We start from the raw sequence: 576,716 nt of genomic DNA, 5'->3' as shown, positions 1-576,716 counted from the left end.
TGCATGCATGTGTCTTTTATCGGCTCTGAACTGCATATCATCATAACACGTACGGGTAATGATAAAGGAAGGGTTATACTCCATGGTTCTGCCTTAACCTGCTTATATCCAGCCATTCACAAAATTACTTTCTTTCCCCAGGGTGTGCGAGAGGGAGTGGGGGGTTCTACAGCTTGTTTTATTTTGCAACGGGAAGTCAAGTAAAATATATGTGACTATTAACCCCCCCCGCCCCCCTCCCAAAAAAAAGCTTTAAGAGCCACTCCAGTATTGAAGGAGGAGAGGGAATTTAACAGGTAAATTAGAGCAGCCACAAATGCAGACATGATATCATTTTATATGGACTGATGGCTGTGCTGTACTGGGTGCTAACAGTAGTAACAAATTGAGAGAGAGAGAGAGAGAGAATGAATACTTGTGTACATTTCATTGAATCCACTGAAAGAGAGGGACAGACAGAAAGTGAAATATACACAGTGTAGCCTAAGTCCATTGGAAAAAAAAAGATCAATTGTATCTATTTCACGAAATTCAGCAAAAGAAAAAGTAAGTTCCACGTGGGCTGATCTACACATATCTTGCACCAAAATAAGCCAATTCACACACTGTGTTATTTCGGTGCTAGTCTATGCACATACGCCAGTCCTGTATTCAACTATATCCATCAACAGCAGAACATGTGCTCCAGCAAGGGAAGGGGGAAAAAAAATCAATAGTATGCAATTAAAAACATTTCTTCTAAGAAGTAATAACATGTCTTTTCCTTTTGCAAAGCAGACAGCTGAATGCTCTGACAGTATGTATAAAAAATTAGCCCAATTGGACATTCTCCTCCAGCATTCATAAGGAAACACTGGAGCTCCCTCTAATGCTTGGGGGGCGGGAGGGGGAAAGCACTCATATAATATAATATAATAAATTGCCAGAAGCAAATTTAAAATTTTTTTCCCCCTCCACCATGCCTGTTTTTCCTGCTTGTTGCATATGGCCAGCTCATTCTTTGCACCCTGGTTATGTCTGCATGGCAGTAGTTAAAGCTCTCTCAAAGGGGACCATGGCAAAACAGCTCTGCTAGTTAAAAGTAACCAGTCGCGAGCACAAACATTGCTTATGGAATGCTTTAGACCTTGATCCTGCCAGGAGTTCCTTGCAGCCAGACCCCTGCGCAACCCCACTGATTTCAATGGGTCTAGGTGGGCACAGGTTTGCCCCACATGGAGCTACTTACAGAATTTTTCCTTCCATAGATTTCATAATCAACGTCATGAAACGCTGCTATTTCAACTTGACATGCAGTGTGGATCACAGTGAGCTCAATTTTTAAGTCAAAACAAGAGTATGTCAGGGGTGTGTCATGTCTGCAATCCTCTTCAACATTGCCAACGACTGGATAACGCATCGTACAACAGAAGACATGCCAAGAGGCATTAAATGGACACTCGTCTCATCCCTTCAAGACCTGGACTTTGCAGATGATGTCGCTCTCCTATCACATGCCCAACACCATATTCAAGAAAAAACAACTCGAGTCAACGCATTCAGCCAGGCAAATCAGACTTAAAATCAACAGCAAGAAGACAGATCTCATGACCTTTAATAGTGCCTCACCATCACCAGTACAGATAGAGGATTATGGTCTCACCAACGTAGAAACATTCACATACTTGGGCAGCACCATCAGCCAGGACAGTGGAACAAGCCAGGACATCCAGAACAAAATCATTAAAGCCAGGAACACCTTCAGGAGCTTAAATACAGTCTGGAAATCATCAAAATACAACACCAAACCAAACTCAAGATTTATCAGAGCTGCGTACTTTCAACACTACTTTATAGTGCAGAATGCGGGGGAATGAGAAAGTCTGACATGTCCAAACTGTCTTCATTCCCTACAACCTGCCTCAGAAAAATCCTCTGTATCTTTTGTCCAGAACAATCTCAAACCAAGATCTACTGACACAGTGCAGCCAAGAGGATCTGAGCACCATCGTTGCCAGGAGGCGTTGGAGATGGATCGGTCATGTGCTTCAGATGGAAACTGATTCCATCCGCACAGTAGCAATAAGATGGACCCCTGAAGGCAAGCGAAAACGAGGCCATCCGAAAACAACATGGCGAAGAGCTGTGGAAGCCGAGCTGAAAAACCTGGGACACGGCTGGGGAACCATTGAAAGACTTGCCAGAAACAGACAGGAGAGGGAGTTTCATCACTGCCCTAAACGCCAGAGGCATAATAGGAACAGGATGATGCTGGTGATAGATTTGAGGCCAGAAGGAACCATTACATCATAGGGTCTGCCCTTCTGCATAAGCTGTAGCTCACGAAAGCTCATGCTCAAATAAATTGGTTAGTCTCTAAGGTGCCACAAGTCCTCCTTTTCTTTTTGCGAATACAGACTAACACGGCTGTTACTCTGAAACAGGCCAGAAAAGTTCACCCACTTTCCCATACATTGAGCCCAATAACTTGTGGTTGGCTAAAGCACATTTTCCAAAAAGCATCCAGTCTTGATGGAGCCAAGGCATTCAGCTGAGAGATGGAGAATCTACTACTCTCCTTGGTAGTTTATTCCAGTGGTTCAATAGCCTTATTAGGGGTATGTATGAGGGGAGTTAAAATTTCAAGTTTAAACTGCAATCAACTGAAGATTTGGCAAAAAAAAAAAAAAAAAAAAAAATCTGGTTGGGGGTGGTGTTGAGTGGATAGAATTTTGCTTTGGCTTCTTTTTGTGCTTCTAAAACGTCTTACTTTCACACCGGCAAGATTTTCTGACCCTCTTGCTTCTTTACAAGTTTAAAAAAAAAAGATAGAACTGAAAGGTGAGATAGGTGGAAATTGTTACGAGTAAGACCTACAATACTTGATTGCGTTAGGGCTAGTGTTAATAGGGATAAGCATCAGTATAATTTGAATTCTGTTTTCCAGTTCATGTATATTAATAAAGACAAAATCAAGAGAGTTTAAAACCACACATGAAAAATCTTATTTTTCAAACGAGCAATGAATTATTCATTTCACTTTTCCCAGGTTTCACATTGAAAACTGGGAACCTGCCAGATCACTGGTCTATTCAATCCAGTGTCCCATCTCTGACAGCGGCCAGTATTAGCTGCTTCAGGTACAAACAGCAAAGGAACCATCAAGATGTGCGTATACCACAACTAAGTTACCATGTGGTCTTACCATGGTAACCCTTTCCCTTCCTTTGCCACTTACCCCCATTGTTTGTCATCCTTCCTCATGTTACGCCCAAAATCAGAAAGAGGAAGGGACTACGCAAGTCAATGGAGGTCTTTCCATCCTTTCCAACCAGCTTTGGATCAGGCCTCACATCATTACATTTGTTCTGTCAAGTGACAAGCTGGTCAAAAACTCGGTCAAGAACATTTTAAATAGCTTTTCACAGCAAAATTCTGATTCTTTTCAATGGAAAAATCAAACATACATTTTGAGTTTCAGTTTTCTAAAGTTGAAAAGAGTCACAGAAAACTTCAACAAAAAGGTTTGTTTTCCCCCAAAAGTGTCCAGCAAAAGACAATTGGAATTTTCTGACCAGTCCGAACCAGTACATTTTGAGCATAATAATGTACAATAAACCCTGATATAGGACATTATGGAATAACCTGCTGACATGCCAAGTTTCTGCATAGCCCCTATTAGTTTTCGTTTGGCTTATACTGAGAAGCATGCAATTTTATAACCTTTCCAAATGTTAGGAGTTTCTTTTCATATTTTTGCCTATTGCGACGCTGGACGTTGTCATTATCCATATAAATGCCTAGTTTTTTTGAACGCTGCAAAGCTCTTGGTCTCAATAATACCTAGTGACAATCAGTTCCACAGACTAATTGCTTTGCTTGAAAATTGGCACATTTCAACACATGCACAAAAAAAAAAAAAAAAATCAAATCTCAACTACAGGATCAACTTCAAATTCATAACAAGATGCAAAAGTGCCCTGATTTCAAATATTTTACCACAACCTATTGCACACGTTGCTCACCAAAACGGTAGAAAATAGCTCAATTTCTTCAGTTTACTAATGCAGAGTCTGCAGGTATAGCAGGAATTCCTTCCATCAAGGTGACAGATTTTGTTGCACAGGTATTTTCCACAGGTCACAAAGCATGTTGATGGCTCAGGGGATCATACAGTGAGAGATACGGTAACATTTTCAAAAAGGCCTAAAAGACTTCGGCTCCTAAGTCCTATTTTCACAGTAACTAGTCCTACTGACTTTCGAGCAAAGCCCTGAATCCTACAAGTTTTCAAACATCTTCTGATTCTGCAAAAAAAATTTAAGCAAGGTAAAATTTCACGGCAGCTCTGGGCCAAATGAACGAGGAAAAAAAAAATGTGGACAGTCTCTCCTGCCCATGGCAGTAAGAGGACAAAGGCGGATATTCTACAGTCTGCCCGCTGGGCGTGTGGTGCCACCATTTATACACCTATTTGGTACCACCTAAAAGGTTCTGGTGCTGCCTGAAATGTGGCTGAGGCAGCAGAATGACGACTGGTGGCAGCTCAATTCCCCAGATGTAATTTCTGGAAGCGACACATCTAGGCAACTAAATCACCTTTCCATATGCAGAGTTTTGTGATTTTTGGATTCTTTATTATCTGTGTTACAGTAGGTCATAGACGTCCCAACCAAGATGGTGGCTCCATTGTGCTAGGAGCTGTACGCACATAGTAAGACACCCCATGCCTTGAAGAGCTCATAATCTAAAAAACAAGAGGAAAGGGCCAACGAAAGGAGATATTTTAGAGTTACAACACAGAGACACAGAATGGTTAAGCCCCCAATCCAATGCCCATTGAAGTCAATGGAATGACTCCCACTGATAGCAACAAGAATGAGATCAGGTCTTAAGTGACTTGCCCATGGTGATACAGGAAGTCAGTGGCCAAGCCAAGAATGGAACCCAGATCACCAATCCAGTGCCTTAACCACTAGACCATCCATCCTTTTAATTCCCCTTATTCTTTTTCAAAACCATTTCTCCCCACCCCCATCCCCGGCTCTGCTCTTTGGTGGAAAGAGGAAGATGGCACTTTAACTTTCATAGCTGCGCTCTGTCGGTTCTTCCTGCCACTTGGGATGTGCTGTCGCTTCCATGGAAACAGAATCGTGAATCTTTTCCCTGGAAACATCTCCAGCCTCCTTTATTTTGTTTTGTTCGTTGTTGTTTTCAGGTGCATTGGGGGGAGTACAAGAGCCATGCTGTTATTTAATGTAAAAAGCCTTTAGAATATAAATTAGATTCTACGTTATATAAATGTACAACGTCCTCTCCTCTTTCAAAGCCTTCCCTCTGTTCTGCGTGGAGCTCCTTTGACAGTGTTTCTCTCACCGTTCTGAGGGCAGGTGGGTATTAAAATATTCACCACTATTTCTGTATGTACAAGTAAAATAAACTGGTTTGACAACAGGAAGATTCATGCATGTGTACTGTGTCCGTCACAGTTGAGAAGAGACAGGACTCTGATGTAATGAATAGAGAGGAGTATTCTCTGCCGAGGCTGCTGGACCCAGACATGGCTATGCAGTTCACTCTAGGTCTCAGACTGATGAACATGGCCTGTGCTTCCTGTGGTCACAGCGTGATGGCTGCCATCTTGGTCGACACCAGGGATTCGACTGGAGCTGAACACGAGTCTCTACAGCTTGGGCTACAGATCCAGGTTCTATTGCTGTGGGGTTGGAAACACATACTGGATAAGGTCCAGAGGGAGCAGGTGGGTTACAGCCACACAGGGTCTTCTTAGATCCTGGACTGGATTAGGTAGTTGCGAATGGATTGCTGAGTAGAGCAGGACACATCACTTAAACTCTATATCAACGTTTCTTACTATTAATATAACCATGCAAAGTTAGTGGTTCTGGGCTGTGACTTGCTGAGAGAGTCAAACAATGTTTGATTATTCTCTATACTGCAACATGTGAAGAGGAAGACGAGAACCTCTTATTTACTACTAAACCACAGGGAAACAGACAGTTTGCAGTGCATCGGATGGCTCAAAGATTTCGGGAACGAGAAATGGAGCCTTTTATCAACTTCTAGGTCACGGATTTGAATTCAGCCCACACGGGTGATAGGCCACATGACGACTGTTCAAGGACCTATGTGAACTCAGCTGATGGGTTTCAGTCCAGATCCTGCAGCACACACACAACCTACAAAGCACATTTGGTACCCTGGATGGCAATTCCTTCAGCGTCCTTCCTCCCAAGGACTGAATAGATCGCAGAGACAAAACCTTCCAGTCCCAGGAAGTGGTGCAGTGTGAGGGACTACGCTGTTGCTAGGTGTACTTTTTCTGTCGATCAAACTGAGAGTTTCAGTCTCCAGGGGTGTCAAGCAGGCACCTCTTATGGGCAGTATAAAGTTGCTTACTGTGATCCTCCTGGAGAAGAAGGATGGTCTTGAGGCTAAGATAGTGGATTAGGTCTCAGGAGATCTGGGTTCAGTTGCTTTGCCACAGCCTCCATGTACAACCTTGGACCAGCCACTTCATCTCTCCATACCTCAATTCCCCATCTGTAACATGGGGATAACCACCTTTCCTTTCTCCCACTGTTTGTCTTCCTTGTCTATTTAAATTGTGTGCTCAGTGTGAGTGAAATTTTCAAAAAGCATAAGTCCCTTAGGAGCCCAGGTCTCCTTTTCAAAAGTGACTTAGATGTCTCAGTGTCACTGAAAGTCAATGGGACTTGGGCTCCTAAGGGCTTAAGTTACTTTTCATAATGGGCGTTAGGCTCTTAAGTCACCAAGGATATGTCTTCACTGCATGCTAAACCTGGGCTCTGACTAAGCCCTTCTTTCATTCACACACAAAATAGTCTGACTCAAGTCAACAAGCACTCAGAACCTAGGTCTTGGGTCCTGCTAAGGGTCAGAGCTCAAGTCCCACCGGGACTCTGGTCCAAACCCTGTCATTGTGCAGTGTCATGTTGCAGACCGGAGTCAGAAGGTCTGCATAGCGCAGCATGTAGGTGTCGGCGCAGCTGTGAGGCCCAGGTCCAACGATTGTAAATCTGGGTGTACAATGCAGCATGGAAGCTCAAGCATGGGCTTGGAAACCCCCAGTCCACAAGCTTGGTTCCCACAAACCTGGGCTTAGTGTGCCATGTAGACGTACACAAGGGATATGTCTGTATTGTAGCTGGGAACGAGACTCCCAGCCAGGTAGGCAGGCACATGTTAGTGGGGCTCGAGCCATTGGGACATTGCGAGCTCTGGCAGAGACTCATGCGAGCCACCCAAGCTCAAGCCCACCTGGTCCCCTAGGCTTGAGATCAGATGGCTAGACCAAGTCTCCGCCAGAGGCTGCAACATCCAGAGGTGAGCTTGAGCCCCGGTGGGAGACTTGCTCCCAGCTGAAGTGTAGGCATAACCCTTAAGGGCTCAATTCTTTTCCCCGCTGTCGCTCTTACTGTATGTGCATACAATAGCTAGTACAGCAGAGCCCTGATCTGAGTTGGGGCTTCTAGATATGACTGGAATACAAATAAACAATAGTCACTAAGGCAATGGACACTCCACAGTCTTCTTAAGAGCAGCCTATGGAAATCTACCCCGATATATCAGGGGGTTGTTAACCAACTGGATCCTGAGGCTGTATATTCCTATGTGCCGCTGATGCAGAAAAACTTCCTCAGTCATGTCCTTGCACCAACTTGCAACATACAACAAACGATTCTGGCTGTAAAAGAAAATTCTCCCACTGTTATATCTGCAGTGCAAGTGCAATCCACAGAAGCTGTGTTGGTTTCATGTATCATAACAGCCTGAGGGAAACTTTACTCTTTTTTTCCCTTTTCATTCCCATCTCTTTCTATATCCCCCCTCCCCCTGCAAACAATTAATTATAAAGCTGCACCTAAATTATAAATTACCAACTTTAAGGGAAGAAAAAAAAATATATTTCTTGATATTCCGAAGGGCTGATATGTCAGGATCGGAGAGAAGCAGCTGTTTTGGAAATGTTGCCTTTTTCTTTGTTCTGAATGCTATTTAAACATTGGCAGGGGGCCTCATTAAAGATGAATCGATGAATTAGTAAGTAGTGTTGTAGCCAGAAGAGACAGCATGTGCTCCTGTGGTGAAAACAGATTTACACAAAAGAAAGGAAGGGGAGAAAAAAAAGATACCCCCAATCCCGACGTGTAACAAAGTCAATGTTTTACATTATTCGTTCACAGCTGTGTTGCTTTGCCCCAATTCCGGACAGGATCCATCAGAATTTCCAATATAAATTCATATTTGGGGATGGAGGTTGGAGCTTGGATGCAAAAATTTGCTCAGGGCTAAAATGTAATAAACAAGTTTTCAACCCTGGAGCAATTTAGTTACCAAGATGTTATTAAGTGTGAAACAATAATAATTAGCAACATAACATGTGAATCACAAAATGCCAAGATATAACACATCTGAGTAAAGCAAAGGTAGCTATCAGATTGGCTGTCACAACACAAATGCATATAGTAATGTTAGTTCGGCTAATTTACTATTGACCTGAAGAAGAGCTCTGTGTGAGCTCGAAAGCTCATGTCTCTCACCAACAGAGCTTGGTCCAAGAAAAAGATATTACCTTATCTCTCTAACATCTTGGGACCCACACAGCCACATCACCACTACATTCATCAGAAGTGTAAGAAAAGAGGACAAGATTTCGCCAAGGATCTGCAGATGGGTTTCAAAAAGAGTCCAGGATGGTTTGGGAACTTGAAATAAACAAACAGCAAGGAGATGGGTCAAAACCACAACGTTTATCTGACTCCCAAATGTGAAGGACTCACTGAAGACAATGAGCGGTGAGGGATGGTGCAGGATCTAGGCCTCAATTTGGAGATTCAGATATAAATAATAATGGAACTTGAACCCAACCGCCTCCTTGATCTGATTTTGTAAAACCCAAAGCCAGCCTCCTAGGCCCCTCTCTCAGTATTATCTCCTAGACGTATGAGTATTATCTCCTCGACGTACATCCCACTAAGCAGGCTCCGCATGCCTTTGCCACATAACCATGGCAAATCAAACAAAGCAACAGAAAGTTGCAGGTGACTAAAAATTGAATTTCCTCTTTAAACAAACACTAATGATGCAGAGAACAAGGTACTTGTATTGATGTAAAAAGTATATGCAAGAATCTTGGTCTTTGCAAGGATTCATTTCCCTGACGAGGATGTTTTGCCTTCTGTTTCATAAGTACAGGCATGGAGATTTAGCTGGTGTCCTTCCAGGACCTTGATGAAAAATGAGATGATCCATCGTTATTTTTATTTGTATTACAGCATTACCTAGAAATCACAAGCAAGCTCAGGCCCCTGTTGCACAAGGCATCGCACAAATCACATATTAATAAAGAGTTCCGGCCCCAAAGAGCTTACATTTTAAAAAGAATGACACAAGATGGGAGAAAGGAGACGAGTTATTATTCAGTTTTGCAAGTAGGGAATTGAGGCACAGAGAGGTTAAATGACCTACTCAAAATTACTCAGGTAATCCGTGGCAGAGCTGAGAACTGAACCCAGACCTCTTGAGTACAATGTCTGAAACAGAAGGTCATCGTTCCTTTGAGCTATGAACCATACTGCAAACCCTGCCACAAAGGATTGTAGCAATTGATCAGGAGAACAGGAGTTCAAGTGATTTCAAAGGACTTTGGATCAAGCCCTTAAACATCTTTGATCACCATTAAATCCAGTTTTACTTGTGAGGCCAATTCATTTTTCTTCGATCACCATTCACAAATCTGAAGAAAAGAGAGTCTTATTTTTTAAGACATTGGGGCCTAATGGCAGGGTAAAGGGACGAATTTCTACCCACACAAAGGTTCCTTTCTACTGCCAGAGCAGTTCAAAGAGGTCTCAGTGTAGCTTAAAATCAGGCACTTATGGTCCTGATCGCCAGAAGATCTGGCTTCCTACCTTGGAGTATTTGCTAAGATACTCGGTAGCTCCAGATACCGGGAGTTTAATTTCTGTAAATGTTGACAGTAAAATAAAATGTAAAAATCTTTTACCAATGCAGATGGGATTCGAGGCACTTTCTATCCAGCATATTCCCCTTCCCCCTCACCCCCAGCCCTTGAAAAAAAACCAACCCCGAAGCCTGCAGAAATTACTTGGAGCCTTACACTGGAGAACCGAGGCAGAGAGAAGTTTGGTGACCTACACAAGGTCACACAGGAAGCCTGCGGCAGAGCTGGGAACTGAACTCAGATCTCCTGAGTCTCAGTGCCTTAAACCTGAAGAAATTATTGTGATCCTTCCCATCTCCTCACGCTGCCCACCCAGCATCCCCAAGCAACAGCCGGTTTAGCTCAGATCTGAAATGACTATGACTACACAGCACACATTGCTGTCTTAACTCCAGATCCCCCCACCATATTGCGATGGATGGTTTTGGATAACAAAGGCTTCCTTCCGAAAGGAGGAGCGCTCACCGGCATTCGAACGATGTTTGCGGTATTAGCCTGTGGCCCGAGTGAAAGGAGAAGCGTAAATGATTTGAGATGGGATTAAAGCCAACTTCTGAGATCACGGTGTCACTTTAAGGTGGATAGGAGGGATATTAAGCACACATTTTTTTTAATTAACTTTATGTCCCTTGATTCCTCCTCAGCCCCCCTCGACGCATTATTCGCTTTGATTTCCTCAGCACTTTGGAAACATGACCCAGATTCTCTCCAATCATGCTGTGATCGGCTCAGGCAGGAGAGTTGAGACCATCAGGGAGCAAGTTATGCCTCCCTGACTCTCCTGGTGCATCCACACCAGTCCTGGCTCAACAGCTTCAGTTACAGCAGCCTTTACGCTGCTCTAGCTTATACCTGACTGCAATGGGCCTCATGAGACTGTATCACAGTTGGGAATAGGAGGAACAGTGTCCCACACCCTCCTGCTTCCAGAATGTGCCCTCCCATCCCTTAGACAAGCATAAGACACACATCTGGAATAGGAGCCGACTATGCCAACTGAAAACTCCCCTACTCTCGAGGAATTCAGAACTGGACAGTCAGTCAATCATAACTTTTCACTGCCTGAACCACGTGAAGCGGCCAGAGCAGTGGGAGAAAATCAGGCCCCGCTACTTTGATTTTCTCCATGCCTTGGCTGAATGGTAACTTGAAAAAGTATCCCACGTATAGGGGGCAGATTCTGCTGCCCTTACTCAGTGAGTGTCACCAGACTCCATGAAATCAATGGAACTATTTGCAGAGCAAGGTACTACAGAATGCAAGTAAGGGTAGCAAAATCTGGCCCATATAAAAACACCCCAGAGTAAATTGTGCATTGGACCAGATTACTAAGGGCTAGGACAAATTCTCCTTCACTGGAAGTCTTTACATCAAGATGGCAGTCCTTTTCTAAAAGATATACACTAGCTCAACTGCAAGTGATCAGCCTCAATGGAGCAATCACTGCGTGAAATTCTATGCCCTGTGTTATGCAGGAGGATAGACTAGATAATCATAGTGACCTGGGTTTGAAGTCTATGAGACAACAACATTTTAGACAAGGTGCACATGGAAAGGGCAATAGAAAGGGAAGAAAAACAATGCAGAGATGGAATGCCAAAGCAATTCCAGGATTACAGCCCAGAGATGGTTAATGCCGAACTTGTGTCTCATAAAAATCTAGCTTGCTGCTCTTCTAAACCGACAAGGCTTCCGTTCAAAATGTTTGTTTCATACCACTGCCGCACCTCTGGCTTTGCTGTACTTTCTCTGGGTTGGGTCATAAAAAAAATATTGTATCTTAAAAAAAAAAAATGTACTTGAAACTATTGATTTCTGCTGTGCTAAAGCCCTTGACATTCTGGCGCGATGAAGATATTGCTCTGGACCCTGTGTGCCTCCTCAGACTTCTCCTCTGCTTATAAGGGTCTCTAAGGATGGTATTAAAGATATTGTAGTTCCCACTTTCCGACTCTGGGATATCAGCGAGATCCTCCTGTGTAAAGAATAATTATCAGCACTGCTGTTACCTCTAGTAAGTGTGTAATTACATGCTCTGTTTTGTGGGCTGTAGGCTGTGCAATTTTAAATTATACAATAATGTCAAATTCTCTCTCCATTTTTTTCCCACTTCCCTTAACAAATAATAATAATACAAAAAGGGAGAGAACCCTCTTCCCCTACCAGGATTGACAGTTCGGGTTGTATTCTTGTTGCTGTTGTTTTGAGCAAGATTAAAAGGAGCCCCTGAAAGGTATGATTTCAGTCACAGAAGTAACAACAAACAACAAAACCCCAAACCATACAGGAAAGGGAAGATAAAATAAAGGAGAGGGGAACAGAGAAAGAGAGAGAGGGGTGGGAAGGAAAGAAAGATGGAGAGAAAACGAATGAACAAAGAGAACAAACAGAAAATGAGAGTTGAGTGCGAGCATGGGAGAAAGTTCAAGTCCAATCATCCAACAGAACTTGAATCGCATTTATTGGAGAGTCTGGTCAATAACAGGAGCCCAGTGCATATTGGAATCCTTTAAAAAAAACAAATAAATAAAATAAATGAAAGTCTCTCCCCGCCAGCCTCAGTGTGAGATTTCACCACAAAAAGAAATCAGCGCTCGGCGAAAGAAATTAGCCTAACCGTGATAAACAACATGTAGTGCAAAGCACATGTAATCAGTTCAAAAGATCAGATGTCAAAGTGCTCCCTCGCCTGTCCCTTGATCATCGCACCAATTAGCGATTAAACATTAAAACAAGACTGCTGTATGTGCGCCGAGATGGCTAGCAGCTATTGTACATATGCTCTCTTGCCTATGCAGACAAAGACTTAAGACACCTATGCCACTGCACACTAAGACGGTTTAGAAGACAGGCAACAAGAAGAAGAAAGTGGCAAAACCCATTTGCAGTGACAAAGGCAACATCTCTCTTTTGTCTTCGGAAGATTTTCTTGCTTCAAATGTATTTGTGACCCGTGGACCAGATTCTCAGTGGGTATAAATCAAACTAGCTTCTTTGGCCTCAGTGGAGCCATAGCAATTTACAACAGCTAAGGATCTGGCCCACAGTACAGAAGTATATTGAACTCCTACAGTTTTTATATGATCAATGCCTGTTTTTGCGGTTGCTGAAAATTATAGGTGTTCACACACTATGGGAAAGTCCTACAGAGTTTCGCAGAGATGGAATCAATAGGGATCTATAGAAATTACTTTATAAACCTATAGTATTTAACACAGAATTAGATTATTTCCACAGGTTGTCATTCTGGGTAGTGATGGGGGTGGAAACTATCCTATAGAAGTCTATGGCATGTATACAGTTTTCAATTAAATGCAACTGGATGGCCCCCAAAACAAGCTACAGACAATTTATCACATACGATTAAATTCTATTGGATTTTTTCCATAGTGTCAGGATACCATTCCTGGCCCCAATCCCACAATCCTTCCTCACATGAGTAATCCCTATTCACAAGCATAGTCCCATTGACTTCTTGTGCAAGTAAGGATTGCTCATGTGAATAAGGTTTGTACAACCCGGATTTAACTACTTGCAGGTAAATTCGGTAGCATGGCCAGTGTTTTATAGTCACCCATTCTCTGCTAAAATGGGCAACAGAGTATGAATAACTTGAGACTCAGTTTGGAGAGATGATGAGTACCATTTGACTATGGAAACTGAAAGCCCTTCACGCCTCACTTGATTGTATTATGGCAGCACCTAGGGGCTCCAAGCAAGATTAGAGGTGCATCGTGCCAGGTGCTGAGCAGACACAAAAAGGAGACAGTCCCTGCCCTGAAGATTTTATAATCTGAACAGACAAATGGCAAGAGGAGAAACAGAGAGGTGCAAACTGGTCAGTGGAAGAAAAACTCTCCTGATGCCCAATCCAGACGATACTGCCTCCAAGTTCTAAGGTTTCAGAGTAACAGCCGTGTTAGTCTGTATTCGCAAAAAGAAAAGGAGTACTTGTGGCACCTTAGAGACTAACCAATATATTTGAGCATGAGCTTTCGTGAGCTACAGCTCACTTGAAGTGAGCTGTAGCTCACGAAAGCTCATGCTCAGATATATTGGTTAGTCTCTAAGGTGCCACAAGTACTCCTTTTCTTTTTCCAAGTTCCAAGTTGTGTCTCTCAGCATATTAATATCATATTGTCAATAAGCATTTAACTCACCAGTCATGCAAGCATAGGAAGTATTTCCATGTGAAATTGTATTTCCAGTGTCCCTGAATCATATTCTTCACATTGTAGGGGAAGAGGAGGCATTTTTAACTGCCAGGAGGTGTGTAACAAGTCACAGTAGATTGGACAAATAAGAAGCCAGCATGGATAACTCCAGTCTGACTTGCATCTCTGACACAAAAAGTTGTGTGTCCATCATACCATCACACCCTGCCTCCCCAACAGGTTATCTGCACGTGTTTTGCCCAGAAGCGAAGATACTGCCAAACCAAACAGGCTATTAATGGATTTTGTCTCAAAGATACAGATCAAAGCTCTTGGAGGGATGGTTTTTTCTGCTCCTCTAAAATGCTTTATAAAAAAAAAAGAAGGAAAAATACTATTATTAAAATATACTTCATAGTAACTTTCCACTTGGATGTCCATGTTAGCATGTGGCTGAGTTTAGCTTTCCTTCTCATTACAATTCAGCAGTGGATGCGATCACCTGTATAAAGATGTGATAACGTTATTTTCTTGTAAGTGTAAATATATTCGCACAGCAAATGTCTCATTATGTATGATTAACGCACGGAAGGCAGGCAGCCTGAGCTGAGACAACCATCCAAAGCCATCAATATCTTCTTGAAATCTGGTTGTCATCCACTAATGGCTCTATCTTGCAACATGTGGAATATTGTGGCCCCAATCCAGAAAAGCACTTATGCATATGCTTATCTTTAAGCATTCAAGTGAACCTGTGGAAGAGTGGTTTTTTTAAATGGGCAAATAAAACCGCTCTTTTAAAAAAAAAAAATTTTTTTTGTTCATATAGGAACCAATAGAAAATAATTTCCTTTCCACAGGATTTTTGTTCCATCCTATAGCATTTAATGAGGAATTGTACGTCTGCAGTGGAACTCTACAGGATAATTTAAAGCCAAACAAGCAAAAGATCTAATTTTCTAGGAGGTTCTATAGGTTTTGAGAGTAACTTCTATAGAACCTTAATGATTTAAAGAAAGATTTTTCAAGATGCAATGGGTAGTTAGAGAAAGTCAATGGGAGTTAGGGACCTAACTAGCATTTGCGCCTTTGAAAATCTCTCCCTGCTTATTTCAGGTGCCTTCATGCTTTGTTGGATTGGGGCCAGACTGCTCAGCAATTTGTAGGATCAAGCCGTAAAAGACCAGGGTGAAGGAAATGTGACTCAGACATCCAAAATAGGAATTAAGTCAACCGTGCAAAATTGTCATGCAAATTTACCAAAAGAGGGGTGATATTATCGTGACTGTCCTTTACTGACTCTTATGGGAAAAGTCTTATAAAACCGAATAGGCACTAAATCAACAGGGTTCCATCGGAATACAATCGGGTTTGGCGGCAGCATGCGTGGGATCTGTGACCTGGTGAATTGCTGTAAGTGCCAACAGCGGGGAAAGCAAGTACCCTGGAAGGGAAAAGAACCGAAAAATCTCAATCATTTCGGGAAAGTAATAGTGAAGAAAGAGACAGGGGAAATTAATTGTGAATAGCTGAAGAAAGGCCAGCTGGTCGAGCTATACAGTAAGGCAGCAGACACTGAGGAGCAGACAAGGGTGCAGCTAGTCGACTTGCTGTATTCTGATGACCAGAAGAAAAATGATGGTCCAGGTTGACAGGGAACATCCAGCCCACTGGCAGAGGGTCCAGCAGGTGGGGAAATCTTGGAGCTGACGCCCTGGTGGGAGAGTGGAGAGAACCTGACTAAAGCAGCAACCGCATTCATTGGGATCATGGACTGATCTACAAGAGAGGATACAGCTGGAGAGGGACCAACTGCGTCTGGAAATCCAGCAGCTTGCAGTCCAGAGGCAAGAGAAAGCAGACCAGAAGCCTAAAGTGGGTGCCATTTGCTGGGCCATGGAGGGGGAATACAGGTGCAGTTGCCATGAACTGTGACATACGGTTCTATAGAAACTTCTCTAAAACCTTTAAGAAGTTCACCTCCCCAGTTCCAGGCACCTGTAATGATGTACAGGATTATGCAGTTGACCAAGTGCATTATGGGTATTTCATCTTCCTCTGGAGCATCTGGTATTGAACATTGCCAGAGGCAATGGGCTTGTTGGGTCAGTGGGGTCTGTCCAATATGGCAAATCCTATTTTTTACCACATCTAATTTTCAGTGGTGAAGAGATTGAGGCAAAGCAAAGAACAGCTAAGATGGAGTTAACACAGTGTGAAACCATGCAGCATGTCTGCAACACACTTGTTTTGCACCATGTAGCAGACACAGTGCAACATTTGCCTGAGAAGAGAGTGCAAATTAGAACAGATGTAAATCATAAATATAGCAAGCAATAGGCCTGGATACCAGAAGACACTAACTACCGAGAATTCCTATTCCCTTTTCAATAAAGAGTTACAGCGCTCACATAAGAGCCATGCAGATACTGACAATAAAATAAAGCTAATGCATTGCAATGAATACCCAGACCGTTCTCGACCATAAGTTTATAACCTTTCCTGTAGGGTAAGGAAGCTACTGTGTGCCATACAAATGGAGAGAGCTATTAAAATCTGGAATAGCCTCCCACGAGATGCAGTTGAAGCCCCATCATTTGAGTCATTTAAAAATAGTCTGGACAAAGCACGGGAGAATATTCTGTTGGGACCAATCCTGCATTGGCAGGGGGATGGACTTGATGAATTAATAGGTATTTTCCATCTCTAGTTCCTATGCCTAGTGAAGAAAACAAAAATATTTTGGAAAATGTTAGCAATTTTTTTTAAAATGAGGCTTTTGTGCTCTTTACAAACCATGGTCCCGATCCAGCAAACCTTTAAGCATGCACTCTCTTCCCATCTATAGCCCCAATGGACTGAGACAGCTGAACTGTACTCCCATCTCTGCAACTGATCACACGTCTCTACCCTTCCAGCTCTGTTTTACTGTCCAGCCTTTGTCCAGACAGGTGGGGAATGCCTACAAAAGAGAGTCTAAGTTCCTTAGGAGAATTGGAAAATTCCAGCCTTAGTCTGAAAGTCCTGGGGGGCAGAGGGTGTCTCTTACCACGTGTTTGTACAGTGCTTAGCACAATGGGGCCTTGATCGCAAAATAACTGTAATAATTTTTTTAAAATATGCTAATTACAAAGTATTTTAAAAACCACCTTTCTCCCCAGGATCTGTGTGTCCCTGGGGTAAATCACAAAAGGGCCTGCTCCCATTTCAATTCTGGGTGCTCAGCATCTCCCAGGACCAAAATCTTAACCCCTCTTAGCCATCAATAGAAGTGAGCGTAAGTAATACCTTCATCACTGGAATATCAGGAGGCTTAACTAACATTCTTACGTGCTTCGGGATCCTTTGATGAAAGATGCCCTGTAAGCACTAAACACTGTTCATTGAGAAATATTTTAAATAGGCATGAAGTAATTTTTTACCTCCAAAAAATGTCAGGTGATTTTTGCCCTCCTCCCTCTCTCTATTCAGAGGTCAGGTGCAGGGATTTTAACCCCAGTGCCTCTCCCCAAATTAACGTCAGTTTCACATCCTCTTCTATCAAGTATCAGCGGGGTAGCCGTGTTAGTCTGTATCCACAAAAAAAAAAACTAGGAGTCCGGTGGCAACAGATTTATTTGGGCCTAAGCTTTCGTGGGTAAAAAACCCACTTCTTCAGGTGCACATCCTCTTCTCTGACTCAACATTCGAAATGTGTCAGCAGTTGAACTTTAACTTTCCCCGGGATGGATCGTAATTTAATTTCTTGGTTACTCTAAAGCTCATGAGGGCCCCCGCTCCCGCCCTCCCCCCCCCCCCCCCTTTTTTTTTTTTTTTTTGGAAAGCAGGCAGGCCTCCTCTGCTCAAGTCAGGGGTACATTTCAGATTTCAACTGCATCTCCTTACTGGAGTTTAATTGATAGTGAAAGCCTGATTTCTGAAGCCAAGGTAAGGTACTGAAGGTAAGTGATCAGAACACTGCCCTGGTAATAAATCACTGTAGTCCAGGTCACAGTTTGGAGTGTGAATGCAACGTTCAATAAAGAAACACACGCCACCTTTCAGCTTCACGCCGACCCCAGCTAATTGACCTCCTTGTGGTCCCACCATTAATCATTCTGGCATAAGGGGCAAGAGGCAGCTCCACTGCACAGACGTACAGGAGGTGGGGGGTAGAAATAAAAGGTAAAAGGAAATCCTAGACAATTCTTCATTAATTAACTCATTGGATTTTCTGCTTTGTTGGAAGCAGCTACTTTGCCAAAACAATATCAAGACCAATGTACGTGGTCTGGCTGGTCTGTATTTGTTTAGCAATTGGATGCCTAGCCCAGCAAATAAAAGCAGATGTGAACTGTTCTATATAGAACCATGCAAAGATGCAGAAAATTACAATAAAGCTATACAGCCATTCATGTTCATTGAGCCATCAGACCACATCCATTCATGAAACTGCACATCAGCTATTTGCAGACAGATTCTACAGTGTCCTTCACCTCATGTTGTCATTCATATGGGAACAAGGGGAGTACCAAATATTTCTAAACCTGAATGGGGGCATTTTGTACACCCTCTTTGGTCTAGCGCGAATGAACACCACAAGGTGTAGGGAAATGGAGAATCTGGCCTTTTGTTTGCCATTTCATCTTACATGGGAAAGGGCCAGGTTCAGCCCAAACTCAACCCAGGTGTTTTGCAGCTACAATTAATGTCACCTCTACGTTTGTCGATGTACCTGATATGCAGGGACACTGACGGATGCGCTTGTCTGCACCCAGAACAACACCAGTTTAACTTAAGGTTGGAATTTCAAACAACTAGTGCAAAAGGCTGCATATAAAATTTTCAAAAGCTCCTAAATCTTTTAGGACCCTAAATCCCATTGCCAAGGGAGACTTAGGGTAAGTCTACATAGCAAAAAGAAAAACCCCATAAACCTGCGGCAGCAAGTCTGTCAACTGATGTGGGCTCACAGGGCTAGTGCTACGGGGCTGAAAATATCAGTGTAGAGGTTTGGGCTCAGGCCGGAGCCTGGGCTCTGAAACCTGGTGAAGGTGGGGGGTCTCAAAAACCATGTCCAAATGTCTACACTGCTATTTTTAGCCCTGCAGCATGAGCCCAAGGCAATTCCATCCATTGATCTAGCTACTGCCTTTCAGGGAGGTGGACAACCCCTCCTGTCTGCATAGGCAGTGTCTACACGGAGGTGCTACAGAGGAGCAGCTTTGACTCTATAGCATTTCAAGTGTCGACAAACCCATAGGCTCCTAAATCTCTTTTGAAAATGGGACTTGGGCACTTTTGAACATTCTACCCTGCATCTTATTTTGGGTTCCACCTAAATTATTCTGGTTTAGTTTAAATCCATTAGGAACAGGCCTAAGATAAACCAAACCAAGCCACTCAAGCTGAACTGAGAAAGTGCTATGGTTCAGGCAGGACTAGAACTTAGGTCGACCTAGATACATCGTTCAGGGCTGTGAAAAATTTCACACCCTGGGTGACATAGTTAGGTTGTCCAACCACCCGCTGTAGACACGAGTAGGTCAACAGATTTTTCTGTTGACCTAGCTACTGCCTCTCAAGGTGGTAGATTTATTACAGTGATGGAAAATCCTCTTCCATGGCTGTAGCAAGTGTGTACGCTACAGCAGTGCAGCTGCAGAGCTTCTTGTGTAGACGTACACTAAACCAGTGCAAATGTGTGTGGAGACAACAGCCCCTAGTCAGAGAACTTCAAAGCTGCCTAAATGATTTTAGCACCTAATTCCCATTAAAGTCAATAGGAACAGAGGGTCCAAATTTCCCAGGCAGCTTTGCAAATCTCACCCAAAAGGAACATTAACAGTGCTCACCAAGAACCAAGAAAGCAAAAAAAGGATCCCACCTTTCAGAAGCACGTGTCTGCAGTCCCTTCCTCAAGCGAATAGTCTCAGTGGGTTCAATGGGACAACTGAGCTAAGCGCGGGCTCTGCGTGAGTTGAGGTATGCAGGATCTGGCCCAGTGCAACTGTATCACAATGCCCAATGAACAATAATTTTTTTGTATTATCACGGCACCTAGGAGCCCAACCCCAGACCAGAATCCCATTGTGCGAGGCACTGTACAAAACACAGGACAGAAAGACAGTCCCTGCCCCAAAGAGCTTACGCTGTATTGGGCTGATCTTTCCTTTCCAGTCCTGCACTGGACTTGGCCATTTTGCTTAGAGCTCTTGCTATGTTTATCTACAACTCTGCCATTGTAATGGTGGTAATTTAGAGATGGATGAACTTGAAGGCAATCAGGACCTGATTTTCAGAGCTCCTTAGCACCCCTAGTTCCATTTTCTCCAGAGCTCAGCACTTCTGAAAAGTCAGGACCCACCAATTTCCATTTTTGAGGGCGTGCTCCAATCCTGACTGAAATATTTTCCTTTCTTTCCCCCCCTTTTCTCCATTTATATCAAGCCAATGCTTGAATGCTTCCCTGCTAGCAATACAAAGAGAGGACAATCCCCTTGGAGCTTGATACACAGAACCTATTAATAAGCAAATGGAAAGAGCTGGCGCATATTCCTCATTGTTTAAGTCCTCAGCCACCAGAGTCTGAAGCATTTCCCTTCAGGGTCCCATCCATGCAGAGTCATCTTGGGAGATTACTTATGCTATTGTCTTGAGTGAATGAACTACCACAAACTCACACATACCAATGACTTGCGGGCACTGATTTAAAAACCCCAAGCCGAGATTTGGTAGGCATGACAACCGGGTCCAGGCACCCCGCAGGGAGAACAGAAGGTTTGAACCCCCAAAATATGCAGTTAAAATCAAGCGATTGTTTACAATGTTATTGTACTACAAAAATATAATCAAGTATGGTCTTTTGTGAAAGCTTGTCTTGTTGCAAACGTGACGGTCATTGTGAGAGAAACCGGCAGATTGTTGTTACTAATTCATGTATATCGAAAACCATGCTCATATAACTCCAGCCTCACTGCACAGCAGGGCAGTGAGATGTATGCAGGGAGGTGCATTTCCCAAACCAGTTGTTACACGAAACCAACTTCGGGTACCCACGCATTATCTAGCCCAGGAAAGGACATTGGTGGACCACTAAAGTTAACGGAAAGACAGGGAGACAACTGGGATTTACCCACCCTGAATAACCAAGAGGGGGAAAAAACAACCACCGCCACCTGGCAAACGCTTTTAAAATAGGAGGGGTGTGAAGTGAAAGGATCCAGAAAGTGAGTGACGGCCCCGAAGCAGGCAGTTGTCTGAGAAACAACAGCTCCTCCCTACAGTTAGGGGGTACTCTGGGAAATTGTTTAAAGGCAATAGGTAACTTGTATTAGAAAAGTGATTTTATCTAATATAGAAGTGTAAAGTCTGAGGTTCCATCCTTATGTTTATTTACTGTGTAACTTGTACACGTTTGCGTTTCCTTACTATTTCATCTTTGAATCTGTCGTTTTTCTATTAAATAAACCTTTTTGCTTATTTGTACTCCAAGTAGGTCTCTGCTGTGGAAACTGTGTGGAGTGTGTGTGTCAAAGCGAGGTGATAACTGGGGGCTGGTTTCACAACGTCAGGGGTGATGAACTAGCGGGGAAAAATCCAAGCTCTTTGGGGCAGGGACTGGTAGTTAAGAACTCGGGAAGGAAGAACTTCTGGGAGACTTGCGACTGGTTGCTGTTGCCCTAAAAGGAGTAACGAGGCTGGTGGAAGCCAGGGTGAGATATTGTGTTTGTGGGCAGGCTACTGGTGTCAGGGATGTGAACCGTAACAGCACAGCATTAAGGCATCCCAAGGTTATCGGGCAGGCAGCGACAGAACCGCTTACTGGTTGGGGTGATTCCCAAAATGTCGCAGAAGGGAACAAGCCTCTCTCTCTCTCTCCATACTCACCATACCTCCGTGAGGCTATCAGTGAGTGAAAAGAGTGCAGAGACTTTAAAGGAAATGACACTGCAGGACCAGTGAACTGGGTGAAGATGGCTAGAGAGAAGAGCAAGTCCTTATCTCAAACTGGAAACCTATCACTTAAGTTTCTACTCCCAGGGTTGTCTCAACTACACGCTATTGTCTTTTGCCACTGGGGACTAGATTCAACATATGGCGGCCTGGATCTGGTTTTAAATTGAGCAGTCCCTGGTGGATCTTCTGGAGAATTTTTCATTCCCCATTTGGTTTAGAGCAGTGGTCGCCAACCGGTCAATCGCAATCGACTGGTCAATCCTAGAGGATCTCCCAGTCGATGGCGATCTTCGGTGTCCTAGCGGGGCTGCCGCTAAGACAGGCTCCCTGCCTGCCCTGGCCTCACGCTGCTCCCAGAAGCAGCTAATGCACCCCGCAGCAGGCAGGGGTCTCCCTCCGCGCACTGCTCCTGCCTGCAAGCACTGCCCCCGCAGCTCCCATTGGCTGGGAACAGGGAGCTGTGGCCATTGGGAGCTGCAGGGGAGATGCTTGCAGAGAGGGCCACGTGCAGCTCCCCTGCCGCCCCCGGGGCTGCAGGGGCGCATTGGCCCCTTCTGGGACTGGCGGGGGGCCAGGGAGCCTGCCTTTGAGGCAGCCACGCTGCATCACCAACCTGGAGCCACCGAAGGTAAGAGCTGCCCAGCAGGCAGCTGCACCCCAACCCATAGCCCTGAGCCTCCTCCCAGAGCCAGCACCCTGTACCCCCTCCTGCACCCTAACACTCTGCCTCAGCCCAGAGCCCCCTCCTGCAACTAAACTCCCTCCCAGAGCTTGCACCCCTTACCCCCTCCTGCACCCTAACCCCTTGCCCCAGGCTCAGCCCAGAGCTCCCTCCTGCACTGCGAACCCCTTGGTCCCAGCCCAGAGCTCCCACCCCCTTCTGAATCCCAATCCCCTATCCCAGCCTGGTGAAGGTGAGTGAGGGTGGGGGAGAGCGAGTGATGGGGGGGATGGAGTGAGTGGGGTGGGGCAGATCCTGCGTTGCCCTTAAATTCAAAAAGGGATCATGGGCATAAAAAGGTTGGAGACCACTGCTTTAGAGGCTACAGATAGGGCCCAGTTCACATAGGCATTTCCATCAGTGCAGAAAACTACCATTCTGATATAGTAACATTTTACATCCACTTTGCCCAGATGTAAATGACTACACGAGGGGCCTGATCCAATGTCCACTGATGACAATAGAAAGACTCCCACTGACTCCAAGCCATTAGGTCAGGCCCAAGGGACAGAGCATTGGTGAATTAAATTTCCTCCTGTCCTACAGGTGTTTTCCAGCCCTGCAGGGTGAGTTCCTGTATTTAAAAAAAGGACACCCTTCCTACAAGCCGGATGGGAGAAGTCTCGAGAACAATACATTACAGATTTAAAATAAAACAGCCCTGGCACCTCCGGGGTTAAAGCTTTGGTGCTGTACTGTACTGACTGTCCCGGGTTCATCTAGTAACAAAACCATTTGTTCAATAGGTTGCAATCCTCAGAGCTCATACCCGTAAAGACACAAAGGTGGTGAAAGCATGCACTGCATTTTCCTCACTAATGCACTGGCTTTTCTTCCGCCCATAAAGTAAAACTCTTCTGTTTCAGCGTCTCAGCCAGGGTGGAAAACAAAACCCCCAAAAGGACATTTTCCCTACAGGATAGACCCCACAATATTTGCTAGATCCTCTCTCAAAAGTTTCTATCCTGGCTCTTCCCAGAGCAGGCCTACTGAGTGCTTAAATCACAGTCTACATGACAATACTATAGGGCATCCCATGCATTCTAGACTTAAATCATTTACTTGTCCTTCATATTGACACACACTCAAATTCAACCCATCTCATAAGTGTTTCGGCGACACGCTGAATATAGATCAGACTCCCTGGTGGACGCTGGTCATTTTAATGTTGTGAACAACCTGTCACACCTTTCAGTTTCCTGCCACCTCATTCCATTTGCTATTTCAACTGTATAAATTGGGGTGACCAGAGGATAACAATAATCTTACATTTATACAACACTTTTCATCCCAAAGGGTCCCTAAGTGCTTTACGAATTTTACGCATTGTTCTTCCCACAACTTCACTGGATGAAACTGTACTAATCAGCACTGCACATCAGCTGAACAGGGCGGAAAGGATCCAAAACAGGATGCAAAGGATATTGTATCCATTTGAAGCTATAAAGTGAAATTGTAGGAAAGCGGAATGTAACTAAACTGGGATGTCTCTAGGCCAAAACACCTCTTACTAGAAATGCTTTGGGATTTTTTTTTAATAAATCCCAAGTGGTCAGGACAGTTTATATCTCACAGTCCAGCTTGAGAATGCCCCCTAGCACCATACAAGGACCAGGCCCATCGGCCATTACTAGAGATGGGAAGATATTGAAATTGACCTGAGTGAGAGTGAGAGTGATCACTTGGTTCCAAAACCTCCTCTATTTACACCTCAGTCTGGAACAGTTCCTCAGATTTGTCATCTAAACAGAATGAATCACTTTCTTGGGTTTGTGCCATATTTGTATGTGACTATTTGTGACACAAATGTGTATACATTCATCCAAAGAACATTAACAACTTCCCCTGATTTATCCAACTATTCAGAAGTAATCACAATAGCTCAGATTTTGAATACTCGGAATGTTGCATTCAAATAGTAATCCAAAAATTACTGCAAAGAGTGAATAAGTTAAGGAAATGGCCATTTGCTCACAGATATTTGACAAGCAATCTACAGTCAATTGTCCTGGTTAATGGGAGCTGTCACGATTCAAAATCGCCATTAATGGCCCACACTTTGCATAATTACAAATCGGACCTCAGAGTTATACTTCATATTTCTAGTTTCACATACAAGAATAATACATTCATACAAATAGGATGAATACGTGCAGAAGAACATAACCTTTGCACAGATATGTTACATGGCATATCTAGCATATTCCAGTTATGTCATATTTACATTCATAAGCATATTTCTATAAAGCATTACGGGGTGCAACGTCACAGGAGGTGGGGTGACTAGGCAAATTCAATCAAGTTGTAACATCTCCAAAGATGTACCACCACCAGGAGAGTCTCTCATATGCTGGTTCAAATGAGATTCTCTAGAGACCAACTGACTCAGGGCCTTCTTTCTGATGTAGCAAATGGATGGAACCTTCTGTCCAAGGCGGGGGGGGGGGGGGAGAGGGAGAGGAAGCAATCCTTAGGGAAAGGTTGACACCTGCCAGAGCCTGAGGTTGGAGTTGCAAGATCTCTGGTAAGCTTTTTAGCATATGTGTAGGTTCTTTTATTGTTTGTAATATACTTTCTCTGTAATGCTGTCACTATAAGAATAAAATGTGCTTGCTTAGAAAGAGCTACGTGGTAACTCACATCTGCCAGCATTTATGTTGCGCACAGCCTTTGAAGAGCAAGTAAAGCACAGATGCTGGCCTGGTTAGGCAGTCTGGCTTGCCAGGAATTAACACACTGTAGTCAGGGAACTGTGCAGCCTGGAAAAACCCCGGTCAGGAGGGAGAGAGATGCATGTCTCCACCCAAAAGAGTGACGGCTGGGAGTCAGAAACCTGAAAGTGGGTATCCTTGCTGGACCACAGAGGGGGAATGCAAGTGCAATTGCCCTGAACTGTGACAGACATATCCTAAGAAGGAGCAGCATTTTCTAAATCAACACCACAACCTCCTAATGTATCCTGCATAAAACTGGTTGAAATTTTTCAAAGTTGGGGGTGACAGGGATTTTTAAAACACATTTTTGCAAAACATTCCCCTCTATTTTTTCAACTAACTATAGAACCGATCAAAGTTTCCCAAATTACAAATAATAAATGGGTTTAGTCTGATTGAAAAACATCACAAGGATAGCTTCTTCTCATGGCATTTCTGTATTTCCTGTTCTGGCAGCAGCCATCCCCAAGGATCACAGAGGTGTGTGAAAGGTAAGTAAGGCTCGACAGTCTCAGAATAAATAGTTACAAAACAGGGTTCACAGATTTAATTAGCATCATGTTTTGGGTCCATTTTTTATTTTGGCTGATCCAGTTTAGTTATCTTTGTTGGAGAAACAGACAAGTTTTGTCCAAATCATTTTCATTTTTCTTTTCCTACCTTCTTTTAGAGTTCAGGCTCTTGTATCTGACCCAGATACTACCCCTACTCTCTTTTACTTTCTTCCATGCCACAAAAAACATATGCAGAAGTTCAACACACTTACTTTTCTGGATGGGAGGAGTTGGGCTCTCCAGCAGACAGAAGAGCCAACTTTCAGGACGACTTTATCACTGCTCAATGGTCAAACGATGGATTCTTGCATCAGCAACCTGAAAAGATACATTGACAGATAATGGCATCATTGGACTAAGGAGCACAGTCATAGCTTCAGCGGCCTAAATTGGTAAGCTGTAGCTTCAATTGAGCTCTGAGAAATAGGCAAGAAAGGGAAACTTTGGAATTCTATTTCATTGGAAAGAGCACTCCCATTGCAACAGTTAAGCAGAAAAATTCTGATCCAGTTATAACCGTCTCCAATGCCCAGATGTCTTAAAATAGAGAAACTTAGGCCAGCCTGCCAAAATATTTAAAATACCAATATACTACTAATATAATGGGATGGAGTGTGGTCTAGTGGGCAGGACAGTGGACTGGGAGTCAGAAGACCTGGGTTTTATCCTGATGCTGACCTGCTTTGTGACCAAAGGCAAACACTCATCTCTTTGTGCTTGTTTACCTTCCTACCATTTGTTTGACTCATCTATTTAAACTGTAAGATCTTTGGGGTAGCGACTGTCTTACAATGTATTTGTACAGTGCCTAGCACAAAGGGGCTCCAGGCTCAACTGGGACTTCTGGGTGTTGTCATAGTCGTAATATAAATAACAATTATTATTCTTTACAATATTTGCTTTGAAGAGCAGCCTCAGGGTTAAACCCACTAGCAGAAAGTTCCAAACAAATCTCTGGCCTCCAAATGATTCAGTTCCATTGTGTGACTTATCAGAGGAGATAAACAGTAGAGCTTGCAACCAACACACAATGTGCTGTGATCCTATCAGACCTCACAAGCTAAGCAGAGTTGGGGTGGGTTAATATTTAGTTAGAGGATCTCCGAGAGACACTTAGGTGGAGTTGGCTCTTCAGTATGTGGCATTGGTCCCTCTAAGCCTATCACCAGCCAATGCTCCAGTATTGGATTGGGGTCATTGTGATGGGGCTGCCATGATTCGAATGAGAAATGAAACCAGATGACCTCAATCTCCTGACCTTTCATGGCCACCAGACTTCCTGGCACTTCACAAGAGCAGGGATGTTAGTTGGTATACTAGCCAGATACCAACGTGGCTAATTAAATACTGCCAACCTCAAATTCCCTCTGTGGTTTCAACTGAAACAGTAAAACCATCTTTCTAGCCTCAATAAAAAGGAGCACCTACCCATACGTGTCTGAGAAATAAAAATAAAACAGCAATGCACCCCTCATTAAAGCTGGTCACTTTTTTTCCCTCCTCTTGAAAGAACAGTTTCTCAGCAGAAAATGCTGTTTCGATGAAATCAAAGTGTGGACAGAATTTTTTTGTAAAATGATTTCAAATCGAAATGGAGTGTTTCGTCTGGACTTTCTTGTTTCATTTCATTCCAACCATCAGTTTGTTTTTAATTTTATTATATATTTATATTGTATGTAATGACTGTTGAAATGAAAGGTTTCAATAAGGCCATTTTGATGTTTCCGAACCAAAATATTTCAGAATTTCCATTCTGCAAAATATTTCAAGATTTTACTTCCGGCACTTACTAGAGATGATTTTTTTTTTTTTAAAAACGTTGGAACTTTTTATGGGATGGAAATTCCCTTTTCTGGGCAGTTCTACCCCCATCCAACAGAATTGAACTTCCCTACAAGACATAAAACACCGATTTCCTTTCCCCAGCACAGCCCCTCACCACCATCCAACCCCCCCTTCACCGCAGCCCAGCCTTACTGCTTTATTTAGACTGTATACAAAAATAAAAAGAGGTTCTTGTCCATCACCCTTGCCATAAATTATTCAAAACAAACAACCAGCAGAATACCAAACTTCCCCTCCCCCCCACCCAAAGATCAATCCCAGCAAACTCCACCCTGATGCAAGTTTTGCACATAGATGTTCTCTGCTGTGCACTTCGAAGGTCAATCGCCGTGGCCCCATTACCTGAGAGGTGGGCAGTGTGGGAGCTTGGTTCACAGCTCAGTGTGTATCACAGAGAACACTCTACTGCCAGGTCCCTGTCTTTTAAATCAAGGGGGACCCATCTCAAGCAAATATCTCCAAAGGCCAGAGATAGGACACTAGAGGGAGAGGGTCTGAGTTACTACAGAGAACACTTTTGCAGGTGTCTGGCTGGTAGGTCTTGCCCACAAGCCAAGGATCTAACCGATCACCATATATGGAGCCAGGAAGGAATTTTCCCCCAGTCAGATTGGCAGAGACCCTAGGGGGAGTTTGCCTTCCTCTGCAGCGTGGGGCACAGGTCACTTGCTAGTTTGAACTGGAGTAAATGGTGGATTCTCTGTAACCGAGTCTTTAAATCAAGATTTGAGAACTTCAGTAATACCACCAGAGGCTACGGGCCTACTACAAGAGCGGGTGAGAGAGGTTCTGTGGCTTGAGATGTGCAGATCGGTCTGGAAGATCATGATGGTCCCTTCTGGCCTTAAACTCTATGAGTATGTCAGCTAACTGCAGCTCTGGCAGCAGAGTATGATGAGACAGGCTATCGGGTGTTCGGAATGGCTTTGCCCTCTTATGTTCTTGCTGCTGTGTCTCACCAAAGGTGATGGGGGTGTGACATGTGGATGTTCCAATAAAATGCTCTGTAGTGTACATTTATATATACACTTGCCAAGATTATGAGAAGTTGTGGCAATTTAGGACATGATTTTCATGCAACGTTGCACGTTTTTGCAGAAAACAAGCTGAGAACCAGAGCAGAATTAGGACAATAATTTCAAGTCACATCGTAACAGATTTTACACAGTTACCTCACACATACACTTATCACATACACAATTTGTGAATTGCCTTAGGCCACTGCTAGCTGAAAGGCATGATATGCAAATGTCATCATCAACATGGTGCAGATCAACTTTCCTTTATGCACTCCAGGCTCTTTCTGTATGATTTCAACATGCTGGCTTCCAAAACGCTGGACTATATAGATAGATTTTTTTTTGTAATTTTTTTTTTTTTTTTTTTTAAAAAGAGTCACTCATTTCAAAAATCTATGGTCAGCCAAAACAGGAAGAGTAATGGATGTCGACATAGCCCTTAAGAGGACCAAAGTTATTAGCCTAATGCATTGAGAAGAGTGATGCATTAAGACATTAAGAATCAAAACAATCACATTAATGCTTGACAGCATAAGCAGGAAACAAAAGATGAGAGATGTAATGTAAACCATATGGCTTAATAACTAATACCTCATTTAAGCATCTTTATTAAAACAGCTCTTATAGGTTTGGGTCTTAATAAATATGTAAAACATTGTTGGCAGGATGTTATGTTCTTTTATCCTCCACCCCCACCCCACCCCCAAACAAAACTGTCAAAGATCTGAATGCTACTTTTCCTTTCACAAAGTCCAAATTCTATGTCAACCCAATTAAGCCTACGCAGTTATAATAAATGAGGCTTGTCAGTTACTCTCACTTGAGACTCACACTGTAGCTAATATTACTCAATAATGCAGATGTTTTCTGTCTCTTTTCCTTGGAAAAAAATACATTCAAATGAATTAATGATAAATAGGTATTAATATGGAGAGGACATGCTACAGAGTGACACAGGGCGGCTTACATGTCAAGTGGCAGAGATGCTTGTGAGCAATGAAGTCCTCTAATAGTCTGATGTATTCTGGTAATTTACAAGTTGGTATGTATCTGGACCACACAAGCCTTTTTGTTTTGTTTTGTTTAAAATACCGCATAAAAACGTTAAAAACCTCTAACAAAAGCCACGGGCAGTTCCCAGCTGACGTAAATGGTCTTCAGCACATGGCTTCAATAGAGCGAAATTGCAATTTACACCAGTTGAGAATTTGCCCCGCCAAGAGCGTTAAAGAGACAACGTCAAGATAAGAATCAATTTGCAGAGGTTGAGGGCTTCCCGAAATTAAATCAGAGAGATGCCAGCCACCAGCTAGATTCTCAGCTGGCGTAAGTGGTGTAGTTCTAGTAATTTAAATGGAACTGTGTCTGTCTACATCAGTGGAAGGCTTGGCCCCATGTTGTTTTTAGAAATTATCCTCTCTAGTATTACCAATGTCACCCTGGGTTATTAAAAAGTGAATTAATTTTTAAAAAATGAAATCTAATGGTTACATGCAGGGTTTTACCATTTTTTTTTCTTTTTTGGAAATAAACTTGTTTCCTTCAATTCTTAAAATAATTTCCATATGGATTAGTTTTGGAATGGATTTTTGACTTTTATACTTCCCTTCCTGCAGGATTTCCTTCTTTTTATGTAATGGCTTTACAAATTGAAACGAACGCCAGCAAATTTGGAGCCAGATGACAAACATTCCAAAGCTCAGGGAGCATTTGAATCCAGTGTGAGAGAGATCTCTGGCAAATGGATTTATCATCGTTGGAGCCTGGACTGGAACCCTCATGTCCCCGCCCCTGGGGGAGTGCCCTAACCACCAGGCTAGACAGTCTCTCTCTCTGGCCCCACGGGCAATTCAAGTATTTTATACATAGACAAACTTCTCCAACAGGAGAGATTGAAAGAGACCCACCCCAGAAAAGCCAATAGTCTGGCAGAAAGGGCACTCCTATAAGAGGAGAGACCTGGATTCACATCTTTGCTCCAGAACAGGGATTCAAACGCCGTCTCCCACATCCCAGGGGAGTGCCCCAAACCAGTGGGCTATTGTGCATGAGGAGGGCACCACCAGTTTTGGGAATCTAGCCCTTCATTTCCTTTTTTTAAAAAATAAAATAAATAAAAAGCAAAGTTTAAAGCGCCTGAAATTAAATGTTTCTTTCTGAGTCAAACAAAAAACATTTCATTGACCCAAAATGAACATTTTTTGATTCACCAAAAACGTAGAAAAATTTCAGGTTTGGGTCAACCTGAACCCGTATTTATTTATTTTTTTAATGACACTGCCAAAGAACCGAAAAGCCAGTTATTTGCACCGGTCTAATTAGAAGCCTGGGGTTCAGAGGTAACAGAATAGTATAACCGTGCAGACACGGTGGGCCGGATTCTGATCTTCGCCATGTTGGTGTAAATCCAGAATAATTAGAGCCAACGGTGTCACTCCAGACCCAAGAATGACTATGATACAATCCAGAACTATGCCCAGTGGAGTTTTGCCACGGGAACAAGCAGCTGGCTTCTGATGCTTCACCTCATCTAGGGTCTGTCTACACTGCAATCACAGGGGGGTGACTGCAGCATATGTAGACATGCCCAAGCTAGCTGTAATCGAGCTAGCTCACGTACTGACAGCAGTGAAATTGCAGCATGCAGGCTTCAGCACGGCTTGCCCACGACCCCGGAGTAATTACTTGGGCAACTAGCCCATACTGCCATGACCTTACTGCTACTGTAACAGGCTAGCTAGATCAAAGCTGGCTCGAGTATGCCTACACAGGCTGCAATCAGACCTCCAATCACAGCGTAAATGTACCCCTCCCCTGCACTACTTCACAGCAGTATAGCTCGTGCGGTCTTTAAAAAAACAAACAAACAAAACTTTCTTCTCACCACCTTCCCCACATATAAATGAAGAACAGGAAGAGTTTGATAAAGGACGAAGCGGCATTGAATTCTGATTCCAGGCTTTTAAAAGAAAATGCAGAGTAACCTGTTATTTTACTTAAAAACAAAACAAAAAAAACCATTTCCTCATCTCATGTTTGAAGAAAGTTGGGTAAAATTGTCAGTTTCCTGTTTTAACTGGAGTCTCCATCTTTTGAGCTCTACAGTAAGTAATAAGTAGATTCTCACCTACCTACTTTCTGAAGCAATTCAAAGCCCACCTGGGCTACTGAAGTGCCTGCTTACAACAGAGAATAGGGTAGGAGCTGAAGGATTTGACACTGCCCCAAACAGACACTTAATAAATAGTGTTCTCTCGATATGATTGAAACCAGCTGGGTGAAATGGAATGGTGTAGACCCTTACCTCAGTAGAATGAAATAAAGATAAAGTCAGAATAAATGTGTGTCTCCCCCTCCCACCTCTCCTAAGTGAGCAAACCTGTTTTTCATAACTTTAAAGAGCAAATATCCAGGACTTCCTACCACAAGAGTCAGCCAATTTTTAAACTCTTCAAAAAAAAAAAAAAAAAACAAAACAAAACCCCATGAAAACCATTTTCATTTCTTCTGCGTCTCTAAGAGATCTGCCATTCCGAATCTTTGACTGGCTTCAAAGGAAGAAAAAGAAAATGTATAAGAGCAAGAGTTTCAGTAGTGACTTTGGGGTACCCAACTTGAGACTCCCCACAAGTTTTCAAAAAAGTGCTGAGCACCTGCCCTCCAAAAATCAGGCCATTTCAAGATGTCTGAAATTGGTCCATCCAAAATCACTAGTCACTTCCGAAAACCTTGGTCTTCAGTTGAAGTGCCTGAAACCGTTTGTCACTCTGGAAAAAACCTTGGTTTAAAAATTACATATTGATATAGGACTTCTTATCCCCAAAGGATCACAGAATGATTTATGAACCTGTGCTACATCTACCAGAGGAACCACCACGTCTACCCTTGAAGTGCAGCCACAACTGGGGTGAAACACAGCAGCTGTTCAACAGCACACGGCCCTGCTATGCAGCTGCCCAAACCATTTCAGGCTCTAGAGTACAGTATCCAAGGAAAAGTGCAGGGGGGAATCAGGCAAGTCGAATGTCCTTAACCAGACTGACTTTTGCCCAGTGCAAACAGCTCTAATACCTGCTTCCAGCAAAAGTTGCTGGAGGATCTTTAATGATAACAAATGGTCATGCTGCCTGTTTTAGGTTCAGATGGCAACTTTAACAGCACAGCACCAATCTCCATCACCAAGACCAATTCCTGATCCTGCAAAGACAAACACATGAGTAACTTTACTCAGGTGAGTACTCCCATTGCAGCCAACAGGATCAGTCAGGTGAGTAAAGTTTCCTGCATGCTGCAGACTTTTCAGGGTCGGCCCCCAACTTAGATTTCTCTGCTAGGTCTCCCACCCAGTCACTGACTGGGTCTAACCTTGTTTAGTATCAGAGCGGCTTGTTGGGTTTGACTATGGTGAGGAGGATGGTATGAGAACCTACATACAATAGTTATATCTGAGGAAACCAGGTCAGTAAAAGTGCCTATGAAACAAGAACAAACTGAACCAAAACATTTTTTTTAAACCGAGCACTTGAGGGACATTACGTTTCTTAATCAGAAGCTAAATATGCATAAATGGAGACAGCAAACAAGAGAAGAAGCCAGGGAACACTCCTAAAACCTATTGTACAGCTACAGAAATCCAGCAAGCTGCAGCCTGGAGGATTTTCTTTATATTAGGTTTATGTCCAAGAATGAAAGGGAGAAAGTAGCCATCCAGAGAGGAATGGGAGCTTAAAACGAAAATAATATTCTTAGAAGCTTCAACACTCTGGAAGCTCATTTGTCATAAGACACATGATAACGGACTTGAAGAAATGCAGGCACTGGCTGTAAAAGTCATTAATTTTAGGGCTCTTGTTCGGCGGTCGTCAGAGGGAAGAGGAGACTATTAGCACACGCAGACGCTGTCAGCCACAACATGATTTTATGTAAAACCAGATTGGTGTAATTGATTGGTGTAAATCCAGAATAACTCCATTTGTGTTACTCCTGATTTAAAACAGTGCTAATAAGAGCTGAATGTGGCCCTGTATTTTTCTGGATAAACTTTCGATTGAGCTATCGATCAATGAATAGTAAGGATTAGGGACTGCCCTCCTGTCAGTGAGAAGGTTGTTCTATTGTTGAGATTTTCATATTACAGGCTTATTTTTTGTTCATTTGATTTCACTGGAGCTACACCAATTGACACCAGCTGAAGATATGACCCATCAAGTTTCAAAACATTTGCCATTCTACAAGCTACTGCTATTTTCAAACATGGGTTTGTTCTGCCTATCTGCCAGGGTTTCTTGCACCTTCCACTGCAGCATCTAGAACTTGTCAAAGACAAGACAGTGGGCTAGATGGCTCACGGACGTGATCCAATGTGGCAATTCCTACATTCACATTAGAGCTGGCCAGAAACAGACTTTAGTCCGAAAACGCCAGTTTGTTGTACCAGAGATTTCTCATGAAAGCAAGTTGGGTTCAACCACCTTTCACTGAATCACAGGTAGGTTTTCATCAGAAAGCTACCTACTTCCCTGCTAGCTCACCTGGCGGGCTGCTGGGGAGTCCTGCCAGGAGGTCAGCTGACCCCGAGATTCTAGAACCCATGGTTCTGGGGTAGTTCCACTACATGGACCGCTCTGAAGCCAGGGAGTCCAGGTCAGACATGTGGTCCCAGGCCAGCTGGCTCCCCCCCGCAGCATGAAATGAAAAAACTTAGTTTTATCAGAAATGTTCACAAAAATACACCAAAATTTCAAACAGCTCTAAGTATGACATCGTCTTTCCAATGTGGCTTTCCTTAGAGTTATCAATGGCTTTCCAGCCTAGAGAATAGGGGTCAGATTTTCAAATGTATTTAGGAGACTAAAGATGTAGATAAGCACTTAGTGCAATTTTCAAAAGCACTCAGCAGAGTTAAGTGCCTACCATCCATAAAAGGTATGGGGGGAGCATCACAATTTCAGTGAGAGTTAGGCGCCTAACCTGGTAAGCTGCTTTTGAGAGAGAGAAAAAAAAAAAAAGTCACACTTGGTGCCTACCTACATCATTGGGGTCCTAAATACCTTTGAAAATCTGGCCCTGAGTAGCAATCATACATTCTACGTGAGGCTCCTATTGAAAGCCATTTGGCAACTTCAGCTACTGCAGACCTTTAGTGGAATCCTTAATGATCACGGGTGGACAGGTTAAGTCTCATTCAAAAAAACATTGAGAGACAACTTTCAAAAAAAGCACAATTTGCAATGAAGAACCTAACTCCCATTGACTTTCAAAAGGAGTTGCGTGCCTAATAGCCTTTTGTGCCTTTGAAAATATCACCCAGCATCTCCTAACACACCATGCCCGGCGATTGGTTCAGTACCTGCTCAATGAGAATGCCTTCTCCTATATAACCAACACAGCTTCCCTTTAAAACATTTTCCTTAGAGATCTCAACTGTATAAGAATAGACCAAAAGTCCCATTCCAAAGGCATCTAAGTCACTTAGGAGCCTGAATACCATTGATTTTAATGGGCTTTAGGAGCCTAAGTGAGTTAGGTGCTTTTGAAAAGACGACTTCAGGTCTACACTTACTAAGCTTATGAAGTCTGATCAGTAACACTATCTAGTTTATAAGATAAGTTAAGGCTTGTCTACATGGGAAAGTTATGCGGGTATAAACTAAAACGTGAGTTTAAACCACTATAGATACACTGCTATAATCCTCCATGTGGATGCTCTTATTCTGGTGTAAGTGCATCTTCCTTCGTTTTAGCTTATGTTACTTGGGAAGGAGTTTAAGCTAAACCAAAAAAATCCCCACCCTTACACCGAAATAAGTGTGTCCTCGTAGAGAGGTTATACCAGTTTAATATTCTGGTAAAAACTTTCCCATGTAAATGAGGACTCAGTTTACAAGATCACATCAAATGACATTCACCCCCTGAGCAGAGGGACCAGCACAAAGCTTATGCACCACTTACACAACCCACTTAAGCACAATTGTGAGAACTTTTAGTGTACATAGGACTTATGCTGGTCCTCTGAACAGGGATGAATTTTATCCAAGGCATTCAACAGCTTATTTCAGAGATGCCCCTAAAAACTTTAAAAAAAAAAAAAAAAATCCATTCCTTTATAGTTTCTAATTAGCACTTCTTTTTAAATTGGGATCGAGGCATTTTTTTAGTTGAAGATTTTATTGTCTTGTCAGCATTTCTTTGTAGGAATGTTATGTTCTCTTAAATTCCCCTGTCTTGAATTTGGCCAGTTCAGGAGCAAAGCGGGAGATGCAAATTCAGTCAATCCACTTTCAGGGAAGAGGCCATACTTCTTTAAGAAGAGATAAATAATTAAACAAATCTGTGTTCTGGGAAGGATTGGGGTGGGGGTGGGGGGTTGATTCTGTGGGCGTATGTATGCAAAAACTGGACAATTCTCCAATAAGCATGAATCATCAGATGATTTCATAAACCATGAAGGTATCATTACATTTCTGGCATTACGTGTTATATGACTTCATGTGACACTTCCATTTCTTCCCTCGTTCGTACAAACCCAACTTCTGCCAGGAGACAGTGCTTCTCCAGACTCTCTAACATTCTTCACTGGACTATAAAACTAATAGCATTTAAAAGAGGAAAAGGAGAGACCATCCACTGTATTTTCATGGTCATAAATACTTGTCTCGTAAACTGAAGATTATAGGAAGCATGGATTTGAATGTGGTTTATTGTACTGTTCAGATAACAGAAGGCTTGGACTTTTATTTTCTTTTCCTTCATAGAAGCAAAAATCCTCTACAGGTCAAGACATTGAAATTTAGAGTGTGTAAAATGTTTATGTTTGCATTAAAAACATCCAGCTGAAGAGTGCTTCCTTTGTGCCATTCGGTTACACAAATTGTTGTTTTTGTTTTTAATATCCACCATAATCATGATTTAACCCAAACAACTTATTTTTCATATGTTGTACTTTCTTGGATAAGGACTCCCAGTTAGCTCCCATGTTGGCTTTCTTGTCGTGTCTTGAACCGGAATAAGTTGGGGGTGTTCTTTCATAATTATATACAGAGAACAATGATGTAGTTATAGGTAAGAAAAATGGACACTGGATGTGTTGCAAATAACAATTAGTGAATTATTATTCAGATCATCCAGATAAAGAGCAACCAAACTTACACTAAGTGATCATCACAAGTCCCTGTTTTTAAAGGCCATTATAAAGACTCTCCAGAATACCCTGTACAATTTTGTTGGACCTTTAAATATCCCCTTTGCTGGTCAACTTGTTTTGCTAATAGCTTAGGGGACAGATTCTGCCCCTTTACTCCTTCAAGCAGCACCTACCATTGCAACAGTCCCATGGATTTCGACGGGGCTACTCACGTTGCCAAGTACTATGCGGCATGAGAAACTATGGATGGATCAGACCCTAAGTCAGGTGCTTGAGACAAAGGGTGAAATCCTGACCTCATTGAAGTCAATGGCAAAACTCCTGTTGACTTCCATGGGGCCAGGAGCTTACCCAACTTCCACTGTGGCTGCCGTAACTAACACTACTGATTGAAGGATAGATTGTACCATTTGGCACAGCCTGGAATGAAAGGGTGGCATGTAAGATCCAGGTGGATGTGTATCATTTACTCCTCTCTGTGGGCATATAAATCCAACTCACATTTAGCATTTAGACTAAAAGATGATCAAGTGGAAGTTCTTTGGGGCAGGCATCATCTTTTTGTTGTGTGTTGGTACAGCGCCTAGCACTTTGTGGTCCTGGTCTGTGTCTTCAGCTCTTACTTGCTATGGTAAAAATAACAATCAACCTGTTTTTTTCTCCTTTGGTTCAGCATCAGGCTGCAAAAGAGGACGTTGTGTCTGACTAATTGTATTAAAGAGCTATTACATCTACTATTAAACTAAAAATACCCACACAGCTCAAGTTGCAAATATTTGTGATCAACCCACAGAATAAAAACTGAAAAAAAAAAAAAAAGTCAAATACATTCCCTGTAAAAAAAAAACCAAAACACCAACAACAAATCTGGGGAAATTGCAGTCAGCTCATGGTGAGCAGAGGAAGAGTCTTAAATTTGTCAAATAAATTATTCAGTGTGAATTATTCACTCCGATCTAGTTCTGATGAGATTCAATACTCCCTTTTTTTGTGTAAAGCCTTTTTCTTTGGTCTTTGACTTTCCTTTCCCACCTCCAGGAGGGAATTCAAAACCCAGCAACAAACACAATCAGGTGTCAGAATGACTGGCTCACAAAAAAGGATGGAAAGATCTAAATGTGTTTAGGCTGGGTAGAAGATGACCGGATAGAGGAGCCTACAAATATTTGAATGAAGTAAACATCGGCGGGGGGGGAGGGAGGGAATTATTTAGAGCGAAGCAAGGGGATATAACTACCAGTCATGGGATGAAATTAAAAAAGTCGGCCTAAATTTTCCCTATCGGGAAAAACTTCTTGACAGTCAGATCTATTGGGTTGTCTAGTTGTCTCCCAAAGGAAGCAGTGAAAGTCTCATCACTTGGGACATTTAAAGTTAGATCTCCATCCCTAACTCCTATTATTTCCTTTGTTTAGCAGTCAGTGTAGCACAGAAGGGAAAAAAAAAAAAAACAAGTGATTTGGTGACTTATGATGCTTTGAGCCTTGTTCCATATTTAGGACAGTGACTTCTTCTCATTTTATATTGGTGTTGTCCCTTTTAATGGTGAATTTCTAAGCAGAAAGGTGTGACTTTTTTGTTTCTTTATGATGCGTAAAAGCAAAGGGTAAAATTTTCAAAGCACCTAAATCCCACTTGCAAGAGACTTAGGCCCCCCTAGTGCTTACAGGCCAAACTGTTAAGGTCTTTAGGTGAGTAATCCTGGTGATTTTAATGACAGTCAGGCACCTAAATACCCTTTCAAAATCTGGCCCTTTGTCACTTTTGAAAATGGGGCTTAGGTTTCTAAAGTCATTTAGGTGCTTATGAAATTTTTATCCCAGGTCTCAATTACTTTTATTTTTATTTATTGTCCCTATGAGTTGAGATGAGAATGGGAAGTTAGCCTGGGAAGAAACCCATTGTTCCATCCAAACTCAGGAATCCATTTGACAAAACAACAGCACACAGCTGGTGCTAACGGGCCCCCTTATTGGCAATTTCAGCAGAGAGGTCAAGAACTCGACTTAAATTGCAAGCTCTTTGGGGCAGGGACTGTCTTTGCGTTCTGTGTTTGTACAGTGCCTAGCACCAGGGGGTGCTGGGCAATGACTGGGGCTCCTAGGCAGTATGGTAATGCATATAAATAATGGATCATGCAGACCAAACTCCCCTTTGGCCCCTAAAGGCGGTCCTTTAAGGGCAGGGTTGAGACACAGAGGGCGGGACAATATGGAGATAATTTGCAGTACCTGGTCACCAGCATTGTACACACTGCATGAGTAACACCGGTCTTTCGTGTCTGATTTGCCTCTCTGGCCTGGCCAAATTCATTTGTTTAGTTGGACGTGAATATTTGATCAGAATTCTTGTTGAACTGTGCTCCCCTATAAGATTATGCTTCCCTTCCCACTCCTTCGCTAGCTCGTCTTCATTTCTTGTTACCTGATTTATCCTGTTATTATTTCTATTACTGTAACACCGAGGGCACCTACCCATAGACCGGGACCTCATTGTGCTAGGCTGCATCCGCTTGACTGTTTACATGTCTGTGAAGCATCACATCTGCCAATAGGGCATAATAATTCTGTCTATGAGCAGCCTTTCACTAGGTCAAAAATTCACTTAAAATCTTTCCAGAAGATTAAGGTTGAGTTGGAAGATTTTGTTAGAACAGGTAGATTCATTGCAACTGCATGCTTTTTCTTCTTCTTCTTCAAGCAACTTTCAGCGTCCAGAGTAGCACTGTTCATAAACCACTGAGGCTGGCATGTTCAAAGCTACCAGGCAGGCTTTTGACACCAAATTCTCACCCATTTTAATAGAAATTGGGCATTCAAATGTCTTAGCCATCTTTGAAAAATCTCAACTCCACATTTTAGGCATGGAAGAAAATCTCAGATCCTCAGAGTAACACGCTTGTAAATCACGTGTTACCTCCCCCGCATGGAGAGAACAGCCTACTACTTCAGTCACATAGTGTGATTACTCCATCAAGTGGTTTGGTGCTGAAAGTCCTCAACTCCATCTTTTTGACTACCGGGTGTGACGATCACTCACTAGATCACGATATACACACACACCCTGAACTCTGCAAATGTCAGCCCAGAGCCAAGTTTATGAATTGGGACCTTCTTTATTACGGACTGACACTTGGCAAACACTTAATTTTTCAGTCAAAACATCATTGTATTACGCTAATGCAAAAGACAATCTTAATTCAAATCAGCCTTAACAGTTTGCTTATTCACTTTACATGTAGAAGTAAAATAATACTTAGTCCTTGTATAGGTTTTCAGCCACAGACTTCAAAGTACTTTGGAAAAATGGGGAAGCACCATCATACCCATTTACAGAGCTGGGGAATCTGAGGCAGGGAGAAGTGGTGTGTCATGTCCAAGGTCACACAATGATTCCACGTAAGAGCCAGGAATTAAAACACCAGGGTCTCTTGGATCCTAGTCTAGCATCCTATTTATAAGCTTGGGAGATTTTTTTTTTTTTAAATAATTTCAATGGATAATATTGATGCTTATTTCTAAGCATTTTTTCCCATTCCTAGAGATCCAAAACTTCTTGCAACTGTGAAAATTTGTAGGGGTTACACAATTATTTGGAGGCACTAGACATTGACTTGAAAAAAAGTTAAAGGTTTATTTATAATGATTAAAAATCAAAATGCCAACAGATACAAAGTAAATATCCTTCAGTCAAACTCTAATCAGTTCTCAAGCAGCATTTTACTTACTTTATCTGCACATTTTGATCATCACCGGTGGAAATATTTTTCCGTCGGTTTGCGCGTGCAGTGAAATTGACTGACCCTGAACTGTACAAATCTAATCTTTCCAAGCCTACCTATCTACTTGACCATGCTGTTTACAAAAGGAGCACAATGTGCGTGTCTGTGGAAAATGATTATACGTTGCAGTAGTGCCCAGAAGCCCCAGCTGAGTTTGGGGCTCCATTGTGCTAAGTGCTGTACAAACACAGAGGGGGAGACAGCCCTTGTGCTGAAGAATTTATAGTCTAAACAAACCAAGACAAACAAGGGGTGAGAGGGGAATCAGGGGCACAGAGAGGGGAAATGATTTGCCCAGGGCCATGCAGGAAGTTGGTGGCAAAGCCAGGAATACAACCAGCTCTCATGACCCCTAGCTCCGTCCCCTTTCTGCTCATCCACTTCCTCTTCATAAAATGGAAATAATGCTCGCTGAGACCCAAGCTTGGGTTGCTAAGTTCAACTCCACGCTGTATTTTTTTTTTTAAATAGCCAGTTTTATAAAAATAAACATCTCAAATAAGAACCTTGACAGCCCCTTCACTGGGGTGGTGCTAACAGCGCAGCTGTGCTAGGGACAGACAGACCTCCCACACCTGATGCATTACAGACCTTCCAAATGCTCCAGGAGGCTATCAAGAGACTGCAAATCATGATGCTGACAGCGCTCCTCCAGACAGGAATAAAAGCCCCGACGTGCCATTAATGGTATGAAATTAGAACACAGGCCCGGATTTATGGGGGCTTGGCGATTCCATGTCTGTCACTCACTGTAAATCGATTAGCAGGCAGCGAGGTTCTATTAAAGAGCTATTATATTGGGACAGTATCTACGGCCTTATCTCAAACACACACACACAAACAGAGCCCTCCAATGGGGCAAAGCTTCCCAAGAACAAGCAGCCCCCAAACACAACAGAACCGAGGAGAGGGGCACAGAGAGGATGTACTCGGTGGTGGCCTTCTGCAAACAGAAAGGGACATGGGAACACATGACCCAATTCAAAGCTCATTGAGAATCAATAGAAAGACTCCCATTGACTTCGATGGGCTTTAGATCAGGCCCAGTGGATAAAAGGCTACATAGATCCTCTGGCCACACACCAGGTAGGGACTATAGCTCAAACCACCAGTGGTATCTCATTTCTGAAGCTGTGCCCTGGATTGTGGGAGAGGAATCTATTGTCCCCCCACACCGCCCCCAATCTCCTGATGGATTTCCCCTGTTCACAGCTCATTTATCTCAGTTGTATACACGGACCAACATGAGAACGGCCAGACGGGGTCAGACCAATGGTCCATCTAGCCCAGGATCCTGTCTTCCGACAGTGGCCAACGCCAGGTGCTTCAGAGGGAATGAACAGAACAGGCAATCATTGAGTGATTCATCCCCTGTCATCCGCTCCCAGCAGAGGCTACAGATATCCAGAGTATGGGGTTGCAACCCCGACCATCTTGGCTAATAGCCATCGATGGACCAGTCATCCATCAACTTATCTAATTCTTTTCTGAGCCCCAGTATAGGTTTGGCCTTCACAGTGCCCCCGGCAATGAGTTCCACCCGTGGACTATGATTGTGTGAAGTACCACCACCTTTTGTTTGTTTTAAACCTGCTGCCTATTAATTTCAATGGGTGACCCCTAGTTCTTGTGTTATGTGAAGGAGCAAACACCACTTCCTTACATACTTTTTCCACACCAGTCGCTATTTTCTAGACCTCTATTATATCCCCTCTTAGTCGCCTCTTTTCCAACCTGAAAAGTCACAGTCTTTTTAATCTCTCCTCATACACAAGTTGTACCAAACCCCTCATCAGTTTTGTTGCCCTTCTCTGTACCTTTTCCAATTCCAATATATCTTTTTTGAGATGGGATGACCAGAACTGCACACTGTATTCAAGGTGTGAGCGTACCATGGATTTGATAGGTTACATAAGAATGGCCATTCCGGGTCAAACCAAAGGTCCATCTAGCCCAGTATCCTGTCTTCCAAAAGTGACCAGTGCCAGGTGCCCCAGAGGGAATGAAGAGAACAGGTAATCATCAAGTGATCCATCCCCTATCGCCCATTCCCAGCTTCTGGCAAACAGAGGCTAGGGACGACATCCCCACCCATCCTGGCTAACAGCCACTGACGGACCTATCCTCCATGAACTTATCTAGTTCCTTTTTTAACCCTGTTGTAGTCTTGGCATCATCTGACAAGCAGTTCCACAGGTTGACTGTGCATTGTGTGAAGAAATACTTCCTTTTGTTTCTTTTAAACCTGCTGCCTATTAATTTCATTTGGTGACCCCTAGTTCTTGTGTTACGAGGAGTAAATAATGCTTCCTTATTTACTTTCTCCACACCAGTCATGATTTCATAGACCTCAATCATATTCCCCCCCCCTTAGTCGTCTCTTTTTCAAGCTGAAAAGTCCCAGTCTTATTAATCTCTCCTCATATGGCAGTTGTTCCACACCCCTAATCATTTTTGTTGCCCTTTTCTGAACCTTTTCCAATTCCAATAGATCTTTTTTGAGATGGGGCAACCACATCTGCATGCAATATTCCAGATGTGGACGTACCATGGATTTATAGAGGCAATATGCTATTTTCTGTCTTGTTATCTATCCCTTTCTCAAGGATTCCCAACATTTTGTTTGCTTTTTTGACTGCCGCTGCCCATTGCGTGGATGTTTTCAGAGAACTATCCACAATGACTTCAAGATCTCTTTCTTGAGTAAGAACAGCTAATTTAGACCCCATCATTTTATATGTAGAGTTGGATTATGTTTTCCAATGTTACATACCACAGTTGTTAGTTCTCCAATTTCATATGAGTTCCTACAGAACTCTTGGGTGACTACCATCTGGTCCTGGTGATTTATTACTGTTTAATTTATCAATTTGTTCCAAAACCTCCTCTGTTGACACCTAAATATGGGACAGTTCCTCAGATTTGTCACTGAAAAAGAATGGCTCAGGTGTAAGAATCTCCCTCACATCCTTTGCAGTGAAGACTGATGCAAATAATTCATTTAGCTTCTCCGCAATGACCTATCTTCCTTGAGTGTTCCTTTAGCACTTTGATGGTCCAGTGGCCCCACCGGCTGGTTGGCAGGCTTCCTGCTTCTGATGTATTAAAAAAAAAAAAAAAAACCTACTAGTTTTTGAGCCTTTGGTTAGTTGCTCTTCAAATTTTTGTTGGGCCTGCCTAATTATAGTTTTATTCTTGACTTGACAGAGTTTATGCTCCTTTCTATTTTCCTCAGTAGGATTTAACTTCCAATTTTTAAAGGATGCCTTTTTGCCTCAAACCACTTCTTTTACTTTGTTGTTTAGCCATGGTGGCACTTTTTTGGTGCTCTTACTAAGACAACTCACAGAGGGCTTTTCATCTTCAAAGTGCTTCACAAACCTGCATGGCTCACTGCTGCTTCAGGAAGATAATTACTGTGATGCAGGCAGTGTGGATTTGCATAAGTGAGAGCGGACTTTCGATCTAATTTTAGGGAACTGAACAGAAGGCAACACTGGAGCTGGGAATAAAATTTCCAGTAAAACAAACTTTTGATGGAAAAAACAGGTGGGATGGAGGGGGAGGGCAGGATTTCACAACATTTTCTGACCCGCTCAGGAAAAAACCATACAAGGGATTACCATACATAACACCAGTTATCATCCATTCAGTTGTGATGACCCCATCACAAATTGTGAGCAGGATCTGAATCTTTGACCTTCAGTGCCAAACTATCGACCTCTACCACTTAAGCTAAAAGAGTAACTATTAGCTAGTAGTAGGTGACTTTTATCCTCTACGTAGACCATCCACTAGAGGGGGACAGATCACTCTTTACCAGCTGGTTGCACAAGGGATACCTATTATATTTGGAGCTGGCTGGAAATGCCCCATCTCACCATTTGGAAAATTTCAGTTAAAATGTGTGTGGGTGTGGAATATGGTTCCACTGAAATTTTTAGTAGAGCATTTTTACTTTGTCAAAAAATTCAAAACTGAAAAATGTTTGGTTTTCAGTTTTCCAACAAAAAGTCAAAATAGTCCTCAAAAATTTCATTTAATTCAAAATCCAATTTTCTGTCCAAAAACAGACCCCAAAACATTTCCATAGGAAATATTTGACCAGCTCCACCAGCCCCACACAGTGATGGGAAACCTGACCCTCTAGAGGAAAAAGGTAGAAAACTTACTGCAGCGGTCCCCTAATTGGAGTAAGACATTTATGTTTACACAGCACCTGTCATTCCATTTTATACTAAGGAATTGTCACTCTAGAGGAACATTTCCAAAATATTTTAAAAACAACAGTCCCCTTTTTACAGCTGATTTTTTTTACTCCCCTAACAAAAAGCAAGCACATATCAGAAGCATTGGACAGAACACACACGCTGTGGTATGTCGAGGACTCCGTCAGAATTACAATCTATCACTTTATGAGTGGTTTCAGTGTACCAGCCGTGTTAGTCTGTATCCGCACAAAGAGTGTGTGTCAAGGGGGCAGGCCTGATCCCCCTTGTAAGCCAAGGGGCTCTGTAGGGTAGCATGCAATCAGAATCAATCTGGAACAAAGTGGGGGTGAGTTGTGCCTCTCTGTAGGGTGACCAGATGTCCTGATTTTATAGGGGCAGTCCCAATACTTGGGGCTTTTTCTTGTATAGACACCTATTGCCCCCCCACCCCGTCCTGATTTTTCACACTTGCTATCTAGTCACCCTACCTCACTGCCTTAGGGAGCAGCCTGCTTTGTCAAACTCTGTTTTGGTTACTGGACGGTATTGTTCTGGATTCTATGAATAAAAGCAGTGGAATGTTACAGCCCTCCAACCTTTTTCAATATAACTTCTCTGTGGCTATGCAGTGAGCATTTCTCTCTCTCACACACACACACACACACACACACTTTCTGTTCTCCCTTTCTTTGGGAGATAATGCCCCTTGTTGCCCGTCCAGCTATGTTCCAACTCAAACTGTTTTAAAGTTGCTCAAAAAAACCAAACTATCAAATGAGTATTTATAACTTCCTGATAAACTGGATAACACAAAGCTTTAATATGACTGAGAAATCTCCCCCCCGCCCCCCACACACACACCTCTCTCTCTCCCCCGCCTTCCCCCAGATGATAAAACTTGGATCTCTTTAGGGACAGACATCTTCCCCCATATCCCAAATCAGTGGCTGGCATCTGAAGGAGCCCCTCTTTTAACAACACCATGCTGTCAGCGTCCGAGTCTGTCAAACCACACTCACTCTCCCCCCGCCCCCCTCACCCACCCACCTCCTGTGGCTGGCTCAAGGCTCCGAGTCCCATTAGGGAGTGCTGCTAGAGTAGCCTTGATTTAGAAGATAATGGAAGGTACCAGAGGAAATCCTTCCAAGTGGTAGGTTTAAGGAGCAGAACGAGCCTGGATCCTGGCAAAAGCTGTGGCGTGGTTGCCAAGAAACTCTATATGATGCAGGTGCAAATAGTTTTTTTTTAAATTCAGGCTCATTAAAATATGTATTTTGCAAAGGGGATTAAATTAAAACATCTGGAAACTGGGGGAAGCGTGTAGGGGGAGGAGAACATAGTGTATGTGAGGGAGAAACTCTCTCTCAGTTTCCAGTTTGAAAGTAGATTTGAAGGCCCCTGACTTCATCAGGATCCATAATTGTGGGAAAGTAACCTGAAGATGCCAAACAACAGGAAATTACCAGAAGAATCTGTCAGCACAATCAGCTGCTATTTTCATTGTTCTTTGGCAAATTTATACACAGTCGGGAACACCTGGGCTGGCACGCAGCCCGGGTTTGACTAATTGCCAGGGGAGAGGAGCAGTCATTTGTCTTCGGTGGGGTTTCCTACGCTCGCTCCTCAAAACATGTGGTTTCACTTTTCCCCTCTCTCTGCAGGAAATGGCAGGACAGTGAAACGCAGAATAAATGAGTTCGATTCCAAGAGGTTGCCTCCTCAGAGGCCACTCCAAAAATAACTGTCTTGCGAGAGGCTGTTAATAACCAAGATTCTATATACTGTCTTCAGCAAACAACATTTCAAAGGCACACTGTTCCTTTTCTCCCCAGACCCTATGCACATTAAAAACATGGTGGGGGGAAAGATGACGACGAAGGAAAAAGAAGCTCAATAATAAGAGTCCTCTGTATATTTCTAGCAGGATTCACATGCTCTTCAAACTGCCTTGCAAAATTCTTCTCACCTTGAGCAAACTTAGCTTTTCTTGAATAGCTGCTTTTCCACCATCAGTTTAAGATGGGCAAGTACATTTGGGGTAACGGGCTGGTAAAATTTTCATGGTTGTACAGCTCTCTCTCTCTTTTTTTTTTTTAAAAGGTATCGTTCTACTTTTTAAAAGAGTTTGAGCCAGATCCTCAATAGAGTTACACTGGGCTATACCAGCTGAGGATCTGTCTCTATTGAATTTAGGGCCCAACGCTTACTAGAATGAGTCTTCTCGGACGATTCATAGTAATAAGCGTTTGCAAGATAAGGCATTTAGTTTCTACTCCTTCTATTTCAGGGATCCACCTCTGACGATCTGAAAGCAAGACTTGATGCATGTGTCTCAGAGAAAGAAAATGTAACTGAAAAAAAAACCCTTCCCCAAACCAAGACAACTCTTAAACCCAAGTCTCGAAACGTAGATTTTAAAAATATGAGACAGACAACGGAAGAGTCCCAGAAATCACCTGCACTATAGCGCTGAGGAGACGTTGGTTTTGACATTGTAAGGCTGCACTTTAAAAGATCATCTCTTTACTAGAACCACCTGTCTAAAGCGACAGCTTTTCCCTTTAACTTCAGAACATATTTTTAAGGTTAACATACCACTAAAAAAAAAAAATTGGCTCCCCCCTGCCCCCATCACCACAATTCTTAACAATCCAGGTTAAGATACCCCCTACATGTAGCAGAACCATGTTTTAATATATTCCTCTTTCAGACCTATAGTGCCTTCTAATTTAATTGCATCGGACTTGAACATTTCGGACTGGGCAGTGTGTTTTATATTGAAGTGTATAACCGCATTTGGTATATTTTCACCTGCATCTTGTCCAGATCTTACAGCGATTTAGTGTCCTGGCACTGTGACAAGAAAGAATCAAACTACTTTAAAATAAAAAAAAAAAAAAAAGGGGGGGGGGATTTAAAATGTACAGCAGATTATCATTAGGCTGGGTGAAGGAGCTGGGGAGGGGAGGAACATTTGGGTTTGATTTGGTTTCAGTTGCAGACTCTTTACCAGAGTAGAGCTGAATTGTAATTGTAAAGTGACCCACCTTTTCTTTCCTTTCCTTTCCCCAATGAAAGGTGAAAGATAGGATGGAACATTTTACAACACGCAGCCTATCAGTTATACCGCCGCACTGATAGACTTTGGAATTGGCTTAATTTCTCTACAACTGAGATGTTTTGACATGTTTATTTGTTTAATTTGTTTATTTTGACTAGCTCTGATTATAATTGGCAGCAATGAACAGAATTAACATTAGACAGTGTCTTAGACTTGTCGGGTACAATAATGCAAAAGGCATGTGAAGGCAAATCCTCGCAACAGAGTTGGGTTCAGCTGCAATATGGCTTTACTACTGGTGTGGGTGGGGAAGGGAGTGACTGAACAGTGATGGGGTTACATGGTAATTCAGGGGCAATTGCAAAGCTCCCATTGACTGCACTAGTGCAAAATCAGGCCCTTCTAGATACTAACAATAGAAAACTCTTTAAAACAAAGTGACTTACTCTTTACACTTGTAAGGCCCAATCCAAAGCACACTGAAGCAAATGGGAGATTTTTAAAATTATTCCACTAGGTTTGGATCAGGCCCTAGATTAATATGATAAATCAAATATGCACCCTGTGTGCGTGTGTTTCTACTTTTACATAGCACAGGCCTAATCCTGCAATATACTGAGCACCATTAACCCCCTACTGATGGTAAATGAGTGTTAAATCTGCTCAGTACCTCCCAGGATTTGGCCATTTATTGACCCTTTGCAGTTCATTCAGCTTGGGGAAGGGAGAGAGAGCCCGGTTTTACTGTGTTAATATCCCTTTCGAGTCAGTTTCATTTTCTTGAACTAGTATGTGCTGTCTGGGTTCACCGTGCTTCAGAGAAAAAAATTTTTTTTTTAAATTGTTCTCATTGAAATAAAATTAGGGTGAAAAAAAATCTTCAAAAACCAGGCTCGGTAAATTCTTTTTTCTTTAAGTCACAAAGATCTAAATGTCTGACTTAAATTCTGTTAACAGCATCCATTCAAAACTGACAAAAAGCAAGAAAATTCAGAGCCGTGGCATCCTTCACACAGGCTATTCTGCCGTGATATTGCAGCCCATATGTTCCACAGTATCACACTTCTCAGCGCCACGTAGGTAAACGGCAACGCTAACAAATCCCCTTCTGTGCATGTAGGCAATACAGCATGTGGGTGATAAATCCAGGGCCCCAACTGGCTGAGTTTATTTTTTATCCTTCAGAGCCCTCTGCTTAGGTGTAGAACACCTAATCCCTGTAGTTGTTCATGCTCCTCAGATCCTCATGGTCCCAGGGTCCACAGCCAGAAGAGATTTGAATGGAAATCGTTATAGAGTAGCTGTATCAGCCAAAGGGGTCGCTACTGAGCAACTCCAGGTTCACTGAATCTGCGAGTTCCCCCAGAGGCTGCTTAGCCCCTATCAAGCCAAAGATCAAATACTGCATCCAGATTGCTCACACGGCTCTGGGAAGACACAGGGTCAACTGCAAAATCCAGATCTGAGTGCAGATTTCCAGTTCCCGAGCGTTCGGGACTTGAAATAAGAGGTTTAGGTGATAAAAGTGTGAAATCCAGAACTCGATTCCCGTTACCACTCCAACATAAACATTCTGATCCAGGATCACCACCAATAAAACGTTGCTCTTACGCATCACATTTCACCATCTTACAGAGAGGAAAACTGAGGTTCGAAGAATAGAAGTGTCTTGCCCAAGATCATACGAGTTAGTGTCAGATGTGGAAAGAGAACTCAGGAGTCCTGACTCCTTGTCTTGTGCTTTTGGCACATGACCAATCTTCTCATTTTGCTAGCATTGGGCATTACATCTGGACCAGCCCTGAGTAAGCTGGTATAAATTCTAAGTGCAATTATTATGAGTAGTAGCAACAGTCAGTATTAAGGTGACACGTTAAGGCCCCATTGTATAAACACATAACGAGAGACAGTCCCTGCCCCCAAAGAGCTTACAATCTAATTAGAGACGACAGACAAAGTGGGAGAGGGCAATAAGTCGGTGACGGATTTTGATTAGTATTAACCCTACGAACACAGAGGCAGCTGTAGACCTAGCCTCTCTGAGAAACAAGTTATCTACATATTCTACCACTAATTATCAACGAGGCACAAAGATGCTTTGCTCATATTTGCAACCAAATATTTTCCCAGCGTGCAGCATGCCACATTATTACGTGTGAGCTTCCGCTAAGAGACCACGTGTGCTGCAATGCAGGGGGCCAAGTTAAGGTTGTTGTGTGCGCAACTCGTAGTACCCAGGGCTCACATGGCAGAACAGGTTTGCTTTTGTTACCTTTGCTCACTTGCTTCGCACTTTTAATTATTAAAAGGTGACCTGAAAAGGCTTTCCCTCTGCTAAGCCCTGCATTCAGGTTCCAGGGTCTTGGCTGCAGCCACTGATAAGATCAGTAATACCTAAAGCACGTCGGAGATTTGGGCTCCTTTACACGGACTCGCGATAGGCGTCAGTGATGTCAGCAGCTGAAGGAGAAGGAAACAGAAAAGGATACGGCAAGAGAGAAATCCGAAATCAGATCAGGGGCCCAATCCTGCAACACACGGCGCAACCTCCCTGGGTTTGGAGTGGAAGATGCCCAGGATCAGGCCCTACTGAGAGAATAAACTGATTTTCAGTTATTTTGTGGTAAACTCTGTTTATTTACACCCAATTCCACACAAATGTATACCTACTGAAACAAATTTCAAAAACTGTAATTATTCTCATAGTAAACTGGTCAGAACGATTCTCCATTGAAACAAAACCCTGTTACGTTGCAACAATGCACAGGGCAGGCTATCAGCTAGTTAATATACAATAATCATTTACCGTAATAGCTATAAAACACTTCATGCACAATTTCGAGACTTAAGTGGAATTTCAGCTGCTGCATAGGCCTCATGCTGGCCCTCGTCCCGGGGTGAACTGCACCCTAAACAGGAATTTCAAAGCTGATCTTCAACGATAAAGTTCATACTTGGCCATTTGCACTGCTCTGGTGATTTCAAATCCATCATCCAATAAGGGAACAGAAACATCATTAATGTAACTCGCCAAACATGGCACAAACTGCAAATACCTAGAACCAATTCATGAAGACCTGAGAGCCAAGAGTTATTTCTTTAAAAACAATAAGTTCAACTGGCAAATGTATCTGAGAATTCAGGGAGCCAAAAAAAAAAAAAAAAAAAAATTAAATTTAAATGAAATAAGCTACTTGTGGCAAATGGTTTTTTTAGCTCTACTCCGTACCCTCAATGCACTCAGTGCCAATGCTTATTAATAATAATGAAAGCTAACCGGCTCCAAATGAGATAAGAATCTTATTTTATTGTTTTCGCAGAGTGTATTTGGGTTACACTTGATAACGCAGTGACTCACTACACCACAAATCCAGTGTAATTACACTGTTGTCATGCTTTTTTGATAGGTAATTAGCACGCGTTCATATAACTGGAAGGTTAATTGTATTACATAACTACTTGTTATTACCCCCTTTCCTTTCATTTTTAATACATGCAGAACTGGAACAGGGGTTCATTAACTACACTGTATTTACACTTAATTCGCTCTCAGTGACATAGTTAATGTAGCTGTGTAGTAATTACATGCATCACAATGCATACCAACAGTGTAACTACACTGTAACTACAGTGTGCTTGCAACCACTGTTCTGTAAAGAGCCATCATTTATTTAAGGCTGGTGAGTGGTCAATTAAGTGTCTTGGAGGAAGGAAATCTCTGTTTGGACATTGGAGAAGTACGCAGCATGAGTAGCAAAGGTGGAAGGTACCCCATGACTATACCTGAATCCTCTTCTAGGAGCACCATATTTAAGGGTGAAAACATGGCCCATTCAGTCCAAGGTCTCCAGTACGTGCCACCTGTAGTGGTCATTTTCTGATGTAGATGTGCATCTACTAGGAACTAGGCCGAGCCCCATCAACACATCTCACATGTGCCAGTGACCAGCCATCTGCCAGTGGCAACTTGTGCACACTGTGGATGAGATTTTAAAAAGTAGCTTATGATTCTGGATGCCCAGCTTGACACACACTAAAGCAACCTGATTTTCAGCCAACGGGTGCTCAGATCCTTCTGGAGATAAGGCTCTTGGAAGCACCCAAATTCAATAGTAACTGTTGAAAATCTTGGCCCCTGGTCTTGGCTGGATTCAAACGGGTGATGGAAAAAGATTTTGTAACACCCTAAACTGCCCAGTGCCTCTCTCTCGGTTAACTCCCCTGTAGGATTGCAGTGTAACTCATATTTAAATAAGTACACAGCTAGTAGATATCTGGTACCACTACACAGGCCAAATCGTGTTCAGATTCTTCATTGTCTAGGAATCGATGGGTCTTCTCCTTCGAATAAGGTGAGCAGGTTTTGGCTTCATGGTGAAGAATGAGATCACCAGCTGTGCATGTTCTGTTTAAATATTCAGCCATTCTTTCAGTGGAAGATTCATCTGCCATGTCCCCTGGTGCTCTCCAGTCTAATTATTCAAGACTATTCCACCCCCTCCTGCCCCAACATCTATTGTTTTTAAAGTGACAGCACACAGCTCAGTCTAAATAATGAAAACCACAAGATAGGCTCAGTTGCAAATAATCACTGCATTAGGCAGCATTTGCAAGTCCCGCCCCATACTTCTGTAGAGCTTCTGTAGATAATGGTCTCAAGCCTACATTACAGAATCGTCTCACAGACCGCTTTTGCTCTCCAGTGGACAGTGCTTTAGTCCCCGAAGACAAAAATGAAATACCCTGTTGGCTCTCGTGACAGAGCATCTTGGAAGATATACATGCCTCAGCAAAGGTGTTCTTGCTATGCTCTTGCAGGGGGAAACTACATCGTTCATGCTTTCAATTCCCAAGCCTACACCACTATACAGCATCTATAGAGCATCTATCATCCGAACACATATGTGCGCTTTAAAAAACAAGCTCAAACCATAATAAATAATAGCAGTTACGTAGCACCTTTCATCCGCAGATCTCCAAGCATTTCCCAAAGGTGGGTCAGTACCATCCCTATGCCACAGATGGGAAACTGAGGCACGCTTGGGTTTAGTGACTTGCCCAAGTTCACACAGCACATCAGTGGTCGAGGCAGGAATGAAAACCAAATGCCCTGACTCCAGCCATTAGACAACAGTCCCATCCATGCAACAAACAATGCTACATGCGTGACGGAAAGTAGGGGGGAAAAATACCCATAAGGAAATGTAACCCAGCTTCAAACTTCCAAAGAGGTTTTCAAGTAAGAGAAGACAACCCCTTGACAGTGTCTATTTAAACAAAGGAAGCACTTTGATACATCTATCAGGCATTCCTCCATAGAGTTCAAGGCAGCAAAGGTTGTCAGATACTGTACCTTTAAGTAAAGTAACTCAAGACAACGTGAAAGCACCTAAACCGAAGACTGCTGTTGAAATGAGAATGTATGTAGCTGTCTGTTGCCATCTAGCGGATAACAACTGACCGTGCCAAAGTCTGAGCAATCTAGGTTCGGAGTCCCCTTCTGGATAAAATTCTGTATCTTTTCAAGAGGATTACCTCCCAGCTACTGTCCTGCCACATTATTAGCTGCCTGCTGTTTGTCTTAAAACAAAGAGGATTTTTCTTATTGACTGAAAAAAAGACACTAGTTAAAGAGGCGCTTGAATCAAAATTAGCGTTTCTTTAATTAATTTAAAAGATAAAATGGGGGGAGGCGGGGGTCATACGCTACTGCCAAATGGTAAACAAAGGGTTTGCTTTGCAACTGCATGCATCAAACACTGCTGTCAAGGGTGCAACCTCTCATGGAACAGTTTAAAACGGCATTAAATTAACATGGATTAGAAACCCAGCTACAAATCTGTTTTTGGCCTTGTCAGTGGCAATTCAAGTTGCCTTCTGGTTCTTACTCTCCCCTTAGAGTTTGCTCGGGGACGAAAGTGTTTAACGTAATTTATGCAATGCCAAGTGCTGGGACTCTCAACTAGTTCTGTAAAACAGGACGTGTCTGTATCTGCCAGCCCATTTCAAGTCACCGACGCACAAGAGGGAGTGCCGCCTGACAGCTAAAGCAGGGGACAATGACTGATGGCCGCTAAGACTGATCCCTGGGACAACATGACACTTCATCTCTCGGGGCCTCATTTTCTCCATCTGTAAAATGGAGCAAATGATCCTGACTTTGCTCCGTAAATCACTTGGAGTGCATCTGTGCAGCAGCTGGACGGGTAATCGCCAGCTTGAGTCGATGTATGCACGCTAGCTTTGATTGAGCAAGTGCACTAAAAAGCAGTGTGGCCAGGACAGCCAAATGAGCTAGCTTTCCAAATACAGCCCTATCCGAGACCCTAGGTATGTACTCTGGCAGCTGGCCCTTGTGGCTGCCGACACCCCTGTGGCTACTCTGCTATTTTTAGTGCTCTAGCTCAGTCAAAACTAGCCTGTGTTCGTCTACCCTAGCTGGAAATTGCATCTCCAGCTGCATTGTAGACATACCCTGGGAGATCTCCAGATGAAGAACATTGTGTAGAAGTTAAATATCATCTCTGTCTTGAGCAAGTCACTTAGGGGGGCAAATTTTCTAGAACGGCCTCTAATTTTGGATGCCTGCCTGAAGTCAATGGGAGTTGAAGGTGCTCAGCACCTGCAAAGAGGATAGTGGGGCCAGATTTTTAAGTTCAGCAACCGACAGCTCTAATTTAGGACCCTAAATCAACCTGGCTGGATTTTCACTAGTGCTCAGTTCATGCGAGAATAATGGGAGCTGCCAGGTGTTGGCAAAGCTGGACCTAGGCACCTAAGGGCTTGTCTTCGCAAAGAGAAGAGTCACAAAATGATTAAAGGAATAGACAACCCGCTTTATAGTGATAAACTCTAGGATCTCAAGCTATTTAGCTTAACAAAGAGAAAGTTAAGGGGCAGCTTGATGACAATCTAGAAGTACCTATGTGGGGAACAAATATTTGATAATGGGCTCTTCAGTCTAGCAGAAAAAGGTCTAACGTGATCCAATGGCTGGAAGTTGAAGATAGACTAGCTGTCTGTGCGCTCCCTACTGATGTGCTCTAACGAACTGTTAATGCGTATCAGCAGGGTACACGCAGACAGTTAGACCACAGCAAGACCCATGTCTAAGCTTACCACAAATTAACTGTTCATGTAGACGAACCCTACGTTTGGACATCCCAGAACGGAGGCACTTGCAATTAGAGCCACTTTTGAAAGTGTGGGTCTTATCCCATCCGTGTCCCAATCCGGGGAAGGTGGCTGGGCTTTTCAAAAGGAGCCCAAGGCAGTTAGGTGTCCAACTCCCCAAAATCCTAGCCGACAGCACCAGCTGAAGGGTGTTTGCGAGACCTATCTTGCATTTGTACCCACAGATGTGCAAAATAGCTTGAACATTACTATGCTGCATACTCCCCTCTCCTGCTGTGTTACCCAGAGAATTAGCAAGTTGTGAATGCACAGTACAAGATCAGTTACGGAAAGGGCTCCAGTCCACATGACCAGCCGAGCTTTATTTCACATTAGCAAGGCAATGAGCATGCACAAATCCTATAGACTTCCTAAGAGGGTTGGTCTTGATCGTCCTTTAAACCTAACGCCGATTAAGTAAATTAACATCCAATGGACAATATTTAAGGAGCAGGGAAAACATTTCCCATTACATCATGCCCCCAGGCCATGGAGATAATCATTTTCTATCCTCCTCGGGAGGCCAATACACCATTAAATTATAACAAACTAGTTTTGGGTTATGTGCTTTACTGGTCCAACCTGGTAGCTAAAATGTCTATGTTATTAGACTGCAAAGCAGAACAAGAATGGTTCTGAACAACGTAGGACAGGTTCAGAAAAGGATTACCTCTTGCCCATTTTTGGACTGAATGAAGCCTAAGAATGGGTCAGATTGAAACAGCCCTTGCTCACAGAGTTATACTTTATGCCACGAGTAGCTCCATTGACTTCAATGAGACTGCGAACAGAGTAAGACACCGCTCAGCAATAAAAATAAGCTGGCCCTTATTCTCCTTTGTTCTTCTGAGTTCTGGCCAGGATCAGCCTTTTTGACTGTCAGGAAGTATTTGGAGAATTATGAACCAACAGAGAGAGCACTGGACTGGGAGCCAGGAAACAGGGTTCGATTCCTAGCTCTGCCCACTGACCTGCTGTCTGACCTTGTGCAAATCCCATCACCTCTCGGTATCTCTGTTTTCCCTCCTAGCCTTTGGCTTGTCATGCCCATTTAGATGGTAAGCTCTTTGGCAGAGCTGTGCGAATAACTGACCCTTCAGTTGGCTGGCTGCTCTGAAAACAAATCATAATTTTGGTTTAACCCAAAATAAAAAATTTTCCTGAAATTTTCGGTGAACTGAAAAAGTAAAAAATAAAACAAAAACATTCATTTCAGTTCAAATAAAGCATTTCATTTGAGCTATTTTAACCCTTTTTTTAAAAAAAATGAAACGAGGTCAATTTCAAACACAAAAAATGGTTATGAATTAAAAAAAAAATCAAAAAGTTGAATAAAAAAAATCAAAAACATTTTTGGATGAGGTTCAACTGAAAAAATTCAACTCAAATTTGTAAAATATGTTTTGGTCAACCCAAATCTGCATTTTTTGCACCCAAAAAAAAAAAAAAAAAATGTTTTGGCCGAAAATGTTGGCCAGCTCTGTTTTTTGGGAAAGGGACTCTGTTACTAGAAGTACATGCCGGGCCAACCTCAATGATGTCCTAACCTCAGTGGGGGCTGTAGGTGGTACTATAACACAAATAAGTAATCATAACTATCCAGATCAAAATCCATTTCTCTTTCACCTGATGGCACGTGCTTGGGGACTCTCTCTCTCTGATGGGAAAGATTGGACCAACGGCTCTTTGCTGATTAGTGAGCTACCCAAGAGTTTGTGGGCACTTGGTTTGTTACCTCAGGAGCGGTTTCTGAGATTCTTTCCGAGTTCCCGTAGCTCTGCTGCTCTCGTTCTCACGAGCTAACTCACAGGTATCTTTAGAGGACGGACCGTTCGGTAACAACACATCCTTGGGGGAATTTTTTCCTCAGCCCAGTTAATGCCTAGTCTGTGCCCTGAACCATGAGTGGAGATATCCCTTGTATATTTTCATCCTAGCTAATGCAATTGCAGTTGATATTCTTAGAATACAAATAGGGGACAAATGCTCAGCTGGTATAAACTGGAATACTCCTTAACTGAGCGATGCCAATTTACATCAGCTGAGGATCAGGTCCATACGTGTCTAATCCAGTTCTTAAACCTACTCAGCTCAGGCTTCGATAACATCTTGTGGCAATGAATTCCACGGGTGAACGACGCACATGCTGGACAACACCAGAAATTTCTTCAGAAAACTACCGTGACAAGATTCCCAGCTCAGTTTTGCAGATGTTCTGGTAAGCGTCCAAACTTTGGGGTGCTTATCCAAACCTAAGCTGAATTCCAAACCTTTCTGAGGACCTGCCCCATTGTTGTTCTTCGAACTTGTGTCCAAGCTGTGATGCTATAGACATTTAAAGGTGGCTGGGGGGGGGGGGGGGGGAGTGAATTCAGCCAGCAAGATTTTTCCTGTTTTGTATCATTTAAAAAACTAGCATTAAAGGACTGAATGGAGCTCACCCGACATTTTTTAAACGTCCTGTAATTTCTCAGGAAAACACTTTGTGAAAAGTAAGCAATATATCGTGGTGCATAAGTACGCGACCATAGCTTCCCCCACCATGCAAAACATCTGTGACCTTGCACAAAGGTCATTCCTGCAGTAGTGTTTCTCTTTACTTTTCAAGAAATGTCAGGCCATTTTTTATACAAGACTTATGACAGGGTGCTGTTTATTGTATCACAAAGCCGCTATAACTCCAGCACAAGGAAACTGCTATTATTTGGAGAGTATATATCTTTCTGACTAGCAGTAAAGATGAAAATTAAGAAGGGCCTTTTTGCCCAGAGAGTACGTCAGAGTCTCCCTTAACAATTCCAACATCTTCTCTGTAGTTGAAAACAGAATCATTACCAGCACCCTGGTCAAGCTAATTAAGGATCCTGGGCTTAACAGAAAAAGAAAAGGAGTACTTGTGGCACCTTAGAGACTAACCAATTTATTTGAGCATAAGCTTTCGTGAGCTACAGCTCACTTCATCGGATGCATACTGTGGAAACTGCAGAAGACATTATATACACAGAGACCATGAAACAATACCTCCTCCCACCCCACTCTCCTGCTGGTAATAGCTTATCTAAAGTGATCACTCTCCTTACAATGTTACAACAGGCCAGTTCTTGCCTACAGACAGCCCCCCAACCTGAAGCAAATACTCACCAACAACCACATACCACGCAACAGAACCACTAACCCAGGAACCTATCCTTGCAACAAAGCCCGTTGCCAACTGTGCCCACATATCTATTCAGGGGACACCATCACAGGGCCTAATCACATCAGCCACACTATCAGAGGCTCGTTCACCTGCACATCCACCAATGTGATATATGCCATCATGTGCCAGCAATGCCCCTCTGCCATGTACATTGGTCAAACTGGACAGTCTCTACGTAAAAGAATAAATGGACACAAATCAGATGTCAAGAATTATAACATTCATAAACCAGTCGGAGAACACTTCAATCTCTCTGCTCACGCAATTACAGACATGAAGGTCGCTATCTTACAACAAAAAAAACTTCAAATCCAGACTCCAGCGAGAAACTGCTGAATTGGAATTCATTTGCAAATTGGATACTATTAATTTAGGCTTAAATAGAGACTGGGAGTGGCTAAGTCATTATGCAAGGTAGCCTATTTCCCCTTGTTTTTTCCTACCCCCCCCCCCAACGTTCTGGTTAAACTTGGATTTATGCTGGAAAGGGCCCACCTTGATTATCATACACATTGTAAGGAGAGTGGTCGGTTTGGATGAGCTATTACCAGCAGGAGAGAGAGTTTGTGGGGGGGGAGGGGGGAGAAGACCTGGATTTGTGCTGGAAATGGCCCACCTTGATTATCGTGCACATTGTGGGGAGAGTGGTCGCTTTGGATGGGCTGTTACCAGCAGGAGAGTGAGTCTGTGTGTGTATGGGGGTGGGGGTGGGGGGTGAGAAAACCTGGATTTATGCTGGAAATGGCCCACCTTGATTATCATGCACATTGTAGGGAGAGTGGTCACTTTGGATAAGCTATTACCAGCAGGAGAGTGAGTTTGTGTGTGTGTATTTTTTTTTTGGGGGGGGGGGGGGGGGAGGGGGGTGAGAAAACCTGGATTTGTGCTGGAAATGGCCCAACTTGATTATCATACACATTGTAAGGAGAGTGATCACTTTAGATAAGCTATTACCAGCAGGAGAGTGGGGTGGGAGGAGGTATTGTTTCATGGTCTCTGTGTATATAATGTCTTCTGCAGTTTCCACAGTATGCATCCGATGAAGTGAGCTGTAGCTCACGAAAGCTTATGCTCAAAAAAATTGGTCAGTCTCTAAGGTGCCACAAGTACTCCTTTTCTTTTTGCGAATACAGACTAACACAGCTGTTACTCTGAAACCTCTCCTTACAATGTGTATGATAATCAAGTTGGGCCATTTCCAGCACAAATCCAGGTTCTCTCACCCTCCGCCCCCCTCCCCCCCCACAAACTCACTCTCCTGCTGGTAATAGCCCATCCAAAGTGACCGCTCTCTTTACAATATGTATGATAATCAAGTTGGGCCATTTCCAGCACAAATCCTTAACTTAACGGAGTTAGTGTGCATCTCCCACTGAACATCAATGGGAACTGGCACCTAACCCTTAGAAATCCCTCCTTAAGTGAATAGAAATGGATCAAAACCAAACTGCCAAACAAAACTGGAGGACTGGGCCAACACAAATCTGATGAGGTTCAACAAGGACAAGTACAGAGTCCTGCATCGAAGGACGCAAGAATCCCATGTACCGCTACAGGCTGGGGACCGACCGGCTAAGCAGCAGTTCTGCAGAAAAGGACCTGGGGATTACAGTGGACGAGAAACTGGATATGAGTCAACAGTGTGCCCTTGTTGCCAAGAAGGCTAACGGCATATTGGGCTGCATTAGTAGGAGCATTGCCAGCAGATCGAGGGAAGTGATTATTTCCCTCTATTCGGCATCGGTGAGGCCACATCTGGAGTATTGTGTCCAGTTTTGGATCCACACTACAGACAGGATGTGGACAAATTGGAGAGTCCAGCGGAGGGCAACGAAAACGATTAGGGGGCTGGGGCACATGACTTACGAGGAGAGGCTGAGGGAACTGGTCTTACTTAGTCTGCAGAAGAGAACAGTGAGGGGGGATTTGATAGCAGCCTTCAACTACCTGAAGGGGGTGGGGGTTCCAAAGAGGATGGACCTCAGCTTTTCTCAGTGGTGGCAGATGACAGAACAAGGAGCAACGGTCTCAAGTTGCAGTGCGGGAGGTCTAGGTTGGATATTAGGAAACACTATTTCACTAGGAGGGTGGTGAAGCACTGGAATGGGTCACCTAGGGAGGTGGTGAAATCTCCATCCTTAGAGGTTTTTAAGGCCCGGCTTGACAAAGCTCTGGCTGGGGTGATTTAGTTGGGGTTGGTCCTGCTTTGAGCAGGGGGTTGGACTAGATGACCTTCTGAGGTCTCTTCCAACCCTGATATTCTATGATTCTATGCTCCATAACCAGTCACACTACTCCTGTGAACTTCCAGAGTCTTGGAGTTTGAATGCAGGTCTGAATTTCCTGACTCCCCACTGATGGCTATATCAGGCAAAACCAAACCCCCAGATCTGAAACCCCTGCCCTCCAAGGTTCACATGGTGAAATAGCAGATCCTGGATTAACATTTTAAAGCTAGCCCAGATCCAAAACACCCCCAACCTATGCACTTGAGCCATTATCATAGAATATCAGGGTTGGAAGGAACCTCAAGAGGTCATCTAGTCCAACCCCCTGCTCAAAGCAGGACCAATCCCCAATTTTTGCCCCAGATCCCTAAATGGCCCCCTCAAGGATTGAACTCACAACCCTGGGTTTAGCAGGCCAATGCTCAAACCACTGAGCTATCCCTCCCCCCATTGACTTTAATGGGCTTTTCAGTTGGAAGGTGAGTGTCGCAATGTGGATTTTGTAGCATGGGCTAATGACAACACAATATAGTATAATGTGCCTTTTAGGTGAGGCTGGTTTCATAAACCGTTGGTTTTGTTTGTATTTTGGTTTCAGACCCCAAAACCGCAAGCAAGGATTCAGATCAACCTGTCAAGGGTCAGGTTAAAAAAAAAATAAATAAAAATCACATATCCACAAGACCAGAGAGTTTCACACTGGTTTCAGCTGCAGAAGGAAGCCCAACACTCCCTAATCTAACACCAAACAGCCCAAGGACCAAGATTAGGGTTTGTAACAAAACCAGGTGAAAACTCCAATGTTCCAGTCATTTTACAGATGATTTAACTGAGCCTCACACAAGAGAAGTGACTCAGCCATTTAGGATAGGATCTTCATAAGGTCTCACTCTTGGCCTAACGCAGCTATGAATTTCAATGGGAGCCGAGTCAGGTTAATGCCAAGCGCTTCTGAAAAAGCTCACCCTTAATTCCTTGCTGCATCATTTCAGCTTTTCTCTCGGACAGTGACACTCAGACTGCAGCTCGTGAGCCGCAAGTGGCTCTTTAATGGGTCTCCTGCGGCTCTTTAAAGCAAACGCTGTGCGATTTAATTATTAACAATCTACGTTATTAGCCAGTCAGGAGGTTTTTACTATGTTATTAAACAATTAAGTTACCAACTTGCACTAAGTTATGAACTTTAAATTATTCTCACAGCAACTAACTAAATATTACCCCCATCTTACTGTTTAAATATGGATCACTTGATAATTACCTACTCTGTTCATTCCCTCTGGGACACCTGGCACTGGCCACTGTCAGAAGACAGGACACTGGGCTAAATGGACCTTTGGTCTGATCCAGTCTGGCCGTTCTTATGTTCCTAATAGTACCCTAGGAAATGATACAACGAATTCACACAACTGTGGCTCTTTTGGGTGATAGCGATCGCTAACTTGGCTCCTGACCCACTGAGGTCGGAGTGCCACGGCTCTAGGAGCTGTCTTGGGCTGAATACAGGCTCTCAGAGACAATACGTGTTCCATTCAGAGTTGTTAAGACAGCATATAGCATTCATAAGCAACACCACTTTGCAATCACGAGCGTCATTCATCCAAAGATCTCAAACACTAGTGAATTAGGATCCAATCCCTACCTGCCTTCAACCCTCAGGAAATCACTTCAACAGCGTGCAGCATACAGTGTGCATGACTGTGGAAATAGTCCTCTGAACGGCTCTGCCAAGTATCAGGGTTACAACAGGCTCTTCAGAGCTGCTCTTCACACACTTTACAAAAGCCGTTAGGATTGTCAAATGGGGAAACTTGGGCATATAGAAGTTAAACAACCTGCCTGAGGTCACAGAGCCAGAGGTGGAACCCAGGCACAAAGATAGCCAGTCCCACGCTTTAACCATTAGACAACGCTTCTTCTAGCAGAACACAGAGATGTACAAACATACGAGCTGTACCGCTGTCCTCTCCAGTCCCCTCCTAAGCTTAGCCGCACTCTCCTGAGGTAGATATGCCATTAAACAGTGTCATCACTGACACAGCAGGTGTATTGAGATACAGACATCTAGCAAAGCTTTAAATAAAAGGCACAGTAATAATAAATAATAATAAAAAACCTGCCAATCACCAGAAGGAAAGGTCTCCGCTGGGAAATTAATAATTGCCCTCCGTGGACTACCTAGCATATGCCAACTGCAACCAAAGGTTCTGTTTTCATTTAAAAAACACTGAAAGTTATATTATAGCTCTTTAAAAAAAATCGATGCAAAAAAGTATATGCAACAATTCACACCAAAATGGCTTAATAGACCCTGATCATAGGCCCTACCACTTGTACCAGAAAAGCCAATACAAGCTATTTCAATGAGCCACAAAGCCACTAAAGAGGAATTGTCCAGCTGTCATAATTCAACAGGAGAAAACTGCGATTCAAAAGAAACGGTGACATTGCTCAATTTGCTCTCCTCTTGAATTTCACTTGCCCAAGCTTGAGAGCAAGTGGACCTTGTGCGCTCGATTTCAATACAGCTCAGTAAGTAGGATCCCTGGCAGATACTGAGGACTTCTGAAAAATCCGGCCACAATGGGAACTGCGTTAAACCTTAAAAATAAAAATCTGGCTTCTTATTTAGGTGCCTAAATGGTTGCTGAGCTCTTTGGAAAATCTGGCCCCACATTTCTAATGGACACACTAATGCAAGAATTGCAACTGCATAATGAGGGAAGACTTTCGCCCCAACATTTTTAAGGTTCCTGATTCAGCAAAGCACACATGCACATGCTTAAGTCCATTCCTATACAGCAAAGCGCTGAACATAAACACGTGCTTCAATGCTTTGCTGCAGCGGTTCTCAAACTGTAGCAACCCGAGGACCCCCATTTTGATTTAAAATTTTTCACAGACCCCCCCAAGCCGCCTCCTGTCCATCCCTTCCCCTAAAGCCCCACCCCACCTCTTCCCGCCCCATCCCACCCCTCCTCTTCCCTGCCTCTTTCTGCCCCGTCCCTGAGCACATCCCATCCCCACTCCTCCCCCTCCCTCCCAGCACCTCCTGCACGCTGCTGAACAGCTGTTCCACGTAGGGTGGCCAGATGTCCCAATTTTATGGGGACAGCCCCGATTTTTGGGTCTTTTTCTTATATAGGCTCCTATTACCCTCCACCCGCTGTGCCTTTTTCACATTTGCCATCTGGTCATCCTAGTTCCGCGGCTTGCATGAGGCACTGGGAGGGAGGGGGGAGGAGTTGATCAGCGGGGCTGGCAGCCCCGGACACGACTCGCGGACCCCCTGGAGCACCCTCACGGACCCCAGTTTGAGAAACCCTGCTTTGCTGAATTGAGGCCTAAATGCTTTTCATAATCTGAAAATGACATTTTGTCCAATTCTAAATGTGCTGAGCAACTGTAACAACACTTTGCTCTTCTCTTGTTCCCATCACCCAAAGATCTCAAAGAGCAATGCTCACAAACATCAATTGTGGGTATGTCTCCATTGCGTGGGGTGTGACTGTAGCCTAAGTAGACATCCTGAACTAGCTTGAATCTAGCTAGCTTGGTACCAAGCTGTGGCAGACAGGGTTCAGTACAGGCTAGCGTTCCAAGCAACTACCCAGGGTTCTGGGCAGGCTTGTACATCCAGCCCATACAAAAGCACATGCTGCCACAGCTTCACCACTCTGGTATGTGAGCTAGCTAGTGTACGTCTACACCAGAGATTACAGATAGACATACCCTATACTTCACAAGCCCAGCCCGCATCGAGTGTGGAAGGAATCAATCAGGATAACTTCACTCGCCACAGTTGTGGAACACAGCAGCCGTTTTATAGCATGCCACCATACTACAAAGCCCCGTCAGCCCATCCCACCTTCCCTCCTCGCGCTTGGCACACACTCTGGTTGCATCTTGTTTCAAATTAGGCCTTCACTCCTGAAACAGAGGTAGGTGCAGGATCGGGCCCTTCGATAGAAGCCTTTTAGGAGCAGGGACCGCATACACTTAGGTTGCCTGGATGGCACTTGGCAGGATCAGGGACCCTCTCTGCTAAGAGCCTTTGGGCACTATTCTAATCAGATAATAGAACAATACTATATGCATTTGAAACTGCTGGGTGAGGAGCACATTTAGATATGTAGATTGTAATTACTTGAGCTGGAATTTAGCCAGGACACAAAGGTTACCCTTGCAAAAAGCGTCATGGGATCTCTATAGAGCACAGCTAGTTAGGATCTCCATTTTACTTTTAATTTAAAAAGCTGGCTCTCCCTTGCAGCAGAATGCCCCTCGGTACTGGTTCAGTATTGACTAGGGCTGGTAGAAAAACACTAAGCATTTTCCATGACAAATTTAAAAGGAAACGGGGATGGGGATTGTAGGATTTTTGTTCCTTCCAAATTTTTCCATAGTATTTTCCCCATTTTTCATCAAAATGAAAAAAATATTTCGGTTTGACAGGAATTTTTTTTTTTTGGCGGGGGGGGGGGGAAGGAGGGTGAGGGGGGTTGGTTTCCATCCTCCTCCTTTCTCCCTGTCCCCCATGACTTTTGGAAAAGGGAGGAACACAAAGATGTTTTATTTCGATTACATTCAAAGCAAAGCAACGTATCGACTAAACATCCCAATAATTTGAAAAGCCATTTTTTCGTCCAAAAAACCTTTTCAATGAAAACGCCCTCATATAGATTCTGGAGGAAGAATACCATCTAGTAAATCAGCACTATTCCCTAGAATGGTTAGGTGCTCCTTTGTGGTCTCCAACCCTAGCATGGATCCTTCCAGATCCTATGGAGAAGCGCTACTAAGATGCACAGGAGAATGGAGAACCTTTCTTATGTTAGGAGAGGAAATTAAAGGACCTTGGCTTGTTTTGCATAGCAAGAAAAAGGCAGAGAAGGGATCTAATAGCTCTCTATTGGTGCTGGTGGCCTGTGATATAAAGAAGATTAGACTAGATGATCCGGTGGTTCCTTGTAGTCTTAAACTCTATGAGTCTAAATACAATGAGAATTAAACACCAGGGAGGGAAAAGAGTTGTTTAAGCTCGAGGACAATATTGGCACAAGAACAAACTAGCCATGGATAAACTTTGGTTGGACATTAGAAGATTTCTAACCATCTTAGGAGTGAGATTCTGGAAGAGTCTCCCAATGAGAGTAGTAGCAGGAAACGAGCTAACTAGTTTTAAGCTTGAGCCTAATACGTTTACGAAGGGGATCGTATGATCCGCGTTAGCAGGGACTGGATTCAATGACCCAGGAGGTCCCTTCCAGTGGCTATGTTATCTTGCGAGATCCGACAGGATCACAGCTTGAGGTGGCATGGCTACAGAAATCCTGCAAAAAGCCAGTGCTCTGTGCAATACAGTTCAACTCTGCAGTCCTTAAATGTTACCTACCTGAAACCTCCATCACGGGCAGCAAACTGTGTGACGCATAAGCCCTACAGAGCTCTCCGATGGATGGTGTAGGAGCATACATGTGGATGGATGGGAGTCGAATATCTACCGGGCACTGAAGTGCCATGGAGTTGGAGTCCATGCTAAAAAAAAGAAAAAAGTGATTTTATACAGCTTACTTTAAATAAAGTGTGAACAGGCAATTTTACAACAACAAATTGTTGCCAAGAAGGCCAATGGCATTTTGGGATGTATATGTAGGGGCATTGCCAGCAGACCAAGGGACGTGATCGTTCCCCTCTATTCGACATTGGTGAGGCCTCATCTGGAGTACCGTGTCCAGTTTTGGGTCCCACACTACAAGAAGGATGTAGAAAAATTGGAAAGAGTCCAGCGGAGGGCAACAAAAAGGATCGGGGACTGGAACACATGACTTTGAGGAGAGGCTGAGGGAACTGGGATTGTTTAGTGTGCGGAAGAGAAGAAGGAGGGGGGATTTGATAGCTGCTTTCAACTACCTGAAAGGGGGTTCCAAAGAGAATGGATCTAGACTGTTCTCAGTGGTAGCTGATGACAGAACAAGGAGTAATGGTCTCAAGTTGCAGTGGGGGAGGTTTCGGTTGGATATTAGGAAAAACTTTTTCACTAGGAGGGTGGTGAAACACTGGAATGGGTTACCTAGGGAGGTGGTGGAATCTCCTTCCTTGGATATTTTTAAGGTCAGGCTTGACAAAGCCCTGGCTGGGATGATTTAGTTGGGGATTGGTCCTGCTTTGAGCAGGGGGTTGGACTGGATGACCTCCTGAGGTCCCTGCCAACCCTGATATTCTATGATTCTATGAAATCTCAGGGCAACCATTGTTCCCCAAGGCTCTTCCTCACTGGGGGCTTTTCTGCTGCTTTCTCCTCAGCAAGCAGCCGATGATCTCGACAGGATTCCTGCTCTTCTAGGATAAGTAAGGCCTCTGTCTTGAAACTGGATCCACATGAGTGGGCCTTTGCATCTATTAACTTCAGTGGAGCAATTAGCTCGGCAAAGATTCCACCCCACACACCCAATGGCAGAATCAGGCACTTAGAATTGCCCAAGATCTGGATTCTTGTAAAGGCCACTAATGCTGGTTGAACAGAACAAGGGAGAGATGAGATCCAAGTTCAAATATAACATGCTAACATGGTGCGGAATAAACAGACAGGGAATTTTCAGGGGCTACCAAGCATGCATTACTATCATAGATGGGTGCGAGTTTGTAACATGTAGCAGCCTAGGAGCTAGGAAAAAAGTTTCAATTCTTAGAAACCTTGGACAAATCCTTATTAAAAAATAATCATATCCATTAATTGCATGGGTTCTAAGTGGCCTCGTTGGACTCCAGGCTGGAGTTGTTACTGAAGAAAGATCCAGAGTTAACTTCAGCCACTGCACAACAATGCAGGACCTTAAAAGAAATTAAAAAAACTTCATCCAATTTTTTTTCCAAATTAAATCAGGAACATTCATAATTAGTTCTTACACCAGAGATATCTAGTGGGAAATGAAAGAACTGAAAGAGCCATAAGCTGCCTTTGCCCTTTCATTAATATTTGCTCCCAACGGCAGGCCAAATAAATCTAACTCACAGTTTGAAATGAGTAGCTTTAAAACTGATGTATTACTTCCTGTTAGATTTATGCCACCCATTTTGGATAATTACTCCCAATGCTTTCCCCCATTGTATTCAAAGCTTCTTCACCAGAACGGAGCCAAGCCGGGTTCCCTGAGATCTCTTCTGCTTTGAAGAACTTACCCTCCCACTCACAGATTATTTCTACCTTTGCAATTTAAGTCAGCTGGATCTGCACAGGCAGATACCTTGCACCCATTTATGTGTATTATTCTGCGTATTACAGTAGAGGCTCAAGGCCCCAACCGTGACAGGGCCCCATTGTGCTAGGGACTGTACAAACACCGGAGAGACAGTCCCTGCCCTGTACCTAAGGCCTTGATCCGCACAGACTTGTGCACATGCTTGACATTATGCTCTGTGAGTAAGCCCACATGGAAGGCCCTGATCCTGCAAAGACTTATGCATCCGCTTAACTGTATGCACTTCAATATATGCCGGTAGAGTATTTATGCTCACAGCACCCCTGACAGGGGAGTGCTGTTATCTGCACTGTACAGATGGGGATCTGAGGCACAGAGAGGCTTAGCCCAGGTGCTCAAAGGTATTTAGGCACCAATGGGATTTAGGTGCCTAAACGCCTTTGAGGATCTAGGCCTAAGTAACTTGCTCAAGGTCACATAGGAAATCAGTGCCAGAGCAGGGAATTGAACCTGAATCTCCCAGGGCTTAGACTAGTGCCCCAGCCATTGAACAGTCTTTCCTGCCTCTTTCTTCCCAGTAGATAGGAAACAGAGAGGGGGCCCACAGCAAAACACTGAATCCAAACACCCCTAAATTTCAGAACCAAACTCTGGGCTCGGCAAGTGCTCTACACTGGGATCATTTCCAAACACTCCCAAGGCTGGATCTGGAGTTTGCATCTGGCCCCAGATCCACATCATGGGCTTAACGGAACCCCCAAATCCAAATGCTGGAGAAGTTTGAATCCAGCCTTTTTCCTGTAGATTCCAAGGGAGAGCAAGAATCTCAGGGATTTAATTGTTGGTATAACAAAGAGGCAAGCCATTAAGGAGAGATTGGAAGAAGGGGAAGCAAACAATCACTCATCTACAGCACCCATGTAGCCAAGGTGGGTCTAGTTAACACTATACCAGTGGTTCCCATAAGGGTGAATAAATATTCCCAGCAGAACATCAATTAAACTGCTTTATAAAAGATATTTGTTTGCACAGAAAACCAAAGAAAGACTTACCCTTGCTACCCTCTGGCAGGAAGGAGCAAGCAACTGGTTCCCACCCTAGCATAACCAGCCCATACACTAAAGTTGCAAGGGAGTGTTAAACTAACTCAGCTGTTTTGGATTTGGGCATTAGGAGACTTGTGTCTGCTTTGGAGGATAGGTAGTCAGAAGAAATCTTTTTAAGAGTCAAAGGTTATAGCAGCAAGCACTGGAGCAAGTACTTGTGTTAAAGAGCGTTCAGAGGAGTTGCAGTATTGGATGCATAAATTTCACAAGGAGGAGCTGAGACAGAGGAAGGCTGGGTGTGGCAATGCTATCAAACCTTCTGCTGAAGCCAGGGTTATGGAATCCCATCTCACTAAGCACAGGCTGAAATGCTAGTGGTATGTTTGCTGCCAGTGGTCAGAATTTCACAGCTTGGAGTAGGAATTACTTTGTGCTGTGGGGGTAATTTGACCTCCTATGGAGAGAGATTATCGCCCTTTTTACCAGAACCCAGACTGAAGCATGCTACAGGTTCCTCCTGCTGATCAGGAAATCTCCATCTATAAGTCCCTTACCTCCTTCCACACTCGCAGCCGTTCTAGTCACCTTCTTTATTTCTTTTACCTTCCTTGCTGTGGAATTAATTGCCCCAGTCTGACACAGGGTAGGAGCTTGGGGAAGAGAGTCATAAACTAGCTTTTCTCCCTTAGATCTAAGGCCAGAGTCTAGATTTGCTTGAATCAGCCCTGGGGAGGGGACTAGTAATCAGGTAATTTAGAAGCTGAAATCTAAGGCACCTGAGTCTTACTGACTGCAGCCAGAGGAGACTCAGATGTTTGTTGTTCAGATATGTCTTTATTTTCCTTTAGCTCTGTACTATTTTTCTCCTGTATTAGAAGTTAGGATGGGCCCGAGTGCACAGGTTAGACGCAGGCCTGAATGCCTTAAAGCTGTCAGGGAAGAAGTGGATTTTAGTGGGTGGTGACTGAGCCCCATTCTAAAGGGGTTAACCACAAAGTTATATTTACACCTGAATTTCCCTAATTTGGGGGTTAGGGGCTGGAGATTCTCTTTTGGATCCATCAGTCAGATATTAATACGTGTAGCTGTAAATATTTACTGCTGTTGGATTCATGCCAACCACTGTCTGGGATGGATTTTACTAGCTAACGGTTACACCTATCTCCTACCCCACCCCCCCCGGGTCTAAGAAAGCTGCTGCCTGCAGAGACAAGGAGCCATTTTAATACCTGGTGTTCATGCAGCCTATTGTAGAGGAAACATACAGTCTATAGTCTCAAGGAGACTTTACTTTTGTTCTCTTTTTATTTGCTTGTTTCCTTTCATCAGAAATAAGCCCATTCAGACTGACAGTAACTACAGATTTTTGCAGATGGAGAAAGACAAAATTCTCCTTCCAAATGGTGAAACGGCTGTTTATAGTTGAAGCACTAAATAAAAATCATGTTTGCTTCTCTAGAGAGATTGACTAAATTTCTGGCAATTTAAAAAAAGAACAAACAAACAGTGAGAAGAGGCTCAAAAAGAAAGAGGAATAAACACAGTTTTAACTGTGACTCAGCCAGACAGCGTTGTTCCACCTGCCCCAGAGAGGAAATGAACTGGATTCTTCTGTTGCAAGGGGCCTTTATACAATAGGGCTAATGTCATGGATTTCCTGTCCCCAGCTGCTGGTAGCATGGCCTGGTACCTATTTTCCAAGCTGACTCAGAGAAGGAACTATTTCAAAAACAAAGTGTGGATGGGGGGAGTGGGACAGATGAATATTTTGCTCGGAATAACAAGTGGCAATAATGGTTTGCCAAACTTAAATTTTATCTATGGCAGGCAAGATTGGGGGAGGGGAGGGAGGGGGGGCTTAGGCCTAATGATTTTTCAAACTGGCAAGTTGCCACAGGCCAGTGTGACTTGCAACTGCCCCCACAAGCAGTCTCCCTGTCTGAAAACAGGAAATTGCATCCTTGCTGTTTATAAACTGTGAAAACAAAACAACATTAATGCTTCACACTTCTGCCTCTTCCAGCTGAGGCTTTCTAAATGTCTCACCAACCTTGATAGATTATGCCCCTTAAGCCTCACTTCTCAATCTCCCTCCCTTTACCCATCTGTAAAATGGGCACAATACCATAACTGTGCCATTGCCCTCTGCTTTATGAAAACAAACACTCAGTTGTATGTTCAAGGCCCTCTGTGGCTGACTCCTAAAGGGATTCTTTTTAGCTCAAGCGTTATAATGGTGTGTGTTTGCAGTAGAAAGGACCTTCATTCCCTCCCCAGTTTTGTTAGACTTTTCAGTGGCTATAATGTACAGGCATAGAATCCTTTGGGGGCAAGGACTCTCTCTTTCCCTGTGTTTGTACCAAGCATCGAGGACTTGGGCCCCAATCCCAATCCTTGGGCTTCGAGTCTCTACTGGAGTATAAATACTAGATCATGTGAAAGTGAGTATGTACAGTCCACATCAGTCACAAACTGGGGCGGCCCCACCCACACAAGATTAAATTACCAGATACTGCTGTAGTTTCATGCCCAGAACAAACATGTATATTGAAGCAGGCACTAAAGCAGGGTGCATTTGTAGAGTTCATGCATCTTTGAAAGGGTCCTCTCAGTTTCCAAGCTAGACCCCATGTTCTGTAGCTTCTTCCTCCTTGTGCTATGTTACCGCTGCAATGTTGATTTACCAGGTGCGTTGCAGTGGCAGATTACTACTTGCATGATTCCCTAAAATAAAGGAGTACCAAGTAGGGATTCCGGCATTGCTCGCTTGCCTTGTTAGGAAAAGATACAGTTCCTAGCAGATGTTGGGAGATTTGCCCTCTGAGGGGAGGAAAGTTCCAACAGGAATGGGAAATATGTTGGCTTATTAAAGCAGACAATAAAAGGACACTCCTCTTGCTGACCAAACCATGTTATTCTAATGGCACAAGGCAAGGAGTCCCACCCACTCAACAGTACAGTGTATTGAATCCCAGGGTTTCAAACTGCTTTACCAGCATGCTTCCTAACACAAGAAACTTATGAGCACTAACCCTACTGCCATTGACTCCATCTGTAATTAACCACATAACGTGTTTATGCCTCAGTTTCCCCAGCCTGTAAAATGGGGATAATTCTCCCCTATCTCCCAGGAGCGTTGTGAAGATTGATAGATGTCTTCAAAGCAGCGGGAAGATGAAAAAAGTGCTAAGAGCTAAGAATGACTGAACTGCTGATTTTACAAAATGAGTATTAGCTCAGGTGCCCACAAGTGTGCAATGGTACTTCACAGATCAGATCAAAACAGGGACTGTCTGTAAGAGCTTACAGCCTAAATTCAGCCTTGTCAAACAGAGCAAAATCGGAGACGGGAAAAGGACCAGGGTTAGAATGGTAAGATCATGACATGAAAAGGACAAATGACATCCCCCAGATTATACGTCTAATCAGTGGAAGAGCCCAGAGAAGAGCCCAGGAATCCTGGATCCCACTCCCCTGTTCTGACTACTACATCTCACTTCTCTCCAAGAAATAGTACTAAACCCAATACGCTGATTTCCAGTCCTCTGTTCTGCTCATTACAGTCATACTAAGCCCTATCAGAAAGCCCGGGAAGAAGTCCACAGAGCACGTAGGGTCTTTTTTCTGTCAGGAACTTGCTCTTTTCCATCACCTGGCAGTGTCCAATTTCCATTCCTTTGCATAAAAGCCACCAAGCCCCAGAACACTTTCACCCAGGGCTCTTCAAACCCCGCCTAAGAGAACATGAATGCATGTTGCATGTGAGTTTGCTGGACCGCTTTCCCTCTTGTTAGATCAAATTAGAATCCAGAAAGAAGCTATTACCTCCCTTCACTTAAATAGCCATTCTTCCTCAATAAAGCATCCCAGGCATTAAATTTCAGACCCAGTGTTTTCATGGATACACGGGTTGTTTCCAAACCTCGCTATTACCAATGAATGCGGTGACATTAGTATGAGTAAATGCAGGAAAAAGGATGAAATAAAACATATCCTATTGAAGGAAATGAGAGCTCCTTAAGAAAGAAAAACACACATAGGAAAGACGTGGGCATATCAGGATACAAATGGGACACTGGGGAGTGCCGGATTCCACAAGCATGATGTTATTGAAGTGTTTGATACCAGAGTAAGCACCTGCAGATATGAATTACATCCTTGTTCAGACCACTAACATTGGAGTACTGACATCTCAGGAAGTGCTTATGTTATATTTCAAATCCCACTGCCAACTGCATAAATATCAAATAAATCAATCATAGATATAATAGACATTATCTTAAGGACTTTAAAAAGCTGAACAAGCCACCTCTCTCTTCTAAAAGCAGTGCCACCCTTAAATCATTTGGGCTCTTTGTGTCAGTCACACCTCAACAGCCATGCCATTAACCCACTTTGAAAGTCAGAGATTAACTGCTTCACTTCCATCTTTGTGGACAGAGACAATGTTGCAATAACAAAACAAAAGTGCCCCATCCCAAAAGTTAAACCCAATCAAAATTCATTTGCACATACAGCCCCTTTCATCCACGGATCTCAAAGTGTCGTGCAAACAGTTAATTAAGCCTCCCAACACCCATCTAATATAAAGATTTTTAACCTGTTTTACAGAGGGGGAAGTTGAGGGACACAGAGAAATGAAATGACTTGTCCAAGGTCCCAAATCAGGGTGGAACCAAGCCGGGACTCTCCATCCACTGCTTTAATTCTTCTTTATTATAGTTATACTACATTGTATTATATTATACCAAATATATTTTCTAAATAAGCTAAGGAAGGGTATTTTCAATACGTGGTAGAAGATGGAAAAGATCGAGATGTAATAAAACTGCATAATTACATTTTTTAACCTTAAATTGGGATATTGCAGATTATGTACTATGTGTATTTTATTACTTTTAAACCAAACGCCTTACTTTTGGATAATTTAAGCATTATACCTAGATGTACAGACACTTTCCTTAACCTGTGTATTAACAGGTTTTAACATTAAATTTTACCATTAGCTTTAATAAAAAATGTTAAATCTGTAAAAAAATGAAATATTTCTGCAGTAGAAAGCAGCTATGGGGTTGGCATCAGCAGACTTGCTATTATAGCACTTGTTAAATGTAGTTAATCATCAAAGAAAAAGTGCCATCTGTTCTTTATTGGAAGATTCAGATAGTTATACATTTCTTTTGCCCCCTCCCCCCCTTTTTTTGGTCAGTTTCTCCACTACAAAGCAAATGTATGAAATTGTTGGTGCATCAAACTAGAGAGACCCTTCATCACTACGTACTGTGAATGAAATGCAAAGTTTGTCTCTGTCTCTCTCTCTACATATATAGATAAAGATGAAAAGTAATGTAGTCTTCAGTAATCTTTGAGTTTTAGTTATCCTGGAGTAATTATTTTTTAAATTGAGGTTTATGTTTTAAAAATGCTTTTCAATTTAAGAGTGTCTCCTTAAACTTTTATTAGATTCATTTGCTATTTTCTTGCTTACCACCAGAGCCTTAATTATTATTGCTCTAAATATAACTACCATCCATCTTCATCAAGTGGGGGACCATTTGGTGTAAGCAGTTTATAGTTGTAAGCAACAATAATTTTACAAGTTTGCAAGTGGAGAAATGGATAAGAAAGGAGGCGTTTTTTCTTGGGCATCTTTTTACCATTCATGAACAGCTATCGATTAAATAACCAGTTTCTGCTAAATATTCATGGCTGTTCTGAATTATTCAGTAGATGTATTTTTCGAGACACAAACTGCAAAACAAGGGGAAGAGGGTTGCTGAAGAGGAGACTTTTTCAATTAAAACGTATTACTTAAAAATACCGTGGTCGAAATTCTAGCTCCACTGATGTCAACAGCGGCGTCAATGCGGCCAGGATTTCACCCAATATGTACAAACTCTGAAGGACACAGGCTCTCTCAGACTGCAGCCAATTTCCAAACGTCTCCATATTAAAGGAATTCTGTTATCCTGCGTGGATTTCTCCCGTAACTTCTGTAAATGGAATTCCAATGGATAGGTCCAGTGCAAGTTCCATGCACAGCCCCAATGCAGAATATACATGGATGGGCTCAGCTTGGTTCCTTATGGAGAAGTGCCCATATCATAAAAACCCCTAGTGGAGCTGACAAGTGAGACTGAATGCACCATGTGGATTAAATTGCCTTCTTGCCTCAGAGGTGTCCCCGCCGGCTCAAGCGTGAGGAACGTTGGAAAAGGGCAGCAAGGGGAAGAGGGGCAAAGCTTGCACTGGCCCCCGCCCACCGCCCTCTCCTTGTTTTGTGGATGAAAAAGTGTCTCCAAGGATGTCCATGAGACATCTTCCACAATCATTCCCTTCGTATGGATTCACACTACAGATGATAGGCCCAGACCCTCAAAGACTCCCACTGGGAGTCAGGCCCCAAAACACTGTTGAGGCTCTGGGCCAAAGTGCTGATCCCGCAAGAACATTTTGCCCTTACTGGTGTTGATAATTAAATACTAACATAAGGCCTGATGCAAAACAGGAGTCTTTCCATTGACTTGAATGGGCTTCAGACCAGGGCTCTAGTCTCTTCCTACAATGTTACATACTTAAAGATAATATGTACACTGTAATTAATTTATATTGAAATATTATAGATAGACGGACATTTTCTAAAACGCCATGCCAATTGCTAGTCCTCAGTTTTGGTGCCAATTCCTCAACAGCCGGGCCAGGTTAACGGCCCTTCTTGTTATGAACACTAAAAGACTTGCCTACTTTTTTTTTTTTTTTAAAACCCGTTCTTTACATCAACACCGATACAAAATATTAATACAAGGAGCAATTAGAAAGCATAGCCTAAGCCCTACGCCTTTTTGTATATTGTGTATCGTATGAAGTTGTCTGAGAAGAACGCATTCACGTTTTAAAGTGAATTTAGAGCCAGTTAAAAGGTGCCAAGTATTCACACTGGAGCCTAAAGTTCTATCTTCATCCATGGAACAAATGCGGGTAGTAACATGAGCTTTCACTAGCATGTCAGTGTCTCTCTGACATGCTCTGGAGGGCTCCTCTCCTAACATAAGTGTCGTTCCGTCTCTCTGGTGTGTTCGATCTGGTCAGCAATTGCTATGAAACAGTGTCATATCCTACAGTCCATTCAGTCCGGGGTTGGTTTCCTGTAAGCTATTCTGATGATAGATAGCTTCTCTCTTGAATTTCAGTAGCTGTGCAGGCTGAAATGAAGAATCTACCTGATCTGTTTTACCTACATAGTTGAATTAAATGTCTTAAAGTTGGCTGCTTTTTTAAAAAAGAAAAGGAGTACTTGTGGCACCTTAGAGACTAACCACTTTATTTAATAATAAATTGGTTAGTCTCTAAAGGTGCCACAAGTACTCCTTTTCTTTTTGCAAATACAGACTAACACGGCTGTTACTCTGAAACCTGCTTTTTTAAAGGTGCTTTGGGTTTTTAGTTGCCTTTGCTGCAAGCACAATGCTGATCTTTATGAAACTACAAGGCACCCTGACTTGTAACCATTTCACAATCTCTTTTATACACAAAGTACAACTTGCATATTACAGAGTCCATTGTCTCCCTCCCCCCAATTCTAAGTTTTTATTGAAATGCAGTGAGATCATTTTTCTTGCTGGCAAAAATGTTCTGTGATTTGTACTGATAAAATGATACGTTATCAAGTATCCCATCTTTCACGTGGAACCATTTCGTAAACACGAGGAAATCCAATACGATTCGAGGGCAGACGTTGTTCATATGGCTGCTGTCCCATAAATCTTCCCAAATCCTTCCAGCCTCCGGTCTTCTCCAAAAGTTCCTCTCATTTAATGCTCAAACAAAAGCCAAATTCAACGTTTCCAAGGAAGCTTTCATAATTGCAACCTCATTAACAGTTCTCTCTCAAGCACAAATACACCTTGATTCACTATTGCCGTCAAAAGTATTAGCGTCTATTGCCGCAGTTCAGCTCACGAGATATTGGGGGGAGGGGGGGAAAAAAAAAAAAAAAAAAAAAGGGTTCAAATTTCTAAAAAAAACAAAAACCCACAACAACCCCCATTCAGCTGCAATAAGGTGAAAGGCTAACTGTAGACAGAATAGTAATATGTAAGCAGTTTCTAAGTTTTCTGATGGGAATACTTAACAACATAAGTATGTTTCCCCAGGAGATCTTCTCCACCATTTGGTCCAATTTCTTACTGCAAGAACTGAACCAATTCATGATGTAATGCTCTCGGGAAAACATTCCTCTTGAAAGAGAGTATCTTCCTAGGGAGAAGCTTGAAGAAAACATCTTAATATTGTTTAAACAGCTTTTGGCATGGTCATACTAGCACACTGCATTAGATACTGAAAGCAAAGGCAGGCAGGCTATCATATACAGAAACAAAACATCTCTCAAGTTAGTGGAATAGGAAAAAGGAACTTTCAGAGGAGGGGGGGTTTTCCCGGTTAGTAAAAATGAAAGAATTTAAGGCTTCAGCTGTTCTCTGCCCCAGTATGAAAACATACATTTGTTCTGCCTGCAGCCTTATCACTTTTTCCAATCCTTACCCACAGGGCCCCATTGTAGGCACCAAACACCTTAGCTCTGGCTGTTACTAAGGGGTTCTGGGACTCTGTTAAGGGGCATTATTCCAGGCATTAGAAAGGGCTCCTGGCAGCAGAATTTTGATTCGCTTCCTGACTCACAGTCTTGCGTGTGCCATGCTACGTGCTGCCCCACTTTGCTATTTGGATAAACAGTTGGCAACCCAGCAGGGAATAAGTTGACACAGGAGTACATACATGACTGGCAAAAGGTAGTATTAGGGAGGCAGGCCAGTGGCAGAGGGGAAGCAGGTAGGAGAAAACATACAGAAGTGGAAAGGGTTAGGTTGTAGTGCTCTGGGATCCTTCATTAGGCATGATGGGCCTCTTTGTGTTGCAGGTAGAAAGCCATACCTGGCGGTAGCAGGGCAGCTACCTGTTGGGGTGGAGAAGGAGAAACTGAATTCTGAGCATACATGGCTTATACACAACTTAGGAGCCTAGGCACAGCAGGGGGATCCAGGAACTCCTGAGCTTTCACCCCACCTTTGACAAGTGTTTTTGTAGCCTCGGTCAAGTCATTTAACCACTGCTTGCTATTCTACTTAAGTTTAAAACAGATTAACACCCCATGCAGGGGACATGAGGCTTAGTTAATGTTTATACAGAGCACTGAAGTGGAAAGGCAGCAAGTGCAATTTACTGAGGACAAGTACAATTTCCTCTAAGGATTAAAGAAAACTCGAATGCAAGACTCAAATACCATTCACCAATCCCACCCTCATTTCAGACCAACATGAATTATCCGTTACGCTTCTGAATCCATTCCTCCACGAGCCCTCTCACCAAGGCCTAAAAAGCTACAGGGGAAAAAACAAAAAAATAATTGGACGAGTGACCTTAGTCCCATACCCTTACAAAGCTTCCTCTTCTCCTGTCCCTCATTTTAGATCTCTTTCCCACATTCAAACCACGCTAGACCGAGGAGCCATGCCCACCTGTTCCACCTCATGGAGGAGGCCAGGGCAAGTCACCATTCACATCTCTGTGTAACAACTAATCATTGGCTCTCTAAAATGAACTGTGCATATTTCCTAGCATTTATATTAATCTTGCAAAGGTCTCCTTGTATAACGCACCAGGGGCAAGTAAATTTCTTTTTGATGGAAGAGTAAAATTACTTTTTTCATTAGCAGTAAGTAGTTTTTGGACCTGCCTAATTAAGTTTTCACAACAATTTTGCAAGGCTGAGAGCACTTTACCTCAAAGAATAGCACAAACATGAATTCCCACCCAGCCTTGGTGAGGTAGGCAAGTATTATTTACTACTAGAACCCAGCCGTACTGACCTTCCGTACGTGGAACAAGATACATCTTTTAGTCAAGCATTTGTTTGACTGTAAGTGGGTTATTTATGGCAGATTGGGGCAGACTAGGGGGAAAGGGTACATGGGTTATACTGAAGACAAACAGATTTAGTGTGTGATAGCATTAAATCCATGCCTTGCACTCACAATCTGTGGTTATCGGTACCTAAGTCAACAAACAAAATTAGAGGGAGAAACTGAGGCACACAGTAATTAGGGATTTTGCCCAAGACTACCATGCACATCACCAGCAGAGAATAAAGCTCCAGAGTTCCTGGGTCCCAGTTTCATGCTCAGTCCATTTTACATCTCTTTACATGATCACACTCTGTTTTTACAATTCCCCTTTCAGAGATGCCTCATCTGTATCCTTTATCTACAAAGATAATAATTAAAGGACACAAGGCTCATTTATTTAAGTGTTTCATTTAGTTAACAAGAACTTTTAGCTGGAGTTTCATATTTTATTTGTTCAAAGGGATTTTTACTTCGAGGGTGGGATGTCAGGTTTATAAGATTTTGTTTTGGGCGGTCGGGCATGGTGCCTATTTTGGTAATTTATGGTTAATTCTGCAACTTTACGGCACCCAGAGGCCTTTGGGCATGGGTGCCTATACAGTAAAAGTTAATAACTATAGTTCGTTCAGGTCATAAAACATGTTGCATTACATGAATTATGTTGATTACACAGTACAAGCTCTTCATGAAATTGATCTGCAATGTCAGAAAACAGCAGTAAGGCTGCGCTATAAAGAGGGTAGTTAAACCAAAGTTTAGTAGAGTTGGAAGCTAGTCTATGGTAGGCTTCCATCAAGGACATCTACTACTAGTTTGTTGGATCTGCAGAATATTCCGTTTCGTGGTAGCCCCTGAACTTTTAAATCCTTGAATCTCAGCTATTTATCACCCATGTGGGAGCTACATAAGACGGTTTTCCTTCAGCCTCAGTATTCTGATAAAAGACAAACTAATTTAAAAAGTTAGAAAAACCTAAAATATAGGCCAACTAATGGAGTTTCTTAAACTACACATTGAACTGAAAAGATAAATGGCACCTATAAGCTGTAAATATATTAATTTTTTTCCAAGTATTTTCTTTGGCTGTGTCATTCAGCTGAACAAGGGCTAAAAATTGTCAAACTAAATTCTCGGTGAGAGTCGAGCTCTAACTACTGCCAGTTTGAGTGAAACACACATCCAGGTTTAGGGAATATGTTTTGTTTGTTTTGGCTACAGCACAGGGTAGAACATTTTCCATCCCATCCGAATACAGTCAAAAGGTTTTGAAATATTGCACAATAAAAGCCATTCATTATATCTGTCTCCTCTCCCTTCCAAAAACAAAAATGGCTGACCAGTTCCAAATCCGTGCAGGGGGCAGGAAGATGGGAGTCAAAGGGTCACTGGCAATCACCCAAGACTAACACCAGGTTTTTCAGGTTTAAGTTAGGGAATATGTTCCATGCCTCCATTCCCAATGCACACTGGGTTTTTTCTTCTCCCCCGGCCAAAGCTTGGTTAAAAGTAGTTAAATGCTCTGTTATGCACAATTTACAAGGCTTAATTACAAAACTAATACATTAGCCTTCTTGTCCGAGTGTCAAAGATGAAGTTGTACCTTTCCCACAGGGACTATAGTACAATCAGATCCTATCTTACCTAGTCTAAAACATGTTGCTTACATACTTTAAAAACGTGCCAGTTGAAAAGACACTCAACTACACTTTTCCGAGGGTTTTATGAAACAAAAACATCCTTTTCATTGTTTAATAGCCTGCTAGAAGCTTGGAAATTAGATTTCACTACTTTTGTAGGATTCTGTTCAAGATATAATAGAGATGTTTCTAATGATGCGAAAATAATGCCATTGGTTTGCCGTGTGGCTTGGCATCCGCACAGATATCAACCCAGTTTTGGGTAGACTGCACAGTATCTTCAGTCGCAGAGCCAACAGGGGGAGTAGCAGAGCAGGACACATTTCAGCCTGATGTCAGGGAGCGCTCCACAAAGAGGTACAATTAAAATTTTATATACAGCATTTGAGAAGTAAAGGATATTTTTTAAAATAATCAGGTATTTAGAAATGAGGGGGAGAGGAACCACAACAATAAAAGTAATGTAAAGAAAATGTTCCTAAAATGAGCTTGTAATTACAATACAGTTAAAGACCAGGAGATATTTGTTACGGTCATTTATCAGTAAATTAGAGCAAAGTTATTCATTTCACTTAATTTTCTCTTTATTAAAAAAATTTAGAATGACTTTTGCCAGGTTAAAAGGAATAGCTGTTGTACGGCCATGAAAACAAACATGCTTCTAGTATATCAGGAGTAAATTAGATCATGTATTCTTTGATTTGTTTTAGTTTCTGGAAAGATAAGCTGTCTAATTCACTCTGCCATTAGCAGAACATTTATAGTAAGAGTCCATCCCTTCTCTTTGAACTTCAGAAAACGTGAATTTGCAAGAATTCATGCTTGGTGTTTTTCTTCATGTCATTCTGATGGTCCGACACAAATTCAGGAAAAACAAAAACAAATTCCCATTGTTTATTGCATCCCCTACAGGTAGTTCTCAAACATTTTACTATAATCTAACACTTCACAATATAGGAGACAAGTATTATGTAACTACTCTTTCCTTCCTTAGTTGACTAATGACCTGGTAATTACAATATAGTGTCAAGATAATAATTACATTTCCAGGAAACATTTATCCCGTAAATCAGTCACTACATAGCAATTACACAGGAATCTGATAAATGTAATTATTCAGCAATACGTACTTAACTCTAGCTATTACTGTTGTTGAAGTGATGTAATGTCTACTTACTAGGAATTTACATAGAACATCACGTGACTATTAAGTAAGCTTCACAAAATCCCTGTGAGGCTAGGAAGCATTATCCCCATTATACAGAAAGGGAAAATGAAGCAGACAGGTGGCCAGAAACCACTATTATTTATACTGTGGTCGTGCCTAGGAGTCTCTGGAATAGTCTGTACTACAAAGGCTTTGCCAGTATATAGACTTAGCTTATACCAGCCAAAGAAATCCTTTTGCTGGGATGGTTAAACCATCTCTCCAAAGGACGGAGGACATACTGGCAAAGGGACTCTGGTGCTGGTATAAGCTGTGGGGATGGAAGTTGCCACCATAGCTTTCACAGCCCTAGTGACACATTTATGCTAACTTTCTCGTGTAGACCTGGCCTCAGTCATACACCAGCATCCCATCGTACCAGGTGCTGTACAAGAAAAAACACAGAACAAAGACCACCACCGCCCCCAAGAGCTTACAAGCAAAAAGTCGGCCTTTGTCAAGACAAGGTTTTAAATTGCGCTCAGGAACTCTGTGCCATCACAGTCTAATGAACACCTTTTACAATTCCAGTCAAGATAAAGCACCAGGCTTTAGAACATACTTGACTAATCAAGTTAAACCCTGGGCTAGGCTTTAACTCTGCCAGTTTTGTACACTCTAAAGCATGATTGTGTGGTCTTGAATAGAGGGGTAGATGTTAGACTGACCTTGTGTCTTGACCTAAGAGGACAACACAACACCTACTCTCAACAAGGCCACAATAAGTGGCAAAGCCAGGATTACAAACCAGAATATCCTGACTCCAAAACCTGGTTTACTTTTCCCCGACCATACTACCTAAATGTTCTCTTACTATACCCTATTAAGCCATCGTGCAATAAAAGCAGCAATTATAGGAGGCTGCCTCTAAGTTAGAGATGCAAATTTGATATCATCTTTTTAAAACTTAACTTTATGAACACCATTTTAGGAATGTGAAACATAAATCTCCTTTCACATTACGTTTTAGCCCCATCTCATTGTTCAGCTTTGTGAAAAATGCAGGCAGGTTGATGGATTCCTGGCTCTAGTTCCTACACAGCAGCCTGGTAACCACACTGTGGCTCTCACACAGCTCCAGGATCCTAGGTACACACTTTCCCTTGTGAAAGGAGCAGTGTTTTATATGCATGCATTTTTGAGATGCTAAAGTTTCAAGTCCTTTTTTATTATGCTTCACACTCTCACACACACCCTCTCCCTCCCTCCCTCCCTCCACGGGGGAAAAGCCTCACATCCCAGAATATCTGCTTCCCTCCGAAGTCCAATGACCCTCCAACACCAATACTGTCTCATTATCCTTATTCCCATCTTACCCCTAGTGACTCTCCCGACACTTTCTTGCATCCCAACAACAATTTCTTTCACCTCTTCTCAGGTTCCAACCTCTAGGCTCAGTTAACCCCTGCAAATAGCATTTACAGTCTCAGTCTTCCTCAATCATGTTCTGGTTCATTATTTTCTCTCATAACGATTTCTGAATAGGGAGAAGTTGAAAATTTCAGTTTATACTGCATATATGGAAGACAAATGCTAAAGCAACTGGGTGGATGAATCAAAGTAAATGGTACTCAGCAATGGACACACAAGTGATACTGCATATCACCTCTGTTTAAAAAAAAAAGATTTGCACACAGCGGGCAACAAATGACTTTAGATCTTACACAGGACTCAAGGGTATGGATAAAAAAAAAAAATACCGTGGCCCTATTTACACATGTGTTTTAACCACGTCCCCCCCAGTCACTACGGTAATTATGCTGGAAAGAAAATCTGTTTATACTTAGATATCCTATTTTTAAGAAAAAGGGATATACATCTGTCACACAAGAAAAAAGTCTGTCTCCAGACTTATTTACAGTCATTAGGAAGTTCCCAGCAACTGAACAAATTCTTTAATACTGGACCAAAGAGGCTCACCCTATCCCTGTAAGAGATCTGCAGTGGAACACATACACCATGTAAAACAAATGGTCTTAAATACCTAGTGAAAAATATATTCCAGGAAAAAGTAAAATTTTCGTCAAGACCAATAGAAACACTCAGTCTTTCAAGACAAGGTGATGTGTGGGCTCTTCACAGAGCTTACTATCTCATATTGATTACAGTATATGCCATCAATCATAAGATGAATTTAGTTTTATTTTAACCTTTAAACCATTTCTCCCAACCCCATCCCAGAAGGTATGGAACAGGCAAGAAAATTAATTAACCTATAAAATAAGAGTACCAGAGTTAGCTGCTATTACCAGTTTTTTTTGAACCAACACAAGTGATTTTGACACTTCAGTATTGTGGTCTGGGAACTGTTTAAAGATTTTTTAAATCCATGACAGTTTTCACAAAGAAGTCCCGTTTGTCTACATCTACCCCAGTGCAAAATTCATGCCACACTGCCCTCTGCTGGTAAAACGAAGATATTGCTATGCCACACAAAATTTAACTGAATATGCTCATATCTTCTAACCCAAAGTCTAAAATTTTCACTGTGGTAGATTTAATTTTGCTAACATTAGAGACAGCATATTCTACTATCTTCCAGAAACCAGTTCAAGTTAGAAAAATTTGGAAGACAGCAAAAGCAGATAAACGCGCAAAGATTTAGTTAATGAAGACTTGAAAAAAAGGGACGATGAAACAGTAAAAGAAAGTGGATGGGTCCGGATGAAGAACTGTCACTGAAATCTACAGTACAACACAAATGATATCTTTTGATGAAGTTTCTTGCAAAGTTGCCTGAGTAGTTCTTGTTTTCTGAAAGACTGGCTGTTGGTCTCTGCAGATAGGATAAGACAGACAGTGTTTCAATGAGACTTTCTAACTTCACCAAAAGTACATAAGAAATTTTATTCCAGCTCAAAGTGGTCAAACAGGTTTACAATATAGAGATGATTTTTCAACTTTAAGAATCTGTTTTAAAGCTGGCATATTTCACCTTACAGTTGAAGTAGAATAGCATGAAATAGGAAAATACCGATTGTATAAAGCGGACCATATTCAACATTTTACGTTCTAGAGCTCAAACTAGAAATAAGCGAACAGTAAGATGGCAGATCAGTGTATATGTACCCAATACAGTACTCAGTAGTTGAAGATTTAAAACATTCACAATGCACTTATGCAGTACAGTACTTCATTTGCCGGACACGTTCATATCCTTTTCTAGCCAGTTTAGCCTTAAACATTAAAACATGAAGTATTGTATACAGTAAAGATTAAACAAACTTAACAAGCAATCCTTCTGCAGAAATTGGGATTTCTTTATGATTAGTGCAAACGTAAAGTACACAAGTCCGTAGCAGTGGGAGCTCCAGACCTGTTGGTGTCAAGATGGTAAAGCAAAGTCTCTGCAGAACCTGGGAAAAGTCTGCACCCCAGCAGGAGCTTTCTTCATGGTTATGTTAGTTGTACAGGATCTCTATTTGTTAGCTTGTTTTTGAAATCTGGAAAAAAGTTACATGGATTTCAAAAGCAATTTTTTTTTTTTTAATAAAATCAATTTATAAAGCAGGATTCAGCAGATAAGAAATATCAACTCTTCAAACAATTACCACTGGAAGGGTATTCCTGAAGCCATCATAGGTCAATTAGTAAAGACACACTCAGTTTTTTACAGACTGTGACGCTAGGCTTCAAAATACAATCAAATTAGGATTTAAATCCTGCTCTGTCAAGAAGAACCAACACCATCAAGAATGGATTATTTCCCACTCCCCTAAACCCTTTGTCAATATTAGTTGCTTTTTTTGATCCATAAACTGTGTTTCTCTTTTCCCAAAACAGGTGAGAACCACGTGTGTGGTTGCTGGCATTTCTTTATGCAAGTGGAGGAATGAGAGACTTCGCTTACTGACTGTACCCTAGCGAGTTGGGTATGCATATGGAGTCTGCCCATAAACCGTATCTTATCCAGTAACCACTCCGAAGTTTCCAGGGCAAACACATACTGCTATGTGCTTTCCACAATGCTAAGTATAATCCACCATAATTCCTGCCTCATAAAAAAAAAAAAAAAAAAAAAAAAAAAAAAAAAAAATCAGGGCAACAGATTTGAACATTTGAAATCCCGGACTTCCACAATACAGTACGTATTTTAGTTATAGAGTAATTCTTTTTTCCCCAAGTGGGTCTAAATATAAAGAGATCTAAATATAAAGAATCCTAAAGAATGTGAGCAAGCACCTGGATCTTGCTCCTTAAAGAAATCTTGCATCTAAGACAAGCAGGTTATTCTATAAAACACTATTCTCCTTTGACCGTAAATGTCACAGCAATGGAACAAAATGTATCTTGGGATACAATTCACTACTTTCTATGGCTGTCCTTTCCACAGGAAGGAAGAGCGTGTGTTCTTCGGCCTCAGTTGACTGAAGCCCCTTATACTTCCAATAAATTACTGTAGTGTGTATTTATTCTCTTGACAGTTACAGCTTTTACTACTGCTTCAATTAATCAATCCTTGTAGATCCCAGTATTCTTATAAGAATAAATATTTCATCACTTTGCTTTGTGACTGCTAGAAATAGGAAGTGCGGATTCCTAGCATCAAGAGATTAAAGCGTCACCCTTTGCCCATCATTGCTGACTAATACACCTGTACTCTCAACGCTGAGCTTGCTTTTCCTCAGTTGTTTCGCCAAGCATTTTGAAACTCTCAAGCCAAAGGACAATTTAAATTACTTGGCAAATGAACAAGTAAAATGAATACTTATACAAATGTCTTTGTGACCAGAGAAATAACTCATTCCCTATTTCTAAGCGATACTTTTAAATGCAGATAACTGAACTGAAGCCAAAGAAAATCTACATTAAAATACTGACCTTTTTCTTTTTAAAAAGAGATGGCCCATTTTGCCTAGGCATTAGGATGGTTCTCAAAGGATACTTGCATTTCAGACTCCTTTTGGTAGTTTTTATCATTGTACACATGGCTTGCCCTTCTCTTTTTCCCTGTTTGAGTTATATTTTTGGTTTCCTGGGAAGTGGATGCACACATGCTCCTCCTCCGTGTTTTGCAAGAGCCTCCTGCAACAGGAACACGCTCATTGTTCTCTTTCCTCAAAGCTGAAATTTGGATCCAATTTTCTGGTCTTTGATGAATGTTCTCAGATTCTTTAAAGATGGATGCATACATCGTCCGCCTCGATTTGCGAGCAGAATCTGACAAAGAGTTCTTGTGAATCTCAATAGGTATTTTAATCCACGCAAGTCCCTCATTTTCTGCATTTTTATGCAGCCTCATACTGCGTCTTACCTTTTTTTCATGATTCTCACTCGCCTTCAAGAAGGACTGCTCTATAGAGTAATGTAGATCACTCAACATTTCTGAGTCATTTTCTATTCGGGATTCTTGCTCATTAGTAAAGGAACCAGAGAGGTTGTTTCCAAGTGCTTCAAAATGGAGATTCTCAAGTTCAGAAAAGTAGATAGTGCTTCGCCTGCCTTTTCTTGAAGGCCTTTTGAACCCTTCAACATTGGCGTCACTGTCAGCTGTTCGTTCTCTCGCAAAGTCTGTAATAGAACATCCAGTTTGAGTATTTTCACTTACACCGATGTCCTGCAGGTTGAAGAACTCTAGCTCCTTTAGCATCTCGGAGTTATCTGAAGGATGATCGCTTTCCGGCAAACGTTCATTTTCTATTAAGACAGCTCTCTCTTTTTCACGTTCTTTATTGTCAGATGTATCAAATGGGGACGTGCTCTTAATTTCTTGCATAACTGTGTTTAGTCGTGGCAAAAGAGAATTTGATTTTACAATGACAGGTGATGTGTGTTTTGTCATAAGACTGGACTCAGACTGCTCACAGGTGGTCTTATCATTGCTGTCTTCTTCATTGGTCTGATTATTCACACAAACATCACTCTCTTTCCGTTCTAGCGACATTAAGGGTGATTCCAGCTCATTTTCTGTCTGAATGTTTTCTTGTATATTAAGCACCTCAATATTAATGGTTGAAGCAGGATCAGGGCCACTGTCTGATGACTGACACTCGATGCCACCGGTGCTGCTGGCTTCTACAATGTCAAGGTCTCTAGTGTTTGGACGTTTGTTAGTTATAGGCACTTTCCTTTGGTTTCTTCCAACCACTTTTTTCTGTTCAACGACTTCATTCATAGATCCTCTGTGGGCATTGGTGGATTTGGAATAATCTAAAAGGATATACAAAGTTTACAATTTGAAAAAGCTAAATTGACACAAATTTGCTTCGTTACACTCAAGAGAACACCTGAAAGTAAATGCAAAATTTCAAAAAGATTGCAATCAATTGAAACTAAGAAGTAAAGCCGCCACAGTATTTTACACCTCCTCCCAAAGAAAGAGCTGTTTCAAGTAGCTAACGTTGGTAGTTATTGTCAAAGCTATTCCGCACCGCTCATCCACCCAAGGATACAGTCTTTCTAGTCAGACCATTCTACAAATAATCAGAATTTTATAGGGAAGTTTCAACGAGACCGACTGGTTTCAGTCAAATTAACAAAGGCAGAGGGAAGCAGCATTCTTTCAGAAGAGGCCTGACATGTTCATGTGCATCAGGACCAGCTAGGCAATATCATTTCCATCATGGGCAGAATTATGAGCTGCCCAGAAACACTAATCCGAAAGAGGCTTTGATACTAGCATTTTAGATGACTCTTCATTTCTCGTTAAGTGAGGGTTTACTTGAAGTTGATTTGAGAGGTAAAATGTCACAGTTCCCAGTGGAAATATCACTCCAGATTGCGTTGACTGGGAACATTTAAAGGAGCCAGGGGTGCTGGTGGAGGAAAGCATTAACCCTTCCCTCTCATGGCTCAAAGAGAATTCTATTAATAGACGACATGCTCCAAGCTATCATAACCAACATGGCTGCAGGCCACCTGCCTTCTACAGTAGACAAGACACAATGCTGCTTCTAATCAGTCTGTCTTTTCTTCCAGCTGCTTAACTTACTATTGCACTATAGACTCAAGGCCCCCCCCGTGAAAATTAAATATTACAGTTCATGTTCTGTATGCCTCACTGTATTCAATTTAGCACTCTGCATCAAGCTTCCCACTTCTACTATTCCATTGGTTTCCCTCACACTTCTGTGCACTTCCTTTTATGATACACAAGCCTGAAATTCTCTTTTCTTTCAAATCCCTCAAAAAAAAAATCAGAACACTACCCAAGTCTCAACTGTCTTACCAAACTAATGAATTTTTAGTTTATAAATATCCTATTTCTTTCCAACCATAATATTTTTGCAGCACTGAGATAGTGATCTTCTGGCCATCCTGTCAACATGCCTGTATTGTTTGAGTTGTCCGAGAACTTAAGCTCCTGAGAGCAGGAAACCGATCTTCTCTTTTGTGCAGTGTGAAGCATATTGCTGGTTATTTAAATTAAAAAAAAAATCCAGTATTCCTGAGGCAGAAGTATCAGTTTTACTAAAATAGCTTTCGAATAGTTGACCCTCACTACCAGGAGACGAACAAGCTAGAGGTTGCAGTTTATAGAAAAAGAAGAACAGATCTAGATCTAACCTTCTGAGGTCACATGACATGGGGTCACAGGATCCCAAAATCCTGAGAACCCATTCTTTAGAGAACCAGTTGTGTGTGCATGCGCAGACTTACACTATATGTAAAATGTTAAAACAGAGGTAGACAGGGAAACATAAGATTTCCAGTTTGTTCATAGATGCTTACGACTAAAAACAAAAATTTTTTTTTTTTTTAAATCCCATCATGAGTTTGTCCAAAGCTCAAAAAAAAAAAAGGAGATATAATTTGGCAAGTGAGCTAATCAAACATCCTTTTGGCATATCAGTGATTAACGACATGCAGATTTCAAATTCTTCTAAGGTATTCACAATAACCTGGCCAATTTTTTTGTTTAATGTAATGGATAAAGTATACCCCTCTGGCCCCTCAGTTGTGTCAATCCGTTCATTTTAAAAAAATAATAATAATAATTACAGCAAACTAAAAATCACACAAGATAGCCTGAGGTTGAGGACCTAGCCAACCCCCAAAAACCCACAAAGTTTAGGATTGACCACCGCAATGATAGTCTGTCTTAACCTATCAGCCCATTTATCTGATGGGCTCTTCTTGTAACAATTTCAATTGCTACATTGTACGAGTTCAGTTTTATCCAGTTTGGGGCTTTGTAATAGCACCATAGATTCCTGGATCATATCACGGAAGTACGATCCTTCCCCTCTCTTCTCCCCGCCCCGCCCCTTTCTCCAGGATTCCTCTTCACAAGATGATAAAGGTCAGATTTATTAGACTTTTTAGGTATGCGCAGAAGCTAGAAAGTTAACAGCTTTTACAGTTTTAGGATTGACTGAAAAAGTCAAAGTGGCTGAAAGGGAGAAAGACTATATTACCTGAGAAGAGCAAAACGTGGGTCTGAGGTGAGTTCGGAGAAGATGGTGCTGAAGAGAAGACCTCTGGGATCTCAGGAATTGGGCTCAAAAGGGGTTTCTTGGAAGCTACTTCTCTCTGACCATACAAGGATTTTTCTACCTTTTTCTTTCCTCTTTTTCCTCCATAGCCTCTAAGTTTTACCTTCTGAAAAGGTTTAGAAAAAACCAAGACAGTATTGTTACGTTTTTCAATAAATCTACATCAACTAACAGCTTAATTTATAGGGAGAAGCATACATTTAGGTAATATTTTAAGAAAATAGGGTGTAACTGGAGCAAAGTTATTCATTGTTGAACACAACAACAACTGGTATGGGAGTTACATCTTAGAAAAAGCTTAAGGGGTCCTTTCTGTACTGTACTGCTGTACAAGGTTTCCCCTGCCTTTCATAAGAGAGGTCTTGAGGAAAAAAGGTATAAAAATACAGGTATATAAAGGCTACTCGGCCCAGCTTCACCCGCGGTACAGGAAGGGATTAGGGAAAGTGAGACACCTATAAGATAAAAAAAGTGTGCTGGCAGTGGCATAAAAAATAAACTCTCCAAAAAACTTTTACTATGAGCAGATCTCGTAATTATAGAAGACATCCATGAGAAATTAATTTCAGGAGATATCGAGAAAAGGAAACATTAAGTGACGTATTCACAGAACTGCAGTGTGCCGTTACTTACTGGTGTCCTTTTGGGGGCAGATTTGTTTTCCTTTCCTTTTTCAACCTTGCTCTTTCTTAGCTTCTTAATATCTTGAGCATTTTTGGTCAAGATGCTAACACCAGTCTCTTCTGAAATGTTGATATGCTGTTGAGGAACATCAATTCTTTTTAAAAAAAAAAAAAAAAAAAAAAAAGTACACAATACAGACCAGAAGCCATAACAATCTCAAAGTTATAAATCTTATGTTTACTTCACTTGATTAATCATAAAGTCATGATAGATTTACAAAGCCTACCCCCAACCCCATGCAGTTATATAGTGTCCTTTTTTAATAGGAATTTTAAGAAGGGTGGGTTGGTCTTCTGGAGTATCCTGTTTCCTCACTGAAGTGCCCCAACCTGTAACTAGAGCTATACACCTCTATGGAGCAAGTCTAGTAAGGGATATTATTGGAATGTGTTAGAATCCTGTGCAAGAAAACTGTGAACCTCAAGTTCCTGAAAGCAAAGCAATGTTAATAGGTGGGCGTCATGCTGCTATGAGGCTACTGGGCAAGCAAGTTAACACATCAATTAATACTTCTTTAATATTGCTGCCTGGGAACAATCCATCACTACCTGCAGCATACTGACCTACCATGCACACATATATCCTGAAGATCTTACAGCAATCAAAAAAGTTTTATAGTGAACAGGAATAAAATTTGAAAATCATCAAGAAGAGTTTATAATTATGCAAGATTGAGTGCGGAACAAGTAAATCAGGTTTTAAAATAAAATTATGAAAGCATACACCATTTCGTTAATCGTACCAATATTTATTTGTAAAATTGGGACGCTCTCAATCATTTGTCACCAACATCTACCAATACAAAGAGTGGATAAAATTTGAGTTATTTGGAAGTTCAATAAAAATTACCAAAAGAAAATATTAAACATACTTACCTTTCTTTTAGTAGAGGACCGGGTTATTCTGGGACAAGACGTTTTGTTATCAAAGGAATTAATTTCTGTTAAATACATTGGAAAATAAGAATCTTGGTTAAACTATGTAAGACCAGCAGATATCTCTGTCTTAGGAAGTCTCAGATATAGCTCCTCTCACTATACACCTTGTCTCACCTTCTTTTAATTACGCTTATTTGTTTAGTGTATAAAGTATGCCAAGCCCTTTAAAAAAAAAAAAAACATACAATACAGCCTTTGCCCTGAAAAAATTTACAGTTGTAAATTGAAATAGGGCAAGCAGGTACAAGCAAAACTGACGGGCTTGGGGCAAGGAAAGGGAGGACAAAGATTACAGCAGCAAGGTAACGTGGTTACTTAGAAAGAGGCATGCACATACCTTGTTTATTTTTGTAGTTTTAATTTGTTTTTGGCTTGTGTTTGTTGTTTACATTGTAAAAATCCCTATATTAATACAGACTTCAAAAACAAACAAAAAAACCCCCAAAACAAACATATATCCAAGTTACTAAGCCCGGTTCATCTTGGACCTCACAGTTAAAGAGCCAGATTTTACCAGGAATTAATGTTGTCCGAGAGATTGATCCTGTACCCAGTCGGGGACAATGGCAAAGCTCCCACTGATTCAATGTGCATGATCAGGCCATAAATTAGTAGGTCTAAACCAAAGGTAGGTTCAGGGATAGAAGAAATACGTTTTAGGCAGAATGTGAAACCAAGTCCTAAATGCTTGCTGATAAAACCTTTATGCTCCACCACCCACATCATGCATTTTTTACATGCTGATCACACTAGGCACTCAGTTATTAAAAACATGAAAAACAAGCAGTAAATTCAACTTCGACCAGGCACACACAAACAAATTCTGAGGTTTCAGTGAGGTTGAGATGGCCTACAAGCCAGTGAACAATGAACATTTCTGATGCTTCAACGTTATGTCTTGTTTATCCCAAAGTTATTTTCAAGTTTTATCAAACAGCAGCATTAAACATATTTCAATATCAAATGTAAGTATGTGTCTTGGCATCTTTCCCTAAAATTTTTCATTAATTAAGACACACAAATGCTAAGAGATATCAAATATACAAACTAAGAAGCCATATTATAACCCAACTTTACCTTTCATATTCTCCGGGACCGCTACAGACTCTTGAAGAGGCTTAACATGCTCCTGTATTTAAAATAAATAAATAAACAAACAAACAAACACACTTCTTTCAATATTTCAAAAACCTGCTTAAAACAGCATATGAATGGCCTAATGGAATTCTCCTTCATCCTGCAAAGAGGAACTTAGTAATTGTCACACGTAGAGACATTATGAAACATGGTACAAGTACGAAAGGCCCAACAAACAAAACGAGGCTAAATCCCACATACTTCCAATATTGTAACAGAATTGTAACAGGCAGAACAGCTATGCAGGATGCCAAGGGCAAATGAAGCAAAATATTGTGTATTTAAAGAGTAACCATTCCAAGATGTCAAATCAGTCCAGATTTTAACATTTATATTTTTTTTTAAAAAAAGGAACAAAAGGGAACAATAAAACTGATTGTAGTGACCAAGAAGCCATTGTAATAATTTAAAGCAAACTCACATCATCACCATCACAGTCATCAAAGTTTGGCTGGGATAAAGATTCTCTCATAGGACTTATTACTTTGGAAGGGCTATCGCTTTGTGATCCTGGGTTACTGATTGGGGTCGCTCCTTTACGCAATGGTGTATTTGCAGGCAAGGTTTTATCAAATACTTCTGGGCTTAGATCCTCTCCAAAAGTAACTTTCTTTCTCTTCATTGGCTTTTCAGAGCTGTACACATCTGTTTTGTCTATTGTTTTAGCATTGCTTGTATCTGTAACAGAAGATATTAAATTCATGGTGACCTCAAATGCGATTAATGGAAATATTTTACTTCAAGTCTCTAAATAAAATAAGAGAATTTAAACAGGCAATTGTTTCAAGCACAGAATTCCTAATGAAGTCAACAGGATTTTTCAGTATGGATCTACAGTATTACAGATTTGAGAGCTACGGAAAGAGGAGACAAAAATATAGAAGGCATATTTGAGTTTCTTGTAAAACGAGAACTGAAGATTAATTGCTTTATGGTTTTTTGGTAGGAAGAAATAGAAAACTATTGACTACTAAAAAAAAAAGGAATCCCATAGTCACTCTTTTATTAGGATCCCTCTGAAGAAGCTACATAATAGGCAAGATAGACTGCCACATTCTGATGTATCCAAATATTGCTTGAAAGTTAGCATTAATACGATGGTTATGGCGAAAATGTTAAGACAATATCAAATGTAAGTTATCACCTTACAGCACTTCAGTCGCCTGCATGCTCGTCGTCTCAGTCCAACCTGGGAGGGCAGTTATCCATCCACCACCACTGCAATGAGCATCTTTTAAATGGCTAAAGAGATTGAACTACTACCTATCAAAGACAGTCACTTCAGAAAAGAAGTGAGATACATTGGTTGGGTGGTGTGGAGAACTGCTCATGTTTCTAAATTGTGGCATGTTTATGGAAGCGAGCATTATAGTAATCTTGCATATATAGTGCCTTTCATCCACTGTGCTTTACCAACTAATAAATTACGAGCAAGATTGTGGCCTGGGCTGCATATAACTCAGTTGTGCCTCTGTACAGCCAACCTGGACCTTGGCTCCGGGTGCAAGGAGATAAATGGATGTTGTGTCGCTGCTTTTCCATCCCCACACCCTAAGCACATTTTTGGTTCCATCCCCGGCCCAATATGCCAACCAGTGTAGCTAAGTCAATAAACATGGGTAGAAGCTTGCTTTTGGTATGGGCCAGTAGCAGATTACAACTGGGGCAGGAAAGGAGTTATGCCTATGTGAGACAATTCCTTCCCTGCTGCAACACTTGGGTCTAGCCCTCACACACTCCACCTTCTTCCATCATACAAGTGCAGTCACCACTGGGGTAAGACATGGTCATTGTTGAATAGCCTGCATCAATCCTACACAGTAGTTTAAGACAAAGCAAACCAAGTCATATCTAACTGACATTACAGGAGTAGCTTAGATAGGCAGAATTCATAGTGCAATAGGAATTTGGCTAAATCTGTAATCTGGCCAGGAAACAGAAAAATACCTGTTTTCTTCTGTAATAAAACATTTAAGAAAAGAATCATGGAATTTTTACAACTAAGTGGTCAGAACCTCAGTTTGACATAGTACCGTGAAAATGGCACCTCCAGCATTACTGTATGCTCTGAACTATTAAGTACCGTGTCAGAGGGTAGGAAGTTTGCTACTAAACAAATCAATTAACACTTCCTGGTCTTAAAAGTTCTCCATGTTAAGAACTGACTCAATGTCCAACAGGATCACAGGCCAAAAAGGAACTTCCTTTATCTACTGTAAGCCCCCCTGTCATTTGCAATTTCAGACAGTCAGTATATAAAAAACTCTACCATAACCTATTTTTCCCAAAAAACATTTGAACTTGGAAAGTATTTTAAAAAAGTTATATCCCAAGGATATGGCCATATATTAAATATTCAATTTTCTTACATCTTCTCACAATTAAAAAAGAAAAATTAAATGGGCACTGTCAACTTAAAGTCATGTTTCCATCTTCAAGTTTTGTACCTGTTGTATTACTGCAAAAAGATTGCTGAAAGTAAGAAATTAGTGATAGCGTCTTCCTTCCCCCACCACCATTCACTTTGAGAATTTGACAGCACTTTTCATATAGCCAGTTTCCTCTTTTTCTTGGTTCGTTGTACCGCCTATCCCATAAAATAGGATCATTTGTGCACTGCTTACTTACACACTCTTTCCTCAAGTTCTGCAACAAAGCGACCAGTAGCAATAGCATCAAGTTCAACTTGACAGCGTCCCTTTTAATTAATAGGAAATAAAGTTTGTGCCAGTTTAGGAACGTATAAAAATTTCTGACCTGTTTGCAGTTCTTCGAAACTTCTTGAGAGATCAGAGAATAAGAGAGGTTCGTTTCCTTCCATGCCAGTAGTATTGCTTGTGTGTTCCTATTAAGATCAACAGCGTTACTCTTGTCTAATCAATGCAGTAATGTAATACCTATATTGTTATAATGCTTGCCTGTTCATGTTTAATCTATCCAGCGTTCACTTTTGAAAAAGGTGAATTAAAGTCATTTTCTTTAAGTTTCAGGAGTAGCAGCCGTGTTAGTCTGTATTTGCAAAAAGAAAAGGAGTACTTGTGGCACCTTAGAGACTAACAAATTTATCTGAGCATAAGCTGAAGCGAGCTGTACCTCACGAAAGCTTATGCTCAAATAAATTTGTTAGTCTCTAAGGTGCCACAAGTACTCCTTTTCTTTCTTTAAGTAATTCTTAGTAATCAGCATAAACTGAGCATTAGATAATCTTGTTTTTTAGAACGTGTACTGTACACGTTGAAGGCCCCCTAAAACTTTGGAAATAAATCAAGACAAACCTCGGACACGAAAAAAGGTCAGACAGACTCCTTTTACAACACTAACAACTGTTTAACACAACTTCCAATGCATTGTGTTAGACCATTAGTCAAAAAAAGATGCTTCTTGGAAAACATGGCTCAAATTTAAAAACACCAAAAACCACACGTTACTGAGTAGCGAACACAGTAATGCTCCTTTAATGTTTCAAGTTTATATTTATGAGATCAATACACTGACCTTCACGCTTTCCATCAGTAGTTTTACTGGTGTTTTCTTCAGAACAGATCGAAGGCAGGAAGAGCCGTGATGGGATTGTTCACTGGATGGAGGGTTTCCCTTTTGCGGTGTCATAACAGGTGGCATGGTTTCATCAAATATCTCCAAGCTCAGTTCTTCTGCAAAGGTAACTTTCTTTCTGCATAGCTCTGATCTAGTATTACTTCCAACGTCTTCACTGATACACTCAGAAGTAAAGTCTTCAAAACGAATATAGAAATATCAAGATTTAAGGGCTTCAGACGTAACGTTAAAAAATTCAGCGTTTGTTGCAATACATGCATGCTGCTACTTAGTCTCAAAAGCTGCTTAAACGCGTGAATTCCTCAAAAGCTAGGTTTTTGGAGTTGTGGTCTCCATTAGAGATGGATTATGTATGAGTTACCACCACACAATATCAGGTATGGTTGTTTATTTCCTGTGTTTAAAATATAGCTGCTATAGTACTGCAATTATTTTCTTTTCAATTAAGATTGTGTCAGCATTTCTGTTATACTTCCCTATTTTTTGGAGGTTTAACATGAAGTTAAGGGAAGCGGTCGCTAAGAGATGGATCATCATACTTTTATGAGAAATCTATGTTAATCAGAAAAGTTCCTCAATTACAATCTCACCTTTCTTAGAGTCTAAGGATACTTCTATCTCAAGGTATGCTTCAATTCATTACTATTTATGTGACATAAAACTTTACGAAACACATTCCACATTGTTCGACTAAACATTTTGAGAACTGAAAAAACTGGTTTATATGAGTACTTAGCTTTTAGAGCTGTAGTACTTAAAGAAGGAAGGGAAAATTAAGATATGAATGAAGAAGCATTGAAACTTATTAGAATGTAAATTTGTAATGTGTTGTAGTACTTGTTAGTTATAAAATAAAGCTTTTTAGAAGATCAAGGCGTTTTAAAGGTAACACCATTAGATGCTCAGAAAAACAAAGCAAGTTCAGAGTGATTAATAAATATCAAAATTACAGCAAAAGAATCATTTACAGGATGAGACTGTTTCCTATCTTTGGGTTATTTTCTTTTCTACACTCTTGAGAATCTCCTATTACTCTTATTGGGTCCTAATTTCCTATAGAATTCTCATTTGAAAGAAGCATTTCCAATATTGTAGTTTACAGCAAAATGAGCTGCATAAATCTGCAAACCAGATTAATTTGAGCTTCCTCTAAAGCAGCAATTGAATATTACTTGTTCATTCGTGGCACGTTTTTTGCCAGCATTGGTAATACAGCACAAAGCTACATTGACTTCTGTTGCATTTGAAAAACTCCTAATCAGAAAGAGAGAGCATCACTGCTTGTGAAATGGAAACGTAATTAATAAGGCATATTTAGTTTTTAAAGCTTCTAACAGAGTATTAACAGAAGTAGTGATGAATCTTCTTACTGCGTGGTGTCTTTGGGATGCCCGTTAGTGGCATAATCTCTAAAGATAAGCTTCCAGATTCACTAAGTGGTGGCGTACAGGGAATTTCCTAGAAAAAAGGAAATTATAGCTCTTTTTACAAGAATACTGATATGCAAGGAAACACAGTAAAACAGTTTTCAAAAATATATAAAAAAAAAAAAGTCATGGATATTTTTAAAGCAAAAACCTGAACGCAGCTTCATTACTCAGTTATTAGAAGTGAACCATAAAGAAAATTTATTTTGTTTGTGCTCATTGAAATTTGTTTCTATGTCTAAAATAGTCTTTTTAAAAGGAGTGGTTTCAAATGCTTGTTTTTCACCTCTGATCCTCAAGGGAAGACAAAGAGGAGCTTCTGGAGGACAAGAGTTGAAGCTCTCAATCCTAAACTAAAGGGATGGGGTGCTGAAACTTTTACAAAAAAGCTTTTCTCCTAAGTGTTTGCCAAGTGTTTCAGTTAAACCGCAAATAACCTTTTTGGTTCTTGATTTAAGTTTCCTGACTCAACATCCTCTCCCCACAAATACTGAATTCCAGTCCTCAAACACACACAGGGAAGCAAGACCTGGTATTTCCAATGTAACAAAAATAAAATAAAAACAAAACCAACCCCTCCTCCCCAATTTTAACAGGAGACACGCCTGAGGCCTATATATAAAGAAAGAAGAGGACAAAATATTAAAAGGCTTTGCAGTTCACTTGGAAGACTGAGAGTACAGGACCAAACTGCTAACTTTCTATTCTATCTGTAGGTAAGGACTGTTCAGCTACACCTGTGAGGTAACTATTGGCAAATGGTGACTTTAATAGCAACTGCTGCTTATGGTATTTTCCCTTTTTCTTTGAGCATATAATGCATGTTAAAGAGTCACGTAATATTCCTTCTGTAGGAATACAGTTTTCATTATCACATTACTAGTCTCTTTAGTTGACTTTATTGCCACAAAATATCAGCAAGGACAAAAGCTTATCAGAATTCAAAAGAGGATTTGAAGTTTATGTCAATGAGAAAAAAAAATCAGAGGTACATTCGCAAGGAATAAAAATACGAGAAATAAAGTATGAATATATTTCAGGGAACAAGTTACCCACTAACTGATGTGGGTTAGGAAGAAACTTCCCTAAGGGCTGGTTTTTATTGCAGGTTACTTGCATCTTCCTCTGGAGCTTCTGGTGGAGGCCACTATCAGACAGGACACCTGACCAGTGGCCGAGCAATTCTGATGTATGGCATATCTTAAGTAGTGCTTGTATTACATCCAGTCGCGTTTCTCTCCCCTCTTCCTTTATTTGTGCAGAGGCAATAACATGCCTTTTTCCTTGAGGAGGAGAGGCATGGAGAACCTTTGTTTTACATCTCTTCTGAACCATTACATTAGTTAACAGACATGTTCAAATTTGTCCACATGAATATCGTAGTTGTAACAGACAGAACCGAGAGCACACATGGAAGGTGTGCTTCCAACGAAGAGGTATTGCTCTGTATCGTTATCATCAAGCTCGACCCTCCCGTAGAACTTTGAAGTTTGATTTGACCTACGTACAAGAAATCTTCAGAGGCCAAATGTAGTAAGTTACAAAATTAAAATATTCATTTCTGTAAATGAAAGTTGTGAATTAAACCTGTGTGTGATTACAAGACAAAAGATAACATTGTCTATTAGAAGACTTTACAGCAGGCAAACACATTTTAAGCCTACTTAAAACTGAACAAAACAAACAAAACCACACAACATCCACACTGTGTTTCGGGCCCATAATTCCTGGTGACAGAAGAGGAACTAAGGATGACGCAGGTGGGACTACATTTGAATGTATAGTCAATGCACCAGTGCCCCCAACAGATTTTTGCTATATTGGCAGTTCCACTGCTCACAATGTGAATTTAATTCCTACAAGAGGGATCTGCTGATGCAATTTCATAATTAATTCCCCTCACCCTCTTAAAGATATACACATACCTCTGAAATTATAGCAGTAGTAGTTTCAATGATGGGCACCTCCTCTGGTGGAGAGACAACCTTGCATACCTGGATACTGGCTGCAGTTTTATCACCATTAGTTAATTTTTCTTTCAAGTTTTCCCCATAAGCAACACTCTTGCGTTCAGATGTTAACTCTTCACTCATCTGAGACCGTTCATGCTGTTTTGTAAAAGGTGGTTCGTTGACAGCTGCATTTGTAAGTTAATAAAATAAACAAACCTTAGATTTTCCATGTAGGTCATTTACACCCCTTCACTGCATAAGGTAAGCTAGAAGTCTCTCTAGAAGTCAGACAAAATTAAGAACATCCTTTGAATTCTATTCTGCAAGTAGTACTGTGTTACTTATTTTCATATTCTTGGGTGTTTTAAATAAAGCAAGCCACCAAAACTAGATGGTTATTTTGTGGATGGCATGGAAAGCCGTAGCATAAAGAAGGGCTCAGGTAAGTAATGAAGTAGAATATAGCAATGTAGTTTCTGGCATCTTTTCTATACTTGCCATTGAGCCACGTTGACTTTTCATGTGCAACATTTATTAATTTCCTTTTCCTATTGGATGGCTTAGAGGCCTTACAGGATAGGGCAATTTATCAATAATTTGGAGTTCTTTCAGCATTTGGGTATGTTAATTATACATTTTATTTCTTTGATAAAATTTCCGAATACTACTGCATTTTTGAAGAAGGTACTGGACACCAATCTTCACACAACTGGTATTGTTACCAGAAATGTAAGGACCAATCCAATGACTTCAGTCTCTAGATCCATGAATTCATTATGGAAGAGGGGCGAACAATAAAAACAGTGAATGAAAACACATTCAATGAAAAGTAAAAGACAAGAAGCCTGATTAACTGTCCAAAATGTATATTAACCATAGTCAGAACAGTACTACATAAAATTTGATAATGTAAAAACTCTCAGAGAAGTCACTTAGGCAACAGATAAACACGCTGGAGCTTTCAGTTAACCTACCTTCCCCCCCCCTCCCCCCCGGTGAAACCATGACTCAGGATTCATCTTGAAACTGGATTATTACAATAGAACAATTATTTATGGTTACTATTCAGACCAAAATTAAATTACCATCAACATTACTGACTTTTTTTGGTTGCAGATATATATTACTTACAATAGCCTGCTGCCCGGGACACACACTCCTCCTGCGAGAGCCCAGGAAAGCAAGCCCTGTCGTCGTCCTCTTGCGCGGATTGAAAAGATGACTGGAAGGCAGATATTCTATCCTTTAACGAGCCAACATTTTGATGTTTAAAAGGGCTGGCCTGTTAGGACATGAAAAAATAATCCATTTATGCTCTTTAAAAGTTGAAACTTACAAATGCTGAAGAGGAATAAGTATGTTAACACAACAGCACAAACTTAATCAAAGAGACAAATAAGTGCATTTTAAAACGGCCTTGTGTTTCACTTGGATACTGCCCCCGAGTTCTATGATGAAAAATGTAGAAAAGGGATTAATCTCAAATATACTGCTACACAACAATACAGTCTGACTTCCTTTCTCCTCCACTCATCCCTCCCTCATCCCTACAGTTTGCCTATGCCCGCCCCATTCACATTCATGTAAACTAAATTGTACAAGTGACAGCATTTTTCTATATTTTAGACATAACTACATACAACACTGACATTTTATTACAAACAAACAAAAACACCTAGAACTCCCGAAAATTAAATCAAATCAACCTCCAGTTATACCTCAGAAGAAGAGGAAAGAAAGAGTGGACAGTTAAAAATTTGACTTCAGTGGCACGTTAGAGTGATGGGTCCAGTGAAATGAACACTGGACCCCAGGTCTTCAATATGGCCATAACCTCATGATGCACACAAGCAGGCACTTTATGATGTAAAAGCATGAACTGAACATATGTAAAAAGCAACTACACCTTAAAGTGATATCTTACAAGATATTAACAGATACATACACTATAATTTTAGATTTCAGAGTAGCAGCCGTGTTAGTCTGTAGTCGCAAAAAGAAAAGGAATACTTGTGGCACCTTAGAGACTAACAAATTTATTTGAGCATAAGCTTTCGTGAGCTACAGCTCACTTCATCGGATGCATTCAGTGGAAAACTTTGTTTGTGACTCCATAATTAAGGCTGTGTTTTGTTTTGCACTTAAAACAGGAATCCAGCCTCTTACGTATGAAAAATATCAGCCTTTTCCAAACTAACGGCACTTTAAGATCCATTACTTCATCCAGGAGTTAAAAGTAATTAAAAACTGGGCTCATTAAGAAATTTAATATGTATGTTTTAAAAAATATGCCTTGAACAGGCTTAATACTTTGTAACTATTGCAAAAACCAAACATTACAAATCCAAGAAATTCAGGAGCTATATGTACACCTATAGGAAATCCAAAAATGTAAAGGTATGACAATACCCACATAAGGCATCTAGCCCTGTAGTGACACCATGAGAGGAAAAAAACCATGAAAAAAAAAAAAAAAAATAAAAATGAATGATTCTTTAAAGTCAGTCTAATATAATTGGGACCACACCCACTAACATGCCTTTGTCATTATTATACTGTTATTGCAAGACAGAGTGGAGATTCTTTGGGCAACTTACATGTGCATCTCCATACTGGAAAATGCTCCGATTTATTCTAAACATAACCTTAATTCAGAATGTCCTGGGCTTGTAATGCTTGGTTTTGACATCATTACAACATCGCTGTAATATTTTTTATCTTTAAGTTTCTACTATCTACTCCTAACCTTTCCAGTGTTTAAAACTTGTTTTAATATTCCAATACAGAACAACGTTTTTCAATCCAATAACCCAAACAGATGTACACATTTTGAGGTCGTTTCACAAATGGGCTGTAAAGATTAAGCTGTAAAAATGGCCTCAGTCTGTTCTAAAGCAAAGTTTTTAAGTAGCCCTCATCTAACATGTTTTCCTCTAAGATTTTTTAAAAGGAGGTTCATTAACATTACTTGAGCAACAAACATACAAGAAAATAGCTAGCAAACCCCAGGGTGGGGTATGGGAAAACGGGAAAGAATGAAGAGGGGTTAACAGTTTTTGAAGTGTAGCTTTACCGTCACAGTGTTTTAAGCTAACCCTTTTTCAATATATAATAATCTGAGTTACTAAAATACATCTATTGGAGGCAGTTGGCCTCAACTTTAGCTCCCCACAATTCTCAGTAGAAAAACTGTTAAGTATCAGACGTCAGTCCATTGTTATTTCTATTTTTGTTTTCTTCCTTCAGACTTGCCTTCTCTTTCCTTCAGTCCAGTTTAGACCTGCTCTACACTACCGTTAGGTTGACATAAGACACTTTACAACAACCTAATTATGTCACTGTACACACTACAGCCTCGCTCCCACCGATGAAAGTGCCCTAACTCCACCTCCATGAGAGGCTTATGTTGATGTAGTTAGGACAATGCAGACATTGCATTCCTTACATCAGCTGTTTGCTGTCTTGTCAGTTTCACAGCTCTGCTGCAGCAGTGAAATTCACAAGAAAGCTCAGCTCCTGGCTCCCAAGCCTAGCTGCTGCCAGATCCCCCCAAGCCAACCTGCCTCCCAGGCTCCTGGCTGGGAACCGTGCTGGGAGACGAGAAGCCCAGGGGGGCAGCTGGGCTCCAGTGGCGAGCTGAGAGCTCTGGCTCTCGCCCCCCTCACTGTCCTTCTTCAGTCAGTGGAAGCACTCCTGGTGAGGACACGCACCACCAACAGGTGGGTAGTGTGGACATCAGCCACCGCAGTAATTACTGCGGTGACTAAGTCAACCTAACCTCGCTCAACTAAGATGGTAGTGTAGACATAGCCGGATTTTCTCCACATTCAAAATCTAAACTAAAAAAAGAAAAAAAGCTTTTGACTATAAAAGTGAAATGGTGAACATTGTCACATTCATTCAAGACACGATAAATATCTGAAGCGGATTTCCTCCACCAGCCATATTGCACAACTCTGAAAAAAATTCCCACCTTTGTGAAAGGGTCTTTGGTTCTGTTTGTCCTTTGTTGGGCAAGGTATCGAATAAGGCTATTATTTTCAGGGGAACCCCGTACTCCAATTGTAGATCTGCGTCTAAGTTTTAAAGCCAGGGATTTCCCTGGAATGAAAACAAAGCAAGAAGAAAAGCACAATGAAGCTTCAGGAGAACACTTACAAGTCTCTTACAATAGCACGGAAATTGCTTCTATTTCAAAAATGTAGGTGTTATACAACGTTTTATATTTGCAATGTTGTCTTCATAAGAAGGAAAAATAAAACAGCAAGCTTTTGAAACCTTGGTTGTGTATTACTTACTTCACAGGAACAATTAAAAGACTGTTAGACAAAGAAAACTTCACAACAGTTTCAGGGTAGGGGGTGCGTGTGTGTCTCTCTCTCTCATATGATATGTTAAAAAAAAAAAAAAACAAAAACAAAAAAAAAACACCACACCACAGTTTCCTCTCTGGATACAAAAGACCATCAGGCAAATAGTGCTGCGATGCAGAAAGTTAAGGAAACCAAGAAAAAAAGTCTTCACAGAAAGTAAAAACAAAAAGGCTTAAAGGAAAAACTTCCTCAAATCAATCTTTGGGCAATCCCTGGGTGTCCCTTTCCTTGGCAGCATGAATGTTCTTACACTCAACACTTCTCCAGAGTACAAGACCCAGGAAATAGAAAGTTAATGCTGCAATGATCAACATAAGCTTTCATGGGAAGTTCTGCTGGGTTTCCACAGGGTTTGGGGCTAAGAGTGGGAGAGAATGGTGCCACGCAAGACTACCCTCCCTCAGTTCTCTAGCATCGGAAAAAAACCCAAAACCCATGTATCCCCAAACTGAGGTCTAACACTGTTTGTTTCCCTGGGGGAACCATATTGACAGTTCCTAGATCGGTTACTGAACATGTTTTCAAACTGGTTTAACATCCCATCCTTATTTGCTCTTTTGTGCCTTTAAACAGGGACAGTTGAAAATTGTAATGTTCATGTAGCTAGAACATATAAAAGGCTGTGCTGTGGAATAATCACCATTACTTTATCCCGGTGTAAAATGATCATTTGGATTTCCAGAAGCCCTACCTACTGATTGTGAAATTGCACACTTAGTTGTACTTATGAGTCTGTGCCATTGACAGAAACATCAAAATTTGCTATAAAGTACATGGGATGAAGAAAGTTCCCAGTGTTACTTTTGCAAAATTTCCTCCAGCTGATCCTATTCCCCATCTCATGTTGGCTTTAGGAAGTCAGAGTATTTCCCCTCTACTCAAGAAAACATATGATTAATAGGAAATTACTCTACATGCCAAGTATAGCGAATGTTGGACAATTCTTCACAATTTCTCTCTCCTGCACTATTTCCAACTCACTGCTTATAAAACCTATACCAGAAATGCCCATTATGTCATATTACTCTGTGAATGAAACTGACATCCACCCAATCAGAAAATAAATCATTTTGCCATTTTACATGGTCATATCCATCTTTTTATATTGAACTCAGCATATTTGCATTATGGGTATCTTATGCTGTTTATCCATTACAGTATCATTTTGGTTTGATGAACTGTAAGTGAGATCCAGCAATATAAACAATCATACTTGAAGGCACCTTCAAAAATTTTAATCTTTTGGGTCTATGAGAAGCCAATTCTATTGCCCATTTCAACAGTACTTCCAGCTATGTCGGCAATCTTGGGATTTTTATAACAACTTTGTTTTGTTTTAATTTTTTAAATAGATGGATTTCAGCATAAATTAAGACCCTCAGATTTCAAATAAGTTTTCTTACTTGACAGCTTCCACCCACCACATTCCAATCCAATTTAACAGCATTTTTCATGTAAAAGTTGTCCCAAATGCCCTGAAATCTCTGGAGAGGGATTCATGTCCACCATTAAAAATTTAGGGGAATGTAAATTATGCAAGATACCAGGTGTGTTCTTGCTTACATATGAAGCACAATATTTTGAAAATTTTCATTTTTACAGTCACCTTATCAATCCTTACCTACAGATGGCTTAGCAGTAAAAGACTCTGGAGTAATCCCAAATTCAGCTATCGTTACATGAGCAAAATCAATAGGTTTCCTCATTAATTTCTCCGACGTTCCACAATTAGCTTTTACATCTGCTTCACCTTTGTTTGGTGTCAGATAGCTTGCCTCACCCAAAAATGTAGGTCTGCCTTCTGAAAAAGGACTTTGCAGTTTGTCTGATGTCAAAAAGGACAAGGAAGGTTCAAGTAAGTTTCCTTTTTGTTTAACAGAAAGGCTTTCATAAACTGCCAGTTTACTATCATCCTTACTCTTCCGATATGATTTTCTCCCTACGTATTTGTTGCATTTCACTCTGGGTTTCCGCACATTTGTGGGGTTCCTGCCATTTAAATTTTCCATTTCTGAAACCTTTGTGCTTTTTGATTCATCCATTCTGACAATCTTGTCTTTTGGAAGAGGCATAGAAGAAATATCTCCATCTTCTTCAATAATTCCTTTCACATTTTCTTTGACATCAGCAACAGTATTTATAATTTGTCTAGATTGTCTGCGCATAGTCAGGACTGTGTTCTGAGCTTCCAAAAAAATACGATCAGTCTTGTTGTTCTCTTGTAATCACAGCTCTGTCATTAAAAACATGTTTATGTTTTTTTGTAAAAGCAACAGCCACAACATGCAGACGCTGTAAAGCTGTTAGAAGATGCAGTCGTCCTTCCCATGGAGGGAAGGAAGTATGAAATGTTAGCTCCGAAGTTCACTGTAAATATCAGATATTATATGCACAGTATTCTGAAGTATGTGGATATCTGTATTAAACACACACAAAAAACTATGCTAATGCAACATTAGGATGGAGATTTCCAAATCACCAAAGTCAGAAAATTCAAGCCTCCCCCACCCCCACACATCTATTTTAAATCTTGCCCCTTTTCCAACACTTTTTTGTGTTAATACTACACAGTGATAATTTTCACGTGCAGTAGAGTTTTGGTTTATATATAAATCACTACTTAGATTTTTTTTTTGAGACTTTGAAATCTCGAGTAACAGATCTTCCACTTACTTTTGTCACATTGAAATAAACGTTAGATTTAAGCATGTAGAACTATAGATATGATCGCACTGGAGCTCTAAAGCTTAATTTGTGACACTTATCGCACACTGAATACTAGATGCATTTATTTCAATGCAAGATTGAGAGTTAAAGGTCTTCTCCCACACATACACAATTAAGCATTCAAACATATGCTGGGCCAAAATTTTCAAATAGTGAACGTCTAAAAAGTTATCCTCTTAAATCTATGTTTTGGCACCTAACTAAAATGGACTGATTTTACAAAAGTGCTGAGCACCCACAACTCCCACTGACTTCAAGATCTATTGGGAACTCAGCCAATCATTCATTGTAAAAGGGCTGCATTACTAAAACTTGCACTTTTATTACAACTTGCCCAGTCTAGAATCCAATGATCTTTTGGCAGATTTTGACAATGCCATACGAAAAAGAACGTACTAGCTGGTACTCACTTTCTTAAGGGAAATCTCCTCCCTCTGAGATAATGTTCATCTAAAGCATAACAGGACAAATCAGTTTGTTTATTTAATCAAAAAGAAAACATTTTAACACCCAAAGTAGGGCAATAGGATAGTGTCAAGTTAAACAGAACAAAAAAAATAAAATAAACCACCCAAAATTAAGCCCAGTATCGCACAAGTCTTGCACAATAGCACCACAACAATGCTTAAATAAGCTGTCACAATGTGACTAAATATTATTACACGAACATTCCAAAGTAACTAATGCTACAGCTCTTGATTATCAAAGCAGCCCCTCCCGTTTGAAAAGCTGAAGACTGCTTTGGTAGATGGCATAAGTAATGTGGGGAAAGGCAGAGATTGCCAAGTATTAAGAGTAGGTTGTTCCTTTAAAAAAAAATAACAGGTGCTTTTAAAGAAAAGAGCCTGCTGTACCATGCTGTGCACCTGTCAAGCAAAACCAAACACACAATCCGGTCCTTCCTTCCACATACCTACTTCTAATTGTTTTATTGTTCCCTTCTTGTGCTAACATCTGAAGTTAGATTCGATGCTTTTGGGGGTACAGGAGGTGTCCGGCATACAACTGGGCAACATAAAGAAACGAAAGGGGATGGGTAGAAAAGAGGAACGTTTGTTGGACGGGCACGCTCGAAGATTCACACCGGCTGGTGCACATTCCTCCCCCCACCCAAAGGAGGTGCAGGTAGCACAAAAAGAAAGGCAAGTAGACTGCACATGTCCTCAATAGTGTCACTGCAGTGTGTAGCAACAGCTGACAAAGAGGTCCTGCAAAGGGGTGGGGGGGGGGGGAGACTGCTCCCAGAGGGGCCGCAGAGAAGAGCCCCAGTGCCCAAGGGTCTATCAAGCAATTCCCCCCGACATATAGAGCCTGTTGTTCCCATGGACATTTTTTCAATTTCTACAGTACCCCGTCCCACTCTCTCAGATCCCCCATCCCCCCTCCCTCTCTCATATCCCCCTCCTCCCCCCAGCACCCCTCCCCCTTTCATATCCCTCCTCCCCACCTCTCCCCCCGTACTCCCCCCTCTCTCATCCCTGCTCCCCACCTCTACCTCTCCCTCTCTCATCCCTCCTCCCCCCCAGCACCCCTCCCCCCGCACCCCTCCTCCCCACCTCTCCCCCCTCTCATATCCCCCGCACCCCTCCCTCTCTCATCCCTCCTCCCCCTCTCATGCCCCCTCCAGCTCCCCTCCCCCTCTCATATCCCCTCCAGCTCCCCTCCCCCTCTCACAGCCCCCCACCTCACACACAACGGTTCCCGAATCCAGGACGACCCGACCGAGGGGAAAACTACGGCGAACGGGCTGGACCCGCCTCTCCATTCAAACTCATTCCAAGCCCTGCACCGTGCGTATCCCTCCGCATGGTCATCCCGCACCGAGAGCCGACCTCCCGCCTAGCCGCATCAACTTGGGCACATGTCCTCCAGACCAGTGGGGTGGCAGGAAGAAGGCCACCTCCGGCAGGCTTCGGGGCTCAGATAGTCTCGGAAAGCCTCTGCGAGGAACAGGACTATTTTTCCTGCAGTGAGTCCCGGCAGCGCGCAGGAAACATAGCATCGACGCGATTGGATGGCGCACTAGTTTTGAAATACAGCCCATCAAACGGCCAGTCCATCTCCACGTGACACATTCTGGCCAATCAGAAGTCTAGGGAGTAATTGGCCCCCCCCTCATGCAAATATTTCTCATGCTGTTTGGCCGTCACGAGTAACGCCCTGCCCTTCTCAAGCCCCCTCGCTCTTAGAGCTCTGATTGGCCAAAACCCAGACCCCGCCCACCTCGGGCAGAACGTTCCCCCCGTCAATCCTCCCTGTCTAACCTCCACACCTGCACGGAAGAACGCCTCGCCCTTGCCTGCCTCCCATTGGGCAAGAGGAGTGGGAGCGGGTCTCTGATTGGGGGCCGGCGATGTCAGTCATAGGTGCTGGCTTCCGGGTTTGGCGGCGACGGACCGTGGCCTCGGGAGCGCTGGTAGCATGAGGCGGGTCACCCTGTTCGTCAATGGCACCCCCAAGAACGGGAAGGTGAGGGGGGGCCTGGCGAAGGGGGGAGGGGCTCTGAGGTGAAGTGGGTGGGGCCGGGGGGAGGGGGAAGGAGGGATCTGACCCTGGCCAGACGTGGGGGCGGGAGAGTTAATACGGGGGGGGTGGAGCTCGAGGGCAGAGGAGATTTTGGGGGCGCGGGGGGACCTTTTTGAGGGGGAGTTAACGGTGGAGCTGGGGTATGGGGTGGGGTCTGAAGAGTATTTGGGGTATGAAGGGGGTGGGGGGCATGAAGGGTACTGGAGGGGGGGGAGTCTGAAGGGTATTTGGGGGAGAGTATGAAGGGTACTGGAGGGGGGGAGTATGAAGGGTATTTGGGGAAATATGAACGGGGTGGGGGATATGAAGGGTACTGGAGGGGGGAATATGAAGAGTATTTGGGGGGGAGTATGAAGGGGGTAGAGGGTATGAAGGGGGTGGGGGGGTATGAAGGGTACTGGAGGGGGGGAGTATGAAGGGGGTGGGGGGGTATGAAGGGTACTGGAGGGGGGGAATATGAAGGGGGTGGGGGGGTATGAAGGGTACTGGAGGGGGGGAATATGAAGGGGGTGGGGGGGTATGAAGGGTACTGGAGGGGGGGAATATGAAGAGTATTTGGGGGGGTATGAAGGGTACTGGAGGGGGGGAATATGAAGGGGGTGGGGGGTATGAAGGGTACTGGAGGGGGGAATATGAAGAGTATTTGGGGGGGTATGAAGGGTACTGGAGGGGGGGAATATGAAGAGTATTTGAGGGGAGCATGAAGGGTATTTGGGGGAGTGGGGTATGAAGGGTGTGGGGGGGATGAAGGACAGAGGAGCTCTCAAGGGTAGCGGGGCTAGGAGGGGAAATAGGGAGGGGATGCCACTGGTGCCCTGTGGATATGTGAACTCTGTGGTTGTATGTATTTTTTTTTTTTTGTGGGTGTCACAGGTTTGTGGATGTGAATTTTTGCCACTACGAATGACTCACTGTCAGGTTTGCCAACCCTCTGGGATTGTCCTGGAGTCTCCAAGAATTAAAGATTAACCTTTTAATTTAAGATGATGTCACGTGATGAAATCTCCAGGAATTTGTCCAACAAACGTTGGCAACCCTCCTCACAGTGTAAATCCGTGTGAGTGGGTTGTGGGTGCTCTTGCAGGCATCATATTAATTTAGCTGGGGTAGTGGGTAGGTGTTGTAAATCTTACTGGTGCAATTTAAATACCAGTACATGATGCATCTTTCTCTGGTGCAATGTTAGTAACAAGATGGATAAAAATCAGGATTTTTTTTTTAAATTTAAATTTGATTTTATTTTACTTCAAATTATGTGTTTCTTTTCAAAAAGATATACCCGTTTAAAGTGAAATCTGAATTTAATACAAAACATAAGACCTAAATTTATTATAATCTCTTAAAACATTTAAATAATAAGTATGTATATTGAATCCATGAGCCTCTATCAAAAACTTTGAGTTAAAGTCTGCATTTCTATATAAAAGAGAGAGTCGAGGGAAAACCCTGTGACTTTTGAGGTCAGACTTTATAGGTGTGGCATAGTAGGTTAGCCTAAGTAATTTAGGAGACTGTCTGATTTTCAAAATACTTTGGTATGTAGGAACTTAAGCAGCACTCTCTTTCACTTAAGCATATTTGAAAACTTTCCCAGACTGACCTGAAATCATCAGCTTAATTCACTGACTACAGTTAATCTCTGTTTATTTAGTCATTTAGTTGTAAATATGAAACATTTTTTGATGAGGTTTATATATCCCAAACATTTAAGGTTGTTTTGTTTAATAAAAACAAATTGTAAAAACACAAACTGTTTTGTGTGTTTGTTTAAATTCCAGTTACCATCCTAATACAGCTTGACACAAGTAATGAGCAAAAATTTAACCATCAAGTAAATAAGCAATATATCATTCATCGTTTTCTAATATACTAAAAATGTACAATTAATAAGAATCTGAAAATATACTATATAATTCCTCAAATAAATGCACATAGTTATAATGTATCTTCCGAGTTAGCAAAAAGATGTGCCGGTTTTAGTGTAAAGGCTCTATTTAGATGTAAATAACTGTGAAAACATGAGCTCAATCAACGAGAGGGCTGTGTTTTTAGAAAATAACTGAAGTACAAATGGAAAAGTTGATTAAAATCGATGATTTAAATTGAGGCATTCCACTTCGTGATTTAAATCAATCCACCCTGTCTAAGTACCATGGTTACTGATGGTGCGGGCAGGGTTTTCAAATCTGTCTATAAAGGTGGATTTTTTTTCTAGCACAGCAATGGGTATGCACAAATTTTGTGTGAATGACTTAAGTCCTGCTAGCGTGTTTGTAGCTGTTGAGGTGGGGGAAAAAATACTGCAGGGTTGTGTGGATAGACATGTTGCAACAAATCTACAGACATATATCTTGGTACTCATGTTTGAAAAATTTCCCTCAGTCTCCCACTGTAGTCTGATTGTAATACTAGTATATAAAAGTAGTAATCTCTGGCCCTGCACAGATGTTATAACCAAAACAAAAAGAAAAGGAGGACTTGTGGCACCTTAGAGACTAACCAATTTATTTGAGCATAAGCTTTTGTGAGTTACAGCTCACTCCATCGAATATAAGTGAGCTGTAGCTCACAAAAGCTTATGCTCAGAAAAATATGTTAGTCTCTAAGGTGCCACAAGTACTCCTTTTCTTTTTGCGAATACAGACTAACACGGCTGCTACTCTGAAACATAACCAAAACAGCAATTAAACCTCTTAAGACAATATATAAACTTAATAGTGTCTGTGTATGAATCATATTTACATGGAAGGAATTGTTCTGTGAATATTCTACTATACACGCAAGGGAATTACCTTCAACCTCTGGTGAAACCTCTCATTGTTATGGGTCTTCTGTGCCTTGCAAAATTAGACCCTTAATTTTCTTCTCCCGGCCTCCAATACATGATCCCTCTTTCCTTCCCTCCCTCAAACAAGGAAGTTCAAGTTTTTTTAAGTTTTGTTTAATAATTTTTATTGTGTTAAGAATACGATGTTACACTATTAATATTAAGAAATGAATGACTTATTTATAGGGATGCTAGAATTTCGGTGCGCCTTGTTAAGGATCTATTACCATGTTTTTGTTATGTGTAATAAACTTCAGCCTCATCTGCAGCAATTCCTTTTCATGGCTTGGAGACTGAATTATCCTTTCATTCCCGAGAGTGTGTCCCTCTAGGATAGGTTTGGGACACGCAGGCAGGACAGGATGGGGGAGCTTTGCATTGCTGTCCATCCTATGCCTGTTCTGTGGGTAGAATATACGAATTCAGTATCTGGGGCTAGCATCTTTCAAGAACATCTGTATTTGCCTGATTTTCTACTGATCCTCTCTGTTATGGCCTAATCCTACTTCCATTGAAGTCCATGGGAATGGGATTGAGCTCACTAAAAGTGAGCATATGTCAAGTATTCATTAACTTTTTTTTTGGGGGGGGGGGGGGCGGGGAATTTCAAAGAGACTAGGAATTCCTTGCTTGAGTCATGGTTCCATGTGGTTAAAGTCACATTCACATTGTCATTGTTAATGCAGGTCCTGCTCTGTTCCTTCTAGTTTGCAGTGACAGGCCTGTAAATTAAAGTCTGCAGGCTGCTTATGGTTCTGTTTTTATAAATCGCCATCTAAGGCTGGATTGGCCTTTAGCCCAACATTTAATGTAATATTGGTTTAATGTGAGTTATTCCCTCTATCGGGGGGGCGGGGGGGGGGGATATGCATGCACTTCCAATAATGGTCTTTTCCATCTCCAACTACCGTGATATATCTACACTTTCAGTTATCTGCTGCTAACAAGTGATATTAAACTTTACTCACTATCTGAGGCTTCTGAAATAATCTCTGAAGGAGGAGAGAGGCTCAGTTCTCTAGGCTTAGCCAGCATACAAATCTTAAAAAAGAAATGACCAACTGTCAGGTATTCATAAAATCTGTTCCACCTTGTATTTAGCTGTGATACTCTAAGTACCTTTCTAAGATCTGAAGAAGAGCTGTGTGTACGCTCGAAAGCTTGTCTCTTTCACCAACAGAAGTTGTTCCAATAAAATATATTACCTCACATGCCTGGTCTCGCTAGGTCTTACCAAACATAGCTCCTTTTCCCACTCTGCCTTAGATCTATATCTCATGAGTTATTTAACTGGAATGACAGAACTGACTTAGTTTTCACTACTGCAATGGAAAGCAATGTTAGAGAGCCCTGGAACAGAACAAATGAGCAATATTTATTTTTCAACGAAATAATCACTATATAAAAAGGCTTGCTTTATTGGTGGTCCGTTCGCTGCTTACTGCCACTTCACCAAATTCAGTCCTGGTGTAACCTGGTGTAAGTCATTTGATTTCAGTGGCGTTAAGCTCACTTACATCGGGCTCAGTTTGGCCCATCATCCCCTCCTTGAAACCCTTAGTTGACTTAGTTCCCTGTGAGCAGCAGGATGCTTGGCAGCACCAGTTCTGTGGGAAAGGTTATTAAATTGCTGCTTTCTTAGCCAAGGCCAGTAGGGCTGTATAAATTGACCAGTACGGAGACATTGCAGCAAGAAGTGCTTCTACAATACTGTGCATCTAATATTGTTTCAGCAGCTATCTTCTTATCTTTTCCATTTATGCATATAAAAGCCATAGTCTTATAAATGTCACCATTTGTTTCCTTTTCTGCTTTCTTGAAACTTCATTTATTGTCCGCCCTCCACCCTTCCCTCTCGCAAACACACCTGCACATTTCTTTTGTCCTTCACCGTATTTTTAGATTTTTATTAGGGTGAGTTTTTTTTGGTCTCAGTCCATTGAGGATCAATTATATAGTAGATTTCCCCTCACCCTCCTCACTTTTTGACAGCTCTTTCCGTTCCCTTTTTTCTCATCCTAACAAAAATTGGCAGTGTGGTGATTAGGAAGAGGCACTGAAACCATAAATAACGCATTGGGTTGGAACTAGTTAAGTTTGTTCTGACGCACAACAACATTGGTGCTTGTCTTGTACCTTGAGCAGTACTCAGTTCTCCCAGTCTGCATTTTGTGGAGATTCTGACTTCAGGGACCTTCTCAAGGCCCTGATCTCATTGAACACCTGACATTTCAAGTGACTGGGAAAGGGGAGAGGGACAAATAGAATGGAAAAGAAATCCACAGCCATTACAGCATTTTAATGCTCCAGTGTTTTTTTTGAGTAAATGCCACTAACAGGTTTGATTCTGTTTCTGCTATTGCAATCTTTTGCGAGAGTTGGTTATGATAGCACCCCCAGTCTTAACGCTTGACAGATGGGAACAATTGGATCACTGTGGTTTCTGCTAGGTTTTACACATATGGTACATCTGCCAAAGCATGAAGGCATGGAGTGACCTGTGGTCTCCATGGGACATGCTTATTACAGATGAATGACCACAGGCTACGCTATTCAATTCCATTACACTGCCTTTGGATCATGGGCTGATACTTGGCAATGCCTGGTAATTTTAAAATAATCAGTGTCCATGTTGTGACACTTATCAACAAACTAGTTCCTCTTTCGGTACAAAAAATAGAGATCTGTTCAATGATAGAGCATAGTGCCAGTTTGCTAAGAGTTGTGCTATTTTTGAGAGCTTAGTAACATTACCTGTCCACAGATTCTTATTTTTGTTTTCACACATTGTGTAATTAACCTCTTGAACTTGCTGCTACAAGATACTGTTGAGACCAAGAGCTTAGGGTTCAAGAAAGGCTGCACATTTATATGGACAATGAGAAGATCTAAAATTAAGTTAGCTATCTATTTTTATTTGGGATATTAACGCTCAAGATTCAGGCCGCAAATCAATCACTTAGTGATGGGGGGTCAGGAAATGCTTGTGGGTAGGTTTATTGAACTTTCCTCTTGAGCATCTAGTACTGGCTACTTTCAGAATGGCCTGATCTGGTATGACACTTCTTATGTTCCTAATTGTAAACACTTTGATACCCTGGAGACTTTTTCCCCTTCTCTATTTGTTCGTGGGGACTTGCTGTGAGTTTTGTTTTAAAGAAATTTTGCAGCAATTTCATGACCAGTAGAATAGAGGGAGAAGTAGAGGGATTTAAAATAAGAGGCTTAAGTCCTACTAGATAGAATAGGTTTCTAATCATCATTGTGCATTCAATAAAACATGTTTTAAAAAAAATCCTTTAACGCCCAAGGTATTTCTTAGTTATTATAAAGACACAACCAAAACAAACTTTACAACTGTTTCAACTCATTTGAGGGGGCCATTAGATTGTGACGTGGGGGCTTGTTGTTTTCCCCCCTTCATATTAGGTGTAGATAATGTGTGTTCTTCTTTTAAAAACAGTAGTTTAAATGTCCAGAAAAAATATCCACAAACGGTATCTGCAGCACTAAATTACCTGTCTTCTGTTTATAGGTGGTGGCTGTTTATGGGACATTATCAGATTTGCTGTCTGTGGCTAGTAATAAGCTTGGAATAAAAGCGACCAGTGTGTACAATGGGAAAGGTGGACTCATTGATGATATTGCATTGATCAGGTAATGTTTGTCCAAACAAAAGCTAACTTAATTGAGACTAATACTAATATGCTGTTCTATGAAAATATATGAAGAAAGTGCTGTAGAGGCCATTTGAAAAGCAGTTTGTGTAGATACTGGCTAGAAAACTTAGGGCTGTCCTCCTGGATCTTCAATAACTCGACTTTAATAACCTGGCTCTAACAGTGGTCAATACCTGGTGCTTTAGAGGAAAGCAAATCCCATCACAAGTGCCCCTGATCAGTTATGGAATGCTGCATGACTGTGTGGATTCCATCCTGAACCTTGTTTTAAGTCATTTTATGCCCTGAAGCAAGAGAGAGTTAACATTTTTTTCCCCTTTAACATTCTCCCATCTTATGTTTTAATTTGCCAAAACAGAAATGCTATGATATCCTAGCCAAAGTGTTTGTTTTTGGGTTTTTTTTTTTTTTTTTTAATTTTGAGGAGAAATTAAACTGCTTGTATCAACTGGATGTCATAACATTTAATACCTATCTGAATTGTTGTACAGAAATGTGTATACTAAAGGGATTACCAATGCACAGAGTACGTATGTGGCTTAATCCTTCAGCCCTTCTACCTGTGAATTACATGTGTGAGGGTTGGAGGATTGGACATTTAAGACGGCAAGACTATATGTACTTCAGACAAGAGAGAACAGGTACTATACATTTCACAGGAGATACAACTAATGAACTGAACTAAACTTGCTAAGTAACAGAGGGCTTGATTCTTGCCTGGCTTACATCGGTGTAAATTGGGAGTATCTCCATTGAAATTGTGTTACACTCATAAAATCAATGGGAGATCAGAATTGGATGCTAACGTTCTAAGTAAATGATAATCAATTTCCATTGCCTCAAACTGATTGGGAAAGGGTTAACCCTGGATTAATGACTTTTTATACAAATTTTTTTTTCTTTTTCCCCTAGGGATGATGATGTTTTGTTCGTTTGCGAAGGGGAGCCATTCATTGGTAGGTGTGTGGGGAGGGTCGGGGGGGTTGACTAATGTTTTGACTTACGAAGAAAGATTTGAAGTAAATGTAAAATATATATGAAATTCTTTTCACCAGTGTGCAAACAGTTTTCAGAAGAGGTATCTTATAATGTGGGGTTATTCAGAAATATACTTGACTAAAGATCACTTTGTACATTTCATCAATGTAGATCCTCAGACAGACGTAAAATTTCATGAAGAACTAACAGGGTCGCACACGGATTGGTTAACACTAAATGTTGGAGGCCGATACTTTACAACTACACGGTGGGAATATAACTATTTAATTTTTGTTTTCAAAGAACTTTATAGACTTACTTCCGTGAGTCAACCACTGTATGTTCACTTGGTGAGTCTTCAGAGGACAAATGAAAAAACATTGAAAAAAAAATCACTTATTTCGGAGAAAATCTTTCTGGGCAGTTATCTTATTGTTCACTATTACTGATTTAGAACAGTTTTCAGATAGTATTAAAAACTTGCTGGAAAATTGTATTTGGAATCTTCTCTACTTTTTAATCAATCAAATAAGCTCTCTCCTTTTAAGATGTCTTATGAGAGTAAATTTGACCTAATACACTATACATGTTATGAAAATAAGTCTGGGACAGCATTGTAATTTAGAGATCTGTCTCTTCCTCTCATCACTTTCATAACTGTAGGTACAGGAAATTCTCGATTTGTTGCAATGTACCTCTTGAGCTAGACAAGCTAAAGATAAATTGAATTTGCTTTATTTTCCAGGAGCACTTTAGTTAATAAAGAACCTGACAGTATGCTGGCCCATATGTTTAAAGATAAAGGTTGGTATTTTGAAATAGACTTCTTCCTTAAAGTTAGTAGAAGCACTGTTAATTTTTTTTTTTTTTTTTTTTGAAAGATACCCCTTCCTTATGAGTATATGTTAGAGTACCAAAACAGAACTTAAAATGCTTTTACTTTTCACCTGTTGTGCTTAAAGTTTGTATGACATCTTGAAAATGTAATTTACGACTGGTAATACTTGTGAATGCTTTTAGTTGCATCTCACTCTTATTTGACCATTGGTTCAATTAATGCAATCAATGTGCTAACGCTGTTCAAGAGACAAAAATACAGTCCATGCTCCAGTAAAACTAAAACAGTCCAGTTCTGCTCCGATTTATGTTGATTCCCCTGCTGGTTCTTATGCTGTAACATGAATTGTGTTTTGGATTTACAATTGCCACTTCTTGTTGGTTTTTTTTTTTTTCTTTTCATTCTCTTCCAGACTGTGTCCCTTCAAGTCAATCTTTTATTTAGCTCATTACAATCTGTTGCTTTGAGTGGTGTGGCAGTAGTAATCTGAATATGAAAAGTTATCACTGTATCAAATTTAATACACTGCATATTTTTTGTGTGTGGAAACAGATGCCTGGGGGAATAAGCAGGATCGCAGGGGAGCGTTCCTAATTGATCGCAGCCCAGAGTACTTTGAACCAATTCTGAACTATTTGCGTCATGGGCAGCTCATTGTAAATGATGGCGTTAATTTGCTAGGTATGTATTTTCTGTGTGACATCCCTAAAATTTATTCCTCATCAAAGGTTAAACTCTGCCCCTCCGTACATCCATTGGCATCAATAAGAGTTGTATATGTATATCTGAGGGTTTGTAGATGTTTTTAAAACTTTGGTCCATTTGTTATTGATTAAGTTTAATTCTGTGATTTACAGGTGAATGAAAATAATATATTGGTACCGATTCAGCTTGAGGGTTGTCAGGATTCTTGCCAGGCCCTAACCTATTACTATAATTCTGGGTTTAATTCCTTAACCCTCATGTACTCCAGATCTTCTACACTGCTTGTATTGGAAACACACCATCACTAAATTGATGGATGATTTTTCCTTTAATCTGTGGATATGGTCTCCTTTCCTCCACCCTAATTACATCTAATTAATGTATATGGTTGACAGTTGCATTATGTACTTCTTGTGAACTGTTTAAATTCAACAAGAGATGGTTTTTGTCTTCCTGAGAGTTAAAAGATGAATTGCGGGGTGGGGGAATAGAATTTATGCACTTGCAATCCTGGGGACAGATCTTGCACATCTTGGGAGGTTTTAAACTTCCTCATATCCCAGCGAAGGAGGGAGTTTGGCATCATGCAGGAAGGGGCCCTTATTTTCTAAATAGCGAAGTAATTTTTTTTTTCTTTTGTTAGGTGTTTTGGAAGAAGCCAGATTTTTTGGTATTGATTCGTTGATTGAACATCTGGAAGTAGCTATTAAGGTAACTTTTCTATTTTATTTGACTGTACGCCTTGGGGTTTTGGGGGGGTTTTTTGGGGTTTTTTTTTTTTTTAAATCAATTTTAGCTCTCGCTTCTATAAATATTAGTTTTAAACTCTTTGATGCAACTCTCTTGCAGAATTCTCAGCCAGCTGAGGATCATTCTCCTATATCCCGGAAGGAATTTGTCCGATTTCTGCTGGCAACCCCAACTAAGTCTGAACTGCGCTGTCAGGTATAATACAAACGTTGCTTTGAACTATAGTACTAGAGTCCAACAGCAAAATGCCGTACATCTCATGTGACAATTAGTGATGTGAAGTCCAAGCCATGTGTGGGTTTTTTTTCCTTTTTTCCCTTTTAATTCCTTTTAAATGTGAGACAGGAAGTCTTGATTCAAAGATATGGCTAATCCAGAACCAATCATGCAGGCGGGAAAAAAGCCCCTCTGTTTTGCTTTTTGTCTTCTATTATTTTAGGTTGAAGATTACATGTAGCAGCCATTCACTGAATTAATCAGTTCCCTATTTAAATGCAAAATGGACTAACATAACTCAGGACAATGTGTGAGGTTTTGCATTTACATTTCATTCGCTCTCATATGGAGCAGAAGGTGTTCTTGCGTATATTTTTCTTTGGTTTAAGGGACTGAGAACACTGTGTAATGTTGTAAGCTCCTTGCGTAAATTCACCTGTCTGAGAACATATTTGTTAAGATCTGGATTTAAGTAGAATACAAAATGAAGGTAAGCGTCTAATGTTTTCTCTTACATGCACAAGAAAAAAATGTGTGGGGATGAAATAGAATTATAAAGTCTTTCAAGCAGATTGTAATAGTAAGTGTCTCGGGCTTCAGTGTGTTATAAATAAAAACAAATAATTTTATTTGTAAAGCTCCTCACATAATCTAATGCTCCAATACCTGTCTGATGAAAATAACGTTCGTATCTGAGAAATGGGGAAACTGAGTCAAAGATTGTGTCCGAGGTCACAGGTGGGGAGGGCGTTAGAGCTGGGGTTAGAACGCTGAAGCTTCTGGCTCGGTTTTGTGCTTAGACCACTGGACTAAACCTCATCTTCAACTTCTATTTGTTTGTTCTTTTTTAGGGTCTAAATTTCAGTGGTGCAGATCTCTCTCGGCTAGATCTTCGATACATAAACTTCAAGATGGCTAACTTAAGCCGCTGCAACCTAGCCCATGCCAACCTTTGCTGTGCAAATCTTGAACGAGCTGACCTCTCTGGATCAGTGCTTGATGTGAGAATTGTGTCTTTGGAAAGCCTGCGCTGTTCAGTGTTACGTAATTTAGAAGAGCAATATTGGGAACAAATACAAAGTAGCTACATTTGTTCTAAAAACCTTTGCAAGCTCTTGAGTGTATAGATGGCTTTACAAGTCTTATTGAAAATGTTTGATTACACAAAGACTTGATCTGACAAGCTTATAGTTCATCCCAAAGTTTTAATTTCCTTCCCTCCTCAGATCCTATGGAAGCATAGGTCTAAAGTAAATACAGCTTTAGGTCTTGAGCTTGCATTGCGTCTCTTGAACAGCTGCTGTGGGTTATTGCACTACTCCCCTTCTAAGAGGTTGGCAGGGGAACAGTGTTATAAGATTTCACTCCTCCGCCTTAGATGGCACTATATGCTGTGCTATAATGGGTTTCAGTGCCTTATTATAAGGCTATGTCAACACTACCATAGAATATCAGGGTTGGAAGGGCCCGCAGGAGATCATCTAGTCCAACCCCCTGCTCAAAGCAGGGCCAATCCCCACTTACGTCGGTATAACTTATGCCGCTCAGGAGTGCGAATAAGTCACCCCCCCGAGCGACATAAGTTCCACCAACCTAAGCACCAGCGTGGACAGTGTCTTGGATACATAAACTTCAAGATGGCTAACTTAAGCCGCTGCAACCTAGCCCATGCCAACCTTTGCTGTGCAAATTTTGAACGAGCTGACCTCTCTGGATCAGTGCTTGATGTGAGCGGGAGGGCTGCTACTGCCGCTTGTTGGGGGTGGATTAATTAAGTCAACGGGAGAGCTCTCTCCCATCGGCTTAGAGCAGTTACACTAGAGAACTTACAGTGGGCAGCTGCAAGCTCTGGTGTAGCCGTAGCCTAAGATAAATGATGCGATCTGACAAGCTGTTCTTACCTTTTGGTCTCCGCCGTTCTCTGAGCTGTGTGTAGAATCTTACTGATAGCATGTACCTCTTTCTTTGCCAGTGTGCAAACCTACAAGGTGTAAAGATGCTCTGTTCCAATGCAGAAGGGGCATCGCTGAAAGGATGTAATTTTGAAGATCCCTCTGGCCTTAAAGCTAACCTGGAAGGTAACAAAAATAGTCTCTCTCTCTCTGGTATCCACTTGCTTTGGGCGTCGTACAGACTAAAAGTGCAAGCGGTGCTGTGACTTATGTTAAATGGTACATGGCAGAGTGTCAAAGTTAATTTGTGGAATCAATATATTTGAGAGGAGGCTTTGTCTAGTGAGTTGAGAGCATGTTACTGGAAGGCAGGAGCTCTTGAGTTCTAGTCTTGTTTCTGCCATTGCTTGCTTTGAGTTTGGGCAAGTCCCAAAAGCCCCACGATTACCCTAGCTTTGTGCAGGGGTTGGCTGTGTGAATTTCACCCTTGAGTGTTCTTTTTGTAGACCGATTGTTTGTGTATTTTAGGTGCTAACCTGAAAGGTGTTGACATGGAAGGAAGTCAGATGACAGGAATTAATCTAAGAGTTGCAACTTTGAAAAATGCAAAGCTAAAAAACTGTAACCTCAGAGGAGCAACTCTGGCAGGAACTGACTTAGAAGTGAGTAATGTTTTTGTTTCATACACAGTAACTTGTTGAACTAAACTTCCAATAGAATTATTAGACTTCAGCATCTACAGAGGGTCTTAACAAGGTTAATTCCTTTCAGCTGGGTTATCTATTAAATGGAAAACAAAGATATTTGAAACTGGGAGCAATGAAGAGGCACTGATTTTAAGTATAGCAGCTGTCAATTTTCTAGTATTTGTCCTTTTATTGCCCCAAATCGCCCATATCTCAGTCTGTCAGTACTTTTGCTCTTGCTTCACGCTTGCCCCAGGGGCTGAGGAATAAAGACTTCAAACCTTAGTTTTTTCAGCTTGCCAAAAATCTTTTTGGCCTTTCTTCCAAAGTGACACACGGATCTGAATGTGCATGGAGATTTTATTACTCGTCACTTTTAGTGCTAGATCATGCACTCATTGAAGACAGGTGGAGCTTTGCTGTTGACTTTACTGGAGAGAATCATGCCACATTCAGCAGGGTAGCATGGGGGAAGCCTGCCTTGCTGTTTGAGTTCATGCAATATGCCTTAAGTGTCTATATTGTAGAAAAATTACTTCTCTTAATTGGTATGTTCACAAGCCCTATAAAGCTGTTATGATAGAGGAAATTGCTGCTTTGCCCTTCAGTTATGTCTGTTGGCATGGCAACAATTCTTACCTTTCCATCAGCTTTGTTCAATGTGGTTCAAATGCTAGTTTGAGATGAGGTGTTTATATTGTATCTTATCAAATTCCTTCACCAAAAATAAATTTGACTGTAAATTTAGCTGCTTGTGGTAAGTAACTAAAGTCTCAATCTCAAATAGTTTACCAGGAGTAGCTAATTTAGGGTAATATTATAGTGTCCAACTAATTCTAGCTTGCTCTAACTACCATTCTACAGAAGCTGGGCGTACTTTTATATTAGCTTAGACTATCACAGAGTGATTTCTTTGTACGCTTAACCTGAGAGGCTTCTCTTTTATATCCTTTAGAATTGTGACTTATCGGGTTGTGATCTACAAGAAGCTAACTTGAGAGGCTCTAACGTAAAAGGAGCTATCTTTGAAGAGATGCTGACGCCTTTACACATGTCTCAGAGTGTCAGATAGGGCCTGGCACAGTTGACTGGAAGAACACTTGCTGAAGAGGAAGAAATGAAAAACACTTATTGTGACTTTCTTTCTCCACCCATTCCCTTTATAATCTAGACGTACCATTTATTAGACAATAATTTATACCCTCAGTAGTGCCTAAGGAAACACCTCTGATCACTTTTTGGGGGAGGGGGCTTTTATTTAATACGTGTAAGAATAGACATTGTTGCTATTTTTTGAATGGAGATGGGAAAGTGGGCTAGTTTTAGAACTAGAAGTGTTACTTTTTTTAACTAGACTTGTTTTAGCATCACCTCATTTTGGAACGCATTTTTTAGGATTTTAATTTATAAAAGCACAATATATGCAACTATATTTATTACATTTGTATCTGCAATATAAATATATGAAATGTCAGTCATCTACAGTAGCAGAAATGTTAGGTTTACAATTAGTATATCCACAGTTAGTTTCTTTATTCATGCACAGCATACTAAATGATGAATGTGGTGGGGACAGAGTTCCCAAAACACTTTTTTCAGGTACTTTCTTTTGGGTGCGGGGAACAGCATTTAACTAAGTCATCACAGGTAACACTGCCTAGTTGTAGCTTGAATTTAGGTATGCAATGGCTCCACCAACTTCGGAAATATACAGTGGAAGCATCTTTGCAACTATATCTTCACTAGAAAATCTTCACGCACAGCGGAGCTTTGTTATAATTAGAACTTAAAGGAGCATGTTCCAAGACCCACACTACTTATTTAGTCCTTTCGATGTCAGTGTGGAGTGCTGACAAGTGAAAATCTCTAGCTTGTACGTGTCCCTTCTAGCACCACGCCTAAGTGCATGTTTTTTGGTTTTGTTTTTTTTTTTAAACAGGAAATTAAGTGTGGATTAGGAAGAGGAAGAGAGTTTATTCCTCCAGCAAAGTGGACACAGGGACTGATGCCCAGCCTCTCTCTCCATGGTCTCTGCTGCTGTGTATGGAATGGCAGCTGTTGCCCCTGAACGCATGCTATGCAAGCATTCTGTTCACTGAAACCATGGATAGCACAGACTTTCCCCAATGCTCTGTGTTGAGCCTATTCAGAGAAATGATTTAGTTGGGGATTGGCCCTGCTTTGAGCAGGGGGTTGGACTAGATGACCTTCTGAGGTCCCTTCCAACCCTGATAGTCTATGAAACCATGGGAGCCACTTCCCTGGTCCAAAATTCCTCTCCTTTACCCCTCTCTACCTGTTAGTGGACAGGGAACCATGGACTTTCTGCAGTGCAGAAAGCCTTATGGGATCTCTGTCCAGCAATGAATTTCACTCAGTAAGCTGTTTCCACTGTAACACCAATTGAGAACCTCTCCTATGTGTCTGTGATTGTTCTGTACACAAACAAGCACGGACGTTTTATACCAAAAAAATACCTGGGTGCATCAAGAATACTTACCTCACTAACTTAAAACAGGTCAAAATCAAAGGAAATACCAATCTTACTGGAAGATAGGAACAAATGTTGCATGATGTTAAATTTGCAGAGCTTGCCCTTGTTAACCGAGATCTAGTCACAGCTACTTCAGTGGGTCCCTTTTTTAGCTGTAGAAGTGCAGATCTACTGCCTTCTGTACAAGGAAGGTGGTGTGGTCTTAATAGTTACAGCAAAAGCATTTATTTTCCTCGGAAAGATCAGCTCCCCAAAAGTATATGACTGGGGGGAATGGGGCTGTATTGGTTTTGACTCGATCATGTCACGTGACCTTCTTGGGTTCAAGGTCGCATAGCCAATTGGAGCAGAATTGGGATTCATCGGGCTCTTAGGCCTTTTGACTTATTGGACAACACTTATCTTCATGGCAAAAAGTTGCATTATAAAGATAGGGTCATTTTCCTTAACAGGGAGGTAATGTACATGCATTGAAGGAAGAATGGAGTGTAGGGCTGGAGAAACGTACTTACTTAAATGAATTATTTTTGTCATATTTGTAGCTGGCAGAAGTAGAATATGGTATGGGAGAAATCTATTTTCATAATCAGTGCATATAAATTATATTTAAACTTTCTCTGATAATCACTTGAATACTCATAGCATAAGGCATTGTTCACTTGCAGACAAGTTTAAGGTACCTCTTTTGCTATGACAAGGCTGCAGGAATAGCCAAAAATGGCCTGTTCTGAAAATGCACGTTCTAGCCTGATGTAAACTGGCTGCATCAATAAATAGTATAAAATACTTATAAGGAGTCTTGTTTTTTTAATTGAGTAAAGGTTGTGAAAATACAAGACATTTAAAATGCTTTGTCGCAACGTATATGACTCTTATTTAGGTGGACCAAGGAAAATATCAGCTGGAAAAAGTCTTACTTGCAAGTGAAAGGCAAATTATGTTTTGTGTACTAAAAGCGTGAATGACCAGACCTTGAAAAATGCAGAGCAGACTTTCAAGAGAGCTAAGTTCCCTTTTCGGCATCATAATTGAGAGCCAGGTTTTTCAAGAGAGTTCAGCACCTGGCCACTGGATCACAATGGGAACTGGTAGGTCCTGAAGACTTTTGAAAATCTGGCTCCAGTTGTGTTTGCGGGGCAGCTGGAAATCTGGCCGTGTGTGTCTGCAAAGCCTATCTGTTGTTGATTTGAGGAAAGGTTTTGACTTCTAAAATACAAGAAATGAACAAAAACTATGCACGTCCTTTCCTATGTTCTGTAACTTACCCCTAGGTATTATTTCACTTACTAAACCATTTTAACAGCTTGATTAGTTGTATCAGCAGGAGTCGTGTGTTAGCCCTTCCTGTTGAGATGTTACATTAGGAGAGAAAATTGCTCTTTTCCCAAAGTAACTAAATCCTCCTTAAAATACTTTAATCTTTATCAAATTACTTTTTAATCCGTTAATCTGAAAGGGGAGAGGAGGACTGTGAATGGGCTACTAAACACGAGGGCTTGGGTATTTCACTACTTACATGCACAGTGGGGAGCATGGGAGCAAACAGCTGGATAAAAATTCAGATTTTTGCAGCAAAGTTTGAGTTTAACCCCTTGTTATTGGCGTCTGTCGGCGTATTTATAGTCTGCAATACCTTTCAGCTCCAAAAGGTGTCAAGGTCACTGCTTAAAGGCATCAATATAGTTTGTTATTGCCGTAGTACCTAGGAGCCCCAAGTCCTGGACTAGCACCCCATGGTTGTAAATGCTGCACAAACACACAACGAAAAGACAGCCCATGCCCCAATCTAAGTAATATAGTTGTCTACTGCATCATCCAAATTATACTTTCACTTTTATAGAACCAAGAATCTCAAAGCACTTAAACGTATTGACCACATTTTCAAAGTATCTCGGCACCCAATGGGCATTCAACGTACTGAGCATTTTTGCAAATCTGCCTGCTTGTTTTGGTGCCTAAATGGAAGCTGAGCGCTTTGTAAAATGTGGCCCTTGAGGTCTGATGTACAGAGATGCTTGGCGTTTAACGAACTGAATTCCTTGTACGTTTAAACTGTCGCACACAGTACTGGTTGCATCTCAACAACTCCAAACTTACCCAGGATGTACTTTCTACTTAAAATAATTAAGAGCCATTGAAAAGAAAAATGAGGATTTTCCCCTAGGGAACCTCCGATTTATGGCTTCTTAAAAGAAAGACTGTTTATGGCTCTTAGTGACAACACTCAGCTGAATTTAATAGCTACACCCGGGGCGTTCCAATTACATGCTTCACTTCTGGTACGCTATAGCAAATTTAAGAACAAAATTACAGTCCACATGAGACCACTAAATTGTCACCTGCAGGGAAAGCTTCAGTATTAGGAGAAGATACGTGTATATAAAAAGCAAGATGACAGGTACAACAGGTAGGATATTCTCTGAAGAAGCAGAGTTGGAATTATTCGTTCAGCAGCTCCTCTCATCAAGCAGGTAATGTACTTGAACCAGACCATCCATTGCATTTTGCACACTCGGTGTGTCTAGATACTTGACTGGGAAAGACTGCAGGGCATTCTTCAAGGACTGAGGTATTAGAAGAGAAACTGATTAAATTGAATGGATCAGTTGCAATGGCCTGCACCAAAACCCTGGGCTCTAGACGCTCCTGAAACTCTGGGGAGGTATCCAAATAGTGCAGATGGCCCTTCTCTTTATAACGGGCTAACCCTTAATCCTGGAGTTGAGCACATCCAGATCTTTTAGAAATACGCTTGAGCTACAGCTGGATTTCAGGTGCATTGGGCTAGAATTTAAGATGCATTTCGGAAATACAAATATGGGCATGGTTTTGTAGTAAAAGAATTGAGCCATAACCCCAATACACTAAACTGATTATTGAATAATCGGGTGTGCGGTGGGTGGGGGGATTTGTGACCCATGGATTCTCAGCAGCTGTTTGCAAGTATAGGTGCAATTTGTCTTTTTATAGCGTACCCCCCGCCCCCATCTTTGTTCAGTCCCTGTACTATTTTTGCCTTTATATTTTGCTTTCTGGTAGAATAGAGAAGACCATGAAGCTCTTTGTAAGTTTCCTCCTGTTTATTCTGTCTGTGGAGATTTGCTTGGCTCAACACTGGTCTTATGGCCTGCAACCAGGAGGAAAGCGGGATGCTGAAAATCTGGTAGAATCATTCCAAGAGGTAGGTTCTTGGTTTTAAAATGACACTTTATTCATTGTACCTTTCCTCACATGCCCTCTGGGGGATGAGAGCAGAATAGCAGCCTGAGAATCTAAAGGTATGTCTACACTGCAATTAATCACCCATGGATTCCCGTCAGCTGAAGGATTGTGGGCTATAAAACTGCAGTATAGACACCTGAGCCCAGCTGTCTACATTGCAGTTGCATAGCCCTGAGCCTGAGCCAGCTCCCGCTGGCCAGCTGTGGGTGGATAATTGCAGTGCAGACATCTAATACATTTTTAAAAACTTTTTGGAAAATTTTCATTTTAGTGAAAGAGGCCAGCTTGACAGCCCTGGAGACCCAGTTCTAGCAATAGAAGAGAGACAGTGGCAGCTTCCCCTACCTGTCTAAGCACTGCTGTGTGTTTTATTTTAAAATCGGAGCATCTCATGTTTGATGGGAGGGAACGCCTCTAAGAACGAGAGTTTCCAGTTTCAGCCAGTCCGTAACTTCTCTGCTATTTTGTCAGCTAAGATTCCAATCAGCTATTTTGTGATGGCAACACTCGCTCCACTTGAGCTCAGGGAGGACAAGGAACAGCTGCCCACTGGTAACTGGGCACTGTAGCGAAGCGAAGCCTCGCCAGTGCGGCGCCTCTTGCCAGTCGTCTGGGAATTAGCTCTTTTCCAGCGTATGGAGCGCCTTCTGCAGGCTGGTATCTCGCCTGCTACTGGCTCCATGTCCCTCTCGCACCCCGGTGCCCCTTTAGCTTGGGGTTCTGCCCCCAGCAGTAACCCACAGTCTGGGTCTCCCCTCCCAGGGGAACCCCCAACCCTCTAGCCCCACCTTGCCTCAGTGGCTCCTGCCAGTCATCATCTAGCCCCCGCTCACTGGGGCAAACTGTAGCGTGTCATGGCCACTCATCGTTGGCAAGGAGGTCGGACCAGCTGCCTCTGCCTATCTCTGGGCTGCACCTCCCAGCCCCTGTACCTGCATAGGCCTTTACCAAGTCCTCAGTCTGGGGAGTGGCCTGGCTGGAGTGCCCCAGCTCTGCTCCAGGTATTGTTTTCTCCCCAGCAGCTAGGTCGGGCTCTCTCCACAGCTCAAGAGAGGGACCTAGCTCCTCCCTGAGCCTTTATAACAGGGCCAGGTGTGGCTGCTTCCCCAATCAGCTGAGCCTTTTCTCTCAGGAGTGGGGTAACTGCCCTGCTACAGTCACATGTTGGCTATTCACTTGGATTCAAACTAGTAACCAGACCTGAAAGCCTTTGTCCGCCGTTTCCATTTGTCGGAGCCTTCTAACTTCTGTGATTCATCTATACTTTCAGGAGCATTTCTGAAACGTACCATAACAAAAGTGGGATAACACTGGTTCTCTGTAGTGGGAGGGAGAATGGTGAATTTGAAGTAGAAAAGCATGTCCATCTAGCATAGTAGTGTAGGCCGCTAGCAGAAGATTCTCTTTCCATGAGACTTGTATCCTCTTCTAATTCAGCTTGCTAGTGAAATGGAAAAAATAGGTGAACTGCAGCATTTCGAATGCACTGGCCCACATCAGCGCTCTATGCTTGGTGGTCTGAAGGGAGCTCTGGTAAGTAAAGCTTTGATTTATTATGATGGAAACTCAAAGGCCCACTTTTTTTTGGAGGGGGGGGGGAGGGTGTTGGTGCTTAGCAATGCTGGCTCTGTCTCTGCACCAACTGAGAAAATAAAATCAAAGTCAGATAAATTTTACCTTCATCCCAATTCTATGCAGCATTCATAGTTTGTTAATCCCACAGCGTAACTCTGCCAGCTGAAGAATCAGGCCATATGGATGCTGCTCCCTCTAATGTGCACTCACTGTGGAGTGCTTATTCCGGTACAAGCTCCAAAGCAAAAATAGCAGAACCTTAATGAACAGACCAGCAGAGCCCCGACCGGCAAGGGCAAAGAAGTCTAGTGTCCAACCTAGAATTTTGGGCAAAGGTTTTCAGACATGACGAGGGGTTTTCTGTGCCTCGTTTTCATGTGTCCAACCCGTACTTTAAATAGGACAGATGCTCAGCACTGTCTGAAAATCAGAGCCTTTTGAGATGTCTCAGGAAAGGCACCTAAATACTGAGGCAATCAAAATCACTAGTCCTGTTTGAAAATCTTGGCCTTCCCATTTACCCACTAACTCTTTCCTTCAATCAACTGACTGAACAAATGCCAACCTCAGCTAGGAGACGGCCCTGGAAAGTTGCAGTGCTCAGAGGTTTGCCGAACATAGGGGCCAAACTCTGACTTTGCAGATGTGTACCTAAGTATGCTTTGACTTCAAATGGGAACTGTATGTTCAAATTACTTAGATTGTGAACTCTTCAGGGCAGGGATTTTTTTTATAGTACCTAGCACAATGGGGTCCTGGCCTGTGGCTGGGCCTCCTCGCCTCTACTCCAATACAAATAATGAATAATGATTTCTGGAAATATTAACACAAGGATCTTTCTCCTGTGAAAACCTTTATCGGGGAAGCGGAAAGAGCAGCCAGTGAGTCATTTGAATGCTTCTTACCCATCTAGGAGGAAGTCCTTTCCTTTCTTTCTCATAGGTGAAGGCTCACTAATTGGATTTTCAGGTTTGCCAACCCAAAATTACTTTTAAAATATCTTTGCAATCTTACATGGTATGATAAAAGAAGGGTTTAATGCAGAAGCTCAAGAATTTATGCCTTAACTGTTATGTATCTGCTTCTCCTGTAGTATGTGTCATACACGCTGTGGCCAGTGGCCCACCAATTGTCCACAGCACACTTGCTACGGTCTGCAGTGAGCAGCCTGCTCATTTGGTGCTGGCTCCTCATTTCCAGCTGCTGAATGACACAAACTACATTCAGTCTCTCCCCTGTATAACTTTCCCATGTAACCAATTGTTGCAGTTGCTAAAGGGATGTTTTGCAACCAGCTAGTGGAAAGCAAGGTGATTCACGCAAAAATGAGTGTATCCAGACGGGGGGGGGGGGACCATTTTCAGGGAGGCTAATCTCAATGGTTTCCCAGAGGAAATACACCTATATGCTAAAGGGTAGAGCAATCTCTCTTTGCCAGAGGTCCCCAAAGAGTAGGGGGAGGGCACACACAGGGGTAAATGGGGGGCGTGCAAAATAAAATGTCTGCAGACCACTGCTCTATGCAATTCAATCGTTGACTTCTGAGGCTGTCAATTAGTTGTATTGATACCAGACTTTATTCTCTAGATCCTATATTTACAGAACAGAGTGAGACGGAAGGATAGGCCAGTGGTTCGTGGGTTAGCATGAGAATCAGAATGGGATTCAACTCCATGCTCTGCCACACTTCCTGTGGGAGCTTTGGCAAGCCACTTCAGTGCCTAAATTCCTTTAAAATCTGGCCCTGTGGAAGCAGCCAGGCACCTAGTGGGATTTTCAATGGGAATGAGACATGTAGGCTCTTTTGAAAGCACCTCTATACCTTTGAAAAGCTGGGACTCAGTGTCTTTGTAAAATGGGGATAACCACATTTTCCTACCTCCCAGGGGAGTTGAGGATAAATACCTTAAAGCTTGTGAGGTGCTTGCATACCTTAGTAATGGGAGTCCTATAAAGTACTTACCTATTATAGTTTGGGAGAAAGACAGTATAGTTCCCTAGACTATATCAATAGAATCTCAGGCTTCAAGAATAATAGACGTGGCAAGGTAGATCAGTACCTGAATGGCAGACTAGATCCTGCAGGAAGTGGTGCTGTGACAGTCCAGAGATATGCGTAGCAGAAAGTAAGATTTTAGCTCTGGTAGTCTGGTCAAAGGCTAAATTTGTAGAGGGACACTTAACATATTGCTACTTCAAATGACACTTCTTCACTACTTGTCCTAAGCTGCTGTTGCTATTCCGTGTTAAATAGTCCATGTTGCATTTCAGGGGTGGGCAAACTGCTAGATGAGTGGTTCTCAAACTTCTGTACTGGTGACGCCTTTCACATAGCACGCCTCGGAGTGCGACCCCCCCTTATAAATGAAAAACACTTTATTAAACGCCATTTTCAATGCTGGAGGTAAAGCAGGGTTTGGGGTGGAGGCTGACAGCTCGCGACCCCCAGAGAGTCTCGAACCCCTGTGCTAGACGGAGGAGTGGGATGAAAGGAACTATTATAAACGTAAGGTATGGTGGACTGCACTCTCACCTGCATGAGCAGGTGGCAGAGATCTACTTAGTTGAGATTTGTGTGGTTCTAGCCCTCTTCCTGACGGAGACCTTCCATGCAGAATATTTTAGTATGACACCTGGCCTTAAAATTCCAAACCGAGTAATTTTTTCCTTTTTTTTTTTTAAATATCAAAATTATACAATGTGTGTTACAGGCAGGTCTGATTGAAGGAGAAGCGGAGCGAAAGAAGATCTGAATTCATGAAGGCAAATGGAATAAAGGACCCGTTACTGTAACATTTCAAAGCAATGATTTAACTTTAAGGTCTGCCTTCTGTTTAGATTACAGTGTCATGTGCATAAATGTTCAAATACAAAAACCACACAGAGATGTTGGGAAAAAAATTTTGGGTGGAGTATAAGATAAATGACCGCTTGGGGCAATGGACTGGGCTACAAGAGACTTGGGTTCTACTTGCCACTGACCTGCTGTGTGACTTTTCACGTGTACAGTGTCTAGCAAAATGGGCCCGTTATGTTTGTTGGGGCCTCTGGACATTAGTGTAATACATCTAAGTTACCTACTATTAAACAACACACAATTTCACAAGTCCATGCATGGAAGACATTTAGGGTGTTTTTTCCCCGGTTTGCTCAGTCTACATTTATTTAAAAAAATATTTACAAACTTTACAACCGTAAACACACTGTTTTCCAAACACGTACATTTATACACCTTGCTTTACAGTCTCAGTAAATAATATGCTATTTAATCAGAGGCACAGAATCCCTTTTCCAAAGCTTGGCTCTGGCCCTGTCTTCAGAACCAGTTGAAAAGCTGTGTGTATGGGTGAGTCAGCTGCAGGGGGATATGAAGCTACTTGCACCCCACAGTGGTTTTAAAAACTTAAATAATCAAGTCAAGTACCTCCAAGGAATCAACCTGGTCATGTTATGCCGCAACATAAAAATAAGTTTCCCCGGCATTCAAGAGGAACATATCCCCTACTGCTGGTATTAAGTGGTCATAATACCAATATCATTAAGTAACACATACAGGGAGACAGATCAGGCCAATATCATCTGTATATGTTAACGGTATGTGGCATTATGATCTTAACTCAGTTCTCATTAGGCTATTACACTAGTGGGACACAATGGAAGCTGAGGGCAAGTCTATACTACAAACAAACAGTGCAGCTACCCCTCTGTGGCACTGTGAAGATGTTCTAAGCCAACAGGAGAGAGCTCACGCATCAGCTTCGTTTCTCCACGTCTGCCAGAGGTGGTAGCTACGTTGGCAGGAGAAACTCCCCTGCTGACATAGTGCTGTCTATATGGGCCATATAACTTCATTGCTCAGGGGTGTGGATTTTTCACACCCCTGAGCGACGTAGTTACACTGAAGTGTGTAGTGTAGACCTGGCCCGAGTTAGGCCAACACTGGGCGTGTGCATTTGAAAGTCACTCCCTTTAATGTCAGGAGATCAGTTTGACCATGTTACTCAGGTGTTTTCAGGTTCCCCTGGAATCTTAGAGGGAGGTTCTTGCGGGGCAGTTACATAGTTTGGTCTACAGCTGTTGCTGGAAATGAAAACAGTGACATATATATGATAGAACAGCTTTTAACAAACAGTTGGGATGGAAACAGGGAACCAGCCGTAGTCAGGAATGTTTTCACTACCCCCCCCCCCCCCAAAAAAAAAAATTACAGTTAAATTACAGACATATCAGTCTTTTTAATATTTCCATTTACAATTATAAAAATAAATAAGGACAGTAAGTCTGGAGCAATGAATCCTACATTATCACTACAAGTCTAACTCACGGTTCATTTGTGGAAGGTATGCTGGCTGGCACAAAGTAGGAAAGTTTATTAGACGCAAATATTCCACTCCTCCTCGATAGGCACGGCTGCATTGTCTGCCACTGCTGCGCCCAGAACAGTTTTCATTTGAGTCAACCTCCTTTCCTAATCTAATAATCCACTGAAAGGGAAAAGTGCCCATTTCTCCCCCAGGCATGGATAAGAACCTGTAATATTTTAAATCAAATTTATCCTGGCATTACAAATTTTAATTAAAAAGCACCCAAAAAGCAAGGGTCACACAAATTTCTCAGTGGAAAAAATGTGAATAGACTAGCAAGGCCAGAAGGGACCATTGTGATCATCTAGTCGGACCTCCTGTATAATGCACGCCAGGGAACTTCCCTAAAATAATTCTTGTCCGAACTAAAGCAGATCTTTTAGGAAAACTGCCAATCGGGATTTAAAAGGTTCTGGGACTCGAAACCTAACACTCATTTTGAACAGTGTAGCTAGGAAGTGAGATTACGTATATATTTCAATGCAGACTGGATTTTTGGTTTCCAGGTTTGGGTTTTTTAACGGTTACGGTCAGCGCAGAAGTAAGCTTTCATTTCTGCCGTGGACTGATTATATTGTGGTGGGGCTTGTTTTTTTTGTCATCCTTGGGAGAGACTGGGTAAAATTTTCAAAAGCATTCCAAGAATTTTAGAAGCCTAACTCCCCTTATCAAAATGGATTTAGGTGCCTAAGTCCCATTTACTTTCCATGAAACTTAGGTTTCTGAGGACCAGATTTTCAAAGCTATTTAGGAGCCTAACGATGCAGATAGGTATCTAGTGGGATTTTCAGAAATGCCAAGCTCCCACAGATTTAATCCTTAGATGCCTAAATACCTTTAAAAATCTGGCAGTTAAGCGCCTCTGTCTCTTCTGAAAATGGGAACAAGGCTCCTAAATCACTTAGATACTTGAAAATTTTGCCCCTTGTCTTCAGTAGAGACAATCTGAATTATACCAGCTGAGGATCTGACCCCTTGAGCCCAGTCAGCAATACACCTCTAAGGAAACAAACTTCCATTCATGAGCATGTTTTCCACCTAACGAGAAGAAAGGGAGTAGGAGAGGCTAACACAAGTTAGAGGCAGATTGAAGACATGGCAAAAAAAAACCTCTCCCAACTATTGGCCCCCATCCTCAAGTGAGAGTTTAAAGATGAAGGAAATACACAGTACCTCTCAAATCCTCCGCATCCTCCTTATGCACCAGCTGTCCTGTCCCCCTCCTGTAGAAGTGAGGTCTAAATCTCAAACTAGCCAGACGACAGGCCATCAAGAAGCAAAGCCTGAATTGTACAGCCAACACATCAAAGCAAACCGTAAGGAAGTTGTCAGGCAAGTTGGTGCCAGGGAACAACCTGTTTAAGAGCTCAACCCATAATGAAGGCCAAGAATCAAAATGTGGCTTGTATCAGCCACAGCTCCACAAAACAACAGCAACAAAAAAAGCCTGAAGCTTCTTGAAGTTCAGAGTCAATAGACAGAGCTTCCTACAGCTCTCCTGTCTGTGTTAGCCTTAGGTGATTAGTTTAGCCGCTTGGTAACTCGGGTGTTAGTGCTGTTGAGTTACAACAAGCAGGAGGGAAAGTAACTGCTGACAATCCTAACAGTTAGCCGCTATCTCTGGATGGCAGAGTTTTAACCCCTTACATACCAGGTACTTTGTCCATCAATCCTCTCCGTACCAAGGCTGAAAAAATGGGAAAGAACAGGAATTTAAAACAGAGGTGGAAGGAGGAAATGTTGCTAGAGGTCAGATTTGGATCCAAAGTTCGGGGGTGTCTGGACTGAGGTTTTGAGTTTGGCTCATTCTAGAGTTAAGGCTGCAAAGTTCTTTCCAAATTTGAGGGTTGTTCAAATCTGGGCTTTTTGATCAGGCCCATTTCTCCTCTTACATACAGTTGGCAAGCATCCAAAATATACCAGGCTAATGGAGTAGATCAAAACACAGAGAAATAAAACTAGAGATGAACCAGACAGTACTGCAATATCCCTGCCTAGCTCTCTTACTCATGGTGGGAAAAGCCACTTGCTGTAGTTCTTGCAAACATTCATGCTTTCCGCCTGATATAAAGAGCGAGGGCAAATGTACCATGACATCCTTTTTGTGCTCGGAATATTCCCTCTTTTGCAAGGAAATTAAGTAAGTATGTGGCTGATACTGACTGATCGGTGGAGGACTGGAAAAGTGACAATTAAGACAAGGTGAAATATGCACGCACGCTATTCACTTGTACCAGACCCTACAGTCCTCGCTCAGACAAAATTCTTATGGACTTCAGTGAGGGTTTTGAGTAAGGATTTCAGGATTGTGTGCGCGCGTGTATCAGGGATGGCAGGAAAAGTCGGGGCGGGGGGGAGGAACAAAAAAAGAAAACCCTGAGGTTTTCAAGTCAAGCAATGTCTGTGTCCAAGAATGTAATGTGGAACTGACAATCTCTATGATGCCCTGGGGATTGGAGGCAGGGGTGGAATATGGTCAAGATGTTCAGAAAGGTTTTCAAAGCTTTCCCTGGAGAAGGCAGCTGCCCAAAAGACAGTTGTGTGTGCACTATAGCAAACACAGCTGTAGGCATATGTGATGTGACTGCAGTGTGACTTCTAAAATGTCTCCAACTTATTTTGTGATGTGAATCTGATATGAGCCTTTAATGAATGCAATCTGTTTAGGGAGCCATACGGGCAGCACAGTGAATGCAGTTTCTGCAGGTTTCTGTTTTCATCCAAATAGACACCAAAGAAACATATTACAGAAGATCGGCTAGTTCCAGTCTGAATGAAAATAATTACAATAAGATTGCTGTACTATTGGACAGTGCTTTACTTAGGCTTAAAGGCCTTTTGTTTTTCAATGAGGTAATGAAACTAGTTTGTATAGCAATAGCAAGAGAAATTATGTTGAAATGGCCTATGTTAAAAATACGATAAATGTTTTGAATATTGCAGGCCACATCCTCAGCAGTGTTTTCAGTGGCTCTATACGATTTAAACCACTGGAGGATCTGGCCTTCTAATTAGAGATGGTCCCGAACCAAAGCTCTGCTCCACTTGCAAAGGTTGGCTCCAGATCTGAATTGCCACCACATTTGCAGGTGGATCCATTGCTAGGACAGGGCTGAACCAAAATCATCACGAGAGGCATAAGGATTCAGCAATCAGAACTTAGCAGAAGGGTTTTTGATCCAGTCACACAGGGTATGTTTACATTGCAATAAAGACTCAGGGCATGGCTGCATCAGCTGACTTGGGCTCGGGCTGTGGGGCTATAAAATTTCAGCGTAGATGACTGGGCTCGATCTGGAGTCCAGGCTTTGAGATCCCACAGTGGGAAGCACCTCGAAGTCTGGGCTCGGGCTACATTCCCAGCCCAAACATCTGCACTGATATTTTTAGCCCTGCAGCCCAAGTCCTGGGAGGTCATGTCAACTGACCCAGGTTTTGAGTCTCGGTGCCATGGACTTTTTATTGTAGTGTAGATATACCTTAAGATACTTGGGTGATGATCATAATATACAAACCGAGACAGAGAAAGGGAATGCAGAGTATAGTCCACCTAGTTCTTTCATTTGTTTTGCAGAGCTAAAAAGAACAAGCACACATTTTAAAATTGACCTCAGCTATTCAGATCATCATGTGACCAGAAAAATATGGACAGAGTTCAGAGCGATGAAAATGAGCAGGGTGCTGGAGGGACTGATTTATGAAAAAAGATTACAAGAGTTATGATAATGACCTACCTATTGGGACAAGTGATGACGAAGGGCCTGATCCAAAGCCCGCCAAATTCAATGGAAAGATGCCCATTGACTCCAGCGGTCTCTGGATCACGCCCTGAGGGAGGGACCGCAAAACTGGTCTACATGCTTTTGAAGGATGTTGACACCAAGCAGAGAAAGGAATTATTTAGGGTGGCAAGTGGCAGTATAAACAGGAGTAATGGAATGAAGTTATAGAAGGGAAAATTTAGACTATCAGGCAGTGAAAACTTATTAAACAGAATGCTGCTGCCATCCACTGAAAACAACAGAAGAAAGGAATAACTAATTGAGAGAGAAGAATTAGAACCAATTCCATAAAATATCCCTAAACAGCATAATTGTCAAATTCACCAAACACAGCCCACAAGGAACCGGAGCAACCCAAGAAACCAGAAACTTCAAGGTGAACGGCCCAGTCTTTCATGTCCCTCTCAGGCCTAGGTGCGACTCATTTGAGTTTAGTGATTGTTAAAAGTTAGGCCAAGCGTTTTGTGTGCAGAACGCAATGGAAGCTCCCAGACAAAAGGCACAAGGAGAGTTGCAACAACAGGGTACAGTAAGGGGGTGTGTTTGTGAGTGCGTGGATTGGAAGGTTGTCGGCCAAAAGTTCAACTGGGATTTGAAAAGCTAATGGTTATTGAGCTTGGGTTACGAGATTCAGATGTACATCTATACTGTGATAAAAACCAAGTCTCAGAGCCTAGGTCAACTAGGGTGACCAAACGTCCTGATATCAGGGACTTTGTCTTATATACACAACTAACCCCCCACCCCCATCCCCCCCAAAAAAGTGTGCTGATTTTTCACACTTGCTAACGTCAACAGTGTAGATGCTTGGGAGCCCGGGTTCCGAGACCCTCCCCACTCGTGGGGTCCCCCAGAGCCCAGGCTCCAGCCCCAGCCCGAACCTCTGTACTGTTATCTTATAGCCCCGCAGCCCAAGCCCCCTGAGCTTCAGTCAGCTGACCCGGGCCAGCTGTGGCCACGGCGTGGGTCTTTCCTCACAATGGAGACATAATCTCTGTCCTCTTGATGAGCTGCCCATACTGATAACTGCAACCTGTTAATGCTAAAGCAACGAGTACCACAGGAGAGAGGACTTTTTTGCACCATTGTTCAATTATTTAAAAAAAAAAAAGGGGGGGGGGTATGTCGTAGTGTATTGTGTCCCGTGGGCACACAGGCTGAGCAGGTGGGACAACACAAGCGGAGCATCACCTGCTTTGCGGTATTCAAACAAGAATCAAAAGCAAAGGTCTGAGGCAGTGTTGGTGAACCCAAACTCTCCATTGGGAGTGAGCTACCACCATTGTTGGCCCAAGTGTGAGCAACCTGCCCTCATCTTTAATACACGGGGTGACCAGCAGAGACATTGCGGTCCTGCAGGTGATGTTCATTTTTGCTCCCAGCAGGTCTCAGGACACACTCAGAACCTCATGAGGCCGCCTGAATTGAGGAGGAACATCACATGTTAGGACCCGTCGTCTCCCGGGGCTGCATTTCACAGATGGGAATGACTGTAATCTGGTCCATTCCACGCAAATCAGGGCACCCTTACTCCCACTTGACCCTCCGCCCCACTGCTGGGGCTGCATAGGTATCAACCTGTACTGCAAACATGCTGGGGCAGCATAAGAAGTGTTTTGCATGGACATGGCTTGCCTCGGTTTAAGTGCTGCTGCAAATCCTTTTTTACACCAACGTGGCAACTCTGCACAAGGGGTTTGCACTGACGCTGTTACACTTATGGAACTACCATCAGTACAGACAAGCCCTTTTGGGGTACGACTCTCAGATTTCTGGTAACACTGCCTCCATTTTAAAGCTCACCGAGTTCTCCATAGGGCTTCGTGTCTTAATGTGTGCAAGGAAAATCAGAGGATTGGGAATGCAAAGTATATACAGTCCAAGTGGCTTACTTTGGAATTACCTGGGGAAAACTCCCAGGGAAGGGAATGGAAGATGGGATCACCAGTCTTTAGGGCTGGAAAGAACCAGAGCGTCAGAAACAGAAAAGCAGCCCATTTCACTCAAGGTGTTAGAGGGTACGCAGAGGGAATCCTTATTGCAATCCCTGCTCCGAAGAGACGACGCTGGACTTTCTTGCTTTCGGAGGCGGAGGGGGAGGTTTGACTTCACGTCTGCTGGGCAGTGGTGGGGCAACCTGGGAAGATAAAACACATAACCATAGGGGTGAGAAGTTCTGCTCTACCAGGCAACAGACGTCTAGATGGTGCTGCAGTCCGGGCTATTTATTTCAGGATCAAATCCTTCAATTCCACTCCAAATGGAACTTCTCAGCACCAGACGATGGAACACAAGTCTGGGAACCAGTACATTTGGGTTCTGCCTCTGACTCGCTGTCTGAGTTTCAGCAAATCTGTGTGCCACAGTTTTCCCATCTGCAAAATGGGGACAACACTACAGTGCTGGAGCCTTGAAATACCACCTGTCCTGATGGGTGCACTCCACTGAACAACACCGCGGGCCTGATTTTCCATTGAGCTGCAACTTGTGTGATCATTTGCACAGGTGCAGCGAGGGCCAAGTGGGTGTAAAATGCTACCCAGTCAGAATGGTGGCATTTACATCTCTTTGCACTCCTGTAAATGACTGCACATGGTGCAAGGAATCAGTGAATCACGCCACAAGTTCCAGCACAAAAGTCACACCCTTCCTGCACAAGGAACGGGATTTTAAAGACTGCCCCTTGGTTTTGCACAAATTTGCACTCTTGGGTTCTTTGGATTTTTCCCTTCAGCTACTTTAACCAATGCACATGAGCTGTTAAGGGAAACATTTGGAATAAGACAGACCTGAAAGAAGGCTGGGTGAGCAAGAGGCCATGTGGTCTCCTCTTGCTCAGCCTAAACTGTCTGGATTTCAAACTATTTAGAGAAAATAAAGGAAGGGTTAGGTGGGGGCTTTATGACTTAAAAAGCAATGTGCAGAAACCCTCTGGTGAAATACTTTTACAGTCTCTCCTTACGGCCCTCTGAGTCAGTCCCGTTGCTGCAGACCAAGGTCAATGACAATGTAGTGAGCAACAGCATGTTAGTAATCCGTTTTCTCATAAGGCTCAGGGAAAGGGAGCTCTTCATTAATCCTCTTGCACAATAACTCCCAGCACTCGCACGTTTCCTGCAGCCAGACCACCTTGTGCAGCAGCGCTGCCCCATGTCTCAAGCTATGTCAAGTCAGACTAGGTCAGGATTTGCAGAGGAGACCTCTAAGGCATCCCTAGCAGGACATGTTTTGGGGGATTGCATAGGTGGCCCTGTAGGTCAGAACTGAAACCGTCCCATAGTATGATGCTGGGGTACGTCCCAGCCCTGCGAGAGGTGCCATCATTTGGAATCGAGGTAAAACTGAGGCCAGATCCACTCGTGGCCTCAAAGGCTACTTCTACACTAGCAGCGGCAAAGACATGGCTGATGCGTGCCAGGTGCCGAAACAAGCGGGGACGTATTCAGCACAGCTCAGCTATGCCTGCACTATCGCTACTGTGGCTGCATCGAGCGAGTGTGAGTATGTGCACGTGGGCACAGAAAGCCCACCCCAGCTCATCCAGTAGACACAGCCGAAATGTCCCATTTTCATTTTTTTTAAAATCAAGAATGGTATTAAAAACTCAGTATTACTGGCCAAATTCCAACTCCGGGTATTACACTGCTCCTCTCTAAACTTTCTCTGCAGCTTTGATTGCACAGGGTGTTCTTCCTTTTCTGTTTCAAAGGGATATTCAAGGTTGCTAGGCATTGTTAAACAGCTGCTGTGTTCCACTCCAGAGGAGGCTGCATTTCCGTGCAGGGTGAAAGGATCCTTAGGATGGATATTAGCTAGCCTTGTAAAGCACTGTCAGATGCTTTCCAATAAAAGGCACTACAGTCGTACACATTGAAGATACTATTACGATGCCACAGTGAGATGATGACTTATGAAGACCAGAAAATTATCTTGGTCCATAGTTTTAATACCAGGGGCCTCGGTTTTCAGAAAGCGAAAAGCACCCACCCTGGGAAAATCAGGCTCCTTCCCCGTGTCCTAAAGTTGGGCCCCCAGAAATCATTAGTCATTTCTGAAAATCCTGGCCTGGAAGTTCTCCCTGTTTCTTCTTTTTTTTCAGTAGTGGAGAGTACGGTGATATTTACACCCTGACTATAGTTATTAAATTCCCAGGTCATCGTGTTAGTTTGTGTTTTCAGTAACAAGAAAACACAAAACATTGGATACAGCAGATTTTGCCAAGGCAAGGAAAGCACGTTCTTTTCAGCTGAAGAAAGGGACTGGCTAGATTGCCTTCCCATTAAGCGGAAAACTTCTTGCTCTCTTATGGTTTCAGGAAGCAAACCAGTAAACTGATCAGACAAGTTTCAAGTAGCACCACCCTAAGAGCAACTGGGAAAGTTCCAGTGTCCGTTCCAATTTCCCTACCTCCGAAGAGTTCCTTGAGTTGCTATTCTCATAGGGTTTGCTCTTGGGTGGAGGCGGAGGTGGGGTGCTCTGGAAGTTAGCAGTTGCCAATCCATCTGCCTGCAATGAGGGAAAACCTAGAAGCAATAAAAAGATACTTAAGTCAAAGAAGACTGAAATGAGGGTGGGATGTGGGAGGGAAATGGCATTGACCACATGTAATTTTGAAGGGAAAATTATTCCTATGTTTTGTTTTGTTTTGTTTTGTTTTAATCAACTAACAGGTCCCCAACCATTTTAGCAGATGAACCTGAACAGATGGGTCAAAGAAAAATCCCAGTTGTAATTCCCCTAACTTCAAAAGATCCAGAAGATTTCTATGTTCGTAACGTGATTCTAAACCCATGTGAACAAGGCATGCCTGGGGGAACAGAAAATTGAATCCATTATCACATCTGAAATGTTCAGAGGGCTTTCCTTTCCACTCAGGCTTTTACCTCAGCATTCACTTTGAAGTTAACTCCTTCTGATGGGGTAAATAAGTATCCAAACTTCAAAAAAAAAAAAAAAAAAAGTCCCGAGAAATAGTCCTGCTACTAATTACAATTAAAATTATCTGGCTTCTCTACTTAAACCAAGTTTACGCCCACACACCCACACCCTAAAAGCTTACATCTGAACCAGCCAAATCCCATATTTGTCTATGTAAGGGATGCACTCCATAAGGGTCTCACTTTCCTTACCTATTAAGATAAAATCCTTCTTCGACAGGTAAAACGTTTTTAATTTGCCAGCTGAGATTTCGGCAGCAATTTATGTCTCCTGATAAAATGTTTTGCCACAAGATGGAGCTGGGCGACACAGACAGCTGGAATTTGTAGTTCACTTATTTACAGCAAAAAGTGCAAGTTTTGCCCAAGACTTTAGCCAGAGACCTGTTAAAAAGGTGTCCTGGATTCATTCGGCTCTCGCTAACCCCACCGACTTCACTGGGGCCACTCCTGATTTAGAGTGAAAAAAGCAGCAGGCCCTATAAATTGAACATGCTCTGTCATGCTAGATACAAAGGGCCTGATTTGCAGAGACAGTCTCTCGTTCCCCAGGTGCCCACGAATAATTGCACTGGCGTTTCACTCAGAAATTTACCTCACAATATCCGTTCACACCATTCATTGAAAAGCCTGGATGAAAAAAAGTCTGGCCTAGTAGGTTGAAAAAAAACTATTCGTGGAAGAAGTTTAATTTCAATTTATTGGGCTGCACACAATTAAGAAGGGTTATTTCAGCCCCTTTGGTAACACAGAGAGAAAGTCCATAAGGCGAATGGTAAAAGTCAGGGTCTCTTTCAATACACTTTCTCCTACCAGATTTTCTCCCCTGGTCTGAAGCTGTCATTAGCTCTCGGGCTCTCTCTACTAAAACATGGTATGCAGGCAGTTCTCGACTTGACGACGTTCGACTTACGACGCTTCTGAATTGACACCCTGATTTGACTTACAACAATTGGTTTCGACTTTTACGACGCTCGGTCCTGCAGTGGAGTGAATGTTCGAGTGCTGATGTTTCGATTCACAGAACGCAATTTTCAGGAACCAATTGTGTCGTAAGTCTGAGGACTGCCTGTGTTCCAGGGGGTTCTCAAACTTCATTGCACTGTGACCGGCTTCTGACAACAAAAATTACTACATGATCCCAGAATGCGGGGGGACTGAAGCCTGAGCCCACTCGAGCCCTGCTGCCCTGGGCGGGGGAGCCAATTTCAAAGCCTGGTGTGGCCAAAACTGAAGCCCAAGGCTTCTGCCCCAGGCAGGAGGCCTGTAACCTGAGCTCCGCCACCCAGGTCTGAAGCCCTCAGGCTTTGGCTTTGACTCCGGGTAGTGGGACTTGGGCTTTGGCCCAGGGCAGTGGGGCTCAGGATTTGGCTTTGGCCCTGGCCCTAGCAAGTCTAATGCCAGCCCTGGTGACCCCATTAAAATGGGGTTGTGACTCACTTTGGGGTCCTGACCCACAGTTTGAGAACCGCTGGTATATTCTATTACCACAGACACTGCCCAGAAGGAAGTGGAAAGCAAATTACAGTGCAGTCGGACTTACTGTGGGTTCTTGGGGTTTTCGGAGTGATGGGGGGCGGGCTGAGTGGGGTTGACTGCTGGAGTGAGGAAGCCTGATGCAGTGTCAGTCTGCCGTCTCCTAACTGAAGACTCTTTGGCCTCTGTGCTTTTTCTGATGTGCTCTGAGGGAAAACACAGAGTAAACAAAACCGTTTGAAGTCGGCAAGGTGGCTGCGCACGCAGGGCATAACCAGACCTGTCAGGAAGGGATCAGCATGTACCAGAAGAGCCATGTACAAGACAGAAAGGTGCATTCAGGTGAAACATAAGAGTGCAAGCACAGAACTGGCAAAGCAATGTCAAAAGGCGAGTGCCGTAACTCCTATGACATATGATGCTAGCACTGCTGGTCAAATTTTCAGTGGGGGCCTTACTAACTGGATAGCACTGCTCACAAAGATTTCATTGTATCAGGTAAGGAAGGAAGAGGCTTCTGATATTAGCGAAGGAATTCAGAGTGGAAAACAGTTGCACTTGGCCTAGCCATTCTATGGACACTTTTGCAAGGAGCAGCTCCTGAGAGAAGGCAAAGAAAAATGGTTCAGGTAATCAGTACCAGGACCAGAAGAGACCGTGTGGGTCATTCAGTCCAAGAGGCTGCATTTTGCAGAACCAATCCCTCTCTTATTCCAACTAAGGAAGGACGGGTCTTGCTCATGGAGTCCTACTGGTTTGGAACTTGGGAGAACTAGATGCAATTCTTAACCATGCCACAAACTTCTGGTGCGGCCTTGGTCAAGTCGCTTGACCTCGCTGGCTGAGATTTTCAAAGGCGCCTAAGGAAGTTAGACACCCAGATTGGGAGTTGGGTGCCTAATTCCCTTAGGCTTCTTTGAAAATCTTTCATCAGTTGCCCAGTCTGTGAAATGGAGCTCATGATACTGGCATTACCTCACAGCGATGCCATGAGGGAATATTCAATAATGACCGTATGGCGCTCAAATACTACAGAGATGGGGGCTGCAGGAGTATCTAGATCAGAGGTGGGCAAACTATGGCCCGCGGGACTGTACTGTCCTGCCCGGCCCCTGAGCTCCCTGCCCCGCTGTCCCCCCTCCCCTGCAGCCATGCCGCTGCCGTGCCGGCAGCGCTCTGGGCAGCGGGATGCACACTCCCGCAGGGCAGAGCAGCGGCATGTCTAGCTCTGGCCAGGCGGCGCGGCTGCCAGACATGCTGCTCCGAGCAGCATGGTAAGGGGGCCGGGGATTGGATAAGGGGTAGGGGGTCCCTGGGGGTAGTCAGGGGACAGGGGGAGGTTGGATGGGGCAGAGGTTTGGGGAGCGGGGGGGGATCAGGGGGGATTTAGATAGGGGGTGGGGTGGTCAGGGGACAAGGAGCAGGGGGCAGGGGGTTGGATGGGTGGGGGGGTCCCGGGAGGGGACAGTCAGGGGACAAGGAGCAGGGGGCGGGGCGGGGTTGGATGGGTGGGGAGTTCTGAGGGGGGCAGTCAGGGGGCGGGAAGTGGGAGGGGTCAGATGGGGGCGGGGGCCAGGCTGTTCGGGGACATGTGCACAGCCTTCCCTACCTGGCCCCCCATACATTTGCGCACCCTGATGTGGCCCTCGGGCCAAAAAGTTTGCTCACCCCTGATCTAGATAGATAGACTAACATCTTATTTAACCTGCTCTTGACTTTCTGCTGGGATGGTGCCTTCAACAGCTCCATTTAGAGAGTCTGTCCCTGCCCAATTCCTCTGCTGTTAAACACTGCCCCCCTCCAATAGCTAAACTTAGCTGAAATTTGACACAGATGTTGAAAATCCAGCCTATGCAATATTTTGGTCCATTTCTAGATGACACTTCATTACGGGTCAGGAGAAGTTGGCAGGGTTTACAAATATTACAGAACACAACGTGTTCTTTGTGGAGATCTATTGCATTAGCCACCTTTCAGCGCTGAATGCTGGTGTGTTTTTCACTGTGCAGAAGAGACAGGACTTGGGCATAACGAATGTAAGAGAGAACTCTTGAGGCTGCTGCACACAGGCCAAGCCTGTGGGTCTCTAGCTTTCAGATTAATTTATACAGCCAGTGCTGCCCAGGGTCACACCAGAGTCTCCCTAAATCCTCAACTGGACTAGTCAGTCATGGAATAGACTCCTGACTTCCCCGCAAACACTTCTCCAAATCAACATCTGTGTATTTTGCAATGCAATAAGAAAAAATACAACCCAAAAGCCTCACGTGGTTCACTGAGCCAATCATATGGGGAATTTACCCTCAGAGGTACAGATTCTACTAAGCATTCTTCTCTGCCTTTCTTAGCTCCCGATCATGTGGTGGGGCATTAACCAACAGCCAAGTTGCCTGCCAGACTTTTCCTCCCTGATCTTCTACATGCTTAAGTGCTCCGCTGAATCGGGGTCAAAAGCAAAGAGCAGCTGACAGCTCAACCTATGGATGAAGCCCTAGATTCTACTCCCATTGAAATCAAGAGTAGCACTTAAATGGCGTCGGATCAGGCCCAAATTCAACACATCTTCAACCCCAGAGCTGCATGTAGACCAGTTTTGCGGTCCCTCCCTCAGGGCGTGAGCCAGCCAGGCTTCTAATTCCCATTGAAATCAATGGGAGTGAGGCACCCAAATACCTTTTACAATGAGGCCCTAAATGACTTGTCCAAGGTCACCGATCTGTGGCAGAGCAGCCTCTCTTTCAAGCTCTAGTGTCCTAACCACTGGATCGTCCCTTCTCAATTCCTAAATCGCAGGCCAAATCCTCAGCTGCTGTACATTTGACTCCAATGGAGCCATGCTGATTTATACCTGCTGAGGATCTGGCCCTCCAGCTGGATTTTTTGAGTGGCTAGATAGCAGCTGCCTGTTTGAAACTGTCCCGGGCGTCTGTGAGAGACGAGGGTGATGAGCACTCCCCTAGTGGAACTTTCAGCACCTGGGACTTCAAGTTTCTACTTCAAATCAAACTGCACTGTGGCTCCTGAAACAAGGTTTCCAAACAACAGGCAAGTAATTATTTAGCTGACCAGGGCTTTTGGTATTCGAACCCCTTCCAGTATTGAATGAAGATCCCAATGACAAACAAGGCTGAAGGAGAAGGAAGAACTATGAAACCCCCACTGCGGATTTTATTATTACTACTATTATTGTTACCGTTTTGGAAGTCAGTTCAGCTTCTGGCTCCTTCTCCACAATAACCTGAGACTTGCTAATACCCCGGTCCTTCCGCTTGAATTTGTTAATCCGGTTATCGGCGTCTTCCTTGACAGGCAGCTCTTCAGCCTTGGAAGCCGTCGACAGCCTTCTCTCCAAGAGAGGCTCGAGAATGGATCTGCAGCCCATACCGAAGGACAGACACAAAGCCAGAAGCATTAGCCCTCCAGTGAGAAGGCCCTCACTTTTTAGTATGCACGAGAGTAATTGTGCAGAAGTGAGTTCGGAGCGCAAGACTTTCAAAGGGACTTCTTGTGGCACCTTAGAGACTAACCAATTTATTTGAGCATAAGCTTTCGTGAGCTACATGCATCCGATGAAGTGAGCTGTAGCTCACGAAAGCTTCTGCTCAAATAACTTGGTTAGTCTCTAAGGTGCCACAAGTCCTCCTGTTCTTTTTGCGAATACAGACTAACACGGCTGCTGCTCTGAAACCTGTCAAAGGGACTTGTGCGCTTAAGTTACTTGGGCACTTTTCAAATTGCACTGTGTTATGCATTGAAGGAAGTGTTGTCCAATGAACCGAGCACTGGCCTGAGAGTCAGGTAAACCTGCGGGTCTCTTCCCAGCTTTGCCACTGATCTGCTCTGTGACCGTGGGCAAGGCAGTTAGGCCCTGCGGCGTAAGAGCTGCAAATGCGTACGTGGAACAGTCACGTCAGGAAAGGATTGCAATTCCCTTCTGTACCATTTCCCAGCTGGAAACACAGCAGCTGAGGTAGCACTAACTGACCATCCAGTTCTCTGCAGGCCACAATTTGGGAACCACTGGACTACAGACCTCATAAGATGTTTTCATCTCCATCTTCCCGGGTTCAGCGATTCTCTTAGGAGAACAGAAATGCTCTGATTTCACTGTACTATATTACCCACATCATTTGGCAGACTAGCAGATAGGGTATCAGACTGGGACTCAGGAGACCTGGGTTCAATTCCCAGCTCTGCCACTGGCCTCCTGGGTGATCTTGGATAAGTCTCCCCCTGCCTCTCTGTGCCTCAGTTTCCCCATCTGTAAAGTGGGGATGACGACATTGACCCCCATTCTAAACCCCTTTGAGATCTACTGACAAAAAGTGCTCTGTAAGAACTAAGTACTATTATTGGCTGGTTAGATGAAACCTCATTTTAAAAGCAAGAGAAAGTTATAAAGCTGCATCCCTTGAGAAGGCGATATTAAAATAACCTCCACGAGCAAAAGTGATTCCCACTCCCCATAAATGTCTGACATTTTTGAAAGGGCCAGTCACTAACCCGTCAGATCCTGGCCTGGAGGAGGTGCTGTCAGATGAGGTGGAGGACGTAGATACCACAGAGGAAGTCACAGAGGTGACAGACAGCCGTCTCAGCGTGGAAGACATGATGTAGGGCAATACCACGGAGCCTGACCTGCTCTGCTTCCTCTCCGTCAGGGAGGAAGGCTGCAGATGATATTAAACAAAAGCTGTGAGGAGCTGGGAAATGCTACTCACAAGGAGAGGGTAATTCCGGGCTGTTTCTTTAAGACACTGCACTAAACAAACAAGTCATGTTTACCAGAGTTATCACACCGTAGAGCTTCTCTACTTTCTTCTTCAGCTCTTTGAAGCAGGTTGTCAGTCTGTCATGCAGGGGCTTCAGCTGCTCCGTCAGTTTCTGACCATGAATCCTAATCCCTTCAGCCAGCAAAGGCATCTAAAAGAAGGCGCAAAATACTATGAGCTAATGCTATGAGCGAGCAAGCAAGAAAATCAATTCTCATGCTCCAGAGTGCAAGCTGAGTGCTGCAGGGGTCGAGAAGGAGTTCACACGATGATCGTGTATGTGTGTAGCATGGGGTATGTAAAGTGTGGGGAGAGCACTCAGTCTCCAAAGCAATATAACTGTGAAGTAGCTTTAACCTGGCTTCATTACATGGAAATATATGGGAACAAGTTGACATCCTACTGCAGTGGAATTTTCATGACAACTTCCTTATCGATTTTAATGGTTACATACAGAGCAGGTCAGGCTGCGTGACTTTTCAACCGTCAGAATTATGAAAAAAAAAAAAAAAGTGGGGTAAAGAAGAGAAATAAATAATAATAAAAAGGAAAAGGGGATGAGCAACTGTTTAGGATAATGAGAAAAATCTACCCATCATATTCCAGAATAATAGTCCAAAGCACTGCAGTACCGTTCAGAGGAAAAAGAAATTTAAGAGCATTTTCTAGGTACAATACTTGATCATTTTTCATCTAGTTTTAAAATTCAGCTCTGACCTACCTCAGTCTTTAGATTACATACGTGTATTTGTATTCTACGTTCTGTTACCTGGACTGGACGCACAGGTGTTTGTAGGCCAAGCAATGTGGTTCTAATCAAAGCTCAACTTCCACTAGGGTCAAGAGGAAGTTAGCCTGTGCCATAGTGCGACTGAAGTGTTTAGGACCACTAAATAAGAATACCATAGAACTTTTTAAAATAAGGGATGATTGTACAGACGTTGCAACGGTGTTCTTTTAACACCTCTCTTCTTTGTGTTGTTTCAAAATTTTGTACAAACATCACACACACACACACACACACACACACACACACACAATGTGACAATTCTCCCTCTCTCTTTGTCTCTCCCCCCGTCCCAATATGGTACCTGTAAGGCAATTAACTGCTTAAGTAGTTCAATTTTATCTTGGTCTTCAGGATGTTCTTGGAGATACTTCTCCGTGAAAAAGGCCTGAAAGCAAAGAGGAAAGCAGAAGGCATAAAAACATCATGTTTTCTTTATAGTTGGCTTTTGACCGGAAGAATACCAATAGCAAGCGACAAAGATCTGTTTCAGACCAACAAGTTTCAGACAGGGTCCTTACCCTTAGTGAAATACTTTCTTTCAATAAGATTCCCAGGTCTCTTAACGAGTGTGGTCTGATGTTACAGCTGCTAGAACTTTCTTCTTCTTCTTTAATAAATTAAGAGCTAAGACTGTTTCTCTCAAAAACGGTAAGAAAAATGCTTTTTTCCCCCCGCAAGTGTTTTGACATTTTTTCTCCACTAAAATTTGCTAAAGTACAACCACTTGGCTGAATATTTTTGATTTTCAAAATTTCAGTGGGAAAAATAAAAAAGGTAAAGCGTTTTCTCAGCATTTGACCTGCACTATGTATTAATATCCAGAGTAACCTCCCTTCACCCGACCTACCACCCAAAAGGCAGAAGACTCCAAAACAATCCGCATCTCAGTAACAACGTTTCTTTAAACTCCAGCATACAAGCAACAGAGTACTCATGCAATCCTTCAAAACTGTACCCAAAACACACAATTTTTAACTCCAACCTCAAAAAGGTTAATAAGCCACCCTTGCGCCTGTGGTACCCCTGTGCTAAGGAATCCAAGCCCACATGTGGAACTGATTCCCCAGCAGAGCAATTATATGGGGTTTTGTGACAGAAGCAACAGTAGCGATTCCACAGTTAAGCTTTCACTAAGGTCCCTGGTTCAGTAAAACACCTGTAACTCAAGAGAGCACTTAAGCATGTGCTTAGCTTTAACCACACGTTGAAGCCAAAGGAATTTAAACTCATGCCTAAAGTTAAGCATGTTCTTAAGTCATTTCCTGACTTGGATCCTTAAAACAGGACTAAATTCCCACCAATTCACATGGTTTGTGACCGAACGTAGTCTCAAAGTTTCCCACAATCACAGTTCACAGGATAAGTAATTTTAAAGAACATTTTCTAGGTAAAATACTTGTTAGCTTTCCATCCACTTTTAAAACAGCACTCTGTTAACTGGATTTTATGTACAGGAACTCCCACTGAGGTCAACAGCTGGGTAGCTTGAGAGAACTGCAGGGCTAGACCCAAAGTACTTTTCTTGGAAGAGTTTAATTATTCGAGGAAGAAAGCACGCCCATGGTACAATGGAGACTTTTGGCTTCCAGCTACAATGACACAATTAAAGCTCAGGATTCAGGCTGCCCACAAATGCCAAACTCTCTCTCTCTCTGCTGATCCTTAGTCGAGGTAGGAAAATATGAACCGGTTGTGAGTATTTCCAGATGTGGTTACAAATACCTGGAGTTTCCTTGTTTTAAATGCTTTCCCATTTTCATAATTCTAAACTTTACGTTAACTTTAATTCATAAAATGGGAAAATACTTAGTCAAATTCATCTCTGCTGAAGTGTGCAATCCCTCCGGAATTGGGGGATTGACACCAGGGTTAAATTTGACACAAGTCCCTTCAATGTTTGTGCTTCATTTTGTTTGATCACGACACTTTTTAAAAATCAAACACGTTTCCAGCACCACACACTGAAGCTATGAAAACCACCATGACATTTCATGCCAGAGATGGCATTATTCAGGACTCTGCAATGTGATTAGAGGCCGGGGTAATAACTGTCTCCAGCTCAGCATAATTAATGAGGGAGATACATGCCATGCCAAAAAAAAGGCACAAACTGCGAAGGGACAGATTGTGTTTTCATTCTGATTCGACTGCTCTTTGCTGTCACGCTATCAAGACAAAATATATATTGACAGCTAGACAGTGATTATAAAAAAAAAAATACCTGTCTTCCTGTCGTCACTTTACATTATTAAAACTGAGACACAAGTCAATTTACTTTGATCTCTGTCTACTCTGTTTACGGAGGGTGAGGGATAGCTCAGTGGGTTGAGCATTGGCCTGCTAAACCCAGGGTTGGGGGGAGGGATAGCTCAGTGGTTTGAGCATTGGCCTGCTAAACCCAGGGTTGTGAGTTCAATCCTTGAGGGGGCCATTTAGGGATCTGGGGCAAAAATTGGGGACTGGTCCTGCTTTGAGCAGGGGGTTGGACTAGATGACCTCCTGACGTCCCTTCCAACCCTGAGATTCTATGATTCTAGGACACTCTACTCTATACTGCTGTAGCGTGGGTGCTTTCTGTATCGACAGAAGGGAAGTTTTTCCACTGATGTAGCTGATCCTCCACCGCTCAAAAAGGTGGTAGCTAAGTTGATGGAAGAATTCTTGTGTCAACCTAGGTGTGTCTATACCAGGGGTTAAATAGACCTAATTACGGCATGAAGATTTCCACAGCCCTGAGCACCATAGCTAAGTCAATATAATTTTTAAGGGCAGACCTACCCCCACACACACTTATCTGGCTTCCATCACCACAGCACCTCACTATCTTTTATGTATTTATCCTCACAACACCCCTGTGATGTAGGGAAGTATTGTTGTTCCCATTATACAGATGGAGAACTGAGGCACAGAGCAACTACGTGATTTGCCCAAGTTTATGGCACAGCAAGGAACAGAACCCATTTCTCTCCATTCCTAGACTAGCACCCTAACCACTAGACCATCCTTCCTCTGCTTACCTTTGTTCTTTCTATTGTTCTTTGAACCTATACAGATTAGAACAGTGGTGAGCGAAAGAAGGGAAGTAGTATTATCCTCATTTTACAGATGGGCAATTTAGGCATTGAGAGATTAAGGGACAGATTTTTAAAAGCTACTTAGGCGCCCACTGATGGGTGCTAAGATCATAGGTGCTTTAGAAAATCCTGTTAAGCACCTAAATACCTTTAAAAATCTGGCCTTTAGCGACTTGCCCAAAGTCCGTGTAGTAGCTAGGAATTGAACCAAGAGCGAGGTCAGTGCTTCAGCCACAAGACCATCCTTCCACTTGGAAGTCAACACCTTGGACGAGAGTTAAGCGCTACATGGAGCCAGCTGACCTTTTCATAGTTGGTGTATCCTCCCATGACGGCAGGGTCCACAATGCCGTTCAGCAGCATGGAGAGCGGGTGCAGAGGCAGGGCACGATCCCAGGCATGCTGCTGGACGCTGTTGCTGATTTTCTCATTGGTGAGCTCCATGGTTTCGATGGCATTCTTCAAAGGGCTGATCTCCTCCTGAACGGTAATGAAGAGAAGACTGAGAAATCCCTCGCTGACCCTCTCTGGAAACTCCCGCCATCCTGCCCGTGAATTTTCGCACACCGTAGCACAGGGCTGGGCCTCAAACCAAGAGCAGGGGAAAAGCGGGGCAGACAAGAGGATTCCGAGCGGCTTCCTGATCCCATTCTGCTGCTAGAATGGTAGATTGGTACAAGTACCACCTCCCTTGCAGTCCTGCAGGAGTGGGAGATTGGACAGCGGCTTTCCCCCCTTCCTCCCTATGTGCATCCTGCTGCCAGTGGGAAAACAGATCAGTCATTCAGCGGGTCATTTCCTTCTGATCTGATGCTACTGCCAGTTGGGGTGACGAGGATCAAGCTGCATGTGTCTCCCACTCAGGCCCTGCATTACTACTGCTGGAGTGGAGATTAGGTAGCAGCTCTCCCCACCCTGTGGGATCTGCTGCCAGGGTATGTTGGGGAGAGGGGAGGATCAGGATAACCTGTGTGTTCTCAAGTCAGCCCAGAACCACAGGGCCCCCAAAAGAGAAGGAGCCCCAACAACAGCTTCTGTCTAATACTGTCCCCTGCCCTATGTAGCTTTCAACCTGCCAGAGGGGGGGGATAATGTACAATAAAGACACAAAGTGATGGACACATTAAAAAACAGCCCAGAACTTGACACACACAGGATTCATTCTTTCTACTTGTACAGGGGCCCCATTCACCATATCTTTAAGAAAGACCGTTTCTCATGCCAATAACCTGCAGAAATCTGGGACTAGACCTAAATTCAGCAAAGCACTTAAGTGTGTGGTTAACTTATAGCACTTATTTAAATCCCCATGATTTCAATGGGACTAAAGCACACAAAACATGTTTTTGGTGAACTGGGCCCTTCCCTACCACCATGCGCGGTGGGTTTGAAATAGAGGTGCATTTGGCCATAGCACCCTACAATTATCCTGGGACTTATTTTGCGTGCGGTGGGGTTCCCTGCTGCACTGGTCAAATAGCCAGGTGCATTATAGAAGATAGAGGGGGTTGCCTTCCTCTGAAATATGAGGTATTGGCCATTGCTGGACTCAGCACATCAGACACGATGGGCCAAAGGTCTGATCCAGCCTGGCAAAAGCCCAACGTTGACCAGATATTGACATGTAAAGTCCCTTTACCGGAATGCACCTCTTCCAAGGACTCACCGTCGTAATCTGTTTGGCTTCAAACCACTTGAGGATGCCTGGGAACGTGTAGGCGGTTGTGTAGGTCGTTCTTTCAATCCACATGGTCTGGTCAGGGAATTCAAGAGACAAAGTCATAAGGAAATCATTGCAATTCAACTCCCACATGTTTTAGGCTCAAGGCCAGGCTTCCAGCACCTCTAGACCAGACTGCTGCAACTCACTGGACTGATTTAATAACTTCCGTGTGATCATGACAGGTCAACAACAGGGGTAGAACCCAGGCCTTTCAGCAGCAAAGCACAGTTTCCTACCATTAAAGCTAACTGAGTAAGTCCATTAGCTAGTAGCAATAATAGGTTGTTACCCTCTACGTGGACCAGCCCCTAGAGCGGGATACAACACATTGAGACAGTGCGTTACATCACGCATCGCCACTCCATAGCAGCAACGGCTCTTCTGGGAAGCAACAAAAACAGATGCTAACATGCTACACTCAGGCTCCATAAACTCTACATCTGCATCCGATGAAGTGAGCTGTAGCTTACAAAAGCTTATGCTCAAATAAATTTTTTAGTCTCTAAGGTGCCACAAGTTCTCCTTTTCTTTTTGCAGATACAAACTAACGTGGCTGCTACTCTGAAATAAACTCTACTGAAATTCTCACCTCCATTGCTGGATTAAATTCAAAGTGCTGTGGTCTTTACTAAGGCTTTATCATGGGTTTGGGCTTGATCCCCTCACACATCATCACACCCACCACAAACCCCAGTCACACATTTGCACTCCATAGGGATGCTGCTTAAGAGACCCATCTTGGACTACTGGGTAAGAGAATTCCAAGTGGCAGGACCCCAGCTCCAGACCTCCATTCCAGAGCAGATCAGCTCTGTGTTCAGATCATGGTATCAGGCCCAGCTCTTGATTTTCCCCACATTTAAATAATCAAATCCCGTTGCTACAGCTGGGGAGATGAGGAACACGTTCTAGATCTGTTGATTTTCATATCACTGTTTGGTGCTTCGGTAGGTACCAAGGTGTCAGGGCCCTCTGAAAGGAAGAGAAAGGCAATGCACAAAGAGCAGTTCCCCCATTGCTTAGAGAATCGAAGCGTTTTGAACAGAAAGTGAAGGACTCACCGCAAATTCATTCTCCGGATCTTTTTCTCCTTTCCTAAACGGCCGGGAATATGTGAACTGCTGCACCTCATTGGCTCTGTAGTAGCTAAGGAGGGACACAATAAATGGGGGGGTTTTCTCCTCCTCCTTTTGTTCTTTTCCAAAAATAGCTAGGCTTAAACATGGTTGTGGCCCAGCCATGGTCTACAATTTATTCTCCCCTGTGCACTTTGCAAAAAGCCATGTTCTACCTATACTTTAGCCCTGGGGAAGATGAGGATCAAGTTGTGAGTACCCTCTACTCTGCCCTGCAATGCCATTACTGGTCTGGGAGATCAGGTAGCAGCTCTCCCCACCAGGCGGGTCCAGCTGCCAAGGTGCGGGTGGAAGATCATGATGTCCTGTGCCTACCAGATTTAAAAACACAGCTCTTACATGTTTGTGAACACAATCTTCTGGGCAGCACAACTCCACGCCTGCCCCCCCCTCCCCATGTTATATCACAACTATATAATAACCAAGCAGCTTTGGAATTCCCACTCAGCCTGCAGGATGAATGCCACAAACTACTACTGGATTCCTGTAGGAGACCGAGTCCCTCCCTTGCTACACTTCTGCCAATAACCAGCTGTGTAACCTTGGGCAAGTCACTTGACCTCCCTGCCTCAGTTTCCCCTTCCATCCTCTCTCTTCATCTTGTTTATTTAGAATACAAACTTTTTAGGACAGGGACCGTCTCTCACTGTACAGCATGAGGCACCCAATTTCAACTGAAACCGCTAGGGGCTATGGAAATATAACAAACAAAATAATAGGGCAGCGAAGCCTTGAAGGCTCCGGAGCTGTACACAACCGTGTTTAAACGTGGTTAGTTTAGAACCAGTGGTGAGTGAATTCAAACGGGGATCGCGCTGGCTGAGCTCGGGGAAACGCAATGAACTCCATTAAAAACTCAACATTCGTCTCCTCCCCAGACACCTGTGCTTTGAAATGCAAATATTCTGGCATCATAATCACTGGCCAGTGGCAAATGTGGAGTTTTTAAGTTTCCCAGGTTTAGGAAAGCCACAGCTCAGGCGGGCTAAATTGGGGTTGGTGCCCTTGATAATCCCCTCGGCGTTCCTAAGAGAGAACAAGTAAAGGAAAGGAAGTTACTTTAAGATCTGCTCCGGAACAGGCTTGTCTTTATAGTTGGGTGGCAGGTTCATCACAGGCTTCACTATAAAGCACTGCACATCTTCGGGGTTCCCGTTAAGGATGGAAAACGCCAGGATCTCGGATGGGAGAATAAAAGGAAGGAAGGGAACATCCTTCTCATTTTCTTCAGTGTCAGATTTCTGAACAATCCCCGTGTCCCCTGCACTGTTGTCATGACATTTAAAGTATGCACATTATTCATTCACAAGACCTAGTGTAATAGTGCGTGCGTGCCACCCTCTAAAAACTGGCTCATAAAGAGCCGGAGGGATCTGCTGCTACTATTGCCAGCTAATGCAGTTTCCCTTGAGTGTTACAGACACGTGCTTTGCAGACGCAGAGCATGTCTGCATTTCGGAGCCCACTTCAAAGCTCTCGGCCAGAAAACAGACTTTGATAAAGCTACCTAACAAACGTAGGCTGTTTGTTTGTAAAATCAGCCAAGAGGTGTTTCTAACCCCAGCTCTTGCACTGGTGAGCTACGATGGAGATTAAATAAATAATAATACCGTGGCCTAAAACACAACACTTTTTGTTAGTGTTACTGCAATCTCTGGGGCCATTGTTTTGTTCTACTGAAGACGCCCCAAAAGTAAAACCCCGAATGAAAAGGAGGGCCACACAACCTGGCCCAGTCATCTAATATTGCTGTTCATCAGCTGCTTCGCTGCTCCCGAGAATTGGCTGCATTTCAATGGTGGTTGATGTAATTCCCTATATATTCCTTGTCACTGAAGCGTTGCAAGGTTTAAGGAACGTCTGCAACATACGTTCAGTTCCTTTCATGAAACAACCGTAAAAGGGCAAGATGTTATTTTATTACACACAGAGAGCGAGTGAGGATACAGCTTCTGTTAAAAATTTCAAAGGGCCTGAAAGAAACAGGATTTCAAACATAATAAAAAAAGCTTGACATTGAACGGCTCACAGAATCATCAACCCGTCTGTGGTAACAGTGTACTTGGAGCAACAGTACTGCCTGTCCTTTCAAATGGATTCAATAAGCAGCAGAAATGGACCTGTACCAGATCCCAACAATGCAGCTGCTACTTCTTATAATGGACCAAGCCAAAGCCTTGCATCCAAACTTCCCCGAACTTTGGGAAGAGTTCACACCTGCATCCACGTTGCGTAGCTCAGGCCTACCCCTGACCAAAATGTTAGCGCAAACACAAACAGATACAAAGGAAGCAGCTGAAACAGCAGAAATGAAGGAGGCAATTTTTATACCAAGTCTGGACTTGAATCAATTTTTCTAAGCGGATAGCTGGCCGGGTTGATGTGTGCAGGGGAAGCTGCCTGAGCTGTGTCTTTGCTGTTGAGAACTTCACAGATTTTTAAGGACAGAAGGAAGTATCAGTCTGTCTTCCTGTCTGACAAAGGCCAGAATATTTCACTAAGCTATCTCTGCACTGAGCCCAATAATTTGTGTTTGACTGAAGCACAGCTTCCAGAAAGGCATCTGAGTCTTGAAGACACCAAGAGAATCCACCACTTCCTTTGGGCATTTGTTAATCACCCTTACTGTTAGTAAAGAGAAGTCTTGAGCCTGATTCTCCACTCTGTAGCACCAGTTTTATGCCGCTGCTGTTGACTGAGTTACTCCAGTACATAGGTGGAGAATCAGAAATCAAATCTCCAGGGCTATGAACCTGGCACCTTTCATCAGCACTTATAATTATTACAAAAATTAAAAGTAAATTTTAAAAAGTATCCATTTCTGGTTGGAAATAATCAGATTCCTCACGACTGACAATAAACTGCACTGTCCAGAAGAGATGAGACATGACACCTCTTTGTACCCCACTTTCACCCCTTGTACGCCAGAATGGATCAGACCCATTGTGCATCTAGCCCAGTATCTTGTCTCCAACAGTGGCCAGCGCCACTTGCTAGGAAGGTGCAAGAAACCCCACAGTGGGTAGCTGGGGGATAATCTGACCCCCATAGAAATGTCATCCTAACTTCTAACAAACCGGTTTAAACTCTGAAGCATGAGCTTTTATATCCCTATTCACTTTTTAGCATTGTAATTATTGTATTTCCATGTCATCCATATAGAAGTCGGATCCCTCTTTGAATTTTGTTAAGTCTTTGACCTCAAAGACATAATGTGGCAATGAGTTCCGCAGTCTAATCACATGTTGTGCAGAAAAAGTACCAGCATGACAGATTCTGCCACCTCAAGCAGAGGAAGTAGGGCTTGAATATGACAAACCAAACAATAGCTAAAAGATACACTGTTTAGGGGAAGACTTGATCTCCTCTCCTGGAGGTGTAGTGCTGGTCATCTTCTCGGCGTTTGGAAACTGGGTCAGCAATTTCAGGTTGAAGTCTTCCCTCCGTTCATACTCCTTGCCACGGTAGATAAAGATTTTATTCTGCGGGCAGCGGGAGGAAATGAGAATTAGACGCGACTCAGACATCACACACGCTTGGGGCGCGATCTGGGGGTGGTTAAAATTTTGTGCCAAGCAGTGTTTTAGTTATGAATTCATTGATTAATAGATTAGATGATTACAGTAGTCATCAAATCTGACCATCTAGTCTGAATATAGGCCAGAGAACCCCATCCACTAATCCCTCCATCACACATGGTCTAGTGAATAAAGTACTCCCCAAAAGCTCAGGTGACCATGGTTCAATTCCTAGCTCAGCCACAGTCTTCCTGCATAACCTCAGCCAAGTCACTTAATTTTACTCTGTGCCCCAGTTTTCCATTAGCAAAATGAGGATAATACTTCAGAAGCGAGCTGACAGGATAAAATCCATTAATGCTTCTGAGGCATTCGTACTACAGTCAGGAGTGCCATATAGGTACCCAGACATATACACTGTGGGAACAAACAATAAGCAGAGATGAAGGCTGCAGTGGAATTGGGCTGAGCCTTGAAGTCCACAATGAATTCATAAGTGTAAACCTTTAAGAGCAGTGACATTTGCAACCATGTATGTTGCTGGTATCTCCACAAAAGGGTCACTGAGTTTGTTCGAATGGTTTCACACATAAAATATTAGCACATGTTGTTAACCATCATGTACATATGCTAGTGGTGGGGGGGGAACCAAAAAGCAAGTGTAAAAAATTGGGACAGGGGCTTGGGGGTAATAGGTGCCTATATAAGACAAAGCCCCGAATATTGGGACTGTCCCTATAAAATCGGGACATCTGTTCACCCTACCTCGCGGGTAACAGACCAGAGAGGGAAAAGAGAAAACCAGCCTTGTGTTGCTAAGCCAGCACAAACTATTTGTTAAACATCCAGGCAGGTCAACAGTTTGTGCTGGGAAGATGGATGGTATTGGGACTGTTTTGTGGTCAGTTTTGGTGTTTGTCTAATGTGTTGGATTCATAGATATTTAAAGGCCAGAAGGAACCACTAGGATTCTAGTCTGACTTGCGGCATAGCATAGGCGTGTGTGCGAGAACTAGTAGATCACAACCCCCAGAGAGGAAGTCATGAGGAATTGACAATTTCATTACAATCGAAAGCAAAGAAAATCTCAGTCCCCTGCTCTCCGCACATCCTTCCCCTTCGAGGTCAGGTATGCTCCGTCCACCTCTCAAAAACAAACACACACAAACACACACCTCTAAACGATACAGGCGTATCACTGTTAGCATGAATACAACTGTTACCCTTACTTTTATAATAAATGTAAAGGGGCTGTGAATGTGTTTGACTTCAAATACGGGTCACCAAACTGAGCAGGCTGAGGAACATTGGTACAGTGTGGATCCAGCACTAACGCCACCCTAAACAGGAAGCATCTTTGCATTCCAGTGCATCCGGGATTGACAGATCTCATTAACTTTCTAGAGCGAAGTGACCCATATCCTTGAATTAGACCGATTCAGTCTGGAGGCACCTGGGGGTCAATTATTTTCAAGAAAAAAACCCCACTCTTACAATGAAGATCACTAGGATAAGCAGTTAAGAGACTGTGGAGAGCACATAAACATATGAAAGATTCCCTCTCAGTCCATATAAGATCACTTGGATCACCCAGCAGGCTACGGGCAACAAACTGTCCTGAATTCTCATTTATACTAAAGTAAAAGGGCCTGAGTGTAACTGAGAATTCAGGCCATTTCCAGTGAGATTTTCATACCACTTAAGTGATTTAGACGGTCAATTGCCATTCAGATTCATAGGCATTTGGCATCAAAATCCTCTAGAAACCTCTGAAATCTCACCTCTAGAGTTTCCTGTAGAACCTATCACTGTAATGTCTGAGCACTTGCAGGATTCTTACCCGGAGGAATGAGGGGAAACCCATCCCATAATACCCAACAGCAAAATATTCCGGCTGAGGTCTCATTGCCTTCATAATATTCTCATAAAACGTGGCTCGTTTTTTCTGGGAAAAAAGGAAAAGAAAACCCTTGATGTGTTCATTTCTGAGCTCACAGAGACATTGTCAGGCATATTTACAAGGTTGTTTTCTCACCCTGTGCTGTTAGCAACACATCTATGAAATATGACTTTTATTATTAAATCCAAAAGAATTGTAAAAAAACCATCAACTTAATGTTTGCTTATCCTGTGTTAGCACTCTTTTGTACTTCGCTGACACAGGGGCTGGTTTTGGTCATACTCAATGTCACTTCCTGGTTCTCATGCACTAGATTTCTTGACTGCACTGTCTTCAGAGATATCACAAAATAAACATGGCATGAGGCTGCCCAAACGAAATGGTGTCAAACATCCAGGCGTAGGCAGAAGGGGAGCAGGGACACAAAACAGCAAGCAGCTGGTTATATCTCTGCAGGTTAAATAAGACAGTCAGCTTTTTGGGACAGGGACCCACCCATCTTTTTGTTCTGTGTTGGCACAATGGGGTCCTGTCCATGAGTGCGGCTTGCCAGGTGCTACAGCAATAATAAGTTGGTGAGATATATAGAAATAGTTTTAAAGGTAGAAGCAACATGTATGGAAATGTTAATTTATTAGTGTAAAGGAGGGTAAAACACCTGTATAATTTAAACTATGATATATTCCGTTCATGTATGTTAATGGCAAAAGAAAGTTTAAAAAACAGATAGGAAAATATTCCTCTTTAATATTAAGCTTTGCAAAAAACCTTTAAACAAATAATAACCTATATTTTGGGCCAGAACTACCCAGCAACGTCCATTTAAACAGGCAGCAGCCAACCCAAGCCAGAAAAAGGGACCTTACCAAAAGATTACTAAGCCCCTCGTAATCAAAGACTTTGTTCTCGTACATGTCAGCCAACTCTTTGCTTAGCTGGATTGCTTTCTCCCACATCTCCAGGAAAGAAACAAAAACAACAACAGTAAAAAAGAACATTTATTATAAAAGCATTTATTACCTCCCATAGGTAAATAAGAAATTTAGCTCACTTCAGGTAGTTCTTTGTTAAAACATCAGACATTCCAGAGAGCTTCACACTGTACAGACTCTATTTCTTACTATGTTCATGATAATTATATAGCACTTTTCATCTGTAGATCTCGAAGTGATTTACGAAGAAGGGTCAGTATCACTAGCCCTGATGGGGAAACTGAGACACGGAGAGGGGAAGTGACATGCCCAAGGTCAGATCGTGAGACAAAGGAGCCCACGTCTTCTGACTCATGTCTAGTGGCCCACTGGACCATGCTGCCTCAGGTCTGAGTGTTTTAGCTTCTTACCAATGAGGCATTTTTTGGTAAAGATTGCTGGTAGAACATATGGTGGTGTTTTTTTTTTTTTTTTTAAAAAGCTTTGCTTCTCATAACCACCTTTTAGGCTCAAATCCTTTTCTCAGCACACAGCCTGAAGAGCAGCCACCCCCACTGAAACCACTCTTCCAAGGCAGTTACACTCACCATGGGGAAGGAATGGGGGAGCCATCTGTTAAGAATTCAGCTAATGGGAGCTCAGTACAATCAACCAATTTCTTTTCACCATTAAAAATTTTGATACAAAATGTTTGTCAAGGGAAAAAGAAAGACAGGAAAAACACTTGTCATTACCCCCCACCCCGATATTCTGCCAGCTCTAGAGTTGAGGGTGCTCAGCATCATGCAGGATGAGACCTTTGACTCACAGGGGGCACTGGATTTTCAAAGGAATCTAAGGGAGTTAAGTGCCCAATTCCCACTGAAATTCAATTGAATCCCTTGAAAAAATCCTAGCTTTTTGATTTATACACAGGCCTGTTGGATTATCATCTTTCCCTTTCTTTCCGGATCAATTTGTTTGTAAGAGCCACTCAGGATCTGCAGAGACACTCACTTTGCCCTTGTCAAAGAAAGAGATGATTTCTTGGTAGAGTTTCTCCTTGAGTTCTTGTTGTGAATAAACGTAGTAGCTGTCCCTCTGCAGCAGATGGGGAGCACACGGCTTATCGGACCACTGGGAAAAGGGAAAAAACAGTTGAAAAGAACCGGGACGTGTTGAGCCAAATGGGAGTGGGTTCAACTCCTGTGGATGTGTCTGAACCAAATTTAACAGCAATGCAAGGGGAGGTGTAAGTTACACTGCAGGAATAAATGGTCAGAAGCCAGGAGTAAGACCTCGTCTACACACAAAAGTTGCACTGGTTTAACTTAAATCAGTTTATAAACCAATTTAGTTAAACTCGTACAAACTCCTTTGTGGACGCTCTTCTATCAGTTTGAAACTGGTTATACAGGTTACGCACCTATACATTTACATAAGCCAGGTTTAAATAGATGTAAGAGTGTCTGCACACAAAAGTTGCATCGATTTAACTAAACTGGTATAGAAATCACACCTTTAGTTAAACCAGTGCAAGTGCGTGTGTGTGCGCGCGCGCACATGTGTACACAGATCAGGCCTAAGTGACAAAGTTGTGTAACTGACAAACAATTGACATTCGGATGGGTGTGTGAAATGGACATAATTTCTTACCTACACGCAGCGCCGCACCTTGAATTGTAATTTAAGGTATCATTTTAAACAAATCAAAATCTGAATGGCTCTGTGGAAGCTCTTATTTCAGTTCAAGACAGGCTTTTTTGGCACAAGTTCAAGCTAAAAGGCAAAAAGCCACTCTGAAGCCAAAATAAGAGTATCCACACTGAATTTTGCATCAGTGTAATTAAATCAGGGCACGTCTGTGTGTAGACTAGCGCCTCACTGATACACAAGTGGGAGGAAGGGGGCGTGGCAGCAAGAGAAATTAACAGGTAGGTTTATGAGCAAGCGGTACCCTGGATGCCCAATACACTTCATTTTACCCCTGGACCATCTCCAACAGTCCTGGAAAGAAAATCAGCACTGCTGTAGATAGGTGCAACCTGGCACTTGTCTACGCCAGGGATGAATTCCATACCCACAGAATGCCCAATTAATGGTAAGTCTCACTCATTTTTCACACCAGTGTTCTGATCCTCAACCCCTTAGTCACATGAGCAGTCATACCGAAGCCAATGGGACTACTAAAATAAAAAATACACTACCCATCAGTGGATCTCAGAGCACTTTGGAAAGGAAGGCGTCTATCATGACGGTGATCAATTGTTCTCCATGTCCTCCAACCATCAGGCAAGAAGTAACTGGCTCAGTTTGCAGCAAGGGAGATTCAGGTCAGATATTAGGGGTGGTCTAGACAATAGTTAGTCCTACCTTGAGTGCAGGGGACTGGACTAGATGGCCTCTCGAGGTCCCTTCCAGTCCCAGGGTTCTATGAAAACGTTCTAACTCTAAGGATAGTTAAAAGCACTGGAACAGGGTATCCAGGGAGGCTGTGGAATCCCCGTCATTGTAGGTATTTAAGAACAGAATAGACAAACACTTGTCAGGGATGCAGCGGATATACTTGGTCCTGCTCAGTACAGGGGGATGCAAAAAACAAGATGACCGGGTACAGACTAGAGGTCCAGGTCCCTTCCTGTCCTAAGTTTCTATGATCATTATCCCTAGTTTGAAGACGAGGAAGAGGCACTCAGAGAAGTAAAGTGTCTTGGTAAGATCACACAGCAGTGACAGAGCTAGTAATAGGACACAAATCTCCTGACTCCCAGTCCAGTGCTTTACCCCCTGGACCATCCTACCCCAACAAAGATTTGCAGGATTGCATGCCAAATCGGTGCAAGTTATATTACTCTGCTGCTTTCATCAACTATCCAGTTTATACCTGATGTGCAACTTGCAAAACTATTCAGGTCCTTGGCAACCTTTTCAGGTTAAAAATCACACAGATTTATTATTCTGCATTGCTTGGTCTTCTTTGTCAAGCTGAAATTCCACAAACCCTGTAAAAATACTAAAATTGCCTCTAGTGAGTCACCTTAAGGAGTTCTGCATGGAGAAGCAGAGTGTATGCTGCCTCTGTGAAGTTCTCACAGTCCCTGTGTAGGTCCCGAAGTTTATACAGATACCTAGATGAATGAGAAGCAAACAGGGATTTGATCTGAAGGCTCCTGAACGGAGGCACCCAAAAGCAGTGAGAATAAAACATTTCTATATGCAATCCTGGAGGCAGCCAACTTGCCTGATGTATATGTCCTCCCGTTTCTTCTCCTTATAAAAATTCTGCCGAGAAAATAACACACAGTTATCAAGCTGGTGTAAAAACTACTGAATTCACACAGAGTCAGGTAAATTACCTGTTTAGGGCTATCAATCTTAGGTACTTATCTGACCTCCATTACCACGGTATCTGAGCACCTCACAATCTTCAATGTATTTATCCTCACAACACCCCAGTGAGGTAGGGAAGTGCTATTATCCCTAGATGGGGAACTAAGGCACAGAGAGGCTAAGTGACTTGGCCGAGATCACACAGGTAATCTGTGGCAGAGGAGTTGAACGTAAATTTCCCAAGTCCTAGGCTAGTAGCCTAAGCACCGGACCATCCTTCCTCTCTGTAAGACATGTGTGATCTCAGGCAGACTTCTGTAACCCATAAAGAGACTGGCAGCTGAGAGAGGGTCAAGGAGCCAAGCTTAAATTCTAACCCCGATCAATTTGCGAGTGATAAGTGCGAGGTGAAGAGTGGTCTCTGAACTAAGCCACATACAGGGATGAGTCGTTCTTGCGATAGGCCCCAGCCAAGCCAAGAGCTGGTCTGGTGACTCTCAGAGCACAGATATAAGCCTCACACGAGAAACAGCAGCTCAGTCTTCTCAACGTCGCTTCATGGCTTAGAACTCTCCTCTGCCTCATAGTGACAGAGTCCACAGGCGCAGCCAGCTCCAGCCTTGCTCCAAGACCTACTCCTGCCTTGTTCTAGCTCTTCATTCCTGACTCCAGCTCTGACCCTTGGCTCCACTCACTAGGCATCACCATCCTCGCCTCAGTTTCTGAGGATATGGAATCCAGGGCTTGCTGTATTATGGAAATGAGGGTTAGCCATGAAATCTGTATCTGAGTTTGGATGACAAACCCCTCTAAAGTTCGCAGTTGCTTGTCGCCGACAGTTTGCTTTGTGCCCAACTTTAGCTAGAAACAGAGCAATAAAGTGGCATACGAGAACATTTCAATCCCAGCAAATAATGTTAGTAAGAACAGATGATCCGGTTCAAATGAGGTTAAGAGCCCTACATTTGAGCCTGAATCGCTTTTCAGGGGTTCAGAACATTTGGTTATCTTCCCTCAACCAATAATTTTCTCTGATCACTGCTGTTTCTAAGTACCCAAACTCTGGTAGAGGTACCCCAAACACCGTTGGAGAGGCTATTCTCATGGTGTTTTTTTGTCTGATCAGCAGCCAGATCACAACTTCCTCATCTGTAGACTGCTCAGCTGATCGCAACTGCCCCACCTGCAGAACAAACCAACCTAAAACACTGAGCATCACTTAGCTTTGGGGTGCCAGCCTCTGCATGCACATCTTAGTTTTCACTCAGCGTTGGGGCTGGCTTCCCAAATTAGCACTATCTTCAATTAGGCTTGCTGTACCCTGCTCAGAGTTGGCTCAGTCAGTCCTGCCAGAACCTCCCCTAAAGTAGGCAGACCAAAGTCAGGTCACTGAAAGCTAAGAGTGGCATTTTCAGATGTGCTCTGATTTGGCCTAGCTCCACCTGAGCTGAAGCCCACAGTAAAACATTAACATCAATGGGAGCAGAGTTAGGCTAAGACTGGGCCTTTTTGAAAATCGAGTCATAGACTAAGGCCATGTCTACCCTAGCACTTACGTGAACAAAACTTTGGTCGCTCAGGGGTATGAAAAAAACAACCCCCCTCCCCCCACCGACTGACGTAAGTTTTGCCAGCATACGTGCTCACGTGCACGATGGTACGTCAGCGGGAGATGTTTTCCTGCCAACATAGTTACCGCTGCTCGTTGGGCTGGTTTTATTATGTTGTTGGCAGAGCTCTTTCCCGTCGGCATAACACGGCTACAAGAGAACTTTTACAGTGGCACAGGTGTGTCGGTTCAGCTGTGTCGCTGTAAGCTTGTAAGTGTAGACATGGCCTCAGGGACCACTGTGATCATCTAGTCTGACCTCCTGGATTTGCAGGCTGTAGAATTTCTCCCAGAGGCTTGATTAAAACATGTCTTTTAGAAAGATATTTAATCTTGTCTTAAGGATTCCCACCTTTCATGTTCTCCTGTTTTTTCCTGGAGATTCAGGAATCAATCATTTTTCAGGGTGAATCTCAGGTGCAAGCTAAGCCTGGCACCTGCACTCTGGAAATACCAAGTCTGTCCAATGATTATAATGTTAAAAGCAAGTCAGTAAATTAGCACCAGAGGCCTCCCCTCCTACCAGCACATTGACAGTGCAGCTCATACGGTTCTCCTTGCTTTCATCGTGCATGATGGTCCTGTAGTCCAAGAGATTTTCAAGCAGGCTGCTGACCAGCAAAGCAAACACTTCTCCAGAACTCGACAGGTATTTGTGCTTCCGGCAGTGCTCCAAAAGGCTGCAGGCATATCGCCCGAGGAAAGAAGAGAGAAATACAGAAGAAAAGAGAGATTCCGTTCAAGTTCTGGACGGTGCTTCTACTGTTAACAGAACTTTATGATCATCATTCCTAAGTCACTGGGCCAAAAGGCTCTAATGGAGACACACGGATCTTCATGAAAGAGGCTTTTCGCTACTCTGCTTTGCTCATCAGGAAGCTAGAAGCTGTACAGGCCCTAACACACGGGCTCCCTGATCTCATTTGGAGCCTGTAGGTGCTGCTGTAATGCAAAACAACAACAAAGGTATAATTTTAAGCCAATCAGTCCATCTTGGCAGCAGCCAATTCATATTGAGATCACTGTGGGTTGCGCCTTCTCTATGTTACTCAATCATCTGAAGTAGGGAATTAGGATTTTTTTAGTGTTCTTCCGAGTGTGTTTCAGACACTTACAGTTTCTCCAGCAAGGCCTTGTATTGCTCGTCCCCTCGGCCCCCTTCCACTTCCTGGTCCAGTTTGGTTATCAACTCGTTTTCAAGCTAAAAAAGACACACACAAAAATCCAAAACCAGAACAAATCCTGAGCACTTGGAATGAAGCCCAGATGTGTTTGCAGGAGGAATTTCTGAATTGCCCCATGATGGGGCACTGATCTAATTGGCCAAACTGGAGGATGATTTTACCCAAGGAAAAGACAGAGAAGACGGGGAAGGAGCCAGAAAATGTGAACAGCTCCCCTGCTCAAACCAGAAGTCACAGGAAATTGATCATCTGGGATATATCTCCCTGATCCTAATGGATGGTTCCCTCTTCTCTCCTGAGAAAGGGGAAAGCCCCCATCAAGGCCCCTGCTAATATGGTAGAGGGGGAAATTTCTTGCCAGCCACAGATTTGATGATCAGGTTGATTTTGTGTACGTGTGAGCAGGAGTGACCCTGATCAAGCATATAATCCCAATCATACCCCAGGCTACCACTGGTGTTCTTGGAACCAGCGTCCCAGTAGTAAGCAATTCAAGCCCCAAGATACCAGGGTGTGTCTATAACCAGTATTAAACATTCATGCCCCAACATCCCATAGCATTCAAGCAATTCCCATATGCTCCAGCAATCCAAGCACATCTCGGGGCAGACAATGCCAAAGGCTGATGACCCAGAGGAAAATAAGATCCCCTCTGAGTATTTAAACTGAGATCCAAGCAGGGAAGGGTTGGTGGCATGTACAGCGCAAAGGGACACAGGCATCACATTGTGACAACAGTCTTGTGTGTCTGAAAGGCAGAACGCCAAGGAGGCTGCCTCCTGGATGGATGATTTCAAATGTCTTCAGGGAGAAGAACGACCATAGTGTCACTAGAGTGTCCCCGACCTACTGGCTGTGATGCTAATGACTGGCATCCCCCGAGGAACGTGGGAAGAAAAGTTCTGAGTGGCAGTTGCTAGAGTTGAAGGGATAACTGGGCACCCAGCAAAGAACCTCTTTTTCTTCCTTCCCTACCAGCGTTTTCAGGCTAGCAGTACAGCGAGAAGTCCAGTGGAAGCAGCCCAGAGTTGTGTGTCGGAGACCTGCGTTCGAGTCTCAGTTCTGCCCCCGATGTTGGGTAAACTCAAGCAAGTCACTTCCCCTCTCTGTACCACGGCCACAATAAAGTGGGGGATATTGTGAGGGCTAAAGTTTTTCGAAGGGGTTATTAAGGATGTTAACTGCTCCATAGAGCAGAACAACTTAATATTTGCAGCCAAGAAGTTACCCTCAGAGAATTATTGCTATGTAGGTTGCAAGACCCCGGGGACAAGGACCACCATTTGGTTCTATTGTTTGTACAGCACCTAGCTCAGTGGGGCTCTGGTCTAGGACTAGGGCTGCTAGGTGCTATGGTAATACAAATAAACAACACTATATAGATAAACAGTAAATACTAGTTTATAATGCACCTTTTGATCCAAGGATCTCAAATCCCTTTGCAATTGTGCGATGGGTATTCACCTATTTTTACAGATGGGGAAACTGAGGCACAGAGAAGTTAAGTGACTTGCCCAAGGCTACACAGCAACACAGTCAGTAACAGAACACAAGAATCCAGACTTGCAGTCTCCTGCTACATTCACCACATAAAATGGCCTTACAGTACACTTCCCACAGTGCTTTGTGCTGGGTGTGCACTTTTATTTTTATTTATTTTTATTTTTTTTTTTTAAAGGAAACTCCTTTATTTGCTTTTTTCCTACTTGCCCAACACACGGCATGAAACTTCAGTGCCGACGATTCCACGGTCCCTCACCATATGAAAGTTTCTGTTCCCACTGAAGTTGAACTCGCACTGCATCATGTCAAAGAAGATGGGAATGGCAGCTTTCCGCAGCTCGGACTCAGGTGTCAAGGTCACCTCCAGGATTGGACCCACCATCGATGGGATGAACTTGATCTTATGGGGGCCTGTGACAGAGAGAAGATTAGACCCAGCCTCTGCTCAGTGGAACACAGCTGCTTGAAGGCAGGTGGCTGTATCTGGCAGCACATTAGTCATTTCAAGGTAACGAGAAGACAGTGCACACATTCCGTGCCAGTGAAGTTCTCAAAGCGGGTGACACCCATTAATGGTGCAGTTTTATGTCCCGCTGCCATTTGTGCCCCTAAATCACTGAGTCTCTCTTGAAAATCCCACTCTCAAGTTTTATGTGGTCTGACGGTTTGGGAATCTGTTTGTGGGAATTAACGCTACTGACTGGATTGTATGATTGCATCTGTGCACCAGCCTCTGGTGTTAAGGGAAAGGGTCCCGGCACTTGGGTGCCTGCCCCTGAGCAGGACAGTCCTTCAGGACCACTGACAATTGAATAATCTTGCCCTAGCAGCACAATGGGCGCTACCAGCCAAAAGTGAATGAACTGCTAACTGCTTTTAACTGGGGCTGGAGGAGGTGGCAGCTCAGAGGAGTGGAGAAGTTAAAAAGCAACAACAGAAGGACAGGGAGAGACAAAGTGATTCAAATGTTAAAATGTGAGACTCTCTCCATCAAGAGAAAGAAGATCAGAAGGCAGCAAGGCTGTGCAGGAGGAAGAGGAGTTGAGGAAGAAGGCTCCTGCACTCCCTATAAGACACTGACCAAAAACTAAAGGGCTCTCAGAGGGGTAAGGAAACTGAGGCAGGGATTTGCATGCAGGTTTTGTTGTTTTTCCATAGAGCTGTATCTCTCTTGTGCGTGTCTGTGAGTAAAGTGTGACTGGTTTAGAAATTCCTTGGCAAAGTCTCTGTGTTACTTGCTTTCACTGTCACATAGTCCCAGAACGGGAGAGCTAATCCAGAGGGTCCACAGCTTCGGTGGAACTCTAGCAGCATGCAAGAGCTACCAGGCACAAAGCGGATGGACTGCAGAGCCCCATCTCATAGAAGAACTGAAATCCAGTTTTGGAGGTAGAACATACATACTATTGTGAACTGTACAGATAGGGAACTCACCCAGGTTGTACCACATATCCCTTATTTTGAAGCCAATCTCTTTCCTCATGTCCCCATATCTAGAAAGGGAAAAAATATTAAATGAGAGAAGAAGGTAAAAGAAAAAATGCATGTATTGAAATTTGCCTTGTTAAACTGCCAGGGAAATTTAACAGCCCAGCTGCACAATCTACTAGCCTGCCCTTTTAAAAAATGTAGCCCTGAATATTGGGCATCTAGGGTAAAGAGTTCAAAAACTGAAGGCCAAGCTCCTCCTTACCACCAATCTGCCAAGAGGTGAGTGGACACCAGACATCTTCAGGGGGGGCAAACACCAGGGAGGGAGAAGAGATATTTAAGATGAAGGATTATGTTGGCCCAAGAACAAATCGTGATAAGATGACCATGAATAAGTTTAGGCTGGAAATTAAAAGAAGGTTTCTAACCATCAGAGGAGTGAGGTTCTGCAAAAGCTGACCAATGGCAGGAGTAGGGCCAAGAAACCGAACTAGTTTTAAGAAGGCACTTGATAATTTTATGAATGGGATTGCAGTGGATTCCCCTTATTTGCAACCTCTCGGTTCCCAGCCAATAGTTGCTCTTCTCTGGAGCTTGCCAGTAAGTGGAAGGCAGGTTTGTGGGGCTGCAGCCAGGGGAGGAAGTCCTGGGACGTGCCTCCTCGCTGCTGCCCTGCCCACAGCCTCCCCCCTCAGCCCACAGTGCTGGGACTCCAGCAGGGGCTTGCGGATGCCGTGGCACCTTCCCTTTTTTCAAGATTTTTAAGCCCACATCATGATTTTGGGGGGCCTGACTCAGGATTTTTGTACACTTGGGATTGGCAATACTGAGACGACAGGAAATGGAGCTGTGAGAAGAAGAGGCCTTAATGCTGGAGGGATGAGCTGGTTATTGCTCACTTGTCCTGCATTACGGCTGGGGAAGCCAGTAATTCCTTACTTTGAGGACTACGGCTGAGGAAAACCTTCTATCTTGGACCTTAAAGAAGCCACAACTTCTGTTTGAGAATTAACCAAACCACTCACGTGTTTAAACTCAACCCAAACATGCAGAGCCCATTGTCTGGACCTACCACGAACTGTCCTGTCACAGAGAGCCCACATGCACAGTATGTCTACACTGCAACCAACGGCTTCAGCAGAGGATGTACAAACCTACCCAGAGCCCTGTGTACTTACTCGGGTGGCTCGTCTGCACAGAAACCCATGTTGCCACAGCTTCACTGCTCCGGTACCCGAGCGAACCAGATTAAAAGCCGCCCAGGTACATCTACAGGAGTCGCACACTGTGATTGCAGTCCGGACATATCCAGGGATTGGACCAGGTGTGCCTCGCGAGATGAGCACAATATAAAGACTGGGTTTAATTTTCTAAGAGTAAGACGACCTGACCACATTTAAATATGAACTTACTTCTTGATAATTTTGTTGCGTTTGGCCTGTGAGAAGTTCTCCAGCTGCAGGGATTCGTGAGTGAGAAAAGCTACTGCCAAGTGGAAGTAATTGTTCCAGAGCTGTGGGGGTGGGGGGTGGAGAGGGGGAAAAACTGATTAAAGAAAGGAAAACCACAAAGGAACAGAAACACACAGCACAAGAGAGCTACTTCATCACCAGTGCTGCAGATTCTCTGTCAGGTATTAATGAGGAAACACAATTACAATGAATGGGGAAAAATAAATTCCCACAGGAGGTCAACAGGTGTAAAAGCTAATTAAGAGCTGTACAATCTGCACCATCAAACTTTGTTCCTTTTGGTCTGATCTATTTAAAATGCTCACTCAGAAGACTATTTATGAATCTAGATACACCAAATCCCTCCTTAAAGCTCTCCTTTGCCCATGAAAAACGTAACAGGTAGGTTGCTGGTGTGCTGAGACCATGGCCTCTCTGCTGACCAATACAGTCTCTTTGATTCCTTGAGCTCTTCCATCTGTCTATTTCCACCTGTTGTCTCTTATCATATACTTGGATTGTAAGCTCTTTGGAGCAGAGACCATCTTTTTGTTCTGTGTTTCTATGGTTCTAGTCTATGACTTGGGCTCCAGAGTCTCTCTGTGAGGACAGGGAAGTATTATCTCCATATCACACACGGGGAACGGAGGTAGCAGAAAGTTTAAGTGACTTGCCCAAGGTCACACAGGGAGTCTGAGGCAGAATTAGGAATTGAACAGAACTCCTGTGTCCCAGTCCAGGGCATTAACCACAAGACCATGCCTCCTCAAAAGAGGGTTTTGCCATCAAACCCCCGCAAAGTGCCAGTTAACTATAGTCAACCTAACACAAAAGTAAGGGGTGGAAAGAGATACTTTCACACTCCCGCTTTAGCACATCAATGCTAGATGGCATGCAGAATGAGCGTAGAACATGCTCCACAGATCATTGGCTGAGCACAAGCCCATGTGACAAGTAGCATCTCGGGTTAGAAATTTCCAAGTCATGCTACTTTTCCACCAAGAGGACAGAACAATAACACCCTCATCAATATCAGTAACACAACTGGCGCCAGTGGGAGTTGAGGGCACCCATCACCTCTCTGGACTTGCTCAGTTCCAAAGCGGTCAGGAGAATCCAGAACGAAATTTATCCTCACCTGGAGTTCGAAGCTTGCTTGATCCAGAAAGAATCGGTTGAGCACCGAGGTAAATTGGTTCACCGCTCGGAGGAAAACCCTGGAAAAGTAAACACAGATAAGGAGGCATCCATGGAAGTAGAAACAGCACATGCCTGAATGTACGGCTCCTTTTCACAAGCTCGGATGAGGCATGAACCAGTGACCTCAAAGGTTGAGCTCTAGTACTGTAATCCTTCTCTTTCCCCAAAATTCTCTGTCCTCAGTGGGAGGTGAAGGTTCTTTCTCGGTTTCGCAACAGAAGTATCCCTGATTTAGGGACGTTACAAATGAAAAGATCTATTAGGTCATCCAGCCCCCATACCAATGCAGTGTGGTTCCACAGAGGATATTTGCTCGTGTTTTGTCTCTCTTAGGCACTTCCATGACCCTTATGACTGTGGTTTCTGAATTACTCACAGTCTTTAATGTATTTACCCTCACAACACCCCTGTAAGGTAGGTAAGTGCTATTAACCCCATTGCACAGATGGTGAACTGAAGAACAGAGAGGCTAAGTGACCTGCCTAAGATCACACAGGAAGTCTGTGGCACAGGAGGGAAATGAACTGGGTTTCCCAGGTACTGGGCTAGCACCCTACACGCATGATCATCCTCTTTTGTCCAGTTTAGCTTTAAGTTTCCCAAGTGATGATGCATCTCCCCCCAGATTTGAAATAAAGAGGCTTCTCAGATTGAAGCAGGCATCTCTGGCAGGGAAATACAATCACTGGGGGGGGGAAGCTTTCAGTTTTGCAAACACTCCTTTTGACAGAGGAAGAAAGAGTTTGCAGTTCACAAGTCATCCAAAAAAAAAAAAAGTCCAGCCAACAGGACTTTAGTCAAAGCTAACTTAAACCAATATGAACTTTTAAAGGAAGTACATCTCAATTTACTTGCAGCGGCTCTAATGCAAAACCTCCCCAGTCCCAGAGCCAACAAGTTCTGAAGAAGTCACATGAGCCTTCTACCAGTAGCAGCCTCTGGTAGAGGTTGTTTACCTGCTCTGCATCATGTTCATCACCATCCAGTCGTTTGCATAGACATTCTTTCCAATCAGATCCTTAAACATGATGAAGGTTTCCATCAGGAAGTCCTGTACAAAAACATGCCACATGAAAGGTCCAAGAACATTAGTCTATAATCAGATGGAAGCACGGGGGGGAAGAGTGGGGGATGCAAACATGTGTGACTGCAGATTCCACTGATCACAGATCAATATGCTGGCCTTTTGAAATGCATCTTTTATTGTGGCATATATCATGGTAACTAAATTATGTCTGAAATCTCATCCATCAAATTACAGGAGGAAAAAAAAATCCCCTCCACAAATCTATTCAATTAATGCAATTAAATCTGTTCTTATTGTTTGAAGTCAATCTCTAGATGCGTAGAGAGCATTAAAAAGCAAAACAGGTGTTCAAAGTCTTTCGACCTAATACTTCCCTTCAGAAGGTACGAATGATGACATTACATCGGGCTGCTGCATTATTTGTTATATACATAGATAGAGAAGGGGTTGTCATTTCCCAGTCATTTAGGCCTTCACTAGATGAGGTGTGAAGTTAGCAAATGTCTAGTGTAGACAAGACATGCAGTTTTTAACAAGAGCTAAACCGGTCAAGTTAAAGCCATCACACCTTAAGTCCTAGTCTAGATGAGGCTTTTCTGCCAAGTTGCAGGATGAAGAGTGGGATTTGCGCAAGCAATACTGACAAAATCTAACTTTAGACCAAGAAAGAACCTCCGTCTCCAGAGGTTCAAATGTTCAAAAGTTCTCTTCTGCTCTAAGAGGTAACGTTCGCATTCAAGCACCAGACACACACACACAACCGAGAAGTCACCACTTTCCGAAGGTCCCCAGCAAAGAAATGTGCTGCTGAGTTGAATAGCGTGCACTAAAGAATTGGAAAGTGACACTGATGCAGAGAGAGAAATGGACACTGCTACTGCTGTAGCAGAAATCCTCTAAGCACTATTAAATCAGAGCTTGATGGAAAGGTTCAGGCTTGACAAGGGGCACCATGAAGACTAGAATTAGCTCTTAACCATGTTAACGTGAAGAAGCAACATTGCAGTGTCTGGGCTGAAAATGCCACAAGGGGATGCTTATTTTTTTAAAAAATTGTAAATAAATCATGCCGCCATTGGAATTATTTTAAAAATAATTTAATGGATACATTTCTATACGTTTTAGGGATGGTAACAGTTCGATTCCAAACCTACATTTTGGACCAGTGTCTCCTGAAGTTGTATTCTTGTACCAGCTTTGTTTTTATACAATTCACCTTCCTGGTTTGTCTCACATGCACAAGCTGTGCATGCATTGAAAATATAAGAGGAACATTTAAATGCATGATTCAGAAAGCATTGAACCATGGAATGAATGAGAAGCACAAATGATCGCTTCAAAGATTGAAGCTTATACCCCATTTTAGGAAAAGTCATTAAGTACGTGCCTAACTTTAACAATTGACCTCACTGTGCTTAAGCATGCTTCCTGAATAGTGAAGTTGTCCTGAAGCAAAGCTCTTCAACAGAAACTTTGTCCCAATTCCTAGCACTCCTGCTCTTCCACAACATTTCTAGCCGACTCTGACCCTATTCACTGACCACTGATTCATTTGAAAAAGGCTACTACTCATTTGATGAGCCCTAGCAAAACCCTCAAGGTGTTTAGGTTTTACAATGCATACTCTTCCAGAAATCTCTCAGGCGAGTTACTAACTCAAAAGAGTTCTATTTGAACTCTTGAGGGGGATCTGATACCAGCCTTCAACTACCTGAAGGGGGGTTCCAAAGAGGATGGAGCTCGGCTGTTCTCAGTGGTGGCAGACGACAGAACAAGGAGCAATGGTCTCAAGTTGCAGTGGGGGAGGTCTAGGTTGGATATTAGGAAAAACCTTTTCACTAGGAGGATGGTGAAGCACTGGAATGGGTTACCTAGGGAGGTGGTGGAATCTCCATCCTTAGATGTTTTTAAGGCCCGGCTTGACAAAGCCCTGGCTGGGATGATTTAGCTGGGGTTGGTCCTGCTTTGAGCAGGGGGTTGGACGAGATGACCTCCTCAGGTCTCTTCCAACCCTAATCTTCTATGATTATTCAGATGAGTGGCTTTTTCAGTCTAGGCAATAAAGTTGCAGCAATATCTATGTCCTGCAGGTGGCCACGTTGCTTAACAGACCACATGCAATTTTTACCAGCCAGGGAAACAAAGGCAACATCCTGCCATTCAGAGTGGTTTACAGACATTTTACAATAAATTCTGAAATACCTAATGCAAAGTCTACCCACACCTGTGTTCCAGTTCACTATGTTGTCCTACACAGCTACAGGCCGAGACAAGCAACCAGGAGCTGTGACTACCAATTAGACCAGTGTCACACCACAGAAGCTTGTGCAATACTTTCTCTGGTTCTGATCTGCATGGGGGGTGGGAGGTGACACTTAGACTTTACTTGGAGTTTCAGGTTCTAAGGGGATCAAAGAGCAAAAGTGTTGTTTCACCTGGTTTTGCACTGAAACTACATGAAGATCATGAATTGTACAGGTTTAACACAGAGGATGGATATGCAATGCTGGCTAAGGATGCTTGACACCCACCCTCGAGGACACTCCAGCCCGAGCCTGAACGTCTACACAGAACTTCACAGCTCCGCTGCTCTAACTCCACGAGCCTGAGTCAGCTGACCTGGGCCAGCCAGGGCCGTGCCCCCTACCTTATTCCACTAGAGGTGTACCCTCCGGGGCTTCAAATCATGGATCCCTCTGTGCTAGGTGCTTTACAAACCCATCACAAAGAGACAATCCCTGCCCCCAAAAGTTTGCAACAACCACAGAGCTTTTCAGAAACCTCATCTGGCTTTGAAACACAACCCTGATCAACCAAAATTTCCCTGCTTTCAGGTTTTGCAGCCAAGATGTCCTGTGGCTCTATTAACAAACACACAGGCGTATTTTTGGAAATTAATAGAGATACTGCTCCAAGCTCGTCATCTTTTTCATCAGCCCAGACAAACAAAAGGGGAATCCAAGCTCTTAACTGAGCTCTTAAAGGAAAGAATGAAAAAAATAGAGCAAAGAACACATGGATAGAGACAGAAGAGAAAGGAAGGGAAAACGAACTCTCCTGTTTGTCCTCTCATCCTCATTCAGTCTATCTTCTTCTTTCCAGTTCTTCACTTACACAGGTTTAGAGAGTCATTAAAGTTCTGTTTCAGGAGTAGCAGCCGTGTTAGTCTGTATTCGCAAAAAGAAAAGGAGGACTTGTGGCACCTTAGAGACTAACCAATTTATTTGAGCATAAGCTTTCGTGAGCTACAGCTCACTTCATCGGATGCATACTGTGGAAAGTACAGAAGACGTTTTTATACACACAAACCATGAAAAAATGGGTGATTATCACTACAAAAGGTTTTTCCCACCCCACTCTCCTGCTGGTAATAGCTTATGTAATAGCTGGTAATAGCTTATTAGCCCAAATCGGGGGGGGGGACGGGGACGGGGACGGGGACGGGACACACGACGGACCTGGATTTGTGCTGGAAATGGTCCACCTTGATTATCATGCACATTGTAAGGAGAGCGGTCACTTTACATAAGCTATTACCAGCAGGAGAGTGGGGTGGGGGGAGAGAAAACCTTTTGTAGTGATAATCACCCATTTTTTCATGGTTTGTGTGTATAAAAACGTCTTCTGTACTTTCCACAGTCTGCATCCGACGAAGTGAGCTGTAGCTCACGAAAGCTTATGCTCAAATAAATTGGTTAGTCTCTAAGGTGCCACAAGTCCTCATTAAAGTTCTGTTTTCACTCCACGTGGCAAACTAGTCCGATGCTTTGCTGAGTCAGCAAACAGCCAGCAGCGCTGTATCCAGCTGGGGCGAAGTGAATGTTTCACAAACACTTGCAATATGAGGTATTCATACTCCTCAGTGATGGGTGCAAGAGCCTGAACTTAATATAAGAGCTGGATAGGATAAAATTAGAGAGGGACACTACACGGACTGGGCGGCAGCCCAGGCCAAGATGACTTACGATAATGTCCTGTCTGGTTTTGAAAGTGCTGATGTAGTGGTTATAGTGGAAATCATCCATCTGTCTCAGGATGGCTGTCATGCAGGCTACAAAACTACCCTGGAATGAAAGAGACAAAAAAAGCACTTGGTCAATTATCTTTCTACACGAAGGCCCCAATTCAGCACAGTTCTGAAGCATGTACCTAATTTTAGTCACAGGAATAGTCTTCACAAGGATCATACCTTTGCTTTAAATCAGGCACCCGATTAAGTATTTTGCTAACGTGGGGTCTAGAAAGGCACTAAGGTCACTGAATGTGATTGTCCCCGCCCCGATCAGTAACATCCGCAGCGTTTCATGGACAGCAGTGGGGTGATACCAACATATTAATCTGGACATCACCTCTCATAGGGTTTAAGTTTTAAGTCTGAGGCAAGCAGGTGGGACAGACTTTATCCCTTCAAGGACTGGAATTTGCAAAAAAAACCAAAAAACAAAACCAAACCCCCAAAACTCCACCTTTTACGGCGAGAGATTAAGATGAAATCGCTTTGTTTCCTATAAATGCAAGTAGCAGTTTGGTTTTTTTTTTTAAATTGGCCTGTCACCCTCTGAGCTACTGAGACACGAACGATTTGGTAAATATTTTTAAAAAATGCTCTTACCCAGGCAGGAATGTTTTCCCCTCCTGTCGGATCACTAGTGCAAGTACTGCTGAGGCTACAAGGGGTTAAGTTTGCAAAGCAGAACTCTCCTACATCCATTTTAAACCGGACCCTCCAAGTCTTCGTTATGAACACATCCGATGGAAACCATTTGCCAATGTCAAAGCCTCTTCTTATAAAGTGAATTTAGTGCTGGATTGACAGCCCTGGACTTCTCTATCCATCCACAGACCAAGTATAGGGCAGGCCAGAACGGTGCCAACCTCCTCTTGTTTTCCTATCAACCTGCTTCACCCCAGACTTGGAGAGGACACCTACAGGGTCGAGAGTACATCGGCATCTGGTTCCATTCAACATCGGAACCAAATTAATTAGTGTTTCTACAATGTGGCTGTCTGACTATTAGGAACTGGACTGAGACTCAAACACACTGCACATACAAGCTATCGAAGAGTCACCAGACAGTAACAACTTGCAGTCACTACCGCCCCAGACATGATTAAAAATGGTGCCTTAGCAGAGTACCTCTCTCTACAGCCATCCAGACCCGATTTTAATAGGGCTGGGGCTGGCCTTCCACAGACCCCAGCAGGGCGCAGGAAACAGGACAGAGATTTTATAACGCACTAGCACAATTTGCAGTCCATAGCAGGACAGACTGTGACGGAAAGCTCCCATCTGCTGAAGCATCAGAGCAAGGGGTAGAAAGCAAAGAACAGAAGCAAGCAAAAGACTCTCACAATATGCAGAGACTGTCTGCTCATTCCAATCACCGTCCGGTTTATTCTCCTCAGCAGGCGCTCCATGATCAGCTGGATGTGAACTGCAGTGGGCCCCTGAAGAGATTAAAGAAGCACGGGCTGTTTTAGATTAATCTCAGCATGGTCCATTCTACAGAGAGATTCGTTGTAGGGAAGGGCCAGGCTGACTGTGGCTATTTATTGTCAGAAGACACGAGAAAAGGAGACTCTTTGCCCATCAGAAATTCATTTAAATAGAAAGTAGTTTTACACTCCGAGAAGGGGGCGGGGGAATACATCTCTGCACCAGTCCAGGGCCCAGAAAAGGGAGGCTAATCTTCCCTATGCTGGAGCTGGATCGGCCCCCAGGGCAGCTCTAACTTGAGCCCCTTTTTTCTAGATCCCCTACACGCGTTGCATCAGCGGGGGAGCACCTCTCTCGGGATGACCTGACCATGCCTTCCCTTGTTCTGTCCTAGAATGTCTTAGGTTCATTTTTGATACGTCTGATTTATCTTAATTCGACTCAAACGTCTCATGCCAATACCCAATGTGGAAAAACTTCTGTGAACATCTGGTCTCATTAACTCTATAAAGACTGGTTCTGGGAGGTGCACTTAAGAAGGTTTTGTTCCTCCTCTAACTTATACCAGTGTAACCCTACCAGTGAGGATGACATTAGACTAGAGCCCATACTCACCACATCCTTGCGGTCAAGCACTTCTAGAACGTTACTGAGGAGCTGAGAGCAGGCCTCATGATCAGGCTTGTTTGAATTGTCATCCAGTTGGCCACTTAGCTGATCTATTAGCAGAGGCAGGAGAGCATCTCTGCATTCTGAGAAATGAAGAAACAGAACAATGTATCACAATGGCCTAAGAATAATCTTCAGAGCCAAGTATAAGTGACCACAAAAAGAAAACTTTGTGCTCCTCACTCTGACTCAGTCACCAAAATTAAAATCACGTCACAGGGGTTCTAATAGGTACATGACAGCACAGATTGCACGAGAGAGATTTCTCTCAATATATGTATTAGATGGCCCCACGGCTAGGATACTAACATAGGACTTGGGAGATCCCAGGTTTGATTTCCTGCCTTGCTTGACTCCTTGCATGACCTTAAGTAAGGGTCTATGGGTAAAATTTTCAGAAGTGACACAGGCTTTTAGGAGACTAAACCCCATTTTCAAAAATGATTTAGGGCCAGATTTTTCAGTTATTTAATAATAATATCTAGCTCTTATATAGCCAACTAAAGATGCAAACAGGAGCTTAGTGGGATTTTCAAAAGCACCGAAGCAGGTTAGATGCCTGAATATCTTTGAAAATCTGGCCTTAAGTCACTTTTGAAAATGGGATTTAGTAGGCGCTTTTGAAAATTTTACCTGTCGTCTCTCTCTGCCCCAGTTCCCCATCTATAAAATGGGGATAATAGCACTTCTCTACCTCACACGGATGTTGCGAGGATCAGCACATTAAAGATTGTGAGGCGCTCCCCTCTACTCTGGGTTATGGGGGCCAGATAAGTACCTAAAATAGATCTGATGTCCATAACAAATGGTGGCTGTACACAGCACAGGCACCAGCTAATCTGGAAACTATGCAGCCTGGATAAAACCTGGCATGAACAGAACCCAGTATCACTAATTACAGATGCACAGACTCCTTTGAGATAAAGGAAAACCTCTCCTGGCTGCAGTCATACTCGGGATTATAACCTCTACACATCATGGTAACACCAAGTACACACCTAGGGGTTTTCAAGCTCTCAAAGAAGAGTAAAGATTATTATCCTCATTTTACAGATTCGGAAATGAACCAGAGAGAGGTTAAGGCCACAATTTTCAAACTTGGGTGTCTAAAATTAGGCACCTAAATCCACATTTACATCCTTAATAAGTGGCTCAATTTTTATTGCTGCCTGTTACTTAATGGCTGCCTCTCCAGCAATGTGTGTTCATGTTTTTGCCATTCTAGAAACCCTAGTATCTGCATCTGTGTTTTAACATCCTGGAGAAACATAGTACTGCTTCTACGTATAGGAGCAAAGAGCTATGGTGCATGGTCCTTAGTGATGATCTTAGGGATTGGCTCAATGTGCCCAACATAAGGGATCCATTATCTCACCATCTCCTAACTACTGCTCTTTGCTAGGGAATACGTTTAGGGAATAGGGAAACCAAAAAACGTACCAATAAACCCAAAAGAAATCATCCTTATCCCTAGACAGACATCAAAACTAAAATTCACCAGGGGGTGTTACTGTAATTTTTATTCATTTTCGGTATTGCGGTCATGACTAAGAGCGTCCACCATGGACCAGCATCCCAGTGTGTCAGGTGTAATACAAACAGAACATAAAATTGGTCCCTGCCCCCAAAAGAATTTACAATCTAAGTATAAGACAAGAGACATCAGATTGTGTCTTTGTAGTCCCCCATCTATGAGACCGCATTGGTCAGCATATAGGCAGTGGCCTCAGCACACCAACAACCTTGCTGTTGCCAAGTTTTTTTGTAGGCATCACAGCAAAGGAGAAGTTTAAGGAGGGATTTGAAGGAGAAATTTAAAAGAGAGACATGAACTTTACAGACAAGTATTTGTTTGAGAAGGTGCATTTCCTGCAGTTTCTGGAGATCTCAATAGGCTACTCACCGGATTGTTTGAACAGATCACTGTCCACTACCTTGGTCATGCAGTTGAGTTTCTGCCGAACTAACTGGTTGTCAGGGATACTTTGGATAAATTTGCTGAAGAGGATGCTAGAATGCAAAGCACAAGGTAGACAGATGGTCAGTATTTTCACCCAGAGAAGGCTGTTGGCATGGTTCCACATAATATTACATTGCCCTGCCCCTGCTCAAGCAGTTGTGCTATTGTGTTGAGAACAGTCTCAAGGTAAACCGATATGAAGTCTCATGTTATATGGTTTCAGGAAGCTCACTAAAGAACTTAAAATAAACTCAACAGTGACCAGAATGAGCAGATTTATACCTCTCAGATAATTAATCTAACATTACAACAAGTTGTCATGAAAATTCATCAGCCCAGGCACAGAACACATTTGTCCTTCCCTACCACTTTTAGAAAATATATATCTAACTTTCCTGCCAGAAATAAAAATAAAATGAAAGTCTCTCTAAGCAAATAGGATTTTGCAAGGGTGCTAGATAACGTATGGAGTGCAGCGGTGGCTGAGTAGCTAAGGTGCTTGACTACAAAATCCTGAAGGTCGTGGGTTTGAATCTCATGCTGAAAAGCCACTTCCAGTTCACCCAGATGCAAAATGGGTACTCGACCTGTCAGGTTAGGGCAGTCAAAGGTGGTCAGCCACGATGCTGGCCACATCGCCCCCTTGTGTGCCACTGGCAAAGAAACTGACGTGTCTTAATCATGTCAGCCCAATGAGCCCTTGTTGTGGGAGACTTGGCCATTTTGATCACCGCAAGCATAATCTCCCAAATATATCCCCCACTTCAAGGGAGATCACTCATTTCACTCCCAGAGTGAATTACATTTGGTGTCCTCTCACTGTTATTTGCAAATTATTTACATCCGAAATAAGGCTCCTAAACGCAGGCAGGGAAAGCTATTTACACCGAGGAAAAGAAATCCACTGCACTTTAAGTTTCGTGCATGAATAAATTGTTTGTATCCCTCCTGTCTGGCCTTTGTCACCCTTTGGGCCTTGGCAACCTGAGACCTAATGATCCAGGGCCTGTGGAATCATAGTCACTGGGTTTCATCCATATGGCTTTGTAGCCCTTGAATTTTCAGTTTGGAGAAAGCCTCAGAACTCAGAGGAAAATTCAGCTGAAACACGCTAATTGCTTTGGGCTGCAGCTCTAAAACCATTATGTGGCTTCCTCTAAATCCTTCCAAGGAAACGCTCACATTAAATCACGCAGCTTGTGCAATGCAATTTAATTATTAAAATTAGCACAGCTTCCAACTCCCCCTCCCCCCAAAAGATGCATATTGAGTAGGTTTAGACAACAAATATGCTTAACGCAATCACCTGAGCTCAACCGGATCAAATACCAGTTTGACGTCATTTATGATGCTCGGTAAGTATTTTAAAGCTGCGCCCTGGAGAAGAAAAAACATACATGGGTTAGATTAATCCATTCGTTGTAAAAGAGAACAAGCCTGAGGACTTGCTGCTCGACATCACTGGAAGAGGCTCACATCACCAGGGGTAGTATCTGGTCTGGGCGAAAGCAAAGATGCAGACAACCCTAACCCTAACCCTAACCCCTAACGCTAACCCTGTGCCGGTTCGTGATCTAATTCAAGCCTCTGCATCTGCACCTCTGCAGATCAGAGCTGAAAGGATGCTACATGAAAGACTTTTAGCCAGTGCCTAATTTTTGACTTTCTGGTTGTGAACACACTGCTGTCCGAGGGACTGGACTTCTTGAAAAAATCAAAATGCATTGGACAGGCAATCAGAGAGATGAGAAATATGTTTTACACTTTTTTTTGTTTTGTTTGTTTGTTAAAAATAAAGCCCTCCTCCTCACAGCATTGGCCTAGCCACAAGATGAAAAAAACTTGAAAAGAAAAAGACAATGGTGTCTGACTTTCGCTCTTGTTTAAAACTCTTTGGACTGGACTGTAGCCAGCCCTTATATGGTCAGAAAGTCAAGGGGAGCTTGGACTCCACCCTACCTTCCATCGTACACAGCCCCCATAAGAATCACAGACCCTGTGCTCAACTGCAGCTCATTTGTCCCCACGCTTAAGAACAACTTGTTGAGACTGGTGTAAGGAGGAGCATGCGCTAGCCAACCATGTGTGTGTGGGAGGGGGTGTTTAAGGTATGTCGTACCCCTTAAAAGAGGAGCAGCAAATGACTCCCCTCTGACAGGGAGTCCCAGGAAACATTGTCTCTGATGCAGAATACACCCAAGTGCTCCCTTTGCATTGCTCCTTAGAGGCACAGTTTGGTAGGTCCATGAACAATGCCAATAACAAGCTATCTAGGCACCTATGGGTCATCACAGCAGCATCTGAGTGCCGGTGTGTGACAGCTACTGAAGGTCTCCCCAGGGTTTGCTGTAGAGGCATTCTCCCCATCTGCTTTTGGTGGTGGGAACAAAAAATTCCATGCTGCAGGAAGAATGGCCCCTCACCACACAAGCATTGGAGAGGGTGGTTTTTAAATCGATCAGACATTCAAATGCGAAGGCTCTCATCTAGAATCAATCCTTCCGGCGGAAAGTGACCAATGCATTTTGGCCAGAAGCATTTTAAAGAAGAAAGCAGCAAGTACGCCTTATTGCATGGCTTCTCTGTTCCTCACTCACTCAGAGGGCTCCAAGTAAAGTTCACGCAAGACAAACAAGAAAGCAGAACAAGTTAAGACACAGACAAAAGCTTGTTGGTCTTTCATTACTTTCCTTATCTACATTTGTTGCGTTTATTTCCATATCATTTGCTGTCTGAATCATTCATAATCCCAGGTGTCACTGGCCAAACTGTTGTCCTCCCTACGACATTGTTACAGGCTGACTGGGTGTCAGCCTCGACCCCAGAAGCGGCTGCATTTCAATGCCAAGATTTTAGCGTTCGTCACAGTTGTGCAAAGCTTAAAGAGCTCAGCTTAATACTTGCTACACTTTGGGGGCTTTAATACTGATTACCTGTCCTCAGAATAGATGTGTACCACCATTCAAAACAGGCTTTAGACCAACCTTAATCTTGACAGCCTCCTCTAGCGGTCGGTCCATGAGGACATTGAAGGAGAAAAACAACTTGCGGATTGCATTGTTAAACTCATCCCCATCTTCATCTTTCCCATAAAATCTGAAAAAGAGCAGGAACGTCAGTCACATTGGCTATACACACCAATCTAGGCCAGAGCGAGGAATACTGCCACAACGGCTTAAATACATTTTATCCTCCAGAGCAACCTCTTAAAGTGCTCTTTTGCTATGAAAAGTGACAGTAGAAATGGCTGTGTGGGGTTCTCGATTTATTGTATCAATGATTTCCAGATGAAATCTGTTAAATTTAACAGCAAAAAGATTGGGGGGGGGGGGGGGGGCGCTTTCCGAACCACAAACTCAGCCTGGAATCGGAGAGTCAAGCTGGGTCCTTTCTGGCTTCAACGATCACCAACTTCGACGTTTAAACATAGTTTACAAATTCTGTTGATTATGTCCGAGCCAGAAGAGAAACCAGCTCATTCTACGTTGGCTTTGAAGGACTAAGAGGAGAAAACAGTCCTGAATGGTTGCTGAGAATCACGTGAAGAATGGTTTCGGGCTATGAGACACACATCGCAATCTGGCACATACTAGGACAGTGATGGGGAATTTCCTGCATATCCTTATTTATTAAGTTTAAGTATCTTTGGAGTCCATTGTATTAAATGCAAAGTTTATGTATTATTGTAGGCTAGGATTATATATAATCTCTCTATGGGGGGAGATGTGGTATGAGGCTGGGAGGACTATATTGAAAAGGTGCCAGACAAAAGTGGACTTTTGGGACAATAAGTGTTCAGTGGATTTTCTGAGGTATACCAAGGGAGAGCTTACTGCACATTCCTCACCTCTGGTTCTGCAAAAACCCTGCCTTCTGAAACTACATCCTGAGGAGAGGTGATTGTCTGCTGATTACCTGTTCCCAGAGACTGCTGAACTGCCCAGCCTGGGTTCCAGATCTGAGACAGTTATGAACTTATAACCACAGGGAAAATGCAGTTGTGGGTTTTTGAAGGATTGACACCTACAAGAGTCCGAGGTTGGAGTTGGCAGAGACCAAAGTTGAGCCGTTTAGTATCGTGCAGGTTCTTTAATTGTTTTTAATAAGTTTTCTCATTATTGCTTCTAGCTTAAGAATAAATACGCTTGCATAGAAAGAGCTGTGTGGTAAAATGTAACTGTGGGCCATTACTCTGTTCATAGTAAGCAAAGCGCAGATGCTGGCCTGTTAAGGCAGTCTGGCTTGCTAGGAATATCACAGTGTAGGCAGGGAACTGGGCAGCCTGAAAAAAAATCCAGTCGGGAGAGACACACACACACGGGTCTTTGCCCAGAAGAGGCAACAGCTGGCAGCCAGAAACTCTTAAGCCCTTGGTGGAGGAGAGAATACAGGTGCAGTTGTCCTGAACTGTAACAAGTACCATTAATTATTATTAGTGTTATCTTAGTGGCTACGAGCTCTAGTCCTGCACGAGGACCCCATTGTGTGAGGCAACGTACAAAGTGATCTCAAGTAGCTGACAGTGCATTTTAATGTCTACTGCAAAGAGCTCAATGGGAGCAGAATCAGGCATCCTCCATAATGTGCAAACATTTCCATTGAACGGATTAATATAGAAGGGGATTTTTCTCTCACCAGTAAAGATTCATTTAAAAAAACCTGAAGGGGAACTCTAAACAATCTGGATCTTCACAGAACCTAGCAGAAATACCCCCAAAAGTCCCTTAAAATGAGGAAGCTTCTTAAACAAGGAAGGCATTTAAAAAACAACCACCGAGTTTAGACTCCTTATCTGCATTGCAGTATGCAGCTTATGTAAGATGTGAGTGATTAGAAAGAATTTCACCCCCAAGGAACGTGTTCTAAGTTGTTTTCCCTTGTTCTGATCAATATCTCCACCCACCCACACAGATCTCTCTACAGTCCTGGATGAAAGGCAGCTATAGATGTCTTTTCTTAATAACTAGGGGCATCCTCCGCTGGAGGAAATCGAAAGCAGGCTCCCTTGGCTAGAGCGATGCCAGTTTGTACCCTCTGCGGATATTTTGCACAGTCTCGAGCGTCTGCCTCACCTCAGGTACAGCACCCGTGACTGGACGATGAATCGGAACAGATACTTCAAGGCTTTCAGGGCAGCGAACAGCAATTCTGTCTTGCTGGAGTCATCTGCATTTCGTATGTAATAGTTCAGTACTCTGGTGAGTTTCCTTAGGAAAGGAAAAGGAGAGGAGAAAAGACGCAGGTGTAGTTACAGGAGAAGCTAAACCAGGCTCCCGTATTCCACAAAGGGACTGTGGTCTAGTGGTTAGAGAGCTAGGGACCACGAGTAAGAGCCTCTGGATTCTAGTCACAGCTCTGCCACTGAGTCACTCTGGGACCTTGGGCAACCCACATGGGAGCAGATTTTCAAAAGTGCTCAGCACCCAGCAGCTCCCAGAATCTGGCCCCAAATGTGGGTGCTAAGTCCTTTTGAAAACTCTAACTTTATGGCCTGTTTTTTCAAAGTGTTGAGCCTGGGCAGCTTTAATTAAGAATTTGGGAAGCCCATTAATTCTGAGAATCTCAGAACCTGAACACCAGATTCTTTAGCTGCTGTGGACATCACTTTACCTACATGTACAAAGGGGTAATGGCCCCTTTAATAGAAGAGCGGGGTTCCTGAGACTTAATTTATAAAGGGCTTTGAGACCCTTGGACAGAAGTGCATCTTCACCATTTAGTCTCTGGTCCCTGTCTAGGTAGAAGTTCAAGATCTCATAGCACTGGGGAGGATAATGTTCAAGCAAACACCTTTTCCTCCTCATTAACCACGCTCTGAGCAACCCAGGATATATCTGAGGGATTGCTGAGTGCACAGCAGCCCCTGCCTTCGCCTACCCCACTCGCTGCACTGCCAGGATCTAGCTCGTTGTTTGTCAAACCCTTTGGCGCACAGAGCGTATGGCAAGCACTGAATAATTCTCTAGTCCGCTTGGCATCATGGGGATGTCACACTGTAGAGCCAAGCTGGAAAACAAGGCAAGGTAACAAAGCAGCTGAGATGCAGCCCATCCATAAATCAGACCAAAAAAAAGGGTTTATTTTTAGCAAAGAGCAGTGAGGATGAAGAATCCTCCGCAAGCTGGGGGGGGGGGGGGGGGAGAATAACCCTCGGCTGACAGTGATTGTACAGCAAATGCGGAGAAGGAGAAAGCAACCATTCAAAGGGCTTCGAGAGTTCCAGGCAATGTCAAGTCCCTTGGCAGCTGGTGAGGCAAAAGAGGTGCTAGCTTTTATAATTCCAAGAGACAGGGTCACAGTTCAACAGGACACCGGGACCAGTCGCTTGACTGGCTGTTTACAAAGGTAGTGCCAATGTTTTCCTTCGATTAAAATGAATTAGTTCAATCATAAATTATTTCTGCAGTAAATAATTATAATTTTCTTCTATTCTCAAGATGATCTCAGGGTGGGAACACATGGGTGTACATACCCTCTGTCTTTCACCCACACACCTTAATCTCCTACACCCCATCTAGTCTATGCAGTAGCAAGAGATCACTGTGATAGCTAGCTTTGTGGTTACTGATACTTACACATAAGCCAGGGTGGTGCTGAAGTGCTTGTAAATATAAGTTTCAAGTACAGGGTTAAAATGCTGGAACTTGATGTCTCCGATCAGAGAAATAATAAATACCTGCCAAAAACACAAAAGGAAACAGAAGTACTGAACCGCATGACCTTCAACTAACTGTCCTGCAATTTATTCTAATCGTGTCCCATTTTGTTTTGCTGGTTGCTTGTGCTTGATCTGCTCAGCTTTAACGTTATAGATGGTGTTGCATATCTGCTGATAATGGCCATATGGCCTTGGAGGGCGATCATGTCCCATCACCGAAGTTAGACAATGTTAGGCCTACTCAATGGACAGATGGGGAACTATAACGGTAAAGCCAGCTGCTGTATGAAGTAGCCCTGGTGATTTGGTAAGTGACACTTCGGTAAGTGACAGACTCCGTATGGTAATATTTCCGTAGCAGGGGGTTAGAGAGGCACAATGCTGCGAGAAGCACTGGTTTTCAGATGAGGCTCAAAAGTGAGGTTCTGAACATCTGGACTCATTAAATATCCCCTTGCACTTTACATCGATAGTGCTCCTAATCCTGCTACTTTGCTAAAACTGTGGCTTGAGTAATTGCACCCTGCCTCCCTAAATTCCCCCTGCAGTTTCAGCTGGATTCAGTGATCTTCAGTTTCTTTTCTAAACTGTCGCATTCTGTTGCTGAGCTTTATTAAACAATTGCTTCCTTGTTCCACAGGTAAAGCAGTCTCTCTACATAGACTGCAACCTCTTAGTAAAGTCTGCTGCATATTTTACTGGGATCTTCGTACAAAATGCTCTCTTGTTGAGAGGCACTATTGCCCAATGGATAGGAACTGGACTGGGACTCAGGAGATGTTGGGTCTCTTTCCAACTCTGCCACTGACCTGCCGTGAGACTTTGTGTAATTCACTTCCTCTCCATACGTCCCGTCTATTGGAGGATACTAATACTTTCTTTCTGTGTAAATTGCTTTGAGATCCACAGATGAAAAGTGTTATATGTAAGTAGCTAGGCATTATGTACATGTCAATCCCTATTCTCATTATATTCATGGAAATGGCCATGGTACATCTCATATCCTTGCCTTACATTAGCACCCAATGACCCCCGACGAGTATAAACAGCATTTAAGTATAATTTCATATTTCTCATAGAGCGAGACACCAATCAACTGTCCAGTGGAAGCAACAGGAACCAGAATGAGAAGACAGGCTGAAATAAAGGTGCTTTGGGATATGCAGATAACAACCACTCACCAGTGCATCGAACACAAGGAAGTCATAGGTTTCATTGTCGGACATCTCCATCATTATGTTGAAAAGTGCATCAAGTGTGTCTTGTAAAAACTAGAGAGAGAAGATAATGGGGAAGCAGAAACAGAGGTTATTTCTGTTTCGATGCTGCTCAGGAATCCTCTCTTCTGGTCCCTTTCCCCCCAGGAGCTTAGGGAAAACAGAAAGGGCTTGATCCTGCCCAGCAGAGGTGTGAAAGCTGTATGTGTACAAATAGGTAAAAAGGGATTAGCAGGATAGGGAATGCAGAGGAGCCCAAACGTGCACTGTGCACACTGATACATGTCTGCCAAGCTGCTCCTTCCTAGGAGCAGGAGCAAGGCCAATAAGAAGCGAGCAACTCTCCAGCATGAAGATCACACGTAAGCCCGTATCTGCCATGCCCTGTCCCCTTTCTATCTGGCACAGTTAGGCAGTACAGGAGTGGCTGGCCGTGCAAGGGGGCTTACTCCAACTTTGCCCACACATAGCCTCTGCTTGCAGCGGAGCATGTCAACCTTGTGCTCTGTGCCAAAGGATCAAGGACAAGCCTTCCAAGCACAACATTCCTTTGGCAATCACCAGGAGTCCTGATTTTACAAACACGCCACCATAACTTAAGTAGCTCAGCAAGTAAGACAATTTTCAACTAACCTTCAAAACGAACCCCCATTTCACAGCCCCAGTAAGCCGACGTATAGATTATCCAAAGTTTAAAAAAAAAAAAAAAAAAAAGTCTCTCAAAAATCAGAATTTCATTTTCCCGGAAATTCCAATTTTCAGCTGAAGTTCTCAAGCCTCTCAGACTCAGGCAATAAGTTCTTTGTGGCACAAACAGTCTTTTTCTTGTGTGTCTGTACAGCACCTAGCTTAGTGGAGTCCCAATCCACAATTGGGGCCCCTAGATGCTACCGAAAATAAATAAATAATGATCAGGGTTTTCCTGCACATCATATTTTGCAAGAACTTGCATTGAATTCTCCCTACAGCCCCAATCCTGCAAAGTGTTATGAACATAAAGCCCCCTAAAACTTGTTACTGTCCATGCTATCTCTGGACTTTTCAGTAACTGCACATCTGTAAATGAGCCTGCGTGTTTTAAGCAAGTTAGCACACCCACTGGAATACTGAGATCACTGCCTATCATGCCGACCAGGCCTGTCTCATTGTTTCCTGGTGCTCCCCTGTCTATCTGTATCCACCTGTTGTCTCTGTCTTATACTTAGATTGGGGCAGGGACTGTCCTTTTGTTCTGTGTTTCTATCGTGTGTAGTACAGTGGGGTCTTAGTCATTAATGAAGAAGAAGTAGTAGTAGTCAAGGTTAAAAAGTTAAGCACGTGTCTACGTGTTTGCAAGATTGGGACCTAGCTCTCTATGTACACCAACAGAAGCTGTGATCTTGTACCTTTACAATTTCTCCTCCTTCCACGTCCATTAGCTTCTTTAGGTTGTGCGCTATGTGCTGAGAGTTAGAACGCCAGTTCAACAAACCCAGCAGGTCAACTACCAAGGACAGAACAATGACAATTAGTGACCGATTGCAAAGAACACCACAGCCGATTTACCCTAATGGCTGCAGACCAATAAAGAAATGCAAACAGTGCTTATTTTTCTCATCAGCTTATAAGAAAAAGTCATAATACTTTGTAATGGCTGTTTTGACTTTGCCAGAGTTGCCCTTGCTCTTAGAGACACACCTATAATTCAGTTGGAGACTGGTCCTGCTTTGAGCAGGGGGTTGGACTAGATGACCTCCTGAGGTCCCTTCCAACCCTGATATTCTAGGATTTTAAATCTTAGCACATGAAACATGCAATTTTGCAGACTTCTCATTTACTTAAGAGAGGACACCCATAAGCTGGGAAATCCATCAGACTGAATGATTGACTGACAAATGTTCTTACGTTTCCTTCAGAGTTTTCAGAATGCTTCTTAAAGCTACATTTTAAGCCTCTTTTAGGAAGCGAGTTAAGGTTTGGGCTTCATTGATCACAGCTCTGGACCATCCAGGGACATCAAATTCAGTGACAGACTATAGCTGAGATTTTCAAAACAGACTAGGGGATTTAGACACATAGCCTCCATGAAAGCTACCAGTAGATGTGTGTGTAAATCCCCTAGACTGCTTGGACGATCTCAACCACAGTCTGCAAATATACTTGATCACTACCTTTTAAAGGAAGAGCAGGCACATAATATGCAATCAAGACACAGGCGGCCAAATTTAGTCTAAAGGAAATCTGAGTTGGCATAATTTACACTCTCTCCACCCCAAAACCACATAGTATGTCATGCTATGATTCCCCTTCTAGATTTAGATGGACAGTCTCACAGTCACTTACTAATATGTGACCTATCCCCACATATATATTTTACCCATCACCACTGATTTTGGCCTTGTCTCCAGTTGAATACCTCTAAAACGTGCAGATAACACCAAGCTGGGAGGGGTTGCAAGCACGTTAGAGGACAGGATGAGAATTAAAAATGACCTTGACAAATTAGAGAACTGAGCTTAATTCAACAGGATGCAATTCAACAGAGATGACAAGTACAAAATACTTCACTTAGGAAGGACAAATCAAATGCACAACTGCAAAATGGGGAATAACTGGCTAGGTGGTGGTGCTGCTGAAAAGGATCTGGTAGTTATAGTGGATCACAAATTGAAGACGAGTCAACCATGTGTTGCAGCCATGAAAAAAAACCCAATATTCTGGAGTGAATTAACTGGAGTGTTTTATCCCTTGGGGGAGGGATAGCTCAGTGGTTTGAGCATTGGCCTGCTAAACCCGGGGTTGAGAATCCAATCCTTGAGGGGGCCATTTAGGGATCTGAGGCAAAAATTGGGGATTGGTCCTGCTGTGAGCAGGGGGTTGGACTAGATGACCTCCTGAGATCCCTTCCAACCCTGATAGTCTATGATTCTATGACATAAGAGGTAATTGTCCCTGGGGTGAAGCCTGGAGTACTGTGTCCACTTCTGGACACCACACTTTAGGAAAGATGTGGAATAAATGGAGAGATTCCAGAGGAGAGCAACAAAAATGAGTGAAGGTTAGAAACTCTGACCTATGAGGAATGGTTAAAAAAACTGGGCATGTTTAGTTCTGAGAGACGACAACTGAGCAGGGAACCTGATAACAGCCTAAAAATATGTTAAGGGCTGTGATAAAGAGGACCGATCAATTGTTCGCCACGTACACTGAAAGTAGGACAAGTAGTAATGGGTTTAATCTGCAGCAGGGGAGATTTAGGATAGATATTAGGAAAAACTTTCTAACTTCATGGGTAGTTAAGCTCTGGAATAGGCTTCCGAAGGGTGTGGCGGAATCCCTATCATTGGAGGTGTTTAAGTACTGGTTGAACAAACACCTGTTTGGGATGGTCGAGGTTGACTTGGTCCTGCCTCAGCATACAGTGCTGGACTTGACAACTTCTCGAGGGCCCTTCCAGCCCCACATTTCTATGATTCACACTGGAGGACCAGAAGAGAGTCGCTCTACTTGCTAAACCCCTAACAGGAAGGTGTAAGAAGGTGCAGGTTAAACTAGCCTCTCACCTAATAGTGTCTAAGAGAGTCTTCGTGCAAGGGGGAGGGCCTAGTTCACCTGGCAGACAGTTCTCCCCGCACAGCATAGCGCTCACCCCGCTGCTCGCGCCAGACCTACCGTTCTGGGTCAGTTTGGTGGAGCAGATGAGAGTGGCGATCTGGAAGCTGTCCTTCGTGCTGTCTTTAGTGGGCGTGAAGTTGGCCAAGTGGTGCAGGTTTTTGCCTGGGGGGCCGTCCTTCTCCTCCTCCACTTTTGTGCCAGGAAGAGTTAAGTAGAATTTAGCGTCTTCCATTTTCTTGTTATCGCCCTGTTGATAGAACATAGTTGGGGGAGGGGGAGGGGGTCATTTTCAGATACTGATAATACTCCATCTTGCCCCTGTCCACATAGGAGGCAGGCACTCATTAGCTACGAATACTCTCCAACACAGCAGCAGACTGCATGTTTTTTCAGCAGTTTTCACAGCTGTTATGGACTGGAATTCTTTTTAAGTTGGGCATGGAAAAATCACATTCTATCCAAGGCACTTATCTGGCCTCCATCCTCAGAGTATCTGAGCACCTTGCAATCTTCTAATGCATTTATCTTCTCAACACCCCTGTGGGGTAGGAAAGTGCCGTCACCCTCATTTTACAGATTGGGAACTGAAGCACAGAGATACTAAGCCATTTCCCCGCAAAACAGGAGCTTGTACCTGCATCTCCAAAGTTCTAGGCTAATTCCCTAACCACCAGACCAGCTTTCCTCTCTCTGTATTGTAGTTTATCTATACAGGTGAGTCGCATCATATGCGCATTTAACTTACGTGAATTCAACTATTTGCGCTCCGTGGGGGGGTGGGGGGGGAATTGATCTAAGTTACGCAACTTCAGCTACATGAATAACGGAGCCGAACTCGATGTACTTAGATTGACTCATCGCGGTGTCTTCACTACAGTGAGTTGACAGCTGCCCACCAATCCAGCGGGTAGCGTAGGCAGCCTCTATGGGCTGTTGAAACCTCCTGCTGAAGAGGGACAGCCTTCTCATCAAAAGGAATTCAAAGCCAGCCAAGGCTGGCTTAACAGTTTTAGGAACCGCTTCAACCTCAGAAACGTGCAGACGACTGGTGAAGCTGCATCTGCCAATGAAGAGGCAGCAAAAGCGTATCCCGAACAATTAAAAAAAAAAAAATCACCGAAGAAAAGGGCTATCTTCCGGAACAAGTTTTTAATGCTGACGAGACCGGGCTCTTCTGGAAAAAAATGCCCAACCGCACGTACACTTCAAAATCAGAAAGACAAGCCCCTGGCTTCAAAGCAGCTAAAGACTGTGTGGTTGTGTTGTTTTGTGGCAATGCAGCTGGACATTTAATAAAGCCGGGCTTGCTCTATAGGGCTGCAAATCTCCATGCCCTAAAAGGCAAAAACAAAAATCTCCTGCCTGCGTTCTGGCAACCAAATAAAGAGGCTTGGGTGACGGCAGCATTCTTTCTGGATTGGTTCCACACGTGTTTCATTCCGGAGGCCAAGCGGTACCGCGAAGAGAAAGGACTTGACTTTAAAGTGCTGCTGATCATAGACAATGCTCCTGGCCACCCTGCGGCACTCCGGTTTGCGATTTAAGGGATTTTCAAGGGTAATTTTGACTAGACATGATTTTCGCCTTCTGCCCTAAAGGCAGAAAAGGAAAAGATGTGACTCCATGCCATTTCTCTACAGGCTGTCTGGGTTACGGAGCCAAATATAGCAAACAAGTAAAATGGATTCACAAGCTACGACAGGAATGTATCAGACCTGTGTCAAAGTGATCAGAGATCCACCCAGTGCAACCTTATTTAATGGTGACTTATCCTGACCACAAATTAGCGTGTCACTGGTTCTCAGACTCTGGCGGTTAACAGGTTGAAAGGGATCTTTGCATTGGTGAGTAAAGTAGGGCTTGTGTTACCCGGAGACAACACACATGACTGGGAAAGACGTTTCAGCTAGTACAAGGATTGCACAACCAAGGGTTTTTTTCCCCCAAACTACCTTGTAAATGACTAAATTGTGTTTGCCATCCTGCAGAGTTGTTCCATCCGCATTCATCAGTTTCACAAAGGCCACCCCGAAAGCTCTCTCCGATTTATCCCTGGCTGCAAAGAGAAAGAACATAACCTTCACTAAAAGGGACCTCTAGTCTGTCTCCTGGATTATCTCCCAGCTCCCAACCCATAGGAAGGTTCCTTTTTTACTTGCTGCTACTAAGGAACAAAGCAAGAGTAATAACTTCGGTTTAAAAGGCACTATTTCACTGCAACACATCTCAAGGCACAATAGACCATTTTTACAATAAGATGGGAACACTTCCTTGTTAATGCCTCATTATGTCCAAATTTTCAGTGGGTAGATGCAAGAAGAAATGCACTGCAATTTGCATCCCTACATAGGGGCATGCAATTCTGCATAGAGGTTTAGGCAGACATTTTCCAAAGATGCCTCATTTTAATGTTAATTGAGCATTCAAATCACTTAGGCAGTTTTGCGAATCACAGCCTTAAATGTTAATGTATTTGTTATTTGCATTCCAATAGCTAGGAGTTCTGGTCATAGCTCATGGCCCCATTTTGCTAGGCACTGTACAAATACAGAACAAAGAGATGGTCTCTGCCCCAAGGAGCTTATAATCACTTGTGCATGTAATCAGAGGAATTGCGAATGCAAATGCATGCTTTTCTGAACTCGTACCTACTGCCTCTATTTTTGCAAATCTGGCACCACATCTTGCATTTAACTCTATGGATTTGTGTCTGTGACAGACTGCTAAATAGGAAACCCTGCGTCAGCACTCTGTTCACAACGGCTCCAATCAGGCATAGCAGATTGGAGCTGATGAGGCAGACCTATGCCTAATTTGTGGGTGGTGCGGGGCAGGCAGAAAGGCTAACGAAGCCGTTAGCCAGAGCCCACAAATAGGCACAGGAAGGAAGTGAAAAGGGGGAAAGCAGGCAGTGCGAGGTAAACGCTCTAGTTACACTATGAAGGTGGTGGGACTCAATTATAAACAAACTGCACAGGATGTTAAACCAGCACAAGGGTCTCTGCGTGATTTGTTGACCAAGACAGAAGCAGGACCAAGGAGGCCCTGTTACAGTGTCTTACTGCCCTTTTTGGATCAGTTTCTCAGGCTATGATCTGATCTCATGGGGCCGCCCACGGCTCTGAAACAGCTTCAGGAGATCTCTGGCTATTTAACTTTCTTATTAGCCTCTCATGGACTTGATCTAAAGTCCTCTTGCAACGAGGCCCTCAAGACCTGAGTCACAGCGCATTCCAGCACTGACTTTTGCAAAGGACTTAAAAATAAGAGGAGTAGTTCACCTCCTCGGCACCAAGGACAGGCAGTCCTGTTTCCCATTTTTATAGACAAAGCCATTTTAAGGTTCAAATAACTGTTTCTCCCCATTTGCATTCCCATTTCCTGATTCCAATCAGTAAGTGGGAAATGCCGAAACACACCAAGAAAGGCTGCTGCTGCGGGATTTCCAACCAGAATCAGAAGCAAAAGTGCCGGAAATCCAGTGGGAAAAGCCTGTTTTCTTAGAATAGCAGCCCAGTTTTGCTCCCCCATTATGTTGAGGGGGCTCATCAGAAAAGATTCCCTTGCTGGTCCATGCCAATCCCCAACTCTGAACCATCCCCTTCCCAGCAGACAACAAGTTACAAGGAAGGCCAAATGCTGGTTCCATCTTTGCGGGATGCTCAGAAACATACCTAGGCTATGAAGTGCACAATATACATGGGGGGGGGGGGGGAAACCTCCCTGATCTCTGCTCCAAGTACTTACATTCCTGTGATGATCGGTGACGGAACGTAAACCTCAGATGGCAACGACTGACCTCTTCAATTGCAATAGACACCTGAACATTACGTGAGGGGTCAAATAGAACAACAATTAGGGCTTCTCATATGCCTCTTATTAGGAGGAACACAAAATATTTTACAAACACTAACAAAGCAAGTCTCATAACATGCCCCAATCCCTCACGCTAAAGCCTTATAACCATTTTGCAGATGGGGAACGTATAGCTAGAGAGATGAAGTACCTTACCCAATGTAACACATCAGTGGAAGAGTCAGAAAGAGAATCCAGGAGTTCTTGTCCCAGGCCCTACATTTGAAAACCCATCTCTACTTCTGTTTAAGATCTTCAAAGGATCGCAGGGACTTCAACAAGCAAATGCCATTGAAACTGAATGAAATTTGAGCGTTTAACTCCCATAGGCCCTTTTGAAAGCGTTACCCCCTCATCCTCTTTGCATTATCTTCATGAAAACATTTGCTGAAGCCGTTCAGCCCTGAATCCATTGGTATCTAGGTATTTAAATTACTTTGTGTGTGTGTGTGTGTGTGTGTGCGCGCGCGCGCGCGTGTGCAGATACACACACATGCACAAATATATGTGCATTTGTACTTTATGTTACTGGGAAAGCTCTTCTCAGATGCATCATCTTATAGAAGTACAGGTGGCCAGTTGGCTTGGCCAGGGTTATGCAATCAATCAGAGCCTCAATATTGTCTGGAATCCAGGACGCTCTCGCTCTTCCATCACGAAAAATGTTTAGGAAGTAAATGGAAGGGCCTTTTGAGGTTTTATTTTACCAGGATTCCAAGTGCAGAAAAGCAGGTCTGTTCTTTCCATTTCAGAGACACGCCCCCAACCCTGTCCAATTCAGATTGGCAGTTAAAACCCTTTAGTTATCCCTAAGATACTCTGCTCTGCCTACAGCAGGGGTGCGGATGGTTTTTCAAAGCACACCACAGATCTAGTGATGATACCTTTTCTGCAGCTGAAAGTGGACCAGAGTCCTATTTGCTGAAAAACCAGACAACACTGTCTCTCTAGACCACGTAGGACAACATGCTACTCTACATGTCCTCTGCTGATTCAAGGTTTGTTGATTTGTCTTATTCTTTAGGCTCCATGTGAAGGGAGCAGGACTGTAAAATACACACACTCACCTTTACAGTTTCATACCAGCAAGGCTGCTTGACTTGATAGTAAACAACAGACTTGTATTCGGAGATCCCTTCATAACCAGCACCTGGATGGATAGCTTTCTTTGGGGAAAAAGACAAGCAGAAGGTGAAGATCAAATAAAGTCAGGAAAAAATACCGAGGGTAAAATTTTCAAAAGCCTCTAAGTGACTTAGGAGCCTAAGTCCCATTTCAAGTGACTTAGGCACTTAGGAGCCTAAATCACTTTTGAAAATGGGACTTAGCCGTCTAAGTCATTTTGGTACTTTTTGTACATTTTACTCGTAACCTTCAAAGATTTCCTTACATCAATATTAATGTGTAAATTCAGTAGGACAGAGTCCTAAAATCCATTGTTTAAAAGATTGGAATAATCTAGGGTTATACAGAGACCTAAAGCTCAGCATGCAGAGGCCTCTGTGAGACCTCTGCTTATTTTGGTAAATCACTGCCAAGACTACAATCTAGTCACCAGCTGCCAAGGGATGCAACCTTCAGCTGTGCGCCAGCGGCTGAGCTGCCTACGTGACTAACTGAACCTTAACGCTCAAGTTTGGGGGAAGAAAAATAAAAGTAGCAGAGGTAAGAACAGAACCCACGAGTCCTGATTCCCAGAACCATGCTCTAACCACTGCACTCACCGTACCTATATCCTATGCCTCCTATTGATGTTTGAGGTGGAAAAGACCCATTATGTCATCTAATCCATCCTTCAACCAATGCAGGCGTGTCCATTACATTTTCTATTGCTTTTCCCAGCAATGTAATCACAGAGGTCCCCTAGAATTACCTTAACTGAACAGTCACACAGTCCTTGCACAAAGGATCTCCATTAAGGGCCATCTCAGCTGGAGATCCTGCAGCAGCCCACTACGTGCATAAAGCAACATCTTTGTCACCCACCACCCAAGCAGGTCCACCCTACCTCCAAGAGGTTGCCATCTTCATCATGCACAGACATGGTGACCTCTACATTCTTGGGAGTCTTCTTCTTCCCTTTGTCAAACTCCCCTTCTTTCAGAGTGATGTAGATGTCGTTTCGAACATCACCTGAAACGTTAAGAGACTCCCGGTGAGCCGCTTTTCACAGACAGCCAGCTGGGGAAAGTTACGGGGTTAACATTTCACACCCCCGCATGGGACTTTGACCATGTTATTTCACATCCTTGAATGATACCAAGGGAGCTCTAGATTGAGCCACTGGTCTCATCTTCACCTCAGTTTTTGGGTCAGACTCTACCACGTGCCAATCTTCTTGCTAATAATTCTTACGTGCATGACTTCCACACAACCCCTCTCTTTATGACCACAAATGGACTCATGAATAAAAGGCAAGGGAGCTTCATATTCCATTATGCCATGACCAAGTTTGTACCTTTTGTATTTCTCTTTCCTATCTGCCAGGGTGAATTCCTCCCTATGTGAATTCAATAGAACAGGTGGGGGGAAATGTCACGATGAAAGATGGCTTTTTGATTAAATGGCAACGTTCTTACAAAAAATTCCATTCATTGACATTTTTCAGGTTTCCTTAAGTAAAATATAACAACAGAAACAAAACTGAAAATTTTCGAAGTTTTCACTTCCTGGATGAAATTCCAAAATCTGGTTGGAAGTTTTTGACAAAACAGGAAAATGTTAATCTTCTTTGAAAATTTTAGTGGAAAACACCACACACTTTTCAACCAACTATGGAACAAAGCTCTGCACCACAGGTAAATTCAGGATTTCTGTGTCTTCCTACGTCCTTCACAAGCACGGTAGCAAGTCAGAGTTTGTGCTCATGAAGATAAGATACCTACCGGGCAGAATAATCTCAGGGAATCCCATTTTGCGAGCCACTGCAGTCGATCTGTCGACAAGATGAGAAAAATCCTTCTGAACCTGGGCTAAGTCTCCAGGTAACAGCTTCAGGGAGACCCAGAGGCCTAAGAAAAAAATATAGTACTTAATAAATGTTTACTGGTACAAGTGCAATGTCTATAGTATGACCAAAAAGAAAAGGAGTACTAATGGCACCTTAGAGACTAACCAATTTATTTGAGCATAAGCTTTCGTGAGCTACAGCTCACTTCATCGGATGTTCCTGTTAACTGCTGGAAATGGCCCACCTTGATTATCACTACTAACGGTTTTCTCCCCCCGCTCTCCTGCTGATAATAGCTCATCTTAAGTGATCACTCTCCTTACAGTATGACTATGAACCCTGGGCTTAAGGAGAGAAAACTAATGACTATTTTCTTGTTTGATATATATAATGTAGTATCCCAAACACACAGCTAAAATACGCAACCCCAAGTTTCCACTGGGCCTGATTCTCCAACACTTACTCATGGCTGACTATTACCTAATTCTGCAAATAGACCCAGTGATTTCAGTGGAACTGTCACTGGAGTAAGATACTATTTAATTTGAGCAAAGGTGGTAGAATCCAAACCATAAGGTTTCAGACACATCCAAATCATTGAGGAGAAACAGAGGGGTTGGGTATGATGGGATAAAAGGAGATGTAAGCTGTGGAGTGTAGTTTACCAAGGTAACTACAACACTGGCGGCAAACAAGTTTAGTGGGGGAAATGGACAAGTCTTCTGTTTTGAGTGAAAAGAAAAGGAGGACTTGTGGCACCTTAGAGACTAACCAATTTATTTGAGCATGAGCTTTCGTGAGCTACAGCTCACTTCATCGGATGCATACTGTGGAAACTGCAGAAGACATTATATACACAGAGACCATGAAACAATACCTCCTCCCACCCCACTCTCCTGCTGGTAATAGCTTATCTAAAGTGATCATCAAGTTGGGCCATTTCCAGCACAAATCCAGGTTTTCTCACCCTCCGCCCCGCCACACACAAACTCACTCTCCTGCTGGTAATAGCCTTGATTTTCATGCACGTTGTAAGGAGAGTGGTCACTTTGGATAGGCTATTACCAGCAGGAGAGTGAGTTTGTGTGTGGTTTTTGGAGGGGGGTGAGAGAACTTGGATTTGTGCAGGAAATGGCCCACCTTGATTATCATACACATTGTGAAGAGAGTGGTCACTTTGGATGGGCTATTACCAGCAGGAGAATGCGTTTGTGTGTGGGGGGGGGGGGGGGCGGAGGGTGAGAAAACCTGGATTTGTGCTGGAAATGGCCCAACCTGATGATCACTTTAGATAAGCTATTACCAGCAGGAGAGTGGGGTGGGAGGAGGTATTGTTTTATGGTCTCTGTGTATATAATGTCTTCTGCAGTTTCCACAGTATGCATCCGATGAAGTGAGCTGTAGCTCATGAAAGCTCATGCTCCAATAAATTGGTTAGTCTCTCAGGTGCCACAAGTCCTCCTTTTCTTTTTGCGAATACAGACTAACACGGCTGTTACTCTGAAACCTGTTTTGAGTAAGGATGGAATAAATACTTAGTAAGTATAAGCCACTGGTGAGTCTATTACAGTCTCCCTCCTTGCCCAATCCACAGAGGATACGAGTCTGTTATAGCCCAGCTAGGGAGCTTTCGCAGCTCATGCTTTTAGCTTTGGTGGGGGGATAACATCATTTCACAGTCTGGCCCAGTGGAAGCAACAGACTCTAGTGGCCTTGATTTCTGAACCTTCGCAAATAATTCAATTCCTTTGTAAGAGAGGGAGCCTTTCCCGTGCCCCAGGTTGTGAAGCTGGCTCCTTGTCCAAATGTGCGTACCTTGCCCTTTATGATTCACTTCCTTTGCAGCGATGACTTTGTTGAAGACCGAAGTGAGAGGCTCATTCTCGCCGATTACATGGGAAGTCATTAGAGGGGACATGATTAGCTGTCGCTGCCTAATGTAGGTTTCCATGGCGATTCTGGTAAGCGGAACAACAGAAGATGGGGTGCAGGCAGACTGAAGGCCAAGCAAGTCCTGGATCCAAATATTTCTGACCTTTGGATTTGGCCCCTATTGTCTTTAACAAGCCAAAGCAAGCCCTCCCTCCCCACTCCACCCAAATATGAACCCCCAAACTTTGGAAGAGCCTAGATCTGGATTCAGACTCTGCATCATGAGCTAATCTCTAATTACAATGTCCCTGCAGCGAAGACAGACAAAAAAAAAAAGTTGTAAATCCACGTTATTGTGGAAAGGAAAAAACACCCTTTGGGGCACTTTTTCTAGTCATATAAACAGGCCACGGAAGGAATAAAAAAATTCTCCACCGCGAGTCCCTCGTAATGACATGCTGGCTGAACCAAACGAACTGCTATATTTAGGATTGTAACAACACAGTTCAGCTTACCCAAACAAGCTTCATTTTCATTACTGTAACACGCTGAACAAGTTAACAGCGCCATCAAAGAGCCAGTCTAACTAGAGAGGCAGAAAGGCACAGGTCTGGGGTTTGAATCTCCTCTCCAAACCAGAAATTGTAACCATGCAGCCAGGAATCATTTCACCCCTGACTTCTATCCTCTTTACCCGATTCCTCCTACTCCATCCTTAGACAGATGATGCACAGTGGTGAAGACAAGGGAAATTCAGTTGGATTTGTACTCCCTATCATTTAGTTGCTTTTGAAAATCCCACCCCCAATACCCATACACAGTAGATGGTGCTTCTGATTTTCGAGGTCTTGTCCATAGGAACCCACCCTCTAATGTGCACTGGACTCTGAGGGTATGTCTACACTCACCTGGGATCAACGCTGCGGTGATCGATCCACTGGGGATCGATTTAGCAGGTCTAGTGAAAACTCGCTAAATCAACCGCAGATCACTCTCCCCTTGACTCCGGTACTCCACCAGAACGAGAAGCGTAAGCTAAGTCAATGGGAGAGTTTCTCCCATCAACCCAGTGTGGTACAGAACCGCAATAAGTCAGCCTAAGCTACGTCAACTCCAACTACATGGGTTGACTTAAGCCCGTAGTGTAGACCTGCCCTCAATTCATCCTTCTATGATTTGAACGTTTGATTCCAGGGAGTCTGTCTACTTCAAATCTAGTGCTCAGATACCACCCCGCCAGGCATCTCCCTTCCAGTGGCTGTGTTTTCCCTGTCACAGAGCATAAATCAAGCCGAGGTGGTTTTTACTGATGACACTTGAGTCAATCACCTTGCTGCAAACTTTGGGCTTTACATGACTGGAGACTTTTTTCTTCCAAAAGGATCAGACTCTACAAGTAACCAGTGTGTCTGTATAGGCCTTTCTGATACACCCCAAATCTCCCATACAGACTTGTCATTCTCTAAAGACTGTCTGTCCTGATTCATACAGCTCCGTGACTCACTCTGATGTCCAATACTTACTGCTGAAAAGGAATAAAGTGTTGCTTTTCCTCATCATCCACCTTCCCATGTATGATATCAGTAATGTCCATTACTGCAATGAGACAAGTTTAACAAAAATCATTTTATACCTCTACTAAGTGACTTTAAAAAAAAAAATGGCTTGCCCAACAGATGCTAATTCTGATTCAGCTACACTAGTGGTAACAAATTTGGGAGACGTAAAGGGCCACTGGTTTTTTTAAGCACCAAGCAGGTCTGGCTGACACAGCATTGGAACCATAAGCAGCAACCCATCCATACTAGTTTTTCCATAATGTTGTTCTGACTGGTGGAGCAGGATAATCATTTGTAATGATGGGAAAATTTTGACAAAATTTTCTGAGTGTAAACAAGGTCTAAGTGGAATCTTGCTTTGCAAATTGTTTATTGATCCCTTCAAGGAAATCAATATACTTTCCAAAAGCCGAGTGGAAGCAGGAAATACTGATTCCCCTCCTAGAAGATGAATAATAGTTTTCTCAACTCTCTCTTCAGCCAGTCAATTGTCCTATTTGCATTGTTAATCTGACTGACTGACATAATGCCAGCCTTCAGTGTTCTCATCCTCTTAGCAGGTAAAGCAAATTCCACACGCAGTTTTTTTCATCGATCCAGCCTATAGCATAAAAACATGAATATTCTTCCCTATAAGAAGAGATGGGATTTACAAAGATTTGATCAAAGCAAAGAATTTACCTTTAGATTTCACATTCTGTTAATTTCAAAGTTTAATTTTTATTTTCCCTGTGTGTTTTCAGATTGAGATTTTTCAAAGCAGGTCAAGGGTATTAGGTGCCTAACTCAATGGGAACCGGGCACCTAGCTCATTAAGGCTCCTTTGAAAATCCAAGCCTTGAAATGACACCGCGATAAGGATTTGAAAATCGACTGGGACATCACTGCTTCATGGGACTAGAACTGGGCAGTTTAAGTATGGAGGGCATAATAAGTAGCAAATAGTAATAATATGTAGCTATCACAGAGAACTTTTTCCTCTGTAAATCTCAAAAGATTTTACAAAAGCAAGTGGTCAGTATTATTCTACCCATTTTACAAATGGGGAAACAGGCAGAGTTAATTGACTTTCCCAAGTTCAGTGACACAGCCCCAAATCTCCCAATTCCCAAGCCAGTGTCCGATCCACTGGACCATGGTCTCTCTCAGTTAATGCATTCTGCAGCTCGGCATCTCATACCTGCCACCCCAAACGGTCTCCGGAGCCCACCAGTGTGTTTCTTTCCATCTTTTAGCTCCATGTGCCCCACTCTCACAATTTGACACACCAAGCTGATTTTGGGCCTGATCAGGTCAGAGCTGCTCAGGTCCTGGAGAAACAGCAGAGACCGTTTAAAATAGAGAAAATTAAACCCAGTTGCTTTGTGAACGTAGAAAAAACAAAAAGACATTTGCCAATGTTCATCATTTCCCAGCCATCTGACAAGGACAAACACATTTAAGCTAGGAGATAAATTTCTGAAAAGAAAGAAAGCACAATCTCACTTATAAAAGGGCTGCTAAGGCCAATATATGGCATGCGCCTGACCATTTTAACACATAGCAACTTCTTAACAACGCGCTGTCCTTCAATAAGACTTCCCAGCACCAGTTCTGGAAACGATGGTAAATAATTTTATTATTAAAGCATTATCTACTGATGACAGGACAGTTAGCTTGTGCCACTCTTGTTTCTAGTCTGAACATGCCACATATGATTACACTGAAGTGTTATTCTTTCATGAACAGCTGGTTACAAGTGATTTTATACAATCCAGCTAGCTAGCTCACTAATGCCTGTACAAACTCAGAACTAAGAGCAAAATATTGACACAGAAACCCTGCCAAAGAACAGAACCAACAATGCACTCAAGCTCAACTCCTCCTAAATAGGAGAATTCAATTGAAAAACAAAACAACAAGGCACCTAGGACCCAATTTCTAAATCTATTTTGGTGCCTAAAAATGCAGCTAGACATTCAATAGGATTTCCGAAAGTGCCTATCTGCATCTTCAGGCACCAAAATACCTTTAAAATGCAGCCTTTGGAAAAAATATATACCCTTACAGATATTAAAAAATCATGATGGGGCACATTTTCAAATGCGGACACCCCAGCTTGTCTGTGCAACCTTAATTATCCAAGCAAAAAGCATGGAAAACTTTCTGCTGGCAAAAGAACTGTGGATGCAGCTCAATTGTTTGCATGCATACATGATTTCCATGAGCAAAGGTCCAATGAACATAACTGGTATTCATGCATTTTTGGAAGGTGCAACTTCTCATTTTAAAAATTAACTCTAGTGCCACTAAAACCGTTGTGTTTTAAAATGAGGTGCAACATATCAGATGTGGTCTCTTCTGTACTTCTTTGCTGATCAAGCTCGTCACTTTGCTACTCTGCTAAGGATTACAAAAGCCTTTGTCTGTATGAGCTGCAAAGAGGGGTCTAAGTGACATATGATTTTCAATGCCCAACTTAAGACATTTTGAAAGGGTCCTCATTTTCAAAGGGCACTGTATTCTGCACTCTTTCAAAATCAGACCCCTTTAATTAAGATGTTTCAGTTGGGCACCTAAACATTACTAATCGCTTTGAAAATCCTGGCAAACTAGGTTGATGTGGTGAGGAATATAAAGCAAGGGCATGTCTTTGTTGTGGCACTTATACTGCACATAACTTTCCTGTTTGGTTGACCCAGGTCATCTTGCCAAAGTAAATCCGCATTTGCCAGATACAAAAGCTTCCTCCCACAGAATACAAGAGAATTGTCGTGTTTATACAAGACTCATTAAAAAAGGGAAAGGGAGGATAATAGGTTTGGTATTTATACAGCACTGGTTTGGACTCTAGGGGCTTCTCCAAGAGAAGCAGTAAATAATAATAATAATAATAATAAATATTACAGTAGATGACTAAGCATTGGAGAATTTCCAGGCTGCAAACACAACAGGACTTACTGTAAAGATCGCTTGGAGATTATTAAGTTTCTCAATTTCCTTCGGCATCCCATTACTGCCCCAACGAACCAGGTAATTTTCACTATAAATAAAATAAAATAAACCTCTGCAATTCATGTATACTAGGTAAAATTTTCAAAAACATCTAAGTCACTTAGGCACTTTACAACATTTTAACCAACACCTTTAATCCCCAAGTGATCTACAAATGATACATGGAAGTCACTTCACCCATTGGTGAAATGCAGCCCCTCTGGGGTGGAGAGAGGCAGCTGTTGAACAGAACACACCAAACCTATATACACTGTTTAAGGCCGACAGTGAAGAAAATATATTCAGTCCAAAAGGGGACACTACAAGGGGATATAAGGTAAGTAGAATGTAAAGGGACAAACTGGAATTTGACTAATGTATTGGGGTGAATATGTTTACCCCTTTAACAAGTGTCGTGGGATTTTTAAGGCTCACATGGGCTCAGGATCTTGGTTTTAGGTCTCAGTTGAGGTAAAATAATTCCTACCCAAATCACTGTTGATGGAGTAACCAAAAGGAAGAACAAAAAAGACTAAAGAAGAAAACAACCCTAACCAACTCCTCCCTTATGGCCCTCTTTGCAGCGCCATCGGATGGGGCACCACCATCACCACAGAACAACAGGGAACTTTCCCATTCAGCAGCAACCTACCTGATCAGTTTCGACTGGTCGGGATCATAGAGGCTCATGAGCAACTCTGCATCTTCTCCAATGTTGCAGACAAAGTTCTTGAAGTTCACATACAGGCCGTAGGTGTGTGTTGAGTTGAATACTGGCTGCCCTCGGAGGTCTACATTCTGTTGCAGAGACTGCAGAGAAAGATAAAATGAACAAGAAGGTGTCTCCTTCGAAAGAATAGAGGCTTCAGGTAGGATAAAGCTGAGTGCTGGGTCTCCTTAAGGATTCAACTAATTTCTAGACAGGACTGATGGTTGATTCATTCAGTGGGATAGGAGGACTGATGGAGCATCCCATGTTGCATCACAGAAGCGTCTGTGTCCCAAAGTGGTTCATATACATGTAACATACATATACGTTTACAAGAACAAATAATAAATCACAGCTTGTATGTCTTTAACTAGAGGAGGAAAAAGAAGAATGCTTATGGTTAAATTAAATATCCAAAAGTGCTCAAGTGACTTAGGAGCCTAAGTCCCACTTTCTGAAGCGACTAAGGCACTTTAGCCAGGACAAGCTAGGAGCAAGCTACGTTTATTTGAGAATTTCAAAAGCTTCCAAGGAGCTCCGGATGCCCAGTCCCCATTAAATGGATTGCTAAAATGGATTTCCCCCTTGGTTTTTAGTAGAAACACAGTGGAATTCAGTCTAGCTTTGATGCCAGATAGAACACCACTACGACAGCATAACATCCCTTAACCAAAAATTCAGCTGACATACACAAAGGCAGAGAGCACAGGTGACTTCATGGGGGTAAGGCCACAAACAAGCAGGGACATACCTTCTCCTCTTGGATCCTTTCATCGATCCTTTTGGATGCCATCTCATGGGACTTAAAGAGAGTGATCGTGCTGGTTTCATCCGGGTCCAGGATGTTTCCATTGTCATCGCGCACCACTAGATCCAGCCCTAAAATCCTGGGCAGCATCCGTGTTACAGGTGGAAAGGGAGAATAATTGCCAATAAGTTGGAAGCAAATGCGATTTCAAGAGTCTTTTTCATGTTGGCATGGAAATGGAACAGAAAATGTTCATGCAACTTTTTAAAAAAAATCTGGAGGGATTTGTTTAAAGACCCAGTGGAGTGTCCATCTCTGACACAGCTGGGAAGATGAACAGACAAGTGTCACTACAGCAACCTGCTTCTATAACTATCACAGCTCTATAACATCACAATATTTTGTCATGCTACCACTGAAGGTCAGTGAAGACACGGGCCCTTCATGGGACTCCAGCCTCGAGGTAAGATCCTCAGCTGGACTAGAGCTCTTTTGGGGTCAGCTCAAGACAGGGGAGAGGGAACAGTGGCTTGAATACATCTTTGCTCTCCTTTGAATCCTGGGGGATTGCTCCAGGACAGAACATGGACTAGGAAACTAGCCCTCAGTTCTCCCAGTGGCCTCAAAACCAGTGATCAGAGGTACAGTACACAAGTATGGAACTACCATGCAAACTCATTTTCAAATATTCTCTCTCTGTATCTGCAGAGGCAGTCAGAGGAGGAAGTCAGCAGAGAAAGTGCTTAGATCTCCCACATCCCTCTCTCATGAACTGCAACCCCGTCCATGTTGGTGGAAATAGGAATGAACTGACATGATAGAGCCTTGGTTGTGTGGAAGCCTTGGGGGAGGGGGGATCCCCCGGCTTTCACAGCATGAGCTACAGTTGATTGAGGGTTTGCACATGTGTTACAGTCATGCTAGAGAGACCAGCCTGACCAGAAGCTCTAGTCCAGACAGGGCCCCCCAGAGACTTAGAAAATTGTGCCAACTACAGATATCAAACTTCAGACTTGACCAGGCCCAGAAATACCGTCCTTCATCCCCACCTTAAAAAAAAGGTCAGTAAAGAAAATATCTAGTAAAGGAGCAGAGTTAATGAATTAGTTTAGCTAAGATGAGACCCCTTCAATGGGAATTTACATGTATTTTTAAGATATCTCTCTGTGTAGGTGTTAAATCTACTAGGTTTCTGCAAGAAGGTTAAATGGTTAATTTTTCAACTCTGCCTTCAAATAGATTAATGAGCCACGGAGACAATCTCTGGTCTGTACAAACCCATGAAATGCTGCTTTGGCGGTCTACAGAGCTGTGGCACTTAACGTGCTGATAAAGCAGTGTAGTTCCTGCTTTGCGTCTAAATCCTGACCCCGGGCAGCCAGGCACAAACCACACTTCATGGGAGATGCCAGCTTCTTGGCAGAATTTAGACAGGTGAGGTTTCTTGCAAAGCACTGGCATATGAACTCCAAGCCGCTGCATCCACTCCCGCTAGCTTAGTCACATTTCGAATGGGCGTGAAAACCCCCATTGTCCCCTTTCCATGGAGAAATCATTTAAAGCCTGATTCTGGGCCGCCTCGGGCTGTCATTCGCACCAGCGCAAAGTGAATGTAAAACACTGCCATTCTAATCTGGTCGTCTTCTACGCCCATTTGGCACCGGTGCAACTGACTGCGCAAGACGCAAGGTGACAGAAGCAGGCCCTTAATCTCCAGTTACCTGTCAATCGTACCCTTCTGGGGCTGCAGCACAGTTAATTAAGTATAGTGAGGCAGATAGGGATGGGGGGGTGACAATATCAACATCAGAAGACCCTAGAGGTGGGTCTGAGCTGAAAAGCTCAGCTCAGGATTCTGAGCTTTGTGTTCCCCAGAGATTAGGGGCATTTTGATTCAGATCTGCACTCGCCCACTGTGTGGGGCTGTTCTGACTCTGTCTCTCGTTTTGGGCCTCTGTCTCCTACAGACGGTAAATCACCAGAGATCTGAGTCAGGACCTGGGCTGAGGAGTTTGAGTCTGAATTTGCAAACCCTCATCAGTTAGGGTTTGGCTTCACTAACCCCAAAACAGAGGATCCATACTCCATTTTATTGTTATTGTTTGTGGTATGGTAGTACCTTCAGACCCTAACCAAGATCACAATCTTTTTGTGCTAAGCATTGTACACACACACACACACACAAAGTAAGAGACAGCCCTTTCCCGGAACAGCTTGCAAGCTCAATAGACATAACAAAAGGGGAAACAGAACTTTCCGAAGTCACACACAAGAGGTCAGTGGCAGAGCCAGGAATAGAATGCAGGCTTCCCAATTCCCAGGATCCTGTCCACTGTCTCTTCTCCTAACCAAATACAGGCAGCACTGAAGTAACAGAACCAGTGAAGGGCCCAATCCTTCGGCCTTTACTTACACAAGTCACTAATAGTGAGGTTAACAGAATAACTGGTACAAATAAAAGTTGCTGGGTTGGGTGCAAAATCTGTGAGCTATCTGCTAAATTCAGCAGATAAGAGGATTTTCTTTTAATGCTTGGACTGAAACTCCGAGGAGCTGATGAAGTGCCAGTAAGTCTTTGCAATGCAATTATCATCTCAGGTAAGAAACCATGACTTCATTTTTAGATATGCTGCCTCCATTGATAGCTGCTGTTACTACCAGGTTAATACGGATTACGCAAGTCCAGGAATCCTAGTCTCAGACCATCGGCTGGGAGCTTGGCTCTACGTGGAACGCTGAGTGGGGTTTACCTGTTGCCGTAGTCAATTTTCGCAGTGACCTTCTTCTTGAGTTCTGCCAACTCATCTTTGGGAAGGGTCCCAGAGAGTATCTGCGATCTCCATTCTATCAGGCAATAGGTCATTTGCTGTAAATGCCGAAATTGTGTCATCCTGTTGTCCTAAAGGGGGAAAAGGGATCACAATTTCAGGCTGGTTGTGTGCTGAAAACCACAAGCTCAAAAAGTCTTCCAAAAGGGGATTCAATAGAAACCATCATCAAATCCACATGTAACCACAGAAAGCACCTGGTAGGATACTTCTTATACCCCCCAGTGTCACTGCATGATTGTTTCTTACATCTTCTACTCGCCAGGTTTTTTTTTCCTCCTGTCTACATTTAAATGCTACAAGCAACAAGGCTTCCACCACTTCCTTAGGAAATCCAGTCCAGCCCCCAAACTGTTATGTGATGGGCGCCTTTTAAAGACAGAACGGATAGAATTTGATTAGACTAGACTAGACAGGCAGTATGGTCTAGCGGACAAAGCACTGGATGAGGATTCACAAGACCTGGGATCTATCTTTGCTGCTGACCTGCTGTGTGACTCTGGGTAAGCCACTTCCCGATCTCTTTCCATTGCCACTCTGTCTGTCTGGTCTATTTAGACGACAAGCTCTTTGCGATGGGGACTGTTTCTCATTACGTGTTTGTACAGCACTCAGTGTACTGGACCTTGTTCAGGGCCTCTACATGTTACTAAAATCTCAGCTCTGGTGCTGTTTGGAATTATTCTATTACAACATCGATAACATTTAGGCTGAATGTGTCTTGTTCTAAATTTCATCATATTAAGTCTTCCTTACTACCCCCTTGCACCAGCCTCAGCAACTCTTCCATCTCGTTGGTATTTTAAACAAAAAGGTTCCTTTTACCCCATTGCCTGAGTGAAACACTATGTGACTAATTAGAACTCCAGCCTCCGTCTCTGTTTACGCAGCATCAGCGACTACATTTTAAAGGCAGAACACTAACTGAACTGAGTCCCTGCGCTTCATTTCCAGGGTGGTCTACCCTTTTGGTCCTGTCCACAACCCCACTCCACGCCAACTCTCAAAATCCATCCAAAACGCAACGACAACCCCCCGACCCAAAAAAAATAAAAAAAAAAACACATTTCTGGGACATTGTGTTAGCACGGCACTCACGGCGTCGCATTCGGAGACTTGGATTTGGTAGCCCAGACAGACAGACAGACAGACAGACTTTGGGCCCCTTGGAGAGACTTGCCGAAGTGAAAGTATCACTGTGTGGGTGCAGCAGTCTACCTGAAGATCGGAGCCACGGTTGCAAGCACTTTGGGACACCAATTGTCATTTACTGTATGTCTGTACAGTGCTTAGTGCAGGGGGGTTTTGACTTCATCTATTCCTCTAGTGCCCCCACAGTGCAAATAAATATTAATAAACTTGGTTATTTTCTATTATTTGTATTGTGGGAGCAGCTAGGAGTCCCGGTCATGGACCAGGACAAACATCATGCGAGGCACTCTCCAAACCACAGAGTAAAAAGACCTTACCACCCATACACATTTTCCCCACGAGCTTCCCAAAAGCGGCGATTTGTTCTCTCCAGTTTCCTGCAGTAGATACATTCTAATTTTTCATTACACAACAGCATGTAAAATTCTAAAATACTGACTCAGCCTGTTATTTAAAAAAATCACTCTGTGATGCTCTCCCCCACCCAAATTAATTAATGAGAATATTTCGCATGCCCCTTGCTTGGTTCCACCCGATTAAATTGGGCAGGCACTTGTGCCTCATAATATACAAGGCACGTTGCTCTTACAAGGGTGCCAGAGCCACAGGTGTAGATGTACTTAAAAGGGGTGAAGAATTTTGTGACTAGTTACAACATTTGTAGCAGTGCAGAGTAGGATGACTAATTAAGTCTCACGCTTCTCAAACTGATCGCTCACAGGGCTCAGGAAGGAATTCTCCCTCCCATCCCCAATATTGCACCATCAGCCAGATGCATTATGGCAAGTTCCTGACTTACACTAAGCATCAGGCACAGCCTGCTGTCTGAGGCAGCATATCAGAAATTATAGACACTAGATCTAACTTAACAAGACAAAATCAAAAATGTCTCTTTACCAGGGTCACAGTGTTCGTCTGCTACACACCACCCTGTTATCAGGGACTGATCCTGCTGAGAAAGAGAGTTAAGTGGGTTCTTCTGGTTCACTGAATCAGGTGCTTCATTACACACATGGATATATGAGAGGTAGGAGTGGCTCTCTAGAAAGAGGGGATCTAGAGTGCGAGCTGAGCAGTCCTGAGGGAGGAACTCCAGGTGCAGCCATGCCTGGGAAAAAGCTTGAGATGAACTTTGTTATGCTATTGTTAATGAACCCCTGGAAAGGAGTGCGTGGACTTTGTTTTAGAGCAGCTTGGAAAAGGCACCTGCTCCCAGGTTCTCTGTACTCATAAGGTTTAAGATTGGTATCATACAAAAGGGTACGGGAGCGCAAACTTTAATGGTTCATATTAAATACTGAACATGAAGGTAGCAGGCCAAATTCAGAGCAGATGTCAATAGCAGCTACTCTAGAGACTGCTTACACCAAGTCTGCATTGTTAGATTTCTTCAATTGCAAATGATTTCTTTAAAATACCTGTTGCCAGAATTTAATAAACTCTAAACAAGGCCTACAACCCATCAAATGAGCAAGTACTTTCTAAATACACACTCTTTGGTTTCAGTTATGTTACAACGTACCTTAGCACTTTTAATTATTCCATGCATAGCCACATGAAGCAAGACTGCAGAGCTCTGGATAACCAGCATTATGGTGGCAGACAGTCATTTCTAACCTCCGGCACAATGAATTCATGTAAACGTTAACTCCCCCATGATAGGGGAAGCAACTGCACCATGTGATTTTGGAGAATAATTTGCAACTTTACATTCTTTAAATTACTCTAGACGGACTGCTCCCAAGTCTAACACAGTCAATGACTCCCCCAGGATACGCACAAAAACATGCACAGAGTTCTCGTCCGATGCCTCTTTGCTGAGCCACCGCCAAGCTCAAACCACTCGTTAATTGACAATCAAAGCCCTAGATCCCGACACTTCTGAAATTCAGGTTGTTTGAAATTTCAACCTGGGCTGGAATTTTGCATGTGGCCCTCACTTTTATAAAGAGCTAAACCAATACTCCAGATCCAAACACTACAAACTTTGGGGTCTTTGCTAACTAGATCCAAAACATGTGGCTTAAGTCCACCTCTACCGAAATGTACTGTGGGACCAATCTCTAACGATGGACAGTTTAAAATTGTGTCCCTATCACCAACCAGGGACATAAAATGGGCAGCTATATCCCTGACTGCCAACCTGATTATGAATGTATAACGAGGGCATCCTATTTAGGTATCAGTGTCTGAAAACAGGCCTTACTGTGGGCAAAAAGCTCCAAATGAAAACAGTTTCAAAGACAGACACGCACATTCTTGTAATGAATACCATTAGTACTTAGCTGTGCACAACTGTCCCTACACAGCAGGAACAGCCACCCCCCTTTTAAAAAAAAAATAATTTCTCTACTCTGTCCCTCTCTGAAAGACGAGGAAGGATATCAACTACCGTATTTGCTTTCTCAAAAACCGTTTTCTGTATTACTACAGTCAGCAGCATTGTTACACACAAATATTAAACCCCAACTACAAAACAAAGCTTGTTGGTGGTGATCGGAGACCACAGGTGAATAAAGGATGTTGCATTTTATTTATTTACAGGATTTACTATGGAGCTGATCAGAGTCTCACAAACATCTCCGACGACTCTGTCGACCAAGCGTCAGACTCTCACAGCTCCTAGCGCTGACCACACTGCACATAAATCATCTCCTCAGAGAAACCTGCACATGCTCCAGTTCAGGGCTACTGGCGGTGAAGGGGAGGGGTTCACAAAACCCCCATGACGTCAGGAAGCATTATGAATACTATTACACAGACCGGGGCCTGAGGCAAGGAGAGATTAAGCAATTTGCCCAAGGTCTCATAGGAAGTCTGTATCAGACCCAAAAATGGAACCCTTTTCAGTTCCTTATCTGGACAGCTATATTTACCTTGCATTTTTCCAATGTGTGTTTTCAACAAATATCAAAAACAGAGTGGATAATACAGGATTTCTCTATGTGGAAGACCCTCCGGAAGCTAATCTGGATGAACTCAAGAGGTACACATAAAAACACTTCTTCTCCATAAAATCCTGAGTGCCATTTGCCAATGCACATGCAGAAAGTATGTCTATTCGCACTCCAGTGCCAAAAAGGGCCATTTCCGTATTGATATGTGTTCCAATATATCAATACTTGGATGTACTTTGAGTAAACGGGTTGAAGTAAAGCAAGATCTTGCACTGATCTTAGCCCAGTTGACGTAATTGATGAGACGCTCTGTGGACTGTTGGCATGAAATAGATAATGTACAACGGCAACAGTTTAAAAAAACCTAACCCACCTAGAAGCAATGGAAACGTATGCCTCGCACAAAAGGAAGAAGAAGCAGCTGATCTTGCTCCCATTTAAGTCAATGGCAAAAGTTTCGATTTCAATGGTGGAAAACAGGAAGCAATACAATGTATGTAAACCTACTAGTGGTCAAAGAATGCTAAAAGCTTGGGATGCAGGGGCTAACCTCGCTAAATGCAATACAGGCAGTCCTCGGACTTACGACACAATTGGTTCCAAAAATCGCGTCTTACGTCGAAAACGTCGTAACTCGAATTTCCTATCGGAACAATGTGAGATTGAGCGTTGTAAAGTCGAAACATGACGACAATTTATAAACATTGTAAGTGCCGTTCGTTGTAACTCGAACATCTTAAAGTCGAAGACTACCTGTACAAACTATTTTTAAACCAGAGCTTGAATTCTCTGCATGTGTCTCCATTCCACAGCTTCTGGAATGATTGTGGTCCTCTGTTTTACTTACGAGCTGGGCTAGAGCCGGTCAAACATTTTCTGTTACACTTCTTTTTCCACAGGGAAAAGGGTTTTTTGTTGTTGTTGAAAAAACGTCCATTGGAAATGTCTGGTTTTGACAATATTTCAGGTTTCACACAAAAAACAACCCCCTAGCTGCAAAAAATCGGATGATTTCTGACAACCAGAAACTGAAAACAACTTTGTTTTTACCCAAAATGTTTTTTTAAAAATATTTTCGATGAAACTCATTTTTTGGTCAAAATATTTTTGCACAGAAAAAAAAAAAATTCCCCGCTAGCTCCAAGAGAGGCCTAGATCTGCCCTGTTCTGTGCACCCTCAGGCTACGTCTACACTAACGCGTTAAGTCGACCTACGCTACGCAACTCCAGCTACGTGACTAACATAGCTGGAGTCGACGTACCTTAGGTCGAGTTACCGTGGGGGTAGAGTACCAGGGTCGACTGGAGAGCAATCTGCAGTCGATTTGGCGGGTCTTTACTAGGCCCACTAAATCAACCGCCGGTGGATCGATCTCAGAGTGTCGATCTCCGCTGTAGTGTAGACCTGCCCTTACCACTGAATTCAGTTACCAGTAAAGGTGAGGATGCTCTGTACTTTTCAGGAGATTTATTAGTTCTGTACGTGCCCCAGAATTACACTTGCCATTTACAAACCGTGCCCTTGACTGAGGCAGGGATCTACAACGAAATGACCGTGCAGAGCTTTGCTGTGCTAAACGTTGCCCAACGTTTGACTCACCCTGTTACTCTGTTCCACAACCCTAAAAGAAACTAGATTTGCAACACTGACAACCGATGCTTGCTAGATTCCCATGCGCCACGCAGAGGCTGGATTCATTTTCGGGCTCAGCAGATGCTCTGCAGTGAAGATTATGGTGCAATTCTTGCTGTCATTTACAGAAATTACAGCAGTGAAATGAAATGCTGCCAAAGACAAAAAAAAAAACCCTCTTTCTTCTCCATTTCCCTTCTCTCCCCATCTTCCTCCTTCCTCCTTTCGAGTTTCTTTATACCGTGGGGGAGATGGGGGGGGAATAAATTTGCATCCATTACAAACCACGACGTTTTCCAAGTCTATTTTAAGGACAACGCTGACAGAGTAAAGTCACATAAAAGAGGAAGTATTTCTGCTCTTAAGAAAAACAGATTCTGAGGCTAGAACTTGAAAGGTTTTAAGGGAACAAGCCAGGAACAAAACGCTTGCTTTACACAGCAATTGCATCACATCTCGCCGCTCAGGAAACTAAGAGGGTGGAAAAAATGCTTATGGTTCTGTGGACCACAAACAAAATGCACTTATGGCTGGGCGAAATTTTTCAATAGGACCAACTGACTCTGGCTAAGAAAAACGTTTGGAGCTAATTTAAAACTATTCTCTCATCTTAATTACAGTCTCAGAGCACATACTGTGCAGCCTGAAGTAACCATTGCCTGAAGAAAAATTAAGCTCCAGAATTTATAATCTGCCTTAAGACTCCACTTTGGAAGAAAGGGTAATTCATTCTGAACTGTTTTTCTTCGCATCAGCATTTCAGCCTAACTCAGGAAAATGACCAACTTCACAAACAGCCTAGGTTTACCAACTTTTCAGAGGCAGCTTTGTGAAAAGGCTAGGGCACCGGACAGAGACTTGGGAGACAAAGAATCCAATCCCAGCTCTGCCAATGACCAATTTACTGCATGGCCTTGGATAAGTCACCTCCTCACTCTGGGACCTCTGGCTCCCCTCCCACCCTTGGTCTGACTTGTCTGGGTAGACTGTACGCTCTTTAGGGCAGGAGCTCCCTCTTACTCTTTGTGGGTACAGCTCATAACTCAAAGGGGCCCCAATCTTAGCTGGAACTGCTACTGTAAGACAAACCGGATTTATCTATGGTGAAAATTAGAGATGTCATTATGCGGCACCCAATGGATCTATAAAAATACTTAACACATAGCCTTTATAGAACATTTTTCATCTGGAGATCTCCAAGTGCTTTAAGGAGGAGGGGCAAGCAGCATCGTCCCATTTCTTCGATGTGGAAACTGAGGCAGGAAGAGGGGAAGTGATCCACATAATGAGTCAGCAGTGGATCCAGGAAGGAAGTGCAGGTCTTTGGACCCCAGCCTCTTGTCTTAGCCACTGTAACACTGTCGCCGTCGCCCTGGATTGCTTGGGAGCTCTGTCTTTGGCTGACCTTTCCCGCTCCCTCATTTCCTCCACGGTAAGAGGAAGGAGACAGTCTGGAGTTGGGATCTTTTTGCAGAACGGTCTGTGCACTCTGCCAGTCCTGTCCGGGCTTAGGGCAAGGTATTGTGGCTCAGAGCAAGTGCCAGTCAATGGTGCTTAGACTTCAACAAATCTCATGGAACTTTGGTTATTTAATCTGACCGACAAAATAAGGAATAAATGGCATCCACGGAAGAGGGGCAATTTGAACTGAGAATGCAGGAAGGTCCCATGCAATCCGAGGCATGTGGCATGCCAGAAACCATGCTGTGGGAGAATTTTAGAAGTTATTTCTCTTGCAAAAAGACTATTCAGGACTCTTTAGCAGCTTACACCTGCCTCATGTTGAAATCCATATTTGCACCTTGTAAAGTGTGCACGGAGGATCAAGTAGCAATCTTAATATTGCCTTGGCACAATGCTTCCAGTTTCTTTTCCCAACAGTGAGAAAATTCCCTTTCTTGAATGGCTTCAGATGTTGCGGAGAAGAGGATACAGACAAAAGAGGATAGGATTGTACATAATGGATCAAGTTTATCCCTAGGGGAACACCATCGATTTCAGTGGAATTCCCCCAGGGATAACTCTGAGCCCATATGGTTCATTACCTCCTATTCATCTTCTTCCCCAGCAGACACAGAGCTAATATGCATCAGCACAAGATAACAGTGATGGGATTAACTCGAGTGGCTGGTCCAGCATAAGCAGAAAATAAATGACATCCCATGCTAGCGGAGAAGCCTGGGCATTGCTTCACATGAAAATCAGGGACGTTTAGGCTGGCCTTGAGCATGGCCCTGTCAGGGAGGAAACAAAGATACAGAGGGCTTCTAAAGCAGCTAATCCTTCCACCAAAAATAAATCACCAACAAAAGTCAGTCTGATGAACAAATTAATACGTACTGGCCATTGCCTGGAAAGATTGTTTGCAGAGCAGAGTAAGCACTAGATTGAGACTCAGTGAAAATATTTTATTATCTTGCCTTCAGGATACAGAAGACAGAAAGATCAAGGGGGCTAGGGAAAGTAAACAGCTGTCTGAGAAATAGAAAACTATTAATGAGATGGCTCTTCCTTCCACTGCACCTGGAAGTTTCCAAGTCTAATTTCACCAACAATCTTGATGGCATATTTCCCCAGGGAGAGTAAGATCAGATCAGAGATTGTGCCTGTTCTGGAAAAGGCAACACCAGAAGTATTTATATTTTATAGGTATATATACACTTTGTGCTTTTATATAAATACATATATATACACTCCTCTCATGCACAAGGGAACAATTTGTACAGTGGGGGTGCTGAGAGCCAATGAACCAAACTCTAAACCCTGCATATGATGGAAACCACTTCAAGCCAGGGGGTGCTGCAGCACCCCAAGATCAGCACCTATCCTCATGCACGTACACTTCACCGGCTTTTCAGAGATCTCAAAGCATTCTGCAAAGGTCGCTAAGAAATATTATCTCCATCTCTGGAGCCAAGCAAGATTAAGCAATTTTCCAAAACATGCATAGAAAGCCAGTGGCAGAGTCAGTACTAGGCTTCAAGTCTTGACTCCTCGGCCTGTCCTCTGCCACTAAATCAGACAGCCATCATAGGCACTCCAGGAACCCTTATTCACGTTGGTGAAGAGGGACTCACACAAGCAGTCCCAACCAGCTGACATGATGTTGATTATGGCTTGTCCTGGTCAACTCTGACCATGGTACGGGTCATGTCTTCTAACTCAATTATTCAAGAGCAATACCGCTTTGTAGAGTAAATAGAACCTTAGTCCTACAAGATCTAACTTTGCTCAGTCACCTTTTAAACAGCAGTAAGTCACTACTCCTCCTTCAGCTCCTTATTATAACAATGATCCTGAAAGATTTTTAGGTATAAGGCAATGTACAAGTTCCAAATGCTTTGCAAATACTAAATCTCAATATACCTGAGTTAGTTCAATGCTATGCTCATTTTATCGATTGAGCAATGGAAGCATAGGGAAATTAGCAGCCATGATTCGACGGGTGCTTAACTCACTCATTCACTGAAGTCAATGGGGCTTGTGCACATGCTGATGTGCTTTGCTGCATCAGTGACTCATTCAAGATCACACAATGAGTTAGGAGGACAACAGAGCGCAGAAATCCTGAATCACAGCCCCCTGCGTCTGGTCTAGCATTTTTACCATTTTGCTTCTAATCACACCACTGTTTGCAGCTCTGGAAATCACACTAGCAAACGTCAGATGGGAAGATCTACCAGTCAGTGGAAAATACATGTTAGAATAACATGGGGCTGATTCCCAGAGCAAACCACCCTACAGGCAGAACTGAGCTCTGGGGCCCTGTTCGTAAAAAGCACATGTGCTCAAAATGAACATCAGCTGCTGGATCCACGGGCACAAGATGGGGATATGCGAGGTCCTTTCAAAATCTTCTGCGTACTTCTGTTAAACACTCTGTCCTGGGTGGAGTAGAGATCCTGCCCCTCTTCTCCCCTCTCACTGGACCAAACACCAACAAAGGAAGAAAGCAAATACTCACCACATACAGCTTGTGCCAGATAACTGCCCACTCTCTCAGTGTGGAAGTGAGTTCTTGAACAAGGGGCAGTTCGCTTGGAATCACTGTTTCATGTTGTCTGGAGAGAGGAAAAAACACAAGGGGGCATGTAATGAAATTAAAAGGTGGCAGATTCAGAAATGTAATGCTGAAAGGACGTGTCTGCTCTAGTCACAGTTTCCCGGTTGGAGGGATCACTGTTTACAGTGATAACTTGACTATGTGGATTAAAAAATGCCTTCTAAAGTCACTTCCTATCGCTGCGGCTGCTGGTTGCCCCCATTCATACTGATCAGAGAATCCAGTGTAAGAATTAGATTGGGAATGATTTTGTAAGAGGTTTTCCAGGACAGGAAAGAATTCACACTCTTCTGATGGCCACTTGGCTATGAGTCATGTGTGTGTGTGCGTGCGCGCGCGCCATGAATACAAGAGTCCCCAGAAGAACCAAATGTAAGTTGAGTGACCTGCTTTGCCATATACATGTCTAGCAGATTTCACTCTTATCTTTGCAAGTGGGATATTTTGCCTCTGTCCATGTGTCCAATTTGGGATGTACAACATTTTGGCAAAAACAGAAATTATTCTGATCCAAGAGTCTACATGAGATTCACAGCACTTGCTATGCAAAAACACAGACTGCCCGTATGACAAGCTGCACCTCCATTACGTAAGCTCTTTTATGAAACGGCATCCAATCACGTCTGCCAACCACAGGACATCTCAAGATGGTCTCCAACCTACCCTCGGTCTTCCACAGTTGCTTCTTTTAAATGAATGTAAGTTTTGGGGAAGATGCCCTAAAAGAGAGAGAAAGGGAAATCATGTTGTAATATGTGATACATGATTCAGCAACAAGGAGGGGAATGTGATCAGCTGAGCTCCAGGGCACAAGTCAAATAAACTTTTCCAAAATTCAATAAATAAAAAAACAATTCTCGTACAATATATGCGGAGATCGGTGTGTCTTCTTTTATGTTGGTATTATGTCAACTCTAATAGCAACTTAATAAATCCCAGGAAAAGCAAACTGGCAATAATAATAATAAAAAATAATAACAACACAGTACTGTGTACTTATAGACAGTTTGATCTGTTGCTTTCAAACGGCTTTACAAAGATGGATAAAGTGGAGGGAGGGAGGGGTTAAGTCACTCGCTCAAGGTCATATAGCAACTCAGTGGCAGAGGCTGCAACAGAATTCCTGATTCTCAATCTGGTGCCCCTCAAGGCTGTCTCCCTCAAGGTAAATCCTCTTTGGTGCTAGATATAGAAGGAAGATATAGAAGAACCCCTTAGAATCAGCTCCAGTGACTGTTTTATATATAGAATAACAACAACGGAGAGTTTTCCCTGGTGTAGTAAAACAAATTAATAATAATATACACTTTGCACTTCTATAGCACCTTTCATTCCAGGATCTCAAAGCGCTTTGCAAGCATTAATTAAGCCTCAGGACACACTGGCCAGGTAGGCATTATCCTCATCTTACAGATTGGAAAAACTGACACACCAAGAGGCTAAGGCCAAAAAGTTCAAGAGTATCCACTAATTTTTACGACCCTCAGTTTTCGGCTGCCCAAACTCAAAAGCCCACCAGCTCCTGCTAACTTCCAGGAGATCTGAGGGTGCTCAGTACTTCTGTGGAAAAGCCCTTCGGAAGTCTCAAACTGGGCACCCAAAAGCAGAAGCTCCCAAAATTAGGAGACACTTTTAAAAACTCTGCCTAGGTGGGCTGCTCATGGTCATGTAGTGAACAGAACCTAGGAATCCTGCCTTCCTTTTCTGTGCTCTAACCCTGCCTTCGCAGGCCCTAAACAAAGAAAATTTAGAACTTATAGAGCTAAACAATGACTGAAAGGCATTTCCTATTTATGAGATACTAACTGTAGGCTAAGGTCAATTGCGTACGTCTAAACTATAAGCAAATGCGTGATTGTAGCCTGAGTAGGCATATCTGCGTTAGCTTTAATCTAGATAGCATGGGTTACAATAGTTGGGTAGATCTGGAGGCACTGATAAACAGTGGCTGAAGTTACCACTGTTGTCATAAGCCTAGAGAAAACAGAAGAGGATCCTTTGGAAAAGAACAGGATTCCGCAGCCAGAGGCTCCACTAAATTCCACTAAAAACCGTAATCAATGAATCTTCATTCCAGTGATGTTTCACTGTGTGATTAAGGGCTTGTCTACACTGGCACTTTACAGCGCTGCAGCTTTCTCGCTCAGGGTGTGATAAAACACCCCTTTCCCCCTCAAGTGCTGCAAGTTTCAGCACTGTAAAGCGCCCGTGTAGACAGTAAACCAGCGCTGGTAGCTACGCCCCTCGTGGAGGTGATTTTTTTTAGAGCGCTCTCTCCCAGCGCTGTGCCGCGACCACACAAGCCATGTTAAAGCGCTGGTGAGGCAGCGCTTTAACGTTGCCAGTGTCGACGAGCCCTAATTCAACACCAAGGAAATGAGAGTCCAGGTGAACACCACCCTAATGTGTCATCTGGTTACAGAATCAACATATAAAACTGTTGACCTGGTGGGAGTTTGCTAACAAAGCCCATTTAAAGACAATAAAGCCAACTGTAAGAGTCAATTACGCACACCTTTTCTTACACGCGGATGTTTCAGTGAGAGAAAGTTAACTCCATGCAGAGCCCTGGGTTTTTATCATGGGTCTCAGGACATTTGATGATTTCCTTACAGCCCCAGCTGCAGGGAAAGATTGCATGAGAATCCTAACTGTCCTTTAAAAAACAAAAAGTTTCTAGGCCTTGAGATTGTGAAGAAAAGCATGAAAATGTGAAGCAAGTGCACGCTAAAGACTTACAAACCAGAAGACAAAGAAAAAGAACCAAACCCTTTTTTTTTTTAATTCACGATTTTTAAGCCGATCCCAAGTTTTTTGTATGCTTGATGCTGGCAATACTGCTAATTTCATCATAATGCAACTGGGCCAGCGCTCTGAGGTGGCACTGAGCTTTTTTTCTCTGCGATACTTAGCTGCCTGCCTTTTGCTCCCATACTCAGTCTAACTGATCACCAGATGTGGGGTCCAGAAGGAATTTCCCCCCAGATTGGCGGTGGGGGGCGGGGGGGAAGGGGTGGGGGCGGAGTTAACCTTCTTCTGCAGCGTGTGGATGCAGGTCACTTGCCAGGATATCTGGGTCTCTCTTAACTTAATCATTCCCCTGCCATTGCATGGGCCTCCAGCACTGATACACCTCGGTCCTCCTATTCTCTGTTTGTGGCACATAACAGCCTAGTCTCCTGTGGATTGTCAGACTTTGGTCTCATTTCAGTTTTGCTGGGGTTAGTGTGCAGGTGCCAGGTGGTGTGGCTGACCTCTGAAAGACCTGGTGGTCCCTTCTAGCCTTAAACTCTGTGATGCTACATAACAAATATTCGGCATAGGCTTGATCTTGCTAGCTGCTGACCATTCCTACCTCCAATGGGCCCCTCTCTCTGGACAGTAAATACCAAAGGTTCCACAGGAATTGCATTTTTTTTAAAGCAAGCTTTCACGAAGCATATAAAATGAAAACTGCAGCTGAATTTTTGATTTACCTCCCATTTCCACTTAACTCAGCTTCCGCTTTCTCAACAGCGACCCGGCTGGTTTCATAAAAATGTCAGGATTCTCCCGCCCCGTCTCTCCCTCTCAGATCAATAATTGGCCGCAGAGCTGCTCTTTGCTTCTTCAATTTGCAGCCCCACCAAATTTTATCCTCATGCCAAACAATAAGGCCTAGTAATAAATGACATCTAAATTGCCATTAAAATAGTGCTTTCACATGGTCTTCCCCAGAAAGCTGGATTCAAAAGGAAAAGCAGAGCAGTTTAAAAGGGTTTCAGATATGCCGATGAATGGCTGTCCAAAGATAAATAGAATCCAGAGCAATTTGCTTTGGCTCCTGGTCTTTTTCCTGCCCCCCATTCTGACTGCAGGGGAGTTTGTTCCTGAAAGGTCTGAGGATTTGCAACACTGGCTAAAGTCAGTGAGAGTGGAGTGGTGGGCTGCTCACCACTTTGCAGAATGAAGCCCAGGATGGGCTTTCAGCATCCAAGTTTCATTTCTCTCTACAGCAGTCACATGAAAATGCTCATGGTTAATTTAAAGTTTTAAATAAAGCAAACAAATCTAATCCCTGTAACAACACCTACAGGAGAACCTCAGAGTTACCAACACCAACCAAACTGGCCGGTCAACCACACACCTATTTGGAACTGGAAGTACCCAATCAGGCAGCAGCAGAGACGACCCCTCTGCCCACACACACAAAGAAGCAAATACAGTACAGTACAGTGTTAAATGTAAACTAGTAAAAAATAACATGAACATTTTTTAAAAAAAAGGTTTTACAAGGTAAGGAAACTGTTTCTGTACTTGTTTCGTTAAAAGCAGCATTTTTCTTCTGCATCGTAAAGTTTCAAAGCTGTATTGAGTTAATGTTCAGTTGTAAAAACTTTTGAAAGAACACCCATAAGGTTTTGTCCCGAGTTACGAACAACCTCCATTCCCAAGGTGTTCATAACTCTGAGGTTCTACAGCGTGACTGATGCTTACTGGTTACTAGCAGCATAAACATACATGGGCCTTAGAATTTAAGTGCAGCATTGTCCACTGGATAGGACAGTGGAAGGTGAGTCAAGACTCCTGGGGTTCTAATCTCAGCTCTGCCCCCAATGTGCTGTGACACCTTTGAAAAGTCACACCCAGTAAGTGCCGCTAAAACGATACTTCCTGTGTTTGTGATATGCTTTGAGATGTTACAGATTCGCATCAGCTATGTTAATTTGTCCTAACTGCAAGAATAATTAAAATTTCCCATTGAGTCATGGAATTTGTCAGGTAGAAAGAACTACAGGACTGCAACTGACGCTTACAACTATGGACGGAAGAATTCATTGGGAAGAAAACAAGAACTCACCCACCTAAAAATTCCATCCTTTCATAGAAAACTGCTCCTTGGGATGTGATTAAATCTTACTTTACTTTCATTTCCACTTGGGACTAGAAATGCAGAAATACCATGAAAGAGGCCACTCTTACAGGAATTCCAAATGGGACCAGGAGCAACGGTGCTGGGATTCTCATGGGAAACCATGTTCTAGTGAGATTTCCAACACTAGTTTTGCCAAGTCAAGGAGTTTGGATAAGGTCCAGAGATACATGGATGCTTATTTGAACTCTGAACCTGAACCTTTTGAGGGTCACCCATTCTCATAGGCAGCCAATGTTAGAAGACAGGTACAGGACTCAATAACTAAACAGCGGGCTTGTTATATAGTGAGCATACTTAAAGATTTGATTCTCCCTGTTCAAGCACTATTCCCTTTGCTTAAAATGGGAAGTACCGGTAGGACCAGTGATACCTATAAGAGCTACAATGAACTTTTCAAATGCATCCACCGTATAGTCTGCCAAGTTAATGATTCTCAAACACTTGGCTCCTGGCTATTCGCTTTTGTTGTTAGAGAAAAGAATATCCCAATCAGGAAGTATTCAGTGTACTAAGGTAGAAATGACCACAGGAATACAGGGCATTACAGCGCTGGATAGGGCCTGGCAAAATTTAACATATAAAAATAACTATTATTGAAAAATATAACAATGTACCTTTTTCGATTTATTCCTGAGGGTGTATCCTCTGTACCAACCTGCCAAGGAACAACAGAAATACCATGACTCTTCACATACAGGAAACAAACACCCAAAGCTATTAGCAACACACGTTCTTCTTACCACATATAATCCTGCTGGCTTTGCTCACTTCAGAGGTCCCATTGAGGCCAACGGTACCAGCAGTGAGAACAAGGCCAGTGGGAATGAGCCCTAAAATAAGGCAGAGCTTGAAAGAGTGGCTTTTCCTCCTACGAAATGACACAGTGGGCCTGCTCCTTTAGCTGGAACTGTGCTTCAGCAGTGGCAGTACTTATTATTTCTATTATGGTAGCACCTAGATCCCCAACTGAGATTGGGGCCCTTTTGTGCTAGGGGCTGTACATACATGTAGCAAAAAAGATTCCTTGCCCTGCAGACCTGATAGTCTAAAGAGGCTAGACAGATAAAGGGATAGAAAACACAAGTATTATTATGCCCATTTTAGAGATGGGGAACAGGCAGAGGAAGATTAATGACATCCCCAAGGTCACATACGAAGTCTGTGGCAGAGCTGGGAATCGAATCTTTTAACGCCAACTCCACGGCCTTAACCCTAACACCATCCTTCTTCTCACATGGGTGTTAACCCAATTCTCTATCTAGATGATGCCTGAGTCTTGTGTTTACACATTCCTTTCCTTGCTGCCCATGAACCAATGTGAAATCCTTCTGTGAAGGAAGGCTGAAATTAGTAAAGGGTCTTCACTTTTATGAGAGGAAGGAAAAAAACCATCAGCAAATTATTTGCCCTAGGTAGAGATATTATTCCTATTTACTCCCTTTGTGACAAGCTCCAGGGAAGTATCAGTTCCAGAGTAATAGCTGTGGTTTTTGCAGACCAGAAGTATATCACTTTTAGAAGAACATTTCTTCCCTCTTTAGAACTGGGGGTTCAGCCAACATTTTAAATTTCAAGGTGATGGGAAGGCAAGGGATTTGAATGAATAAGTGTATTTTTTGTATTTGCTGCTCTCAAGTGAGCCTTACTTTGCAAGCGTGAAATTTAAATCACAGCAGAGGAAGGACGGTCTTGTGGTTAAGGCACTGGCCTGAGACTCAGGAGATCTGGGTTCTATGCCGAGCTCTAACACAGATGTCTTGGGCAAATCATTTCACACTGTGTGCCGGTTCCCCAACCGGAAATACTCGTACTTTCTGTCTCCCACTCTTTGTCCTGTCCATTTGTGGTGATTGCCAGGAGCTAATGTAATACAAACAGCAACAGTGTCTTTTCAATCACCGGACCGGGTTTATTTTAAAACACTGACCTGCAAACATTGTCTCCAGCTTCACATTTCTGCAATATGATGGGCAAATTTGCATTTTTCTGAATGCTACTTTGCCCCTAAAATAACTATTCCAAAGGTCAAGAGATTCTGCTTCCTCAGCTCTCATCTTAACTAACTTTCGTGACACACAGCTCTTCGGCATTTTGTTTGTTTGGTTTGCTTGTTGCTTGCACTGACATTTAAAAGTTACACACAAATGTTGCTATTGTTTCTTAGGGGAGCTGGAGTGTTATTTATTATCTACAGGGCATAGGTGGTGCTCAGAAGCATCGGTGCAGACAAAGTCATTGCCCCATGGAGCTTACACTCCATACATACAGATAACAAAGCTAGCAAAGAGATCAACACGAGGGTGGGGGATTAGTAGGTGACAAAACAAAGGGAAGAGGGGTGAAAAGCTTTTGTGGAAGCATTTTTATACTTGGCAGAGATAAGTCCCAGCCAAAATCCCGAATGTGCTCACCCTGCCCCCACGCCCAAACTTTAGAGAAGTCCAGATTTTGCAAGTCTGGCCCATTTCTCTAGTAATTATAAGATCAAGTTTGGTTACAAAATCGTCTGTATTCCAGAAGCTCTGGGGGGTGTGGGGCAAGATACCACTCCTTCCACTGGATAAAAACAAGATTATAGACTAAGCATGGTCCAATGGATAAAGTACTGGATTGGGAATGAGGAGATTTAGGTTCTATTCTTAGCTCGGTCAATAATTAACCGAATGGCCTAGTGCAAGCTATTTATGGCCTGAGCCAAAGCCCAGTGAACTCAATGAGAATCTTTCCAGCAACTCCAGTTTGCTCTGGCTCAAGTCCTTAACTTCTCCATGTCTCAGTTTCTCCATCTGTACAACGAACACCACAGTGACATTAAGCCACCTTTCTAAAGCACTTTGAAACCATAGAATGAAAGGGCTGTGTTACATATAATTATTATATAAAGCTATATTCCAGCACGACTTCATGCTGTCCACTCATCCTTGGAACCAATGAATCCTCTGATCGTCTCAGAATTCTCTTCTAACTTTCAATAACATTACTCAAGAGACAAGGTGGGTGAGGTAATATCTTTCTGGACCAACTTCTGTTGTTGAGAGTGCCAAGCTTTGGAGCCACACAGAGCTCTTCTTCAGGCCTGGGAAAGGAACTCCCAGCATCACAGCAAAATGCCAGGTCTCTCTAATATCCTGGGATCAACACAGCTACAATGACGCTGCATAAAATAACTTTATTCATCATTTGCAGTGAACAAGTGCTCGTGGCAATGGTCATTTTAGCGGTTTGTTTCTTTTTTTTTTCCCCCCAAATACAAGTCTAGAAGCTTCAGACAAACATTAGACTAGTTAAGAGTTTCCCTCAAATTTATTCCCTTGCAAGGATGACAACGGATAAATTTTAGGATGAAGGGGAGGATTTTCATGCCAGAACTAAAGGGCAAGGAGAGAACATCAGTCTCTCTCTCTCTCTCTCTCTCTCTCTCACACACACACTTTCTCTGCCCAGACATGTGTTATTCATTTGGATAGTTGTATTTGACTAAGATAAAAATACTTTCTATATAGAGAGAGTGCCTTTTCTCCCAAAACCTGATAATGGACCCTACAATAAAATGAGATATATTGGACTCATGTCACCCACCACTGAAATGCAGCCACCCCTGGGGTGCAATAGGGCAGCTGTTACATGGTATTGCTGTGGGCTATTTAGGAGTTTATGACAGAAGCTGAAAAAGATAAGGGCATCCCTGTTGAAAATACCAATGGAAAATTTAAGGAGGTAGAATGCTGAAATTTTCAGGGTACAGGGGTTAACAGCCTGACTCTTACAAAAAGTGCCATGAGATTTTTTTTTTTTTTTACCTCTCATCTAAAAGTTTATTTTTGTAATTTTAGGTTTATTTGTGTAACAGTAGCACTTAAGAGATTGAAAACAGAATGGGAACTCAGTTTTGCTATACATACACAGACACAGCCATTGCCCCAACGAGCTTACAAACTACACGAGCAAAGCAGACAAAGCGGGGGGAGAGGGCAGAAATGTATTACTACGCCCATTTTGCAGATGGGGAACTGAAGCCCACAGAGTAAATGGCTCACCCAAGGTTACACAGAGACACTGGGGCAGAGTTGGGAATAGAACCCAGAACTCCTCAGTCCCTGATCACTTCCTTATCCACAAGACCGTCCTTCCTTTTCACTGCAGTACACCACACTGCGAGCCACTGCACTGCAGCGAGAAGGGGATTCCTTCATTCACCTGTGGCAATCAAAGCCATGTCTGAGACAGAAGCAGACAGTGCAACATAAGTTGCACCTGTATGAGGCTTCCTTGGCCAGCTCTCCAAAACAGAGCGCTCTTTCCCCTTTCATCCCTGTTTTTGCCATTTTCCACGGGCACGAAAAGAGATTCCAAACAGGATTGGAATTTGTGCCCCCCTTAGGACAGATTCCCAGAGCTCAAGTGAAATCTCACTCTGAGAAAGTCTGCAAAAGTTCTCCAGGCACAGTTCACCCAGGGGGCAGCGTTGGGAGGCACACGTAAAGCAGTGTCTTTTTACTGCCATTCGGTGGATTATGCAGTGTAAAGCACATTTCCCCAATTACAAACATCTACCAACCAACAGGTTGGGTTTTGCCTGGTCTTGTTATCGGGGGAGCAGGCTGTTCAACAAAAAGAGCACGCACACTTGTGCGGCCAGATCACCCAGACGGAACAATGAAGAAAAATCTTTTTCACTATTTACAAGGAAGTGCTAAATCCCAGACTGTCTAACCTGCACTTTTCAAAGATGGCAGCATGTGTGTTTCCTTTAAAAGGGAGGAAATTCTAAGGAGACTGGCTCTGACCAGATGTTTCATGTTTAATGAATAAACCATCCTGCACTAAGTCCTGCTTACAGGCAGAGCAAGGCACAACAGAAAGCCTTTAAGATTCATCTCAGCATAGGCAACGAAGCAACCGCGGGCAACGACTTAGACCTTATCTAGGCAGAGGATCTGCCCTGACTGCAGCCAATTGTGCAGCTTCACCAGGGCAAACCTCTAGTGTAGATGGCCCAAGCTGCTATAAGCCACAATTTGCATTGTTTCAGTTTCAATAAATAGTGTCCTGGGATTGTGTAACCCACTGGTAAGGGTGCATTGCAGGTCCCCCTCTTTGCTGATCCAGTCTGTTTCAGCTCCTGCCTAGTCTGGGCCCCTTAGCTCAAGCTATATCAGCTCTTGAGCTCCCTGGTTCAAACCCCGGTATATCAGCCAAGATAATGACCACCACTTTCGTACTGGTGTGCTACCCCGGTGCCTGTGACTGGACAAAACCCCCACCGTGGACAAGGCCACAACCTAGCCCAGCAATCTGAGATGGTATTACTCTGACCTTCCAGGTGGATTGTCTACCACTGTAGGAAATGGGAACCCTTCACAATAATCCAGGCCCACCCACTATGGCCATAATTGGGACTTCTAAATTGTTATTTCCTACACCCATTTGGTAAAGGGGGAAAGAACACAAACCACAAAGCTGGACTATAAGGCCCTCATCCAAAGGTCAGTGAAGTCAACAGGGGACTTTCCATCAACTCCAATGGACTTTGGCTCCAGGATTCAGAGTTTTCAAAGCCAGAAGGGACTGCTGTGAGCTTCTGTGTAGGACAGGCCACAGAACTTCCTTACAATAACTCCTAGACCATGTACATAGAAAAGCATCCAATCTGGATTTAAAAAATAATGCAGAATCCACCATGACCTTTACATTGTTCCAAAGAAAGACACCCATCCAGAATAGCTGATGGGCTGGTGACTGGGGAAACCACACAGGACTCAGCCTAATTCAGAGGAGGAAGTTAAACCGGGTTTTCCTGCAACCCAGGTAAGTGCCCAAACCACCGGGCTATTCTGGGGTCCTACACACAGATCCTAAAGGCATGAATGGCACTAAACAAGTGGAGGTAAGCCAGAGATTTTGCTTTACCATCCAGACAGGGGGCTGGGATTAGCTTGGGTTTATGCCAACTTCCAGGGGAGTCCTACCTATAATTTAACACTGCCCTCTCCCACAGGAAAACTCCGAGGGAGGGAAATCACACTATAACTACTCTACCTTAGCCAGGCCCGCCGACAGAAATTCCTGGCCCCAGGGCCAGGGCCGTCCTGGGGGGGGGGGGGGGGGGGGGGGCGGAGGGGGGCGCGGAGCCCAGGGCAGAAGTGACAAATCCATCATCACTTCAGGGACCCCCCACGCCGGCCCACGGGACCTCCCAAAGCGCAGGGCCCAGGGCAGTCTCAATCTTCTATGTGCTCTGCGGCCCACCTGGGCGATTTAAAAGGGCCTGGGCTCCCAGCTGCCTGCCACTACTGCAGCAGCGGCGGTGGCCAGGGGCCCCCAGGCCCTTTGGCAACTGCTCCTTTGCCCCCCTCAAACGGCAGGCCTGACCTTAGATTTTACCTATCACTCTGGTACCTTGACCTTTCTTTAGGGTCAATTGCCCCTTGAGGCAATTCCCAGTGCAGGGAATTTTACAGGGAACTGATAACTCCCAGCTAGAGATTCTGGCTCATTTATGAGTTTCCATCCCTTTTTTTAAATTACAGGCAATGACTTGTGTCTTGTGGGTGAAATTCAACCCAGGGCAGACATCCCTCACAAGGTCTTATACACCATTTGGCCTTCTCAAGCAGAGCTTAATAAATAGGGCCTTATTCTATACGCCTTCTGCACAGGGGGAACAGCACCTAGGCCCTCTGGTCTGAGATAATTGCCCTCCAGTTCATTTCATAGCTCCCTGTCTTTTCATGGGCCTCCTCCAATCTGGACTTGTTTAGCTCTGTCAGTGTTATGACTTCGGAGCTCTCCCGCCAGCTGAGATTAAGATAACATTTATTGGTATACAAAGAAGCCAAGTGAGAGCTTCAACCTTTCTGTCTCGCAGCTGGGGAACAAACTGTGCATTTCAGCTCTTTCCAACGGAGCGGAGCCAGGCACACGGAGAATACAAAGAGCTCTCAAGCTACGGTTGCCCAATACACCGAGACTCCTTCACTGCACACAGAGGAGGAGAGAATACAGCCCTCCTCCAATCCCTTAAACTAGGAGTGGGGGAACCAACATTAGCAGTAAATACGAGGCATCTTTCTAGATGTGAGGAAGAGGAGGAGAAAGACATCTGCAGGTAAAATTGCCCTGTGTACATCTTGGTAACTCAGCATAAGTCCTCACCAGGGCTGGCCGGAAAACAAGAATTCCATTTAATGAAAAATGCCAGGGTTTCAACATTTGTTTCCATTCCGAAGCAGAGCAAAACGAAGATTTTTTCAAAAAAAAATTTGTGCGCGCGCAAAAAAACAGGATCGAGGGACTTGAACGTGAGTCTCCCAAATCTCCAGTGAATGCCATAACCAGCAGCCTGCAGAGATTTTCTCTGACTCTCCCTCAATCTCTTGTGTTGGAGCTGTTCCAATTTGTATAAATAATTGAATATTCATTGGACCAGAAAAAGAAACTGACTCTGTAGTCTAGGGGTAGGGCACTCAACTGGGATGTGGGAAAGCCAGGTTCAAGTCACTCCTCTGCATGATTCAGAGCAACCCTTCAGATGGAAACTGGAGGTGTAACTAATATGTCCCAGAGAAAAAACTTTATAGGGCAGAGCTTCCTTTCTGGGGAAGCCATCATCCTGGTAAAATAGAACTTGAGACTTGTGCGCCTATATAAACCTAGTGATTTTCAGACCCAAAAAAAGCCTTTGTTAAGCTGGAGTTCAGCTTGTACAGACGCTGCATTAACATAGGAGGAATAAAGACATTTCTTGCGGGAACACTGTTGTTCTCAAAAGAACAACCCACCCACATCTGGAAACCAGGACACCCAAAGCGGAGGTCACGAGAGGAAGGAAACACAGACATGCAAGAGTGTCCACAGCAAAAGACAAAAAGAAAATGTGGAGTTTCTATGTTGAAACCTCTTTTTGCAGGGCAGAGGGGAAGCTGAAAGCAGGAGGAGGTACCCACATCTATAAGAGAATTCCTCAAGGAGCCACCTGCAAACCCCCCCCCCCCCTCTTTTTGGAACCTTTATAATTCACAAATGCCTTGCCTGATTTCCCTCCGTCTTTCCAATAAAATTATTATTTGTGTTCCCGTAGCACCTAGCAGCACCAGTCATGGATCAGGATCCCATTGTGCTAGGCACAGTACAAACACAGAACAAAAAGCCCTATCGCAAAGAACTTGCAATCCACTCTCAGTTTAAATTCCTGATGGTGGAGTTTCAGGCAGACGGCAGACAACATGAGGACGAATTTACTCTACTTGACAATGTCTCTGCTAACGGCTGGCTAAGGAGGAAACTGAACCACCATGTAAAAATGCTATTTTCTGGTAAATTCAGGATACATCCAGCTTCACAGAAAAAGGCTGTTTTTAGCTTTGAGCCTCTCTCTCGCCTCTTTGCAAAATCAGCTCGTATGTTGCCTCTATTGCTGATTAAACTCTCTCTTACAAACACACTCCTCCACTACCACACACATCACTGTAAACATACACATCAGCAGTATAATCTGCTTTGACATGTAAGATCTGGCTGTCTCCACTGTCAAGGTCAAAGAAGTGGAAAGAGACCAACTCACTAACAGCAAATTGCTGAGCAAGCAACTTGCCCTGCTCAATGGAGATATCAAAGCAGGGAAGTTGTACATGTGTCCCCCCCCCCCCCCCCCGCCCGCCCGCCCGCCCCTCTAATAGATGCTGTTTGTGGAAGTTTGATGAGAATTTATATTCATGAAAGGCCTTTTGGAGAGAACAGGGATATCATACTATTGAGATATGGGCACTGTACTCTTCACAGGCTATAGCTGGCTGTATTCTGTTCCCAGCAGAAGAGTATTAGACAGCCCAGTTTAACAGCTAAATCCACAAGATCTAAGTATTAATTTTCATTTGCACCTGTTTTTAAAGCAGTTTTTAACAGCTAGTGATGCGCTGTACAGAACGTCCTTGTATTTAAAAGGGACAAATATCCAGCAAGTATTGCATAACAACACAAGGAGCTCAGCTGCTACGGTGATAGGAGTAATAAAATAACCTACATGAGTGGTTCTCAACCGATTTACCATTGTGGGCTGCATACGCAACTCTGTGTGTGCAGTGTGGATACAGCCCACGTAATATATATACTGCCTGTATGGCCCAGAGGATGTCACGTGGGCCACAGCTGTGTGCTGATAGGTCCGCAAGTGGCCATGGGTTGAGAACCACTAGCCTAGATAATCAATTCAGCAGTATAGCTAACGAGGCGGTTATGCTCCATAAAGTGGCAAATATATTCTGGGGTTCTGGAACTCTTCTCCCTCAAGGTGTCACAGTTCAGTTTACAAATCAAAAAATGGTGATTTTTCTAAACTGACAGATCTGAAAAGAGCACCTTGGGTCTGAAAATCCATGACATCATCCCACTGATAAGAAAGATCTTGTGACTGGAACTAAGAGCTTGTCTACATCGGATGTTACTGAGCGGCAAGCCAGGGTGTGAATTTACAGCACACTTGGGTGCCGTTCAGTAATGTCCCATGTAGATAAGGCCTTAGTTTGTTGATGTCTGAGGCAGAACAGAATCTAGCTTGCATTCATATTCGCTAGCTCTCCGGGATCCGAACGTGTAAAATTCTTTGCATGTGTCAATATGGCAGGCAGATGTAACTCAGAGAGAGACAGGGAAACGAGATTTGGAGTAAGAAAGAGCCATTACTACACAGGAACTTTCCCAAACATCACCACACATTACACACGAAGACATTTAATTTAGAGAAATATGTAGCACATGAAGAATGCTCGCATGCCAAAACAAGTAATATGCCTGGTATTTCATGAGTTGAGAATAACTTATACACCTTCAAAACTAGAGACAAGCCTGCGACAAGCTTCTTCAAATTGGGAAAGTCTGGATGCAAACTTCAAAACTGTCCCATCTTTTTAATGGGCCGAACACCACCAGACTTTAACTGGAAGTTTGGATCTGGATCCAAGCTTTGTATCCTACTAGAGCTGGTCAGAAAGTGGTAAATACTTTCCACGAACAATTTCAGAAGCAACAAAACAAAACAAAAATCATTTTCCCTAAAGTTTTCATTGAAATTTTCTAGTTTGGGGGGGATATCATTTTAAAAAACTTGTTTCAGATATTTAAACTTTTACCAAGTAGAGAGGCGGTGGTCTGGGACTTACCTTCATACATCTCCAAAATGTGAACCGTATCACCAACCTGCAAGGAGAGCTCCACATCTTGGACAGCCTCATAATTGTAGATTGCTAGAAGTGGGGGAGACAGATGAAAAAATATAATCATGTGGGAAGTGAAGCGGAGCAAGAGAGCATGAAGATAACCAGATGTTGCAATCTGATGTCTTGCAACCGGCCAAACCCTTTGGAAGGGCACTGCAAATGATTTTACTGACTAGTAGCTATTCTGAGCATAACAGACTAGGAATGTGTGTCCCCCATCTCCCTCCTGCAGCTCGTCTGCTCAAGAATAAGAACATACTAACTTTTAAGCAGCTACCTGGAGTGGAAGAACTCTGTGCTGTGATGCTGAAGGTCCTGCGTTCAAACCCTGCTAATGATCCAGGCAGGGGAAGGGAAGTCGTTACACAAGCATTGGTCCTGGACCAATTATAAGACAAAAGCCCTTCCTTACTAACCCTTCAGAAAGCTGGTGGGAGAGCGACTTTGTCAAGCACACGCAAGACACAGATTTGCCATTTCAGGGGCCATTCTAATGCTTCATATTAGTTGTCTGGGCCTGCTGCCGCAGAGCGTGGCTGCTACCAAGTGATCCGGCACCTCTTTGGCATGACTGAGCGCTGCTGGTGTCTTGAGTAGGGAACATGTAAACAAGCAAGCTTGTGACTCACCGTGAGCTACATCTCTAACTAAAGCAATGCCAATGCAAATGCCGTCACCCAGTTTCAATGGGAACAGGATCAGACCCCAAGCTGGCAGTCGCTACACTAGTCTTGCTCAGCAGCCTTCTCGAGTTAGCATAGTACTTGGGAAAAGCCGTCACGATGGGCCTTGGCTCGACTAGAAAGCTGCACTATTGTAACTTGAATTGGCTTTTAACTGACCAAAATAAGCGCGCACAAACAGCCTTTTACATCATTTTAAACGACACTGGTTTAAATTCACACCTTAAGTTATACCAGTGCAGCTTTCTCATTTGTCTGAGACTTTACACTCAGAGCAGCGAAGGCGTATTTAGATTTCAATTGTCTCTTGGCGAGCTGCTCCCTAAGGAGCTGCAGAGGTGAAGTACAGAAGCAGTGGGAGGGAAGTACGCTGCATTTCCAAGCAGGGACATTAACCTGGCAAATGTTACCAGCTGACTCTAGCAAAGGGGCTCCTACTTCAGAGGGTTTGTATGTGAAGGGCGCCCTTTGAATGTAATTAAAAAAAAAATTATATATCTTCAATTGCTGCATCAGGAAATTCACAACATCAGATGCCTATCATTTCCGTAAGGGCGAAGTATATTACTTCCTGGCTTGAAGCCAATACAAACAAATGACTGTGGCTTACCACACCGGAAATTATATCACGCACTAACTTACTTTAAAATCCTGCAGAGCTACAAATAACGCAGCAATGAGTGGGCAGGTTATGTGAATTTCCTGCAGCGCCTAAAATAGGCCTTTGTTCATAAACATTTATTTTCTTAGGCTGATTTGTTAGTGTTGATCGATACTAGGCCAAACTCACACTGGGTGTAACTCCAATGAATGCGTTACTGGGGGAGATGACTGACTAAGGTTCCCCCCCCCCCCCCCCCCCCGCAAAGAATCATCGATACAAAGGGATCATCCCAGTCTGACCTCCTGCATAGGGTTGCCAACTTTCTAATGGCACGAAACCAAACATCCTAGCCCTGCCCCTTCCCTGAAGCCCCGCCCACTGCCCCATCCCTGCCCTAAGGCCCCGTCCCCCATTCCCTACAGTCCCTCTCCATCAATGGCTCGCTCTCCCCAACCCTCACTCACTTTCACTGGGCTGGGGCAGGGCGTTGGGGTGCAGGAGGGGGTTACGGCTCTGAATGGGGGTGCAGACGCCAGCACAGGGCCAGAAATGAGGGGTTTGGGGTGCGGGAGGGGGACCAGGCTGATAGACCAAGTACTTCTGAAAGTTTTCATAAAAGTGCCATGTACGACCCTGACTAAAGGAACTGCCTGCTGTCCATTGCAGGAAATCTGCCAGATTATTAAAGCTAGGAAGGATTGGGCCAGGCCATTACTTGGATGGGACAGCCCGAAAGCACCCCAAGGTGCAGCAGGAAGTGGTGCAGATGACTCAGGTGAACAGAATTCTTGCCCATGAGTCACTTCTGAACAGACGTCCCAGTAGGCAGTGCTAGGGGGCACAGGGCTACTGGAGGTGCCATTCTTCAGATGTGATGTAAAACCAAGCATCAAACAGTCTGTGCTCATTAACAATCCCATAGCTCTTTCGCAAAATTAGAAGATTAAACCCCGGGCATCCTGGCCAAATTCTAACTTGTCTAATTATATTCTACCGACTGAAATTCCTCTTGTGGTTTAACTGGATGCTACTTCGCTCTCCGTCTTAAAACACTGTTTAATGTTGTGCAATGTTCTACCTCAAAGATGGCTGCTTTTTAGTGAAGGGGGTGAAGTGATTGCTACATATAGCTTTTAAGTACTTCAGGCTTCTGTGGAACTCAAAAGCACAATATAAATGCAAGTCACTATTTCTCCATAAGAAACTGCTTTAGCTTCCACCAAAACAGTCAGAGATGTTGAGCGTGTAACAGAACGCAATCCTTCTTTTTAAGGTTTGGCTGGAATTAAGTTTCAGCATTAAAGAGCATACCGGGGGGTGCGGTGGGGAGGGGACAGCAAGACTCCTTCCATACAGGCTGAATGTTTCAGACCCCACAGGTAATGGCCTTGAGCAGAAGAAACATACTTCTGCCACTATTCATCAAAGATAGGCAAGATATACAGTATCTTGTTTTGCTCAATCGAATTAAACAAGAACACAGAGTCACTGTATTTAAGATCTCCTACCCAACTCTTATGTGCAAAGTTACGAAAGACAAATTGCTGGCATATTTTCCCTGAGAGCTCTACTATTTGCAACTGGTGCGTCTTATTCCTTGGAGCCAGCCGCATCCAAGATAGGCCATCTACAGCTATTTAAGCTGTTTGGACTTTTTATTGTGTGTGTTTAAACTGACCTTTTGGGGGCTTACAAGAAAAAGTTATCTGCACCCACCAAATAAACATGTTCCTGGCGTGAAAACATAAAAATCCTTCATGTACAACTTAAAAGTGCATTAACGTTTGTCCTCAAAACTGCAGTAATATTTGAAGTTAAATTTGCCTTTCTTCTGAGTAAGCCTCAATTGTGTTGTCTCCTCTATGGAACTTGGAAGCTTAGAAGAGCTGTTCTTTTCCTTTGTTTTCTCCAATGAAAACGGTTGTGCAAAACTAACCTTGAAGTCTAGAAAATTTAATCTGAGCTGAAAAACACAGAAGGAAAGTATTAGCCATTAGAGAGAGAGAGAGAGAGAGAGAGAGAAAGAAACTGGGCTTGTTCTAACAATCACATTCTTTGAGTATAATTCTTAGCAATGCATCACTTTGTTTCATTTACATGAGAATAAGGAGGTCACTAGATTGGATTAACAGCAGGTAAATTTAAGACAAGACTTTTTCAGCAATGTGTAGCCAGCCTGTGGAATTCATTAACAGGGAAGGTCAACGGGGCAAACGCTGCATCTGGATTTAAGAGGACAATGAATAATTTTATGACCAACAGCAGCAACTGTAGTTATAAAGACTAAGATAAAAGGAGATGAATCTCATGCTTCAGGGAAAAAGCTGATTCCTTGCAGGCATCAGGAAGGAATTCCATTTCCCACACACACAGCATTGCACAACTGGCTAGATGCTGTGTGCGCGGAGATTAGGGGTTGCTTTCTTCTGAAGCATCATACACTGATCATCCCTGGAGACAAGATACAGGAGTTATCCAAAGGAGTTTGCAGTCAAAGGAGATGGCCAGTATTTATCCAGGGCTCTCCAAGGTAGCCAGGCCCTGAATTGTAGCCACAAATGCGCTGGAAGTCAGTGTAGTCTACCAAGAGTGCAGACAAAGCTTGGCAAGGGCTGGTACATGATGGGCAGGGATGGTATATTTGAGGTGAGGAGAAGGTCTGGTTTTACTCATATGCTCCATTGTGTGCGTGGGCCACAAGATGAAACACAGTACATTCCTGATCTCCGAAGCACCAGTCAGTGGGACTTGAATCCGTGGGATCAGGTATCACCAGCACCACACGTGCGGCGGAAAACTCAAAGAACACCACACACACACACACACACACAAACCGCAAACTCACAAGGCCTCACTTCATACCAGACTGTGTCCAAGAGATCTGGAGAAGACTTAACTTGCCACACTAACACCACAACCGTTTGCAAATCACTGGGCCTGACCTTGCTTCCACTAAAGTCAACTGGAACTTTGTCTTTGCTTTCAACAAAAGCAGGATCAGGATCATTGTGTCAGTTCTATATATGCCATATCAACAATATTCGTTTACCGAAGAGGAGACAATCCGGTCAACTGCAATGCCACACATTAACCAGCTTTGCACCAATGAGTGGTAAATGCTTTGTATTTATGTAATGCCTTTCACATGAGAATCTCAACACACTTTACAAAGGTGGATGTCATTTTCTCTTCTACAGATGGAGAGATTGAGGCAGGGCAGCTGATCTGTAGCAGAGGTGCAGAAGAAAACCAGGATTCCTAACTCATGGTCCTGTTTTAATCACTAAACCAACAACAATGCCTCTCACCCACAGTGGATAAAATGTTCTTAGAGCAACTAAATTTAGCCAAAGCATCTGGAAATAAGATTTATGGAGGCACAAACTTTCACGTATCTTTCTATGTATAATCCAAAACAGAACAAAACAGCCTCGTTACCCAATAATTTGATTAAGCATGTTTAAACTGTAGATTACTTGGCTGCAAAATGCAACCACTGCAGGACCCATTATCTCTCATTTAGGTCAAAATATCCAGCCCTTCCCTCCCACCCCCTTCAAGAAAACATGATAACAGCTTCCAAACAATACACCCCGCTTCTCAGAAGGCGTTTCTGCCCTAACCACTATCTCATAGGAGAAGGCAGCGCCTTGCTTTCTCTGAACAAAGAATCACATTCAGTGCCTTTGCACTGAGCAGCCCTAAGCCTCATTACATTTGTCAACCGAAGAGTCACGAACTATTGTCTGGAAAGAGAACTATGTGCTGGAACTATCATCTGGAAAGAGAACTACAGTGACCATGCAGCTAGAGTTGGCATTTGCACTGGGGAGACCCGTTTGGAGAGCGCTTGGTATGCTGTCTGTTGCCAAGATAGAGCCCACAAACAGTGGCTTCATTTAAAAAAAAATAAGGAACTGGCCAAGGAGCCCATTCTTAATAGGGACAAAGCCTTTTTGATGTTTGGAGGAAAATCTTTTGAAATTGCCCAGACATTTATGGCCGGGGGAAAAAAAAATTGATAAAGAGAATAGTTGAGAGTTGTGTGTCAGATTTTTTTAAAAAATTGTGGTTTGGGATCACGGAATAAACACGTCAGCTGGGCTTTTATCCTAAAATGATCAGCCATGAAATAGTTAACAATACTGATGTTCAAGGCCCCAATTCAGCCAAGTAGCTCAGCATTTGCTTAACTTTGAACAAGTAGTTCCCGTGACTTGAACTGGACTACTCATACGCTTAAACACATCGCTCAACTGCTGCCGTGACGTTTCAGAGTTCAAGTGCCGAGCTAAAAGGAAACCGTTTACACCAGTCTCGGACCTATTGTTTCAAGTTGGCTTTAGACTCAGAAAAACAATGCATGTGTTACACTTGCATCACATTTGGAAGGTTTTCTTCACAATTTTAAGGACCAAAACAACAACAGATTCTAGACTTTGAAGAAAGGGGTGATTCTGTGGCAAATTCTACACCTGCGGAATCAGGGAGCACACCTGGCCTCACATAACAGCGTCTGTTCAGAAACCAAGAAGAACTCAGGACCTGATCCGGAGCCCACTGATGTTGATGGGAGCATTTCCATTGATTTCAATGAACTACAATCAGGCCCTCTGAGGTGGGCAGCTGAGTTGACTCAAACTCAGGAAAAAGTAAACGCAGGAAAAAGTAATATAATGTCCATCTTTCCACGTCTAAAACATTCACGCTCATCATCTTTCCTCTCAATTATTTATTGCCAAGTGTTTATTTGCATTACCATAGCGCCAAGGAGCCCTAGTCATGGACCAGGACCCGATTGTGCCAGGCACTGAACAAACACAGAACAAAAAGACAGTCCCTGTTAATGCTATGGTTGCTTATACTGAAAACAATGGGTCAGATTTTGATCTCACTTACAGTGATAGTAATCTGGAGTAACGCCACTGACTTTGCTGGAGTCTAGATATTTACTTTGGTGTCAATGGGAGCAGAGTCTGGGCCATGGGGTGTAATGCTGGTATTACTCGACACTCCAAAGCTCATGTGGCTTTCACCAGTTTCTGTGAGATTTACGAATACAGTTACCATGTGTACAGTTAGCACTGTGATCAAATCAGAGAGAATTCTTTACATCCCTCCTATTCTGCCACTAAATGCATGTTTTGAGCAGCTCAAGGGCCTGTCCAGACAAAAGAACTTTACAATCGCAGCCCCTTTCCCTCCCCCACACAACTATGCCACGAGAACAGAGCGCCAAGAGAATCCATTGTAGGGAAACGGCCAAAAAAACAAAACCAGAAGTATAGACAGACAGTAATTACTGTAACTGCACTTACACTGGCTGAAATCCTGGCCCCACTGAAATTCCATTGACTTCAATGGAGCCAGAATTTCACCCACTAACTACAGAGTTGAATCATTTCATAGATCAGGAGGTTTATGATCATCTAGTCTGATCTTCTGCATAACACAAGCCAGAGAGTTTCACCCAGTAATTCCAACTGCCCCCCACCAACAGAGCTGGCTGTGGGGTTTAAAGTTTTGCTGGTACCATGTGCATAGTAATTTCTTATATTATTTTCTTGCATTCTAACTTATGTGTTTCATAATGATGCAAAAGAGAGACATATTACCTAGCTGTCAGTGTGCGTTTTATTTGTGTGTTTTATTTTACATTTTTGTAATAAGAAAAAATAATTATAGCTTTATGTACTTCTTTACCAGGTTCTTCATTTCCTTTTGTTATTTGCACTCTAAAAATCCAATAGAGATTTCAAACTTAGTCAAAATAATTTCTCCACATTGGCACTCTCAGCTCATGCCTGGAGTAACAGGGCATGTGCCAGGCCAAAAGGGAAATACACTGCGGCCTGATCCACACTTAAAAGTTTTGCTACCATAGCTTTGCTGGCCAGGAGTATGAAAAAAATTACACCCCTAACCAACACAGCTATGCTGGCGAAAGGCCCAGTGCAAAAGTAATTATACCACCAGATAAGGGCTTTTGATGGGTGTCGGTTATTTTGTTTGGGCAAAAGAATTATTTTGCTAGTATAAGGTTTGTCTCCACTAGCAGGGTTTGCCGGTATTGCTACACTGTCAAATCCTTTCTAATGTAGAAGAGGCTTGGGATAGGCATGCGTGGAAGCCTGCACACTTCCCACTTACTCTGTGCCGGGCTCAAGCTTCTGCTTTTTCTTTCATATGGCTTGGGTAGGTAGCAACGGCGACACATTTATATCAAGGTTTGACAGCCAGCACATTGCCGCAGCAGTGAGCTGGTGAATGTCCTTCAAGCCCAAACGAAGGGGACACTCGGGCATGATGGGCTCCATCGTTTGTGCCTGGTGACCAGTCGCATGCAGGTGCTTGCCTCATTTTCCATTTAAAGAGGGTTTGTCCACATCTCCCATGAGATGCCCTGAAGCAACTCAATCTGCACCAGTCTTACTGACATCAATCAAAACCCGGTGGGTGCGTGGCAGGGTCAACAACAAACGGTTTGCTTTGAGCGGTTGAAACGCTCCATGTGACTCTCCATTGAGCCTCAGTGTCGAAGTTGAAGGTAAGGGTCTTGATGCAGTTCCATAGAGGGTTGCGGGATTTTAATCTTGTCTTCGGCGGGTTCTGCAGGTCATCGTGCAGCGGGATCCTCCCGTCTGCATTGACATGGTCAAGAAAGCAAGAGGTCTGAGCAGCTCTTCTAATCTGTGGAGGCTGGATGTGCGATAGGCCCATCACGGTGCTCCAGCCCACAGACCCTGCAAACCGCAACAACTGGCTTGGTATATTCTGAAGCTGAATATTGTGCACCAGCATGGTCTCACAGCAGTGACTCTCAACTCAATAACGCTAAGCGCATAGAGTCAGGGATGCTCAAATCGACTCTAGGCGACTGGTTCCCGGGATCAAGCCAGTGCTACTAATAAATTATTCTTCACACTTATGGGATAGATTTTCAAAGATACTAACGGGCTGTTGGGTACCCAACTCCCATTGAATATTAACAAGAGTTGGCTGCCTAACTCCCATTTGAGCCTTTGAAAAGCTCCCCCTACCTAGCTAAGCATCTCAAATTTATTTAGAAAGGATAGCAACTATCACCGGAGCCATTCAACAGATGGGAAATGGAGACATTGAGAAAGGGAAGTGACTTGGCCAAAGGTACACAGCAAGTTAGTGGCAGAACTGGGAATAGAACCCACAGACCAAAACAGCATAAACTTGCCAGTTTCCAAGGGGACTAAATCAACTGACAATATTTCTATTTATTTTTAAGGACAACTGGTCTGGAGGGCTTCAGAGAGTCAACGCTGGAACAAAACCATAAACTGCATCTCTGAAATTTGAGGGTGTTCAACTTCCAAATCCAGATCAAATTATAACTACTCTAGATATTCTTGATACCCCCTTAAGTAGCAAGATTCCAAAAGGGATCAGATAAGTTCTTGGCCGCAACGAGTTCCATGGTTTAATCACACACTGGGTGAAGGAGCATTTCCTTTCACTTGTTTGGAAATTCTCACTTTTTAATTTAATTAATTTGTAAATATGATAAAATCTTCAAGTCCTTTTAATTTCATTGAATGTCCCCCTGTGCTTGTGCTATGAGATAGGGGGAGCAGAAGATCGTGATCTACTCTGAGCATTCATTTATATATTCTTATGTCAAAAGGAAGTATTTCTTCACACAACGCAAAGCCAACCTGTGGAATTCTTTGCCAGAGGATGTTGGGAAGGCCAAGACTATAACAGGGTTCAAAAAAGAGCTAGATAAGTTCATGAAGGATAGGTCCATCAATGACTATTAGCCAGGATGGGCAGGGATGGTGTCCCTAGCCTCTATTTGCCAGAAGCTGGGAATGAGCGACAGGGGATGGATCACTTGATGATGACCTGTTCTGTTCATTCCCTCTAGGGCACCTGGCACTGGCCACTGCTGGAAGACAGGATACTGGGCTAGATGGACCTTTGGTCTGACCCAGTATGGCCATTCTTACGTCCCCTCTTATTCATCTCCTTTCTAAGCTAATACAAGACCCTGATGCCTAACATTGTCTACAAGCTCAGTCAGACAGCAGTAAAGAGGCACTGTGCTCCCTCAACTTTTGCTCTTCATACATTACCAGTCCTCAACATATGCCCTGCATTCAACGAGAATTGGGCCTGTGTTTTGAACAGAGTTCAAACAAATAAAAAGGGAAGATAGGATCCTGGAATATCAGCCTCAGTGACAAGCAGTTTGCTAAGGCCATTGACCATTTCAGTTCGGGTCAATGCCAATAAATTATTACCACCACCTGATAACCATTCAATGCCTATGAGTTGGTGATCTCAGCCCAGTTGTTAATGGATGCTGGCATCTGCATCACAACAGGTGCCCCTTTGGCAGTCTCAGCAGAAAGCAGAAGGGGAGAACGGGTCTACGAGACCGAAGTCTCCTTTTCACTCCTAGAGGTGGTCACTTCAGGGCAGGATTGAGACACGCTGGCAGCATGCCCTGTCACTGCCCACAGCATGCCTGTTCTGAGAATAAACAAAGGACTTCAGACCCGACGACTACCAAGCTGGCGTCTTTTATTAGCTCCAAATTCGCAAAAGGAATCTACATGCCATGTGCATTCTTTATTCATTTATTACCAGAGGCATCTGATTCCTCTCTCATCCCTGATATAGTGAACTTCCCTGCAAACAGGACACGAGACTTAACTGTTCCCTCTGGACAGCTCTCACTCCTATCTACAGTCTAAGCATGGGACCTAGATCCCAGAGCGACAGGTGGTTTATAGAACTGATTCGGTAAAAGTGTGCTATTGTGTTTGCAAGGTGCTTTCCCCCCCATGCCCTGCAGGGCTAGTTGCTGCTCAGATTTCAAAGAGGTGAAACACCCAACTTGAAAGGTATTAATCTCTCAAAAATATGTTAAATCCTAGTGATTTACTTTAGCTCGGTCATTCTAATCCACAATATGATCTTTCTTCCACCGCCACATGATCATGGAAATCAGCAGGAGTTTTGCCTGTCCTTAATGGAATCAGACTCTGGCTTTAATGGAATCAGACTCTGGCTTCTGGTCAATTTCTCTACCTAGCTTGCTATTGTCCAGTCTCTTATGGACAGTGCCAAAGAGAAGGCCAATGCCCACCCAGAACACCAGTTTTTAAAGTTACATGAAAGAACCCCACATGGACCTGTTTTGTTAGAATCACGGAGGGAGGTATCCTGAGAGTCCTATGAGTTGATTGGCATTAATGCTTCACTGCTTTGCACATCCATCAGCTTTTTACACCTGTGCAAAGTGGAAGCATGCCAGTATGGAATCAGAATGACAGATTTCATACCCACAATGCACATGACTGCACAAGGTGTAATAAGGCAATGAAGAACGAGGGTTTAGGTACTACAAACCTAGGACCTGATTCTCATTTACACTGAGGCAACTCTGGTAAATTACATTTACACTCACTTTGAGACCACTTTATGTTGCCCGAGTGGTGTAAATCAGGTTTAGTGTAAATAAGAATTAGGTCCCATATATTTAAGCCATCCCAACAGCAGATAAAACCTCTTTCAGAACAAGATAGTTGATATCTATATCTATATTTACTGCCAGGTTTCAGAGTAGCAGCCATGTTAGTCTGTATTCGCAAAATTCCTTTTGTGTTGTATAGTTGTATTCCTTTTCTTTTTGCGAATACAGACTAACACGGCTGTTACTCTGAAAAAAGAAAAAGGAGTACTTGTGGCACCTTAGAGACTAACACATTTATTTGAGCATAAGCTCACGAAAGCTTATGCTCAAATAAATTTGTTAGTCTCTAAGGTGCCACAAGTACTCTTTTTTATATATATTTACTGTGTGGCAGAAGTATTGGAGCTATACAAGACAGGCACCAAGCACTGAATTTAAAAATACCAATATATTATCGTTACAGAAAGATTAAAGCTCTAAGGTTGCCACGAACAGAAAACTTATCTCAGGTTTATCTGAACCATTTGTTCCAGCTTTTTGCACCAAGTTAGCACTTTCCCTTCCAGATTGGGATCAGTTTTCTTTGCAACAATGCTTCCTAAGATCAGAAAGTGGAAAAGGACATAAATAAAGAATAATGTCCCATGCAGAAGAATTATTACATTTTAGGAAAGTTTTGCGTGAGTTCTTGGACACCTATCTAAAACCTTTAACAGATTACCAAAGTAAATTAAATTTTTTAAAGCACTTAATCTTAAATATGTGCAAATCAGCTTGCTCGATACCGTATGTATCATACCAGAAAGATACTTTTATCATTTAAACTGGAAGTGCATATTGTATTTGGGACGTATCCAAACCAAAGCTCTGGATTTGAACATCTTCAGTCTTTGGAGCTGACCAAGAACTGGCCACCTAGAAAGTCGTCGAGCAGTTCATTTTTATTTTTCAGTTCTATTAACGCAGGTTTCCCGGCAAAGGCACAGATACCATTAAAATATTTTAGGCATTTCAGCCATAAATTAAAAGCAGTGGGCCTAAAAATGCAGTCTTTGTTCTGTCAGCAAAGGGATAAATGTGTTTATGGTTTTGGACTAAGTCAGTTATAAATTTAGCTTAATGTGTTTGCTTAAAAAGAATATTTTCCTAGGGAATTTTAACCAAAAGAAATGTCAAATTAAACACTTGGGCAATAAGGGGACGAGTCTCAAATAACTAATTCTTTGCTCGGACTATGGGCTACATAGCTCATGTGTAGAACTGGTTCATTAAACTTTTCAAATTTTGAAAATGAGATCAAATTTTAAATTTTGAAATTAGAAAAAAAAATGGTTAAATTTTCCCAACCTCCCCCCTCTCCCATTTTTGACCCATTGTGGAACCACCTGAAATTTTAATTTAAAAAAGGGACATTTTTGTTTGCTTTTATAATAAATGCATGGTTCTTTTTTTCCAGCCAGCACCATTCGTGTGTTTCCTGAAGATCCCAGCATAAGAAATTAACATACACTAGATTCATTCCCAGCCCTGTCACTTTTGCACCCTTTTCTGAATCAGCAGTGCGGTGATTTTTAGTTATTTAATGGTTATAATTTAAAAACAAAAAGCTAGATGAAGGCCTGTGCTGTCCTACAGGCATAATTCATAAAGTGTTTTAAAAAAAAAAAAGGGCCTAAAATAGCTGAGATCTTAAAAACTGGATGGTAACCGACCATCAATCCCAATGATGGTTGAATCTGGTGATATTCTAAACGAAAAGGGACCTCAGCTGGGCATCTAGCTGTTCCCATCACTTCACACTGACTAAACTAACAGTCTAGGGTTCAGAGTGACACGCACAGTGACAGTCCTGGAATCTTATCACATAGGTAAAAAGTCAAACACCTATTTCACGGGACCGTTCAAGGTGAGTGTGTGTTAACTACTTACGCTAAACAACCTGTTCCCTCTTGTATTTAGCTGTGACACCCTGAGTAAGTTTCCCTGACCTACAGAAGAGCTCTACATAAGGTCAAAACCTTGTCTCCCTCACCAACAGATAAACGATATTACCTCCCCTACCTTGTCTCTCTAATATTCTGGGACCGACATGGCTACAACACATGTTTAAAAATACAGCCAAGACTTGCCCTGCAACAGATACATCCAAAGCCCTACCACACTTCCGGAACAGGAGTTAAGGACCTATCTTCAGATCATATTCTATTTGGGCCCCATGACCCAGCTGTCCCTGTAGCATTTAGATTGTCCCTGCGAAATCCATCCCTATCCAAAAGCACTGGTCTGGGACTCGGGAGACACGGGTTCAATTCCCTGCTCCACTGCAGACTTTCCGTGGAAGCAAGTCTCTTAAGCCAAGCCTATACTAGATATTTTTGCTGGTATATCATCACTTAAGCGGTGATGTTTCTGTGACATTTTTGTGCAGGCAAAACAGTTATACCAACAAAAAAAGAGTGCTTTTGCCCATTTACATTATTTTGCTCAGTGAACTGGTATATGCTATACCTGTAAAAACACTCCTCCCTCCCTCCCTCCCCCCCCGCCCCAGTATAAACTGCATCTACAATAGGATACTGGGCAAACTTTTTCTAGCGTAGACTAGGCCCGAGTTTCTTTGCCTCTGTCTCTCATCTGTAAAATGGCGACAGAAAACTTCTGTACCTGACAGGAGTGCTGTGAAAATAAATATCATAGAATCATACGACTGGAAGGGACAGCGAAAGGTCAACTAGTCCAGTCCCCTGCACTCAAGGCAGGACTAAGTGTTATCTAGACCTTCCCTGACAGGTGTTAGTCTAACCTGCTCTTAAAAATCTCCAATGACAGAGATTCCACAACCTCCCTTGGCAATTTAGTCCAGTGCTTAACCACCCTGATAGTTTGAAAGTTTTTCCTAATGTCCAACCTAAACCGCCCTTGCGGCAATTTAAGCCCATTGCTTCTTGTCCTGTCCTCAGAAGGAGAACAATTTTTTCTCCCTCCTCCTTGCGACAACCTTTTATGTACTTGAAAACTATTTTCATATCCCCTCTCAGTCTTCTCTTCTCCAGACTAAATAAACCCAATTTTTTCCATCTTCCCGCACAGGTCATGTTTTCTAGACCTCTAATTGTGATTGTTGCTCTTCTTTGAACTTTCTCCAATCTGTTCACATCTTTCCTGAAATTTGGCACCCAGAACTGGACACAATACTCCAGTTGAGACCTAATCAGTGCGGAGTAGAGCCGAAGAATTATTTCTTGTGTCTTGCTTACAACACTCCTGCCAATACATCCCAGAATGATGGCTACTTTTTTTGCAACAGCATTACGCTGTTGACTCATATATAGCTTGTGATCCACTATGACCCCCAGATCCCTTTCCGCAGTGCTCCTTCCCAAGTAGTCATTTCCCATTTTGTACATGTGCAATTGACTGTTCCTTTCTAAGTGGAATACTTTGCATTTGTCCTTATTGAATTTCATCCCATTTAGTTTAGACCATTTTCCAGTTTGTCCAGATCATTTTGAATTTTAATCCTATCCTCCAAAGCACTTGTAACCCCTCCCAGCTTGGTATCATCCACAAACTTTATATGTGTATATTAAAGATTGTGAGGCACTTATGATAATAAGGACACTATTAGACTGAGACAGTGACGCACAGACAGACATCCTGCTTCCTGTTATACGCAGTCAGTGGTTTGCTGACTATCCCAACAAATCTCAGCAAATGCAGAACTACCTACATCTTACTTAGTACAGTAAAAATTCTGCTTTTGCTGATTACCAGGTGGAAATGAACTAAACAGGAAGATAAATTAAGAGATTGACCCTGCCCATGTCCTTAATATATACTTCAAAAACACATTATAATAAAAAGAATAAATCATAAAGGGGAGAGGGAGGATTTGCCCATATATCTCCCCTTAAAAGGTTTACATTTTGGGAGACCTGACTATTGTTTTGTTACTTGAGAAACATAATACAGTAGAATCTCAGAATTACGAACTGACCCGTCAACCACACACCTCATTTGGAAGCGAAGTACGCCATGAGGCAGCAGGAGACAGACAGACAGACAGACACAGAGCAAACACGGTGCAGTACTGTGCTAAACATAAACTACTAAAAAAAAGGGAAAATTTTAAAAAAAGATTTGACAAAGTAAGAAAACGGTTTCTCTGCTGGTTTCATTTAAATTAAGATAATTAAAAGCAGCATTTTTCTTCTGCATAGTAAAAGGTATTAAGCCAATGTTCAGTTGTAAACTTTTGAAAGAACCACCAGAAAGTTTTGTTCAAAGTTATGAGCACTTAAGAGTTATAAACAACCTCCAATCTTGAGGCATTCGTAACTCTGAGGTTCTACTGTATTTGAGAAACTGGAACCAGACGGAGGTCATGGATGCAGTTCCTTTGTGGCACCTCTGACTGGTTGAACAGTTCAACCGCTTTCCTCCTGTACACAAATGCCTCGGTAGAGGATTCTCAACCTTCTTCTGATCACAAGCCATCTTAGCATTTTATTCTTGGAGTCCCCCCCCAACACACACACAGGCCTGGTCTACACTGGGGTGGGGACTGATCTAAGATACGCAACTTCAGCTACGAGAATAGCGCAGCTGAAGTCGACGTATCTTAGATCGACTTAGAATCACTTACTTCGCGTCCTCGCGCCGCGGGATCGACAGCCACCGCTCCCCCGTCGACTCCGCTTCCGCCTCTCGCAGTGGTGGAGTTCCGGAGGCGACGGCAGAGCGATCGGGGATCGATTTATCGCGTCTACACTAGACGAGATAATCGATCCCCTATAGATCGATTACTACCCGCCGATCCGGCGGGTAGTGTGGACGTGGCCACACACACAGCTTTGGCCCAGCCATCCAGCCAAGCACAGTGAACTTCACCAAGTGAACTTTAACACAATAGTTACTGTAGAAAACCAAATTAAAGAACAATAGGACTTCGGAGATAAAATGCTCTGTGTTCAGCAGTGAAGAATCAGACCCTTCGTAGCTTTCCCTGTTTAAAAGTTGTGTTTTTATTGCTCTCAGTGTGGCAACCAATCAGCGTGACTCATAATGCAGTTGGAGAAAAGAGCATATGCGGTTGTATTGTTGCACTGATACGTGCAAAGATGGTCCCTTCTTTGGTGGCGTTTCTTTTTAAGAAGTTTTACCAAACAGAAAACTTTTTTTTTTTTTTTAATTTAAATGAAAACAGTCTTGATCTGGAGTTAAAATATTTCCCTGGGCATCGATTCCAACCCAAACACTGCAACAGCAGGCTGGCAGGAGAGAACCAGGAAGTGAACCTGACTGTATTTCTATTTTCAAAGTGAAGCGAAGTCAATAAGCAGCACACAGGGTACGCAGCCATCCTGAAAAACTAAGGACCTAATTTTCCAAAATTGCTGAGCACTTAACACTCCAATTAAAGTCAAAGGGAGGCGTCCAGCCTCTCTGAAAATCAGGACCTAAGTATTACAATTCTAGCAGCTATAATATCAGTTATTAATAACACGGAAGGAATTTAAACATTTTTAATTGTAACCTAACTCTGGCTCTCTTACAATGCTCAAGTCTAAACTGCTTAATACTCTTATACACAATGAAAGTCTGTCTCAAACCAAAACAATCAATTAAAAGGGATGACTGTACATGTTTTTTCTTTCCCTTCACTGCCACAATACAGGGCAAGAATGTGGTAAGCCTCCACAATCCAGTGTTGCTACTAGCTGCAGAGAAGAAAATGGGTTCATTTGTTCACTCGGAACAAGCAGAAGTCCATCATTGGCTATGCTTTTCCGCATTTTGCCATGGCCACCCCAAGCAGATCAAGAATTAATTGGTTGTCAGGAAACGAATACAAATTAACTGTGTATCAGACTAGGCTTCAGAGCTGTGTTTAGTCTTAGCTAACGGATACAAGTATGAGACTAAAACCCCTCGTACACGAAGAACTCGATTGCTATTTTTTTTCCTATTGCGGCAGTGCCAAGTGACCTCAGTGCTAGACCAGGTCACCACTGCGCTAGGTGCTGCACAAACATAACCAAACAGAAAGATAGTCCCTGCCTCAAAGGGCTTACAAACGAAGTAGACTCAATGCTAGTAGAAGAATAATGTAATAGGTACTAATGCATAATATATTGCATATTTTGACCGACTGCCACAGTGTATGTGTAAGCCACACACCTCCTGGGTGTTGTGTTCTGTCCCATCTAGTGGCACCAAGACCACTGAGAGAGAGAGAGAGAGATAAAATGAGTCTGCTCTCCCGCCTTAACTAACAACCAATTGGCTTTTACCTCATGCTGTAGAGCAGGGGTGCCCAACCTGAGCCGGAGAAGGAGCCAGAATTTACCAATGTACGTTGCCAAAGAGCCACAGTAATACGTCCGCAGCTCCCCCACCCCACTCCCAGCGCCTCCCGCCCACTGGCAGCCCCGCCAATCAGCACCTCCCGCTCCCTCCCCATCAGCTGTTTCGTGGCGTGCAGGAGGCTGGGGGGGGGGGGGGGGGAGGGAGGAGCGAGGGAACGGCAGGCTCAGGGAGAGGGCGGAAACGGGTGGAGTGGGGGCAGAGCCAGGGTTGAGCAGTGAGCACCCCCCGGCACACTGGAAAGTTGGCGCCTGTAACTCCAGCCCCGGAGTCGCTGCCTAGACAAGGAGCTGCATATTAACTTCTGAAGAGCCACAGATTGGCCATCCCTGCTGTAGAGGCTCATGCACTAAGCTCCAGAGGTCCCAGGTTCGATCCCGCCCATCGCCGACCGGGGTCTGTCGGCGTTACATATGCAACACCCATGAAAGGGACATGATGTCACGCCATCAGGACAAGATCCGCCAGTGAGTTCTGGTGACACACGGGCTATAATCTGATATGCTGGTGGAGAGCTTTGGGGGGCCGAGTTTCTGTGAAACCATGCAGTTCTCATTACTGCCCACTCCTCCATTTGCAAGTAAGCGCAGCTGAGATAATCTTCCTAATACATAGCTGACAGCTAACAAACTCAGCTATTTGTCCTAGTTTACCCCCAGATCCAAACAATCGGTAACAGAAGTAATAATTTGGCCAAATGGAGGGGATTGAAAGCGATTTTGAAAAAGAAAGAAGACGACCACACTAACCCTCTGGAAGGAAAAGAGCCAGGAAAGGAAAGGCCCCTCTCCAGCAACGAGGGCTGCTTTACGCTTGAAATTACAGTTTTGGCAGCTAGGAGAAACATCGAAAAGAGATTCTACAAGCAAACAGCACGGGAGAACGCAGAGCAAGAATCGTGGTCCTCTCAGATGTTGGATCAGAGGCTGTGGATGAGATTTGAAAGGAGCTAGAAGGGAAGTTAAGGCCTCCAACTCCCACAGGATTGGTGCCTGATCTCCTTTGGCGCCTTTGAAAATCCCAGCCTAAATGCCCCAATCTGCAATTGCTCCATGAGTGAAGCCACCCTTGAAAATCAATAGCAGCTCTGCAGAGCAGAGCTTGGAAAGTTTCCCCAACACTTGCTCCCACAAGGACACAGCCTACTAACCTGGGTTAAACACACCTACATGCCACACTCCTGTAGCCAGATAGATTTGATTTCCACTGGCACATCTTCACCCAGTCTTGTCTCGCATGCCTTTGCAGTGCCCCTCTGTTGTCGCTGCCCTCTCGCGGTCCTGGGCATGCCGGAAACATTTCGCTTCCTAGCCCCTCCTCTCAACCTGGTCCCTCTGCTCCGTCTCCCCTCTTCTTAAAAAAACAATGCCTCAGAAGCCACCCGGATCCTCACATCCTCCCTCCACCCTGTCAAAAAAGCAGGATTCAGTGGCTTACTCCCTGCCTCCCACCTCCCTTCCTGTGAAAAACACAGCAACTCCTGCCCGGAAAAGAATTAGCCAGGCTTGGGCTGGTCTGCTCCATCCAGTCCTGTTAAACTTAAGTTGCTCCACTCTATTCTTCTCCTGTTCCCTGCTCCAGTCAACTGCCAACCCTAGGTACGCAAGCACATGGTCTTTAAAAATCCCTCGTCTAGAAGATGAGAGAAGCATGCACATAGACTTAGTTCTCCAATATCCTCCAGGCCCCCTTTTTCTTAAATCCTTTTCCCTGGACACATGCACACAAACCTGCCCTTTTAACCATTCAACACAGATTTCATCCAAACAATGTATGGCACACACAGAATACTTCTGCACCACTCTTACTTTAAGTACAGCCATAGATCCTGAAGTATATGGTCAGTTTCACTTTTGTTGTTTTAAGGCCACTGGGAAATTATACCTTTTCATCCAGAAGAGGGAGGGAGGGAGAGAAAATCCTTAAGTCAGGGAGCTTGCAAGAGAACAATCACGTGTTCCAGTAGAACAATTAACACGAAGTGTACATTTCAGAATGACGACTTGGTAAAAACCAGTGCAGAAAGGTTTAAGGTGTTTTTGGAACAGGCTGTCGTCATGCAATTGAGAGTGTTTAAGAAAACCCGTGTTAAAAAAAAATTAGCCAAGAGACAGAGCAGCAAACACAACAGGGCGTCATCATGCTCCCATTACAGTCTGAGGTACGGGGAGGGTCTGCCTTTGACTAACCTCCTTAGGAGTAGGATCAGACCCACAAAGAAAGAGACAAGCACTTAACATGATCTGCTTCCCAATTTCATGCGCACAAAAATGACTCGGGCCTTCTCTACACACAAACTTGCACTGGTTTAGTTAAAGGGGTGCAACCCCCTACGCACGTGGATACTTCTCTTTCAGTTCAAGAATGACTCAGTCTTGTATACACACAGGATTCGCTTTGGTTCAATATAAATCAGTTTAATTGAACTGGTGCTGATTTTGTGTGTGGACTCTCTCATATCAGTTTAAAACTGCTTGTAGTGATTTAGCTTGCATCTGTACATTTACAAGCAGAAGAGAAACCGATACAAACCAGGTCTAAACCAATATAAGAGTCCACATACAAAAGCTGCACCAGTTCAGTGAAAGTGGTATAAAAAAAAAAATCACACCATTAGATATATCCATACAACTCTGTGCGTAGACCAGGACTTACGTTCAGTGTAGCTTAAACCTTTCACTAACTGATTTCAGCTAAACCCAGAGGTGAAAGTAAGCCGGTACGCCCCGGTACAGCATACCGGCAAGAGCCGGTGCACCGTACTGGGGCAGCCCGGCTTCCCCAGGGGGCAATTTAAAGGGCCTGGGGCTCCCAGCAGTGGCTGGAGCCCCAGGCCCCTTAAATTGCCTCCAGAGCCCCGCTACTGGAGCCCTGGGGTAGCAGCTGCAGGGCTCCAGCAGCTATTTAAAGGGCCTGGGGCTCCCCTGCTTCTACCCCCCGGGCCCTTTAAATAGCCACTGGAGCCCCGCCGCCGCTACTCCAGGGCTCCAGCGGCTATTTAAAGGGCCAGGGTGTTAGAAGAGGGGAGCCCCGGGCCCTTGAAATAGCCCCCAGAACCCCGGGCTGCTGCTGCTACCCCGGTGGCGGGGGGCACTTACCTTACAGGGTGGGCTGGGGCTGGCTCTGACCCCCTCAACCCCGCCCCTTCCGGGGGCCAGAGCTGGCCCCAGAGTACCGGCAAGTCACTCGACTTACTTTCACCCCTGGCTAAACCGAAACAAGTTGGGTTTAAACTGAAATAATAAATAATAATAATAATAATAATTTCCATGCAGTATTTTCCACCAATTTAACTAAGCTGATTTAAAAATCACACTGCAAGTTCAACCAGTGCAACTCTGTGTACAGATAAGCCCACAGAATTTGATATGCTTACTCAAACTGGAGTTAGGGGAAGTTTTACCCAGGCCAGAGTTGCATGATCAGCCCCGAGAATGCACTCCTGCAGTTGGATCCATGTGGCCTGATCCTTATATCCATTTAAAGCCCCAGCCAAGGATCCGGTTGCAGAATTGGGGCCTTCACTTAGCACGTTCCAGTATCTATTGTAAGCATGCAACAAGTTTAAACAAACCTTGAAAACAAAAGTGAACTTTGTTGTATATCAGCAAAGCCTCAGTGATGGGATACTATTAGTAACGTGAAACAGTTTTAACAATAAAGCGGGACATGCTGTGATACTGCGGGGTTATGCAAAGCACAAAACACACTCTCAGACCACTCTGCAGAAACCAGCTGCAGTTTGAGCAATCGCCCAATCAGGATGACCGTCCATATCAGAAGTGATCACAACTCAAAATGTTGCCTAAAATAAAAATTAATGAAATCTCATTCTGCTGCACTCTCTTACCCTCTGTCCCTGTGCATTTCTGGTCCCATAAATCATGAATGTAGTTGGCAGGCACGGGTTTACATTTGAAAAATTACTGCCATTCCTAAAACATGATGCAGCAGATCGTAACTCAAATGCGTACATGGTCATTCCGCAGCATGAATACTGCTCTTCTATAAGGAGAATAGTTCCAAGCCCTGACTCCTCTCGGAGGTAAGAATATTTTACGTCTAATAGGTCACGATAACAATTAAAAGTAGTTATTTGTCATTTTACAAAGGTGTATCTATTTAAAAAGAAGACATCAAAATTAAAGATGCTGGATTGACAGCCCTGGAGACTGAAGACTGCTACCTACGCAGAGGTATTATTAGGCTCTGAAGGATTCGATTTTCATCGATAAATGTTGATTTCACTGAACACACACGAACCGATGAAAAGATATTTCCATCAATAACTGAAATTTACAGACAGGCAAAGAAAGAAAAATGCTGCTTGCGAACTTATTTGAGTTTGATTCAGGGATATTTACTTGGTATATTTTGACACGATACTGACGTGTTCTACTAAAGCTTAACTTTTTGAAGTTCTCAATGTCTACTGTCACTAAAGAATGATTGTCTGACTTCCCCATAATTTCCCATGATCGTAAAAGATTAAAATACATTTTTGTAAATGCTTCAAACCCACAATTCCGTGCAACTGTGGAAAATTTAAAATCGATAAAAATCTTTAAAAATGCTTAAAAACTAACACGGATATTTTGTGTCAAATTTATAAAAAATTAAAATTCAAGTTCCATGGCCCTTCTGTTGTGATAACATGGTAAAGAAGCCTTAATGCAGGTTGTCTCTTCTGAGACCCACCAACTCATTTCACACAGACCACCGAAGCCCCGATCCTGCATATGCTTAACTTTAAGCATGCGAGTAGTTTCAATAGAACTACTCACATGTGTAAAGTTAAGCACATGCAGAAATCTGTGCATGACTGGGGCCTAACCATCAGATAAATACAGTTACTAGTATGAGCTGGATTCAAACTGGTGACCTTGAAGTGAAAAGCTACATATCCGTTACGATGAGCCCTATGCATAACAGCCCTATACCTTTCGAGTCGTCAGATAAGAAGAAATGATAAAACATGACATTTATGTGGGACATTGTTCTCACTGGTGAAGTTATTCAGGCATCATTGCTGCAAAAATAACGGCAAAGGCAACAAATATGTCATGCTTTTTGGCATATGACAAAAACAATCTGTTTTATTGCAGATAAGAGTGAACTCATTTACAATCTCACTAGAGTTCACTTCATAATGAATTTTTTCTGATACTCCAGATTTGGGAGGATGGGGGGACGAGGGAGAGTTAGAGTTAAACAATTACAGTAATGCATCCTTACTGCAACTTGGTCCCAAGAGAAGAGTGCCAGGAAGGGGGTTATTAGTGCCTAATGTGATGGCGATTGTGTGATATGGAGTCCCGTCCACTCAAATCTCACTTGAGAACACCAGCTCATTCACTGAAATAATCAAATAACTGTGGGGAATGGGAGAGGGGAAGCTTTGGCCAGGGGTACTAGCACAAATGCCAATTTTTACACTCACAATCTTTAGTGACAAAGTAGTCTCTGCAGAACAGAGCCCCCCCCACACACACACACACCAGTTAGAGCACTCTCACCTGCAAGACCTTAACTATAAATGGGTTTAACACACACTCACAGTAAACTGCGTAATTCTAAATTTACAGATCTCAGCCCTTCATCCCTCTAAATATGACCCTGGTAGGATCTGAACATACTTTGGACCAGGGAGTCTAGGTAACGTACTTCAGACCTGGTGCCGAAATCGCTAAGCAATCACCTCGGGGTCACTGCAAGAAGTAAAAGATGATTAATGAAAGAAAATATAGTGTGATGATTTGAAGGAAAACCTTTCTGCAACCCAAATGAAATACTGACATTGAAGGCTAAATGCAGACCTATGTACTGTCTCTTTAAACCAGAGCTTTGGAGCTGTGCTCCAGCTCCAGGCAAAAACCTACAGCTCCACTGCTCCGGAGCTGCTCCACGGGCTCCACTCCAAAGCCCTGCTTTAAACTCTTGAAGCAGTCAGCATAGTTCGGTCACTACAAGGAACAGTTCATTTCTAAGCAGATAATGAGAGCCCGTAACAACACTACTATTGACTTACCTATTGCAATATGGGAAGGACGCGTACAACTCAAGCATCCCTTTAATTAGATTCCTGAGACAGCACTGAGGACATTAACACGAGGGCAGTTATCTCACGCGATTAACTCAAAAAAATTAATTGGGATTAAAAAATTAATCGCAGTTTTAATCACATTGTTAAACAGAATGGAGCCCTTGTTGGCTCCAAGATATTTCTCTCTCCAGCAGAGAAAGGAATAATGCTATGGACTTCCTTTGTCACAAATTAATCATTTTAAAATCAATCAATCAGATGATGAACGCATTACATTAAGAACAGGCAGTCAATTGCAACTCCTTTCCATACAACTTCAAACAAACTAATCTAATTGCATATTTGCATAATACAGATACACTCATTAAAACACACTTTGCAAATGACACTCTCTTCTGAGGAGAGCCCGAGTCCAAACAGAAGAGGTTATTCTGCCAAACCACTGGAGGAGACTGGTCACAAGAGTCCAGGAAACAAATCTTTGTGTACTGAAATGTGCACAAATCAAAGGATGGCACTGGATCACAACAGTTACTTTTTGGGGAACTCTTCACAATGCTGTTGAAATTTGCAGAGCCCCAGTTGACATACACGCACACGTCATTAATGTAATTTCAAAAACACAGATTATTTTCTACCTGCCATAATGTTTCTATTCTATCCTCCGAAAACAACAACAAAAAACAAAAAACAAAAAACCCCAACCACACACAATTTTGATCCTTTCACTTAGCCACCAGCTGGAACATGGCCAGGCAAGTAGTGAATGAAAATTGTTACTGTCTAATAGCCTAAATGATACGAACTGGTGGTCTCAGCTCAGTTCCTCATCACAAACACCAGTAATGAGCACTAATAGGCACCCTTGTTGGAAGTCTTACCAAGCGTATTAAAGTATCCTCTCAATAAGAGGGGACTCCTCAAGACTGGGATCCTCAGGGAGAGCATATTGGTGGGAGAAAAAGTTAAATGCCCCTTCTGCCACCTCTTCCCTCTTGTGCCAGCCACAAGCACTAAAGAAAATCTCTTAAAGCTTTTATTATGAAAGGCCCAGCTTTTGCAAACACTTGGGCACGTACTTATCTTTACCACCACAACACACACACAGGCGCCCGCTTCTTCCTTTCCCCGGGGGGGGGCTCAACCCCCACTCAGCCCCAGGCCCCACCACACTCCACCCCTTCCCCCAAGGCCCCACCCCTGCCCCGCCTCTTCCTGCCCAATTCCACCCCCTCCCCCAAGCATGCCCCGTCCCCCCAGATCCTCCTGCACGCCGCGGAACAGCTGATCACGGCGGGTGGGAGGTGCTGACAGGGAGGGGGAGGAGTTGATCAGCGGAGCCACCGGCCGGTGGGAGGCACTGGGGGAGAAGGCGGGAGCTGGCTGCCGGTGGGTGCTAAGCACCCACTAATTTTTTCCAGCCCTGGAGCACCCACGAAGTCGGCATCTATGACGACACATCGCATTAGTAAAATTAAACATGTTCTGTAAGTGCAGGATTGGGGCCTAGGTGGGAAGCACTTGACATGCGCCTCTGTAATCCATTAGCCAGCCAGATATGAAAGCGAGAACCAGAACTACTTCATGCCAAGTATAAGCATCAAACATCGGCTCCTTAAAGAAAGCATGAATTAACCCTGTCAAATGTGCTAGTGAAATAGACGAAAAAGCCAGAACACTATGGACTCCATGCCCAAGTAAGGGGGAAATAAGAATCTCCCCCTTTATATACCTGTCTGGGAACAGAAATAAGCACACTGCACACCTGCTTTCTCCTCCTGTGTCAGGAGATGAGGGAAATGGGCAAAACCCAGGCTCCCCTCCACCTACACACAGGCCAGTGCAGCTCAGCCCTCTGGGAAAATATAGACCAGCAGCAAATTAGTAACCCCTGAAACATGAAAGAATTGTGTCTGTGTCACGCTACCTTCCAAGGCTGTTTCTGAAGTGGAGCTCTCGTACTACGCCTTGCGCACGAGTGTGCCTAAACTCACCATCTAGCCCCAACTGTTTGGGTGAGGATTATTTTGTTAACCTGGCATCATTATACCAATTATCGTACATTCTGCAGGATGGCAGTGCTCAAGCGACCCTGGTAATCCACAGACACAATCTCCTGCACCACCCAGGAAATATATGGACGTACGAGAGAGCCCGAGTCATCGCCAGCACAGAAAGAAACAAAGTTCAGGGTGCGCAAATGTTACACGCCCTAAAAGTTACCACGGGAGAAGCTAGATAAGACGGTGCTGCATTTAGTAACTTTGTTAAGCCATAAAACCACGTCGCGGCCCTGATCATGCAGTGGGCCAGCCCCAGCACTCACGTGGAGCCCTTTCAAAGTCAGTGGGGACTTTTCGCAAGTGCACATGCCCTATCCTGTGCAAATCAGTGCAGGATCGGGGCCTTGATCCGTTTTAACGAGTGGGCGGAACTATGCCAAACAGCATCACAACAGCAGCCATGCTTTGCACTTTTCAACCATCCAGTTTAAAACCTTCCCCCACAGCAACAAGTTTCCCAGGGGGGAAAGAAGATCTTACTCAAACAAAGGCTGCAGGGTGGTTTGTGTCATTCATGGTTTCCTGCCGGCCGCTCTTTTGTTTTCTCAAGGGTATTTTCTTCACCGGCTCAAAAGTTGTGGCTTTCAATTGATCACGTTCTCCAAAAAAAAAAAAAAAAAAAAAAGGGGGGGGGGGGGAACACCTCACAAACCATTGCAGCAGGTGCTAAGCTTGTCCTAAGAGGTAGCAAACCAGTGAGCTGTAGCTCACGAAAGCTTATGCTCAAATAAATTGGTGAGTTTCTAAGGTGCCACAAGTCCTCCTGTTCTTTTTGTGAATACGGACTAACACGGCTGCTACTCTGAAACCAGCATTGCACGATTATTTTTAAATGCCAGCAAACAGGCAGGGCAGATGGTAACAGACACCACCTCAGTTTTTGCAGCTCATCTCTTCACTCCCACTTCCCTATACCACTCTCCAAAGCTTCCTCTCCCCAGAACATTGCACAGCCATACTCTGTCCTCGGTACCTCGTTCCCTTCCCTATATCCCATGGGGGCGCGGAAGCTGGACACCGCAGCAGTCTCTCCCGTCCTTCCCCATCCTGAGATAGCCTTTGCAGACAGCCCTAGAGGCAGACTCAAGTCAACAATTACCCCCAAAACAGGGTCAGTCCAAAGGCAGCAGACACACTTGCATTATTGCAAAAACCAGAGCAGTACAGAACTGAACTGGACCCGGATCACGCTTGAAGTTAAATACAGTCCCAGGGAATATCAGCAGCTGAAACCTTCAGGCAAAGACCAAGTGGGGTAGGAATTAAAGAGAACTGAGAAGGTAATCCAAATGCAGTCAAAAGAATTCAAAGGGGGAATTTAGAAGGGGTGGATGGGATGAAATCAAAAGGCCCTGAAGGGGGTGAGAGAAGGAATTTGGGCTGGGGGTTGCAATGGGGGGTCGGGGAGTGTTAGGGTTGGAAGAGGACTGCAATGGTGCGGAGGAGGAGTGTTTGTGTGGGGGGGGTGCAGTGGGGCAGAGGAGGAGTGTTTGGGGGGGCGGAGTACAGTAGGGCAGGGGCAATACAGTGAGGACAGAGCACTGGGAAGTGGGGGAGCTCCAGGGGGCAGTGCAGGAGGGGTGCGGTGGAGCAGGGGGTGCGGTGGGGCGGAGCGGGAGTGTTTGGGTGGGGGGTGCAGTGGGGCGGGGGGCAGAGGGGTAGTGTTTGGGTGGGGAGTTCCAGGGGACAGTGGGGTGGAGACGGATGTTTGGGTGGGGAGTTCAGTGGGGCAGGGGGTGTGGTGGGGCGGGGGGAGTGTTTGGGTGGGGGGTGCAGTGGGGCAGAGGGGGAGTGTTTGGGGAGTTCAGGGGGGCGGTGGCACGGAGGGGCAGAGGGGGAGTGTTTGGGTGGGGGGTTCAGGGGGGAAGTGAGGCGGAGGGGGAGTATTTGGGTGGGGGGGTGCAGTGGGGTAGGGGGTGTGGTGGGGTGGAGGAGGAATGTTTGGGTGGGGGTGCAGTGGGGCAGGGGGAGTGTTTGGGTTGGGGGCTCAGGGGAGCAGTGGGGAGAGGGGGAGTGTTTGGGTGGGGGGTGCAGTGGGGCAGAGTGGAATGTTTGGGTGGGGGGCTCAGAAGGGCAGTGGGAAGTGTTTGGGCGGGGGGTGCAGGGGGGGCAGTGGGGCAGGGGGGAGTGTTTGGGTGGAGGGTGCAGGGGGGGCGGTGGGCACTGTTTGGGTGGGGGGTTCAGAGGGGAAGTGGGGCGGAGGGGGAGTGTTTGGGTGGGGGTGCAGTGGGGCGGGGGCAGTATTTGGGAGGGGGTGCAGGGGGGTTCAGAGGGGCAGGGGGAGTGTTTGGGTGAGGGGTTCTGGGGGGAAGTGGCGCGGAGGGGGAGTATTTGGGTGGGGGGTGCAGTGGGGCAGGGGGAGTGTTTGGGTGGAGGGTGCAGAGGGGGCAGTGGGGAGTGTTTGGGTGGAGGGTTCAGGGGGGCAGTGGGGCAGAAGGGGAGTATTTGGGTGGGGGGTGCAGTGGGGCAGGGGCAGTGTTTGGGAGGTTCAGGGGGCGGTGGGGGAGTGTTTGGGAGGTTCAGGGGGCGGTGGGGGAGTGGGGGAGTGTTTGGGAGGGGGGTGCAGGGGCTGCAATGGGGCGGGGGGAAGTGTTTGGGGGGTGCAGTGGGTAGTGTTTGGGTGGGGGGTTCTGCGGGGCAGTGGGGGGGAGTGTTTGGGGGGCAGAGGGGAAGTGTTTGGGGGGTGCAGTGGGCGGGGGGAGTGTTTGGGTGGGGGGTTCAGGGGGCGGTGGGGTGTGGGCAGTGTTTGGGAGGGGGGTACAGGGGGGTTCAGGGGGCGGAGGGAGAGTGTTTGGGTGGGGGGTTCAGGGGTGTGGTGGGGCGGGGGCAGTGTTTGGGGGGGTTGGGGGCAGTGGGGCGGGGGCAGTGTTTGGGTGGGGGGTTCAGGGGGGCAGTGGGGAGTGTTTGGGGGGGTTTGGGGGGCAGTGGGGCAGGGGCGAGTGTTTGGGGGGTGCAGTGGGGCGGGGAGAGTGTTTGGGTGGAGGGTTCAGAGGAGAAGTGGGGCGGAGGGGGAGTGTTTGGGTGGGGGGTGCAGTGGGGCGGGGGCAGTATTTGGGAGAGGGTGCAGGGGGGTTCAGAGGGGCGGGGGGAGTGTTTGGGTGAGGGGTTCTGGGGGGCAGTGGGGCGGAGGGGGAGTGTTTGGGAGAGGGGTGCAGGGGGTTCAGAGGGGCGGGGGGGAGTGTTTGGGTGAGGGGTTCTGGGGGGCAGTGGGGCGGAGGGGGAGTGTTTGGGAGGGGGATGCAGGGGAGCGGGGGGAGTATTTGGGTGGGGGGTTCAGGTGGGAAGTGGGGCGGAGGGGGAGTGTTTGGGAGGGGGTGCAGGGGGGCGGGGGGAGTATTTGGGTGGGGGGTTCTGGGGGGCAGTGGGAGTGTTTGGGAGGGGGATTCAGAGGGGAAGTGGGGCAGAGGGGGAGTGTTTGGGAGGGGGGTTCTGGGGGCAGTGGGGAGTGCTTGGGTGGGGGGTTCTGGGGGCAGTGGGGCGGAGGGGGAGTGTTTGGGTGAGGGGTTCTGGGGGGCAGTGGGGCGGAGGGGGAGTGTTTGGGAGGAGGATGCAGGGGGGCGGGGGGAGTATTTGGGTGGGGGGTTCAGGGGGGAAGTGGGGCAGAGGGGGAGTGTTTGGGAGGGGGTGCAGGGGGGCGGGGGGAGTATTTGGGTGGGGGGTTCTGGGGGCAGTAGGGCGGGGGGAGTATTTGGGTGGGGGGTTCTGGGGGGAAGTGGGGGGCAGTATTGGGAGGGGGGTGCAGGGGGGTTCAGAGGGGCGGGGGGGAGTGTTTGGGTGAGGGGTTCTGGGGGGCAGTGGGGCGGAGGGGGAGTGTTTGGGAGGGGGGTTCTGGGGGCAGTGGGGCGGAGGGGGATGCAGGGGGCGGGGGGAGTATTGGGGTGGGGGGTTCTGGGGGGCAGTGGGGGGCAGTGTTTGGGAGAGGGGTGCAGGGGGTTCAGAGGGGCGGAGGGGGGCACAGGAGGACGCCCCCCCGGCGCGCACTCACCGGCCCCGTACTTCTCCCGCTTGGTGGGGACCCAGCGGGCCATGCTGGCGGCGGCCGGGCGCTCCCCGGGCGGCGGCTCGGCTCAGCGCGGCAGCGGCCGCTCCTCGGCCCCCGGCCCCCGGCGCTGCTGTCTCGGGCTGGGCGCCCCGGGCTGCTCCGCCATGTTAGGGGCCCCGCTCCGCTCCCGCCGCTCGGCAGCGAACTTCCCTTCCCGGCAGCCGGGCGCCTCCCCCGGCCCCAGCCCCTCTCCCCGCCCCGGGAGCGATCACCTGCTCCGCGCCCTCCCTCCGCCCTGCGCCGGGACTCGGGTCCCCCGAGGCCGCCCCGGGCTCGGATCTAGCCCCCGCCCCAGCCCGGGCTCGGATCTAGCCCCCGCTTCTCCCAGGCTCGGATCTAGCCCCCCACACACACACCAGCCCGGGCTCGGATCTAGCCCCCGCTTCTCCCAGGCTCGGATCTAGCCCCCCCCCCAGCCCGGGCTCGGATCTAGCCCCCGCTTCTCCCGAGCTCGGATCTTGCACCCCGACCCCTACCTAGCTTTGGCTCCCCTTTCTCTGAGCACTACCCACCCAGCCAGCCCAAGCTCGGATCTAGCACCCTCTGACCCCGGGCTCAGACCTCCACCTCTCTCCCACTATCCTCCGGGCAATCTACGCCCCCCGCCCCGACTTGGGAAACTTTCCGGCAAGGCGCAAATTTGTTTCTGACAAGCTCTGTTAACCCTGTGCTGACCGCAGCCTGGATCTATTCCAGATGCTGCTGCTGCTGCTTCTGAAGCGTTTCCCCCTCCTTAGTCGTTTGCACGATGTAGGTCTGCAGTTGGAAAACGCGAGCCAAGCCACAGACCGGAGAAGAGGATTTTGAAAAAAGCAGAGGCCAGTGGGGAAAGATCCCCTCACCGGTCCCTCCTTTTACCCCACTCCGAGAAACAAAAGTCCATGGAGGGTGAGGGTGGGGGTGGGGGGACGTTTCCAAGATTTAGCAGTGTTATTTAGTTTGTATTTTGTTTAAATTAAATTAAAAGTCCCTTCAGTGTAACAGATATACCTAAAGCATTGCAATAAAACGACTACCAGCAGTGGGAAAAGAATTGCAAGAGCACGTTTTTGCAGGAATACAACACAACTAGAATTACAGGCTCCCTTTGAAGCGCGTGGCAAAACTCCTGTTGACTTCAGCCAGGACAGGCTCGGGACCTTCCGTGAGCCATTTTAAAATGCTCAACACATTATTTATTTTTACGTAACCGGTAGGCCCTACTCCTGCAAACAGATCTGTGCTGGTTTGAAGCTGATCCCCCAAACCTGGTTATCTGCTTCTGATGAAAAAGGTACCCCATTTATTTGTAGTGTGGAAAATTGTAGGAGAGGGAGGTGGAGGGTTTCAGAGAGACCCAAGAATTCCCTTAAATAACATAAATGTGGATAATGGGGGGCTATGGCGCAACCACACACATGGACAGCGGCTAGTGCGGACGTACCTTTATGGTGCATTTACACTTGGAGCTGGGGGTATGATTCCCAGCTCAAGGCGATATGCTGGCACTAACTCCCATCCAACTAGCACTGAGCAGCAGGATAGGCTAGCTCAGGGATTCTCAAACTAGGGGTTGGGACCTGTCAGGCGGTTGTGAGGTTATTACGCGGGGGGTCGTGAGCGGTCAGCCGCCACCCCAAACCCCGCTTTGCCTCCAGTGTTTATAATGGTGTTAAATATATTAAAACGTGTTTTTAATTTATAAGAGGGGGTCGCACTCAGAGGCTTGCTATGTGAAAGGGGGCACCAGTAAAAAAAAGTTTGAGAACCGCTGCTCTGAATATGTGCCTTTGGTCTTGCATGGGTATGTAGGCCCATGGCTAGCCACTCCCACTGCTCCTCAGGCTATGCCTTGCCCAGTGGGGTCCTGACCTTGAATGGGACCTGTAACTGTAATAAATAATATCTTGCTTCTCCCAAGACATGGCTTATTCGCTGCTTGACAGAAGCTCAGTTTCAGGGATAAAGAACCATTTTTACTATTACAGTCCTTGCTAACAGTGTATGCTGCACTGTATCTTTAAATAAACCTGGTCCACTGTGTCAAAAATACGTAGCTCAAGGGTTTCTTACATGCACAGTAAGTTAGTCATCCTGTGGTGGAGATGGGTTGCAAGGTTACACCCAGTTTCTTTTAGAAAACCCAAGCCCTTCACTAAAAAAAGCTGTCTTACATTTGTTTCCAAGAGGTGCTCATGATATTTTTGAGATAGCTATACCTTTATTCTGACAAACACATCTAAAGCAACGAGCGTCAGGGGCAGCGTAGTTTAACACTTAAAGTGGCAACTGGTTGTGGGAACTCCTACCAGCTGCTCGGAGATGGAGTGTGTTTAATGGCTGGCGCAAGAGATTTACCAAGGGTTTACATTACAGGAAAAAAAGAGATGCAAGTCAGAACTAGTTAAATAATTTATTCTTTATATAAACACCAACTCAGCTTTGTGCTTGATATGTGGCATATGTAAGAAGACCCTAAAAGCATATAGTTCCTGGCCCTAAAAGATTCATAGGACCAGATCCTCACAGCTATTTAGCCTTCTGAGGGCTCCCAACACCGGACAGGAAATGCACAGCACCTTGCAAGATCATGTCCATTACCATAGGATGTGAGCATCGTACGAAATTATGAGAACGGGTGAAGAAAAGATCTCAAGTGTGTAGAACACCTTTCCTTCTCCTACTGTACATAACTCATCTGAGCAGGTAGAAGGATTTTGCAAATCCTTGAACTCCATAAGATTCACCCATCCCACCTTGGGAAGCTTCATTTTGTAAAATGCTTTGAGATCCTTTGCCCATGCGGTCAGATGCTCAGCCGTGCTAGGTTTGGACTTGGAGCAGCTGACAAGAGCGGGATAAGGGATGATAATAATAATGGTAACTCCCGATCTTTCTGCTCTGCTCTCGGACTGTCTGGTATCCAAAATGTCCCCTGGTGTAATTTAGAGCAGCATTCCCCACCCCCTGACATCCCCCCTTTGGAGAAAGAGCAATTGTACATTGCTCCTGGAGGCCAGCCTTACTCTTGCTTTCCTGTGCTGGACGAAGAATCTGGCCAAAAATGCTTGCGGTAGCAGACAACCTTGATCAGTGCTTCAGGCTAGCCATTCTTCTCGCTGATGCAGTGTGTTACATTTGAGCAAATATTCAACTCAGTTTCAATGCCTCTCCCTAGGATATCCTTAGATAGTGGATAATGTCTGTTTCTTTCTGAGTAAGGCAGCCCTGTTTCTTATCACAGGGACTGCACTTTTATCTTTGAAGTGACTTTCTGTACTGTCAGAGAACAGAAGAGGGAGAGAGAAATATCTTGGAGACAACAAGGGCTCCATTTTGAAAAGCGCTCAGTTCCCACAGTTAGGCTCAACTTATCAAAAAAGGCACCAAAACACGTGTCCAGTTTTTCAATATAGCTCAGCATGCTGGCTATATGCCTGGGTGCTGCGGAGCCCTGTTGAAAGTCTGGCCCCTTACTTAGGTGCCTAAGTGGGAGCTGATCTTTTTTTTAAAAATGACCCTCAAAGTGTAGTTTGTTCAACCCTCTACTGCTACGTAGTGTCCTGGGTGCCGGGTAACTTTGGCTGTGTGCTGGTGTCATGAACATTAGAATGGTGACAACTTTTTTCAAGGTGTTTAAGATTCTACCCCTGTGTTCCAATGGGGGCAAGGAAAATTTTTGTCAGCAAGTGGAAACCAAAAGCAAAACACAACCGAGGAACAAACAGTAACTAGTGTTGATGTTTTTATTACTGAAATAGGAAACGTTGGTGAATTTTTCGTTAAATGTAAGGATTCATCAGCATCACTGCTGTACACAGTGAACAGTCTCAGATGTATCTCCTTCCTTTCAGGGTGGGTTTTTTTGTTTGTTTTTTTTTTTTGCTTAGAAAAGTGACTTTGTTCAAGTAACACCTCCTTTGCGCATTTGCTCCCTGTGGGTCTTTAAAAAAAATTGAGCAGATATGACTAAAGTTTTTTCACTGCTTAACCAAGATAGCTATGGAAGAGAGAGCTGGAGTCTATTCTCTCACCAGAACTGTAGGCTAAATTCTGATTGAAGTCACACCAGAGATGAATTTGGCCCACCTACACTAATTTAGCAATGTAGAAGGATGGTCTCGTGACAGACACGGGATTGGGACTAAGGAGATTTAGATTTAGCTCCTGGCTCCCAGTGTGACCTTGGCCCAAAGCACTTTAGAGTTTGATTTTAAGGAGGTGTTGATCCTTTGCAACTCACTCCCCTTAACCTCAGCTAGCCCCTAACCTCTCTGTGTCTCAGTTCCCCACCTGTAAAACTGGGGATTAATAGTCTCTCTCTGTCGCACAGGGGTATTGTGAACATATATTCATTAATGGTTCTGAGCTACTCAGGCCCAGATCCTCAAAGGAATTTAGGTTCCTAACTTCCTTTTGATTACGTGCTTTATAATCTTTTAATTTCTATTGGAAAGAGCAGCACATTTGATTTCAATCCAAGGTAAGCCCAGAGCCTCAAAGATATTGAAGCTCCTCAGTTACTATTGTGATGGGGCCACATACGTATCTAGAATGATAATAGAATTTACCTCACCTCTGAATATGGCCCAATGGTCCCCAAGAAAGACACGTACCTAGTTTAATACGAAGCACCCTTTCCGGACAGATTTTCAAAGTTTCTGTGCAACTTGAGTTTTTCTTGTTGTTGTTTTTTTTTGTTTGTTTGTTTTTGCTGATGGGGAATTTTATAATCTTTGTCTTCCAGGAACAAGAAGATTCTCTCTGCAGGAGCAAAACTGTTCTCTTCCTGTGGATTACTGAGCTAAAAGGCAGATAGTAAATGTGGGCAATAGGTCAGATCTCCATTACCTGGATGTTTGATTGCAGGGCTGGAACTCATTGCCTGCAAGATAACCCAGCTGCGAAGGAGACAGGGGTTCTTCGCCCAGCTCAGTCATTGACTTGCTTTGTGACTATGGACAACTCACGTCCCCTCATGGGCCTGGGGACAATGATACCTACTTGTATAAAGTGTGTTGAGACCTAACAACTGTTATTATAGTCTGAATTGTTTAAATATAAGTAATAAAAAGTCAAGGTTGAATTCGGTGCGGATTTACTTCCCAGGCAATTATACTGTAGTCAATGTGCAAATCCAAGTCGGTGAAGAAGGTGGCCAGCTATTTCTGTTGCCTTTTTCCACACACACTGGAAATTTACGTGCTTTATCATCTTTTAGTTTCTATTGGAAAGAGCAGCACGTTTCTAAACATTTTGAACCGTTAAAGCCAACCGCTCTGAACCTATAATTTTACAATATGCCACTCCCTGGAAAGAACTCTCTGTACAATACCTTGGAAGGCCTCTATAGCACTATCTCCCTTGAGCTAATCCACGATTGCAGTTTAACCAAAAGGCTGAAGGAGTGTGATTCTAGTGCCCCACTCTGTTAGAATTAAGAACTACAAATGCTAAAGAATAAATATCTTCGTTCGCTGTTTGCAGTGTTGTGGCAGCCCTATTGGTCTCCCAGGGTATTAGAGACATGAAGGAGAGCTCCGTGTAGCTCAAAAGCTTGCCTCTTTCACGGACAGAAGTTGGTCCAATAAAAGATATTACCTCACCTAGGTTGTCTTGCTAAAGAACAAACACAACTGCAGTCTTTCACTGATCAATGCTAACCTGACAGCAAGATACCAATACTTTGTACAGAATATTCCTTATATTTCACTATTTACCTCCTCCTACGGTGACCAGATAACACGTGTGAAGAATCAGGACTTTCGGGGGGGGGCGAGTATAGTTGCCCATGTAACAAAAAGCCCCTAACAGCCTGTACTTTAAGTGCACAATTGGCAGTGTCATGGCTTCTTTAAAAGGAGCACTGGTTGGTAGCAGCTCTCCTCCCAAAAAGCTGTCATGATAGGTAAGGATGGTTTGTACTTGGTAGTTCCCTCTGGCCCCATAGCCCCTGTATCCTCATAAGCCCTGCTATGGCAAGGGGCGTTAGAGGAGTTGCTACGCTAGCCCTAAGCATCCTGGGGATTCCTCTGTGCCAAGGAAATACTCAGGCAGCTGATGAAGATGGTTTTTAGCCAGAATTTTATTGGCAAAGTGGTACAAAGCAGGCAGAAAAGCGGCCAGGATCTAGCCCACAAGATCTTTCCTCTGAGGATTTCAAAGCTCTTCCCAAACATTAAAGATGAGTTCATATTATACCTATTATACAGACAGGTAAACTGGGCCACAGAGAGGTTAACTGTGATCAGGAGGCTAGCAGAACAGAGCTGGACATTGTCACTCTAAATGGATTCTCCTGCCTCTCCTCTTTTCCATCTGCCTCCTTGGTTTTTGGAGATTTGGTCAGAGGTTTATGGAAGCCTTATCAGCAGCTCCAACAATATCCACAGGTTTGACATCATTGTGCAAGACCCAGTCGCTATAATGGTAAAGGATCAGAAACAAGAGAGAACAGGGATGGTTTTATGGCTAAGGCATGGGACTGGGACTCAAGAGACCTGGGTTTAGTTCCTCAATCTGCCACAAGCTTCTTGTGTGACCTTGAGAGAGACACTTGGCCACTCAGTTCCTCATCCTTAAAATGGGTATAAATAATGCTTCCTTTGTCTGCCTTGTGGATTTAGGTTGTAAACTCTTCGGGTCAGGGGTGGTCTCTTATTCTGTGCTAGCACCTAGCACAGTAAGGCTCAGATCAAACTCTGGTTTACAGGTTGGGAGCACCGTATGTCTCACTGTAAATGCAGAGCATAAAGAGCACTCTGTGTGGCAGAGCTTGGCTGTCCTTTCATTGGAGGGGGTAATGGCACCATGAAATGGTCATGGTGAAAAGAACAAAGTGGTCAGCAGATGCTAGGAATTAATATGATACCAGCTAAATTAGAAAGCTAACGTCTCAGGGTCCAGACAATTAAAGTCTGAAAAGGAATCTTACCAGGAAAGCGATGAAGCTCTCACGCTTGAGTCATATAATGTTGGCACAGCTCTAAGGAACATACCGCAGGGAACAAACTGCACTGGCATGGTAGGGAATGGTCTAGATGATCTAACGGCTCTTTTCAATCTCTGGTTGCTTTGATTCTGGCATATGGAATCCACTCATTCAAGCTACCAGCTGAACCTGCCTTAATTTTAACACACGGGCTGCCATTTTGGATGTTCACAGGTCTTCGACGGGGAAGGCCAGGAGCTGACTTAGGCCTGACAATGTGGCAATAGAGATAATTATAAAAAGCAACACAATGCAATATACAAACACACCTGTGCAAAATGAACATTAGAAACCAATGTTTCAACATGTTCTACCTGTACGTATTTGCTTTGTATAATAATACTTAACACTTATGTGTGGATCTCCAAGCCCTTTACAAAGGAGGGGTAGATATTGTTACATCCATTTTACGGGTCGTTTTACTACCCCATGAGAGAAATCTACAATTCTATAATAATGCTACTTTATACTGAACCTCATTGGAAACACAAGTGCTAATTTCTCTCGCCAGTAAGCTGCTAAAACAGATGCACCATGCATTATCCAAGTGCTATAGAGATGATTCACTAGTGCGATATAGCTCCCACTTGCATTATGCTTCAGGCAATATTGTCTTTTGGTATCATCCATTTAAAGAAACACATGATTTCACAGTTAATTTAGAACTATCCCAGATGCCATTAAATCATTTAGTGGCCGGTTGCCTCTACTGAAATGTTAAATTAGCTCTAAAGATTATGGTCAAACACATCCTATGGAAACCTAGTGGGCCAGATCCTGAGCTGGTGTAAATCAGCGTCACTCCATTGGAAGCAATGGGGCTCCCCTGTTTTAGACCAGCTGAGGATGTATTTACCCTTCATTCTGTCTTTTCCACAACTGAGTTTTATGAAGTGTATTAATTTCCACAGCTATTAATCTTTCATTCTACCAGGGCCTGACCCTTCAAAGCCCAGCTTCTCCCCCTTTCTGATCTCAGTCTTTTGGACCACAAGTTATCTGAAGCAGGGATTTCTCTATGTTTCCTTAGTGCTCAGCATAGTGCTACCATAATATAATACTAAATAATCATCCTGAGCACCGAGAGATTGGGTTGAACTCAAAACATACAAGGTTCTGAAGCGGCAGATACAAGGCTTGTCTTTATCTCAGTGTTAGCTGGAGTTACCACCCAAACAACACTGAAGCACCACAGAGCCATTGTATTAGCAGCAAGGAGTAGCTGCAACCCCACTGGATTACTGGCTTGTTCACCCCACACGGGTCAGCTAGCTCAAGTTTAAAGCATCACTTAAGGCAAACCTAGAGATTTGCATATGTGGACAGGAGCTGGGTTAGGGGCAACACTTGAGTTCTCTCTCGAGCTACAACTTCAGTGAAGACATGCCCACAGCCCCTATCATCTCACTGGATTTTGGCCCAATGGATCCATGGAATGAAAAGACCGTTGATTGCATCCCAGGTCTGCATGCGGGGCCTGATCTAAAGCCCACTGAAGTCTACGGGAAGAATCCCATTGACTTCAACAGGCTTTGAATCAGACCCATGCATAAGGGAGCATTGAGGAAGTAGGGGAATAGACTTCTGGGATCTTCTCCAAGGCATACAGAGGTATAGCGTCCTATACTTTGTACATAGGGATTTCCAGGGTTTGACTAAGTCTGAATCCCTTCTTGCTTTTCTTAGTGCCATAGCATGAAAATCTCATTGAATTGGGATGGCTAGGTTCTCACAGAAATGGATTTCCCATCACTCCCTTTAGTAACTCAGTCCTGGAGATTGTGTGTTCACAGAAGATTTACAAGGATGACAGCATCCAAAGCACATTTTGCAAGTTTTTTCTTGGCATATCTGGTCCCATAGATGCTGTTTTCTTGGACAGAGGAGACCAACATGTCTATTTCCTCAGTAATAATTTGGTGGGTTTGCTGCCTTCTGATATCATACGTATGCTTTGTTTGATCACAAAAAGGCCACAGTCTCTCTCTCTTTTTTTTTTAATATGAGAAAATGATTCTTGTTCATAGAAATATTTGACAGGTTGGGAAAGAAAAAAAATCAGAAAGCTCATAGAGATAAATATTGTCTTTGCAGTTAGCGGTTTAAAGCTCTCAATCATTTACCCTCCAAATGGTTATCTGATCCCATTTTTTAAAAACTACAACATTTTGCCTAGTTGCTCTCATTATTGCCTGTGGGGAGTGAATCTAGGCATATCTTATCTATCTATCTATCTACCCATGTATCTAGCTCTCATCTGTGTATATAGACCTATCCAGAGTATATGGACCTATGTAGATCTCACCTGAATATATAGCTCTAGCTAGCTCTTACGTCTCTGCCCAGCTCTAATCTGTGCCTATAGATCTAGCTAGCATCCATAGCATCACAGAACTGGAAGGGACCTCGAGAGGTCCTCTAGTCCAGTCCCCTGCACTCAAGGCAGGACTAAGTATTATCTAGACCATCCCTGGCAGGTGTTTGTCCAACGTGCTCTTAAAAATCCCCAATGATGGAGATTCCACAACCTCCCTAGGCAATTTATTCCAGTGCTTAACCACGCTAACAGTTGGAAGATTTTCCTAATGTCCAACCTAAACCACCCTTGCTGCAATTTAGATCTCACCTGCATATATAGATCGAGGGATCTATATAAATCTTACAGTATTTGTATAGTGCCAAGATGGGATGTTATAGCAGGAAGAGAAAACAGGCATTTAATGACAACACTCATTTCCCCCGGAGGTCATATCATTTCATGAAAACAGCAATCCCAAGAAAATCACAGATGTCCTCCCCCCAATTGTACTAGAAGATCACCCCACTGACCATTTGGACACAGTTTCTTTCTGGATAGATGATGTTTTCTTCAAGGGAATCTATTTTTAGAAGTTTGTTGATGCCAAAGGCAGGTTATATCATCCAAACCTGTCATAAAACAGCCTTCTGCCAATAAAAGAATAGCAAGACAATGGCTGAACATTTGTGCACCTTATTATGTGAAGAGTTTCTCTTTACATGATAAAAGAAGCCGCCAGTGTCCGATTCTTAAGTCCCCAAGATTGTCTATTGTGGGTTACAAGAAGGAAGGGTCCTTCCTCTAAGTCCACTGATGGCAGAGTACGTGCTTAAGTGGTGGTGTCCTAAGCAACCTACCCAACAAAGAGCAGATACAGTGAAGGGAAACTTTAATAGCTAGGTGGCAGTTCACTGCAGCGCTGCAGTTGGCTGACAAATAGTAGTCACAAGACACAAAGGAAGAAGTCTAAAAGAGGCATCTGGTTTGCAATTTCTAGCCCATTAATGGCTTGATTCCCAGGCATTCTTCATACCATAAAGGCCCTGTTCTTTCTTTTCTTTTCTTCCCCTCTCCCTCCTGGTGGTATTTTGAGTCGTTTTCTTTTATGGTATCATTTAATAGGGGTTGGTAATTTAAACCCAGATTTATTCTGCGGCTGGTGCTAATCCTTTCACCATAAAATATAGCTTTATTTCACTACAGTAAACTTGAAACATAACTCTTGAGGCAGTGAAGTATCTCGAAGAAAGAAAGAAATATGAGCAGAGGTATACAATTTTGCTAAGGAATTCAACTCTATAAGCTATGGTGTGTTAGTCTTGCAGCATTGCACAGTATCACACACAAAAAACAATGGGAGCCCTTGCTCATAGCAAATTCAGCATCTGCCCAGCTCTGGGAAAGGACAGACATCTGTTTTAGCGAAACCCAGGACCCACACCACCAACTGTGAAATGTACTGCAATCCATTCTTTTGATTTACACAAAACAGCAAGTGTAGATATGGCAAGCTCACAGAGCAATAGTTTAGTAGCTGAAGTATAACTAATCAACTGTGTAACCTACAATGCATCACATTATGCCTTGTAAAGGTGCCAGTCTCTTGGGATTATATTCCAGAGTTTCTTGTGTGCATGCCTGCTTTGAGAGATGGAAACAATGCAGTGGAAGAAACCAGCAGTACCTTTTGTGCAAACCTGCAGCCCTATTGCACAGCTCCCTTACACAAGGATTAAGAGGAATGGATGTTCACTGGTTTTTTGTTTTTTATATATGGGAGAGATTGCTTCTTAAGGACACGAAATACTTCTTTGAACAGGATTGGAGAAAAAGCTCTCACTGCATGGGGGTGGGGGGGACTGAAGAAATCATTCTGAAGGTGGAACTGTGGGCAAATAAAAACAACAAGGTGAGCAATGGGGAAGGTGCTTTTTTTTTTTTTTTAAAAGTTTGAGATTGTGTTACTTTGGAGCAAATTTTCAAAAGCATCCAATGACTGAAGAGCCAAATCCTATTTTCAAAAGTCACTTAGGCACCCAGGGCAAGGTTTTAAAAAAGGTATTTAGGTACCTAAAGATGCAGCTAGGCACCATGCGATTTTTTAAAATGCCAAGGCACCTAACCCCCATTGAAATCATGGGTCTGTAGGCATCTAAATACTTAAAAATAATCTGTTCCTTATGAGCCTAAGTCTCACTGCAAGTCAATGGGACTAAAACGCTTAAGCCACTTAGATACTTTTGAAAATGTGACCCTTTGTCTAACTAAATCAATGACATTGAAGAACAACTGCACAGTATGGTTTTATTTTCACATACTACTACGTTTATACAACCAACACGCAAGGCTACGTACCACGCAATAGACCCATTCGTCCCCTGGGCTGTTGCCATCTTGACCGAGGTGGCAAAATAAAACAAATAAATAAAAAATTCAAAGGGATTTGGATGATCAGTTCCCCAAATGAATGGGTATTGGGCTTCCACATCCCCAGGTGGCTTTGAAAAGTCTCAGGCTTGAAGTAGATCAGAAATAACTGCCTGATCCCGTAGCTTTTGCTCAGGAACGTAGGCTCAGATCCTCAAAGGTATTTAGGCTCCACACTTCCAATGAGTTCAATGGAAGGACTGGGCCTTAGTCTTTATTCAACTGAGTAGTCACATCAAGTTTAATGGGATAACTCACACAAGTTAGGGTTTCAAGGATCAGATGGCAAAAATCTACCCAATGTGTTTCAAAAAGAGCTTTCAAGGTTTCTAAAGAACAACAAGGCCGATTCACCATTGTGTTAATCTATTTTGTGTGTGTGTGTGTGTGTAACGGTCATCTTCAGTGAAGATATAGATGTAGCATAGTGGTGAATAGGACACATTTTTGGTCAAGTTTTGTCCCTCTTCCTCAGACATCCTAGAAATGAATGGTCGTCATGATTTACTTTAGGGGGGTAGGCAGGGGTTTCCAGATCTGACTAGGGGAGCTGGAATCCAATTCCCTTTTATTTGACGGGAATTGGGAGTCCAGACCATTAAGGCAACTTTGAACATCTCAGCTTTGAGGTATTTTAACTCAGATGAACGGGTTCTGAATGAATGATTAGTTGGCACTAGCATTTTGAATGGTTTTGTATTTCCTTTCAGGGGTTGCTTAAAATTTTAAAGCTTCACGTTTTTTTCCCCTTTCCACATCAGGGAAAGAGCTCAGAAACTTCATCTCCAACTTGTGCTGTATCCAGATGACAAGCTCTGTCCTTATTCAGGCACAACTTCCATCAGTGCAAACTAACGCTCCAGTCCTGCAATGAGATCTGCGTGCAGGGCACAAGCATCGGAGCTAGCTTTTCCTCAGGAAGGAATGCAGGATGCAACCCAGTATTGTTAACTCTTACAATAGACTTCCATCTCTTTTCTGCTGCAAATCCCAGCACAATACATCCCATTACACCAATGGGGTGTATTTGCACTAATTCGGCCTCATCAAGGTGATGTCTCACTCCCATAAGTCCCAAAACCCCATACTGCCGAAATGAGAAATCAATCCCCCCAGTGCTAGACAGCTCAAAGAGCTCACTTGTAAAATTCCTTTTAAAATTCACTGAAGTCTATTTACTGCTGCCACATACAATGACAAAGGTTCCCCTGGGCCAACAGCAAATCTAGCATTTCATCTTATGAAATGGGTACTGCTGAAAGCCTGACTTACTATTATTAATATTAGTAACCTACTGAAGAGGCCAGGCCCTCCACTGGTATAAGTTGGCATAACTCCACCAAATCTCCTTTCCTATTTAAACGTAACGGATCAAATCTTGCTCTTACCATCCTCCGATTCTTAAAGGTGAACCCGTATTTGGAGAAGAATGATTCTAGGGTTAGCACGGCCTTGCAAAAATTTTATTTTATGAGCAATTTCTTTGAGCTGGGGATTAAAATCTAGTAAATTTATCACAAATAATCAGAGTAAAGGATGTTATAGGGACTAGAACAGAACTCAATCGTGATATCCCATTCCATGCTCTAAAAAACTAGATCTCATTTCCCGGCTATATTTGTAAAGGTAAAAAAGTCTGCTTTGATTGAAACTTGGCGCAATCTTAAGAAAGATCACATGTATAGTCTAGGGAAAGAAAATTCTAATGGTTGCTGGGTTTATTTAGGCTAGAAAACCCTCTGTTTCCAATTACTATTAGTCTATGGTAGAGTGGCCAAAGCTATCACTAGTTGGGATAAGAAAAAGGAGTACTTGTGGCACCTTAGAGACTAAAATTTATTTGAGCATAAGCTTTTGTGAGCTACAGCTCACTTCATTGGATGTGTACAGTGGAAAATACAGTGGGGAGATATTATATACACACACACACACACACACACTTGGGATAGGGTCTTTTCACCCGATTATTAGTCTATGGAGAGCTGGCTGGTCACATGGCTGTTCTCTTAATTTCCAACGGCTAAGGTGTATCAAAACCACAGTCACTCGTTTTCTAATATTACTTTTCCATGTAAGCAATTGTAAGCAGCCTGAGGGATGTCTTACAATTGTAAATGGAAGGATGGGCGTGCTGCATGATTCTGAATGGGAGAAGTGTTGTCTAAAAGACAGGGTCTATGTTAAAATGCAGTTTACACTGTGAAAGTGCTTGGGAACCCCAGTCCAATCTTCCTGAATAATGAGAGAGTGCAGATAAATGTCTGGTAGCAATTTATCATGGATAAAATATTGGAGTAGCAACTGACTAGGGGATTTATTATTTTAGATCATCCTCCATTAGTCCATTCACTATGGAAATTGAACTGGTTTTAGAATGAGTGAGGTACAATAGAGCTTGGTTGATAAGGTTTATTCTTCCATCAGGACAGTTATGCGGCTGTTGTGTCATACTTCACCCAGCTCTAGAGACATTTGATTGCAAAGGAATAGAAAGGATAAAGACTATTAATTACGTAAACATTCTGTATACACAACGAGTGAAATAGCAAAGAGGACAGTGTTGGAAGTTAGATAAATGCAGGAGAAAATTATTCTGCAAGCACCCCAGAAAAGAATATGGACGAAATCCTGCCCCTATTGAAGTTAAGAGGAGTTTTGCCATTGACTTTATAGGGCCAGAGTTTCTCCTTAGGCCTGCTGCATTCTAAGGCCCCAATTCATCTTTGGGGTGACCCAAGGTTAACTTGGTTCTGTCTCAGCACTGGGGACTGGACTTGGTGACTTCTCAAGCTTCCTTCCAGCCCAACATTTCTAGGATTCTATGACTGATTCCATTTCACTGGCATTCCACTTGTGATAAATTTGGCTCCAAAGCTGTCATTTGGCAGCTTAGACCCACAATCTACTCGTTTACCCTAGTACGGATGCGTAGTCACTCTACTCAATGCAGTTATTCCAGATTCACACCCAGGTAACAGCAGAATTTATCCCTAGTTGGCTGGACAGATGTCACTGTTCAACAGAGTTTACTTAGGATCAGTTTCTTTACTGAAGAATGGGGCTGAATGGGCATGTCAGCCAGTGCTGTTTCCAACCTGCTCTAAACCAGAGTCCATCAACTGTGTAGGGTTAAAAATTCACCCCTTCCTGTCTTTAACAAAAAAACAAACAATGCAATAATCAGATCAGACCAGGGTTAACTGCTCCTCACTCTGTTCTTCAGCCCACATTCTAGATCCTCTCTCTCAGGAGAGATCTGTTCCCAGCTCCCTTATTATCTGGCTGATTAAGGAGACACCTGCCTCCCAGAGACAGCAAAACTCATTGAATGTTTTCTGGCAGGATAAACACTGTTAACAGCACCGTGTGTTTTAGGCAAATGCTGCCAGCCTATAAGAGAGCTCACCTTGGAAAAGCCATTTAGTCCACCCAGATATAAACCCCCAAATTACTTCTAAACTCAAACTGTCCTGTTTTGGGATTGTAACACCACCACCAGGTAGCGTGGACTGAGACTCAGGAGAGCTGGGTTCTGTTCCTGACACTGACCTGCAAGGTGACTTGTCCACGTCACTTTATCGCATTATGCCTCAGTTTCCCTGCCATCCTTTGTTCATCTTGACTTGTAAGACTGTAGCTTTTTGAGTCATGGACTGTCCTTTACTATATATTGTACAGCACCTAACACAATGAGGCTCCAGTACTACTGTAATAAAAAGACAGGCAGCTTGTAGGATCCAGTTCCACACTTTCTGTTCAAACGATACCAGCTTTCTCTGCTCTCATTATATCACACAAAAGAATTAAAGATAGGAAGCAATGTCATATGTCTTCATTAAGAATCCCTGGATATCGGCAGAGTGCATATCAGTGGGACCTCCTCTTGCAATGCCTGTGGTGCCCGTCCATCAAAGCTGAATCTGGAATATTGACTTTTATATTTAATGTACCTTTCACATGTTGAATGCTAGAAGAGCCTGTTCCCGAAAGCCTCCTCATCAGGGGAGTAATGTGGTCAGAGTTAATCCATATTTCTAAGGCTGGAAATGGGCCTCCACCTCATTCTTAGCAACCATTTATAAAATGTCACAGTTGCACTGAGTGGATTTAAATCAATATTTTTTTTTCTCCCCTCCCCTGGGAAGTCTCCATTACAGATTTCCATTTTCAAATATCTGGTCCTGGCAGTCAGGACATTTGAGAGCAGAATATACACCTGCTAAGTGAAAGGTTGCCAAACTGTGGGACACACCTCTGTAGAGGGGACAGAGAGAGAAACATGGCGGGGGGATGCAGCAGGCCCAGGCCAGCCCCCATGGGGGTGGGGAGGAAGCACCACCCAATTCCAGCCCATCCCCAGCTCTGCTCCAGCCCATCCCCAGCTCCTGCCTCTGCACCTGGCTGCCAGTCCCCACCATGGCCTGGCTGCAGCTCTGCTCCTGCCCCCAGCCTCAGCCCCTGGCCACAGCTCTCTTCCTAGCCCCAGCCCTGCCCCAAACCTTGGCCCCCTTAGCTCTGTCCGTGTCTCCCCCCTTGCCCTGGAGCTGCAGCCCTGCTCCTGGCCCCAGTTTGGGGTAAGGGAGCTGTGGACCAGGGTAAAGGGTCCACCCCACTGAAAAATTTGGGGACCACTGTGTTAAGTAGATGTGGTCTGTTGTGTGGGGAAAGAACGGCTCTATCTGAAGTTCATTCGTTTCTTGTAAGTAAGGACAATAGCTGAAGTCTCTCTTCATAAAGGACTTTTAATTTGTGGCAAAAGTCTGGAGGAAGTTTTGTTTTTGTGGTGAGGAAGGAGCATGGGATGTTGAAGGGCAAAAGTATAATTGGCTTCAAAGAAAGCATTTAGATGAGTTCATAGAGGAGAGTGTCTATTAGCTAATATCGCCAGGGATGCAACACCATGTTCTTGGTGTCCCTAAACCTCCAACTGCAGAAGCGGATACTAGTTCACTCAAAATTGCCCCATTCTGTTCATTCCCTCTGAAGCACCTGGCATTGACCACTGCCAGAAGACAGGATCCTGGGCTAAATGGACCACTGGTCTGACCCAGTAAGGCCGTGCTTATGTTCTTCAGCAATTCTAGTCAAGAAAGCCCTCATGTTTGTCTTTTCTCGCTGTGCACCTGAGGGCTGTAAGGTTCAAATTATCTTTGTTTTACAAATGCAGAAACAAATGTGATTTTTTTTTGGAGGCTCTCTAATTAGCATCCTGGAAATATTATTTATTCACCCAGCCTCTGCTGCTGGTTTACCACCTTTGTTTTTTATTCTGGATGAGTCTCCTCCAGCGGCCCTGGAGGTTTTTCACCTTCCTCTGTAGCATGGGGCATGGATCACTTGCTGGAGAATTCTCTGCTCCTTGAAGTCTTTAAACTATGATTTGAAGACTTCAATAGCACAGATATAGGTGTGAGGTTTTTTTGGTAGGAGTGGTGGGTGAAACTCTGGCCTGCGTTGTGCAGGAGATCAGACTAGATGATCATAATGGTCCCTTCTGACCTAAATATCTATGAATCTTGTTTCTGTATAGTGCATCTTGCTGGAGTTTCATTAAGCTACTGATTCTCCATGTCAGTTAGCCGGCCATCACACATCCAGCAGAAGTGAGTATGTTAGAAGCAGGACTGCTGAGCTGCATTCCATTGGAGTTTTTAAATTTTCCACCCGAGGTGTGGCGTTGAGTCCAACTTCCATTGAAGCAAACGGCTAAACTCCCACGGCTGCAGCATTGAGCACTATCATACAGAGGTAGTGGACCGAAGTCATCCTGGTGTAACTCCATTATAATTATGGGAGTTAAACCAGGGATAAATTTCACTCTGTCTACCTAAAGATTAGCATGCTAGACTGGATTCACGAACCCTGAGTTCTGTGCTTGGTTCTGTCACTCACCTCTCCATGGGACAGTGTCCAACACTTTCAAAACTGGCCACTGCTTTTGGGTGCCTACTGTCACGAAGCCTGCGGGAGTCCAGGCCTTGCACCCCTCTTCCTGGGATTCACCATGACTCTCAGCCAGCCAGTAAAATGGAAGGTTTATTGGACAATAGCAACACTGTCTAGAACAAAGCTTATGGATACAACTAGGACCCCTCACTCAAGTCCTTCTGGGGGGGCAAGGAGCTTAGACCCCAGCCTTCGGGTTCCCTGCATTCGACTACCCAGCCCGAACTGAAACTCCCTCTAGCCCCTCCTCCTCTGGGCTTTGTCCCTTTCCCGGGCCCGGAGGTCACCTGATACCTTTGTTCTCCAACCCTTTCGCTCTCACCTTTCAGGGGGAAGGGCCAGGCCATCAGTTGCCAGGAAACAGGGTGTTGGCCATTCTTTGGGTCCAGACCCCTGCACACACCTGCCCTCTCGGGCTCTGCAATGATCATACACCCTTAAGAACTGCATAGGGGAAACTGAGGCACCCCCACAATATTCAGAGGAAACATTAACAGTCCCACTTCGTCACACCTACCTTGAGACACCTTAAGGGGCCTAACATTCCAGACAACGCTGAACACTCCATCTCTGGCTGAAGGTCAATGGGTTCTGCAGACGTCCAGGTCATCTGACAATCAAGCCCAAGTTGTCTCAAGTCAGGCAACTGGTGGTGGTGCACCCAGAATCAGTGGCTGCTTCTGAAAACGTGCTACAGAGCTCCTCTGTGCCTCAGTTTCCTCATCTACAGAATAGGACTTACACAGTAATAGTCTACCTACTTTTAAATAGTCCACATATCTATTCAAGGGACACCAAAATAGGGCCTAATCACATCAGCCACACCATCAGAGGTTCAATCACCTGCACATCTACCAATGGGATATATGCCAGCAATGCCCGTCTGCCATGTACATTGGCCAGACCGGACAGTCTATGCAAAAGAATAAATGGACACAAGTCAGACGTCAAGAATTAACATTCAAAAAACCAGTCGGAGAACACTTCAATCTCTGGTCGCTCAATTACAGACCTAGAAGTTGCAATACTCCAACAAAAAACCTTCAAAACCAGACCCCAAATGGGAAACTGCACACTTGGAATTAACTGGCAGACTGGACATCATTAGATTAGGCTTGAATAAAGACTGGGAGTGGATGGGTCATTACACCAAGTAAAAACTATTTTTCCCCTACTGTTACTCACGCCTTCTTGTCAAGTGTTGGAAAGGGGCCATCCTGATTATCACTATGAATGTTTTTTTTTCCTCCTGCTGATAATAGCTCACCTTAATTGAGGAGTCTTATTACAGTTGGTATGGCAACACCCATTTTTCATGTTCCCTGTGTATACATCTTCCTACTGTATTTCCCACTGCATGCATGTGATGAAGTGGGTTTTAGCCCACAAAAGCTTATGCCCAAATAAACTTGTTACTCTAAGGTGCCACAAGTCCTCCTCGTTCTTTCTACTTTTTGGGTTGTATGTGCGGGTTAATTCATGGATGCGAAGTACTTTGAGATCTTCAGATGAAAGGACAAAGATATATGCAGTGTTGTTCATGTCGTTTATAAAAGTAGGGTCGTGGGCTTTTCATGAATCAGTCTTTATTTGCACAGCAACAAGTGAGCACATGAGTAATACATACACAGGCTCAAAGATTTCACTCATGTTTTTAATGCTTTCTTTCTATCATCTTCTTTAGATTCTCCCCCCCCCCCACCCCCCAACCCCATTTTACTTATTTCCCTTTCTTTCTACAAGGACAAAAAAGCCAGGTGGGGAGAAAGACTTATTTGGTATTTTTTCATAATATGTAGCGGAGAACTGCAAATCAGAAGGTCTGACGATACAGTAATCACCTTTTTCTAGGATGCCATTAGAAGCAACCAGTGAAGCAGATAAAAGCCAGCTTTCAGCGTGTTGTGTAAGTGAAATCGCTCAGATATGGAGGCGGCTTTCACTTTTAAAGAAAATTTCCTGAGGGGGAGCGTATCTTCTCCATGGGCTCTACCCTCCCCCCCACAGTAATCCTGGAAATAAGAGTTTAGAGATCCACCCACCCACCGAGCAGGAAGCAGTGCTGATTCTAGCCTGCCTAGCAGTCACATGATGTAGCGTGCATTCTAGGAGTGAGTACTTTGGTAACCTTCACAGAGGGAGAAAAAGAAGTGAGCATGGTTCTCCGTTCCTCCATTTCTGCCCTTGGGGAAGGACTGAAGATGAAGGGCAAAGGTGACTAAGACACCTTTGTGATCCACATAGTCTGGGCCTACCTTGTTTCCCCTTGGTAAGTTACAGCAGCCTTGAAGCTGCTCTAACTTATGCTCTTCTTTCCAAGGCCTCTCATGTGGCACTCCAGCCACACCCTCTCCCCGTCTTCCACTTGGCACCTATACCAGGGGCTGGGTGAAGGGCTGGTGGAGAAACCTTACACCAGTTCTACACTGATTATGTAGGCCCCCTGAAGAAGGGGCATTTGTCCCCTTTAAAGGCTCTTTGTAGTGCCTCCTTTGGGCCCCAATAGCTTTTTCATGCCTTCAGAGAAATTGAGCTTGTTGAGCTGTATTGAGGGGGGGGAAATCCTATTGTGTAAAAAAAATGGAGGTTTGTATTGGAGAGAATATTTGATTCAAGGGAAGTAATGACTAATACATCAAAAGAGGAGACTTGCTAAAAACACAGAAGGAGTCCAGAGAGGGCATTGGATGTGAATTTGATTTTAAAGTTAGACAGACCAAGCCTGCCATCCTCATCCAGGAATGGGAATTCTGCTTAGGTAAGAGCCTGTGGATTGGTTGGTCCCAGTGACTGAAATATGCTTTCTTCAAAGCACTTCCACAAGGCTGTTTGAGCAGCCGAAGTTTAGCAGAGCTAGCTATTGCATGTTGTACACCCTAGGTGTCACTCTAAGATCAACCAGACAAACAAAACTCATTCCCTGCTCACTGAGAACACTCATCTTAGGAGAAGCAAAATCCTCTTCACTGCAGGGAGCAAACTCCTCCCTGGACCATTTTATGGCAGAGGCACTGTGCTGCCGATGGTCCTTAAAACCAAAAGACCAGATCCTCAGCTGGTGTAAATCTACAGAGCTCCATTAAAAAAAAATGGTGCAGTGCCAAGTTGCACTAGCTGAGGATCTGGCCCACAGAATAGCAAGTTGCCACAAAGAGATGCTTCACGGAGGGCCAGGGCTTCCTCTAAACCTTCTGCAGCAAAGATGAACAAAGACATTTCACTAGCCTTTAATGAAGTTATTTGGTCTTCGTTACACACAATTAACTGCTTCCTCAGACAGGAAGAGCGGTAGGACATGCTGTAATGCAGCATGCTGTGTCATCTTCTGCAGGCTTTTACTTCTCAAGCTGTGTGAAAACAATCGGTGTAATTTCACATGTGGATGAACTTAATAGAGAGTGTCACGAAATAGTAGGCCAGATCCTCAGATGGCAAGCAACAGAGCTCCATGGACTTCTGATCCTCAGTTGATGTAAATCAGCCTAGCACCGGACTAACTCCTGTCTTTGAATCTTTTTCAGGGTAGCACATTTAAATCTAGACACACCAATTAATGGCCTGATTATGGTTTAATCAGATGGCTGAATTCAACTAGAGCAGAATGGGGCCCCTGGATCAAATCCACCAGCTCAGAGTGCTGCAGGGTAAGGCAGGTGGTTCTTCATTTCCCTTTACTCGTGGCTGGATGAAGCTGTCTCCCAATACCATGCTTATACGGTATTTCAGCCTTGCAGGGAAGGCACAAATCTGTGGAGGAGGCGCACGATCAGCCTTCCTGGCTGGAGGAGCTTTTAGCTCTTTCCTTTAAGGGAGAAGGAGGGAAAATTAGCAGGACCTGATTCACCACTCAGTTGTTCCAGCTTTTTTGCCAGTGTGCCCCCCCATCGGGGTAAAGCAGCAGTGAATCAGGTCTACAATCAAGGAAACACTAACGAGTTACGATCAGGCAGTACAGAGGGACATAATCCATGGAATTCTATGAGGCAATGGGAAGCAATGGAAGCCCCATCATTTGGGACAATCAACACCGTGGCTAGAGTATGTGCTGTAAGGAATAATTCTGCACTGGGTGAGGCACCCACGCCTGAGAGGGGCTGAGCAGTTCTTGCCACGACAGTACGCCCATTGCCATCAACACGTTTGATCCGCCCCACTCATTCTCATGTTATAAGGAAGAGCATCCTGGAGAACTACGCAATTGCTAGTGTAAGCGAAAGGAGAATCAACTGCAAAAAGGATTGGGATGCTCAGCACATTAGAAGGTTGGGCACTTGATGTAGGACCAGATCCTCAGCTGGTGCAAACTCTTGAAGTCACTGGAGCCATGCTGATTCGCACCATTTGAGGCTCTGAGCCGCATTGCCCATATTACAGTCCTTTCTCCCATCACTGAGTAATGAGTAGGAGCCTTTAATTGCTATAATTCTCTGATCCTCCTCTCCCTGTAAGAAGAGACAAAAAGCCAACCAAATAAGGAAATGCAAGAGACCCAGCAGACAGGGTCCATTTCAGAGTCTGCTTCCGCTCTAATTACTGCTGCTTTGGCAAGATCGCTTCTGAGATGAAAAGTGCATTGTCTCAGTCACCGTAGCCTTCAAGCAGCCACAGTTCCATCCCACAAGAGCATCCTCTGTCCTTTACTTTCCTTCATCCCTGACCTGCAGAACTGGCATTTCAGGGACCAAGAGAATGAGTTCTAAACTAAGTCCAAGTCTCTAGACTAGATCCTCAGCTGATGGAAATTTGGCCCAGAAGCAGTTAGACTTTCAGGGAGTGGTGGGGGAAGAGTGATGCTTTTGTTCCTTGATCTATTTTATTTTATTTTTTTAAGTGCAGGGTCCATGATTTCTCTTTTGAAGAAGCATGAGGTGTTTGTAGCAGTAGTGTTTGTTTGTTTTTTTTAAATCTGGTATTTGCTTTTAGGTCACATCTCAGAAGTCTGCTGAAGAACCTATTACTGAATCTTGTGGTCATGTGACCAAGAAGGTGCTCAGGATTCAGAGCCAGATCCTCATCTGGTGTAAATCAGTGTAGCTACAAAGTTTAATGTTAGTGAATTATTTTATCCACAGCAGTCAATAGAGCTGTGCTGACTCACAGATCAGGGTGTAGTCAGATGTGTTTCTTAACTACCCACTTAGGGAGAGGTTTAAGGTTCCTCCGGAATCTATGTTGAAAATCCCGACTACAAGGCTTCTGATTTTCATGTTCCAGGGTAGATCAAATCAGTTTTGCTTTTGGAGGTCCCCAATGCTGCTGCTGCCTGGAAACAAGGGTGTCATTTAAACTCAAAGATATCAGTAAGCCAGTAATCTGTTTGTGGACACTGCCAGGAATTGCACTCTTGCTATGGACTGATACTTGATGGCAGTAAAAACTCATGCAGGTGACTACAGACTTAACAGATCAATCAGTACCAGTAGGATCGTTCACTCAAGATGACAAACTGTCACCTAAGCTGTTTGCTTTATATGGAGTTAACATCACTCAGTAAGTTTTGAAGCCTGGCTCTGTGAATATATAGGTTGTAAAATCCTGTATGAAATCATATCTGTTTACAGTTCTTTTGCTTTCCCTTACAAGTTAACATTTTATCTGAAGTCTAACTGGGGCTTGGAATTCTAGTGACAGAAGGACACAGTTCTTGCTAAAAGAAAAGGAGTACTTGTGGCACCTTAGAGACTAACCAATTTGACCATAAGCTTTTGTGAGCTACAGCTCACTAGTTCTTGCTGTTTTATTTATATATAGTGCCAAAAGTACAGTGGGCAGATGGCCTCTGCCCTGATATGATCATAGATCCAATCTCGCAAACAGCCCTGGAGAGGTGGACCCTCATGCCATCATGGAGACCTATTGATTTCAGTGGGATGCCACATATTGGGCAGAGTCAGGGCCATAATCATGTAAATGGTGCTACTAAATCTACAATCCAGGCCCAGTCCTACAACCAGCGAGGTTAAATTTGAGATCGGCCATCAGCTTCAATTCTGTGGGCACAAACCCAAGCCCTGGGTTGTATATTATGAACAAAATTACAGTTAAAAAAATACCACCTCATGCATTTTGGTACATTAGAGCATTTCTTTTAATAATGCAACATCTTACTGAAGTAATAAGCTACAAGCTGCTTTGAGAATGCTTTAGGTTCTTGCTGCTTAAAAACAAACAGAGCTGTGAGATTTTGGGGATAGCTCTGGAGTGCAGAGCCAACATGCAGTTTTACAAGATTTATAACTAGGGCTGTAGTTCCAGATATACGTCTGTACATTTTAAAATCACACCACGCTCCTGGAGCCAGTGAAGACCTTGCATATCCACACCAACAAGTAACCCAGAGGGACGCATCTGGTATTGAACCACCACCTGCCTAGTAAAGCAACACTGCACGGCAGTTCTGCGGGGTTAGCCGAGAAGACATCCAGACGCTCTTTCTGGTTTAACACTCCAGCACGAAACGTGAAAAGCTGCTATCTCCCCTGCCCAGCGGGTTAGCGAGATTATTAACCATTGCAAGGAACTTCAACAGCTCACACGAGCTCAATGGTATTTTTGCTCAATGGATTCAGCAGTGCCATAGCACAATGTCCGACTATACAAAATGACTAAAAACCATAGTTCTTCTATATAGTACTGAAAACTCTGGCTAACCCTCATCGTATACAGCTGAGCAAGGGATCCTTTTTGCTCAGACACTTACAGCATCAGTACCCCTGAAAAAGTTTGACTAAGTGGAGCAATAACTAAACTGAGGGTTCATCACTGGATTGGTGATACATCCTATAAAGAAAAAAAAAATAATGAAGAGTCCTTGTGGCACCCTAGAGACTGACTAATTTATTTGGGCACAAGCTTTCATGGGCTACAGCCCACTTCATGAGATGCCCTATAAAGAGTATCCCTTAGTTGATTAGGCTAACAGTTTCAATGACCATTCCAGCATTATGTCACAGGATGGGGAGTATGAATTTCTGGGTAAAGTTCTCTCCAGCAATCTGTATACAGGGAAACTTAAGAGAGCAGCTATAGCTACTGCACTGTGCAAGTCCTATGTAAAACCTCACTGCAGTAGAGACTGCAGCAAATGGGTTGGACATGACCTGTTAAAGATGCAGTACATCATTTCTGCCCTTCAGACATACCTCATCCCCTTTGCTGCAATGCTGTCAAACAAACAGCAAGTTTAACCCTTCGGCGCAAACTTCAACACTGCATTGGAAAAGAAAACAGACATCTGACGCAACGTCTAAGCTGAAGCCACTGGGACATGTGGGGGCTGGGTTGATGCAGGATGCTTTTATGTTTCTAAGCAGAACAGTGTCCATAGATAAGGCCAGCAGATATTTCAGCCGGCAGCTTCTCAGCTAGGAAGTGCTTGCTGCAGAGAGAAGTTTGACAAATTGCCAGCGTGGCAGTCTAAACTCCTGGATCCTCTGGATTCAAAGAGCTGGTACAATGCAGACATGACAGTGCAAGCTTCACCCAACCCATCAGTGTTTAGATTGTAAGCTTTTTGGGGCACAGGCTGTCTTCATTACTATACATGTGTACCTTTCCAGCACAATGGGGCCCCGATCGGGATTTCTCATTGCCAGAATTCTCTCACTGACTGCTGAGCATTAACTGGCCCCACACCTCCCTCCACTCACAGCCCCAGAGCTAGGAGATGAGGGAGCATGGACAATGACTGGCAGCTCCGCTACTCTTGGCTGCCTGGTGGCTCCACAGGGAGCTGTTGCAGGCAGTGTAAATTAGAGCAGCCCCAGGAGCCAGTCCAGAATTTAGGAGGAACTAAGCCACCTTTATCCTCACCCTTCCTGAGAGGTGCAGCACAGAATCTGACATTCAGCCTTCACCTAGGTGCATTTTTCTGGGAGAGGCCTATGGAGTTTATTAGCTGCTGAATGGGTAGCTGTACCATGCAGACAGAATTGATACTGCCTTGATTGCAGGAACTCCCCAACATCAAAATACTGCTTGAAGCAATTAAAAAAATGTTTTAATATATATTAAAAGAGGTCAAAATAGGGTTGCAAACACAAGCCAAAGGGACCCTTTGGGCATAAGCATGACACAGGAACATAATGGGGAGTAGGCATTATTTTGTATTCACATTGGAATCTGAACCAGTGGGTAAGGAAAAGATGAATGCAGGCCCTCTATTCAGTTTCTCCATCTGTACCTTTGCCAGATGACTCAAGGATCTCATCAGTAGACAAGGATTTGCCTGCAGTCTGAGCAGGGAACTGGGATTAGGCTTCAGGGTTTTAGGATTGGGGAAGGAAGACCGAAAAGGAAGCACATCTGACACAGTAGACATTAAACAGAGCATAAACAAGGAGTTGAGCACTTTGCATACATAGACTCTTATTTTAAGAGGCAGAGATGAGGCCAAGCAGCAAAATCCACATCTAGATAAGCTCCAAAAAAAAAAAAAAAAACACACACAAAACCACACACTCAGGATGTTTGCATGATGGTTTTTGTTCCAGCCCACTGTGGACTTAGGGATCAGAATGGATGTTTAGAGCCAGATTCTTAGCTGGTATAAATTGGATTTTGAGGGAACTTTGATTTTCAATACCTCAGGCCCCTAGTTTTGATTTAGAGGGGAAAGGAAGCAATTCCTCCAGGATCCCTGATTTTTCCATCTTCCTTTATCCTTTTCTCAAAGGCTTATCACATGGGCTTTCCCTCTGATGAAGAGGGTTGGACAAGCCTAGACCAGAGAAGGCTCTTTCCACAATACCCCCAACCTATGCTAGCTATAGGTGCTCAGTCTGAAACCCCTTAATTTGGGGTCTGGCATAAATCCCAGAAGCTGATGAGGACACTTTTCAAAAGGTGGCTTCTAATTTGGTGATTCCATTCCTAGGCAGCCAGGTTGAGACACCCTGAGCCTGATCTTTAGAAGCACCGATCACTCAGCACTAGTTGAGTAGAACAGGATGTAGCCCCTCCTAAAAAAATCACGTCTAGTGGTCAGAGCAAGGGACCTGCAAGTCTGAACTCCTAAGTTCCATTCTTGGCTCTGGAAATGGAAATTAGTGGTTACAAAAGGGGCCCCCCTTGTCTCAAGTTGGACAATCAAGATCAGTCTACTGTTGGAAATTTGGACCTTTTCCAAAATTTCCAGTTGCCAAGTCTCTATCCACAAATCTAGAATGTACTGTGCAAGCATCTTTTCAAGCTTGAAATGTGATTGGGTTTCCAAGTTTGTTTCACAGGAACTCTTACTTAGATCTACAATCCTTAACTAGAGTTCAGGTGCCATGATTTGTGGTGGCACATCAGCTGAAAAGTCTGTTAATCCCCCGTATGTGATTAGGTGCCATGTCAAAGAACGAGGATGCACAGATGTTCTGACCCCAAGACCAGTGAATCTGAGGTATAGTTCATTTAAAGTGTTTTAAATCAGGCTAACAAGAAACCACAAAGCCAGTGTCATTATAGAAAGGTTCCAGCTATCTTCAGTACTTGGTCACAGACAAATTTGTCTGCCGTAACTTATGCTGGTAATTTGTTATAGATTATGTACACTGGCCCCCAGCTTCTGATATGCTAGGGGCATTTTCTTCATTAGTCATCCAAAAAAAATCAGACAAATTGCATGGCATTACATCATTGGACTGAAAGTTCAGGAATAGATTAACTAATGATAAAAAGAAAGGAGACTGGTCTGTAGTGCACCAAATCTCAGGAATACATTGGAGGACTGGTAACAAAAGGGGATAATCTGAAGTAGGGGGCAAAACACTGCCCCCTTTTTTGAGTGGAGAGGGTCCTATGGCAGGGAGCTATTGAGGTTCTGCCATGCAAGGGGAGGAGCGGGATTTATGGTGGCCATGCAAGGGGTAAGCACACATGGTACAGAGCCCAGCTTCATGGGGGAGGTGTAGAAGCAGGAGCGTTCCCTGCTCCATGGATCTTTCTGTCTTTCCCTCCCTCCCTCCCTCCAGTGGCTTCTGTATGTTTTCACTGCAAAGCGAAGGTACAAATGTAGCACAGGTATACTTACCCATGCCATCTTTAATCTAGCTAGTATGGGTAACTATAGAGCAAAGATAGGGCAATGTGAGCTTGTACAAGTCCATTGGGGACCCTGGTACACACTCTGGACACTAGCCCCTGCTACCACACCCCACCTGTGCTACCTAGATGAAAGCCTACCTATGCTAGGATCACATCTTCCCCTTGTAATGTAGCCATGTCCTTAGAAATGCCATTAGGCTGGAGGAGGGTATGCTTCCTAGGAGAGAGGGTTCTTCTCTCATGAAGAACCCAAGTCAAGTTATTTGGTACAGACGGGGAAAACTGACAAACCTTGGGGCTAAGTGACTTGCCCAAGGCTACAGAGGAAGTCTGTCAGAGCTTAGCATGGAACTCAGGAGTACGTGGTTGCTAGTTGTCCACTCACTCAGAACCCTGCAATCACTCCAACCTAGTACATGAGCAGCACCCCAATTGACTTAGCCATTGACACTGTAAGCTGGAAAGAAGAAGAGGTTATTTTCAAGAGATTAAAGGTTTTTTGGGGGCTTACTGATGTATCTTTGATACTTAAGGACCATCAGCTTGCTGTTATCTACCCCTGCACAAGTGTGTCATGTTTTTCCTGTCATGGTTCTTTGCTGTAAGCCTCACAGACACTGACTGTTGTGCTACTGATATTCAAAAGCAGGTTAGATAAGATGATCTTGGGAAAGATACATGGGTAAATCTTGTTAGCCTCTATCCATGCAACACATCTATTGACTCACCAAGCAATAAGTAAGCAGGTAAGATTTGATCATAATAACAGATCCTTCTCTAGAATCAAATTTTGAAGAATCGTAGGATTCAAGTAAAGTTTCCTGGCCTCATTCCTGCTGCCATTTGACATTTCATCAGAGGTATTAAAAAAAGCTTAACAAATATTGTAAGTATTAGCTGTGGAGAAGTACGTGACTCCCTTCCACCCCCCAACAGGCACAGATCCATGAAGAGCATCAACAAATATTGGAACAATACACTGAATAGAAAACATTTCAAACAGAATTACCACTTATTTAAATATTCATGGGGCTACCCACGACTAACAACATATTTTGATTTATAAGCCTTCACACCATGGACCTGATTTTTCCAGTCACTCAGGGCCAGATCTTGTGCTGCTGGAATCAATGGCAAAGCTCCCATTGACTTTAGTGGAACAGGTTGTTGTGATGACCTGATTCAAAGCCCACTGAAGTCAATGAAAAGACTCCTAGTTTCTTCAGATGAGGCCTTGTACCAAAAGAATCTCCACCAAAGTGACTGAGACCAGAATCAGACACTGAATCTGTTTTTGATTTGGATACATTCCTTTTTGGTTTGGGTGAACTGCAATAAGGTAGGCAGTGTGGTCTAGTGGATAGGACGCAAATGGGCCACAAGATACCTGGCTTATTCCATCACCAAATTGCTGTGTGATCTTGGGCAAATCTACTTCCCTGCTTTGTGTATCTTGTCACTTAGATGGTAAGCTCTTTGGGGCTGTGACGGGGTCAAGACTCACCACTGCTAGCACCTCCAGGAATTAGCTCTGTCCAGTCATGGAGCACCTTTTGCGTGTGGTGCCTTGCCCTTTGTCTGCTCTGGGGACCCGCGTTGCTCCCCGCTCGGCAGCATCCTCTTCAGGACATTGCCCTCCGGCAGTGCCCACTGCTCCAGTCCCACCCCCTTCCGGGGGTTTAGTGTTATCAGAAGTCTTGAATCTACACCAGCTCTAGTGGCCAAGTGCAGCCGCAAGGTCTAGCCCCTTTGTCGCAGGGGCCAGCCACAGCCTGTATCAGGCCATGCTGCTCCTCAGCCAGGTGTAGTAGAAGGGGGAAGGGAGGGGGTCCCAACCCAGGGACCCTCTAGCAGCAGCTTCTCTGCCCTCCTTCTCTCCCCTTGTCCAACTGTTGTCCCTGGGCTGCTTCCCCTGCAGCCCTGTGCACCTGCTCAGCCCTTTGTAGCAAGGCCTGCAGCCTGGGGTTTTCCTGGGCTAGGGCTCCCCAGCTCCTTTTACCCTTCCCCACCACTGCTCTGTCCAAGGTGCTCTCTTTCCACTCAGGAGCCAGTCCTCCACCCTTGCCAGTCAAGGAGAGACTACCCTGCTCCTTTCCTGGGCAGCCTTTATATAGGACCTTGCCCAGTCCTGATTGGTTGCCCCTTCCCCGACCCTGATTGGCTCTCCCCGGGCCTTCACTGATTGGCTGCTGGTTCACACAGCCTCTCTGGCCTGGTTCAGCCCTTTTCTCAGGGGGTGGGGCTCCTCCCCACCACAGGGGCATGGATTGATTTTGTGTCTATACAGCACCTACCACAGTAGGGCCCTAATATCAGTTGGGACTTCTAGGCAGTATTATAATAATGCCCACATTATAAAGATATTCCAACTAGAGTAACAAGTACCCCTGTGTAAATGCAGCAAGCGGAAATAGCTCATTTAGGACATGTCAAGAGAGCCACTATTCACTAAATTGCCCGTTTCCATGAAGATTATATTGAATTACTATCACCTGCAGCTAGCTTCTTCAGGAGGGGAACTCGGCGAAAGAATGAGAGTTAATTGCTGTGCTAGAATCTCCAAGCTTGGCCCAGTGAAATCCATCAAGAATGGATAGCAGAGGCTTCAGATGCCTAGCTCCTTCCACTTACACAGAGGAATGGCATAGTGAGGGGATATCTTAGGCCATGTTTACACTCACCAGCTTACAGTGGCACAGATACAGCTGTGCCACGGTCAGAGCGCTCGTTAGCCATGTTACGCCATCTCCCATAGACATCATAAAACCAGCTCAATGATGCTCTCCCGCCGACGTCGCCCTGTGCACATGAGCACTTATGCCGGCAAAACTTATGTCACTCTGAGGGTTTTTTCCACACCCCGAGTGACAAAAGTTTTGCCAATGTACGTGCTAGTGTAGACATGGCCCAGCCTCCCCCTCTAGAAATGAGCAGTTAAACAGCTGCATCCTACTGAGAGACTGAATGGGCAGATTGTTTTAATACAGGACACATGAGTGCCAGAGGGCTAGTGTTTTATTTTTAAAATCACGTTTGGGCTCAAGAGTACAGTTGGCAGCCATGTCTGCTGAACCCAGAGCAGCAGTTGCCCTTACAATATGACCTTCAGACATTTGGAAGCCAGTCTGTTGATTAGTTGCAAGACATCTAAATTTTCTGTTGTAATTCATTTATTTGTTTGCTCTGAGCAGGACTGCTAATCAATGAGCACAATCTGAGGCAGGCAGAAATAATTTAATAGAAGAAAAAATGCTTTCTGGGCGAAAGCACTGCTAATCAAATTGGGCTCAGTGACTAATCAGCATGGATTTCCGTATTAAATGCAATTGCAAGTTTAGAAAGATTGTAGATCATGAATTATTAGAGAGCCTTCCTCTTTACTGCTTTTGTTTATTATTTATTGTAGGATAGCTCCCAAGAGCTCCAGTCATGCACCAACGTTGTGCTAGGCACTGAATGTTTCTTTCAAATAAATATGCAGAGCAGGGTTGTCCAAATAAAATTCTATATTGGAATGGTGGTGTACATCTGTGTCACAGTAAACAAAGCTTCCTTTTTCTTCAGGGAAGCAGGCTACTGATTACAGCAGGGGCTGAGAAATCAGGACCCCTGTGTTCTCTTCCTGAGGCTGGGGGGACGGGGGAGGGGGGACAGTGGTGTCCAGTACTTAGAGCAGGTAGGGCAGGGAATCACGGCCCCTAAATTCTATCACTTCCTCTGGGAGGGAATAGGGGCTAGTAGTTGGAGCAGGGAACTGAACGTCAGCATGTCTGGGTTCTATTCCTTGGTATCATTGTGATGTGCCTCAGTTTACCTATCTGTAAAATAGGGATAGTAGTATGTACAGATCCAAAGTTTAGTGTGAACTTCTATTGTTATTGCTGGCTTTGCATATCTTGAAGGAACAGCAGCAGAGGTAGCTAGATACTACAGCAGTGGCTGCTTTCAAAATACCACAGATAGGGTGTTATTGGGCCTCATGCTGCTTTTACTGAAATGAATAGCAAAGTTAGCACTGGCTTCAGTGGGAGCAGGATTAGGCTCATCACATGTGGTCTAACTTCATAGCAAGATACTTTGCAGCACAAACAGCTAAAGAGAAAGAATCATGCAGTCAGACATCTATGTCACATAGCCCTGCATCATCTCTCTCTCCCACCCCTCCCCAATGCTTGTCTGCTGGTCTGTGTGAACCAAGGATAACTGTGCCCGACTCCTCCTTTGTTTGCAATTTACATTGTACCGAGGACATGACTGCGGGTAGCATATGGCATTAGGTAATGGCCACAGACATCCATCACCTCCTGACAAGGAGAGGGTTTAATAGAAATGGGGTGTATACCGTGGCCTCGATTGAATTGAAGAAGCGTTGCCACAGCTGTGCATATAAGAGAAGCTACAAGATTTCCTTTTATGACATTACACTGGACGCTGACATAGCAATATGCCAGCTTAGAGCGCGCCAGACGCTGGAGTCAGTTGTTAAGAGTCACAGCGGTGTGCACAAAGAGCACCATTTATCCAGGCATTAAAATTCAGAAACACAAAGTGTCATACAGGCAGAGTAACTATTAGGCCAGTGCTAGTCTGGTTCCTTGTGTGACTCGGATGCCTCCACCTCAGAAGGTAGGAGAGTCTAGCAGTTAAGCTGTGAGGCTAAGATTGGGGAGACAGCAGGGAACTGACCACTCCCACAGACACCTTGAGGTAGTTACTTAGGGCCAGAGCCACAAAGGTATTTAGGTGCCTAGAGAAGCAGATACCCGGAGAGATTTACAAAAGCACTTAAGTAGGTTACGTGCCTAGCTCTCTATGAAAGAGAAAGGGAGGGAGGGGCTTCACTCACTAAACTCACCTGGCACCGATAGGTACCTCAGCACCTTGGTAAATCTCACCTAAGCCTCTCTGTGCCCCAGTTCCCCATCTGTACAATGGGGAGAGCAGCGCTTCCCTACCTTACAGGGCTGTTGCGCGGATAAATACATGACTGTGCAGTGCTCAGATACTACAGCAGTGGTGGCGGTATGAGAAGCGGAGGCAAATTTTCTTGTTCATGTACAGTCCCATCGTTGTCGCCAGAACACTTGTTATGCTTCTTCAGACACAAATGGATACTTGGGGTCAGAACAGTCTTCATCTTAGAGTTAGAGAACAAAGACAAGAGCAAACAAAAGGAAAGTTGCCATGAGCAACCCTTCTCGGTGTGCTGTTCTGTCCCATCTAGTGCCACCGAGACCACTTAGAGATTAATGAGTCTGCTCTACAGCCGTAACGAAAGGCCGTGCATCTTTCAGCTCATGCAGTAAAGGCTCATGCACTAAGCTTCAGCAGTCCCAGGTTTGATCCCGCCTGCCGACCACCGGGGTCTCTTGGTGTTACAAGTGGGGGCTCGTCCAGGATTTCAACTGGGAAATCTCTGAAGCTCAGCATGCACTTCCTCAGGTAGGGGAAGTATGTAACCCACACTCCTCCCGAGTGTGGTGCTCAGGCCCATCTAGTGGCCCTGAGACCACTTAGAGAGAGATTAAGGAGTCTGCTCTACAGCCTTCGCTAACGGCCATACGGCATTTAGCTCCAGAGGTCTCAGGTTCTATCCCGCCCACCGACGACCGGGATCGGTCGGTGTTATGCAAGCACGGAACGCCTGTGATAGCCTTGAATGACCTGGACACAAAATGGCCGCCCGTCTCTGCAGACACCAAAGTACACAGGAAAAGGCAGAAAAGGTAGCTAGCAAGATACATCGTACAGCAGACAGATAAGAGGCGTTATTCTAAATATATGGGTAGACATTCCTGTGGGGACTTCCATTGCTGTCCTGCTTTGGGGGCAGCTCAAAGTGGCATAATAGGCCCCATAGGGACCTGGCTAGCGGAAGATGCGGCAGGGATGTTCGGAAGCTATTTCAGCAAGATACTTAAATATACACCTAACTGCAAATCTGTGAGCAGTGCCATTGAAAACAGGATTGCAGTGTGGCCTACTGGATAAAGCACTGGACCAGGGGAGCAGAGTTCTATTCCTGGGCTACTGGCTAACTTTCCAAAAGGTCACCTGATCTCTCCGTGCCTCAGTTTCCTCATTTGTAAAATGAGGGGAATGATACTGACCTTCATCATGTGCTAAGTATTATTGTTTAGTTAGGCACCTGCCAAAGTACCTCAATGAATCAGGGCCTGAATCAATGCATTGCCCAGCTATTCAGTCAGTTACACCAAGTTTACACAAGTATAACAGGAGAATAAGGCGCTTTTCAGCCAATCACTAATCGCTCTGATCTGCTACAGCCATTTTCCTCTCACTACAATCTGGACTGAATTTTAATATACAAGGTAACTCCCGAGGTGGGTAGCCTATCCTCGTAATGTCTTTAGTAACTAACGCCGCTCCCTGCTGATGCATCTATTTCACACTCCATGCTACCAAGGCCTATAAGTGAAACTGCAGACTCATGCCTTTCCCTTAATGAAAGCCTTCAGGACAAGGAGACAGCATGAATAATTCACAGCATGTTACCAGGAAAAGCAGCCAATCTGCAACACAGTTCGCTTTTCTCTGTAGTTTGCTTCAATGTAGGGTTAGCAAACAAATAAGTAAATAAATAAAACCCCACCAACCAACGACAACACAGCAGCTTCCATGCATCGGATCCTGGAGAAGATGAGCTAATTGCTGGAAGAGTCTGACTGTGAAAAATTGAGGAGGGAACATGTCTCAAAGCCACTTCAGCTCCTGCTGCTTGGAGTGTTCAAAGCAGAGCAACGGAGGGTGAATTGGGTGAAATAACCCCACAAACATCAGCTTCTCTCTCTGTGTTAACATGTTAATATGACAGGCACATTTTCTAGCTGTCTTATGAGTTGTAGCATAAGGTACCATTTTCAGCTGTTTAAACCAAAGGTCACTAGTACCCACCCTAACAAATCACCTCACAGCTCTTACCCCACCCAGTTCCATAGGCTCACCTGGGAACGCCTCCTTCCCTCCCAAGTGATACTGCTCCAGAGACCCCTCTCCACCAGCCATCTGCTCCTTCTCATTCTCCCCTGCCTTACTTCCTCTGATCGAGCAGAGATGTGACAGCAGCTAGTCCAACATGGCCAGTGTTGGTACCACTCGACCTTCTTTCGTCCACACCCCCAGGAGGAGAGTGATTCACAAACCAGAGCACCCTCTCCTGGCTGGGCCTTCCCCTCAGCTGCCTCCCTTTGGACAGCCAGTCAGGCCCTGTGGTGGTCTGGTTCTTCTGGTGACTCAGCCCTCCAGCCAGGTCACATACCATCTCACCCATTCCATGGTAGCAAAGTCCCAAATAAAGGGCATTCAGCACCATCCTGGACATCAATAGGATATCTTCCACCTCTCTTGGGCTCCTCTTCAATCCCTCCCTTCTGTCAGAGGAGGGAGTTTCCTGGCTTCTCCCCTGCAGAACTCAAAACTCCCCCCAAGGGAAGGCTTTTAGTCCCTCTGGGCTCTCCTCATCTCTGTTCTTCTTCCTTAACACCAATGCATAGAGCTACCTCTCTGAAGCCTCACCCCAACTTCAGGACCCACCAGAAGGCTAGCTCCAGTCCTGTAGTTTCTTCTTACAGAGAGCGCCCTAGACCCCTTCCCTTCTGGTCTCTCCCCTTTCTGCCCTGGGTTCCTCCCCAGCTGCGTCCGATAACGAATTGTACCCAACATATCCTGCAAGTGAGCGCACGCTGTGAGCACACAGGCTCCTGTTAATCCTTTGTTAACTTGTGTGGGGTTCTGACCTCCCACCACAGCATGTGAAGCCGCAGCTAGAGCTCTGAGGCAGCTATAGACAGGACATTTCCCATGGGACCTTCTCTGTGGGCAAGTCACACACCCAGCCTGTGGGGGCCTAACGTAAAATTGTGCCCACCAGTTCTGTTCTGCTGTGTCTCGGCTGAGTGATCTCTCTCCATCTGCACACAGAGGCAGCCTCACACCCAGACGGAACAGCTGCCTCCATGGCTCATACCAGCCAGCTGTGATTGTGCTTAGGGAAGCGTGGCAGGTGGGCTTGAACCTAAATCTGCATCTGAACAGCAGGATCCGGCTCCAGATCCCAGCTCGAGGACTGAACCTTGTTTCTCTGGAATGGGCCAAACTGGAACCCCTGATCCAAGCATCCCCTGAGCTTTGAGGCAATCTCGGTCTTGGGTCTGATCTTTGTGGGTCACACCGTTAGCTGTGCCGGAGCACCTGAGGATGGCGGGGTGGGGGGGAGAACAACGTGGCATTAAGCCACCTCTCTCGTCTCACCAAGGAGAGAGTCAGCAACTGGGAAGCACTGGAGCTTAGAAACACCCTAGTCACGCCACCTTTCTGCCAGACATCACTCCTCTGCTCGCACTCTAGGAGAGGAGAGATGGGATAAGAGCTGCTGCATCACCTCTATCCCACCCCAGGAATCCTAAGGGAGCTGGATGAGCTGGCTTTAAGGAGAGGTGCTGGAGAAGAGTTGGCCCCAAGGATGACACCTGTGTAACCCTGTTCAGGGCTGCCTGATCTACAGAGGCGATGAGTCTGCTATTATGCCCAAGCGGGGATTAAGCTGTGTGCTCTTAGCTCCATGGCTTCAGTCCTAAATGGTGGCCATTATACTTCCCCTAAGAAACAGGGCACGTTGAAAACCCATTAAAGATCTGGCTGTGGACGTCACTAAGGAGTCAGTGGCTTTTAGCATCCTACAGAACAGGGCACCAACCTCTTCTACTGCAGCGTGTGCACTGTGCCAAGGTTTGGATGCACAACTTCCTTTTCTATAAGGCAGCTGCATTGTCCCTAGGATCCACTGACATTCACCACACAAACTTCCCCATCTGCAACTGGCAAAATGCTTTAGCACACGTAACACCTGGGATCCATTCTCAATCCAAAAACCCCACCGACTCCCTGGAGTTACCTCGTACAAAAGGAGCATTGTAATTAAACCTGTCAGACCAAACACCCAGAATGAATCATTTTCAAATATAATCACGGTTGAGCGCGGGCCTCCGGTGTATGGCTTGCAATGGCCGAGGGTGAGAGGCGAGCGTTTTGCAAACTCGAGGAACCCGGCATAAATCTAAACACAGGTTAAATTTCATTCAACTCTGGTTCTTGCTCTGCTGAACGTCTTATTATGGCAAGCCAGACAGCAGATTATTTTATGAGTCTGACGGAGAGCAGGAAGCAGGGTGAATTGCACTTCAGGGGGGTTTTATCTCCTCTTTCCTATCTGAGTACGAAAATGGATGTCTGGTGGACTGGGAATGTAAATAAAGCTCCTTTTTCATTTTTGAAAGGAAAGAAACACAGAACTCTGGAAATAACCCTGGATTTTGGAAAAAGTCGTCAGTTACTGGTCTGACTCTCCTCCCACAGCTGCGGAAGGGCCTGATCCAAAGCCAAAGTAGTCAGTGGAGTCCTTTCCATTGACACCTGTCTTTCTTAGGTGGTTATCTGGCCTTCATTTCATCACTCTCCACCCCGTCCGGGTGCCATTATCCCATTTTACTAATGGCAAGGCACAGAGGTTATGTCTACATGGTTATTAGACACCCGTGGCTGGCCGGTGCCAGCTGACTTGGGTTCCCGGGGCTCAGGCTCTTTAAGCACTGTGTAGACGTTCAGGGTTGGGCTGCAGCCCAAGCTCTGGAACTCCCACCTCACAGGGTCACACAGCCTGGGCCAAACATCTACACCGCAATTGAACAGCCCCGGGAGCCCAAGACAGCTGGTACGGGCCAGCTGTGGGTTATTAATTGCAGTGTAGAGGCTAAGGGCTAGCCTAGATGGGGAAAAGGCTCGCAATAGCTGGTGCACACTAGTCTTTGTGTGCATTAACTTAATACATTTTGGAAGTGCATTAAGCTAAACCGCCTGAGGGTGCTGAAAGAGTGTCCACATGGTGAGTTAATGCAGAGTAGCTAGTGCGCTTTCAATTCACATCCTAGCTTACTAAGCACTAATTTCCTTGTTTAGACAAGCCCCCATTGCAACGGGAATTAATTCAGACCTTCATCTTTTCTAGATTGATCTAATGAGTTTTATTCTCTTTAAGGAGTGGGAAGTTACCAGGGAAGGTAAGAGTCACTAAAAATCTCAGGGGGTAGAAACACAGAAATATATAGCTTTCATATCTATATACATAAGTGAAAGCAACAGACAGGAGAAGGAATTTGATATATCTGTGTCATCTCTGTAACATGATTTGAGCTGGTCAAAAATATGAGAGGGACTTCATGACAATTTAATGTTTTCTCCTTTCCCTCCCGAAAATGTCATTAAGCTTTGAAAAGTTTCAACCAGCATGAGTCATAAGGACCTTAGTCCATGTTGTCAGAAAGCAGCTACGTGCTTGGGCTACAAAGTCATGTGATTTATCTTAATTTATCTTGTATTGACATATTATAGGCCAGATCCTCAGCTGAAGTAAATGGAAGTAGCGCTGTTTAGGCCATTGCAGCTGTGTCCACCTATGCCAGATGAGGATCTGTCCCAAGATCTTTAAAGGACATGACCTTGAGGGGCTTTCCTGGCTGTAGCAGATTGCTTCCGGGCTCCTGAATGAAGAGGTCTAGCATAATAATACCGAGGCAGCAGAATCCAAAGGAAGCGAGATATTTCAATCCATTAAATGTAATCATGTGAGGTTCCCTCGTATGAAATCCCTATGACCCACCTCCACCAAGGTGCAAGGAGCACACATGGGAGTTTCATGAAATCTTGAGCAACTGATTCTTGTAAGCATCATGCCTCATTATGGACAGTCCTACAGCTTACATGCAAGATCCTTATCTCCTTCATGTGAGATGCTTGCATTTCTCACCAAACGGGGACATAAGGCCAGATCTCCAAATCCGTGTAGCTCCCCGAAGTCATTTACACCGTCTGAGGATCTGGCCCATAAACCACCACCAAACCTGCAAAGAACCATAGCATTAAGAACTGGACCCTGCCCTCCCCTACCTGGGACATTCTGCAAACCTTGCAAAAGCTGCTGCTGCATTTAGACCCCAAGGGGCTGCAGCTGATTATACAAGCTACTGTCATTTAATTTTCCTTTAAATTACAGTTCTTCCAATGGAACTTTTCCTTCCCATTACTGTTGGGTGCGTGAGGAAAACGGGATCATGGCCTGGGTTAAGCAATTTTTCGTTTCAACATGCCTTTGATCCAGCATTTAGGAACAGAAAAACTCACCGTGCCAAGCCTTACAACAGTCTGTTCTGCATGTGCACCTGCCGCTCGGAAATACAAACGTTCCTTAAGGATAAGTCTTGGGCTCAGCAGCCTTGGCCTTTCAGAGCATTCGATGGATGGCAGAACATCACACACAGATTGCTCAACTCATAGCCTAAAAATGATACGTTTTACGCAGTGTCGTTGTAGCCATGTTGGTCCCAGGACATTAGAGAGACAAGGTTCGACCTTTTATTGGACCAACTTCTTTTAAGAGACACACGTTTCAAAAGCTTGTCTCTCACCCACAGCAGTTGGTTGAGTAATAAGTTCTGACATCTCAAGTGCTTTGCTAAATGAATGCCTAGAACGGGAAAACAAATAAATGAAACTGCTCGAGGAAGGGAGAGCTGTTCAGTGAAAATTAAGGCAAGCAATCACTGTAACATGCAGATCCTCTGAAGGCTCCTTTCATTCATTAAGCACATAAACACTTGAGCTATGCCAGCTCTGGTTTTGCTGTGTATTGGCTTTGTGGGGGAGAGAAGAGCATACTGCATGAGCAATGCAGAAGAAAAGCTAGAGACTCTCGCAGTATTTTCTCATCCTATCTTCCAGTCTCCTTCTCTTTAGTGGATCTCACATCAGACTCCCTCCCAGATTTGGAAGTTCAACCCAGGAGTCCTGTCTTCCAGTCACTTCTTCTATCCCGTAGGCACAGCCTAAAGCCGGTTTTAACTTATGCTGAGATGGTGTGGCCAAAAATGGACCAGCATAGCTCGTGGGCATTCTGGCCATACCCTCTTCTTTCCAGCCATGCTTCTTTTCCTCCACCAGGCCTACATGGGCTTTACATCAGTGGAGATTTCCCCTTATACTGAGCTAATCCTCCCACAGCTGGTTGAACTTCATTTAGAGGAAGAATATTCCAGTGCTGTACAGCGGTCATGGAGAATCTGGCTCAGGAGCTGTATGAATTGATATATTTCTTCCCATTTATTTGTGCCTAACCTATTCATGCAACATGCGCTGCATTGACAAGAACATACATTGACTCATACTGATCATGTTATACACATGATGAAAATCCCCCTACTCACTAGAGAGGATGGGATGCCCAGAGGGAGAAGAAATCAGACCACAACAGGGTACTAGTCATTACAGGGCTCAGATGGTATATGCTCATTCCTATTATGCGTGGGACGGCAAATCTAATTCTGTCCCTTGTTGGGAAAATTGTTCCTTTGGTGGGAATGGTTTATGTACCCAGTGGAGTGGCTGGCTGAGATAAAAGTTATGTTTTGCTCGATAATCTTTGCAGAGGACAACAAGCAAGTTACTGCTATGGCTGCTTTTGGTCAACAGTGTATTGTTGATTGGCCCTTGCAATAAAGATGCCGCTTGTTAAAAAAACTTGAGCAACCACCAAATTCCTAGGGACAAGGTTAATTAATCAAATTTATTTGCATGAAATACTACACAAGGAAGTCCTCATCCCAGACTCATGCCTCCCATTGAAATTGATGGCAAAACCCCTGTGGAGGGCTTGGCACCTTACTGCCCCTTTGGGGCAGGGGGATGGGGTGTCAGAACCTCGCCACTCCCAAGTTCACGTGCTCACCTCTCTGTGGGCGGCCTGATGGCCCGGATGGGGGGAGTTGGCTGGGGGAAGGAGACCCAGGCCCACCCTCTCCACCGGGTAGTGGCAAATTCCAGGGCCCTGGTAGTGGCAAATTCCCCTTGCCACCACCTTGGTGGGGATCCTCTCAAAACACATCATGCCTCTGTGCAGCTCTAATGCCATTTTCCTCTAGAGTTCCCCTGGGTCACTTCCTACCATAACTTCCGGGTCCTCCGTGTCGAGGGGTCTTCCGGTCTGTTCCCCTGCTGTGATGTGCTCCGTTGGGGGGGCATGTCCCGACTTGGCTGGCTTCCGGATCCTGGCGCACAGGCTGTTCCTCCTCAGGAGCCTCCTTCCCCCCCACAGCTGTCCATCCAGACTGAGCAGCTCTGCAGGCTTTTATACCTGTTCTCCAGTTGGAGCATGCCCAGCAGAGCCTCAGGGGCGTGGCTTCCTCTGCTAGGAAGGAAGGGTTAACCCCTGCGGTACCAGTGCGGGGCCGCTTTGCCCCGTCACACCCCCATTGACTTCCATGGGAGCAATACTATGCACCTATTTTCAGAAGGCCTGAAAAATGATGGGTTTCACTCTAAAGCATGGGGTAGAGAACTCACAAGACCCAGTTTCAGTTCGTGGTTCCCCCATAGACTTTCTGTGTCACCTTGCACCGTTCAGGGCCAGGTTTTTCTAACTGCTCAGCACCCACAATTGGGGCCTGATTTTCCAAAGAGCTCAGCTCCCATTTAGGCACCTAAATAAGAGCCAAATTTTGAAACAGAGCCCAGCATTTTGGGTGCACATTGGATGCTGACTCTTTTGAAAATCTGTCCACAAGTGTCCCAATCGGGGCTTGCTGGGAGGCACTGGGCTCTTTTGACATTCTGCCCTTACTTAGGAGCTTAAATGAGAATTGAGCTCTTGAAAATCTGGCCCTGTTTGTGGGTGCTGAGCACTTGAGCATCTGGCCCGTAATCTTTCTGTGCCTCAGTTCCCCGTCTGTGAAACGGGAACAATGCTTCTCCACAGCACAGGGGTGCTGAGAGGATAACTTCATTAATACTTGTCAGATGGCCAGATACTGTGGTGATGAAAGTGATATAAACGGATAGAACAGCTTTTAGAAAACATTGGCTGTGCAGGTTCAAAGTTACCTAACTGCAGTTTAGGTAGGACAATAGGAGAGGAATATAACGGTAACAGTAATGTTTATGTGCTTTGAGATCTTCTGATGAAAGGTTCCAGACAAGGACAATGTTTTATTACTGTTTTATTCAAGCGAAGGAGCCACATGCTAAAATAAAATACCAGGACAGAGTTCTTGCAGTCTTTTCTTTCAGTTTTGATTTTATTTCTTTGATAAATTATTATCCTTAAAAAGAGCCAGGGCCCTAATGCTCCCTTTGCAGCAAGACAAAGTGCATTGGAAATGATCTGCCCATTAGCTAATAGAAATGATTCATAGACATTCGCTTCAAATGTTCTAATGCAGTTTACTGTGCTCAGATAGCTTAATGATGGAGGGGGAGGGACAAATAGATAGACCGACAGGGTGAAATCCTGCAAAGGCTTGCTCATCCCTGTAAGGACTATTCCTTGAGTAATCCCTGTAAGGACTATTCCCACAAAGACATGATCGATAGCTGCTATACTCAGGAAGACTGATAGACACTTCTACACACTGCAGAAAGTGGCCAGAATGAATCCCCCATTCTGGGTACTGATAAAAACTGTCTTCCCATAAGGAAAATGATACATTCATTATTTAACACCTGCATAGTCATAAAGGAATCAAGCTAAACATGGTTTGAGCTAAAAAGAAATCTACAAATGGAGGCATGAAAGGCCCAGTGTATAGGCAGGGAGTTTCTTTAAAATAAGCTGAGGAAATGGGAGTTTTTACCCACCGGGACATGTCTTACTGTTTCAGAGCAATGTTTCATCTGAGGCCAGATTTTCAAAAGGGCGCAGAGCCAAATTTTCAAGCACCCAGAACCAATTTTCGAAAGAGCTCAGGAAACTCTCATTGTGACACTTATGGCCAGATTCTCAAAAACTCCCAGCAGCCAATGTGCTGAGTACTTTCAAAAATCTGGCCAATTAATTAGATGGCTAAAGGAGAGCTGAACTCTGCTGAAAAGCTCGTCCTGATTATAGGGGCTGAGCAGTTTTGAAAATCCTGGCTCACAGTCTGGTAACCTGTCTCCAAGGCTGACACTATCATTATTCGTAGTAACAATAGTAGATTATAGTAATGATGCCCAGAGGTCACAATCAGAAATCAGGGCACCACTGGACTACAAGTCCCTGCCCAAGAAGCTCCCAAAACTAGCATTGTGTTTTCTTGATGCATCTGAATATTTTACTTTAGTGAAACAAGATTATCACTTGTCTAACCAATTTTGGTCCTCTGAGTTGTGGAAAATCTCTGAAATAAGGAGATTGTGAGATTGGATTTGAACAGTTCGCTGTACAATTAAAAAAAACACTCAAAGCGTTTAATTATTTTCCTAGTTAATTATGGTGATGGCAAAAGGCACCTCCCTGACACAAATGCGATCACCCTGCTGCATTTCAATCCTCAGTTCCAAAGCATGGGGGTGCTAGAGATTTTCAAAGAAAAGGTGGCCAGATTTTTTTTTTTAAAAAAAGATGAGCAAAACAATGTGTTTCCCCCGAGCATCATTCTCAGAAATGCAAGAACTATTGTGGTTGACATTTTCCAAAATAAATACACATATAAATAAATCCAAACCTGAGCCAAACAACTGGCATGTACAATTTCAGCCTGAGTGGTTAAAAATCTGGCAAAGTTATAAAACAATTGAAAACAAGGTTTCATAATGCGATGGGTCAAATGACCTTAAAATAGGGGATGCTACCAGCCCTGTCTGTAATAAACTATGGAAGGTACAGCTATAAGATCGTAAATAATGAAGATGTAAGATATATAAGGCAATGAATGATCCACTCACAGGAAAAAATGCTCCAATCGTGCTTGGATTTGGGGAAGAATAGGGACTCGTGTGTCATATAAATAACTTTCTGCCATTCAGATCTGTTATCACAGACATAAACATGCCGTTAACATTCGGAAAGGACAAACAAGAATAAAAAGCTGGTGAAACTTTTCCCCCCTGCTGGAACTCCCCCCCCCCCGGATGTCATCACGACATCATCAGATGTCCCGATTTTAGAGGGACAGTCCCGAGGTCCGGGGCTTTGTCTTATGTAGGCACCTGTTACCCCCCACCCCCGTCCTGATTTTTCACACTTGCTGTCTGGTCAGCCTAGATGTCTCTGCGGAAATCTCTCAGGAGGGAGAGGTTAAAGACATAAGCTTTTGTGGCAGCCTTAGTACGGCACTGCAGAGCAGAGGGTTTGAATGCTGCCTCTTCCAGCACAAACCAGAAAACAGGTTTCTCCCCCTCCCAACCTGTCTTCCAGGAACTGCCTGCCTGAAGCTGCATGATCACGGCCGAGGAGGTTGTCTGTAAAGGAGAAAATTCCTGCAGCACATACTGGATTCATTACTGCTGCTCCCTAGAGGAATGGGAAGATCTGTTACTAAAGGGGGAACAGGTTCAGCATCTCCTCATGGCGGCTACTGCAATAATTTCCTTTCAGGCCAAGGCTGCTTCGGCTGGCGCCCAGCAGAGGAGAGCAAGAAAGCTGGGGGGGGGCGCGGGGTGGGAAGAGAGGGAGCTGAGCTGTTTCCATCAGCCTCAGTGTTGGAGGGGAGGAAGGGCTGGGGAGCTCAGAGGGAGGAGCTGATGCTGCAGAAGTGACTCAGCATCATTCTGCGGCAAAGAGGGAGCATCCTCCTAGGACACCACCGACTTTCCCTGACCGAGTCTGCACGAGCCACTGCCCCTTCTCCACCCGCTGAGAGCTGAAGGAGAGACACTGACGCCTGCCTCTGTCTGCCCTGCCCTACTGCTCATTGGGAGCCCCAGAGGACTGGATGCACTCTGCCCCAGCCACAGCATGAGGGAGGCTGCCACATGCCCCTTCCCCAGCCATTACTCCCTGAGACCACCAAAGGAGCTACCACATCCCACCAGGGCCAGATTAATGCAGGGGCTGTAGCCTGGGCCCTCATATTTTGAGCCCCCCCAAACATATATCCCATCCTCAGGCACTTAGGTAATTAGCATCACTATGTGCATGACTTCCAATTATGTGCCGAAATGAAAGTGCTTTTGTTTGTTTTAACTGCCACCCAGCGTTACGATGGGCCTCTCACATTTGAAACCGGGAACGGATATAACTAAGGTAATTTATGGCCTCGGCCATGGGTGGAGGTAAAAGAGCAAGGGGAAGGAATTGAATATGCAAAGAGGGGCCTCCAAAACGGTAACAGCTGCAGACCCCCATCAAACTTAATCCAGGCCTGGCCCCCTGAGAGCAGTAGCGAAGCTGCCACGCTGCCCCATAGCAGGTTACTACCCGGGGATACCACTGTGCTCCCCCAGCTACTGACAACTGAGCGCTGCAGAAAAGCTAGCCTGTACTCCCCTCACATACCCAGCTCCTACTCACTCAGAGTGGCAGAGAAGACTCCAGGCCTCTCATTCCCAAGTGAGGACCACGGTGGGAAAGCCAGGGCAGCACCCTGCACCCCTGACACACACTGGTGCGACACGGTGGGACTACTCTTACACAAAGCGTGGTATAAGAACAGTTATAGACTGGAATGGAAGTGCTCACCACTGTGATTAAGAGATGCCCAGTGGGGGCCCCATCAATGGATAGATTCAAACCAGTCCCTCCAGAAGGAAGGTGCACTGAAGGGAGCTTGTGTGGGGAAAGGAATCATCACCTAGGTAAAGTGAAGCCCAGTGTGGGCCAGGAGGAACTTTGCAGGCAACTGCATGCCCCAAAACGCTTTACAGTGTGACTAGGCCACTTATAGATGGCGTGTGCTTGATCCTGCATGGTGCTGAGGGCCCTCCACTCCCATTGCAGGAGCGGACCCAGTTGCTGCAACCCTTACTCATGGGACTAACACTTACTTGATTTCAACAGGGCTGCTCATACCAGCAAGCACTGCTCAGCATAAGAGTTGCAGAACTAGGCCAAAAGGAAGCTAAGAAGGGGTACGAGATTTGTATAAAGTCCCCCTGTTTTTTCCTTACCCCTTCATCTATTTCCTGTGATGTCTGGTCTGATTCCCTGCCTGTTACGTTTTTCAATCCTCTCTCTATTTCTCTTGCTGGTTTTGTGGTTTTTAACCCTTGCCTCTCCTCTCTTTCTTAAATGACTTTATTTGCACGGCCCCCACTCCCCTCCCCATCCTCAGGGTATCTCAAGGAATCAGATGACCCAGTGTCACTGTGTACAGGAGATGGGGAGGCTGGCAGTCCTGGGGCAGACGCACCGTTTGGGTCAAAAGCCCTTAAAGCGGAAGCCAAATCCCTCATCTCTTGGATAAAACCCATTCTAAGGGGGAAAACGTCTCTGGATGAGTGTTGGTACCATGAGGGATATTTTGCTTCTTGGGGCAGGTGAGAAAGGCATGGAGACCCCGAGTTCACAAGCCCCGTGCAAGGGGACAGGGTTGGCACTGAATGGTAACAGGGCAGGCTTGCTGCCTCCCACTCCCTTCTCCCTTGCAGCAGCTGGGCTCCTGGCCAGGGGCAGCCTGGAACACAGTCGCTCCTCCTCTATGCGGACCTCTCCTCCTCCCTCTCCCCCTCCCCCCCCTGCTTTTCCTTTGCAAGTTGGTGCAGTGTTGCTCTTTTGCCAGCAACTGGTCTCGTTGCAATAGCAAGAAGCAGCAGCTTCAGACGGGGAGGAGGGCACAGGAGGGCTGAGTGATGCTTCCCCCACTCCTCCCTAAGCCCTGTCCCGGGGGCAGCCGCTCAATCCTCACCTCCTGACCTCCCCCCCCCCGCCCCCAGTCACATAACCCATGATGATTGGGCAGGAGGTACCGCTCAGGATGGCACCCGCAGCTCTCTCTGCATCTACACCCCTCCCCCCCCGGGTCACGCGCAGAGGATGCTGCCCACTGGGCTGTAGCCCACTCTAACTGCCCTCCCCATCCATGCCCAGGGGCTAGAGCTCTCTGCATCCCCTTACACTTCCTGTGATGCAAGAGTGGTGGGTATAGCTCCCTCCAGGTCCACCCCTTATGCACAGGGATTGCCCCTGCATTATGCACAGGTCTGTGTGTGTGTGGTGGGGGGGGGGCTGTAGCCCACTTCACCCCACCCCCAGTCACAGGGGTTGTCTCTCTTCATCAACACCTTCCTCCCCTAGTATGCACAGACAAGCGGCACTGCCCAGGGCTGCAGCTTTCACCTTCTCCTTCTATTCCACATGCAGCCATCTCCATGCACAGCGGGGTTGCCCTGCCTATCCCAGGCCCCCTGCCTCACCCCAAGCCCGGGGACTGCAGCTCTCCCCCCTCCCTTGCATAAGGGGGGGCAGGTGCACTGAGGCTTCAGCTCTCCCAAACCCACCCAGCCACCCCTCCCGACCCCCAGGCTGCAGCTCCATCATGGTGACTCACAGGCAGGAGGGGCTGCAGGCGCAGGGAGAGGAGGGAAGCCTGGGCCATGACTGCAGCCTTCCAGGCTGCTGTGACTCAGGATGAGCTCCTGGGCACCCAGCCTTTCCCTCTCCCCCCGTGCCAGGGCATTCAGTGCAGGCTGCTACGAGGCGTGAATAGCCAGGGGCCCAGGAAATCTATGTTCCTCCCCAGAAGCAGCCCAGCCAGGTGCAGGGTCATCTGCAATGCGCTTTTCTCGGTGCACAGCGGCTGATCACTGGGCACAGGGCTAAGGAGGAGAACAGGGCACTCCACTCATCGTGTCACTGAGAGGAACAACTCGTTCTCCCCTCCTCGCACCCTCACTTTGAGAACAGACCCCAACTTCTCGACTGCAGCCGGTTAGACGGGGCCGCACGTGGCATCTCCTTGCTCCTGACGGTGCAATGCTGTGGCTGCAGCTCTGCGCCAGGGCTGCAAAGTGGCCAGCCAGCTTCACTTTTGCACACTCATTGCTTCTTATCTGCATTGCAAGCATCGCCTCTGCTGAAAGGCTTATTGCTGTTTGTCTTTGGGCCCTTGGACGTTAATCAGAACTAAAGGCCACGTTAGCTACAGGGAACAGTCCGTTTAGCCCCTTCCTCCATTGTTATAAACAAATAAATAACAAAGAACAACAAGAATGACATTATTATTACAGCTGGTTGCAAATTGGCTGGGGAAAGGAGGAGGGAAAAAAAGAGGAGTCGGGGGGGGACAAAATCCTGAAAAATCAAAAACAACAAAGTGTCCTGAGAAATTCTGGGGGGAAAGGAAGAAAATACATCAAAATTTCCCATGACAATATTTGATGACATTAATAACAACAACAATAGAACGAAGCATATATTATCTGATCTTATACTTCAGTTACACTCATAATGTGACGAGAGAAAACAATTAGCGATTTCACCTTCTTTCCTTACATTAACAAGGGATGCGATAGTGTTAATTTTGATACTAACCAAATATGAATAGAAATATGTCCATGATTTTTACGAAATGTAGGGAAAACAGAACACACACACAAACAAACAAAATCACAGACAGCCACTAAGTGCACTGAATAAACAATTGAATTAAAGTAGCTGAGTTCCCTTTTAAGCTTCCAATAGGTGCTATAAACAACAGAGAATCTTTACTTTTTTAAAAATAGTGAAAAGTAGTTTGATAAATTCCTTCCCCCTCCAAAAAAAAAGAAAAAAAAGTGAATTTTACTACTCACAAAATGTGCTTTCCTGACAGCCTTGGAAAATGAAATATTCCTTTATAGGAATAACACAAGATCCAGCAGTGTGATTTTCCTTATGCTGTCACTGTGCCTAAACTGATCTAGAAGGGCCACCCCTATAAATTTATTATTATTTATACTGCATTAATACCGAGAGGCCCTAACTGCTATCAGGGGTTCATTGTGCTAGATGCAACATACACACAGAATAAGAGACAGCACCTGCTTTTAAGAGCCTACAATTTAAATAGACCAGATATAGAATGGAGGAAAAGATGGATTATTGTTAGTATCTTGCAGATAAGGAACTGAGGCAGGGAAGGGCTGACCCTAATTGATGGTGACTTTCATGGAGATAGACAATTTACATCAGCTGAGGCTCTGCCCTACAGGGGAAGTGACTTGTCCAACATCATACAAGAAGTCTGTGGCAGAGGCAGGAACAAAGCCTTTTCTCCTGCATTACCCACAAGGCCATCCCTTCTTTAGTGAGAAAGGGGCTTGTCTCTGTGGCCCAGTTAGTCCTCATTCTCTCTGCTGATACTTCAGACAAGCCAGTCAAACTGTAGTGATAGCTTTTGTGATACGGACAGTTGTCCACCTGGAACCAGACAGTGATCCACTAGAAGTTTTTCATGAAGTCATAGAGTTCAAAGCCAGAAGGGATTGTCTAGTCTGACCTCCTGTATAAGACAGGTCATTACATTTCACCCAGTTATTCCTGAATTAAGCCCAATAACCGGGATTAGACTAAAATAACACAGCCCTCTGGAGACTAAGCTATTGTGTGCCGTGGGAAGACAGCAGGAATATTTCATGAATGCTACCAAAGAGTCATGAGATGGAAATGAATTCCTGTCATTACTGGCTGGTACTAGGTTTGAGCCAGTCCCCTAGGAGTGAAAGGCTGTCTAGTACCAATCAGAGTGTCACTTTTAAATTCTTTCTAGATGTGCAGTTATGGAAGGCTCTAAACAACACTTTAAAGAACCAGCCAGGGTTTATGCAATTCTGAACAGCTTTAGTAAATAGTAGAAATAATAGAATAATCAATATGTAAAAATAGTAAAAGTCACTGACCCCACATATTCTTCTTCTGCAGAAGAGAAGAGTGAGGGGGGATTTGATAGCTGCTTCCAACTGCCTGAAAGGGGGTTCCAAAGAGGATGGATCTAGACTGTTCTCAGTGGTACCAGATGACAGAACAAGGAGTGATGGTCTCAAGTTGCAGTGGGGGAGGTTCAGGTTGGATATTAGGAAAAACTTTTTCACTAGGAGGGTGGTGAAGCACTGGAATGCGTTGCCTAGGGAGGTGGTGGAATCTCCTTCCTTTGAGGTTTTTAAAGTCAGGCTTGACAAAGCCCTGGCTGCGATGATTTAGTTGGGGATTGGTCCTGCTTTGAGCAGGGGGTTGGACTAGATGACCTCCTGAGGTCTCTTCCAACCCTGATATTCTATGATTCTATGATATAGGGAAGTGGCAAGAAAGAAGAGTATATAAAATAATAATAAATATAATTTACATTCTGGAAAGCAGGGGCTTGATTAGATCCAGTGGCAACAAGTTTTGATCCTATTTCTGAAGACTGTGTTTAAATTCCAGGTGTTTGCAGTGGGGTTGGCCGAGAAACCAAATGCGATACTTTCCTGTAATACAGTACACAGATAATGTAAGTGTGCTGGATTATTCTTCTGAACACTATGATAGGCAATAAGCCACTAATGCCATTTCATGGGTACCATAGCGAGCATAATACCCTGTCATTAATGTCATTATGTGGGACGGTAATGCTTACTGGGAATAGCACGTGGTTAACAGTGGTAACATTTTATCCTATAAGATGTTAAACATAGGAGACGTAGTTTACGCCTGCTGATACAAAATAGGGTCAATTACACCCCTGGGGGGAGGAGATACGGTGTTTCCACCTCCTCCCTGCTTGGAGTCATTCCACTGAGGGAGGGTAGATTTAACCTAGGTGCCTAGAGCCACAGCAGCTCAGTTGCTGGAGGTTGTCTGGAGAATGTGCTAAATAAGCCCGTGCTCCAGATTCCTCGGCCATGCTTGTTTCTCAGCTAGCCACACTGTGAACCTTGCCAGCTGGCTCTAGGCTCCCTAGTGGAATAGGGTTAGGAACTCTGCACTTTCTTTTGGGAGCTCTGTTCTGGGGTTTCTGCGAGTGGAAATCAGAGAACTTGAGGACGAGTATATCCCAGGGTATACAGCCTTGTAGATCCCTGGGATGTGAGAATCAATTTTACTCTGATCCTGGGATCGCTTTTAATGCCGATGACATTCGTTTATAATAAGATGCTAAATAAATCTCCTCTTGGCACCCCTTCTTGTTTCAAGGCATGAAGGCTCAGAGCCTCAAAGATATTTAGGCACCTAGCTCCCATTAATTTCAATGAGTCATGGTCAACAGCTTCCTGCTGAGCCCAAAAACATTTGTCCTCATTGTAATAGAACTTGTGGTTCAAGGACTGGCCTTATTAGCCACCTGAGGACCATGGAACTCCCATGGAAGATGATCATACTCGGTAACGAGTGATCGCCCATCATCATCGTTAAAGATCTGGGCTGTGGAGCTTGATCCTAAACACACACAACTCACATTGAAATTGAAACCTGTGGACTGAATGCTGCAATCCTAGGATTTGAAAATACCTTGTATCCCAGTTTTCCCAAAGGTGGAACGGCCTTCTCCAGTCCAAACTTTAAAGCACTCAAAGTCAAAGTACACAGCTGAACGGTAGGTCATGACTGGATTTACAATTCATAAAGTGATGGAGCAGTGGCCTCTTACCTTGACAGTGAAGTGAAATGCATACTTAAACTCACTCTGCAGCAATCGGCCATCCTATGCACATTTACTCTTCACATCTACTCTCTCTCTTTGGTGGCATTAGGTACATGGACCCGGTATGTTGACAAGAACTGTGGATTAAGACAAACTCTCTCTTGGTGTGCTGTAAAACCTTGTTGGTGTGTTAAATCAACAGCACAGTTCTCACTTTGGAATTATAATCCCGCCATGGCTTTATCTGTAAATTAACTGTCTCAGCATGAGTGCTAGATGGGGAGATGTCTGATGGCATCCAGCTGATTAAATGCAACGGTCTGGGCTGATTTTCACTAGTGGAGCTGTCACCGTAGTATAGAGGTTGTGCAAGTAACAAGGAAAGATATGTCATTAGAGCTGTCATTTTACACCAGCTGAGGAGCTAGACCTAACTGTTAATACTGATCATTCTGCTTGCATTTTTGTCTCCGGTTTACATGCATGTTGCATGCACATTTCCTAGGATGTTAAAATGGCTAATATCTATATATCTCTACTTCTCTATATCTCTTCCTCTATATCTCTATATATGCATTCACATATCATTTGCTTCTATGCCAATGCATATGTTTAGCAACAATATTGACTTGAAATAAAATACACCAGCGATCACCCATGTGTATATCTGCACACCTGAGTATGGCTGCCATTCCAAGCAGCTGTGACAGGGTTTAAATTGCTTTGTAACAAGTGAGAAACAAATCAGCCCAAATCTGCCATAGCCTTGTAGCTCACCCAACACCAATAGCTATTCTACACCCCAGTCATCTCTGGCTGGAGAAATCCATTGAGAGGTGTCAGGAATATAATTATGCTGCATCAAAGACTGTGGAATCCTGTGAAACCCTCAGATGGGGGTAAGAATCCAGCCCTACTCTATTGCAAAGTCTATTTCATTCTTTCCGGTGATAGCAAAAAAACAAATACCTTTTATATCACTGCTTGATGCTGTCATTCTTCAGTGCAAAATGCAGCTGTTGTTGAAAGGTGAAGCATTACCGCTCACGTTTGGCTTATTTAAGTGTTTGACGTGCACCTTATCACAAAATCCACCCATGAATTCAAGCAACAGATGCATGGAAATGAGAATTAAAAGGGGTTATTATCTTGCCCATCCCACCTGCCAATGCAGAGTTATTCCCTACATTGTAGCCTCAGGGGCTATATCCAGTCTCAGAATAAATAGACAAGTAGTTCTCCTGGAAAGCAAAGTTAGTGCTATTTCTGGTGAACTTTGATGGCTGTATTTGTGAATCATCGGGCCTCTTTGAAGAAGATTTATCTCCTTTCTTTAGCCCAATAAATGCATTACTGTATCTTGCTAATGTAGTTCCACCCCAGCTGGGGCAAAGCAATCTAGATGAGACAAACAATCCCAGCAACTCACGTGGATTAATTATTGGTCCCACAGAGAGTCTGTGTTTCACAATTTCTGCGGTTAGACAGGAAGCGGACTGTCACTTAGAAGAGAACGCTTATTACCATCTGCTCAACTGCCACAACATCCCACTGAGATTTTGGAGTAATTAAAACAAATGAGTGAATGCCTTTTGGCAATACCACATATACACAGACTGGGTCTGGTTAGCTACCTAGGTTAAATGCGTCTGAAGTTGAAGTTACAATGAGAATATATTTTTTTATTTAATACGAAAGCTCACTTGTTGCCATTCATTGTTACTGAGGTCATGACAAGATGGGAGTGTGGAAGATGCGTAGGCCCAGATCCACAAAGGTAGTTAAGCACCTAACGCCCATTGAAATCGATGGGTGTTGGGCACCTAAATGCCTGTGAGAATCTGGACCACTGTGTCCAGAGGCCCTCGAAATCCCCTTGCTAGATAGAAGGGTATGTATGGCAAGAGATAGACAGACAGCAGAACTACTGAAGGGTTTTATGAATGCCTATTTTACAAACGGAAACAAAATATGACTAAAGTGATTCAGCCAAAGATCTAACAAAAATCAGGAGGAATTCATTCATGTAAGCATTTTGGAAATATTTAGAGGATACAAGCAAAATATCCAGATCAATGAATGGCCAAATCTTGCTCACAGGAAGGTCTACATTTTTGCCTTTGACTTCAGGGGAAGGTCAAGAGACATATCAGTGGTAATGTACACAAAAGATAATGTACGGATACCCACCCACACGCCATCTCAACAGCTAATTAGCAACAGCTTCCCACTGGGAATGGCCCACGCACATTTTTGATAATTGTGTTGATCTGCTTTCTTTCAGTCACGTAATGAGCACTCTCATTGTTATTATTTGCATTGCAGTGGTGCACAGTGGCCTCGCCGGAGACCAGGCTCCCGTTTGAGTAGGCACCACACATAGCCACAGAAAAAGACTGACAAGCTCACCGTCTGATATTTGCAGAGTATGCTGCAGCTTGAAAAAAAAGACTGGCTGCTCAGGCCTTCGGCGAGCCATGCTAGTGTGTTTTACGGTATGGCACACCTCGGTTAGCACAGTCCTTAGCTTCTGAGTGCCTTGAAGCCCCAAATGGCTATATCTGTTTCTGGGTGCATAGCTGGGAAGAGCTTTGATGCACTCCTATTCCTCTGTAAAGTTACACTGACAAAGTTTTCATCTTGCGCTGTGACTGTGTATTTGGCCAACCCACCTTTAAATTGTAGTTCACTAACCCACTGCTCATAAGACCCAAATCCTCCGCCAGTAACTCAACCTCAGTAGCACAACTGGGTGATGGTAAAGTCTGCAGCAGCAAAGGAAGGAATCCTTGCCCCCCGATGCTGCCAGATCTGGGTCAGTGTTGTAAATCAGCTGATAGAATTAGGATGGGAGAACCTCCTTTAATCCAGCCTGACTTCCTGTCATGAGAGGCACTGGACCTCCAAAGGCAGTTAATATTATTTATTCTTCTTGTGGGTCTCATTCAAATAAGTGTGTTGTGTTCTTGGGTTCCCCCCCTGGCAACAGAACAAAGTATATTCTTTGCTGTCACCCTAAGCTCTTCTCATTCAAGGCGAGGACGTTGAAAAGAGATCTCTACTAGACCAGTAACAAAGTGATGGGATATCCCATCACAAGTTATGTCACTATGTCACTCAACTCAGAGGATACTAACAGCAATCGGTGTCATACAGGGTATCATTACAATATGCAACGTAAGCAATAGAATACACATAGGCTTAGCTTCATTTGTGTTACGCTGCATGAGTTTGTCTTGCCTTTTCAGACTCTGACAAGGAGCTCCGGGGGGAAGGGCCAGCTTTATTTTGTATCTTGCACGGCACTGACAACACATTCTTGGTGCTTACCATAAAAACGACTGAGATAAGTAGCGGTCAGTGGGGGAGCCAGGTTTTGCAACCAGAGGGGTGACAGGTCATTGGTGGTGCCCCCCTCTCCAATGGGTGCACTCCTCCTCCACCGCCGCTTCCTTCTCACCCCCCCCCCTCGAGAGGACACCGACCACCCACAGCAGCACCTGCCGCCTCTGCATTGCAACCGTAATCCTGGCCCGGAGCAGAGGGGGGGCCCTGGGGTGGGTGCTGGAGGGTGAGCCTGCCCTGCACTCACCTGGTAGGGGTGGCTCCTGGCCCTTGGGGCTGGGCCAGCTCCCCACTCCGGGTATTCTGACCTGGCGCATGGGGCTGCAGTGCCATTCAGGTTTGGGCCGGCCATTCCGGAGGAGTGGCCAGGCAACATCTGAGTGAGTGGCACTGTGATATGGTGCCATACATACACCTAAAGGCTGCCCCCCACTGGTTCTGCCACTGGTGGTGTGAGTATATGAGTACAATGGGTCAAACATTTTCTTTTGACATTTTTTTTGTTGGAAAACAGCTTTTGGATGACATGGAAATTTGCATGAAAATATATCCCTTTTTGGTTAAAATGTAGAGGGTTGTGTGTGTGTGTGTGTCAAAGACCCCAAATCCTGAGAAATGAAACCTTTTCGGCAATGGTTTTCAAATAAAAAAAATCATATTTTGGGTTTTCAATACCCCCCACTCCAAAAAAAATTAAATGTGGACAAAAATGATTTTTTTTCATGTTAATCAATTTTTTTTAAAGAAACAAAATCATTTCCTGACCAGCTCTAATTATGAGCAATGATAAAACACATTCATTCTTCCATTTAATGCATGATGGTGGGTAATCTCATCCAAACTGTGTAAATTACTATTGCCCCACATTGAGGTGATGCAAAGCGATTTTGCTCAGGGAGAAGCACTGGGAGGGATTATTCCTTAGCAGACACATTGGTTTCAATAGAGTTATACTGTTGTAATATTGGAGTAGTGGCATGAATTTCTCATTCCCTCCTGTATGCACAAGTCCTTCTTCAATCGTCTCTTTGACCCAAGTGCGATGTCTGCAGCCTGATTTGCACAAAAAGATCTGGCGTGGGAAATTAGGTGCATTGCCGGCCTAAATGCTTTGTATAGAGACTGCAGAGCTGAAGAGCCACAGCTGTTCTCTGCTACCGTACTCCGCCAGCAAACTCCAGCACAACATTCAGAGAATTTTACTGGCATCCTTTCCTCCACTTCCCACTGCCAGCAGCACATGCCAGACTGCTCCATGTCTGGATACTTGTGTCTTGCTAAGCAATATTTTATACATATATTAGCGGGCAAGGAGGGGTCTGTGTGTAACTCACATTAGTTGTATTGGACTTCTGCCTATACAATGAGGCGAGGAGACTCTCAAAACTCTACAGAAGAACTAGTAATTTCAGTAAAAAGGGATGAACTCCCCAATGGTTTAGTTAGACTCCCCACTCCAGGGAATGATGGTCTTATGAAGCCTCTGGAGGAGGGATCTGGGTTCCGTTCCTGGCTCTGCCACAAATGTCTTATGTGATCTTGGGCAAGTCACATAACCTTTTTGTGCCTCGGTTCCCCATCAATAACAAAGATAACTATACTTCCTTTGCCTGTCATACATCCCTTTGCCTGTCTTGTCTATTTAGATTGCAAGTTCCTTGGGGCAGCGACTATCTTTCACTTTTTGATGGGACAGCAACTAGTACAATGAGGCCTCAATCTCTCTTGGGGCCTCCAAGTCCGACTGTAATACAGATAAATAAAAAATACTTGTGATGATTCATCTGTGCGTGAAATCCAGAAACCTTATACTCTCTGAATTGTGTAGTGAACTCAGCTTTATCCTTCACAGACCTTTACACACTGTACCACCAGCTGTTCCCGCTCAAGGGAGGCCTAAGGGTAGCATAGCTATTTGTGTGGCCAGCTAGGATGGGGATGCATTAGTAGAACTGGACAGGGAAACATGCCCACTGTCAGCCTGTGGATTTGTGTCTGGTATGGTCACCTGGTCTTAAGACAATATCTGAAGTTTAATTTTCTAAAATGTTTGCTGATTCATTATGAAAGCTCAATGAATTTATCAGTAGGAGTATCAATGCTTAATAAAAGATTGATACGCATCCTCATTGCAGGTCACTGTAGTTCTTATCCTGCAGGCTAATGATGCAGTTATATATTCACTGCCAAGGTCTCTGAACCAAGCTATACCCAGCAATATTCAATAGGGCTAAGCAACAGAGAGGCAGACAACATTCACTTGTGTAAATTGCAACTGGTGATTATAAGCTCTCCACTACTTCCACGTCAGAGCATGGAATGGCTCTAGAAGGGGAGTGGGAGTTAGGATTCTGGGGTTCGACGCTGGGCTCTGCCACTGATTTCCTGTCTAACCTTAAACCAACTGACTTAACCATTCTGTGACCCTTCTGTAAAGTAGGTATAATACTTAGAGATGTTGTCAGGCTTAAATAATATTTGCAACCCATTCTGAGATTGCACTAAAATGTGTATTTCAGCCAAAGTGCTGTCTTTTTTGCTGTTACTGTTCCTATCTGCTCAAGTATGTGGTTTTACAGCATATATCTCTAATACACAACTGTTTAGGCATTAGGTTATTTTTACAAAATTTATACTTTGGGTCTGGCTTTTAAAATGTTGCACACCATAGCATATGCAAAAATGCACGCAAAACTGTGTGCCTAGCTTGCATGTACATTGGCTGTGATTGCAAGCAGAAATCAGGCAGTTGCTCAGAAAAATGGCCATTTCTATTCATGTGTGTCCATTCGCTTGCACAGCTAATCAAGGATTTGTGTGCACAAACATGGTAACTGCTCATCCACTTTTGCAAGCACAGATGTGCAAGCATACTATTAGGCTGAGATTTTCAAAAGGAGTTTCAAGGAATTTGGTGTCCAAATGTTATAGAATTCCAGTGGGAATTGGGAGTTTAAGCTCTTTTGAAAATCTCCTCAGCCTTAATCCCTGTTAAACAGGTTACTGTGTGGGCTGAACACTACCACCTCCTGTAAACAGGTTGGATACAACAGCTGCAGAGGTTTTAATATCTTTTGAGAGTGAGAAGGCATCAGGTCAACACAACGGTGCAAGAAGTTTGAAAATAAGAAAGCACCACATATTTGAAGAGTTCAGAGGAAGCTTCTTTGTGAAGAGAAAGGTTTCCAGAGATAATGATGGAAGTTACATGAACAAGTTCAAACAATGACTTAGAGAAGCAGTTAAAGGGGAGAAAATGTCAATATGGTTACAAATGCTAGTAAGATAGGTATGATACGCGGATGCCTCTAAAGCGGGCTTTGTCGTCTCCTTCCAATCCTGATGTGTTCCTGCTATGGATTACCTGGATGTTATGTGGCATGGATTAGCTGGGTGATATATCACAAGACATAACGGGCTTGATTCTGACCTCACTTACTCCTGACTTATACTGGAGTATCTCCCCTGAAAGCAATGGAGTTCTACTGGGATACAACTGATCAGAACCTGTCCCATAATTCACCAACCAGTGAGAGGAAAAAGGAAGGGAGGAACTCATGATCATCCAAAGCCACAGTTATTCTTACTTCTTTTATGGCAGCATAAAATATTGTTCTTCAAGTGACAAAACCTTGAGATGGGGAAGATCATCCACAGGGAAATGAGATGCTTCATATCCAAAAGCCAGATCCTTAGCCGGTGTAAACTAGCATAGCTCGTCTATAGCACAGTGCCAATTCATAGCAGCTGAGGATCTGGCCTTCAGAATCTGAAACTTGCACCTGTATTGCTAACTTAGACAAAAGATCCATTGACTGCCTGAATAAGGAATGAGTGAGCTCTTCAAAAGTGGTCTCAGGATAGGCTCGTTTTGTGGTACTCTCATCATCTAGAGTGCCTCACTCCTGGCAAGCCAGGGTAGTTTGAGCTCATCTCGAATCGGTTGTTCTTTGTGTTTAGGTTTAATTGCTTGAAGCAGACAAAACCAGAACATCCATTTAATTGATTTCCGGGGCTAAAACCTAACTCCTTGAAGCTGCAAGGAGGGATTTGCCATCTGATTGTGTGGCCTGGTTTTGCATCCTGATCCAAAAAGTAAACAGAACTAATGACATCTAATTAAGCACTCAATGGTGGAGTTTAGATGAAAGAAGCTGCTGGATGTTTCCACTTGCTCTTGTAATCACATGGCAGAACAAACTCAGAATGGAGAAATGAATGTTATTGTGTTGAATATGGAATTGGAGTTACTTCCATAGAATTCAGAACGAGCCCGACTTTGGATTCTTTCCCTGGAAGTTTAATTTGGATGGAACTGGGAGACTTATGATTAATTAATACAGCAAGGGTGCAGCCTCAGGTTTTTGCTTCAGCATATGTAAATGAAACAATTGCTAAACTCCTGGCTGACTCAGCAAATCTCTTTTGACCACCTTCATGTTTTTTTCATGCAAGTACTAAAAATGCAGACAGCTTTTCAGGAGAGGCAACAGGAGCACTTACATGCTAATTGATAGACAATCCTCTGTTCACTACCACATTTAGGTTGTTTTTTTATTTATAGTAAAACAGCAGGGCCTAGACTATGCTCCTCACACTGGAAACAAAATAGCAGTAGGACACAGGTAGGTAGAAAAACCTGAGCCAGCGTTACCCTAAATACTTATGAGCTTCCAAGGGATGATGGCTTAAATGGTGACTTTTATTTGCTCTGTTCTCTTCCTAGCTCACAATGTCCCCACTGAGCCACACAGAAGCCCAACACTGCAGCTGGTATGCAGAGGTTTCTATAGGGTCCAGGGCTGGCCTTACGGATGGGTGATGTAGGCGACCTCCCAGGGGACTGTGGTCAAGAGGCTAGGAGTGGGGTGGGCCTGGGGTGCAAGGCCGCAGAAGGGATCTCGGGCAATGGGGTAGGGGAGGGAAGAAGCAGCGGGGGCCGGGGCGATGGGGGAAATGGGTGTGGATCCTGGGGAGGCAGCGGGGGCCAAAATACAAGTTCGCCCAGGGTGCCATTTTCCCTACGGCTGGCCCTGATAGGGTCTGGGAGTTGGGGACACTACAGCTCTTTTTTCATGCCACAAGTTGTTGACCCAAAAGAATGGGGTTTGCACGCTTTTCATCCCCACCCTGGGACTACTTGAAAGTGTTAGAGCTCCAGTTTTTTAATACTATATAAGGACCAGTTCTTACTATTACGAATCCTATTTTCCTCAGGTTTGAAACTCAGATATTACTAAAATAATAAAACAATACTACAAAACTTGAGGGTCAGCTCTCCAGTGAGTGTAAATCAGTGTAGAACCATTGAAATCACTGGAGTTATGCCAATCTACACCAGCTGAGGATCTGGCCCATAATAACTTGATCCAAAGCCCATTGAAGTCCATGAGAGTCCTTCCATTGGCTGGGATTTAGATCAGGTCCATGCAGCACACTAGAATGTAAGAATGGCCCTACTGGGTCACACCAATTGTCTATCTAGCCCAGTATCCTGTCTTCCAACAGGGGCCTGTGTCAGATGCTTCAGAGGAAAGGAACAGAACACTTATTGAGTGATCCAACCACAGTCCTAGCTTCTGTCAACCAGAAGCCTAGGGACACCCAAAGCAGGTGGTAAACAAAGTACTCACTTGAAAGAAACATGAATGTGGTCAATAGTGATGTGCTGAGTCAGCCAGCGGTTTAGCAATTGTCCCATCTGCATTCCCCCCCGCCCCAAGGTCTTTACAAACTACACAAGCCACACAGGCAGGAAGCACATCCCTATTCAGTGATGTGCAGCCATCTCCACTGCATAATTGAGACTTAGCAAAAATCCTGAATTATTTTTATTTACTTTGGCTGCCCACTGCATAGGTTAGTTCTAGCATTCACGGTCCTTTTCCTAATCTAATGGCCAAAATAATTTTCTTGGTTCAAAGTAAAACTTTGCAGGAACATAGGGCCATACGTAAAACATTCCTAGCGAGAGTAAACTGGCATAATTCCAGTGACAGCAAAGGGGCTATGCTGATTTACACCAGTTGAGCAACAGGCCCTTCATTTACTTCGCAGGACCTAGTTTTCAGGCTGTATTTACTGTATCACTAACATATTTCAATAGTCATAATGGTTCGATTGGCAACATATTGTACACAAAGGAACTGCAGTATCAGGGTAGGTCTGCACTGCAATTAGACTCCCGTGGCTGGCTCGGCTCAGCTGACTTGGGCTGTATAATTGCTGTGTTGACTCTGTAGCATTTTAAATGTAAACACAGCCTCTGAGACCACCCCAAGGTAATGGGAAAACAATCCTGATCCATCTTTATTAGAAGATAACGGCATGAAGCAAATCATTTTTGCCAGTCCTTTGTGGGGTCAGTGCCTAGAGGCTACTGTGGCGGGTGCTCTCTAAATATATTAGATATATCTATTTCACGGGTGTTATACCAATAGAGAGCGATCCTTTCTCTTCCTTTGTGAAGCAATTAAGCATGTTCAGTGTCTGCTGCTAATAAATGTGGATCAGATCCTGCCATTTTATTTAGCCTTTACTCAGACAAAGCTTTCATTGAACAGCTATTTTTGCCATTAAAATAAACTCCTCTGATCCAGAGAAACGTCATATGATTGTATTCAAGCAACCTATGAAACTTGCACTGCCTGCTTTTATTCTTTCAATATCTTCATCTCTTAGTGCACAGCGATCACGGCATAAAGGTTATTTTGTTTTAACTAACCAACAGCAAATCCTTCAGAACAGATTAGGGGAAAGTATTTAATGCAAATCAGTTGTCCAGTTGCTTTAATATACCTGTGGAGTTCTTCTCAGCCTGGTGCTACAAGTCTGTCTGACTAGCTATATTCATTTACCCTTGACTCAAACAGGCTGACCAAGCAAATTTCATGGGGCACAAAAACAGAGATGTTCAGATAGATACTGATGTGTGTGTGTTGGTGTATTTCATTGCAACAGGCAACAAGCAATCCTAACCCACATAACTGGCTGGTTTAGAAAAGGAAAACACAAATATTACAGAAGAGAAATGGTGGAAAGGCAGTTAAAGATAGAGTTAAACTGCAAGCGTGTTAGATGAATTATGATAAAGGCAAATTAAGCTGCAGAATAGCTTAATCAGATTTACATGCACCTGTATGTAGGATTTTCAAAAGCTAATAGAAGAGTTAGATACCCAATTCTCATTGAAATCCAAATGGGATTGGGCACCTAACTCCATTAGGCTCAGACCCTTTCCATAATATGTGTGTATATATAATATATACATATATACACTTTGAATTAGGCATATTCTCATTATATGACTAAAATCCCCTTGTATTACTGCAGTGTCATATTTCAGAGAAACAGCCATGTTAGTCTGTATTCGCAAAAAGAAAAGGAGTACTTGTGGCACCTTAGAGACTAACCAATTTATCTGAGCATAAGCTGAAGTGAGCTGTAGCTCACGAAAGCTTATGCTCAAATAAATTGGTTAGTCTCTAAGGTGCCACAAGTACTCCTTTTCTTTTTGCAGTGTCATAGGAGGTTGACCTATGTGGGAGGGGGGAATATGCAAAGTGAGCTGGTGGGTTGGGAGGGAACCCAAGAGCCAGTGGGGTGGGCTCACAGGTACTGATGAGTGGTAAGAAGAAAATGATAGGGTGAGGTGAAAGTAGGTAATGGGGAGATTCCAGGAGATGATGGGGTGGATTTGGGTGAAAGGACTTAATTGAAAAACCAGCCACTGATGGAGGAGACAATTTAATTGGGGGAAAGGGTTGGAATGGAATGAGATTGGGTGAAAGAATTGATGGGATGAGAGTAGAAGAGGGTGGGCACAAGGAAGGTGCTGTGGGGGGGATGGGGACAAAGGGGGCGATGGAAGATGCTGTGGGGGGATGGGGACGAGGGGGGGCGATGGAAGATGCTGTGGGAGGATGGGGACAAGGGGGGTGATGGACGATGCTGTGGGGAGACGGGGACAAGGGGGCAATGGACGATGCGGTGGGGGGACGGGGACAAGGGGGGCGATGGAAGATGCTGTGGGGGGATGGGGACAAGAGGGGTGAGGGAAGATGCTGTGGGGGGATGGGGACAAGAGGGGTGAGGGAAGATGCTGTGGGGGGACAGGGACGAGGGGGCAATGGACGATGCTGTGGGGGGACAGGGACAAGGGGGGCGATGGAAGATGCTGTGGGGGGATGGGGACAAGAGGGGTGAGGGAAGATGCTGTGGGGAGACGGGGACAAGGGGGCAATGGACAATGCTGTGGGGGGACGGGGACAAGGGGGGCGATGGAAGATGCTGTGGGGGGATGGGGACAAGAGGGGTGAGGGAAGATGCCGTGGGGGGACAGGGACGAGGGGGGCGAGGGAAGATGCTGTGTGCGGATGGGGAGGAGGGGGGCGAGGGAAGAATGCTGTGGGAGCACGGGGAGGAGGGGGGCGAGGGAAGATGCTGAGGGGGGACGAGGGGGGCGAAGGAAGATGCCGCGGGGGGACGGGGAGGAGGGGGGCGAGGGAAGATGCCGTGGGGGGACGGGGACGAGGGGGGAGAAGGAAGATGCCGCGGGGGGACGGGGAGGAGGGGGGCGAGGGAAGATGCCGCGGGGGGACGGGGACGAGGGGGGCGAGGGAAGATGCCGCGGGGGGGCGGGGACGAGGGGGGCGAGGGAAGATGCTGTGGGAGCACGGGGACGAGGGGGGCGAGGGAAGATGCCGCGGGGGGACGGGGAGGAGGGGGGCGAGGGAAGATGCCGCGGGGGGACGGGGACGAGGGGGGCGAGGGAAGAAGCCGTGGGGGGACGGGGAGGGGGGTGCGAGGGAAGATGCCGCGGGGGGGCGGGGACGAGGGGGGCGAGGGAAGATGCTGTGGGGGGACGGGGACGAGGGGGGCGAGGGAAGGTGCCGCGGGGGGACGGGGACGAGGGGGGCGAGGGAAGAAGCCGCGGGGGGACGGGGAGGAGGGGGGCGAGAGAAGATGCCGCGGGGGGACGGGGAGGAGGAGGGCGAGGGAAGATGCTGTGGGAGCACGGGGACGAGGGGGGCGAGGGAAGAAGCCGCGGGGGGACGGGGAGGAGGGGGGCGAGGGAAGATGCTGTGGGGGGACGGGGAGGGGGGTGCGAGGGAAGATGCCGCGGGGGGACGGGGACGAGGGGGGCGAGGGAAGATGCCGCGGGGGGGCGGGGACGAGGGGGGCGAGGGAAGATGCCGCGGGGGGGCGGGGACGAGGGGGGCGAGGGAAGATGCTGTGGGGGGACGGGGACGAGGGGGGCGAGGGAAGAAGCCGCGGGGGGACGGGGAGGAGGGGGGCGAAGGAAGATGCCGCGGGGGGGCGGGGAGGAGGGGGGCGAGGGAAGATGCCGCGGGGGGACGGGGAGGAGGGGGGCGAAGGAAGATGCCGCGGGGGGGCGGGGAGGAGGGGGGCGAGAGAAGATGCCGCGGGGGGACGGGGACGAGGGGGGCGAGAGAAGATGCCGCGGGGGGACGGGGAGGAGGGGGGCGAAGGAAGATGCCGCGGGGGGACGGGGACGAGGGGGGCGAGAGAAGATGCCGCGGGGGGACGGATAGGAGGGGGGCGAAGGAAGATGCCGCGGGGGGGCGGGGAGGAGGGGGGCGAGGGAAGATGCTGTGGGGGGACGGGGACGAGGGGGGCGAGGGAAGAAGCCGCGGGGGGACGGGGAGGAGGGGGGCGAAGGAAGATGCCGCGGGGGGGCGGGGAGGAGGGGGGCGAGGGAAGGTGCCGCGGGGGGCCGGGCTGCAGCGGGTGAGAGTCACTCCTGAGGGCGGGAGGCGACCCGAGGCGGCGCCCGGCCCCTCCCCGTGGCGCAGCGCGCTCCCCGCTCCTGGCACCGGGGCGGCCGCCTCAGCGCCCCCTTGCGCGGGTATAAATAGGGGCGGGCGGCCGGCGGCCGGGCGCAGAGCAGCCCCGTCTCCTCCTCCTGCTCCTGCGGCGGCCGGCGCCATGAGCTCCTTCGGCTACGACCCCTTCTTCCCCGCCTACAAGCGGCGCTACGCCGAGAGCCCCCGGCTGCACATGGCCGCGGTGCGCAGCAGCAGCAGCGGCAGCAGCGGCGGCTACGGCGCGTCCCGCTCCCCCTACTCCAGCCTCTCGGCGCCGGCCTCCTCCGTGTCGGTGCGCCGCAGCTACGCCGCCTCCTCGGCCTCGGGCTGCCTGCTGCCCTCGGTGGAGAGCTTCGACCTGAGCCAGGTGGCGGCCATGAGCAGCGACCTCAAGTCGCTCCGCAGCCAGGAGAAGGCGCAGCTGCAGGACCTCAACGACCGCTTCGCCAGCTTCATCGAGCGGGTGCACGAGCTGGAGCAGCAGAACAAGGTGCTGGAGGCCGAGCTGCTGGTGCTGCGGCAGAAGCACGCCGAGCCCTCCCGCTTCCGCGCCCTCTACGAGCAGGAGATCCGCGAGCTGCGCCTGGCGGCCGAGGAGGCCGGCGGCGAGAAGCAGGCGCTGCAGGGCGAGCGGGAGAGCCTGGAGGAGACGCTGCGCGGGCTGCAGGCGCGCTACGAGGAGGAGATCCTGAGCCGGGAGGAGGCCGAGGGCCGGCTGCTGGAGGCGCGCAAAGGGGCGGACGAGGCGGCGCTGGCCCGGGCCGAGCTGGAGAAGCGCGTCGACAGCCTGCTGGACGAGCTGGCCTTCCTCAAGAAGGTGCACGAGGAGGAGCTGGCCGAGCTGCAGGCGCAGATCCAGTACGCGCACCTCTCGGTGGAGATGGACGTGGCGGCCAAGCCGGACCTCTCGGCCGCGCTGCGCGACATCCGGGCGCAGTACGAGAAGCTGGCGGCCCGCAACATGCAGAACGCCGAGGAGTGGTTCCGCAGCCGCTTCACCGTGCTCACCGAGAGCGCCGCCAAGAACACGGACGCCGTGCGGGCCGCCAAGGACGAGATCTCCGAGAGTCGCCGCCTGCTCAAGGCCAAGACGCTGGAGATCGAGGCCACCCGCGGCATGAACGAGGCGATGGAGCGGCAGCTGCAGGAGCTGGAGGAGAAGCAGAACGACGACATCTCCGCCATGCAGGTGAGCCACCCCCCGCCCTGCCCGCCCCGCGCGGCATCGCTCCCCCGGGACGCGGGCGGGGATCCGGGGCCCCCGGAGCGCCCGGGCCGGTCACTCGGGCGGGCAGCGGGGGAACGCACCGGGCAGCATCCCCAGCAGGAGCTGTCCAGCACCCCCAGCGCCCAGACGGGCAACTTCAGGCACCATCCCCAGCGCCCAGGCAGGGAGCTGTCCAGCACCGTGGGGTATCTATCACTCGCGCCCGCCCAGGGAGCTGCCCAGCACCGTGGGGTATCTATCACTCGCGCCCGCCCAGGGAGCTGTCCAGCACCGTGGGGTATCACTCGCGCCCGCCCAGGGAGCTGCCCAGCACCGTGGGGTATCTATCACTCGCGCCCGCCCAGGGAGCTGTCCAGCACCGTGGGGTATCACTCGCGCCCGCCCAGGGAGCTGTCCAGCACCGTGGGGTATCTATCACTCGCGCCCGCCCAGGGAGCTGTCCAGCACCGTGGGGTATCTATCACTCGCGCCCGCCCAGGGAGCTGTCCAGCACCGTGGGGTATCACTCGCGCCCGCCCAGGGAGCTGCCCAGCACCGTGGGGTATCTATCACTCGCGCCCGCCCAGGGAGCTGTCCAGCACCGTGGGGTATCACTTGCGCCCGCCCAGGGAGCTGCCCAGCACCTAGGTCAGTAATGAAGGCAGTAACCCCACCATCTGTCCAGGCACGGTGCAGAAATCCCCATCATCTACACCCGGATCCAAAGCCCATTGAAGTCAGTGGGAATACACTAATTGTCTTCCGCAAGCTTTGGATCAGGCCCTACTCAGGGAATTGAACCCTGCAGTCTTCTGGGCAGGTAAGAGCTCTCCCCCTGCAGGGACCCCCAGAACATAGACTGTGCTTCTTTGCAATTAAAAGCAAAATGTCCGTGGTGCTTGTATCCTCAGCTATAGGAGAAAGTAACAAAAAAGGTTTGCATGAAGCAGGATGTATATTAATTACAGGAATAGTTTTTAAAGGGTTAAGTTAAAAGCCAATTCCGGTTAAATAAGCAGAACTCAGCAATAAGAGTCGGATCTAAAAAGGTGTCATTAGTTATGATGAATGTTTTGCAATGCTTATAACAGAGTGCAGTTAAATGAGCTGCATTACTTACAGTGGTGTTTAACACAGTGCTAATTACATGACTACAATTAAAAACACTCATAGTTATGATCACTTTGATAAATGTTGGCGTACAGTTCTATTAACAGGATTAAAATTCATTGGGTTGAGATATTTATGAATTGTATATTGTCGTTAATGAATAAAATCGGAATGGGTGGCATTAGTTCTAATGCGTGCTCGGTGATATTAATTACATGGATACATTTTTAAAGGATTTAATTGATCCTTTAATGAAAAAATAATGTATTTAATTAAGAAGATAATGCTAGAAAATGCAAAAGGAGTAAAGAATAAAAGATTAAGAAAAAATGAAGGGAGTATGTATTTAAAAAATACAAACATTTCAGGAATCATTTAGTCCTTGAATCACTTATTACTGTATGTAAAATCTTGTGGCCCTTACTCAGGCAAAACTCTTCATCAGCACCTGTCAGGAATAGTCTAGTTATTACATAGTTCTGTCTTGAGTGCAGGGGACTGGATTAGATGACCTATTGCGGTCCCTTCCAATCCTACACTTCTATGATTCTGTGATTAAAGGCATTTGGAAGTTTTGCCATAGTAAGAAGTACAGGATTATATCATTAAAACAAAATGTGATTCAAGAGGGTCATTCTCTCCTTTAGTAACCACCATATTAGGAACTAACTAGTTTGAAGTAGCAAAGAATCCCTCACTTCTTTGATGGAAATGGAGTAGATAAACACATCTTCAAATGCAGGTAGTGGGCACAAAATGTAACGGGTCAGATCTTTAGCTGGTGCAAATCGATGTAGCTCCACTGAGGAACTATGCCAGTAGATACCATCTAAGGATCTGGCCCATTGTGTTTATTGGCAGGAAGTTCCATGAATTAAAGAAAAATGACATTAGGCTAACACGTAAAATAGTATTTGTTGAACTGGTGTAGCTTTACAACATAACTTGCTTTCTGTCCTCAAACGAGCACCTCTTCTTTAAAAAATAGTGGGGACTAAAATACAATTTGGCAACTGTTTGTAAGAAACAGGGAAAATCAAAACCACATTGGATCTTAAAAATATTAAATGAAATGGAATCATATATGCTAGACATGGAAAAACCCTGTCAGATGATGCGGCACTTAATGTGAGTTTCAACCTTCTATTTGAAGCCAGGCTTGGGTCCATGAAATACATTCCCTTGCTGCAACAGGATTGCATTTAATTGGATTGTAGCATTATTTTCCAAGCCGTCACTGCAGTACATAAGAGGAACGAAAGATTTTATGTTTCTGAATATTCTTATTCCCAACAGGACACCATTAATAAATTAGAAAATGAACTGAGAACCACAAAGAGTGAGATGGCCCGTTATTTGAAAGAATATCAAGATCTTCTCAATGTGAAAATGGCTCTGGATATTGAAATTGCAGCATACAGGTATGCCGGAGAAAGTGTTAAGTGAATCAGAAATTTTCTCTTGCAGCTGGAGAAATTCCATTTTATTTTTCATGCCTCTCGCTAGCTTCAGGCCCTTTATATAATCAGCTCTAATATTTGGCAAGAATTATAGCTGCTGACTACGTTAGCCTTTCATAGACTAATAGGTATCTGAAATAGATAGGAACTATTAGGTCATTTTCTGCACTCTCTTGTCACTATAGAAAACATTGCTGCACGTTTCCTATAGAATTCTATTTTATTCTTCAGTGTTTTTATTAACTAGCCCCTTAAACCACTCACAGAAAAAAAGGCAACCAAAGATGATTTGAAGGTGAAGTGTTTGCTTCAGGACAAAATCTTCACTATATAATAAACCTTCCATGCTTAGATTTGTTGAATACAAAAAAGTTTATTAGAACCAGCAAAGCCTAATTAAAATAATAAATACAAAGGTTGGGATTATCAACAGTGCCTAAGTGAGTTCAGAGCACAACTCCCACTAAACGTTACTTAGGTGCTTTTAAAATCTCAGCTAAGGTTTGGGAGCAAACTTACTGCTACATCACTGTTTTATGCTTGACCCAAGGCATTAATGGAAACTGCAAATCTCAAGTTAAAATTATGTTGCCTGCCTGCGTCTGAGTGTAGAGGCAGGGGACTATTTTTTCAGTATAAAACTGCTTGGTATATTTATTAAACTGGGACTCCCTGGAACAAAGGAGGAGGTCAAATTGTTGGGTGTCCCTACTCTGTGCAGTCCTACAGTGTAACAGAATACAACTATCTTCCACTGTTGTCGTAGTGATGTTATTTTCGTGCTGTTTTTCATTAGTTCCTTTTCAAAGGCATCTTTACATCCAGCGATGCACATTGATGCCCAATTTCTACCTTCGGTAACTCATTTTGATAAAGTGCCATCCTGTCTTTTTGGATCAATGTATAATTGCCAGACAGTTGGTTATTGTAGAATAATGGCATTTGTTACTAAAAGTGTATAAGATGATAACCTTTTGGGGGGCAGGGACCATCTTTTTGTTCTGTGTTTGTACAGCCTCCAGCACAATGTGGCCCTGGCCCATGAATGGGGCTTCTAGGCACGACTGCAGGACAAACAATACATAATTGTTTCTTTTTCCTCCTCTAGAAAACTGTTGGAAGGTGAGGAGACACGGCTTAGTTTCACTGGTGTTGGAAGCATAACCAGTGGCTACACTCAGAGTGCCCCAGTCTTTGGCAGGTCTGCCTACAGCGGTTTACAGACCAGCTCCTATCTGATGTCAGCCCGTTCCTTCCCTGCTTACTACTCCAGTCACGTTCAGGAAGAACAGATAGAAGTAGAGGAGACTATTGAGGCAGCAAAAATGGAAGTGGCCAAAGCAGCACCCCCTTCAGAAGGAGAAGGTGAGGAGGAGGAGAAGGAGGAGGCTGAGGAAGAGGAGGGAGGAGAAGAAGCTGAAGAAGAGGAAGAAGGTACATTTGGTTCCTTTCAAAGCATGCTATTCCTGAATTCACCTATGCTCATATATGAGGCCTCAATCTGCAAATCTTTGTTAATATAAACACTCCTAACTCAAGCGAATAGACCCATTGGCTTAAATGGGGCTATTCACATAAGTAAGGAATTGCTGGATTGACCCCATGATGCATGTGTGGGAAAACCTAAGTGCAATATGAAGGATGAAATCAGACAAATATTGAATGTTCAATACATTATGGGGCTGATCCTGCTCTCCTGGCAGTCAGTGGGAGCTTTGCAATTGACTTTCAAAGGAAGAGCATTGGGCTATGTTATAGAAAGTGCTATTGGCAAATTCTCAAGCCAATAAACAATACTTAATTTACCATTTGCAGACATTCCTGAAAAGAACAGGAACATCTTGAACTAAATATTAATTCCCAGAGAACATCTTGAACCAGATCCTTGGCTGGCATAAATGAATGCGATTGAGTTCAGTGAAGCTGTGCTGATTTACATCAGCTGGGGATCTTGCCAGTTCTTTCCACTGTCCTCCTTCCACCAAAGTACTTTTTTCCCATTACATTCTTTACTAAACTCGCAAGTTTTTAAAGAAACATTTAAAAATAATTATTCTCTGGAGCATTCTTTCCCAGTTCCTGTTGCAATTTGTTTTGTTATTCTGTGTCTTTGAACTAGAGCTCCACTGAGAAGCTTCATTCTCTTTTTGATGCTATAATCATTCTCGGGGCAACATAAACGATGGGTGGTAAAATCTGAAATGTGGGGAAAAAAATTAAACAGGCAGCTATTAATGAGCTGTGATGATTAATCCTTGAGGGAGGATTTCAACTACATACATCTGAAAGCAAATTTGTTTTTATTTAAACAGTTACCTAAGATCCACTTAGTATGAAAGCTCATCTGTAACTAGATAGTGCATTTTCTAGTGGATCACCAATGTGCTCATCCAAAGTTCACTGAAGTCAGTGGAAAGACTCCTTTTGACTTCAGTGGGTTTTGGATCAGGGCTTAAAATGAGTTGGCAATCAGTTATGGTTTTTTTAAGGCCAGGATTTTCAAAGGAGCCTAGAGAAGTTAAACACCCAAATCCCTTTGAAATTCAATACGGTTTAGTGCCTAACTCCCTTTTTCTCTTGAAAGCCCTAGCTTAAATAAACACACCCTAAACTTAAAGTATGGTTTTTTGATGTCCCCAAACTAAGTTCATTTGTGCTCCCATTGAGGTCAGTAGAGGTTTTATCACTGACTTCAATTAAAGCAGAATCAAGACCCTGGCTCAGCAGCCACTACATGCCAGATGTGGAATTCTTTATTGCTGCTCAATTTTTAAAGGTGCCAAGGAGGAATCTGAGGAAGCCAAAGAGGGTGAGGAGGAGGAAGGAGGAGAAGAGGAAGAAGCAGAAGAAGGAGAGGAATCCCAAGAGGCTGCTGAGGAAGCTGAAGATGGGGAGAAGAAGGAAGAGGCAGCAGGAAAGGAAGAGAAAAAAGAGACAAAGAAGGATTGATTTAGACTGTGTGTCGGTTTCCCAATCAGGTCACAAAACAATCCATAAATTTACTGAGCTAAAAATGTCACACCATGTATTTAATTCAGAGACAATTTAGGTTTAAAGTTAAAGTTCTATGGTGTTTTTTCTCTATGCACAGTATAAGTATGCTTGCAGAGTACCCATTGGCTTGCTTCCAGAATATGCATGGTGTTTACTTACTTTACAGTTCAGGAGCTATGTTCAATTTGGATGATTCAAAACCTTAAAATTAAAATAAATTTAAGTCCCTTGGGAGACAAAATATGTTTAAACTAAATTCAAAATAGCTATGGAACCTTGAGTGGTAAAGTAACGAAGGCTTCAATAAAGTATGTGCAATAAAGCTAGACAATAAAGTTAAAGAACTGCATACACAGTTTTCTCATAGTGTGTGTGTCGTATGTTACCAAATACATCTGGAAATGACTGATGAAATTATACACATTAGAACAAAGTACTAATGTTCCAGTCCTATATAGGTGGACATGTAAAACTGGTAAATATTCCTTTTCAGCTGGTGCTTTTGGGGACGTAAACACGGAGTTACCATTCACAAATTCTTCATGTGTCTGGAACATAATCTGTATTGAACAGTCTAAGTAGCGAAGGAAATAATGGGGAGGGGGAGCGATTTATAAGCCCCCTCCAAGCTGCAAAGTGTAGCACATGGACAGACTGCCAGGTCCATGCAGAGCCCCACTGAAGAAATAGTGATTCCATACAGCCACAGCAGTCTGAGTATATGCTCTCAGTTGCATGATTTAAAGCCATAGTCACTACACTTCTGGAAAGGTTTTACATTGCAGCTTGGGAGTTGCATTGCACACTTACTGGCATAAGGGACAGGTTTAGTTCAACTCCAGTGTGAGAGAATCCAATGTGGACAGAAAGGGGAAAATATATATATTAGCATATTCTAACACAAACACAGTTCTCAGAGGGCGTCATTTGGAATTCACTCAGGTCCTTTATGCTTTACAACCTGATCCAAAGCCCCCTGAAGTCAATGGAAATTCACTTCAGGGGGCTTTGGATCAGGTCCTTAATAAAAATGATCAAAGCTGTGTTGCATTATGAGAAACTCAAGGGGAATGACAGCAAACATTTATATCTTTCTACTTGAATGTGACCTGCTTTCCCATAGAGCTTTCACTAAGTTATCTTCGTACCTTCCCCCCAGGAGTCTTCCTTTCTACTGCAAATCAGCCAATGACTTTCAGCTTCCAAAGATCAGCCTAAAATTGCACGAAATAGGATCACAGAGTAGACAAAAAATGAGAGCAACTAGAAAGGGAAGAGCGAGGCAAAACAAGACAGCAACTCTCAAAACAAGATAGGTATCTCATATCTTGTTCTGAGCATATTTATTTTCAGTGAATATAAATGAGGCAGCATGGGAGCTAGTGTATAGGGACACAGGATGAAATTCTGCCCCTGTGCAGAGGACCAGCACAAGACTTACGCAACACTTAAGTCCCACTTAGGTAAATTACCAAGTGAAGCTAAACCAATTTAAGCAAAGATTACACTGGGGCTGGAGCACATGATTTACGAGGAGAGGCTGAGGAAACGGGGATTATTTAGTCTGCAGAAGAAAAGGATGAGGGGGGATTTGATAGCTGCTTTCAGGGGGTTCTAAAGAGGATGGATCTAGACTGTTCTCTGTGGTACCAGATGACAGAACGAGGAGCAATGGTCTCAAGTTGCAGCGCGGGAGGTTTAGGTTGGATATTAGGAAAAACTATTTCACTAGGAGGGTGGTGAAGCACTGGAATGGGTTACCTCGGGAGGTGGTGGAATCACCTTCCTTAGAGGTTTTTACAACCTGGCTTGGCAAAGCCCTGGCTGGGATGATTTCATTGGGGATTGGTCCTGCTTTGAGCAGGGGGTTGGACTAGATGACCTCCGGAGGTCCCTTCCAACCCTGATATTCTATGATTCTACACCAGTTTAAATGTGTCTACATCAAGGGTTTGCACAGGTTTAGCTAAATCCATTTAAAACTGATCTAAGAGTTAAACCAAAGCAAGTTTTCTAATGTACAGCCCTCCTAAGAGACGGGATGAAATGAGCCATAGATAACACCTTTTAAGTAGTTGGTTATTATTTCCCCCCACTCTGCCTACTAAACCATTCAAGAGATAGAGGGTGTATTTCATTCTTCAAAGAGTTTTCAAGTGTTTTTTCCCAAGGCGTCTCTCTCTATGTGATGATGAGAAAAGAGCTCTGAAGAGGCGATTGTGTGGTGCCAGCCTTTAAAAAGATTTCTCTCTCCCCAAACTCCCAGGAAACAGTGGAAAAGAGACTAAAGCCAGGTCTACAGTAGGAAATTAGGGTGATAGAACTATGTCGCTCAGGGGTGTGAAAATCCACATCCCTGAGCGACAGTTAAATCAACCCAGTGTAGACAGCCCTAGGTCAATGGGAGAATTCTCCTGTCAGCCTAGCTACTGCCTCTTGTGGAGGTGGATTCCCTATGGAGACGGGAGAACCTCTCCTGTTGGTGTAGATAGTGTGTTCACAGAAGTGCTGCAGCCATGCCGCTGTGCCTCTGTAGTGGTTTATGTGTAGACAAGCCATAAGGGAGTTTAGCAAGAAGGTATTCAGGAAATGCAACCTTGTCCTCGCATAGAGATAACAAAAGTAAGGTGTAATTTTTTAAGGGTGAGAGCAATTAAACAGTGGAACAATTTATCAAGAGTCATGGGGGATTCTCTATCACGGACCATTTTTAAATCAAGATTGGATGTTTTTCTTCAAGATCTGCTGTAGGAATTATTCTGGGCAAGCTCTATGGCCTGTGCTGTACAGGAGGTCAGACTAAATGATCACAATGATCCCTTCTGGCTTTGGAATCTGTGATAACTGGGGTGACTGCTGGTTCTGGGCAAGGAATCCTAACGGCACTGTCAAAGCTCATTTTTTCTAATTCTACTTACATTCAGTAATCCTTGTGAAGCTAGACAACTCGGAACGCTTTTCTTTTTCAACATCTTTCTTGATGGGAGAGTTTCTTTCCAAACTTGGCCAATTCTGCTAACCACGATCAAAAATTTACACTGTTAAATTCTTGCTGTTTTAAACACATTTTGTCTCCCTTTCCGGTGAAGCAAAACCAACCACGCATGGCAATTATGGTAAAAAAGGATGAAGAAATCACAAGCAATGCTATTTGCCATTTGATCAGAAGGCAGGAGAAGTTCAGACTACCTGATACTTCCTGTGCCTTTTGCTAAGTGGTTTCCCTGGCCACCAAAACAGAATTTAAGTACAGCAGTGTGTTATCAGTGTGAAATAGAATATTTGAAATTTCATTTATGTGCCTTTCTTAGACAAGTCTATAATTACCACATTCGTAGGGCACCACAGTCTGATCCTACATAGGGTGAACAGACAGCAAGTGTGAAAAATCGGGACAGAGGGCGGGGGTGTGTGTGTGTGAAATAGAAGCCTATATAAGAAAAAGCCCCAAATATCAGGACTGTCCCTATAAAACTGAGACATTTGGTCACCCTAATCCTACAGGCAGAACTCCTGTCCACCTCAAGATCAGGCCCCAGGACATTAAAACAAAACTACAAAATTAATGACCTTGCCTCCCACCTGGGGGCTTGATCCAGCAGAATGCTGAGGACCTACAATTTTCACTGACTTCAGGGGAAACTTTAGCTCCTCAGCTCCTCACAAGGTCAAATCCTCTAGGAGCATCAGCTGTTGATCCAGGTCTCGCTTATCATCTGAAGTGACCTCTCTATAGCTCTGTGCTTGCTTTGCTCACCAACAGCAGTTGGTCCAATAAAAGATATTCCCTCACCTCCCTTGTCCCTCTATTCATGTTTTTTTCTGGGATCAGCACCCTGTCCTGTTCAGGCCTGTGCATTTCTTTTGCCTCCAGGAGTCGCTTTGTTTAAAGCAGTTATTCTGCCACTTCAACTCTACCTGAAATTTGCAAATAAACAAAGATCAAAGAAGCCTGGCGAGAGTCCTGTCATCAAAGATTTCCTCTGACTGAACTTTTCTTGTAGAAGATCCCATTTATCTTCATCCCCAAGCCCTCCCTTTTGAACGTGCTACAGGCTAGTTGGAAGAAAGGTTGAAAGGTTTAAGCCAGCTCTTTAGGAAATGTGCAAGACACAGACAGGGAAATGTACTGCAGGTATTTACTGGTTTCAGGGACTGCTCAGCCTTGTTTGGTTCCTGGAGTTCTGCTCTGCTGGTAAAAGGGAACAGGGCAATCTGTATTTGCTGTGCATGGGAGCTCGAACAGACCCCAGGGCGCCTAGTTATTCTGCTAGAAACACTTGTTTCATGTTTATAAACCTGGGAGCTCTTTTTGACGCAATGCAGTAAACCAGACCAGCAGAGGGGGAAACATAAGGAAACTTTTCCTCCTCTCACTTTAATCTGGGCAGCATTTTACGGTAGTCAGTGAAGTTGCCATCCCGAGGCTCTGTCTTCATTACAAGATCTATTGTGCCCCTCCCAAGGCTGGGCCTGAATCTCAGGTGAGCAAAACATCTATAGGTCACAGCTGGTCAGAAATGGATTCAAACCAATGATTTTTCTTATTAATCAAGTTGGTTTGGTTTCGTTTTCCTATTAGGTAGAACAAAATGCTCAAAAGCTTCAGGATATTGCATTAGCTAAATATTTCACCATTAATTATTTGCTGCTTTCATTTATTATTTAATATTATTTTTAGCATTGTTGTGGGGGGGGAAGCCACAAACAAATGAAAAACAAGCTAAATCCAGGTGTTGAGTGTAATGCGTGACATACCCTGGGAATGGGGACTCATTTGTATATCCTGTGAAGTACAGCTGCTAGCTTCCCAGAAAAGAAGCATATTTTTCTTCTTCTAAATTGGGTTTTAGTTCTGGAAAGTTTAGGACCTAATGGCAGTGGCCAAAACAAGTCATTTTGCAAGCAGGTGTTGTAGGCATAAGGTTCCTTCCAAACAGCCCTCCCCATGAATCTCAATCCTGACCTATATTTGCTGTGCTCACCTTTTCTTATCCTTTATTTGAGCAGTGTGGTGCTTTTATGACTCTCATTAATCATCCATTAGTAATTTATTGCCTGAGCCAAAGCCCATTGAGATCACTGGTAGTCTAGTGGTAGTCTTTGCATGTATTTGTGTGTCCTTAAATTTACACACACGTATCTGCCACACATAACTTCAGATTTTTAAAATTCCTTTCACGGGGGCTTTTGGATCGATTAATGAACTTCTCTGGGGTTCCAGATTAATTAATCCCTCCAGTGATTATGCTGATTTTAAGAAGTAACTGGCACAAATAAGGCAAATGAAATAACCGTTTTGCCTCCCTGAGCTGAATTTACTCTCTCTCTTCAAACTGTGTTTGATATGAGATGTCAGCAGACAAAACCCCCTGGCAAAATTAAATATTAATTTAAACTAAAACATGCAGTATTATAAATATTTAGAAATATATGTTATTCTGTTACTTATTCCGCCTTGCGCTGTGTTTCCTGTGGGTTATTCAAACAGATCAGATGGAAACATTTACTTTGGGAAATATCCTGAATTCACTAACATGTTTTATACATCAGAGTTTACAGATAGAAAATCTACAGCTCGAAAATAATTAAAGTCTGAAATATTACTTTTTGCCTTTTGCTCAAAAGAGTGATAATACAAAACAAACTTCAACAATGGATAGGCAGCAGGTAGTCGTGACCTTTGCTTTTCATGCTCACTAGTATATTATTGTTTCTTTGTGCTTCCCTCGTTGGTTTTTTTATATCTACTTATTGCCTATAGCCTACAAGCTGGTTTTGTACCAATCTAACTACAATATTTTAGAAACCAATATAGTTAACTTGGTGTAACCCCCTAGTGTGGATGCCGTTATATGGATATAAAAGTGTTTTTGTTAGTATATATTATTGTTCACCTGATTGTAATGGGATTTACAAACAGAAGAGAGAGGAGAGCCTTCCCTTCTTACAGGTAACCGGGCTGGCCACCCCACAGCACAGCTGCCAGAACTGCCAGTCATGGAGGCATGCACCCACAGATGGGACCAGTAAGGAAGATGAGCCCAGCTATAAAGCAAGGAGACAGAATGAGATGTGGAGGTAGAAAGGCTTGGGATAATAAAAAGGTAGCAGCCACTTCCCTAAGCTAGCCTGTCTTTAAGATACTGATATGAAGATGAAGGAAGACTGCAAGTCCTGAAGTTTAATGATTGACTCAGTTTAGGGTAAATTGATGGACTGAGCTAATTGGAGATGACCAGAGGGAGATCAGTTAGGAGACAGCTGGGGCTTCTCTCGAGAGACTGCCCCAAGAGCAGTTGACACTGGCACTAGGGGTGCAAAGATTGTGGGTAGGAAAGGCTGCCGACTTTGATTATAAGTTCTTTGGGTTATAAGACTGTTGTATGTGTGTACAGTGCTGACCACAATAGTGCTATCACAATACAAATTAACATGAGGAAGTGCTGGTGTAAGTCACTTTTGTGTAATAACTCTATTTAATCCCATGTACCTCTCTGTCCCCTGGGCTGAGAGTGGACTGTTGTGCCTTCCTGATTTTACAGAGTCTGTGGTTTCTCGGAGACCTTTATAAGGATGGTGTTGAGGGTAAGGCACAAGACAAAGGACTCATTAGACCTGGTTTCCAGTGGCCTCTTGGCTGCAGACTTTCTGTGGTCCCTTGGGCAAGTCATCTAATGTCTCATTTCTCCATCTACAAAATGAGGTTAATAATGCTTCCTTTGTCTGTCTTATCTATTTAGGTTGTAAACCCCGTGGGGCAGGGACTCTCTCTCACTTTGCCTATATAGGGCCCCTAGCACAATGATGCCCCTAATCTCAATTGGAGCCTCTCGGGTGCTATCCTAATATAAACAACTACCATACTAGTAATCAAAATTTGTCCATATACATATGGTATGATATAACTGTGGAAGAGGGCATGACACAAAAAATATCAGGCTAGTTTGTGACTCCAGATATACGTGCGCAAGTCCACTAGGACTGAGGTCAAAATCTAACTCACTTCACGTAGTGAGCATCATTAGGCTTTGATCCTGCAGAGTCTTACGCAGATCCTTAACTTGATGCACTGTGAAGGGACTCATTGACTGCAATGGAAATACTTGTCTATTTTACATATATATAGCACCTACAGATAATTCTGTTTGAACTATGGATCATTGTTTTCTTTCTTCCTTTTTAGCTTGGCGTAAGACCAAAGGACCACAGAGGGAAGTTAAATGTTCTTTTCGAAGCCAAAGAATGAATGGGAAAAATCTAAAATGCATAATGCCCACCGAGAGGTGCAAACCTTACCCAAAAATTCATCTCTTGTAACTAACCTAATTTCACTAGGAGGGTGGTGAAGCACTGGAATGGGTTACCTAAGGCGGTGGTGGAATCTCCATCCTTAGAGGTTTTTAAGGCCCGGCTTGTCAAAGCCCTGGCTGGGATAGTTTAGTTGGTGTTGGCCCTGCTTTGAGCAGGGGATTGGACTAGATGACCTTCTGAGGTCTCTTCCAACCCTAATATTCTATGATTCTAATGATAATGCCCAGTATTTTGACCCAGGTAGTGGTCCATCGAGCTGAACATTCCTTCATGCTTTGGAACCTACATAAGAGTTAATGGGTGCTATAATGAAGTAGCACAGATGTAACATAATCTCAGCTGGTGATAGACACAAATGAAATGTTTCATTTTTTTACACTAGAGCTGTTATTCCTGGCTTCTATCTGTTTCTTCTCAATGAGCAGGGTCGATTGAGGTAGCAGTTCAGAGCCCTCAAATCCCACCCATCTCAATGAGCACTGAGGTTAATTCACAGTTCTTGATACTGCAGAGAGTTTAGCCCATTGCAGATCCTGCTACCAAAACCTGATAGCCACTTAGATCCTGATTTCAGTGAGACGTTGGCATAATGTCTCTGGACTGGGTTTCTTTGCAGGAAAATGGTCTCTGGCTGCCAGACAAATGCTAAAGAGAATTATGGGTTAAAATAAAACAAGAATAAATGTGCAGGGAAAGCCAACTGTATTTTCACAGTGGAAGACTCTGGTCCTTTGAAGTGTATGTTAGACATATGGGGCCAGATTCAGAGAAGGTGTAAACTGATGCAACTCCTTTGACTTCAAGGGAGCCATGCCGATTTACACCAGCTGAAAATCTGGCTCATAATGTAAATTTAATTGCTGGCCAAAATCCACATGCATCTACCGAAGTTGAAAGAATTCCTTCAGATTTACCCTGGTGTAACTGACAGCATTGGTCCATTGTAGCTAGAGAACAGTGCCGCAGTAGACTGATGTTTGCCCTCTAGGAGTCCAGTTTAACTCCCATTAAAATCTGAGAGAGTTTTTCCATTAACTTTAATGGGAACATACAAATGTAAGAACGGCCATACTGTGTCCATGCAGCTCAGCATCCCGTCTTCCGAGAGCAGCCAATGCCAGGTTCTCCAGAGGGAATGAACAGAATGGGCAATCACTTAGTGAGCCATCCTTTGTATCCACTCCCAGTTTCTGGCAAAGAGAGGATAGGGATACTCAGGGAATTGTGTTGCATCATTGTCCATCCTAGCTAAGAGCCTCCATGAGCTTATGTAGTCCTTTTCTGAACTCTGTTATAGTTTTGGCCTTCGCAACATCCACCTGCAAAGAGTTCCACAGGTTGACAGTGTATTGTGTGAAGAAATACTTCCTTTTGTTTGTTTTAAACTTGCTCCCTATTAATTTCATCGGGTGACCCCTAGTTCTTGTGTTATGAGGAACAACTAACATTTCCTTGTTCACTTTTTCCACACCAGTCAATTTGATAGACCACGAGCATATTCCCCCCTTAGCCGTCTCTTTTCCAAGCTGAAAAGTCCCAGTCTTTTTTTTTTCTTTATAGATGCTAAGGTCAGAAGGGACCATTATGATCGTCTAGTCCGACCTCCTGCTCAACGCAGGCCCCAGAATCTCACCCACCCACTCCTGCGATAAACCTCTCACCTATGTCTGGGCTATGAGTATGTTGAACAGCACTGGTTCCAGTACAGACCCTTGGGGGACACCACTATTTACCTCTTTCCATTCTGAAAACTGATCATTTATTCCTTTCCTTTGTTTCCTCTCTTTTAACCAGCTCCTGATCCATGACAGGACCTTCCCTCTTATCCCATAACGGCTTACTTTCTTTAAGAGCCTTTGGTGAGGGACCTTGTCAAAGGCTTTCTGAAAGTCTAAGTACACTATATCCACTGGATCACCCTGGGGAGTTAAATACGGCTGCATACCACTCTTCATTAATTCTGATTGACTTAACGAACAGTTCTGTGTGGTTTTGCTAGTTGGTATCTTACGCATAAAAGTGCAGTTTTATATATATGAACTGCACGAGTCTGTTCTTCATGCCACTAACATATATATATATATATACAGAGAGAGAGAGATATGCATCTTTTATGAATAAACTGTCTATGGAGATGCTGCCATTTAATTTGCTAATTTTTTGCTTTAATTAAACATCAGTCATCCAGCAATCTGTTGAGAAGAGATTTCATTAATGATAACAGCAGGAGAAACATTCATTATTTTGCTACACAAAGGGGTTTAGACAGGATTTCTCCACTGTGGACATTTTACATTTCCTTCAGCTACGAACACACACATCTCCTTCTATTAAAAACTATCTGAATTTCAATTATTGATAGAGTAAAGAATTAACACCACCCCCCCACCCCCCCGCAGAAGACACATGTAAATCACTGGTTTTTTATCAGTGCTACATTTAGCCCATGAAATTCAGGATGCGGCTCATTCTGAATACAGACAGATAAAAATGATTGGCAACTCTTTTTGCTGGTGGTATTGTAAGTCTTCTGTTTAACTGATATACTAAGGTAATAGGAAGCAAGTAGTATTCCTTATCTGAATTCCCATAAAAACATTAATTACACTGAATATATGATTTATCTTGTAATAGGACATATTTGGTCAGCTCCTCAGCTGAAGTAAATTCGAGGTGCTCCACTGACTTCAGTTGAACTATGATGATTTACACCAGCAGAGCATTTTTTGTATTTGTGATTTTTTTTAGATCTCTTTTTATTAAGTTTTTAATAAATCATGGACCCAATTCTCCACTGTCTTGTGCCTTGTGCAGTCATTTAGGTGCTACAGTAATACAAATAGCAATTTACATGTGTGAAAAATAGGTGTAAAATCAGAGTGGATGTGTTTTCCATTCATTTTACACCAGTCTCATTGGTCACACAAGATGGAAGGCAAAGGAGAATCAGGCCCCATTTACATTGTTCTTTTGCTCTTAACGCCTTGTTTTATTGTGTATTAAAACTTTTTTTTTTCTATATAGGTTGGAATTCAGAGGGCCATTGCTCCTGTAGAGGCAAGTGGTTGACTTTAATGGAAGCAGAATGAGGCCATTGCTGAGCTCTTTTGAAAATCCCATCTTTTGTTCTCATTTCAGTGGGATGAAATTGAGGCCTTCATTTCAGTTTTCTGTATGACTCATAGATGCTGTAATCTGAACAATCGCTAACTGGAGTTGTGTGTCTGAAATAATCTCATTAATATTTTTTTTAATGAACAGCTATTTAAAGAGTAATCAATTATATTTAATGCCAACGTTGCCTTTAGGGCAGTTTTCTGTTCCCGAAAGAGTATAATTACTCTTAACTTTTGAACTGTGTAATGGTGTTTCGCATTGACAAGGAAGAGTCTCAGATATGAGTTGGGGAGCAGATCATTTTAGGGATTTGGTCAAGGAGGCATCCACCTCTAAATTGCTGGGCTGAATCATAGCTAGAGCCAGAGCCATCAGCAGTCACTGCCTTTTGATGGGTATTTGGAGACCTTTGTGAAATGTATTGATGGTTCTCAGGCCACTTACAAATGGACAAACACCTGTATCCAAAACGCATCACAATCCCTACTGGCTCACTTGGTGGCAGTCTCAATAAAGAGGCCGAGGACTGTATGGGCCCTAGAGACTCTCTTCCACCCCTAAGGTGGTCCCTACAGATCGGGGTACCGTGTGAACAGAGGAAGCTTAAACTACTCCTATCCATGCTTTAAAACATCAAATACTGTCCACCCCACTCACACAAGTAGTTCTGTGAGAGTGACTCACGCAAGTAAGATTTGCAGGATGCGACCCAAACTGAGACATTCACTTTGTAGGGCTGTGAGTCTGGACCTTTTTTACAAGCTTGTGAGTTCCAATCCAACACCCATTGAATTTGATGGTAATATTCCCATTGGCTCCAGTGGACATCGGATCATAGAATATCAGGGTTGGAAGAGACTTCAGGAGGTCATCTAGTCCAACCCCCTGCTCAAAGCAGGACCAATCCCCAGTTTTTGCCCCAGATTGTTAAATGTTTGTTTAAAGACGCTCCCAGTGGTTGGGAAATGCAAAGATACTTGCAAAAAGCCCAAGCACTTTGTAAACTGAAGCTAAGTTACTATTAATGCTGAATCATTTATATTTAAAAAAGTCTGGGGAGAAATTCTACTCATGAGAGAAACACCACAGAGCAAGGCATGTTTCCAATATGACCTTTATTGAGCAAGTACTGCTGTGACGGTTCTACATCGAACAACAAAAGGTTGCGTACTGTGAATGTCAACTAGGTTCTCCCATGAACAAAAGTCCATCTTAATTGCACCAGTGAGGTAAACATAATTATTCATAAGTAGCTCTTTTTAAGGCGAGGAGAATTCTGGTTTTTTTTCATGATTGTTTTGTTTTGTTTTCTGTTGGTTCTTGGCTCAGTTGGTTCTTTGCATAATACCCCTTAAGACGTTCCTCAGATGTGTTCCTCCGACAGTTTAGGGAATTCAAAAGCTTCCTTTCCTCATGCATTTGTTTGTTTATTTATTTAATTCCCCAAATTCTGTGGAGGGAGAACATCTTGAGCTTGCATGCATTTCCCCCCAGTATTGCACACACACACACAAAAAAAAGTAAAAGACAGTGTGTCTGGAGCCTCCATGAGAGAACCTGTTTTGCTTTAAAGCTGTCACTCACATGCATTTTGCAGCTGTCATATGGCTTAACCTTTTTCAACAACCCAAGCTCTTTTCAATTTTTTTAATTACTATTTATTAGTCGCTGTCTTGTACTTGCTTTATTACAGCATGAGAAGTGACTTTCTCAACCTTCTTGGTGGAAACCATTTTCTCTTCAAAAGTTTCCTCATGCTCCTCTACCTTTTGGGTGACTGTCACAGACTTGGTGATGTATTTGGTTGTACTGTCCGCACCGTCGCTCGTGATTTTCTCCACCTTTTTGGTGACCACAACTTTCTCTTCGCTCTTCCCTTTCTTCTCTTCAGATGGACTCACATCCAGGCCATTGGTGACCACACCCTTGTCTTCCTCCTCCACTTCTTTTTCTTTGGATTTCTCCTCCTCCTTCTCATCCACCTCCCCGTTCACTGCAATGTCTTCTTTCATGGACCCCTTGGAGGCCTGGTCACTTTCCTCTCCTTCACTGCCCCCTTCCTTCATTTTGGACTCTTTCTCTACACTGACTTTTGTTACCTTTGTGACCGAGATGGTCTCTTCCACCACAGCCTTTTCTTCTTTCACTGGGGATCCCGGCTTCTCTGGGGATCCCGGCTTCTCCTCCTTTGTTTCCTCCTCTTTACCTTCCTTCTCCACTTTCTGTTCTTCACTTTCTCCTTCTTCAGCTTCTTCTCTTGATGCCTTCTGTTCTTCCGCAGCCTCTTCTGCTGCAGGAGATTTAGGTGGAGATTTTGCTAAGGGCGCTTTCACTTTTTCCACCTTCTCTTCCACTGCAGCCTCTTTTTCAGCCTCTTCCTTGCTCTTCCCTTCAGGTTCCTTTTCTTTCTTAGTCTCCGCCTCAGCTTCTTTTCCCTCAGCTTCGGCCTCGCCTTCTTCTTCTTCTTCCTGCTCAGCCTCCTCACCCTCTTCCTTTTCACTCTTTTCCTCTGCTTCTTCTTTTTCAGAACCTCCTTCTTCTGCTTCATCAGATTTTGCAGCCTCCTCCTCCTCCTCCTCCTCTTCTTCTCCCTTCTCCTCTTCTTCTTCTTCTTCTTCTTCAGCTTTGGGTGCAGCTGCTTTCACTGGAGCTTTCTTCTCAGCTACAATTTCCTCTTCCACTGCTTCTTCTTCCTTCTTCTGTTCTTCCTGCCTGGCTCCGGTTGCCAATTCCTCTGCAATGGCTACCAGGGCATCATCCATTTCAGACTTTTCATCCTCCACCTTTGTCTCTTCAATGATTTCTTCTACAAATTTGTGCTGGACCTTTAGCTTTGGCGGCTCAGCTTTTGATTTCTGTATTTTACTAGATGATATTGTGACCGTGGGTTGCCTGTGTGTAAATGTGGGACCAGTAATGCTTCCCGAGAAGGCACTGAATCTTGTCTCTTCACCCTCCAGTAGTTTCCTAGGGAAATAAAGAGGAGGAGGGGAAGTTAGCATGTAAAATGTCTGTCTTGTGTCTGCAGTGTCTCAGAGAATTGGAAAGGTGTTTCAAGCATGTGGAATATGCTAAGGACGATGACAATATCTGTTGGTCATGTTCAGTGGGATTTCAATAGGCTGGGATCAGGCATCTTACGCCCACCACGGTAATATCTGAGTGCTGCGTACAACACACATGTCTCCTTAGCTTGGTTTAAATCTTGTGGTTGTCAGGCTTGATCACAACGTTTTGGGTCTTGTAAAACTATGACAAAAATGCGTCGGCCACATTCTCAGTCTGGTGTAAATCAGCACAGTTCTGAGCATAGTCATTCACTTCAATACAGCCATGCTGATCTAGACCTTCTGAGGATTGAGCCCTATATGTTTAAAATATAAATATTCTAGCTTAGATTGTTAAAGCCAATTAGGGCATTTGAATCCCTATTTCTCATTAATTTGGTCAAATTGATGAGAAAATCCCTTCTATGATTTGAAACTCTCAGCCATAATATGTTCACCAGAATAAACCATGTTAACCTTGGTAATAAAATAAAAGACGTCCATTCTCTGTATATTTGATAAGCCCAGCACACTGCAGGGCTCTAAAGATGTTTACTTTCCAGTAGTCTGTTTTGATGTTATTTATATTCAGAGATGCATTTTCCCCATCTAATCCTCTGACCCAGAAAATCAGCGCTTTCATGTTTTATTTTAAAGCCGTTGTTGCAGTCAATTTATTTATTTATTAAGCAACCCAGTTTCAAAAATAAAAGTGGCAAATAAACAGTTACAAAAGCCATGCAAAAGAAGCTAAAAAAACCCATCCTGCCGGATGATGGCAATAGCAGCTACGTCCCTGCTCCAGGATTACTTCACAGAGGATTCTGAAGGAAAGTTAAGAAAGAAATGTGAAAGTGTTTTGCAATGTGCAGATTAAGGGTGCTCATCTGATACCCAAGTACATCCGTGTTCTAAAATAACAAGAGCGCATTAAAACTACCCATGCTGCTTGCTCGACATGCTCAAAGTGAACTGAAAGAAAATAATTACAGATTAAAAACAGTCGTCTGCTTCCTACTTTTGTGAACCAAACAAGAACAGAATGCTGCATTATGGAACCATTGTACTGCAGTGTAATGGTCCTATCCCTTTCCCGGTGAAGTCTATGGGAGTTTTGCCATTGACTTTCACAGAGCCGGATCAATTATTAACTCAAGAAGATTTCTTAATGTGAAAAGGTCTTGCATTTGCACGGATTTGAAAGAGTGCTAATAATTTGGCTGAGTGGCTATTCTTGCATTTGTTTGATGCTTACAGGGGAAAAATCCTTGCCAATGCTAAAAGCTGTTTGGGCAGAGGTTGGCTGGAACCAGCAGCATCTGCAGTGCAATTAGTATTCCAGACACATCCACAGCATTCCTGTGGTACCTGTATGCAGCAATTTCAATATCCAGCGCCATCTTGACATTGAGGAGATCCTGGTATTCCCGCAAATGACGTGCCATTTCCCATTTTGTACCCCTCAGCTCGTTTTCCAACTGCTGAATTGTGTCCTGCAACAGATACATAAAATCCCCATAACATAATTACACTTGCATCCAAAAAGCATCCCTGCTCAGACAATACTATTAACTCCTATACTGTAGCTTAATAGCAGCGCTGAAAAAGTTCTGTAAGGAAGCCTTTTAAAAGCCCACTCTTAAAATCCAGGGCTAATATAAGAAAGGGATAAGCGCACAAAAGGAGTCTGATCCTGGTCTCACTGCATTGGGCGTCTGAATCAGGCCTATCGTTTTGCAAATAATTGTGCATTACAATAAAGCTTTTGGGGCCTGATTCTGCGGTCCTTACTCAGGCAAAACTCCTTCTGAGGGAGCATTACCTCAGCGAGGACTGTAAGTTCGACCTTTTAACTTTCCCCATGTATTTTAAGATATTTATTAGCTATCAGTAAACTACTGGAAAGAGTTAAAAGCTGTGTTAAAACATCATTTTAAAATCTTGGGTCAGATTATTTTATGACTAAGCAACAGCAAAATGTAGACCATATATTTGCAAATTGTTAAACATCTCTCATAAAGGTCATTTACTCCATCCTTAGGGTTAAAAGTTTGCATAGTAAATCGATGTGAGATTCGAAAAGAACAGTTAACAATCTAAGCAGGAATATTAAACATGCTCTTTGTAAAGAGGTACTGTGGACTAAATATTTACTATCAGAGGGAAGAGCAGACAGCTAAGGGGGTGCAAGTCCGGGGACAAGCATTGAACACTGCTATTAGACCTCTGGATGGCATTGCACAGCTGGTCTTTTTGCACTACGCAAGCCAACTTTGCCTAGCATGGGGTTTTTTTCTTTATTTTTGGCACCTCTGCCGGAACTTTTGGTTTGTTTCGCACAAGCCACGTTTGCACCTCAGCGGTAACTCAGTCCGTCTGCGCCCCTGCCCTGCCCACGGTCGCTCCGCAGCGCACGAGTTTCATTTTGCAGTGGTCGAGGTAACCCTTTTTTCCCCTCTTTCTGGGTTGCATTTTGCATTGCTTTACACCTGCCCGGGGTGGGGCCCTTACCTGGTAGGTCGAGAGATCGTTGCTGTGGCGCTCCTCGATGTCGTTCAGCTGCCTCTCCAAGGACTCCTTGGTGCCCCGCACCGACTCCAGCTCCACACTCTTGGACTGCAGCTGCCTCCGGTACTCGGCGATCTCCTCCTTGGCCGTGCGGATGGCCTCTTTGTTGTGCTCCGCCGCCTCGGTGAGCTTGGCGTAGCGACACTTGAACCAGGCCTCGGCTTGGTGCATGTTCTGGTCGGAGTGGCACTCCAGCTGGCTGCGGATCTCCTTGAGGGCGGCGGTGATGTCGGTCTTCATGTAGTCCTTCCTCTCCACCGTGATGTGGGACGCCTGGATCTGGGCGAGGAGCTCGGCCACCTCCTCCTCGTGGTTGCCCCGCAGGAAGGCCACCTCGTCCTGCAGCGACTGCACCTTCTTGTCCAGCTCCGCCTTGACCAGGGAGGCCTCCTCCATGTCCTTGCGCAGGGCGCGGATGGTGGCTTCGGTCTCGTCGCGCAGCCGGGCCTCCTCCTCGAAGCGCTCCTTGAAGCGCTGGATGTCCTCCTCCACGTGCTCCGAGTCCAGCTGGAGCTGCGCCTTCTCGTGGTTCACCTGCTCCAGGGCGCGGCGCAGCTCCCGCAGCTCCTGCTCGTAGGCGTCGCCCAGCTGCGAGCGCCCGGCTTGCTTCTGGCGCAGGGCGGCGATCTCCGCCTCGATCGCCCGGTTCTGCTGCTCCAGGCCGTGCACCTTCTCGATGTAGCCGGCGAAGCGGTCGTTCAGCCCCTGCAGCTGCTCCTTCTCGCTGGAGCGGCTCAGCTTGAAGTCCCCGGCGCCGTTGAGCAGGGAGGACTGGCTGAGGTCCAGGCTCTCGGAGGAGCTCAGCACCGCGGAGCCGTAGGACACCCGCGGCGCGCCCAGGGCGCTGCGCTTGTACGGGGAGGAGACGGTGCTCGGGGAGCCCCGGGACCAGGACTGCGACCTGAAGCCGCTGGACGGGGAGGCGCTGGCCCGGCTGTAGATGGCCCGGCTCTCGGTCATCCTCCGGTAGGAGGGGTTGCCGAGCGTGTCCAGGGTGTAGCTCATCTTGGAAGACTTTGGGATGTGGGCGGCTTTCACGGCGCGGCTCCTGCCCCTGCCCGCACCTTATATACCGGAGCCGGGCCGGCAGCGCCGCTCCAGCCACATGCTCCGAGGGGGCGGGCCCGGGAGGCGACACGTGGCAGCTAAAGACACAGCAGCCGCCCCCGGGGTCCTCCCCCCGGCAGCTGGCCCCTCCCACCTTCCCCGCCAGTTCTCCCCCCTTTGCTTCCCCCCTCCTCGCCCTCCTTTTCTCTCCCCTCTTTCCCCTCCCCTTCTCTCCTCGCCTATTCCTCCCCTCTTCTTTCTTTCTTTCTTTCTTTCTTTCTTTCTTTCTTTCTTTCTTTCTTTCTTTCTTTCTTTCATCACTTCCCCTTCTCTATTCCTCCTCTCCCCTAGCTCCCCCCTTCTTCTCGCCTTCCTCATCTCCTCCATCCCTACCCCTCTTCCCTTTTCTCTTTCCCATCCTCCCCCTCCCATCCTCCCCCTCTCCTTCCTTCCCCTCCCCGCTCGCTTCCACCGACTGCACGGAGCAAAGCACAATGGAGCAGAGTCAATTCACTCCCTGCGAAAGAACAGCGACAAGTCGAAGGTTACGCTAGACAGGGAGGTGGGTGGGGGGGTGCGGAGTTTCTCCAAGGGGGGCCCGGGCAGGCATTCTGCGTTAGAGTTGAGGGAGAGCCCACTGAATACATTGGGGAGTCAGGTAAGGTGTGTGTGTGTGTCTGTGTATAGGAGAGATAGCCATGGCGGTTTCAGCACCACGGCCAGCGGCGCGGGCAGCTGGAGAAGGGATGGAAGGGGAAATCCATGCAGAATAAAAACACGTCTCCGGATGGTTTGTCTGGTGCTGTGATTGCCCCCCTCCCTGGGCAACTATAATAAAGCCTAGCTAGTGTGCTGTTTGTTTTAAATGAGCAGCGTGCGAGTGTCAAGCCGGGGCTCCATCTGCAATGCGGAGTAGGAGAAAGGATCAGAGAGTGACTAGATGTTCCCTCCTGAAGTCATTTCCTTTCACATACAGCTGTAAAATTCTTAGCCCGAGACATTCCTATTAAGATGACTGCCGGGAAGCAGGAAGGCAGGGAGAAGATGGGATAAAAGAAAGAACCCCCCCCCCCCAACAAAGGTCTGACATTTGAAGGTCAACAATGCTTTGGAAAAGAGAAGAGAGGTTTGGGTGGATTAACAGGAAAGTGGGATTGCTGCTTTGTGATCATGGAAAGCACCAGAAGTGACTTTCGAGTTTTCGGGGTAAATAATAAAAGCAGAACCGTGAAATTCTGCAGAAGGAAGTTGATTGCATTCTAGCATGTAACTACTGCAGGGATAGAGCACCCACTGCAGGGATAGAGCACTCACCTGTAATTGGTACAGGGAAACAAGAGTTTTTCAAAATCCCCTTGGATCGAAAGTCTTTTATTACTCATTTTCTGGCTCTTGGCTTTGTTTTTTCCAAAGATGGATGGATCTATCTATCTATCTATCTATCTCTCTATCTATCTATCTATCTATCTATCTATCTATAAAAAATAATGCCTGGTGCATTTTCTCTTTGAAGACTTGTTAATACTTATGTTTTGGTGGCACAGTGTAATTTTTGATGAGTACAGGGGTGGTGACTAGCTAGCATCCTGTGGACTTTGCATTCTTGGATGTACACAGTCAATTAACTAGTTAATTACAGGGATAAATCATTGCTGATCCTAGAATAAAAATGATCTATGGTTCCTGCATTCCTTCCTTATTGTAGGCACTGAAAAGTATGCCTCTTTCTACTCAGAAATCGGTAAAATTTGAAAAACAAAACTATGTTCACTAATTACCTTCTTATTTTTAGCCCTGTGTATGAAATGATATTTAAAATGCTGCAGCATTTCTTCACTGTACAGCTAGGACAGTCTGAGGGACAGGGTTAAACTTTCAGACCACATGGAACACTGTACCACAGTTCGCTCACTAATATGATGTTGTCATAGGACTGCAGCACTGCAGTCAGTGGAGAAAGGAAGTCAGAATTATCCAAGGTATCTGCTGAATTGCATTTGCAAACAGAACCTATCAGACGCCCAGTTTAACCTATTCGGAGTTGTATAGGACTGGTATATGGAGAAGGTTTTAGGGTAATTGAAGCAATCAGGGATTCTAAATGCATTCTATTAATTTTGCTAATAGTTTTTCCAGGGTGGGGGTGCAGGGAAGAACTCTCTAGACTCAGCAGGAAGTCAAGACAAAAATGCTATATACAATTATATTGCGTTTTCTTAATTTTCAGGATAAAAGGTGTGTTATGATCTGGTGTATTGTTATTTTTCCCTTTGATTAAAGAACTGTAGAAAAAAACAGAATATGTTCATGTTGAATTACTCACAGGGAGAATTTACTGTAAGAGAAAACATAAGGTTAACACTGGTGCCTGGGACTTTTATTATTCTTTTAATGCTCTGCAAACAAGACAATTGTGCTGAAAGACAATTAAAAGAAGAACCATATTTACTCTTGCAATAAAATCCATTTGCATTAAATATGTTTATGCACAGCTTATTCAAAATCCAATTGGTTAGTATGCAAAACACATTGCTACTGTGTAATCAAGTGCTAATCCAGTTTGACTTATTTATGGAATACTTAAATTCAGGCAATGTAAAGTTGTATACAATACAATCATTATCATAGTATATATTGATTACCTTATAAAAAATCAGAATGTTATGACAAAAAGAGATGCGCGCACACATACACACTTTCACACAAGTCTTTATGAAATCACTTTACAGAAAGATAGTTTTTTTCATTTTCAAAAATCACTGTTCTGGTAACATTCACTTCAGATCCGTAATAAAGTGTTTGTAGACAAAGCAGATGCTACATTTTTATGAAGCTGATATGGAGGTTAGAATGAGCCAGCAAAAACTATCTTTAAAATATTTTCCTTTTTTTAGAAACTAATTCCTTTCCACCTTATGTCAATATCTGGTTTAGGATTTCTGAGATGAAGACTGCCGTTTCTAAATATGGAAAACTTCTTGTCTCAGAGTTTGACACGCAAGTATCGTTACTTTTGACCAAAGACAACCACAGTGCCTCACTCTTTGCAGAGGCGGACTGTAGATAATGCTGGGAAATGCTGCCACTTACACAGAGTAGAAAAGAAAATACATTATTTTTAATCTTGATTGTGCATTATTGGGAAAACCAGTGTTAAAAGGAGAGAGATCATAGAAAGACATGACTGATTTTTTTGCAACTTTCTTGTTTGAAAGAAACAAATATCAGGATATAGATTATACAACCTTCTGAATGCTGCCATAAAAATATTTCAGCAAATATGTATCATTATAATGAAAAAAACTTGAGAATCTTTTAAGAAAACCCATGCTGGGATCTGACAGAGGGAAGGATGTGATTATATTATAGAGAGATATAGCAGTGAATTGGACAGGCTAGCTAATGCCAGACCTTGGGGGATGGGTGGGTGAGGGAGTCTATAAATAAACTAATACAGCAGTTTAGAGCCTTTTCCTCAGGAACCAGCAGTTTTTAATATAATCATGTTGTATATACATTAGGAGAGCATTGATAATATTCACGTAAGGTGGAATAAATTTGCTTCAATGGGGAGTTTATCTGAGTAAAGACTTCAGGATTTGGCCACACATTTGTCCTTTAGTGGTAGTCTTAAAAGAAGGGGCCAGATCCCCACGTAGTGTAAATTGGTGTCGCTCTATGGAAGTCAAAAAAGCGACCCCCAGTTTCCATCAGATGAGGATTCGGCTCCCTTGGAATCTTAAATATGGTGGTGAATATGGCATCCAGCAGATATTTTTACCTTTCTCCTTTTACTTCTAATTTATGATGGACCAGATCATCCCCTGGCATAAATTGGACTCCTGCCAATGAAGGCAATGGAGTGATGCCAGTGTACGCCAGCTGAGGATATGGCAGTGGCTAAGGAACAAAACGCTCAGGTCTATGCATCAGGATCCTGATCTTGCAAGGTCCTGATGCTTCCCGACAGATGCTTAGGCCCCTCAGCTCCTGTTGAAGTCAAGGGGGGCACTCATCACTTGAAGGGAATTGCTCGGTACCTGGCCACCAAATGAGTAAGAAACCCAATTATTCAGCCTCACATAAGTGAATAGCCTTTTTTGCCCTGTCATCATCTGCTCGGGCTCTCACAACTGAGACTCCTGGGCTGGGCTTTTGGACTAAGGACAGATGATCATTTACACGTTTATAGCTCATACTCAGCACCGCCACGAGATCCTTCCAGGGCAGTGAAGGGAAGAGAAGCAAAAGCAAAGAGAGGATGAAAAACATGGGGGTTTTTTTTAGCACTCTATTTCAAATTTCATAGGACTGATGGATCAGTCGGCATAGTCTGAGCAATTTAACTTTTTAAAGCTTTTTGATAAGGCGTCAAAGAATAAAATATGAATCTTTTGATGGGGGAAAACATTTGCTTGCCTGAGAAATTCCCACACACGATTTCCTTTCTGTTCTAATTATAGTTGCTCGAGGCAGGGCTAAAACACAGTATCACTTCTCTGGCACTAGACAGCTTTTCAACATTCACATTCAACTAGTGCGTGTGCTTTATTACTTTAAATCAAATATTTCCATACATATGCATTATTTTCTGTATGCAGAAGTGTTTCATGTTGCTGTTGATGATGATAAACTGCACTAAGAAAGGAGTACAATCCTGAAGACCCAATCCTAAACAGAACGTGCATTCAGTATCTGGATGAATGAATGTTTCTTGCAGAATTCTGGTTTCCACTCACACGTATGCTGGAATGCAACAGACTTGTGCTTCTTGCAAAGCTCAGTATGAGGCCTTGCAAGATCAATGGCTCATTTTGTATGCAAAGTTGCTGAGGAAGACAGCGAGATAATGTGGATTTTGAGGCCATCAGCATGCAGATGATCCAAAGCTCTGTGTCGTCAGCCACGGACAATTTAACATTAAGAGGCAAATGCCATATCAGTTTAAACTCTGAGCATTCATCATTTCCCGGGCAGACCTCCGACCCCTCACACACACATAACTTGGTGTCTTTGTCCCACACCTTGTGTCCTATTTGGAGCTTGAGAGGTATAATTTGATACATGGCTCAATTGGGTAATTATTGTCCTCTGAACAATACAATGTCAATGGTACTTTTTTGGCAGGTGTGAGATGGAATGGTTCTGTAAACAAATTGGTGTAATTGTTAATTGCTGGGAATATTTTTAAACTTGCAAATACATTTGAAGTGCAAAACCGCAGGGTGAAATCAGTTTTATATTATAGTACATCTCATCCCATAAGAATCTGACAGATTGCTTATCCCCCACTCCCCAGCTGCAAATTGCCAAGACCCTGAAATGAAATCAATATTTACTCTGTAAAGCATATTTCACCAAAGCAATATGCCTGTGAACATAAAGGAGCCTCATCTGCATGGTAAAAGAAATTCTCTTATTGCCTCATCACAGAAAATGCATATGGTGCAGATTAAGCAGCAGAGTCCTGTGGCATCTTACAGACTAACAGAAGTATTGGAGCATAAGCTTTCATGGGTGAATACCCACTTCGTCGGAAGCACCCGACAAAGTGGGTATTCACCCACGAAAGCTTATGCTCCAATGGGTCTGTTAGTCTGTAAGGTGCCACGGGACTCTTTGCTGCTTTTACAGATCCAGACTAACACGGCTGCCCCTCTGATACTTGACATGGTGCAGATTGCTCATGTTATCTACAAGTGCACTATGGTAGGTTCTTCATGGCAGGTCCACTATGGTAGGTTCTTCTTGCATTTGAGGAAATCTCCCTCTCTCCATGCTCATATACTGGAAATAGTTGCTGAACTGAGCCCCACTGAGCACTTAAAGTGTATTCTTTGACAATTGAGCTCCAAATGTGCAATGAAATTGCAATCTGAAAAGCAGTCACAGCACATGCCCGCACAGTAACCGCATTTAATACCAATCCTTTTCTTCTCATCCAGCTATAGAAATAAAAGGCCTGATTTGATACCCGCTGAAGTCAATGGGAGTCTTTTCATTGCCTTAATGGGCTTTGGAAATCAGTCTAATGAGCTATATTTTAAGAAGCAAAAAAGAAAAAAAGCCTAAAATTATTATATCACTAATGAGCCAAATCCCGCACACCAATACTCAAGAGAATAGTCTCATTTCACATACATAGTCAATGGGACCACTCACCTGGGGAAAAATTGGGCTATATATTGGTTTGCAGACTTAAAACACAGCCATTAACCAAGCATCGTCTAGTGATTAGTGCAGGGGATTGTTGGACAGAACTTCAGGATTCAAGTCCTGATAAGTCTCTTTAATCTCTCTGTGCCTCGATTTACCAGTTGATGAAATGAATTTTATCTCTAACAATTGTGATGGGTATATACTCTACCCTGGCACCAAAAGGGTTAACTAGGGCTAGAGAGCTCAATTAGGGCACCTGGAAGGTGGGCTTGGCCCAATTGAAGATGAAGCCCTGCAGGGGGGCAAGCTTATAAAGGGAGGAAGCCCAGATGAGACAGGGAAGAATTCTGTAGTGTCTGTCTTCTTGTTAGAGAATGAAGGAAGGGCCTAGAGAGAAGATGTCTAGTAAATACAGGGATGGTCTGTGGGAAAGGGCAGAAGGAAATTCAAGTTAGGAGGAGTCAAGGAAAGCAGCAGGAAGGGTGTTTGATGGAACAGACCATGACTATTTGTTCCAGGGATGAGAGGGCCAGGGAATGAGGGTTCCCCTAATGATCCACCAGAAAAGGTAGTGCAGAAACACCCTTAAGCCAGGCAGGAGAAGGACTATTGAGAGTGGAGCTGGGCAGGTAGGGGAAAAGGCCTTGGGAGGCATTGAGAGAGAGAGAGAGAGAGAGAGAGAGAGAGAGAGAGAGAGAACACCCGTGCAGTGTCCCAGGACAGTCTGTGGGACAGTCTGTGGGACCAGTCCGTAGGGGGTGAAGAGCTGTGGGCTTGAGTCTAGTATAGTGGACCCTTTGGTTAGCCTGGAAGGGAAGAGATTTTAAAGTGAGCTGCCTGAAGGCTGAACTACAAGAAGAGGTGGACCCTGGTGGGACTGGAGTGACAATCAGCTGGGTGCTAGGGAGGGAAAGAGCGCCATGTCATACCTTGCCACGAGGTGGTGTGCCCGGGGTGAGTCAACTCTTCTACACCATCTTAAGGTTTCCTATAGTACAAATCGGTGTAGTATTTAAGAGCCTGACCAAAGACTATTGAAGTCAGTGGAAGACTGAATGGGCTTTGTATCAGGCAGGTCCTAAGTGCTTAGAAGAGAGAGAATATAGTCATAACAGTGCATATCTACATTAAAGAGGGATTGTGAAACTTCATTTATGTTGCCAAAGCGCATTGAAATCCCTGGATCAAATGTGCTATAAAAGAACAAAATATTAAATAATCTCTGCATTAAAACAGAAAGGCAGCAAACTTTCATTCCCTGAGTTAAAAAAATGCTCCTAGCCTGAGAATTTGAGCCCAATTCTCATTTGTGCAAAGGTCAGTTTACACCACTCTGACAATGTAAAGAGGCTTTAGTGCAACTGGGAGTCAGGCTCAAAAGCCCCGTTTCACTGTCAGTGGTGTAAATTGACCTTTGTGCACATAAGAATCAGGTCCTTAGGATGTAAACAAGAAACGCCTGAAAATATGGGGTTGCAATGAAATGGCTTCAAGATCTTCAACTACGGCTACTCTTGTGAGTGCCTTCGTGTTAAAAATACTCTATTTAATCCAGATCATCACTGAACTCCACAGTAATAGTGTCCTCTTGAACACCTTCCCGTGTTCCTCAAGTTTTCGATAGCATTAACTCTCTAGTTTTTTTGCCAATTTGGAAAGCTAGGTCCAAATACTGACTAAGTCACTAGTGCGAGTGAGAATGGAAGGTGTTATGGTCCTTGTGGAAATTTGTGCATATCAAAAACCCATCATGCTATCTGGCAGAACTGAAAGCATCTGCTCATGCAAAAACTCAGGGCTGGAAAGGCCAGGGGTGCTTCATGTTAGAGCAAAGATGTGCTGGCCGAGCTTGTAGGTCTAGGATTGGACTGATGTGTGGATGAAGCTGGAGCTATATGGTCAGAGAGGTGTGTGTGTGGCCCAGAACTAGCAATGTGTGTGTGTGTGCCCGGGAGTAGACGGTAGGGTTGCTGCAAGGAGGAGGATGTCTGGGACAAGAGAACACTAGGTGCTGGAAATCAAGATTGAGGTACAATGGCAGAAACTTGCATATTACCTGGCCTTTCTAGACATAATTCAAATTCAGTGCTTCTTGTCCTTTGCTGTACTGGACACTGCATTCACCTGCAACATATGCTGAAAGTAATAATGCTGTTAGAAATGGTAAACTGGAAAGAAAATGCAGCACAGTATGGAATAACCGGTCATCTGCATTCATAACAATGAATGATAGGAGCAGAGGGATGGAAGGGAAGGCACAGAAGGGTCATGGGATCGCAGATCAATAGTTAGGAAATGGTTGAATTAGAATTGTTTGGTCCCTAGTGGAGAATTCTGCTGCTTTAGAGCTATTCAGTTACCTACACTGCATTCAGAGGGGCTGGTCAATTGTCCTTGTGAGTCATACAGCAAGATAAACAATGCAAGGGGTCAGGTCTCCGCAGCTGAGCCACATGCTAAAGGGAAAAAAATCATGCCTGCCCTAAATCTAAATGGTGTAGCTGGGAAGTGAAGAAAAATCACCTCTTTGTTGCCTTAGTGCTTCCAAATTATAGCATCATGTTTAAGGGTCAGTGGTCATATTTCCTGGGTGTGCCATCTGTTTTCAGTTGAACAGGGCTGAAAGTTGGTATACGGAAAGTAGCACAAGTTGGGGAAACTAATCTTTTTTTAGTGCCAAAGCAGTCCAGAATAGCTCGTCTTTCCTTCTAGCTTTGATAGCGGCTTTGATGGCTTTTGAACCTCCTTGAACTAAAAACATAGTTTTGAAAGGTGGCTACAATACATGCTCAGTGTGGCCGCTTTTCTTGCCAGTGCTGTGTACTCCACATGCTGCCGCGCTGTGAAGTTATTCCTGGAAGGACAAATTCTCGGACAAAATGAAGAACAATGATTTCAAGGCTGGAGAGTGGACTGCTGACATCAAAGACAGGTTGCCATTGACTTCAATTATTATTAGTTATACTGTGTGCTAGCACTTAGAGGTGCCAATGGAGATCGGGACCCCATTGTGGAAGACAATGACCAGACACTATGAAAAGTCCTGCTCTGAAAACATTACAGTCAAAATAGACAGAGGATATATTGCGTCACCGTTTTTTTCAGATACGGCATGAAGAGAGATTAAGTGACTTTCCTAAGGTCACACAGTCTTTAGTAAAGCCAGGAACTGAACATAGATCCATGGAGTGGGGCTCAGGACCATTAGACTATATTTTTAAGTGCTCAGCATGCATACTTGGGACTAAATTTTCCAAAGATCTCTGCTCCCATTTAGGCATGCTGAGCTCTTTGGCAAATCCATAGTAATGCTGATTTACACCAGCCCTCTTTACTGCAGGGGAGATACTTTGATTTACTCCTGCTGAGGATATAGCTCATAATCTGAGGATTAACAGTGATAATTGGCCCAATTCTACAAACACATGACGAGGTCATACTTGACAACTGAAATTAAGTTTTAGGATCTGCTCCTATGTTTGCACTTGTCTTTAACTCGTCTGCTCACTGACACCAGACTTTTGCACTCAGCTTGACATAAGTGCCATTGAAAAAGTAACATGCCTGTTCTTTGCAGTGTTTGCCTTTTTTATTGACTTGCCTTTGTCAGGGGAAAGGGGGGAAAAGTGTGCACTTACATGTGGATGATTCCATTTCTTAAACAAGAGACTGATGCAAAGAAGCAATTCCCCCCTGCTAGTCTAATTTGGATCTAGGTTAATTGCACTTCTAGTGGATGTCTTTGATTTGCAGAGGGAAAGCCAATGGAAGTCTGAAGCTCAGCAACGATTCTGCATTAACAGTCATGACTCCTTTTTTATAACTGGAGCTAAAGGCAGTACCTACCTTGCAGAAGTCTTTTGAGAACTCTATGTGGCTGAGGTATTGCTTAGACTGATGCATGCATATTCTTCTTCCAAGGCAGACTCTATTGTTAGTGTTGATACACTCAGCAGCATAGTTGAAGATGCTTTCTGGTGGGAACCCTTGACTGTAACCGAAAGAATCTAGTAAGCATTAAAACATGGTGATGGCCTCTTCAAGAGGTTTATCTTGCATAAAATTTTTGTCTCTTCTTAATAGAAAAGCAACCGAGAACCCCTTCATATCATCTTATCACCTAGGTTGAGGCTTCTAAAGTAGCCTAAGTGAGTTATCTGCCTGACTCTCATTGAATTTCCCAATGGGATTAGGGCACCTTTCTTCATGAGACTCCTTTGAAAATCCCAGGATTCATTTTTGGCCACCTTATCTCTTACAGATGGGTTGTGACTTACTGCTCAAGGACTCAGGTCCGGTAAGTGTTCCTGAGTTTGGACCACCTGATAAACTGTCCAGTGCGAAATGTCATAGGGGCCTTAATCCAATACACAAATGAAGAGATGGAGAGGGTGGAGGTTGAGGATCAGCATATCACTGACGAATGTGACCAACTCATCCCTGGCAAAACTGCAACTGAGTTGCACCAGGTAAATTGTCCCAATATTTCTCAAAGAATTTGTCTGAAGAAGGATAAACTGCTGCCCATTGCATGGATTGAATAGTGTTGAGGTTCCCCTGAACCTATTCCAGCTGGTTCCCAAGAACTCAGTTGGATTCTCGTCTTGTCACTCAGGTTCCAGATTCAGCAAGATACTGAAAGGTGTGCCTCACCTTAAGCATGTAAACAGCATTGACTTCACTGGGACTACTCACATGCTTACAGCTAGGCACACGGGCCCAGATCCTCAAAGGTATCTAGGTGCTTAACTCCCATTGGTTTCAATGGAAGTTGGGTATTGTTAGGGTGTGGGCCATCCTCATTAAGTACTTTGCTGCATTTTTGACTAGCTGTATTCAGAACTCTGGCCATGATGCAAACAAAACTTTCTCAATTTTTCCATAAAAATTTGAAATATCTGCTAATATGCCCACTGTCTGACTGGACGCTGATGTGAACGGTGGGTATCGAAATATGACTTGTTTCAATCAGAGAAGTAATTTCGGGAACGTGTGTGCTTTGTACAATACCCCAAATCTTCCTAAAACTGAATTATTTACTGTATTCAGAATTCTGAATTACATGTTGCAAGTACACATTGACTCAGAGCCAGTGCTATAACACCAATTGTGAATCCTCAACAGAAATAACTCCAAGTTAATAGCAGGAGAACAATAAATAAAGAAATTGAATAATACAGGCATTCAGAGGAGGAAAATCAATACTTCTGGTAGTACATTTTGCCAGCAAATTTTATTGTCAAAATATCTCTTAGATGATTTTGTTAAAGAAGAGCTAAAAGTCTCCCCAGCTAAGGAGCTAGAATGTACAGAATGTCTAGGGAGATTAGTGTAACACACTCTAAATAAATACATGTGGAAAATGACTATTTATAGTGAGCTGCCCTTGGTAATTTGAAATAATTACATTCGATGATTTAGAAATGGAACAATCAAAGGAAATCTTTTCTTCTTTCTTTAATCAGTGACTTTCATGAGTAGCTCTGGATCTGACATAACAATGACTAATGTGTCTGAGATAAAACAAGAGCTCAGTTTTTCATCTGAAATGGAAAGGGGTTGTCAGAGGGTTTTTCTAAATCTGCCAATATAAAATGGCATTGTGTATTCTTTGGAACAATTATGTTCATTAGGGTCCTGTAGATTGTTGTCATTTTCAGGCTCTGGTGCTTGTGCTTTGTAAGTCTTTGAGTCCCTGATTATCAGCATATTCTGGGCCTCAGATTTTCTTCTCTCATCTCCTACGAAAGGTGAGGGTGGGAATGAGCTGAAGAGCAAAAGCAGATGTAAAAGATGCAGGGATGCAAATTACCCTCTACAATGCTGCATTCATTGCAAGACTGATACTGCAAATGTTGTGATGCTCCAATGCTGCATTTTTGTAACCTGCATATTCTCAGGCTAACATTTACATATTTCCTTGTGAATTAATAGTCAAATTAATGCAACTGAGGGAAATCCAAATTACACTGTCTGTAAACTTTAATAATAATACTCTACACTGTTATTTCAAATGCTGCCTGTGGTTGCTCACAGGGGATGATGTCTTAATCTATCCAGATTGGGGAGCACTTGTTTGTTATTTCATTAGAGTTCACACTGTTTGATGTGGGGTGACCCTGTAATTTATTATTACTTAGCCATTCTATAGCAGATCACAAAACACTTTACAAGGAAAAACAACGAGGAGTCTTTGTGGCACCTTAGAGACTAACAAATTTATGTGGGAATAAGAATTCGTGGGCTTTTGCCCAAATAAATTTGTTAGTCTCTAAAGTGCCACAACGACTCCTCGTTGTTTTTGCTGATAAACACTAACACGGCTACCACTCTGAAACCTGTCACTTTACAAGGAAAGTGTCATTGTCTCCTCTTTACAGATGGACAAACGGAGTTGCAGGGAAGGGGAAGTGACTTGCCCATTCGGTCAGTGGCCAAGGTGGCAATGGAACTCAGTCCAATGCCCAATACGTTGGACCCAGGAAGTTTCCACTCATGGAAAGCAATCGGATACTATGATCTGTGACAGCCAAAAACCCTAAGACAGAGAGAGAGAGAGAGAGACAGAGAGAGACAGAGAGAGAAAGCGAGGCTGATATTTAGGAGGCATGCACAGTTTTGTGCAACTTCTGGATGTGATCTTCTTAGATCTGCTTCTTGCAAGCTAAGCAGAGCTAGGTTTGGTTAATACTTGAATAGGCGACATCTGAGGAAAGAAAATTTTTTTTAGTGTCATGCAGATGCAGTGTTTGGGTAACATTCTGACTCCCATGATAGACATGATTTGCTCGTTGCTAACTGGAGCTATTTCAGTGCTACGTCCTCGCCACTCAACAGCAGACAAAGGTGACTATTCTGTAACTAGCTGTCCCCTTTTTGTGCCTCATAAAATATAATCATGTCCTACCTGACTTCAGCTCATTCTCTAATATTTACAATTGGCCAAACTTGTGAGGCCTTATGCTCAAATTGAAGAAGAGTTCTCTGCAGCTTAAAAGCTTCTCTTTCACCAACAGAAGGTGGTCCAATCAGATTTTGCTTCACCCACCTTGTCACTCAAGTTGATGGCATTTCTGTTGGTCTGTTCACCCTCCCAGGCTGATGCCTGGAATAACTTTGCTCCCAGACAGAAAGAAAAGAAATAAGAATGGAGTGGGGGTGTGTAGAGAGCCCCTGGGGTAGGGGTGTGGGGAAAATGGGAAACCCTTGGATGGGGTCCCAGGGAGGAGGGGAATGGAATGACATGGGAGGAAGGGGACAATAGAATGAGGGGGCAGCACACAGCTCTGGGCATGGGAGGAGGGGAAGAGAATGATTCAGTGTCTGGGTGCCAAGACTAAGACACCTACACATGTTATCACTGCTACAAAACGTTGCCGGACTCTACTAGGTATCTGAAGCTGAGGACTCCAAAACTGAGGCACTTAATATCAGGGGTCACTGAAACTTTTGTCACTTGTCAGCTGCTGTGAAATGAGTCAGTGAATTCACAATCTAACTCCAGACAAGAAGATATCACAACCTAATGCCGTCCAAGCTCTAGGTGTCTGCCTATAACACGACACCTGCCACGTGGTAATCTCAACAGAGAGGATAAGGAATGGGTTGAGTGGATATGGAGAGTGAGCTATCTTCATGAAACAGATGTTCTCTTTGGAACCTGTTTGAGGCACAATGGGATGGAAGTTTGCACTCACCCCTCCGGTCTGTTTTGTGGTTAAATAAGGGACTTCAGTCCCTGGTTATATCCAGCTGAAACTTTTCACTTAAAAAAAAAAAAGCTGAGGTTGTATTTTTAGTTATTTTGTTTTAAGTCTTTTAAAATCACATCTTGCAAAGTGGCTTGGGTTCATTTAATTGAAGGCGTTGTGCAGAGAAGTGAAGTGACCGAGCATGTTTATGAAGTTGTCTCTAGCTAAAAATACCATATGTATTAATAAAGCCAAACCTGAACCTCTACATTATTCAGAGTTTGAAAAGCAGGGGGAATTGTAAAGGACCTTGATGTTGTTTGACCTTTCCTCTGTGCAACCCTCCTTGAAATCATTGACGAGTTTTCCTTTTGGTCTGCGGAGAATGGTATTGATCACATAAGTCATCTGGGAATTGGCCAAAACCTGAGCTCCTCGCGCAGTTTGTCCATTGCAGTGAAGTCAGTGGGCGTTTGCCTTGAGGCATAATTACTCCGCCTCTGCGAGAGGTGTGGACAGCACTTAGGTCACTGTAACTGGCATTGCTCATGGGGGTGTCTTTTTCACACCCCCGAAAGACATAAGTGAGATCGACTTAAGTGGCAGTGTAAGTCAGAGCCTCGGGATTTGTCAAGAGATTAGTAAAAGGACCATTAAAATCCCAAGGAACTAGGAACCAATTCTGATTCAGGTCTGATTCTGATCTCTCACCAACATAAATGAGGAGTAACTCAGGTAAGTCAAGGGAGTTACGCCAGCATTAACCATACAAAATCAGATTTGGGAGTGCTATATATTTCCCCTTTATCTAAAAGAAAGAAAAGTGAAAAATTGCTATTTTGGTGGTAAGCTCATAGAAAAATTCTCCTATTGAAACCCCAAAGGCGTTGTTAGAGTGGAATTGCCGTAATGCTTCAGAACAGACGTACCCTATCTCTAGCAGTGGATAATGACATACTTCAGAAAGAGATGTAATACCCCCACAATGCATCTGATTGTTCAACATTGGGCCTGATCCTCTTCTCAGTTCTTCTTCCTGGTGTTAATCCCATCAAATAGCATCTGCTCTGTGTTCTCTCCCTCCAGCATGTTCTGTTCAATGTCATATGCTCTCACCACATGCTAACATGTCTTCCTTTATTACATCACAATACTTCCTCTTGGGTCGGTCTTTTTCTTTTTTTTTTTCTTCTTTAATCTTGATCACTAGTTTTTCATCATATGTACTTCTTTCCCTGTTACAACTGCAATGTATCCCAGCCATTTGCTGTACACTCCTACTCGTTGCTAATTTGGCACTCATATGATTGACTACTCCTGTCCTACATCCACTAAAAGGCCTGACTCACTAACTGCAGAACATAATTATGTCTCATAGCAAGAGGTGTGGGCAAGTGAGGAATCTTGTCAATATCCAGTGGTGGGAGTCATAGAGTTGCTAACATCTGTTAAACTTTATGGGTAACATTTATTCAGCCAAAGGGCACAGCACTGTAACAGATCTGTGGACAGGTATACAATGGGAAGCTTGCTTCACTCGGTCACTATTTAAAACTTAAAATAATTCCGATGCTGTACTTCAAAAGCCTAGGTACTGACTTCCTCAGTTAATGGAGAATCGCTGGTAACTGTTTGTACTATCGGGCTAATGACACAATGCTGAGCAGTTCTGAGCCCATTCTGTAGGGGGCAGTGATGCACATACAAGATAGATAATTACTGAGGGCAGATTTAGCCTACTGTTGAAAACACATTGGCCCAGTTTTTGGCTTGAAAGAGCTCGTGGTAGTTCTTGGAGGCATTGTGGCTTGGGCAGTCAAGTGCACCAAGGGTGTGGCCCCAGTTTCCAGACACCTTTTGGTAGGTGTGGTATGTAATCTTTCCTCTGCTATATGGGCCCACAGTACACTTTGGGAGGTTGGAATCACTGAGTAGTAGTTTTTCTCATTCCTTACACTTCGTGGCAATGAACAAGGATTGTGACTATGTCCCTCATGCCCTCTGCACTTAGTCAGTAGAGGCCTGGGTACAACATGGTTTATTCTGATTCTTTCATTTCCTTTATACTTCCATATAAATATTGAAACCTGTCAAGCAGTCCCAAAGCCTAGTCCCTACGACCCTTCAGTCATGAGAGATAGTGACATCCAATGGTTAGAGCGATGGAGACCTGGATTGAATTCCTGACACTGACTTGGTGTGGGACCCTGGTCAAGTCACTTCACTTCTTTGTGTCTGATTCCCTACTTTAAAATGGGGGCCATGATATTTTCCCATCAGTGTAAAGTTCTTTGAGACCTGTGCACGAAAGAAAGCTATACACATGCACAATATCGTAACTCTAAAAGCATGTTGAAGAACTGGATGAGACTCTGATCTGCCCAGAGGTATGAACATCCTCATCATGACTTATCAACTGTCTCAGCCAAGGACTGAGTGGCCCCTGGAGACCGAACACTCTTCAGCGTGTCAGAGGTGACTGATCCAGAGCAGAACTGAGACACGTTGGCGGGGTCTGTTGTAGCCGAAATTTGCCCTGCTGATGTATCTTTTACAATGATTCAGTGACTTCATTCTCCAGGGATGTCATTCCAACATTTTCCACAGACACTAAGGCCTGGATTCTGAAAGGGCTTCTCAATTATTTTTTGTCAAGGTCCAAATTTCTTGGCCAAGGTCCAGACTCCAGAAAAAATAACAACACTGATAACAGTAAGTAAATAAAAAGATTTCGGGGTCCGTTCAAAAGCCTCTGGCGGTCTAGATTTGGCCCGCGTTCTGCCTATTGACTACCCCTACTGAAAGGTATTTCGCTCTGTAATTTCCATTGATTTCAATCGACGTTAAGCACCTAAATACCTTTGCGGGACTGGGACTACATTCATTTCAATATTCAATAAAGAAAAAAAAGTGAAGGCACTTATTTTTTTATTTCCAGGAGAAAATTAAAGTGGATTTATCAGAAGAGAAGGCCTCTAAGTCATGGATTTGATAGCGGAAGCCACAACTGTAATAAAAAAGCACCTTTCATGATGAGCCTAACTCTTGCATACGACACTAGTCACACTTAATTACTTGAGGAGCAGATGCCTTAGGTGTTGTATGCATGATTTATAAGAAAGTTTGCTGAGGAGCACAGTGCAACTGAACTTGATTGTCTTGTCTTTGGCCACCGGCTTGATCTTCAAATCTTTAGTCATATAAGCGGTTCTTATTTCAACAGACCTACTCTATTATTATAACCTTATTAGCAGGCAGTGTAGGCTAGAGGACGGTACGCCGAATGGGACTCAGAAGAGGTAAGGTTCTGCCATTGGCCTGCTGGGTGACCTTGGGCAAGCCATTTCGTTTATCAGTGCCTCCATTTCCCCAAATGCAGAACATGGAGATAATACCTACCCTCTTTGTAAAGCGCTTTGAAGTGCACTGATAAAAAGGGCTGTATCAGAGCAATGTATTGTTGTTGCACTCAGGCATGAGAACTGCTCACGAGTAAAATTCATCACTTACAAACGGTGCATTGGTGCTACGCACAGGGGGTGAATTTCACCTCACGTGAATGAGGGTTTGAAGGATCCGTTCCCCGGTGATTGTTCATTCCAGTGATTCAGTGGCATTCAGTCCATGAAGAGAATGCTAGTGCTGTGTGTTCAAATAGAATTTTATGAGCCATATCCTGCCATCATGTCTTATGCCGAACTTGTGCTGACCTCATTAAGACTTGCACGCACACAACGATGGGCGAGTGCACATGGCCTTGTGTTTTGGCTGTGATTGCTTCTGCTTGCTTCTGGACCTTTAGTTAGAAATTGAATTGTCTAGAGGAAGACCAAAACTACAAAATCTGACAATGGCTCTGTCTACGAGAAAGGCGTATACAATAGTCGTTTAATTAAGAAATGTGCATGCTCTCGGAAGAAGACAATCTTAACGTATGACTATTGGATTTATAGCACACATCACAATCTATGAATTTCCCTGGAAAATGCCCTATCTTTATCTCTTCCCTATCACTGGCTAATACAAATTATTCAACTGAGATAATGCAACATTTTTTTCCCTATTAATCCTAGTTTAGGGCTGTAACTTTACGGCTGTCAGGAACCAGATTCTGCTGTAGCATACCTAGAGTGCATCATACAGAGGTAGGGGATAACACAGCTTAAATGGAACACGCTGTTGCATTTTAGAGCAGCTCTGTACTTCAACAAGATGAACACGTCAATTAACGTAATATTTAATGTTTTCAATGTGTCTCGAGATAAAATAAACCCAAACACAATTTGATTGCTGAGGATTAGTTGGCTACGAGCTTCCTCCAAAAAAGAGCCTTTCCCTCTGCTGCATATTTTGATAACATAATTATGCCATCATCTCTGTTCTCTTCAGGCTGAGGAATGAAGAAGCATCTCATCACTCTTATTAAAGTATAGATTTTCTAGCAGTAAGCCAGCCCAGAGAAATTGCTGTTTTTGTTATTCTGCATTCTGGGTAATACATCATTGCCTTAAAGGTTCCTGAGCTGATAATTTCACTGCATGATACTCAAACAAATAATTTGTTTACTCTTGTGCAATATGTTTATTGGATTCTAATGTTCTCTGCCTCATTGTTAGCTTTAATTAGAGCTATATATAAAAGTGTTCCTGACATTTTACTGACTTTTTAAAAACTTGTGGGGGAAATCAGCAAGTTTATTTGTTTGAGTTTTAGTTTATTTCTAATGACAAGCAACAAAAAATGCAATTATAATTGCTTCAATAGATCAGTGAATCTGAAGATGGAATATGAAATACTCCAATCTGATGGAGATAATAAGAAGCTGGCAATTCTCATTGTTCATGCTGCTCCTTTGTCATGTTGGTGGTGATATAGACAAGGGATGAGGAAAATCAAGAACATTTGGATCAGTCAAGCATTTACAAATTTCTAGACTGGAATCCTTGTTAAAGTTCTTAAAGGATCTGATCAATTAGCTTTATCATTGAGAGAGGATGGACTTGCGGCTAAGGCAGTGGATGAGCATTCAAGACATGGGGGGTTCAGTTCCTGTTTCTGCTGCAGACGAGGCACAGATCAGCCACAGATGGGGAACTCAAGCACAGAGAGAATAAATTACTTTCCCACCATCATATGAACAGTCTGTGGCAGATTCAGAAACTGAACCCAGATGTCTTGAGTTCCGAGGCACAAGTCCATCCTCTCGTGATGCTGAAGCTAACCTAGAGATACTGGAGACTTCCCTGAAGAGATAGGAAATTTCTAGTTCTGTTTTGCAGACTCAGGAGGATCAGCTAGCTTGCACAGCCAGCAAGGGTGAAATCCCGACCCCATTAAAAGCAATGGAAAAAATTCCATTGCTTTCAATGAGCTATCACCTCCTGGATATTCACAGTTATCCATCTGAATCCAGACAAGGTCACCCATGGTCTTCCCAGTTCTTGTTGGGTCAGAAGGGATCCACATCCTTTTTATTGATAGAGCTGCAGAGTTCTCAGGAGCCTTTAGTTTGAACACTTATCCCAACTCCTTGCTTTTCAGGTACCAATAGTCAAAACACAGGAAGAGGGCTGGCACCACTTAAGACCCTGAGGTAGTATAACCTTTTGTAACCATGATGTTGAAATGTTCCCAATGAATATTAAGTTGTTCAGGGTAAGGGTGCTATAAAACCCAACTTAATTTTCAGGTTTGAGCCTCTAGGCTAGTTACAGAAAATGCAGTGCTTAATTTGTGCCAGGGCTTGCCAGGGCTGAGCCCTGGCGTCCCTGGGCTTGGCACTTCATAGCCCAGCACCTCTGAGCTTGCTGCATCAGTTATGAATGTACACAAATTGCTTGAGCCCCGGCACCTCTTTCATTACAAGTTATGCCCTGAGAAAATGTATTTAGCAGAAGACCTATTGGTAACACTTTGGATGATACAACCAAACTATTAAAAAGAAAAAATGATTAATTAAGCAAACAGATATGTAATTAGTGCTTACACAATATGACCATTATACTCTCACTCAAAGATGAAATGGTGTGTCAATGGGTGATCAGTCCACTGACAACAGAGAAGTACAGCCCTATAATCCTGGAATTGAATGGTACCCTTTGAATGTTAATTGGAGCTCTCCTGCAATTTAGCAAAATTACTCCTTTCATAAGCCTTATAATACTAATTAACATTAAACTGCTCCTTACCATAATTATATTCCCACCATCTTCTTATGGGCTCTTTACACATTATTTAAATAAACATCTGCACCAACGTCTTTCTCTTACTGTCACTACAGATAGCATTTTCATAGAACACGCACAATTCTCAAAAATATTCATTTATAAACTTTGCTCTTAAACCAGTTACATAATGACAATACAAGCCTGGGTTATGTCCTTCCTCGCTCTTACTTTCCAATAACAATCTGTCTCCAACTTATCTTCGACTTTTCTCACACTAGCAACTTCAATTTCCCGTACTCATCTACACTTAAGTGAAGGGCCTAAATTAGCCTAACTTTTACTTATTTCTTAATCCAAACCATCCTACAGGCTACCGAAGGCCTGCAGGCAGACCCTTCAACAGAGCTCAGTGTGGGTCCAGGGGTCTATTCACATGGATCAACTTGCAGGTTTGGGAGCTTAAACCAGGATCCTCCAAGGTATTTAGGTTCCTAACTCTCACTCAAATCAAATACCTTGGAAGTTCTGGGTCTTAGTCCTCAGACCAGGGTTTAAATGGCACAGAGGTCTCTGTAGAGGATGTATTTCACTCAGTAGTAAGCTCTAGGCTTGGTAATAAGTTCTTGCAGGCTCAGATACTACATATATCACCATTCAGTTTCAGGGGGTTGGACATCAAGAGGCATTTTGTTTTTCCTACAGAGAAACAATGGGCTCTTTTTCAGACTCTTGTTTTCCTCACATCAGGACTACAAAACCTGGTGGCCTTTTTTTTTTAAAGGCAGCATTTTAAATTTGGTTTAAGATCTTATTGTTTACTATAAAATATTTGAATAGGATCTGTGCTCCTAAGACACTTAGGTGATTTTGAAAATCCCACCTCTGAAACGGGTCAGTACTATCCTCTGCGTTTTACTAATAGAGAAATGGGGGGCTCTTGAGCAAAAGCCTTCTGAAGTCTATAGAGGATAAATGACTTGACTGGGCCAGAGAGAGCATCAGCATTCCTGGATCCTTGTCCAATGCTCAGACCTGTAGCCCACACTGCATCTCTTCTCTCCATGCTCCAGCCAGTGCTATTGCCATTTATTCCATTGAAGCAAAGTCTTATTTCTGTTCATTTCAGCCTCATTAGACTGTCTTGAGATTGTTCTGTTTTCACAGTACTCTTCCCTTGCAGAGTTGTTTCCTTTTATTTCCATTCAATACAGGTAATTGTGCTCCTCACAAGAAAAATCCAGGGATGGTGTGTACATTTTGTTCAGACTGGGCAATTTAGACGTAATTGGACACTTAAACTGATCAGTTTGAAGGCTGTATTAAAATACTTTGGCAAGAGGATTGTTCCAGCTAAAGCCAGAACCTCCGATGATTACTTGAAACAGAATGTGTCTCTTGTGGAGAGGCTGGCATATAATAACGGACCAGCAAGACAACATACATTATAACTAGGGTGACCAGGTGTCCCAATTTTATAGGGACAGTCCCGATATTCGGGGCTTTGTCTTATATAGGCGCCTATTACCCCCCACTCCCTGTCCTGATTTTTCACTCTTGCTATCTGGTCACCCTAATTATAACTAAGTTTAAGAGTTTGTCACGGTCTTTTTTTAGTAAAAGTCACAGACAGGTAGCGGGCAATGAACAAAAATTCACGGAAGCCTGTGACCTGTCTGTGACTTTTACTAAAAATAATGGGGAGAAGGCAGACGGGGCGGGGGAATGACTGAAGCCTGAGTGGGTGGGGGGAAGAGAATGAGAGCCCAAGCCCTGCGGCAGGAGGAGGCGGTCCAGCACCTGCCGTCATTGGGGCTGACAGCTCCACGGGCCCTCGCCCCACCGGCTCAGGGCTCCAGGCCCCCTGCCTCGGCCAAGGTGGCTGAAAGTTCTTGGGGTCCCGCTGCCCCTGGGCTGAAGCAGAAAATATCATGGAGGTCCCTGAAAATCGTGGAATCCGTGACTTCCATGACCTCCGTGACATAATCTTATCCTTAATTATAACCCTGCCCATAGGCTTTGGCCAGTGGCGAGAGATTTTGGGTACCCAACGTGCGACATCTTACAGGGGCTTGATTTTTCTCAAAGCACCGAGCCACTTGCCCTCTGAAAATCAGGCCCATGTAAAGTGTCTGATGTTGGGCACCCACGATTGCTATTCACTTTTGAAAACATTGGCCCTTGTCTACTCCTCAAGAATGAGACCTGTGATTCACTATGGGTGCAGTTCTATGGGTGTAGGCTGTCATGCAGACAACGCAGAGGGTTTTTACCATGGCTTAGAGTAGGGGTAAATGCAGGGGCTAAACAGCAGCAAAGACCCCTGACCCCTGTCTACATTACAGCTTTCACTGTTGCGAACCCCAGTGGAACGCCATCAGAGCCTAACAGTGAATTTCATGTCCCATTTTTGCCTTTGTAGCAATAGCCCTAAAATGCTCTTCAGTCAGGCTGCAGAGAGTCAGCAGGACTGACGACTGCAGCATCTTCATCAAAAAATGCAGATGCTCCTTTATGAATTAAACAAATAAAAACAGCTTTTAAAATATTTAAACAATGCACCGTCCAGACTGAATGTATAGCTTTCTAGGCTTTTTTTGTGCGGGTGCCCATGCTGCGTGCAGTTCTGCCCTTTAAAATCCAGACAAAGTGGTAACCCCTTAATGTAAAGGCAGGGAGTGCAGGTGGTGTACACACACACTGCATTGCTCTCAAGCACACACATGTATTTTACGCTCATCTGAATGTGGACTAGTGCTGGTAAGCTGCTGTAGTTCCAAAAAAATGAGCTCTTAACATCGTCAAGATAAAGAGCATTTCACAAACATGTATTTTTTAAGACAAATATTTCTCTTCTAGGGAAGAAAAAGATGGGCATAAATACATTTAAAGTAAAGGCAAAAGATCCAACAATATATGCTTCTATTATTTTTAAATACATTCTCAGTTTCACGATGGTTCCTTTATTCCCTGCTGCCAATGTAAAGAGGCCTTAAAGTACAATTTATAACCTTCTGTCGAGAAACGGAAAGGCTGTGAGAAAAGAAAGCAGGGAGAAGGTAGAGAGGCTGTTCTGGGTGATAATGGATGTGTCTAAGCGATAATGGGATTGAAGCATTATTATCATTAATGGATATCATTTATGTCTCACACAAAAAAGCATGTTCGTAAAAGCACAAGGCAAAAATAGAAAAGAAAAAAAAAGAATAATTAGTATCTGAAGCAGAGCCTGTAGTTCCAGCGCAGTTATTTTGATCCATTTTATTCTCTATGGGGAAAAAAAAACACTCTGTAGAAGCTTATAGGGGGTTGGAAAAGCTGAGCCATCGTTTTTTCACATGGTACCTCCCGTTTACCCGTCTATCTGCCCAGCTACGTCATTGTTCCAATCATGCTCAGTAACAAACCAATAATTTGATACATAGGTCCAAATAACAAGAATATTCAGAGTTATAAGAGTAAATATTAAAAACAAAACATGAGCTTGGGGAAGGGATAAAAATTCTCATGCCTCAGGGCTTAAGTCAACCTCTGATTAATGTGGGCCGGGAAGAAACTTTCCCTGGGGGAAGGTTATCCCCAAACTGCCTTCTGCAGGGTTTCTTGTACCTTCCTGGGAAGTAGCTGGTGCTGGCCATAGTTGGAGACAAATCGCTGGGCTAGATGGACCCACTGGTCTGAACTAGTGTGGTAATGCCTATGTTCAAATTCTGAAGTCCTTTCTTGGGCAAGTTGTCCCCCAGCTTTTATCCTTTGGGGGAGGGATAGCTCAGTGGTTTGAGCATTGGCCTGCTAAACCCAGTGTTGTGAGTTCAATCCTTGAGGGGGCCATTGAGGGATCTGGAGCAAAAATTGGGGACTTGTCCTGCTTTGAGCAGGGGGTTGGACTAGATGACCTCCTGAGGTCCCTTCCAGCCCTGATATTCTATGAACACTCTCTTCCTCCTCAGTATGTAGTCTGAATCCTAGTGCTACTATCATTAACTTGGTGTATATTAGACAACCACATCTCAGGCTAGTCCACAAAGGATATTAGGTTGCTACAAGATTCAGAGGGAGGAGCTCGTCCTTTAGCGCAAGTGATTTTACTTTTAGCGCTGGAGATCCCGGATCAATGCCCAATGATGACCCACAATGTAATTGTTAGACAATAAGCATAATTTGCAGGAGAACAGTAACGCTACGGTTCTTTAGAGTTATTAGTTTGCAGTACCTCTGCAATATTACCATTCTTTCTGCTCTGGTAGCTGCAGAATGTATATAGATATAGCATAATATTTCTACGGTAGCAGTACTTAGGTAGAAAGATCTGCATGCCCACAACATGAAATACCTCCAGCTAGACTGCACAAATACTTATTACTTGGCTTGCTTTGCATTCCTTGGATGTGCACTCATCTGTTTATTTTCCTCACAAATTTCATGGCTGGCAACTTTCCATGAACGTTTACCAGTTATATTGCAGACGATTGCCCTTGGATGGTAATGCACTTTTTAAAGGGAGTATTTCAATCTGCTAAATTTGCAGTGGCACCTCCATAAGTGTGGGGCTTGTATTTAAAAAAATAATTGGTGGGGAACTTTATAATACTATTGTAGACAAAAGGCGTTCTCCTACATTGTATTGCATCTCAGGATTTTTGAACATGGGGTCTCATCCTGCACACTCTTACTCATGGAAGTAGTCCTCAGTCAGGCAAGAAGGCCTAGTGATTGATGTAAGGACTGCTCATGGGGCTGAAGGCTCAGACCCTTAAACTTTGGATTAGTTTTCCTAAGTGGCTAGAAATTAATTTAGATTAGGGATAAATCATTGCAGTTATTGTAACGATGGGTGAAAATGAGAGATCTTGGCTTCAGGAGGTGAAATACATTCCTGTGGGGGGGACCAACGTAAGGTCGATGCAACATTAAAGCTGAGGTGTGCTGAAGATGAGATGGGCATTGTCAGGTGGTGGATGGTCCCTCTGGGACTGGTGGCAGCTAGTATAGGTTAGAGCTGCCCTCAGGCTGCTCTAAGCTATGCCAAGGCCAAGACAAAGAGGGAAGCAGGAAGCTGTCATGCGTTCCCTGACACTCCTTGTCCCCCTGCTATGCTGAACAGTTCTCCATCATAGCAAAAAATCTAGCCCACAATTTCTCATTTGTTTCTTTTTCTTTTTGGACGGGTCGGGGGACAGGACTTGGGTTACAATGAGTGTGAAAAGGATTCTTTTTTCCAGCTGCTGGACACTGTCTGTGTTGTCCTCCATGACTCTCAAGCTAATAGATCAATTAACGGAGCTTGTCACCTGGTACAAATACACTGGCCTGGTCTTAGCAATGGTGGCATATTGCTGACTACACTAATGCGGCAAAGAGACACTCCAAACATGAACACCCCACCCACCCCCAGGCTTTGGGAGCTTCAGATACAGATTTGACTCTCACAGCTGGGACACACCTGGACTAGAAGTATCTTTATCATGGTATATTGCATTTCGGGTTGTGATGCAAACCGGTGCCTGAAAAGCCAGATCTGAATGAAAATGAAAAAACAAAAACCAATGAACAAAGGAAGGTAACCAAATATCTGAGCATTTTTCAAAAATATTCCTGGTTTCTTGATTTTCCCATCAGCCCTAAGCTATTGGGGGCATATTTTAAAAGGTATTTAGGCATTTAAATATGCTGATAGGTACCTTGCAGGCACCTAAGCAGGTTAGGAGCCCGACTCCCATTGACATTACTGAGAGGGAGGGTGAAACTTTCAAAAGTGCTTAGGTGACTTAGGTTCCTGAGTCCCATTTTCAAAATGTGCAGTTGGGGCCAGGTGTTAAAGGTATTTAGGTGCCTAACGATGGAGATAGGTGCCCAGTGGGATCTTCAAAAGCATCTAGGTAGTTAATTCCATTGAAATCTATCTGCATATTTAGGTCTTCTAAATACCTTTGAAAATCTGGCTTTGTCCTTTAGGGATGAGATCACTCCACTTTCACCCTTCGTAAAATACTGTCACAGTTTCTTTGCATGAATTAAAAAGCAGGTACTGAACACTGGTCACCCCACTCACCCCTACAGACATACACCCCGGAAAAGGTTTTATTTATATCCTGCTGCATTGCAAAACACAGGATCCCGATTCGTCTTTCCTCCCGTACATAACCCCATGTGGCATGAAGCATGTATTTAATATGACCCGCTGACGCTTCGGAATTAACAGGAAGGCCAGAGCGGATCGGTGAGCTGCTATTAATATGCATGGCGAGTAATGTACGAGGCAGATAATTAATGGCTTAAGAAACCCAGGAAAGCAATGAATAATAATCGAGCACTTTGCTTCCTGTGGCTGACTCAAGCTCCCCAATGTCTCTTGCATTTCTTTTGATGGCTGCAGTTAGGTCTCTGCCCATTACATTTCGTGATCCTCTCCTGAGATGACTCCAAAGACCAAACGTTGTGTAATTATTAATAATTAATAGCTAGCACCTAAAGCACTGTTCAACTTCAACGTGCAATGCAAACATTAACTAATACAGTCCTCGGACCTGCTCCCCCACCCGTTAATGGCTATGCTCCCGCTGACATCAAGGGGAGCAGGACTGGACACTTAGACACCAGCATGAAATGTTATCCCCGAACCATTAAAGGTCAGATCAGGAGAGGCCCTTGGCGTGTCTGCAGAGGGGCATGCAAGAAGCTACCCCACTGCGCAGGACCTGCTCTGCCTGCATTCTGGGATTGCTTGCGCCACACGCAGGGAGCAAGAGGCTGAAAAGGGCGGGGCGAGGAAGAGGAAGCAGGGCCGCTGCTGGGCCTTCCTCCACGTCTGCTGATGGAGCTCGGCTGGCACGCTGAGGGGTCAGTCTGCCCCAGAGAGACTAGCTGGGCCTGAGGCGCTGTGTCTCTTGTGCTCTCTAGGGCAACTTAGCTCCACAGCTCCCCCTACACAGGGCCGGGCCTGAACAGAAAAAGCATTGTCCAACCCTCACGTATTTAAACACACTTATAGCACAAATTTACTCCTCGAGAAGGCTCTTCATCTGTCTGCGTGTCTGTCTGTCAGCTGGAGGCATATACAAAAGAGGGCTGGAAGAATCCCACTATTCAGAGAAGGCATAGTTATGGGAATTCACATAGAAGATATGCAAGGAGAGACCTAGATAGACAGAGCCTTGTTCATGCCCTAAGCTCAGTCTCAGGGCACGAGAGGGATCCAGATTTCTTTCTTACAAGTACACAAGCACCCTCTGTCTTTCCTTTTCTCACATTGCGCCTCATCCTCTCTTGAGCTCCTCTGTGCAACGAAAGCCTGCCAAACAAGGCATGTTTTTTTTTCCTTATGGCTCAAGCTGCATTTACATAACAGCCTGGCATTTCTATCCTCTTCTGTGCTAGTGAGGGCCCCTAGCAACAAGCGATGCAGAAAACAAATGAAGAGGAGCTTTAAATCAATGATGCTTCAAATGGATCTGCAGACTAAAATGTACCACTGAGTAATTAATGTGTCCACGTGCTTTCCAACAGAGCACGCAAGTGCCAGCCGATTAAACAAGCATACACTGTAGATGTCTCTCTCCACTGCAGAACGGAGACAACCAGAGCTAATAGCTGCACAGTGGTGAGTGGCAGGGGAAGGAGAAAGGGGGACATGGCATGGCATTATGGCCTCGCCCCCACATGTGAGTTACAGCTGCTCTGCATTCTCTGTACTATGTAAATAGTTTTAGTGGAGGGTGGATCCGCAGATTTAAGCCTCACTCTCTGCCTCTGTTCCCCTTGGAAAACATGTTCTCCTTTGGGGCAGGGACCTCTGTGCTAATCCGTTCCACCTTTGAAATCTGGCTGCACTACCACTTACGTTGGCATACTTTATGTCGCTTAGGGGTGTGACATAAGTCACACCAACATAAGCACCGGTGTGGCCAGCGCTATGTCGATGGGACAGCTCTCTCGCGTCGGCATAGACCAGTTACACTAGAGATCTTACTGCGGTGCAGCTGCATCTCTCGTGTAGACATAGGGGTTGTCTACACTACCCGCCGGATCGGCGGGCAGCGATCAATCCAGCGGGGGTCGATTTATCGCGTCTAGTATAGACACGATAAATCGACTGCGGAGCGCTCTCCTGTCAACTCCGGTCGTCCCCAGAACAAGGAGCACAAGCAGAGTCGACGGGAGAGCGTCAGCTGTCGACTTACCACAGTGAAGACACCGCGGTAAGTAGATCTAAGTACGTCGACTTCAGCTATCCTATTCACGTAGCTGAAGTTGCGTATCTTAGATCGACCCCGCGCGGTAGTGTAGGCAAGCCCTTAGCCTCAGTTCATGATGTGTCTGGCTGTGGGTGCTATTTTTGGGTGCTACTGCTCATGCCCCTATCATATGACATGCTTGGTGCATTACTTCCAAGGTTTTTCTTTCTTTTTCACCCACCTCCCCCACCTGATTCTTCCTCTTCAGCATCGCCATTGTGTTTTGCGGGCGCTAGCCCAGTGTGCTAAGTTTCTCTCATTAATTCTCACAATGCTGAAAGTTCGACAGAACTTTGCACTCTTCTGCTGAAAATGCTAGCCTTGCTGAAAGACCCCAACATATTAATGAAGCAATAGCTGGTTTGCTCACACACGCCACTAAATCAGTTTAATGGAATAACACAATTAACTGAAAAACCATTAATACCAAAACTGAGCTGCTGAAAGCAGAGACTTCCAGCCCTGAGGTCCCAGTTGTATTGACAATGGCACCTTGAATACATTAGCCTCTGGAGGAAGTAAATTCAAGCTGCCCTATTGTAGGGCTCTACACCAGTGTTAAGCGCGCATAGAATCAAAGAATGAAATCTTGGGCTGTGATCTAATTGCTGTTCTAATCAGCCAGGATCTACAGTTTGAAAGCAGAGGACCGAAGATGGAAAGGGAAGGGCAATATTAAACAGGTGAGCCTCACTCCTATCTCCTCTCTGAAAGGGGTACACAATAGTTTAATTTCCACTTAATCCTGAGTACACAGACTAAAGGACATGACAAATCCAGTTCACACATCGCAAAGCATCAGGAAAACAACAGCCCATTTTAATGTGCGCACAATAATCACGATGACAATGAGACATGCACAAAGCCCTATGTAACATGTAAGTCCCAGTTAAGCCTCATTTTAGGGATGTCAGTGGAATGCGGTAGTGCATAGTGCCTTGTGCATTGGGATGCATTTGAACCAAAGCTCAAACCCAGATCTTTTTACATGCAGCGTGAAAAGGAGCAACTCCATGGACCAGTGTTTTACAGAGGTCAATATCATTATACCCATTTTACAGATGGGGAGACTGAGGCACAGAGTGAAATGACTAGCCTAAGCAGGCCAATGGTAGAGCTGGGAATAGAATCCCGGTCTCTTGATTTCTAGTCTAGCGCTCTGTCAACTAGGCAAAACTGCTTCCTACTTAGCTGTGTCCATTTACACTATCAGAGAATTTTGCCCCCCCCCCCCCCTTTTTAACCTTTCATTCCCATTTAGTTTTGCATGTGATTCACTACTTCATGTGACGATGGACTCTGGGACAGGAGCTGTTTTTAAATAAGTATATGTATAGTGCCTAGCACAATGGGGTCCTGACCCTTGACTCTTGCCCTCCGGCACTACCATAATACAGGTAAGTAACAACAACTAGATTATACTAGTAAAATCCCACGTGAAGTTGAATCGATATGGACACAGGAGACATATCATAAGGGAAATTAAATAAAATGTCTTCTGTTGTCAGGAGATAAATATCTGAAAGCAATTGTAATCAGTGTAATCAGTAATCATTTAGTAGAAGGTGAAACTATCTGCGTTATATTACATTGTAAGGAGAGTGATCACTTTACATAAGCTATTACCAGCAGGAGAGTGGGGTGGGGGGAGAGAAAACCTTTTGTAGTGATAAACACCCGTTTTTTCATGGTTTGTGTGTATAAAAACATCTTCTGTATTTTCCACAGTATGCATCCGATGAAGTGAGCTGTAGCTCACGAAAGCTTATGCTCAAATAAATTGGTTAGTCTCTAAGGTGCCACAAGTCCTCCTTTTCTCTTTGCGAATACAGACTAACACGGCTGTTACTCTGAAACCTATCTGTGTTATGCAGCTGGTCAGACTAGATGTTCCTAATAGCCCTTTCTGGCCTTAAAATCTATGAACTCGTGAAAGTGATATGGACTGGGCATCAAGTACCTGAAACTAGTTGGTGTGGGGTGGACTTGCAGACTCGGTATTTCTAGGCCCACACACGACTGTCCACTCTGCTTTGTAAACCTGGGTTTGCAATTGCTGGATCCATATCTCACAGCCTTGCTAACACATCCATACTGAACCATGCAGACCTTTTGACTTGGGTCTGCGGCTTGAGGTACATCCACACTGCAAAAGGGAAGGGCTTGGACCCAAGTCACAGCAGGACTTAGGTTCTCACCCACACCGAGAGCCCAGGCTAAGTGTGCAGTGTAGACATACCCTCTTTGTCTTCGTTCCCCATCTGTAAAATGGGGAGAATAACATTTCCCAACATTTCCCAACAACCACATGTGGGTGTTGTGCAGATAAGTACTTTAAAGAGTGTAAGGGGCTCATATACTATGCGGATGGGGGCCGTGTAAGTACCCAAGGCCTGGTCTACTCTAGAAAATTAAGTTGACTTAACTATGTCACTCAGAGGTGTGAAAAATCCACACCCTGAGTGGTGTAGTTAAACTGGCCAAACCCCCAGTGTCGACAGCACTAGATTGATGGAAGAATTCTTCCTTTGACCTCGCTACTGCCTCTCGGGGAAGTGGATTAACTACGCCGACTGGACAAGCCCTCCGTCATGTCCACACTGAAGCGCTACAGCTGTGCGGCATTTCAGATGTAGACAAGCTCTAAGATCAATAGCAGTGACAGTGCTGCAACCATAGACCAAAAGCTAGTTGGAACGATTTCGTTCTAAAAACACATTGAGAGTGGACATAAATAGGAGGGGGGCATGTGCTGCTTCCCCAGTTGTTGTGCTGTAATAGTGCGAGAGCTGGGAATAGACCCCCGGTCTCTTGCTGTCTAGTCGAGTGCTCTATCAACTAGACATTTGGGGTCAAATGATACTTTAGGTTATAGGTGAAAGTGAGCTTGGGTGCAGATGAATGTTATAGGGTGGGCTGGCCCTTTAAGGGATTTTGGCTCGGCTCAGCTGCTTCGCTGGGGATGCAAGGTCAGTGAGAACAAGGGAAGGGGCTCTCCACATCAGCCTGATGGCAAGGTCTGGCTGGAGCTACCTGCAGTGAAGGGTGGGGCAGGCGCTGAAGCTTGAAGGGGCAGGATCTCAAGGAGGCAGCAACGCCCGCCTTCCGGAAATGCATGGTTGAACCCGGCAAGGGGGCAAGGAAACAGCCGTGGCAGGGAAAAGCTTGTTTGATTTCAGCTGATATTTGAAAGGGGACGTTTTAAAAAACCAGGCCCCCCCAAAAAGGTGGGTGATTTGATTGATTGACGAGAGCCTGGGTGTAGATTTTTGAGAACAGCAAGAAGGGGAAACTGAGGCCGTGGCAGGGGTTGATGCCTGATTGAGTAACACCCTTTTACAGTGAATAAGTCAGCACACAATTCAGCACTGTTGGCTATCTTTGTGGGCTATGCCAGTGGTGGAGGGCTAACAAATGACGGTGTAAATCGGGGGTTGGGGCCCCATTGCAGAAGGCGCCGTGCAAACAAATAATACAAGGAATAAAAGACTCCTACCCTAAGGAGCTTACAATCAAAGTAAGTTGCTTTGAGTTGCACTGGCAAAGCACGTTGCCCTAGATCTTCAAAGGTATTTAGGCACCTAACTCCCAATGATTTCAATGCAAATTAGGCACCTAAATACCTTGTGAGGATCCATGTCATCAGGCTTGGTTCTTGCCCATGTGATTCGTAATTTTACTTCCTGAATATTAAAAATCATTCACCAAAAATATTTAACGAGAATAAGAAAGCTCCAGGGCCCAATTTTACTCCCATTGAAGCCAATGGCAAATTTCCCACTGACTTTATTAGGAGCAGGAGCAGATCCTTATAGCCTTTTCAGTCTCCCTTTAAGCAGTCAGAATGCACTATTTACCATACTTTGCTGTCATATTATCTGAGTGCTAAAGGCTGAGCCACTACTCTCTATTGGAATAGGCAGAGTGCACGCGACTAACTCCAGCGTAGAAGGCTGCTGGCAAAGCTCAACTTGCAGTCAATAAATGCAAAGTTTTGTAACCACTTCTCCACTCCCCACCTATTCTTTTTCTCCCTCGCTCTCCAGAACGGGATGATTCACATGTTATAGTAACCTACATTTGGCTTGGCACCCACCATATGTTATAAATAGATGACAGAGTCACCCTGTTCTCCCATTAAAGTTCAGTGCATCTTACTTTTTTCAACCCGAGAGCAGTGCTGGGGGGACTGACTCACTCATAGAAGCAGTAATAGAATATAGAGCCTTCCGATTCTAGGCCAGGGCCAAAGTGACTTGTGATTTGGGGGGTGTACCCATTTGTGGGTGCCCAGTTTGAGATAACCTACAGAGGCCCGATTTTCAGATAGTGCTGAGGAGCCTCCTTCACAAATTAGGCCCCTTTAAGCTGCCCACCTTGAGACAACCAACAATGCAGGCACCTGAAATCACGCATCATTTTTGAAACTCTTGGGTCTGTAGCAACCAAACTGTGCTGCCTGGATAGATGGATGGTGGCTCCTGGGTGAGAGAAGTTTGGTGATCTGAGTCCAACGAGCAGAGGACAGGTGTTCATGTCACAGAAAACTCCAGCAGTAATTGCCCAGCCTAACTGTAGTCTCAGCAGAGAGATCCAATGACAGAATAGTCACGGGTTGAATTACCTGCTCAACACTGGTAATGGTCTGTTTAGGATCAGGCACAGGATGGGGCAAACTTACATTTCTGCTAACTATGCTGCACCAGTTCGGTGAGTCAAAAGAGGACTTCACCCTTCAGGATTATCAAGCCAGCACTTAAATGTACAGACTTGTTTTATTGCTCAAATTGCAGGTATATTGGAAATACTGGCTCAGTGTAAGGAGCCAATCAAATCTAGTAACTACTGTTGTGATTTCTCAGTGAAATAAGCATCGATGCATCAATTTTGTTGGAGGATAATGGCTGTTGCTCTGAAGCGTAGTGCAGCAGGTCAGGTTTGGAAAGGAGCTCAGATGCTTGGCCTTGGGACCTCAGGAAGGAATCCCCACAGACAAGGATAAAACGAAGCTGAGAAGCAGAAGAGGTTGAAAGTTGCTGTCGTGGGCGCGCTGCTTCTGCTGCTGAGCAACCTGAGGTCGAGTGGTGGAGTTCATCTGTCACTGCATAGTCCCAATGCTTCTCCTGCAGGAAGTGCAGCTGGAAAAGAAACATCAAGGAGTGCCTGGAAGGAAGCAGAAGAAAACAGGTTACAGTTACTGCAATGGGGACACACTGGGTTCAACACAGGACAGTCAGATCAAAGGCCAGTCCGTGAAATTTCAGAGATACAAGGCCAAACTCATCCCTATTGTAACAGCAGTGGAATCAGTTGAAGTATAGCATGGATTTTGTCCGTGTGGTCTGTTGTTCATTAGCATGGTTTGGCTGTAATAAGCCAATTACAGTTGATGTTCATGCTGATCACAGAGGCTGTAGCTCCCAAGTGGAGATAGGCTCAGGTATAGACTTCCAATTCAGATCCAAACCTGAGCTTCCACGGTGTTCAGGTGGGTTTGGATTCAGCAGGTCCAGTTCCGGCCTATTACCGAGACAGATCTGAGCTTTAGTGTCCTGATCTGGAACCTGAATCTGAAGCTCCCTGTAACTCAAGAACGGGAAGATCCTTGTAGCTAGTGTTTCATGAAAGAGAGGTTCTCCAAGTACAGATGCAGATGCACACTTCTCCATCGTTCTGTGTGTCCTGGATCTGGTGTTCCCATTTAGGCCCATCTTTAGCTCGAACCATTGTATCAATAAAAGTAATTAAACAACAGGGGCCAGATTCTCAGCTGATCTAAATCAACCTCGTTTCTTTGACTTCAGTGGAGCTATGCTGATTTACACCAGTTGAGGGATTTGGCTCCATTGTTACTAACCCAGTTCTAACCACGTGAGCCTTGTCTACAGTAGGCAAACGACTCATTTATCACATTGTAAACAATTCCAGGTAGAAGGGGTGGGGGGAGGTGGAAATGAGAGAGACACAGAATAAGAGCATACGGTGGCTGTCCAAAATATTTCATAGAGAGACAGATGGGTTTTCCAGGAGTTCTTTCATAACACTCAATCCTGCTTCAGGGAGATTGCTGCACACAGCATTCTTTGATACGTTATTCTGAACATCGTTTTATAGAGAGGACACGATTGCCCTTCTGGAGCAGATGGTTAGTCCCCAGTAGCTGCTGTACTTTTTTATGCTGCTTATATACTAACAGAACACAGGAAAACAGCCTGGGATATCCCAGCCCCACAATATACGCTATTATGAATGTCTAATCTCTTCGGTCCACCCTGGAGTGCAGCTGTCCTGATGTGCTGATAAAACAGTTTTATTGATGACTGGGCATGTTACCCAAGGTCCCACCTGACCGGTTCATGGAGACACTTTATTGACAGAGTCTCCCATATGTCCTAACAAAATTGTTGTGGCCGGCTATGTTGAGCAGAACAGTACAGCTGTTTCTCCTGCCCCTCTGCCTGCAGTGCAATCGATAGAGCATAGCAATAAGGTTCAGAGCATCCCCGGTGAAAAATCTATTTCTAAAACCAATGTTTCGTTCATTGCAAACAAGGTGCTCTCCAAGAACTTCAAGGTTGATTTGACCTCAAGGCTTTTAGCTGGAGACCATTCATTTTATACAGGGGGGAAAACAGTGTAAGATTAACACTCTACCCTCATATCACGCCTACTTTCCAAGGATATTAGGGCCAGATCCTCAGCCACTGGAAGTATTTATTTATATTTAAATCGTAAAAGAGATGCCTATACAAGAGCTCCAGGCAACCTGACACTTCTGTCACAACAACAAAATACTCCCAGTAGCATTAAAGAACACAGGAACACAGAAATCTACTTGGAAAGCCAGCCAGCTGCCAGAAAACTCCTTTCCACTTGCCAGCGTTCTGGGCATATACTTCCAACCATGTGGGGAAAAAAACCCAATCACATGGGAAATGATTTTTGACCCAATGAGAAAAATTCTGCAAAAATAAAAAAATATATATTTTTTGGTCAAAACTCCCCCAAAATTTGAAAACCATATATTTTGTTGCCAAGCACTATATATATATATATATATATATATATATATAGTGATTGGCAACAAAATCCCTGAAATTTGTTAGTGTAAATAGAATTTTTAGCAAAAAAATAAATAAATAAATTCTGTTTAATTGTAAAGCCATTTCCCATTGGGAAAAAATTTTGGAGTGAAATTTTTTAAGGCGCTCTACCATGAAATAGGTGGCATTAAGTAGAACTGTGCTGATTCATGTCATTTGTGGGTTTGACTCCCAGAGGTTAAGTGACTTGAAACAGATCACATAGCAAGTCACTGGAAGAAATGGGAACGGAACAAAGAAGTCCTGACTTCCAATCTGTGGCATGGGCGATTATGCCTTTAAGGGCTGAACTTCCCAATCAGAACATCTAGACAGGGCACTGGGAAGCTCTTGCTATGCACAGCCAGCTGGAGCTCTCTTGCAAGCACAGAGTGATCACTTAACACCACATAACTCATTGTTCTAATGACTAGATCAGTGGTTCTCCATACTCTGCTGAAAAAGTATTAAGGACCCCCCATAAAGGGGGTGGCCGCCAACCCTCCCAACTTGTTTGAGACACCCTTGATCCCCAAGCTGAGAACCTGGGTACCAGAGGAATGGAAAGAAAACATTTAGAAGCATATTCTACCTGATTATAATTGGAGTAAATGTGGAGTGAGTCCAAGGTGTCAAACTCATTCTGTTAAGAGGGTTATAATACAGTTTTAATTATTGGCATCACATATTACTCTCAAGCCATGTGCTGATCTCCCACTGATGTCAGTGAGAATTCTGCAGAAAGACAGATGTCAGAATATGCCTCTTGCTCAGTAACAAAACTAAAGCTCCTATTGCATTCAACATCGTGCTGAAGGGAAAACGTTAGTCAGGGTGACTTTGGGACCAGCACTATTTCTGCCCTTTGCTTATTTGTTCATTAGCAGGTGGAATTGCCCAATCTGCACACACAAGTAAAATAGAGGCAGCCACCAGTTCGGTGGGCAGCGACACCCCCCCATTGTTTAAAAATCTGGCCCTTTTCTGGTGCTGTTGTGAGGCTTAAGAATTAGCCTCCACTGAGCTGAACTGAGTGCAGTTCACAGGTCTCAAGGGTCTAGATTGTGACTGGTGCTACAGCCTAGAAAGGAGTGTAAGGAGGAGTAAAAATCCCCTTCACACCTTCTCACAGACTGCCTGGGTCTTGGGGCCTGGTACAGGGATAAGGAGGTGCCGAGTGCCAGGTGTGTCTGAAACATGCCTCCTAATGTCACCCAATAGGTCTCATATTGTGTCCTTGGTCTTAATTTTCATTTACACGACAGGTATGTCTACACTTAAAATGCTACAGCTCTGTAGCGCTTCCGTGTCGACACTCACTACAGCGACGAGAGGGGTTCTCCCATCGCGGTAGTTAATCCACCTCCCAGAGAGGCAATAGCTGGGTTGACAGTAGCTAGGCAGATGGAAGTTTTTGGCGTAGACCAGCCCTAAGAGTACGTCTACACTGCAGTCGAAGGCATGTTTGCAGCTCATATAGGCATACCCTCACCAGCTTTAATCATGGCTAAAAATAGGAGGGTGGCACAGATTTCACTGCCTAGGATCCTGGGGGCATACTTGCAGTGTTGACCCATACTGGGGTCAGTGCTGCTAGGTCTCCACTGCTGTTGTTACCCAAGGTAGCTTGAGGAAAGCTCGCAGGGTTATGCCAACCTGAGCTGCAATCACACCTCCGATTGCAGTGTGGACCTGTTCTAAGGCTGTTATACACTGGTCAAGGTTAAAGTGGGCGTAAGTCCTCTTCACGCTGTCAGAAGTGGTGTAAAGCAGCCTTCATGTAACTGAGACTTAGACCCCTTGTTGGATCCAATAGATGATATCTAGTGGGATTCTCACGTACACTCAGGCTCCTTTGCCCCACTCGGTCCGTGTAAATGAGACGCAAATGCAATTTCTGCCCATTTTTACGCCAGAGCAATGTAATGTGGCCTTAGTGTAAACAAGGATTAGGCCCTTTAGGCCTTGCTTCGTCACCACTGCTTGATTCCAGTTTTACCTTGGGGCAGCTCTGTTGGAATCAGTTACACCAGCATAAAACTGGAGTAATACGGTAATGATAGGCCTCTGACAATCCAATCCTGCAGGCCCTTGTTCCTGTCAGAAGTTTTGAGGCAGGTAGTCCCATTAACTTCAGTGGAACTACTCTCAGGAGTAAGGGTTTGCAGGACCGGACCTTTGCTTTGTGGGGTCAATTCCAACCGGTGTTCCACCACACTGACAATGATGCTTCTTGTGAAGGGTCAAAGGAGACGGGGAAAACTACCCAAGGCTGCTCACAACCTACTTACCTTCCTCTGCTTGCTTTCTCTTTTTGCAAGCTCCTGTGCGATGATGGAGGATCCAAGTGGCTAGGGTGCTAGCTTGAGCCTTTAGAGACAGGGGTTGATTTTCCTGTTCTGCTACAGACTTCCTGAGAGGCCTTGGGCAAGTCGCTCTCTGTGCCTTAATACTCCATGTGTAAGAAGGGGACAATAGCCCTTCCCGCTGTCATAGGGATGTTGTAAGAAAGAATACACTGAAGATTGTGAAGACCTTACATGACATAGTAATGGGGGATAGAAAAGTGCCATAGAAAGTTGTGGATCAGATAAGGGCCTGATGATTCCTAGCTGCTTTTATATATTCCCACAATGCTTGACATATTCTTCCTCACTTTTCAGTGGATTCTCACTGATCAGATGCAAAGGCTCATTTCATGTCAAATCAAACTTTGCTTGCTCAAGTGGTTTATTGCTTTTTCAAGCAGATGTTACCATCCCTAATTGATGCAGCAAGCTTTCGCTGTCCAAAAGTGTGATGGCCAAACCAGAAAACCAGGCGGTGGGAGCAGTGTGAAGTTGGCACTAACTTAAATGAATTCATCTGCTTATAGCTGCGTGTGGGATGTTGGTGATTCAATTCTGTTGCCAAGATCAAAGCTCTATAATAAAGGAAATGATCAAACCGTCTCAAGAATAAATTCAATGCATTGGCGTGATTGTTTTTCTGAGAATAGACTCGCCAAATTCTCATAGTGCCTTTTGAGTCCCCTTTTCTAGGCAGTGTCAAACCACATATGAATTTTGTATTGCTTCGAACTTTACGACTCTCATCTGGAAACATGCGGATTTTGAACTGCTGCTCGGGCTCCACTGCTGAGCCGGCAAATTTTGTTCAGTAATTAACATAAAAGGCTCTCGGAAGCCAGCTTCTCCTCCCTACTGACTCATGGACATCTACTGCTCAGAGCATCGCCACGGTAGTTGCTTTGTGTGATATCCATTTCTACTCACAGGGGACTCAAGTAAGACCACTCTGATTTTAACAGACGCATACAAGTGAAAGGTCGGTGCTTGTAGCCATTAATAAATCCCTCTGGCCTCTTGTGAACAGAGAGAGGAAACAGGAAAAAAATCCTACGAACTTTTGTACTGTCTGTATAATTTTATGCACTAATCCACGTGCCAGTTGCTCACAACATTGGCTTTGATGATGGAGCACCTGAGCACAGCAGTTAATATTTTGAGATGGACACTGCCGGTAGATTGGTGCCTGGATACCAGGGTGATGGAGGCTTTAGAAATGCCCAAATATCTGGGGCCAGATCCTCGGCTGGTATAAATTGGCACAACTCCCTTGAAGTCAGATACGTCCTTTGGAGCAGATACTCCATTCGTGTCTATCAGCATTGTCCCAATAGAACTATACTGATTTACACCGGTGGCGGACCTAAGCCATATGTTATAGAAATCAAAGGATCACTGTAGGAGTGGAGACAGGAGGGTCAAACTGCAAGGTGATGTGTAAGTTAGAGACCCTTAGAAATACTTACACCCGCTTACTGATGGGTAAGGAAGCCCAAGTTGCTATAAACGGTGCAGGCTAAAGTAGGGCGGTGACTGCTTTGACTTACACCTTCATATACCCTCCGCTCATTGATTTATTGTGAGCTCTTCTCTTCTGACTCCTTGGCGTCCAAACTGCACCATCTTAGACTCACTTGGGTCAAATTTAGAGGTGATATTTAAAGTGGGGGAATAAGTTACACTTTGGTAAGTGGGTCTGAGCCTATGGGAATCTTAGAGCCTAATCCAATGCTCATGGAAGTAACGTCACTGAGCAAACCAGGAGCCAGACCCAAACTGAAGTCAACAGGAATCTCTCCACTGCCTTCCATGGGCTTTGGCTCAGGCCCCACGGGCCGTCAGCAGCCTCCCTAAAGAGTGCAGTATCCTCTCTGCACCGCGCCGGTGCAACTTCTTCCTTGCTGCAGCCTGTCCATCACTAAGGTGCCTGCAGATCATTGGACTGGGCTTCTGACTTGCAGCCAGTCTGCACTGCATTCCCACCGTCCCTACCCCGAGCAGCTGTCCTTCCCTTCCTCGCCTTCTCTCTTATGTTGGCCATCACTGCTGAAACTCCCCTGCACTGTCCTTTATTAAAGAGCTAGTCTGCACTTCAGATGCTCTGCCCTTCCCTACTGCTGCTGCTGAGCTGATGTATTATGTCCTGTCCCCCTCCTGCACTGAAATTGTCACTGGCTGGGAGTTTTCTTTATTGTGCATCACTCAGTGGAGAGATAGAGCTGGATGCGGTTCAGCTATCATCAATCAAAATAACTCAGTGGCCTCTGCATAGTCTGGGACTCAGGAACTAATCATGTTTTGGTTCACCTCCCCCTCCCGCCCTCCCCCCCAGAACCACCCGGTGGCCCAAGCTACATCTCTGTGGAGCTGTGTTTGGTTCTGAGCCACTCGTGCTCTGAATGGGATATAGAGCAGAACTGTGGGAGGCGATGTCTACAGAAGGCTGAGTCAGCTCTCTCTGCAATGGTAAATCTATCGGTAACTCCACCAAGGACACTACAGAAAGCGCAAAGGCGTATGCTGAGGAACATAAAACAAGAGGCTCGGAAGCAGGCGGGTGTTTCCTTTTCAATTCACTGGCCTTCAGGCCTGTGGTAATTTCCCCCCCGCCCCACCCCCTTAAAGGGACAAAAAAGCCTTCCCCCTTTCTATGAGATTAAATGCATCTCATATAATTGTGCATTAACCTTTGCTCCTGCATTAGGTTGCTGTGGGTTTGCACCCTGATGCTTTTAGCTCAGGATTCCAATTAGCCAAAGTGGCTCTTTGACAGACTCCTTTGTTCTGAGCCACCCCATAATGGAGGAGACCCGTTAATGCGAGGGGAGATGGATCGCTGCTCTTCTTACAGCTCACCAGAGGTTTGGTGCCCTGCGGACGGGAATGAAGGCTTATTTTCTTAAAGTGTAAGCTAAAGGGGCCTTTTTGTTCACCAAAGGGCATTTCAAGGCAGCTTTCAGAGTGGGAAATCTTTACACTAAACTGGGGGGAGTAGGACACTCCCCCATCTCGTGACATACAGCAGGGATATTTATAGGAAAAGCTTTTTGATGGCCTGAGCTGGAAATCTCATTTATAGCAAGCCTCTTCCTAGGTAATTAAATAACATACTCCGGGGTAAGAATATTGATCTGGCCCTGCTGCTTCCTCCCACTCCTTCTCTGCAGGGAGACCAAGGGTCTGATTCTCAAGAGAGCTTCAACTGACTTTAGGGGGAGCAAGATTGGGCCCATTGCTGCCATGTGGAATAAATACTGTGCCCGTCAGCTTGACAGACGTGAGAAAGAGCTGGCCAGATGCCATGCAACTATATGAATTGTGTTCCCAAGAAAAATTGAAAAGAGCCAGTTGAAAATTTTTTCTCAACAGAAATGCTTCTTGACTAAAATTACCATTTTCATTCCGAAGTTTCATTTGCAACAATATTTTCTGGGGGTCTTTTTTGATGACAGAAGAAATCAACCCCCCAAGAAAGTCAGGAAACATTTCCATTTACTAGGACAAGTTTTTCTTTTTTGAACCCCCAAATAAACTGATTTTTTTTTAAACTAAAACCTAAACATTTTTACTGAAAGTGGTCTTTGCAAACCAAAAGCTTTCAGTATTCAGTTTTAGTTTTTCATTTAAAAATTCAAAATGTTATGTGAAATACTGAAGAAAAGACCATTGTATTCCTGAAATTTCCAAAGAAAAATAACTGGCACTTTTTGACCTGCTTTACTGACTTTACATCTTCAAACCCACTTTGAGTGTTAACTAGTTACCCGAATCAACACCATATTTTCAATTTTTAAGGAGTTTAGAATGTATCTTATTGCACAACAGACAGTTATGTTCAGTGATTGCCGCTGTAGGTGGGATCAAGGAGTTAGGAGAGGAGAAAGCAGAAATCTAGTCGTGTGATTGAATCAGGAGTTGTGGTTTCAATACTGCTGTAATTTCAAGAGTGCTCCAACTCAAAATCCATTAAACTACACTCAGGAGCAAAGCTACCCTCATGCTTACACAGGATCAGGACCTAAATGAGTAGAGTCTTTCTTTGTACACAATATTTACCACGTGTATTTTAATCTTTTTACCATGTTAAATCATCTGACTTGCCAGACTTTAGTATTCTTCCTCTGCTCATGTAAACTTTAATCTGGTAATAAGAATTAACCACCCTCTTTTATATAAAAAGAAAAGGAGTACTTGTGGCACCTTAGAAACTAACCAATTTATTCATAAATTATTAATAAATTGGTTAGTCTCTAAGGTGCCACAAGTACTCCTTTTCTTTTTGCGAATACAGACTAACACGGCTGTTACTCTGAAACGTCTTTTATATGTACAATTTAATAACCCCTTTCATTTTTTTAAGGATCATGTGTGCATGATTGCAAAGAGACATGCTACATTACTGTCGGGATGTTGCATGAATTGCCATGTTACAGAGTATAAGCCACATAAATGGTGGAGGCAATACAAATAGGCTGCAAGGTTGTGTCATCAGGAACTCTTGAGTCTGGTGCAACTCCTTTTGAAATCAGAGGTAGACTTTCCACTGACTTGATTGGAAGTTGGATCAGACCCACAGTACATGTCATGTACACGGTACTAACAGACGGATACGTTATGAGGGGCACTACCAGCCTCCAGGGTTTCCAATTGTTATCCTATTGAGAGTAAAGCGCTTACACTCAAAGAAATGGAATAAAGCAGTGTACAGAAGAGTGCAGATACGCTTCCACCCATAACATGAATGATTTGATCCATACTTTAGAGTCAGTGTCCATCTCCCTGCTCTCCACCCAGTGGACAGAAAATTCACAAGACCTTTTAATTTGCATCTGTATTTTGCAGGCTTCACAGCTGAGAGGAACATCTTCGTAGTCACATTTAGATGGAAAATGGATTTGATGTTTTGTGATTATAAAAAGTTTCAGAGTGAGCTTGCGCTAGGTGCAGTGGGGCTCACAATAAAATAACCTTGATTCTTTGAGTATGAAGGCTGGGTCAGGGGCACCCTGAACGGTGTAGAAAAGAATTGTTTAGTCTGCGTGTAAATTGCTTGTGCAATCCGACAGGAAAGGCTGCTGCCCAGTCTAAGTGGCTGTTCACCTTTCTGTGAGCAGCAGTGAGATCATGAGGTCAAACTACAGCTGCGTACCATGTTTTTCTTGTAGAGACAGAAGACATGCAAGACCGAGTTTGAGCCATGCCCCCGACCACCCTGCGATTGCAGGGAATGGATGAATGGTGTGGGATCTTAGCGCACGCAATGCAAGCTTCCCTCTTGTGCCCTATGATGGGGCCTGCTTTCCCTGCATGAGCCCAGACAGGTTAAACCCATATTATTGACAGAGGAAGTCCCGCCTCCCAGGTGGGACTGGGCATGCTCCAAATGCTCTAGCAGTATAAAGGAGGAAGCCCAGCTCATCCTGGGCTGGAGGCTGCAGGGGAAGGGCTTGCCTGGGAAGCTCTTGTTGTGGACCAGCCATAGCCCCTGACTGTGCTGGGGACCAGAGCCTCCCTGGGCCTGCTTGAACTCCTGTGACTGGCATAACAGACCATGGGGAATGTGAAGCCTCATGAGAGACCTCAATGCAGATACTGGTAGGAAGTGACTGGGTGTGGGGGGGTGATGGAGTGGTACCTCCCACCTGGGAAACCTCAGTGTGTTTCAGTAGGACCCCCTGGTATGCCAGTGGCAAATTGCTCTGCCACTGTTAAGGCCCTGGGTCAGGGCCTGGTGGAGTTGGGTGGGCCTGGGCCCCCCTAGTGGGGCTGCCACACCCCCTAGTGGGAGCCCCCCATTGAACTCTGGCTGCTAGGCCATGATGCCCTGATTCTAGGGGCTGTTGCCTGTGTTTTGGACCTTAAACCCTGACTTGGCCATCTAGAAAGCCTGGGAGAGGACTCATAAGTGGTGCTCTTCTGCCCTTGACACCCTGTTTGTGTGATTGGGGTGTGTGTAGACGGCCACCTGCCCCTACACCATCCCAGCAGATGACAGTGAAGTTCATTTTCTCTGCTAATCCAATAGCAGTGCTTCATGAACTACAGTAGAAACCCTCTTTTATTACCTAATTGGGGGTTAAGGAGTTAATAAAGTGAAAAAAATAGTCAAATGGAACATCTCAAAATGACAGTGGGGATGGTGCTTAAATTGCAGCACGGTGCGCTGTGTCACTTTCATCTTGTACTTCAAACCACTGCAAAGAGATTTCCAAGGTCCTGAATGCATGAGAATGTGAAGGGCTGTCAACTTGTACTTCATCAAGAACACTTTTATGTGATTTTTTTTTTTTTTTGTTCTTGCTGTTGTTGGGAAGGATCGTTTGTTCATAAGATTGGTGTTTGTAAAATCAAGGTGTTACTGTAGACACATTCCGTGCCACTGGAATGCAGCCATCTCTGGGGTGGAGGGGCGTATGCAGCCCAAACCAGGCTGAGCAAAAGCTGGAGGGTGGGAAACCTTGGCCATGGCTGAATGGGCAGAGGGTCTGATGTGGTGGAGATAGGAGCTCATTTTTCAAAGGTCTAATCCACTAAACCAACAGGTACTTGATGTATTTGTCTTAGGAGGCCTAAAGCTTTGAAGAGCTACCATGGAATGTGTCCTGGAAGGACTGAGCTGACCTTGGTGGTGATTGAAGTTGGAGTCAGATCCTCAGCTGGTATAAACCTGGCATTGCTCCATTGAAATCAATGGCCCTGTGTTTCCAGGCTCTATCCGTTCTACAGAGCTGGAGGCTGAGTCCACCGGCTTCTGAGTAACGCTGGCTCATTGCTGAGCAGGACCAGAAGGCACTCACCACCCTCAGACTGAGCGCTGTTTGTTTGCTTAGATGTATAAGCCCTCCAGCCGCCCCTACTTATTAGTTAGGAGGGGAAATTGAATTCTGTGGGAACTGAGGACCCATAGCACTTTTTAGGATCCAATCCCGTAACAGTGAATCCCTTTTAAAAGTGTGTATAGTAAAAAGGATTGTTTATGGCCTGACTAAGGGTCCGGTCCTGCACCAAGGAAGTCAGTGGAATCCGCTTCTCTCTAGGGGCCATTGAATCCAATGAGCTACCCAATGATGCAGGCCTAGGTTTCCAAACCCTTTGCTGCATCATTATCCTGCGTGGGGGGTGGGGGTACCATGTGGCTTCAAATGTAGCTGTCAAAACAAAATTTAAAAAGTGGTTTACATGCAAGGCTGTTACTAGTTCTCTGGAAACCTGTTAGTGTCGTCTGATGCTCTGCCCCGGTAGACTTGCAGAAATCATTGGTAAATATGCATATTTTGACAGATCTGAGCAAGAACAAAAGTAAATGTTGTATTTAATGTAACTTCTAAAATCAAGTCATCTGAGACACACTGAAAAGGTAGAGCACGGCCTGGCCTCTATTTCTGGTCCTTGTATTAACCTGCATTTTCAAACATGTGATACCTTTAAGTTAGGTACCCAAAGCCATATTTGGATACCTGCCAGAAAATTGGCTTATGGTCATTACTGACTTGGAAGTGTAAGTTTAGGCCAGTAGTATAGCTCTAGGTGCTATTTTGCAACCCTGCCACTGAATTGCTGTGTGACCTTGGGCAAGTCTCTTTAACCTCAATGTGCCTCAGTTTCCCTACCTGCAAAATGAAGATGGCAATGTTTAACTAGCTTTCTAAAGCATTAGAGCTGAACAAACAGTATTAACTATAAATGCTAAGTTTTATTATTTGATCCAGTGGCCGGGAGACACAAGGCTGTGTAGCTTCTCACCAAGCCCCTACCCCAATCAGTCCCCCACTAATTTTTTTCTAGCAATGATGGAATTCAGCTTCAGAAATTGGCTTTGCAAATGAGGTGACCCTGGGTGGAATTAGTTTTCATTGACAGACTGATTTTTAAGCAAGCCAGTCACTTTGTTTTCTGAGCTGTTAGGTAAACCTCAGAAATGAGACATTTCTTCCTTGACACCTTAGTTATAAGGTGGAGAGAAATCTTAGCTTTTGAGAAGACTGGCCCTCTGAAGCCATTACACTGACTAACAGAGCATCGGCTTAGCTTTTCTACAGATGCTTGATGGGGCCATGCAGCAATTTATTGTCTTTGTGAAATTAAGGTGAATGTAAAAAGCTACAGCTTTCCAGTAACAAGAATGTTTCAGCAGTTCCCCCCAGAGGCTGATTCCCATTTGACATGTTGGCTTCAGAATAATAATTCAGACAAAAACAGTTTCAAGTTTCCAGGTGCCTTGCAATAGGTTTTGGAGACTGAGTCCTAAGTAGAGCTGTCACGGGCAATACACTGAGGTCTCAATCCAGAGCAGGAGAGGAAAGACTTCCTTAAAACTCTCCCCTGCTGAGAAGCTTACAGAAAACTTGATGAGACAGCTGCTGTGCTGAGACCACTGCCCATAATGCTGACAGCCTCATTATTTCCTTGTGCTTTCCCTGTCAATAGCTTGCCCACTCTCTTATCTTGTTCTTAGATAAGCTCTTTTGGGCAGTGTGGACTAGACCCAAAGGCCCCCTGCTGGAGGCCTCAGGGTCCTGCCACTCTTGTCCCAGGTAAGGAGCAGTGGAGAGGTCCTCCAAATAGGCTAGAGTGGCTTCAGGGATGCAGCCAATGAGGGCCCAGGAGGACCCTTTAAAAAGGAGCTAGAAGTCTGGAGATAAGCATTTCCTTGCTGGAGCTAGAAGGGGGTGGGGTTCCTGGCTGGCAAGGGGAACTGCAGCACCACAGATAGCCCAGTGCTAGTAGGGACTGGGGGTGTAAGGAAGAGTTCTTGGCTGGCTCCTGGCCCTGAGCTTAGAAAAGTCCTGAGCTAAAGGTAAGGCATTGGTGAAGGCTGGGGCTAGGGGGAAGTGGCCCACAGAACTGAAGAGTTGCACTAAAGGGACATGGTGGTGTGTGGCTGCTATTCTTAGGGTTCCTGGGCTGGGAGCTGGAGTAGTGGGTGGACCTGGGTCCCCCCAATGGCACTTGCCCAGTGGCCTTACAATTGGACGTCAGTAAATCCCCAGAAGGGGACTGAACTGTCAGGAGGCCCAACTGCAGACTAGAGCAAAACCATGGCCCCCAGGGAGGAAGCCCTAGGGGTACAGTCTGAAGGCAGGGCTGAGACTGGTTTAAAGACTGTGGATACACCCAAACAGAGAGGGTGCTAGCAAGAGATGGGTGCTGACCCTCTTACAGGCAGGAACTGAAATTTTGTTCTGTTAGCACAATGGGTTCCTGGTCAATGACTGGGGCTGCTAGGCATTATGGTATTAAAATAAATAATACTAATAATTAATAAACTCAGTTGACTTTGGTGTCAGGCAAGCTGCTTTTGGGTGGCTTTGAGTGTTGGAAGCAAGGCATCTTTCTGACCTGCATCAGGCCTAGAAATATTTGAGTATCAGAACAGAGGTACCCCTCTATCCAGTAAGTTTTTTTCCAAAGGCATAAAGGGCAGTGAGGTACCCAGTTTGCCTTGACTTCCCATGAGCAGTGAGGCACCCAACTCCCTTTATGCCTTTTGAAACTCTCCCCCTAAAAGCTTCAGCTTTGGCAAAAGAGCCGAGATGTAGGGTGTGATCCTAACAGGTGCTGAAGCTGCTTCCACCAGTGTATTAGCTTTGCAGTGCTTAGAGGAGTAAAACACTTGCATTTGTTGGTGTTGTGAGTAGATACGGCTCAAAGGCAATCTGGGCCCATGATGATGACAGTTTTGATAACCCACAAGGCATGAAGAAATCAGTGGGAGTCGAGAGGCGGCTCAGCAATGTGTGGGAGGTTCTCAGCACCTGGAAGGATTAAGCCTATAGTACAAGAAGAAGTTGACAAACAGGTGTGTTGGTCAGAAATGGAACACTATGTCCTGTCCTCAGTCACATGCTCTGGGCCAGGATGACAAAAATCTCATGTAATGATAGGGGTCAGTATCCACTGACTCCAGTGCTGACTGTTTAAGGGTGCAATTCATCCCTGTCCAGCATAATGCTTATGCATCACATAATTCCTACATAAGCCCTATGTTGCATGGTGCTGGTCCTCTGCATTGGTTTCCATTTCACGGTGAGGGAGCTGACCTACTGAGTAAGCAGGGCCTATTTTTAGTCCTTTTCTAGTTGTAACCACACTGTAGCACTTTGAAAATATAGCCTTAAGGGTGCACTTCATGGCACTTTCTGAAGCCTGCAAAATTTGCTTCCATTAACATGCAGCCTCTCCCCTATAACTCATCCTTCCCTTTTTACAAAGGACAAATGTGCAAGAAGTAGAGACCAAAAGAAGTAAATTTAAAAATAGCTATAAGAGCCTGAACTAAACATGCATACATTCAGGTTGAAAGTTAGAAGCAGGGCCTTTAAGGCAGCCTAGGATTTCTATTTGTCACTAAAGCTAGGGCCCTGGCAAAATTACGACTCAATTCAGTGGGAACAGGATCGTGTCCTTAATTAGTCTGCTGGAGTTTGAGTAGCAAAAATGGGTCTTGATTCTCTTCTGACTCTCCCCTGCTTTATATGGGTTTAACTCCACTGTGAATTCCACTGAACTCAATGGCTGGAGAGGAAACTTGGGCCCTGTGGAATATACCTTCTCCTCCCACTTTCCTTTCATTTCATGTTTGTCTTGTGGGTTTTCCTGTAGCAGGCAGGGCCAGTCTGACAATTTTCAGCATGCCTCACTGCAGCGAAGTGGGGAGATAAAACAACCTCCTCTATAGTTAAGCTTTCATTATACCACAAAGGGGAGTTATACACAACTTGCATTGACTTGAGCATCTTCCTGCCCTTTGTGCCTTTGAAAATTTAACTATGGTTGTGCCTCATGAACAGACCTGTGCAAGGGGCAGGCACACAGCTGTCCTGCCCCAACCCAGAAAGTCGAAAGAGAACAGTGTCAATTCTTTCCTTACTTCCTCACTGGAACATTCTGCTACTAGCCTCTGGTGTCTGGCACACCCAAGGGCCCATTCCCTGTCCTCCTCCTGCCTACTCTCTATCCAGCTGCTCCTTCTCCTCCTCAGCAGTAGGTGTGATGCAGGGAGGTGTTGGAGAGGAGTGTGTGCCACTGTGGAGCTGGTCCTTAGCCTGTTTGTGGCCTGCTGATGGAGTACAGAGATCAGTAACCTGCTCCTAGCTCATTTGGCAGCTAGTCTGAATCAGCCCTGGTGCTCAATATCATTTTACCCTTGAAGTTCACTTCACTTACCTTACTGTTGTAAAACTTGCAAGATCTTGGCCCTTTTAATTTTGCATGGAAACTATTCCAAGGCCACTTAGCTCTATTACCTCTGCATTCAGCTGGAAAATTTAACTTTAAAGCCATTTGGTTTGGGTGTTACAAAAAAGCAAATAAAGCTCCTTCCTCCCTCATCCCCCTTGCCCAATTGACAGTAGGCCAAAGCCTTTCATTTTAATATTGGCCTGATCTTGCATGCTTGCCAAGATTCACTTCAGAGTGGATCTCGTTTGTTTCAGCCAATATATAAATCAGAAAGAGGGATTATAATGGTAGGATTGACAAACTCATAACTGTAGCCCTGATTGCGAGTGCTGATATGAACAGATTTGTATGATCTGGATTTGTTTAGTTTTTTCTAATGTAGTCTGGGTGAAATATGACTCAAAATAGACAGCCACTTGCTATGTTGTCAGCTTAGAAATTAGAATATACATCATGGATGTGAAAGCCATACTCTGTTTTCCTTGTTTGATCTGCCTTTAAACACACTACCTTAACAGGACGATCAACCCTGAAAGCAAGTTTGATTAGAGATGAGGCGTAGAACTATGCTAAATTTTGAGGATGTTTAGATTAATGAACTTTTGTGACCTGGAACAAAAAGAATATATGTACTATTTGAGAATTAGGATTTAAAAGTTCCATACCAAATAAGCAATATCAAGGACACATATATTTCAAAGTCATGCAACATACTGTCCTTGATATTCTTGTCCATTTTCTTATCTTTATACTATAAAAATATAGATCTTGCCTTTGACTGAGCTCCACCACCATACACCAGGTGGAGACCTGGCCCTAACCTAGTAATTACGGTCAAGGTTTTCCAAAGTGATTTGTGACTTTGTATCAATTTTTCTCTGGTCAACTTGGAAGGGGGCTGAATTTCAGACAGCACTGGGCATCCCGCTCTGAAAATCAGGCCTTGCCTGGGCACCCAAACTTTGGGAAAAATTCAGTTTGAAAAAACTTTGGCCTATAACTTGAACAAATTCAAAGGAAGGCTAACTTTGGGTCCTAAAGCTTGTAAACTTTTTAAAAAATCTTGGCATAATGTTTAGTCTTTAAGTTACATTAGCCTCAGTAAATACTGACAATATTTCAGTTTGTTTACAAGAGCGATCTGGATGGTGCTATTAGTGGACATATCAATACCAATTTCAGATTTAGTAATCCATGTGGTACCTCTTGCAGGAGAAAACAAATATTCCACCAAGTACTAAGCATGAGAGGCATTTCCAGGTCAGCAATTAAAACTTCTAAGAATATAAGCACAGCCATACTGGGTCGGACCGATGGTCCACCTAACCCAATGTCTTTGACTGTGGCCCTTGCCAAATGCATCTGAGGGAATGAACAGAACAGGGCGATTTTGAGTGAATCGGTCCCTGCTTCTGGCAGTTGGAGGTTTAGGGACACCCAGAACATGGCACTGCATCCCTGACCATCTTGGCTAATAGCCACTAGTGGATCTATCCTCCATGAACTCATCTAACTTTTTTAACCCGATTATACTTTTGGCCTTCCACATCCCTGGCAACAAGTTCCACAGGTTGACTGTGTGCGTTGTGTGAAGTACTTCCTTAAGTTTGTTAAAGCTGCTGCCTTAAATTTTATTGGGTGACCTCCAGTTTTGTGTTATGTGAAGGGGTAAATAACACCTCATTTGCTTTTTTCACACTAGTCACAATTTTGTAGAACTCAATCATATGCCTCCCTTTTTTTCCAAAGTTGAACAGTCCCAGCCTTAATCTCCTCCTAGGGAAGCTGTTCCATAACCTGAATTTGTTGCCCTTCTCTGCACCTTTTCCAGTTCTAATATACCTTTTTTGAGATGGGCTGACTAGAACTGCACACAGCATTCAAGGTGTGGGCATACCATGGATTTATATAGCGGCATTGATAGCTTCTGTTTTATTATCTACCCCTTTCCTAATGGTTCTTAACGTTCTGGTCACATTTGACTGCCACTGCACATTGAACAGGTATTTTTCTAAGAACTATCCAAAATGACTCCAAGATCTTGAGTAGTACCAGCTAATTTAGATCCTATTTTGTATGAATGGCTGGGATTGTTTTCCAGTGTACATTACTTTGCATTTATCAGCTTTGAATTTCATCTGCCATTTTGTTGCCCGATCACCTAGTTCTGTCACGGGTCAGTAATAAACACTTAGGGCTTGTCTTCACTACCAGGGTAAGTCAACCTAGGTTACACTACTCCAGCTACATGCATAGTGTAGCTGGAGTTGACGTAGTTAGGTTAACTCACCCCAGGGTCTTTACTGTACTGTGTCAACAGAAGCCACCCTCTGTCTCCTCTCCTTAACCTTCTTGGAGAGGTAGAATACTGGGCTCAATTGGAGAGCGGTCTGCCATCGATTTTAGTGGATCTTCACTAGACCCACTAAACTGACACCTGCTGCATCTGTTGCAGCAACAGCATCGATCTCCCCATTAGTGAAGACAAGCCCTTAGGGTGGATCTGTTGTAACCCAGTCTTCTGTCTTTATTAAACATTGGTGAAGCACTAAGCTATTAAGAGGCATCCTAGCCAAAGTATGAGAGCCAACCAAATCTATTCAAATTTCTAAATTAGTGGCTTTAAAGGACACATTGAGAAAATGGACCTGATTTCCATTCCAGATGCCTTTAGTCTAAATTTTGCATAAATACTAAAAGCCTCTTGCCATTTATTTGTAGACCAAATGAAGCTTTGCTTTGTCTCTTCAGTCCCTATCACCTTCACAAGATCAGAATTCTTGCCCTCTCCTAGTCGCCCTCTTTCCAGCAGAGATCCACAATAAGCCTGATCTCTACCCATGATACTACCCCTGAGCCTACCTACCATGATACCTGATACTACTCCCCCAGACGGAGAGGCAGGAGGCTGCCATTGAAATCAATGGGAGTTGGGTGCCTAAATATCTTTGAGGATCTGGTCCTTTGTCAATAAGTCTGAGGCTGCTATAGCAGTGCAAAACCCTAAGGTAGATTTGGTGCAACTCTGGATAAGCAGGAATGCCAATCATGGTTTACACCAGTGCAGGGCAACTCCACTAGGATTTGGGATTGGTGCAGTTATATTGATGTAGGTACACTGGGAGCTAAAATCCCCCATGTAGACAAGGCATTACTGCTTAAAGCTAATGGGTGAATGTCAGAACGTATGAATAGGCATCCAGAGAAAGAAGCCTGACGCTGCAAAGTCTTGATTTGAAACTGGGTCCAAATGTTCTTTATCTAATATGTACATGGGAGGGGATGAAGGAGAAGGTTATATTTCAAGTTTAGTTTTTCCTTCCTTTCCTCCCAAACAAAAAAGAAGGGACCAGCTATGAAATTCAGATCTACCTCTGAGGCCTTCCAAAACTTTAGGGGGGGGGCTTTGGATGTGGGGTTTTGTTTCAGGCCAATTTGTACGTCCAAAATTCTAAGCCTGAGGCTTTCCCACTTAAATCAGTACAATTGCGTAAGACTCCAATGGGAGCTCCACATTGTGAGAGAGCTTCTGGGATTGGGCCCCTAAACTTGGAAGAAGTTCAGATCCAGAGCAGAACTTTTTAGACGTGCCTATTTTTTTGAGACGATATGGTGTTACCTTATGAGAGAGCTTAACCCCAAACCTATTAGAAAACTCAGGCTGTCATCACTGACAGCTGAAACAGCACCCAAATAAGGCTCATGCAAGCATAATTTCATCTTCTACTGAACACAAACAGACCCTTGTTACTTCCTAAATCTTTTATACTCGGGGCTCCCGGTGTTCATGTTAGGTGAGACATTTTGAAGGTCAGATGGAATTGCTTTCATTAATCGGAAAACACTTTATTTTTACCTGTTCTGATCTGCTCAGAATAATATACTGCTAAAGTGAATGCCAAAGCTTTGGTTACTGTCCTGGTGAGATATTAACAGTAACCAGGGGGAGATAAAGGAAGGTTATCAAAGACAGACTAAGATGGATCCTACACAAGATTGGCACAGTTAGATTAAAAATGATTCCTAAACTGATAAGTAGCACACAGAAGAAATGTCCATGGATTAATTTCCTAGGAGCACAGCTGAAGATGCTAAGCTATAAAGGGAGTGTTTTTAACTCCTAATCATGACGGTTTTAGATGAATCGCTTTCAACATCTTTTTGTCCAAATAGGAAGTCGGAAGCCCAAGAAAAATGGCATTGGTCTGTCCTTTCATTGCCCATAGAAGTTGTACTTTGGTTTTTTTTCTGGACTTCAGCTTTGTGGGACAGATCCTCAGCTGGTGTAAAATCAATGGAGATGCACTGATTTACACCATCTGAGGAGCTGATGGTTAATGTAATTCTTCTACTGGTGGGACTTAACTTCTCCTGGTTACCAAAGTAAAAGGTGTAAATATTGACTCAGTGCAGTTATTCCTGATTTACAAGTATCAATGAAGTGGACAAAGCCTAAGTATTTCGGGGGCTGTTGTGTCTGTTAAAGATACTTGCATGGTCCCCAACCCCATTGTATCTGAGGCTATATCTACACTGCATCTGGGAGAGAGCAGCCCAGGTAAACAGACTTGCACTCACAGGGCTCAAGTTAGCTTGCTAAAAATAGCAGTGTGGCTCAGGGCCTCATGTCTAGGGGGTCAGGTGGTCTTGAAAACCTGAACTGCAATGTCCACACTATTCTTTGTGTGTGCTAGCTTGAACCCCACTAGTGCAAGTCTGTCTACTGGGGGTTGGAAGGCTTGCTCCCAGCTGCAGTGTAGATATACCCTGAGTGGCTCACAATCTTGAATGCAATTATCCTTAATAGAATTTCCTGATCTCAAAGGGTATTATCCCCCACCCCATACAGATGGGGAACTAAGGCACAGGCTAAATTCACACAAGAGGCCTACAGAGGAGCAGGGAATTTAACATGGGTCTCCTAACAGTGTCCAAACCACTGAACCATCCTTCCTCCCTAACTCTCTGCTGTGAATATTAAGATTTTAGTTTTTCTTTACATTTCCTTTAATTTTCCATTCTGTGAAAATGGAGTCCCTATCCATTACTCTAGGTGCAACTTGATGCTTCCTTAAATTTACAATGATAAAGGTAGGGGTTTTCAAAGCAGTCTAAGGGGGTTAGGTGCCATACTCACTGGAGTTGTGGCAGTTTGGCACCTAATTCCCTTACACTGAAGAGCAATTATAGGAGCAGTTTATTTTGTCTGAGATTTTCAGAGGTGTGTAACAGCCAACAGCAAAAACATGTTCAAGTTCTTCCCATCCACCAAAGCTTTCCACTGAAATCCATAGCTAGCCTGTAGAGTACCACGGTGGGCACTCCAAGGGCAGTGTTGGTCTTAAATGTGTCCTTTCGGCTCGGATCATCAAGGGTATTTAGCCACTTAACTCATGAAAATCAATTTGAGTTGGGTGCCTAAATACCTTTGAGACTCAGGGCTTCTGTCTCCACCTTGTGTTAGTAGTGGAGGATCTCAAGTCACTCATGTGACTTCCCAACACAAAGGAAGAACCAAGATCAAGTCCAAGACTTTCAAACATAGGTGCCTAAAGTGACACTCCTAAATCATAGTTAAGTCCCACCTAATTTTCAGAGCTGCTGAGCACCCAAAAACTGCATACCAACACCCTTTGACTATTCTACACAAGTATTTTCAATGGGAACCACTGTTCGGTGCCTTTGAAAATCAGGTAGGTGCCCAGATACAGATTTAGGAGTCTGCCTTTAATGTCCCCTGTATGAAAATCAAAATAGCTCACTAACTCATGAGCACTCACAAGTGCTGGTTGGAGCATTAGTTGCAACATCAACTTCAATCTGTTTCCAGGCACTCTTGGCCTGTTATGACCAGAATAACTCAATGATTCCAGAGTTTAGCCCATGTGCAAACATGAGTAACCCTTCAGTTACTATTTCAACAGTGAAAGAGCACACAGGTAACACCAATAAATTCTTGTGCAAGGCAAGGAGGGGAGCTTTTTAAAATCAGCACTGCCTGATTATCTGCACCCAGACTGAATTTCATACCAGTGTGTCTGAAAAGGTCAGCCCTCTTAGAATTTCAACAACTCTTAGAGTTTCTGTAGATCCTGTTGTCTAAGCAATTGATGAAAAGCTTTTGTCAAGTAAGACTGGTTGCTAGAGGAGAAGCTGAAAAGCTTGGGCGCAAGCAGATAAGTGACTTGATTTTTGTTCCTGAATAATCGATCACTTTGTTCTTCTGATGGCATGGGTGCTGTGGATGGATGAGTTTGCATCTACACAGTTTAAATTGTCAGATCTCACAAAATGAATTTTATTTTCAGGTGTTTATAGCTCAAGAATTAAACAGGGGCCCCCTATCGCTTCAGGCAGAGAAGGGGATCCTACAGTTAAAAGTATACTTCATCACCTATTTCAAATAGCAACTCCATCTGGCCCTATGAGCCCCAAATATTTCAGGTGCTTTTCTGTGCTTTGCTAACTCACAAAGACCTATGCATTTATTATATAACTAACCACCTATCTTAGCATTAACATAATGGCCATACTGGGTCAGACCAAAGGTCCATCTAGCCCAGTATCCTGTCTTCAGACAGTTGTAAATGCCAGGTGCCCCAGAGGGAACGAGCAGAACAGGTAACCATCAAGTGAGCTATCCCCTGTCACCCATTCCCAGCTTCTGGCAAACAGACTAGGGACACCATCCCTGCCCATCCTGGCAAATAGCCATTGAGGAGGTTTAATGGCTATTAAACAAAGACAATAGAGCAAGGGACTAGAGCCTCAGTTCAGCAAGAGGCTTAAGCAATGCCTATGCCCTTGAGTCCCATTGGCTTCAGCTGGACAGCTCATATGCTTCATGAGACAATGTGGGCAAGATAATATCCTTTAATGGTCCAAGGCTGCTTAAGCTGTCAAGCTAGAGTTGAAGAGCTCTGTGTAGCTCAAAAGCTTGTCTCTTCCACCAACAGAAGTCAGACAATTAAATGATATTACTTCACCCACCTTGTCTGTCATATCCTGGGACTGACATGGCTACAACACCACTGCAAACAGCATGTACTTAAAGTTAGGCACTTGCTTAAATATCCTGTTGAATCGGGGCATAGGAGTCAGGGCTCTATTCCTAACTTTGTCACTGGATGTGTGAAGATGGCCAAGTTATTCAGGACCTTCTTTGTTCAGGATCAGGTTAATATTCCAAGAACCTGGCTAAATTCTGGTTTGCCAGCTGGGGAGCCATCCTCTGAGTACAGTAGAAAGGGTGAGCAAATTTTTAAATCCCTAACCCCTTTTTGGTGCTTCTCTTGTATATGCACTTCGTGTAAAAGCTTTTCCATTACAAGAACAGCCCGTGTTTTACTATATCACAATTCCATAGGAGGACCAGTTTAAGGATCAGATCCTTAGTTGGTGTAAATTGGCTGAGTGGCATTGATGTCAATGCCAATGTACCCCATCTGAGGATCTGACCCTAAATTTGGGTACATAAAATGCCCTGAACAATAGTTAGACAGCTAAATAACAGACCTAAATTGTCAGAGGTGCTGCTTTTATTTAAGTTCCTAAGTATGGGTATTGCAGCCTGACTTTAGGCACTGATTTGGAAAATCACTGACTTCAATGGGAATTTCTCACACTGAGGGCTTGTGGGATCAGTCCTCTGTTTAGTTTATTAACCTGTAATTGATTTCCTTACACAAAATAAACCTTCCCAGCAAATCCTCCAAATGCAATAACTGAATGGCACAATCTCACTGGTGTTTTTCCTGTGGAAGCAAGTGCAGGGGTTAGCTCCTGTAGCATATACTCACTTTGAGCAATGACAGTAATGCTCTTTGCCCTGCACCCTGGCCTCTGTTCAATTCAGAACCTGCTGCAGCTGGCTCTCAGTTGATGTCTTCATTTGACATGACCTGGAGGAAGGATTTCTTTAATTCACTCAGACCTTGATGTGAGATTTATCTTCTCAGACTGCTTTTGTTTCTCTGCAACCAAAAATCCCCTTCCCTTGCCCCAAAGGAGATTTTATGTGGGTTTTTTAAGGTTGTCTAGAATAATGAAAACCTTTCAATCAGATATATAAAAGCCTAGGACTTGGATCTCAAGTCTGCTTTGTGATTTGTTATTAAATAAGGAACCTGTATCTACTAAATTGCCCTCAGGCAACCAAACACTCTGCCATGATCTTTATCTCTTGAGTAAAGTCATTTATCTGGATAGTGATGCTTCTGTGCTCTTGGGCAAACCAAGAGGTCATATACAGTTTATGGGGACAAAAATGATGCCGTTCTTTTGGTGCACTGAAGTAAGAGACCCAACCCAGAAAGATACTTAATACTTGAACCTTCCTGCTAGGTGCTGAGCACCTACTGAGATCAGGCTCTTCCAGCACAGTTGGACCCAAATGATTTGGGGCCTAATCCAACTGACTAATCAGTTGGAAGTCTTTCCACTGAAGTCCATGGGAATGGAATCTAGCTCTTGTCATCCCAGCCACAAAGCTTACCCTGGCATTTTGAAATCTGAAACGGCTATGTAGAGAGTGGGATGCATTTCATAATACAGGTACATAAATTAGTGGTTTTTATACTGCATTCCCACTGCAATTATGTTCTGATTCTGAAGTGTATCCAAAGAATATAGTCCTGAAATGATGGCAAGAGACAAATGAAGAGCTCAGTCCCAGAGTTTAGTAGCCTAAATAATAACCATTCTATGCTCCAATTACCTTTTCAGGCATGCTTTGAATCAGCAGTGCAATATACAGTCCTGTTCATCAGAAACTTCAAATCTGAGCCGCCTGTCCTATAGGACTCAGGAAAAGCATGCAATAGTGTCTCAGGTGGGTTTGAATGTTGACATCCAGATCATCAAATGATTGAACAAATCCCCACTGTCAAAGCATCCTCTCCCGCTGCTAAGGACTGTGTGAGTGGCATATATCTGCAATGTGAAAATACTACACAGCAAAGTATTCTATTGTCAAGTCAAGGGCAGGCTGACTCTTATATATTTTATTTGCAATTCCAAAAGGTGCTTCACAGAAATAAGGTGGGAAAAGGCATGAGTAATGACATAACAGAAGGAAACTAGCTATGCATAATCATCACCCTTCCTGATTAAGGGACATCTGTCTAGAAAATATCAGAATAGATGTCTGCATGGGCATTTATGCTGCAGTCATCCAAAAGGTTTCACCAAGGAAAACAAAACAGAATAGAATCGGGAAAAAGGCACTGTAGACAAGAAGAGAATTCAATTCAGTCCTATTGTATGAGGTATGTTTGGATGTTAATCATAGCACTTGGAGCACTGAGTAAAAACTAGAGAGAGGCCTAAGATGCAGTGTTTGGATATGGATTCAGATCTGGTTCTAATTTTCCATTTGTTTTCAGTTGAAGCCATCAGCAGAACTAAGGGCTAGCTATAAAAAGCTAGATTGTGATTTTTTTAGACTGCACAAAAGAATACCACACCTATGCTCTTCTATAAGCTACCTGGACCTTGGGTCTGGAGTCCTGGACACTTAAAAGTAAACAGGGCTACTTGCCTGTTTACTCTCTCCCTGGGGCAGGTGAGGTGGGGAGTGGGTGGAACCTCAGCTCTCCATTCCACCTGAGCCCATTGGCTGGATACCTGAGCTAGTGTTGGTGGTACCAGAAGTAAATTTCTGCCCCCCTCCCCAAAAGTGAGAAGTGGGGAGAAACTTGACGCAGTAGGATGTCTCTGCGACACAGTGCCTCCTCTGGGTACGGCGCCTGGGTGGTGCAGTTTATACATAGCTCCTTGCTCTAAAGTCACAAACAAGAGCAGGGTTTGGATGTGCATGTGGATCAAAACTTTTCTAAAGCCCACAGATGTTGGGATCTGGGCTTTAGCTTGCCTCTGGAATGAACCAGACCAAATGTAGGATGGTTCCATAAGGTGGAAATTGGCATCCAAAATTCATTAAAGCCTGTTTGAGCACAAAACTTAGAATATAATTTAATAAGAAAAGTACACAAGCAATATCAGCCTCTGAAATTACTCAAGTGGACAATAAGGCAGAATGTCACTGGCCTTGGAAATGTGGTGTAATATTTGTGCAAGTTGCTCTTGAATAAATTTTACAATGTCTGAAATTCAGCATGGTACTTAAAGTCCTTCAGAATATCTGCTTTCAATACTGGATGGAAGCCTGTCATGAGTCTATTCCAAGGGGCCAGATATTCAAAAGAGCTCCTCACCTGACATGCATCTGATGTGGTGGGTACTCTTGAAAATCTGGACCCGGTTAGTGAGTGGTAAATGATTGAACATTATATTTTTCAACAAGTTACCACCTTTTTTAAAAATCTTGTGATCAGGCCTTTATTACTTTAAGAAATGTATCAATTAATTCATCAACATTTTGTTCATGAGTTGTACCTTTCTTCCAATTAGGAAGTACTTTAGCAATAATTGCCACCCCACCCTGTGATGTCAAGTCATTTAACCCCTATGGACAAGGCTGCACACCAAGTCAATAACCTTGTCAAAAATGTTGAAGTACTGATTTCCAGTCCCCTTCTCTATCTATTGTAGCACTTAAGAGTCCTAGTCATGGACCAGAACCCTATTGTGCTAATGTTAACATTCCTGGGTTTGTACAACAGGACTCACTTGCACTGTCTCAAATACACCCTTTCACACCCAGCCCTTCTCTCCAGGTCCTTGCCTAGCCTCCATCATAGCAGTGTCTGGGCCTCCCCTCTCCTGCCAACTGTTTCCACTGTGGCCCAGCCTCCTTGGACCCAGAAGAATAGCTCAGAGCCAGGTGTGGATCCAGGCTCGCTCTGGTCCTTCAGAATGGCAGTTTCCCTCATTACCCCTTTTTTTCCCCTCAGGCCTCACTGAAGGGTTGGTTCTGGACAGGCCACTTGGCTAGGCTTCCAGCAGGTGGTTCTTACGGTTACATCTTCCTTAGACGTTTCCCAACCGCACTGTTTCTCTGCCAGACGCCTCCTATGCAGCCCCTGTGATGCCTGCACTATGCATTCTAGGAGAAACAGTGCTTGGTTGGGTCTATTACAGGCATGCCTAAGGACCAGCCAAGCATGGCGGGGGGGACCCATTGTGCTCTCTGGTAGTCCCTGCCCCAAAGAGCCTGCAGTCTAAGTAACAAATGGATTACTTCCATCACTCATAGTCTTAAATTGCAGAAGGTTACTCCATTACCTGTTTGTAGGTGGTTTGGGGAGGCATCCTCCAACGGTATTTCCAGTCATTTGTTTGCCCTTCATTGGGTTTCAGCTTTCACTGGGGAGAAACAAATGTGATTCCTGACAGTGTCTCAAACACAGAATTAGTATTGACTTTCGACTTGGCCATCTCCAATAGACGGGCAGGGTGAATCCAATTGCACTTGAATTCCAGCATACACCCTTTTTGATGTATTTACTTGTACAGTCTATTCAAATGCAACAACTGGCTGTCTCAGATGTCTGTCAAGCATATAATACAGTTCTGCAGAGCTGGAAATGCATCTGCTCAGCTGTTTGCAAGATGGTGGCCTTTGACAAACCAGTTGAAATTTTAAAAAATTGTCTGAAGTGGACCTTGAACTGGTCCTGCTTAAATTAGCAGCAGAGATGTGCTGCCTAATCAGGGAATCATCTGTTTTTAAACTAAACTTGAAAAAATACAGTGAAGAATTTTGCTTCAGAATGAATGGGCTGATATGGCCCAAGGAATTTTTACAGCAATAAAAGTATAGGGTCAAATTCTCAACCAAGGAAAACCAGAGTTGCTGTATTGACCTCCATAGAACTGTTGATTTTCACCATCTGAGGAGATGGTGAAAAACTTTCAAGAATGCCCAAGTGACACAGGAGCCTAATTCCCATCCTCAATAATGGCTGAGGCACTCAGCAGCCTAAAAAGTAGGGTTTTTTAGAAAAGGTCTTTAGGTGACTAAACCTGCAGAGAGGTCCATGGTGTCCAATTCCCATCACAATCATTGTGAATACGCATAAACAAATATTATGGCTGCACCATTTATTTTTTATGACCAAATAAAATGTAGCCTAGATTTTCAAAAGTGACTAGTGATTTTTTGGGTGCGGACCATGGGGGACTAATTTTCAGAGGGCAGGTGTTCAGCACTTTCTGAAAACAGGCCTGTTAAGGCATCTCAAGTTGGGGACCCAAAAATCTTGTTACTTTTGAGAATCTTGGTCAATATGTACATGTAAATTAGGCATGGTCCTTGGATCTCTGAGAATTTGCTAATACAGTCCATAACTTCAACAGGTGGCTAAGTTTTATAGCAATGGGTCTACTTCTTGTGTGAAGAGAAGTATGTGCACAACTGTGTGTGTGTGTGGGGGGATTGGGGCCCTTAATATTTGGTTAATTTACAACAAATCCTAACTGCACACGCAAGGGAAGCACAAACAAAATTCTAATTGTAGATCATGCCCTCCCCCTCATAGACATGGAGGACTGGGAAGGACCTTGAGAGGTCATATAGTCCAGCCCACTGCACTGAGGCTTGTGTAAACTGGGAACCTTCAAGAGACAAATGTAATGGTAGATCAGGGTTTTTTCCCTGCTGTCTATCGACCAGGCAGAGAGACAATACTAAAAATAGCACATCCTTTGCCTTATATAACCACTGTAGAAATGTTCAGACTGTGGAACCATAAAACACAATTCATTTCATGTACCCTGCAAAGAAATATGATTAGATGTCGAGCTAATGACCTTTAACAGATTGAGGGGATAATGGAGAAATTGGCATAGTCGGTGGGGTTTTTTAAATTTCAGGCAATGAAGCGACAGAATGAGTATTAAATGATAAATCCAGTCAGACCAAAATGGTGCATGCCCCCCTTTTTGTTTTTTACAAGGAGACATTTCTGAAAGAGCCAGAAGGCTGAGCTCTGGAGTTTAGTAGAACAAACTTCAGAGATAGAAAGCACATTTAGCAAAACCCTGTTTTGGTTTAGGGAAGGGTAATCTGCCTTTAGGATTACCCTGCCCTGGGGCCCAATCCTTTGAGGGGCTGACAGTGCCTCTTGGGAGGTGCTGGAAGTTGGGTATTCAGCACCTTGCAGATTTGAGGCCTTTGGGCCAGATTCAAGCCTTGTGTGCACACGTTATATCGCTGTAGTTACCAATACAACACCCCCACCAAGTGTGGATGCAGTGATGATAGCTGTAGAATGGTGTAGCTATTCCACTACAGAAGAGGAATAAGCTCTACTCATATATGGGAGCTGTACTGGTATAACTGCATCCTCCAAAGTCACTGGGGCCGTTTGTGGGAAGAGGAGTAACAGGATATGGCCCTGTGGAGTTACTGTGGGAAGTGGGGTGTGGCATGTTGGTTAAGTACTAGGAGAGGAAAGTAGGCACTTCTTGAAAGGTCCCTTCAAATGTCTGAAATGTGAAACCTTCTTCTGACTTAAACAGTGGAAACTAGAGACCAGTGCAGGCCTCCTTCATAACCAGATTTATATGGTATCTAATTGAGGGGAAACTAAAGCACTTGGAAGGAAAAACGAGGCAAGCAATAAATCCTGAGATAAAAGGCAATAGAGGAGAAGAGTGCCTCTGAAAATCAGCCCTGTCAGCTAAATCTAAATAGGTGGGTTCCCTTTCACCTCTAGAACGGCAAAAGATTTAATAACTAAAGCTGTCAGGAGATTAAGGGGTGAAAAACACAACACTGCTGAACAGGTTCTTTTAATAAAGGGCCCAGTCTTGCTCCCATTGAGGTCCAAGGGAGTTTTGCCAGGGATTACAATGGGAGCAGGCTGTAGTAATCTGCTTCCTGAAAAGAGAATACTATCCCCAAAACCATGACACTGGCTGGACCGCTGTTACCACTTGTGCCAAAGACACCCTGGATAAGTGTGTTAGGGTGACTCTCACCCAACAAATCTCAGGACCCAGGATGACATTGACAGGAAGGACAAATGCACCTTTTGAACCAACAGCCAAAGGAAAACGCTTGGACATGTTGCTAAATATAATTGTGGTTGTGAGCAAGAAAATTTTGATGCAGTATAAATCTGAGCAAGGAATCTACTAGATAACCACACTTATACAGAGTGACAGGGTGGTGGGAAAGGAGGGGAAAAAGCCTGTTTCAGAGAAATCCACTTGGGGAAATTTTGCAAGCTGTGAATAAGTGGGATGAGATTGTGCTTAGGGCTCTGCCTAAAGGCACAGGGCAGTGTGTGTGTGCGCTTCACCAGCATGGTCATAGCCACAGGAGGCCATGTGACTCAGACTCAACACTGAGGCCCAGTGCCTCTGCTGCTTGCTCTGGGGTGTAGTAATATATTCTTGGCTTATGCCAGTAGTGGAATACTACAAACTTCAGTGCAGCTACTCCTAATTCACAGCTGTCTAAACAGTAGACCTTAAACTATGGGAAGAACCTGTAATTTGGTGCACTTCCATTGAAGTCACTGGTGCTATGTTAATTTATACCAGCTAAGGGGTATGATGACTGAAATGCCATTCTTTACAAAACCCACTCCGGTGTCCTGTGGTACAGTGCTGGTCCTACTTAGATTATAAGTACTTTGGGGCAGGGACTACCTTGTTCTGTGTGTACAGCATCTAGCACAATGATGTCTGGGTCTATGAGCAGGGCTCCTGGGTACTAAAACAATTTATACGTATTAATAGAGTAATAAACATTGCAGGTCACAATGCTATTTTAGGCCCTTTATAATAAAAATAAACTAAGAATAATTCTTTGCCCTTATAGCACACTTTTTATCCAAGCATCTTAAGAATGTGGGTAGGTGCCATTTCCCCCCGTTTTACAGATGATTCAGTCAGCTGAAGACAGTCAGTGGCAGAGTTTGGAATAGAAGCTACTTCTTTATTTGCAACAAAGTACTGGTACTAAGTAGATCCCCAAAAAGGAGACAGGTGAGAATGGGAAAGGTTTCCATAATAGCTGAGACCTGTTGAAAAGACCCTCAAATAAAGGGGTCTGTGTCAGAATGCTGAGAACCAGCTGCTGAACCAGCACTCACAAGAAGTCCAATGAGTTTGCCTGGAGAGGGGCATGATTGGGGGAAGCTGGAGCTAATTAGATTAGTCTGAGTTGGGGAGCACTAGGGAGCTACCCCATTAAGTGGAAGAGCAGACAAGCGCACAGGAAGGAAGTGCAAGTAGGGAATGAGAGAGGCTATGAAGGCCAGGGTAAAAGGAGGCCTCTGCATAGATGGATCTTTCCCTCACTTGTATTTGGCAAAGGGGGCTGATGTTGATAGCTGCTGTAAACTGAGTTATTGCACAGGGCTGGGAAGGGGGATGATTGAGATAAGTAAACAACATAGGTGTTTACAAACTGGAGGCAAGAATGCAAAGGCAGGAGCAGAAGGCCATGCCCTGTCAGTTTCCAGCCAGATTAAATATTTGTGGTCCTGAATCCAGAGCAAGGATTAAGCCTGAGTCTCTGCTGTCCTGGGGTTGGATGCTTTAAGTTATCGGAGTCTATCTTGGTGCTTTTGGACTCGTATGAATCTTGGACATTTAGCACCAGTAATCCCATTGCTTTTTCCTCAGTGACTGTCGAGTACGGGTTGAGTGCTAGTGCCCCAGTAATATGCCAAATCTGAAAGGTCAATAATAGATAGAGAGAATCTCTGCTCAGAACAACTTCAAGTTTTCAAAGTCCACTGGAAGCTGAAATGCATATTATTCTTAGAATGAGTGCGTGGCCATTAAAATCAGACACATTCCCTTTAGTCACCACTTAAGAGTGGCATTTTTATTGCCATTGAATTGTTCTTGCTGAGGTATTAGCATTTTTCAACTTCATATATTTTCCTTCAAACTGAAAGTCTCTCCATGTTTTAAAACAAATATTCATAGTGATCACATGACCCCCATTTGCAGTGACAGATTAAAGCAGTTGTTCAAGTTCAGTTGTGCAATATTTGGGACAGATCCCCAGATGTAAATGGGTGTAGCTCCACTTATGTCAAAGGAGCAATACCAGTTTACACCACTTGAAGATTTAGCCCTAAGCTAAAGAGATGGCTTATGGACATGGTGTTTGTGGCCAAAATGGTTTGGGTCTAACCAGTTGCTATTGGACAAGGGTCCCTATCACAAAACTTTTAACTGAATTAGTGTTAATTTGCCTTTTCCTTTATGGCAAATGGCCCTCCAGCAGTTGTAGCTATCGGAAATTAGCCATGTACAACAATCGGGGAACAAAAGATCAGTTCTGGATACCTCTCTGCAAACCTGAAGTGGGAGATCTGAGTCCACCAATGTGTGAGTATCTGTGTCCAGATCCTAGCATAATGGGCCTCTGATTTGGTTGGAGCTGATAATAGTAATGTGGCGGGCAAAAGCATGGAGAAACTTGCCTTTGAAAGTTCCCTGAGGAAAAGCATGTGAATTCAAAGCATACAAATTAAAGAAGGGGCTACTGTAAGCAAAAGGCACCTACACTGCCAGGATGAAAACTGGATAAACTGGCAGTTTGGAGACACATGTCGTAAGGCTATTTCTTTGTGAAGCTGGTGGAAAGGCTCTTATATCCATTCCTGTGTTCCTCATAAAATGCTAATGTAAATCTCCCAGACGCTTCAGTGCCAGAAAACTAGATTATCTAATTAGATCTATAAAACTTTACCCAGCTCAGACCTGTTACCTAACTGAAATGTGTAACTCCGCAGCCTTTTTTGCTTTGCTCCATGCTTCTGTAATGGCCTCCTATAACATTTTTGGCTGATCTCTACCCCCAAAGTGTGCCCTTGTGTTACTCTTGCTCACTTCTATTTGCAACAACTTTCAGCTGGAGTTCAGATTCCTTACAGATTTTGAGGAGTGGTTGAGATTGCCTTTAATGATGTTACTCCCTCACCCCATATAGTATCTCCTTTTATTCTTTACTTCTCAAACAGTCTATAAGATTATGAACTTGATTCTCTCTAAATTTCAGAGTGAATCAGGCATGAAGCCATTGGAGACTAAAAGTAGAGATTAGCAAGAAATATATGTTAAACATGGGCAAGAAGGAAATGTCTCGAATGCATGGGACAAAGACCGACCACCTGCTCACAGCTGGAGTCTGTAAAAAGCCTCTCCAGTACAGGCTGCATCCAACTCTCTGAAGTTAATGGAACAGCTAACATTGACTTAAAGGGGGAGTTGCATCAAGCCCAAACAGCCAGACTGGTGCCATGGAGAGCACTTCAAAAATCAGATTGTTTTTCAAGAGCTTCACTCCTAGTCAGACACCTAACTAAAGACTAGATTCCTTCCCCCCCGCCCCGCAAGAGCTCAACAACTTGTGTTCATAATGCATTACTTCGACCTGTTCCTGTTGTCCCCTGTCAAATGGAAATTCACAGTTGCAAAAATGCCAATAAACTTGTGGTTAGACCTTGTGTGTGGGGTCCAAGATGGCAGGGGGGGATTTGTTTTGTTTAACCCCACTCTGCACCTTCATGCAAGGGCCCTTTGCTGCCTGGACTTTAACCCCTGTGCCTCGGTTGTTGGGAGGCTGAATTAAAATTGTGAAGTTTTGGAGGCTCCTTTGATATCAAGCATTCTCTTTACATAGTAGGTTCTGGGTTCCTAGATATGCTTTAGGACTGCTCAGATCATAGTGTGTGTGTGTGTGTGGGGGGGGGGGGTGGGGTGGGCAGATGGTGTCAGTTATACAAGCACTGGAAATGAATAAAAGCAGCTCTGCATGAGGCATCACACACAGAGCAGCAGCTGACAGGAGGCTGGCCTGAGGGTATCCAGATGATGACTCAGGAATAGCCAGTTTACTTGCCTCTCCTGTGGTGTAATTAAGTACTGGAAGGAAAAAAGTGAAGGCCAATTGTTATGCTCTCTGGAGCTGAGCTAATGCAGCATCAGCTTATGTTGCTGACTCACTACTCTCCAAGGTCCAAAGACTATTGCCTTCCGAATAGGACCACAGACACTGGTCCTAAATCAGAGCTCTGTAAGCAAGTGCACTTCCCTAGGCACACCTGCTGAGTCTCTCATCTGGAGAGACAGTCTGCTGACAGTTGCCCCCACTCAGCATCAGAGCTGCAAGTTCCCTGCAACTCCTCCTCCTCCTCCCCATCCCATGGACTGCTGAACAGGAAGCCAAGGTTGCTCCCTCGCTCTGCTGGATTCCTTGCTCCATGCTGTGTGCAGCAGGTGTTGAGGAAGAGAGACGGCCAGCCAGTGCTGCCTCCTCCCTCTTGGCCGTGAGCTGCCGGAGCAGATCGGGACAGGAGCTATCAGTGTGGTGATGTGCATGGACAGGCGGTAGGTAAAACTTGCGGGTACAGTGTTGTAGGAGAGACCGAATCTGGGGTGGGCAAATTGGACAGAGGGAAATGCAGATGGACTGAACCATTGGGTACGACTGAAGCCGATACAGAGAGCCCTTTAATTCTGTGCCCTAGTTCTGTTCAGCCAAGGAAACTAATGAAATACTGAAAATGTATTCAACTCCGTCCTTGAGTCAGGCCACCAGTCTGCTCAAGTACTGGAAACTTGCCTGAGAGCAAAGCAACAGCAGGATATTCAATGCAACTCAAGGTGAGGTGAAGCAGAACAGCTGTTCCCTGTAAGTACATGGCAGCTATGACTGCAAATGCCTCTCAAACTCTTAGCAGGAAATGATTTAACCTGGGATGTACCCTGCAGGCAGCTGTTCTACTTCCTTGGGTCGACTAGAGATCTGCAATCAGATAAGGGGTTGTACTGGGCACCCCTTATCTCTATTGCCTCCAAGGACCAGATTCTCAGTGGGTGGTATCATTCATTGAAGTCTCTAGAGGAACACCACTTTACCCCAGCTGAGGACTTCACTTTTTCTTTCCCCTGAAGGATTCTTCACTTGGGTTACAATTCAGCATGGAATCTCACTGCATTAAACATACTGGCTTCTGCCATCTCTGCTGTCCTTATTGAAGGATTCTCCAGCGACAATCTGGATCATAGCAAAGCGCCTCTTTGCTATCAGTCAATAGCAAATGATATCTGAGCTGTTAACCTGCCGAATGGTAGGGGAATTTGTAAACCATCACAAACAGCCAAAGTAAGGTAGGAGAAGATGGAACAGTGAGATCAGCATTATGCTGAAACCATCTTCTACAGGAGTCTTTCCTCTAGAGTTATAACAAAGTTGTGCCTATTTGTAAGTTCTGAATAATATAGGTCCGATTCATGTATCTAACCCTTTGTTAATCTCTCTGAGGGTCTGATTTTTCTCATCTACCTGGCAAATCAGGAGCAACTCTACTGAATTACACTAGTGTAAGTATGAACAGAATCAGACCCCCATGTATCTTTTTTGCTCAGCACAATGGTATCTGGTAACTGCTTAACTGAAAGCCGTAAGTCTGATCTAAAACATGAATACTCCAGGTTAAAGGCAAAATGACCTTCATTCGCTCCATTTGGGCCAGCTATTCTAATGTCCATAGAGGGGCATCTCACATACCATGTATGCTGCAGTAGCAAACACGGTGAGATTTCAATATAACATCTCTTCACAAATACTCACTATGACTCCTGTGAGGTAGGCAAGAATTATTGTACCCCTTTTACAGACTACTACAGAGGCTTATGATGTGGCAAATGGGTAGAACTTTTACAGATTGAGTCATAAACCCCTGCTGTACCTACTAAACAACCCTTCTCCCCGACTTTAGACGAGAACCCAGGAATCCTAGCTACTAGCCTCACGCTAACCATGGCCTTAATACTGAATCTCTTTGCTTTTGTGACTTTCAGTTAACAAACACAAAGCCATAGTTGTTTGGCATCTCTTAATCCAGATTTTATACCAAATTAATGAATGGTTTTTAGGTTACACTAAAGGGCCTGTTTCAGAGTAACAGCCGTGTTAGTCTGTATTCGCAAAAAGAAAAGGAGTACTTGTGGCACCTTAGAGACTCACCAATTTATTTGAGCATAAGCTTTCGTGAGCTACAGCTCAATGCATCCGATGAAGTGAGCTGTAGCTCACGAAAGCTTATGCTCAAATAAATTGGTGAGTCTCTAAGGTGCCACAAGTACTCCTGTTCTTTTTACTAAAGGGCCTGTTTCTCTACTTGTTGACTCCTGATTTATAGTGGTGTACTTCCATTAACATCCATGTATTGGCGCTGGTGTAAATTGTGAGTGAGAAGAGAATCAAGCCCCTTATGAGTGTTGTAACTATCCATCTTGGATGCTGATGTGAACAGGAAGGTGCATTTCAGATGGTTTGTACCCACATTATCATACTAAAATTTGTCTGAGCTTCCCTTCTCTTTGGCCATTCCAGTTTTGGCATTGGTCAAGGTGGTTAAGCAACTCCCCCTAGAGTCCTTTTGTTGCCAGTATGGAAGGGTATTTTCAGACTAAAGAAACTGCCTTGAACATAGAAGCAGATATTTCTTAAGTTGATTTAGCTGTGCTTGGGTCTGTAAAATGGAACATTTAGCTTTTCCCTCTGATCTCCTGCTTGCCACCCTTCCTCTGGAAGCAGGGTGGGCTGGATTTCCAGGTAGGCACAGTACGCATGTGCTTAGGGGCACCTAACTTTTGACCCACTTTTAATACAGCTCCACTGCAGGTGGCCAGACTCCTGGCAAGGGTTGGTGGCCACCCAGGATGTGGGGCTGGAGGAGGGTGAGTGCCCAAGTCAGCCCCCCTGGGGGACTGTGAGCTGTGGCCAGGCACGGCAGCTGCTGAAGATGCTGGGAACATCCTAGCCAACTTCCCTATCTCTGCCACCCCGATGCCAGGGAGAGGAAGGGGTGTTGCTGGCACCCCATTTACTTGCATGGGCAGAGCTGGAACACCACGGCTGGGCTGGGCTGAAGGAGGGATGGAAGATCCCCAGGGACTGCTTACCAAGGGGAGAAGTACCGTTCCCCCTCCACCCCTTTATGCCTCACCTAAGGAGCTCAGGCTGGGAGCTCTGCATGACAGGGTCTTGTGCCTTCCCAAGAAGGCTGTGTTTATTTTTTACTTCACATTTTATGGAAATCATGAAGGTCAGCTGTAGGTGTGGAGGGGGGGATTGCTGAAGATGCTGTCTCTAGGGGTGCAAAAGGCATAAATCTGGCCCTGTCGAAGGGATAGGTTTTGTAATCTTTTAAGGTTAATTACAGAGCATACACTCCATGCTCTTTGCGTGGCTCACTCCAGGGAGGCACACAAAGGACACGGAGCATATACTCTGTAATTAGCCTTAAAGGATTACAAAACCAATCCCTTCCAGACAGGGCCAGAAGAGCCATTCTGGTTTGAAGAGAGGGAAGGACTAGCTCAATGATATACCTTGTGGCAAGGATTTTTGGATATTGCTCTTAACCAGGGAGGCATGGAAGAAGCAGCCAAATGCAGGCTCAATAAAGAGACTAAAGGGCCCATCCTGGAGTTTCTCCTCCACCCACCCCTACTCACTCTGTAGTTCCTCATGAGATGGCAAAGCCAATTACAGACTGAATCGCATTAAGAAGTACTGCAGGAGACCTGGGAGCAGTCAACAGAAGCCCATCTCCAGTGTGCTGAGATGCCATGGTGATGGGCAACCTGATAAAAAGCTAGATCGGGGTAGTCAATTTTTTTGTCAAGGTCCTAATTTCTTAGGAAAGGTAAAATCAAGGTCCAGACTCCAGAGAAGAAATTTAAAAAGTAACAGTAATAAGTAAATTTTTTTGGGTCTGTTCAAAAGCATCTGGTGGTCTGGATTTGGTCTCTGGTCCACCTATTGACTACCCCCATGCTCCATAGATCGACATGGGGGAAAGGAATATATCACTTAGCAATGGCTACCAATCCAGTTTTGAATTAAGTGCAAACTCCTGCTTACCTTGAAAGGCCTAAATTGGCAAGGGCCCAGCTATCTCACAGGGCCCCCCAGCTCTGCCTACACCATCACAAGACCCATTCAGAAGGGATGCTTCTGTGCTCACAACCCAGGTCTAAATATCTGGAAACAGGGGGCAAGGCTATCTTGGAAGTCATTCCTACCTGATAGCAGGCTTAACTCAGGGTTTTCTATCAGTGGAGCCAGAGCCCTAGGTGGGCTATATTGTATCTTCATTGCAATGAAGTGACACTGATTTGCACTGCTGAAGATCCAGCCCTTACAGTGTGGTACAATACAGCCCTGGGTACTCAAGAATTTCCCAACTAACCAGGCCACAAACAGGGCTCCCTGGGATGCTGATTGCTGAGATCTAATCAGTTTAGTTTCTGTCTAGCTGATGGAAGGAGACTCCTCCCTCTTAGTGGGATAATGACTCGTATCAGAATTATGTAGAGTGCCCTGATACTTCGATGTTGGATACATTAGAAAGGCAAGAGGTAAGCTTTCAGAGCCTATGCATCTTGATGCACAGGTCATTCACAGGCTAATTCTGGCAACAGGTTGTCACTTAAGTTACCATTTTATGAAATGAACCAGCTCTGAGCAAGACACAGTGGTGCTTTTTTAATAAGAGCTGGAAGAGAATAGCGTATCTCTTCACGCACGACTTCTAATCCCCAACCTCATCTGCAAGTAGTTCATGTGGGGCCAAGATATCCATTTTAGGAAACTTAGCTTATAAGCAAAAGTGCTTAACTGTTTCCGACTGAAACCTTCCTTTGGTTTCTTCTACCCTTAGTGGGACTGAAGGAAGGGAGGCTAGCAATCGGACTCTGAAAGGAAAACATGCATACACAGTTTTATGTTCACAGCATATACAGATATGAGAGTAAAAGCAAATTTTTGCTGGAAGATTGCAACTCACTAATGTTTCCTAGAATTCAGAATAACAAAGAACCCCAAAACAGAGAGAAAACAGGCCACTCCCTAAGGCAGCGACAACTCATGCCATCTTGCTTTAAGCTGGCTCCTTCCAGAATACATTTGATCACAAACTTTGCTACAGAGCTCCAGAGCCTGCAAGCAGGACCAGAACCCTCCACCCACCCCACTCTTGAAGTAATCGCTCACCGTTCCAATATAGTCCTCAATATACCACACAGATGAACACCACCACAGTGCCATGTACAAATGGTATCACTAATTCTTTATGTACAATGCTTGTGTATGTGGTTTTGCAGGCATGCACATTGGGGAAGAAGGGCAGCATTTGAGCCTTCATTTGAAAATTTGGCCCAACATGCATGAGCGGTGGGGGAGGGGGAAGCATTGGACAAATTGGGCACCTGCTGTGATGTGGAGATCCACCATGAGACCTAAACATCTTAGGGCTTGTTTGCATGGCAAGTTACTGAGCAGTAAGCCGGATTGTGATTATGTAGCACATCAGCTTGCAATACAGCTGAGTCCCATGTAGACGCTGCTACAGTGCAATGACAGTCCTGGAGTGTGGTTTGGCTTACTACTTCAAACTGCACTGCAGCAGTGTCCACAGGGGACGTTCCTGTGCGGCAAGCTGGTGTGCTGTAACTTCACATCCTGTCTTGTTGCGCAGGAACTCACTGTGTAGACAAGCCCATAGTCTAGGCTAGTGACTCATGTGGTTAAACCTCTTCTTCCAAGAACAGAAGCTTAGTACCTTTGTCTCACTTAATTTCTTCATCTTTTCATTTCCCTCTTTCCCAGTTAGAGGCACAGCTAAGCAAGCAGCGGTGTGGTCCAGTGGATAAGGGACTAGCATGGGATTCAAGCAGACGGCAGTTTTCTTCCCAGCTCGGTTGCCGGTGAGCTGTGTGAACTTGGGTAAACCACTTCTCGCCTGCAGTATCTCATCTGCACAATGTGGGTAACAATACTTTTGAATTTTTTATATATGAAAAATTAGCTTATCAAACAACTCTTGTGGGGGTTGGAAAAATAGACACTGAAACTGAACCACCCCTTGCTTGTTTGGATTTAGAAAACAAAATGCCCCCTGCCTCATCTTTGCTCCTCTCCATTTCCAGCACCAAACACACAAACTACAATCTCTTATTCTGGGCACCTCTCACTTGTCTTTAAGTTTGCATCCAAAGTTCTCCTATTTGTAAATAACCACATGACCCTGCTTTCCTGGCCTGCCTCCTTTCTGGTTCGATGCTATTGCTGATTTGGCCCTTGCTCTCGCTCTGAGCTTGATCCCTTTGATGTTTAATTGTGTAAGAGGTTTGAGCTATGACAGCACATGACACTCTCTCAATCCCTTGTCATAACAGCTGCTGTGGCAGGATTGAGCAACAGCAGGAGCTCCGTAGTAGAGGTGAGCTTGAGTTGCTGCAGAAGGGGAGGGGTAGGAATGGGACAGGTGGATCTTTGGCTTCTCCTTTTCCCCTGGGCAACCCTCTGGATGACCCTGGGCAAGTCATGTCATTGCTTTGGGGCTCCACTTCCCCATCTGTAAAAGGGGGATAATATATTGTCCTCTCAAGCATTATAAGATGTGTTTGATAAAAGGGGCTATATAAGAGCTGTTCGTTATGAATACTTTGTTTTTGTTCTTGTTGGTTTTTTTCCTTAACCTAAATAAAAGCTATTCAGGCTGAATACATATATTTACCCTTTGTGTATGGAAAACCTAATACTCCTCAGTGCTGGTCCATGCCTAGCAATACCTGCCCTCTTGGTCACTATTTATTTGTATTACTGTAGTGTCTAGAAGCCCCAGTCAAGAAACCAGGATCCCATTTTACTAGGCACTGTACAAATACTGAAACACAGAAGTCCTGTACACGCCTTTCTCTGCTGAGTCTGTAATTGTTCCCATCCATGCATCATGAGTATATAATTGAGAAGTCACCCCATGCTGGATTAAAGAGATGCAGTGAATCACTCTGCCCGGTTGTTTACTTGAAGTTATCCCCCCCCACACCTGTAGTTCCCTGACACAACACAACTGCATTGCCTTAACCATGGAAAGCTGATTATAAATTTAAAGATTGATTAAACTATAATTCTACTTTAATGCCTTTTAAAGCACCTACTCAGCACTTTCTCAATTTAGTCTCCACGTTTATTACTCTTAATACTAGACTAGTTAAATTCTTCATTCCTATAATAAGAGCCACTCAATGCATACAGAAGTGCTGGCTGTTGTTGTGTTTCCCTCTCCTGTTTATCTTACTTTTCATGTGGAGATGCACTTTTTAAATCCATTTATTGGGTGGCTGTGTGAGTATTTCATCTTCGGGATCAGCTTTGTAATCATTTGTTTTACTTTCATAGCTGCCCTGTCCTTGCCATCCCCATGAGTTTACAGCTGTGCACTTTTATCAACAGCTGATTCAGATGTTCTTGCCTAAACTCATTTAGATCGGGACATGCTGCAGCCCTATGGGACAACACAGCAATTTACAGCGAACTATGTGGGCGGCAGGGAAGGGAAAGGAGCTAACAGAGACAAGGGGAGTATTAATGATGTTACATTTTAGGACAGTTACCGATTCTCAACGAGTGTGTGCATTGGCATAGCTCTCTCAACTTCTTCAATAGAGCCATCCCAATTTAAGCCAACTGTGCATCTGCCCCAAAGCAAATATATGTTCTTTAATGCACAAAGGGAAAAAAGCACAGCATTAACGGATGATGCTAGGCCTGCTATATTAAAAGGGATTAGGGTAGCTAAGGACATTTTTCTTATCAGACAATAGTATTGCAAGTTGGAAAGGTCCCAATGGAAGTAGACTTATGTGAGAGGAGAAACGGGCCCATTGGACCTAAGGTCTGGTCTTCACTACAAATTAGGTCGACGTAAGGCAGCTTATAGCGACCTAACTAATACAAGTACCCTCCTATACTAACCTAATGCCATCTCCACCAGAGGCATAGGGCTTATGTGGGTGTAGTTAGGGGTGACGCAGTGTTTGTATAGACACTGCAGTGCTTACTTTGACTGTCTTGTGAAACCAGATTTCTCCAGTTCCACTACTCCTACTCAAAGAGGGCTTCCCTTCTTTGTTGATTATGATAGTGGCTCCAGCACAAAGACAATGTTACAACTTAAATTCTACTCAAGCTAGTAACTAATCTTAAATGTGACTTATCAGGTGAATAGGCCTTGCATTGACCAGCTGTGAATGGGTGAATTCCATTCAATATTGCAGCTGGACTTTGAATGTGACCCACTGTGAGGAAGACGAAAATAGCAACTAGGGGATGTTCAAATGACCAGGTTTCTATATTTATAAAACCAACTGAGTGGGACCTTTATTTGCACCAATCCCTACTCTTCTACAGCATGAGTCTTTTTGGTAATAATCACTTTATTCAATATTTATCTACCCCTTTTAATGAATATTAATGAATAATATGAAAAGTGGCCTGAAAAAAGTTAGGAATCATAAAATATGAGGGATGATTGCTGCTCATCAAAAATAGAGAAGAAATTTTGGGGTTTTTCTACTTTGTGCAAAAGTCCCAGTAATTGAGGCCATGGGGCCTGTCGGTTTCAAAGGACGTGTATTGTGTTCTTGGAATACTGCCAGGCGGCCAATTCAACTGTCTGTCTTGGTCTGTTGCTTTAATAGTCACATCAAATCAGTTCATCTCAACCCTGAGACAATCAATCAATGGCTCAGACTCCAATTTCTGTGCTTTTGACTTATTTGTAGTAGAGCAGGAAACCTTGTTTAAAAATAGGTAGGCGGTAACTTGGCATCACTTCTCTACATGGGTAAAGCTTAGGTCTTTATTTCATTTGCAGGACCCTTACACTGGCACAAAGATAGTTTAAATATATTGTGCCTGATTCTCATTTAGACTAGAGCTCCTTTACACTGGCCTGGCAGTGCAAAGGGGCCTTAAAGTGGGCATAAATTAAATATTGCCAGGATGACATTGAGGTTTTTTGTTTTTTTTTTTGCCACATATTTTGGAACTGGCTCATTTTCACACTTTCAGGGGCTGTCAGGGAACATTCCCTCCAGGAGCATAGAAGGCTAATGCAATATCTGTTCTGGAAGGTAATAATCCGCAGCCATCTGCTTTGAGGCACAGAATTCAGTTAATAGGGACAGAACAATAGGCAATGGCCTTCAAGTCAAGGACAGCATGAAGGTAAAAGTTTGGACCAAAGCATTTCATTAGCACTTCTCAAAGCTTGGTCGTCCCCCCGCCCCCGGAAGCCCCTTGAAGCTTCTGTAGCAGTAGATAGTTGATTGTCTGGAAACATTTCAGCCACAGGATGTTTTTAGTGGGAGCTGGAGAGTCAGATTTCCATAGACATGAGAGTGGGCCTATGAGGTGAATTTCAAAGGTAACCTCAGGAATGTGGTGGAACATCAAAAGGAAGGTCATGTGTCAAAAGTCAGCATGCACAGTGGTTAACTGATATTACCATGCAGCCAGTAGCTGTGACCCCACATCCAGAAACTCCTACATTCACATTACAATTCGGAGGTGAATCTAAAGGTGTCTAAGATCCAACAGGCTCACTGAGGAAGTCAGAAAAGATGTAAATTTTACTAAGCTTTGTTCTAATCTATGGAAGTTCTCATACCATGTAATATAGCTTGAGTAAGGTGGTGGGCATTATAATTGAAGGTCAACACATTTGGGCTCCCCTTTCCCTACCCCCACCAACAGGGGCAGTGAAGCCCCTAACCTAGGCCTCTTTACTGAGAGAGCCCTCGCTTTAGTTTCCTGAGACGTTCAGATCTAAGTACTGTCTGCAAGTGAGCACAAAGAGGTAAAAAACTCTTGGTCTCTGATCTACATCTAGATCTGAACATTCATACAAAATCATCACCCCTATACTAATCTCTACAGATACATGTGTGTCTGCTTGTCCTAAAGCCTGTAGTTATGACAGACACACTGAAATTCATAAAGAGAACAAAAGGGAAAGCGTGGGTCCAAGAAGAAATGCTATTAGAAAGTCCCCTGTCTTAAAGAAAATGGGTAGCTAATAGCTCTCTGGAGAATTAGGTCTAATGATGTCTCTGTGGACCATAGAGAGTTTGTCTCTCTCTCTCAAATAAGTGTCGCCATATATAAGTTTAATTCTGTTGCAGAAAAGGATAGCAGTCCATAATGCAATAATAAGATAGACGCAGGTGAACTAAACCAAGATAAAGGCTTTCTACTACCAGCCCCAAGAGAACAGGGTCCGACGCAATGGCTAAATATGCTTTTGGATGGTTAGAAGGCTGAGTCTGAATCCCACAATTATCAATGTGACACACCCACACTCTCTCTCTCATTTTCCAATTGTATGTATGTATGACCAGTTCCACTGGACACCAACATGGGCAGTTACGGCGGTCAGGGGAAAAATGTTATAAAGATAGATTTATCTAATCTGTCTACCAACAGGTACAGCATAAGCCTTGCCACATTTTACTTGCTTGATGTCAGTCGTGAATAACATTTGGCAAGTGAAATATCAGTTTTTTCAACATTGTTTTCTTTATCATCCATCTGTGGTAAAGGGAGGGGAGTAGATGTGAAAATGTTCATGTATTGTAATAGTGCAAAGCTACATCTATATATGAGGCCAGACCTGAAGCCCATTGAATTAAACCAGAGTTTTTCCAATACCTTTAGTGGGCTTTGAATCAGGACCTTACAGTTTGAGCCTGATCCTGCAAATCCTTACTGACATGAGTAATCATTATTCAGTCAAGTCGTGCTATTGAAGTTCATAAAATCAATGTGAGAATTTGTGTGTATGAGGATATTCAAGATCAGGCCCTGAATCTATTCCCCCCACACCCACCCCAGACAGAATGAGTTGATACACATACCCTGCTGGGGTATTGTTGGTATGAAGTTATTAAAGAGAGATTTATACCAACTCTCCTGATCATATATAAAATATGCCATCCATTCACAAAGAAAAAAAATGCCTCAAAGTTAGTTGAACACAGGTTTTTGGTATCTATTTCATATTATTCCTGATATAGATATCCATCATTTATTGATAGCAAATGGCTATTTATTCCCTGAAATGTTGGGAAGTTGTACTGGAAATCCTTTAATAAAATATTAGAGGGGTGAGCTGGAATGCATATCATTCCAAATTCAAGGTATCTGAGGGTGCTTTGTGGACCCATGAGCCCCACTCCCTGTATAAAGAGCATAGTCACATAGGACTGGATTAAACCAGTGGTTCATCCGGTTCAATATCCTGTCTCCAGTAGTAGTCGGCACCAGCTGGTTCAGAGGAAGCAGCAGGAAATGTAGTGTTAAGTAACTTGCCCATGGGAAACGTTTCTTGCTAACCACCATTAGCGAGAGGATAGCTTATCCCTGAAGCAGGAGGGTTTACATCCCCTCTAAAAAAAAATCTTTTTAACTCAACTCTGGATGTTCTCATTATCCATGTAAATATCCAGCCCCTTTCGGTACCCTATTAAGTTGTTGGTCACCATGGTACCATATGACACAGAGTTCCAGGGCCTAATTGTATGTTGTGTAAAAACATATTTCCTCTTCTCAGTTCTACTTTTGATGCTTTTTGGATGCAAGACGGCTACGCCAGACCTAAGACCGGGGTTTCAGCTTTGTGACAGCTGCACTACTGCCCCGTGAGTGTAAGGAAGATTCTTTGCATTCAGCCCCCATGGAGCCACTTAGCATACACCTCAGGTGGCCAGGCTGTATACTGGAGCCATGTTGCCCAAAGCCAAGCAGCAAAAGATAAATGATTAGGCCAAGTGCATTGCAATCATATAATTGATTGTAGGGATGCAGACTGCAGCAATTCTGCTTCATTGGCAGAATATTTGCCCAGTGTGCAAATCCTTCATTCAGTTCAGAATTTTTAAAGACTAATATAATGTATAGAGATATTTTTATCCCTTTCTTTGACAAACACAATCATTATTCATCATTTAAGCAGCCACCACAGAGGACATTTGACTTTGCTGGAGGAAGTAAATAGCACATCCCCTCTACAATGAAGGTTAAAAAGCAGCCTGCTTAATGAGAAATGTTCAACTTGGATCTTCTAAAGTTTAACAGATTACTTGGTTGCCCCATTAGAGGAGAATTTCAATGAACAGAGAGAAGAGACTACATGTAGCTTTCTTGGACTACTATGGAAGCTATTCCCCTGAGGTGATATTTACCCCTATGTAGTCCCACAGATCTTGTGATAGGCCCTGCAAGAGCTAAATTAGGTCAGGTAGGTCCAATCAGTTAATTAGGCTGCAAAGGTGGGAGGGGAGCTTTAAGCTGGAGGCAGCTAATTGGAGAGCAGCTCACCTGTGATGGACAGGTGGCACTTCTAGAAAAGACAGGAAATAGGAAGTAGAGAGCCTGTAAGGAAGGAGGCTGTAGTCACTTCCTGGTTGAAGGGAGGTGTGTTTGGAGGTTGGGGAGAGGAGCTGTCTCAAGTCCCTACCTGGGAGAAGGGAATAAAGAGACTGATAAAGCCAGAGGAGTGGGGGAAGCCAGGAGATATGGAAGTGGCTCAGGGAAAGGCAGTAAGGTGCAGGGAATGGACTGTAGCTGCTGTTTAGAGGTCTCCTGAGCTAGAATCTGGAGTAGAGCGTGAGCCTGGTTTCTCTTGCTATCCCCTATGGGAGTGATACCGCAAGGCAGCGAAGCAGGAGACTACTGGAGAGCAGGAATCTTGACACCTTCTCCTGGGATGGGGAAACCACAATAGTGACCTGGCTGAATTATGAAGAGGATGCTGTGACTCCTGAGAGCGAGCGGGGGGGGGGGGGGGACTGTGGAGGAGAAACTAATGGGGGGTGTTGAACTGACAGAGCTAATCTCCAGGACTGCCAGCAAGAGGCGCTATCCAGCGGTGAATAAAGTAGCCTGTCACAGAGACTGACCCTACAAATAATCTTGTCCTGTCTGCAAATGAATGTAATGTTGGTAAAGACTAATGTCTTTCTAAAAGACCTGTTCTAAGGGTGGTTATTCTAGAATAAGGTAAGGTGTGAATTTAATGTGCAAAGGCTATAGTGAAATGCTCCCTGTTTGAATACTCTTATTTCAGAGTAAGAATGCTTTTTTCTTCCCCCCCCCCTTTAATCTCCTTTAGAAGATTAAAGCTAAGTAAGAGACTTTGTTGAAACCCTTTGCAGTATTGAATGCACAAGTTCAGTGCGGTGCACGCATATATATGTGTGTGTGTGTGTGTGTGTAATATATATACACACAACTCCACATGGGCAGAATCAGATGACAAAAAAAGCTTACCCTCCTGATACACCAATCTGTTACCCCAGTTTTACTCAGTGTAACTCCATTGAAATACTGCAAATTCATGCCAATAAGTTTAACAGTGGAGAATCCAGCCCTAGACTTTGCATTTGGAATAAAAAGAAATGAATGCAACCTACTAGTCCTAGCAGCTTATTCACCAACGTACTGAATAAATAGCTTTGCTTGTATGCATCAATACATGGCAGTTAGCCAAACCAGCTCAGGCTCTCCCCACGCGCATTCTGAAACTGACAAAACAGTGCCTATTAATTAGAACAAATTGTTTTGTTTTTCTTGAAAACAAAACGGGCTGCCTTAAAAATAAGGTGCACTGCCATGTGTTGGCATGGAGTGAATTAGTGCAAGTAACTTCCCCCTATGCTCAGAAAAGAAAAATCAAAACCAGCCCCTGGTGAGTTTCTTTTTTGCCTTACTGCTAACCAAAGCCCTGATTCAGCAATGTACTTAAGTATAAGACTCTCTAAAGTCATGATTAGTCCCACTGACTTCACCTTAAATCCTATTTGGTGGTCTTTAATGAGGTTCTAGTAGTGCGTAAGGCTATGTAGGACCTCTGCCTAGAGGTGACTTTCACGCCAGCTGAATTAAGCAAATGTATTCCTTCTTCTGCGTTCACCTGTCAAGTCCAATCCTACTCCCCTTGCATCAGGGAGTGTAATTTGATCTCTATCTGATCGTGAGTGTAATTTTCATGAGTTCTAAGTTCCATTTTTAAAAGCGTCTATGTCACTTAAGAGTCTAGAGGTAGATTTTTTTTTTTCTTCCAAAGGCACAAGTGGGCCAAGTGTTTAAAGATGCTTTGGTGCTCAAAGATCCAGATAAGTGTCTGTGGAGACTTTTTCCAAGGTTCTGAGGCACATAACTCCCTTAGGCACCTGGATGCTCCTGAAAGTCCTACTAGGAACCTATCTGCATCTTTAAGCACTAATACCTTTTAAAAAAAATGGTCTTCTATCTCCCATTGACTTCCTATTGGACTTAAGCTCCTAAGTGACTTTTGAAAATGGTGCCCTGTGTGTCTCAGACCACGGAATTCTTAAGTTGTTCTCATGGTTTCTGTGTTGGATTAGTGTGGATCTGTGTAGGTGTAGCAATTTGTCCACTTTATTAGAAAACTATTTGTCTCCAAATAGTTTATATCTGAAATTTAGGGTGTCTCAGACAATCTGTTGATGGCTTGTTTGGAAAAAAGTGCTTTTGTCCTGCTGCAATTTAATTCAGTTCTTCTAGGGAAGATTGCTTTCCTGATGTGATTTGTCGAAAGAATTTTTTGTTTGTATGCCTCTTGCCAAACTCTCTCATTTCTCTGTGGCATTGAGAAAGCTCAAAGGTGTATTGCATGCTTGGGGTTCTTATATATTATGTTCTCATACAGGTCAGTCCTCATGTCCATAGCTGAACTGCATGGATATTTCATATCCTATATAGATTCACTGCTGCAGTGGGGTGGGTGGGGGGGCGGAGGGGATGAACATTGTCAGCTTTTAGTGACGTACAAGGTCAGGTGCTAAGTAGTCATCTGCTGAACTGGCTGGAATCAGTGTAACCTAGAGTTCTCCTTCATGAATGGTGCACAAAATGACACCTTGGAGCATGTAACAAAGTGTGTGTTTGTATAATCAGGGTTTATATTTCCCCAAATATAGGCTAGATCCTCTGTTAAACACTATTGACAAAAATCTTCTATGTTCCACAAAAGAAATTATGAGCTCGATTCTCCTCAGTTACACTGGAGTAAACCAGGAGTAAATCCAATTAAATGAATGTCAGTCTTTCATGAAAGACGCCTACTCTGGTATATATGAATTGGGTTGTATCCCTTCAAATAGCTTGTGTGTTTTCTAGAATGTAGACAGTGAGGCCCACTGGAAGACGCTAGAGCAGTGGTGTGGTGTAGCCTTGCATGTGTATATTGTTAAATAGTTATTTAGAACCCAAATGTAGCCTTGTGATTTCTTCATTCTTAAGTCTTTGTTTGCCATACAACATTAACACTTGTTTTACTTATTTAACTAGTAGCACAACATATTAAAATGAAGATTTATTGACAATTGACCATGTATCACATTTTTTCTCCTTGTTTAAGTTTTGCAGTTCACTCAATCCTGGGCAATAGAATTAACTTTAGAAAGAAATGCAATTCTTTCTAGTCCGTTTCATTTTTGTAGTTCTGTAATGGTAACGCAATGCTCTGGCGTAAACGGCACAGCAGGGAAATGTATTCCTGACCCATTCAAAGGTCTCTAAAATAGCTTCATTGATAGTGGGCTGCATGCTGGCTTGCAAGGGTGAAACTCACCCCTGTGCAGAGGGGTCGCACAAAACTTATGAAGGACTGAAAACAAAACTTTCAGACTCGGAATGGAATTAAAGTGGTGCACAGGACTTTTTCTGTCTTCTGCACATGGATGAATTGCGTCTGAAGGGAGAACAATGTAGCTCATGAGATTTTTATCACCGTCTCAGTCAGTTTCTTAGTTTTTTAAGAACCATTAAACAGTGTCTGCATTTGATTTAATTGTACTGTTTTCCATGTAGCTTTCTTCCTCTTACCTTTCCTCCAACTCTCTCTCAAGTGGAAAGGATGATCTCTAAAGGTTTCTCCTACAAAATGCAGTTATTTTTATATGCAATTGAGCTGTCCTAGCAAAATAGCTACACAATAATACCATGGAAAACTTATTTATCATCTTTCCTGGTTGTTAAGTGTACGGTATATTGCCGGTCCTATAATCTGCACGTGCTGTATGGTCTTGGTCTGAAGTTTGTTTTAACTAGAGCTGAGACCCAAGGTGTGACTTGTTAGATCTGAAATTGAACTTCCTCCAAAGTTCAGGGTGTGACTGTGGCAAAGACTGGCTTTGTGGATAGGAAAAATAAGCCATCTCCCCATGTTGGCTGAGAAGTTTGGATCTAAATCTGGGCTCTTTCAAAGTTTGTGTGGTCTGAGATCTGGGGCTTTGCTTTGGGATAATCTGTACATTTAAATCTCATTTTTACTCCCATCTAATTCAATGAGTGTCTTACCTTTGACTTCAGAACTTCATGGGGAGCAGAATCTGTCAATCCTGCAAAAGAAACCACATGAGAAGAAGTGAAGCTATGCAGGGGCATGATTCTGCAAGCAGAGAACACCTTACAAGATCAGGGCCTAGTTGAGTATCTAACACTATTTCTGTGACAGGAAGATGGAGAGAAGTTCCTAACCGGGAGCTTACACAGACTCTTCAGTCGCCAAAGTACAGCATGCACCACTGAGTGAAATCAGTGGGACCGCTCCCATTGATTTCACCAGGGCTGCAGTTTCACACTCTGTATATTAAAGAAATTGGGGCTCAATCCAACTCCCATTGGAGTCAATGAAAAGACTACCCTTGACTTCATGAGGAACTGGGCCAGATCTATAAAATAAAAATACGCAGCCAAATTTTTTTTAGAGTGCTTCAGCTTTTGGGTGCCCTGCTTGAGATAACTAGGGTCAGTTTTTCAGTGGAGCCTGACCACCTACAATGCCAACTAAAGTCTATAAGAGCTCAGCATCTTTATACAGTGTTCCTAGAACAGCGGTTCTCAACCAGGGGTATGTGTACCCCTGGGGCACTCGAAGGCCTTCCAAGGGGTCCTCAACTCACTTAGATCAGTGTGGAGGAAGACAGGGTGGGGAGGGTGTGTCCTCGCTCTTTCTGGCAGTGAGGCAGGATATACAATAGGTAATGTTCACACAGGCCACAAGAGGCCCCTGTCTTTTGATTTAAGTGACTGAGTGCAGATGCAGGCTCATCGGGCTGAGAGTCCTGGAGAAGGAAGCTGCTAAAGCACCTCTTTCTTTCCCCCATGGAATAGGCTACGGTACGGGCAGTCAGGGCAAAAGACCCTTAGGACTGTGCCCATTTTCCCTCGTCTCTGCCACTGGGATGGGACCAGGGAAATTGGTCTCCATGATTGAGTCCTTGGCCTCTCCGCTAAGGCTGCCAATTAGTGTGCTGGCTTTTGTGAAGATGACATTTACCCATTCAGAACTGGACCAAGGCCACAAACTCACTTAGCACAAATGGCCTTCAGGTGGTCTAGATGTTCTGTCACTGTGGACTCAGGCTGGGTTTGAACCAATGACCTGGCACAGCACTCAAGGTTCAGTGCAGGAATGTGTTTTGGGGGGGAACTATATGCACATTAGTGTTAGCCTCTTTCTGGGCCCAGGCCTCCCAAGTATGTCAGAGCAGTCTTAGGGGATGGGCTATCTCAGGTTCTCAAACTGGGTCTGGACCCCAAAGTGGGTTGCAACCCCATTTCATTGGGGTCACCACAGATAGAATTGCTAAAGCCCTGGGTGGTAGGGCTCAGGTTTTGGCTTTGGCCCTTCTGCCTGGGGTGGTGGGGCTCAAGCTTTGGGTTTTGCCCCCCTGCCCAGGGTAGCAGGGCTCACCCTTTGGTTGTCAGAAGGGGGTCGTGGTGCAATGAAGTTTGAGAACCGTTGGATCTTATGCCAGACTTGCACAGCTGCTCTGCAGTCCAGAATAACTGGAGCCTCTGTTCACTCCCCCTTCGGGTCCCAGCATGCGCCTTCTCATCTCCTGCAATACTCTGGTGCTGAGGGCTGTGCAAGAAGGTAGAGCAGGGCTGCCTACATTGATCCTATGCTGTCCCTGCACTGGGGAATTTCTAGGGGGCTGCATATCCCTCTTGATGCTTTTAGTGGGGAAATCAAGCCATAAAGGGGGATGCAGCAGGAGCCAGAATCTGGCCCAGTAGGTCCTGCATCCTATTAGGGACTTAGCCATCCAGTAGCTCTGTTTGACTACCTTACTCTGTCTCATCATGGAGTGTTAGCTGAAGAGTGCACTCAGTTCTGTTCTTTCCCATCTACTCAGAATTTCCAGACAGATCTGATGATACTTTGCACTCAGTCTCATCCTCTCATGTCTTGCATTGGATTGGGGTTCTCAACACATTTTTTGGGTGGCCTAAGGGTGCGGCTACCAACTCTTGCTGGTGGCCACTCTTTTTCCTAAAATACTTATGCACAGATGAACGTCAAAATCATTGTAATTTATGTATTGCTAGCTAGAAAATATCTTGTAAAATGTGATATTTGTATGTTTGTTAGTATCACATTTCACAGACTTACTAAGCACTAGCAAACCTGGGATAAATTAAGCCCTGGATGGAGGGTCATGGGAGGCAGCAGAGGGCCGGAGCTTGAAGTCCCATGGCCATAGCCTGAAGCCTTGCAGCTGGGGCCCAGTAGGGTGACCAGGTGTCCAGTTTTTAACTGGAACACCCAGTCGAAAAGGGACCCTGGCAGCTCTGGTCAGCACCGCCGACTAGGCCATTATAAGTCCAGTCGGCAGTGCTGCAGAGCTAAGGCAGGCTAGTCCCTACGTGTCCTGGTGCCGCACTGCACCCTGGAAGTGGTCAGCAGGTCCAGCTCCTAGGCAGGGGGGCCCTGGGGCTCCACACATGGCCCCCACCCGAAGCACCGGCTCTGCACTCTCATTGGCCAGGAACCACGGCCAATATAAGCTGCAGGTGCAGTGCCTGCAGGCAAGAGCAGGGTGCAGAGCCGCCAGCTACCTCTCCACCTGGGAACCGGACCAGCTGCTGGCCACTTCCAGGGCGCAGCGCAGTCCATGGTGCGAGGACAGGCAGGAACCTGCCTTCGCCCCGCTGCTGCCTGGGAGCCACCGGAGGTAAGCCTGTGCCCTGAGCTCCACCCCCCTGCTCCGGCTCTGAGCCCCCTCACCCGCTGTCCTAGCCCAGAGCCCCCTCCCACACCCTGAAGCCCCGTGCCCCACCCCCACCTGGAGCCCCTCCCTGTGTTCCAAACCTCTCATCCCCAAGCCCGCACTTCCAGCCTCGTGAAAGTGAGGTGAGGGTGGGGGGAGCGAGCCGCCGAGGGAGGGGGATATGGCGAGTGGCGGGCATGGCTTTGGGGAAAGGGTGGAGCAGGGGGCATGGCCTCGGGCAAGGCGTGGGGCTAGGGTCTTTGGTTTTGTGGGATTAGAAAGCTGGCAACCTTAGGGCCCAGGGATGGAGTGTTGGTTGCTAGGGCCTGCCACTGCGGAGCCAGCGCCCAGGGCTAGAGCCCCAAGGCCAGAGCCACCGCAGGGCTGAAGCCCAAAGCCTGAGCCCTACCACCCCTGGGAAGGAACTTGCCAGCTTTTCCAGCCTTGTGCTCCAGGGGTCTCTGGAGTGGGGGGGGGGCAGGGTCCAACCCCTGCTGGCAGCCCCAGCAACCCACACCAAGGCAGTGCATCCAGGAGCAACAGGGAGGGGGCAGCTACTTTGGTGTCTCCTGCCCCCCAGTCACAGCCCAGGTGGCAGCATTTGAGAAACACTGTGTGGTGTTCTCTGCTTTAGGGGAAAAGGGAGTATCATTTTTCCCCCGCCCCTGAGTTTCCTTCAGCAGTAGCTATTGGTGAACAGCTGTGGAAGCTGCTTCCCAGCAGTGATGACTCAAAACATAAAGGTGAATCCTAGTCATTTGAAGCCAGTGGCTGCTGCTTGATTGAGAGTCAGAGCAAAGCTATAACAGAAGTGATTTCACAGGAGATTGTTCCTGTGGGATCTCTTACATAAAAACACCCACTCCTGTAAAATACAGGAAAGAAATAAACCCTGTAACTTTTTTAATGAATCACAGTTTCACTGTTGGGGAGCTCCTGAGAATGGCAGGGGTCTGGCCATGAATCTTCTAAAGGCTGGGATAATAAAATCTAACTTGAAACTTGTGTAACTTGAGAAAGATGAGAGCACCTCAGGCCACACCATGAGCTAGTGTACATCTGAGTTGACTTCACTGCAGCTAGGCTGATTTACACCAGCTGAGGACCTGGCCCTTTTTTCCCCTGCAGGTTAAGCTGGGATAACACTAGATTTTCAGCCTGCATTGCAGTTTGATTTCTCTGTATTTTAAAAAGCTCGCTACATCAGTACATCCGGTCTCTGCAGCAGCTGTCGCTCCCGGAAAGAGTTGTCTTTGGAACAGACTGGGATGTTGCTCAAGAGGCCGCCTTTACCAGTATTTAGCAGCTATCCCAGTAAATGATGCCCAGAACTCTCGTGCTGTCTATTACCAACTGCTTTGCCTTTTGCTTTTAATTGTATGACTTGCAGTAAGCACTGGAGAGAGGATTGCAAAAATAGAGAGGATGTGGCCCAGGGCAATGGCCTGGGTGTCAGGTGGCCCAAGTTCTAGTCCTGGCTTGGCCTTTGACCAGCTGTGTCCCCCTAGGGCTAGTCACTACACCTCTGTTCCCCTCCCACCTTTTGTATGCCATTTCTAGTTAAATTACAAACACTTCAGTGAAGTGACAGTCTCCTGCTATGGATATGGTACAAAAGGGCTCCTAGGCACTACCATAATAAAATCCGCACATCTGTATAAAACTTTCCATGTTGGCATTGTCATGAAAGCTCCAGTCCTGCAAGGGGATTCATATGACCGACTCATTGAGTCAGTAGGGTTCTGTATAGGTTTGAGGGGCTACCTACATAGATCCAGCTGCGAAATTAGAGCCAAATTTTAAATTTTTGCAAGGACACATTTGTGTTAGGCAGCTGGGGGCGTCCGCCAACTGGTTAGCTGGTTCAGATGCAGCCCAGGATGGTAGTGGTAGAAGCTGGAGATCTCATCAACACGATGATATTAGTGCTTTTTGTATGACCTTCGGTAGATCCAGTGCAGAGGCCTCAGCTTCTGGTGGCACCTTGGTCTCTCCTGTTCTCTCTCTGTGGCGCGCACATGTAGTTTAAGGACTAAAATGCTTTAGTTCAACTGAAGCCACTGGGATCAACACAGGTGTTCGGGTGACATTTAATGGTCTGTGCTAGATTGAATGGTCCCTTTTGGCCTTCAACTCTGAATCTCTGAATTATAATATTTGGGATTTTACCCACAATTCTATACCATGTTTTTGAAGATCTACGTATTGTTTCTTTAAATCTGGAGCAAGAAGCTGTTGATTGTAGTGGTATGACTTCAGTGGGACTACATGTGCCTCAAGATAAGTACATGTGTTGCTGTATTGTGGTTAGACAACTTTTTAGGCTGCCTCTACTGGGAGGGTGCTCACATGTTGACCTCTAGTAGAGGGTGAGGTGCATATACACACCAGCCAGTGCATTACAAGAGAGATGGCATTAATTTGCAATTATAAAGGTTTGTGAAATACTGAAGCCCCAAAAGGCAGCCTGCAGCCTCAGGAAATCCATCAAGGGGGATCTCCTCAGCTGACAATCTCAAATGGTCTCTGCTCAGTGATCTGGGGCAAGGTAAAAATCTCAAGTCTCCAGCAATGTGCCTGGAATTTTCAGAAGCACCCAGCACCCACCAGTGGGGCCAGATTTCCAGAAGAGTTCACCTTGCTGGGTTCACGTTGTGCCCTGAGCACTACTGAAAACTTGTAGCAGGCTAAATGGGAGTTGAGCTCTTCTCAAAATGTAGCTCCAACGATGGGTGCTGAGCACCTAGAAACCTGACTTTGAGCTGCTTTGAAACTTTACTTGTTTCCCTCAAACCTGCCTCTAAGGCCTGGAGGTCAAGAGAAATGGTGTTTTACAGCTTTGCCACAAACATGATGTGGGCCCTCAACCCAAATGATGATGATTTTTTGCCTCAGTCTCCCCATCTGGAAAATGGGTATCATCATGGGTAACCTAGGGCTGTTGTGATGCATAATTCATTAATGTTCTTCCAATATTCCTGCAGATTTCCTCCATGTGAAGGACAAATGTTAACGTGATCACTGGTGCAAGGCTGGAAGTTGGATATACCTAAGCCCAGAAATCATGTGGTGCTTTTAAGACTTTCCTCCTATATTTAAAAAGTGGCATCAAACTGTTGAAGTGGAGATGTGAAAATGAGCTCTCCTTTTGTGGGTCACAGCTTCTGCTTCTCCAGCATGATTCACAGCCACAGATAGGAGGATAAAAGGAAATGAGCCAGCTTTGGGAACTGCTCTGGCCATAACCTAAGGAAACTATGATAAAGAAGGTAGGCCCTGACTGAACAAAACACTTAAGTACTTAAAGTTAAGTGGGCTGGAGTCTCATTTACTCTAAGGCCCCTTAAACCTGCTCCAGCAGTGAAAAGCTGCCTTAAAGTGGGGGTAAGGGTAATTTCTCCCCACTTATGGCTTTTTTGCTGCCAGTGGTGTAAAGGGACCTTTGTGTAAATGAAATTGGGTCCAAACACATGCTTCAGAGCTTTTGCTGAATCTGGGCCTTAGACTGACAGGTTGGAGATACCTGCAAATCTTGTTTAATTCTGTGGTGCCTGCAGGCTGACTTCCCCGCTTAAGGGGTTGGATTTGTCTAGTTGAAAGGCTGTTTCCTCACTTCAGAACACTTAATACTTATCCTCTAAGGAAATAATAAAATGTCCAAGGATGTGGTTGGAAACTTCTTCCTGTCAGAGTCAGGATAACAGAAGTTAATGCATTCAAACATCTCTCATCTTTATCATTTTCCACTGTTGGAGCCAGTACCATAAACTAAATAAAGAAATTAAAGATCCCTGCACTTATGAGTGATCTCAAGCAAGATAAAATGAATAGTCTAAGCATGGGCTAATGTGATAGAGAATAAATAAGGTTCTGACTGGGACAAGATTCAATATATTTTAACTCCTCCACCTTAGCTTGAAATGCTGGACCTGTTTTTCTGTTGCCCTGAACTTAATCCAGTGTATATTGAATGCAAATTGCTAACCTTCTGCTTTGGTAGCATTTTGAACTCTCATTGCACTGGGGTGAAGCGATGGTGCACAGCAATGGAGAATGAGGTTCAATGTTTCTAGGCATGTGGGAGCAAGGTACCCAATGTATATTGCATCTCTCTCCCCTATCTTGTTATACTGGATTACATTCAAATCAACAGCTCCATGTTCCAAGAGTGTGGCTTTGGCCTTCTCTGCAGCTGAAGAAACAGAACTTAAAAATAGGGGGGGGGGGGGGGACAATTCTGCATGTGAATCCAGGGTTTGCAGGTGATTGTGTGTAGCAGCAAGTCACTTTGGAGGTGAGGACCCTGAAGCTGAAGGAAGTAATCCTAATTAGCTGCTTCACAGGGTGCTTGTGAGAATTAGCTAGTAGCATTGAATATGTTCTGTACCGGATTATTAGTGCTAATGCATTACTATTACTCAAAGCACATTTTATCCTGAAGAAACCCTTTAGCTTTATAAAAGCTAAGGACTAGACTGCTCCCTTGCCTTATATGGGCAGCCACAGGGTGGAGTAGGAAGGAGTAAATTCTCTTTGTGTACAGGCTGTTTAATGTTTCCCCAGAACCACAGCTAGACCTGGCTGGAAAAGGTTCTCCTCTTCTCCCCTCCCTCACCCCCCGCCCCCATTTCCCTCTCCTGGTGGAAAATTTGAGTTTTGGTTAGAAACATTGAAATATTGTGATGCCTCATGGGAGTGGCAGTTCAGGGGCCTCCTGCTCTATATATCGGCGTGCTGTATAGCATTCCAGCTGGGCCATGGCCCCATTACCCAACAGACAGCTGGGATTCAGGCACTATTGAAAGCTTAGCTTTTTTTTTTTCTTTAAACCCCTTGGGCATAACCTCCAACCTCAGGATGGCTCCACTGAGTTACACCAATGTACATGAGCCGAGAATCTGTCCCCTCCTGATTCAGACGGTCTGTTCCTAGAGCTGGTAAAAAAAAATCCAATAGTTGTTTTTTACTATCGTAGTGATTCCATACGTAACTGTCAGATGCAGCTGTGGTCAAAGAAGCCACTAGCTTCTTACTAAAACGGGCCAATGCTGTATATTTATAACACAACACACTGTAGGCCTGAATCTCCTTGGCTTCTGTTTTTAGCAGAAGTCCTTGAGGAGGGTCCCAATGGAAACTTATCATTTAAGACACAGTGGGAATTCCCTGGTTGAAGTATTTTCTCAGATAAAACTGAAGTAAGAATTAGTAAAAGCACTTATTAATTGCATTTGGAAAGTAATTTTAACAAAAGAATGGTCTGACCCAGTATGGCCAATGGTCTTTCTAGCCCAGTATCCTGTCTTCCGACAGTGGCCAATGAATAAAACAGGGCAATTGCTGAGTAATCGGTCCCCTGTCATCCAGTCTCAGCATCTGGCAGTCAGAGGTCTAGGGACATCTGTAGCATGGGGTTGCCTCTCTGACTCTCTTAGCTAATAGCCATTGATGAACCTATCCTCCATGAACTTGCCTAATTCTCTTTTTTGAACCTAGTTAGTTTTTGGTCTTCACAACATCCCCTGGCAATGAGTTCCACAGGTTGACACGGTGTGAAGGATGGCTGCCTTATGTTTTTTTTTTTTTTAAACTTTCAGCCTACTAAATTAACTGGGTGACCTCTGTCTTGTTTACTCTTTCCCATAACACTGCCTTATTATTTTTTTTTCTCAACACCAGTCATAATTTTATAGACCTATCACATAGTCATCTCTTACAGACATTTATGCTATTCCCCCTTTAGTTCCCTCTTTCAGAGACCAGGAGCTCCAAAGGGGAAACATGGAGTATCTAAAACATTTGAAGAACTGAGGCTGCAGAGGTAAACAGCCGACTAAGGGGGAAAAATCAGTCTTCCCATGCCCATGGGAAGTCTGTCTCCTTAAGAGGTGATTCGTTATAGGATATGTGAATTGCTTCTCCTGGTGCTGTCACTGGTGAGGGGCAGGGAACAAGCATGTAAATCACGCGTTACCTTTTGTTAAACTCCTTTATACAAAAATTGTACTGCAACACTAATGGGTATGTAAGACACAGTAAATTTTCTGTGCAGTGCCCCTTAAATTAGGTGAGTGGCTTCTGTTTCTATGAATGGAAGGATGAGCGTTCTCTCCACCTGCTCTTCCCCACCACAAATCCAGGGGAACAGCCCTCTGAATATCTATTCCATGTGGGCCAAGCACAGTTCCCCATTTAAGCACCTCGGTAAGGGCATTTATTTAGATACCTAAGTGGGAGCTGAGAGATTCTGAAAATTCCAGTCCTAGAATATAAGAATGGCCACACTGGGTCAGACCAGTGGTTCATCTGCCCAAGTGCCCTGTCTTCTGACACTGGCCAGTGGCACATGCTTCAGAGGGAGTGAACAGAACAGGGCTATTTGTGTGATCGACTCCCTGGTGTGCCGTCACAGCTTCTGGCAGTCAGAGGTTTAGGGACTCCTGGAGCATGGAGTTGCAGAGAGATGATACATGTATATCATTAAAAGCACCGCTATCTTAACTGGCCCCCGGCATCTAAGCATCTGCCTTTAATGTATTTATCCTTCATGAAGTAGGGAAGGACAGCTAGCTCCATTTTACAGAGGGGGAACTAATGCACAGAGATGAAATTACCTTGTTAAGATTACGCAGGAAGGAATTGAACCCTGGTTTTTCTCCAGTGCTAGGCTCACACTTTAACCATGGGAGCTGCCTTCCTCTCCAAAGATAATTTTCAAAAGCACTCAAGTGACTTGTTCTCCTAATGAGTTTAGGTGTTTTTTGAAAATCCTCTCCCTTATTTCCTAAACAATAACAATTTTCCTTCCTGAGACCCTTCTCTTGCATATGGCTTGAGCCATGTATTCACACTGCTGGTGGCCTGGCCTTAACGTAAATTGATTGAATTTTCTTTCATACTGCAAAGCACTTTGAGGCTGATCATTAAGATGGATGAATGTATCCCCTCCACAGAAACGGAGGGTGGGGGGGGGCCTCCCAGGAGGATGTAGAAGATAACCTATTAAAAAGACCCTGCCGAGACAGTGGAGTAAATGTCAGCATTTTCCTGAATAGCTGCTTTTTTTAAATTATAAATACAATATGCAAATACATTAGATCTGAGAGCAGTGGCTTGGACCCGTATGGACTCCTAGTGAAGCATCCATTATTTCTATTGCTGTGCTAAAGTCAATAGGCTTGATTACCCTCTACTTTATGCCTGATTTGTGCTAGTGTAATTCCATTCCACCCACTCCTCCATTCTGCTGGGGTCCGGTACTAGGAAAAGGTTGTACAATGGGCAGAACCAGTTCCTGGAAAACACTACTCGATTGGGATTGTTTTGCAGGGACACTGACTCAGAGGGGGTGGGTGCAGCTGGAATGCAACCACTCTGACTATTCCCAGCTATCCAGAACCCCATGGAACCTGACTGGTGCTTATGCTGGGAGCCGGGCTGGCTGAGCTGCCCCAAGAAGAGGAACACAAAGGTTTCCCTTTGTAGCCTGTCTGTATGCCAAATGGAGCACAGAGAATCAAGGGACAGAGCCCAGGTCTTCCAGCTCTCCCTCTAATGTTTGACCCAGTAGACCCTGTTGTATGTGGCATGGGTTGTACATTATGAAATAAGGAAGGGCAAAGCAGATGCATGGCCAATCTTCCCCATCCAACTTGTACGTTGGCCTTGTGCATGCTGTGACCTACCTAGTTCTATTTCGGGGACTTCACAACACAATGCCTGGTGTGACACCATCAACCGTGGCCACTCTGGCTGGCACAAGTTGACAATGGCTGTTTGATGCAAAGGAAACTGGCCCTTTTTGAAGGTTCTGAAACACCCATTTACCTTTTTGTTCATTTTGGCTGTTTCTGCATTCTGACCAGGACTAGGATCAGAACTGACGAAAGACTAACTTTTCACTCTGCGTTTGTGTTCTGCTCCTTCCCTCAACCCTTTGTCCTGGCTGGTTAGCTTGTAAGTTCTTTGCTGCAAGGACCCTCTCCTGCTCTGTTTGCATGGAGCCTAACACAATGAGACCCCGATCTTGGTTGATGTTCTCAGCCATGTTTGTTACAGTAGAGCTAGGCAAATTTTGTTGCCTTCCTCGTTGGAAACATACCCAGTAGCCTTGTACCGAAAAGAGAGGGTATTTGAAATTGAATGACTAGCAGCAGCTAGATCTCTTCCCTGCCAAGCCTACCCCCAGCAAAACACTAAACTACAAATCGTGGTCAGGCTAGGAGGTGAAATGTTAGTTAACGATTCTATTGTCTAAAGGAAGTGGATGTAATACCTGGAGGATCCCTATAAAGTGTTAACTTCAACAAGGTGCGTATATTCATAGTATAACACAGAATGCATAAGAGAACACTAGCAGAGGTCACACAAATGTCTGGGGCACAAGAATTACTGTGGGAACCGAACAGCTCAGAATTGAATCCCATTTTATAAAATAGATTCCTAATTTATGTTCTGGCTTCTGAAGCGATAGGGCTAAATCCACAGCTGGTGTACATCAGTGCTGGTAAGTGAGAGGGACTGGAAGGGAGGCTGAGACACTCCTGCTTGGATCTTGTGTCCAAGGAACTGATGCTCCAATTCCTGTGACCGCTCAAGCTGCAGAGGATCTTCTCACAACACAACTGTCAGTGATTCCACGCCATAGAAGGCAGCTGCCATCATTGACACATACTGATTTGCTTCAGCTGGGGATTTGCCATTGGGCATGGTTTTAGACTGTGGAGCAAAAATGATTAAACATTTCAGAAGGACGTGGCTTGTGTGCGTACGTGCACCACTGCCTCCTACTAAATCAGAACTGGATATCACAAGTAAGGCTATGACATAGTCACAGAAGTCACTGATTCCATGACTTCCAAAGACCTCCATGACTTCAGAGCGCCCTGGCTGGGAGCCAGCAGGCGCCGGCGCCCCTGGTGGCTCCTCACTTTTATCGTGGATATTTTTAGTAAAAGTCATAATCTTCGCCTGAGTTCCTTGTACACGAGATCTGAGGATGTGCATCTGTATCCAGTGCACTCAATCCCAGTTGCGATTTCCTTTCCAGCTCCTCTTGTGTGTGATTTGGCACTTCCTTGCGTGTCCTACTGAACGTCATGTGTCGTTCATCCTCTTGTTAGGTAGGGACTTTATACAGTGGCTAATATTAGAACTGGTCAGAAAATGATTGGGGGGGGGGGGGCGTTTTGCATGAAAAACACTTGAAAAATTTTGTGTGGTTTTTGTCAAATTGGCCTAAAACCTGAAAATGGCCCAAAATAGATGTTATTTCACTAAATCTGTTTGGCTAACGTAGCAGTTTTCACTGGCTTATACCTAATGTGGTTTAGCTTGATCAACCATGGTTAATACTCCAGGAGAGTGGACTCAATCCCTTTTTTTTTTTTTTTTTTTTTTTTTTTTTTCTTTTTAATCCTGCTGATGGTAATTTACTGCTGGCTGAATTTTGAATGTTCAAAATTCAACCAAGCTTGCAAAAACATTTTAACATAAATTTAAAAGAGAAATAAACATTTTCATAATTCGGTGTTTTTTCAACCAGGAAAACTTGGAAACATTTTATGTTTCAGCAAACATTTTTGTGAAAAATTTTGAATATATATTTTTCTCCCTGTATTGCAGGTCCCTCTGTTTAGAGCTGGGTTTCACCTTCAACAAAATTGTGGGGCAAATACTGAGAGTTTCATGCATTTACTATCCTAGGCCTCAATGCAGCCAACACCTATGTTTTTTGGTAGTCCCACTGACTTCTATGAGCGTCAGTGTGACTACTCATGACAGTGAGGTTAAACAAGCATAGAAGTATTTGTGGGATCAATGGAAGAAAAGACATTCTGTAACTAGCGAACACTTGCCATTCCTTATTTTACTCATTGCTACGTCTCATTTGACAAGTTCACATATCTCTGGCAATAATAACTAGAGCCTACAAATTCTTTATAGGGGATCATTAGTCTGCTTTGCCATCTTCTGGATGCAAACATTCACAGGGTAGAGGTAATTGCTATTTAGAATGGGATGTTGTTACAGGGTTCAAGAGGTAATGATATTTAGCCTGAGAATATGGAACCTGGTAGATCTAGCACCATTCAGCTTTATGATCCAATTTCACCTCTCTGTGCATGACTGAAAAGCAATGACATGGTGTTTTTCTCTCTGCAGAACCTTTTTGCATGCCTGGTGAAATAAATTGCTTTCCAAAAGAAATCCTGTCAGCATTAATAAATTGGAAAGCTGCTTTAATAATTGGGGGAGCATAATTTTGCTGGTGTGAAGAAACTAGCTGATTGCAAATGAAGTCACTAATTGTGCTGTGTATTTGTTTACTGTTGAAATAGAAGTGATACCCTCACAGAGCCTTTGTCCTCTTTAAGACCCTGTTTCATCAAAGTATTTGAGAACACCTTTAATTCTAAGCACAATAACGGCCACTGAAGTCCAAGGAACTTAAGCATCTCCTTAAATCATTTGCTCAATTGGGATGAATTTAAGTATGTGCCTGAAGGTAAGCATGTCCTCAAGTGCTTTCCTGAATTGATGTCTAAATCAGTCCTGCCTCCACTGTATCACGAGAACTACTTTGAAGAACTTTCCATAAGCTCTAGAATGGTCCTTGCTGTCAATTGCATGTATTGTATGGCTCAATCTTTCCGGCATAACAGCTTAATGCCTTATTCAGAGAGGAAGAGAATTACGTTTCATTCATGTAGCTTTGCATGAGGAACATAGCGATTAGGGCTGTGAGAGCTTATTCACAAGGGTGTCAAACTTTGCTAAGCAATCGTTGCTAGGTTTACTTGGACAAACTCAGGAGATCACAGATGTTTGCCTGAGAGGCTTAGAATGTAAAGCAAATCTACAGCTGGCCAATATTCTATGCTGAGGGCTACCTGCTGTGATGGGGGAGTGAGACCAGGACCAAAAAAAATCACATGTCTTTCTGCTCTTGGAGGTGTCTCTTTTTAGTTTCAATTCAAGTGGTCTATGGTCAAGAACTTTTAAAGAGAAGAAGATTGTTTATGGGGTTGATGTGAGTTTAGAAGAGAATTTTCCCCCAAAATACAAAAAATGTGTCCCGGGGAACTTGGAAAAAATTCTACTCTAAAGAAAACCATGAACTAAAAACAGTTGCATGGCATTTCCCGGGACGGCAGGATCAGCTGCACAGCCTCAGTCAGGCTGCCATAAACCAATTAGTGTTTGAAAAGATGCTTCTGTAGTCCCTTTTCATGCTAAATGACATGTCCTTTAATCTGATTGTAAATAGCATTTGCTGCGTTCCCTTGAACAATGCTTATTGTTGCACTAAAGCCAATCGTTTTACATTCTAATTTTTGTTTTGACGTTGCAGGTTTGCCAAATCGTATGCTGCTGTTAGTTTGCATTAATATTGTAGATTACGTTTTCCCTGGCACAAATATACCAGTTGATCTTGTAGTTTAACTCTGTGTAAAGCATCCTGGGACACAGGTTATAAGAAAGACACAACTGGGGCTTAATCCTGAAGTCCTTAGGCCCGGTGCTCAGCTAAGGTCAAGGAGTATACTGTGCAGATAGGTGTATGTGAAACTCCTATTGACACTGCCATGGCCCCAGTTCTGGTACATGAAGAACTCGTCCCACTGTGCCAAGTTACAGTAGCTTCATATCATTACTTAAAGCTAGGTCTGCTGAGAGCTACAGCAAAAAGCAGGTTCCCATCGTCTTAAGTGTTGGAGCTATACATAGACACAATCTTTGCCCTGAGCTAATAGGACTGCTCCTCTCTTAGCCAACACACCAGGGATCTCCAGAGTTAAAAGTATGAGACTCTTTACAGCTTGAGCTGAAGAGCCGAGCCTCTAGCCAGGCGCTGTAACAACTCCTATCCTCTGGACTGGCACACCTGGGAACCCATAGTGCACACTCACCCCTGTGTTAAATAGACAAGACAGACACCTTATTCTTATTTCACAGATTTGGGGACTAGGACACAAGGATTAAATAACTTGCCCTAGGTCACACTGGAGGGTCTGTGGCAGAGCTGGGAACTAAATGCACATCATCGGAGTCTCGGTCTAGTGCTTTAACGACAAGACCGTCCTTCCTCTTTACACTTTAGAAAAGCCTGTATATGTAATAAAGACGCTCTCCAAAGAAAGTAGCAAGGTACCAAGGCATTACAAAGATAGAGGATAAATTGCTGACTGCAGCTTTTTCTCATTTACAGTAAGGCCTCTTCATATTGCTCTAGAACTATGAGGGCTTTACATTTACACTATATCCACTTTAAGGTCCCTGTATGGTGCAAAGGGGCCATAAGCATAAATGAGAATTGGCCCTTTTCCATTTAGTGTGCCCATGATCAAAATATCCAGAGGCAAGATAAAAGGTCACATTTGTCCAAGAAGGGACTTGGTTCCCCTCCCACTGAAAAGAATTCTCAATTTGGAGCTGCTCTGGTGCCTGTTCCAAAAGAATCATCGCCTTTAATTTCAGGCTGGAGGATTACAAGAGTAACACATGCTTATTGAATATATTATTATGCTTGTCTAGTGTAATCCAGACAAGATAGGCTAATGCAGGAGTTATTGCATCTTGGTCCCTAAACCTTACTGCTGTGTCGTGTGCACCGTGTGCCATTATACCCATATCGGGGATTCTTAGTTAGGGCCAGATGTAAGAAGTGATGCACAGCAGGGCCACCCCAGGCATCCGTGCTTCCCTAGATCTCGCCCTCTTTGTTGCATGGTGAGAAGTAATCTGCCAGACTGTTCCCCAGCTGTGCTCGCAGATCTATTGAGGGGGTGGAGCTAAGGCTTTGCTCTCCCTTCCCCATCCCACCTGCACAGGGATTGGGAAGCTGCAGCCCTAGTGAGCTCCGAGCAGGATCTCGGGGTCATATGCATGGTGGTGCATGCAGAAGGGTCTTGATTCCTCTTTACTTCACAATGAACAGTAAGGTCTACCCTTGCCCTTCATTTTTCTTTAGACAGTGCAACTATGATGCCCCACAGGGAGTGCTGGATAGTCTGCTGGAAAAATTATGGCAATATGGCCCCTTGTTCTAATGGTTTCATGGCTCACTTTGTTATGTAGCGCAGTATTTGGTCTGCATTCCTGATGATGTCCTCTGAACTCTGCATATTACTGCACTAGATCATCCCGAGTGGCATTCACAGTGGAGGTTGAAACCAGCAACCTAATAAGTGTGGAGGGGGAACAGCCATTTTTTATTTATTTATTTTTGCTGCCTAGATGTGAAATTGTCATTCCAAATGTCACTACGCCACCTTTGTAACTTTATGAGGTAGTGTGCGTGGCCAGCATAAAGCGATACAGGCTTCCTGCAACCTTATGCTACTTGGGGCCGCTACAGTGCGAGTTTCCAGTATATCAATGATCAGTCTATTCTGAGGGCATGCAGAACACCCCCAATGGATGGGCAGTTATAGCAGCTATCACTGACTTTATTTCACAGGATACACACTGGACAGTTACTAAAACTGTTTGGGAATATGAAAATATACCCATTGCCCCAATCACCCAGTGGGTGGGGAAATGGCCCCAGGGCCGCACTAGTGAGGGTACACTTATTTTTAAAGATTCCAAGGCGCTAAGCCCGTTGTCACCAACTGAAGATCTGGCTGCTGTTTACAACTGGTTTGGATTAGTGTCATTACAGGAGACTGAAGCAAGTTAGTGCAACTAGTAAGCGGCCATTAGCAAAAACAGTCTCATTTAAGCCAGTGTGAATAAGGAGTAAATCCAGAGGAGTCGGTAGGGTTCCGCAGGGAGCAGAATCGGGCCCATAAGACAATATAGGCAATGGAGTCTCTCACCGATTCGATTGCTTATTAACACCCACCAGCAAACAAGGGAAATGGGAGCTCTCCTAAGGCTAAAGTTGAACCATCATGTAAGATAGGGGGGGTTGGGTTAGGAAAGTTTCATAGGTTGGGGTCTCTAATGGCTAGAGAGCCCTGACCAGTTCATGGATTGTAAGTAATATCAAGTTTGGTATTCATTTATATTTATATTACTGGGATTCATACACCTTTAAAAAGGGATGCCTTTCCCTTCGTGCCCTCTATCTACATTTTGAAAATGCACATACAAAAAAAACCCAAACCCCAAGACAACAGAACAGCAGTCACCCCTCACGGATTCCCAAATGAGCAAGATCAGCAAATGTAAATGCCGCCCCGCCCAACGCGTGCGCACACACCGACAATTCACTGTCTTCCTGCTTTGTCAGAGCCAAGCTGGGTGAGGCAACATTGTTAAAACTGCCCCGATTCAGTTTTGGAATAAATTAGAAATTGGCTCGGAGAAACTTCCTTCCCTCCCCCCAAACCACTAATATTTTGAGTGCCGAAAATTAGGTCTGAAAACTATTTTTCCTGTGGCTGCAGCCCTAATACAAATGTGGAGGGAGGGCAAGATTTTTCCCAAGTGACTTGTGATGCCTCCATTTTTGGGTGCTCCCCTTTGAGATGCATTCAAGGGGCCTGACTTTTTCCAGAGGGTGGGTGGTCCGTGCACTCTGCAGATTAAGTCCTTTTTAAGGCATGTTAAATTGGGCTGCCAAAACCACCACTCAGTTTTGAACATCTTGGCCAGATTATATTAAACTAGGTGAAGGCCTATGCTGCCCTACGGGTTTAATTTGTAACGTGTGTGAGGCTTAAAGCAAAAAGGCCAAAAATGGCTGAGAACTTGGACGGAAATAGTGTGAATCCGAGTGATGCTTGAACCCTGTGATTATTAATATAAATGAAGAGCTCTTACCGGGGCCTTGTCTACACTGGCAAGTTCCTGCGCGGTAAAGCAGCTTTCTGCATTGTAACCCCCGAGGTGTACACACTGCCAAGCCACTTAGTGTGCAGAAATTGCACAGTTGCAGTGCTGTAAAAAAACCCACCCCGACGAGGGTGTAGAGCTTTCTGCGCCAGGGATACAGCACTGTGGTGCCAGTGTCGATACCCTGGTCAATTATAGCGCTGCAATTGGCCTCCGGGAGATGTCCCATCAGACCTGTTCTTGCCTCTCTGGTCATCAGTTTGAACTCTACTGCCCTGCCCTCAGGTGACCCACCATCATCCCCACCCTGTAAATGCCTTGGGAATTTTGAAAGTCCCCTTCCTGTTTGCTCGGTGACATGTGCAGTGGTCTCAGTGCATATTTCCAGGTGGCCATGCCTGCTCCACGCACCATGGAGCAATGCCAAGCTGCTGGACCTCATCAGCATTTGGGGAGAGGAGGCTGTCCAGTCCCAGCTGTGCTCCAGCCTTAGGAATTATGACACATATGGACAGATTTCACGGTGCATGACAGAAAGGGGCCATGACCAAGACACACTGCGGCGCAGAGTCAAAGTGAAGGCGCTGCAGAATGCCTTCCATGTTTTGTGGTTTGCAGATTCCCGTGAAGTGAGGGAATCAATCAACAGCCTGTTCGGCCGCTCAGACTAGGCATGTGGTGGTAGGCGCATCATACAGACACAAACCTGCTTTCTGCAACCCTCCTGCCCCCCATCAACTCGCTTCAATTCCCAAAATCACATCCACTTACTAGGGGCCTCCTTAGCTGTTTGTGCTTCGCCAAGATCTGACAGCTGGGACTGGCTAGCCTCCTCTGCGGTAGAAGAGAGCTCTTGGCTGCGTGCATTTCTGGCCTCTGCCTCTGGGTCCCCTCCCCCCCCCCCCCCCAACATCCTCATTCAGGATTTCCTCCTCTTGGCTCGGTCCACTCTCAACTGGCTCGCAAGCCACCGAAGCATCCACAGTGGCCTTCGCAATGAAGATGGGGTCAGCACCGAGTAACACGTCCAGCTCTTTGTAGAACCGGCAGCTCGTGGGCGCTTCTCCAACGGCAGGACAGTTCTCATTCTCGTGTCCTTGCGCCACAGGGCTGGGGCAAGCTCATCCCACGGTCCCATGAGTGTGGCTTTCCTCATCCAAAAGCTCTGCAGTCGCTGCTCGTCATCCCAAACGGGCATGACCATGTGATCCCACCACTCAGTGCTTGTTTCCTGGGTCCAGAAGCAGCATTCCACTGTGGTCAGCACCTCTGTGAATGCCACAAGCAATCTCGTGTTGTAGCTACTACGCATGGCGAGATCAACGTCGCACTCCTCTTGCCTTTGCAGTTTAAGGAATAACTCCACTGCCACTCATGATGCGTTGGTCAGAGCGAGCAGCATCCTGGTCAACAGTGCGGGATCCATTCCTGCAGACCGAAGAGGCAGGGCGTGCAATACACAAACCGTTTGTAAGATAGCGCCAAATGTGGACGGAAGCACAGGGATTGCTGGGAGGCGAAGCAATGCATCATGGGGCACTGGGACAGGACCCAGGATGCCCCGCGACCCCCTCCGCCTACCCAACACTCTTAGCGGCAGAAGAGGAAGAGATGCTCTGTGGGATAGCTGCCCAGAGTGCATCGCTCCCAGTACCGCTGCAAGTGTCACAGGTGTGAATGTGCTACTGCGCAGGCAACTGTCAGTGTGAACACACAACAGCGGTTTCCCTTAGGCACGCTCTGAGCAGCGCTGTAACTCTGCCAGCATAGACACGTACTGGTGGTTGTTTCCAGCACTTTGGACTGGCTGAACAGGTATTCTAGGCTTCAGAGTGTCTCACAGACAGGGTGACAATCCTGGAATTTTATTATATAGATTATAAAATCTTTGAGGAAGGGGTTATCTTTTTGTTCTGTTCGTACAGCTCCTTGTGCAATGGTGTCCTCGTCCATGACGGAGCCTCCTAGGAACTGCTACAAGTAATTGATAATGAGGCTACTGCTTGTAAATCATCGTCAAATGTGATTAAAAGACAAACAATGGACATATTTTAGCATACACACGGAAAATTAATGTAATCTACTGCTTAAGGTGAAGATTTGTCAAACAGCCACTGTTGTAATCACCCAAACTATCCTATTAATGTACGCCTGTGGGGCCAAAGCGTACGTTAGTGACACTTGGGAAAATCCAGAGTAACTTCATTGTTACTACACTGGAGTTCCAGAACAGAACTTGGCCCTAAATAAAGAGCAATTTGCATGTGTAATGTGCAGCTCTTCTTTTGAAAGACATTAACGCACCATTTCATGGCTTTGGAAAGCTAACCATAGCAGTCTTATCCAGAGCTTCACCTCACAGCTATCAGCCTTACTGATAAGGTGCACAGCCCTTCAAATTAAACACCCATCCTTTACCATGTAATCAGACACTCAGCTTTCTGGGATGTCACCTTGTGTAACCGGATTAGATCGTACTCTGCGGGAGGAGCAAATCAATTTTTTGTCAAGTTGCTCGCTAAGAGCTTTTTATTAATAAAAATAGAAAATTAACTTGGAAGGTCCAGTGCTTTATATATCCTTTTTTCTTTTTTCCTGTCTGGGTTCTTTTCTTGGCTCTGCCATTCATTCACTGTATGACCTTAGCCAAAGGAAGTATTCTCATCCATATTTTTTCACATGGGGAAGTGAGACCCAGAGATTAAATTCCTCGCCCAAGGTCACACCAGAGGGTTTGCGGTAGAGCTGGAAACAGAATGCACATCTCCTGAGTCCGTCTAGTGCCTTAATCACAAAACCATCCTAACTCTGAGCCCCATAGAAAAATGTAATGAGACATTCTTCAAAGACTGTCTACACAACTCACTACAGCAGCTGCACTGAGGCTACATTGTTGTAGCGTAGACCCTTGCTACAGCACCGGAAGGGGTTTTACCATCTCTGTAGTAAATTCACGCTTTTGCAAGGCAGTAGCTAGGTCTATGGAATAATTCTTCTGTTGACATGGTTGAGTCTATGGGGGAAGAGGGGCAGAATTCGGTTAATCTAATTACATGGCACAAGGTGTGAAATTTTGTCACAGCCCTGAGCTATATAGCTAGCTCAACCTAAGTTTAGGTGTAGACCAGGCCAAAGGCATCTCTATAAACCGAGCAACAATTGCTGACTGTGGCTGAGGCTAATAAGATTCTGGGCCTGATTCTCATTTATGCTCATTACTCTTCACAGTGCTCAAGCAATGGAAGGGGCTTTAAAGTGAGTGCCTCGATTTCCCCCTCCCCAAAATAGGACTGGAAATACCTATTGTACCAGTTGCCCATCTGTACAATGCAATAATACTTCCCTACTTCACAGGGGTGGTGGAAGGCCAAAAATACAATTGTGATTGTGGTGCCGTGATAGTGCGGTGATAAGGACTGTATACGTTGCTGATAGGGCAGTAGTTGGCTCTTAATGTTGGCAAAGCGAGTGAGCTCAGAATATTGAAGTCAGTGGAAGTTGCAAGTGCTCAGCACCTCTGAAAAACAGTCCTCTGAGATGGGCGAAAGAGGTCCCAGGAAAGTGGGAAGAAAATCAATGACCCTCTTGTCTATTTTCCCCCGTTGACTAAGAAAAGAGTTGACCTGTGACGTGTAACACCCTCACCCCTCCAAACATCTCGCTTTAATAACCAGTGAAGTGCACTAGGGCTGCCTGGATTAAGTGGTTCTCTGGTAGGTTGCGTGACTGCTTCTTTCTGCAGCTCTGAAGATGACTCATTCTTGCAGTAAAAAATTCATGTTTTACAGCTGCAGACATGTTTATATGGGTGAAGTAAAATCACTCGGCTAGAAAAGTCTACGGAGGACAGAGCCCAGAGGAGCCACTGGTTCTCTGTTGAAACACTCAGACACAGGGATTTCAGAATGACTTTCATTCTCTATCTACCCAGATTTGTCTGTGTGTATAACTAATGATTAGTTGCATTCTGTTAGCACTTTCTGCATGAGGATCTCATTGTAAGGTATGATGATGATTTGTATTACCGTAACACCTATAAACTCTAGTCATGGGCCATGTCTAAACATAAAAGAGAGAGACAGCCCCTGCCCTGAGTTAAATCTCACCAGGCTTCTGAGACTTGAGTAGCGTCCCCATTGTACACAGGAGGAAAACGAGGTTCAGTCAATTGTCAGCTGCAGTGACTCTGTGGCAAAGCAGGAATTAGAACCCAGATCTCCTGCTCAGTTCGCTGCTTTAACCACTCGCGTATATTTCCATCCTTAGGGTAAGATGGTCTCTTCTATGTACTAGTGCAGGGAAAAGGGTAAGGCGCACTCTCCTACAGGGATGCTGCTCCCCTCCTGTACTAGTGGGCAATGGCAGTGTTTGAGAATGAGGAAGGCTTTAAATTCCTTCTCCTCCCTTTCAATGCTGCCACAGCAGATGAAATCTGCTACTGTTCTAGACCAGTAGTAGGCTACTATTCCTGAAGCAATGCAGGGAATCGAGAAATGAATTTTGACTCGGAGTCCCATTTCTTGGCTTACTACTGCTGCAAAGCTAGATGTTCTAGTGTGACCTTAAATAAGTAGCTAATCATTCTAGGCCCATTTCTACCACCCGTACCTTGCTGAGTAAGACTCTGAGTATCCCACGTGGTTGCTATGCTGAGATTAAAATCCACAGCACAGAATCTCAGAGCCCAGGTCAGATGACCCTTCCCTCTTGCAGGGTCTCCGAGTCTGGCTCCAGCCTGAGCCCAAATGTCTACCCTGCACTTTTGTAGCCTAACGAGCCCGAGTCAGCTGACCTGCGCCAGCCACATCCATGCTGTAGGTCTTTAACTGCAGTGTAGATATATCCCCTAGATTTTTAAGAGAGCCTGTTAATCGTGGCAGAAGAACAAGCGCATCTAGAGAAGTGAGCTTTTCTGTGATTTAAGTAGTGCTGGTTCCACAAATCTGACAGAAAACAAGGGGTTTTGACACAATGAAACGGAAAATGTTCACACAGTTTGTTTGTGTTCTGCTGAAACACTTCACTTTTAGTTGCTGAAAACTGAAAATATGAAGCATTTTTCAATGACTTTTTTTTTTAACGTTTGGGCAAAAACAACTTAATTTTCCTCGACATTTTCTGTGTAAAACAAGCCTGTTTTCCAACCAGCTCTAGATCCAGGCACGCTCAAGACAGCTAGAGCCCCTGACCATGTTACAATGATGTCTAAAACTCTATGAAGCTGGCTTTGTTTCAAATGTCATTACAAACAGGCCACTTAGGCTCTGTTTGCTTAGTTCATCATGGCTCTACCGGAGAGTCCACAATCCCTTTGAAAAGCTACATTGGGGTTAGTACAGCAAAGAAATCGGAAAAGTCCTTCAGTAGATGACATTATTTCCTAGTTGGCTCAGCAGCAGGTGCCAATTATTGGAGGTTGCAGGGGAATTAAATGGACCCTGGATGAGAGTGCAGGGATACTTATCTTCTAGCTTCTGTCCCATATGGATTCAATGTTCCTATTTTAGTTTTGTGACCATAAAGACCTGAACCATAGTAATTTACCATGTTCATAGCCGTTTCTGTCTGATAAATGTCCAAGTGACTTTCTTGGGCGTTGTCTCAAGATTGCCATTTTAAAAATCTTGCTGTATTGATCAGATGAGTATTTAAAAAGGGAAAGCTGCACACCCCACCATAAATTAATGGACTTGGGGGGGGTGGTTTTTAATGCTTCCTGCTGCTGCTGCCTCCCATCAAAGCCTCTGGTGTGATAGTTTATTTGTTAATGCTTTTCATTTGGGGAACACAACGTACATCCACTTGCCAACCTGGGAGGTAAATTTACATTGATAAAGGCGTTATTTAAAGTCCAGGGGCTGATGTATATTTAAAGTGAGAGGATGACATGTATGAATATATGCTCCTTGTGTGCGCACACGCACAGTGAACCTCGTTGAAAAGGTAATATTTGACAACAGTCACTACATAATGGGATTTGAGCGAGCACCGTTTTTTCCCTGTGTTTACAATAGGAAATAACCGTGATCTCTCTAATATTGAGGTCAGATATTATGGTTTACAACGGATGTAAATGATAAGTTTACACACAAAGTTCTCTTCTATATCTTTATATAGATGAAGTGTGTAGATGTCTGTATTCTGTGTACATCCTATCTATAATGTATAAAAATACCCTTTATTATGCATCATGCAGCTTCTTTATAAAATGTGAGACCCATTTAAAACAGGGCAAATTTAATGAATTGCATTTGCTGTTACAACATGACAGGCAATTACATTAGGGGATTAAAATGATACATTCTTGAGGATGCTGTGAAATGCAAAAAGCTCCATTTTTGATATGTCGTTATAATGGCTTTTAATCTGATGGCTAATGTATCGTGATAGAAATTCATAGTGTGCTGGTGGTCTCGGAGCTCAAATCTGAGTGAAGCGTTCAAAGACTTGCTCTGTTTGCCTTGCTTCAGTCCATAACCACTGATTTTTTTTCATCCTTTTGTCTTTGTTGGAATACATCGCTTGTATTCAATCCTGATGCACATTGCCGTACAGCAGAGGCACACAAGATGTATGTGAAGTTGCATGGCTCACTTGTATTTCAAATTGTCACAACTGTGTACACATCTGGCATTTGCTCATGCAAATGGCTATGGCTAACTAGATGCATTTGTACATGCTCATGTCTAAACTGTACATGAGTCCCATACTGTACAAAGCAGTGAAATAGACATCTGTACAGATACTGAGCCTAATGCTATACTGCCTTGAGATATAAACTCTGGAGGAAGAATAGTGGACAAATCGTACCTTTCCTTTCTACTCCCACAAATTTGTCACTCTCTCGTATCTGAGTGACTGGTAAATATTAATGTTTATGAATCTTAACCATCTCCCTGTGAGGTATCCCCACTTTCTGACTTGATTTCCCCAATTGTAAAGCGAGAGATTAGGGACCAGATCCTCAAAAAGAACCTCCGGCAAGACTTTCAAGTGTTCAGTACCCCCCCCCACACCATCAATGCCAGATTTTTCAAAAGAGCTCATCACCCAGTAGTTCCCATTGTGACGCTTACGCACAGATTTTCAGAAGACGTCTACTACCCATGTGCTGAGCTCATGTGAAAATCTGGCCCTAAGTGATTTGCAAAAGGACATAATTCTGGCTCTGCCTACATTAAACCCAAATCCCTCTCCAGTGCCTTAACCACCTTTCTTGCCCTTCCCAATTCATCACAACTTCCAAGGGCATTTGCTGCTGTAAACTGTTGTTAATGACTGGTGGAATTAAAAATGAAATGTGGGGTTCACTTCACTGTTGCTGATTCGAGCTTAAAATAGGAAATGCCATGGAGCCCTTCTGAAAATGTTTGCACAGTAGCTTGAGCAGACCTCAGAAAACATTTGCTGAAGTTCTTCGATGCATGGCAGAGATGGTGCTACAGATGTGAAGTTCTGGTTTTCATTTTGATTTTTGACAAAGCTCCAAGTGAGATGTTAATGCAGCTGGCGAAGGTATAATCATGGGATGGCTGGAAGCTTCTTTGCTCCAAAATGGAAGAAACAAAAAGGAATGGAAAGAATAATAATGTAAAATGGATTGGACACTCAGTTACAGTTATCTACAATTGTAGATAAGCTAAAAATCACAAAAGAATAGGACCGTGTATTTTGATTCTGATAACTGTAGTTAAAAAAACATTGTGGCTTGCATGACTCATGGGACTGGGTGTAATGTGACATGGAACCTTTCATCTCTGTTTCAATGCAATTAAATCCACCCCAGGCCCAAATACATTATCATGAGAGGAAGGATGGTTTGCAATTACAGCACGAGACTGGGGTTTAGAGAATCTGGATTTTTATTCCAAGCTCTTGCACTGTGACCAAGTTCAGGATCCATTAAACCTGCGTCCTAGCGATATTGTTATATGGGTCAGAAACCTGAACCCTATTACAAGCAGGCTTGGAGTTGCTAGAGGCATTCCTTGCCCCCTCTGTGCTTCACAAAAAGGGGGTCTGGTGCTCTTGTTTCCTTTTGATATAGAGGCCACCGATATCGCAGCCCAGAAAATCTGTTTCACTCCTGAGCTAATTCTGCCGCTGGCAGTTAATCACCAAATCGCTGCATGAGTGAGAAAAGAGATTAATGGCAGGGATAGAGGTCTGAGAAGTATGGAAAGTGTGATATATTTAGTAAGTAGACTAGGCCCTGCTATAGTGTCGGGGAGCTGGGAGTGGGAAAAGAATCTTAAAAACTAATTTAAGGTTTGTAATGGGAATACATCATAATAGCACTTGAAGCAGGAGTTCCCTCAAGCTTGGATCACACGTCATTTCATTAAGGAGTTTAGAGACATCTCATGGAAAGCATCCTTTGCGTACAGTGTACCAAATACAATACAACAAGCAGGATTTAGTGGCCCCTCAGGATAGGGGCACTAACAGGGAGTCAGGCATGGATTATTATCATTTAAAAACTACGTGACACTTTCCAGATAGTTAGTTACGGAGCTGAAAGATTTGTGTCCGATTGCCCCTGCATCTTGTGCACTGGCTCAGTCTACGTGGCCAGATTCTAAACTGGTGTAGCTCCTTTGACTTCAGTGGAGTGACATCGATTCACACCAGCTGAGCATCTACCCTGTAGTGTGGAAATAACCTAAAATTCGGCAAGGGTATTGATGGTGTCTGCTTAGCTCAGAACAGAGTTGGGGACACCCAGAGTCAGGGCCAGATTTTCAATAGCGCTCAGCTCCCATTGCTTTCAGATGGAGTTCTGGGTGCTCGGCCCCTCTGATAATCAAGCCACAGTTCATTTCTTGGTGGGGATGGGGCAGCTGCAGCAGATTACTGTAACTGCAGACAATAAGACGGCAGGGAGTAGGTGTTCCTAATGATGAGGCTGAGACCTATTATTCTCCGCATAAATGTGCATCCTTTATGTAGTTAGAAAACGATGCGGATGTTTTAGCCCGGTGTCTCAGATCCTTTGTGGTGCAATATTCGATGCCAAACTAAGGAGTAAATATAGAAGTTTAGTGCCACAATCTGTCCATCTCCCCAAAGGAGGAAGTATAGTCTAATGGTCTGATCAGAGTCTTGGTAGAATTGGATACTACTCCTGATTGTCTACTGGTGGTTAGTATGCCAGCCTTGACTCGGAACTCCTGGGGTGAGATCCCTGTCTGCTACAGATGTCCTGTGCGACCTTCAGCAATTTAAGGCCAGATTTTGAGGTCGTTAGGTGCCTAAAGATGATCGGCACCTAGTGGGATTTTTCAGTCTTCAGCTTTTGGCACCTTAAAGCCCTTTAAAACTTTCTGAGCCTCAGTTCCCCATCTATAAAATGGGGATATAGCTCCGACAAGAGTGTGGTAGGATGTGAGGATAAATGCATTTAAGATTGTGAGGACTCGGATATTACAGTAATGGTGCGGCGGGGGGCACACAAGTGCCATAGATACACTCAATGTGACCTTGAACAAGTCACTCTGCCTTCTGTGCTTCAGCTTTTTCCATCTGTAAAAATGATACCCACCTTTTGGAGCCTCATATGGAAGGTTCTCTATGTGCAAAGATTATAGGCTCATAAGCAAGCACTAGGACAAGTGCTTTGCTACCGATACTTTTTCTCCTCCTGCTGGTGAGGGTGCTATTCGGGCAGGCTTAGCCTGCACAGACGGTGGTAGTGAGAGCTTTCTCCACACCCTGACCCGGAGGGACCATCTCTAGAAATCGGAGTGGAGTTGAGCTATCATGGCTAATTTCATTTCTCATGAAACTCCTTCAGAGCTGGCTTGTGCTGAGGTAGGTTATACTCGCTAGGAGAGAAGGTTGTCTGTTGCATTTCTCTATCACGGACCAAAGCCCAAGATGTGCTGAAGTCACTAGGTCAGATTCTTGGCTGCTCTAAATCAGCATAGTGTTGACAAGATGGAGCTAGGTCTATTTATTTTGAGGATCTGGACCCCTGACTTCAATGGGAGTTAAGCTCTAAACCTTTTTCAGAGGTGCTATCCTATAGCACCTTCCTCCTGCCAAATCTGGTTTTGCTTTGGCTGAGTCAGCTCATTCCCTGGGTTAATTCTGTCTGCGCGCGCTCAGCAAATCCAGGAAAGCCGTTTCCAGCAGGGTTAGCTTTGTTTAAGCCTTCCGAACAAACAAAATCAAAACCTTGCAGACTCTTCCCTCAAAAGTCTGTGCAGGCCAAGTAGTCCCTTCCCCAAGTCTGTCCCTCACTCCAGTAACCAAAATGTGCTGGCAATTATTTCAGTGCCTCAGGAATACAGGACTCCACACAGTCTCCCTTCTGTCCGTCTGGTTTCTGGAGCAATTCCTCTCTGAGTAGCTCCAAGATCAGTCCATTGGGAGCACTGCCTCTGGCCCCACAGCTTTCCTGAGGATATTGCAGCCCTTTATAAGGGTCAGCTAATGAAGTTAGCTTTTAGAGGTACAGAGGCTGGGGCTAATCAGCCAGCTGGCGACCTCTGTGACATGAGAGGAATGGTATCTCTTATACCTTCACAATCTCTCGCAACTTGGCCCCAGGGGTTTTGCCACAGTTTGTACAGCACCTAGTTCAATGGGATCCTAGCCCATGACTGGGGCTCCTAGGTGCTTCTGCAGTACAAATAATAATAATCCTCCTACAACCTTTCTGGATACGATGCTCCTTAGTACCGTGATTTATAGACGGCACCTTTTAAATCTATCCATTACCGGACAAAGCTACCTGCAGCAGTTAGTCAATAAATAAAATCAAGTATTTAACTTTCTGATTGTACCGCATATGGAGCTATTGAATAACAGCATGTACCAAGCTAATCACCCGTTCATAAAGATGGTGATCCTCTAACAGCCTGTTGGATTGCTGGCTGACATACTGAACGCCTTTTAGTTTGCCACTATATTTTAATCTCATTTGTTGACCGCAACGAATGAAACATAACCCAAAGCTCCTTGTTAGAAATGCTGAAAGGAGATGATTTCCTATCATGTAGCTATTGATTATCTTGTTCAAATTTTGGTCCCAGATTTAGGTCTGCAGCAAATTACTTAGCAAAGAAACCAGGCTTGGGGACTCAAATTCCTGTAGGTGGTCACTAATGTAGGAGCAAAAGAATGACCATTCAGGAACAGAGAATCTAGTGTCGTATCCTGCCTGCTGAATGGGTCTGCAGCTAGTGCTTGAGAGAAGCAATTTGCTTGACAATTCACTGGCCCATATCCTCGAAGGTATTTAGGTGCCTAACTCCCATTGAAACCCTATTGAGTTAGGTGCCAAAATAACTGAGGATCTGGGTCCTAGTTGTTTGTGCAATATTTTACCACACTGAGAGATTCCCTCCTGACCTCCCCCTCCCCCAGCTGGTGATCATTTAATGCCCTGAAGCATGAGGATTGGTAGCCCACTTGCTAGCTCTAATGGCTGCAGGTGAGAGCCACCCACAATGCTGGGTGGTACAACATAGAAAGAACCCCTGGCTACAGGTTCATCATAAACTTGAAATTGAAATCAGGCTGCTCAGAAATACTTGCTGGGTTCCCAATGGTGTTGAGAGAGCTGGGTTCCTGGTCTGTGGGGAGAAGTTATGGTGACCTAAAAGGGTTGGGGGTTTCTGTTGACAAAAACTCTGACTTGGGGCCCCAAATGTGGAAAATCTGTCAGAAGACAAGTTATAGACCCTCTGCATTCCCCTGTCAGAAAGCCGGGGTGGCCCAAAACATGCAGTGTTGAGTGGGAATGAGGTGTCTCCTAGCTGCACAGGGGACCCCGTCCTTCCTTGGAGTGAATGTACACCTGCCCACAAGCTTCCCATGCAAAAGGCCTGGCTGAAGCAGAAAGGTGGATCCGATTTTTGGGAAATAGGTCATATCATAAATGGAAGAGTAAACACCTTTCTGTATACAGTGCTATAAAATCCCTCCTGGCCAGAGGCAAAACCCTTTCACCTGTAAATGGTTAAGAGGCTAAGGTAGCCTCGCTGGCACCTGACCCAAAATGACAATGAGGGGACAAGATACTTTCTTTCAAATCTGGAAGAGGGAGGGGGAAAACAAAGGCGTCTGTGTGATGCTTTTGCTGGGAACAGGTCAGGAATGCAGCCTTGCAACTCCGGTAAAGTTAGTAAGTAATCTAGCTAGAAAATGCATTAGATTTTCTTTTGTTTAATGGCTTGTAAAATAAGCTGTGCTGGAGGGAATGTATATTCCTGTTTTTGTGTCTTTTTGTAACTTAAGGTTTTGCCTAGAGGGATTCTCTATGTTTTGAATCTGATTACCCTGAAAGTATTTACCATCCTGATTTTACAGAGGTGATTCTTCTACCTTTTCTTTAATTGGTTTTTTTTCATTCCTCTTAAGATCCAAGGGTTTGGGTCTGTGTTCACCTGTACCAATTGGTGAGGATTATTATCAAGCCTTCCCCAGGAAAGGGGGTGTAGCGCTTGGGGGGGGGGGGGATATTTTGGGGGAAAGACGTCTCCAAGTGGGCTCTTTCCCTGGTCTTTGTTCAAAATTCTTAGTGGTGGCAGCATATTGTTCAAGGACAAGGCAAAGTTTGTACCTTGGGGAAGTTTTCAGCCTAAGCTGGTAAGAATAAGCTTAAGGGGTCTTTCATGCAGGTCCCCACATCTGTACCCTAGAGTTCAGAGTGGGGAAGGAACCTTGACAGGTCAGGAGTAGGAAAGCTTACCTTGTAGCTAAGATACTGGACTGGGAGTCAGAAGATGGGAGTTCGGTTCCTGAATGACCTCTCAGACTCAGTCCAGTTTTGCTTCAGTTTGGCTCTCTGTAAGAGTGGTGGTGATCTTCTACCTCCCTGGGGCTTTGTGTGGCTATCAATGCTGATGAGGTGATTGGGTACACCAGAGGTGCGGCTGGAGGAGTACCTAATTCACAGCAGTAAACAGTTGGTGCAAGTCACTGCCAACTCAGAATAGTAGCTTTTCTCCCTGGTGTAAATGATACCCCATGCCCTCGTGTTATCAGTCCTATAGAGTGGAGGAGGGAGGCGTGAGCCTTACAAATACATACAAAATGTCTCCTGGAAAGGACTGATGTGTGAGTTCAGCGTGGAAAATTAAACTGACCATAACTAAGTGCCATTTTCCCTTGGAGCCTTGAGCCTGGCTCATTCCAGTGTGACATCAGCCCACGAGAGCAGGGAATAGGTGGTCACGTCATTTTGTCAGCACACAATGTTCCATTTTATGCTTCAACTTTATTTTTTGAGTTCTCGGTGACTATTTTATTATTGCAGTCTGCCTGGCTGGCCTTGGCCAGCAGCACTACACAGGAATTGTTTCCTATGCTAGGCATGGAGTCCTTACTTCCATGCTGCTTTGTTCACAACAGGGTGCTGGACGGTTACAGAATACCTGCTTATCACCAAGAATTAAATACATTTTCCCCAAAGTAGCTGAGATATTAAGATGCAGGTATTAGTGCCAGGTGGCAAACGCAAGTGGCGAGGAAATGGGACTAAAATGCAGGACATTTAGAAAGCATGGCCCAGGGTTAGGGTGCTAGCCTGGTACTTGGTTTCAACTCCTTATTCTGCCACAGAGTCCCTGTATCGGAGGGGTAGCCGTGTTAGCCTGTATCCTCCCTGTGTGACTTTGAGCAAATCACTTGGTCTCTCTGGCCCAGGTCCTCAAAGATATTCCTCATCTGTAAAGTGGGGGTAATAGCACTTCCCTACCTCCAAGGGTGTTGAGATTAAATATGTGAAAGATTGAGACGCCCAGAAACCATGATAACGAGGGCACATAAGTACCAGAGATAGAAATCTGACTTCTTTTCCCAGCTACAGATGGATCTTTTCTACAGTTGACCTGCTGGGTAACCCTGGGCAAGTCACTTCCTCTCTCTGTGCCTCTGTTTCCTATTTCAGCCTTTGTCTATGTATACTTTGGGACAGGGATTGTGTATGTAATATAAATATAGATCTCATCCCAACTGGAGCCTCCAGTTGGTATAATAATAAATTATTTTCTAGCGGTTTTTCCGGGTTGGAGGAAAATTAATTGATAATGGTATGGCCAAACCTCAGTCCTTTTTCTCTTACTATGCGCATGTACTGTGTCAAACCCAGTTATGGCTGGGCCTCTGATTGCTTTACGAATTGTATTACAAATAATAAAGGAGGACTTTCCGGCTTAGTGTCTGATGGCGCAAGATGTTAAGCGCCTCCTGAAATTAGGGTGACCAGATGTCCTGATTTTATAGGGACAGTCCCGATTTTGGGGGCTTTTTCTTCTGTAGGCACCTACCCCCGTCCTGATTTTTTACACTTGCTATCTAGTCACCCTACCTGAAATAGATGCAGCTACCTGTATTCTTGTTCCTTGCAGACTTTGGATTTGATGGTTCAGAGTGCTGAGGGATTCTGAAAGCTCCCTCAATTCCCACTGACTTTAATAGGAGCTGAATATGCTCCACACCACCTTGCAGAATTGGGCCCTTTATTATAATGTCTGCATGTTACCTCCCTTAGTTACTGCCTGTATTGCTTGGACAAATTGCCCAAGGATTTTATTTCACTTCATCATATGCTATTGATGTGAGCTCACGTTGTACAAGCCACAAGATAAATAGGAAGGAAGAGGACCCTCTGGGATTTATTAAAATTAGCGGTGGTCACCATGACCTGGTAGCCCACTTAGTTTATAACAATCCGTCAACTGAGCAGAGGAGCTATCCACCTGCTGGGAGTTCCCCAATTAGAATCTGTAGCTCATCTGTCAGACTGCTCTGATATTCCAGCAGAGCAATGAACGATGCCCTAAAGTTATAGTATCTAAAGACTGAAGATGGAGACCGATCACCAGCAGTTTGGTAAAAGCCCTGGGACCAATTCACTTTTCATGTTGTCCCCTCCAGAGGGTCACCCTCAGACAGCTCAGAGCTGGAATATACTGGCTGAGCTAGGAGAAAAAGTTCTTCCTTCTTCCTTTTATGCGGTATTTAGTCAGTGGCAAATCCGGCTGTTCTTTCTGCGAGCACCAATGAAACTGGCGCACCACTGCTTCACTAGAGGGGTTAGATTTTATTTGTTTTTTGAGCCCCCTGCAGGGAAGACACAAGCTGTATGCTGCAGAACCCATATGAGCTGTTGGGGAAGGCTAGGGGGAAAGGAAGAACAGAGCCAGTGTACAATCTGCCATGCACATTGATTGGCTTTTCTTCCCATGGGGCAGGAGTCCTAGCAGACTCATGTTAAGAGTTCCATGTAAAGTGCTGCCATTTGCCAGCAGAGTTTATTGTGCCTAGAAAACCTGTGAACATGGCTGGCCAATTTTTCCCCCCATCAAAACTTTTTTTCAACAGAAAATTGCAGTTTATCTACTAAAAATTTTTTTCATGGAAAAAATCCAGTTCCCACAGGTTTTTTTTGTCCAAAAAACTAAACACCTGCAAACTAAAATATTTCAATTTGAAACAGCTGCTTCAGAGCCTCCTGGGAGCGGTATTGTGATTGCCTCCTGTCCCCAGTCTCTTCTACAGGCTGGGCTTTCCAACTAGACTACATCTCCCATGATGTACCATGGCCAAGGACTCCCATCGTGCACTGCCTCCTCTTACCAGTCAGGCAGGCCATGGTGCACCATGGGAGATGGAGTCTGACCATGGTTTTCTGCCAAAAGCTTTTGCTATTGAAAATTCTTGCAAAATATTTTGTGTGAAAACAGAGCTGACTTTTTTCACTCTGAGAAATGCTCCCTGTTCCTGAACCCTATCTACTGGCATTTTATCTTTAACTATTGGTATTGTTACAGACACAGAGAACTCTCCTAACTTCGGACTGTGGGAGTATCTCCGCTGCCACAGTGTGGCCTTGGGGGTAGGGGAGGATTTCTCATTCTCTGCCCCCTTCCACTCTTGTCAGGCTGTGCACTGGGAGCAAGATCTGCCCCCACAGTTTTCAGGGTAGCTAGTAAGGTTTCAGACGTGCCTGGAACTAGCTTCCTGAATGAATACAATTGTGTGCTCCATTTAGCATCATTGTCTTTATTCCTTCTTTGTTCCCTCTTCTCTTGCTGAGCCTACTTCCCTTTCTCCTCTGGCTAATCAGATGAGCGCTCTACACCAATGACCGGCTGCATGTCCCCAGTCTGAAGCTCCAGGGGTGGCTGCTGTTCATATGTATGGTTTGAAAAGGCTCTCAGAGGAAAAAACAATCAGCCGCCCGGAGCACTGAGCTGAAAAGGGCCTGAACGTGCTCACTCCTCATCCGTCTCCTTAAATGGAGCTCAGCAGAGCGATGTCTTGGCTTCAGTTCATTGGCAATGTCGGTCAGAAACAGTCTTTGGATCGTCCACCCTCTCCTGAGGTGGACGTCGCTCTAGAGTTCAGGCAGGGCTCAAAGTGTTACAACAGCTGTTGCCTGCTGATCCTGGCCGGATTTTAACACCGTGCAATACTCCATGCTCCTAAAGTACCTTCTGCCTGGGAGTCTTCAGCCACTTTACATTCACTGATCGCACTTCATGGCACCCCCTGAAGCAAGTGTGCAAAACAGCGCTAGAGGAAGGTAAACGGTCTAGGGAAACCTGCAGCAGGGTAACAACATTTCCATATTTACGTCCATTTGCATTTCTAACGTCCTCAACTTACCTCAGTGCAGAACAAGACTTGTACCAAGCTTGGCTCCCCACGGATCCCTTACAGAATCAGCTGCATGCGTGCAAGCCCCATTTTGCACTGGTGCATTGTATCTACATTAGAAGTGGGCACCCAGCCATGTAACTACACTAGTGCCACGAAAGCTTATGCTCTAATAAATTGGTTAGTCTCTAAGGTGCCACAAGTACTCCTGTTCTTTTTACATTGCTGTAAATTTCCCTACTCTAGGCAGGCCCACAGAGGGCAAGAGACTTGTCCGAAATCACACAGCAAATCAGTGACAGAGCTACCAGTATGACAGGTTTCAGAGTAACAGCCGTGTTAGTCTGTATTCGCAAAAAGAAAAGGAGGACTTGTGGCACCTTAGAGACTAACCAATTTATGTGAGCATAAGCTTTCGTGAGCTACAGCTCACTACATCGGATGCATACTGTGGAAAGTGAAGAAGATCTTTTTATACACACAAAGCATGAAAAAATGGGTGTTTACCACTACAAAAGGTTTTCTCTCCCCCCACCCCACTCTCCTGCTGGTAATAGCTTATCTAAAGTGATCGCTCTCCTTACAATGTGTATGATGATCAAGTTGGGCCATTTCCAGCACAAATCCAGGTTTTCGCGCCCCCCCACAAACCCACTCTCCTGTTGGTAATAGCTTATCTAAAGTGATCACTCTACCACTGTGACTCAGGCTTCCAGTGTTGGACTATGTCTGTGGCTAGGATGGTGTCCACTTGCATAGAAAAATCTGTCTCTCTCTCTCTCTCTCTCCACTAATTTAACAGGGGAGAGTCCTGCATCTATTCTGTGAAGGGAAGAGCAACACTGACGTCTTCCTGTTGCTACTGAAATCCTTACAGAAAACATTTCCTTCCATGTTATGGTGTGGGCTAGGCACTGCAGTCTACTCTGGGGTGGGGCACTGATGGCTCTCCCCGCCCTTCTCTCTGAAGGGAAAGAGAGATCTACGCAGTGCCAGGTGTGGCCAACTCCTTTTTGGCAGTGAGGAGGGCTTGCCTGCATCAGCCTCTGCATATTTTTAAAGTGTGAGCTTTGTTTCGTAATGTTACCGGGGAGGAATGTTCTTAAGCATCATAAAGTGCTCTGGGTCTATTAAGGTGAAATTCTAACTGCCCGGAGTGCTTTTCTTGCTGATCAGTTTGTCTAGGCTGGTGCGGTTTCTCATGCTATTTTTAAATCTTTGCAGCAGAGAGAAAAAAACCGCCTTAATTACTGCAGAGGAAATAAATCAGGGAACTCTCATTGCAAATGCAGGGAGGCGAAGCAGCCCTCTCTACAGCTCCCTGAGTCATCCTGCTTATAAGGGCTATTACTTTTAGTCTTAGAGGGAGAAAGTTGCATAATCAGAGGCGCTAGTGACAGTTTAAAGGGATTATAGGCTCTCAAATATACAAAATGTTCACTCCCATGCTGATGTGGAGGATGGGTTTAGAGGACTCGGAGATGATGTAATGGATGGGTGATTGAAACGCTCCCTGGGATGCCTTTGGTTGACATAGGGTTGAAACTCCTGAACCAGTGATTTCTATAATAGGATTGATAGACATGAGTCAGCCTTATGCATGTAATCAGAATGTCTATTTATAAGCTGCACTTGTCTTCAGGAAATTTAATTGTATCGGTCCATGCCTCAGATTTAGGGTCAAATGGGACTCCTGCTACTCAGAGTAAGAGGGCAGAGTAGGAGTAGTTAGAGGCAGCTTGGTCCAGTGGGTAGGGTGCTGGCTTTAAAATCAGGAGACCTAGGTATTCCTGGCTCTTCCACTTGGGTAAGTCGCTTCCTCTGCTGTGCCTCCTCTCCCTTTGTGAAATCTGTATTGACTCCAGTTGCACGGAGAGTTATCTAAATGTCTGTGTGAATCTGGCACGCCACCCATCAGGTAGGCGGAGAGACCCAGGCCTGATTTTTGCCTTGCCTAATTTAGGTTTCTCCAAGACCAATTCCAGGTGACTCCATCTGCCGGCCACGTTCTGTTGGCGTAAAAGCTGCACGAACATTAGTCAAGGCAGGAGGCTGAAAATCTATCGGGATGAGCCCTAATTTTTTACAGCACTGCAGATCAAAGCAGAACAAGCAAACCTGGGTGGGGAAAAACACAGATAGGAGGCAGTCAGTTATACGAGCGAAGAATTACGTTGGTTGTTCTATCAAGATTTAATCCTGCGAGGTACTCCGAGCTCGCCGCTTCCAGTAAAGGCTGTAAAAGCTGAAGGTGCTGAGCACCAGGCAGGAGGCGCTCGGCATGGTGCAGAGTCAGGCCCTAAATTGCCTTAGGCTGTATGACGTTGCGCCATTGACAGGCTGCCTCCCACCATGGGCAGCACTTGTCTGTGCATTCCTCCTTTAATCCGAGCTGCTTGTATCTAGTCACTGATTTCCATCTTGCTTGCGCTACTGATTTTTGAACTGAGCCTTATGCATGAAATCTCCATAGATTTATATTTCCTCCCACCCCCCACTCGTTCCTACAGTTAATGGGAAGTTTCCCTACTTCTGTTCCTACCATATGTTTTTGTGGGCAATTTGCTCACTGCACTTAGGGCTGTATCCGTGGAGGAATTAGTCGAGCATTGCTATTTTTATTTTTTTTTTTTACCGTGAGTTTTAGCTCCACATTAAAATGGTGCAAACCTCTCTCTCTCTCTCTCTCTCTCTCTCTCTCTTCCCCTACCTCCCCTCCAGTCTTTCATTTTCTTTTTCACAAACACTCCCCTCCCAAAGCTATGATCAGCAATATCAGCCAAAAGCGAAGGCAGCTTTTGATTATTTGGATTTAAAATAAGTTGGCTACAGAAGCGTCTTGATGTTAATAACGAAGCCCCCCTGCAGGATTAAGTAATCAGTTTAACAGGATTAATATCGCCCATCATTCTGGTAGCTACCTCCCCTCTTTCTGAATAGCAGTTCCTAGCCCTTTCCAGTCACTGGGCAGGCTGCAGAAGCTCATTCTGGCTAATACTGCACCTCCTGCAGTATTCCCCTTTCTGCACTGGGTCACAGTGGAACTGAGGTGGCTCCAAATGAGGTTGTCGGTGCTGCATCATTGGGAATTGAAAGGATGTGCTGTTGCTTTCAACTAGTTTTATGGTGGGGTGGGGAAGCGGCAATATTCTTTTTCTATGGGGGATAGAAAAGTGGCTGTTCCTTTAATTACATATCAATTGTTTACCAATGAAATACAATTCAATCCACACAGAAACACACAGTGATGGTAGAATGGAATTGGAACTCAAAGGCCGCATTATGTCAATCCATCGGCGGTGGTGACGATCATAAATTATTAAACACTTTAACAAGTCTGCCAAAAAGACTCCCGCCGACTTCAATGGTTTTTGGATCAGGCCCTGGGTCAGTAATGGGTATTGTCTCCTTATGGTAGATTGAAAATCAAGCTCAAAAACTTAATTCTCTGTTGCCGTGCAATTTGTGTTGTCCTTTTCACCTGTGCAGGTTGGGTGTAAAACTCGACTGTTCTGATTTGGTAATATTTTACATCCACTTGGATTAGATATAAATGTTGGCCGAAGATTCAAGGCAATGGAAAACCAGCCCATTGTCTTCATGCCTGTCAATAAAGCACAGAGCATACTGTGGACCTGGTCAGACACCCATTGAAGTCGACCGGATTTGACATTGGTGAGAGCTGGATCACACCTTATAGAAATATGATTATGACGACTCCTGATATCGGTGGTAGGAATTGCTTAGCACCTTGTAGGATGGAGCCCATAAAGACACCTGCAATTTTGTGTTTAATTTTTTTCAGGAACCAACTATCAAGCCTGGGGTTTTCAAAGGACCCTAAGAGAATTAGGTGCCTAGATCCTACTGAAATTCAATGGCAGTTGGGTGCCTAACTCCTTTAGGGTCCTCTGAAAACCTCAGTCATAATTTTTTTCATCTTTCATCTGCTTATATCGGAAGGCTTGTGTATGTTTCTATACCACATCAGCATGCTCTGCTGGACATCCTGTTTGCTAAACACCACCCTTTCAGTTCAAACCTTATAAAACACCTGTAAGGGAGTTGAAATGCTTTCTCTATAATTGAAATGTTTTTACTTCATCTGCATAACACAGCACTCCTTCAATTTACTTTCAGCCCACATTAGTTTTCTGGCTGGCCAACAGTGTGGTTACATCTTTAAATCTCTGTCCTACAGTGTAGAAAGGATTTTTTTTTTATATTGAAAACCCCACCCATATCTCTGCAGTATCTGCAGCATGAATTAGAAAGTCCACTGGGACATCTAGGTCAGCATGAGCAGATCTGACATCAGTCTGCAGAATATGCCTGCAATCAACAGCACTGTAGGGTTTTTCCCCTCCTCCCTTCTCTCTTAAAGAGAGAATTATTTTCAAATGGCAACGAACAATTAAAGTGCCTCTGCAGAATGTCACGTCCAAAAGCCACTCTCAGCATCAGAAAATCCTTCTGTCTCTGTGCACAGAGAGTGTGTGTGTGTGTGTGTGTGTGTGTGTGTGTGTGTATATATATATATATGTGTATATATATATACACACCAATAACGTACATTTGCTAATGCAATATTGAAACAATGCCGCCATGCACTTTGAAACGCAACAGGGATTTAAAAGTAAAGCAGATTAAATCCGAGAGAAACATCTATTTTGTAAATATGAAAACAAAACTGCATCAGCTGATGATAAAAGTCTCAGCAGCAGAACCTAGGGCCAGCTTCTGTTTCAGTGAAAGTGCTGCATAACTGTAGTAAGCCAGTTAACTTCAAAAGACTGACTCTGGATATGCAGTAGTGTAAAGAGCAGCAAGATCTGGCCCTAATTTAACAAAACTGCACCGAGATATCCTTACTTGCTTCTGTCTCCTTACCTTCAGGTGCTGCCGGCTTGTGTTGCTTACAACTTTTTTAAAACAACAATAGAGTGGGGCTTTGTTCTGGTTTCCTTTGCTTTCACACACGGGGACTGACTCTCCTAAACGCTTACACAAGTTTTACACCCCTGTAACCACAGTGCAATTACTCCTGAGTTACCCCAGTGTGAGATCAGGATCTCGGCTTCCGATCTCAGTTACCCTGGTTTTGTGCTGGTGTAGACTTAAGTGGAGTTGCTCCTGCCTTACAACATCATATCCAAGAATAGATTTTGACCCAAAGGTTGTTAATTAATCAACAGGAAAGAGGGCATGCCTCCCTCAGCATCTATTCTTTAAAGCAAGATGGAACCTTGTAGCTTTCCTTGTGCTAGTGAAATCCCTGCTTCACCATAGGATGGGGGAATATAAAAATCTAGTCTTACTAAAACACCTTTGGTGAACTAAGCCAGCTCTATTTATCTACCACCCTGAGAACTGTCAGTTGCCCATTTCCTTAGTTGGAAATGGTCATGCTATGGGCAGCGTCTGCACAATCTCAAAGAAAAACAGCACACCAATCTCTCTTCAAATCTATTGCTGTTGGAGGCATAGCCATGGGGAAATACGCAGAGTCAAAGGGATTTCTCCCCAGCTGCAAGAGAGAACATGTCGAAGGGGAGAATGGAGAATTGAAATATTCAATGTTCCACTGCCATATGAAAAATGTGGTGGAAGTCAGTCTATCTAGGTGGAGGGTGGGAGGATCAGCTCAAACGTTTATCTCGGGAAGGAGTGCAAAGGCCATTCCTGAATGGTACGCTTCCATCGCTTAAATGGTGACAAGCTTAGATAGGGGTCTGGCAGCTGGATCCTCGTGCCTCTATAGAGCTCCGTTGACCCCAGTGGGATTCTCTGGGGGGAAAAGGGTCTTCCTTTGTGTATCAGATTGTAGAATCGGGACTTTATTTCTTATTAGTTAGAGACCACTGTGAGTACTTTCCTATATTCTAACTTGAACATCCGCCAACCTTTGAAGTTAATTGGTGAGTAAAATGGGACACAGCTTTAAATTCAATTGATATAAGTGGAATAAGAAAGCTTTGGAAGGACAAAGTGGGGGAAAATGTTAAATATTCTTCTGCAAACAGGAGCTATGCCTCCTAAATGGAGACAGGTGGCGTGTGTGTGAGAACTTGTCAGTCTGAATGTGACACACTAATGTTTTCTTGTGGTTTTTTGTTTCTGTCAAGGTTCCTTCCCCACTCTGAACTCTAGGGTACAGATGTGGGGACCTGCATGAAAATCTCCTAAGCTTACTTTTACCAGCTTAGGTTAAAACTTCCCCAAGGTACAAATTAATCTTACCCTTTGCCCTTGGAATTTCCACTGCCACCACCAAACTTGAACTGGGTTTACTGGGAAACGTAGTTTGGACACTGTAGCTCACGAAAGCTTATCTTCAAATAAATTGGTTAGTCTCTAAGGTGCCACAAGTACTCCTTTTCTTTTTGTAATTTATATAGAATTTCATTAGCATACAACTTTTGTAATATCATAGCCACGCAAATAATAATCCCTGTTGAGGAAAGCATCTCTTCAGGAAAATATTTACACACCTAAGCGCTGCCCTGAAATAAAGGATGAAATTAATCCTCATCATGGACCAAGAGCCTCACCTGTAAGGAACTGTACAAACATAGAACTAAAGGATTGCCCCTGCCCCAAAGAGCAGGGGCTTAATTATCCGCTGCCTTATGCCTTGTGCAGTCCTCTACATCTGTGCAAAATGGATGTGAGATGTTACACGTGCTTTGTACGGCGTCATGTCTTTGGTAAATGAAACCAGACCACAGGCTCTCCTCTGGCTCCCTGTCAAGTAAAGTAAGTGAAATTCCAGCCACCTGGATTTTCTCTGGTAAATTGACTTAAATTAATGGTAAGATTTAAAGATGTGGGAGGCTGAAATGTGCTTTGCTTTTCTTAGTTCCTTGTTGTCACCTGACTTGCCTCTGGTATGTAAGGGACCCGATGGCCATCAGTTTGCAGAGAAATTGCTTAATTTCAAGGTGAGATCAAAAGTCTTAAATTCAGTGCTCTGTTCTAGAGGAGATTTGCTTGTATGATTTGTAGTCATGGTTTTAGGGATGTCCTCAGCTGTCTGAACTCTTGCCCAATAGGTGTACAAAATATATTGGGTACTGCTTTTAAATGTATTTAGTTGTAATTTTGAACCCTCCATTCTATTACCAGTTTTATGGAGGGCAGTGGGGTCAAGTGGATAGGGCACTGGGCTGGGAGTCAGGAGACCTGGATTTTATTCCTGGCTCTGCCACTGACCTTCTGTGTGACCAAGTTATTTCCCACTCTCTGCTTTGGTTTTCCCTCCCATCTTTTTGACTACCTTGTGTATTTGGACTATAAACTCTTTAAAGCAGGGATTTTCTTTCCCTAAATGTGTCTACTGTGCTTACCACAATGGAGCCCTGATCTCTGATGGGTGGGACCTCTAAACATTAATGTATTACAGATAATCATAAAGATCTTATGAAACCTTCCTTGCTTCCCTTTATGAAAGAGATGAGTCTAAAAAAATCTGATTTTCTAGATTATTGAAAAATAATAAGTCCAATTCATGCCTGTGTAATACCGAGGAAGCTGTACCGGAGATGAGTTTGATCCAGTTGGCTTGGATTTTCCTCTTGGTAATGCTGGGATACAGCTACTACAGGTTGAGCTATTTTTGTTGTTGGACTCCGATTTGGTGTAAGAATCAGGCCCAATGTTTGACACTTTGCAATATAAGTACATTTGGGGTCCAGGAGATGTCCTGATCCTATTTCTATATTGCCCTGCATCTTCTAGCCATTTACACCTATGGAGCGCAGTATAAAATAATACCGTTCTGATCTGCCAACGCATCACAACCGCTTGAGGCTGGTGTAAATCATGACACACTGCTGAAGGCAGTGGAGAAGCAGGCTCTCACACTCAAAAGCTCTACTAAGCTTATGTCAGTGGGAACTGCATGTGTGGCTCAAGACCTGATATGACCCAAAGAGTTTAATTCCTATATTGACAACCATCTATTAGAAAGGCAGTACGAAATATAAGGGGCTTGTGGTCTCTGAATTTACCCACTATGTCTGGAAGACCATCAGTTTTGTATAGTCCTTTGAAATTTTATGTCTACTGTCAAAGCCTGTGGATTTCTTTCTCAATTCAAAAGCAAAATCTTCCACTCAAAGGTCTGCTCTCAGCTTTATAGCTGTGGAATGCCATCCTCCACACATAGACCACTCACTTTGGCACCAACAAGAAGTGCTTTTGCACCTGTGCTTTCGTCATTCTATATAATCTCAAACAATACAGTGACTCTGGTTTATTTGACCTGGAATTGCTCTCCCTTGGTGAAACCTATAAGGCCGTGATTGACCAAGATTGAGGTGTATAGTGGGGAAGCTTTTGCCCCATGGGGGTTCAGTGGATGTAATAGTAAAATATACCTGTCAGGGCTGAGAGCAGCTTTGCCCAAAGGAGGTCCCTTTTTCAACTCAAGGGACCTCAGCTTCCTTTCTAACTAAAATCCCCGGTCTCTGTGGGTTCACACCTTCAAGGTGCTGACCTCTCTGGCCTTGATTCAGCAAAGCATGTGCTTTACTTGAAACATGTGAGAAGCAGCCCCATGGAAATCATAAGACTACTCACATGCTTGACTTTAAGCATGTGCACAAGGGATCTGCTAGTTCAGTACCACCAGGAGCACTGTAGTGTCCTCCTTTTTAAAAAACGCTGCCATTAGCACAGCCAGTGTCAGAATTCCTGCAATACCAACAACAGCCATCTAATTTTAAGGTGAAATTCACACCTGTGCAAGGAGCTAGTACACAGCATCCCATGTAAACCCTCAAAATGGGGCTTACGTGAGATTTAAGGGGTCTATAGGTCTTGTGCTGGCATATGGGTGAACATCACCTGTAGTGAATGAGAAATGGCTTTACAACATCCATTTAATCTACTTACTTATTTATTATTTTATTACTCAGAATAAAGTTGCTGAACGCACATTGTTCCAAGCAGCGCTGGGAAGTATTTTCGTTTGCTTTCACTTTTTTTTTTTTTTTTTTTTTTTTTTTTTGCAGTTAATTTATATTGTGAGCTTTACTTAATCAAAGCTTGTAAACTGCTTTGAGCTCAAAGGAGAAATGATGAAGAAGGGCAGATGGATTAAGATTGTAGCTGGATTAATAACAAATAGTCCATTTTATGCTACAAATATGCTACAGGGTGAGATTGATCCTCTGAGGCTCCCGATGTTCTAGGTCAGAGGGTCATTTGCATCAGTCAGTCTCCTCCTAGTCAGTCAGTGCGAACTGTATTGGGCAAACAAAGGGCATGGCAGGGAATTGAAAGATTAGAGTTCCAAGAGTTTTTGAAAAGAAATCTTGCTAGCCCACAGACACGCAGCATGCACACATGGCACATGAATAGATGATGATGATGATTGATGATAAGCATTTATGAAGAACTATTCATCCAAGGATCTTAAATCCTTTCCCAAGAATTAATTAAGCCTCCCTATTACATAGGTATGTGCAAGTATATTGATTTTGCAATTGGATAAACTGGCCCAGTGAAGTGACTTGTCCAGGGTCCAATAGTAAATCAGTAGACAAGTCAGGAATAGAATCTAGGAGTCCTGACATTTAATTCCTTGCTGTAATTACTAAACTAAGTTAGTTCCTAATGCTGGGGAGAGAATCCAGGAGTCCTCACTCCAGCGCCCTACTCAAACCACTAAATAAAGCTGGGATCAGAAGGTGAGAGTCCTGGCTCCCTGTTCTAACAGCTCTGCCTCTGCTGGATATGAATTGGAACCGGTAAATAAAGATGTAATATATTTTCAGTCCTTTTGCAGCCCAGAAGTCATTGCAAGTGGCAGATGAAAGATTTGCTGAAAAACAAAACCTCCTATTAACAAGATAGAAAGGCTGAAATGCCCTCTAATTACAGTTTGAAGGGTGATAAGATGCCTCAGACAATGAGCCTTGGCAAAGGAATTTGATCGGTGCCCAGAATAGCAACCCATAATGGAATGTGGTAATGTGACTGCCCCTCCCAAGTGGTAGCCAGTCTGACTTTGCCTCTAACAGGCTACAGTTATGCACTGCAGTGGCAAGAGGGAGTTGAGACTCCCCTAAGCAATAATTTCCTGCTGCTGCTGCTGCAGTCATTCGAAAGGAGAGTCTTTTGTTGCAACTCGCTAATGTAGGCAGCAGGACTCTGGGTACAGGTTTTTCAGAGATGAAAATGAGTCAAATTACAATAAAAAGCCTGTAAGGGCTAGACCATCCAATGGTGAAAAATCAGAATAACTCCGTTAACTTTAGTAGAGCTATGACAATTTACCCCGGCCAAAGATCAGACCCTAAATACTTCACAAGCACAAAATATGACGCAAAGTTGAATGTTGGCAGATGTAAATGGAATTCTTTGTAAGGTAAAATGAATCTGCAAACTCTTAGTTGTACCAGTTTTATGGTGAAACCTAAAAGCCCCAAATGAGGTAAGGGCCCCTTTGGCCAAAGCGCTGTACAAAAATACAATAGGAGACGGTGTGTGCCCTGAAGAGCTTGAAGGATAACTAGATGAAGTGTGAAAGGAAATAGAAGTGTAGGTCACAACACAGTTTAGCAGCACAGCCAGGTAAAGAACCCACATCTCCTGGTTCCCAGGTCAATACCCTACTCTCTGAACCACAGTCTTTCTTTTTTTTATTATTATTATTATTTATTGTTATTTTTACACAAAACAATTAAGATTTTTGGTTTTATTTTGTGTTGATTTCAGTGCTGTGAGTTTGTTATAAGCATGTTCCACTCTGATTTGCTGATTATATAAAGACTTGGCCCCAGCACTCTAGACATCAAGGACACTCGAACATCCTTTTAAAATGGCACTGGAACTTGTTACTTTGGCCAGCATGTTGAAGGCAGGCTTCTGTGAACCTCCTTCAACACTGTACTATTGCGTGTCTCTACAGGTCTGCTCCAAAGCTTATTGAAGTGAATGGGAGTCTGGTCTGGTCTGGTCATGTCAGTGGAGTTTGGATCAGGCTCGAATAGAGGAACTAGCATCCAGAGTTAATTGATAATTAACCTTCTTCTAAAATCAATGAAACCGTTAGGTGATGCCTTTCAAACACCAGCCCTCTGAGTGGTTTACAGTTACAGTAACCAATTCAAAAATACTAAACCAAATGCACACTTAGCATTTCCAGAAGTCAGCCTTCTGGAGAGAGAGATTGTTAATTGATGGGCAATTCCCCAGGAAGATCTGGAGGCTCAAAGATGAGCTCTGTGCTAGAATCCATATATTTTCTTATGACCCAGCTGAGGAATGCAGTGGTTCTGATCCTGATCTCTCACGGGTAATCAGCAGTAACGACAATGCCCTGGTAAAGCTGCATCAACAAGATCAGAATCAGGCTCACTGTTGTTTAAACAGTTCCTTTGAATGAGCGATGCATGCATTCAATAATGAAGTCTCAGAAAACCCTTATGAGGTTGGTAGGTATTGTACCCATTTTACAGAGGCACAAATTGCTACCATTCAATGCATCCGCTACAGCTGATCCTCTTAGCAAATTCCAAAGAGAAGTGGTGGAAACCCCATTGCTTAGAACATGTCAGTTAGATTGGATAAAACACTAATATAAGTGTGATAGGGCACATGGGCAGGGAGATGAATTATATGGGGTACTAGGTCTCTTCAGTTTCTAGAGAGGTGTAGGGTAAAACACTTAAGTCTCTTTGTGAATCCAGGCCTTAGGCACTTGCGCTGTGTCTATGCTGCACACTAAGTCCGGGCTCAGATTCAGGTTTCAGCCCAAGCCCCCTTTCCATCCTCTCACTAATCAGTCAGGCACTCAGGACGCAGGTCCTAGGACCCTACGAGAGCAATGGGCACACAAGCCCTTTTATTTTTCAGTGTGGATGCAGAACTGCCTCAGGTCTGCGCAGTGCCGTGTGGGTGCGTTAGCATGGCTGGCTGACCCAGATTCAGCAATTGTAAGCCCAGGTTTACAATGCAGTATGGAAGCTCAAGCACATGCTTTGAAAGCCTAACACACAGCCTGGGATCCCACAGACTTGGGCTTACAGTGCAGTATAGATGTACTCTAAGGAGCCTTTGTCACATGGGACTTTAGTTTTGAAGTTTATTTTGGTGCTTTGGAACACTTTACCCAAAGTGACTTGGCAAAGTTCACACAGCTCGACAGTGGCAGGGTTGAGACATCTTACTTTTTACTGGGACGACCAGGGAAAAACCAATACTTTGCACCCATATCAAGAATTATTGATTGGTTTTTTTGACATAGTAATTGCAGTTAACCGTGTCACTCGCTGACTGCATGATGTAGTAACACACAAGCTTAAAACCTAAGATGACAAAAGATCAGCTGGCTATTTCTCCTTTCCTCTTGTCCCTCATGCTGTCCAGGAGCCTCATCCACACTTCAGGCAAAAGCATTTGTAAATAGATGGTATTTGTAGCCTGGAAGGTGAGCAGTCTTGGGGTGCGATCCTGGCTCCATCGAGGTAAATGGCAAAACTCCCATTGACTTCAATGGAGCCAGGATTTCACCCTTGGATTCTATTGAGTAGAACGTGCAATGGGAAAGGAGGCCGAAGGAATCGGTGAGTGGGTGAAGTTCAGTTCCCCCAATAAATCTCATTTAAGCCCTCAACCAGACCTGAAGTTGTAGAGGGACCTGCACAAGGCCTATCCGCACAAGGATGAATTTAATCCAAAGAGATTGAAATGGAGCCTTGCCATGAAAGGCTTTGGAGGGGAGCCAAAGTACTTCAAAATCAATCTACATCTTTATGGGAAGCTGGCCTCGCAGAATAGGGGCCACAGGTGACTGACTCCGTAGCTAGATGCCAAGTGTGGTGTGATGAGCAAGTGAAGCAGCAGCACCAGGCAGGGCCAGGTGTTTTCAGAGTCTTTCCTTCCACCACCCACCCGCAATCCCGAGAGGATGGGTGCAAAGCAGTTCGGTTCCAGAGGTGTCGTTTAATATCCATTTGCCATGATACATTTTACATCTAGACATTTTGGCAATGGGAGTATTTGTATACATGAATGAATAAATAAGATAACCACAAAGGGGTGGGAGGAGAAACCTTTCCATGGCAGGATTAAATCTATTATTGGGGCCTGCTTTTGCCCGGAGTGCAGTTGATAGCAGAACTTGTTAGCGGTCACATCAGACTCTGTAATAATTTTCCATGGCTGTTTACTGCATAGCTGAATTTATGGTCTTTACAAGTTTTGGTGATGCAGGCAGATCGTTTAATATAGACAAGGCCTGACTTACAACAGTGAAACGGGGCTTAGAATCTGGGCCAGATCCCCAGCTGGTGTGTAAATCAGCACAGCTCCACTGGCCCTACACTGCAAAGTCACAGTGAAGCAAGACCCGCCTCAGCCCCATTTCGTTGATGGCCTTTTTGGGGACACAGAGGAATGAGCCTGACATTTAGTCCCTTGTTAAAAGGGCTTTGATTAGTAGAAAACTCTGCACATAGAAATTCTGGTTGCATGGCACCTTATGCTCTTTGCAGACAAGAATTGCCTCATTAAGGAAACAGACAGTGATAAAAATTTTTTTAAAACATCAAGCTGCTTTGTGTTCCAGATAAGTTTAGTCCAGATTTCTTTTTGTCTTGCAGGCTAAAACAGTCATAAATATTTAATTGGCTTCCTAGGCATCTGCTGAATTTCTTTGCTTATTGGGCAGGTTTGTCCTTGGAGCTTTGTATTAATGTGACAAAAACTCCCTTTGGGTGGTGGAGTTGTCTGATCAAGTGTGGCCCAGTGCCAGGTACGGTTCCATTTATGTTTCCGGTGGGTTCTCCATTAGAACTTAGAACTCGGCTATAGAAAGCCAATCAAAAGAAGAGTCACAGGGAGGGGGTTTAAGGTAATCGTAAAGCAAGGCTTATAATAAATATTCTGTGAGGTCACTGGGCTGCTGCAGTTCAAGTAACAATGTTACTGTACATCTGCACAGTATTTTCAAATTGTAACTGTGGCATTCGCATTAAATATTGGGTCGGATCCTCCGCTGCAGCGGAGATGCTCAGTGCAGCTGAGATTAGTGCAAAGGTGACTCTGTGAGTCACTCTGACATTCCTGGAGTTGATGCAGTCCCTTGCCATAACTTAGAGCAGCCTCAGAGGCTATGCCAGCACTTGGCATAGATGCAGCACGTGCCAACGGAAGGAGGAGTTCTGCCAGTGTAGGAACACGACCTCCCTGAATGACATTAGCTATGCTGACAGCAGCACACTGTTGGCATACTTGCATCTTCGTTGGGGGTTTTACCAGCATCGCTATGTTCGCTAGGGGTGTGACTTTTTTGCTGATACAGTTTAAGTGCAGACCTGGCCGTAGATAGCTGGACCAGTTCCATGGAAATATTGGCAGCAATCCTGAATCTCCAGGGCTTTAGCCACAGTCTTTCTCCTAGTACCATTCCTTGGGCTGGGGCCTGGAAGGGATGGTAGCGTTGAGCCACTAGGCTGGCTCTTTGCCACCCAAGGGGTAAGAGCTGGTTAAGCCAGCATTCTTGGCGCTTTGCACCAAAGGAGCGGATGTGAAAGTCAGGCCATCGGCTCCTCTTGCTGTTGGGCCCCATCATTTTTAGGTTTGAACCTGTCAAGTGTTGAGCCCCCTTAGTCTCTGACTGCAATGGGGGCTAAGTGTCCTCAGTATATCACAGGGGTCAGTAAGCCTTCAACTCTGCAAGTCAGCATCAAGCCTACAAAGCAATGCTTTAATTCTCTTAAGAGGGGAGAAGACAACCCCACCCCAGAAAAGCGACTTTCTTCCTCTTCTTCTAATTCACAGATCTCTCGGAGGGCTTTCTTTTCCTCCAAAAATAAATTCCTGCCCCCAGGCTGAGGTTCTTAATGCAAAGCCTCCTCCCTGAGCCCATTTTAACCACTGAGTTCTATAACCCCACGGTGGTATCAGGTTAGAATGAAAGCACTTGGAAATGGGTGCCAGTATTGGATTATTGCAAAAGGAGTAGTGAAGAAGGGGACCTGGCAAGCAATAGGACAGTAATTGAAGTGAGTACATTCTAGACCTTTTGGCAGTCAATTATTCAGCTTGTCCCTGTTGCAGAAGATATGGGCCCGCTGAGCTGAGCTGAGCTTCCATCCAATCGGCAGGCTTGGCATTACTTTCCTGAGCGGCAGGCTTTAAGAGGCTTGTGCGCTCTACCTCATTGATTGATGCTCTCTTCCTTTTAACAGCGTTGGCAATATTTAAGACTGAGCTGTTTTGGAATAAAATATTTAAATGCCGAGCTGTTTTCACTCTTCTGCTCGGCCCCGAGCGCAGAAAATAGTTTAAAGGCTGGAGAGAATAATCGAACTGGATACCAGAGAGGGCCCGACTTCTGAGAAACTGTGTGTGCTCCACTCCCATGACTTCAAAGCTGTCAGCATATTGCAGGATTGGGTCCCATAAACAGTGGGGAAGGTAGCTAGATAGTACTCTGCTATTCTGCTACAACCTTTCCTTTCTCAGTTTATCCAAGGTCAGGCTTTTGTGCAACTGAAAGGTCCTGGCCCAGAGCCTCAAAGGGTTCAGTGGGATCCCATTGGGTTCAGTGGGAGTCAGGTGCCTAAGTATCTTTGAGGATCTGGGGCCCAGCTCCTCGGCTGGTATAAATCAGCAAAGCACTGCTTCTGCCAATTTAACCACAACTGAGGATCTGGAACTAAGGAAGCGATCGTATCCCCATGGCTAGGAGACTCCAATTCATGCAAATGCAGATGTGAGGCTTATGTGGTGTATAGGCATTGTGCTGGCCCTCTTCACAGGGATGAATCTCACCCTAGAGGCTTAGAAAATAAAATATAACACAGGGGAGCTCAGTGCTTAATGTAGCAAGAGAGTCTACAGACTGATATGCTCAATATAATTATTAATAGTGTGATTAAGTGTTTGATGTTCTTCACAGACAACTTATCAACATGTTCCACATCAGTTTTGCTTGTACTGCTTTAGGCACCATTCATGCCCCATACTATGCATGTTAAGTACAAAGGATGCTTAATAGTTCTGGGTCCGCTAGGACACGAGCAGAGGAACCCCCTGGGCTAGGGGAAATGAAAAATGGGTAAGAATGAGATTTCTTGGGCAATATGTGAATGGAGTAGTAAGAGTCATTCATTGTGAAGAAAAGATAGTAAGGGCTGGGCGGGGGAGTGAGAGAAATGGAAGTACATGGGGCGGAGGGGAAGACCCCTTTTCTATGCCAAAGGGCTGGATTGGAACCAACAATCTAGAGGAAAAAGGACTGGGGGTTTCTGCTCCCACTGAAGTCGATAGGAGTTCAAAAATGTGGGGTTTGGGCAGGAGGGGTTTTTTTGGGTGTGGTTGGTTATTTGGTTTTTTATTATTTTTTGTATTTTTATTTTTACAGAAGCATACAGGGTGTTTACATTGTGTGTTAAAACCTGTGGCAGTGAGTCTCGGCACCTGAGACGTGGGCTCATGCTACGGCACGAAAACAGCAGTGTACAAATTGTGGCTTGGGCTCGGAAACCTGCCCCCCTTCCTCAGGTTCCAGACCCTGGTCCCAAGCCCAAACATCAACGCTGTTGGGTTTAGTGCCATAGTGTGAGACCTGCGAGCCCCAGTCTGTAGATACAGGCTCTGAGACTCACTGCTACGAGTTTTAAAATCCATTGTACCCTTAAAGGCTCCAAAAGAGACACTGTGGCCCTCTTTTTTTTTTTTTTTTTTTTTTTTTTTAAGGCACTGTATAGACTCCGCATTAGCTCTTTTGGGCAGGAACTGTCTTACAGTCTGAAGAGACTAGGCAACCAGTGGGTCGGAGGGGAAACCAGGGCACCGAGAGGGGAAGTGACTGGCCCAGCCAAGCTGAAGGAGGGAACCAGTGTGTGCCATCCCCCAGGCTAGTACCCTATCCACTAGACCAAACTATCTCCCCATAATAGGGGTAAGGATCCACCTCAGTTATATTATTCTGGTTCAAAGAGGGTCAAAAATGCGACCAACCCAGTTTCCACTGTACTATATGCCATGGGCTGACTATTCAGAGGTGCTGAGGGTCCATAACTCCCAATAAAGGAAGCAGGAGGTGTGAGTACTCAACGCCTCTGAAAATCAAGCCCCTTCAACCATTGTCAAACTCAGAGGGAACTTGTTTGTCTTATTTTTCTCCCCTGACTAAACTGTCTGACTGGCTTTGAAAACAGCAATGGAATATATGAGCAAGTCTCTACTGTATTCCTAAAAGTACAGTCACTCTCATTCTTGGTTTAAGACACTCGTCCAGTCAATTGACTTGGCAGTACAGAAATGGCTGTCATTTCCTAACAATTTTTGATATGCCCCATATAGTAGATTTTATGCAGTGGCCTTCAAATGATACAGCCTCACTTTATATATGTGTATATCTAACATAATGTGGATTTACATATCCATGCATTCATAGACTTGAGAATCATTAAGGTGAATTTGTACAAAGAAAAGCTAAAGAAATGGCATATCAATCAACTCTCATAGCCTATAATAATCCAAATTGGATGCTTCATGTATAGCTCCAATGGGGGGGGGGGGGAAATGTGGGTGGCAAACCAAGTAACTGGCGCAAAGATAATCTGTACTTTCTTTCCATCATCTAGTCCTATCCACTCTGAAGGAAATGACATAAAAGATCAGATTGTATTTCCTTACCAAGCTCCCAACCCAGACAACTCAAGCTCCTCTTGTTGTACTACAGTTTGCAGAAGTTTCTCCCAATGTCTTCTGTGATAACTTCCTACATCCATGTCCTTCAGTGAGTCACAATGGGTATTTCTGCACTTCAGAGTAACAGGACATGTCCGCGAGAGGAATTATAACTCATTCCTTTTCCCCCCTAGTTGTAGCACATCTTTTTGTGAGACAGGCATATCTGTTACATCAGACCGGCCTGATACTAATATACCCTGCTTTTCAAGGCCCCAGTTCTGCAAAGCACCTAACCTTAAGTGCTTCACTTTAATGGGACAATGGGAAGTCAGTGGCATTTACACATGTGCTTTGCTGAACTGGTGCCTAAATGCAGACTTAAAAAAAGGGACCAAAGAAGCAAAATGAGGTCCTGAATTTCTTCACGTTTACACTGGTGTCAATCAGGAGCTCCTTCTCTGAAGTCAGTGCAGTTTCAGAAATGTAAAACTAGTGTGAGAGGAGAATGGTCCCCTGACTGTGTAATTTAACATTGTACATTTCTGACCAGCACTCGCTCCACCATTCATGACAAGGTCCCATTGGTTGTCAGCATTTCAGGCGTCATCGCCCGCATTCTCTGTGCACGCTGACCTCTGCAACCTCCAGTAAGTCCAGTAAGACAATGCCATGTAGGCATGGAGAGCCACCCATCTGGTGCTCATTGCAGGGTCAGGCCCTAACAATGCATCTTGCCATGGGTGGGGGGAGCTACATTTCAAGCCACCCATGTAGCCATTGTGAAGTGGGCCTGAATCCAAACCTCTGATCCTAGCATCCTCAAATGCTTGGACGTTCAGAAACTGACACTGATCTGCACCTACACTGTGGACCTTATCGAATGCCCATTTAAAATAAATAAGAAACTTTCCATTGACTTTGGTGGAATCTGGACCGTGGAACTGGCCTTAGCTGTGCTGGCTGAATCAAAGCCTCTGGGTCTGATTGCCATAAAGGCAAGACGAGGTTTTGAAACCTAGATTTGAGTTTTGCAGCTTGAGCCCGTCTCGGCAATCGTCAGAGGCCGTTTCCATTTGTATCCATCTGCTCCACAAAGCTGCTTTGCTTCAATGGGTACCATCTGCAGCAGTGCAATGTGTCAGACACCAAGAAGAAAATAGTAAAAGCCATCCCCGACTTTGATTTAGCATGAGCGCTCTGCTGCCCTCGCATGTTCCTCCCAATTGATGGGGAGGGAATTTCCAAATGGGCTCCTAGGAAGGCCCTGCAGCATGCTGACCCCAGCGCGAGCCCTTAGCTTGTTTGACAGCAAGCACATATTAAATAAATAAAAACACCGCATCAGGGAGTAGGCACGGACTCGGATGCCAGTGCAGGAGACAGATAATTGAAGGCCTCATATGTCAGGATCCTAGATGCCAGCATGCGTGTTAGCTGCCAAAACAGTTGCTTTAGCTGATTGAGCAGGGGGTCCAAAGGGACCTATGTATCGCTAACAGGAGCGTGCGCCGACAAGCCAGCTTTACAAGACTGTGCTAACATCACTTACAGCAGGGTGCTTTCTTATCTTCGGTGCACGTGCGACCCACGGGTGTGTGTTTATAGGGACAATCCACAGAGGGTATGAGTTCTTTAAGCCAGCAGTTGCAGAGCCTTAGTGGTTTTTTATCTCAAGCCATCGTGGTTTGTGCTTTTAGCTCTGGAGGTCCCCGTTCAGTCCCCGGTGTGCAGGCCAAGAGGATGATCACCACACATGCTTTAACTTCAACCGGTGCAAAGAAATCTACGCATTTTACTCCCCTAGCTGAGAGAAGGGGACTGGATTGTAAACTCTTTTTCAGACTTAAATTCTTTGGGGGCAGGGACTGTCATTTTCTATGTATTTGTACAGTGCCATGCACAGTAGGCCCCAGCCTGGTTAGCCTCTAGGACAAGCACTTAAAAAACGGAGTCCGAGCACTTTGGAAAAGGATAAAGATCACTATCCCCATTGGAGAAACTGAGGCGCAGATAAAGGGCAGTAATTGCTCCAGTTATCAGAGCTGGTCAGAGCCAGAAGTAGAACCGAGCTCCTTGACTAGATCTGGTTGTTATTTCAAGGGAATGTTTGAGTTTTCTTTACAAAAAATAGTTTGTTTGTTTGTTTTTTTATTAAATGGAAATTGTTCCAAAATTCAATTTTTTGTGAAACAAATTAAAACTGAAAAAAGAAAAGTTAAAACTGATTTTTAGTTTTCAGTTGCTGAAATTTCTCAGTTTTTAACGAAAAAGCTTGCAGGTATGTGTGTTTTTGTTGTTGATGAAAACGCTAAGAGTCAATGTTTTGTTTTTTGTTTGCGGGGCAGGGGGAGAGGAAAGTTTCCCAGCCAGCTCTACCAGTAACCTATCCACTGGACAACCCAGCCTTTCGTTGCCTTTGGAGCACCTCATGATAGAAATCAGCGTATGTGAAAGAAGAATCAGATCGGACATTTGAATCCAAGAGGAAATATGGAGCTGTTGTAAATAGAGAGCAAACAAAGAGATCCACTGAAGAACCATGCCTATTTCCAACAGGTAAGGGTTTATCTGAATACAATAATAGTTCATTTTTATGGCGTGCCTTTCATCTGCAGATCTCAAAGCACAGTGCAAAGGAGGTAAGTAGCATTATGCTCACGTTTGACTGAAAAACAGTGTGGATGTAAGGTGGGTTGTAAGCTGCATCTCCAGTAAATCCTTCAAGGTTAAAAGAATGGGGAACAATTTTAGAAGAAAGCTGCTGCATGAAGAAGAGAGAATTTCTGAGAATGTAGATGAGGTTCTTGAGATTCCAGTGACTATTCCTGTACACTCAGGGGTCTGTAGTAGAGACCGATTGATGAACTTTTTGTTTAAGAATTGAGGGTTTTATTTATCTTTTCCCTAATGGGGGCCCTAAGCATAACTGGCAAGACCCATGTTCTTGCTTGTCCTCGAATTCATAAACAATACATTTTAATTGCATTATGAACTCTCATAATGAAATCAACAGCTGGAGTGGGCCATGCTGCATTACAGTCAAACATAATGATAGGCTTGGAGTTATAACTAGGGTAGGACTGCAATGCAGAGAAAAAGACAATTCGAAAGAAAAAGAATCTGATAAGCTACTAATAACTCACTTGCATTGAACTGTGTTTCCCTACATACATCAGGTAGATTTTTAACTTTTAATGCAGGGTTTAGGGTTGCGGGGGGCTCGAAGGGGAGGTTATGGTTGCAATTTATTTTCTTAGGTCTGCCGCATTTTCTGTAGTGAACAGCATCAGTCCTGACAGGCTGGCTTCCAAAAGGTAATGTAATTCATACAGTCAGCATAAAGAAGCCCAGGAAGTCAGCTGACCGTTCCTTGCACACTTTCTGTCTCAGTTTTGCTGAGACACAGAGGAGGTAAACTGTGCAATATGCAGAGAAGACAGTCAATGAAGAAGACGACTCCATACCAAGCTGCTTCATCAAGATTAGGGATGGGAGAGCTGTTTAGGACCCAAAAGTTCACCATAAAACTAAATGAAACGGAACCTTTGCTGAGGTTGGGATGTGGTCAGAAGCATCAGCAAACCATACAGAAGGGCCTGTTCATGCGGAATCCCAAACCAGGTTGAAACAGGCATACAGGTCAGGAAGTCCTGACTGAACCTCCATTGTGATTGAACCCCTGCACCCCGCCCCCAGCGTGGAACAATGTGAAGTAAGAACATCCTTTCAGTCTGTGGGTGTTGGTGTGTCAATGTAGATGGAATAAATGAGCCCCTCGAGTCAACGGAGTTAATATGACCCTGTAATTGTCCAACATCAAACGGATTTTAAACAAGGTTTAGGGTTTGCTATGTCGAGACCTCGGCCTGCTGACTACTGTGGCAAGCCCATCATTAAAAATCCTTGATACAGGGAAAACCAAACAGTTAAAGTATTTGACATGTAAAGCATTAAATAAAGAGACAAGGGGAGGGAGACAATATCTTTTATTGGACCAACTTCTGTTGGTGAGAGAGGCAAGCTTTCGAGCTCATGCAGCGCTCTTCTTCAGAAGCTGGTCCAACAAAAGATATTACCTCACCCACCTTGTCTCTCTAATATGCTGGTACATGAAATACATCTTCCATTTGAACATCATCCCTTGCTCCTTTTCCTTTTACCTGGAGGGAATCTTTAGAAGGAAACCCCCATCTGACAGTCTCTTAGTAGGCATAGATGGTAATAACTGTCCTGTCTGGGGAGAAGAGAAGTTAGTTGAATTGGATTGGAGGATTTGCTTCTGCTGTTGAAGAGAGAAAATACAGCTCCTGTCTCTGGCTTTGACTCTTACTTGTAACCTCATTGCTGGAAAAACACAGGCACAGCACATGGTCTTAGCCACTCTCTAAGACCTGGCAAATTTGTACCAGCATTGGGATGTTTAGAGTATTGCATTTAGCTGCCTCTTCCTAGTCACAGGTTCACAGCAGTGTTGCGGAACAGCCCATCCTCACGTTATTTTGTCCACCAGCAATGCCTAATTTCCAACCCAGCAATATTGGGTCATTGATTTCTGGTCCCACGCTGTTCTTGTTTCCACAGCTGAGCTCACAATCCAGGTAAACTTGTAGGCCTGCCAAGCTACTCTGCCCTTGGGTGCAGGTGTACGGGAATAAATGGGTATTCTGTCTGCTCCTACTTCTCCCATGCAAGCTGAGGGAGGGGCAGGAATCTTGGTTCCATCTCTCTTTGTCCACCAGCAAGTTAGAGCTGAACTAGTACGAAGGGTGTTGTCTTAGGCTGACCAGATGTCGCGATTTTATATGGACAGTCCTGATATTCGGGGCTTTGTCTTTGTCCACTCCCTGTCCCTATTTTTTCACACTTGCTAGCTGGTCACGCTACGTTCGCTTCCAGAGTAAGGGGGAAGCAGGAAGGGAATTGTGGCTGAGGCATTCTGCCTCCTCGGGCTATTCCTGGGGGTGGTGCAGTTTACCCACCCACTCTTGCTCAGGGCTGCACCTGAAAGCCGAGTCTAGCCCTTCATTAGCAAAGACCTTTTTAATGCATTTTAAGCCGTTACAGTAACATATGGCACTTACAGTGTACAGCCCAAACATTAATTAAGATTCACCCCCTCCTTGTAAGTGAGGTAGGTGGTAAGTGATGTTAGCCCCGTTTCCTAGACAAGGCAAACGTGATGCAGTGAAGTTAAGCAATTCATCTCAGGTCACCCGCACAGTCTGTTTTGGAGCCTCAGAAGTTCTTAGTCTCCGCTTCATCTGCTATTCGCTACATCACACTGCCAAGCTGAATAAATGTATTCATTGTAGACAAGGCGGCCTGGGCTGCATTCTCCCCTCAGTGGCAGTGCTAATGGGAGTTACGTGTACGCTTTGAGGGGAAGGCAAGATTCCAATGTCTTATGAGATGCCACAATGCTGTTACAAGAGCTGAAGTGCAATTTCAGGCAAGTGCTGTTGTACAGATTGTGTTGCTGATGCATGTGACCTTTTTTAACCTTGGCTAAGTTGAGAGGAGCATTGTGTAAAGTGGTTGCCAATTGATGACCACTTTATAAATAGAAATCTATGAAATCTGTATATTTGTCCTTCCTAATGTCAACCATGTCATTAACTTGTTTAAAAGCCTATTGTGATAAACTATACAATACCATTAAAATATGGTAGTATTTGTGTGTCTCTCAGAGCAGGTAATTAAGAAATACTAACAGAAGAAGAAAAGAAAAGCTGGTAGAATGTCAGTAGCAATTGCACTGAAAGATAGCAAATTTAAAACTGGTAATATGAAATACTTTTCCACACCAGTAGCCTGTGGAACTCAAACAAGCCCCAAGTTTTGAAAAGAATATAAACTCTCGTTCTTCGGGGCATAAGAAAACCTCTACTTAATGGCGGTTAAGAGGAAAATTTCACTGAACCAGCAGATGCTGGTTTGTTGCAGATGCTGAAGCAGATGCTGTTGGCCACTTCCAGAGACAAGATCTTGGGTGAGATGGACCATTGGTCTGATCCAGTAAGACTGTCCTGTCAATCAGTAGGTCTGTCCAGATCTATTTGATCTATCACTGTCAAATCTAGTACCTTCCGTTCCTTAAATTACATAATCCAGATGGCTGTAAATATGATTCCACTTAATCCATTTATTATTTTTAACTGGGGGCCTGATCGACACATGAGTTTTTTTCTGCTTTGTGTTAGGTTTTTCTCAATTGCTTGTCCTGGCAGCAAGATACCACCTCACTATCCCAATGAAATCTATGACTCCTCCCTTTGGGAATGTTTTGACAAAGGGTTCTGTGGAATCGTCCTCTCTGAAAACAACAAGGTGGATACTGAGACTAATGTCAAGAGGCGCTTCCTTCGAGGTCATATTTAATTTTTTACCTCCACAGACCAAGGACAGAGCCCCTTTAAACCCTGTTTTCCCAGAGCCTCCTGGTAAGAGCACTTGGCTGGTGCTCTAATGTTAAGCCAATCTGAAATTGTGTTAAAGGGCAGTTTACTTATTTGTATCCCTACTTTTTGGTATCTTTGTTTACAGTGCCCACTGTGTCTTGGAATCTATTTTTTGTTTTACACCCCAATCACAGTTTTATATCACAACAAGAATACACTCCTGCTGTTTGTTCCTATTCTGTTACAGATCGTTTGTTTCTTGTAAGCATTTACATCTCTTTAAAAGTTGAACAATTCCTTTAAAAGGGAGAGCAATATGAACCTCATAACCAGTAACAGTGCAAGAGACCAAGACTCTAACACGATATATTTCAGAAAGATTAATCGGCTGTTTGGAAGAGTCTCTGAGACATGCCAGGAGAGGAGGCTCATCAGTCATACCTATTTTCAGATATTAATAAAGAGGAATAAGCTATTCAGTTTAAACTAGGGACATTTTCATCTTCGACTCAGAGCAGTCTTAGAATCACTTCGCCGGTCATCACAGCAGCTGTCTCATTATGGACACCTGTTCTTATTACGATTTACAGGGGGCACATTCAACCCCCTTTAAAGGAGGCACGCTTGTGAGAATTCTTTCCCCTCCTTGCTGCGATGCTCCACGCTCTAAATGAAATCCTGAGGATCAGCTCCATTATACCCCTGCACGTCGGAGACGCAAACGTCCAACCAAGGATGGCTGTACCAGGACGAGATGCTCACTAAAAGAGTTCCTAAACCACTTTCCTACTACTTAGCTTGAGGAACTCATTGCCACAGGCTACCATTGAGAGCAAGAGCTTATTGGATTGGATATTTATATAGATAATGAGTAGATCTGGGAGACTAATTGTTTTTTCAGTGCATTTTTTGGCAAATTCACTATACATTGAAAAATTTTGCCCAGCTTTAATGAAAGCATGTAGAGTTACAATAAAAGATTTTAAAAATTCAAGAGTCTTGCAGGGGATATAAGTCTTCACACCTGAAGGCATGAGCCAAGTTCCAACTAATGCAGGTTAGGAAGAAAATTCCATTGCGGGCAGCTTACTCCACCACTGCCCACTACAGACTTGTTTGCATCTTTTGCTGAAGAAACTGGCACTGTCCACTGCAAAGGCAGGATATTGGACATGTTCTGATCCAGTATGGCAATTCCTATGTTAAATCCCATCGTGTCACTCAATGAAATGAACGAATGGGAAACTTAGATCAGATGAAAGCAACTATTGCCTTGCGGAGTATAGAGTTAACCTGTGGAATTTATTTCTGCATGAAGATAAGTACAATACTGACTAATTGTATGATCCTTAGGAATCCTTTTTATGTATTCTAAGAAAAGGATAAACTCATTTCATGCTTCAGTAACATCCTGAGCACATGCAAGGATCAGAAAGTGATCCCTCATCCCCTCCAGGAACCACGTATCAGCCGTGTTAGTCTGTATCCGCAAAAAGAAAAGGAGTTCTTGTGGCACCTTAGAGACTAACAAATTTATTTGAGCATAAGCTTTTGTGAGCTACAGCTCACTTCATCGGATGCATGTAGTGGAAAATACAGTGGGAAGATTTTATATACACAGAGAACATGAAACAATGGGTGTTGCCATACAGACTGTAACAAGAGTGATCAGGTAAGGTGAGCTATTACCAGCAGGAGAGCGGAGGGGCGGGGAACCTTTTGTAGAGATGATCAAGGTGGGCCATTTCCCACAGCTGGCAAGAACGTGTGAGGAACAGTACGGGGGGAAACGAACATGGGGAAATAGTTTTACTTTGGGAGTGGATGTGTCATTACACAGTCTTTATTCAAGCCTAAGTTAATTGTATCCAGTTTGCAAATTAATTCCAATTCAGCAGTCTTTCATTGGAGTCTGTTTTGGAAGTTTTTTTTGTTGAAGAATTGCCACTTTTAGGTCTGTAATCGAGTGACCAAAGAGGTTGAAGTGTTCTCCGACTGGTTTTTGAATATTATAATTCTTGACTTCTGACTTGTGTCCATTTATTCTTTTACGTAGATTCTGTCCAGTTTGACCAATGTACATGGCAGAGGGGCATTGCTGGCACATGATGGCATATATCGCATTGGTAGATGCGCAGGTGAACGAGCCTCTGATAGCGTGGCTGATGTGATTAGGCCCTACGATGGTGTCCCCTGAATAGATATGTGGGCACAGTTGGCAACTGGCTTTGTTGCAAGGACAGGTTCCTGGGTTAGCGGTTCTGTTGTGTGGCGTATGGTTGCTGGTGAGTATTTGCTTCAGGTTGGCGGGCTGTCTGTAGGCAAGGACTGGCCTTTCTCCCAAGATCTGTGAGAGTGATGGGTCGTCCTTCAGGATAGGTTGTAGATCCTTGATGATGCGTTGGAGAGGTTTTAGTTGGGGGCTGAAGGTGACGGCTAGTGGCGTTCTGTTATTTTCTTTGTTGGGCCTGTCCTGTAGTAGGTGACTTCTGGGTACTCTTCTGGCTCTGTCAATCTGTTTCTTCACTTCAGCAGGTGGGTATTGTAGTTGTAAGAACTCTTGCTAGAGATCTTGTAGGTGTTTGTCCCTGTCTGAGGGGTTGGAGCAAATGCGGTTGTATCGTAGAGCTTGGCTGTAGACGATGGATCGTGTGGTGTGTCCTGGGTGAAAGCTGGAGGCACGTAGGTAAGCATAGCTGTCAGTAGGTTTCCGGTATAGGGGGGTGGTATGTGACCATCGCTTAGTAGCACCATAGTGTCCAGGAAGTGGATCTCTTGCGTGGATTGGCCCAGGCTGAGGTTGATGGTGGGATGGAAATTGTTGAAATCATGGTGGAATTCCTCAAGGGCTTCTTTTCCATGGGTCCAGATGATGATGCCATCCATGTAGCGCAAGTAGAGTAGGGGCATTAGGGGACGAGAGCTGAGGAAGCGTTGTTCTAAGTCAAAACTTCAGAAACAGACTCCAACGAGAGACTGCTGAATTGGGACTAATTTGCAAACTGGATACAATTAATTTAGGCTTGAATGAAGACTGGGAGTGGATGTGTCATTACGCAAAGTAAAACTATTTCCCCTTGTTTGTTTCCCCTCCTACTGTTCTTGTCACCTGCTGGGAACGGCCCACCTTGATTATCACTACAAAAGGTTCCCCCTACCCCCCGCTCTCTTGCTGGTAATAGCTCACCTTACCTGATCACTCTCGTTACAGTCTGTATGGTCACACCCATTGTTTCATGTTCTCTGTGTATATAAAATCTCTCCACTGTATTTTCCACTACATGCATCCGATGAAGTAAGCTGTAGCTCACAAAAGCTTATGCTCAAATAAATTTGTTGGTCTCTAAGGTGCCACAAGTACTCCCTTTCTTTTTCCAGGAACAGCATTGTACAGATGGCCAGGTGCATTAGATTTGCTGTTACTTTCCTCTCAATTATTGTGTATTGGCTATTTCTGCCTGTAACATCCTGGACTTGACGGACCAAACTCTAATCTATGGCAAATCCCATATTGCTAAACCATCCGTTAAGGGTCATTTCCCTCCCTTCTATAACTTTCATGCTGTTTCTTTAAAGTTCTAAACCTCTGCCAACCTAGATATGAGAGCTTGACTGTGTGACCTCTACGTTCAGGTCGCAATGAGCAGAGTGTTTTTGCTAGACCAACCTACTCATTCCAATTTTGTTCAGCTACCAAGACTCACCTTTATGATCTTGTAATCAATAAAGGGGCAGGATGAAGTCATTAGAGCTAGTCAAAAAAAATTCTGGTGGAACACTTTTTCCCATTGCAAATGCAAATTCTACAGAATCTAAACTTTCTATGGGAATACGCTAGTTCTGTCAAAACATTTGTCAGAAACCAGGCATGTTACCCGGCTGCCGGACTCCTCAGGGAACTGGCTGCCTGTGGGGTCAGGCAGCTGCTCAGGGAGCCAGACAGTCAGGAGCAAGCCAAAATATAGCATTTCAGTTCTCCCCAAAATGGAATTTTTCCTGTAGTGAATTTTTTTAACTTTCCCAATTCAGATTATTTTCCCAAAAAACATTGAAATTTTTCATGGGATGGAAATTTTATTTTTCACATGTTGGGATTTCCTCAGACCTATTCCACGCTGCTGACCCAGAACACTTTATCCAGTTCTCTTGAATGCAAAAACTTGATTCAAATTCGACCTTGTCACTGAGGTTTCTTTATTGGCATTTCATAAAGCTAGACCTGAGGCTCAGGTGGGGGGCAGGTTAGGGTGCACCTCAACTCCAAAGTATATAATTATAATGAAATTGTATACATCATCTAAAACAGACTAACACGTGCATTACATTCAATGCCTGTATAGATCATGAGCTGTCCATGTGCTACAGTGCGCTAGTAAACAAACCTGCAGCTGCAAGCTTCTCTCATGTTACTCTTTATCTATTAGCTACATATTATTTACAAGATCACTTCTGAATTCATGCTTTATCCATGGCTAATGTCTTGTCTGTCTTCTGTTTTCTTTCATTGCTCATGCAAGGCCTACACCAGCTAGCTCTAGAAGTAATCTCCAATCACGCTGTAATAGAATAATGTTGAACAAGCTGTGAGGTACATGAATAGAACCCTTCAGAAGAGAGAGTATCTGCCTGGTGCTTGAGCCACTCATTAGAATCCAGGATTGCGTGTAACTCGGGGGGAGTTTGATTTTTTGTCAGTCATAGCAAGTAAGGGCTGGTCTATACTAAAAGCTGAGTTGTCTTAACTACCTCGCTCGGGCTTGTGAAAAATTTCGCACCCTATGCAATGTAGTTAAGTTGATTTTAAGCTCCGGTGTAGACACCACTAGGTTGATGGGAGAATTCTTCCAATTCTCCCGCCCTCGGAGAGGTGGATTTACAACAGTGGTAGAAGAGCCTCGTTTGTTGCTGTAGCAAGTGTTTTACGCTACATTTCTGTTATAGCCAGACCCTCCAACAACGCACACTGTACTGCATGTTAACCTAATGCTGAGGTAGTTCTCAGTTCGGCTTGGGAGCGCTTACTTGGGTCTGTTTCTTAAAGCGCTCGCCAGTCTGAATACAGGTGGACAAGCTAGCGCTACGTAAACAGTAACTTACAACGAACGGTGGCGTCCATTCAGCAAAGCGTTCATACGTGTGCAAAAGTGCTTCCCTATATTGCAAAACACTTAAGCATGTGCTTAAGCCCCACTGAAGTCAGAGTGGAGCCAAATGCTTGGATGCTTTGCTGAATATACCTAGTTTGCTTGAAGGAGCCACTGGTAGGTCTGATACTCTTAAATCAGTTCTAACCCCAAACGGGTAAGAAGACTTGTTAGAGGACTTTTTAGGTGCATTTCTCCTAATAAGGTGTTGAGTGCTGTTCACTTAAAACTTGTCTCCACCGGGTATAAGGCTATAGTTTTCTTCTTGTAATTCCACGTATGGATGCTTTGATTCAAAACGACTTAATTGAAAGGGCATGCGGCAGGATCAGACCGAGAGTGCAGGTTCATTTGTTTGAAGGGGGACAGTATTTGAAATCGGGATCTCCGAAATCTCCTTCCTTATCTTGCGCTAATTTCTGTGTGATTGGAATTAGGAACGAAGTGCAGAGTGTACCAGTTCTATTTGCTACCCAGACTAACTAGATAATAAAAAAACAAAGTTCTGTATTCAGATATAAAGCTGGCTCCTAAGCCTACTGAAGGAAAGGGGAAAGTTTCTATTCAATTCAAAGCCATTGGTCAAGCCTACGTAGAGGCATATTTTTCCCCACAGTCAAGAAAACTCTGCTGACATCATCTTGAAAGTTAATGTCGCAGAAGATGAGCCCCATAATTGACATCACAGACAGCTTGGATATTTAATTACTGGTTTGAAAGGTCGTGCCAGTGCTATTCTGTAACTCAGCATTTCTTCTGACAGCTGACCTTACTGAAAAACGCCCTCTGATCCTATGCAAGGAGGTGAACACGCCGCTGGTAAACACACAACTCTGCATTTCGGCACTGCAAAGCTGGGAGATAATGCTGATAACTATAAACACCATGATAAATATAAGCTGAAAACCAGAGCAACAGAAAAGTCCACCAGCTCAGGGTTCAGCCGAGTTAATATGGCCCTGGGTGTGAGATTTGCTCACAGATAGGAGTGCCTCTTGTAGGAATTGTAGAGGAGAGGAAGCAGTACAGTCCGGCAGCATAAGCCACTTTATCTGTAGCTTACGCAGTTTAGGGTGAAATTCACCCCAAAGCAGAGAACCGACCTCATGGCCTAAGCCCCTAATTGTTTGGATTTAAGCAGTGCATACTCCTTATGATGTGTGCACAGGACTTGAAAACAAACACCTGGATTTTAATATTGGCTGACTTCCTCTGTGACGTGGGGCAGGCCACATAGCATTTCTGTTTCTCTATCTGTAAGACCTCAACAATAACTCTGTTACATTCGCAATGCGGGCTTGTTGGGATTAATTAGCTGCTGTGTGTAGAGCGCTTTGATAAGTATTAGTGGGCACCGTACACTTAGAAAACTATGTCGCTAACTCTGATTTCTCTAGCACATGCTATTCCAGGTGTGAGGAGTTCTTTAGTTACTACACTTAATGTTCAGCAGGCGACACGGCAGCTGCTTCTCATTCTTCCTGGACATGCGGAACTCTCATTAATGTTTATGGGACTTACGCATGAAGAGCAGGAGGAAAATGTACTTGAAAGGCTTTTCATGGAGCTGTTCCTCAATATTTGAAGCCTGCAGGCCCAATTTCCAGGTTGCAAGGTGGTGCCTGCTAACCCACTCTGACTTCAGTGGGGCCTCACGTGTACAATGGAGGGTCTACACTGTAAGTCAAAGCGAAAGGAGTACTTGTGGCACCTTAGAGACTAACCAATTTATTTGAGCATAAGCTTTGTGCATCCGATGAAGTGAGCTGTAGCTCACGAAAGCTTATGCTCAAATAAATTGGTTAGTCTCTAAGGTGCCACAAGTACTCCTTTTCTTTTTGCAAATACAGACTAATACGGCTGTTATTCTGTAAGTCAAAGTGTGATTGGAGCATGGGTAGACTTGAATTTAGCTAGCACAGGTAATGGGTCACAATAGTGCAAACATGGTGGCGTGGGGTTCGGCATGGGCTAGCAACCAGAGTACAAGCCAGCTGGGGAGCCTGGCTCTGTATCCTGAGGTTGCTAACCCAGGTCACCGCATTTTCTTACGACTATTCTTACCTGTGCTAGCTAGATCAAAGTTACAATCACACCTTCGCGTGCAGTGTAGATGTACCCTGAGAGGAGTGTCCCCCAGCAAGCACTGATTGAAAGATACCGCAGTGAGTGACCGTCCAAGGCTGCGCAATAAATGTTTGTCCTGAGCCTGTGCAGAAAACACATTAGAGACAGGCCAGGGACAGAATCCCAGATTTGAGTGTCCCTTGTAAGGGATCCGGGTGCTGCAGACAGCATGGACAATCGTACAAACTACGGCACAGAGGGTAAGAATGGCCATACTGGGTCAGACCAAAGGTCCATCTAGCCTAGTATCCTGTCTTCCAACAGTGGCCAATGCCAGGGCCCAGAAGGGATGAACAGAACAGGTAATCCTCAAGTGATCCATCCCCCGTCGCCCATTCCCAGCTTCTGGCAAACAGAGGCTAGGGACACAATCCCTGCCCAGCCTGGCTAATAGCCATCGATGGACGTTTCCTCGATGAACTTATCTAGTGCTTTTTTTTTGAGCTCTGTTACAGTCTTGGCCTTCACAACATCCTCTGGCAAGGAGTTCCACAGGTTGACTGTGTGTTTGTATGAAGAAATACTTCCTTTGGTTGGTTGGTTTTTTTTTTTTTTTAAACCCGCTGACTCTTAATTTCATTTTGGGTGGAGTTCTTCCTTTTGCAGCGGCCAGTGCGTTGTCTATGCACCACCTATCTACCACTTTAAACCCTCGCCACAGGAACTAGGAGTCACCTCCTTTAGCTCCAAAAGCATAGTCCTCTACCACGCTTTTAGCTACGCTAACAGTGGGGCCAGTGATTAAAACTGCATGAAAATTTTTCCACTGAAACATTTTTTTTCAGGAGAAAATGACTTTTCAACTGAAGAATTTTTCATGGGGAAAATGTCAATTTTCATTGAAAAGCTGGGTTTTCCCTGCCCCCCCCCGAAACCAAAACAACCCAAACTGTTTTGGGTTTATTTGTTTTGGGGGGCTTCAGTGGTGGTGGGTTTTTTTGGGGTTTTTCAGCAGCAACACCACAGTCGGATCTTCGGCTTTCCGTTATTTTGATGAAACCCTACAAATCTAAAAGAAAATTAGAGGAAAGCAAACAAAAAACCATGTTGTTGAAATGTCTTGTGGGGATAAAATGGATTTCCTCACTCGCTCTCTCTGCCATAAGCACTTTGTAGGCCCAGCTGCAGGAAGGCAGAATTTATCACTCACACATGAACGATAAACTTGACTCTGAGGCTGTTCGGAGCTGGAACCAAACTTTTGTCACAGGCTCATCCCTTTGCAGATATTGTCCCAGGTCTGGGTTATGTGCGGCTCCTGCATGCTAGCTGTGTCAGGGAGTGTAAAAAACGTGGAAAAAGCCAATTGGGAATTCGCTGATGTAGCGGCTTCCCTGGGCTCGGTAAGGCTGGCGGAGGAGCCCTGTCCCAGCCCGATGTAGGGATGTGGCGGAGTCCTGGCTAGTGGAGAAGAAGGAATGAGGCTGTTGTGGGCGGCTGCCTTGACTCATGGCAGCTGCCATAAGAGCAGTTCATGAGGCTGCTCTACTGCATGTGTTCAGAGCCTGGGGATGCCAAGGTGTGGCGCAAAGCTCAGCTGAAACTCAAAACTGGGGCCCGTGAAATCCCTTTTGATTGATTGCTGCACGATCTCCACTTTCAGGGCTGGCTCCTGCTTGGCTTACCCGGTCCGTGGGAGTCCTCACGTGAGATGAGCCAGCAGCATTCCATTTCTGTCCTGCCCTGGTTTTTGAAATGTTGTGCTTTACCCTGTTACGCTGCTAACCCCGCGTTGAGTTGTGGCAAGTCTGCGTGCAAGGCAGTGCCTCCTGACGACGGGTGACACAACACATGTGAATGGAACATGACAAGCTGGCTCAGTCCGAAACACAAGCTGTCACCTTGTTGCAGGAAAGCTTTCATTATTCTATTACAGGGAAGGGTTAGATCGGGTGATTGCATAGGGGACCGTGTCTTGCGTGCATGAAAAGCGGCTGTTTAAATTCAGGTTCAAATTACAGAGCCCCTTTAAAGCAATTTGAAAGGAAAAAAAATAACACCATGCTGTAATATAGCAATGTACATCCCAGGGTCTGAAAATACTTTCTAGGAATTAATTGATTGAAAACCCAGATTGTTCCTGATCAGGGGGATGTGCTGGGTGGGGAAGGGCAGGGAACTAAGGCTACAGGGAGCCTGTCTTGGTGTCCCTCTGACAATAGGGAAGGGAGGAAGCGGAGCTGAGTCTAAAGGAAACTGCACACTTCCCCTGCCTACGGAGAGAGGAGCATAACCCATTCCTGGGGTGGTTCTATGCTGCCCCCTGTACTCAGGGCAGTGCAGAAATGGCACAAGCCTCCCTAGGAGCCCCGTATTCTCCCTATTTAGCTGATGGGGAAGCTGAGGCATGTAGAAATGTAGACCTACGTTTCCAAAAACAGCCATTGGTATTTTTTTGGGTGTCTCCATTTTTGAGTGCTCGGCTTGGGTCTGACTTCTAGGGAGGAGTATCCGCAGCTCCAGCTGAAGGGCTTGGATGCTCAGCAACCCTGAAAATCCGAATCCTGGGTGCCTTAAGTGGGACACCCCAAAACTGAGGGTCCTGAAGCTAGTGGACACCCTCAACATCCTTGTAAGGCAGGGTAGTGTTAGAACATCCTCGCCTACTGACCAGCAAGCTGAGGGACAGAAGTGAAGTGGGGAACAGCATCTTCCGTATGGGAAAGGTTGCTGAGGGTCCTAGGACTATGCATGAGCGAGAACTGCCTAGTTCCTCTTTTTATTCAGAACTGGGCCCTGAGCCTGCCAACTGATCCAGGCAAGTGGGCCCCGTACACATGCCCAGACTTCCATAAAAGTCAATGGGGGCTCTGCATGGGTTCAAGGAGTCTTAGGTATGCATATTAGATTGCAGTGTCTTGGCCTAAATTTGTCATATGCACCAATAGTCTTTCACTTTAGAACAAAGCCTTTATTAGAAGTGGCTCATTTGCAGCAACCATTTGCAAAGTAAATCTGCAAACTTGATTTAATCTACCTCATTTTCCATTCCCTAAATTGATTCTTCCTGAAGCGGGGCCTTTAAAACAAAAATCCCATACCTCCACTTGCTTATGCACCCATTATGAATTTACTGTCTTTGCCAATTACATTATGCAGCCTGGCATGATGGACTTCTTAATAAAGTGAATGTTGGACAGATAGGGTTGATTAAAGATATGCCACATCTAATTATGGTTAACGAAGGTGAAAGCTTTTGGTTTTGGTGTTCTGCCCATGCCTTAAGTGCGATGCATATGTTTTCTCCATTAGTCGTGAAGTCAGCACGAATTCAGTGATAAAAGTAAGTTTTGGTGATACAGCAATAAAAAGAGAGCATGCAGGGCCAATGGTTTATAGGCAAAATAAACTGCATTGGTTAATGCTTTCTGTGCAGGAAAGGTCTGATCCAAAGCCCCTTGAAATCAGTGCTGAAATTGCCATTGACTTCAATGGAAATAGGATTAAGCTTTAAGTTTGCAAATTTCAGAAATAGGGCAAAGAGGTGTGTGGTTGTGTGTGACACTGTGATGGAGTTATTTTTTTCTAAAGCCGTTGGCCTATTCCTGAGTGGCTGGTTCCAGAAAAACTGCAGCGTAGCATAGCAGTAGTGATGGAAACTTGTCAGTTCCACTTATTTATTATTTGTACGATGGCAGCAGTAAGACTAATTGGGGCCCCGTTCTGCTAGGCGTTGTACATACACAGAATCAGGGACAGCCTGCCCCACAGAATGTACAGTCTAAATACGTACGGGCATGTCTACGCTACGGCAGGGATTGACGCTCTGAGATCGATCCACTGGCGGTTGATTTAGCAGGTCTAGTAAAGACCCGCTCAGTCGTGTGCAGATCGCTCTCCAGTTGTACTCTACCCATGACGAGAAGAGTAAGGTAAGTCGACCCGTAGACCCCACACGGTGTAGACCCCGCGGTAACTCGACCTAAGGTACGTCGGCTCCAGCTACGTGAATAACATAGCTGGAGTTGCATAGCGTAGGTTGCCTTACCGCGATAGTATAGTCATAGTCAAAGACAGACAAAGGAAGTAATATGATCACCATTTACAAAAGGGGATCTGAGATAGTTTCAGCCCTCAGTTTATCAAAACATTTAAGCACCTGCTTAACTGTAATGACACTTCAGCATGTACTTAAAGACTAATATGCTTGAATCCTTTGCTGAATCAAGGCCTAAGCAATTAGCCCAAGGTCAAACAAGGAGGCTGTTCCAGATACGGAAATAGAACCCAGGCCTCCGGAGTCCCAGTCCTGTGCTTTAACCCCAAGAACATCTTTCTTGTCTGCGCTCCGCTTTCTATTTTTCTCTTTGTATGGGACAAAAGTAATTTCTAGATGTGGTTGAAAAGTGCTTAAGTATGTTTCACAAAAATCTGAAAAATGTTCGTTTCAAAAAGTTTAAATTTTGCAACTGAAAAAATGAAACCCCTGGTTGCGGGGGGGGGGGATGGGGGTTTGGGATGGGAGGGTAGTTTTTCTCCCTGGTCTCTCCATTTTCACTTTCCTCCACTCTTCCTTTTTCATCGTCAGTGGGGGAAAAAAGAATCAAGGGAGGAAAAGGGGAAAATTGAAGGTAAAGGATGGGGAAGCATAAGTTGAAAAATGGATAAAGAAATCTGATATTTTTGATCAAAAAGTTAAAAAATTTTGTAAAGATGAACGTTTTTATTTTTAATACTGGATGATTTTTCATTGAAAAAATATTTAGAATGAAAAATCCCAACCAGTTCTAATGATTTCACAAGTAACACAAGATTAGTTGATTTCCCCTCCAGCAAAAAATGTGAATGACCAAAATGTAAGAACCACCAAAAAACAACGAAGAAGAAAGACTTGGATCACAGATGGTTTCTGCTCCATGTATAACCATCTCATCTCAGGGTAGCAGCTGCTGGGCAGGTTCATTGCTGGTTTCTGACCCCCCCCCCCCCACCAAGAAATCAATACTAGATCATTTAAAATAACCAAATCATTAAAAGAAAAGGAGTACTCGTGGCACCTTAGAGACTAACCAATTTATTTGAGCATAAGCTTTCATGAGCTACAGCTCCCCACTGTATTTTCCACTGCATGCATCCAATGAAGTGAGCTGTAGCTCATGAAAGCTTATGCTCAAATAAATTGGTTAGTCTCTAAGGTGCCACAAGTCCTCCTTTTCTTTTTGCGAATACAGACTAACACGGCTGCTACTCTGAAACAAATCATTAAAGATGTCGTACACTGAATAGAGCCAAGTATGAAATATATCAGGCCTCAGTGACCAAATTGCAGATGGTATTGGTGTGGCGGTGGGGAGGAATAAATAGCTGTTAAAGGGGAAGTTAAGTGCAGAACAGGAAGAAAATTGGCAGCATGTGACCTCCAGAAGAAGAAAGAGGAGAAACCATGTACCCCCAATGCTGATAGAAGTAAGAAACTGTTTTCAGGCTCTTTGCACAGTACTACAGTAGAGGATGGTTTGGAAGGCTCATCTGAGGGAAGGGATCAAAAGGAGATCCCATTGACCGGAAGGCACGGGATGCATTGTCCTAGGGATGGGGGTTCCACGACCACCACTCAAGAGGAGGAGACAGGTGGCGGTGGTCGGGGACTCCTTCCTAAGGGGAACGGAGTCATCCATCTGCCAGCCAGACTGGGAAACTGGAAGCGTGCTACTTGCCTGGAGCTAGAATTCAGGATGTGACCGAGTATCTGCCGAGACTGATCAAGCCCTTGGATTACTACCCTTTCCTACTTCTCCACGTGGGCACCAATGACACTGCCAAGAATGACCTTGGGCAGACTACGTGGCTCTGGAAAGAAGGCTAAAGGAGTTTGAGGTGCAAGTCATGTTCTCATCCATCCTCCCTGTTGAAGGAAAAGGCCCAGGTAGGGACCATCGAGTTCTGGAGGTAAATGCGTGGTTGCACAGGTGGTGTCGGAGAGAAGGCTGTGGATTCTTTTGACCATGGGATGTCCTTCCAGGAAGGAGGATTGCTAGGAAGAGATGGGATCCACCTAATGAAGAGAGGGAAGAGCATCTTCGCAGGCAGGCTTGCTAACCTAGTGAGGAGGGCTTTAAACTAGGTTTGCTGGGGCATGGAGATCTAAATCCTGAGGTAAGTGGTGAAGTGGGGTACCCGGAGGAAACACGAGGAGGAGGGTGCAACAGGGGAGGCCTCCTGATTCATACTGAGAAAATAGGGCCATCGGCTAGCCATCTTAAGTGCCTGGGAAACCAGCAGGAAGAATTGGAAGTCCTGGCACAGTCAAGGAACTATGAATAACAGAGACTTGGTGGGGTAACTCGCATGACTGGAGCACTGTCATGGATCGGTAAAAATTGTTCAGGAAGGACAGGCAGGGGAGAAAAGGTGGAGGAGTTGCACTGTATGTAAGAGAGCAGTATGAGTGCTCAGAGCTCCAGTATGAAACTGGAGAAAAGACTGTCAACAGGCTTTGGGTTAAGTTTTTAAAGGCGAGAGCAACAAGGGTGATGTCATGGTGGGCGTTTGCTATAGCCCACCAGACCAGGAGGATGAGGTCGACGAGGCTTTCTTCTGACAACTAACAAGTTCCCAGATCGCAGGCCCTGGTTCTCATGGGGGACTTCAATCACCCTGACACCTGCTGGGAGAGCAATACAGCAGTGCACGGACAATCCAGGCAGTTTTTGGAGAGTGTTGGGGACAACTTGCTGATGCAAGGGCTGAAGGAACCAACTAGGGACCGTGCTCCTCTTGACCTGCTGCTCACAAACAGAATTGCTAGGGGAAGTAGAAGTGAGTGGCAACCTGGGCAGCAGTGACCATGAGATGGTTGAGGTCAGGATCCTGACAAAAGGAAGAAAGGAGAGCAGCAGAATACGGACCCTAGACTTCAGAAAAGCAGACTCTGACTCCCGCAGGGAACTGATGGGCAGGATCCCCTGGGAGGCTAATATGAGGGGGAAAGGAGTCCAGGAGAGCTGGCTGTATTTTAAAGAAGCTTTATTGAGGGTGCAGGAACAAACCATCCCGATGTGCAGAAAGAACAGCAAATATGGCAGCTTGTCTTAACAAAGAAATCTTCAGTGAGCTTAAACACAAAAAGGAAGCTTACAAGAAGGGGCAACTTGGGCAGATGACTAGGGAGGAGTATAAAAAATATTGCTCAAGCATGCAGGGGTGTAATCAGGAAGGCCAAAGCACAATTGGAGTTGCAGCTAGCAAGGGATCTGTGGCACTCCTTGCCTGAGGAGGTTGTGAAGGCTAGGATTATAACAGGGTTTAAAAGAGAACTAGATTAATGGACTTAACCTCCATGAATGGCTATTGGCCAAGATGGGTAAGGAATGGTGTCCCTAGCCTCTGTTTGTCAGAGGGTGAAGATGGATGGCAGGAGAAAGAAGGGATGTGAAGGGCAACAAGAAGGTGGTCAGGGGAAGTGTGGGACCCTGACTGAATGGGGGGAGGCAGCCTAGTGACATGTGGAAGTACTTTTTTTTGCCTCGGTCTTCGCAGACAAGGTCAGCTCCCAGATGGCTGCACTGCGCAGCACCCTATGGGGAGGGGGTGAGCAGCCCTCAGTGGTGAAAGAACACGTTCGGGACTATTTAGAAAACCTGGACATGCACAAGTCCGTGCAGCTGGATGCACTGCATCCAAGGGTGCTGAGGGAGTTGGCTGATGTGATTGCAGAGCCATTGGCCATGATCTTTGAAAACTGGTGGTGACTGGGGGAGGTCCCGGATGATTGGAGAAAGACAGACAAATATAGTGCCCATCTTTAAAAAAGGGAAGAAGGAAATTCCGGGGAACTATAGACCGGTCAGCCTCACCTCAGTCTCTAGAAAAATCATGGAGCGGGTCCTCAAGGGATCCATTTTGAAGCACTTGGAGGAGAGGAAGATGATGAGGAACAGTGTACATGGATTCACCAAGGGCAAGTCATGCCTGACCAACCTGATTGCCTTCTATGGTGAGAAAACTGGCTCTCTGGATATGGGGAAAGCGATGCATGTGATATAGCTTGACTTTAGGAAAGCTTTTGATACGGTCTCCCAAAGTGTTCTTGCCAGCAGGTTAAAGTAGTATGGATTGGAAGAATGGACTATAAGGTGGATAAAAGCTGGCTAGATCGTTGGGCTCAATGGGTAGTGATCAATGGCTCTGTCTAGTTGGCAGTCAATATCAAGCAGAGTGCCCCAGGGGTTGGTCCAGGGGCTGGTTGTGGTCAACATCTTCTTCTTTAATGATTGCACTCAGCAAGTTCACGGATGACAGTAAGCTAGGGGCAAAGGTAGATACGCTGGAGGGTAGGGATAGGGTCCAGAGTGACCTAGACAAATTGGAGGATTGGGCCAAAAGAAATCTGATGAGGTTCAACAAGGACAAGTGCAGAGTCCTGCACTTAGGATGGAAGAATCCCATGCACTGCTGCAGGCTGAGGACCGACTGGCTAAGTGGCAATTCTGCAGAAAAGGACCGGGGAATTACAGTGGACGAGAAGCTGGATATGAGTCAGCAGTGCGCCCTTGTTGCCAAGAAGGCTAATGGCATACTGGGCTGCATTAGTAGGAGCACTGCCAGCAGATCGAGGGAAGTGATTATTCCCCTTATTTGGCACTAGTGAGGCCACATCTGGAGTATTGCATCCAGTTTTGGGCCCCCCACCACAGAAAGGATGTGGACAAATTGGAGAGAGTCCAACGGAGGACAACAAAAATGATTAGGGGGCTGGGGCACGTGACTTATGAGGAGAGGCTGAGGGAACTGGGGTTATTTAGTCTGCAGAAAAGAGTGAGGGGGGATTTGATAGCAGCCTTCAACTACCTGAAGGGGGGGTTCCAAAGAGGATGGAGCTCGGCTGTTCTCAGTGGTGGCAGATGATAGAACAAGGAGCAGTGGTCTCAAGTTGCAGTGGGAGAGGTCTAAGTTGATTGATGATTTAACTGGGAATTGGTCCTGCTTCGAGCAGGGGGTTGGACTAGATGACCTTCTGGGGTCCCTTCCAACCCTGATATTCTATGATTCTATGATTCTAAGTTGGATATTAGGAAAAACTTTCACTAGGAGGGTGGTGAAACACTGGAATGGGTTACCTAGGGAGGTGGTGGAACCTCCATCCTGAGAGGTTTTTAAGGTCAGGCGTGACAAAGCCCTGGCTGGGATGATTTAGTTGGGGTTGGTCCTGCTCTGGGCAGGGGGTTGGTTTAGATAACCTCCTGAGGTCTCTTCCAACCCTAATCTTCTATGATTCTGTGAAATAAAATAAATGAATGATGGTAAATAAAAATGAAGGGAAGGAAATAATGACCCTAAGTATAATCAAACAAAAATAAAGATTATCCAGTCATGTACATCTTCTTCCATACATGTATGCAGTATTCTCTGTATCTGCTGTGTATATTTATGTATACAGTATTCCCTATATTTGTATATATGTCTACACCATACATATAGGAATCATAAACATCCGGTTTAATCAATCTCAGTTTGTGTTCGATGGTCTTTGTTTGTTTTTTCAGGGGCTAAGGTACTAGACGTGTCTCAAGTTGGTAAAAATGACTATTTTTTTAAATGTGGCATAGATGTATTATCTTCATGTCTCAATGGAATATAGTCTACAATCCTGAATGTCTTGGGGCCTGCCTACTTGAGAGATGGCCTCTCTCCCTGTGCCGTACTGCCACAATCAGCAAATTCGGCAAGGCCCCATCTCTGCTCTATGCCGATACACATCCCAGCTAAACCAGCAGAAAGATTTCCATTGACTTCAGTGGGCTTTCCATGTTGCCCTGAAAGAGGATCTGATCCTGCACCCACTGAAATCAGTGGCAAAATTCCAATTGACTTAAGTGGTGCAGAATTAGATCCAGAGAGAGGTGACTGGAGGTAGTATGTTCCTGGGGAAAGCTCCTTGGCTTTGAAGTAGCCTGAACTGGTTGCCCTGTATGGCATGTTGCAGAAACCATCCATCTGGGAGGAGGGCTTCTGGGAAGAGCTGATGGTCTGGGGATAGAATTTACGGTTTTATTTGCTAGCTCACGTGTTACATTTTTGCTGCGTCATGATGTGGGTGACATTTCGATGTGGGTTGTAAGTGTAACTGTTAGGGTGCTTACCTGTTGTGTATAGGAGAGTCTGGCTCTGAGTCTTTTAAATGTGAAAAGAACTCTCAAGAATGTTATAATAATGCTGTATTTTTTTTTTTATTCCACCAGTACAGACAGACAGCCAATTTTTTCAGTCGGGGGACAACATTTGCTGTGCTTGCCTCTGTACTGCATTTGTACTAGCTACTTGGAACCACATGCAAGAGAAACAGCTGACGTGCAGTTTCCTGACTCCATCCAGTGGCAAAGAGAAGGAAATGCAAGATGGTTCTTCAGCAGCTTTTAGGAACTAAAGACACCCAACTTCATTCCCTGTGCAGCTCACATGACCAGCATACAGCATGTATGTGTTTTTTTGTCTGTCTGTGTGATTTGTTTGTGCTCTACAGTGGAACACAGGATTTATCACATTGGTTCATTAAGTCCGATATCCTTCCTTCTGGCAGTAGTCTAATGCTTCATCCGTTAGAGGCAGGCGGTTGTGGTTTGATTGTAGATAGGCAGAGCATTCTTTCCTCACCCTTGTGGTGATCAGCTCATGCCCTAACGCTCGATCAGGAGATGGGCCAAACCGAAACCCCAGTTTTGAGCAGCTCCCAACTTCGGGAGGTTTGAAATCCAAACCCAGACCCCAATCCACATTTTGCACCTTGAGCCCATTACCAATGAGATCCATTTACCCTTGACTTAGCAGGTATGTGTATACTATGATTCCACAAGCACAGAATATGCTACAGAACCCATGCTGCAGACTCGTGCTCCAAAATCTTTCACTTCTTAAAAAACAAGAGCCAGATCCTCAGCTAGCATCACCTGGCCTTAGCAACACTCACCTGACTCCCACTTAAAGGGCTTTCAAAATTCCTCCAGATTTGTTGCCCTTGTCCGTCTCTGGCCCTGCTGAGGTATGTGCTAGCTCCTTGCGCTATGTAGGACTACTTCTGATGAATGCCTTGTGCTAAGTAGGAGAAGACTGGCTAATAGCATGGGTGAGGGAGAAGCAGACTCTCCCTTTTTGGGGTAACACAGGTCTAAAAACTGAAATGCGGATGAGGCTAGCAGTTAATACTGGGTGACTCAGCTTGGAAAGATTGGTATTGGTAAATGTCAATAAACTACAGTCTATGGTGCATAGCGGTTTACTCATGAGTAGCATCTTACTCCAGGAGTAGCCTTGCTAGAATGAAGTTGACCACTGTCCCTTAATGATTTTTTTTTTTTTTAAAAGCCGGCATTCTCTCCATATTGCTCTTACGTGTTTCTGGATATTTTGCAGATATTTGAACGGTGCATATGAATGTGACTCTTTTTTTCCCTTGGGGATCTTTTGGCCAGCAGATGGGCTATACCTCACAAAAATCCATGCTGGTTTGCATTTTTTTTAAATAATGAGCAGTCAATATTTCCCTGATTCCAGCATTCCCAAGAAGCGAGGCAATTAGAGAAAACACATTAACCTTCTAAGGCAGGAAACTGGCAACATAAATGAGAAGTAAGAATAAAATACAGAAGTACAAAAAGCTGAGTGGCGGAAGAAATTCAGGATGGTACTAATTAAAGCTTGCATTCATTTCTCGGTAATGATATATGGGACTGATCCAAAGTCCACTGAAGACCATAGAAAGACTCCCATTGGCTTCAAAGGGTTTTGGATCAGGCCCTATTTAAGGGGGTGGGAGGGGGAGTTGTCTGCCAGTTTAGGCTAAGCAACTGGAAAGCCGTATTGACTGCACCAATAGTCTATGCAAAAGCATTCTTGTGTTGTTACCATCTCTTCCCTCTTGTTTGTTGGTTTAATCCACCTCTTGTTTCATGTCATAGCCAAGACTGTAAGCGTGAGACTGTCTTGTTACTAAATATTAGGGCTGGCCAGAAAACAAGAAATCTGTTTTTCAAAAATATAGACCTTTTCAGATTTGTTTGCGTTCGGATGTGGAATGAAAGCTAGACCTCTTTAAAAACTGTCATGGAAAACCAGAGAGACACCTCCCAGAATACACAAGAGCTCAGTGGTTGAGACCAGGGGTTCTCAAACTTCATTGCACTGTGACCCCCTTCTAACAACAAAAATTACTACCCAACCCCAGGAGCGGGGACTGAAGCCTGAGCCCAAGGGCTTCGGCCTGGGCAATGGGGCTTCGGCTTCAGCCCTGGGCCCCAAAGTCTAAGCCAGCCCTGGCAACCCCATTAAAATGGGGTCGCGACCCACATTTTGAGAACTGCTGGTTTAGAGCATTCGCCGGGGAAGTGAGAGGCTCAGCTTCAAGTCCCTGCTCTGCCGGATTCACGCTGTAGATTGTCTGTTTCCCTCTCTCTTACCAAATGAATAAGAACATGAGTGGCCATGCTAGGTCAGACCACTGGTCCATCTAGCCCAGGATCATGTCTTCTGATAGTGGCCAGTGCCAGGTGCTTCAGAGACCATGACCAGAACAAGGCAATTATAGAGTCATCTGTCCTCTCTTGTCCAGTCCCAACTTCTGGCAGTCACACATGTTTAGGGGCACCCGGAGAATGGGGTTGTGTCCCTGATCATGTGGGCTAATAGCCATTGATGGACCTGTCCTCTATGAACTGACCTAATTCTTTTTTCAACCCCATTATGCTTTTGGCCTTCACAACATACCCTGGCAACAAGTTCCACAGGTTGACTATGTATTGTGTGAAGAAATATCACCTTTGTGTGTTTTAGACCTGCTGCTTGTTAATGTCATTGGGTGACCCCTGGTTCTCCTGTTATGTGAAGGGGTAAATAGCACTTCCCTGTTCTTTCCTCCACACCACTGGTGATTTTATAGACCTTTATCCTATCCCCCCTTTGTACAGGTAATTATTGATACAACAGCTCCAGCAGGAGGGATTGAGAGACTGACTCCATAGCCCAGCGGATAAGAGACTTCCCTGGGATGTCAGGCAGAGCAGCAAAGTAAACTGGGGTCTCCCACTCCCAAGTAAGTGTCCTAACGAGTGAGCTTTTGAGTTAGTCTCAAGCTATTCTGTTACTCTGTCTGTGTATCTCTCTCTCGCCCAATTATTATTTAACTGTTTTATACAAGTGGATCAGCTCCAAAAGGTGAGACTAAGCAAGAGAAAGAGGGACTGTATAGCTTAGTTGTTAGGATATTCACCAGGGATGTAGGTGACTCAGATTTAAGTCCTCACAGGGACTTGACTCTGCATCTCATACATCTCAGGTGAGTGTCTTAATCAATGGGCTATAGACTATTCTTGGCTTTTTCTCTCACTCTCCGTGACCAGAAATTCTATCATGGACCTGAGAGAGACTTTCAATGAATGGAGATTTTTCCAACAAAAACACAGCTTCCTCAAGGACAGCTGTACTAAATATGTGTACAGCTTCTAGCGCAATTGGGTCAGGCCTGGCTGGGTAGTAGTACTAGTGACAATGGTTTTGGCTCAGATCCCCAACGCAGGGATGGATAAAAGCTGTAAAACGTATGGATTATGAACATCCTAAAATCCTGGCACCACGTTCTGTCTTTGTTGGGAATGGTTCAACCCTTGGTCATGCTGCAGATCAGGGGAGAAAGGTGGGGTCCTATCTCTTGTAACAAGCATAGCTTGGCTGGACTCGGAGATCTGGCCCTTTATATGCGCTAATAGGGCCTGATCATCAAAGTTATTTTAATGTTAGGGGGCGTCCAACTTGAGACGCCTCCTAGAGACCAAAGTGCTGTGCACCTGCAATTCCCTTAGACTTCCATAGGAGCCGTGGGTGCTCAGCACCTCTGCAAACCAAGCTCGAAGGACCAGGTATGTGAGTTGCAACTGGGGTTGTCAACCCTCCAGGAGTCTCCAGCCAATTAAAGATGAATCTTTAATTAAAGATTGTGTCGTGATGAAACCTCCAGGAATACATCCAACCAGAACTGGCAACCCTAGTTGGAACCAGTTGTTTAGCCTGCCTTTGGACAAAAAGGGAACGGTTTCTCCCCACCTCCAGATAGTCCCTGTCCTCCGTTATCTCTTTTGTCTGTATTCTGCCTGTCCTCTGACAGATGTCATTAATATTTCAGGTTTGTTTTCCATTCTGATCCATGCCCGCAGTGCACAGCTGACTCTGGCATGAAAAATTCACCGCCAATTACAGCTATCCGGAGATCTGGTGATGGTCAGATGATTTGGACATGTGGGTCCTGCTGCGCTGCCTTTCCCTTTTTAGGACAACCTACTGCTCTGTGCTGTACTTGGTGGAGCGTAAGTTTATTTGCTTTCCAGCTCAAGGTTTCGCTGCTGTTTTCAAATAGTTACAGTGCAAAGATGAATTTAGGTGGAGTGCTGCTTTTGATATCGAACACAGTAGAGACGTAGCCACTTCAGTGTTTTGGACGTACTGTGGCAACATTCTTATTTGCATTAATTACTGTGATGTGTAGAGGCCCCAACCAACAGCAAGGCCCCAGTGCCCTAGGTGCTGTACAAACAGAATAAGGGATGGTTCCTACCCCATAGGTCTTACGGTTTTAACAGCCAGGAGAGACATTATGTGAAAGAAAGGGAGCATTCTAGATGAGGAGCTGAAGCACAGAGCGAGCAAGTGCGGGGCATCCACAATTGAGGGCAGATTTTCCAAAGAGATCAGCATGCTACACGGACATCTGGTGCTAAGGTCTTCTGAGAATCCAGACCCTAAGGATGCTGAGCTCTAGAAAAGCGGGCCCTAAGTGACTTGCGGAAGGTCACACACAGTCTGTGGTGGACCCAAGAACTGAATCCAGATCTCCTGAATCCCATCTAGTGTTTTATCTGATAGACTATCCCCCCTCTTTATGTTCTTCATGTGCAAGTCTCCGGTCTTACTGCTATAAAGCCTCATCATCTGGAAACTGTCTTGTATGTCAGGCAGTCTCTGAATCAGTTGATGTATATAATGTTCAGCAATTCTGTACAGTACTAGAACATAAAATGCCAGTAAACTGGGATTAGGAACATGTTTCTCTGTAATATTTTTAAAGAGTAACATGGAAAATGCATCATGCTGGTGCATTTAAGACAGAACAAAATGGGTCCAGCATGCCGAAAAGGGAGTTATTTTCCACCTGCTTTCAGTAAAAGATCCAGAGATGAAAACCTTTTCCCCAGCTGCAGTAGAGGTTAAATCCAAATAAGCCCTGTGTCTGTCTTGGACAGGGCCCGTTAATTAAGAACACTTCTAAGTCCTTGGCTGTGGCTTCTGGGCTGTTGAAGTGCAGATGCCCTCCCTGAAGTCTTCTGATGCTATGCTGCTCTCTACTAGAATGAGCACTGCATCCATTTACCTACCTATCTACCATATACTGTACCCGTCGTCGTGTTGTCTGATAGTCTTGGAGCAGTTGGCTTTCCTTGGGTCCTTTATCTGGTAACACGAAAGTGTTTCAGAAGAATGGGGACCTGGATCCAAACTACCCCTGCTTTTGTAAATCTAAAATCTCCCCTTGATCAGAGTTGTGACAGTGAGAAATTGGATTTCAGGTACATTTCTTTTGCCTCCTTCTGATTTGTGTGTTGTGGTTTTTACTTAGTGGGGCAGTGCTCTAGGTAACCCCAATGGGGAAACTACCACTGTACTTCGCTAAATAGTTGCAACCTCTAGGGAGGAGTCCATTTTAGATTTACAAAGCAGGGGTAATAGTTTGGATCCATGTCTCATTTCATCTGAAACTCCAAAGGTTTTTCTTGGATCGTGGGTAGTTGGATAATTGGTTCTGGTTCATGTTTGGCTGGAGTGAGATGAATCTCTCCACTGTACACGAAGTCACTTGTCCTGGTGGGCTTTGATTTCTCCTGTTTGAAATTGATGATCCAGGTTCCTTCTCTTTCTTTGTAAAGAGACATTGACAAATCCCATGGTAACCACTTCTGCTCTTTTGATAGCTGCTACAGACACATCCATCAATACGCCAGCCTCTGTTTTTCCCCCAGACCCTTTGAAGGCTAGGGTCATGTATTATGCAGAATTATTTATGGATCTAATGCCAGTTATAGCATGCTGATATCCATGCCACTCTTCTAACCTTTGATCTAAAGTAACTTGGTGGCCATGGCTGTTGCTGGCAGCTCTATAGATAGCCCTGCACCTCACTGGGGCCTTCAGTTTCTCAATCACATAGAGGAAGATTAAAGGCGTCCAATTACGCAACACTTGGGAAGCTTTCAATAAGCCGATGATTGAAGATTGTCGTCCTTCTCCTGTTAATAATAAGTAGCTAATTGCTGAGGCTCACATATGGAAATGTACCAGTATACAGCAAATTACCCTGCTGCAAGAGCTGTTTCTGTCCCATAGAAATTGTGTGCCATTAGGCCCAGTTGGATATTGGGTAGTGGACAGTAGCTATTAGGGTCTGGATCTTCAGCTGCTGTCAGCTGGAGTATCTCCATTGATTTCAATGGACAGTGGCACCGGCGCCGAGTGAAATCTTTCAGGCACATGGTTTAGTCACAAATTTGACACACACGCTTCTGGCCATTCACAAAACGGCCAGAGCTGCTGGTGCTGCTGCCACCCCTTCTCCTCCCTCCCCTTTATAACCTTTTGCCCGGTGATTCAGCCATTCACATGCGATGGGGGAGACCCCGGTTCAAATCCTAGCTCTGGAACAGACCTGCAAGAGACTTTCAGTTCACTGAAAAATTTCAGATTCTGTTTGTCCCAGTCTGATTTTTTTTTTTTTCTTTTCTAAAATCAGTTATTTGCTCAGCTCTAATTCGCACCCGCTAAGGATCTGACTTTCAGTCCTTCGTTTGCCCGGAGAGAAGTATGGATGCAATGTTGTTAGGCACACACGCTTATTGGCTGAGCTGGGTTGAGACAGCTGAAGAGTAAAGAAAAGGTTTAATCTCAAGCTAAAAGAAGTGGTAATCTTTTACCCATCTGTTTTTGGTGCCGAATAAGTGTAAGCCTTAGTTTAGCTTTATAGTCAATAGGGCTTTAGAAAGCAAGGGCTTCCTCCTAACCTGCATATCCATGAGCATATAATTTCCATGGTATTCCATTTGGAGAGTGGGTTTAGCCTATTGATTAGTTGGCTGGCGCCTGTTTGAGGCTCTCGTGCTGCCCTTGCCTTCCTGCTCTGTCACTGTTAATGTATTTGCATCTATAACTGAAGGCCAAGGGACATGGAACACACTGAAATTCATATTGAATTTGAAATCATGGCTACCAAGCAAGCTCTGACTGGATTATTAAATGGCTTTTTTCCCCAGGAGAGTGGATTGTCTGGGCTGGATTCATCCTATATCCTCACCTCCCCAAATAGTCAATGTTCCCTATGCTAGAGGAGGTTGAATGATCAAAAGAGCCTGCCTGCAGAAGCAAAAAGAAAAGCCTGCAGAAAGTAGATGATGTTAGTGGATCCAGGCTGCAGTGGTAATTCTGCAGTATGCACCGACCTTCCCTTGACCCCAGGAAGTTGCTCTTCAAGGACTTTGTGAGGATGGCACTTTGAGGGTATGCAGGGGAAAGGGAGTGGCCACTTTTTGCCGCAAAATTTCTTGGGGACTTGGGAGGGTGAGTGCAGGGTTTTAAAGTCAGTGGAAACAGCAGGAGGTGCTCTCACAACACCAGCCCAGGAGGAGAGGGAACTGGGGTGGGAGCACTTATCCACGCCCAAGAGAAGATTGGAAGTTCTCCCTTTTTGTTTGTAGTAGTGGAAGGGGTGATGCATTTCCCCACAATTCCCCCCTTACTTGAATCCCTGCATCTGTGAAAGCTGAGCCTGTCCCTGTTAACTACAGCGGGGAAAGAAGCTGTTTTCCTGTGCCTGGAACATCTTTGAGAGAGTGAAAAAATGTTCCAAGTTGGGAACGTTTTACAAACTGGAAATTGGAATTGCAACATTTCATTCAGATAATTTCAAATTTAGTCAGTTTTTTCAATTACAACCTTGTTTTCTTTCTTTCCCCTCTCTTTTAGTCTAAAATTTTAAAATGAAAAGTCATTTCAACTCAAAAAACCAAAACTTTCTGGTTCAAAAATGTTGAAGTGGGACATTTTTGACAATTTTGGAACTTTTTTCACCACTTTTTTTTTTCTTTTTGAGTCAAGAGATGCACTGGAACTGTGCCTGTTTAACAAACTGTTTTGGTTACAACAAATTGGCATTTTGGGGCAAAAAAAAAAAAAAATGGTTCACTGAAATTCCCAGCCAGCCGCTGTGTTTACTCACTGATCCCACCAGGCCAAGATCTTTTACACCCATAACCGTAAAATGTTGCACGGTGGTCGTGATGCCAGAAGCTGGGAATGAACGACAGGGCATGGATCACGTGATAACCTGTTCTGTTCATTCCCTCTCGGGCACCTGGCATTGGCCACTGTCAGAAGACAGGACACTGGGCTAGATGGACCTTTGGTCTGACCCAGTCTGGCTGCTCTTATGATGCTGCCCAGTGCAGGTGTGGAATGGACCAGGAGCACAGGGTGCTTGGCCCTATGCGCATTGAGCACATGGCTGGGGTGCTCTCTAGGAGTAGGATTGAAACCACAGATGGGAGCAAATAGCAAGATGAGGGTCTCACCTAAGAGAGAAAAGAAGATGTCTACACTGCGATCATAGGGTATGTCCGGGACCCAGAGCGGAATGCAGTCCCAGCTCATTGCACTCAGTTGATTCAAGTAAATGATCCTGGCCTCCTGACAGGCTGAAGACACTAGCAGTCATATTCTTAAGCCCTGCTGCCTCCCCCATTGCTGCTCTGTAGTGTTCCTTGCCCACAGCTGTGTTTTCTGGTTCAGCTTCCTGGTTTTTCGGCCACCTCTTCGCTCCTCCTGGCACTTGCTCCTGCCTCTGTCCCCGGTCCCCACACCTGGTCTCTAGCTCCCAGTTCTTGGGTCCTGCTCCAGCTGATACTCTGGTTCCAACCTCTGACTTCTGGCTCTCAGCTCCATCTTGCTCCCAGGACTTCGTATTGGCATCTGACTCTGGCTCCAACCTGGATTTGGTATTCAGCTCCTAATCCCGGCCTGGTCCCCTGGTTCTGCCCCCCCACCCCAGTTCTGGCTCCCTCTCTGGGCTTGGTAACTTCCTCCTGAGCTGGGTTCTGGCCACTGTGCCTGGTCACCCAGTTCCAACCATTAGGCAAGGCTGTGCCTGGTTCATTCCTTAACAGGGTGCAATTACTGCTGGAGCTGACTGTGATGCAGCAGGAGAGTGAGATGGGAGGTATATAAGCCCCAGGATGATCAGGGCCTTATTCCCTGTGGACTAAGGAGAGGTTACTACAGGTTAATTAGAGCACCTGGAGCCAATTAAGGCCATGCTAGAGACCTAATAATCCCCTGCTTCATTCAGACAGGAGATGGGAAGGAGACCTGACACTAGTCTGGAGGAATACCAGGGGAAGGGAAACTCTGCCTGAGCAGAGGGACTCTTTTTTTCCCCCCCCCCCCCCACCCCGTCTCCTTCCCCGGCACAGAAGACCGAGAGAAACCCTGTCCAAGAGCAAAGAGGGTAAGAAGTCTGTGAAGCTGAAGGGGATGGGACCCAGATTAGGGGGCAGACCTGGGTCCCTTCTCCCACTGTGCTTCTCTCCCTGACTAGGGCACTAGTGGAGCTGTTGACCCTTAAGAATAGGGGCAGGGGTAGCGCCCTGACCCACCACGCTAAGAAAAAGCACAGGACCCACCACAGTAGTGTTGGCCATTTGCCACACAATGTATCTGAGCTAGCTTTAACCAAGCTCGGCCAGGTCCCAGAACTTCAGTGCGGCCTAGCTTGTACTGTTGTCTTCATTGATCTGGGTCCCGAGCTTAAACCTAGCTAGCTATCTCAAGGACATCATTCAACCTACAATTGCACCCTGTGACTGCAGTATAGACATACCTATGTTTCCTAAGATGCACCTTTTCTCTGGCCATGCCCCCTTTTCAGCCTGAACTCTGGTGAGAACAGAAGGGATTGAGACTTGTCGAACGCTCAGACCTACCAGCACTCTAGCATAGCCGTCATTTGCAACTGCGCATTACGTAAGGACTTGCCAGATCAAAGATAGCAAATATTTGGGGGCAGAGCCTCAGGTGGTGTAAATCAGTGTAACTCCATTGGCTTTTAATGGCACTTAGCTGACTTACACCCACTGCGGATCAGGCCCTGGAAGTTTTGACATCTGAAAACGTCATAAGTATTCTTCCATCCTGTATATTAGAGGCTCAGATTTGGGCTGCTTTCTGCTTGCAGTTGAGGCTTTCTAACAGCAGATGTCACATTTGTATAACAGAACAATGGGGTTCTACAAATGTACTCTGGAGTTTATATGCTGTGGCTGCCGGGAGTCTATGCTATAGTGAATATGGATAGCGACATATATGCGACTGCTGCGTACATACGCTATTGTCTGGAAGACTGGTCCAGTTGAGAAGCAACACTTGAGCATTGGGCATTTGCTTTACTCATTTCAAAGTGCTCAGTTACTATGATGACTGAGGTCACATAATCTATGTAGCCAACAGCTAGATATAAATTAGCTGGATAGACAAATTGAAAGAAGGTAGATTTTTACATCAAGTATTTAGGGTTTTACTCTCTCTGTTTTAGAGCAATTGGGCCATTTTCTCACCAAATATAAACTGGATTCAATGGAACTATGCCAGTTTACAGCAGCTGAAGATCCATCCCACTGCATTAATACAAAACTTTGCTGGGCAGTTTGAGCAAAATTTGGAGTCCCGTGGATTTTATAGGATTATAAATGATCCCACTCATCTTTCATATGTGTTATGTGAAATTGATGATGTTCTACAAAAAATACTCTGCTTTTCTTAAAACATTTTAATACAGAAATATTTGTAAATACATTATATATAGATAATAAAAATAGCATTGTAAAATCTCCATACACCATGTTTAAACTTGCTTATATTAAATACAGCTTTGAATACAAATAGAGAATACAAAGTGGGAGACACAAATGTTCTCCCAATGAAGTTGAATCTAAAAAAATTGTACACCCAAAACTTACAGCTTACAAGGCAAGTAACAGAATATTATCATTTCATAGCATGGTTCTTTCTGTTACAGTGCTTGATTGACAGCCCAAAGGAAATCACAGCATAGGAGAAGGAATGGATATTTTTCACATTCTTGTTTTTGTTTCAGAGAGACAACAGTGGGCAGGTCAATACTTCTATCTACCTTTTTTTTTTTAACCTAGCTGTTGACGATCAAAATAAGATACTGTAAGCCAGAATTTCAACTGGTGCAAACTGGCACAACTGCGCTAATCTCTACGAAGCTTAGATTTACACCAGCTGAGGATATGGCTCTTTTTAAAGAGCAGGCCAAACAGGGAATGCTCAGGACCTGGCATGGATTAGAGTTACGATGCAATTCCAGATTTCATGTGGAGGCTAATTCAAGGCTATGACTTCACTTCGGTGGTTCTGCAGCCAGGAGAAGATCTCCCTTCGCGACACTTTTGTGCCCAGGTGGTGTAAATCTGCCTTCCTGAGCCATCTCCTAACCAGTTTTGAAAATGAGAGGACCATTCTGCTTTTGAATCTGACCTAGAACCAAACCTGGTTCAAACTGGAACCTCTCTGAAATGTTGGGTGCTTGGGATACAAGGTTCATCTTAATTTTTTGGAACATCTTTTTTCCTTGACAGATACTCCCATGTGCTTTAACCTAAATATAGTGATGCTAGTAACATCAATCATATCAATGCCCCAAGTATCAATAACAGCAGTTCATTAGCAGCCCAGAACTAATGAACACCCCTCTAGTAACATACTAGTGTGCAAAGCCCCAGACCCAGGAGCAGTCTTACAATAATAAATCAATGTGCCCAGCCTAGTACTCATTAGCAAACTTACAATAATACAGCAGAGTGCAAAGAGTAATCCTACAATTAAGAAAATACCAGTGTTTCTCTGTTGGAATGTGGCAGGGTGGGAAGGGGGAAGAGGAGATAATTCTGGAACTAAGTGGTGAATAAAACCAGTTATTAAGGGATTTTTTTCATTGTCCCTGGAGTTCAATTATGGCATCTGAAGTTCCATGTCAGGCTGGCAGAGCATGCTTTTCAGGAGCATTGTGATCCAAGCAGCTAGCTGGTTGACTGTAATACAGTCTCTGACGATGTCTCCAATCTTCCCAGCTCAAAATAGCTCACTGTGGGGCCTTTAAAGTGGTAGAGAATAAAGGGGTACTATAATCCCAAAGGATCTTTTCAGAACCAAAATACTTCTCAGATCTCAAGCGTTGCCAGTCAGTGCAAGAGCTAATAAACTGACGAACAGGAGGGTAATCCAGCCTCATGCTTCAATGTTAAAAGGGGACTTCCTCCAAGGGTCAGGAAGGAATTTTGTTCTACCCTTGACAGCTTTGCACGTCCTTTTGAAGCATCAGGTGTTCACCACTGAAGGCAATGTTGGGCCATTGATCCAGCTACTTTGATGGTCCTTCAACTTTACATGTAGTTTGCAATTTACAGACAGAATCCAGCGCACCAGACTTTCCCAAACCTTAGACTCTAGAATCATAGGATTGGAAGGGACCTCGAGAGGTCATCTAATCCAGTCTCCTGCACTCATGGCAGGACTAAGTATTATCTAGACCATCCCTGATGTGTTTGTCTAACTTGTTCTTAAAAATCTCCGATGATGGAAATTCCACAACCTCCCTAGGCAGTTTATTTTAGTGCTTAACCACCCTGACAGTTAGGATGTTTATTTTAATTCCAAACTAAAACATATACTGAGCTGGTTTAATAACTCACATATGGTCCCCCTCAGTTCAGTTTGCTATTCCCCTGGCTTTTCTTCTGGAAAGCCAGGAATGGCAGGCTGATGTCATTATCCAAGGACTACAACATTATTTGAAAAACACATTTTCTTTCAAAGAAATTGCCAGTCCATTTAAAAAAGAAAGTTAGTGGGACGATCATAATTTCCTTGGCAAAGGCAGGAACCACAAGGTGAACGGAGATGGAAACTGTCCCTCAGAATGTCAGGAATCTTGATCAATTCTTCTTCAGTAGCTTCATACTCTGGGTTTGACTGGTGGTTTTAAAGCCTGAGTGAAAACAAACAAATGGAACAAATCAAGTGACTGACACAAGATTTTCCACAAATTCTACTCAGCATTGCACAACGTGGCGAGATGCATTGTGGGTTTTTTCCGTACCTCCGCAGCATCAGAGAATAGCCATTGCTGCAGATTCTGGACTTGATGGGTAAATGGTCCGGCTCCTATATTCCAGCAACCCTCTTAAGAGCCAGATCTGATACCCTTACTCATTCTGAATGACACCTTACTCCGAGAATGGTCCCACTGAATCACATGTTGTATAAAATACTACTCAGCATGAGTAAAGGTAATTGAAATCTGGCCCACAGTTGTTCTACATAATAATAATTTTTGTATTGCAGTAGTACATAGAGGCCCCATTATGCTCGGCATTGTACTCATATATAGCAAAAGAATTAGCATTCAAAGGCACCGATTCTGCAAAGACCTGTGCACATGCTGAGACTAGTCAGACGCTTAAAGTTAAGCCCACGGGATAATTCTTTGCAGGGTCAGAGCCTAGATCGCATGCAGAGTAGTGCTGCTGAGATCCTGTACTTTCTATTACAGGATTAAAACCCTGCACTGTAATGCAAACTGACTAAGAAAATTAGAAAGTAAAAGCATTTTAAATACCAACTACTGGACTGTGCTTCTAACAGTATTGACAGCTCTCTCTCCAAAAATCTTGGCTCTGTACCGCTCCTCCATACCTCCCCCGCAAACTAACCAGACTGGATTCCCTTTATTTGCCTTCGAGTTGTTGTGCCTTTTAAGGAGTCATGTTTTTTTATCTTTTCTTCACAGCCATGAGTGCTGGAAACTTACTGCTTTTGAGTTTATGTTGTAACCTGACTCCAGGAGCTAGGGCCTTGTGGAAAAAAACACCAAGAATCATGCAGCTCACAGTGAAATCATGAATTGGCAGCACTGTGTTAAGATTTATCTTGATCTCTATCTTGCATTCAGTCATACTTGGAATATCACGTGTATGGTGTACTTGAGTTACCTGTGGTGGGGGTGCAGGTTTGCCCTTTGGGACTGGTGAAGGAGTGGACTTTGTCTGTGCTACCTGTGACAAAAATATAGTTGTTGTTATACCTCCCTTTTGAAGTGAGTACAAAGCTGAGCTGCTACTAGGGTTATCTCCCATATTTACCAAGACCTTTCCAGAGACAAAAAGTAGATAAGCAAGTAGCATTGAGATCCTAAATATTTTCCCCCTACACCAGGGGTCTCAAACACGCGGCCTGCAGAGTTATTTCCTGCGGCCGCCAAGCTCCCCTCCCAGTGCACTGCATCCCCGCTCCTCTGCCTACCTCCAGGCGTTTCCTACCACCAAACAGCTGTTTGGTGATGCTTAGCCCTTTCCTTGAGGGAGGGGGAGGAGCGTGGAGCTGCATGCTCGGGGGAGGAAGTGGAGAAAGGGCAGGGGCGGGGATTTGGGGAAGGGGTTGGATTAGGGGCAGGGAGAGGGCAGAGTTGGGGTGGGGACTTTGGGCAAGGGGTGGGAAGAGGCAGGGCAGGGGTGGGACCTCATGGAAGGGGTGGAGGGGGCGGGGCAGGGGCAGAGGTGTGGGCTTTTGTATCTTTTTATGAAAAGGTGTCAGTGATGCGGCCCTCGGGCCAATGTACTAGTCCTCCTGTGGCCCTTGTGGTGACTTGAGTTTGAGATCCCTGCCCTACACACACAACCAATGTAAACAGACAGAAATGTAGATCCCGATTCTGGAAAGCACTTGAGCATGTGAAAACAACGCGGAGCCCGTGGCACCTTAAAGACTAACAAATGTATTTGGGCATAAGCTTTTGTGGGTAAAAAAACACTTCTTCAGATGCATGGAGTGAAAATCACAGATACAAGCATAAATATACTGGCACGTGAAGAGAAAGGAGTGACCTTACAAGTGGAGAACCAGTGATAAGGCCAATTCAGCCAGGGTGGATGTGGTCCACTCCCGATAATTGAGGAGGAGGTGTCAATACTAAGAGAGGTATATGCTTTACACATGGGATGTAAATTCCTCTCTATCAGCAAAGGGTATTCAATAGGGCTATTCAGCTGCTTAAAGCCAGGCACATGCTTGAGGCAATGAGTGAGGAAAGCATCTCTATTTTGGATAGCACTTAAGCACATGCTGAACTTTAAGCATGCACTTAGGTCCCAGTTGAAGTCAATGGGACTTGCGCTTAACTTTGAACACATGCTTGTGCTTTGCTGAATTGAAACCTTAATGAAAAATCCTTGCTCATGCAAGCAGTAGCATTGACTGTGGTGGGATTACTAGCAGGAGTAGAAGTTGGTAGTCTGAGTAAGGACTGGAGGATCAAGCCCTCGGACAGCAAGAGTTTGAGTGGTGGTTTGCTTGGGTTTGGTTGTGTATTTTGCTTTTTAGGCAAACTTTCTGGCCTTTCTCATTTACACCAAAGGTGCTTTTATACAGCTCTGTTAGTGCGATGTGGCCTTAGTGTAAATGCAAACTAGGCCCACTGTGTTTAAAATTCTTTGCCCCTGAATTTTATTAAAAAATTATTGATGACCTACTCTCCTGGTCCTGCCCTTTCAGTACATCTGAGGCAATTTTAGTGACTACTCGACATACATAGGAACACTGCAAAAATGGGACATACCTAATATATTAAAATTATTTATTATTTGTATCACTCGCCATCCCAGTCACGGATTAGGACCCCATTGTGCTAGGTGCTTTACAAACACAGAACAACAAAAAGATGGTCCCGTCCCCAAAGAGTTACAATCTAATTAGCTTCCATCAGTTTTTAACCATGAAACTGAAAACACTGGCCAGTGTCCACTGCATCATGATTATATCACGTGTAACTTGATTAGATAAGATCCATGAGAAAAGGATGGACCAGGATTATGGAAGTCTACTTACAGAATTGCCCATGACAGGAGTAAAGGCTGGTTTGGCAGTAGGAACTGGAGGTGGTGGAATGGTTGGCTTTACGATAGGCTGAAAAAGAAGAAAATAAAAGATACGTTTACGCTGAGAGATTGTGTGTGTGTGTGTGTGACAGAGAGAGAGGGAGAGGCCTCTGTCCCTTATTCAGAATTGCCCCAGCCTTACAAGTCTAGAGATGAAATCCTGGCTGCATTGAAGTCATTGGGAGTTTTGCCATTGATTTCAACGGGACCAGGATTTCACTCTTCTTCTTTAAATCCACTTATGAGGTTCTTACCATTTTTGTATTTTGGTGGATGGCTGGCCTGCCATTGGATCTCTCCTCTGGGATATTCTAGGGAGCAACAATAAGTTACAATATGTTAGTGTTGCAGGGGAAAAAAAGGCAGCTTACAGGTTTATGGCTGACAACATACTGAGCTTTCAACATTAAACAGCCGAATACAGCACAGATTGTAGTATTTGACTTCCACGACACTGCTGATAAAAACCTATCCATTTCCCCAAGCTTTTTCCAGAGGGGATGTGGTGACAAATTGAAGTTGGAGTTTTTGTCCTGGTCTTCTCTTTAATCCGTTGGAGCTGACGTATCAATTTAACTATTTGCGTTTCAATTGCTTTATAATGGATGAGCATGCACCTGAAGATGGGAGAGGCGTGTTTTTATAAATACAAAGATAAATCCAATCCAATAAGCATTCTTTAAGGTGTATGCTCTTCTTGCAGCCTTAAACATTCAAATCTATGAACTCTAATGATTGTAGTGCTGAGATTATTTTGCTCTGGCTCAGATGTCACAACTCGAGATGGGTCCGAAACACAGAAATTTGGACTGGGGGAGGGGGGCGAGTTTCCCAAAGCTTTAGGCATTGTTTAGATCTAGAGCTTTGTTTTGGGCCAATTTCTAATCACAATAGGGCCAGTCCTGAAAGATACAAATCACCCACTGTGTGATGCTGAGCGTCCAGGAGTAGATGATGAGGGCACTCAGCATTTTGTGGAATCGGGCCCAGTGCTCAGTCTGGTCTCTTGGCCGATATTTACAAAAGCCTCATTAAAGCGGCATGGCTTTGCATATTGAATCTATCCAAAGGACTTGCCTAGGACGCAAATGGAAGTCTTTCCATTGTGTCAAGCTCTTATAGCTTATAGGTGGTCTCATAGCAAACTCATGAAGGTGCACAGAAACAAATCCATCAAGCAGACAAACAGAAGATTGGCCTGGACATACTGTGGAATTGAATGGAAAATTGGTGTAGGAGTCTGTAGACCTGAGATGCTTTGCAGTTGCGCATGTAGATATTACGGATCAGTAGCCTATCAAAATATGTGATGATGATCTTCTGCTCTCTGAGGCCTATTCTTCCATCATATGCACATGCAAGTCCCCTGTTAGCATTAATGGGAGTTGGACACCCATCGTCAAGGAGGAAAGAGATCTCCAAAACTTATTAAAGTATATTAGAGCTAAGCAAAACTGGTAGCAATTTTTGCACAAGGTATATTTTGTTTGTTTGTTTCCAGTGACTTCACACCCATTACATTTTTCTTTCCAGCAAAATTTGAATTACTGTCTTTGCATCAAAAGCTTAAGATTTCAGTGTTAGGCTTTGAATTTTGAAAGGGTCCGTTTTCTTGTGAAAACTTTGAAACCTGGCAAACTTTTCTGCGAAATGGGCTCCGTTCTTCAGCAAAATGAGAGCAATACAAAAAGGTTGAGAGTATTTTCACCTTTTCTTGTGCACAGATCCCCTATTTCTGATTTATATCCACTGCTGCGAGCAATTAAAGGCCAGATGGGAGCTCACACTGTTGGGCAGCTGTTCAGTTATTTTCTGTCTGTTGCAAGTTCGTTGTTCCTGACTGAGCAAAGCCCTTAGGCGTATGCTTAACTTTAAGCATATGAATAGTCTCCTTGAATAAGCAGATCATTAACAGGTTGGCTAAGTAGGAACTTGAGTGCTTTGCTAGACTGGGATCTATAATCCTTTGATGAGCTGGCAGTGCCCATTTTGCAAGGAATAGGTTTGTTTGGGTATGAATATATTATAGACGGCGGGTTTGGGCAGCATTATTCCCCTTTCTAGCCATCTATGTTAGCCCTGAAAGAACAGAGAGGGGCCTGATCCAATGTCCACCGTCATCAATGGAAGTCATTCCACTTTTGATGGACTTGGGATCTGGCCCCAGCTGTGGCTGACCATTACATCCCTTTGAATGCTGTGTTCAGCCTTATCAAAAATAAAAATGATTTTAAAAAAGAAACCAGTCTCCGGCTGTGCTCACAACATAGGCTTGTGGCTTGTTTGCCTGGTGTGGAGGAGTGGGAAGGAGGAATCTTGTGTTGTGGACCTGAAAATAGGAAAAGAGAAGAAACTTGATATGAGCCTTACTTTAAAATCTTTATCTTGCTTATTGATTTTGCTCGCAGCCCCTCGCTCCAGACTGACAAAGTACAGAAATTAGACTCTCTAAGCCAAATGGTCTACCCACTAAGCTGCGCTCCCACCCTATCAGAGCTGGGAACAGAACCCAGGAGTTGTGATTCCAAGCTCTTTGCTCTAATCACTAGATTAATCTTTAGACTCAGGCCCTTATTAATCATAGAATATTAGGGTTGGAAGAGACCTTAGGAGGTCATCTAGTCCAACTCCCCTGCTCAAAGCAGGACCAACACCAACTAAGTCATCCCAGCCAGGGCTTTGTCAAGCCAGGCCTAAAAAAACCTCTAAGTATGGAGATTCCACCACCTCCCTAGGTAACCCATTATTAAGTAACTGCAGGTGAGTTTTGAAATTTTAGTCACTCTATTACAGTGATGGCAGAATATAAGCAGAGCACCAAGCAGTCTGTAACTCAGCCATATATCCAGATTCTCACCTCCTGGACAGGTACCCCGGGTGCAGCGTTCGGTCTTCTGTTCTGTACTTTCCCTGAGAAGCCTTGGTTTGTCTCTCCAGATACACCTTTGCTCTGGCCACTACAAAGACATTATAATTTGCACTTCGGTTTGTATGTGTTATCTCGATTGTCTTAAAAAAAAGAGACATTATACCATGGAAAGCTTTCCACATGTTGAGTTTAAATAGCTGGCTTACTATTGTTTACTTTTTACTTTTTTTAAATAGCAATGTATGGACATTAATTAGTCCTGAGAGGTCGGGGTGAGACCATGGCACTTTCAGGTCCCAGGGTTAACATCTCACATCCTTCCTGCACTGTTCAGAGAAGGCTGTGGGAGCTAGGAGCTCATCTCCTATTGAAAAGCTCCAGCCTAAATTCCTTCAAGGTTTTTTTTTATTCCAAAAGGATAAACATTGTACCTCTGAGCTTGCTGCTTCTTAGCATTTCGGTAGCGGATGATTAAAGCAGCGACTATCACAATGATAGCAAGGGCAGCTAGCACACCGGCAATGATGGCGAAATCTGTAGGGATGATACATTGCAACACGTGACTGTTTTGTGACCACACTGAGAGGTAACAGAGGCATGTAGATATGGCCTCATCATTTTCCTACAGTAAGGGCTTTCTTAAGGCTAAATTGCATTCCAATCAAAAGCGGCCACACGAGGGAGACTCCACCCCATTCTTCTGCACGACTGCGTAGTGCTGTGTCTAGCTGGATCCTGGGTCTGTGCATGTAAGGGGAGAACAAGAATTGCACGGCTGCTCGATATTCACTCATCACCTCACTAGCAAGATGGCAGAAGGTTGGGGAGTAGGTCAGGACATTGTGTCAGCCAGATGGCTGCCAGGAGGAGGAGGAGGATGTGTCATGGAAAAGGCTGACGCAGCATATTTCTCCAACCAATGACAGATGGAAGTCCAGAGAAATAGTGATTTGGAGCGGTGTCTGAGACACAATTCCCTGCCTCCCCAGTGCCTCCCCTGGGTATGTGTAATGTCAGATTGTCGGTACTCAAAACTGAGTCTTCAAGCTCAATTTTGCACATAATGATCTTAAAAAGTTTCCTGTTCAATAACAAAAGTTGGGGAGAGGGCAGGTGAGGACCTTAATAATAAAATTCAGTATGTTTGGGTGCTTTCTCTCTTCGAAGCACTTTGCACATACTCACGAATCCTCACAGCGCCTCTGTGGGACTCTGGACCAAGTTCAGAATTGGTGTAGGAGGTTTTCCTCTAACCAACCACAGTGGGTTTTCAGCTGCTTACACCAGTTCTGCATGTAACCCCCCTCTGACTGTAATCTGGCTTTTTATTTTGTTATAGATAACTTGAAGGCAGGAATGAGTCTGGGGCTTCGTCTTCACTGCTTTAAAAAGCTGTTTCGGCCATGGGGTGACTAACATATTAGCTATTCTGCTGTAAAGTTCTAGTGGAGAAAACACACCGTCGTTTTACCACGAAGCAAAATTACAAGAAGCCAACCATGGGCAAGCCGTTAAGCGTTGTCCTTGCCGAGCTACTTTGTGGTAAAAACTACAGGGAGATCGTCTCTACCAGGATTGTACAGGGGTAAAAAACCACATTTTTAAGTAGTGAAGACAGAGCCTGCCCCTCTCTCTCTCCCCCAGAGATGTGTCAATTCTTTAGGGCTATCAGAAGTAACCGCTTTTTTTAGTCACTCAAATAAGCAGCGATGACGGACATGCAGAGAGCAGATACGAAGGGGAATGAAGGTGCTGTATCCTGGTCTACACTAGGAACTTAGGTTGGTGTAACCGCGTCGCTCAGGGCTCTGAAAAATCCACACCCCTGAGTGACATAGTTAAACCGACCTAACTCCTGGGGCCGATAGCACTCGGTCAATGGGAGAATTCTCCCATCACCCGAGCTACTGTCTCTCGGGAGGTGGACCACCTACCCTGACGGGCAAACCCCTCCCGTCAGCATAGCTAGCGTCTTCACTGAAGCTCTGCTGTAAGTGTAGGCAAGCCCTTATGGTCATAGCTTCAGCTGGAGCAAATCCCCGTTGTTGTTCCACTGAAGTCAGTGGAGCTGTGCAGCTCACGCCAGCTGTGTTTGGCCCGCAGTTTACGGGCTGACCAGTATCTCGCTTGATCATATTTATCACAGCCTACTCACACTGAACTGTTGTGGCACTATCGCAGCTGGGCGGTGCCCATCCTTCTTCACACTGGCATTGCAGTTCATGGTCACACACCTAGGAAAACAGAGGTCTGATATTAGTCTTTAAACCAGGGTCAAGAGAGTGAAGAAGCTAGCTTAATGCCCGTGGCTAGTGTTAATCCACTTTTATACCAGTGTAAGATCAGAATTTGGCCAATTATACATAAATATATGAGCAGGATTGAAAGCCCGTTCAAGTCCACGGGGATCTTTCCATTGCCTTCAGTGGGCTTTGAATCAGGCTTCCAATGATGGACCCACTGCAGTGAAGTGTAAAATTCCTATTCAGATAGATGAGAAGTTAGCTCACATAATGAGAGTACTGACTTCTTACAATGCACTTTCACAGGCCTGTTTCTCCACTCTCCTGCACCTTGTACAGTCACGTATCCTTGTGCAAAGCAAACGTAGAGTGCTCCGTGTCCATCTCGGTAGCATTTTACACCAATGTAAATTACTACACAAGGTGCGTAGCAGCACAGAATCAGGCCCTACATCTCTAGACCTCTGAGCATTTTGTAAAGGAGGCATAAGGCCTGGTCTACACTTAAAATTTAGATCGACCGAACTACATTGCTCAGAGGTGTGAACTTTTCCCAGGGATAGAGCCCAGGTCTCCTGACTTCCAATCCAGTTTGCTACCCAAGGATTATGCTCCCTCCTAAAAATCATTTACGCTATCATTGTATGTGATCTCCTAAGCAAAGGTACTCATATATTATTGGGTTACGTGTGCTCCTATGAAATCACAGGACGTTTTGGACTCAGTTCATCTGGATTCTTTCATTGGATCACACATTGCCAACCCCCCTGGACTTAAAAAATCCTATAGCTGTTACTGTAATATCAAAACCGGGCTTTAGTTCACACACACGAGCTTTTCTTAGTGTCCTTGGCAATAAGACTCAGATCTTACAGCATGTCCATTGCACTTGGCGGAACAGTTGGTTGACTTGTAGGCTCTCTCGATATCAACACATTGTCTCTTGCTGCACACCTGAAATTCAAAGTGCATGTGTGATCAACAAGAAGGGACTTTCAGCTTTCATAAATTGCATCACTGTGTAATAATTGTGTCAATTGTAATGTGGTGAGCAGTGTAAAGGGGCATTAAAGTGTGTGTACAAATGTATTTTACATAGGCATTAAGGGCCCCGAGGTGTAAAGGGTCCTTAATATAACCAAGAATCAGACACTGTATAAAGAAAAATAGCATGATTCTCAGTTACACCAAGACCACTGTACACTGCTGTCGCAGTGTAAAAGGGCGTTAAAGTGGGAGTCAATTATATTTACTCCACATTTCAAGCTACAGCAGCATACAGGGGACTTCACGTAAATGAAGATCGGGCCCAAAGCGCTATTTCATTGTACCCAGGGTTGGTAGAAATGTTACGGAACTTGAAATTTTGATGTCATTTTTCATTGAAATTTTGAATAGATTACAAAAAAGGGAAAGTGTGTGTGTATCAATATTCCCCCTTCCCTGTTTTCCAAACCAGCTTTTACTGTACCAGATGTGGCTAAGAGGTGTTACTCGATCTTTGATATATCATGTTCTGCGTTTTGTATGGCACCTAGCACAATGGGGTTCTGGTCTGTGACTAGAGCACTGAGAAACTGCCACAATACAGCATCCTCCCGTTTATCTGAATAGCCTGGGCGGGGGGCCCATAGATTTCATTTGGATAATCAGGTGTTGGGATAATCAAGAGGGCAGCCTTTCATCCCAGCCCCCCTAGTGTTCTCTCTTGCAGTCAGAAACAGTTGGACAGGGTATAGACTTCGCTGTTATCACTGTGCATGCGCAGTAACCGCAAGGCAGCAGACCCCCTAGCACCTGGGCTCCTCTTGCAGCTGCTCGGCTCAGTGCATGTGTGCCCCAACGGTGGCTCCTGCAGGCTGCCTGGGGAGCAGAGTGGAGGGTGCACTGAAGAGGGAGCTGCACATCTCAGTGCTGCATCAGCCAGAGCTACACTATTGACTGGGTGAGGAGCGTCTTCATGCTACAGGCGCAAGGAGGAGGCGACGTTCATGCAGGCAGCGGGGCATAGTTGGCAGGTGGTTTCATTGTGGGGTGTGTATTCCGGCAGCTGGGCAGGGGGTTCCATTGGGGGGGTGTGCATTCTGGCAGCTGGGCAGGGGGTGCATTCCAGCTGCTAGGCAGGGTGGCTAGCTGTGGGGGTTGCATACAGGCAGTTGTTTTGGGGTCGGGGACGAGGAAGGGATTTGGAGAATGCAGACGTTTGAGTAAATAAATGGGAGTATACCGTACAAATAATAAGTCACCTTCTTATGAGCTTTAGACACCTTAGACTCCACATGCCTGATTCTCCATTAGTAACTTTATACCAGTGCAGACTGTAAAATGCATCCAAATCAGAAGGTAGCACTTTACACTCACTTTGTACAGGAATAAATGATGGCATAAAGAGTGAGATGGTAGAAAAATCAGACTTTACGCAGTTGAGTCACTTTGAATAGGACTTTTTTTAAAGTTCTTTTTGTCTTGCAAGAGTGTCTGTGCTATAAACAAGAAACAGCTAATGAAATGAATGGAAAAGAAACTACCGGGGGATAAAAACTTCTTTCACTAACCATTCCATCACCACATTTAGTTCCAGCAGCGACCATGCCTGTGTCTTCATTATTGTCATTAGGAAAACTGCCTTTGCATGAGTCGAAAGATAGTAGGTTTCCAGCTGTAGGCATTCGTGAACCACCAGTACAGAATAACTTCCCACACTGTATATCTCTGGGAGGAAAACACTTGCTTATCTTCTAGAATGTCAGAGCACAGCATACCTAGATGTCCTATCCCTGAGTCCATACACAGACTAGAACTGAAATAAAGATTTGAATTATAACCCTTATTATTTCAGCTCCAGTCTGTGTGTAGACAAGTCCTGGTGCTCAATTCTCACTGGCTTCCAGGGGAATTGAGGATCCTCACACTACTTTGCAGGACAGAATGCTTAATTTAACTGAACCCAGCCTCTGATTCTCTTCGGGTTCATTCTTCCTTTCTCAAAAGCTTCTCTCTGTGACTGATCTCACTCTAGTTTATTATGCTGTCTTTACCTGAATCAGAATTGTATTTAGAAACTGTACTTCTCTCTTTTCATCAGAAACTGCCCTGCTTTACTGCAACATCCAGGTTAAAAAGAGAAAAGCAAACCAGCCCCAATATGAAAGGAAGAGCTGCTAGAAGAGAGTTATCCTAGTTTTTTGCCTCTTCATATGGACATGAATTACCTATTTCCTAGAACCCCCCAGACTTCAACGAGGTAAGTACTTTTTTGCTTACTTTTTTGCACAGGGGATGAATGTGCCATTCACCTTTTTGCAGTGTCCATAATAAACTCCATTCTGGTTAGTCTTATAACAAGAGTGTACAGCTACTGTAGCACCTGGGAAGGAGGCAAAAAAGACAGAAAAGCCATGAAGAGCATGGAAAAGAGTATGCCCTGGGCCAGATCCTCTGCTGATGGAAAAGTGGTGGAGCTCCATTGACCTCACCAGCTGAGGAAATGATCCAGTCATTCTGTTGACATCACACACGTGTAATCGGATTTGCAGTGGCACATCACTCAAATGTATCCTGGACTATAGTAGCACCCAGGATGTTCTAGGTGCGAGCATATCTATGTAAAAAATAGATGAGGGATAAAGTACATTCAGGGGTGTGTGGCCAGAGGGCATGGCTGGGACATGCCAATCCCCAGCTTTTCATTTTGACTCCTTGAGGTCCATGATGGAACTTCAGGTGGCTCTAGATTACACTGGAGGACCAGGCTAGTTGACTGAGTTTAGGGATGGGCAAAGGTGAGCTTTATGCAGACCTTCACCCCTCTGTTCTCTGCCTCGCCCCCAGCCTGCACTGTGTGTTCTTCGCACACAGCGGAGGATCCAGTCCCATGTGAACCTATACAAACGCGGGGTTGCATGGCTATAAATGAGGACAACATTTGCAGCTACGCCTTTAGTGCCTGAAACTGTGTGGTGAGTGTGGTCCAGTGAGTAGGGCACTGGAGTGTAAGTCAGGAGGCCTTGGGTCTATTCCCAGCTTGCCACTGGCCTGCTGTGTGGCCTTGGCCATGTCCATACCACTCTCTGTACTTCTGCCCCTTGGTTTGCATTGCCTGTTTCAACTGTAAGCTCTTTGGAACAGGGACTATCTCTTACTGTGTGTTTGCCCAGTGCCTTGCACATTGGAGTTGCTTGGTGTGATGACACTAATACCCAGTGAAGAGCAGCTGATGTTTCTGATGGCTGCGTGTTAAGACGACAAGCACAATACGTTTATGCTGTAAAGATTAATTTGACTTTTTTGTCTTCTAAAATATCGTCGGTAATGAAGACCCTGCAGTTGGAACCTAGCTTATAATTTGTTGATAACAAGCAAGGCAGAATGGTGTCTTGTTTGCTCTCCCTGCCCTGTAGCGCCACAAAAACAAATTTTTATCGCTAAGTGAAAAGGGAGCATCATCATCATCATCATCACATCAGTGTGAAAACAGAGAAATGGCCTCAATTTATCATGTAAATTCTCCACCCGCTCCCGGACTGCCTTTTTTCCCCAACATTGTGCAAAAGAGGAGGAGTTTTCACAACTTCCTCTCTCCCCAGAAATGCATGTTAGAAAGTGTCTGAAATGTGGCACTGAGCTTATGAAACTGGTAGGGATCATCAGATGCAGTGGTGGCGTAAAAATACTAGATTTAAGCGCACATGGCCCAACAACCAAAAACCCCCACATGGAATGAAATCTTTAAAGCTTTCTTCCTTCTTCTTTGGGGGAGGAGTGAAGATGTGTGATCAAGCAGCTGCAAATACTGAGGGTTTGTCTACAAAGGAAAGTTAGCGGGGAGTGAGCTAGGGTGTGAATTTAAAGCCCAGTAGCTACTCTGCACTAACTTGCTGTGTGGACACCTTTCAGAGTAGCAGCCGTGTTAGTCTGTATTCGCAAAAAGAAAAGGAGTACTTGTGGCACTTTAGAGACGAACAAATTTATTTGAGCATAAGCTTTCGTGAGCTACAGCTCACCCTTACTCCTCATTAAGGGTGCCTTTGGTACTTATCTACATGGCCCTGCAGTTTGGACTGCAGTGCTATGCTATAGCTCCCCTGGGTGGACACCGTTGGCGCAAATTAAAAGATACCTAGTTCGGGATCCTGGACCTTTTAGTTTGCGCTGGAAGTGTCCACATGGGGCAGTTACAGAACAGCACACCAGCGCATGCTAATACACGCTGCGCTTCGCACCCCTGTAATCTGAAACCCGGCCACCATCAACCATTTGACCTACCAATAGGGTGCAAGAAAAGCTATGGGGTTTGTACACGCAAGCGCTCAAGGAACCTTAGTACCAATAACTCTGTGCTGAGGCATTAAGACAGAAAAGGGAAGTTCTCTCTTTTTTTTTTTTTTTTTTAGGAAGTATTAACAGATTTCAGAGAAGTTTCTGTTGGCTTTGTTTTCTAAATGAATGTGACTCTGAGAAAAGGAGATTAAGCAGGTTCTCCAATGTGAAAAAAATGCTTAAAACTACTCCGCCTCCATGTCTTGGACACATTTTTTGCCATGCTGGGAAAGTGGTAATTGAATACTTGTAAAAACCAGTTAATCCTGATGATAAACTGGGCTGACAATAAATTAAATAGAGTGCTGTAAATATAGCCCCTTCCACAACAGGTGGAATGTTAAGACGCTAGGACCACACCTGCATAACATCATAGCACAATTATATTGACGTGTTGGCTCCCATTCTCAAAAGGTACTTGACAGATTGTCACAAATCTGTCCTGAACTGTCCCCCTCACCTTAAACAATCTGATTAATTTAATGACAGCATCCACTCACCTGATCCCCAAAGAGCAATGCATTGGCTCTGCAGGGTGGGGCATTTCCCCATGTAACAGTAACCCTGGCCATCTCTGCAAGGGTATCCGTTGACTCTGAATCGATCCACTGGGCACTGGTGGGACTGGCCAGTACACAGCTCGGGCAGGTCACAGTCGTGCTTTATCGGTCGGCAAAGAGTCCCTGCTTTTTTAATCTGTAGCAGAAAGAGAGAGCAGTGGTTTTAGACATGCCATTCCCCCATATCATTTAAAATACCCAGCAATGGACTTATCCCAGGGCTGAATAGGACTAAAAAGTCTCTAACGGTCTGATCACCCATGTTACCCATTAAGGGCAAAGGGTGAGTGTTTGTTTGGTAGCTCTGAAAACCAGGCCACCTCGAACCAATTGTGCAGTCCTTCCATGCATGCCTCCCTCATTGAAACGAGTAGAACTTCCAATTCCCAGAGAAATCAGTGGGACTTCTGCATATATAATGACTGCATAATCGGGTCCTTTCATTGAGCCTGCTAATCAATGACATCGGCAGCCATCCTATAAACTCACTGGTGCTAGCTATAAAATGCTTCTAGCGAGTGACCTTTAAGTGTCATGTGTCGTTGCTTTCAAACACCTGATATAATTTCCAGGGAGAGGATTATTTTAGCTTTGGTGCAGATCAGTTATTTGCTGGCTACCGTTATTTCCAATGAGATTCAGAGACATCCTGGGTTAAGCTGCTGCCATTTTAAAGAAGGCTGGAAAATGTACGCTACATCATACTCTGAGAATCAGAGCTGCGGCAAACCCAGCACAATGGGTGTTGTTAATAATGCAGATTAAAATACTTTGCGGTTTCTGGTAGAAGGTACTCAGCATTTCACACAGGGACAGCCATGGAGCTTGCTGCAGTGGCAACGATGCATTGTGTACCTCCTATGCTCTCCGTTACACACCTTTTCTAAACACTCCTGGCTGTGTTATGGCTAAGTTGGACTGCAAGCTCTTTGGAGAAGAGCCCTGTGATTATTTAGTTGTCCTTAACATACCGTTGCCACCCATGACTTAGTAGGATATAAAGGTAATGGATGATCTTGTGGTTAAGATACAATCATGAGAGTCGGATGTGGATTTTATTCCTGTGTCTTCCACAGCCACACTGTATGAGTCACATAAACTTTCTGGGCCACAGCCTCAGTGGGTGTAAACTAGGGTGGTTCCACTGACTTGAATGGAGCTATGTCAGTTTATACCAGCTGAGAATCTGGTGCTCCATGCGTCAGTTTACCTGTCTGGAGAGATGGGGAATGCTGAGAGGTTAATTAACATTGGGTTGAATTAATCAATATCGGTGGAGCACTTTGAGGTCCTCCAATGGAAGGTGCTTGAGAAGTGCAAAGTATGATGATTGTTATAATGCTGCATCAAAGATAAACAACAGCCATTGTTCCATTTTAAAGGGGTCCTCCTGCCTTGCCCCAAAACACCACCAAAACCCAAAGAAACAGCTGAGATCAAAAGGGGTCTCACTTGGCAGTTTTCACAGCACTCTCCAAATCCACATTTAGCATTCGGCTTCAGCTTGCACGTCGCAGCTTCACAGCAGATATTTGTGCATTCCTGTGAAACAATCACAGAGAAAATTACTGGCACGGTACAGTGCTCTGTGTTTTTGTTTTGTTTTGTTTTTTTTCCCAGTAGCACATTTCTGATAGGACAGCCTGTACTTCGCTTAAAGAGAGAGAACGAGATGCATTTGTGCAACACGTATCTAAAATGGCTTTACGGCAAAGCAAACTGATACTAATCATTCTTCAGGAGGATTGTGCGTGACAACGAAGCATGCTTGATTATAAAATTGCAGAATCAAGTGGTGCAGGGAACGGCTGGTTTTGTGTTTTTTTTTTTTTTTTGTTTTTTGTTTTCCTTCGGCACAGATCACATACGGCTCTTCCTTATTGTAACTGAATCGGCTTACCATTCAGCTCAGCCTAACCACTCAGCTTTCTGCTGTCCCCCAATACACGCATTCTGCCTTGACAATCGGCTGGAAACTCAGTGTTCTTAGAAATAAGTTTCCACACTAGCTTCAAGACTGTTTTTTGTGGCCCTAATGACTGTACTGTGTGTCTCGTGGCATTTGAATGGATATTCCATGGAAAAATGCTACTGAAGCATATTCTGGCAGAAGTTAATTCTGGGAGCGAGCAAGAAAATTATTTCATTTGGGCTAATGTACATTTGAGTCGACCTTGATTCTTCCAGCTATACTTCAGAAACATGTAAAGCTCAACAAACCGTAACGCTGGGTTAATTGAAGATTAGGGTTAATTTAAGGTGCGTTCTGAGCTCCCCAAGGCAGCACTGACTGAAGCTCCCCCTTTGCAAGACCGGTAACCTTCCCTCCTCCAGAGGTCCTCTGCTTCTCAGGGTTGAAGACCAAGGGCCTCATTTTCAATTACACTAAGGTTCCTTCGCACAACCCAGGCGGTGTAAAGAAGCCTTAATGTAGGGGTAATTGCAAAGTGGATGGGAAATGCTACCAAATCAGCACACCTCCCAACGTTTGCCAGTGGCTAAAGTGGGACAGGTCCTGCCCCCAGGGGTGGGATGCTGGCGGGGGGAGGGGGGGGCGCGACTGGGGTGGCACGAGGGAGCTGCAAGTTTGCCCTGCACTCACCCAGCACTGGCAGCACCTGCAGTTCCTGTCCTGCAGGGCTGGCTGGGCTTGGCTCCGGTGGTCTGAGCACATGCCTGGTTTATGGAAGGGAGGGGTTGTGAAAGGCTAGTGAAGGGGCAAAGCTGGGAGTGAGGAGAGAATAGGAGAGTAGGGAGGGGAGAGGCTGCCAGGGAGGAGAAGGGGGGACAGGGAGCGGGTCATAATGCTTGCAGCCCAGAATGGAAAGCCGAGACCAGAGTCGCTTTACCCGGGTTTGTAGGTTAAAGTGGAACAGCCCCATGAAACCTGGGACAGTTGGAAGGTATGAATCAAAGTAGTAGCATTTCATAACCTTGTTGCACTGGGCTAACTGGCTACACAAAGGGCAGAGAAATAGAGAATCTGGCACCTTCTCTGCAGCTCTGAGTTTTCTGCACCCTCAAGTAGCAGAAGGTTTCAGATGTCTCCCAAGACCTCTGGACAATCAGGGGTTACTTGTGGAAGAATGAGGTGGACTTAAAAAACAAGGCTACATTCAAAGAGCCAGAAGCTTCTGTAGAGTTTCTACCCCTCGATAAATCTTATTTTTTCACAACTATTCATAGGTACCTCTGGAGTTCCACAGTCACACTCTTCTCCTTTCTCTACAAAGCTGTTCCCACAAACCGGGGTTGCTACTATGTCTTTCAGTGCAGGCATATTGGTGATGCACATTGGTGTTCGGTTCAATAGGTATTTCTGAAAATCCTGGAGGCTGCATGCAGTAAAATCCTTGGGGATGTTATAGCTGCGTAGATGAATCAACATTATTTCAGTGACAACTAATTACACACAACACACAGAGCGTATAGGACATGAATGAAATGAGTGCCCTCGTCCCAATTAATCAAATACAGTAGTTTCCCCAAATACTCTTTAAAAACCTGGAAAGTTTAGTTTAATTTCTGGGCATTTACAAATATTTTTGTTGGGGTGAAAATTAAAAAAAAAAAAAAAAACTTTTTTGGAGATACTGACAACATGGAGAGAGCATCTTCTTAGATCATAAATTCCTGGCTCTATAAGACAAGTGTGTACAGTGGTTACTTCTGGTGCCTGAAGTACCCAGTTTTCCCTACTATGGTCCTGTGGCAGCAATATTAATCCATGATCTCTATATCTCAACCACCAACATCCTAAAGTCTCAAATCGGTGTTGAATAGTTTGACCTCGGGAAGTTCTCCTCTTTTACTGGAGTTTCGGCACATGGACTAAAGTGGTGGGATTTTTTTTCTTTTTTTTAAACCAAAAATACATTGCCTCAACCACCCACTCTTTAGACGTATGAAAAAAAGAGGAGAAAAATAACATGACAAAAGGGAAGAGAATAAAGGACGTGTGGTTATAAGAGAAACACTGGTGAAACAATTAAGGAGAAAGAGTGGGAAGTTTACACAGAATGAAAAGCCACATTTCTAGAGGAGTCAAGCTTGGTGGACACAAATTTTAATCACCTGGGATCTGAAACAAAGCCCGTCTACATCAATTCTGCAGATAAACACAAACAGCAGGAAGTGAACCATCATCACGAGTATAAAGGGAAGTTTATCTTAAGCAAGCCTCTATGGGAACTGTGAAGACTGGATGTTGAGGAGAGGTGGGTGTTTTGTTTAACTAAGGATTACGTAAAATTGTGCTGGAAACTTCAGGGATGCTTTCAATTGGCTGCTTATTGGAGAGGCAGATAACTAGGGCAAGTGGCTCTATGGGAGAAATCCACTTAAGTTACAAGCAAGTTTTTCAGGACATGAAACAGGATATGCAAAGACTGGGTAAGTTCTGTCTCACCACAGACGTGTGAAGAGTCATGCTTTCTGGGCTCATTGTTTCACATGTTACAGTTATTGTAAGTGTGTGTTTGTGGCGTAGTTCACAGATCCATTTCAACAGTACGCTATTAGCCTTCTCCAAAATGAAGCGAATGGAAAGACTCCCATTGACATCAGCGGGCCTTGGATTGGGCCCAGCTGTATTTTAAAGCACTCACAGGCTTTGTAGTTCCCTTTTTGCAGATGCAAACGCCTCACCTGAGTTGTGCTGCCATGATACAAGATCCCGAATTGCATTTGCAGAAGCTAGTGTCGTGATTCATGCCAAAATTATGCCCCATCTCGTGTGCCATGGTGGCTCCAATTGAAATTGGATTGGTATTATGGTCCTGCGGTGATGAGAACAATAGAACTGTCAGTTATTTCTATCAACCTGGGAGCAGGTTTGGAACAGAGCACAGCATAAGAGAAATGACATGGCTAAGAAATAGGAATCCCAAAATAAATATCCCCAAATGCAGAATACTTTGTATAAACCTGGAAAGGGATTTTTTTAAACGTTTGTTTAATTGCATCTTAATTAGAAAGCAACAAAATTATTTAGCTCAAAATTCTTTCTCCATCTCTCTCTCTAGACTGGAATTTTCAAAAGAGTCTAAGACTAGAAACTACACCAGTAGACTTAAAGCAGTAAAACTCTTCGCCTCCCTTCAGTGTGGATGCAGTTAAACTGGTATACAAGGGCTTATGCCAGGATAGCTTATTCTGGATCAGGAAGTGAAGCAAACTATAGCAAAACATGGCACCTTTATGCCAATATACCTGTATTCAGACTAGGGTTTACACTGGAATACCTATATCAGGGGGGGGAGAATCGCACCCCCAACTGACGTAGATATACTGGTATAACTTCTTAGTGTATACCAGGCCTAAGGGAGATAGGCAGCCATTTTTTATTGAATTGTAAGAGGAATTGGGCACTTAAATCCCTTAAACTTCTTTGAAAATCCCAGCCCCTCTCCCTCTATCGCATCTAACATTGTAATATGTTTACACATTATTAAATGATGTGTGGTAGGGAGAAGTGATAAGGGTAAAGAGAACTGCTCTGGCTAGGGATGAATCATGTTTTTTATATCTCTCTTGCGGTTGTGTGCTTTTAAACGTATGCCAAGGGCTTCTGGAACTCTGGCTGGCTTTCTCTTCTTGGTAAGGAGTTGCTTTTGGGTGGAAATCTAAATAAATAAGCTGTGTTTGATAGTAGAATGGCGTAAAAGTCAAGGTGTGTTGCATTATTCCAAAATCCCCATCAGACACTGCAGTATATGCTACTACATCTTGGCCCCTGTGTGTTCTAAAGTACGTTCTGTCAGGTTTCACATCCAAATCACATCACATAAAAATCGGGGTATTTGGCTTTAGAGATTTGGCTCGGTCCTTTAAAGCATTTGGCTCAGTCAGTGAACTTTGGGTCCAGAGGTGAACTTCCCTTGCTTTCAAGGAGAGGATTTGCATCGAATGTTCTGGTTTAGGCGCATATCTACTTCATTTTTTTTTTATCTGTCTCTAATTTAAGATGCTCAGTGTTGTGATTTGGGGTATCCTGGTCAAAACCGATTCCATCGTTTACCCCTTTCTTTTAAATCGTGGTACGTGATTCTGTTCTGCTCTTCCTTATATTAGTTTATAAATAAACAGCTCTGTACGCTCTGGAGCCTCATGCAGTAATGAAATGCACCCCAAATAATGCCACGCAGCAAATTGATGTGTTACAAATTCCAGTGACCTTTGCCTGCTGGTTAAATGTTACCCAAAAAACCAACCAGACCTGAACAATGCCTGAGGAATGAGTAGAACTGCACATGGTTCCCACAAAGGCCAATCCGACCGTTGGCCCATCAAAATCAATCGCTCTGTAAGGAAGCAAAAAAACACAGCGTGAAGCCCAGTGATCTGTCACAAGGGTGAAAACCTGATGGCATTGCTGGTGGTTTTGTTGATTGAACTGGAGATTCCCTTAGGCACGGTCCCCTTAGTCAGAACTAGTATGATTCTCAAGGGCACAAATACTTAAGAGCCTGACTCCCATTGGCTTTCAGTGGGATTTAGGCGCTTACCTGTCATTTGTGCCCTTGACACACTCTCCCTCAGGGTCATAGTTGGGACACTGCAGCTGAATAATCCTGAATTTTGGATCTGAATTCCGACTTTGCAGCTCAGATATATCTTTATATTGGCTCCAGTTCAGTAAAGCACTTAAGCACAGGTTCAGTTTTAAGCATGTGAATGATTTCATCCCTTTTCTGCAAGACTAGATTTATCCGAGCATTTAAGTATTTGATTAAATTAATCCTGATTCAGCAAACCACTTAAGTACATTTTTAACGCCAAGTATGTGCTTAAGTTCCACTGATATCAATGGGACATTAGCACATGCTTCAATGTTAGCATGTGCTTTGGTAAACCAGGCCCAGTGGGCTCGTGCCAGAATATTGAATTGGGCACCTCTCCAAAGTTCTGATTCAGAGCAGAATCTGGGTGTGAGCTCTGTATTTCAGGCCCAGATAGAGAGAGAGCCAGCTGCAAAATTCATATCCAGCTCCTCATTCAGATATTAAACTTCCCCCTCCCCCCCTCCAAAAGTTCATGGGTGCCTAGGTCCATCTCTATTCATTCATTTTATTTGCATTTATACTAACACTTTGCATGGTATCCTGTTTTGCCGGAGCTCAGACGAGATGAACTTAACCATCTCTTTTGCCCTGAAAAACCGATAGGTGAAATGCTAGCCCTGTTGAAGTCAATGGCAAAACTCCTGTTGACTTAAATGGGGCCAGGGCTTCACCCTATCGATCTGTGAATATTACAACCCGGTGTTTGAAATGACAAAACTAGAACCCTTACAGACTGCATATCTGGTTATCTTTGTAAACAAGTTTCTGGGTACAAATTGTTCTGGCATATTTGGAAATACAAGTGGAAAAGGCCAGGATACGTACGTGAGTAACTGAGCGTTGTCATTATTCTTCCGTTTCAGCAGGTCCGATTGACGCCATGCTGAGAATTTGTCCAAGGTGGTGCCTGCTGAAGAATTCACAGTGAACGGATCCCCAGCCGACCAGATTTCTAGGCCAATCAAAGCCACGTAAATGTTTAAGGCTTTATAAACCTGCAGTAAGGAGAGAGCAAGGACAGAAGAAGTAAGTAACTTATAATTTTTTCAGACAGCAGGGACTTATTCTGATAATGAGTTTGTTTTTAATCACCTAACATTTGTTCATTTCTAAAACTAGATGAACTTTTCTGAATTCTGAAATTCCGATGAAGTTTTGAAACTAAAAAAAAAATCAGAAAAAATCTGATTTTTCTTAATTCTGCCTCTTCTCCTCCCCCCCCCCGTCCCTCCTCCCCATTTTTTGGACCAACTTAAGAAACTGTCAAAATAAGTTACATTTTGAAATTGCAACAGCATATTTGAAGAAATTACAAACTTAAAAGAGAGGGAAAAAATTGGAAATTTTTCACAACTTCTTTTTAATGAACTCTAATCAGTTTTTTGTTACAGTTGCTACGACACGGATGCCATAAACCCCTCCTTAAAAATATTTGATTTAGTTATGTAATTATTTCTCCCTCACTTCTGAACATACAGCCCGGGATATTATGGACATGTGGCATACGCTCGGGGCTAGATCTCTAGCTGCTGTGCTAGTAAGGCTCCTTTACACTCTAAGAGCAATATAATAAATGGGGCATTAATCATAAATGAGAATCAGGCACATGGAGTTCAATGGGATTGATTATCGTGTGCTTAAAGTTAACCACATGCATGCGCATTTGGAGGATTGGAGCCTAACTATATTAAAAAAACTCAGTCTATAAAAACTTGGCATAGAGTTTCCTCTGAAGGAAGAATTTTCTTTGAAAATTTGATGGAAACTGAAAGGTTTTCTGAAGATCTGGTCTTCTTATTTAAAAAAAAAAAAATCTTTGTAGCGTTTATTACAATTTTGCCTTTTACACGAGCATGGTTTGCCACTGACTTGACTTTGTGTAGTAAGTTGCTTGACTGCAAAGATGGTGTAAACCACTATGTTGATTTGGCAGCGTTTCATACCCACTTTGCGCTGCTGTGAATAAACCGTGCAAGGCATGGGGCAGTAAAGAATCAGAGCCAGTGTCTCTACTGTTGTTTTCAACCAAACCATTGTGGACTATGAGAGAAAAATCATTAGTTTGATATCATGGTCCTGTTGCTTTGAAGGCACAGAGTCTCCTTTCATTTTTTCCACCTGACCCTTTATTTATGCTTTATTCACTCTTTCATAAATGCCAGCAGATCCGATTTTCTTCATTCTTGTCTAGGTGTAATTACAGAAAACTCCCGAGACTGCAAAACTTAATAAATTCTGTAGCACTTTTACTTAATAATAACAGGGCTTACCATGTTGATGTAATTGATTATTTCAAATACCCGTGTTCTTATACTCGTCATGTTGCGGTTGTACTTCCTATACTGCAAAAATAAATATGAAAGCATCAGTAACAGGATAAGGGAAAAAAATAATAAAACCGTGATTGTAGGGGAAAAGACCTGAAACATTTCAAATAAAACTGCACCACAGATCAGTGGTCTTTGTTAAAGTGAAATGAAGGTCTTAGTACAGCAACTAAGCTCAGTTTACTATTTATCTCGTATTCATATCATGTTGTATATTTCAAATCCCTCATACTGTATGATATTCAGCCCTATGCAGAGGGAGAGCACCAGGCCTACTGAAGTCCCCCTGATGCTCTATTTTGTGCATTTAAGTGAGACTTCAGTGGTGCATAGGCCTTGTATTGCAGTGAATTTCACCCATTAGTTGTTGAGATTTGAACAGCTATTTGAGCGCAGATGGTGATGTTAAGAACGTAAGAGCTGCCATACTGAGTCAGACCATGGTTCATCTTGTCCAGGATCCTGTCTCCAACAGTGGCCTGTAGCAGAGCTTCAGTGGGATGTACAAAACAGGGTAATTATGAAGTGATCCACCCCTGTCTTCCACTCCCAGCTTCTGGCAGTCAGAGGTTTAGGGTCACTCTGAGCCTGGGGCTATGTCTCTGACCATCTTGGCTAATAGCCATTGATGGATCCAGCTTCCATGAACTGATCCAGTTCTTTCTTGAACCCAGTTATACTTTTGGCCATCACAACATCCCATGACAGTGAGTTCCCCAGAGTAATTGTTCGTTTTGTGGAAAAAATACTTCCTCTTGTTTTTATTAAACCTGCTGCCTATTCATTTAATCAGGTGACCCCTAGTTTTTGTATCATGTGAAAGAGTAAATAACACTTCTCCATTTACTTTTTTCGCACTATTCATGATTTTGTAGCCCTCAATCATATTCCCCTTTATTTGTCTATTTTCTACATACAACTACACACAGCACTAGAGCTCCTGCAGCCCACCACACCTACTGTACTGCAATCACAATAGTATAGGTTGAGAACCAAAGGCTCAGGGACTAGGTCCCAGATACTGTCCCCCATTCTTAGAATCATAGAACTGGAAGGGACCTCGAGAGGTCATCTAGTCCAGTCCCCTGCAGTCAAGGAAGGACTAAATATTATTTTTGTTTTTCTTTGTCGGATAACAGCTGTTCTAGATATTAAGCCAGATCTTCAGCTGATGTAAATTAGCATCATGCCATTGTAATCAGTGCTGAGTTACACTAGCTATGGATCTGGCCTATTACTTTTAACGCACAGTGCCTAGAGACTGGGACCGAGTCTCCCAGCCCAGGCAGACAGAAAAGTGCTATTGGAGTTTGAGCTAGTGTGCTAAAAATATCAGTGTGGCCTTTGTGGCTTGGACTGCAGCTCAGGCTCTCAAGCCTCGGTGGTGTGGCGGGCTTACCCTAAGGGGCCTGCAAACGCTTACTATCAGGGGTAGCATTACCATAAGTGTTTGCTAATATGAAATCATTGGGATTAGTTCTCATAATAAACACGAAGGGCTTGATCCAAAGCCCATTAAAGTCAGTGGAAAGACTTTCCTTGATTTCAATAGGCTTTGGATTGGACTTTACATCTGGTAGTGTTTTGTGTGCTAAAATAGAAGGTACACGCATAGGGCCTGGTTCTGATCACAACCGAAATCCATTTTTCATCACTGATTTCAGTTGGTTTAATCCTGATTGACACAAGTGCAAGTGAGGAAGAATCAGATTTGCAGAGTGTTAGAGGACGTGGTACAAGGGTGACAGAGTAGCCTAAACTCCTACAGATCTGGGTTTCTTCCTGTCCCTTTAGGGTCTGGTTTACATTAAAGCCCCTTTACACTGTTCTGGCAGAATTAGGAGCCTTAGCATAGGTGTGAAGTACAGTTCCACTCACTCTAAGGCCCCTTTCCACTGTGGTGTAAAGGGGCTTTAGCACAAATGAGAGTGAGGCCCTTAGAATCTTAAAAAAAAAAAAAAAGAAAAGAAAAAGAAAAAAAAGAAAATGAAAAAGTGGAAATAGCAGGTTTTTATGAAAATTAGTTTCAAAGAGATTGCTCCTGGGCTGCTGTCAAGTTTCTGCCTTTGGCAAATATTTAAGGCTGAGTAAACTTCCTCCTGAAAACTGGGACATATGACGGAAGTGCCATACTTTCGTAACACCAAATATAGTAATGTTCTTAGAAAATATGCTGATGGGGGGGGAAAAAAGAAGAAACGATTTGGAAAAAAAATTGGTCTAGTTTTTGTTCATTTATTTTTCATGCCAAGATGATTCGCCTTGCCTGGTACTGCGCTGTTTTAGTTAATGGAAGCACGTGATGTAACTTCCGAGTGTTGGGTCCCGTAGATTTTAGATGAGAGGAGCATGAATCAGTAAGCATGAAAGTGTCTGTCAGAAATATTACCAGCTGTGGACCTGATACTGCAAACACAGGTTGCTTAACTTTGAGCCCACTGGTTGCAATTGAGACTATTCTTGTGCTTGAAGTTCAGCACGTATTTGTTTGCAGGATCAGGGCCTTTTTATAATATCCATATTTTACCTACACAGAAGGTTGCATAATTGATCAGCTATGATTCTCCTGTATTCAAAATCTTCTTCTTTATTTGCAAACCTCTCCTGGCCCATGAATACTTTTGGTGGCCGTAACTCTATCTGCTCCTCTCCATATTCCCTCTGCTCAGGTGGGCTCCAAATCTTTGAAAGGCTGTTGAAAATACTTTATTAAAGGTATTGGGAACAAGATGGTGGTCAGGATCATGCAGGCTAATGAGCTGATCCTACAAGCTATTCTGCATATCATAGAATCATAGAATAGAATCATAGAATATCAGGGTTGGAAGGGACCTCAGGAGGTCATCTAGTCCAACCCCCTGCTCAAAGTAGGACCAATCCCCAATTTTTGCCCCGTATCCCTAAAGGCCCCCTCAAGGATTGAACTCACAACCCTGGCTTTAGCAGGCCAAAGCTCAAACCACTGAGCTATCCCTCCCCCCAAAAGCTGCTCCCACTCCTCCCCCTCTTCCGCAGAGTCCCACTGAGGTAGTTAGGGTTCCATATGGGCACAGTGATTTAGATTCATAGATATTAAGGTCAGAAGGGACCATTATGATCATTTAGTCTGACCTCTTGCACAATGCAGGCCACAGAATCTCACCCACCCACTCCTGCAAAAAACCTCTCACCTATGTCTGGGCTACTGAAGTCCTCAAATCGTGGTTTAAAGACTTCAAGGAGCAGAGAATCCTCCAGCAAGTGACCCGTGCCCCATGCTACAGAGGAAGGCGAAAAACCCTCCTCCAGGGCCTCTTCCAATCTGCCCTGGAGGAAAATTCCTTCCCGACCCCAAATACGGCGATCAGCTGAACCCTGAGCATATGGGCAAGATTCACCAGCCAGATACCCAGGAAAGAATTCTCTGATTTGCTTGTGTGGAGCAACTTGTGGGATCAGGGTCAAAGTGTGTCATGTGGCTGGTCCACCTAGAGGGTGACCGCCTACTACTACTACCAGCTAGCTCATATGATATCCTGTCCTGAGCCTCTGAGAAGCACAACACAGAACCTGCAGCCCAGGGGGATGGAGAAGACTATGGTGGCTAAGTGACCTTTGGGTCCTGCCCGCTCCAGGACGCCTGATAGAATGTAGATAGTCCTGGGGGTCTGTCTCAGTTAGGGCAGGCTTGGCTGGGATTCTGCAGCCCTGCCCCAGCACGCCCCATATGCCAGGGCTTACGAAGGATCTGCAGAGGACAGCCTTACGGCTGTCTTCCTCAGTGCCTGCACTAGGGGAATCCTCCCATAGCTAGAACTGGGGATTTTAGGTCTCCTTCTATAGCTCCCTTATGTAGCGCAACCAGGGATGGCAAGTGGGTAAGGATCTCACACTAGTCGCAGGGCAACAGAGAGCCGGGCCATACACGTATATCGTCATCCAAAAAATGTCAATGTGTTGACAGACATTTTCCAATCAGTTTTACTTGAGATCTGTATTTTGCTGTCCATTGTGAATTTCAAATCTTCACCGGGCAGGATCTTCCTTGCTCGGAGTTGGCTTAACTCTGCCCCTGCCGCTGAAGTCAAGGATAATACTCCCATTCATCTCAGTGGGAGCACAGTTAGACCGCTGCCGAATGCTTTGAAAAATCGAATCCATAGTTGTTGTTGTAGAGGTAACATGACAAAGGTTTGTCTGAATACTCACCGCAGCATTGTCTACAACTATGTAGACTTCGACATACTTCTTCGCTTTCAGGTATTCCTGTTTCTAAGAAAAACATTTTGCAAAAGATTGTTAGGACCTGTTCCGATCTGCCCCCTTTAGATTCAAGAAGAATATTTTATAATCGTATAATCTCTCTCGCTCTCTTTCTCGCTAAATTACTGAGAGTGGAAATGCTGTCATCTCCATTTTACAGTTGAGAAGCTCAGGCTCAGATTTTCAAAGGTATTTAAGTGCCTAAAGATGCAGACAGGCACCTAGTAGAATTTACGAAAGCACCTTACAAAAGTCAGTTCGGTGCATAACTCCCACTGATATTGTTTGGCACCTAAGTCCCATTGACTAAGCCTAAATACCCTTGTAAATCTAGCCCAGGGTTCTTTTTTTAATTGAAATTAATTAAATTTGGGCCTTAGATCAATGTGCAACTCATATTGACCAATAATAATCAAACCTGTAGTGGGCGAACTCAATTCATTGGTTCCCCGTTGGCAATTGCATGCTTGTATCTGCAGGGAGAATTTGCCTTTATTTGTGTTTTAAAGCTGCCTGCTACTACGTTAATTAACGTTGCACAATACTAATGAAAGATAAATTGGGTTCCCTCCAGCTGCGTACAGGTTTCAACGGCTTGAGTCACATTTCAGATCTGTGATTTCATATTAAAAATGTATGCCTGTCAAGGCCAAATTTTCAAAATGCCTCCAAAAATGTGTGTGCAAACTGTGCTATTTCCATGTGCAAAATGTGCATTTGCAGATGCAATATTTGCACATGTCATTTGGATGGATGTGCACATTTTTCATGCATAGGGACTGATTCTGATGTAAAGGAGTTGTAACTGAGAATCAGACCCATGGTTACGGAAGCTGACTTTAGGATTTTCTGTACTGATTTAAAACTCAATTAATTGAAAAAGGATAATATTTTCCTCTCTTTCTCAGCTGTGGGTCCCCATTAAAACAACAAGGTATACAGTGTAGCAGCGTGCATGGAACTTGGAGGGAGGAGCACAGGTTGCAGGAGTGAAGCGTTATGAGCCGGCACCAGGAGTCAGTCTGTGTGCACGTGGCTAGAGTGCGCGTCACAGTTGCAGAATCTCTATAAATAGGTGCTTTAATGAAGAACCCATTTAATTTTACAAGCACGTAATTCTCTCGTGGAGTTACCCAGCACACAGAACATGAAACACAGATTGCCTCTATGCCAGCAATAACATGGTGAATCCCTAACTACACCTAAGACCCTGTCTCACATTACCCTCCTGGGTAGGAATAAGTGATGTTTTTTTCCCCTCAAAAGATGGTGTGATTCACCCCTTTATGCCAGGATCACAAAAACTAATTCTCAGAAATTTTCTTAGGGATTTAGCTTAACTTCAGGGCAGTACTCACTTCCAGACTGGTGCTTGATCTAGAGGACTTTTTGATAGGATCTTCTGATTCCCAGGTAGTGTTGGTTACGCCGCAAGTTTTTGGGCCTTCAACATCTTCCAGGCTTTCATATTTAAAGACTGCATGTTCCTCGCTGTCTGTGAGCTTCAGGGGTTGGATAAGGTATCTTTGACCCTGGCTCTTGAAATATCCTCTGTGAAACATTTTTTTTAAAACCCTCAGATTAGAATGAAGGTGAGGATCTTTGAGAATCCATAGGATTTTATCAGAAAAATAACGACTCACATTTGTGGAGCACTTTTCTCCCCTAGTATAAGGATCACACTACACACCAGTGTAATAGTACACAGTAGAATTTTAACAGCTCTCAGATACAATACACAACGGGAAGTAAAGAATGCCATGACAAACTGAAATTCTAGGAGAAATTAGGTTAGAAAAGTAAAACCTACTCAAACTGGAATTAAGCCAGTGGAACAGAATTTTGTTCATGACTTCTATACTGATGAGATCTGACTGAAAAATGGAATTTTGATTCCATGGGAAATTTGATATTTTGGCATTTGTGTTCATCCTAAATCAGGAAGAAAAGATAAAATATCGAAATGAAAAGTTCAGCATAATTTTACATTGGAAATGTCAAAATGTTTTGTTTTTGACATTTGTGATCAAAACAAAATATTTTCACTTTCCGAAATCAGAATGTTTCATTTCAGTGTGTTAACCTGAAACAAAACATTCTGACATAGAATTCTGCTGAAATCAATCTTTCCCTCAGAAAATTTCTGTGTGGATGAAACCCCATTTTCTGATGGAAAAATATTGCTTCTTAAATTGTTTGACCAGCCCTTGTGCTAATGTTCCCAGCCCTTCAAATTGTGCAATGGAATCTTTAATGGTTACAGAAGGACAGATCTTTGAATTGATTGTGTCGTGCAAAAGACTGGATCTCTAACAACACTGCTCCAGCTAACACCATTCTCGAGCACTGGTTCAGCATTGAATGAGAAGATTAACACCTCCTGCTGAATCATCAACATAACTTCCCACAGCACATAAGTGTTACTTTAGTTTCCTATCTAGTATTAGAACCAGAGTGAAAATATGCAGTTGCACCTCCTCCAAACAATTGCTGATACCCTCTGACTTTTTCTTATCCTTTTTCCTTTTCTTTATAAACTGTTTTCCTCAGAAGTAGATCTGTAGGATAACTACTCAGACCCATTCTCATAGTGATTTCACCCTTATGGAGCTAAACTTTTGAGATCTTACTGATTCATAAGACTGGATGCAACTGTGACTGTAAATAAAGAGCAAGGGAACAAAAAGTCTTGTAGATTTAAAAAGTACATTCTTGTATCATTTCACCATGAAGACCATTAGCTACAATCTTACTTCAAACCACTGCAGGCGCTGATGCTTGCTTCTGAGTCATTATCGTTTTGGACGTGACCGTCGTAAAAACAGTGGTCCTGTTAGGAAACAACGATAAATTGTCATATTGGGCCAGATCTTCAGCTGGTGTGAACTGGCTTAGCTCCAATTACGTCCGTAGCGTTATGTCATATTACATTATCTGCGAATTTGTCCCATTTAGATATTATAATTTTTCTCCGAATATTGTTTTTTGTTTTATATCAAATCTGAGTTACGGAGTTCTGGTCAGAAAGGAGATTGATACCCCCTCTACCATCCACTTTAATTGCCTATGCTTCCAAAAGGAAATTATGACCTGTGGTACCTCCTGCTTGAAATGGAAATAGAGGGTGACAATTCCCAGGTCAGTTGCAGCAGCTCTGTGTTGGTCTATTGGCACACAGGTACGCTAACTTTGGCAAGTCCAACCAGTACAGGCTTTCCGCTCCATAGAAGAATCTTCCAGTGGCTTACAGCTGCCGAGTTTATTTGCCTTCTGTTGCCCTGATTGAGCAAAGCACTTTTTCATGTACTTAACTTTACGCATGTTTCCCAGGTTCTCAAAGTTAAGCACGTGCTTAAACGTGAAATAGGGATAGGATTACTCCTGTATTTAAAGTTAAGCACATGCTTAAGTGCTTTGCAGAATCAGGGGTCAGATTATGTTGTTTCAGCATGACCCCAGTGCAGGAAAGCACTTAATTATGTGCTTAACTTTACCACGATTAAGTCCTGTCAAGTCCCATTGAAGCTAAGAATATGCTTAAAAGTGAACATGTGCTTGAGGGTGAAATTTTCAAAGGTGCCTAAGTGATTTAAGAACCTAAATTCCAATAGAGCCAAGTGGGTTCAATGGGATGCCTAAGTCACATGGGTGCTTTTGAAAATGTTACCCAACTAGTTTCTTGAATATGGGCTTGTGAAATAGCATTTAAACCCACGTACAAATGTACTACTTTTATTGCTCATGGATGCTGGGTTTCACATTACGGTTTAACATCCATTCGTCATGATATGTCAGCTTCTTTACAATGAAAGAATAATTAACGAAAGGAACATTATTAGAGAAAATAATAAACAATTGCTGTACCCCTCAGGCTGATGCAAGTTAAGCCAGAAAATGTTTAATCACAGAGCAGTACGAGCAAAGCTGGAATTCCTCGGTCATACAGTGTATCAGATGTCTGTGCCGCATGCCTTGTTTGGAATAATCTTTAACCAAATGCAAACTTCCATTTGGTCAGAGAAATAAATAGAACAATGAGGAATAGCGTCTGTAATATTAAGAAACGAAATCCTGAAGTCCTTACACAGATTTTTACCTAATCCAAATGTCTATTGTTCCTCTTACCGTCTCCAGGACAAAGAATATTTATTTCTGCATTTCAAATTGTAATTGTTAACAAACATACAATGAACAATGGCTTAAAATTGGGGGGCGGGAGGGGGTTGTAGTTCAATGGGTCAAGACCCACAGACATAGTTAATTTAAAAAAAAAAATGTGTACAGTGACTGCCTTTGTGCTTATAACTGAGTAACTGATTGGTCATGGTCCAAGGAAGCCATCTGGTATAACCTGTAATATATTTTAATGCATCTGCTGTGTGGGTGGGAGGCAGGGTGTGTGTGTGTGTGTGTGTGTGAAGGTGTGTTTACCTGAGTTCATGATCTCCCTGAGATTAAGCTCTTAAAATGAATAATATTTGCTCCTTTGTGAAATTTAGTTATGCGGTGGAAAGCCACAGAATGTTTAGTCTCAATGAGCCCCACTCCCTTTCTGCTGGGGATTCCAACGGTGTTCATAAGCTATAGATGTGCAAAAGGTTTTCTTTGTTATGGTTATGATTCAGATTCTCAAGTGGTGTAAATCAGTGCAGTTCCATTGAGGTCAAGAAACACAACCTCATTCACTCATTCATCGAGGTGAGTGAAGCTATGCCAATTTATACAAGCTTAGAATCTGGACCTATATCTTCCATTATAGAGTGGATTGTTCAGTTGCTAATATGCCGGCGAATCTCACATGGAACACCACGTGATTACAGATTTGTAGAAGAGCCTTCGTATGTTACCTTGATCTGAGGGCTTGTTGTCACTTCTCGACCCTCATCTGAGTAATGAGTTTCAGAGTAGTCCTTGGCAAATAGATCCCTGGAAAGAATACAATGGGCCTGTTATTCCAGCAAATAATGACGCTGGAGTAATCAAGGGAAGAAGTAATTACATAATGAACTTCAAACCATTTTGAAACACTAGCATGCATAGTGGTCTTATTTTTAGCATCAAAAGACTTGAGAATTAAGGCCGCTGGACAATTAGGCCTCTTCACAACCCTTATCCAAACACAGGGAGAGTTCTAAAGTCAAACCAAAGCCCATTCATTGTATTAATACAAAATAACTTCCTGAGAGTATAAGACTAGACCATTTTTAAATACATATACGGGCCTGATTCTTTCTTGGGCTATACCTTGGGTAGTCGTTTGTGCCATTTCAAAGTGAGTGTGAAACACTACTATTCTGATGTGTGAGTGCTTTACACCCACTTTGACTAACATGCAGAGCAATGGAAGATCTGGCTCATCTATGTACAAGACACACATACATATAGAGATTGATCAATACTTTGCATTATTACCCTCTGTTTATAAACAGTTATTTATAAGTTTGTCAAACTTTAACCCGTGGGGATGAAATTGTCCAGACTTGGTTTGTAGTTAAGGCTGACTTTTCTTCACTGTAAGTCTGTCTACCTTTAGAAAGACACACCTATAGGTGTAACACACTAAATAGGTGGACATGATATCCCTGGAATACATCCTTTTAATTTGGCAACCACTGAATACACTGCATTCATTTTGCGTTCTGACTTGCTTGCATGCATGCTGATCACCAGTAGCTCAATCTTGCAAGGTTCTGAGCACTCTGGGTCCCAATCCACCAGAGCACTTAAACAGATGCTTAATTTAAAGCAACCAGAGCAGTCCCACAGAGGTCAGTCATGAATTGGGGCCCAATTCACTTCAGCTAGTACTAATGTTCCAAACCTCTGTGAGCAATTTCAATGGGTCATCGTATTCTTAAAGAAAGGAAGCTAACGCAAAAAGGCTTCCCAATTCCTCTCCCTCTGCTCCCTTCAAATATTTTGATTAGATTAAAACAGGGACTAACCTTTATTTATTGTTTCTGTTTCTATTTTTGATACATTTAATATAAACCGATTGCCACTTTAAGGCATATTTACACAATCTTTAAAAACACGCCACTTAAAACGTACCTAAACTGACACAATGTCAAACACAAAGAACTCAAAAGACACACCCGGCCAATGCAGAATAACGATTACACGTTATTTCATGTTTGCTCTCCATGGGCTGACAGCGTTCTGATATACTCTGTTTTGTATTATAGCCTCTTCTCTATGTACCTTGCATATACTGCATGTGTAGACTAAGCTCCTCAGGCTGGGATGTGTTTCTTATTTTGCAAGATTGATTCAGAACCCAGTAAGATTTGGAAGTCTGATCACTTGTAAACTGTCAGGACTATTTCTTCATATTACTATTGTAATATTTTCCATTCTGAGAGAGCCTACCCCCCCCCCCACACACACAGAGGAATCAGAGCTCCGCTGCATTCGGCACCGAACAAACATAACGCAAAGACAGTCTCTGACACAATCCCCCGCACAATTTATAATCTAGGAGTTAGACAAGAAACAAGAGGTTAATTTAGGCAAATAAGTAGGAGCGAGAGAACCAAATTAACAGTAGAGGCAGGTATGATTTCATAAATGGGCAGTAATCATAGTGATAGAGGTCACAGAGGGTGGCCGGCCTGACCAGTGCTATCCTAGCTGTCTGTCGGTCTATCTATCTACCTCTTGCATTTTTATAATGTCTTCCTTCTGAGGATCTCAGGATTCTTTACAAATGTGAATACACAATACCCCTGAAAGTAAATCAGTATTATTATCTCCACGTTACAGATGGGGAAACTGAGGCACAGAGAGGGGATCACAAGTCATGTTTGCTGCAACCAAGGTTTTAGAATCCCACAGAAAGCAGCAGGAGCTGCAGCAGTGTCGTTATAGTCACAGCAAATGTCCTACATCTGTTTTGGAATTCTGTCATGCTGGCCGGGCTCTGCCAGAGTGCCACTGATTCTATTCCAGTCTGTTCTGTTCTATTCAGGTTCTTATTCTGCTGCCATCACTATGATATCTGAGAGTTAAAATTTCAAATACACCCATCTCTTAGGAGCCTAAGTCCCATTTGCTTTTCGAAACTGTATCCTGAGTGCTTTATAGTATCTCTTTCCAGTGACCTGGGTGATTAGAGAGTGATGATGTTAAAAGAAAAGAAATTGAACTTACTTATTTTTTTCTAGATGAAGTATCACTTTCTCGCCGTTGACTTTAATTTCGTATTGCATCCTGTCGTCATATTTTGCCTGCAAATATTTGTGTGTTATAATGTCGAGATGAATAAGCACCAGCCTCACTGTGAATTTACTGGTCTTGAGATGCCAACACCAACTCCCCCACGACAATAAACCCGCTGCCAGTGCTAGACTAAGCATCAGTTTTTTTTAAATGACTTGAATAAATTGATCTCTAAAATCTAAAGTCTGCTTTCAAAGGTACATGTACATCTCTGCTGACTTTGATAGGAGACTATACTTAAGACCCAATTCTGGAAAGCACTCAAGGACATGCTTAACTTTAAGCATGTGAATAATCCTATCCCCAATTCATCCAAACACCTAAGCATGTTCTTAACTTTAAGCATTTGAACTGTCTTATTTGAACTCAGTGGTATGTTATATCCTTTTCCCCACTACCCTTTGTCTGTCTTGTCTATTTAGATTGTAAACTTTTCAGGGCGGGGACCATCTACAACTCCCTGTTTTATGCAGTGCTGAACACAATAGGCACTGGTGGATAACTAGGCACTATCTCAATAATAGTAATAATTATTCAGGTGCAGAAAGTTAAGCATGTGCTTATGCTTTCCTGCGTTGGGGCCTTCATCCAGAGGACTCAAAGTACTTTATAAAGGACAGCAAGTCTCACTGTCCTATTTGACAGATGGAGAAAGAGGGATCAAGAGAAGTTAAGTGACTTACTCAACATCCCCCAGCAGGTTGGTGGCAGAGCTAGGAGTAGAACTCTGTCTTGGACCCTACCCACTGATTTGTTCCTCCTCCACCCAAAAGTTGATTTGAGGATGTGGTTGTGCTGCGTACTTTGGATCTAAAACTCAACACCCTGGAATGCGAGGCGCTTCTGCTCTTCTGCTTTCCACTATCCACCGAGCTCTACTTTTGAGCAAAAACGTGCCACTAATGCCAACGAATGAGTTGGTTTGCTCTGTGAATAAACGTATGGTCATAAGCTAGGAGGAGACTCGTCAATCACATTTAGCCTTTGCCACCTACTTTTACTGTGTGACTATCACGGCCTGCCCTTGCAGGGGAATGGATCCAATAGTCTAGTTATTCCGTTCCATTAGTATGATCTGATGTCTGGATCTAACTTATCTTGAAAGTTAAGTACACTCTGACCCAAGACAAAACTCTCCCATTCCCATGCAAACAAATAAAAAATGCCTCCTTTATTACCCCATGGTTGGGATTTTGGTTTCCTGCTACATCTCTTTTATGTAATTGGTGTAGTTTTTGTGGGTATACCACCTCGTAGTCCTTCACCCCCGGTAATTGCCTTCGTGCAGTCCCTAGAGGAAACAAAAAGATTTGTCAAAACAAAGGTATTTATTTTATTTTTTTTTTAAATTCCAGAGTTTCTAAATGCTGTATTGTTTTATTTAATTTTCATGCAATTCATAGAACCCTATTGTAGCACTGCGTGATTTTTATATCAACACATTGGGCCAGATTTTCAAGATGTCGCCTTTACTTTTGCATTCACTGTTTTGCAACTGATGCAGGTGATTCTGTAGAGTTAATGATCTCCATGCTCTGTTACAGAAAGTTGTTCAAATTAACAAAGAATTCCTCCTGTATGGTAGGTAAGTAAGTTCACAGCATTCATGGGTAGTTGGGAGCAATCTGATTCATTCATTCTTTAGAAAAAAGAAAAGGAGTACTTGTGGCACCTTAGAGACGAACCAATTTATTTGAGCATAAGCTTTCGTGAGCTACAGCTCACTTCATCAGATGCATCCGATGAAGTGAGCTGTAGCTCACGAAAGCTTATGCTCAAATTGGTTCGTCTCTAAGGTGCCACAAGTACTCCTTTTCTTTTTGCGAATACAGACTAACACGGCTGTTACTCTGAAACCATTCTTTAGAAATATTTTCAACTAGTTTTTTCACAGAAATAGCTTGCAGTTAACCTTCCACCTATAGCATGTTTCACCTACTATATTTTACTGGGTGTGATTATGTGCATGTGATAGTTGAAAACTTTTCTTTTCTCTGCTTTTTATTGTTGTCTTTTTTCTCTCCTTTTGTTCAGTCCTCTCCTACTCCTTGCTCCCACTTTTTATTGGGGTTTTATACAGGAGTATGAAATATGTTTTGTTCCTTATGAGAACACTTCATATCAGCTGTTTTGTGATCAATATAATTGTGTACAAGGACGCTTGTAGGAGCAAGAGTGGTTCATAGATTTGAAAGCCAGAAGGGACCATTACGATCAACTAATCTGGCTTCCTGCATAACACAGTCCAAGAGATGGTGGCCACAGGAAGGAACTGTAAGAGATGGCAAGAGTAATATCAAACCCTTAGACTGAGGGTGTGCCCATCATTGGTTGGTTGGATTCGTAGTCTGTGTTTGTGGTTAGCCCTTCAGCTACTGCGAGAATATCCATGGACAGCAACAGCCATATTGGCTTTTTTTCTCCTCTTCAGCGGGCCAGAAGGTTGCAGCTCTCTCTTCTGGGTGCAGAGTTGGTGAGCACCGTGTTTCCATAGAACTGAGCTACCATATTGCATTCCTCATGCAGAAACTATCCCCAGTCCATAGCACAAGCAGTTGGCACCACATGTTGCTGAAACCAAGCGCAACACTGGATTGTGCGGCCAAAATTTTCAAAAGTTAAGAGTGGTTTTTTTGGTGCTTTGGATTTTGGGTTTCCAGCCTGCAACAACCTTAGAGGGTCTGATTTTTCATGAAGGGCTAAGCAGACGTGCTCTAAAAATCAGGCCCTGCTAAAACATCTGTCTCAAGTTGGGCACTGGACAAATGGGACACGAGTCTCTTTTTGAAAATTTAGCCTGAACTCATTAATAGTAATAGCCTGTGCTGAGACTGTACCTTTCACTTGAGGATGTCAAAGCACTTTACGTGCATGGTTAAGTCTCATAACACGGGTGTGAGACAGGTCTTTTTATTAGCCCTATTTTAGAGGTGGGTAAACTTAGGCATAGAAAGGATAAGTAAGTTGCGTAATGAGTCAGTGGCAGAGCTGAGAATAAACCCCAAGAGGCCAGATGGTTAGGCATGTGATCTAACCATTTTGCTCTGCCCTTCCTCACTAGAGTAAGTTGAAAAATTTCCAGCAAAATATCTTTTTTTCTATGGAAAATGGCTTGTCAATGAAACAGAAATCTTGCCAAAAAAGTTCTGGTTTTGTCCCCCCCCAAAAAGGGGGGGGGGTCACTGAAAACCCGAAAATCTGAATCTTTGTATGCCAAAATCGGAAAAATTTCAAAGCGAACTATCATCGGGGAAAAATTCATTTCACAGACCACATACAGGTGCTTGCATACTAGAAGTATCGGTTGGTAGAATATGGATATTTTATCCAGCTAAACATATGTATTAGTATGGCCATTGGGGTTGGACAAATCTAATTAACTCCTTTTGAGGCTATTTAAATGTTCTTCAGATTCACACGAAAGCTCTGTAGATATCCAAGCCCAGGGTGAGTTAAATGCTAAAAGGCCCTGCAGCTATGAAACTTTGGCAATGGCTGACTGATAGCACGCTTCATTGTGAACAGATGTGCACAACACTACTCACCATGCCAGAATACAAGGAAACCAGTTCCATAATCAGGGAGCCTCATGGTTAGTCAGTACATCGGTATGTGCACAATTTGCAATACCCGGCAGTTGTCTCCTGCGCCATTATTGTATGGGAGAGCTGCAGTCCGTATTAAGGGTCAGATTGTACCTTGATGGGCACCTGCCCGCACTGGGGGCATTTCAGAGCTGCATCAACTCAGTGTTAGCTCGAGGGCGGATAGTTCTTTGGGGCAGGTGCATCCGGCTGTCATGGGGGCTGGTGACTAGGTATGGGTGGGGATTGTGTTCAGGACACCAGGAGTAATGGTCTCAAGTTGCAGTGGGGGAGGTTTAGGTTGGATATGAGGAAAAACTTTTTCACTAGGAGGGTGGTGAAGCACTGGAATGCGTTACCTAGGGAGGTGGTGGAATCTCCTTCCTTTTGAGGTTTTTAAAGTCAGGCTTGACAAAGCCCTGGCTGGGATGATTTAGTTGGGGATTGGTCCTGCTTTGAGCAGGGGGTTGGACGAGATGACCTCCTGAGGTCCCTTTCAACCCTGATGTTCCATGATTCTAAGGAGGGTGCAGCAAGCTATCCTTCTCCCCCGACTTTCCCCACACACAGTGCATCTGGCTATTTTCACTGCTTGGTGTGCAGATGGGAGCAGGACCATGGCTCTTTTCGGGTGGATTGCAACCAAATGGATGACAGCAAGGAGTTGACCTTGAGCTGAGGAGGGCCCAGGACTTGAATTGTACCTTCCTTATGCAGAGTCGTCTCCTCATTCCTTCTCTTGCCCCCCTTGTGCTATCATAGTCTGGCCCTAGTCATGTTACCAGTGCTCTTTTGGCAGTGTATGTCTTCTGTCCTACTTGAAGAGCAAAATTCTCGTCTCAGGACTCTCAGATCTCTATTGGGTATAATGCTGAGCTCAGTGCAAGGGCAGGAGAGCTGATTGCATTTCAGATGGGCGTTGTGGATTTGGCTGTGGGAGCCCCGTCCTTATTAAATTATTAGCTAAGCCTGTAGCTCTGGCTAGATCTGATCTTGCTTCTAGATCCCTCTGTTACACTCGACAAACTCAGACCTCGGAGCAGTGCACAGAAGAAAGATGCTCTGCCTCAGTCTATCTCAAAGCGCATGAGTGTTTTTGAAAAATCTGATCTATTTCATGTTAACAGGTTAATTGTGATTATTTCTCCCACTCAGAAACATAAATACAATTTCCGCTCAGGCTGCACAGGATATGTGGCACCTGTGTATCTTTTATATACTAGTGACAGCTAATGTCTGTTTACTCTAAATATTACTCTATCATGCTCTACACCGGCCTCTGCTGAGTAACCCCATGATCTTAACCCTGGGCTCACTCCTCCAACCTTCTGTACAACCCCTTTGTTGCATTATATCTGAGCCCGCAATGCATGAAAGCACTTAGGCCCACAGAATCATAGAATATCAGGGTTGGAAGGGACCTCAGGAGGTCATCTAGTCAAATCCCCTGCTCAAAGCAGGACCGATCCCCAATTAAATCATCCCAGCCAGGGCTTTGTCAAGGCTGACCTTAAAAACGTCTAAGGAAGGAGATTCCACCACCTCCCTAGGTAACGCATTCCAGTGTTTCACCACCCTCCTAGTGAAAAAGTTTTTCCTAATATCCAACCTAAATCTCCCCCACTGCAACTTGAGACCATTACTCCTCGTTCTGTCATCTGCTACCATTGAGAACAGTCTAGAGCCATCCTCTTTGGAACCCCCTTTCAGGTAGTTGAAAGCAGCTATCAAATCCCCCCTCATTCTTCTCTTCTGCAGACTAAACAATCCCAGCTCCCTCAGCCTCTCTTCATAAGTCATGTGCTCTAGACCCCTAATCATTTTTGTTGCCCTTCGCTGGACTCTCTCCAATTTATCCACATCCTTCTTGTAGTGTGGGGCCCAAAACTGGACACAGTACTCCAGATGAGGCCTCACCAATGTCAAATAGAGGGGAACGATCACGTCCCTCGATCTGCTGGCAATGCCCCTATGTATACATCCCAAAATGCCATTGGCCTTCTTGGCGACAAGGGCACACTGTTGACTCATATCCAGCTTCTCGTCCACTGTAACCCCTAAGTCCTTTTCTGCAGAACTGCTGCCGAGCCATTCGGTCCCTAGTCTGTAGCGATGTACTGGATTCTTCTGTCCTAAGTGCAGGACTCTGCACTTGTCCTTGTTGAACCTCATGAGATTTCTTTTGGCCCAATCCTCCAATTTGTCTAGGGCCCTCTGTATCCTATCCCTACCCTCCAGCGTATCTACCTCTCCTCCCAGTTTAGTGTCATCTGCAAACTTGCTGAGGGTGCAATCCACACCATCCTCCAGATCATTTATGAAGATATTGAACAAAAGCGGCCCCAGGACCGACCCTTGGGGCACTCCACTTGATACTGGCTGCCAACTAGACATGGATCCATTGATCACTACCCGTTGTGCCCGACAATCTAGCCAGCTTTCTATCCACCTTATCGTCCATTCATCCAGCCCATACTTCTTTAACTTGCTGGCAAGAATACTGTGGGAGACCGTGTCAAAAGCTTTGCTAAAGTCAAGGAACAACAAGTCCACTGCTTTCCCTTCATCCACAGGGCCAGTTATCTCATCATAGAAGGCAATTAGATTAGTCAGGCATGACTTGCCCTTGGTGAATCCATGCTGACTGTTCCTGACCACTTTCCTTTCCTCTAAGTGCTTCAGAATTGATTCCTTGAGGACCTGCTCCATGATTTTTCCAGGGCCTGAGGTGAGGCTGACTGGCCTGTAGTTCTCAGGATCTTCCTTCTTCCCTTTTTTAAAGATGGGCACTACATTAGCCTTTTTCCAGTCGTACTTAACTATAAGTCCAGTGGGACTTAAGCACATGCTTAAGTGTTGTCCTGGATAGAGATGCTTTCTTGAGTCAGGGTCTACCTTAGTTTTTAATCTCTTTGCAGCAGAGAACTTATACCTATTGGGTAGCATCTAGTGTACAATTAGGTACTATTAACATAAAACATAATAGCTGTAACAGACCGGTTGCATAGGGGTCTTCTAAGAGAGTGCCTTCAGGAAGAACTTGATTGTTCTGGATTGCTACGGATTCCTTTGTGATGTTGATCATATATGTGGGAATATACACGAGTCCATCTATCTTCCTATCCCAGGTGGCTGCTGTGAATCTGTTACTCGTACATTATTTCCATCTACCATGATCTCCCTTTCAACAAGCTTTGAGATAGCAGAAGCCATATGACTGATGCACTGGACCAGCGGTTCTCAAACTGTGGGTCGGGACCCCATTTTAATGGGGTTGCCATGGCTGGGATTAGACTTGCTGGGGCTAGGGCCCAAGCCCAAGCCTCACCACTCAGGGCCAAAGCCCAAGCCCCACCATGCAGGGCGGGGCTCAGGTTACAGGCCCCCTGCCTGTGGCTAAAGCCTTGGGCTTCAGCTTTGCCCCCTTCAGGGTGGCAGGGCTCAGGCTTTGGACCCCCCTCCTGGGGTCGTGTAGTAATTTGTGTTGTCAGAAGGGGATCGCGGTGCAATGAAGTTTGAGAACCCCAGGTCTAAACTATTCCAGAGAAGATCGAGCTTTGTGTCCTCGAAACGCTATTCTGTATCCACAGAACAAACAGCTAAAACTGCTGAAATGTATTCACTTTACTTTATAAGGTGATCAGAAATAGTCTCACAATGGGAAGGAAGGCCCCTTTATTATTTCCCGCAGAAAGAGGATGCACCTGGCCCCAGAGTGTTCTGGGCCAATGGGCAATATGTCTCCTAGTTTTTGCATTGCTGCAGCTAGAAGAAGCTGCCAGGCTGGGAAAATATGTAGTCGCCAAAAATGTTATCTTGTGCTGCCTTCTGAGCAATATTAGCCATTGTGTTTGTGACGGGTTGGATCACAGAAACCCCCTGGGAGCTGCCACCTGATGTGCCAACACTACTGTCCCTGCCAGCTTAGGACTCCAGCACCCTGTCTTGCTCAGCCAGACACGCCAGTCTGCTCCAACACATACCCAGGGTTTTTGGGCTCCCCTCGGTGGCAGACACGCCTGTGTCCCCCAAAAGGGAAAGAGACCTTGATCCAGCTGCGGGCTCACAGTTACCAGCTATGACAGACCTTTCACTGGCCAGCAAAATTCCCCCCCCCCCGCCCCGTTCACTCAGGTTGGGCTTGCTTCCAGCTCCAGAGTCCTTGGGCTTTGTTCTCACCGCAGGAGTCACCAGGACCCCCACTTCCCACTCCAGGATACATGTCTCTGTGCACCTCTTCCACTCCATTACAGCCAGTTCATGCTTTTGGGTCTTAATAGCTTTGTCTTTTAAATCCAGGGTTTGCTGGTGGGCAACCTTTTCTTTTTCCAGGGCAGCCTTTTCCTGGGCAAATTGCACATCAATTTCCATTTGTTTTCCCTTTAGACTGTCACTCGATGAGCTGGGATACCACAGAGGAACCCCCTCCTGCCAAAACAGGCACCCCTTCACTCTTGTCTAGCTAAGTTAAGACACTCCAGTCAGCTCCGGCACAAAGAAAAGGAGGACTTGTGGCACCTTAGAGACTAACCAATTTATTTGAGCATAAGCTTTTGTGAGCTACAGCTCACTTCATCGGATGCATAAAGTGGAAAGTACAGTGAGGAGATTTTATATACACACAGACCGTGAAAAAATACACATTGTAAGGAGAGTGATCACTTAAGATGAGCTGTTACCAGCAGGAGAGTGGGGTGGGGGGAGAGAAAACCTTTTGAAGTGATAATCAAGGTGGGCCATTTCCAGCACATTTCCAGGAGTTAACAAGAACATCTGAGGAACGGTGGAGGGGGGGATAAACAAGGGGAAATAGTTTTACTTAGTATAATGACTCAACCACTCCCAGTCTCTATTCAAGCCTAAGTTAATTGTATCCAATTTGCAAATTAATTCCAATTCAGCAGTCATAGAATCATAGAATATCAGGGTTGGAAGGGACCTCAGGAGGTCATCTAGTCCAACCCCCTGCTCGAAGCAGGACCAATTCCCAGTTAAATCATCCCAGCCAGGGCTTTGTCAAGCCTGACCTTAAAAACCTCTAAGGAAGGAGATTCTACCACCTCCCTAGGTAACGCATTCCAGTGTTTCACCACCCTCTTAGTGAAAAAGTTTTTCCTAATATCCAATCTAAACCTCCCCCATTGCAACTTGAGACCATTACTCCTCGTTCTGTCATCTGCTACCATTGAGAACAGTCTAGAGCCATCCTCTTTGGAACCCCCTTTCAGGTAGTTGAAAGCAGCTATCAAATCCCCCCTCATTCTTCTCTTCTGCAGACTAAACAATCCCAGCTCCCTCAGCCTCTCTTCATAAGTCATGTGCTCTAGACCCCTAATCATTTTTGTTGCCCTTCGCTGGACTCTCTCCAATTTATCCACATCCTTCTTGTAGTGTGGGGCCCAAAACTGGACACAGTACTCCAGATGAGGCCTCACCAGTGTCGAATAGAGGGGAACGATCACATCCCTCGATCTGCTGGCTATGCCCCTACTTATACATCCCAAAATGCCATTGGCCTTCTTGGCAACAAGGGCACACTGTTGACTCATATCCAGCTTCTCGTCCACTGTCACCCCTAGGTCCTTTTCCGCAGAACTGCTGCCTAGCCATTCGGTCCCTAGTCTGTAGCGGTGCATTGGATTCTTCCATCCTAAGTGCAGGACCCTGCACTTATCCTTATTGAACCTCATCAGATTTCTTTTGGCCCAATCCTCCAATTTGTCTAGGTCCTTCTGTATCCTATCCCTCCCCTCCAGCGTATCTACCACTCCTCCCAGTTTAGTATCATCTGCAAATTTGCTGAGAGTGCAATCCACACCATCCTCCAGATCATTTATGAAGATATTGAACAAAACCGGCCCCAGGACCGACCCCTGGGGCACTCCACTTGACACCGGCTGCCAACTAGACATGGAGCCATTGATCACTACCCGTTGAGCCCGACAATCTAGCCAGCTTTCTACCCACCTTATAGTGCATTCATCCAGCCTATACTTCCTTAACTTGCTGACAAGAATACTGTGGGAGACCGTGTCAAAAGCTTTGCTAAAGTCAAGAAACAATACATCCACTGCTTTCCCTTCATCCACAGAACCAGTAATCTCATCATAAAAGTCTCTCTTTGGAGTCTGTGTTTGAAGTTTTTTTGTTGAAGGATAGTCACTTTGAGATCAGAAATCGAGTGACCAGACAGATTGAAGTGTTCTCCAACTGGTTTATGAATGTTATAATTCTTGACATCTGATTGGTGTCCATTTATTCTTTTACATAGAGACTGTCCAGTTTGGCCAATGTACATGGCAGAAGGGCATTGCTGGCACATGATGGCATATATCACATTGGTAGATGTGCAGGTGAACGAGCCTCTGATAGTGTGGCTGATGTGATTAGGCCCTATGATGGTGTCCCCTCAATAGATATGTGGACACAGTTGGCAAGGGGCTTTGTTGCAAGGATAGCACAGACACAGAGGTTGGACCACACCCATCTTCAGTTCACTGAAACAGATGCACTCAGCTCAGGGGCTTCTTCTTTAACAGAGACTTTCACAGCACCCAGTGTTCAGCCTTTCTGGGCAATTTGCGACCTGTGCAGTTTTAGCTTCTTCTGATCTTCCCTCTTAATTATTTTGCTTCCTTTTCTGTCCCTACTTCCCTTACCCGAAATAAGCAAACAGAAAATAACAAACCAGTAACCACTTTGTCTGTTCTCCAGCTACTACACTTAAAACTCACTTAAAATCACTACCGCTACCTCAAAGCAATCAGCTGTGCACAGATTCTGCCCGACTACGCCACTGTGACGGGTTAGATCACAGAAACCCCCTGGGAGCTGCCACCTGATATGCAAAGACTACTTCTGCCCCTGCTTTCCTGCCTTGCCAGCTTGGGTCTCCAGCATCGTGTCCTGCTGAGCCAGACACGCCAGTCTGCTCCAACACGGAGCCAGGGTCTGAACCACATCCCCCCAAAGCTGCAGGCTTGAATGAAAGCAACTTAGGAAGTGTGCCTGTCCTTGACACTCAGATGCCCAATTCCCAGTGGGGTCCAAACCCCAAATAAATCCGTTTTACCCTGTATAAAGCTTATACAGGGTAAACTCGTAAATTGTTTGCCCTCTATAACACTGATAAAGAGAGATGCACAACTGTTTGCCCCTCCCCCCCAGGTATTAATGCATACTCTGGGTTAATTAATAAGTAAAAAGTGAGTTTATTAAATAGAGCAAGTAGGATTTCAGTGGTTCCAAGTAGTAACAGACAGAACAAAGTGAATTACCAAGCAAAATAAAATAAAACCCACAAGTCTAAGTCTAGTACAGTAATAAAAATGGAATACAGATAAAATCTCACCCTTAGAGATATTTCAGTAAGTTTCTTTCACAGACTGGACACCTTTCGAGTCTGGGCACAATCCTTTCCTACAGCCCTTGTTCCAGATCAGGTGCTCGCTAGCGGATTTCTCACGATGGTTGCCTCTTTGTTCTGTTCCACCCTCTTTATATATCTTTTGCATAAGGCGGGAATCCTTTGTCCCTCTGGGTTCCCACCTCTCCTCAATGGAAAAGCACCAAGTTAAAGATGGATTCCAGTTCAGGTGACATGATCACATGTCACTGTAAGACTTCATTACCCACTTGCCAGCATACAGGAAGACTTACAAGTAAAACAGAAAGAAAAGGAGTACTTGTGGCACCTTAGAGACGAACCAATTTATTTGAGCATAGGCTCATGCATAAGCATGCAATCAGTCATCATTTTCCACAGATTGCATCTGATGAAGTGAGCTGTAGCTCACGAAAGCTTATGCTCAAATAAATTGGTTAGTCTCTAAGGTGCCACAAGTCCTCCTCTTCTTTTTGCGAATACAGACTAACACGGCTGCTATAGTGCACCAACAGAGCCATCTACAGTCAATTGTCCTGGTTAATGGGAGCCATTAAGATTCCAACCCACCATTAATGGCCCACACTCTGCATAACTACAATGGGACCTCGGAGTTATAGTTCATATTTCTAGTTTCAGATACAAGAGTGATACATTTATACACATAGAATGACCACACCCAGTAGATTGTAAGCTTTGTAATGATACCTTACAAGAGACCTTTTGCATGAAGCATATTTTAGTTACAGTATATTCACACTCATCAGCATACTTTCACAAAATCATATAGAGTGCAACATCACAGTGTTGCAAAGTGATCTGAATGTAAATGACTATACAGTCCCCACGACATTAGAATGACTAATACTGGTACCACCGAGGTTCAGCCAATCCTAACCGCTGGATCAGAGTATTATGGTTACTCTGGACCGGTTAGATCTCCATATCCCTATAGGTTCTTTGTCACCAATCCAGAACTGAGTCATGAAATAACCTCGAATATCTATAGTAACAGCTGCTCTTGTTTTCCAAGAGACTCTTGTTTCCTCATCCTCTAATCCAGCAGTTCTCAAACTGTGGGTCAGGACCCCAAAGTGGATCGCGACCCCGTTTTAATGGGGTCACCAGGTTTGGAGTGAGATTGTCTGGGGTCCGGGGCTGAAGCCCAAGCCCGAATCCCACTGCCTGGGGTCAGGCTTCAGCTGGGGGTGGTGGGGCTCAGGTTACAAGCCCTGGGGTTTCAGCTTTGGCCCCCCAATTGGGTGGGCTCATGCTTCAGTCCCCCCTCCTGGGGTCGTGTAGTAATTTTTGTTGTCAGAATGGGGTCGCAGTCAACGAAGTTTGAGAACCCCTGCACTGGACGACAGCTACTCTCCTGTTTTGGACAGATCATGCCCAGTGTGGATCATATACTAGTACCACTGTGATGTGGTGTGCAAGCTCTTGATATCCCTGTCTGGAGCATGGAACCATGTCCAAAATCCATTAGGATCACTCGAGTGAGAGGGCATTAGGATGTGCAGAACTAGAATCTGGGTCTGGGGCTCCTGGGTCCAAATTGGAATGAAAACAAACAAACAAAAAAATCAGTTTCCCAGAAAATGATTGGGGCAGGGGGGCAGACATTGTATTGGGCCATTCAAAACATTTCATTGTGTTAAAGTTGAAATGTTTTGTTCTGATTTTTGACTTTTTAAAATGTTATGCTGTATCATAATTTATAATATAAACTAAAATACATTTTGAAATGAAAAGTCATTTCAACGCATACCTTCAAAAGGCTTTGTTCTGAAAAGGTCAAAACGCTTCATTTCAACTTTTGTTTTTAAAAAATTGAAACTTTGTTGAAATTGGCACATTCCCATGGAAAGTTTCTCGTTCAATGACATTTTTGACTCGCTGTGGTGGCATTTAAAATGGACTGGGCAAAGCATTGGCAAATATGCTGAAAGTAGGGAACATACGTGTCCATGATGGAGGTGGCAGGAGAGACATCTTAGATGACCCAAATGGCCTTTTTCCATCTCCCCTTGTGTACGTGGATATGTTGTAGTCTGACTGTGCAGTAGTGAAGTACGTGCTAGAGGTATTGTGGTAGTGAAGAGCTTACTAAAGGTAAGAAGAAGAATTTTTTCAGCTTCTGCACTGAAGAACATCAGTGTATCACGACCTGATTTGCAGAGGTGCTCTGCACATGTGACTTCCCTTGAAGGTGTTCAGAGTCTCTGAAAATCAGATTCTGTCCTATGAGACATCACAAGGCCTATATACCACATAGGCCCCCTTTAATTCCATTGCAGGGGGGTGAATTTCACCCTAAAGGACAAATTTTCAAGGGTTCAGCACCTACATTTGGGACCAGAATTTCAAAAATAGGTCGGCTCCTATTTTAATCACATAAATAAAGCCCAGATTTTCCTAAGCACTCAGGACCCCATTGTGACCCTTGTAGACAGATTTTCAAAAGAGCTCAGCAACCAGCGAATGTTGCGTTCTATGGGTCTGACTTTCCAGCTACTCCGTTTGAGAAGTACTTCCCTATGTAAACAGTTTCAGTGAAATCAGTGGATCTCTTCAGTGAATAATGGGACTACTTGCGTGGGCGAGCACTAATCAGAGAGTATGAGTTGCTGAAACAGCCCCTTGTTTGGCTTTGTCTAGAAGAGGAAAAGTCTTTGAGTGGTGTCACTAAAATCAACCTAACCAAAACTTCCTATTGCAGATTCAGGGTAACGCCTTTAGCTTGATTTTTAGCAAGTCAAATTACAGCCTCCGTTGCTCAAGTTAGGTTGGGTTTCGCTAGGTAGCCTGATCTAAACCTGACCTTTTCTCTAGTCAAGACAAGCCTTATGGTTTAATACCTTTGTGATGTATTTCATATGAGGATTGTTAGCTACAAGATTCTGGGTATGTTAAGTAAGCAGTTATATTTTGTTCTGTTTCTAATAGTTTTCCTAGAGTCAGTTCTTCAGAGTGAATGTACGGTGTCATTTTGTTTTGCTTCAGGCATGATTTTAACTCAGTTTTTTCTGAGCAAGAAGTTTAGTCTGGATCTGTTACAACAGGTTAAAAAATTGGTGATAAGGCATAAATAAATACTGCAATTTCCCAACCATTTTAAATCAGGAATTAAGACCACCAGTTAGTGTGGATCTACATATGAAAATGAAATCTGTTTGATCAAGATATATAAAGTCTCAAGGGGAAGATTTTCAGAACTCTTCACAAGAAAATGCATATAATTCCATACACAATTCTGTTTAATTCTATACATAATATATGTGTGCACTGAAGACCATTACATGTCCAAGTGACCATGAATCGCGTGTGCGAATTTGTGCATATTTGTGCATGTCATGTTCTGAAAATCTGCTCCTGATTCAAATAGCAAGCAAGCAAGAATACACTCAAAAACTAATGTATGGCACCTCATATAGAATATGGTTAAATAATTATACTGACTTACTATTGAAAGGATTTAATATATAACTATTTAATCATATTCTGGGTGATCTCAAGGCATTATCCTGGTGCTACATAAATATTACATGTTTATCATTCTATTTCAATTGCAAGTAGACGACTTCTGTTCATTTAATTCCAATAAAATTATTTCTTTTACAATTAAAATGTTGTAAATGCAACAAATTATCCAAGTTGAATAAATTCTCTCACAATTGTTGAAAAAACGGCTTTCTCACTTCCTCAGAACAAACTTGTTCCAAGTCTTGAGTCAATCTGTGTCCAGTTTAGTCAATCGGGTAAATATTTTCTTTACTAATCTGCCTTTCTCAAGAATTTTAATGATTACTTGTTAACTTGAGTCGTGAAACAAAAACCTCTATATTCAGCAATGCCATTGTCTTCAAGTGACTTCATTTGGTGTGAGTACAACAAATGCGATCATGGTTCTTCAGTATCAGCCACCTGTTAATAATTAAAAGCTTACAAAAGCTATAGAAACTTATCTGTCACTGTACTTAGCAGCGGTTTGATAAAAGGGGAAAAAAACTTACCTCGGTGTTGAGAAAGGAGCAAAACTGTAGAAATAAGAAGTACTTTAATCATTTCAGCTAAGCCTGGAAAGCGGTGTCCTTGCTTTGAGAGAGACTGGCCTCTAGCTTCTTCCTACTTTAACCTGCCCTGCCTTCTGCAGTGAAGGAGGGAGAATGAGTCCTTCAGCTTTATTCTTGTTCTTACATGAGGAAGTGTTTACTAAAGGTGTTGCACAATTTTCAAGTTACAGCAATGCCATTGCATGCGGAAGTTCCTGCCAGTGAGTTGGTGTCACTTGAATTGTGATATATTGATTGCTTCTTTCAAATGATTTCACAGACCTAGTGCCTATCGCCAAAGGGACTGGAATTGTCCGAAGACTGTTTGTTTGTTTTTATTTAGCTTGGCTGGTAGAAAACAGACATGGCTGCTTACAATTCTTCTTATGCCATTACAGTTGGGATTATATGTACATTCATGCCTTCATGTGTAAATACAGGGCTAGGGAAGAGAGGATAAGAGACTGGAATGTTGAGCACCTTATACTTCCATGGAGAATTAAAGATATGCAATGGATTTCAGCACCACAAAGATTTCAGGTCCTAACTTATCAGCATTGTATCAATGTGAATTTCAGTTTGTGCTGATTAACATTTAACATGTAAGGAAGGGTAGGGCTCTGAGCTATAAGTAAGGGGAAAGTAATGGCCAGTCTGTGAATCATTTCCATTTTATAAACACTGCACTCGTGTCCCCTCCCCCATGACGCCTGCATTAGTGATGTTCGTTTTGGGCTGATGATGTAGATTCGTAATTACAGCGGATTTGAAGATTGGGAAGTGAAAATGGAATTCATGATATAACTAATGAGAACAACCAGGAAGTCAAAAATCTAGAGGGAAAGAAACAAAGTAAGTTTCTACAACTTAAAACTTGTCTACGCTGCAAAGCTGTACTGCTTTAACTATACCAGTGTAACTTGCTTTATGCCAGTTTGGCTTTGAGAAGTGTCATAACTATTTTGGTATAAGGACAAGTTTCAGAGTAGCAGCCGTGTTAGTCTGTATTCGCAAAAAGAAAAGGAGGACTTGTGCATCCGATGAAGTGAGCTGTAGCTCACGAGAGCTTATGCTCAGATAAATTTGTTAGTCTCTAAGGTGCCACAAGTCTTCCTTTTCTTTATATTGGTATAAGCCATCTTTATACAATACAACTCTGTCCACACTCAATGTCTTCTTTCCCCCCTGCTATAACAAGATCAGTAAAAATCCATCTCCTAACAGAAGTAGTTTTACCAGTAAAACTTTCAAGTGAAGAACAGGCCTTACTTAGGTGTTTACACATAGATTTAGGTGTCTGTCCTGAAGCATCCCCATTTGGAAATATTGGGATTAACCTCCATGTTTTTCAGTTTTAACCCTTGGTTAAAAACATTTGAGAACATGTATTTGATCTACAGGGTGCAGTGAGAGTTAGGGGTCTGTCTGTCTGTCAATCAGTATTGTAAGTCTCAATACATTGAGCTTTCCTTAGTCGAGTCTAGATTCACAAGGATTAGTAGGACAAGTCCAAGGCTGATTGCAATATGTAAGTCTATCAGTAGAGGTAGAAATTTAATAAAAACAGATTCCAAGACAAGGGCCCAATTCTCTGTTGCCTGGTACTTTTTGTAGTCATTACACTAAGCTAAAGGTATTGCAAAGTGGGTGTGTAACTCTACCAAATTTATTAGAGCATAAGCTTTTGTGGGCTACAGCCCACTTCATCGGATGCATAAAAGGGAACATATGGTAAAAAGACACACACACACACACACACACACACACACACACACACACACACACACACACACACACACACACACACACACACACACACACACACACACACGTTGGAAGTTACCATGCAAACTGAGAGGCTAATTAGTTAAGATGAGCTATTATCAGCAGGAGAAAAAAACTTTTCTCGTGATAATCAAGATGGCCCATTTAGACAGTTGACAGGAAGGTGTGAGGATACTTAATTTAAGGAAATAGATTCAATATATGTAATGACCCAGCCACTCCCAGTCTCGATTCAAACCCAAGTTAATGCCATGTTCTTTCCAGCCCAGCATCTCCTCCCTTTTTCTCTACAGCTAATCTGTAGCCCAGTTAAGCCAGTGGAAGTCTTGCTATTGTCTTCAAGGGACTTTTGGCTCTGTCCCTTAAATCCTTTTGTAAAACCTACATCTTCCATGAAGCCTTCCCCTCTCTTGGTCTCCCTGCATTCGCCTAGCTTACCCTGTTTGGTCTTAGTTGT

The 576,716-nt window shown here is 44.0% G+C and overlaps 7 protein-coding genes and 2 long non-coding RNA genes across 9 annotated transcripts; 5 read left to right on the top strand and 4 right to left on the bottom strand.

Moving 5' to 3' along the window:
* Positions 1 to 84,553: 84,553 nt before the first annotated feature.
* On the bottom strand, positions 84,554 to 108,740 carry CDCA2 (cell division cycle associated 2). Its single transcript, XM_074940111.1, has 18 exons — positions 108,636 to 108,740; positions 107,865 to 107,956; positions 107,362 to 107,401; positions 106,143 to 106,457; positions 105,846 to 106,049; positions 103,825 to 103,952; positions 100,983 to 101,133; positions 99,825 to 100,036; positions 97,843 to 97,930; positions 96,410 to 96,648; positions 95,672 to 95,759; positions 93,336 to 93,592; positions 92,855 to 92,906; positions 91,715 to 91,779; positions 90,789 to 90,914; positions 90,078 to 90,261; positions 86,542 to 87,870; positions 84,554 to 85,163 (listed from the first exon to the last, which is right to left on the bottom strand). Exons 4-17 carry the CDS (start codon positions 106,387 to 106,389, stop codon positions 86,576 to 86,578), a joined length of 3,336 nt encoding a protein of 1,111 aa, XP_074796212.1. The 5' UTR covers positions 106,390 to 106,457; positions 107,362 to 107,401; positions 107,865 to 107,956; positions 108,636 to 108,740; the 3' UTR covers positions 84,554 to 85,163; positions 86,542 to 86,575.
* Positions 108,741 to 109,212: 472 nt separating this feature from the next.
* KCTD9 (potassium channel tetramerization domain containing 9) lies at positions 109,213 to 125,302 on the top strand. The gene is made up of 12 exons (XM_074939939.1): positions 109,213 to 109,420; positions 115,840 to 115,961; positions 116,897 to 116,940; positions 117,134 to 117,230; positions 117,708 to 117,766; positions 118,353 to 118,481; positions 119,149 to 119,216; positions 119,355 to 119,450; positions 120,323 to 120,472; positions 121,444 to 121,549; positions 121,892 to 122,025; positions 123,005 to 125,302. The coding sequence occupies exons 1-12, from the start codon at positions 109,373 to 109,375 to the stop codon at positions 123,119 to 123,121; spliced, it is 1,170 nt and encodes a 389-aa protein (XP_074796040.1). The 5' UTR covers positions 109,213 to 109,372; the 3' UTR covers positions 123,122 to 125,302.
* A 1,622-nt stretch (positions 125,303 to 126,924) lies between these two features.
* Positions 126,925 to 132,443, top strand: GNRH1 (gonadotropin releasing hormone 1). Its single transcript, XM_074940043.1, has 4 exons — positions 126,925 to 127,014; positions 127,583 to 127,724; positions 129,203 to 129,298; positions 132,052 to 132,443. Exons 1-4 carry the CDS (start codon positions 126,935 to 126,937, stop codon positions 132,091 to 132,093), a joined length of 360 nt encoding a protein of 119 aa, XP_074796144.1. The 5' UTR covers positions 126,925 to 126,934; the 3' UTR covers positions 132,094 to 132,443.
* A 6,160-nt stretch (positions 132,444 to 138,603) lies between these two features.
* Positions 138,604 to 265,664, bottom strand: DOCK5 (dedicator of cytokinesis 5). Its single transcript, XM_074939937.1, has 52 exons — positions 265,560 to 265,664; positions 236,305 to 236,388; positions 226,762 to 226,802; positions 221,896 to 221,951; positions 221,134 to 221,230; positions 211,410 to 211,558; positions 208,663 to 208,798; positions 207,855 to 208,012; positions 207,170 to 207,251; positions 205,410 to 205,539; positions 204,194 to 204,266; positions 202,614 to 202,756; positions 200,734 to 200,859; positions 199,857 to 199,981; positions 198,916 to 199,014; positions 197,741 to 197,813; positions 195,946 to 196,049; positions 194,051 to 194,240; positions 191,785 to 191,882; positions 190,364 to 190,453; positions 189,100 to 189,200; positions 187,597 to 187,731; positions 185,509 to 185,620; positions 183,831 to 183,901; positions 182,468 to 182,574; positions 180,511 to 180,647; positions 179,811 to 179,906; positions 178,424 to 178,522; positions 174,388 to 174,482; positions 173,370 to 173,448; positions 172,193 to 172,293; positions 170,784 to 170,842; positions 169,606 to 169,760; positions 167,778 to 167,863; positions 167,186 to 167,342; positions 164,965 to 165,005; positions 164,761 to 164,851; positions 162,741 to 162,860; positions 161,679 to 161,768; positions 160,753 to 160,857; positions 158,735 to 158,876; positions 156,454 to 156,535; positions 155,320 to 155,404; positions 154,202 to 154,288; positions 152,839 to 153,015; positions 149,763 to 149,846; positions 148,685 to 148,822; positions 148,403 to 148,569; positions 147,093 to 147,270; positions 143,967 to 144,105; positions 141,894 to 142,009; positions 138,604 to 139,623 (listed from the first exon to the last, which is right to left on the bottom strand). The coding sequence occupies exons 1-52, from the start codon at positions 265,600 to 265,602 to the stop codon at positions 139,522 to 139,524; spliced, it is 5,631 nt and encodes a 1,876-aa protein (XP_074796038.1). The 5' UTR covers positions 265,603 to 265,664; the 3' UTR covers positions 138,604 to 139,521.
* Positions 265,665 to 329,889: 64,225 nt separating this feature from the next.
* Positions 329,890 to 336,916, top strand: NEFL (neurofilament light chain). Its single transcript, XM_074940284.1, has 4 exons — positions 329,890 to 331,011; positions 333,436 to 333,560; positions 334,708 to 335,033; positions 336,376 to 336,916. Exons 1-4 carry the CDS (start codon positions 329,944 to 329,946, stop codon positions 336,546 to 336,548), a joined length of 1,692 nt encoding a protein of 563 aa, XP_074796385.1. The 5' UTR covers positions 329,890 to 329,943; the 3' UTR covers positions 336,549 to 336,916.
* Positions 336,917 to 348,154: 11,238 nt separating this feature from the next.
* On the bottom strand, positions 348,155 to 353,689 carry NEFM (neurofilament medium chain). Its single transcript, XM_074940247.1, has 3 exons — positions 352,583 to 353,689; positions 351,440 to 351,564; positions 348,155 to 349,991 (listed from the first exon to the last, which is right to left on the bottom strand). Exons 1-3 carry the CDS (start codon positions 353,642 to 353,644, stop codon positions 348,686 to 348,688), a joined length of 2,493 nt encoding a protein of 830 aa, XP_074796348.1. The 5' UTR covers positions 353,645 to 353,689; the 3' UTR covers positions 348,155 to 348,685.
* Positions 353,690 to 354,264: 575 nt separating this feature from the next.
* Positions 354,265 to 512,637, top strand: LOC141978294 (uncharacterized). Its single transcript, XR_012636364.1, has 4 exons — positions 354,265 to 354,344; positions 426,100 to 426,255; positions 490,754 to 490,964; positions 512,259 to 512,637. It is a non-coding gene; the product is annotated as an uncharacterized LOC141978294 (long non-coding RNA).
* A 2,340-nt stretch (positions 512,638 to 514,977) lies between these two features.
* LOC141978292 (uncharacterized) lies at positions 514,978 to 546,684 on the top strand. The gene is made up of 4 exons (XR_012636363.1): positions 514,978 to 515,101; positions 516,188 to 516,368; positions 536,308 to 536,466; positions 546,528 to 546,684. It is a non-coding gene; the product is annotated as an uncharacterized LOC141978292 (long non-coding RNA).
* LOC141978287 (zinc metalloproteinase-disintegrin-like NaMP) lies at positions 523,166 to 574,570 on the bottom strand. The gene is made up of 25 exons (XM_074940280.1): positions 574,436 to 574,570; positions 560,630 to 560,742; positions 559,383 to 559,459; positions 557,081 to 557,159; positions 554,987 to 555,063; positions 553,592 to 553,784; positions 552,180 to 552,242; positions 547,935 to 548,006; positions 546,490 to 546,659; positions 545,319 to 545,403; positions 543,749 to 543,879; positions 542,292 to 542,469; positions 540,554 to 540,643; positions 539,042 to 539,237; positions 536,487 to 536,589; positions 535,778 to 535,934; positions 534,096 to 534,176; positions 533,135 to 533,213; positions 531,411 to 531,513; positions 530,968 to 531,067; positions 530,374 to 530,439; positions 528,365 to 528,421; positions 528,061 to 528,138; positions 526,170 to 526,232; positions 523,166 to 525,166 (listed from the first exon to the last, which is right to left on the bottom strand). The coding sequence occupies exons 1-25, from the start codon at positions 574,485 to 574,487 to the stop codon at positions 525,134 to 525,136; spliced, it is 2,496 nt and encodes an 831-aa protein (XP_074796381.1). The 5' UTR covers positions 574,488 to 574,570; the 3' UTR covers positions 523,166 to 525,133.
* Between the last annotated feature and the right edge of the window lie 2,146 nt (positions 574,571 to 576,716).

Source organism: Natator depressus, chromosome 26 (assembly GCF_965152275.1).
Source record: "Natator depressus isolate rNatDep1 chromosome 26, rNatDep2.hap1, whole genome shotgun sequence".
Lineage (NCBI taxonomy): Eukaryota > Metazoa > Chordata > Testudines > Cheloniidae > Natator > Natator depressus.
Note: the sequence above shows the minus strand (reverse complement) of the source record. Positions and strands in the feature narration are given on the sequence as shown.

Bases quoted from the DNA above. Each gene is read 5' to 3' on its own strand.
- NEFL (XM_074940284.1), top strand. From the start codon at position 329,944: ATGAGCTCCTTCGGCTACGACCCCTTCTTCCCCGCCTACAAGCGGCGC. The intron at 333,561-334,707 runs GTATGCCGGAGA...TTCCTCCTCTAG, and splicing joins ATTGAAATTGCAGCATACAG to AAAACTGTTGGAAGGTGAGG. The intron at 335,034-336,375 runs GTACATTTGGTT...CAATTTTTAAAG, and splicing joins AGCTGAAGAAGAGGAAGAAG to GTGCCAAGGAGGAATCTGAG.
- LOC141978287 (XM_074940280.1), bottom strand. From the start codon at position 574,487: ATGATTAAAGTACTTCTTATTTCTACAGTTTTGCTCCTTTCTCAACAC. The intron at 543,880-545,318 runs GTCTGGTTGGTT...TCATCACCGCAG, and splicing joins ATTCCTCAGGCATTGTTCAG to GACCATAATACCAATCCAAT. The intron at 534,177-535,777 runs GTTAGTGAAAGA...TTTGAATTTCAG, and splicing joins CTAAATGTGGTGATGGAATG to GTGTGCAGCAAGAGACAATG.
- GNRH1 (XM_074940043.1), top strand. From the start codon at position 126,935: ATGACAGGTACAACAGGTAGGATATTCTCTGAAGAAGCAGAGTTGGAA. The intron at 127,015-127,582 runs GTAATGTACTTG...GCTTTCTGGTAG, and splicing joins CAGCTCCTCTCATCAAGCAG to AATAGAGAAGACCATGAAGC. The intron at 129,299-132,051 runs GTAAGTAAAGCT...TGTGTGTTACAG, and splicing joins GTGGTCTGAAGGGAGCTCTG to GCAGGTCTGATTGAAGGAGA.
- DOCK5 (XM_074939937.1), bottom strand. From the start codon at position 265,602: ATGGCCCGCTGGGTCCCCACCAAGCGGGAGAAGTACGGGGCCG. The intron at 197,814-198,915 runs GTGAGTGTGTGT...CGTAATGTTCAG, and splicing joins GCTGGTATGAAACTGTAAAG to GTGTCTATTGCAATTGAAGA. The intron at 179,907-180,510 runs GTGAGTATGGGC...TAATCTCTTCAG, and splicing joins TGCTTGACCGCAAGGATGTG to GGGCCCACTGCAGTTCACAT.
- NEFM (XM_074940247.1), bottom strand. From the start codon at position 353,644: ATGAGCTACACCCTGGACACGCTCGGCAACCCCTCCTACCGGAGGATG. The intron at 351,565-352,582 runs GTAAGGGCCCCA...TATCTGTTGCAG, and splicing joins ACGATCTCTCGACCTACCAG to GACACAATTCAGCAGTTGGA. The intron at 349,992-351,439 runs GTACCACAGGAA...TTATTTCCCTAG, and splicing joins ATTGAAATTGCTGCATACAG to GAAACTACTGGAGGGTGAAG.
- CDCA2 (XM_074940111.1), bottom strand. From the start codon at position 106,389: ATGCGCAGACAATCTAGACAAATTATAAATACTGTTGCTGATGTCAAA. The intron at 100,037-100,982 runs GTAAGTAATATA...TTACAAATGCAG, and splicing joins GTCCCGGGCAGCAGGCTATT to CTGTCAACGAACCACCTTTT. The intron at 93,593-95,671 runs GTCAGAAATTTT...CTTCTGTTACAG, and splicing joins TTTCGAAGAACTGCAAACAG to ATACAAGCAATGCTAAAACA.
- KCTD9 (XM_074939939.1), top strand. From the start codon at position 109,373: ATGAGGCGGGTCACCCTGTTCGTCAATGGCACCCCCAAGAACGGGAAG. The intron at 115,962-116,896 runs GTAATGTTTGTC...TTTTTCCCCTAG, and splicing joins GATGATATTGCATTGATCAG to GGATGATGATGTTTTGTTCG. The intron at 120,473-121,443 runs GTGAGAATTGTG...TTTCTTTGCCAG, and splicing joins TCTCTGGATCAGTGCTTGAT to TGTGCAAACCTACAAGGTGT.